This window comes from Stenella coeruleoalba, assembly GCF_951394435.1.
Source record: "Stenella coeruleoalba genome assembly, chromosome: 3".
NCBI lineage: Eukaryota > Metazoa > Chordata > Mammalia > Artiodactyla > Delphinidae > Stenella > Stenella coeruleoalba.
In genome coordinates, this window is record NC_137148.1 from 154,925,515 (window position 1) to 155,462,761 (window position 537,247).

The window sequence follows — 537,247 nt, forward strand, 5'->3', positions numbered from 1 at the left end:
TGCTGGGTCATATGGTAATTCTATTTTTAGTTTTTTAAGGAACCTCCATACTGTTCTCCACAGTGGCTGTATCAATTTACATTCCTACCAACAGTGCAAGAGGGTGCTGGGTGGTTTTCTATTCCTCTTTTAGCCTTGTTGGTTAGGTGACAATGTGTCAGTGTTGCAAAGGGGAAAGGTGCTCCCAGATGTGTGCACTGGGCGTGATGAACTCCACAGAGAATTATCATCCCCAGGAAACCCAATTCAAGCAAATGTGCTTGACTGACCTCACCAAGGTCTCAGTTATGAAGACCTCTCAGTTCTCAAATGGAAGGAGGAAGGAATTAACATTTATATGCCAAGCACATTACATGTGATATCTCATCCAGTGCTCACAAAGAATACCTTTATTATTCACAGTTTTCTGAGGCTCATAAAGGTAATAGCTTCATGCAGCTCACACAAAGCTGAATTTGAATCCTGGTCCGCTAATGTCCAAGCTCACGCTCTGCTCATCTCCTGTGACTCGGTATTCAACTTTAGCTCAAAGTTTGTGAAATGTGGCTGGATAGTGAAAGTGTGGGAATCTTGGCTTGGCCAGGTCACAAGTGTCAATTTTTTGAGCCATAAGGCAATGAAGTGCCAAGAACAAATCTGTCCTCAGTAAACCACACCGTGTATTTCTAACACCAGTCTCAGAGATCTGTGCCAGATCCAAGGTGGTTTGTGTGACTTCACTGATTTTGTGTGAATGGCCACTCCCACTCACTTGAAGCAGGGTAGAATGGGTGAGAATGTAATGGCTAATGGGTAGTCAATCAGGGTTCTAAATGACAAATGACAACCTCTCTGGGCTTCAGTGCCTCATCTATAAAATGAGAAAGTTAGACCTAGATGGACTAAGGTCCCTTCTTTTAGAAAACTGGGGTAGATAATTTTTTTAAATTGAGATATAATTCCCGTATCATACAATTTGCCCGTTTAAAGTATATGATTCACTGGTTTTAGTGTATTCACCGAGTTGTGCAGCCATCACCACAGTCAATTTTAGGACATTTTCATCACTGCACCCTTTAGCTATCACCTCTGACCCTCTCATCCTCCCTAGACCTACGTAACCACTAATCTCCCCTTTGTCTCTATAGATGTCCCTGTACTGGACATTTCACAGAAATGGAATCATATAGTATGTGGCCTCTTGTGTCTGACTCCTTTTGCTTAAGATGTTTTCAAGGTTTGTCCATGTTGTAGCATGTGTCAGTGCTCCATTACTACATAACATTCCATTGTATGGGTATACTATATTTTATCCATTTATCAGTTGATGGACTGGGTTGTTTCCACCTTTTGGAAACTGTGAACATTCATGTACTGCTGTGAACATTCATGTACAAGTTTTCATGTGGGCATATGTGGTTTTTTTAAATTAATTAATTAATTTTGGTGGGCAGCATTGGGTCTTCTAAAAAAAGTCCCTGTCTTTTTTTATAAATAAAGTTTTATCAAAAACTCCACACCCATTTGTTTACATACTGCCCATGGCTGCTTTCATACTGTAACAGCAGAGTTGAATAGTTGCAACAGAGATTGTGTAGCCCACAGAGCCTAGAATATTGACTATCTGGTCCTTAACAGAAAACGTTTGCTGACTCATCTAAATCAAATGGACTCTGACACCCAAGTTCTCCCTATCAAGCCCCAAACACTCTCAACCCAGTTTCCTCCCCAGTCTGCTCCACTCCAGCTTGTCTGCCCTCCTCTCTGTCCCTCTTGAAGAAAGAGAAAAATAGATTCCTCCTTCCATGTGTAGAAAAGGAAGGCCCAGATGAAACCGAGTATGGTCAGGTTTCTGTTCGTCCTCAGCAGTAGTGGGGGCACAGGACTAGGAAGGGGACCACCAGCTGCTCCCTGAATCCCACCTCTCTCCACCCCCAGCTAAAGACTGACTGAGGGAGAGGGAAGCCTGGTCCCTGGTTTGCTCTGTGGTCTGGGAGAAGTCCCTGCCTCTCCAAGCCTCATCATTCCCCTCCTGTTACCAGAGGAGAGGGAATAGACAGATCCCAAAGATGATTCCAGTTCTCACATTCTAGGACTAGGACCATGACCTCCATGCCCCTCTCCAAAGGCAAAGCAAGAAACCAGCTCTTAACAGAGCACGGTAATAAAAAGTTCATAAGCCATAGCTGGCCACAATCAATCCTGGTAATTCCTCACGTCTCCAGAGGGTAGGCATACACTCAAAACAGAGGAGATGAGAGCCTGGTCAGACAGGGCTGGACCAGCCCACTTGACAGACCCCAGGCCCAGGGGGTACAGCAGAGCTTGGGCAGTGGCAATGTCACCTGCTTTCTCCATCCTATCACAGCCCATGGAATCAACAACTATGGGATAGGTTCAGTGTCTGGAGGCAGCGGCCCTTCTGCAGTAACTCCCAGATCTCCACCTACATCTGGGACCCAGGTCTCCCCACAGTTCCAGCCACACCCACAGTGGCCAACGTTTATCCAGCACTTACTTTCTATGCATTTGATCCTCTCCACAACCTGATGAGGTGGGGATGCTTATCATCAACTCCAACTCCTCCTGGGTGTCTTTTCTCAGCTAGCCTGTCTGACCTGCCCCTCTACCTGTGTTTTCAATTCAGTGAATGATTCCAGCAATTGGTGTGTTCATTTTCTATTGTTGTTGTAATATATGGCCACTTAGTGCCTTAAAACAATATCCTTTTATTCTCTCCCAGGTTTGCAGGTTAGAAGTCCAGGATGGCATGGCTGGGTTCCTTGATCAGTGCTTACAAAGGTAAAAGTCAAAGTTTCCAACTGCTGTGATCTCATCTGGCACTTGGGATCCTCTTCCAAGCTCATTCCTGCTGTTGGCCTGTTTCTGTTCCTTGTGGTTGTAGGATTGGGATCCTAGCTTCCTATTGGCCAGGGATCCTTCTCAGCTTCTTACAGCTGCTCTTTGGTCCTTGTAGATGGCCTCCTCCATCTTCAGGTGCTAGGTTCAAATCTGATTCCCCTTCAGCGAACAGCAGAGGAAGCTCCTCAGGCATACTGTCCATTCCCCTGTTTTCCCACAGTTGCCTGAATGATCTTCCAAAATCATAAAACTAACCAGGTGAACCTGAACTTAAACTCCTGCTCCCCAGTAGCCTCAAGATCTAAAGAAAACTCTGTGAAGTTCATTCATTCAGATGTTTTCTGAGCACTGACTCCCTGCCAGGTACCAGTTCCACAGACAGTCTCTGCCCTCCTGGAGCTTTCTGTGTTGTGAGATGGAGGGACCCCAACAATGAACATGGCTGCGGTAAGTGCTGAGAGTGGCCGTTCTATTGGGCCCTGCCACCAGGCTGTCTTCAGCCCTGCCCTCCCCCTTCTTCACCTCCAGGCTTTACCAGCACCCCCTCCCCCCAGCCATTCCACAAATCTCAGTAGGAAGCAGCTTTTTCCCAGATCTCTTCCTAGGTTCCAGTTCTTAGAGTTCCTGATGCTTCCCAGTCATGGAACACAGCAGTAGAGTTCATTTGGAACCCCTGGGGAGGCAAGGACTTTCTCTAGCTCCCTCTGATGCCTGGCACGGTGTTTGACACATACTAGATGCTCAGTACATTTTTTGGAATGAATGGAGAGTCCGATAGGCAATGGTGGAGACACAAACCTCCTCAGCATCTTCTCTACTCCTGACGGTCTGCGAACTCCACAGAAAATGCTGGCAGCAAAAACTCCAGCCGCTCAGAGTTCTAGCCCATGGGTGCCTATGCTGGCATCCTCTGCCCTGGCCTTAGCTGTAAATTGCAGCTGGAGCCCCAGGATGTTGCTGCTTGGGGATCAGCTATTTCAGGACCAGAGCTCACTCCATGGCACGAAGTCTGGCAGGCATGCCAGTGTCAAGTCCAAGGAGAGCAAGGGAGAAGGATGAGATTTTCTGGGCACAAGAACAGAAAATGTGCCCATCAAGCACTATGCTCAAGAATCCCGTTAAGCAGTGGGAGGCAGCTGGCACTGTGGAGACAGGGCAGATTTTGCATGCACCCAGAAACACACACACACACACACACACTCACATCAACACATCACCAACTTCTACCAAAACAGCAAAGAAAACAGGAGAGTCTCCAACAGAGGAGAGATTTCCCTGATTTTTGAGAGCATGCAAAGCCAATGGAAGAGGGTAGCAGATGAAGCGGGTTGGCAGAGCTGCAGCCCAGGAGAGGCTTCGGGGGTGGCGGGGGCACTGCAGAGGGAACTTGCCTTGCATGGCACCCACAGGCCCCGGGACTGTGTGAGTGGGAGTCAGAACTGAAACAGTGGCAGCACCGGCCCGCACCACCTCCTCCTCTCTCCAGGCAGCCCCAGACAAAAAACCCATCTGGGAAAAGCACGGGCTTTCAGTAGGTGTTGGTGGCCCAAAGTAGAGTCTGCCTCAGGCTGCGATTGGGGATCCAGGGCTGACAACGGACTCAGTGGCCACCCTCCCCCTCTCCCCACCACCAACTGGAGCCACAGTCCATGGCCCACAGCAGCTGCCTCAGCACAAAGTGCCCAACCATAACACAAAGTGTCTCGTGGAACTGTCTCAGCTTCCCATCTGTTAAATGTCTGGATTAGGTGGTCGCTAGGGTCCCTTGGACTTCTAAAAATATCATCCTCCCCACTAGTTTTATCCCTGCCAGAAATCAAATCCACATGCCACTGGCCGCCCCAGGTCACTGGCTGGGAAAGTGGGAAGGAGGGAGAGTCAATGCTGATGCCCTACATTAACCCTAACCCTAACCCTCCTAAGGGCCAGCATTCCCAGTGTCAAATTGTGTCCCCCAAAGCCATCTGTTCAAGTGCTAATCCTTGGTACCTGTGCACATGACCTTATTTGGAAATAGGGTTTTGTAGATGTAATCAAGTAAAGATGAGCTCATTAGGGTGGACCCTAATACAATATGACTGGTGTCCTTATAAGAAGAGGGAAAAATGCCATGTGACAATGGAGGCAGAGATTAGAGAGATGTGTCTACAAGCCAAGGAACACCAGGGATAGCAGTGACACCAGAAGCTAAGAGAAAGGTACAGAACAGATTCTCCCCTAGAACCTGCAGAGAAAGCACAGCCCTGCGGATACTTTGATTTTGGACTTCTAGCCTCTAGAATTATGAGACAATAAGTTTGTATTGTTTTAAGCCAAGCCAGCCCTAGGAAACTAACACACCGAGCCAGTCCCCAGGATATGCTTATTGAACAAATGAATACCTCTCCTCCCCACCCCAATCTATCATCATGAGGGAACAGAAAAGGAAGCAGACCCACCCCTCAGATTGGAAGGGTTCAGGGCAAGAGCATAGATGGAGTCCTGTTCCCTCCTCCTCTATTTCCACCTATCCGTCCCACCCTGTTCTGTATAGTGAGGGACCCACACTCTGTCCACGAATTCCCCCCCACACACACCTTGGCCTCCCTTCAGGGACAGCTTTCTCTCTGAATAGCAGATCGAAGGAGAGGTCTGGGCAGGCAGTAGTAATGGACTCAGGGCTGACTGGGCAGGGAATTCCTGGACCTGGAGGATTGGGGGTGGGGAGACACACCCCCTTGATCTTACAAATGCCTCACCCCAGCCCACTAAAGCTCAGGCCCAGAAGTGAACAGCCACACATCCAGCATGCACCTAACAGCAGCAGGGAGCCCTTTCCTGGCAGCATCTCACTCAATCCTCATTCTGTTTTAAAGGCGAAAAAGCTGAAGCACAGTAAAGTTGAAGAATCTGTCCAGGGCTAAAAAGCTGATAAACTATATATCTGGGATCAAATCCTGATCTGTTTGACTCCCAGACACTTCCTTTCTCCATATAACATGCTTTTCCCTAGACCTGGTTTAATTGGTAAACTGCCAAAACCTTATAAAATAGTTTAAAAACAAACAATTTTTTAAAAAAACAAGCCATCAAAGTAACTTAGTACTAGAGAAAGAATAGAGAGGCTGGAAATAGACCCAAACACATATTAGAATCTAGTATATCACAAAAGCTTTTTAAATAAATGGATGGAAAGGGAAAGAATTCAATAAATGGCATCAGGACAATGGCAAGCCATCTGGAAGAAAGCAAAGCTGGAGCCCTGCCTTGTCGCTCACACTCGCCAGTAAAACTGATGATCAAAATTTTTCATATAAACAATAAAACCACAAAAGCACTAGAAATTTTTCCTTAAAATACAAAAAGCTTTTCCAAAGCACTAAGAGACAACTCTATAGAAAAACTGGACAAGAACAGAACAGAAAGTTCACAGAAAAAGAAACATAAATGACCTATAAAAATATGAAATGTCAGCACCCTTCTGAACTAAAGAAATGTAAATGAAAACAGACACAACAACCTCCTCCCCCTGAAAAAAGATTGCTAAAACCCAGTCTTTGAAAGCGATGGAGAGACACTGTTAGAACAAGTGTAAACTGCCCCTCTTTAGAGGACAATTGGACCATACTGCATCCATCAAAACATAAATGTTAGGGATTTATCCCCGGAGAGACTCACAAAAGTACCAAAGATAGTGCACAAGATTCACTGCAAACTTGCTCAAAATAGCAAAAACACTAAAACTAAAGTCCTTCAGTAGGGGCTGGTTAAATACATTATAGAAATCCATACAACATGATATGACAACACATTAAAAGAATAAGATCTATCTATCTATCTATGGTGAATAAGATTTATCTCTATCTATGGTGAAATCTATCTAGATTTATCTCTATCTATCTCTATCTATGGTGATTTATCTCTATCTATAGAAATCCATACAACATGATATGACAACACATTAAAAGAATAAGATTTATCTATGGTGAAGTAGAAAAATTTCCCAGCTATATTGGTAAGTGGAAACAAGTTGCCAGAACAATATGTTATTTAATGTACATAAACAAACAAATATATATGTATATATTTGCATATATACATGAAAACTTAATAGTGAATATCTCTGGAGAGCTTAAATCAGGGAAGAGGTGTTAGGGAGGAAAGACATTTAACTTTTGCTTTATACTCTTGTGTACTATCTGAAAATGTTTTTAACATAAATATTATCACCTTTAAAATAATAATTTTAAATTCCAAAGCCAAAATCCTGACGCTATAGAAACCCAACTTTCTGAAGAGCCAAGCTGACTTTTCTAAGCTCTCAGCTTTGCACAGTAAGGTTTCTCCCAAGCAGTTGTGTTTGAGGAAGCTTCCATCCTCTGGAATCCCACTTGATGATCCCTCTCTCCTTAGCCTCTGTTTTGAAATCTCAGGCTTCACTTTTGGGGAGATACCAACTGCCGCTAAGGCAACTGAACTTCTATTTGAACTTCAGCTCCTAGAGTAAGCATCTAGCTTGATAAATAAAAAGTCAATTAAAAACTCATCCTTAATTTAAAAATGGGCAAGTAAACATTTCTCCTAAGGTATGCAAACAGCCATTAAGCACATGAAAAGTTGCTCAGCATCATTAGCCATCAGGCAAATGCAAATCAAAACCACAGTGAGATATTACTTCACACCCACTAGGATAACTATAATGAAAAAGTCAGATAACAGCCAGTATTGATGAGAATGAGGAGAAATTGGAACACTTGTACGCTGCTGGTACGAATGTGAAATGGTGCAGCCATTTTGGAAAACAGCCTGGCAGTTCCCCCAAAAGCTTAAGAGTTACCACGGACCCAGCAATTCTATTCTAGGTACATACCCAGAGACGAATCAAAAACATATGCCCATATACCCTGAGAAAACCATAATTCAAAAAGAGTCATGTACCACAATGTTCATTGCAGCACTATTTACAATAGCCAGGACATGGAAGCAACCTAAGTGTCCATCGACAGATGAATGGATAAAGAAGATGTGGCACATATATACAATAGAATATTACTCAGCCATAAAAAGAAACGAAATTGAGTTATTGGTAGTGAGGTGGATGGACCTAGAGACTGTCATAGGAGTGAAGTAAGTAAGAAAGAGAAAAACAAATACCGTATGCTAACACATATATATGGAATCTAAAAAAAAAAAAAAGGTTCTGAGGAACCTAGGGGCAGGACACGAATAAAGACACAGACGGAGAATGGACTTGAGGACATAGGGAGGGGAAGAGTAAGCTGGGATGAAGTGAGAGAGTGGCATGGACATACATACACTACCAAATGTAAAATAAATAGCTAGTGGGAAGCAGCCGCATAACACAGGGAGATCAGCTTGGTGCTTTGTGACCACCTAGAGGGGTGGGATAGGGAGGGTGGGAGGGAGCCGCAAGAGGGAAGGGATATGGGGATATATGTATACGTATAGCTGATTCACTTTGTGATGCAGCAGAAACTATAACACACAATTGTAAAGCACTTATACTCCAATAAAGATGTTAAAAAAAAAACAAAACATATGCCCTGAGGGCTTCCCTGGTGGCGCAGTGGTTGAGAGTCTGCCTGCCGATGCAGGGGACACGGGTTCGTGCCCCGGTCCGGGAAGATCCCACATGCCGCGGAGCGGCTGGGCCCATGAGCCATGGCCGTTGAGCCTGCGCGTCCGGAGCTTGTGCTCCGCAACGGGAGCTTGTACTCCGCAACAGTGCGAGGCACACATACCTCAAAAAAACCCCCCAAAACAAACAAAAAACAAAAAACAAACATATGCCCTGGGACTTCCCTGGTGGCACAGTGGTTAAGAATCTGCCTGCCAATGCATGGGACATGGGTTTGACCCCTGGTCTGGGAAGATCCTACATGCCGTGGAGCAACTAAGCCCGTGCACCACAACTGCTGAGCCTGTGCCCTAGAGCCTGCGAGCCACAACTACATTTAAGCCCATGCGCCTAAAGCCCGTGCTCCGCAACAAGGGAAGCCACCGCAATGAGAAGCCTGCGCGCCGCAATGAAGAGCAGCCCCCGCTCGCCGCAATTAGAGAAAGCCCACACGCAGCAGCAAAGACCCAACGCAGCCAAAAATAAATAAATAAATAAATAAATAAAAAGTTATTTATAAAAAAAAAAAGACAGCGGGCTAGATTTGGTGCATGGGCTGTATGTAGCTCACTGTAGTTCCTTGTTTGGATGGTGGTGGCGGTGCAGTTCCTTGTTTGGATGGTGGCAGCGGCTTCCCCTATCCTCACCTCCTTTTTATCATCAATACCATTATTTGGAACCCAGTTATGGAAGGTTTTAGACACCTAAATAATTTGCTGACAACACAGAGCCATTAAAATATTTTTAAAAAATAGAAATATGATTGTTTTCAGTTTTAAAAAATTTTGAATAAGTAATATATTCACATGGTTCAAAATTATACCGAAAAGTTATACAGTGAGAAGTGTCCCTCCCACCCCTATTTCAGTTACCAATTTTACTAACCGGAAGCAACCAATGAGACCCATTTCCTACTTCGCCTTCTATAGATAGACCATATCTTGTCTATATACAAATGCTTTTCCCATTTTTATAGAAAAAGTAGCATGCTATGCGTAATATTCTGCACCTTGCTTTTTTCAATAGGAGAGTGTTCCTATTAAATGTTTGGTGTTTCTATTAAGATAGCATTAACAAATTATTTTATCACTGTTTACGAGAGGTTTGACATCTTCCTAATGTTGAATCTTCCTATTTGCTCAGATCTTTTATGTGCTCAATATTTCAAATTTTCTTCATCTTTATCTTGATAAGTATATTCCTAGGTGTTTTAGGTCCTTCTTTTATATCTTCTGATTGTCATTGGCATATACAAAAGCCACCGTACTGACTTCTTTTATACTTTAGAATAGTGTTTTGGGCTTTGGGTTTTCCATGTTTATAATCATATTATTTGCAAATGATGATGGTTTTATCTACTCTTTTCCTGTTTTTATACCTCTAGTTTCTTTCTCTTGTCCAATTGCATTGGTTGTACCTCCAGAAAAGGTTAAATAATGATGGAAGAAGACAACTTTGTGTTGTTTCTTACTTTAATGAAAGTGCTTCTGGAAGATGATGTTTGGGTTGTTTTTATAAATGTTTACCTTATTCTATTTTATCAAGAATGTTTACTAAAAATATGTGGTGGGTTTTATCAATTGCCCTGTTAATATATATTGATAAGACTTTTCCCCTCATTTTCTCTATTAATATGGTGCTTTATATTAGCAGAGTTCCTAATATTAAACCATCCTTGTCTTTTTGGAATAAGCCTTCCTTGTTGATTTAAAATTATTATTAATGTGCTGTTAGATTGTGTTTGCTTACACTTACTAGCATTCGTCCATCACTACCCATAACTGAACTCAGACTGGTTCTCTTGTATTGGTTGTGTCAAGCCTGATGCCTGAGATGGACAAGTGGAGGGAGATGTGGAAGACGTTGTGGGACCTGTGTGTCTGGAGCTCATGGGAAAGGGCCGGACAGAGAGATAGATTTGTGAGTCATTGCATATAGGCGGTATTTTGTGTCAAGAGACTGGATGAGATCACCCAGGAACTGAGTAGATAGAGATGAAGAGAGGAGGAGGGCTGAGACTTGGGGTGCTTCAACATTTTGAGATTCAGCCTCTGACAGGGAACCAGCAAAAGAAGTGGAAAATTATTTGGCAATAAAGAGAAATGAGGTACTGATACACACTATAATATGGATGAACATTGAAAAGATTATGCTAAGTGAAAGAGGCCAGACACAAAAAGCCACATTTTATATGATTCCATTTATATAAAATGTCCAGGCAAATCTATAGAGACAAAAGCAGGTTAGTGGTTGTGGGAGCTGGAGGGAGGGTTGGGATAGGAATGGTCAGGTTAGGAGTTTCTTTTTACATGATGAAAGTGTTCCAAACTGAGATTATGGTGACCAACTCTGTGAATATGCTAAAACCATTGAATTGTACACTGTAAGTGGGTAGGTTTTATGATATGCCAGTTATAGCTCAACAGAAAATATGGGGGAGAAAAAGAAACTGAGAAGTGTCTAGAATGTAGAAGGAAAATCTGGTGACTGGCATGAGGAAGCTGATCCCACCATGGGTCAGGGCTCAAAGCATCACCAGTGGGAGGCTAGTTCTCACCTTTTTGGCAAAATGCAGGAACATTAATTGGGGACAAGAGTACTTGTTGGCAACATGTTCAATTCCAGGACATTGTTCTTTATTGCTGGAAGTAGTTCTGACCTAACAGCCAAAGAGAGGGTCAATTTTAGAAGAAACACTTCTCCAGGAGGAAAAGATTTACTGGCAGGATGTGACAAGGGAAAATATGTGGGCCCTGGGCTAGAGACTAGACTAGCCTAACATAAGCCGGTGACCAGAACGACCTTGACTGGTGAGAGAGCATGAATGGAGTTGGTTCTGGAAAAGCAGAGCCGTTAGGACTGGGCCAGATGGGTAGGGGTGTCCCTGGGAGGAGGCACCGCTGAAATAGGGAGACATCAGGATTAAGATGTCAGATGTCAAAATTGATGAGATTTGAGAATTGATGGAACTCGAGGGAGAAGCTGGCCCAAGCCTCACTAGGCCAGTCTGACGTATTTGTTGAGCCCTTGTGTGTGCAAAGGGCTACTGGGGCTGGGCCTGTAACAGGTCCTCACCTGGAGGGACCAGAGCTGTGCGCATGCCCAGATCACCTCTCGGGCGTGCCGGAAGTGCTGCTGTCAGGCCCGCGGAGGGGCAGAGCTGTGAGCCAAAGGGCACTGCTGGCCGTGCGGGGGTGTCATCTTGGAGGAGACAGAATTTGGTGAGGAAGACGGGAGGCTATTCCAGGCAGAAGGAGGTTTGTGCTGCCAAAGTGATTCAGAAGTCACCAATATGGGGCTCCCGCCAGTGGAGGTAGAGATTGCTGAGGATGCTGGGAGAAGGTGACTGGTGCAGGCGTCACCTGGACGAGGTACTGAGTGAGGTGAGGGGGACTCGGTGGACAGGTGTTGCAGCTGGAGATGTGAAGACTGGAAACTGGAATGAGACTGGAGGACTGGAAACGAGTGAATGAGTGACCAGCTCTATGGTTGGCGCTGGGTTTTCACCCTCTTTACACCCACTTGAGTGCTGACCCGACTTTCAAATGAAGAAAAATGAGGCTCATAAAGGGGAAGTGACTTGTTCTAAACCCCAGAATTGGGACACAGGGGAGCTGGGATTTGAGCTGGCCTTTTGATTCCAAAGCCAAATCTGGAGCTCCTGTATTGGAGTCTAGGGGGCAGGTGAATGGTCTAGAATAGAGCTGGGCAAACTTTCCCTGTACAGGATCAGATAGTAAATATTTCCTGCTATGTGGGCCAAGAGGCAAAATTTAGAGGGTATTAGGAGATAAGTAAAAATATAAGAAGAGATGAAACATATTTCCATACATCTTTATTGACAGAATTTAAAACATTACTTATGGACACTAACTTTTGGGTTTCATAGAATTTGTGTCATGAAATACTATTCTTTTGATTTTTTTTCAATCATTAAAAATATTAAAAAATCACTCTTGGGAATTCCCTGGTGGTCCAGTGGTTAGGAGTCCGAGCTCCCACTGCAGGGGACTAAGATTCCTCACGACTCGTGGTGTGGTGCCCCCCACCCCCACAAAAAAGTCACTCTTTGTTGAGGAGTCATACAAAATCAGACAGTAGGCCAGCCGAATCTGGGCTGTGGGCCATGGTTTGCCAACCCCTGGTCTAGATCTGTGCTGCCCAGTATAGTGACCATTGGCTCCATGTGGCTACTGAACACTCGAAAGGTATGTAGTCTGGATTGAGATGCACTGCAAGTGTAAAATACACAGTGGATTTAAGGCAATCTAAAAAAACCAGCAAAATATCTCAATAATTTTTAATGTTGATTACATGTTGAAATTATAATATTTTGGATAGATTGGTCTAAATTAAATATTATTAAAATTAATTTCACCTGTTTCTTTTTACCATTTTACTAATTGTCTAATAGTCTTTTAATGTGGCTATTAGAAAATGTTAAATTATCCATGTGTTTGCATTTGTGGCTTGCATGTATTTCTGTTGTACAGTGCTGCTCAAGAAGTGAGACTGGGGACATGGGGTGAGATGGCCCCTCCACTTGTGTTGAGGGAGGTGAGAGGAAGTGCAGCCTGGCATTCAGGAGTGGAGTGTGGGGCCATGTTGGGGACATTGGATTTCATTAAGAAGAGGTGGAAGGGCAGGGTGAGGTGGATATGCAGACCAAGGAGGCTTCTGCAGGACTAGGTTGGAGGTGGTGAGGGGGCTTCAGGGAATAGTGGGGTTGAGCTGTTTGGGGGGCAGCTGTGAGAAGCTGGGGGGCAAGGCAGCTGGCAAGAAGCAAGAGGTTCCTGAGCAGTCAGCCAGGTGAGTGTGGGATGAGGACCCTGCCCTGAGGAGCTTCCAACTCTCAAACCCCCTGGATCAGGAGACAGTATGAACTTATCTTCCATTCTGAGCCTACTTGGTGAAGTGGTTTGGCTAGTTCACTGGCAGAATGTGGAGATAGAATGATAAGATGCAGCATTCACCCCCAAAATCCTTGCTTTTCACAGCTGGAGAGGGCTCGTGGCTAGAGATCATTCCTCTCTCCTCAGCTATGTGGGCCCCCTCTGCCCAGCATTGGGAGTCCTTTCTACTCTGGCCTTGTGCTGGGAACAAACGTGACTGTCAGAACCTTGGCTCCTTGCACTTGGTGTTCATGCCCAGGAGCTGGCTTTGCCTTGCCCTCTGGAAGGAGAAAGGGGTGGGAGGTGCTAAGGAGATGGTACCTGCCTGTGGATTCCTGTTTCTTGGCTCGTAGGAGAAAGGCGGAGTTTCTGTGTTCATATCTGTCATCTCTCATACTCAGCACTTGAGGTGGCAGGATGAAACCCTCAGCATGCCTGTTGTCTCTTGTTTCCCAAGTGCCCGGGGCTTGAGGGAGCGCTAGAGGTGCTGAGAGGACACGCACATGGAGGCCTGGCTTCTAGGCCTGGTGCCACTGGACATGTTACTCCTTGCTATAGACTGAATGTTTGTGCTCCCCCTGCAAATTCATATGTTGAAATCCTACCCCCGCCACAAGGTGATGGTATTAAGAGGTGGGGCCTTTGGGAGGTGATTAGGTCATGAGGGTAGAACCCTCTTGAATAGGATTAGTGCCCTCATAAAAGAGGCCCCACAGAGCTGCCTTACCCCTTTTGTCAGGTGAGAAGAAGTAAGAGGGAGAAGACAGCCATCTGTGAACCAGGAAGTGGGTTTTGCCAGACACCCAGTCTGCTGATGCCTTCATCTCGTACTTCCTAGTCTCCAGAGCCATGAGAAATAAATTTCTGTTATTTATAAGCCATGTAGTCTATAGTAATTTGTTATAGCAGCTCGAACAGACTAAGGCACTCTCCCTTCTCTGACCTTTGGTTTTCTTTCCTGGTAATGAGGGGTTTGGACTTCATCTTTGAAATGGATCACCTCTTGATCCTTTTCTAGCCATTAGGGACTAAAGTACTAGAAGAAATGGACAAAATAAACTGCGCTGCTAGAGATAGGCATAGGCAGGAAGCGAAGAGTCCGTCACCTGTGGGGGGATGGTTTTCTACTTGAGAGAGGCAGACAGTGCTTCCCTCTGCCTTCCTTGTCAGGCCTGGCATTCGAGGCCTTCCACCTGGTGGTTCTGGTCCAACTTTCCAGCCTTACTGCCCATCCTGCCCCTATGCATGGAGTCAGGGTTGTAACCACACATGTTCCTTAATGTCTCTCATCACCCCCTCCTTTCATGGACCACTGCCATTGCAGTACTCACGGACTTCCTGTTTCCTGTGGATGAATGGAACCCTTTGTCGTGGCATGTAAAGCCTCTGCCCAGCGACACAATCTCAGCTCCTCTCTGTCATGTGGGGCTACTTGCAGTTCTCCAAACAGTCTGTGCTTTCTCAAGAGCTGAGCCTTTGCTCAGTCGGTCTCCTCTGCCCGTACCCACTTCTCCCCCATCCCTGCCTGGAGAACCCCCATTCAGGCTTCAGGGCACAGCCCAAGCGTCTGCTCCTGTGGGAAGCCTTGTCCTTCCTGCCCACTTCCCTAGCTTACTTAGTGTCTCTCCCATGTGTCCCTGTCCTCCTGTACTTCCCTGATACAGCATTCATCTCACCACGTGGAAAAGTAGACTCCACTCCAGGGGCAGGGGCAGGGGCAGGGGTGGCCTCTGATAGTGGTGGCACTTGGTGATGGTCCCTGAAAGGCAGGTTGACTAAAGGAAAGCTATCCTCTAGAGTCTCCCTTCGCTGTCATTAACATAGAGTTGTTGAAGCCTATTGTGAAAACTAGGCACCCAGTCTGTCCTTGCCTTCCCTGTGCAAGCAGCTCAGCTCGCTTCTCAGAGTCCATGGCAGTAAGGCAAGGCCACTAGAGTTCCAGCCAATGGAAAGTGAGTGAGAGTGACATGTGCCACTTCCAGGCCTGGGCCATCAAGACTCACACCAGCTCCACCCTGTATGTTTCCTTCTGCCAGCTGTGTGCGATGACAAGGCCCGAGGGGCTGGTGGAGCCATGGGAGGGGCCTGGGTCCCTAAACGACCCCATGGAGGAGAGCCGCTTCTCTAGCCTGAACACCACCCAGGACTGTTATCTGTAAGAAACAATCTTCCGTGGCTTTTAGATATATTTGGTACACAGTGTAGCCTTCCCTGACTGATATTCCTGTAGTGCAAACCTGAGTGCAGGTGACAGTAATAAAGGCACGTTCAGGCCTAGGTGATGGATTGGATAGGGGAGGAGTGAGGAGAGGGGTGTTAAGGCTGACCCAGTCATGTTCCTGGCCTGCACATGTAGGGTGGTAGAGGCATTCTCTGTGGCCAAGAGCACCGGCAGAGGGTCTGGGCTCAGGGGAATGTAATGTGTTCTCTTTTAGACATGCTGAGATTGAGGTGCCTTGGGGACAGTTCAGGAGAGATGTTGAGGAATAGTGACTCGTGTGGGTTTAGAGTTCAAAAAACAGGTCTGTCCTGAGGGTCATGTTGATGGCAGGCAAAGCCCGAGCTGTTAGTAAATGAGTGAATATATGAATTGTCATGTAATCAGAAACTGAGGCTCAAAGGGAGAGTCTCCCAGGCCCACCCTGACTTAGTGGCAGTGATAAACCACACACACAGCCCCTCCAGGGCTGTTCTGATGAGCAGGCTGCTGCCTTTCAGCAGGGAGATGGGCATTTCCTGGTTTCATAGGCTCGTCCCCGACCTGGTCAGCAGCAGTGCATCCTGAATCTGTCCCTATCCCAATGCCCCGTGCCCAGCATGCTGTATAAAAGTGAGAATCCAGCCCCAGGGACCTGGGAATCCAAAGTTTTAAAAACTACGCAGGAGATTGTGATATGAAGCCAGGCTGGGCCCCTCTGTATGCCATGTCCACTGAATGCAGCCCTGCAAGCTCCGAGGAGACTGGGAGGTTTAGGTCTGTATGTGAACCACATATTCCAATAAGGTCTGATTCCAGAAGGGTGTCCTAGGCAATTCTGATTGGCCTTTGCTGGGCAGAGGCTGCCTCTGAGACTCAAACTAGGCATGGGTGGCTGTCGCAAGAATGTGACCTTAGCGGGTGTGGGCAGGGCGTTGGCTAGTAGAGCTTCTCCAGATCTTCCACTTCTGTTTTGAGGATTTGATTTGAGACGCGATGGGGAGCTCATCAGCTGAAGGAGTCATCCCTGAGATCTTCTATTGTTACTGTTGTTAGCAGTCCTAGCAGCTGGCATTTATATCTACTACCCGCCTGGTGCTGTGCTAAACTCTTGGCAGACAGTCTGTGAGCCCTGCAGGAGTGCTGAGAGGCAGGTGTTGTCATCCCTGTTTTCAAGAGGAAGAAGCTGAGTTTCATGGAGGCCTAGTTAGGGACTGGCATCCCTAATGCTTTCAGTTGATGATGATGAGTTTAGAGGGCCCAGGAACAAGACATTAGGACCTTGTGAGGGCTGGAGTGAGCTGGACAACACCTGCTCCACCTGCTGGGGGGCAGTGTGACTCAGCTCCCGCTGAGTGTGGACACGTGGGACTGTGGCCCAGTGTGACTTTATCTAAAAAATTTCCAAAGGTACCTGGAAATGTAATGTTTTGTAGAAATATACTTTGTAAATGTTGGCAAATAATTTTTTACGATGTTCAAATCACTGTATAGGCAAGCAAGCACATCTGAAAGTCAGATTCAGCCCACTAGGAACCAGTTTGTCACCTTAGTTAAGAGATCTTTTATTCAGTCTGCAGGTATTGGAGTGCCCACTGGAGGTGTCAGGGCAAAGGAGACAGACCTGGTGCAGGATCTCATTGAGCTCTTGGTCAGTGTCAATATTGTGTGATCTGTGCTCTGAGAGGGGCCCTTCCTTGGGGCCTGACAGAACACTTTCTGGAGGAAGCTGAAGTCTGATGGATGTTGGATTAGTCAGCTAGGGCTGCCATAACAAAGCACTACCAGCTGGGGGGCATAACACAATAAAAATTTATTGTTTCTGTTTACTTGATAACAGGGGCAAGGATAAAAATTGTGAGACAGTAAGTGAATAAATAAACTCAGCAGTACTTGTTTTTTTTTTTAGAACTTACATTTGGTCATACCCAAAAAATTGCAGTATAAGAATTTGAGGTTATATATCAAACCCAGGTAACAGGAAATTGTACTAGCAAGACACCTAAATAAATGTCTGACAAAGCAGAAAAAAAGAAAAGAAATTTATTATTTTACAGTTCTGGAGGCTAGAAGACCAAAATCAAGGTGTTGGCAGAGCCACACTCCCTCTGAAGGCTGTAGGGGGGAATCTGCTCCATGCCTCTCTCCTAGCTTCTGGTGTTGCTGGTAATCCTTGGTATTCCTTTGTGCTATGGACTGAATGTTTGTGTCCCTCCAAATTCATATATGTTGAAACCCTAATCCGCAGTGTGATTGTAGTTGGAAGTGGGGCCTTTGGGAGGCAGTTAGGTTTAGATGAGGTCATGATGAGGTTTAGATGAGGTCATCATTTAGATGAGGCAGTTAGGTTTAGATGAATGGGGCCCTCATGATGTAATTAGTGCCCTTTTAGGAAGAGACATGAGAGAGCTTGCTTCTCTCTCTGCCCTCTGCCATGTGAAGATACTATAAGAAGATAGCCATCTGCAAACTAGGCAGCAGGTCCTCATCAGACATCTTGATCTTGGACTTCCCAGCCTCTAGAACTGTGAGAAATAAGTTTGTTTTTTAAGGCACCCAGATCATAGTATTTTGTTATAGCAGCCTGAACTGACCAAGGCACTTGGTTTGTAGACTTGTCACTCCAGTCTCTGCCTCTGTTGTCACATGGTGTTTTCCTTGTGTCTTTGTGTCTTCTCTTTTTATAAGGCACCAGTCATATTGGATTAAGGGCCCACCTACTTCAGTCTGATCTCATCTTAACATCTGCAAAGATCCTTGTCCCAAATACGGTCACATGCACGGGTACCACGGGTTGGGAATTGAACAGATCTTTTAGGGGATACAATTCAACCCAAAACAGATAAGTAGAGTAGGCAGGTAAGATTTGGGGAAGAATATTCCAGGTAGAGGGAACAGCAGGTAGAAAGACAGAAGAGTGCAGGTGAGTTCCAGCAAATAAATCAGCACAGCTAGAATGGAGAGCTGGGCCTGAGATGTGACTGGGGTGGCTCGAGCCATGTGGAACGGTCAGGCTTGGCTAGGCTCCAATTAGAGATAAACCCCCAAATCTCAGTGGCTTGACCCAGTACAGGTTCATTTCTTGCTCACATCAAGTCTGATGTGGGCTGAACAGCTCTTCTTTATAATGTAGCTCTGACATGCAGAACACATGGTCTCCAGGGGAAGAGAGGTCTGGGGGAAGCGCCCAGTCTCAACCGCTCAGGCCTGGAAGTGACTCTTCCACTCAAGATGAAGAGAGGTTGGAGGGAGGGGGGCATGGATTTCTGTGAGCCCCATCTGTCCCTCTCACCTGTATTCAGGGTTAAGACTTCATCCTCAGAGTATTGGGAAGCCAGCCACGGTTTTCATGCAGAGTGTGACAAGGTCCAACTTGTGTTTTAGAAAGTTACCTCTAGCTGGAGCCCGTGGAGCTGTGGTGTGGGAAGTGGCCCCCTATGGGAGTCAGCCACAACAATCACAACATATTTGCAGTTAACTCCTGCAATTTCCACCTTGCAGGCTCAGCCAAAATAAGAAAAAAAAGAAAAAGAAAAATTTATGTAATTTAAAAAACTTTCAAAATGCATTTTGTGTCTATCCTCTGTATTCTAGATTGGTGATTGTACACATTCTTACACATATATTGCCTGACAGTCTGAATTCCCAAAGCCATGGGACTTTACTTTGAGGGCCTCTTAAGGGACTTCGGCGGGTAACTGGGCTCCTTGCTGATTTGAGAACCTCATTGTCATAGAAGATGCTCTCAACTCATGTCTGCAACTAGGACCAAATAGCAAGATTCCCTTGTGTCAAAGGGAATTACTGCTGCTTCCAAACAGCATGGTGCCCTGCCTCTGTCAGAAGCACCCTTGCATGCAGTATAAAAGCATTCTGTGCTAAGACTGACCCCTATTTGTCTGCAGTTCTTTACAGTTTATAAAGTATGTTCTAGGCCAGTGCTTTATTTGAGGTTCAAAGTCATTTAATCTCATATGAGATCTAATTTAGACCACGCAACTCAGAAGCTCAGAGTCCCCTTGTTCTAGTCAGGAGTAGTCAGGAGCCCTGGAGACAATGTAGAATTGGAAGTGCTGGCTTTGTGGCCACGATTTCAGCTGTGTGATTTCAGTGTTTTTGTGTATAAACTATGGATAACTGCATAGGAAGGTATTTTGAAGCTCCAAGAAAGCAATGTTGGTGAAAGTATTTTGCAAACTGTTAAGCACCATCCAAATGTTGTTATCCTCAGACTTGACATGTCATTGAAAGCATTTCCCAAATTGTGCTAAAGGAATCCATGTGGACAAGAGCAGGAGATTAAGTGAATGTATGCCCTCATTAGTTATGTCCTGTGGCTACACTTGACCTTGATTGCCTGAATTTTCTTCATGGCTTGGGCAGCTGTGCCCATCATTGCCTGTGACCAAAACCCTGGTCCTTATTTCTGTGGGTGGGCAAGGGCTGGGGTGGAGGTGGGGTGGTGAGTTTGTTAGGGACTTCCCTGCAAGCCTCACCACCAGATTTCAGTGACATGACCAAGGTTTTATGGAGATACGTGAATTCCAGTTTATGGAATCTAACCTGAAAGTGAAATGGTCAGGTGAGCCTTGGGATGAACCAGAGGCATTTGCTCATCTTGGGGTGGGTGCTCAGCTCTAGGGGGTTGATACCTTGGGGAAAATGCAGTGTTGTGTGCCTAAATCTTCAGATTTTTTAAAAATTATTTTTTCAAAATGTGAAATTGTGACATTTCACATTCTCATGGCAACTCCACTGGCTGGCTGACTTAGGGAGTGAGCCTTGGGCTGGGGCTCTGGGCTTGTTTTCTCATTTATAAATTAATTATGGTACCACCTTCCATAGGATTGTTAGGAGACCAGATGAGAAAATAGAATGCCCAGCCTATCACACCGGGCCTGGCAGCAGGATTCCAGTGGGAGACGTCAGCTACTTGTGTTCTGCTGTTGTTTGGTAATCCCCAGGCTTCAGAGGTTTTAATCCTGGTTCATTTGGGGCTTGTCACCCATATGATCAAAAGGAATCGTGGGATTACGCAGGCCTTTCAAGCTTGGTGGTCAAGTAGATAAATATTAAGGGGTTTTGTATATTAGAAAAAGAGAACTATTCTTCCCTTTCCCCAAAACTTCATGATTTCAAGGAAGTGGTACATTTCTCTTAAAAATAGATTTTAGCAAAAATAAATGAAAGAGTTTAAGTAATCAAAAGTAAAAATTTGATGTCAGTCGTCAACGTGGTGCCAGGCGACCTAAGATTGGGGAACACCGTGGTCCCACCGTTTCTCCCGCCACATCCCGGCGGAGCACCATTGGCAACAGTCACTCGATGAACTCCGCCCCCTCCTCGCTTCTCACCTCCGGGGGAGGCGGCAGAAGTGGCGGGAGCGCGTGGCTTTGACGGCACCAAGGTCAAGGGGGAGGGCGGGATCCGTCCCAATTTCTCCGAACCAAGCTGAGGGCCTTGGCGGGCACTGCGCGCCCAATCTCGGAAGGCCAGGCTCTGCACTTCCAGTTGGGGCGACTTCGGTTTCCGAGGCTTCCTTGAGTCCAGTTTCCTCTTTTGGGAAACGGAGTGGCCAAGGCTGCCAATGCTGGATTAGGTCGCACCGGGACGAAGGACTACGGCCTCAGAGGGCGAACGGTCAGTAATAAGCCTCTCCGCCCCTGGGCTCGGGCCGCCGGCCGCTCGGGACAGGGTCATCGGACCACCGGACCCGGCAACCCTCTGCAAGGCCCCGGCTCGCGCGAATTCTAAGATGAGGACAAAGCCCGCCTGGATTTACCGTGAGCGCGCCGCCGCGGCCAATGGGGAGGCGGCGCGGGGTTGAGTGACTGGCTGGCGAAGCCAATGAGCATGTGGTTTGTTGCGAGGTGGCCTCGGCTCCGGCATTATAAAGAGCGCCACGAGTCGGCATTGTCAGGCGGCAGCACCGCGCGGGCCTGGTAGAGCTTCTGTGTTGGTGGCTTTCGTGCAGCGGCGGCAGCGGTAGCGGCAGCGCAGGCCGAGGGAGGAGGGCGCGAGGTCGCGGCGGCTCCGTCGGTAGACGGGGGAGAGGCCCGGCGGCGCAAGCGTGAGCGCGGCCGAGCCCGCGGTGCCTTCCCGGCGGGTGGGGACGAGCGGGCCCCGCGGCGTCATCGGCGGCGAGGTGAGCGTCCGGGCCCGCGGGTGGCGGGCGGGAACCCGGGCGGGAGCGGCGCCGGCCTGATGCGTCGTGGCTGCTCGTTGCAGGAGCCGCGCGCCACGGCCTAGCATGTCGGAAGCGGGTGAGGAGCAGCCCATGGAGACGACGGGCGCCACCGAGAACGGACACGAGGCCGCCCCCGAAGGCGAGTCGCCGGCCGGGACTGGTGCTGGCACCGGGGTCGCGGCTGGCGCCGGAGGCGGGAGCGTGGCGCCCCAGGCCGGCAACCAGAACGGCGCCGAGGGTGACCAGATAAACGCCAGCAAGAACGAGGAGGACGCGGGGTAGGTGCGGCCGCGGGCCGACGGGGGGCGCCGCCTTTGTTCCGGGGCCGCCTTTTGTTGGCGCCACGCGGCGGGGGGAGGGGCGGGCGGCCGGGGCCTGCTCGCGGCCCGCAGAGCAGCAGCCCCGCGCCGCCGGCTTTCCGTGCGCGCCGGAGTTTGCAGGAGTTTGTTGGGTCGACTTTGGCGCCGCCCCGGGACCGCTGGCTGGCGCCCGGAAGCGGAGTGTGCTCGGACCCGGGGCCCGGCGGGTCGCGGACTGCCTGAGCTGCGTGGGCGGAGTTGGCGCGCGCCAGGGCCTTCCTCCTCCGCCTCTTTTCCAGGGCGGAGTCACGGCCTGAACTCCGACTCGGCCCCGGAAGCCTTGAGTTCCTTGAGAGCGAGTGCTCGGAGGTGGCAGGGACCGTAGCGTTTTGATACACGGTTGTTAGACAAATTAGTTTCCTTACAGTTGTGAGTGCCCAGGGCCTAGCTCTCCGGCTAGGTTGTGCTTCCTTTTCCCCCACCTCCTTGGGGGTACGGATCACCTGAGGCTTTGTTAGGGTCAAGATTGGGTTTGGAAGGGAAGCGGAGATTTGTTAACATTTTCCAGAGGTAGAACCCTGTGGGCCCTAAGGGTAAACCTTTGTTCCGAATGGTGGCTTTATTTACAATCTTTTCAATGAAAGTTTTGCTAGGGCCAGTCCTTCCGAAATGAGTTTTCTAAGGCTTGTTTCCCTGTTCTCACCCCACCATTTCAGAAAAATGTTCGTTGGTGGCCTGAGCTGGGATACCAGCAAAAAGGACCTAAAGGATTATTTTACCAAATTTGGAGAGGTCGTTGACTGTACAATAAAAATGGATCCCAACACTGGCCGATCAAGAGGGTTTGGGTTTATCCTCTTCAAAGATGCAGCCAGCGTGGAGAAGGTAAGCTGGGTACTTTATAATCAGAAGTCTGTGTATTTTATGAGGATACTATTCTTAGACCATGATTGGCTTATGTGTTTTGCACATGGTTGGGTGCTTTGGGAAAAGCAGAGAGGTTGGGAACTCCTGCTCTCCTTTTTGAATGGATTAAAAGTAGAGATTAAATGGAGGAGTGAGTGGGCAGGAGTGGTCCAGGAAGATTATGGTTGACCGTTTATTGTCTTGTGCCTATTCTGGACCCTGCTGAAGCAGACATTTCATTGAGAGGACTAGAAGAGAGTCCAGGGTTGCTAGGAGATAAACATTATTTTACTCATTTTGTAGAAAACAAACCTAAGGCTCAGAAGGTTAAGTAGAAGAGATCACATAGCTAGTAAGGGGTGGAGTGTGAGGATTCCAGCCCTCACAGCCTAGCTCTAGCCTGTGCTTTTAATTACTGCTTTACTTCCGGAGGAGATAGGCCTTAAATTGGGGCTGCCTGGGCAGGAAGAGGGGTGCACGGCATGGGCAAAGACTGGTGGGGGGGGGGTTGCGGATAGATTTATAGGTGTTTAGGTAAACCAAGTGAAGTTTGGAGATAGGGTTGGGAAGTCAGATTGGGGGTAGAGTTTGAAGGAGGTGAAGCACATTTTGTGTGCCTGTGTTGGGAGTCTTGTGGTTCAAAGAGAAGGTTCTTGTTCAGGGTCATGCTGCTGAGTTAGAACCCAGCTCCCTTCTGTTGGAACAGGTTCTAGACCAGAAGGAGCACAGGCTGGATGGCCGTGTCATTGACCCCAAAAAAGCCATGGCCATGAAGAAAGACCCAGTAAAGAAAATTTTTGTGGGGGGTCTGAATCCTGAAGCCACTGAGGAGAAGATCAGGGAGTACTTCGGCGAGTTTGGGGAGGTGAGTGTGTGGCCCCCGGAGTGGTCTGCCAGCTGCACCGAGGTTGCCTTCTTCTTGGTCCTTGGCACCTTGGCTGGCTGGAGCTCTTTTTCACTCTGGTGTTCGTGGACGTTTTCTCCTGTGAGTTCCTTATAGGCTCTGCGGTAGGGTCCTGAGCTTTGCTTACGTTTGCAGATTGAAGCCATTGAGCTTCCAATGGATCCAAAGTCGAACAAAAGACGAGGCTTTGTTTTCATCACCTTTAAAGAAGAAGAACCTGTGAAGAAAGTTCTGGAGAAAAAGTTCCACACCATCAGTGGAAGTAAGGTAAGGTGTCCCCAGCTGTGTGTGCTTGGCATTCTGCTGGAGAGCTGGCCTTTGCAGGCATGGATTAGGCATTGGGTTACCTCCAAGAGTTCTCCAGGGTATACGTTACTGTTTTCTGCACTGTTTGCTGTCCTCATAGGGGAGGGGCAGGTTGTCCTGTCTTTCACGGAGCTCCTAGGCTGGTAGGACAGGATATGAGGGAGGCAGGAGAATACTGGAGGACGGGAGCCTTATATGGGATAGAGTGTGTGCTGAGTAACCGCTTCAGATCCTGACTTAAAGGTAGAGGTCATGGTGTTTGGGATGTAGAGTGCAAAGTGTGTAAGTCCTACAGTTAAGGTCTCAGAAGATTCTAAAATTGCCATTTACTGTTTTTTCTGTGGAGAAGTCTTACCTGCTTTGGACGTTGTTGTAGAGCTTTTATCTTTACCTCCTGCCACAACCAAATCTGTTTTATCTCCATCCCCTTTGGTTACTGGTTAAATTAAGCCCCACCCCAAAGATCCTTTCCAGAGAGCTCCCAGGGTCCTGGCCACCTTAAATCTAGAGTCAGTTTTGACTTCAAATAAGTGAGAGTCCTGTTCAGTGAGGGGCAACTCTTCCCTCTGAACTCTGGACAGGAGAGAGGGTAGGTAGTTCATGCTCCCTGTGTTCTCCAGTGGCCGAGGCAGTTGGGAGTTGAGGGTGTGGCCCACTGGCAAGGTGTGGCAGGCTCTGCCTGAGCAGGAGTGGCAGCCAGATAAGGTGGGACACATAGGGTGGGGCTCCTGGAAGCCTCAATCCTGGCTGGGAATTTTTGGAAAGATTGGATTTGGGATTGGGCCCCTAAATTTTATGTAAAATGAGATGGGATCATAGGGGCTGTTGGGTGAGACCTCATCCATTAATGGTTACCCCAGTGGACAGTGACATGGAAAGAGATCTTTATCTCTGTGCCATGATGTGAAATGGGCATGAAGAGCCTATTAGGGCACCATTAGTCAAACTGCTAGTGGTTGATCTTGAAATAAGTGTTATTTAGCAGGTTGTATTCAGTATTTTTAACTTAGTAGCATAGAAAACATGAGATCGCATCACTTGATAATTTGCTGATTTTTTGAGTATGCTTGTATGGGGACATCTTGCGTAAAATGGTTTTTTTTTTTTTTTTTTTTTTTTTGCGGTACGCGGGCCTCTCACTGTTGTGGCCTCTCCCGTTGCGGAGCACAGGCTCTGGACGCGCAGGCTCAGTGGCCATGGCTCATGGTCCCAGCCGCTCCACAGCATGTGGGATCTTCCCGGGCCGGGGCACGAACCCGTGTCCCCTGCATCGGCAGGCGGACTCTCAACCACTGCGCCACCAGGGAAGCCCCCTAAAATGTTTTTTTAATTGGTCTTAATGGAGAGGGTTATGTGTCAGTGGACTTTCTTTTAAAAATATACTTAAAGCAGGAGCACTTGAAGGTCCATGACCCTCATGAGAGTTTTGAGCAAAAAGGAAATTGACTCTCTGGGCCCTAAGAAGACACAGATATCTGGCCCATCCCAACAGCCCACCAGTGGTTGGAGGAGAAAGGGGGAGCAGTATGGCCTTAGGGAAGGCTGCCTTGAGCTTCAGTGGCTTTCTTTATAAGATGGAGGTCAGGTTTGCCACCTCAATAGTGTATTTGAGTGGAATGCTTTTATTTCTTCTGGGGGGGAGAAAAGAACCTTTTTTCTCTAAGATCCCTTACCTGGGAAGCCTTCTCTGACTCCCTTGCCCAAGGTGGCACCAGATTGACACCTGGTGTGGTGTCTTGCTACACTGGACTGGCATTGGTCCAGCTGTCCTTCTCCCACTTGTTAGAGCACCCAAGGGTGACCATCAGTGGACCTATCCCATTGGGTGTATCCCATTGTTTCAAGCACTCTGGGGAAAGGCTTGAGCCAAAAAGCCCATTGTGTGAGTTTTTCGGTTTGTCTAGATTTTAGTTGTGATTCTGAGCTAGTCCAAATGTGGTTTCCCACCCCAGCATGTGTTCTTGAGCAGATAGAGAAGATCTGCCTCCTGAACGTTTGTCAGCGAAGGCCTTCGTGCACACTTCCTGCCCAGGGCTTGTCCCACTGGCATGACCCACTGTTCTCTTGGCTTTCAGTGTGAAATCAAGGTGGCTCAGCCCAAAGAGGTTTATCAACAGCAGCAGTATGGCTCTGGGGGCCGTGGGAATCGCAACCGAGGGAACCGAGGCAGCGGTGGTGGCGGCGGAAGTGGAGGAGGTGAGTGGAACCCAGATGAAGATGAGTCCTGTTTCCCTGCCTGCATGGAGCTTCTGTGCCTGTTTTGGGGGCTCTCTTGGCCTCTGGTGCTTGGTGCAGCAGGGTGGGCAGAATCAGGAATGGTTTTCCTGGGTTGAGGCTATGCTGCTGCTGCTGCTGCTTGGAGTAGAAGAGCCCATTTTTCTCATGTGGTCTGGGGCCCCAGGGCAGAGGGGGCATCTGCATCAAGACGGGGTGTGCTTGGCTCTGTGGCTGTCCTGAGTCTTGGTACACCCATGGGTGGGTGGGCTGAAGGGTAGGGCAAGGCTGTGCCAGGCGCTTAACCTCCTTCCGTCCCAGGCCCCTCTGACTCCAAAGCCTGAACTCCATCCTTTTTAAGGCCAAGCTGCCAGGGAGGGTGGGGGTGAGCAGAGGGTGATTTGAATGAGAGTGAGCTGCCTCGGTTGCCCCAGTGAAGTTAGTTTTCCATCCTGGCCTGGCCTTCTTACCCCCAGCTTGGGTCTCAGGTACAGGGCTGGGCCCAGGGCCCTCCCTCTACACCAGGACAGCAGCCCCTTGGCTTTTCTGAGTTGCCATAGTAACCTCGCCACCCAAAGGGCAGGATTTCCTCCATCCTAGCTCCTGCGTGTGCTAAATGGTCCATGGGCCCCTGTGCCCTGCTCCCCCCCACAGGTCAGAGTCAGAGTTGGAATCAGGGCTACGGCAGCTACTGGAACCAGGGCTACGGCTACCAGCAGGGCTACGGGCCCGGCTATGGCGGCTACGACTACTCGCCTTATGGTTATTACGGCTACGGCCCCGGCTACGACTACAGTAAGTAGGAGAGAGGGAGGCCCCCATCCACTCACCCACCCTGGGAGGCAGGACAGACAGTGCAGGGGCCACTGGCAGCAGGGGCTTTGGAGTCGGACAGGCTGGGCTTTGTGGCCTGGCTTGCTCACTGGAGCTACCCGATTTTGAGCTTTTGGGGCTCAGGAAGGTGGGGAAGATGTCCTATCAGAGTTGTTGGCTCTGGTGAGGATGCATATCAAGCGCCTGGCACAGGAGTAAATGCTCAGTAAGTTGTAGCTGCTCTCATTGTTGTTCTTGTCCCTAGGTCAGGGTAGTACAAATTACGGGAAGAGCCAGCGACGCGGTGGCCATCAGAATAACTACAAGCCATACTGAGGCTTTGGCAGGAGTGTCCGACTGACCGCACACGCTTTGTTTGGATATCGAGTGAACACAATTATGTACCAAATTTAACTTGGCAAACTTTCTATGGGCTGTCCCATGTGCGTCTTATTTAAAATTTCCCCCCTGGAAATCACTCTCCTGTTTAATATATCCAGAGCTCTAGTTGTTTTAGGCAGCGTGTGGTGTCTCGAGGCCAGAGCGGCATTATGGGCTCATTTTTATTACCCAGTTACCCGGAGCCAGATTGGAGGGTCTGCTTCCTGCGGCCGCTCTGCAGCCTGGACCTGTGGACCCTGGTTGTAAAGAGTAAATTGTATCTTAGGAAAACAGTGTCACCTTTTTTCACCTTTAATTTTATATTATTTGTGTCATACATTTCCTATAATGGAAGTGTTAATTTTACTGTACTTTTTGGTACCTTTCGGGAATCTAATGTATTGTAAGGTATTTTACACGTGTCCTGATTTTGCCACGACCTGGATATTGAAGCTATCCAAGCTTTTGAAATAAAAATTTAAAAACCCCCAAGCCTGGGTGAGTGTGGGATATACTGTGAAGGGGGGGGGGGACACAGGTGCTCCAGAGCTCCAGTATCCTCCAAGACCACCTAACCTGCATCCTGTCAGGCATAAGCACACACTCTCCACATCTTTGGTTAGTTTCCTTTAATGACTTGGCCCTGCCTAGGACTTGTGCCCCTTTAAAGAAAGTGGAGTGGCTCAGATATTTGGGGCAGCTGTTCAGGGGGGTGAAAACAGTACAGTGAGGGTTACCACCCTCAGTGGGGACACTGCCCCAGTGTCCCCAGGGCAGTTCGAGTCTGGAGCACCTTGGAACACCTGTCTTGACTTGCCATTGGAAATGGGATTCTCTCTCCCAGCAAAGACAGTGTGAACCTAAAGATAAGAGCAGACACACAAAGGGCCAGCTGGATCTGGGCAAGATGGTGCCCCTCCTGGTTGTAACGGCCCCCTGTGGCAGGGCCTATCTGTTGGCCTGATTGGAGCACCCCAAGTCTAGTGGCTGAGGCCTAAGATAGCTAGTTGTAAGACACAGCACTTGGCTGGGGGCTGCAGGTGGATAAAGCCTGCCAGAAGCTCTCCCGTAGAGGAACCCGCTGGAGAAGGGAGGAAATAGCTATATTCTTTGCTCAGCCATCAAATGCAAACTTAAGTACTTTGGAGATTTTTCAGAGATGGGGGATGGGGAGAGCCCAAGGCAGCCAGAGCCTCCCAGTATTAAAACTAACCTGTGGGAAGGGGACATCACTTGGAACAAGAATGTTGAAGGAGCTACTAAATAGGTGGTAAGGAACCCAGTTCTGGTTCTCTAGGAACAAGAAGTAAGGCCACTTACCTAGAGGACACCCCTCAGCAGAGCTGCCTCAGGGCTGGAGCCTCAGAGTCTCACAACTTCTCACTTTCTCTTCCATGTCTGAAAAAGATGGTCAACCTTTCTCCTCTGCTAAAGACTTCTGCCTTCAGTGTCCAGGCTTCTTGGATGGCAGTGTGGAGACTGGGCCCACTGGCCTGTCCAAGCCCATGTCCCACCCTTTACCCATGTGTACAGGCCACCACAGGGTCAGCAACAATTTCCCAAGAGGACAAAACCAGCCCTCAGATTTTCTGAGGCTTCCAGGCTCAACTGAAGTCCCTTCTATACAGTAACTCCAAGCCAATTCTGTGCCCAGTCAGCTTTTCCTCCGCAGGCTTCCCGAAAATACATTCCCTTCCCCCAGCAGGTTCCGTACCACCTCCAGTTGTGTCTAGTAGGGACTGACCTCAGCTCTAGAGACCTTGTGACCACAGTGAAATAGCCTGGGGGTGGGGTGGGGGTGGTTGTAGCTGGGCTGCTCTGATCTCTATCAGGAAGATAGCATTTTGCCTATTTTGGGGTCCCCCACTGAGCTCTGTACATGCAATATCGCCTCAGTGCATCGATGTGTCCAATTTGGTAATTATAGATTTCCTTGTAAGTGGATTTAGAGGAGAGTTTGACTTTCCTAAATGATAAGGAATGTGCAGAGGGATTTCATTTTGTGTTGAATCAGTCCAGGGTGCAAATCTCATTTCAGCCACTTAGCAGCTGAAGAAAGCAAAGCTACTGCCACCTACATCTCAGGGAGGCTTTAAGGACACAATGGAACCTCCCACTAGTTCCGATAGTTGGGCTTAAAAGCCCAGCCCTGCTTCCCTTGTCCTGCATGCCACACTGGTGCCTGCCCAGGCAGGATGGGTGGTGGCTCATTTTCCATCTACCCAGGGCTCAGATTTTGGGGGACACAGGCAGGAATAGGGGAGGCCTTCACTTCAGCTCCCTACTCCCTGCACTGTTCAGAGGACACCTGGCTCAGCTGTTGCACCCCTGTCCCTGGGCATGCTGGGAGGTCCTAGCTCCAGGCTGGGTTGTAGAGACACAGTTATCAGCTGCCCCTTGGGTCTCCAGGCTCACCTGTCAGGATGGCATCCAGCTTTGCTACCACGTGTCGTGCGTTGTCCAAGCTGAAACACATCGGGGGCTTGAACTTCAGGACATTCCTTCCGGGGCCGTCGGTGCTCAACAAAATGTAGTTTTCTTTCAGCCTGCAAGGATAGGACACAGCAGGGCCTGCTGCCCACCAGCCAAGGACACTTCACATGGGCCTTTCAGACCTTCCTCAGCCTGGCTTTGGCCTCGTGGGCGCGACTCCAGCCACACTGCCCTCAGAACCTTCCATAGGCCAGTTCCCACCAGGATACAGCACTGGCCACTCCCTGCCAAACTCCTGCCCAACTTTATGGCCCAGCATCAGAGGCCCCTGTCTGGGGTGCCCTACATCTGGCCCTGAGCCTGCTGCCTGCACCCCCCCCCCCACCCCCAAGCAGGGGTCTTGCTTCATCCCTCCCTGGAGCCCCAGTTGAAGCCGAGATTGGCCACGGGGCTACAATGTGGACAGCAAGAGTCCTTGCATTTTTCATTTTAACATGGTTTATGTGACATTGTATGGTTTACTTTTTACATGGAAAGTGTCCAGCATTCACAAAGAGAGTAGTACAGTGAACCCATGGAGCCCTCACCTAGCTTCTAACTTCCCTGCCAACCCTTTCTCTACTCTGCCCCCAGGTTATGTTGTAACCCCAGACAGGACTATCCAGTTTTAATTTCCAGTTCTTTTTGGGAGTTATTTAACATCATCATTGGTATCTAATAATTGTTTTTAATATTCCACATTTACACTTTTAACCTAGGAAGGTATTTTGGCCTCTGAGAGAAGGGGTCTGATGTGACTGTATTTACACTCTCTCTGACCCCCCACTCTCATTCTTTTTTATTTATTCCTTTTATGTAAGTCTTGTCAGGAGCAGGGTGTCCTCAGCCTGCCTCTGGCTCCTTTCTCGCATCCCAGTCTTCCTGGCACTGACAGCATCTGTGCTAGAAAGATCAGGTTCTGGACTTTAAATCCAGCTCTGCCTTTAGCAGGGTGACTGCCACTGAAACACCGTTCCACCTGGTTCCTGTTTCTTCACTGAACTGGAGAAACCACAGGGGTGGTTGTAAGGTGGAGGAGGTCAGGCTTGGCTGAGGATCTGACTTTCTCCTTCCCACAGACCATCCTGAATTTCTGAGTCTTGAGGCTCCCTGGGGGAAAGGGTGGGTAAGCTGGTGGATGTGCCCAACCAGCACAGAGAAGGCAGGGGCTGGGCAGCCACGCAGGAGGGGTCAGCTTCAAAAAACGTGTGGGGAGAACGATTTTTACATCAATACTGTTTACGTGAATTCGAAACAGAATGACACACATTTCACAACTTGAATAAGGACACGCATCAAACACTAGATGGGTTTTCCAAGGTGGGGGAAGGAGGTAGGAGTGAGGAATGGAAATAAAAAGGAAGTAACGAAACAAGAAGGGAAAGGGTCCTGCGGCTTGGGTCCTGCCTGGGGTTCAAGTGAAAGAACATGGGAACCAGAACTGGGAGCGAGGGCTCCTGAGTCCTGAGATGCTGAGTCATCCAGACACTCCCCATCCAGACAAGGAACAGGAGTCCTATTTGAAAACCCTCTAGGAATGGAGAGTCTGGTTCTGCCACAGCCTCAGGTATGGCTCTGGAGAAGCTGCTTCCCTCGGGCAGCCTGGGGCTATGAAATGCAGCGTTGGGGCTGCCTGGGTCTGAGAGCTTCTGCAGCTTTGGCATTTCTGGCCTAAGTGTCTGCTCAGGCTGGGAACGGACCGCACCCATCTGAAGCCTTTGCTGCCAGGCACTGGGTACAGAGCTGATGGGGCCGCTTTCTCTGTCCGCAGAGCCCAAAGGGGTGCACAGATTGGCAGCCCTCTAACCCAGAGGCTAAAAGCCACCTCCTTCAGTCAACCCTGTGTGGGCCCAGCGTGCCTGGGAGAGGCAAGAGGGGAGCTCTTTCCCAGTCAGGGCCGTAGAAACAAGTTGTTTCAAGAAAAAATACCTGGACACCACATAGTCAGCCTCTTCGGTTGCTGGCATCCTTGTGGCCTCATCTTTGATCAGATCCACACCAATGAAGAGCCCAACGCCCCTGGAGCAGAAGGTGACATCTCAGGAGGCCAGGCCTGAGGGACCATGGTCCTTGCTCTCACCCTCTGCCTGGGCCTCAGCCAAGCCCCTGTCAGAAAGCCCACCAGGGCTTGCACCTCTGCCTCCTGGGGAGGCTGAGAGCTGTAGGAACCCTTGGAGGGTGCTAAAACAGTTCCAGGAAGTAACTGTGATGGTGAGGGGCCCTCAATGTGGCTAGAGGAAAGTTTGATCCTGGCTTCACCCCCCTCCTCCCTCCAGAGGTGCCATCTTGGGCAGTAGCACCTGTAGGTGCTTCAGTTCCTCTGCAGAGTGGAGATAAAAGTTCCCACCATCCCAGGTGGTGATGAAGTGAATGAAGGAACCACACCAGGCCCCTGGGAGGTGGTGACTGCTACCCTGAGCCTCACCTGATGTCCCCAAGGATGGGATGTTTGGCTTTCTGCTGTCCAAGGAGCTCCATCAGGAGGCTGCCCACAGAGGCAGCATGAGCCTGCAGCTGCTCCTTTTCCAAGACATCCAGGACGGCCAGCCCAACAGCGCAGGACACTGGGCTGCCCCCAAACTGAGCCAGGCGACAAAGAGCATGTCAGATGCTCAGCAGAGTGGGCCATGCCTCAGGGACTGTGAAGAGCAGCAGAACTGCCACACACAGTGCAAAGGCAGTGATGAGCACAGGCCTGAACCCCTCAGGGCTCAGCATGCTGGGCAGTAAATGGGGTTCTTCTGAGTCCCCCATGGGTTGTCCCATCTTTCCAGGTGCTAATGTGACTGTAATCCAGGCCAAGTAATAGGATCCCCAAGAACATGCAAAAATCAGAGGAGAGGATGTACTAGGCATTCCCACACAGCTGTTTTTTGTCAAAAGGCTCAGGGCCCCATCTCATGGACTGGACCCAGACCCACTGCATTGCACTGCCCATCACCTCTTTCAAGGAGGGTCAAGAGCAGCATGCCAGAGCCACACCCAGGAAAAGTCACTCTGTGGTTCCAGCTCACAGCTCTGCTGGCTGAGCCCAAGGCAGATTTTAGGGCGCAGACCACAAGCTGCCTGTGAGCCAAATGCGGCCTGAGGATTCATTGTGTTTGGCTTGTGTAGCATAATTAAAAGTTTTGAATTAGGTGCTAATGTCTTAAGAAGAGACTTAACACAAAAATATGTTTGACTTAAAACAAACCTAGCCTATCTGGCTACCTTGGCACTACCTGTCCCCTTCAGGCACCCTGAGTGCTTTGACTCACTTCCTCCACCTGGCCCTGCAGGTGTCTGAGGACCTGCATTGCAGAAAGTCAGAAGGAAGGGGTCTCCTGCAGACCATCTTTTTTTTTTTTTAAACTATATCTTAAAAAAACCACAAAACTTTATTGAGGTATAGTTTACATACAATAAACTGCATATATTTAAAATGTATGTAGTTCAGTGTGACTTGACAAATGTATCTACCTGTGGAACCTCCACTACCATGAAAATACAAAACATTTCCAGCATTCCCCAAAGTTCCTTGTGCTCCCATCCACTACTGGCCCAGGCAACCACTGACTCTGTCACTATAGTTTTGCCTTTTCTGGAATGTCATGTGAATGGAATCACAAAATATGTAACCTTTTGTGCCTGGCTTCTGCTCAACATGTTTTTAAAATTCATCTATAATGTTGTTTGTATTGGTCGTTTGTTCATTTTATGGCTGCATAGTATTCCATTATATGGACACACTACAATTTGTTTATCCAAATTCCTGTTGATAGACCTTGGGGCTTGTTTTGATTTGGGGCTATTTACGAATAAAACTGTTATAAACATTTATAACAAGTCTTTTTGTTAACATACGTTCTCATTTCTCTTGGGTAAATACCTAGGAGTGGAACTGCTGGACGGCTTGATAAATATATATTTAACTATATAAAAAAGTGAAACTGTTTTCCAAAGTCGTACCATATTACATTCCCACCATTAGTCTATGAAATCCCAGTAGCTCCACATCCTCAAAAACATTTGGAATTGTTGCATTTTTTTTTTTTTTTTGTGGTATGTGGGCCTCTCACTGTTGTGGCCTCTCCCGTTGCGGAGCACAGGCTCAGCGGCCATGGCTCACGGGCCCAGCTGCTCTGCGGCATGTGGAATCTTCCCGGACCGGGGCACGAACCCGTGTCCCCTGCATCGGCAGGCGGACTCTCGACTACTGCGCCACCAGGGAAGCCCTGTTGCAGTTTTTAATTGCAGCCATTCTAATGGGTATGCAGTGGTATCCTGTAGACCATCTTGAAAATTTGCTTGCAGAACCTCGTACTTGTGATCATAAAAAGCTTCCTAGGTGATTTGCTGTGAGGCAGCTTTCTGATATGTCCAAAGCAAATTATGTGTGGGATGGACACAGGGGATGGATTGAGGCTATTTATTGCATATTATTATCAACTGTGAACTCGTTAAGAGGTCGTGTGTTCTACCCATAGCATCTTTGGTTTAGAATTGTGGCCTGGCCAAGATGCTGAACTAGCATAATAGATAACATAGTTATCTGTTCTGAACTAGTTCAGAAAAGGCAATATACAAACAACAACAAAAAGCATCAACAACAAACCATGAGGAGGGAAAATGATTTCCAATGTTGCCGCATTATATTATTTAAAAATGTCTAGTTCTCAACAGAAAATTATGAATCATGAAAAGAAAGAAGAAAGCATGGCCCATATATGGGGTGGTGGTGGTGGGGGGTGTGGATACAATCAACAGAAACTGTTATGGAGGAAGCCCAGATGATGGCCTTATTAGACAAAGACTTTTTCTTTTTTTTTAGACAAAGACTTTAAATCAGATATTATAAATATGCTTAAACACTAAAGGAAACCATATCTAAAGAATTAAAAGCTAAGCATGAAAATGGCGTCTTGCCAAATTTGGAAGATCAATAAAGAAATAGAAATTATAAAAAAGAACTAAATAGAAAGTCTGGAGTTGAAAAGCACTGTAGCTGAAATGAAAAATTAAGAGGCTCAACAGCAGATTTAATCAGGCAGATGAAAGAATCAGCAAACTTGAAGATACGTTGATTGAGACACTCCAGTCTGAAAATCGGAAAGAAAAAAGAATAAAAAAAATGAACAGAGCCTCAGAGACCTGTGGGACACAAGCATACCAACATATGCAAATAAGAATTCCAGAAGGAGAGGAAGGGGCAGAAAGAATATCTGAAGAAACAATGGTCAAAAACTTACTAAATTTGACTAAAAAAACACCCCAACAACAATCTAAACATCCAAGGAGCTCAATGAACTCCAAGTAGAATAAACAAGTTTCATACCTAGACAAAACATAGCCAAGGTACTAAAAGACAAGAACAAGAGGGTGGGTAAATGGGTGAAGGTCGTCAAAGGTAAAAAAATTCCAGTTGTAAATAAGTCACAGGGATGTAAGGTACAGCATGGTGACTATAGTTAATAATACTGGGGACTTCCCTGGTGGTCCAATAGTTAAACTCTGTGCTTCCACTGCAGGGGGCTTGAGTTTGATCCCTGGTCGGGGAACTAAGATCCCATGTGCTGCACAGCGCTGCCAGAACAAACAAGCAATACTGTATTGTATATTTGAAAGTTATTAAGAGAGTAGACCTTAAAAGTTCTCATCACAAGAAAAAAAACTGTAACTTTATGGTGATGGATGTCAAGTAAACTTATTGTGGTTATCATTTTGCAATACATACAAATATTGACTCATTATATTGTACACCTGCAACTAATATGATGTTGTCTGTCAATTATAACTCAAAAAAAAAAAAAGGACAAAGAGAATATTGAAATTAGTAAGAGAGAAGCAACTCATCATGTACAAGAGATTCTCAACAAGATTAATAGCTGATTCCTCATCAGAAACCCTAAAGGCCAGAAGGCAGTGGGATGACCTATTCAAAGTGATGAAAGAAAAATACTGTCAGTCCATAATTCTCTATAAAGTAAAAGTATCCTTCAAAGATAAAGGAGACAGGAATTCCCTGGTGGTCCAGTGGTTAGGATTCTGTGCCAAGGGCCCGGGTTCAATCCCTAGTTGGGGAACTAAAATCCAACATCCCACAAGATGCATGGTGCAGAATAAAAAAGAAAGGAAAGAAAAGAAAGAAAGAAAGAAAGAAGGAGAAAGAAAGAAAAGAAAAAGAGGAGAAACTAAGGTAGTTCTAGATAATGAAAAAACTGAAAAAATTTGTCAGCAGCAGATCTACTTTACATGAAATACTAACAGTATTTCTTCAGGCTGAAATGAAACGACATCAGACGTAAATCAAATCCACATGAAGAAATAAAGAGCACTGGTAAAGACACAAGTAGGTTGAAAGCAAGAGAGTGAAGGTATGCCATGCAAACAGTAACCAAGAGAGCTGGTGTGGCTGTAGTAATATCAGACATAAAAGACTTGCAAGATTAAAATTGCTATTAGCAACACAGGAAAACATAATGATAAAAGAGTCAATCTATCAAAATGATATAACCACTACAAATACATATGTACTTAACAACAGAGCCCCCAAATAAGTAAAGCAAAAAATTAACTGAAAGGAGAACTACAGAATTCAATAAGAACAGTTGGAGAGTTCAGTCTCTCATTTTCAATAATAAACAACTAGGCCAACCAGGAAGTAGAAGGCTTGAGCAACACTATAAACCAACTAGATCTAATAGCTATATACAGAACACTCCACTTCAAAAACGCAGTATAAATACTCTTCTCAAGTGCACATGGAACATTCTACAGGATAGACTATATATCAATATACTGGCTATAAAACAAGTGTTAATATATTTTAAAAGTCTGAAATCATAGAAAGTATCTTTCTCACCACAGTGGAACGAAGCTAGAAATAAATAACAGAACACTGAAAAACTAAAAAAATGTGAAAATTAAATAACATGCTTAAACAAACAATGGGTCAAAGAAGTCACAGGGAGATTAAAAAATATTTAGAGATAAATGAAAAAGAAAGCACAACATACCTAAACTCATGGGATGTGGTAAAAGTAATGCTTACAGAAAACTTCATGTCTGTAAATACTTCTGTTAAAAAAAAATCTCAAATGAATATTTCCACCTTAAGAAAGTATAAAAAAGAAGAGCAAACTAAATCTAAAGCAAAAATAAAGGAAATCATAAAGACTACAGTGGAAATAAATAGAAATATAGAAAAACAATAGAAAAAAATCAACAAAACTAAAAGTTGATTGTCTGAGAAAATCAACAAAATTGACAAACGTTAGCCAGACTGACCAAGATAAAAAGAAGAGTCAAATTACTAAGATCAGGAATGAAAAAGGACATATCACTGCCAATCTTATACAAGTAAAAAGAAGTATAAGGGAATAACGTGAACAACTGTCTGTCAACAAGCTAGATAACTTAGATGAAATGAACAAATTCCTAGAAAGATAAAAAATACTGACACTGATTCGAGAAGAAATAGAAAATCTGAATAGACCTGTGGCAAGTAAAAAGAATGAACTAATAATAAAAAAAATCCTCACAAAGCAAAGCCTAGAACCAGATGGCTTCACTGGTGAATTCTACCAAAATGTTGAAAGAATTATTACCAATCTTTCAGAAAGTCTTCCAGAAAATAGAAGAGGCATGAACACTTCCTGGATCATTTTTTTTTGCAGTACGCGGGCCTCTCACTATTGTGGCCTCTCCCGTTGCAGAGCACAGGCTCTGGACATGCAGGCCCAGCGGCCATGGCTCACGGGCCTAGCCGCTCCACGGCATGTGGGATCTTCCCGGACCGGGGCACGAACCTGTGTCCCCTGCATCGGCAGGCAGACTCTCAACCACTGCGCCACTAGGGAAGCCCCTGGATCATTCTTTGAGGCCAGTATTACCCTGATACTAAAACCAGACAACGATATCCCAAGAAAACTATAGATCAATATCTCTTAAGAACATAGATGTAAAAATCCTCAAAAATTAAAATAGCAAACTTAATCTAGCAACATATAAAAAGGATTATACACCATGATCACATGGGATTTATCTCAGCAATGTAAAGTTGGTTTGACATGTGAAAATCAAATAATGTAATAAACCATATTAATAGGATTAAGGACAAAAAAAATCACATGATCCTTACAATAAACGAAGAAAAAGCATTTGATAAAACCCAACAGCCTTCATTATAAAAGCTCTCAAAAATTAGGAAAAAAGGGGAACTTCTTCAACCTGATAAAAGGCTTCTATGAAAAACTCACAGCTGATATTATACTTAACAGTGAAAGACTGAATGTTTTCCCCTAAGATTAGGAAGAAGACAAGATGTCTACTCTTGCCATTTGTAGTCAATATTGTACTGGAGGTTCTAGGGCAGTTAGGCAAGAAAAAGAAATAAAAGGCATTCAGAATGGAAAGGAACAAGAAAACCATTTCTATTCACAGATGACATAATTTGGTACACAGAAAATTCTACAGAATCTATAAAAAACTATTAGAGCTAATAAATGCATTCAGTAAGGCTGCATGATACAAGATCAATATCCAAAAATCAACTGTATTTCTATACACCAGCAATGAAGAATCTTAAAGTGAAATGAAAAAAACGATTCAATTTATAAAAGCATGAAAAAGAATACAATACTTAGGAGTAAATTTAACAAAAGTAGTTCAAGACTTTTACAGGGACTTCCCTGGAGGTCCAGTGGTTAAGACTCTGCGCTTCCACTGCAGAGGGTGTGGGTTCAATCCCTGATCAGGGAACTAAGATCCCGCATGTGGTGTGGCCAAAAAAAAAAGAAAAAGAAAAAGACTTTTACAATGAAAATTATGAACATGATTGAAAAACAAAGACCTCCATAAATGGACAGATATCTCATGTTTATGGATTAGAAGACTTAGTACTGTTAAGATGGCAATACTCTCCAAATTGATCTACAGATTCAATGCAATCTCTTATCAGACTCCAAGCTGCTTTTTTGGTAGAAATTGACAAGCTGATTATGAAAATTCATATTGAAATGCAAGGGACTCAGAATAGCCACAACAATCTTCAAAAAGAAGAACAAAGACTGGGGGATTAACAGTTCCTGATTTCAAAACATACTACAAAGTATAGTAGTCTAGACTGTGTGCAACTGGCAGGAGGATAGATTTTTGATCAGTGGGACAGAACTGGAAGTTTACAAATAAACCATTAAATCCATACATTTGGGACTTCTCTGGTGGTCCAGTGGTTAAAGGATCCAATGCACCTTCCAATGCAGGGGACGCAGGTTCAATCCCTGATTGGGGAACTGGAACTAAGATCTCACATGCCATGGGGCAACTAAGCCCACGTGCTAGATCTAGAAAATGCGCACCACAACTACTGAGGCTGTGTGCTGCAACGAAAGATCCTGCATGCCACAACAAAGATCCCGTGTGCTGCAACTAAGACCCAATGCAGCCAAAAAAAAAAAAAAAAAAAATCATGCATTTATGGTTGATTGATTTTTTTTTAATTCATTTACTTAATTTTTGGCTGCATTGGGTCTTCGCTGCTGCACACGGATTTTCTCTAGTTGCTGAGAGCGGGGTCTACTCTTTGTTGCGGTGCGCGGGCTTCAGTAGTTGTGGCACACGGGCTTCAGTAGTTGTGGCTCGTGGACTCTAGAGTGCAGACTCAGTAGTTGTGGCGCATGGGCTTAGTTGCTCTGTGGCATGTGGGATCTTCCTGGACCAGGGCTTGAACCCATGTCCCCTGCATTGGCAGGCGGATTCTTAACCACTGCACCACCAGGGAAGCCCTGGTTGATTGATTCTTGACAAGGGTGCCAAGACGATTCAATGGGATAAGATATAATAAAGAACAGTCTTTTCAGCAAAAGGTGTTGGGACAACTGGATATCTATATGCAAAGTTAAGTAACCCCACCTCATACCATATTTAAAAACTAGCTCAAAATGGATCCAATACCTAAATATAACAATAAAAACTATAAAATTCTAGGAAGAAAACAGAGGTGTAAATCTTTCTGACCGTTGATTAGGCAATGGTTTGTTAGCTATGACTCCAAAGTACAAGCAACCAAAGAAAAAATAAACTGGACTTCATCAAAATTAAAAACTTCTGTGCTTCAAAGGATACTACCGAAAAAGTGAAAAGACACCTCAAATAATGGGAGAAAATACTTACAAATTATGTATTTGGTAAGAATCTAGTATTTAGGATACATAAAGAACGCTTACAGGGCTTCCCTGGTGGCGCAGTGGTTGAGAGTCCGCCTGCCGATGCAGAGGACGCGGGTTCGTGCCCCGGTCTGGGAAGATCCTACATGCCGCGGAGCGGCTGGGCCCGTGAGCCATGGCCGCTGGACCTGCGCCTCCGGAGCCTGTGCTCTGCAACGGGAGAGGCCACGGCAGTGGGAGGCCCGCGTACCGCAAAAAAAAAAAAAAAAAAAAAAAAAAAGAATGCTTACAACGCAGCAAAAACAGACAGGTAACCCAATTAAAAAATTTGCAAAGGATATATTCTTTGGAATATATATGGCACATATAATGGGATATATATATATATATACACACATACATATGTGTGTGTATGTGTATATATACCTCAGCACCTCTAGCTATGTGTATATATACCTCAGCACCTCTAGCTATCAGGCAAATGCAAATCATAATGAGATATCACTTCACACTCACTAGGATGGCTATAATAAAAGAGAGAAAATAAACGCTGGAGAGGATATGGAGAAATTGGAACCCTCATACGTTGCATGTAAAGTGGTATAGCTGCTTGGAAAAACTTTGTCATTCCTCAAAAAGTTAAACTTAAGAGTTGCCATATGACCCAGCAATTCCACTCATAGGTAAGGTATACGCTCAAAAGAACTGAAAACACATTCCATACAAAAACATCTACACTGAATGGTCAACTGCAGCATTATTCATAATAACCAAGGAGGGGAAACAACCAAACATCAACTGAAGAATGGATAAATGAAACACGGTATACTCATACAATGGAACATTAATCATTCATAAAAAGGAATGAAAGACTGATTCATGCTATAACATGGATGAACCTTGAAAACATTATGCTACGTGATAGAAGCCAGACACAAAAGGTCACATATTGTGTGACTGCATTTATGTGAAATGTCAAGAACAGGCAAATCCATGGAGACAGAAAGAAGGTTAGTGATTGCCAGTACTTGCAGAGAAAAGGCAATGGGGAGTGATTGCTAATGGGTATGGAGTTGCTTTTTGGGGTGATGAAAATGTACAACAATGAAAATTAAGACAGTAATAATGGCTGAACAACTTGGTGAGTATACTATAAAAGACTGAATTGTACTTGAATTAAAAACCATTGAATTTGTATTTGAAAGAGTAAATTTTATAATACGTGAATTATATCTCAACTAAAAAAGAATCAGTGATTTCAGCGTTTTCAACAGCAACACTGCATGCAAGGTGACAATGGAATACACTTTTTAAAAAAAATGAATCCATCAGCACTGACTTTATTTATTTAGGCCTGCTGCATGGCATGCAGAATCTTAGTTCCCTGACCAGGGATTGAACCTGTGCCCCCTGCAGTGGAAGCGTGGAGTCTTAACCACTGGACAGCCAGGGAAGTCCCTGGAATATACTTTTACAGTAACTAGGACCTAGATTCTATTTTTAGCTAAAATAGTTAAATATGAGGGCCTGACACAAATACCCTTAGGCACAGAAGACCTCAGAAGGTTTGCAACATAAAGGCTTCCAGTGAAAGGAATTTGGGATGAAATACTTGTAATACAGATACTTAAATAAAATAGGAAGGATTAAAAGACACAGAAAAGTATGGTAAGCTGAAATTATAAATTAAGATGCTAGCAACAGGCCTAAATACATCAATAGTTACGTTAAATTGAAAGTCATTACTTTGAAGTCAAATATTAACAGATTTGGTCAAAAACCCAAATTCTAGATATATGCTGGTTAAAAGAAATACACCTAAAGCATGAGCACACAAGGTTGAAAATAGAAGGGTGGAAAATAATACATTGGGTAATTGATAGTCAAAAGAAAGCTGACTTAGCTTTATAATATCAGATAAAATAAACTTTAAGACCAAAAACCTTATTAGGAATGGAAACTATTACTCCATATAATAAAAGACTCAATTCTTGAGAAACTGCACAGCCACATGCAAAAGAATGAAACTGGACCACTATTTTACACCATACACAAAAAATTAACTCAAAATGGACTGAAGACTTGAATGTAAGACATGAAATCATAAAACTCCTAAAGAAAACATAGGCGGTAAGCTCCTTGACATTGGTCTTGGCAATGATTTTTTGGATTTGACACTGAAAGCAAAGGTAACAAAAGCAAAAATAAACAAGTGGGACTACATAAAACTAAAAAGCTTTGCACAGCAAATCATCAACAAAATGAAAAGGCAATCAACTGACTGGGAGAAAATATTTGCAAATCATGTATCTGATAAGGAGCTAATATCCAAAATATATAAAGAATTCATGTAACTCAGTAGCAAAAAACAAAGCAATACAATTAAAAATTGGGTAGAGGGGCTTCCCTGGTGGCGCAGTGGTTAAGAATCTGCCTGCCAATGCAGGGGACACGGGTTCAAGCCCTGGTCCAGGAAAATCCCACATGCCACGGAGCAACTAAGCCCGTGCGCCACAACTACTGAGCCTGTGCTCTAGAGCTCACAAGCCACAAGTACTGAACCCACGTGCCACAGCTACTGAAGCCCCACTCGCCGCAACTAGAGAAAGCCGGCACACAGCAACGAAGACCCAACACAGCCAAAAATAAATAAATTAAATAAATAAAATTTTAAAAATTGGGTAGAAATCTGAATAGACATTTTTCCAAAGACGACATACAGATGGCTAACAGGTATACGAAAAGGTGCTCAACACCACTAATCGTCAGGGCAATGCAAATCAAAACCACAATGAGATGTCACCTCACACCTGTTAGAATGGCTATTATCAAAAAGACCAGAAATAACAAGTGCTGGCAAGGTTGTGGAGAAAAAGGAATCCTTGTGCATTGTTGGTGGGAATGTACATTGGTGCAGCCACTATGGAAAACAGTGTGGAAGTTACTCAGAAAACTAAAAATAGAACTACCATGTGATCCAGCAATTCCACTTTGGATATTTATCTGAAGGAACTGAAAATACTATCTTAAAGAGCTATCTGCACCCCTACAGTCATGGCAGAATTATTTACAATAGCCAAGATATGTGTCTGTTGATTGATGAATGGAATGTATATATATAAAATTCAGCCCTAAAAAAGAAGGAAATCTTGCCATTTGCAACAAGATGCTTTCATAACTTGAGGGCATTATGCTAAGTGAAATAAATCTGACAGAGAAGACAAATACCATATGATTCCACTTATATGTGGAATCTAAGAAAACCAAAAACCAAACACCCCAAAAACCCTGAACTTTTAGATACAGAGAACAGATTGGTGATTGCCAGAGGTGGGGGTGGGCAAAATGGGTGAAGGGGGTCAAAAGGTACAAACTTTCAGGTATAAAATAATTAAGTCCCAGGGACGCATAGTGACTGTAGTTAATAATACTGTATTGTATGCTTGAAACCTGCTAACAGATCTTAAAAGTTCTCATCATCATAAGAAAAAAAAAATTGTAACCATGTATGGTGATGGATGTTAACTAGAATTATCGTGGTGATCACCATATATATATATATACACATACACACATATATACACACACACACATATATACATACACACACACACAAGTACTGAATCATTACGTTGTACACCTGAAATCAATATAATGTTATATGTCAATTATACCTCAATCAAGAAACAGATTCAATTCCCAATGAACATACAGAAAAAAAAACCATATATACTGGGAATTCCCTGGCAGTCCAGTGGTTAGGACTCCATGCTTTCATTGCCGAGGGCACAGATTCAATCCCTGGTCGGGGAACTAAGATCCTGTAAGCCAAGCAGCGTGGCCAAAAAAACTCAAAAGTATATATATATACTACTTAATATTATTAAGTAGTATATATATTACTTAACAGCCTCACAATATATGAAGCAAAAATTAACAGTATTACAAGAAAAAAATTGATCATTTTTCATCATAGTGTGAGATTTAAACACACAGTTCTTAATTATTAATAGGTTAAGTAGGAAAAAAATAAATCCAGTAAGAATACAGAAGATTCAAACAACACAATTAACAAGTGTGACCTAAGAGACATTCAGGGAGTCTGGCAAACAACATTTAGAGAACCCACGGACATGTAGAACAAGGACATGTAGAACATGTAGGACATGTAGGACATGTAGAACAATCACGTACCAGGTCACCTCAACACATTTTACAGAATAAGTATCAAAAGAATAAGTGGCAGTAAGTCAGAAGTTAACAAAAAGATTTGAAAAAACTAGAATTGAATGATAATGCAGTGGTTCTCAAACTTTCGGTCTTAGAATTCCCTTACACTCTCAAAAACTTGTGAGGAAGCCAACGAGCTTTTGTTTATATGGGTTATATCTATTTATATTTACTGTAATATTTACGATAAAACAACTATATTTACAAAAAAATTAGTGAGTAGTAGTGGCCTTGTTTGTACAGAAGCCACCATGGTGCTTCCTGGCCCTGGAGCCTTCACTCACCGTGTTGAAGTACTCGACGCCGGTGGCTTCAAATGCCCTTGCCACAGCATGTGTTGTGGCCACACAGGCTACAGGGTGGCCATTGCCAATAGACTTGCCCATGGTGACAATGTCGGGGACAAAGTCTTCCCCCTGCAGCTGGAAGGCCCAGAAGTGCTTGCCTACTCGGCCAAAGCCCACTTGAATCTCGTCTGCAACAAAGACCCCTCCGGCCCTGCGGATGTGCCTGTGGCAGAGGACACACGGCTGATGGGGGACTGTGGTGAGAGGGAGGAGACCAGGAGCTGGGTCTTGGGACTCTGAATCCTGGCTTTGCCAACAGTAAGGTGGGGACCTTATGCAGATAGCTGGCCTTCTTGGAGCCACTATTTCTTCAGGGGCTTTGTCTGACAATTCTGGCAGGAATTGCCAGGCTGAGGTTGGAATTTGGAACAAAGGCTGGCAAACCCCACCCTGGGGCAGCCTCTCCCACCTACTCACCCTGCCACTTCTGGGAAGTAGCCAGCAGGAGGAATGATCTGCCCTCCCACACTGGGCAGAGACTCAGCAAAGAACGCTGCAATCTGTGGAGGAGAAGTGAATGGCACTGCGGAGGGGCTGAGCTGCAAGCTGAGCGCGTCCGCTGATGCTGGCTCAGTGCTGGCTCCAAACATGATGAGTTACTGTCCGCACTGTGCCCCCACTTTGGGCTCCACATCACACCTGAGGGTCTGTGACATAGCTTTTTCAGGCCTTGAACCAATTCTTACCACCTGGATGCCTTCAGACCCCCTGTACTTAGCATGCTCCAGATGAAATCCAGACTTCTCCCCCATAAGCCTGTTCCTTCCCTTCTCCCATATGGTGAGTCCCATCCCTCCCAACTAGGACAGAAATCTGGCCCCATCCTTGATCCAGCCTCCTTCTTCATCTATCAGTCAGCACAGCCTCTGACTCTATCCCTGTAACATTGTCGCACCCACTCCTTCCCCTCCCCGCTGGATACTCCTGCCTCCTGGCAGACGTGCCAGTTTCTGCCTTGGCCTCCTGCCTTCTAACTGGACACATCTTCCAATCCATCCTCCACTGGCCACCAGGGTGATGCCTCAATGTAGACACTGAGCTCATCACTGTCCTGTTTAAAACCCTTCACTGACCCTTTTGCTTATAGCAATGACTTCCAAACTGTGTTCTGCCTTGGAGCTGCTTCAGAGGCTACTGCTGGGATGAAGGAAGGACTGACGGGGTGGGAAACTGGTCACCCACCCATGCTGCCACCACAGGAATCTCTTTTTTGGTTTTATATAAGTAGGTGCAGAGCATCGGAAATGCATGGGCCAGGCTTCCTGGATCTGGCTCTGCCAACCTTTCTGGCCTGTCTTTGCTATATATCCTGTGTTCAGCTGTCACTCCTTCAGCAAAGCCTTCTAGAGAGCCCTAATACCAATCACCAGCTCCCTCCCCTCTACTGCTGCCGTGGCTGCTGCTCTTCCAGGGTATGACATATCTCTCCTGTCTCTGCGCCACAATCCATCTCTACTACGCTGCCCTGGGTGGGTCTCCCCATTGCTCACTCGGGCCAACAGGGCCTCCTCATGTCACCTGCCCTCAGACTGGCCGCATTCAACTGCATCCCCTGGTCCTATTACCTTCTCTCTTAAAACTCTATTAAACTCTATAAAGGTCTCCCATGGCCTCTAGCCCCTCAGCTAAAGGGGCACTTGCAGTCCACGGGCCTATGGTCCTGCCTGCTTCTCTAGGTTCATCTCCTGCCGGCTCAGCCTGGCCCCATACTCACATGGTTCCTGCACAGGCCGCCGCTCTGTTGAGGATGCCTTTCCTTGTCTACCCCGACCCCGCCTTGAATGGCTAACTCCTACTCACCTTGTATTACTAAAATCAGGCAGCACCCCCTCCACGGACCCACCATCACACACACCCCAGCCCAGCTTGGGCCCCTGAAGTCCAGTAACGCCCAGGACATATCTCTACCTAAACTCTCTGCTGAGCACTTAATCCCTCTACTAGACTCCCAAAGGGCAGGCCCTGGTTCCAATTTCTCTCAGGGTTCCCAAGATCCAGTCCAGGGCTGGCAACATTTGCTGTTTGCTGGACCAGACCTGCGTGGATGTGGTTACCTTCCTGCCCTTCTCCTGTGCGCTGCTGACCACACGTTTCACCTCGCTGGCATAGGCCACAGCTGGATTGGGGTGGTCCTCCCGGTAGGGGCCCCGGTAGGTGTCTGGGAGAGGTGCCTGTGGGGAGTGACAGCACCATGTCATCCAGGCTGAGGCGCAAGCACCGGCCTGTTGCCCACTTGAGCAGTGCATACCACGTGGACCCACTCCTTCTGGCCATCCAGGTCCCGGAACTTGTAGGGGCTGATGTCGATCAGGGAGCTCAGGTGACCATGATAAGCACTGGGAAGGAGAAGGGAGAGTGGGCTCAGACCCAGGTGGCATGTACTCCCTGGCCTGGCCCTGACAACTGTCTATTCACCTCAGGAAACACTCAGGGAAGACCAACCTTTCAGACACAGCCTGAGTCCTAGGGCCAGGAACGAGCACAGGCCTTGGAGTCAGCAAGCCTTCCTCCAAGGCCACTTACTAGCTATGTAACGGTGGCTAATCGTTAAAATCTTTGGGCTCAGTTCCCTCCTCTGTAAAGTTGGGGGTGGTGGTGTTTCTCCTTCATGGTTGTAATGAACCTTAAATGTGATAATGCTCTAACCCTGGGCCTGGGTCTTGTGCACAGCAGATACTCAGTACAATGGGAGCTACTGTTGGAACATTTTTTAATTTTATTTTTTTTATCTTTTGGCCGTGCCACACGGCATGTGGGATCTTAGTTCCCCGACCAGGGATCAAACCCGCGCCCCCTGCATTGGCAGTGCAGAGTCCTAACCACTGGCCCACCAGGGAAGTCCCTACAACAGTTTTAATACCTAATATGTGGGACCAACTCTCACCACCTTATAAAGCATTCTCTGCTCCCCAGAAGCTGCCACCACAGAAGAGACACCCGGGGGAAAGAGCCGCCTGGTGTGTGTGTGTGGGGTGCCTCTGTGGCCAGGTCCGCATGATCCTCTCCAGGCCCAGGCCCCTCATCTTTCCTGCCCAAGGCACCCAAAATCAGAGCCTCACTGATCCCCAATAAGCAGCAGGCCCATGCTTCTGGAAATGGCACTTACTGATCTAATACCACCACGTCCCAGTGTCCTGTGTATTGGCGCGCCAGCCTCAGGGCCAGGTCGTTGGCTTCTGACCTATGACAGAAAAAGTGGATACTGCTTGGACAGCTATCCAAGGGCTTTCCCTCCAGGATAACTGCTTTCTACAGAGAAACCTGGAGGGAAGGAAGAGCCCTTCCAGCAGCAAGAAGATTCTTAGGACACCATTCATTAGTCATTCACTTATTCATTCAGTAAACATTTATCAAATGCCTTCAATGTGCTAGGAGCTGGGGGCGAAAATAGTAAGTAAAACAGGCAGGCTCTGGCCCTCCTGGAACTTACATTCTACTATGCGTCACGAAAGCCAAAAAACAAAGACAGAATGATCATTTGGTAAGTGCTACAATGGACACAGGGTACCGAGAGAATCAGGTGGGGCCCTACCTTAGATAAGGGGTGTTATGGGATGAATCGTGTCTCCCCAAATTCATGTGTTGAAACCCTAACTCCCAGTATCTCAGAATGTGATTGTATTTAGAGACAGGGCCTTTAAAGAGGTGATTAAGTTAAAATGAGGCCATCTGGGTGGCCTTAATCCAATACAACTGGTCTCTTTGTAAGAAGATATTTGGACACACAGAGAGACACCCGGGGGTGTGCATGCTCCGAAGAAAGGCCATGTGAAGACAGTGAGAAGGTGGCCACCTGCAACCAAGGAGAGAGGACTCAACGAAACCAAATCTGCCAGCAACTTGATCTTGGATTCTGACTTCCAGAACTGTGGGACAATAAATTTCTGTTTAAGCCACCATGTCTACGGTATTTTGTTACGGCAGCCAGAACAGACGAAGGCCACACCTGTAGAGTCCTGAGGGTGAAGTTTCTAGGCAGAGTGAGCAGCACACACAAAGACCTTGTGAAGGAAAATTGCTCAGGGAACCACAAGAAGACAAGGGAGGCCAGGGGCAGCATGAGAGAGGAAGTGGGGAGATAGGCAGGGCTGCAGAAGGAGCCTGGATTTTCTTCTCAGTGCCATGTGAAGCTCCTGAAAAGTTTTAATCAGAGAAGGGACATGATTCAGCTCCCATATGAGGAGGAAGCCTCTCTGTGTATATAATGGAGTAGAAGGGAATTAAAGTGCAAGTGAGGAGACCTAGGAGGACACGAATGTGAGAGCAGGTGGTGACCACGCAGACAGAGAGAGGTGAATGGAGTTAGGAGACAACCTGGAGACAGACAAGGCAAGCCTGATGCAGGACTGGGAGGAGGGTGCGTTTCTACCTTGAGCAGAGGCGCAGACGGTGCTGCCATTTGCCAGGACAGATAGGGTGAGGGAGGGCCGGTCTTCTTGGGAAAGTCTGGGGTAGGTGCCTGAGAATGTCAGGGAGAGCCAGTGCCATGGTCCCACACCAGGTGTTAGCGAAGACAACTCTTTCTTTTCTTTTTTTTAAAAATAAATTTATTTATTTATTTTTAGCTGCATTGGGTCTTCGTTGCTGCGCACGGGCTTTCTCTAGTTGCAGCAAGCGGGGTCTACTCTGTTGTGGTGCATGGGCTTCTCATTGCGGTGGCTTCTCTTGTTGTGGAGCATGGGCTCTAGGCATGCGGGCTTCAGTAGTTGCAGCATGCGGGCTCAGTATTTGTGGCTCGTGGGCTCTAGAGCACAGGCTCAGTAGTTGTGGCTCATGGGCTTAGTTGCTCTGCGGCATGTGGGATCTTCCCAGACCAGGGATAGAAGCCGTGTCCCCTGCACTGGCAGGCGGATTCTTAACCACTGCGCCACCAAGGAAACCTGATGATCAACCCCTGATGTCTTCTGGACAGGTGATGTTAGACCTGTTCCAAAGTCAAGTGGGCAGTTAGAACCTTGAGGCTGGAACACATGGGAAACATCTGGGTTTAAGATACAAATTTGGGGGACTTCCCTGGTGGTCCAGTGGTTAAGACTCCACACTCCCAATGCAGGGGGCCCGGGTTCGATCTCTGGTCAAGGAACTAGATCTCACATGTCGCAACTAAAGATCCTGCACACCGCAATGAAGATCCCGCGTGCTGCAACGAATTCCTGGCACAGCCAAATAAATAAATAAATTTTAAAAAGATACAAAGTTGGGAGTCACCAGCATGTGGATGATATGTAATACATGGGAATGGATGAGGTAAGGAAGGCAGAGGGCTCAGAGAGGACCAGCCCTGAGGAATAGAGTAGGAAGAATTGGCATAGGAGACAGGGGGAGTGGCCAGAAGCTGGCAGAAAACAAGAAGCGTGAAATGTTCTGGAAGCAAGACCAGAGAGAGTGGTAACTGTCAATATTACTGAGAAACAGGAAGACAAGGGCAGCAAAGAGACCAGGTCCCCCCACTGTTTCTATGCCTCATAATTCTCTGTACTTTTCTCTCCCAGGCACACTGGGCTGGTTCTGTGTACACGCCATCATCTGCCATTTCTGCCTCCACTGCTACTCCCAGTGTAGCATAACCTATCACCGGTCACTAAACTGGTGCCTAATGGTGTCCATTCTTGCTTTCCTCCAGTCCTGATGACATCACTTACCTGATTAAAACCCTCTGATGGCTTCCCAATGCTCTTGGGATACACAGATTCCTCACTTGACCAATAAAGCCCTGGGTGATGGGCCCTGTCTCCCTCCCCAGTGTCCCCAGGCTCCCACCCTCTGCCCTCCCTCACTGGCTGCCTTTTAGCTCAAGTGCACTGGGGTGCAAATATTCTTCCTGCCATAGGACCTCTGTACAGGCTGTTCCATGTGGTGACCTTGACAAGAACACTTCCAATGGAGCGGGCAGCACCCTACCTTCCTCCTCATCTAGCTATCCCCTAGTCAGCTCTTAGCCTAACATCACTTCTTCAGGGACGCCTTCCCCGACCCTCTCAGAGCAGGCCAGGTCACCCCACTGCTTCTATGCCTCATTATTCTCTGTAGTTTTCCTCCAGACAATGATTCCTCTTTGTAATTTTGTATTTCTTTGAAGCATCTTTGATGTTTCTGTTCCTTACAGAGCAGGGATTTTGGCTGTAGCTCCCAGCACTGTGCCTGTGTATGCATAAAGCAGAAATAAAGGAACATATTACCTTGGTAAGCCCCAACAATGATCTTAGAAGAGAGGTAATGGCACTCCTTACAAAGAGAACAGGAAAGTGGATCTGACAGAGAAGCAGTGGGGCCTGCAGCTAGGAAGCGTGGGTGCCTGGCCCACTGAGGGCTGCCTCTCCCCACACTCCGTCGGCTACACAATGCTATGCCCATGTGAGCAAATCTCTCCATTGTTGTCTCATCCTTTTGCTGGGGGCTGGCCACAGTGCACTTACCCAGAATTCAGGAAATAAAATACACAGAGCTTCTCCGGTAGGGTCTCGGACAGCCTCTGTGCGTAATCCACGATGTTGTCGTGCAGGTACCGGCTGTTGGTGTTGAGCACCTGGTTCTGTTCATGTGCTGCTTGGACCACGAGAGGGTGGCAGTGCCCAACTGCAAGAGGGCCACCTCCATCACACAGCCGGCCCCACTCAGCCAATCCCTCCGGGCCTCTCCCAGCCCCAATCTGTGAACCCAACTAAAGGAGATGCAGTTATAGAGGCAGAGGTACAGAGGAAAGACGGGAGTCTAAAGACAGAGGGGGTGAGACAGAGGTGCCAGTCTGGAAAGGGAGACCTAGAAAGGAGTCCCTGAGATTCTGGCAGAAGGCAAAGTTCTCTGGCAGAAACCTGATCTCGAAAACCTATGCTCTTTTTTTTTTTTTTTAACATCTTTATTGGGTATAATTGCTTTACAATGGTGTGTTAGTTTCTGCTTTATAACAAAGTGAATCAGTTATACATATACTTATAAAAACCTATACTCTTTAGGAAGCTTCTTGAGGCCTTCTGCTCAACAAAGACAGGGGTGTGGGATATGGGGGATGGACAAGGGGTAGGGGTGTCGTCAGTGGCTTGACTTCACCAGGCAGGGGGGCTGGAAGTAATGATGGCCAATGGCCAAGGATTATGATAAGAGAATGAAGATGATTGGGTGCTCACCAAGTGCCAGGCACACTCAAAGCAAGTTACATGAATTAACCCACTTAATTCCCCAAAACATCTGGAGGTGCATACCAAGTATTATCATGTTCATTTTGCAGATGAGCAAACTGAGGCACAGAGACTTAAACTTGCCACAAAGATAGCAAGTGGAGGACAGGGATATGAACCCAGGCAGTCTGGAACTCCCTTTCCTTCCACCAGCTCTGGTGGCCTCAACTGGATAACTAAATTCCTACTTCAGTTTCCTTATCCAGGACCTGAGATGATCACATGGGCTGAAGCCTTGCCATGACTGCCAGGGCTCGGCCAGGGTCCTGTTGGGTTGCTGGCCATGGCTGGGCCGACTGCTGTTCTCTGAGCTCACTATCAGTCCCAAGTGGAAGTGGACCCTTAGATTTAGGTCTCTGACTCCTGCTGATTTAGCAGAGCTACTGCTTGGAAACTTCTACAGCTACCCCAGAAAGACCGGGTCTCCTCTGCACATGGATGCTGGCTAAGCAGAACCTGAGTTCTCTGTACCTCTCTGAACCTCAGGTTCACCCTTGGACCAGGTGCACAGTGTTGGCATGCTTTCCTGCCCCATCTTGAGGTACGATACTGACCGTGAGCCACATTGTTGATGCAATCGATGTATTCCGCCCCCTGTTCATCATACATGTATTGCCCTTGGCCCCGGACAATCTTAATAGGATCCTCAGGAAAAAAGAGTCTGCAGGAATTGCTGTGGGGACAGACAGCGAATGGACAGCCATGTCTGAAGACCGGAAGGGAGAAATCCACCCATCACAGGCCTCCCCCTACCCTTTCCCAGTTTCTGGAAAGGACAAAAACTTGAAGGGCAAGTTGTTGCGTCCCTGCCTCCACTCCCTCCCCCACTCCACAGGTGGCTGGAAAGGAGAAAAGGATGGGGTAAGAAGTTGCTAAAACAAACTGTTTCTTGGGCTTCCCTGGTGGCGCAGTGGTTGAGAGTCCGCCTGCCGATGCAGGGGACACGGGTTCGTGCCCCGGTCCGGGAAGACCCCACATGCCGCGGAGCAGCTAGGCCCGTGAGCCATGGCCGCTCAGCCTGCGCGTCCGGAGCCTGTGCTCCGCAACGGGAGAGGCCCGCGTACCGCAAAAAACAAAAACAAATTGTTTCTTAAGTTATTTTAAGGCTATGTGGCTTCATTCATTCCCACATGTGCCCATTGAGTCGCTCGGGTCCCGGGAAAGGTGGCTGCTCCAGACCCACACGGGCTCCCTAAGGCAGTGTCTCTTTGCTGGGATGAGTGAAGAGGGCACCACCATTTGGTGGCTGGCTCTCGGCCCTAAACAAGTCCTTGCCCTCCAAGCCTGCTGCCCTGGTGGGGGCCAGCCCCAAGCTCTAGCCCAAGGCTGCCTCATGCCCCAGGTCCCACCGACAGCCCCTCAGACACAGGTCAAGGGTAGACTTTCTCTAAGGCTGCCTGTGAGCCGACACCCCACCCCACCCTTCGTCTGGACTTTCAGCCCCTTCCTGGGTCACTCTCGAGCCGGGCCCAGGTCCGGAGGGCGGGCCACCACTGGGCGAGGTCCTCCCAGGAGCCCGGCTGCGGGGGTGGATAAGACGCTGCGGGGGAGGCGCGGGATAAGACAGCCGAGACAGGCTGCGCGCGGCGGGGTCTCAGGGGCCAGAGGCGCCGGAACAGGGATAGGTCGTGCGAGGCCGCGGGGGCTGGGGCCTGTAGGCTCGCGCCGGACGTGCGTGCCTTGTGCGCGGCCCCCCCCACCGCGTCGCCATCTCGGTACCTGAGTAGCCGCCTTCTCAGGGCCAGAGTCGCGGCCTTCCCGCGCGGATCAGTGGCCATGGCGCCCGCCAGCACTCGCTCTGAGACACTGCGCGGAGGTCGGGGGTGGGGGTGGGGTGGTCCCGGCTCCGCCCAAGCCCCGCCCAAGCCCCGCCCATGGCAGACCGCGACTCGGAGCTACCGTTTGCCCCGCGGCCCCGCCCCCAGGTGGGCCGTTTCGAGTTTGTTCCTTAATTAAGTTGGCTAAAGAGTCTGACGGGCTCCCCACCTCTGCGAAGTTCCTTAGACAACGCCGCGCGGGAGCCGGGTTTGTGCTCGCCTCGCCTAGTGCTGCCCCGGCCCTGGGAACGCACCACAGTCCTCGCCCTCCCGGCCGCTGCTGTTTCCCTCCCCGGGAAGTGACCCCGCCGCTGCTTCAGCACTCGAGGGGGGGTCTCTGAGCCTCGGCAGGGGCCTCGAGCTCAGTCCCTAAGTCGCCTTCCCCGTGCATAAAATGGGATGAGCCGTAAGCGTTCAGTGGGAACGTGTGACAGGCACCCAGCCTGGTGCACAGCTGGGGCCTCAAGCAGGCGAAGCCCAGGGGCAGGATCTTGGACTTCCCAGCCCCGTGAAGGAGCAGCAGGAAGGGCAGAAGGAGGGCACAAGGCCACTGCTGGAGCTGACTGAGGAGGTCCTGGCGTGACCTCCAGGACTTCTGCTGGAATCCAGGCAGGGTGAACACAAGCTATAGCAACACTAAGAGAATCTTACAGTGTTTAGGTGGGAGGAGAGTTAGGAGGCTTCCTGAGCCTTATACATGGCCAGGAAACGGAGGCTCAGAAAGGGAAAGGGCTTGTTCTTAGACACACAGCAAGTGTGCAGCAGAGGCTGGACTCTTAATTCCAGGGAGTGAGAGGAAAATGCTCCTAAGGGAATGGGAACCCGGGATAGCAGAGAGATATCCCCTCCTGGGACTTTCTGCCTCGGTGAACCCTAGAGCAAGGGTGTAAGACTGCAGCCTGAGCTGGGTGGCCTGGGCAGGCTGGGGAAAGGGAGGCTCCTGTTGTCGCTCCTGTCACTTCTTCATGAGTCTCAGCCCTCTGCTTCACCCCCTCATTGCTGATTTCTTCATCTTTTCCCCCATACAACTGTAAAATGGTTAAGGAATTTTTTTTTTTTTGGTTGTGCTGCGAAGCTTTTGGGATCTTAGTTCCCCAACCAGGGATCGAACCTGGGCCCTGGCAATGAAAGCACTGAGTCCTAACCACTGGATTGCCAGGGAATTCCTGCTTAAGGCATTTATTAAAGAACATTTGGAGTTTCTTTATTGTGGTAACATATATATATATTATATATATATATATATATAAAAAACATAAAATTTACCATTTTAACATTTTTAAGTGTACAAGTTCAGTGGCATTAAGTACACTCACGTGCACCCATCACCACCATCCATCTCCAGAACTTTTTCTTTATTGCACACTGAATGAAGTTTCTTTCTTTTAATTGTAAAGCTGAATTGAACCTTGATTCATGAAAAAAATTCCTCCCAAATTAACCAAGAGAGGTTGCTTGTGGCCTGCACATTTTTTCTGAGGGTCAAGCCCCGCTCCCTGCATGTGAAATGTGAGTGGGAGGTCACTAGTTTTCTCAGTGGATCTGCTCCTCCTCTTTGGTAGGGAGACCAATAGGTGTCTGTACATCCTGCAGTTCCAGCTTTTAATGTAATGTGCATGCTTTTGTGTGTGTGTGTGTCTGTGTGTGTGTGTGTGTGTGTGTGTAAGAGGGAGTCTGAGAGCTCTCTGTGGGGCCCATCTTTGGCCCTGTCTTGAGCCCAAACACAAGCCTGTCTTGTGGCACAGGCAGCTCAGAAAAGTCAGGTTGGCTCAAGAACTTTTCCTGCTTTAGGGTAGAGGGTAAGAAGGCCACAGTCAGGCCCAGCTCATATCTCACCCACTCCCGGGATGTCCAGAGTCAGGAGATTGGAGGTCAGACCAGGCTGGGCCATTTACTGGGCCAAGAGTATCTACAATAGGGGCAGGACAACACCAGGAAGCTTCCCCTTCTTCCTGCTCAGAGAAGCCCAGTCTTTCTTTCCTCTGGCTCTGTGCTAAGCACTCCTCTGTCCATTATCTCATGCCCGACCTTTGAGGTACCATCGGAGGCCAAGAGGGCAGGGGAAGAGAGGAAGTGGCTGAGTCAAGATTTGAAGCCAGGGCACGTCGTTTCTCAATGCAGGCAGCATTGGCATTCTCAGTGAGATGGTTCATCATTGGGCAGGACCGTCCCATGCATTTAAGATGTTTGATGTCCCTGGCCCTACTCACTAATGCCAGGAGTGTCCCCCAATCATTGTGGCAATCAAAAGCATTCCATGAATTTCTAGTAGCATCCTAGGGATTGGGAGAAAGGAGACCTGCGTAAGCTCACTCCTCTCTGGCCTCAGCTTCATCTGCAAAAGGGGAACAGTCATCCTTGTGATTAGTTTAGATGCCATGGCACACAGTGGGGCTCCATAAATGTGCTTTCTTTGCTTTTGAAAGGGGTAGTTTGAGGCATAGCTGCCCTTCTTGGCAGGGGGACGTGAGGCCCTCAGTCCTTAAGGCTCAGCTGTGAGGCAGGGTGCTCCCCTGTGTCTCAGCTGGGACCTTAGCAAGTCACTCTTCTATAGTCTCTTGCCCCCACCCCAAGCTCTTGGAGGACTCTGCAGACTAAATTTTGAAGTTTGCAGACCTGAGAATACACAGCATGAGGCCACAAGGGGGCAGCAATGGGCCATGAATGGCCCTGTCCTGCCCAAAGGAGCAGGAAAGGGACCCCCCTTGGGTATCTGGGGAAGGGGGAACACGTGGCTTCTACCCTCATGAGGTTGTGCTCGCCAGTCACCCAGCATCATGGTGCTACCCACAGACTCCATGCTTTGCCAAGCAATTTGGGAAAGATAAATTGGAGGACATCCAAGAGCCTAGGTTCTGTCACAAGCCTGCTACCATGCATCCTTGAACAGGGGACTAACCCCTTGGAGCCTCACTTTCCCCATATGTAAGATGGAAATAGTGACACCAACCACATAGGCCCTTTACAGGGATGGTGAGGGGATCCAGTGAGTTACCTGGGTGGAGGAAGGAGCAAATTACAAATTGCACAGTGCAGTAGATTTGTGCGGTGATGCTGGAGCTCCAAAGGACACCTGGATGTCCACTGGTCTCCATCAGTCATCACAGCCCCTCTGTGTTTCTGTTCCTTTTCATACTACTGACTTCTCTGGTGACCCACGTGACTGGCTGAGCAGCATGGCCTGCCATTTATTGCCAGCAACTGAGGGAAACAGAGGTGGAGACTTGACCTATTCTTTCTCCTTAGCCAGTGTGTGGCTGGGCCTGTTTTGTTAGTGAGGAGGCCACGTAGCAGTGTCTGGGGGGACTACCCATACTGTGGCCTCCTTAGGCCTCAGTTCTTGGAGGGAGAAGGCTGAGACACCATCACTGCAGGCCCCTTCTTGTCTACACCCCTGTGGCCCTTGCTTGGGCTTGGGGTCAGGAGGAGAGAGGGAACTTACAACCATGGTTGTTTCCGAGTGCTTGACCTGTCCTAGGTTCTTCGTGTATTCTCACTAAACCACAGTCAGCATGGTAAGCACTGCTGTCCCATTGTACAGATGACGTGGCAGGTTGAATTTTCTAAGATGGCTGTCCATCTCCTATTCCATTTTCTCCTTAAAATATGATGTCGAAAATTTTCCCTTAAATTAGGGTGAACCTCTGATTCTGGCAGGAAGTAACACCATATGACTTCTGAGGCTTGGCTGTAAAAGGTGACACAGCTTCCACCTGGTCCACCTGTGACATTCACCCTGTGAATCCACTAGCTTCCTTCTGAGGAAGCCCAGACCACACAGAGAGGTGTTCTGGCCATCTGAGGTCCCAGAGGACAGACAACATCAACTGCCAGGTGTGGGAAAGCTTGAGTGACAACCGCCCAACTGAGCCCATTACCCCCAGAACTGTAAGAGAGAAACAGAAAGGATCATTGTTTTGTTTGCTTGGCCATGCCACGTGACTTACGGGATCTTAATTCCCTGACCAGGGATTGAACCTGGGCCCCTGCAGTGAAAGTGCCGAGTCCTAATGACTGGACTGCCAGGGAATTCCCAAGGATCACTGTTTTTTTGTTTGTTTGTCTTTTTAAATTTTTTAATTTATTTTTTTATACAGCAGGTTCTTATTAGTTATCCATTTTATACATATTAGGGTATACATGTCAATCCCAATCTCCCAATTCATCCTCCCCCGACTTTCCCCCCTTGGCGTCCATACGTTTGTTCTCTACAGCTGTGTCTCTATTTCTGCCCTGCAAACTGGTTCATCTGTACCATTTTTCTAGGTTCCAAGGATCATTGTTTTAAGGCAACAAATTTTAGGGTGATTTGTTATGCAGCAGTCATGGGTCATGAGTTCAGAGGAAACACAGGGGCTCACTGACATGGGTGACTGCACAGAAGGCTCAGCTGGTATGTAGCAGGGCTAGGCCTTGAGTCTGTGTCTTCCTAACTCTAAACCCCATCTTTGCTGTGAGCCTGAACTACTTCCTCTGGTTTCTGGGGTGGCTCTGGCCCAAGGAGAGTTCCCTTATCCCTCCCCACCCAGCAAAAGCCAGGCTGAAACCTCACCTAGGTATGGTGCTAGGGGCAGTCTGCAAGGACAGGCATACCCAAGACACACATTTGTTGTTTATTTCACGCAACAATTTCCATCTACACAGAGGGGGTAGGCAAGTGGTTGGGCTGGAGCTGGTGGCCGGGAACCCTTGTCAGAGGTGGGGAAGCCTCTTCTCAGAGCATCACTGGCTCAGGGCATAGGTGCCCTACTTAGGCAGGCCTGGAAGCAGCCCCGAGGCTCTCTTCATTTGCATAGCTCACTCGGAGGACTCATTTTTGGCAGGCTGACCAGAGTTCCCCTGGGTGGAAGCCTTGGGGTCGGTGAGACGCCAACTCTGAGCTTGGGGTCCATCAACTCAGGCTGGCAAAGTCCCATCAGGTCCCTGCTGTGGGTGGTGGAGAGACAAGAACAACAGACATTCCAGCCTGGGACCTCCACATTTCGGGATCATAGGGCTCCCTGCTGCTGGGTCCATGTGGTAGTTATCACAGTGCTTGGCCTCCACTCCCGGCCAGAGGACACTTGTTCTCACGGAAGGCAGGCTGGTTCCTGAGGCCTACGGAACTTGGCGGGGGCTCAACCCCTTAGGGTGCTTCCCACAGCTCCCCGTGTCCAGCTACAAGTGGTGGGTGGGAGTCCTGTCAGCTGGCTGTGGCTGAGTGCAGAGGCCAGAGAGGCCAGGAGCAGCTGCATTTGCCATTCATGCCCTGAGCCTTTTTGGATGGTGTGGATCCTGGGCTCCAGAGCTTCAGAGGGCAGGCTCTTGCAGGGCAGCGGGACAGCCAGAGTCTCTGCTAATCAGGTGACTGAAGGCCCAACCTGACATCTTTGCAGCCTCTCCTGAGCCAGGCACTTTCACCTTCATCTCCTTCCCGGGAAAGCCAAGTCCTGAGGGTGCCCCTCAAGTACACATTGCCCCCAATGGGCCTGTCCACTTTCCTGGCAGCTTCATGTGCTGATCATTCTGGGACTGGGCTGGGCACACTCTCAAATGTCAAAAGGCCACAGGTATGGTGGTGCATCCCGTGAAAAAAGATCAATATATTACTGTTTTGTTTTTACAAAAATTAAAAATGTCCACACGGATCTGTACAGGTTGTGAGATGCGTGCTTGGGGTCACTGGAAAAGGAGGGAAAGACTGAAGGTGAGGAGGGGACCGGGAAGCCCCAGAGGCCCTGCCCCTGGTCTGCACGCCCCCAATCCTCTCACCCCAATCTCCTGGATTCCACCCCCTCTCAGGGGGGCGGTATGGACAAAGTCCCAGGGGGTGCTGATGGCTTTGCACTGGCCGGGCCAGGCGTTGAGTGAGCCCTTTATGACCAAGAGGGTGGTCTGTGCACAACCACCTAGGATCACAGCCCTGGGCCTTGGGCCACGCGATGGGAGAGTCAAATCTAGGGTCATCTAGGGGAGACCTGGCTGTTCAGTCACTGTGTGGGGAGCAGCAGGCACCCAGCCCTGAGGCCCCCTGGGCCCCCCACTCCTCCCAGCCTGCCCTGGAGACTCTTCCCTGCAAAGTACCTTATGCCAGCAGCCAGGCACGGGCAGCCCATCAGGGCCCTGGAAAGGAAGAAGGTTTCAATGACAAGGATGGGGGGGCTGGTCAGGGCCCTACACACTCCTGCCCCAGGTGTAGGGAGCTGCCACCTCAGGCCACCGGACCCCACTGAGGCAGGGCCCGAATGCCTGCCCTGTCCACCTGGGTAGTCAGGTCATGGGACATGGCAGCCCCTCTCTGTGCTTATTCCAAGTGTGCCCCCATGGGCTTTGCTGGGACATATGTGCTGTAGGCAGAACCAGGACACCATGGAGTACAGGGCATCATGCCAGACATCCACAGGCCAGGAGTAGGGCCTGGCCCTGGTCCTTGCGAGGGGCTGCATGGCTTTCTGTCTGGCAGCTGTGACAGTGGCTCTAACAGCTCACACCGGGGGCCTGAGAGCTCTCAGTCATGTGTCCAAGAGTATTTGAAGGACAGTTTAGGAAATGGGATTCCCTTTTGGCCTGTCCTGGTGCCTGTGTCTGGATCTGAGTGGCAGACAGAGGAGGTTGAGGTCAGGGTGGACACTGGGCCAGGGTGGGGAGGTGTGTGTGTGGGGTTGGGGTGGGGATCGTCTGGAGGCACCAGACACAAGCAGGGGGGCGGGTTTCTTCAGGTGGTCCAGAGGTGGGGAGATGGAGACGGACAAAGGCTGACCCGTCAGTCAGCCTAGCGTCCCTGGTGGACGCTGTAGTGGACCACACTTCACTCCGTTCCAAAGCACACAGGCAGACCTCAGGCACGTGGGAGCACAACCCCGGCACTGCCATGCATCCACCAGGGGCAGAGGCTGGGACTCAAAGGGAAGTGGGGAGGAGGGGGAAGAATGGAAAGGCAGGCAGAAAGGAGGAAGGCAGGGCAGAGCAGCGGGCACAGGCAGCTCAGAATGCCCAGCACAGCATGGCACACAGCACACAGCAGGCCAGGCCGCGTACCGCAGGGCAGGGTCTGCTGCCCCTCTCCAGGCCCCTGGAGCCTGGCGCCCCTCGCCTGCCTCCGCATTTAAGATTCTCCTGTTTCAAAGACAAAGGCTTAATGACTTGGAGGGAAGTCTTGGCCCAGGGCCCGAGGCTGCGGGGCTGGGCCACCCTGTTCCCCTGCTGTCGCTGGCCCTTTCAGCGACATGGAGCTTTCAGGAGCGATTGCCTCCTCAAAGCCATCTGGAGCTAGGGATTAGCACCTCCATTGCATGGATGAGGAGATTGAGGAACAGAGGGCCAAATGACCCACTAGAGGTCAGAGGACTGGGCTTCGGGGGTCCCTGCTCCTGACCCCCCTTTGGAAGGGGTACACCACATGGCTCCGTGTCCCTGGCGGGGAAGGCCAGATGTGAGTATCTGGTGAGTTTTAGTATGAGAACTCAGCTGTTTTGTTTTTCCTGTCTTTTCTGAGCTCCACTGGAAGAGTTTGACAAGTAAACCCTCCCTGCCTTCTAGAAAAAGAGAACCAAACTTTGGTTATTTCAGGTACTGAGTCTGGTGGGCCATGAGAGGCTGTTGTAAAGAAGCAGGAGAGGAGAAAGGCTGTGAAGTTCCCTTCACAGATGGGGCTTTGGGGAATGTGGAGGGGATGCAGGGGATGAGTGTGGGGCTACCCAGACCAGCAAAAGCCTCCTCTGGGACGGGAGAAACTCCCAGAGAGGTGAGGGTGGTCCCATCCCCCTTTAGGTCCAAGGAAGCTCTGTCCCTGACCAGGCCTCCCTCTCTATAGACAGGGTGGGTCCTCAGCCTTGCCCATGGAGGGGTCAGGACCAGAGCAAGAGGAGCCACCATGACAGCAGAGACAGCAGGGGTGGCCCTGCAGTGTGGGCCCCCCAGGGTGGGACCCATGGGGCCCCTGGGACTTGCAGCTGAGTTCTGAGTACAGGGAAGACATGGCCCCACCCTGGCAGGAGTTGGCAAAGACCTGGGTTGGGGCTCCCACGTCTCGCCAACACGTACCACTGGACATGGCTGGTCCAGGCCTGGGGGTCCCGGCTCGCCCTTCTGGCCTTTCATTCCTTTCCGACCGGGGACACCGCGCTCCCCCTGTGCAAGAAGGGAGATGGGGTGTGGCGGTGGCTGCCAGGCCCAGGGCACCCCCAATGCCCTTCAGAGAGATGGGCCTGGGGCCGGCAGCCACCCCTGCCCTGCTGCCCGCATCCCAGCCTTTTGGCCCTACCTCCTCCCGCCCACCTCGCCTTCTCTCTGCTTGCTTCCTGTCTCCCACCTCCTTTCTTTTCTGCCTGCTCTCTCCTTCTCTTCACTTGCGTCCCTCCTTCTTTCCTCCTGCCCTCACCTTCTCTCCAGCTGCCCCTCACTTTCTCTCCACCTCCCTCACCTTCTCTCCACGCTCGCTCCGGTCGCCTTTCTCTCCTCGAGGTCCAGGGAAACCCTGACAAAAGGATTAAAGGTTAAACCTGATGATGAAATTTGAGGTCTGTTCTGCTTATCTGTTCATCTCTGCTCCTCTCCGATCCACCTTTGCCCCTTCCCTCCACGCATATTCGTGGTACAAGCTGGACCAGCCCCAGCTCCTAGGTGACACAGATGCTGGGTACCAGGATGACTTAGAGAAAACATGCATTCAGGACACCAGCACTGCTTCCTCCAAAGTAGAACACTGTTGTTGTTTCTGGATGGAAGCCCTCAGGCAGAACCGCTAGCAAGGGGCTTTCTCTTATGTCAAGTCAGATGCAGCATGCATTGGCCCAGGCTTGGCTGGGGACAGAGACACAGGAAACCCATGTAAGTTTTTATCACCATCTTCAGCAGACCAAGTAATGGTGCCCTCTGTTCTCTACCTTTGGCTCAAACTCATATGCCCACCCACCCATCCATCCATTTGTCCATCTGTTCATCTACCCAACCAACATTTCTAAGCATCAACTAGGAACTGGGCTTTGGGCTGAATGCTGAGGGCAGAAAATCAGATTTGATATGTTCCCTCTTATATTTGTTACATTGTTTTTAGAAATATGATACATTGATATCCTCAAAATCTTGCTGGCTAGGGAGAGGCTGCCTCTCCCAGGGGTAGTCAACTCTTACATATAGCAAAGGGCTAGGCTGGGAGCATGCCTTTCAGATGCAAACCAACCAATCCCCCAACTACCCACTCTATCTAACTCACACACCAAGTCAATATTTCCCCTGGCCCAAATCATGCCAGGACCAGGTAGCAGGCAACAAGAGACTATATAGCCCAAAGCCTGCCAGGATTATTTAAACTAGCTAGTCCTAAACTGTTTACTCTGCTCTGCCTTGCTTTTCCCATAGAAACACCAATAAAAGCCCTGGCCTAGGCTTTTTCCTCACTCCTTACTGCCTGCCAACGAAAACTGCTGCGTCTCCATGTGGCCCCATGTGGGACATGCCATTTCCCTGGGAAATGTAAGCTATAAGTTCTTCTGTCAAAGGCATTAGGCCACTCTGTGTCATCACTAAGTCATCCCCATAAATTAAAACCCTGCAGGTACAAAGGTACACAGTCTAACATGGCAGGCAGTGGGGTGCAGAAGATGATGATCAATGGTCAGTGACAGAGGTCTGAACCAGATACCATGGGGTCCCAGGGAGAGGAGCTCTTCTGTCCAGGTGTGAGGTCAGGTAAGGCTTCCGAGCAGGCTCCCCATTTCAGCAGGGCCTGGTGGAGTGGGTGCCAGGAGTTTGCCAGGTAGAGCAGGTAGGTGTGGCTTTAAGATGCCACTCTGAGCTCCAGGCCTCCCAGAGAGCAGCTGTGGCCACGGAGTCCCTTTTGCTCCACCCCCACTACCTCCCTGGGTCCACAGCCTGAGCTGGATTCATCAGTGTCTTCTCCTGACCCTCCTCATCGATGTAACGTGGCCCTCCCAGTCAGAAAGTCAGTCTAGAGTTCTTCCTCTTCCTTGTCTGCAGGTGCTTTCCATGGTGACATTTTCTCCTTAAAGTCTAGGGTGGACGCCAGAGCCCTTGCAGCCCTGCCTGCATCTGGTCACCATTTCCCTTGCAATAGCTACCTGATTTTCCTGGGAACCACCCTCCCTTCTCACAATTCACCAACTCCACCACCAGCTCCAGGATGGAGCATGTGAGCAGGCTGGCCAGTCAGGGCACTGCATTCTTATGGCAAGTGACATTTCAGCATTAACCTAGCTGGGGCCAAGGAGAGTTGATAAGACTTTTTCTCAAAGAGTAGAGAGTGAGGCAAATGCCTTTCTCCAGGATTTGGACCGAGGGGGATGCAGGTCTGGAGCTCTTGGCTCCATCTCATCACCATGTGGAAACTGGAATGATGACTACACAGAGGAAGCAGAGACAAGAGAGAATGAGAGGTTGGGTCATGTTGACACACTTGAGCCCTGGATCTATGTGTCATACATCTGGATTTTTCAGGTATGAGTCAGTTTAAACCAGTTTAAATTGTGCTTTCTGTCTCTTGATCCAATCAACACTGGGTTAATACTTCTCCTTCTCTCCTTCCCACAGTACTGCACTAGCTGAAGCCTCGTCATCTTTCACCAGGATATTGCAACAGGCTCCTCACTGCTATTCCCACCTCCCTACTCCAATGGATCATCCATCCATTCTCTATCCTCCATCCATCCTCCACCATCCTCCATCCATCATCTATTCACTTACTATTCATACATCCATGATCCATGATCCATCATTCATTTACATCCATCATTTATTTATATCCATCACTCATTTACCCACCATCCACCCATCCTTCATCCACCCATCCATCCATCCATCCATCAACAAAGCACCTACTCTGGGCTGTGTGTTGGACTTAGCAATGGGGACGTGGGCAGAACGAGTCAGTTGTAGTCCCAGCCATGGGGAAGGGGAATACATCCAAGCTAACCAGATCAAGTTACTGTATGGGCAGCATGAGGGCAAAACTTACACATGGGAGGGACCCAGTCACAGTGAACGGTGAAATACTTACATCTAGTCCTGGCTCCCCGGGTCGGCCCTGAGAATAGACAAAGAGGAGATGTGAGAGGGCTGAGAAGGAGGTGCTGGGAACACAGCTGCTGGAAGTTCAGCCCTGTGAATTGTCCACAGAACCTGAATTCTGGCCCCAGGGACCAGTGAAGTGCAGGGGTTGAGCCCCCAGGACTGAGTGACACGATAGTTGGGGGGCATTAAAGGAAGGACGTTACCTTCTCTCCTTTGGTTCCTGGCAGCCCAATAAGGCCTGGTGGGCCAGCTGGCCCCTGGGTGGAAAAGGAATGGGTCAAGAGGCATGACAGTTATAGAAATTAGCACCTCTAAGGACAAACAAGGCTCATGACACTCACAGGCAGGCCACTGGATCCTCTCTCACCCGACATGCCCTTCTCTCCCTTTGCTCCGTCCAAGCCCTGGAAGCAAAGGGGAGACACCAGTTAAGGGGGCCAGACAGATGGCAGGACAGGAAAGCTTGGGGCCTGTGCGGGAACCGAGGTGTACAGGGCAGAGGGACAGACTCCAAGCTCTGACAGGCCTGGCCCTGGCTCCCTTCTTGGGCAAATAATCAGAATGTGGGTGTGCACATTTTACCTTTTCTCACATGTGGACTTTTTCAGTAATCATGGAAGGTGGTTATGGTCACACCCATTTCACAGATGAGGAAACAGAGGGACAGAGAGGGGCAGGGACAGGCCCAGTTGTACAGCCAGGGAGTGGCAGGGCTGAGTGGCAACTGCATTTCTGAGTCCCATTCTTGGACCCCATCCCTGACAGCAGCTGCTTCTTCTAAACATGATCTGGGGAGGCCTCGGGACAAAACAGAACCAGAAGCAGCACATCTGGTATGGCCACATGCCCGGCCCTGCTCAGCTCTGGGATTCCATGATTCTGAGGTCCCATTCAGCATCTGAGCTTGGGAAGCAGAGATGTGCTCTCCCCCAGGGTAAACTAGGGAGATGCAGGGAGGCCAGCTGGCCTCTCTGGGACAGGGCACATGGTCAGGCCACACTCACGGCTTTAATTTAAGAGCAGAGGACATGACTTTATGTAATATACACCAAACCCAAGACCTCATATCCAGGTGTGGGCAGTTGAAAGACAGATGTGCACTAGGGGAGGGGGCAAGGAATGGAGAGGCCAAGTGTTGGGTGGGGGGCATCAGCGGGATTATTCTATAGGGGATTGCGAATGGCCAGGCCCTGGGAAGATGCAGGGCTGGTCCAGGGCCGAGCATGGGGCCCTCGCTTTGCCTACTAGCAAGACGTTTTGGAACTGTCCAGGCTGTGAGCCAGCAGCAAGTGGGAGGGGCTCCTACCCATGCTTTAGGACTCACCTTGGGACCCTGGATTCCCTGAAGGCCCTGGAGAAGGAGGGGAAAGCAGGTCAGAAAGGCCATCAGGATGGGTCCAGACCTCCAGGTCAGGCCCTGTTGCAGTGGCCACATAGGCTTGCAGGCCACTCACTGGCCCCTGTGGCCCTGACCTCTGTGGCCTCCCAAGCCCAGACTTGGGCTCTGCCCTCCTTATCTGATGTGCCCCCCCGCTCTGGGGTATCCTCTCTTCCCCTGGGCCTGAGCCCACCACCCTCTTCGTATCCCAGCTGCTTCAAGCCAAACATTCTTACCATGGGGCCTGGGGGACCAGGGGGGCCTGGGGGCCCTGGTTCCACTATGATCTGGGCCTAGGAAGGGTCAGAGGTGGATTAGTCACCCATCGCCCCGTCATCCCTCACTCACCCACACTTGAGTTCATCGGACATTGGAGGAGCACTGCCTGGGTATGGGCGCCGAGCTCCCTGCTGCCCCCAGGAGGGCTCTGCCTGGTGGGAGGCCCAGTGCTGGCCTTTGGGTTCAAAGACAGGCCTCAGGCTCCCCCTCCCCCTCCCTCACTGCCCTGGGCTTGGTCAGGCCAGGTGGTCCTTGTGTCCCAAGGCTCAGGGCCCCAGCCAGCCCACAGCAGAGATCATCAGCAGCCCCCTTACCAGGCTCTCCTGTAGGTTGTCAGATGCCGGATCTCCCTTCTCCCCCTTGGGGCCGTCGGCACCCTGCAGGATAGGATGGCCTTGAGCCTTTTCTGTCCATCACCAAAATCACCATCCATGGGGCTCAGCACCTCCCCTTCCTTCCCCCATAAGGCTTCTGGGCAGCAGCAATAAGTTGGCCATTGCAGCTTAAAATAGTTTTCCTTAAATCAGTGGGTTTGTTTCCTGTGGGGCGGGGGCAGCCAGGGGCTCTGGAAGTAAAGACCTGGAGTTCAAATCCTGGCACCAGCTCTCTAGCTGAGTAAGCCTCATGGATGGACAATGGGTATGTAGTGGTGGCAGCTCTTCGCACCTAGCCACGCATGACAAGAGCAGTGCTAAAAATGATGGTGACAGAAGGTATTTATCACATGTTAGCCAATCATTCTCAGCCCTGTCCATGTGTTCCCTTGTAGGAGTGGGAGATTATCACCCCCATTTTAATTAAATTAAATTAATTAATTTTTAACATCTTTATTGGAGTATAATTGCTTTACAATGGTGTGTTAGTTTCTGCTTTATAACAAAATGAGTCGGCTATACACATACATACATCCCCATATCTCCTCCCTCTTGTGTCTCCCTCCCACCCTCCCTATCCCACCCCTCTAGGTGGTCACAAAGCACGGAGCTGATCTCCCTGTGCTATGTGGCTGCTTCCCACTAGCTATCGATTTTCCATTTGGTAGTGTATATATGTCCATGCCACTCTCTTACTTCGTCCCAGCTTACCCTTCCCCTCCCCATGTCCTCAAGTCCATTCTCTACGTCTGCGTCTTTATTTCTGTCCTGCCCCTAGGTTCTTCATAACCATTTTTTTTTTTTAGATTCCATATATATGTGTTAGTATATGGTATTTGTTTTTCTCTTTCTGACTTACTTCACTCTGTATGACAGACTCTAGGTCCATCTACCTCACTACAAATTACTCAATTTCGTTTCTTTTTATTCACCCCCATTTTAGAGCTGAGGAAACTGAGGCCCAGGGAGGTTAGGTCACTTGCACAGGGTTCCAGAGTCAGTAAGAGATGGAGCAGAATGCAAACATGGGCTGTCAGAGCTCCCAGTCTAACCACCGGACACTAGGCGAGGCCTCCTTATTTCACCTTAAGGAGGCCTTGGGAGGTAAGTGGTAGGTCCTTCTACAGAGGAGGAAGTGGGGGCTCAGAGTTAGGACAGCCCAGAGCTTCCCTTCAAAGGCTCGGTGGGCCAGGGCTGGGCTGAGACTAGGACCGTAGGGCCCCAGCCCCTGGCAGCCACCGTGGGGGACACGCATTCACCTTGGGACCCCTGCGTGGGGCAAGTAGGGTGAGGCCCACCCAGCCACATACCGGGAGGCCTGACAGGCCCATCTCTCCTGCTTCCCCTTTGGGTCCTATCGGCCCGGCTTCTCCTGGGTCTCCTTTCTGTCCTTTGGGACCCTGAAAACCACAGAACAAGGTACAGTAGGCACTTTCCCTCCCCCCAATGCTGGCAGGTCCCCAGAGCTTAGTCCAGGCCAAGCCAGACCCCCACCTCCTCCTTGTGGGTCCTCCCCTCCAGACCAGGTGATGAATGAGCAGAGGGGCCTGGTCGGAGACAGAGAAGGGGCAGCCCCTAGCGTGCCTCACTGCAAGCAGGGGTGCAGGGTGGGGCAGGGCGTGGAGGGGGTAGAGCAAGTGGGACTGGGACTGGGCAGCTACCAAGGGGCGCATATGGGGTTTGGGGCCAACCTTGTGCTCATATCTCAGGAGCCAATGGTGGGAGCCCCACATACAACCAACCATCCCTCAGTCACCCTTCCAGCCACCGTATTCCCTCATTCAACCAATTTTGTAACGTCCACTGTGTGCCACACATGAGGGACCCAGTGCTAAAGCACACCCATGAATGTTAAGTGGTTCTCATGGACACTGTCGAGTCTATGTAGGATCACACACACACATGTACACTTGGAACAATATCAATAACGACAGTGATACTTTTAGCTAACATTTGAAGACTCTTTGCTATTACATGCGGGCACTGCTCTCAGGTGTGTTCCATACACAGTTATTTAACCCTCATGGCAGCCCTGTTATACCATCTTCACCTGTGGGTGAGGAACTAAGGCTGCCAGAAAGTGAGTAGCTTGCCTGAGGTCTACGGGCAGAACCAGGATTTGCACACAGGCTCCAGAGCCCACTCTGTTCTGTTGCCTCTCTCCAACTCTGCGCACACGCACACGCGCGCGCACACACACACACACACACACACACACACACACACACAGTCCGACGCCAAGCACCGGCATCACCAAGGAAATAAAAGGCCCAGAGACCTTCTCTCCGTCGATTCCTGGAGCACCAGGCAATCCGAGTTCGCCCTGGAAGGGAATAGACAGCAAGGGGGGTTATGGTGTCCCACAGCCCCTGGCAGGAATTTGTGGCCAGGCTGCTTCCCCTGACCAGCACACCAGCCCTGGGTTGGGTCCCTGCAGTTGGAGCTTCAAGAAGATGCTCACTGGGTGTCCAGCACAGTGCCAGGCACCAACCACCCTCTCCTCCATTTCCTCAGCCCCTATGGGCAGGTGCAGCCCGTGGCTATAGTAGGTTGGTAGGTTACAGATTTGGAAGCTGAGGCTCCAGGCCACACAGCCCAGGGATGATGGCAGAGACCAGACCCTGCCTGATTTCAAAGTCTTGGGCTCCTTCTCCTGAGCCAAGTGGGCAGGTGTAAAGGATGCACGCAGGCCATAGGAATGCCTATGGAATCTACAGGACTTTGTGACGTCATGAGGGGCCGTTTATGGATTACACGTGTGAATGATCCCAGGGAGAACCCAGGGGCAAGAAGAAGGCACCCAGCTTGGTTAGGAAGGAGCAGGGCCACTTTCTCTGAGCCCCAGAAGCCAGGCCAGGGTGCTGGGAGAGAAGAAGAGGCAGAGGGGAGAGGGGAGGTGGGCCCTGGAGACAGGGGCCTGGGGGGACCACAGAGCTACATCTGCACTGACCTTGGCTCCAGGGATCCCTGGTGGCCCGGGGGGCCCCTGTGGCCCAGGAGGACCCTGTGTGTGAAAGTCAAGGGGTCAGTATTCAGGTGGGGCCTCCCCATCACTCCCCACCCACCCCTACATCTGGAGGCAGCAGTGACCCTTACAGCCCCCTTCCCACCTAGTCAGGTCAGGCCTTGTGTCTTGGGGGAGGCCAGGCAGACCGCACCAGGTATCGGGTAAGACGTCACAGTGTCTAATTGCCACGAAGGGCCCAGAACCCCTCTGCCCTCAGTATAGGTTTTGTCACAACACACTCCTGCTCAAGATCCTGCGATGGCTCCCCCATTGCCTCTAGAAACAAGTGTAAAACCCTTGCTGGCATTCAAGGCCAGCCAAAGATCACATTCCCACCAGTGGCCTAGCACCGTGCTCTCTGCCTCTCCTGTGAACTCTGGTGCTGTCTGCTGGTCCTGGGCATCCCTCGGTTTCACTGGGAGGAGATGGTGTCTTCACTCCCAAATTCCTGTCCCCACCCAGGTCTCCCACAGGCCCGCCGCCCACCATTACCCACCATACTCATGCCCCTTCACAAAGGCTGCAGCTGCCCAGCCCCCAGCCCAGCAAGTTCCAGGTCTCTTCCCTCCACCTCCTCTCACTAACCTGCCCCCACTTTTTAACAACTGAGGTATAGTTAATGTACAATATTATATAAGTTACAGGTGTACAAAATAGTGATTCAAATTTTTAAAGGTTATACTCTAGTTATAGTTATTATAATATTGGTTATGTTCCCTGTGTTGTACAATATATCCTTGTAGCTTATTTTAAACATAATAGTTTGTACTTCTTAATCCCTTACCCCTATATTACCCCTCCCCACTTCCTTCTCCCCACTGGTAACCACTAGTTTGTTCTCTATATGTATGAGTCTTATTTTTTGCTATATTCACTAGTTTGTTGTATTTTTTAGATTCCACATATAAGTGATATCATATAGTATTTGTCTTTCTCTGTCCGACTTATTTCACTTAGCATAATACCCTCCAAGTCCATCCATGTTGTTGCAAATGGCAAAATTTCATTTTTTTAAAATATCTGAGTAGAATTCCATTGTATGTGTGTGTATATATATACACACACATCTTCTTTATCCATTCATCCGTTGATGAACACTTCCAATATCTTGCAACCTGTGCCTTCTTGTTGGCTCCTCCATTGAGATGCCCCTGGTCTTGCAACCTTCCTCCATTCCACCCACCCTTCTCCAGGTTCAGGCCCAGCACATGCCTCCCTGGTGGCCTCCCTGCCTCTAGCTAACCCCACCTTTCATACCATTCCCTTCACCCATCTGTGTCTGCCCACTGCCCATTGAATCCAGTCATTGTCCCCGGCTGGCATCCAAAATCCACTTCCCGCCTCTCTGAGCTCATAGGGCTTCTCCATGCGGCTCATGCACATGCATGCCCTTGGGCCACGTCACACCACACCACGCCATGCAGGCCTGGGGTGGGCACATTACCATCAGCTTGTGCTTCCCTGAGGCCTGTAGGAGATAACTGAAATTGAAGCTCAGGTGGGATTAGGTGCTGACACCCAGTCTTGTCTCTGAGGACCACCTTTCCCCACCCTAGCTCCCCTCCCTGGTACCTGTGAGCAGCTGGCACCCAACCCCTCACTCTACCAGTGATGGGTCCCAAGTTTGCCCAGCACTGGGGCAGGGCTCAGAGGCCATACATCTCCTGAGCCTCCCAGTACAGGCCTTGCCACACTCTTCTCCCCCAGAGGTCATTAGAAGACCCAGCCCCCTCCAGCCTGTGTTCCCTAGGAAGGCCCCGGGGAGGCCCTGCCTCCTGCTTCTGAAGGGTGAGCTTCCCTTTTTGTCTTGGCCTCTGAGGAGCTCAGGGCCACATGGGCCCCATTTACAGTAGCTCTCTCAGCATCGTGTGGGTCTCCACACAGCGTTGACTTCCATATCAGGCACCTGGTGAATGTGGAGCCTTTTGTTAAGCTGCCACTGGTCCCTTGTGTAAAGAGGTGCAGGACTTATACACAAAGTAAATGAATATTCCCTCAGAAAACAAACAGCAAGGGTGTATCAGGGTCTACCAGGAACACTACCATAAGGGCATCCAAGATCCTGCCATCGTAGTCAATTACCACCGTGTCTCCTTGCTCACCCTTGAGGCCTGGGGCACCCTGAGGCAGAAAGAAGAGGAAGAATTTCAGGGAAAAGCATGGTAGTCATTTCTGTCTTACCCAGAGAACCTAGTAACCAGGGCTGCACACAGGCCAGTGAGCTGTGGGTCAGCTCTCAGCTGTACCCTGGGTGGCCCCAGCATGGTGTCTTCTTGCATTCTCTCAGGCACTGGCACCCTGACTGAGCAATCCAGGGGCCAGGCAGGGGGTGACACAAGGGAAGGGGGATGCCTGGGGCCAACTGAGGAACACACCTCCGCCTAGCCTGGGGGTGGCTGTGATTTGCCTTCACGTGGGAACTGAAGCCCACTGAGATCCATCCCTGCGTTCTTGAGAGAAAATGGAGAGTCTAATTTTGATGTGAAGTGCTTCAGATTTTTAAATGTTGGCAAACAAACAAAAACACCCAAACCCTCCAAAACACTGCGCGGGCCAATTAAAGACATGCCGGCTGGATGCTGCCCTTGTACCTCAGTTTCTTAACCTCAGGTGGAGACTGCACACACCAGGCACTGACACTCCCATTCGCTCCTGGTTCTGAGCACACCCCCCCCACATGTCCACATGTATGTGTTGCACATGCATGTGTTCATACAGGCACGCATCCTCACAGGCATGTGCACTGCTGCTGGAACCTCACCTTTCATCTGAACCTCACCTCCCCACTGGACTCTTCTCTGCTAGGAGAGCAGCGGGGTCTGTGAGCACTTTGGTCAGGCCTGAGGCCATCTGCGCAGGATGGAGAGACCCAGGCCAGGGCATCATTTGCCAGCTGCCTCCACGGTCATGGCCTTCACGGAACTGTAAGGTGTACACTGAATTCCCACACTCAATGCTTAATCCAATTCCCTGGCCACCTGCACGACCAGGCTGTGGGCTTAGACTTGTGTTTTGGAGGAGGAAGCCTGCCTCTGGGAGCATAATGGGGATGTGATTGCCCAAAATCACAGGGCCAATAACAGGGGCTGGGATGTAGTTCTAAAAGTGTGTTGATAGGGGCTCATCACAAAAGATCTGGAACCAGCTGCGGTGGCTGTGCTCCAGAGACAGGGGTGAACGGTGATGTGGGGCTGGGGGAAAGGCAAGGCCCCACAGGGGGAGGGTAATGCCATATGTCGCAAATCGAGGTCTATGTTTGAATACGCCAAGAAAAGAGTCTGGGAGGGCAGACACTTTCCTGGGGAGGAGGAGAAGAGGGGAGAGGACGGGACTCTTATTTTCACATCCATAGTTGAACATTTTACCAAAAGCATGTATTATGAGACTAAAAGCAAAAAAAAAAAAAAAAAAAAATCACTAATGAATTATTATTATTAAAAAAAGACTCCCAGTTCCTGCCAGCTCTTCTGGGGTCTCTGGGGGACAGGGGGCTTCAGAAGGAATCAGGCCCCTGGATCCCACTGGTGTGGCTGGGGGAAGACGGCTTACCCGCGGCCCTGTGGCTCCATCGGCGCCTGGCTGGCCGGGCTCCCCCTGTGGAGACACATGGTTGCAGCCAGGTGTGCAGGGCTGAAGCCAAAAGTTCCCCTGCCCACTCTAGTCCCCTCTTCCCCAAAGGACACAGGGCCGAGTGGACATGACTGGCATCCCAGGAATGGGGCTCCCTGAGGGAGGGCCTGTGAGACCTTCCTCTGACCCCTCGTTGTGTAGAGATGGGCCACTGAGGCCCAGAAGCCCAAGGCTACACAGTGGAGGCCTCATCACTCACCCAGACCCACTGCCACCCGCCCCCAGGTGGGCTTCTGATTGCCAATCAAACAAGACCCCTGGGCCTGGGACCTCCTGGACTCCCAACTTAAAAGGGCAAATTGGAGGTGAAACCCATCTCCCCCGTGATGGGCCTTTGGGAACCAGAGCAGTGGACTGTGATGTCACCTTGGGCCCCAGGGCTCTGTCCACGCCATTCTCTCCCTGAGGCCCCGCACTCCCTGGCTTGCCCTGCAACAGAGGCGTGTGCTGTGAGAGAGCGCTGGGGGCAGGCTGGGGGCTGCCTGGGTCTGTGGGCTTCCAGAGTAATTCCTGAGAACGTGCCTGAGCCCAGCCGTGGGTTGGGGGGCATAGGCTCAGTGCAGCCCAGAGGACTCAGGACCAAGGCCCCTTCTGGTTTGGTCTTGGCGTATGGTTGGAGCAGCTCAGGGGCTCAGCCAGTTTGGAGGCAGGCTGGCCAGGATTTGGTGGTTGTCTTAAGGGGTTGGGGAAGCAAGGAAGATACCCAGTTCCTGCCTTGGGGACTGGGTAGAGTGGGGCCACCTAAGATGGGAACCAGAAGACTTGAGGGTGTGAGGGGAGGCAAATGGCTTGGGTGACTTGCCAGGCCCGTTGGTGAGTGGGACCCTGGCCTTACTGCTTGCCTCCCTCTGGCCTGTCCTGGTCATCAACCCATGTGCCATGATGTGAAAGGGCAGCGTAGGGCTTCACCAGGCAGGTGGGAACTGGGGAGGTGGGAGGCAGGGGGACCACTGAGGGAGGGACATGTACCTACCTTGGGCCCTGAGGGTCCTGGGAGCCCTGGCTGGCCTGGTGTCCCATCATCCCCCTGAGGAGAGAACAGTGGAGGCTGCAGCCCTCAACCTGCACACACTGGCTGGGTCCTCTGGCAGTCAGTTGGCCATCCCCCCTCTGTACTCCCCAGCACACCAGTCCACTCCTGGCAGCAGCACTGGTCATACTGGGTTGGGGCAGCACCCCTCTCCCCTCTTCGTAACTCTAGGGCAGGAGTGGGGTCAGATCCACCTCTGTTCCCTGTCCCCACTAGCCCAGAGCACACTTTAGCAGGTGTGTGCAGAAGGAATGGATGGGTGGGTGAAGGAGAGGGAATTCATTCCCTCCATCAGCAAACATCTCTGAGCACCCTCTGCAAGCCAGGCAGATGGGGTCCCTGCTCAATGAGTCAGAGGAGACTGAGGGCAAGGAAATATCCAGATAAATTCATAGCCCCATGCCGGGAAGTAGACAAGAGAATATAAGAGAATGGTGGGATAGAGAGGGACTCAGGGAGAGCATGTGTTTCAGTAGGTGGCTGCGGACGGTCCCCCGGAGGAGGGGGCAGCTTTGCTGAGCCCAGTAGGAGGAAGAGGAGGAGGAGGCCCAGCCATGGGAAGCAATGGGGGAAGATTAATCTGGGTCAGTGGTTCCCAAACTTGAGCACATGTCAGCACCACTCAGGGGGCTGCCTGAACAGAGCACGCCCACCCCCAGTGTCTCTGACTCGGGGCCTCCGGGATGGGCCCCGAACACACATGTCTAATGAGCCCCCAGTGACGCTGGTACTGCTGATCCAGGGATCACTTTTCGAGAACCAATTTGACATGGGAACAAATCTGATATGTTTGAGTAATTGTATGTGTTTGATGTATTTCTCTAAGAGTGAGTGAATGAGTGAATGAATGAATGAATGAGATCCTGGCTTCAGAGACAGAGGTCAGAGCCGCCACCCACAGTCAGGACTTAGGTTGGGTTCCGCCGTGCCCAGCCCCTGCCCTTCTCTCCAGCCACTTCCCACATCCCTGCCAAGAAGGCCATCCACAGCCACCCCCACCTTCTTTCCAGGAACACTGGGCTCACCCTGCAGGGGAGACAGTGGGGATGCAAGAGATATCAGAGCCACCTGGACACCAGATGCCTGCTCCTCTGGTAGAAGTGGCCCTGATGACCCCCATCCAGCGCAGCCCAGAGACCCCCGAGCCCCTCAGAGAGATGCATGTGGGTGCTGGGGCTGACGGTCTTGGACTCCACTCCGACCCTGATCTGGTCCCTCCCAAGCTGAGTGACCCTGGGCAAGTCACTGCTCCTGTAAGAGGGGCCCTGACTCCCCCAGCCTCAGAGGGTGGTTGTGAGATTAGAGGGAATGCATTGAAGGCCCTTGACTCCCAGCAGGCACTCACTAAAGGGGGCTCCTCTCCCACCTTTCCCTCCTGCTCAGTCCAGGGGCTCTGGCTCCTTCAGGGAGGACCATAGCCTGCCTTCCCACCCTGGCAGGTGCTGCTCAAGGAGGGAAGAAAAGAGAGCTGACAAGCTAATGGATTTTATTATTCGATCCTCACAACTTGCTGTGAAGGAAAGGCAGGAAAAGTTTATCACGACCCCATTTGACAGATGAGTAAACTGAGGCACAGAGAGATGAGGTCATTTGCCTAAGGTTACAGAACTTGGTCTTCTAACCCTGCCACTTTGGCTTCAGTGGGGGTGGGGGAGGGGAAGGTGGTGGGGTGTGGGAGCCCCCCACCCCAGGCCTGAGACAGAAGTGAGAGGAGCTTACCTTGGGCCCTGGGGGTCCACTCGGGCCCTGGAATGAGAGAAGAAGGGGTGTTAAACGTGATCCCAGACAGGGCTCCCGGGCTGTCTTCCTTAGCATCCTTGTTTTATAAAGGGTGACACCAAGTCCCAGAGGGCAGGCAGAGCTGTCTCTGGAACCCGGCTGTGCCACCCATTCGTATCTTGGACAGAAATCTGCTTTAGATCTCAAGCAGTGACAAGTGGACTGCAGGCTCCCTCCCAGGGGTCTGGGTCTGTGAGAATTCTGCTGGGGCTGGAGTCCTGGCCCATCTGCTCCCCACAGGTGGTGGGGGGGCAAGAGTGCAGGTGTGCACACACATACAGCCGCACACCCAACCCCAATGTGGGTGTGTGTGGGAGAGGGGCTTCTGGGCCTGGAACCACGGTCCTGCCAGCCCGGACCTCTGAAATGCCCTGGATACTGACCGTCTCGCCATCTTGTCCAGCTTCTCCTTTGGCACCCTGAGGAGGCATAAGAGGAGAGCAATGAGGGGAGGCAGGGGCTCACAGTTGACTGAGCCCCCATCTCCCGCCAGACCCTGGGCTGGGGCTGCAAGTACATTTTGTCCTCACCAAACTTCTGAAAAGTGGGCATCACTGTCCCCACCCCACAGACAAGAAAGTTGAGACTCAGGGAATTATATGCCCAACATGATAAGGAATTGGTGAGACAATTGAGTAGCTTCCCTGACAGGGGACCCTGGTGGCAGTTTGGTGGGAAAGTACAGGTTGGAGCCCCTGGGTGAAGGAAAGAGGCAGTACAATGAGATTTGGCCTCCGGTATTGGGGTTAGGACTATGGGAGGACAACTGAGGCTTAATTAGTAGGAGAAAGAGAGAGAGAGGTAAAGAAAAAGCAGAGAGATAAAAAGAAAGAGAGAGAGACTGAGAGGGAGAGAGAGAGAGAGGGAGAAGAGGTTGGTAGAGATCTGCAGAGACAGCAGCCTCATAGGGGTCTCCGGGTGTAGATTGGGACTGAGACTATAACCAAGGTTAGGGTTAGGGTCTATGAATCTATGTGGGGTTAGAGTGTGGGGATAAGAGCTGGGTCAGAGTCTGTAGGGGTGAGAGTTAGGGTCTGGATAACAATCTGAATTGGGGGTGTGGATCTGGATTTGGGAGTGAGTTTGGGGTCAAGGTCTAAATTGGGGTTAAGGACCTGGTTAGTGTCAGATTTAAGGTGTGACTGGAGTAAGAGTCTGGGTGGGTGTTTGGGATAGGGCTAGGGTTGGCATTGATTCTAGGATCAGGGTTTGGAGTTTTGGTAAGTACAGAACCACGTCCTGGGTGGTCCAGCTCCGTGCTCTCTCTTACCACTGGGCCTGGTGCTCCCCTGGGGCCATCTTTCCCAGTGTCGCCAGGAGGGCCCCGGGCCCCAGGGGGTCCTGGGGGCCCTGGAGGCCCAGCAGCTCCATCTTGCCCTTGATCTCCCTGAAAGAGATGGGGCCCAGCATGACTCTGAGGCTGAGGGGAAGGGGTTCTGGCCTCAGAGAGAGGCCTCCTCAGATGGGCGGCCAGATGCCTTCACCTTCCCAGCCCTTGGCAGGCTCAGAGGAAAGGGGTTTGTTATTGGGCCTCTTGCCACTTCTTGGTGGCCACACAAAGGGACAGGTCCCTATACCTCTGCATAAGAGGCCAAGAAGATCTTGTACACTCCACGGCATGCTCCATGTCTCCAGCTCTCAGTGCCTGAAGCCCAGCTACGGTGTTTAGGTGAGAGATGAGACACACTAGGTGTGGGACAAAGCACAAGTGCCCAACCAGCGCCCTTCCTTCTGGAATGGGGACTGTAAGCCTCCTGAAAGACCTTCCTGGTCGGTCAGCTCCTGCTTTATTAAGTGATAGAGGCACACCCTTGGGCATTTGTCCCAGATAAACAGAAACATGTTCACACAAAAGCCCATACATGAATGTTCACAGCAGCTTTATTCATAATAGCTCCAAACAGGAAACAATCCAAATGTCCTTCAATGGTGAATGATTAAACAACTGGGGTACATCCATGTCATGGAATACTGCTCAGCAGTAAATAGAAAGGAACAAAGTACTGACACATGTAGCAACTTGGATGCATCTCAAAAGATTTATGCTGAGTGAAAAAAGCCAATCTCAGAAGTTGGCTACTAGATGACTGCATCTACATGAGATTCTTGGAATGCAAATTTATAGAGATGGAGCACAGATCAGTGGTTGCCAGGGGTTAGGCATGGGGGCAGGGAGGGAGGTAACTACAGCTATAAAAAGATAGCAGGAGGGATCTTTGGGTGGTGGTTGCACAAATCTCAAGGGTGATAAAATTGCATGGAAATAAGTAGATGCACAAATAAGTAAAATGGGTGAAAATGGAATAAGGTTGGCAGATTATATCAGTGTCAATTTCCTGGTTGTGAGGTTGTACTACAGCAATGCAAGATGTCACCATTGGGGGAAACTGGATGATGGGTACACGGGGTATTATTTATTACAACTGCCTGTGAATTCTTAATTATCTCAAAAAAAAAAAAAAAAAAAAAGAGCGACAAAGGACCACACCATCTCTCTCATGCAGCACCAAATCCCTCACTCTTGGCAGTGTTAGTAATGGGTCAGACCTCAGGCAGCCAGAGCCCTCACCTTGTGGCCCCACCTGCAAGGAGGAGAGGAGGAGAGACCACAGTGCCCCCAGCACTTCCTGCTGCCTCAGTGGTGCCCGCCCAGCACTGGCTCAGGACACAGTAATGTGGCACATCTGGCTCAATGCCAGCAGTTCCTAACCTTCCTGTCACCAAGAAAGGAAGAAGCCTTTTGTGGATTGGGCCCCTGCTGTGTGCCCAAGCTCTGAGGAGTGAGGCCTACCTGGAGGTTATCTCACCTAACCCTGTGACCACCTGGCCAGGGCACTGCTATTGTCCCATTTTACAGATGGAGTAGCCAGTGGTCAGAGAATGTAATCATTTACCCAAGGTTACAGAGCTAGGAAAGGCACTGTCTCCTCTGACCACTGAGGCAAGAGTCTCTTTTAGACAGTATTTTTCATCTGTGACCCCACGATATGAGAGAACTTGGTTCTCTAGACCACTGCACTTAAGACATAGCTCACTTGTTTTCCTAATTAAAAAATTAACTGAAGCTCGCAATGTCCACCATGCAGATCTTCTGATCAGTCTGACTCAGCCAGGGTCCTGACCAAGAAGATAGAATTCCAGCCAAAAGACAACTGAGTTTGGTAAGGTCACCCAACCAGAGTGGCAATAGTCGTGGGTCATTTCTGTCTCATTTTACACTGTGTTAGGAATCAGCTGAAGATACTCCGCCCACTGCTGCTCCTTTAATAGCTCAAGGGCTCAGGGTGGGAACCACTGGCCTGGAAGCTCCTTACCAAGGCAGAAAATGGGTGTAGATACTTGAGCAGGTTCTAGAAGAGGTTTAGGGTCTTCTCCTGAGTTACTTGGAATGAGGCTGGTCAGCCTCCTCCTCCTCCTCCTCCCACCAGGATCGGATGGCTGAGGTCTCCCCCGGGAACGTGGGGTGAGTCGAGGGGAATGTACACACCAGCAGCCCAGACTCCGCCAGTCTACCTTGAGGATTCGGCGATTGTACACGTGATGGTCTCTACTTATAAATCCTGGACTGAGCCTCGGGAAAACCATCTAGTTGGCAAAGAGGTGTGTGATGAGAAAGGCAGGAGGGTGATTTAGAAACGACCAGGCTATTTCTGGAGGCAAAGCCACTTAACCCCACCTGGAGAGAGGAAGCCTGGTCATTGGAAGTGGTGGAACACATTCTCCAAACATGGGTGCTATCCTTGCTCCCATCCCACGGGCTCCTCTTCAATGGGACCTTGCACTCCCCCAAGAGCTGGAGTCCATTTCTCCACCCTCTTGACTTGGGCGGGCCCTGTGACTGCTGTGACCAATAGAATGCAGTGGATGTGCTACTGTTTCTGTTCTGGAGGTAGCTCTTAACTGGTCTCGTGCCGCTTAGAATGCTGCTCTTGGGAAGCCCCTTTAGAAATGCCCCCACCAGCCTGGGGAAAGCCTGAGGTGCACAGAGATCCACGAGTGGGCATCCCCAGCTACGCTCCCCACGAAATTGCCAAGACCTGCTTTGTGGGGCCCAACCAGCAGAGGTCTCCACTCTGCTTCAGCCTCCGTTGAGGAGAACCCTGGTTCGGAACAAGGCACTTCTGGGTGCCTGGACTCAGGGGGCATGAAGGGCTAGAAGTGGGCTGGACAGAGACTCTGATCTACTGTTCCCACTTGGGGTGCCAGGTGCCCACTTTCCTGATTGCCATGAATCTTCACCTCAGTGGCTTGGGGTCAAGGATGTCGTCCCCATTCACAGTTGGAGAAACTGAGTCTCAGAGGGGAAGGTGACTCACTCCAGGTCACTCAGCTGGTAAGTGGCAGAGCTGAACTCTGGGCTCAGGGCTGCTGGCTACATCCACAGTCTTCCCTCTTCCTGGGTGCCAGCTGCCCTCAGGAAGATCAGTCTCCAGTCTGGGCCCAGTGCCAGCCCCACTGTCTGCCCATCTATGGTGATAAGGGTGACTGGATGTCTGCCAGAGAGTCCCTGTCTGTGCAGGGGACGGCAGCCTCGGCCAAATCAAGGTGCTTGGGGCTTCCACCCAGCGGATGTTGAAGTGAAAACAGGCAGCGAGATAGACCACGGGTGGGGAGGGGCTGCTTGCTCACTTTTTTCTGTGATAAGCATAGGGATCCAGAAGAATCGCTAGGTATACCTTATTATGATATGAAACAAACCATGTGGGATCAGGGGAGGGTCTTGCTCAGTTCTTACCCGGGGGCCAAAGTCTCCTGGTGCACCCTAGGAACAAAAAACAGGGTGATACATCACCACTACTTTTATTACTACTTCACACGTGTGGAGCATTTGCTCTGTGCTCAGTGCTTCATATACACAGTCTCACTTCATTCTAAGAAAAAAAACATAAAGGTTCTATGTCATCTCCATTTCCAATGAGGAAACTGAGGCACAGAGAGGCTAAGTAACTTCCTCAAGGTCACACAGCTAGTAGATCCAGGGCTTGGAGCCAGGTGGTCTGTTATCTATTGGCAGCCCCCAGACACAGCAGAGTGGAACCCCCGAACCTGGGAATAATGAGGGATGATAACTGATTTACTGTTTTAAGCCACCAAGTTTTGGGGCAGTATGCTATGTAGCAGTAGATGCCAAGACTTCAATTTCTCTCTGTTTTCAAAGCCTCTACCTTAATCATTTCTATGACTCGGTGGCATCAGCCAGAATCGGCAAGAAGGCAATCACTGTACCTGCCAACTGCACGAGTGTCTCATCATCTACAAAGAACATTCAGACGGTTACCTCACACAGTCTTCCCCATGAGAGGTTGGTTTTAATTTACAGATGGAGAAACTGAGGCCCAGAGAGCTGGGTAACTTGCCAAAGGCCACACAGTTGGTGGTGGAGCTGTAATGCAAACCTGAGGCTCTGAACACCAGATCCTGTGCCTTGCTCAGCCCTGAGGGTGGACCGGAACCCTGGCTGCCCTGACCTATGCGGGCCACATAGCAGTGGCGCAGCCCAGCCCAGCCCTGCCCTGCCCTGCCTTAGAAATGCCCTGTCGGTTCTACCACACCCAGGTCTGTTATGGCCTCTCCCTCCCCTGACTCCACTGTGGGACACACAGGTCTCCCCTCTCTCCTGCTCCCCTCCAAGTCACTTGGAGTTCCCAGCCCTCCAGGAGTCTGACTGTGACATTTAGTGCCAAATGTCAGGGAAGACCTTCTCACAAAGGGCTGCAAAGGGTTAGCTCTCTGCCATTTGTTTTCCTGGGGGGGTGTCCTCCCCACAAAGAATGCCATCAACAGTCAGTGTTCAATTCCACAGGCTCTTCTGGCACCTTCCCCTTTTCAGGATTGATTATTTTGGAAACTCATCATTCTGGGTAGACTGTGCTTTGAGTTTTGTTACACTCTGGTGCCAGGAGAACTCGGATTCAACCCTCCAGGTACTTTAAATTGTCAAATGTAAGCCTTGTAACCACTTTAGGAGGTAGGAACCACTAGCCCCACCTCACAGATGAGGAAAGTAAGGCTCCAGGAGGGGATGTAACTTGCCCAAGGTCACACTCTGGAGCTGGGGTTTGAAGGCAGATTTCTGGCCTCCTTTATCAGCCTACTGCATCTGGACAGCTTCCAGCATCACTTACCTTTTCTCCTTTGGGGCCTGGAAGTCCCTGGAGAAGGAAGATAGAGAAAGAACAGGAGTGAGTGAAGAGCACTAGGCTAGCCCCCTTCTATCTTCCCTGAGGCTTTGAGGGCAGAAGGGCCTGTGAGGCTGAGCAGAGCTGTGGGCAGCTGAGTGAAAAAACATACACGCCTATCAGCCTTTATGAGGGCTGCCTGTGCTGGCCCCAAGGAAGCTCTGAACCTCAGTGCTCACCACAAGGAGGACAGGAGACTGGGGTGGTCACTGGCATCCTCTCTGGACAGGGGCACATGTGCTAGTCATTTCCCCCAGAGAACAGAGCCCTCCCTGCTCAGCACCCATTGTGCCCAGGTACCAGTGAGGAGGTCACTGTCTTCACAGTCTGGGGGTGTGTGGATGTGGAGGTGGCTCCCTGCAGGCCATGATGGCTGCCATCACTCTCTGGCTGCAGGGAAATGTGTCTCTTTCAGTCTTGCCAAGTTACCAGGACTTCTAGGGAAGCTGGTCAGGCCACACACAAGGCACCAACTGTGGAGCTCAGAGACCCTGGGGTGGGGGCCAGGCTGCAGTGGGCCAGCTTGGGGTTCACACTCTTGGTCAGGGACCTCGATCACTGGCCTTCTTCCCAAAACATCCATGTTCCCTTCAGGTAGTGATGGATTCGCTCATTCACTCATCCATCTAGGTAGTGGGTTCTTTCTTCCCCTTTAATAATGCACTCATCATCAGTCAGCTCTTCAATCATTTGTTAATTCACTCACTTGTCTGCTCAACCATCATGCATTTATCCATCCACTAACTCATCTACTCTTCCATGCATCCAACTGTGTGTACAATTCATTACCTCATTTGACTCTTCTTCCATCCACCCATCCATTCATCCATCCATCTGTCCATCTGTTCATCAATCTATTCATCCATCTGTCCTTCCTTCCTTCCATCCATATCCAATTATTCATTTTATTATGCTGTCTCTGTGTGCATCTTATTCATTCTGCTAAAGATGCCAGTGGACCATATGCTTCTGGTCCAGGTGTTGAGAACTCTTCAGCCTGATGTCCACCATCTAAGTCTTCAGACTGTATGAGGGGATGCTTTGTGCCTGGGGTCTGCTGGGAGGGCCTTCTGTGTTTTGAGGGCTGACTGGGCACCAGGGACAGTGCTGTTCACAGTTCTTTGCATCCCCAGCATCCCTGTGGGGAGAATTAATATGCCTGTTTGACAAACAGAAGCCTCAGGCTGGGGAGGTGAAGAGGCCTCCTCAAGGTTGCACAGTCAGCAGGTGGTGGAGCTGGATTTAAACTCAAGTCTGATGGTCAAGTAGCTTCTCTCCATGCTAAACCAGGTTCTTAGTGGCCCTTCTCTCTGGCATCCATGGTAACTCCCAACCCCAGGGGCAGCCCCATCCCAGGACCACCTACAACTGCCCTGTTATCACTTACGGGCTTGCCATCCAGACCCAGTGGTCCCTGGAAAACGAGAAAGAGAGAGAGAGAGAGAGAGAGTGAGAGAGAGAGTGAGAGAGCACAGAGGTTACACACAGGAAAGGCATTTCTTCTGTGTTTTACGACCCAGAGGCACAATTGAGTGACAAGAGACCAAAGCCTGCCCCGAGCCCATGGTCTTGGGTACATTTCACGTGGACTCAGGGTGGGGGCATCTCTGTGCTGTTTGTTGCCCAGAATCCCCTCCTCTGATAACAGAGCCCGTTTCTTCTCCAAAGCCACCCCCATCCACCCCATAGGGTTTGGACATGTGACCATATTCCCTCGGCCAGGGTGAGTAGTTCAGGTATGAGTGTCATGCCTGGGACTTTGAATGGTGGAGCTTTAGAAGAAAAAGGATTCTTTTCTCCTGATGGGGCTAATCCTGGAGCTCCTGGGGGCACCACATGGCTTGAGAAAGAGCCAACAGAGAGGAAGGCAGAGCTGAGAGACAGAGAGAAAGGCACGCAAAGGGCCTGAAGCTGAAACTACCTCTGCATACTTCTTTCTGTTTGTCAGCGAATACATTTCTTTCCTTAAGCCAGTTTGAATTGAGTTTCTGTCACTTGTAACTTGTTAGGGACTGAATGTGTCCCCCCCAAATTCATATGTTGAAACCTAACCCCCAATGGGATAGTATGTGGAGGTGGGGCTTTTGGGAAGTGATTAGGTCATGAAGGTGGAGCCTTCATGAATGAGATTAGTGCCCTTATAAAAAGGACCCCAGAGAGCTCTCTAGCCCTCTCTCCCCACCATGTGAGAACACAGTGAGAAGTTGAAAGTCTGCAACCCAGAAGAGGGCCCTCACCAGAACCCGACTGTGCTGGCACTCTGATCTCAGACTTCCCAGCATCCAGAACTGAAGAGATAGATTTCTGTGGTTTATAAGCCATGCAGTCTATGGTACTTTCTTAGAGTAGCCTGAACTAAGACATAACAAGAAGAGTCTTGAAAGCTCTTTCAGCTCCCTGCACTGCTGTGGTCTTTGAAGGCAAAAGTCAAATAATACAAGGGTGGGTCTAGAGAGCTGGGGCCTCTCAGTGGTCTGGGAGTTTTGTGGTATCTTCAGACGGCTGGTGACCACTGCCCAAAAGCTCCCACTGTCCACCCACCTGACAAAGCCTCACTGGATTCTTCTATACCCTTGTGGAGGTGTAGAGGAATCCAATGGGGGCGCCATGGACTGGGTCCACCTGCCTGCTGGTTCCAGTGGTAAACAGCCAGTTTCCCTGGCTGGGTCTCCAGACTGCCCTGGCCGACAGCCATCTGCAGATTCCCCAGATGCTGTGAGAGCGACAGCTCCTTGGTGCCCTCACTCAAGGGCCTCACTCCAGGCAGGAAACCAGGGCAATTCTGAAAATTGGTCTCCTAAGTGCTTCTGGCCATTCCCTTCACATTTAGTTGAGGGTCTGGATGTCAGGGTGATGGCCTGGGGGCAGCTGGGGTCCCAGGAGAGGGGGAGTGGGGCCATTCCAAGGTCTTGGGGGCCCAGGCTCTGGGGGCTCCTGGTCAGGTGCAGTTTCGGTCCCCGCCATCTGCAGCTCATCAGAAGCTGTCCTAGCTGGCCTGTCTCCTTGGGCCAGCTCCTGGCTGTCCTGACCTGGATCCATATGAAAAGCCTTTTCCCTTTAGCAGTCCTCTAAAAGTAGGTCCTGCCCCTCATCTACCCCTCCATGCTCAGGCCCTGCTAGGCCTCCTCAGGGCCATGTCCCTCTGGGCATCTCTATGGGGGACCCCTCACCCTAGCCCTCTCAGCTGCCATAACACAGAGGGCCCAGTCCCATCCTGGGTCTCTTCTGGGGGCTATTGGTGGCCTCCACACTCTGCCTGAATCACAACAGAAGCCCTGTGTAAGGAAGGTGTTATCATACCCATCTTACAGAGGAGGAAACTGAGGCCCAGTGAGGGGAAGGCCTTGTCCCAGGCCATGCAGCCAGAAGAAGTGGGGGCTGGAGCCGACATGGCAGGCACTTCAGTTCTGTGTCCACACTACACTCAAGCCACGGCAGTGGTCTTGCCTGGCCTCTGGCCACTCTCCCCTCTTGTCTGCCCTTGCATGCTTCTGTTCAAACCTTCCCTGCTCTGTCCCATTGCCCACTGGATCTCGCCTGTCCACGGGCCCCCAGTCACCTTGTCCAGTGTGGTTGCCACTGCAGACTCTGTGCCCAGGCCCTGCATGTGTCTGTCCATCCTGCTGACCTGAGCCCAAACACAGTGCAAACTTTGCCCCTCTCTATTCTGCATGGATTAAAAAAAGCCATAATGCAGATGGAAATTAAAAAGAGACTAAGATGCAGTTTAGAACTAAGTAAAGCTCCTTCCTTTTCAAGAAGTAACAAGTGTTGGTGAGGATGTGGAGAAAAAGGAAGCCCTGTGTGCTACTGGTGGGAATGTAAATTGTGCAGCCACTATGGAAAACAGTATGGAGGTTCCTCAAATAATAAAGCCACCTTATGATCTAGCAATTCCACTTCAGGGTATTTATTCAAAGAAAATGAAAACAGTAATTTGAAAAGATATCTGTACCCCCACTGTAGCATTATTTACAATAGCCAAGACATAGAAACAACCTAAGTGTCCATCGATGGATGAATGGATAAAGAAGATGTGGTACACACACACACACACACACTGGAATACTATTCAGCCATAAAAAAGAATGAAATCTTGCCTTTTGCAACAACATGGATGGAACTTGAGGTGCATTATGCTAAGTAAAAATGTCAGGCAGAGAAAGACAAATACCACATGATCTCACTTATATGTGGAATCTAAAACAAAACAACAGCAAAAAAACCCACGCTCCTAGATACAGAGAACAGATTAGAGGTTGCCAGAAGGAAGGGGGCATGGGTGTGGGTGTGGGTGTGGGTGAAATGGATGAAGGGGTCAAAAGGTACAACATTCTAGTTACAAGAGTTCTAGGGATGTAATGTACAGCAATGAGGACTCTAGTTTACACTACTGTATTGTATACTTGAAAGTTGCTAAGAGAGTAGATCTTAAAAGTCCTCATCACAAGAAACTAAACAAAACAAACAAAAAAGGAGACTAAGGTGCAGCTTAGAACTAAATAAAGCTCTTTTCTTCATATGTCAGGAGGGAGAACACAGCAGGCCTCACTGCTAAGTCACCAGCAGCAGCTGCGACATGAGCAGGCCTTGGAACTGGACAGCGTGATGAGTCCAAGGTGTCCCTGATAAAGGCCAGAGCAGGATTTGCTTTGGACTTGGCTCTGCATCCCTCACAGGGTTTGCCCTTGCCACAGCCCTGGGAGACAGGTGCCATGCCCCCTCCTGCAGATGAAGAAGCTGAGTCAGTGGGATTGTCCAAGGGCTTGAAATAGGTTCCACTCTCTATGGAGTGCTCCCTCTTCTGCAGCACAGGGTAGTGGGGGTGACAGATGGCTGTCCAGGGAACCTAGGAAGAAGGTTCATAGGCTTTGCCTTCTTTCCAGGATTCCTGGTACATCTGTCTCCCTCACTGAGCAGACCCTTCCTGGGCAAGGGCTCCCTGGACCCTCTTTCACTTTGACCCTCTGCCAGGGCCAGTTCCAGCTGATGTGAAGCATGCAGCGCCATGGTGCCCTGCTTTTCTAGAAGTGTCCACTGCAGAAGGGAGCCTGGGGATGTTGCCTTGGCTTTGACTCCAGAGGGGAAAAAATCAGTGCCACCAGCTGTCTCTGAGAGCGTTAGACCTCAGCTGCCCCTTCCTGAGAGTGAATCCTGCCTTCCAGGCAGGATGCTCCCCTCTGCCAACTCCAAGACTGTCCTCGATGGCACATTGATGGTGCAGCCTTGGTCCCCTACTTTCTCGTTTGTGAGAAGCCCTGTAAGTGGCAGAAAACCAAGTTTCCCACCCAGGGCCCTGCCTGTATTTGGGATCACAGAGCCCTTGCTCCAGGTCTTGGAGTTTTAAAAACATGAATCAAATCTGTAGTTTCTGAATAATGGCAAGAAGGGGCATTAAGAGCAGCAATCTTGGAAACGCCCATCGCAGGGCTGAAGGAAAGTCACCTCGAATTCCCTGGGAACCCAAGATTGGAGCTGTATGTGGCTAGATATGATGCCAAGAAGATTCCCTTGGCAAACACAGAATGCCCACGTGCAAATGTTTAGAGACCAGAGGGTGCTGGCCCAGCCTTGTGGGTGGAGCTGACCCACAGCCATGGCCTTAGTCTGAGGAGGTGGCTCTGGGCTCACCTCTGGTGACACCTAGGCAAGAAGGCTGTGCCCAGGCCCTTGAATTCTCTCTCTGGGGAAACAGCTGACCCTTGGAGAGGCTGACAGGTGACCAGTGGTGACTGGGAGTCACTGAAGAGGGGACTCACAGAAGGGTTGGGTGGAGGGGGAAACAACCTGGCTTTGGAGTCAGATGGACCTGCCTAGCTCTGGGGCATGATTCTGACCCCTCTTATCCTGGGGGAGGTTGGGCCCTGGGCTGTGAACCTTAGAGGACGGGCCCTGCCTCTACATACTGCCTTTCCCAAACAGGTGTCCAAGGAACAGTGTCTTGCAGGGTGTAACAGGCTTGCCTGGGGAAGGGAATACTATGGTCAAATAAGGGGTTACACCCTATGAAATAGGTTTCTTTCCTGCAAGATTTGCCTGAGCCATCATCCTGCTTGTGGGTCTCCCGGAGGGCAATGTTCCCAGCCTCACTGGACTCTCTCATCTCAGGGCCTGGCTGAGTCTTAGCAAAGCAACTCTGATGGCAGGCTGTGTGGACCATCTATGAACCAGGTGTTTCCATGTGTTGGAGGGAGGCCCAAGCCTGGCTCTGGGTGCTCTCAGAGGAGGGAAGGGTCAGGGGCTGGTCAGATGGGAGCCAAGGACAAACATGGGGTGGGTACAGTAGTCAGGCTGGACCAAGGCAGGGCAAGGTCTAGGCTGAGTGCCCCAGCAGCTGACAAGCTGGTTCTGGGAAGCCAGGCCATCTGGACGAGCAGAGCCCCAGATTGGGTGGAGGTATGGCCTTGGTGGCATGGGGTCTTATTCCATCAAGGCAGCCCTCCCCTTCCTCGACCATCAGCCGCTCCAGCTGCTCCTCCCCCTGGGTCGCCTACCAGAGGAGCGGAAGGAACGACACTGGGCAGCCCATGGAGTGAGGGCAGGGCTTGGGCCTTCCCTGGGTTCAGATCCCCTCTCTGAGCCTCAGCTTCCACAGAATGGGTGATCCTGAGAGTCAGATGCCACAGCACTATGCCTGGAGGTGCTCGGTTCCTGCCGGCTGCCTCCCCTGCCTGATCAAAGCTGTGGAATTCACCAGAGGTTTTCATCCCCTTCTGCCCTCCACAGAGCCCCACAGCTGTTTACAAGCCTGGGTTCTGCTTTAAATCACTCCTCCCTGGTGCAGATCAGCTGAGCTCCAGGATGCTTTCGGATGTGTGGAAGCAAACAAAACCCTGTGGTGCGCTGAATCGCATGCCAGGAGGACAGAGCCCCCGTGCTGGCCCATGCCCCTTGCCTCGCTCAGGGACCCGAGCAGCCCAGAGCCTCGGTTTCCTCAGCCATAAAATGGAGGTCTTATCCTTCTCTCAAATGACAAGTTCAACATGGGTCCCAGGTTAGTCTCCTTTGTCTCCTCTTTCAGACCAACCCAAGTCATGAGACCCTACAGGGAAGTGGACACAGAGGTAGAGTCTGCACTGGCTCTCGGGTGGGCAGTGCTGGGGAGGGACCTTTGTGTGGCCTTCCTAGTGGCTGGCAATGGGACGCCAGGCTGTGCCACTGCTGTCATCTCTTACCTTCATGGGTTTGCTCCCTCCCTCCGTCACCCTATTGGTTATTTCCTAAGCAGGGTTCCATGGAGCCATCTTATGAGAAATATTAACTATGGCAAAAGAGGGGAGGTTTCTTGGGGAAGTAAGTATGGGCCATGGAGTATGCCGACTCCATCACTGGAGCTTCTCAATGTTCATCAGGGAACAAAGCCTCGGAGGAACCCTGAGGCAATGAAGTTGTGTCAACCATTTCCTCTGCACAGGGCTGGCTGGTTCTGTTCCTCCCTGTCAGCTATGGCTCAGCCCTCCCAATTGGCAAGAGTATCTGTTGAACTGAAGTAAATCAGTACACTGGTTCTGTTTAGACGGAGACAGGAGTAAATGCTCAGACTGGCCGGAGCTGGGTGACTATCTTGTTTTCTGTTTGTAATTAATGCTGACAGCTCCCCTTGGGGAATGGAGCCCTCCAATGCACCAGAACAGGGCCCCTGGATGAGGGGGCTTACCAGGATTATCGGTCCAGGGCCCAGTAATTATGGCCCAGATGTTGACAATTCATCAAATTACAAGGCTGTTGGGGCCTGGGGTCCCAGCCTGGGACGTGCACATTCCTGTGCAAAGGCTGTCTCATTAGGGCTGTCCAGTGGGCAAGGGGGTGGGTGGGAAGCCCCCTTGGGCAGGTCAGCACCATGCGGTTCTGATTTCTCAGGCCAGGCTGTTTGCACACACATGGGCCACAGCAAGACTGTCCGGGCTTAGCAATTTCCCAGACTTGGATTCCACCGTAGGGTAAGGGAAGAAAGGACCCCCAATTTTTACGCCCAGCCTGGCTGCAGCTCGTGCCTTGGTGGTGGCACAGGGTTCCTCCTGGGGATCCCCTTCCTGGGAGCTGGGGCCCTCTGTAGAGTGGGCTCTGCAGTCACCTACTGCATCTAACTCATAGCAAGCTGTGAGGGCTTTAGCTTGGTGGGGACCTAGGAGCCTGCTGAGGTCAGAGCCCTGCCCTTCACTTGCTCCTTGGCCTGCCCACGCTGCCCCCTTCCACTCCTCGTCTGTACAGGAGAGGGCAGGGCTGGCCTGGAGCCAGGTTTGGTTTGGTCCATGCACTTAAAAAAAAAAAAAGCAAAACTAACCGAATTAGTTGCAACATTTAAAAATTGTGACATTTCACATAAACATCTGGAGTATGGACTTTCCTTGAAAAGTTGAAGATCTTGCACCCTGGGTCCACGTGCTTGGCAATACCTGCTGGGTCAAGTGTTCCTTTAGCTGGGCACTGCCCCAGGGCTACAGGCTCCACCCCACCCTAGTGCCTCACACCTGGCCAGCTATCCTGCTGAGGTGACCTGCCAGCTCTGTAGGGGCATCTGGGTTTGTAACCCTTGGCCTAGAAAATCTCTAGGTCCCTTTAGGTCTATGATTCTGTGAGGCCAGAAAGCCAGTTGGCTTCTATTTTGCAGAGAGGGCATGCTCAGTGAATATCTTGCATATGCACTGGAAGCAATTACACGTATGTCCGTTATACATCGTGGCTAGAAGAGATGGTGCTATGCCTTTGAATTGATCCCAAACTACCTGCTTAAATTACATTTGCCTGTTACATGATTACCCTGTTAGGTATCATGAAAAATTGTTCCAGGGTGGGGTGAAGGGTAGTGATGGACCTGACTCCCATTGGGTGTGGGAGGATGGAAGCTGGATCAGTGAATGGAGCTTGCCTGCTGAGAGCTGCCTCTAGCCTGGTATCTCCAGCTCAGGCACATGGGGCTGGTCTGATGGAAGGCAATGGAAATAGCAGACAGGCTGAGGCACCCATTTTGGTGGCAGCCTCTGCTAGGGTGAAGATCTAGCAGGATGGATCAGAAGGGTGACGGTCCCATTGTGGCTGGAACTACATGATGGAGGCAGTCTAAAGGGGAGTGGCCTGCCTAGGACAGCCCAGCTCAGGCGGTGGGACTGAGACACAGCATTACCAAGACACCAGGGGACAGAGTGACTGAGAGAACTCATAACAGACACAGAGGCGACAGCGGGTGCTCTGCAGGGACCCCTGATGCCCCAGGCCACACTCCTGATCTGCCCTTTTGCCCTGAGCCTTAGTCTGTGGGTCCACTCGCCTGCTTCCTCCCATCCTCACTCATGTTTGAATTTCCAGCCTCTCTGAAACCCTGGGCTTTGGGGTAGGCCCTGTTTGGTTTCCATGGATGACACAATTGTCACCCACTGTTCATGGATTGGTTGGAATCCTTAAGAATCCAAAGATTTTGTATAAAACTTGTATTTCTAGCTTCTCTCTTTTTTTTAAAAATAAACTTATGTCTTCCTTCCTCCCTCCCTCCTTCCCTCCCTCCCTCCCTCCCTTCCTCCTTCCTTCCTTCCTTCCAGGCTGCGTTGGGTCTTTGTTGCAGTGAGCAGGCTTCTCATTGCAGTGGCTCCTCTCGTGGAGCACGGGCTCTAGGTGCACGGGTTTCAGTAGTTGTGGCACGTGGGCTCAGTAGTTGTGGCTCGCGGGCTCTAGAGCACAGGCTCAGTAGTTGTGCACATGGGCTTAGTTGCTCCGTGGCATGTGGGATCTTCCCAGACCAGGGATAGAACCTGTGTCCCCTGCCTTGGCAGGCGGATTCTTAACCACTGCACCACCAGGGAAGTCCCTCCAGCTTCTCTTGATATGTTAGGAGATGTGGTAATGATCGACCTGCTTGGGCTGAGCTGCAGCACCCCCTTTAGATGGGGCATGTATCCCCCCAGTTCATCCCAAGCCCAACTTTTCCTTACACTCTCCTGCACCCAGCCAGTTTCCCCTATTTCTTCACCTGGCTGGCCCCTGCAATGTATCAATGAGCTTGTGAGCCTGCAATTCTAGCTCTGAACCATCTCTCCAAACCACGTCCACATCCAGTCCCCCACTCACCCCTGCCTAGGACTTGGCCTCTCTTCTGGACCAGTCTCCACCAGCCTCCCTGCCTCCTATCCCCACATGCCCATCCTTCCTACACAGTGAAGGAGCGGGGGTCATTCTGATTGTTTTGTTTTTACCCGGCAGACCTTGGAGTGAACTGCTTAACTTCCCTGGAGCCTGTTTCCTCCTCTGGAGAGTGGGTGTGGTGTGGATGGAATGGTTTCCTATAGATGACAGTGCCCAGCCTGGAGCTTGGCACACAAACGGGTTGAATGAGTGTGACTGTAATGTGCTGGGCCAGTTTTGGAGTAAGAATCCAGGAAAAGGGGTGGAACTAAAAGACATACACATTTGCCTTCTCATCTGGATGTCACTGACCCTGAGCACAGCCCTGTTAGGCAGGTGCCATTATTACCTCCATTCCACAGATGAAGAAACTGAAGCTTGGGGAGGCCAGGCATGGCCATCTTGGCCTGGGCATAAGCCTAAATCTCCTGCCTAAACCCCGCACGCTTCCCACCTCACCATCCCTCTCTGGCTTCATCTAATGAGCACCTAATACAGCCTCACCCCCACCCTCAGGGCAGAGCCGCAGTGCCCCTTGGCCTGACATTCAAGGACCCCTCCTCTGCCTCCATGGTCCTCCTTCCAGACTCACGTGTTACCTCTGAGAAGTCTTCCTCAACTCCCCCTCATCCCACATAGTTCCTCCGTTACTGACCCTCTACTCTGTCTTCCCAATGCCTCCCCTCCCCACTGTGACTGTCCCCGAGGCTCCAGTGCCCACTAGAGGCCTGGCTCTGAGGGATGTCTGTGAATCTTTGAAGTACCCCCTTCCCCGGCTGGGCTCGTGCCACCCTGTCCCACTGAGTTTGGGTCTAAGTAGCCCAAAAGGGAGGACCCATTAGTGGAAGAACCCGCTCTTGTACGGAAGATGACCCACTGGGGCCAACCTCTCCCTAGATGTCCCTCCTGAAAGATGGGTATGCAGCCCTGGCTTGTATACCTCCAATGACGGGGAACTCACTGCTTCCTGGGCAGCCTGATAGGTTTGCAAAGTTTTTGTTTAAGCCTGGACCTTCCCAGGTTGGATGCTACTGCAAGTTCCCTCCACCCTGTGGTCCCTTAGGGAGGCAACCACTTGCTCAATGAAGCTGGGTACTCCATGGCTGCTGGCCCCTGACCCCACTCTCCTGTTCCCTCCCAGCCAGGCCTGTCTTGGGTGTACCCTCTCTCTGGACATTCCCCCAAAGCTCCCATTTGTCAGCCCCTACTTGGCCTTCCGACCTCGGCTCACACCTCCCTTCCTGGGAGTCGGTACCCCGACTCCCACCAGGCCAGGCTCAGGTCAAATACACTCACAGCAACCTGTTGTTCCTTCCTGGCCCTGAATTTTTTTTTTTTTTTTTTTTGGCTGTACGCGGGCCTCTCACTGTTGTGGCCTCTCCCGTTCCGGACCACAGGCTCCGGACGCGCAGTCTCAGCGGCCATGGCTCACGGGCCCAGCCGCTCCGCGGCATGTGGGATCTTCCCAGACCGGGGCACGAACCCGTGTCCCCTGCATCAGCAGGCGGACTCCCAACCACTGCACCACCAGGGAAGCCCTGGCCCTGAATTTTGATTCTCTCTCCCACTCAATCACAGCCTCCACGGGGGGAGGGACTCCAGATGTATTTCTCACTAATTGTATCCCAAATGCCAAACAAAGTGCCTCATACATAGTGAGAACACAGTAAATATTTGTTGAGTGAACCAGCTGTCAAGGGAACTCTTCTATGAATGAATGTCCAGTTTCCTACTGATGCCTGTGCCTGGCCTGGGAGCACCAGAGGGCACTCTTGACCTGTTGACGGCTGTCATAGGCACCCGCTGACTCCTGCCCTCTGGGCCACATCCTGGGAGCTGGGCACTGGGGACACTCAAGGGCTCCCCCTGCTGGGGTCAGTGATCATCACGGTGGCAAGAACTGTCACTGAACCCAGCCTGTATGTCCAGTGTTAGGGCTCTCATGGAGTCAATTACCTGGCTCCCCCAATGGCTGAAGAGGGGTTAGGGACATGCCTGAGATCACATGGTCTGCGGAGCCCCACAGCCCACTCTTTCTTCACTGCATGGGCAGGACAGGGGGCCAATCCCTGATTTCAGGAGGAGCTGGGTGGACCAGCTTCATACCCCAAATAACTGCTTTCTCTCAAATCTATTTACTTGGAAGACCTGAGTTTGTCCCAGTGGCTTAGTGCAGGTCTGTGAACATGTTCTTCCTGTGGGGGGGGGGTGAGGGTGCTTTGCTGCCTGGGGGAAGTGGGAAGAGGGGCCAGCAAAGATGTTGTCACAGTCACACCTGCAAAGGGCAGGACCAACTTCTGCTGGCCCTTCATGGCCTGTCCCTGCTGATAGCAATCCCAGAGCTGGATGTGGGAAGATGGCACCTCCCTCGGAGCTTTGTATCTGGGGCTGGGGGCTCCCGGGCCACTGCCAGGATGATGCAAAAGGCTGCCGAGGGTAAGCAGGGCATCTGGGAACCGGGGGCAGGAGCAGCAGCTCAGCCCTCTGGTTCTTTGGTTGCCCCACATGTGACACTTGAGGGACATGGGATAAAGCATGGGCCCAAGGCAAGGAGCCTGGGTGAAGGAGCACCTGTCCTGGGCTTTCGAGGGACCCTGGGGAGGAGGGAGGAAAGGTCAGCACGGTGGCCTTTCCCTGGGGCCCGGCTGTGGCTCCCCAAGGTTCCAATCTGGGGGCCATTAGTGGGGCTTGGAAAATCTGCTTTCATCCCTTCCCTGCTCCACCCAGAATCTGGGGAGATGGGGAGAAGCACTGCAAGGCTCAGATGAAAATGAGATGTAGGATGTTGAAATCTAAAAACAGATGAATTTGGGATATTACAGATGAATCATTTAACTAATTATATTATTACAATCAAAGCTGTTTTTGAACTATGAGAGTGCAAAACAGCATATGAATGTGTGGTGCCCTGTGGTCCTTTTTTGTTCACTTGATTAACTCCAAACAGTCTGAGTTATTCATTGCAAAACTGGTCCCAGGCAGAGGCCCTGTCTCATATCCCACATTTCTGCTCAGAGCTTATGCTGTCCCCCAGGGCCTAGGCTGTCGATGCCCCCATGACTGATTCTGGAGACGACGTGCAGCTCTGCCTGGCCCCCGCCCCGCCCCAGATAGGTGGTGCTTGGGGAACTGGGTGCTGCCAAGCATGAGGAGTTCTGGCTCTGGTCCCTCACCTGTCAGAGCCAGCCTGCAACTCCCGCCAGCCCTCATTTCTCCAGTCTGCCCCTTTTACTCCATCCTTACTGGGACATTCTTATTTCAGTGCCTGATATTATTGTAGCTGCCTTCTACCTGGACCCCCTTCCTCCAGTCTCTGCCCTGTAGCCAGGGAGGCCTTTCCAATATACACTTCTGCCCACACCCCTCTGGGTGGGTGGGGGCCCCTCACTCAACATCATCTTCCCGCCTTTCCCTGCCCTCCCTCAGAGTCACTGTCCACTGGCACATGGGACCACATCTCACCCCCTGCCGTTTACATTGTGCCTGTGCTGGTGCTGCATGGAACGCCTCCTTACCTTGTCTTCGTGCCAAACTCCTACTCATCCCTCAAGACATGCCCCAACTGTCCCTCTTCTATGAAGCCTCCCCTTGTCCCAGGCAGAGTTAGCTTCTCCTTCCTCTGTGGGGTCCGAGGCCCTGTCTGGATGCATTACAGGCTTACCCACTGTGCCATAAATGTCTCTGTGTGGGAAGGTCTAGGGAGTCTTCAGGGGGAAGCCAGGCCCCATGTGCTTGTCACTGTGAGATCTGGAAAAGTGGCATGGCCACTCTAAGCTTCAGTTTTTCAGTCCACAAAATGGGCACAAATCATCATGTCCAGGGATATGATGTACTTTGAAACTGTGAAAAGCTGCACAGATCCAATCCCTAATGTTTTCATCCAGGCCAAGCTTCACACTGCAAATGTGGACAGAAGGGCTAAGTGACTGCCTACCAGCAGGGGTGGAAAGGGACTTGATCATGGCTGTGGTCTCTTTGCTTCACTCAGCTGCTCCTGGCCAGGGAAACGGAATTGGACATTTCACCACGAGGGGGACGCTAATTTCTAATAATCGCTATGATACAGACACATGGATGAGGAATAGGAAAGAAGGTGGAATGAAGAAATTTTCTTCTTCATCTAAGTTAGAACTGGTTTTCTGTTTTTGTTTGTTTGTTTGATTTTTTAATGGAAAGCAGGAAAGGGTCTTAACAATTTGATAATGGGGGTGGAATGGGGAGAGAGCTCCAGGGCCAGATAAAAATAGGGATGAGGAAGAGAAACAGAAAATTCACCCCAAATAATCTGTTTCGCTGGGTGGTGAGAGGAGAAAGACCCTTCTGCCAATGCACAGACAGTCTGAGCCCTGGTCTGCTGCCACAACCTGCTTACTGATAGGGTGGCTGGTGTGATGGAGAGTCTTCAGGCTGCGTGCTAATCTGGGCTTTGCCATGAAGGTGGGCCTTGTCTCTTGGCCAAGTCCTATCAATGTCTGAGCCTAGCTTCCTCCTCTGTCCAGCAGGGCCGAGACCATCAATCTCCCAGGGTGGGAATGCGGGCAATCATGCCCCCAGCAAGCACTTGGTCTGTGCACTTGTTCCCAGGCCCGTTGGAAAGGCTTCTGGGGGATGAGAGTGGACAGTCCTTTTTTCTAGCTCCCTTGGGAGGAGAGAGACTCCCCACCCTTGTCAAGGCAGCTGTCTCTGTGGACAGGTAGTTTCTGTAAACACAGAGCCAAGTTTCCTTGGCCTCCTGCCTGGGTCAGCCTCTCACCGTGGCCTATAAGATTCTATCCCACAGAGCCTTGGAGACCTCTCTGACTTCCCCTTCTACCATTTCCTGGCACTCGCTCGCTCACTCGAGCCACATTGGCCTCGCACGTACCCTGGACACACGATGCTTGTTCCTACCTCATGACCTGTGCACTTGCTTCTTCCTCTGCCAGAAGCATTTCTCAAGCCCCCTCAAAGATTGCTACATCTTTTCATCATTTAAGTCTCACCTCAAATGTCATCTTCCCCAAGAGACTTCTGATTATTTAATCCAAATTATACCCACCCATCCACCCAGTCAGCCCTCTCATCACGTCCCCTGCTTCATTCTCTAGCACATTTTACTGCTTGAAGCTATCTTGTTGGCTTATTACTTGTTTGTTTCTCTCTTCCTCACTACAGGGAGGGGCCTTGTCACTCCTGTTTGGTGCTAGTCCAAAGACCCAGAAAAGCACCTGGCACAGAGACAATGACCGATAGTGTTTCTGAAGTGGGCATGCTCCCCCATTCCAGGGCCTCTGTACCACTGGCCCTCACTGGGTTTCATCATTTCTATGTACCTCACAACCTAATACTCTCCTCATACATTCAAATACACAAACCTTAAGCCCTGGAAGATTTACCAAATACACATTTTTCAAAAATGTTTGAATTGTATTCTGAAGGTGTAAAACAAATGCGAAAGTCACTAAAGCTCAATGCTGAGTCAAAAAAGTCCAAATACCAAAAAAGAGGAAATGTGAGGATTTCGATGTTGTAAATAGGAGATGATGAGACTTTTCTGTGCCAAAGTCAAGATGTAGGCAATACTGAGCCTTGCGTGACAGACAGGTCTTTTCATCCTAGACAGAAGCCACATTTTGGAGTGCAAAAAAAGAGTTTGTGAGAAGAAACCTCTAGGAAGGTCACAGTGACCCCAAGTTGTCCCTCCCTCTCTATCCCATGGTAAATTGGCTGTTGGTCCCCCTCCCCCATAGCTCCCCAAAGGCTGCAACTGGGTCTGATTCTTTTTGTGCTACCCTAGTACACAATACACCTTCTGTATTTGTTGAACAGAGCCAAGCCTGCTATTTATGAGATGGCAAAATCACTTTATCAACATAAATGCTGATTACTACCCCCTAATGTAAGAATGCTGGGCCCAGGGCTCCTCTGCAGGTCCCACCTTGGACTGACAATGTTCTGAGTTCAAAATTCTCCCGTGTGTGTCTGATTGCATGATATCTGCTGTCCCTGGATCAATTGGAATCTGAAAGCTCTCAAATGCTGGTGATCTCTTTAAATTCTATACCTGCAATTCCAAGTTCTACCACCAGATGGCAGTTAGAATTACACAATATTTATCAACACTAGTTTAATCTCTGAGACTGTGCTTCTAACGAAAATACACCCTAAATTAAAACAAGATACATACGTATATCCATAAATTTTTAACTTATGTTGTCATAGATTTAAAAGTATAACACCCATGATTGGCCAGGGCTTGGGGCAACATGCAGCATTCATGTGCTGTTGGTGTGAATGTAAATTAGCACAGCTTCTGGGGGGGCAATTTGGCAGTACACATCAAAAGCCTTAAACATGTGCAAACCCTTTGGGCCAGCAATTCAACTTCTAGACATTTATTCAAAGGAGATAATCATTTGGCTTCCCTGGTGACGCAGTGGTTGAGAGTCCGCCTGCCGATGCAGGGGACACGGGTTCGTGCCCCGGTCTGGGAAGACTCCACATGCCGCGGAGCGGCTGGGCCCGTGAGCCGTGGCTGCTGAGCCTGTGCGTCCGGAGCCTGTGCTCCACAACGGGAGAGGCCACAACAGTGAGAGGCCCGTGTACCACAAAAAAAACACCAAAAAACAAAAGAAACAAACAAAGGAGATAATCATGGAAATAAGCCTAGATTAATTCCCATGACGTTGACTACAAGGGTGAAAGATGGTCAATATAAATAATATAACTTGGAGACTGGTTAAATCAATTATATATGTGATAAAATGCTATGCAGCAGGCTTCCCTGGTGGTGCAGTGGTTAAGAGTCCACCTGCCAATGCAGGGGACACGGGTTCATGCCCCGGTCCGGGAAGATCCCACATGCCGCGGAGCGGCTGGGCCAGTGAGCCACGTCCACTGAGCCTGTGCATCTGGAACCTGTGCTCCGCAACGGGAGAGGCCACAACAGTGAGAGGCCCACATACTGCCAAAAAAAAAAAATGCTATGCAGCTATTACTTTCTATAAGAATTCTTAATGATGTGGAAAAATCTCATGCTATGTTAAGTGGAAAAAAATAGGCCACAAAAACGTATGTCCACTGTAATCCCATTTTTAGAATAATAACTATAAAAACAAATTTGTACACAAAAAGTATGGGAAGAACAAATGCCAAAATATTGAGGGGACTTATCTGTGGGTGGTAGGATTATGGATGATTGCTTTTTCTTTTTTTGTGCTTTTCTCTATTTTGGGAAGGTTTTATAAAAAACATGCTTCTTTTGTCATCAGCAGAGAGCTATTCATGAACCCTTGGCAGCAGAAAAGGACAGGCTGGCCTCTGTACAGGGAGGCTGTGGACAAGGTGACTGAGGCCCTTTTCAGTCCACAGCCTGCCCCACAGACATGCTTAGCTCCTATGGCCCTGTCCCCCTACAGCCCCTATCGGGTCCATATATGGACCTGGTTTCAGCTGGTCTCCTTACGGGGTGAGGGGCCACACTGGATTAATCCAGAATATGAGGCCGGCACAGTCTCTACCACAAGCATCCTGCTTGACTCTTTTCTTGCTCTTACTTCCCTTTAGGAAGTGACATGTTTTTAGCACAAAGGAAAAACATAACAGAAAACTGCCTGAAGCTGGTCTTGAAGTTTAGTTCAAGAAAAAGAAAGGAGCCTCAAAAACTTTTTCTAAAACTGACTGTTCAAAGCCATTTTCTTTTCCAAATGCTGCCAATGTGTGTTGGTGGATCAGAATGATTTCCTAAGCCTGTCTTTCCTTCCCTCGAGGTTTTGTGGGGTGAGGAAAGATAGAGGTATTATCAAGGGGCTGCCACCTGCCATGCTGCACTTGGGCTCTGCGTGTGTTCCCCCCTTTAAGTCTCCAACTCTGTAGGTGTGATCTCCCCAGGTTCTAAGAGGCCAAGTACCCAAGACCGCACAGCTGAGCCAGGATGGGACTGGGGTCAGACAGACTCAAAGTCCGTGAATACTCAGTACACGAGGTGCCTCTCAGGTGGCCAGGCCCCTTGTGCTGCAGGGGTTGCCCTAACCCTGGGATAAGCGCATGGACCCGTCTGTCAGCAGAGCTTGGGCTGGGAGCCAGGCCCTCTACAGGCTGAGAGAGCTGAATTTCAGCTTAAAACACATGGGTGCCCTGAGCCTACAGAATTCCCTCCCAACCTCTGCCTGCCCACATGGGCTTGCTTCCCTCCTTTGGGGAAAGCCAGGCAGAGTGTCACTTCCACCCTGTATCCCTCCACCGAAGGGACAGCCTGTGCGGCCTGATGGAACAAGGGTGCTTGGAGGCACACAGCTGGGTGAGTCGGCTGGCTCCTGGCACTGGAGGCACAAACACCTTGAACTCAGCAGCAGGCAAGGCCAGCCCAGTCAGGGAAGATGCCCAGATCTGTGTGGAAGTGGAGTTGCATGCAAACTGGGGTGGGCGACCTCAGGAAAAGGGGCAACCCAGCCCTGGGGTAATTGTGGGTATGATACCAGCTTCTCCTCACCCCTCACCGGGCCCAGTCTTCTCAGGGCTGCCAAGTGATGAGAAGCTTAAGGGGCCAAGGGCGTGGGCTGCCAGTGCTGTCTGCAAACGGGCAGTGGGGAAGGCTTGCTGGGCCCTAACCTGCTCCCTTCCCAGAAAGCTCCCAACTTCATACCAGGTGGACACACTGCATGCACATCCCTCCCTTGGCCTCCCCACCCCAAATTCACAGAGCCCTGTCTCTGACCCAGGCTCAGTGCCAAAAACCTCATACACTAAACACCAGGCTTAATTCCCTGACAGCCCTGTAATGGTCTTAGTCACCTGACCACCATTTGCTGTGACCTCACTTTACCTAAATCCCAGCTCTCTTCTTCACATGGAAGGAAACAGATTTTCGGGCTGCTGAGGGTCTTGCCGCCAGCTTCACAGCTTGTGAGGGGATTCAATTCCCAGCTGCCTAACTCTGAAGGAGGACTCCTACTCATCACCCACAGAGCCTGCTGGCCACCCCCCAGCCTGCTCCGTCCTGGGAGGAAGGGCAGGGATGGTGGCAGAGGGGAAGAAGCTCTGTGGGAGGTAGACTGGACCCCTGGCAGCTGGTCTGGAGTCCCCTGACCTTTGCCCAAGGAAAATGATTCCCACAATCAGCCAGCAGCCTCTCCGATGCTCACAGCCTGGGTCATGTGTGCTCAGAGGAGACAACAATGCACAAGAGGGAAGAAATCCACTCACCCACCCACTCCCCTTTGGACACGGGCACCTACAATCAAGAGTAACCCTGGAGTATAAAAGGTAACTAGGTAATCCCAGGAGTGGTTCTGTCAGGAAGTTTCCAATGCTCCTGAGCTAGTGAAGCGAGCAGGCCCAGGACACGAGGCTGAAATGTTCCAGCAAAAGCCTGTGGTTCCCCAAGACTCTAGCTGCCATGTCTAGGAGTTTGGGCCAATCAGGAAAGGCTGCTGGGAGGTGGCGGTGCTCTGATCCCCTGTGTGCTCCTGTGGGGTGAAGGTGGATCATGGCCGGCTTCGCATTTCGTTCTTACCCCACACAGAGCAGGATGTTTCTGGTCTGAGGGGCTGGGCTGCTTGCTGCTGGGGGAGCTGCCCTGGCTGCCTGGGTGGGTGGAGCACAGACCACTCGAGACATGAGGTAAATGCCCCCCAAAGTTTCCACCAAGAATTGTAGGCTGGGTTTGTGACCCATTTTGTGTAGCCATCACCTCCTCAGTCTTAATTAATCCCAACTCCAGTGCTGTTAGGGAGGCCTTGCATGACCCCATTTCACAGAACAGGAAACTAAAGCACAGAGAACGCCAGAGCCTTCCCCAAGGTCACCCAGCTAGGAGGCAGCAGGGTTGGAATCCATGCCCAGGTCTCCCTGATGCTCAGGGCTGGACGGCCCTCCACAGCCTTCTGGGAAGGTGGCTCCTGCAAGACTGGGGACACCCACCCCCTGACCCCGCCCTCCACTGCCAGCCAATCCTGACTCTGGACAGAGCTGGTCACTAGAGCGTCCTCTGAATCCATCAACATTTCCCTCCCTGAATCCTCCTGGCCTGTGGCACAGAACAAATCTCCCAACAGGATGGTCCTGCCATGCTCTCCTTCACCAGGCTTACCCTCTGCTCTTTCTTTATCAGGATTTCTGCATGCTGCTATCATGGGCCTTAATCTCCGTGCAGGACTGGACAGTGGCACAGCCATATTTCACCTTGCTTCTGACGTGGTGCTCACTCAGCCCAGGCTGGGAAATCCATTCCAAGTATAAGCTAACTTTTAGGTTTAATTGTAAAAGATCTGAGAAGTAACGACACCAAAAAGGCCAAACTGGAACTAACCAGTCTCTCGTTCTCGAGTGGTGACAGGACATGGTGGGCTGGGACAGGGAGTCTTCTGTCCACTGGAAAGAGTCTGGCAGCCACGCCCACAGGAGGGCACTCACTCCACAGCCAAGGGCTGGACCCTGGGCTCAGGGCTGACACACTGGCCAGGAAGAGCAGTGTTGGGTGGACTCAGCACGCCAATGAGACTCTTTCTTGGAGGCTATTTGATTTGTCTGCAAGGCAGCTAGAGCTGCAGACAGTTCCCTCCAGGCCAGGGCCCTGCAGATCTGCACATCCTGCATCTTCACAGAGCTAACGCTACTCCCTCCACAGAGAGACCACAGCCACTGAGGAGCAGAGGAGGAGGAGGAGAGGAGTGCAGACAGGTAAATAAAGGCACAGAGGAAGAATACTGGCTTGAGAGTAAAGGGCAAAGAGAGCAAAAAAATATATGGCAAATTACCGGGTAGCCATCTCGTCCTGATTGCCCCTGTGGTAATTAATACGTCATTAATAATTAGACTTTCGGCAGAAAACCATATGGCAACACTTAGAACTCAGTCAGGGCCCCAGATCCCCCCAGTATCTGCAGGGTTTGCAGCAGAGGCTGCTGGCTAGTAACTGACTCCTTCAAGCGGGGGGATGCAAGGCTCCAGTGGGTTTGGGGGATGGCGCACCCATTCCTCACCTCATAGGGCCAGGCTGGAGGGGCCCCCAGGGCACATACCACATGTGTCCTCCCCACGTCAGCCAAGGCACATGGCAAGGACCTTGTGGGATTGTGGGCTTCTGGAGGGTGGCATCACAGTTACCATGGAAAATGCTCCTTAAATGGGGCCTGATCTGGGGCCTAGTGAGCAGGATATGGGTTTCCCGTCTGTTGCCACTGGGATGGGGTGACCTGAGGAAGACAGCCTTGGAAACCAGAGATATGGGGGCACGTTTACTGCTACTGGATGCTTCTCTGACCCCATGTGCTCGGAGCAGTGGCTGTCCCGCCAGTGTCCCATACATTGGCATCCATCTCAGGTTGCAGCTTGAGAATTCTGCATTTGTTTAATCCACTTAGTCGTTTAAAAGCCAAGTTTAAAGAAAAAAAACACAAAAAACCAAATTTTCTCCATAGCCCTCTGCATTACACACTTTGGCAAGTTCACGCAGGCTAGCCTCCATGTGACAGTCAGGAAGGACTCAACTGTGAAAAACTGCTCGTAGCCCATAAATCTAGACATTCTCACTTTCTGGCTCAATGTGGTGCTGCTACATGCATCAAGAGGTCCAGATTCTGAAGGGTGCTGATCGGGAAATGAATCATGGTAAGTGGAAGTAAAACGAAGCTGCTCATCTGAAAGGAATTCCTTTAGAAAGTTAATTTTGGCTCAAGAGGACTGTCAATGCCCTTTTTGAATTCATTCATCTGGATTTATCAGGCTCTTTAAAACTGCCAAGATGAATCAAAGGCAGACTTGTCACGTGTCTTGGAGAAGGAATGGGATTTCCGGGGCTGCTGTGGATTGGGCACCAATCACACGCTTCTCAAACTCAGCACCCTCACTGGCCAGCTGTTCTCTCAAGGTCTCTGTTGCCCAACCCAGAGAGTCAAATATTTTGGCAAAGAAGGAAAACGGACCCCAGGATCTAGTGGTCAGGCGCAACATATTCCTGGCATAACTGCCTGACTCCAGAGCTCTTTCTGCCAAAGCATGTGAGACGAAAATGTTTACACAGATCAACTGCTGCTGAACATTTAGGAAATATGGGCATGGTGCTTGCATTGCTGTGCATCAAGCTGAGCCAGAGATTTGGTGAGGAGCAGCCAGGCTCATGTCAGCTCTCTTGCAGGGAAAACAGTCACAGGATGCTTCACTGGGCAAGTCAAGCCCATGGAATCCTGTGCTTGCATTCATCTACAAATCACAAAAAAATATGGCCCTGTCTGGGACTGAATTTAACTTTAAGGACAGACCACTCTAATCAAATATTATTTTCATGAAAGTGCTACACAGAGAGAAAACAAAATGTCTTATCTTTCAGGAGCAGAGAGCATAATCCAGGACACTTACGGGAGGACCTGCAAAACACAAGCAGAGAAGCCACAGTCAGCATCAAAGGGAGAGAGGGTCCCCTCGCCCAGGCCGGCCACTCTCTCACACAGCTCCTGGCCACCCCTCCTAGCAAGGCTTTGATGCTGTCATTGGCCCCAAAGCCAAGTGGCAGGGCAGAGGGAGTGCCTCTGTCCTTGGAGTGGCTGGGTGGGCGTGTGCCTGGTAACGACAATCCAGCAAGTTTTGGTTCCTGCATGCATTACATGAGGCTGCTGCTGCTTCTTGCTTGGGGCCCATCCGTGATGGGTTTTGGCAGGCAGTGTAGGAATCAGACCTGTTCCTGCTTGAAGAACAAATTTTGGAACTCACTAGGGGTTGGTTCATTTCCGTGGAAAGGGAGAGACTTGAGAAAGAAAACATTCTGGGCGGAGGTGAGAATACTCCTAGGTGCACTGGATGTGTGAGTGTGTGGCTGAAGCTGACATGTAGGGGGGTCGGGGGCCCATAGCCCAGCTCCAGGGTTAGCGGTGCCGAGCCTGGCTGCGCATGGGGGATTTGAAGGGGGCGAGTCTGGAAGCACAGGTGGCTGCTGCAGGGAAGGCTGGTGCAGCAAGCTGAGACTTGCCCCATGGAGAACACTCAGGTGTTCCTCACCTTACAGTGTGCAAACCATATTGCACATCTATGACAGCATTTGACCTTCTCAACAATCTTTGAGGTATGATGAACATACCCATGTGACAGATGACCACACAGAGGCTCAGAGAGAAAGAAATGACTGGTCGAAGGCAACATAGTTGGTTAGGGGTGGAATTTATCCCTGAAGGAAATCTCCTGACTCTCAAATCCTACACATTTTCCACTAAAGCCATGTTGCTGCCAAACAAGTGACTCCTCTGCTCTCTCCTGGCAGGCCCCAGACCTCAGTCTGGAGAGTGAGGCCGGCACAGGGAGGCGGCCCTCGGCAGTCAGCCAGCCCACACATATTTACGGATCGCCACTGGGTGCAGGTTAATGGGACCAATGGTGAAAGGCAAGATCTCTGACTCACAGAATTTTCCTTGGATGGATCAATACTTAAGAAAACAACGACACAAGGAGGAAGCACAGGAAGCTCCCAGCACGTAATGAGGGGCCAGAGCCAGACTGGGCCGACTCAGGTCGGGAGGCTAGGCTGAGTTCAGAGGGTGAGGAATAGTTATCGGGGAGAGGAACAGGGAGGGAAGCGCGTGGCTAGGAGGGAAAAGCTCTGAACACACCAAGGTCACTGGGCATCTAGGGTCCAGGCGAAACTGAGCGGGCTGCAGCAGAGGAGAGCCTGGGGAGAAGGCAAGCCAGCCAGACCACAGCATCTCGTTTCCACGTCACTGTCCAGCGGAGCATGATTTGAAGGACAGTGGCGGCCACTGAAGAGTTTTGCACAGAGGACTGATTTGAGGGAGTGTGAGTGGGCATGAGGATGGGTTGCAGTTGTCCCCCTGTAGGTGACAATGGCCTGGACTTGGGGGCTGGCAGTGGAGAAGAAGAGAAGTGAGTCAGATGGTACTTATCAGTGAGGACAGACAGGACTTACTTGCTCGTGGATTTAATGGTGGAGGATGAGTGGAGAGGTGCATCGGGCATAGAGGAAGGAGAGAGATGAGATAATGATTTTTCGCTTGAGAAACTAATGCATGATGGTGCTAATGCCTGAGAACGTAACGTGGCGGGGGAGTGGGCTGTGTGTTCCCTAAGCCTAGACTAGGGGCCGGGCAGGTTGTTGGCCACGTGGACATCCGTACAGCTGGCATCTCTCTTTCAGCCTTCTCTCTGTTTTACAAAAAAGATAAAAGCCACCAGATGGACTTGCCATTGCCTTTCTGATGCCACACGCCCACACCTGCCTGTACCTGCACCTGTGCCTGGCCTCTGCTCCGTGCCCCTCAGGTTAACTCTGATAGAAGAAATGTTCACATATTGAGGTATGGGGAAGTCATTCTGGCTTATACATGAGTTAACTTGGATTTTCTGCTAACTAAAACATCCTGTTTGTGGCCTATCAAACATACACTGTACACCTGCTTTAATTATTAAAGAAAAGGGCACATTGACCAGAAGTAAAGAATGTCCATGTTAAAAATAAAGATTAAATGCCTCCCTTCCTGGGACACCAATGCTGGTACTCCTTTCATGATAAGATTCCCTTCCCAGGTGCCAAAGCCATACTGACTCACTGTGTACTTGCTGATCTGTTGTTTTGAAACCTTGAAGGAATGTATCCCTGACTTGTTTGTGGTTCTTTGTTCTGACAAGACATAAAACTGTGCTGAAAACCATGCTTCTCTAGAGCAGTTTCTCAGTTATCTGTGAGGCTGGCTTCTGGGCTATATTCCTCAGTTTGGCTCAAGTAAAACTCTTTTCTATGCCTTTTATAGATTGTTTATTGATTATTTTCATTGACAACTCAGAGGAGATGACCCGCCTCCTCCTTTTGGGACCCTGCCGCCCCCAAGCTCCCCTGGTCAAGCCTGCCCTTCAAGCATATCCTTTCCCACAGCTCTGAACATGAGAAACCATCCTTTGTTCCACACCCTCCTCTGTTCCGGCCCCAGCTCCTCTCTCCCTCACAGCTGCGCTGCTGGAAGGAGGGGGTCTCCTCTCACTCACCTTCCACTCACCTCATGACCCTACGGTTTGGATTCCATTCCTATCCTTCTACCAAAATGGCACTCACCATGTCTCCAACGACCTCCTCCAATCAATAAGCCTGACAGGATTTCTTCTCCTCCTTGGACTCATCTTCTCCCTCCTTCTAGAAGTGCTCTCCTCCTTTGGCTTCCAAGATGACAGACACGTCCTCCCACCTCCCTGGCTATTCAGCTGACTCAGTCTCCTCTCCCAGCCTCACATGCCAAGGTTCCTCAGGAGCAAGTCTAAGCTTTCTTCTTTTCAGTTCCCTGCTCGTCAGTCTCCTCTCTCCATCTTTCCTAAGGAGCTCTTCCTTGCTCATCAGTCTCCTCTCTCCATCTTTCCCAAGGAGCTCTTCCATGCTCATCAGTCTCCTCTCTCCATCTTTCCCAAGGAGCTCTTTCATGCTCGTCAGTCTCTTCTATCCATCTTTCCCAAGGAGCTCTTCCTTGCTCATGGCTACAATAGGTGGAAGTGTCCCAAATGTAGATCTCCAGTCCTGACCATGCCTTGAGGCCCAGGCTCCCTTTTGGAGCTGCCTGCTTGATTTCCCCTTGAATAATCCCATGATTCCTCAAACAGGGATGCACAGTCACACTCACAATCTTCTGCCCACAAATGTGCTCCTCTCCAGCTCCTGGTCTCTGTGGATGGCATCCCCTCCTGCCCAGCTGGTGAATGGGAAAATGAGGAGTCCTTCTCGACATGCTCTATTGGCACATCCACTGTTTGTTGCTCTGAAGCCCATCCCCTTGGGTCTCTCCCCAATACCACAACCTCATCCATGTTACCAGCATCTCCTGACTTGCAATAGCTTCTTCACTCATCACCCTCTTCACTTGTCCCACAGACATTCACTGAGTGCCTACTGTTCTAAATGCTGTTCTGGGGAAAGTGGGATACAGCAGTGAACGTGACAAACATCCCTGTCCTAAGCATCCCTGTCCTCTTCTAGCGAGAGGACAGCTGAGATACAATAAACATAATAAACAGTACATCACCTGGAAGGCGATAGTGTCATGGAAAGAGACAGGCAGCAGAGCAGGGTAAGGGGCACTATTAGTGCTGGGAGGCAGATTGGGGGGGCCTTGTAGGTGGTTTGTAGGACTTTATCTTCTTTCTGAGATGGGAGCCCTTGCAGGGTTTTGAGCAGAGATAATATGACCTGGTTTATGTTTTAAAAGGGTCATACCATGTGGGGCAGCTATTGCAGTGATGTAGGGGAGAGGTGATGGTGGCTTGCAGCCAGTGGAAGCGGTGTAGGGGGTGGAAGTGGCTGAATTCTGGATTGATTCTGCAGGTAGAGCCAAGAGGATTTCTCTAGGCTGTGGAGTCGAAGAGACATGAGTCAAGGAAGATTTTGGCTTGAGTGACTGAAAGGATGCTGTTGCCATCAACAGAGGTGGGGAGACTGTAGGTTGGCAGGTTTGGCTGGAAGCATCAGGAGCTCAGCTGTGCACCCCTGGCCCTCGGGGGCACTCCAACAGTTACAAGGGGGTGCAAAAGAGAAGGAAGTCCTGGAAGCTGAGTGGAGGGAGTGCATCAAGGGGGATGGCAAAATCCCCATGCTGATCAGTGCTGACAGTCATGTGAGGTGAGGACTGAGACCTGATGGCTGGGCCTAGCAATGCAGAGGCCACAGACAGGAAGGGTGACAGGAGTGGACATCTGATGGGAAGGGGAGGGGAGGAATGTGGACAGTGAGAGCTTTCTAGGAGTTCTGCTGCAAAGGGGAGCAAAGATGGAGTAGTTGCTTTGGTGGCGTGGAGTCCAGAGAAGGGATTTCTTCAGGATGAGAGGCACAGCAGCATGTTTGCACAATCAGCTGGAAGGGGAAGACTCGATATGTTGGAGAAAGGGGGATTCCTGGAGTGATGCCCCTGAGGAGGCAAGAAGGACTGGCCCTGGCATAAGAGGTGGCACTGGCTGTGCTCAGGAGCCTAGATAGTCCATCTGTGGCAATAAGCAGGGAGGCAGTGCATGCAGGTGTGTGGCTGTGCAGGTGGGGTTTGTGGAAGTTTTCTTCCAACTGCTCCAACTGTGCCAGTGAAGTAGGAACTGAGGCCGTCAATCACGAGTGAGGTGTGAGAGGCCAAGGGTATGAGGGGCTTCTATGCGGATATCAAGATCTCTAGGAGTTCACCCAGAAGTGGTGTTGGAGAGAGGACTGGAGACCCAGGAGCTGAAACCCACTAGCAGTGAAAGGGATGTACCTGGGATCAGAGATGGCTTCCAATATGCTGGCCCAATGCTCTCCAGTCTCCATTCGGAGGCTAGATGCAAATCTGATCATGGCACTCCCGTCCCGCCACTCCTCACTTTCCCATTGTTCTTAGGACAGAGGCTCAAATCCAAAGCCCCATCTATGCTGTGATCTGCCCTTGCCCCTATGCCTGAGCCCCTCGAACTGCTGGGATGAGAGCTGTTATTAATAGAGGGTGGTGGGCAGGCCGGTGGTTATCAGGACAAAGTCAAGCTGGATTCATACCTCCTCATGAACCACGATAAATTCCAAGAGGATCAAAGATTTACATGCCTCAAAAAAATCATAAAAATCCTAGAGGAAAATTTCCTTTCTAACCATGGAGAGGGGCAAACTTTCCCAAGTACAGTTCATAATCTAGAAGCTATGACATAAAGTCTGATCCAACCATACAAAAACAAAAATGTCTGGAAGGCAGAAAGCACTGTCGACAAAGTCAAAAGCCAGAGTGGAAACATATTTCTGACTCATGTCACAAAGGCTAGATACCTTGATATAAAAGTGCTCCTACAAATCAACTCTAAAAACATCAACAATCAAATAGAAAAATGGTCAAAAGATATGAATAGAGAGTACACATAAAATACAGCCCTTTAGGTTGCAAAACAAAAGGAAATCTTCACAATAAAAGAAATGAAAATTAAAACTATAATCATATCAGATTAGAAAGAGTGAAAAAAATCTGATGACATATCAAGGGAAATGAGGACAGTCACCTCACACATTGGTTGAAAGGATAAATTGGTACATTCTCTACAGAGAGTAATTTGGCAATACTAATTAATATTAAAAATTTTTGTGCCAATTGCTACAATGATCCTCCTAGAAACGTATTCCATAGATATATTAACAAATATATAAGACGACAGGTGTATAAGAATACTCATTGTAGAACTAATTGAGATGATAAAGACATTAGAAACAGTACAAGTGGAATTGCTTAAAAGAAGGGATGGGGTTTCCCTGGTGGCGCAGTGGTTGGGAGTCCGCCTGCCGATGCAGGGGACACGGGTTCGTGCCCTGGTCCGGGAAGATCCCACATGCTGCGGAGCGCCTGGGCCCGTGAGCCATGGCCGCTGAGCCTGCGCGTCCGGAGCCTGTGCTCCGCAACGGGAGAGGCCACAACAGTTAGAGGCCCGCGTACCGGGGTGGGGGGCGGAAGAAAAAAAGAAGGGATGGGAGGCTTATCTAAATGGGATACTATGCAGCTGTGAAAAAGATTAAAGTAGTTCTGTATTTCTGATACGGAATAATCTCCCAGGCATATTGTTACATTTTTAAAAAGGCATGTCTTTTAACTGGCAGCCATTTGTGCTAAAAAAATCGGTAGACTTTTGTTTGTATAAACATGGAACATCTCTGGGTGTGGAGAGAAGAATGTGGTTATCAAGTTACTTCCGAGTAGGGGAACGGGATGGTGGGAGGACAGCAGTGGCAGGGGAGACTGACTTTTCACCATGGACTCTTGATGCCATTGGATACACGTGTATAGCTACCAAGTCAGACAAGGCAATAAACTTTAACTTGAAAACAGCTGGAGTAAGCGCTGTGTTTCTGTCTGGTCCTTCAGCTTTTGCTGCCTTTCCTCACACTCACTTCCAAGCTCTCTCCAAGAAAGCTCAGACTGCGATTATCATTCTGAGGACCTGGGGTCCTGAGAGTGGAGTCCGGGGCCTGGTGTGAGGTGCAGCTCAGGAGATGAAGGAGGAGCTGCAAAGAGTAACCATCACTCACTTAGGGCTCATCACGCACTGGGAATTCCACCATCAGCTTTCATTTAACCCCTGCTGCAACCTCACCAGCACATTTTACAGATGAGGAAACTGAGGCTCAGAAAGGTTACCACGCCCAGGGTCACGTCCTGCTGAACCCAGGCATGACCCAGGCAGTTTGACTTCAAGCCTAACAAAGTGCAAACTATTTTGGCAGAAAGAGCTCTGACATTCACCGAGTGTCCCCTGAGGTCTCCGGGAGGGTGCGTGGCATGTCTCAGGTCACCTAGCTAGTGGGGAGCAGTTCAGGATGGAAGCAGCGCTGTGGGACCCCAAACCTTCCACCTTCCACTTCCCCAGAGGGGTGTTCAGAGTGGGAATGGCAGCATTCCAGAGACTGATCCCATCACTGGTGGGACAGGACACATCTAGCCCATCTAAGAGATTCTAAAACACACCAAGCCACCACCTCTCTTGAGCCCTGCTGGCACCATATCACCAGTCACCATCACTTGGCATTGGCACCATCCTTACAGCCTCCTTCTTCTTGGTACCTCAACCCCACCAACCAGAGGGGCCTTTTAAAGATGCCCACCCCTTCCCAGGGCTTCCCATTTAAGTGGAATAACATCCAGACTCTCAGGAGGCACAGCGCTCCCATGTGGCCCTGCTCCTTGCTCCATCAGCCTCGGCTAAGCACTGGGTCCCTCTTGTCTCTCTCAGTTCCCCAAGGGGCCAGCCCTCTTCTGCCCCAGGACATTCACACCCCCCCCCTTTGTGACTGCCCTCATGACCCTGAAACTGAAGACATCTCCTCACCCTTCTCACGCACTTGTTTCCATCACAGCTGGCTGCTATTTCCTTCCAAGCACATATCAGTCTTTACTCCTGAAATCCACTTATTTGTGTTTTGTTTATTTTCTGTCAGCCCCACCAGTATGGCAGTTCCCTGAGAGCTGGGGCCCTTTGTGCCTGGCTTCCCGCTGCTTCCCCGAGGCCTAGAACAGGGCCAGGCAGGCACAAGCACTTCGTAAATTCGTGCTGAATGGACGAGAGGGGAGAAGGGAAGGAGTGCTGAGCCCTTGGTTTCTGGGAAATCGGTTCCATGACTCCCCAGGATACCCAAATCCAAGGATGCTCAAATCCCTTGTATAAAATGGTTATATTTGCATATAACCTATACTATCCCCTGTATATTTTAAATCATTTCTAGATTACTTATAATACCTCACACAATGTAAGTACTATGTAAATAGTTGCTGGTGCACAGCAAATTCAAGTTTTGCTTTTTGGAACCTTCTGGAAATTAAAACAAAATTCTTATACGTGGTTATTTGAATCCACGGATGTGGGACCTGCAAGTACAGAGGGCCGACTGTACAGGGTTTGTGCTGTGGCTGCCGGAAGCCTCCGGATATGGACTCGCTGGCCAGCCAAGAGTGACACATGGGACGGAGGGCTTGGCTCAGGTTGTCCAGGGGTTCCCTGCTTAGAAAGTAAGGCTGGCTTCAGGGCCTCCAGGAGGCCATGTGGTGGTCTGGCCACGGCCCGCCCCATTCTGCACACAGCTTTCAAGCATGTGTTCCAGGCACTGGCTGGATCTGCTGCCTTTGCTGTCAGGAATGTGGGAGCAATTAAATAAGAGCCAGATGACTTGGAAGATAAATAAAATGGGTCTGAGGGAGTAGGGGGTTCAATGATTCTGGATCCTCTTTAACTGAACTGATGTGGCCCGACAAGGATAGCGTTTCCCAAACTGGGAGCCAATCCTCTCACACCTCAAGGTTCGGAGGGTGCATGAGCTGCTAGTTGACAGGTAAGCAGAAGTGGGTGGAGGGTCTGGGGCCTACAATGCCTCCCTAGAGCTCTTAGTTCTTCTGGGGATGATCTTTTCCTGAGTGTTTCCCAAAGCCTATATTCCTGGAAGAGCAAACTGGGAAGAATTCCCACAGCCTGGCTAGTTTGCAGCCTGCACTCTTGGAGTTGGGGGCTGGCCTTAGTGCCTGAGGCTGCTGGGGTCATTGTCCCTGCTCACAGCCCACACCTGCCCCTCTTGGGCTCTGCCTGGACTGCTGACTCCACTGTGCCTGCTCCCTGATCTGCCCAACAGGCCCTGGCTCAGATCTAGCCCTCTGCCTCTTCCCACTCAGCCAGCTTGGGTTACAGGGTCCTGGCTCTTGACCCTTGGAAACCCACTCACCCATGAGGAAATGACCTTCAGCCATGCTTCTCTGGGGTTTCCCCAGTGGAGCAGAGTAGGCCAAGGTTTTTCAACTGAGTTTGCAGGTAGATGAAATAAGGCTTAGAGGTTAGCAAATCCAGAGCCAATACTGAGTCAGCGAGCCAGACACTTAGGTCAGGCCTCAGGCCCTGGATTTAATCAGGCCGATACTGCCAGGGAGTGTTGAGGCCTTAGAACCTGGCTCTCCAGCTGATGAGCTCTAGACCTTGAGCAAGTGCCTGTTCTCTCTGATGCAAAGTCTGCTTCTGGGAAACGTGGGGAGTAACAATCTCTGCCTCTCTGGACTGCTATGAAGATTGAGTAAGATATTGTGTATACATAAAGTGCCTGGGACAACAGTGGCACATAGGAGGCACCAAAACCCAATGCTGGCTGCAATCACAGTATAGCATTCTTTCTCTTTCTCTGTTTCTAACGCACACACGCATTCTGTGCAGACACACACACACACATGCAGAAAGAAGAGAAACACAGATGGTGGCTTTCCATTGTTTGGCTTCATGTTGCCGAACAAACCCTGACTACACAACAGGTTTGAAGAGTCTCCTTTTGAAACGGCACCTCAGATGGGCCTCCAGCATTTTGGCTGTGATGACTCTCAGGTACAAGGCTGTATCCCTGGAATTCCGGGTCAAGTTGGCCAGCCTTGGCATGGAGGTTTGCTCTGGCAATCACCCTACTCAGACACTGCAGGGTAGACAGTGGTGCTGATTAGAAGCCTAAGTGAAAAGTAAACTCATTGGATTAAAAAAACCCCCAAAAAACTAGTTCTATTGAGATGTAATTCACATACCATGAAATTCACTCTTTTAAAAGTATAAACTTCAATGATTTTTGGTATATTCACAGAATTGTGCAACCATCACCATTATGTAATTTTGTTTATCCTTCATTTTTGAAAGAGAGTTTTACTGGACATAAGATTCTAGGTTCTTTTAGTCCTTTGCATAGGTCAGGTCATCCCACTGCCTTCTGGCCTCCATTATTTCTGGTGGGAAGTCAGCTGTTAATCTTATTGGGGTTCCCTTGTATGGATGAGTGATTTCTCTCTTGCTGCTTTCAAGATTTCCTCTTTGTCTTTGACTTTCAGCATTTTACTGTAATGTGTCTGGGTCTGTATCTCTGCATTTATCTTACTTATAGATCATTGAGCTTCTTGGATATGTGGATTAATGTTTTCAGCAAATTTGGAAAGCTTTCATCCATTATTTCTTCAAAACTTTTTAACGCTCCCTTCTCTTTTCCTGTCCTTCTAGCACCCCCACTGTACATATGTTAGTGTGCTTGAAGGTGTCCTACATTTCTCTGAGGCTTGGTTTATTTTTCTTCATTCCATTTTTTCTGTGTTCTTTATATTGCATACTCTCTATCCATCTATCTTCAAGTTCATTGCTGGTTCAAGTCTACTGCTGAAACTCTCTAAGGAATTTTTATTTTGGTAAAGTCCAATTTATTTTTTTGTCACTGTGATTTAGGTGTCACATCTGAAAAACCATTGCTTAACCCAAGGTCATGAAGAGGTGATGTTTTCTTATAAGGACTTACAATTTTACCTCTTACATTTAGGTCTATGATACATTTTGAGCTATTTTTTGTGTATCGTAGGAGGAAGGAGTCCAACTTCATTCTTTTGCATTTAGTAGTCCTACCGCTGTTGAATTGTCTTGGCATTCTTGTAAAAGAAATTTGATGGTAAAAGTAAGAATTTATTTCTGGAATCTCAATTCTGTTCTGTTGATCTATTTTTCTATCTTTATTCCAGTACCATACTATCTTGATTACTGAAGCTTTGTATAAGTTTTAAAATTGGGAAGCATGAGGCCTTTCCCTTTGTTCTACTCTTTCAAGGTGTTTAGACTATTCTGGATTCTTTGCATTTCCATATAAATTTGAGAACCAATTTGCAATTTCTAAAAAAAAAAATCCAAGTGGGATTTTAATACAGATCGCATTGAAACTATAAATTAATTTGTGGAATATTGCCATATTAACATTTTATTGTCTTCCAATCCATGAATATGGATGTCTTACCATTCATTTAGGTCTTCTTTAATTTCTTTCAACAATATTTTATAGTTTTCACTATACAAGTCTTACACTTATTTTGTTAAATTTATCCCTAAATATTTTATTATTTTCCAAGCTTTTATAAGTGAAACTGCTTTCTTAATTTCATTAAAAATTCTTCATTGCTAGTGTATAGAAATATGATTGATTTTTATATATTGCTCTTGTATCATGCAATCTTGCTAAACATCTTCATGAGCTCCAATAAATTTTTTGTGGATTCTTTGTGTAAGTAAATAAATAAATAGCATAATCCAAAAGACATTCAACATCATTAATTATTAGGGAAATGCAAATCAAAACCACAATGAGATACCACCTCACATCTATCAGAATGGCTACTATTTAAAAACAGAAAAAAAAAGACAAGTGTTAGTAAGGAAGTAAAGAAATTGGAAACTTTGTGCACTGTTTGTGGGTTTACTTCTGGGCTCTTGATACTGTTCCATTTGTCTATGTGTCTGTTTATTACTATAGCCTTATAGTACAGCTAGAAATTAGGAAGTATGATGCCTTCTGCTTTGTTCTTCTTTCTCAGGATTGCTTTGGCTATTTGGGGTTTTAAAAATCCATTTACATTTAATGTAAATGTAGGATTTATGTGTGCCAATTTGGAATTTAATTTCTATATGTCTTATACCTTTTTTATTCCTCTATTACTCCATTACTCCTTCTTTTTTTGTTAACTAGATCTTTTCTAGTGTAACATTTAAAAACTTTTTTATTGGAGTATAGTTGATTTACAGTGTTCTGTTAGTTTTAGGTGTAGAGCAAAGTGAATCTGTTATACAAATACATATATCCACTCTTTTTTAGATTGTTTTCCCATATAGGCCATTACAGGGTATTGAGTAGAATTCCCTGTGCTATACAGTAGGTACTTATTAGTTACCTATTTTATGTATAGTAGTGAGTATATGTCAATCCCAATCTTCCAATTTATCCCTCCCCCTGTAGTGTACCATTTTAATTCTTTATTTCTCTTATATTTTTTGGAGTTATTTTCTCAGTCGTTGCCCAGGGGTTTATAATTAGCATCTTAATTTAAAATAACCTGGTTTGGATTAATAGCAATTTACTTTCAGTTGTATACAAATACTTTGTTCCAATATAGCTCTGTTGTTATCTCTTCTTAGTACTATCATTGTCATAAATTACTGTTTTATACATTATAAGCCCATCAACACAGTTTTATCAAAATTGCTCTATGCAATTGACTTTTAACTCAGAAGAGAGAAAAGAGTTACAAATAAATACATATTTTGGCCCTGAACCAAGATGGCGGAGTAGAACGATGCGCTCTCACTCTCTCTTGCGAGAACACCAGAATCACAATGAGCTGCTGGAAAATCATTGACAGGAAGACAATGGAACTCACCAAAAAAGATACACCACATCCAAAGACAAAGGAAAAGCCACAACGAGATGGTAGGAGGGGCGCAATCACAGTAAAATCAAATCCCATAACTGCTGGGTGGGTGACTCACAGACTGGAGAACACTTATACCACAGAAGTCCACCCACTGGAGTGAAGGTTCTGAGCCCCACGTCAGGCTTCCGAACCTGGGGGTCCGGCAATGGGAGGAGAAATTCCTAGAGAATCAGACTTTGAAGGCTAGTGGGATTTGATTGCAGGACTTCGACAGGACTGGGGGAAACAGAGCCTCCACTCTTGGAGGGCACACACAAAGTAGTGTGTGCATCGGGACCCAGGGGAAGGAGCAGTGACCCAATAGGAGACTGAACCAGACGCAGCTGCTATTGTTGGAGGGTCTCCTGCAGAGGTGGGGGGTGGCTGTGGCTCACCGTGAGGACAAGGACACTGGCAGCAGAGGTTCTGGGAAGTGCTCTTTGGTGTGAGCCCTCCCAGAGTCCTCCATTAGACCCACCAAAGAGCCCAGGTAGACTCCAGTGTTGGGTTACCTCAGGCCAAACAACCAACAGGGAGGGAACCCAGCCCCACCCATCAGCAGTCAAGCGGATTAAAGTTTTACTGAGCTCTGTCCACCAGAGCAACAGACAGCTCTACCCACCACCAGTCCCTCCCATCAGGAAACTTGCACAAGCCTCTTAGATAGCTTCATCCACCAGAGGGCAGACAGCAGATGCAAGAACTACAATCCTGCAGCCTGTGGAACAAAAACCACATTCACAGAAAGATAGACAAGATGAAAGGCAGAGGGCTATGCACCAGATGAAGGAACAAGAAAAAACCCCAGAAAAAAAGATAAATGAAGTGAAGATAGGGAACCTTCCAGAAAAAGAATTCAGAATAATGATAGTGAAGATAATCTAGGAGCTCAGAAAAAGAATGGAGGCAAAGATCGAAAAGATGCAAGAAATGTTTAAAAAAGACCTAGAAGAATTAAAGAACAAACAAACAGCGATGAACAATACAATAACTGAAATGAAAACTACACTAGAAGGAACCAATAGCAGAATAACTGAGGCAGAAGAACGGGTAAGTGACCTGGAAGACAGAATGGTGGAATTCACTGCTGTGGAACAGAATAAAGAAAAAAGAATGAAAAGAAATGAAGACAGCCTAAGAGACCTCTGGGACAACATTAAACACAACAACATTCACATTATAGGGGTCCCAGAAGGAGAAGAGAGAGAGAAAGGACCAGAGAAAATATTTGAAGAGATTATAGTCAAAAACATCCCTAACATGGGAAAGGAAATAGCCACCCAAGTCCAGGAAGTGCAGAGAGTCCCATACAGGATAAACCCAAGGAGAAGCACGCTGAGACACATAGTAATCAAATTGGCAAAAATTAAAGACAAAGAAAAATTATTGAAAGCAGCAAGGGAAAAATGACAAATAACATATAAGGAAACTCCCATAAGGTTAAGAGGTGATTTCTCAGCAGAAACTCTACAAACCAGAAGGGAGTGGCATGATATACTTAAAGTGATGAAAGGGAAGAACCTACAACCAAGATTAAACTACCCAGCAAGGATCTCATTCAGATTCGATGGAGAAATCAAAAGCTTTACAGACAAGCAAAAGCTAAGAGAATTCAGCACCACTAAACCAGCTCTACAACAAATGCTAAAGGAACTTCTCTAGGTGGGAAACACAAGAGAAGAAAAGGACCTACAAAAAAGCCCCCAAAACAATTAAGAAAATGGTCATAGGAACATACATATCGATAATTACCTTAAATGTGAATGGATTAAATGCTCCAACCAAAAGACACAGGCTCGCTGAATGGATACAAAAACAAGACCCATATATATGCTGTCTACAAGAGACCCACTTCAGACCTAGGGACACACACAGGCTGAAAGTGAGGGGATGGAAAAAGATATTCCATGCAAATGGAAATTAAAAGAAAGCTGGAGTAGCAATACTCATATCTGATAAAATAGACTTTAAAATAAAGAATGTTACAAGAGACAAGGAGGGACACTCCATAATGATCAAGGGATCAATCCAAGAAGAAGATAAAACAATTATAAATATATATGCACCCAACATAGGAGCACCTAAATACATAAGGCAACTGCTAACAGCTATAAAAGAGGAAATCAACAGTAACACAATAATAGTGGGGGACTTTAACACCTCATTTACACCAATGGACAGATCATCCAGAATGAAAATAAATAAGGAAACAGAAGCTTTAAATGACACAAAAGACCAGAAAGATTTAATTGATATTTATAGGACATTCCATCCAAAAACAGCAGATTACACTTTCTTCTCAAGTGCGCATGGAACACTCTCCAGGATAGATGACATCTTGGGTCACAGATCAAGCCTCAGTAAAATTTTTTTTTTTCCTGTACATGGGCCTCTCACTGTTGTGGCCTCTCCCATTGCGGAGCACAGGCTCCGGACGCTCAGGCTCAGCCGCCATGGCTCATGGGCCCAGCCGCTCCGCAGCATGTGGGATCTTCCTGGACTGGGTCGTGAACCCATGTCCCCTGCATCAGCAGATGGACTCTCAACCACTGTGCCACCGGAGAAGCCCAAGCCTCAGTAAATTTAAGAAAATTGAAATCATATCAAACATCTTATCTGACCACAACGCTATGAGATTAGAAATGAATTACAGGGAAAAAACGTAAAAAACACAAACACATGGAGGCTAAACAATACATTACTGAATAACCAAGAGATCACTGAAGAAATCAAAGAGGAAATCAAAAAATACCTAGAGACAAATAACAATGAAAACACGATGATCCAAAACCTATGGGATGCAGCGAAAACAGCTCGAAGAGGGAAGTTTATAGTTATACAAGCCTACCTCTAGAAACAAGAAAAATCTCAAATAAACAATCTAACCTTACACCTAAAGGAACTAGAGAAAGAAGAACAAACAAAACCCAAAGTTAGCAGAAGGAAAGAAATCATAAAGATCAGAGCAGCAATAAATGAAATAGAAACAAAGAAAACAGCAAAGATCAATAAAACTAAAAGCTGGTTTTTGGTTTTTTGGTCCAGAGCACAGGCTCCGGACGTACAGGCTCAGCGGCCATGGCTCACAGGCCCAGCCGCTTCGCGGCATGTGGGATCTTCCCGGACCGGGGCACGAACCCGTGTCCCCTGCATCGGCAGGCAGACTCTCAACCACTGCGCCACCAGGGAAGCCATAAAAGCTGGTTCTTTGAGAAGACAAACAAAATTGATAAACCATTAGACAGACTCATCAAGAAAAAGAGGGAACGGACTCAAATCAATAAACTTAGAAATGAAAAAGGAGAAGTAACAACTGACACTGCAGAAATACAAAGCATCCTAAGAGACTACTACAAGCAACTCTATGCCAATAAAATGGACAACCTGGAAGAAATGGACAAATTCTTAGAAAGGTATAACCTTGCAAGACTGAACCAGGAAGGAATAGAAAATATGAACAAACCAATCACAAGTAATGAAATTGAAACTGTGATTAAAAATCTTCCAACAAACAGAAGTCCAGGACCAGATGGCCTCACAGGTGAATTCTATCAAACATTTAGAGAAGAGCCAACACCCATCCTTCTCAAACTCTTCCAAAAAACTGCGGAGGAAGGAACACTCCGAAACTCTTTCTATGAGGCCACCATCACCCTGAGACCAAAACCAGACAAAGATACTGTAAAAAAAGAAAATTACAGACCAATATTACTGAGGAATATAGATGAAAAAATCGTCAACAAAATACTAGCAAACAGAATCCAACAACACATTAAAAGGATCATACACCATGATCAAGTGGGATTTATCCCAGGGATGCAAGGATTCTTCAATATACGCAAATCAATCAATGCGATACACCATATTAACAAACTGAAGAAGAAAAACCATATGATCATCTCAATAGATGCAGAAAAAGCTTTTGACAAAATTCAACACCCATTTATGATAAAAACTCTCCAGAAAGTGGGCATAGAACCTACCTCAACATAATAAAGGCCATACACGAACAAACCCACAGCAAACAACATTCTCAATGGTGAAAAACTGAAAGCATTTTCTCTAAGATCAGGAATAAGACAAGGATGTCCCCTCTCACCACTATTATTCAACATAGATTTGGAAGTCCTAGTCATGGCAATCAGAGAAGAAAAAGAAATAAAAGGAATACAAATTGGAAAAGAAGAAGTAAAACTGTCACTGTTTGCAGATGACATGATACTATACATAGAGAAGCCTAAAGATGCCACCAGAAAACTACTAGAGCTAATCAATGAATTTGGTAAAGTAACAGGATACAAAATTAATGCACAGAAATCTCTTGTCCTTCCTATACACTAACAACGAAAGATCAGAAAGAGAAATTAAGGAAACACTCCCATTTACCATTGCAACAAAAAGCATAAAATGCCTAGGAATAAACCTACCTAGGGAGACAAAAGACCTGTATGCAGAAAAGTATAAGACATTGATGAAAGAAATTAAAGATGATACCAACAGATGGAGAGATATACCATGTTCTTGGATTGGAAGAATCAATATTGTGAAAATGACTATACTACCCAAAGCAATCTACAGATTCAATGCAATCCCTATCAAATTACCAATGGCATTTTTTACAGAACTAGAACAAAAAATCTTAAAATTTGTATGGAAACACAAAAGACCCCGAATAGCCAAAGCAGTCTTGAGGAAGAAAAAGAGAGCTGGAGGAATCAGCCTCCCTGACTTCAGACTATACTACAAAGCTACAGTAATCCAGACAATATGGTACTGGCACAAAAACAGAAACATAGATCAATGCAACAAGATTGAAAGCCCAGAGATAAACCCATGCACCTATGGTCAACTAATCTATGACAAAGAAGGCAAGGATATACAATGGAGAAAAGACAGTCTCTTCAATAAGTGGTACTGGGAAAACTGGACAGCTACATGTAAAAGAATGAAATTAGAACACTCCCTAACACCATACACAAAAATAAACTCAAAATGGATTAGAGACCTAAATGTAAGACTGGACACTATAAAACGCTTAGAGGAAAACATAGGAAGAACACTCTTTCACATAAATCACAGCAAGATCCTTTTTGATCCACCTCCTAGAGTAATGGAAATAAAAACAAAAATAAACAAATGGGGCCTAATGAACTTCAAAGCTTTTGCACAGCAAAGGAAACCATAAACAAGACGAAAAGACAACCCTCAGATCGGGAGAAAATATTTGCAAATGAATCAAGAGACAAAGGATTAATCTCCAAAATATATAAACAGTTCATGCAGCTCAATATTAAAGAAACAAACAACCCAATCCAAAAATGGGCAGAAGACGTAGTCATTTCTCCAAAGAAGACACACATAGGGCCAAGAAGCATATGAAAAGCTGCTCAACATCACTAATTATTAGAGAAATGCAAATCAAAACTACAATGAGGTATCACCTCACACCAGTTATAATGGGCATCATCAGAAAGTCTACAAACAGCAAATGCTGGAGAGGGTTTGGAGAAAAGGGAATCCTCTTGCACTGTTGGTGGGAATGTAAATTGATACAGCCATTATGGAGAACAGTACGGAGGTTCCTTAAAAAACTAAAAAGAGAATTACCATATGATCCAGCAATCCCACTACTGGGCATATACCCAGAGAAAACCATAATTCAAAAAGACACATGCACCCCAATGTTCATTGCAGCACTATTTACAATAGCCAGGTCATGGAAGCAACCTAAATGTCCATCGACAGATGAATGGATAAAGAAGATGTGGTACATATATACAATAGAATATTAGCCATAAAAAGGAATGAAATTGGGTCATTTGTTGAGACGTGGATGTATCTAGAGATTGTCATATAGAGTGAAGTAAGTCAGAAAGAGAAAAACAAATATCGTATATTAACGAATATGTGTGGAACCTAGAAAAATGGTACAGATGAACCAGTTTGCAGGGCAGAAATTGAGACACAGATCTGTCTCAGAGAACAAACGTATGGACACCAATGGGGGGAAGCGGCGGGGGGTTGGGGATGCTGATGTGATGAATTGGGTGATTGGCATTGACATGTATACCCTGATGTGTATAAAATTGATGACTAATAAGAACCTGCTGTGTAAAAAAATTAATAAAATAAAATTAAATATATATATTTTGGGACTTCCCTGGTCGCCCAGTGGTTAAGAGTCTGTGCTTCCCCTGCAGGGGGTGTGTGTTCAATCCCTGGTTGGGGAACTAAGCAAGGGTGCAGCCAGAAATTAAAAAAAATAAAGACATTTATACTGTCTTTCATATTTACCTGTGTAGTTACCTCACTGAAGCTCTTTATTTCTGTGTGTGGATTTAAATTACTGTCTAGTGTCCTTTAATTTCATACTGAAGGAGTCCCTTCAGTATTTCTTGTAGAGCAGGATGCTAGTGATGAATTCTCTTCATTTTTGTTTACTTGGGCATGTCTTAATTTCTTCTTCACTTTTCAAGTATAGTTCTTCTGGCTATAGATGTCTTTTTTGACAGTTTTTCTTTTTTTCATCACTTTGAATATGTCATACTAACTGCCTTTTGGCTTTCATGGTTTTTGATGAGAAATCAGCTATTAATCTTATTGAGGATCCTTTTTCTGTGATGAGTCATTGTTCTTTCGCTGCTTTTAAGATTCTTTCTTCTGTGCGTGTTGAGAAGTGGGAGGATCCAGCTCTCGGCCATGGAAGTTGCCAAGGTCAGTGGTGAAGTGGCCACCATGGTGTTTTTTAAAAAAAAGATTCTTTCTTCATTTTTTTCCTTTTGGTAATGTGGCTATGATGTACTTAGATTTGGATCTCTTTGAGTTTATTCTACTTGGAGTTTGTTGAGCTTCTTAGATGTGCAGATTAATGTTTTCTTCATATTTGGGAAGATTTTGGCCATTAATTCTTCATATATTCCTTCTGCCTCTTTCTCTTATCCCCTACTGAGGCCCCCATTATATAAATGTTGGCACACTTGATAGTGTCCCACAGATCTCTGTGATTCTGTTCATTTTTCTTCATTCTTTTTTTCTTTCTCTTCCTTAGACAGGATCATCTCAATTGACCTGTCTTCAAGTTTGCTGATTCTTTCTTCTGCCAGCCCAAATCTGTTGAGCCCCTTTAGTGAATTTTTCATTTCAGTTATTGTACTTTACAGCTCCAGAATTTCTATTTGGTTTCTTTAAAAAATACTTTCTATCTTTTTATTGATAATCTCCATTTGGTGGCACATAATTCTTATGGTTTCCTTTAATTCTTTAGACATGGTTTCCTTTAGTTCTTTGAACATATGTATAATAGCCAATATAAAATCTTTGTCTAGTAAGTTCATCTGGGCTTCCTCACTGACAGTTTTTACTGACTGCTTTTTTTCCTCTTTTTTTTTTTCATTGCCATATTTTCTTGTATCTTTGTGTGTCTTTGTTAAAAATTGGGCATCAAATAATCTAATATGGCTACTCTGGAAACTAGATATCCCTCTTCCTTTCCAGGGTTTGTTGTTGTTGTTGTTTGTTCAGGGGCTTTTTTGAGCTAATTCTCTGAAATGTGTACTCTTTATCATGTGCAGCTACTGAATTCTCTGCTTGCTTTGCTTAATTGTCAGCTTAAGACAGAGGTTTTCTTTAATGCCTTGATCTGGTAAGTCTCCCATTCTGTTCTGAGGGGCTCTTTGTGTGTGTTGAGCATAACTTCAACACTCTATCAGGTTACAACTCTGCTTTTGCCTTTACTTCTTGCTTGAGTGGAGACTCAAGGTCAGCCAGAGGTGAGAGACTGGGGATTTTTAGGTCTTTCCCTGCATGGGCATGTGTCTTCTAGATCCCCAGGTATATGGGAGCATTTCAAAGCCCCTTTGGACAGCTCATCCCCTAGATTTTCATTTAAGTTTTTGTGTCAGCTTCTTGTTTTCTCCAACTTGTATTGCCACCTCAGGCAGCTGCAAAGTTAAACAACTGCTGCTGAGTGTATTTGGCAAGCACTCTGGGGATAGGGCTTTTCCCAGTAAGTGAGCTCTGCATCAGGTCAAAAAAGATGAGTTTTGTGTATGGGCTTTTCCAGGGAGCTAACAGACAGTGACAAGTTTCAGAGAATGAGCATTTGGGGAGCTTCAAAGTTGTTCTGCCACCTCCAACGGCTGCTAGTTTTCACAGGTACTGTGATTGTGAGGCTGTGATGGTTTTTAAGGCTACCATGGGGCTGGGGAGATGGGCAAATTAAAATGCTACAAACCTCACTGTTCTCAGCAAGTTTCAGACCTTTTTCTTAAGTTAACATTTCTTAGGTTGTTACCAGATGCTAATTTCCAGGATTCTGAAAAGGTCAATTTTTCCTAGTGTTCTTGCTGCTTTTATGGAGGAGCAGATTTTCAGAAGTCCTATCTCTACCATCCCAGTAGTGATTCTTCCACTGTATTTTTAGAAAGGGTTTCTTGGGGCCAGGGTGGATAAAAAACCCTGACACTAAAACTGCTGACCTAAGGCTGGCGGCTGCAGAGATTTGGTGAGCACCTCCTTTTGTCTCTGTAGCTTTAGCACAAGCATCAGCCAAGCAGGATTTGATTGTTTTCATCCTTGTCTCTTCCTGCTTCCTAAAAAGTCCCTCTTTCTCTCTCCCTCCTCCCTTCCCTCCCTCTTTCCCGTCAACAAGCATTTGTTGACCATATCTTTAGTGCCTGCGGGTCAAGCTCCTTCTCTGAGGAGCCTGTGCTTTGGTGGAGAAGGACATGTTTGCAGAGCAGACCACCAGCACTGCAGGGAGTGCTGCGACTGAGGGAGGGATCTAGGGGGCTGGGGGAGCCAGGGTAGAGTGATGGATGCTCTTGGGGAAAGGGAAGTCTGGAAGGAGAAAAAATACTGTCTAAGTTCCCTAGAAAGGGAATACCAAGGGTAGTGCTCGGTTTCCCCAGCTGAGAAATAGGCCAGTGGGGAGATGAAAAATCCACTCCACTACAATAGAGACACAAAAACACTGTAGGACCTGTGAGCCATATTCCAGACAAAGGCTCCCACTGGGAGCTGGAGAGAACCCATCCCCACAGGCGGGCAGGGTCGGCTCTGTCTGCAGGTCTGCAGCAGCAGCAAGAAGCCATCTCAGCCAGATATTGTCCCACCAGGCAAAAAAGAGCCTTTCTCCCTGGGGCGAAAAAAAGCCTGGTTTGTACAAGGAAAGGGCCCAAAGCCAAGAGGTGCATGTGTGTGAAACTATCTAGAAATAAACACAAGGCCCAGCCAAAGCTAATCAGAGAGGGACATCTGCTCTGTGCTACTCACACCATTCTGTGACAGGCAGAGAATCAGGACATCGCGTGGGAAAGGGCAGTGAAGGGGAGGAGATGCTGCCCATCCCTTGCCCAGCAGCTGACCTTAGATGAGACACTTCTCCCCTTGGAGCCTCAGTTTCCTTATCTGCAAAATGGGGATAATAACATATTTTTATCTTTTGCAGAGCTCTGTGAGGATCACGTGAGATGAAGGACTTGAAAGGACCCAGGGCAGTGTCAGGGGCCCAGTAAGTCCTTGTCTTTCTTTGACTTTTAGATCAGTTGTAAATTGGAATCATAATTCTAATGGGTTTTTGAGTAAGTTGAGTAATATTATACTTTGTCCTAAAAAAAGTCACTATGTATTCCTCATCTTCTTCCAAAAAGGACTTCAGGAGCTTACAATAAAAGGCAATAAAACCTTTTACGAGGGCAGAAATAAGAACTGAGTGATGAAGTGTGTATTTGGCTGATGGTGCAGGTAGGTGATTACACACAAAATCCATTGCAATCAAACACAAAACAGTCCTCAGCTTCTGGAAGTCAAAGCAAACAGAGTGCCAGGAAAGGTGTTTCCTTCCAGTGAACTCTGGGGAGTTTATCTGGAGGGCTTCTATGTAGGGACCTAGATAGCACAAGCACGCAGCAAAACGAGAGGACAAGAGGCCCATGCCCAGTTTCAGGAAGAAGAGTCTGAGGTTCAGAGAGAACCTGCCCCCTTTCTCCCAGGCTCAATCTGCCTTTACCACCATGCTCTCTTTATGAATTTGCTTAGGGGCTGAGCACATGTGTATTCTTTCATTCATTCACTGTTCTGTGCATTTCCATTCCCTGGAGCCTCCTCTGCACCGGGCTCTTGGCTGGGTTGGTGATAGCCCCAGCCAGAGGGATTAGATATAAGCCTTTCTGGAGGAGATGCTTGAGCTAGACTGAAAGGACAAAGAATAGTGAATTTGGGGTAAGAGTCCAGGTAGAGGAGGAGACATTCTGGGAGTGGGGAGGACATAAGAGTACAGGTTCAGAGTGGGAGGGCCCCAGACATCCACAATGAGGCTGGAGGTAGGGGACATGGGAGGAACAGTGGTGAGAACTGCAGGAGGCTGTGCTGATGAGGACAGTGCTGTGACATACTGAGGAGGAGGCTGATGGGGATTTGGTGGGGGAGTGGGGAGGGAGGGATTAAGGATGATGCCCTGGTGTCTGCATAGGGAAGCAGGCGGCTGGAGGCCCCCTCCCTGCAATGGGGAACTAGAAGAGAGCAGCTGGGGGAAGTGCTGGGTTCACTGGGGCCAGGTCCAACCTCTGGGTCCAGAGGAGATGACTGGCTGGAGGCAGGAAGTGGGGGCGTCATCAGCATTATGGGGGCGCCGGAGCCACAGGGGTGGGAGAGAGAGAAGAGGGCCAAGGGCAGATCCATTTAAGAGGCAAGTGGGCCCCATAGGAAAGGCATACGAGAAGGGGTCAGAGATGTGGGAGGAAACGCAGGCAAGAGTCAGAGGGGGACCCAGGGGAATGGCCAATGTGAGGCCCAGGAAGAGAGACAGCAACGCATCTGTGTCTGCTGGTACGGCGATCAGGTGGTCAGTGGTAACTTTGGTCAAAAGGATGTGAGTGGCGTGACAGTGAGAAGAGACTGGAGGGGCTGGGAGGAGTGGAAGGCAAGGCAGAGGAGATGGGAGTGGGGTAGGGGTGTGTAGCCTCTGAGGGAAGCTTCACTGTGAGTTGGGGGAAGGGCACACGCAGAGAGAGTGCATTTTGGGTGAAATGAAGGTGGCAGGAGGGAGGCTGGCGGTGAGTACAGGTGAGTCTGCAGGTTGCATGGAAGGTATGGAAAGGATCTTCTCCTGGTGCCTCTGCCAAGGGAAGGACAGGCCATGTCAGGGGAGGGATGGGGACACACAGGAGAACCATCTTGTGTTGAGGGACCCACAGTAGCGAGTCCCGCAAAGACAAGAGGCCGTTTCAGAGTGGGAGACCAGGGATTAAAGTTTCTGAGGCTGATAATGAGATTTGGGAGATGGCCAAGGGCATAGAGGGGACTGTCACTGGAATTGTAACACTGGAATGGTGTCTAGAAGCCAAGAAAGGCAGCACTGGGCACTGCAGCTCTGGGGACAGTGGCTGGAATTGGAGGGGACACAAAGACCTGGCCCAGGACCAAAGGTCCTGAGTTATGGGGTGGTGCAAGGATTGGCACCTCCAGCCAGGTCCCAGGTCAAGGGCAGACTTCCAGGCCTGGGTTTAGTAATTAAGAAAACCTGGGACTCACCGGGATCACCTCTTCTTCCAGGCTTGCCACGCCGTCCAGGGGGGCCTAGACAGGAAAACAAGGACGGACTCATTAAGAAGGGAACCCAGTGAGCTTGGGCACAGCCTGCCTGCTGCCAGCACCACCGCATCACCACCCCCCAACCCACACCCATAACAGCAGCCTGGGGGCAGCCAGCTCACCACCTTGCTGGCTGGGGGAGGGGAGAGGAGTGGGGATAAAGCGCCATCTCCTGCGCCTCCCTCCCCCCTGCTCCTCTGGATCCTCCCCTGTTGGCTGCGTTCTCAACCCTCACTCATTCATTTAGTTATTCAATTAACTGTTCATTATTTCATTCCCAAGTCATTTCCCATTCAAAAAGGTTTACTACCTAGAAACTCTTGAGGCAGAAGAGTTTTGCCACTGAGAAACTTCACACTTTCAAGAAAAATAAGGCTGAGGGTGGGAGTTAACTTACAAAAGCCCGGACAAATGCTTTTTAATATTCACTAAAATAAAACAACAGAGACAACGCACCACATAAAGACACTATCATGGCATCTCAAATGTTTAAACTCGGTGGTAACAGGCTCTATCCTATCCATCTACTTCCTTTTGCTCACTAGACTTTTTGGCACCTCTCTCCCCTCCCCCACAGCTCCAGGGAGCCGCTTATAAATTTCTTGTGATTTATTGCACATAATGTACACTCCAATGCACATTCTTTTCCGTATCCAGTCTTATCCATACATTTTTGCACTTTCTGAATCTGATGCAGATCATCCTGCCTCTGCCTTCTGCCCCTCGGCCCATGTCAGCCCCCGAGACCTGAGTGACTGCGATGCTGAAGAGGAAGAGGGCTCTGGGTCATGGAACCCAGAACCTGGCGGCAGCAGGGCCCAGAGCACAGCTCACCTGGCCTGGGAGTGGAGGGCTGAGGCCTCAGCCAGCGCGCCCTCATCCCGGCGCCGCTCCTGGAGCCCTGCTGCAAACCTCCCTGACGCTCCCTTGCCTTCCCCTCTCTGCCTCCGTTTTCACTCCCTGTTAGTCTAACTACCCCTGATTCTTCCTCCTGTTTTCCTTCTCTGTGCAGAAGTTTTAAAGCTTGATGTAGTCCAATTTGTCTATTTTTGCTTTTGTTACCTTTTTGACCTTTGAGTTAATTTTAACCTTTTAACCTTTTGAGCTAATTTTTGTATATGGTATAAGGTAAGGGCCCAACTTCATTCTTTTGCATGTGGGTATCCAGTTTTCTCAACAGCATTTGTTGAAGAGACTATCTTTTCCCCATTGTGTAGCCTTGGCGCCTTTGTCTAAAATCATTTGACCATATAAGTGATGTACCCCTGAATTCTGGGAGTAGAAATTCATGCCAGTTACATAGCCCTTGACTTTTCCCGAGACCAGACAGAGACCTTGAGTTTTATGCTGGAATGGCTCAGGGCTGTGTTGATTAGCGAGGCTGAGATTCTGGCACCCCCATAACAAACAATAGCTCCTCACACCAGTGTAACAGCTTATGAAGAGCCTCCAGGTCAGTGATCTCAGCCAAGGCCTGCAACACCTGCAGTGCATGGACAACTGCTTTCAACACCTCCATGTGGGTGTCTCACCAACATCTCAGACCCCTCACGGCTAAACATGCATCCTGCTCTCCTCCCGGCTCCTTCACGGGGCTGACAGCGCCTGGAAACCTCGTGAGGCTGGCCGGTGTTTGGCCCGTTCTATCCAGGCACATCTGTTTTCAGGGTGAGTGAGGGTGTGGGAAGAGGAACCCCAATGGCACACCCAGCATCATGCTCCTTTGGTTGTAGGAGAGAAGAGGCCCAGCTTTCACTCACAAGGTCCAGCAAACTGGTCCCTGGATTCTGTGCTCTCACCAGGCTATAAAAGGCCTGTGCTTGGCTCAGCAAGGTCGCTCACTCGCCCTGGGCCTCAGGCTGACGTATGGGGCGTGGCAGGAAAGGGGCCCAAGAGTGGGAGAGTAAAGCCAGGCTCTTCCTGGACATGAAAGCTAAAGCAGCGCCATGGTTTTCTAACGGTCATTACTGGGTACGACTGTAAAATTCTCCATCTGGGAAACTCAAGCCAGATGAAGACATTTACTGCCGCTGAGGTGGCTGAACTAATGGATTTTTCGGGGTGGGTCTCCTGGGTGGCATGGTTAGGCAGAAGGCCCAATGAGGAAGATGTTAGCAAGTGGGCAGCTGCCCAGGCAGGGTGGGGTGCCCTGCCTCCCAGGGCCTTTGGGGGAAGCTCCCAGCAGGCCTGGACTGGGTGGGGGTCCTGGGGGCTGCTGAGTGCACAGGGCCTGTGGGGCTGTAGCCCTGGCAGGCTGGACAGGGCTCCCAACTGAAAGGGCTTAAGTAAAGGAGACTGAGGCTTGTGAACTCTCTGCAGGCCAATTCAAACCAGATCCTGGAGGCCTCTGTGTGAACAGCTCACAAACTGACAACTGGTCAACCCACTCTTCTAAGGTTCATACTCATTCAACTGTCTCCAAGATAATTCTATTGAGAGGCAACATGTCCAAACCCAAGATCATCTCCCAATTCTCCGTGTGCTCCCAACAGCGTTCTCTTCTCTCCTAGGTGTAGGTATGATCAGTACCCACAGAGCCAAGCCAGAAACCACCTGGGAGCTGTCCGAGGCATCCTCTTGCCCCACACTTAACTGAGACCCCTTCCTCCTTGGTGTCAGGCAAAGGCTGCCCCCACACTTAGCCTCTTCCACCCACCCTTCCTGCTGTGACTTGTTTGTCCTCCTCCTAACAGAAGGTAGTCCACTGCAGTGTGCAGTCCGCATCTTGTGCAGCCTAAGGTCCCTCTTTACCATTTCTTGGCAATCTCTTTAAAAGACTGTCAAATCTAACAAGATCCATGGCTTAGAAGAGATGCAAGACTATCTTATTTGATGGGCAAAGCTGTTGAGATGAAAGATACTTTCTCTCCTTTCTCCCTACGGCAGGTGATGGAGGTGGTGAGGCCTGCCAGCCTTGATCAAATAGAGTCCCTGGGAGCGGGGAATGCCAGAGCTGAGTCCCATGCTGACCACTAGGCTCCCTGTCTGCTGCTTTTGCAAACAGAGAGGCCTTGCACACACAAGGCCTGGATTGTGGAACCTGTAGTGGGGAAGGCAGGAAGGACGGCCTTTCATGAGTTTCTAGATTGTCAGGTGCTGAGGGCCGGCCATGGGCAGCAGCCCTGGTTCAGCATCTACTAGGTGCCAGGCCAGCTACTCATCCAGCAAATAGGAACTTGGAACCCTTTGTGCTCCAGATCTCCTGTGGCTCATCCAAGGAGCTCATCTATTCCCTACTCAGCCCTCTGAAGAAGATGCTGGTATGCCCTGTATAGAGGGGAACTCTGAGGCTTAAGTGAGGTGAAAAGATTTGCCTAAGGCCACACAGCTGGCGCCTTGCGGAGCCCTTCATCATCAGTCTGTGATTCTTAAGGTGCAAGGGCAGCTGTGCCAGATATGTCGAACCCCCAGGCAGGCAGCCTTGACAATGGAAGGGGTGGCCACCCTGGGGCAAGCAGCAGGGCAGATGGGTTGTGGCCCTCTGGCATCTGGGCCAGGCCTGCAGCAGATTGATCTGGGCTCCCAGGGATAGCCTGGCCAGCTGGCTGCAGCTCAGATGTTCTCCGAACAAGCAAAACCAGGCTCCTGGCCTAGCAGTTTGCCTCAGAGCTTTCCACTTCTTGGTTTTCTTCTGTTCCTTCCTTTCTACAGTGGCAGAATGTTTCCCACTTCTGGCACAGACTCAGACACTCAGGCTGCTCTGGAAGGCACCTGGGAGTCTGTCTTGATCGACCTGCTGATGTATAGATGGAGAAACTCAGGTCTTGCCCAAGGATGCTGCTGGAAAAACCGTCCCGGCTGGAGAGTCTCCAGGTGATGAAGACCAGCTCAGGCTGTTCTCACCTCTGTGTGACCCACACGGCTCTGGGTCAGGGGCTGGCAGCCATGGGGACGCTGGTGTTTCACAGTGGGTGCTGCCATGGTGGCACCTGCAAAGTTTCCTTCCAGAGGCTTTGAGCAACAGATACCAACAGGTGATGCTGGTGCAGAAGGGGAAAAGACATGACTGAAAGGAAGCTGTTTAACCTGGAGCAAGTTACTCAACCTCTCTGAGCTTTGGGTTCCCAATCCGTGAGGATAAAATTTTAGGGGTGATGGCAACTATACCTGCCTTGCAGAACTGTTAAACAGATGAGCTGGCAGCAGACACACCAGCTTGGGGGCACAAAAGAGGGGCCTATTTGGGACCCCAAGAAATAAGTGGCTGCAGGGGCCTCTGGGCCATTAGAATCTGGGGACTTGATGTACATTGGTTATGTGCTTCCCAAGGTGGGTGAAGCCTGAGACAGGGCAGCTATATTTCAGTATAGCTCAAGTATGGTATAGAGGGCAGGGTTTGAGTCCAGAGGCTGGCGAAGCCCTCATTACACCCTGACCTTGAGCCCACAGGGGCAGGGACAGTCTGGAGCTTTTCCAGGTCCCTAATCACAGTCTGTCTGTGGACCTAGGGATCAGGATGCCCGGGCTGAGTGGTCTGGGAATGAGATTCCTCAAAGAAATCCTGAGGTTTCAGGCATCGCATGGGCTGGTGAGGGCTCCAGCTCGCTGCTAAATTACCCTTGTGACAACCATCTGCACATTAAGTAACTCCAGGGAGGATGATGCTTTTCTCAAGCACTGTTCGAGGCCAGACAAACTGGAACCATTTCTAACTGATAAAAATCTCATCTCTGGTTGGGCTGGAGCCCTCATGTCACTGACCAACTCCAAAGGGGGCCTGAACGCCAACAGGCTCCAGGGAGGCCTGAGCAGTGAGGACCTGGTTCTCGCAGTGGTGGTCTCCCTCAATCCTTCCCGGCACCTCCCTCCCCTGATGATACCTCCTTCAGCAACGCTTGCTTTATTGCTGTCCTCTCACAACCCTGGGGCCAACCGGGGGACAGCCTGCCCAGGCCCCTCCCTCTCCCTCTTCCCCTGGCTCCAACAGTCACTCAGCAACCCACCCCCTCCCCGCCCATACCCCAGCCCCTGCTCCTCCCTCCTGCCAGCCCCTAAGGGCAGGAGCTTTTGTGCAATTTATCTAATTGAATCTATACTCAGTTCTGAAAAATGCTTTAAACCCTCTCCACACTTTTTTCTCTAAAGATTGGGGAAACTGAGGCTCAGAGAAGTCAAGAAAGGCTTTTTTATAACTTTTAAAACTTTTTTATCCTTTTGAGCAAAGAACTATTCCAGGTGCCTCTTACAGTCTTCCAGGGAATTGAAAATTTTTCCATTAAGAGAATTTTTTTGTTTTGGCTGCATTGGGTCTTCGTTGCTGTGCGTGGGCTTTTCTCTAGTTGCGGCGAGCAGGGGCTACTCTTCGTTGCGGTTCGTGGGCTTCTCATTGCGGTGGCTTCTCTTGTTGCGGAGCACGGGTTCTAGGCATGCAGGCTTCAGTAGTTGTGGCTCGCGGGCTTAGTTGCTCCGCAGCATGTGGGATCTTCCTGGACCAGGGATCGAACCTGTGTCCCCTGAATTGGCAGGCGGATTCTCAACCACTGCACCACCAGGGAAGTCCAAGAGAATTTTGTAAAGACCAAAATGAATGGAAATCCGAAGGTGCAACGTCTGGTGAATACGTCAATGAATCAGAACTTCCCAGCCAAGCTGTAACAGTTTTTGCCTGGTCATCAAAGAAACATGCAGTCTTACCTAGAGGGGTGGGATAGGGAGGGTGGGAGGGAGATGTAAGAGGAAGGAGATATGGGGATATATGTATATGTATAGCTGATTCACTTTGTTATAAAGCAGAAACTATGTATAGCTGATTCACTTTGTTACAAAGCAGAAACTAACACACCACTGTAAAGCAATTGTACTCCAATAAAGATGCTAAAAAAAAAAAAGAAACATGCGGTCTTGCATTATCCCGATGGGAGATTATGCGTTTCCTTATTGACACTTTTCATCGAGTGTTGCTTTCAGTTGGTCTAGTTGGGAGCAGTACCTGTTGGAATTAATCGTTTGGAAGGAGCTCATAATAGAGGACTCCCTTCCAATCCCACCATATACACAACACCACCTTCTTTGGATGAAGACCTTTATTTGGTGTGGTTGTTGGTGGTTCATTTCACTTGCTCCACAATCTCTTCCGTTCCACATTATTGTACAGTATCCACTTTTCATTGCCCGTCACAATTTGTTATAAAAATGGAATGTTTTCATTACGTTTAAGTAGAGAATCGCATGTGGAAATACACTCAAGAAGGTTTTTTTTCCGCTTAACTTACGTGGAACCCAAACATCAAAGTGATTGACACAACCAAGCTGGTGCAAATGATTTTCAGCACTTGATTTGGTTATTTTGAGTATGTTGGCTCTCTCCCATGTGGTGTAACGTTGATTGTTCTCAATTAATGTCTCAATTTGATCGCTATCAACTTCAACTTCAACTGGTCTACCTGACCGTGGAGCATCGTCCAGCGAGAAATCTCCATGAAACTTTGCAAACCAGTTTTGACACGTTCCATCAGTCACAGCACCTTCTCAATACACCGCACAAATCTCTTTTTTTTGCATTCCAGTTGCATTTTTACGCTTCTTGAAATAATAAAGCATAATATGCTGAAAATGTTGCTTTTTTTCTTCCATCTTCAATATTAAAATGGCTACACAAAAATTCACCAATTTTGATAAGTTTTTAAAAAAATGCACCGATATGACAGCTGTCACAATACAATCTAACAAAATTGTTTTGAATGAAGTTAAAGACAACTAAGCGCTACTGGCTAGAGCCATCTTACGGAAAAAACAGAGCGAAATTTTGGCCAACCCAAATATTTTATTTTTTTAAGCTTAAAAGCCCTTCATGTGAGCTTTGATTTCCATGAGAATTTCTCATAACCTACATGTTAAAAGTCCAGTCAGAAGGTCCTAGAAAAGAGCAAGTGAGGCCTTCAGAGCATGGCCAGCACGCTGGTGGACATGGACTTAGGAAGTGACCCTCAGGGAAAAGCTGGCCACTCAGCTTATCCCACCCATTCTAAGGCAACTTGACCCTAAGGGCGCTGGACCCAGGCCTCCCACTCCTGCGAACAGGAGAACAGAGCTCTGCTGAGGGAAGGGCATGCCAGCCCCCAGAAGGGCCTAGGGTACTTTCACTTCCACATCCAGGAAATAAGGGAAGCAAGTGGGCACTAGTGTGACCAACTATCCCAGTGTGCTCAGGACTGAGGGGTTTCCTGGGCCTTTTGGTGCTAAAACTGGGACAGTCCCAGGCAAGCCAGATGGTTGGTCACTTCAGTGGGCAGCCTGTGAGCAAGGAGGCTCTCCACACTGCCCCATCTCCCACTGCTCCCCCTCACTCCCCACCTACACCCCCTGCCACACAGCCTTCTTTCTGCTTCTCAAGCCAGCCAGGCTGGTCCTAACTCAGGGCCTTTGCACCAGCTGTTCCCTCTGTCCTGGGGCTCTCCTCGCATGGCTGGGGCTATTCTGCATGGTGGACTCTTTGTTGAGCTTCCTGGACACCTTCACTGATCACCCTCTCTGGCATGTTTTCTTGTTTTATTTTCTTCCAGTCACTTATCTCTAGCAAAATTACCTGGTTTATTTATTTTATTTGCTCTTTAGTGTTTATGGTTTCTCTCTCCTCACTAGGATGTCAGCTCCCTGAGGACAGGGCTCCTGTGTGCTGGTTCATAGCTATCGCCTGATAGGCAATAGTGACACATGGGTTGGTGCTAAACAAATGGTCAGAGCATGAATGAACTCTGTTCTGGTGGTAGGAGGGCACCAAGGTGTCACTGATGAGGTACCTGCTGCCATCACCTGCTGGCACCTCACATAATTCTTGCAGCAGACCCATGAGGCAGGGACACCAGCGTCCCTGTTACAGAGTGGGAGAGGGGCTGCCCAAGGTCAAGTGGCCCCGCAGCTCGGGCTCCTCTGCTGCCCGCTGACAGGACTTTAAGTTCTGAGGAAGCTGCTCCAGCTTCACTGACCACACACCCCAGAGCAGCCAAGAGGCTGAGTGGAAAAGTTCTGCAGAGGCCCCTGCTGGGCTGCTCCCGGCATCCTGGCCCGTGAGGCCTCACACAGTTCCCTGCACTATTGACTCACACTCCCAAGGGGCCCAAGTGAGTCACCATTTGTTTTTCTTGACCTCCAGGGCCAGGGCAAGGACCACGGCTCCCACTGGAGAGTGTCAGCAGTCAAGAGCTGGGTCTGAATTCCCTGGCCCTTGTCCACTGAAGACAGGCTGCTAGGGGGCGACTCTGCCGTCTTCCTGCTCCTCCTTCCCTAGTAAAGCAGTGGCTTCCTGTCCTTCAGCCACTGGCCCCTTATGGGGGCCTGGGGGTCCCATGGCCCTCCCCGCACACTCAAACGCTGGGGTGTGGGCAGGCCCATGTGCTTCAACATCTGCAGTTCTTTATCCTGGCCCTGGAAGGGTCGGCACACTGTGTCCAGCAGTGTTATGAGCAGCATAATTTTTTTAAACAGCTTTACTGGGATATAATTCACATACCATATGAACCACCCAATAGTTTTTGGTATATTACATTATATTTTAAAAAATGTTAATATTTTTTAAAAATTGTGATAAAATATACATAAAACTTAGCATCTTAACCATTTTGAAGAGTACAGCTCAGAGGACTTCCCTGGTGGTACAGCGATTAAGAATATGCCTGCCAACGCAGGGACACAGTTTCAATCCCTGGTATGGGAAGATCCCACTTGCTGTGGAACAACTAAGCCCGTGCACCACAGCTACTGAGCCTGTGTGCCACAACTACTGAAGCCCACGCGCCTAGAGCCCGTGCTCTGCAACAAGAGAAGCCACCACAATGAGAAGCCCTCGTACCGCAACGAAGAGTAGCCCCCGCTCGCTACAACTAGAGAAAGGCTGCACACAACAACGAAGACCCTATGGAGCCAAAAAAAAAAAAAAAAAAAAAAAAAGCACAATTCAGTGGTATTAAGTACTTTCACACTGTTGTACAACCATCCCTATCATCCCTACCTCCATAGCTCTTTTCATCTTGTAAAACTGAAACTCCATACCCATGAAACAATAATCCTCTATTCCCCCTCCCCCAGTCCCTGGAAACCACCAGTCTCCTTTCTGTCTCTATGAATCTGCCTACACTAGGTACCTCATATGAGTGGAATCATATAGTATTTGACCTTTTGTGTCTGGTTTATTTCACTTAGAATAACGTCTTCAAGTTTCATCCATGTTGCAGCTTGGTTATAGACTGAATATTTGTGTCCTCCCAGAATTCATATATCAAAATCCTAACTCCCAATGTGGCAATGGTATTAGGAGATGGGGCCTTCGGAAGGTGACTGGGTCATGAGGGTGGAGCCATCATGAATGGGATTAGTACCCTTATAAAAGAGACCCTAGGGAGTTTCCTCATACCTTCTGCCATGTGAAGATACAAGAAGATGGCCATCTATGAACAGAAGTGGGCTCTCACCAGATACCACATTTGTCAGTGCCTTGATCTTGGACTTCCCAGTTTCCAGCACTGTGAGAAATAAATATTTGCTGTTTAAGGCACTCAGTCCATGGTATTTTTGTCATAGCAGCCTGAACGGACTAAAGCAAGCATGGAGCAGGACTTCATTCCTTTTTATGGCTGAATATTCTTCCACTGTTCACCATTTTGTTTATCCATTCATTTGGTGATGGACACTTGGGCTGTTTCCACCTACCCTGATGCTTCAGTGAACACTGATGTACAAGTATCTCTTTGAGTCCCTCCTTGCAATTCTTTTGGGTATATATCTAAGAGTACAATTGCTGGGTCACATGGTAACTCTGTTTAGCTGGGCAGCATTTTTCATTTCTAGCAGAAAAAAGGCTTGTCCTGTGCTTGGTGTTCCTGTTCATTCCTGGTCCCCTTGGGAGAAGATAGCCCTCCTCTCCCTCTCTGTCTTTCTGGGATCATAGGCCACGCCCTACCAGGCTGTCTTCCTGAGCAGCTGTGGAAGGGTATAAAACTCAAAAGACTGATTTCATCCCCTGTACCTTTGTAAACAAGACAGACAGGGTCCCTACCATCACAAAGCCTGTTTTCTAAAGAAGAAGGATTGTGTTTGTGTCTTAGAAATTCTGCTTTCACTAGTATGGCCTGGAGCAAGCCAATTCCTGCCTCAGGGTGTCTGTCTCCTCACCTTTGGACTGGAGATAGTGACCCCAGGTCCTAAGGTCCTTTGAGATAACACATGACATTTAACCTCTCAGACCCTCAGTTTCCTAGGCCCCAAATGGGGATTTGAATACCCAATCCTCAGTCTGTCACTCAGGTAGTCATTCCCGAAACATCCACTGGAGGCCCTGCAGGCACTGGGAATCCCGTGATGGACCCGGCATGGGTCCTGTCTCTGGGTTCTGTGGTCCAGAGATACCGGCCCACTGAGGCGCTAACCATGACACAGTGTGACAGGGTGGGGACTGGCTATGTCGCCAGTGGGACCACCCCATGACACGCTGTCCCTGCAAGCTCAGGTGTGCTCATGCCCTCATTGTGCCACTCTCCATCTGTAAGGACCTTCTCTGTGCCTGGAAACCAACCTCTCCAGGACCTGCTCGACTGTCCCGTCCTCCCCACAGCTGTCTGGAGTCGAAGGAGGCTGGACAGGTCTGCTCCCTGGCTGGCTGGAGGACGTTGGGGTGGAGGATGTTGGGGGTGGAGGATGTTGGACTTATGTGGCACTACCTGAGAGGGAGGCACTGGTGGGCAGGGGCCTGTGGGCTGGGGCAGCTGAAAGTGGGGTGTGGGCAGGCCAGCTGTGCACAGCCATCAAGATTCCTAGGCTCACCTGGTCCCCAGGGCCCCTGGCTGTGGGGACATTGGGGACTCCCTGGGACCATCTCCCATCTATTCAGATGCCACAGTCTGGCCAGAGAGGCCTGGTGTCCTCAGACACAAGTGGCCCCTTCCTTTCCCTCCCGAGGTTCTGTGCTGCTCTGGCTGGGGCTGGCCTTATCTGGAGGGTGGCCCCTGGGTAGGGCATGCAGGAGCCCTGCCTGGGAAGCTGGAAGTCCCCTGCTGAGAGTGGCAGCTCCCATACACAGGCCCCAGCTCCTGCCTACAGCTCCAGGTCAGACTTCTGCCGTGGGGAGACGTCACCACCACTTTGGCTGTTCCCAGAGCTCTGGAGCAGGGTATTGGAATGCCGTGGGAAGCAAGGAAGGTGCTCCTGCTTGTGGACCTGCAACATGCCAGGCATTGTGCTCAGGGCTGTACAGGTGTTCACTCTTCTGTTCTGCTCAGCACCCCTGCCAGGGAGGTGGCATCTACCCTACCCTACAAATGGAGTACAAGAGAAGGGACTTGTCCCAAGTCATACACCTGGTGTGTGGCAGAGCTGGGATTCAAACCCTGCTGTGTCCAATTCCAAAGCACTTGCCTTTTTTCTTTCTTTCTTCCTTTCTTTTTTTTTTTTAAGGAAAAGAACTAGGGACTGCCTGGGGCTTCTCCCCTCTATCCAGATGCCATCATCTGGCTAGAGACGCAGACACAAGCAGCTCCTTTCCCATCCTAGGTCTGGTACTGCTCTGTGGGTGCAGGAGGGCCGGGTCACCCTACAAAGTGCTCAGGGGTTCTCGGTTCCACCCTTAGTTTCAAATTCAGTGGCGCTGGAGTGATCGAGAATTTGCATTTTTAGTAAGTTCCCAGGGGATGTTGTTGCTGCTGGTCCAGGAAACACACTCAAAACCCAACTGTTTTCTTTCTCTCTCTCTTTAAATATTTTCTTTCTTACGAAAGACTTCAAGCCTTGTACTTTCCACATTACCTTCTGTGTGCTCAGGGGATGGGGGGTTGGAGCCAAGCTGTGAGTTTACAAAACCCAAGGAACACCAGTTCTGGGTTCATAAACCACCAGCAATGATTTCCACTACAACCACCACCGCCACTACTACTAGGACTACTGCAGTGCACACTCACTTAGAATTTACTGTGTACCAGGTGGTGTTCTGAGCTCTGTCATGTCAATCCTCCTGTAATTTTCACAGCCACCCTTCATCTCATTCTATTGAGGAGAAAACTGGACCCAGAGGGGGCAAGTCACTGGCTTGGGGTCACACAGTATCAGTGGCAAGGTCAGGACTTGACCAGGTGGTCTGGTGCCAGAGATCATACTCTGAGCCACAGACTCTTCTGCCTCAGGATTAGATGAGGTGGGACAGAAGCTCCTCACCACTCCTAGTAGAAACTGGCTGAATGGCCTAAACCGAAGTCCTTATCCCCTGCCCCACCAATTCTCCATCTGAATTCCCAGTCTCTGTGAACAGCAACACCATCCACCCAGTAATCCCCAGGAATGTGGGTGGATCCATCCCATTCACACCTCCTGAGCACCCCCTCCAAATACAAAAGACGACAAGCCTACTGGCTGACCATGTCTTGGCCCTGTCCTGGCATTTTACGTGGATTACCGTGCACCACACAACAACTCCATTCGGTGGGTGCTATTATGCCCATTTTACAGTAGCAAGAGGTTAAGGAACACGCCCCAAATGACAGAGTCAGAAGAGAAAGAACCAGAGTCTGCCCCTCTCTATCCGCACCAGGTCTGGTACCAGCATATCTCCCTGGGTCAACGGTCACGGCCTCCTCTGTGGCTCCCTTGTTTGATTTCATTCTCTGCCCCACAGTCAGTGCAGTCCTTCTAAACCACAAATCTGATCATGCCACTTCCTTTAAAGCCTTTCACAGGCTTTCCACTGACCTTGGGCCACAGTCTGAGCTCTTTGGCCAAGGCCCTTCCAGGTTGAGCCAGACTTCCCTCTTTGGCCTGCTCTGCCCATCCCCTACTTGTCCTCCATACATCACTCCTGGCCCGGAACACACCACAGCCCCATGTGTTGCTCATGTCTCCAATGTCATTTCTCCCATTACTTGCCAGAATAACTCCTACTCATCCTTCAAGACCCAACTAAGACATGGACCCTCCCCTGGGAAGCCTTCCTGGCTGCCCACCCTTGGGCCAGGGGTATTTACTTGCTTCAGCACTTAGTGCACTGGGATGGAGCTGTCTGCCCAGCTCTCTCTCTCTCTCTGCTAGATTGTGAGCCCCACAAAGTGGAGACCATATTCAATTTGCCTTGGTGCTCCTGGCCCTGGCTCAGGCCAAACCCAGTTAAACTGGACTAAGGTGGATGGTCACCAGCGGCAATGCGAAGAGGCTCTGGACTCTAGGGTGTCCATCAGCAGCTTGTCTCCGGGTCTGATCTTTGCTGGGCATTGGGAAAGGGAAAGATGTGATCTTGTCTTCTTTATTATTTAGCACATGTGCCTCACCCTCTCTGCCCACTGGGGTAGGAAAACACCCATTGATGAACCAAGGGCAAGCTGCCACAGTCTTTCTAGCTGGGGCTGTTGGAAACCACTTGGGGCAGATTTAGCCCTAGTAAACTGCTCTTAACCACTCTCTGAGGAGATCCATGGGCCCCCAGATAATTAGCCGCATGTGTGTGGGAGACAGGTCTATTTTTTCCCAAGGATTTATGAGAAGGGGGAGTATTCTCATTGACCTCCATTTCAGGAAAGGCCTCTTTCTGGAACTCTTGCCGAGTATTCCATCAACAGTACAGCACATATGCTTGCAGTAAGCCTGCTTGACATCATCATACCCAGCATATGTTTCTTGTCTTATACGCATTTTAGCACTTGCTTTGGGGACTGTATGTATTTCTGAGGGTCCCTAAACACAGCTCCGAATGAAGCACTTATAATTCATCCTTCATGAATGTCACCACTGCTCTTTCTAAACATATTTGGAAGTGGATTCAAAGTTTATTTAGAGAAAAAAAATTTTTTTAGTAGACAGAGAGTGTTTGTGAATTCTTCTCCAGACCCCCTCCCCCTAGGGACCTTGGGAACAGCTCCTTCAGCTCACAGACACTGACATCCTCAGAGGAGACCGTGAACGTGTGAACATGGGCCGTCTGTCCGCCCAGGCATTTCTCCAGTTCCTCCTCGGTTTATTCACCTGTTATGCTGTTTCTCCCTCCAACCAATTTCTTTCTTTCCTTCTACTCATGTGCTCATCCATATATCCCGCTGTAGAAAAACTACTCACTACATAGTTCTGAGTGAATGAAAGACTTTATTCACCCAGACAATCAAATATTCACCTAAATATTTGTTCATCTATTCACCCATCTGTTAAGTTATCCATCTCTGTTTCAGTCATCCTTTTGATCACCCATCCTTCCATCCATCCATCCAACCATCTATCTGTCTATCTGTCCATCCAACATTAACCCACTCTGTGCCAGGCACTGGGGATACTCAAATAAATACATCTGGTTCTTGTTCTTGCGCAGCTCACGAGGAGCTGGGGGATGATATGCAAACAGCCAATTACAGCCCAGCATGGGAAATGATCTTAGAGAGATGTGTAGGAGCTGTGGGCGTCTGGGGAAGGAGCATGGATGCCTGGAAGCAGGGCTGGTACAGAAGCAGAGATAAAGCCATCCACAAATGGAAAACCTGCCCACCCTGCCTATAGCCCAGAACTAATGAGGTGGCAGCTTGGGGTGAGTGGAGTCAATAGCCCCTCTAAGGCTTGAAATTCCACCTCTGCCTTGCAGATATTTTCTGTCAGAAACAGACTTCTTGATGGGGCCCACTCAGATTTATCACTCTCTAGTGATCTTTCATCCCCATTCTGCAAAGGACAACCAGGGACTCAGGAGAGGGGACAGGCAGAGAAGAAGCAGCAGAACCTCCATATCAGAGTCTGAGGACTGGCGGACAATCCCTGTAGGCTGCTGCAGCTGTTGGCCATTGGGGAGCCCTCAGGACAGCACCAGCCACTGGCCTACCTGCTCCCACTTTGAAAGCTTCCATGGTGCTTGGGACCTGGGCCTGATCATTTGGGATCAGGGCTCTCCCTGTACACCATGTGTCCCAGAGTTAAACAGTAACCCCTGGCAGGTAAGTTGTGATCCCTCTCTGGGAAGCAGAGAGCTCAAAGGACCCCTCAAACCCTGATATTTTAGCACCTCCCTTCTCCTGTTCCCATGCCAAGGGCTGAGAACAAGGACCTTGCTTACAGAGCAGGGACCATGCCTATCAAACTCTAGGCTCTGGCCAGGCCTTAGGCTCTGGAACATGCAGAGAGTGGCCATGGTTCAACAACCATCATGGGAGCTGGACTGACCGACACTGCCTCACCTGGGTGACGATGGCAGGGCCCTCCACAGGGTAGGGCAGTCCCTCTGCCCTCTCTGGCTGAGGGTTCCCCCTTCATCACAGGTTCATCTTCCATGCCTCCCTCTTCCACACACACCCATTCAATTATAAGTCCTGCCCATGGTCTCTGTAATCCCTGTCAAATGGGCCCTCTCAGCCTCACTGCCTTCAACCATCTGCAGCAGCCTCCTCATACAGCCTCCCTTCCTCCAGGCTGGCTTCCCCATCTGACCTCTTCCCTGGTCCCCTCATCCAAGGCACCTTTCTAAATCTGGGCATGCCACTCTTCCCTAAGAGAACAAAATCAAAGCCCAGGGCAACTTCCTTAGCACAGAAGCAGGATGGTAAAAAGAAATCTGGGTTCAAATTTTGCTCTCTCACATACTATCCAGTGAGCTTGGGTAACTCTGGGCCTCAGTTTCCCCATCTGTAAAATGGACATATTGATACCTTTCTCACAAAGCAGTTTTTGTTAGAATTATGGCTGTAATATAAAGTAAAGCTTTTTCCCAAAACAATGCCTCAGAAAGGAAGGAGTCATTTTATATTCAAGTCTTTACAGAAGTCTTTCATTTTATATGGTGTGTGTTCAATAATTTATTTAAAAAAATAACAACAAAGTACCATTTGGTTAAAACACACAACCTAAACCAATCCTAATCAACATTAGTTCTAGATGTTTATAGAGGTAACCCAAGGGATCTATTTAAAAAAAAAAAAAAGAATCCAGGTATTTAAGGATGGGAGATGGAATGTATACATTTATCTCGACTACTTCCAGAAACCTGAGCTCCAAGGGCAAACAGGTCAGGAGAGGAAATACTAGCAACAATATTTAGGAACCTGGGAAGTAGACAAATGAGGGATTACTGCCTGTGCAGAAATGGGACAGCCAATATATATATTTTTTAAACATCTTTATTGGAGTATAATTGCTTTACATTGTTGTGTTAGTTTCTGCTGTATAACAAAGTGATTCAGCTATATGTATGCATATATCCTCATATCCCCTCCCTCTTGCGTCTCCCTCCCACCCCTCTAGGTGGTCATAAAGCACCGAGCTGATCTCCCTGTGCTATGTGGCTGCTTCCCACCAGCTATCTATTTTACATTTGGTAGTGTATATATGTCAATGCCACTCTCTCACTTCATCAGCCAATATTTTAAGCCAGGACTGGGGACACCTCAAGAGCAACCCAACCTACAACACAGAACAAACACCCAAAGCCCAGGAACTGGCAGCACCAGGTATCTGATGAGCTGGAATCTAGACCAGAGGTCTCAAGCCATGGCCCATGGGCCAAATTTTGCCCACCCTCCATTTTTGTAAATAAAACTTTATTAGGACACAGCCATATTCATTTGTTTATGAACCGTCTATGACTGCTTTTATGCTACAAAGGCAGAGTTGAGTAGTTGCGATGGAGATGGTATTGGCAACTAAAGAGCCCATGTGTTCTGGAGCCCGCGCGCCACAACTAGAGAGAAGCCCGCGTGCCTCAACGAGAGATCCTGTATGCCGCAACTAAGACCAGATGCAGCCAAACATAAATAAATAAATATTACAAACCCCATGATAGCAAAGATTAAAATTCCACTGGAAAGAGTTGTGAGAGAAAGGTTGGGGGAAGTCTCCAAGAAAGGAGAACAAGACAAATAGATGCAGATGACTGGAAAGAAGAGATAAGAAAATCAGTCCAGGAAATCATGATTAGACAAGGGACTGTCCCCCCTCTCCTTGCCCCTCAATAAAAAACAAGCAAACAAAACAAAATCAAAAACACCCACCCAACCAACCAACCAACCAAACAAAAAAACTTCAGAAAAAGGGAACAAAGAAATTTGCAGGAGAAATTGTTAAAAAAAAAATTCAAGAAATTTGGTTTTCTGAGAGTCCAGCTCAGTGAAAGAAAATAGACCTTGGTAAGGCACTTCAAGTTGAAATTTCAGAACTCTGGGGTTAAACAGATGATTCCAAAAACATCCAGAGAGAAAATGGCAGGTTTCACACAAAGGACTGAGAAAAAAGGAAGGCTTTGGACTTCTAATAGATAATGCCGAAAATTGAAATATCAAGAAGTTGCAGGATATTCATGTTATTTAGAGGAAAGTGATAATTACCAACAGATCCCCTCTATTTGTCAGGTGCTATGCCAGGAACTGGGGATAAAGTGGGAGTAAGATAGCATAGCCTCCACCATCATTACAGACTAGTGGGGGAGACAGGCACTGGTCCAATAATGTACCAAATTACAGACTGGTAAGTGCTATGAAGGAAAAGTATGGGGACCTCTTACAGTATATGATAGGTGAACACAACTGACCTGGAGGGTCTGGGCTTCCTTGAGAAACCTATGCTTAAGATGAGGTCAGAGAGATGCCCGGAGCTAACTGGGCAGAGAGGAAGGGCATTGCAGGCAGGAGGAACAGCAGGTACAAAGGTTTTACAGTGAGAGGAAGTAGCAGGGCTTCAACTTTGCACCCCCATCGGAATCACCTGAAATGATCTTGTAACAGATGGCTGGGTCTCACCCCCAGAGTCTCTGATTTAGTAAGTTTGGGAATTTGAAATTCCAAAAATTCCCAGATGATGTTGATGCTGTTAATCCAAAACCACAGTTTGAGAAGCACTGACCTAAATGTCTGCAGAGCCTAATCGTAAGGAATTTGTATTTTATCCTTCAGGCTAGCGGTTCTCAAACGGGAGAATCGTCTGGGCACTGGTTGAGCTTACAAATTTCCAGGTGCCCCCCCTCCCCCTTAGGCTGGGCAGGGCCTGACAATGGGTATTGACTTGGATGCCCATGGTCCCAAAGGCCACTTGAGGGCTGGGGGGCGGTGGGACGGGCAGGCACCTCTTGCAGCAAAGCAGTGAGGAGAGGATGGGGCCTCACTAACCCCAGCAAAGGGACTCAGGTGTAAAGGGCAGGATGGTTTCTCGAGACAGACAGGGCAGGCCTGAATATATAGCTTGAGGACAACAAAAGCCGAAGAGTATGTAGGAACCCAGCCAGCCCGGAGGCTCTGGCCTTGGGGGTCCCAGATCAGATTTCAGTCTCCCCAGCCAAAAAGCACTGTTAGCTTTTTTGTCAGTCACAAAGCCCTCCTCTAGGTGGCCAATTTCAGGTTTCAAGTGTCAGCTGGATTTCTGCTCCTGGTCCCCTCAAACCCTCCTGAAAGTTCACTGCCAAATTGATTTCCAGATTTTGTGAAACAAATTTATTCCCAGGTGAAAACTACTCTATCTGATTTCTTCTGTGGATGACTCAGCCAAGATAGAAATCTGCTGTGTCTGACTTCAGAATCCACCAGAGTCAGCTTCCATTTCTAAGACAACTGGACGAAGCCTCAATTCCAACTGTATCTTATCAGATGGAGTGGGCCAGCCTTGGCCTCTCCAAGACCCAGGCCCCAGGATCCTCCTGCCAGCAAGGAGGGAGTCAACTGCAGACCCTGCAAAGCACTCAAGCCTCCCCAACTTCCCACTGGGAGAGGCCTGCTATTTCTTGGCCAGAATAAGAGCCAACAAAGGTCCAAAAGGGCCCCACACCCATGAGGCCTTTATTGACCCTGAGTCATGCCTGCCCCTTGGACCCTCCCTGGGCAGTCTCAGTCCACCCACATTTGGACACAGGATGAGGCTCCAATGAAAGGCTGCCCACATAGCTGCCCATGCGACATGGTGCCATCAGGAGAAAGTTCCAGTAATTGGGGGCCTGTGCAATTCCTCCTGGCTGGCTGGTCCCAGGAGGGCATGTGTTTGATGGGAGATGTGGTTCCTGAAGGCATCTCAGGGACTCTGGGACCCACATACTGCTGTCCTCCCTCTGCAGGGCCTGTGAGAGAAGGGCCTAGGGACTCCTGCCATTTTCAAAGGCCCGCCCCCACTTTATGAAGCACCGACCTCCCTCCACCCCCAACATAGTGTACTTCTGTGAGTTTTGAACTCCTTCTGTTTCTTCAATCCTCAGAGCAACCCTGTGCAGCATTACTCATGCCTTCTATGCCACTTAGCGTAGGTCCTTCTCCTGCTCAAGTGCTCCAAGTCTTCCTCTGCACCCAGGTCAAGACCCGTCACCTTGCCCTGGCCTAACCACACTGTTGAATCTGTCCCATGGTTACATCTTTGACCTCATTTCAAATCCCCCCAGTAAACCACACAGGGCTCCTTCCTGCTAGAATGTAAGCTCCTCAACAGGCCAGATCTTGTCTATCTTATTTCCTAGTGCTTGGCATAGAGTAGAGCTCAGAAATATTTGTTGTGCAAATGAAATGAGAAAACGAAGGCCCACAGAGAAGTGACTTGCCCCACATCACAAGCTGACAGAGGCCTGTCAGGCCTGGGCATTGGCCCGGTACTGGCTTGGCCAGCTTGGGGTGGCTCTGTGTGGCCAAGAACTCTGATGAGTGTTTCCTGGTCAGAAGAACCTTGTGGAAGGCAGAAATGCTGCTTCTGGGCTTATCTTGCAGAGACAGTGGTTGCAGAGCCTGCAAACCAGGTAGCAGAGTGCAGTGGTCATGCGCAGAGACTCTGAAGCCAGACAGACCTGGGCTGACCCCTAGCTCTGCCACTCCCTGGCCGAGTGACCCTGGGAAGGTCACCTAATCTCCCTGAGGCTCAGTTTCCCAGTCTGTAAACCTGGGATCACACGGCATCTACCTTCTCGACTTGTGAGGCTTATGTTAGACTTGGAGTATCAAGCACTGAGTACAGTCCTGGCCCTTAATAACACTGCAGTGAAAGTGAAAAAGCTGCTCTGCCTGCCAGGGGCTGAGACATGGAGCTCACAATCTAGGCCACGTGCCGCCAGGGCTCTGTAAGTGGTCTACAGAGAATCAGCAGCCCCCAGAGCAGGCAATGGTGGCACATTGGGAAGGGTCCTTAGGGGAGGGCTCCAAGGACAGAGACAGCCACCAGCAGGAGGGTGGGGCAGGCACAAATGCCACAGGCACAGGAGTGTGGACACATACACTTGGTTTCTCAGTTTCGGGCACAGCTGGGACATCCGCATGGTTTTTCATCTTTTAATCCCATCTGTTATCGGCTGCTGGGAAATAGCCAAGCCCAGTCTCCAAGCTGGCAGAACTTTCCTCTGAATTCCACAAAGAGAACAAAGAGTTCTGAAAGATGACACAGCTGTCCAGACTGGCAGGGGCAGGGCCAGGCTGGAGGAAGGCACATGAAAGCCAAGCAAACTCACTTGGCCAGGAGGATGGGCACAACTGCCAGGAGGCTGACCAGCTGGCCTGCCAGGGACAACCCTGGGCTCTGGGACTTCAGGAGTCTGAGAGGTGTCTTCTCTTTGAGGAATACCTTTTGTGTTTGGGAACTCAGGAGGCACCTGGTGGTGTGAAGGTCCTGGTCCAAGACCACCCCAGAATGCAAGGGGGGTGGCTTGGCTAGGTCCCCTCTGGGTGACCTCCCAGACACCAAAGCTACCCCCTTTCCCAGAGCTTGGAGTAGTCAATGGTCATTGGTGGCTGCTCTAAACCTTCTGATCACCTCCTCACATTTGGATGCTTTCCCACAGCATAAACCCAACTTTCCAACACTGGTTACAAACTTCCCTCCTTTCTTGGGGTTAGGGGTAGGTGAGATTTACATTCCACGGCTCAGACCCATCTGACTCAGAGCTGAGTTAGGTGAGGGCAGAAGCGGGGCTCAGGGCTTCCGATCTGCAGGTGGAGGTAGTGTGATTCTAAGCCAGCAGCCTTGAGGAAGCTTCCTGATCTGGTGCGAGTGCTCCTGGCAGGCTGGTTCAGAGGTGTGGTGCAGGAACCCATTCCCAGAAGCTCCTCCTCCTAGGGCTTCGTATCCCTTAATAAATCTTTTTCCTTTCTTCTTAAATTAGCTAGAGTGGATTCATGTCTGCAACCATGAATTCTAACAAACTCTTCCGACGACTCCCTGTCAGAGTTTCAAGCTCTCCTGCCTACATGCATAAGCAGGTTACAGAGATAGACTCATTTAGCAAAAATCACAAGGCTGCCATTTTGGTCTATATTTGATTTTTTGACAGAGATGTGCTTCAAAGTAGGCTTTCTTTACTAGGAGAAAAGAGAGTGCAAGCTGCAGAGTAAATGGTGACTGACAGTCAATTTCAGGGCCAGAGAGACAATAAGGAGTGGTGGGGACTGTGGCACACTGGAGATGGTATACTCTAAGGGGGCAACTAATACGCAGTCACAACAGACTGTTTCCAGATCCTTCCATTTTCTAAGAGAAGGAGGAAATCAGAATTTTTATGTAAGATGTCCCATATCTTTAATTATTTTGCAAACAGAAGGAAGGTCAAAACCAAAAAAACCCCAGAAGCAACACATTTAAATCTGGGTTTGGCCTGTGGTTGCCCCTTTGTGACTATAGGATCAAGTTCCAGCCTTTTATTATGGCATTTAAAGTTCTTTACATAAATCCAGCCTCATTTCCTCCCACCCGTTCCCTTCCTCCCCTCCCCCACCTCTGCATGCACAGACCCCTTACCCTGTGCCCCATCCTTTCCTTATTCCCCTGCCTGGCAAAACATCTACGCATCCTCTAAGATTATCCGAGTAATCAATCCTTTGTAAAATGCACCCCCATCTCTTGAATCCCAGATATCCAGTCTTGGGGCTCCCACAGTCCCCTATATGTCCTTTCATCCTGATGCTTCTCATCCTGTGAGAATCACCAGGGCCTCTGTGTCCCCAGCCCAGTGCCAGGAGCGTGTCCACCTTTAGAGAAAGCCCAGGTGGTGGGCTGGCCCTCTGAGGAGGTGGGCTGCTCCCCACGTCTCAGAGCATGCCCATCCTAGTGGAATGGGGTGTGTGGGGTTCAGTTTAGAGAACCCAGCATGGGGAAGGCAGACCTGCCCTTCTTCCTGCCTCAATGACATGGGGATCCCCACACCTGGGTGGGGACCTTGAGGGTAGCCACAGGGCAGCTGGCCTCACTGTCTGATGAGTGAGCCCCTGGCCAGCCCTCCTTCCAGAGCTTGGAAAAATCTGCGCACCTTCAAGGAGAGCGTTTCCCTTTCTCCTCTGGGGAGAAGCTGGGCCAGCACATGGCCTTGTCCCTGTCCTCCACCGCCTGCCCTCAAGCTGCAGCCTCAGCAGCCATGTCCCTTCTCTGCCTCCCTCTCTAACTGCAGATTCGCTCTCCTCCTGTTCTGCTGAGTGGGCTGGTGATGCATTTCAGTTCACCCAGCTCTAACCAGGCTCACCTCATATTCATTAAGCTCCGACTCTGTGCTTGGCAGAGTGCTGGGTGTGCTCATATCTCAGGGAAGCCTCACAATGACGCCTGACGTTGGTTTCATGCCTGTTTTACAGACATGAAACCCAGGCTCAGAGCGGTGAAGTGACCTACCCAAGGAGTGCACCTGACCATGGCCCTGATGCCCATTCTGCCCTCTTTCCAAAAGAAATGATTCCCAGCTGTGGGGCAGGAAGGGAGCCACCAGGAGGACTGGCCCACCTCTCCGTGTCTCCTGCTCCCGCACTGAATGGAAACGAGCTCATGGGAACATGTCCAGGTCAGCATTTCATGGGGTGTGGCTCCATGATTGCCACCTGCACATGTGAGAGCCTACAGCTGGGGAGCACTACCTACGTAGCATCCCCAGAGTGCTTTTCCTAAGTTGAGCTTTCTCTTGAACGTGGGAAATCTGAAGGGAGGGACGCTACCCTAGAAAAGCACTACTGGCCCTTGACCTTAACTTTCCTCTGCATTCAGACAACAATGAACCTCACAGATGACAGGAACCAGGAGTCTAGGGTAGTGCCAGTATTTTCAAATGTTGTTTCCTCGAACTCTTAGAAGGTGCGGATATTATTACTAATTTTACAGATAAGGCGATAGAGCCCAAAGAGGAGGCCTTCCTGAGGCCTTACACATGCCGTAAGAGATGGCGATGGGACTCCCAACCCGGGCAGTGGACCTCCAAGCCCATGCCTTCCCCACAGATCCCCAGATCCCCGGACCTGGATCAGCCTGGGCACAGTCCCAATTTTCTTCAAGGCAAGAATTGCTCCCTCAGTAGATGGAGTGGCACCCCCTAAGGCAAGGGGGCTTGGCTGGTGGGAAGGCCCTATGCCAGACCCAGAGCTGGTCATGGCTAAGGACAGATGGAACAAGATGGGAAGGTGAGGCTTCCGATTCCTGAGGGCCAGCCACTGTGCACCAACAAAGAGGGGCTTTCAGAAGCAAAAAGTTTTCTAATTAAATGAAAGGTGGGATTTCACAGGAATGTCACATTTTGAACCTTCTACTCACTCAGACCTTTGAATAAAAATTATGTGCTCATAATTATTTTGGAGTAGATAACATAATTTCCAAATCAAAACTGTGCTTTTTGACTTAAAGTGATAGAAGAACTTTCTGTTACCTCTTGGTGACTAGGAATCTTGTGGGGGCATAACGAAATTTTCATCCAGTGCCAGAGGGAGAACGTGCCCCTTGAGCAGGTGTAAGGACCAAGGAAGACAAAAATTAAGGCGGAAAAAAAAAAAAATGGCAGCAGATGCTGAGATCACATGAATGAACTGGATATACTTGGGCACACACTGGTTATTCCCTCCTGAACCTCTGAGCCAGGGCAAGTGGTCTGGTCTACATTTAATATATGGAGGTCCTCATGCTAGAATTTGCCAATGCTTCCAGACATATATGAGATGGCAGCTTCAGTATATCTCTAGAGAAGAGAAGAGAGTTCAAAAGGAGTTTCTGCCCAGCTGTTGTCAGTACAGACTGACAAATCAGGGGGGAGGGTGTGCAAGAAGCCTGGAGGAATCAGAATTACCATTTGGACACTGATAATTTGCAAAGTTATTGCAAAATGCTAGTTTGCTCATATTATGTGAGCTATAATTAATCTACCATGTCTTTGTAAAGAATTCCAAATGATCCAGAGTGTGCAACTAACTCTCACCTATCATCAGCTTTTTAGGTGGCCATGTCTGGTGTCTGGTTCTGAGCTTTGTGTTGCCCTATACGAGCTGGTACGCTAATCAGGAAAAAAGCCCTCTGTGACATGAGCAGGATATGCTGAGAGGGGCACAGAGTTTTGGTGCTCTGGGGAGGGGAAGGTGAAGTCGGGACTTGGTACAGGCTGTGTCTTAGTCTGTTTGAGCTGTTATAACAAAGATACCATAGACTAGGTGGCTCCTAAACAACAGAAATTTATTTCTCATGGTCTGCAGGCTGGGAAGTCCAAGGCCACGAGCCAGCAGACTGAGTATTGGTGACAGCCTGTTTCCTGGTTCATAGACAGCCATCTTCTGCTATGTCTTCACATGGCAGAGAGAAAGGGTGAGGGAGCTCTCTGGGGTCTCTTACAAGGGCACTAATCCCAGTTTTGAGGGCTCCACCCTCACCACCTAATTGCCTCCCAAAGGCCCCATGTTCTAATACCATTACATTGGGGGTTAGGATTTCAACATATGAATTTTGAGGTGACATAATACCTTCAGCCTATAGCAGGCTAGCACACACACTAGGTGTTAAGTAACATCTAAAAGAATCCAGCTGTTCCTAAAAAAGTTAAACATAGAGTTACCGTAAAACCCAGCAATTTCAATCCTAGGCATATAGCCCAAACAATTGAAAACTAGCATTCAAACAACTGCTTCTACATGAATGTTCATAGCAGTATTATTCACAATAGCCAAAAGGTGGAAACAACCCAAATGTCCATCAATGGATGAATGGATAAAGTGTGGCATATCCATACAATGGGATATTCGGCTATAGGAATGAAGTACTGATACACAGTACAACGTGGATGAACCTTGAAGAGAGCTTGCTAAAATAAAGCCAGACACAAAAGGTTACATATTGTATGATTTCACTTACATGAAAAGCCCAGAATAGGCAAATCTAGAGACAGAAAGTAGATTAGTGGTTTCCAGGGAGTAGGGATGGGGGGGTAGGGAGTGACTGTTAACAGGTATGGGGTTCCCTTCTGGAGTGCTGAAAATGTTTTTGTACTAGATAGGAGTGATGGTTACACAACACTGAATTGTTGTGTAAATCCCACTGAATTGCTCACTTAAACTGGCTAATTCTGTGTTATGTGAATTTCACCTCCATAATTAAAAAGAGAGAATCCAGCCAATAGTTCATCTTGCTTCTGGCAGTGCAGCCTCTGTTTCATCTCTGGCCTAATGATGCTTTTAAAAATAAACAAAAATTAAACTGGGAGAGGGGAACTGGCTAGGATAAGAGTGTAGAAGGAAGAAAAGAGCAAAGCCAAAACAAGTGCAGCTTCGGTGCAGCTGGTTTTCCAATCCCTCTGTTTTCCTGAGGGATGGTTTTCACTTGTAAAGAATAAAAATACTTCTCTGGAAAGCCAACGGCTCAGAGCAGCAGATACAGGAATCACGCAGATCTCTCCCCTCTGTCGCTGCCCACAGTGGAACTCGATTTTCCAGCGGGGGGAGGCCCAGAGGACATCAGGAAATCAGCAGCCTGCAGGATGCAGCCTCTGGGGGCTGCGCTTCTCAGAGGGGTCTGAGTGTGGAGACATGGGTGTGTGGCGAGAAGGGCTCCTCGGCTGCCTGTCTCGCTGCCAGCTCGCAGGAGGTATGCTTCGTACATAACGGGTTTCTACCACTTTTTCGCACTGGAGGCAGGCTCTGATGGCAAAGTCCAGACATCATCTCTCCCCAGCTTTAAGATTAGTTCCATAAAATGGAGTGAATTCAAACACATGAGACCCTTCCACAAGCTGGGCTGGCTGCCAGGCTCTCCAGAGCTCCAGAGTGGGAGGTGCATCCTTCCAGATCCACGAGCCCCTGCTCTGGGGTATGTGGGTTCTGCAGGGTGGGGGTGGCACTGCGGGGTAGGGAGCACTGAGGGGGCTGAGGGCACTGCAGGGTTGCAGAGTTGCACTGCGGTGTGGGGGGCATTATGGGGTGGGGGGCAATGCAGGGGCTCTCCGTGGCACCTGAGGATTGGAGGTGTCTTCCCTGCCCCAGAGACTGAGGCTGCTTCCCCGACTCTCTTCCTCTGGGCACAAAAGCATCATTCACTGTCGACCATTAGTTTTCGGTGATGAAAAGAGGTTCACGGGGTCATGGAGGAGTCAAAATAATAATAATGAGAATTAGGGTACCTGATATTTTTTAAGCAGTTACCATGCATGCGGTGGGCACCGTGCTAAGTGCTTTGTGTGGATCGTTGCATGCAGGCTTCCAGAGAACTCCATGAAGTAGGAACCATTATCCCCCTGTTATCATTGAGGAAATTGAGGATTGGGGAGGTTGAGTGAGGTACTCGGGGTCCTGTATCTTGGGCTCAAACTCCTGAGGTGTGCGGCCCAGGTGTGTGTCTGGCTGATTCCAGGTGGAGGGGAGGGGGAGGGGGTGGGGTTCCACCCAGGCAGTCTCTCTCCAGGGGCCTTGCTCTTAACTACGACTTTCTACACCCAGAACCTTCGGTGCTCCCAAAGCTTCTTTGCACACCACCCTGGAGGAAGCCAGACAGTGCAGAGAGCATAGGCGAGAAAGCCATACAGACCTGCCCTAGGGGGACAGTGACACCTCAGCTGGTCACTCTGAGCCGAACTTCTATGACACTGGGAGGTGCAGGGAGATAAGAAAGGCTAATCAAGCATCCAGATGTACCCCAGGCACAGACACGTGTCCCCCCCTCTTCAGCCTGTGCAACTAACACCAAGGGAAGGCTTCCCCAAACAGTGTGGTGCAGTGGTTTAGATCCAAAGGCAGCAAGTCAGGCAAAACGAGCCATGGCTGAAATCCTCTTGGGAAAGCCTAAAGAAGATGTCCTGCTTGAAGCAGCATCCAACCCCTTAAGGAGAGAGACCAGCAGGCTTTTCTTCCCTGAGCTGGTTGCTCCTGGGTGTGCACTGACACCAGATGAAACAGTCGCTTCTTTCTGGTGGAAATCATGTATTTAAACCCTAAATAATCCCTTGGGACCATACAGAACAAACCCAACCACCCCTCACAAAGGCTCCAAATTGACAGGCAAAGCCACAACCCTAGTTCTGCATCTCTGTGAGATGTGTGTTCCTCAACCCTCTGCCATCCTGGAAGCCTTCTTCTAGCCCTGTCCCATCTAATAGCATCCTTCCCTCTACACTGTGGTTCCCAGAATTGAGTCCTCAGGGCAAGCTTCAGAGGGGAGCAGGATAATCTCCCTTGTTGAAGATATTATGCTCCTGTTATTACAGCCTCAGATCCTGCCCTAACATGCAGGCAGTCAAAGCCAAGATGAGATTCTCACCCAGCCTTTATGCTGCTCCTCTCCGGGTCTCAGCTCATCCATATGTAAAGTGCGCACAGGTCTGCCCTGTTTCTGTCCAGTTGATCTGGTATGGGGGTATGAGTGGGAAGGTGCAGGCTGTAGGAGTGAGCCCCTCGGCATCCCTGGCTGTGCAGTGGAGATGCATTCTCACTAACTTATAGCCAACTAGACATGGTTGGGAGGGTAGACAAGAGATATATGACTTAAAATACCAAAGATTCACTAATGTGCTAGAGTAAACATGAGCTGGGGCCGTGAGTCTGCCTGCTCCTTAGTGGGCCTCGATTTCCACAGACCTGGTGTGGTATGAGAGCCTCCAGCTGGGCTCCTGAGTTTGGTGGCTAAGGACTTTCTAGTACTCAAGGGCTCCTGAATGCAAGCTCAGGCTGTTTTTTATTTTTTCCCCCCAGCACTGGAGCGAACACTTGGCTCTGTGGAGTTTCAGAGAGATGGTGCATTCTGGCATCTTATGGGTACCCTGAGGGATTTTCGGGAGAATTTGGACCATGCAAGATTTTTGCCTTATGTAATTACTTTAGAACAAAAATCCCACCTAAAATGTGACTTTGTAACAATGACTTATTTTGTATCTGCCCCCTGGCAAGGCAGGGGTCTGGGTATTTTGGTTACTCATATCTCTAGGGCACAGTTTAGTCACTGGGATGTCTCAGGAGAAGGGCTGGCTGGCTGGCTGCATGGATGCGTGATGAATGGATGGGTGGGGGATGATGGAATTGGAGCTTGAGGCAAGGATGGGTCTGGCTGAGAATGAGGACACCTCTCTGACCAGCATCACCAAAAATGCACCCACATAAGAATAACAGACAGATTTCCGAAAGGCGTGTGTCAGAACAGCTTTACTCGTGTCTCCAGAGCGGAAGTCATACAAAAGGTAATGAAAGCTGGTCGTCTGGGCAGTTAACTTTCACTCCTGCTTTTGCCTCGGAGGCAGGAAGAGCCCCACTCAATACATGCACTACAGCAACAAGCCGGCTTTTGGCTGCAGTCGGGGTTGCTCCTCCTCTGCTTTCCCATCCTCTAGGTCAGGGCCTCTCAAACCCATCTGCGGATCTTGTTAAAATACAGGGTCTGGGGCAGAGGTCTGAGGCAAGGCCCCAATTTTCCCAAGAGGAGCTGACGCATGGCTAAGGGCACAGGGGGACTATCTACCAAGATTCCAGGAGTGGCAAACAGTACGGTGCAACTGTGAGTCTCACCCAGGTGAATTGAGAGTCTAGTCTCCGAGATAGAGGTGGACATGCCCAGCTTTTCCTAAAAGATGCTCCCACCTTCCATCTAAAAATTCACACCATCATTGTTCTTTTTTTGAAAAAGGACCGTGAGATAAAGCACCCATAGTTGATGTGTACTGGTCAGGGGAGCCGGGATGAAAGTCTGGATTCAAGTCAGACTAGACGTCTCGCCAACCATGCCCACTAGCTCTACTCTTCCATTCTGATGACAAGGAGGCTAAGTCCCTTGTGCTGAGACACTTGGGCTGACCTCCCCCAGGCCACGCAGATGGTGAGCAGGGCCTGGCCCCATCTCCCTACTCCCTGTCCCCTGCTCTCTCTGCTGGTCTTTACAGAGAGAATGGAAACCTTGACCGGGGAACAGAAGACAGTTCCTGCTTCTCACTGAAAACAGCCCTTACCCACCCTGAGCCGAGACCCCCTGGCAGGCCCTGCAGTTGCCCAAGGACCACTGGCCCCTCTCCCAGACTCCAGCCCGAATGGCGCTGCAGAGCATTTATAAGCCTCTGCCCCACTGTGCCACAGAGCCCACATTTTGTTTTCAAAACCTACACGTAAACATAGACAGCTGACAAAGACAGGGAGGCAAATGTTTTTCCATGTAAGGCTGTGCTTTGGGCTTTGCTCCAGGTTCTGGGCGGGGGAGGCTGGGGGAGACCATGAGTGTGGACGCTGGGCCCCATGTGTGGCCTGCCTGTGTGACCACAGGCTGGTCCCTCTCCATCTGAGCCTGAGTGATCTGGGCCTCTGTTATCCCCTGACCCCACTGGCCACCACTTGCCTCCCCTCTCCCTCACCTCCAGCACATTATTCTCTGTGCTGTTCCTCTAATACAAGGGACCCTCTCCTACCTCAGGACTTTGCACTTGCTGTTCCTGCTGCCTGAAACACTCTTCCTCCAGATGGCCACCTGGTGAATTCTGTCACTTCCTTCACTTCTTTTCTCAAATGTCACCTTCTCGTTGAAAACTGTCACGTCCTCCCCCGCAGCCCCCCGCCCCAGCACTCCGGGCTGTCTTCACTTTATTTATTTATTTATTTATTATAATGCACTAACCTTCCAGCATATTGAAACCTTCTTTACTGCCTATCTTCCCCAACCAGAATACAGCAGGGATTGCTGTCTGTTTTGTTACTATCTCTCCAGGGCCCAGACCTGTGCTGAGCACACAGTAGGCACCCAATCAGTATTTGTTGACAATACCTGCCTGTGATGCCCACATGGTCACCTCTGGGAGTTGACGTTTGTGAACCAGATATAAGAGCCAGAAGGTGTGAGCATGTAAGGTGCCCCGCACGACACGGTGTTGTGTCAAGTATGTCCAGCACTAGTGAGTAGCTGATCTGGCACAGAAAAGGTCTGGGGAGGGGGTGGTAGTTCCCACGTTAAAAACGTTCAATGTGCAGTCTCATTGCGTGTGCCTGCACTTGGTGGAGTGAAGCTGCCAAGCCCAGCAGGTAGCCCCGGACGCTCCAACCAGTGGGACATGGGAAATGCAGCATCACTCAACCTGGAGCAACGAGCTGTGCTTCTGCCTAGGGCACCCGCAGACATGGAGGGGGCCCTTGCACCCCTGCTTGGGCTGCCCCTGCCTGGCTGGATGGACCTGGTCAGGCATGACCAGGAACAGAGCAGAGACCCGCAGCATCCTGGGAGGCCACCTGCACACCAGTGGGGGCCAGGATGGTGAGACCAGGGGAAACAGGCTCAGGGGGGTAAATACAGGAGAGGTGGTATGGCCCAAGGAGAAGGATGCTTGCTGCTAGAGATTCCACAAAGTGGAATTTCTAGAGGCTGTAACCTGGCCAGAGGGTACTCCTCATACCAGGCCTGCCACAGAGCTCCAGGTGAGAGACACTGTTCTCAGTGCAAATGTCCCTTTGTCTCAGGTCATGGGGGAACCAGAGTGATGCCCAGCAGCCCTCATCAGAAGCAGCTCAGCAAAGGAGTCAGAGAACTTCCACTCTGACAGTCCCCTGCCAATCAAAGAGCTCAGCTGATGGAGTCAGGAGGACAGAGGTGCATACCCATCACTGCCCATGTCCAGTTGTGTGACCTTGGACAGGCCCTTCACCTCCCAGTGCTGTACTCTCTTCGTCTGCAAAGCAGGACCTAGTATGAGAGGCTGATGTGAGTAGTAACAAGAAAACCCCCACATAGAACCAGCACAAGATGAGGATGGAGCAAGCTCTTGGGAACATTTATTTATTTAAAAAAAAGAAGATGGCTGTGATATGCCTATAATTCTCAACCGTTTCTTTTTGCAAGTCCCCCTTTCTATTTATACGTACGCTTATTAAATAAGAAATCAGGCTTTATTAATATATAATATGTAGACCGCCAATAGTACCTGTAGGAGGAAATGATTAAAACACAGGGGAAGGGCTTCCCTGGTGGCGCAGTGGTTGAGAGTCTGCCTGCTGATGCAGGGGACACGGGTTCGTGCCCCGGTCCAGGAGGATCCCACCTGCTGCGGAGCGGCTGGGCCCGTGAGCCATGGCTGCTGAGCCTGCGCGTCCAGAGCCTGTGCTCCGCAACGGGAGAGGCCACAGCAGTGAGAGGCCCGCGTACTGCAAAAAACAAAAACAAAAACAAAAAACACAGGAAATAATAGAGACAGATTTCCAGAATTAAACAAGATGAACGCTCTCAGATTGCAAAGGCCCACAGAACACCAAATAGAGTTAAGAAAGAACTCATACCTCAACATGTTATAGTGAAACTGAAGACTATCAGAGACAGAGAGAGGCCTAAAAGTCTCCACAGAGAGCAGAGCATGTGATAAAGGGACAAAACACCACCAGATGGACACCACGCTTTCCAACAGCAGCATTGCCTGCAAGATGATAAGGGAGCAATGGTTTTGGGAATCAGTGTGAGTATTGAAGCACTAAGTACTGAACTTTGAACCTTGAATTTTACATCCAGTCAAACTGGCATCCAAATGTGAGGAGATGACCAGGACATTCTCAAACACGTAAGGCCCTAGATGGTGTGCCACACAAAGACCCATGTGGGAAACCATCCTGGAGGAAGATCTCAGACAAGAGAATAGACAAACCCAAGAGATGCCCCAAGAGTCGTGATCAAGGGGTGGTCAGATTCCCAAGAAAAGACTGTTGGCCGGCCACCCCTCCCCCACCCCACCACCTAATTAGCTAAGACCAAGAAAGAAAATAGAGGAAGCATGTCCATAATAACATGATGGAAACTGGGTGGAGGGGACATCAGGGACGTGAGGGCACAGTACAGTTCTTGTCTTGACAGAGGCACATATGGATTACAGTTTTATTTACAAAAAGGAAGGATTAACAAAGGAGCATAGAAAAAGAAGAGACAAGCTGAAACCATAAACTTCTCAGTAAAAAAGGCAGACAGTTGATTGGCTAAAACACAAAATCCAGCTAAGGCTTTTTACAAGACAGACGACTAAGCCATAAATCAAAGTAATGAAGAGGAGAAGGGGATATGGATGGGGTAGATTTGAAATTCAGTGGAGCTGGATGTGGGTCCATGGGAGTTCATTATGCTATTGCTGTCTATTTTGCAAATGTTTGAATTCTTCCATTACAAAATGCTTTTTTTTTTTTGAAGCACGTTTTTGACCAAGATTTCTCTCTTCTCCAAAAGTTCAAGACAGCTGTAAATTGCTTATTTTTGCACTGTGCCATCACTTGAGCTTTCAGAAATGGTTAAATAGAAATGAGCTCAGGGCTTCCCTGGTGGTGCAGTGGTTAAGAATCCACCTGCCCTGGTCCGGGGACATGGGTTCCAGCCCTGGTCCGGGAAGATCCCATATGCCGCAGAGCAACTAAGCCCTTGCACCACAGCTACTGAGGTTGTGCTCTAGAGCCTGTGAGCCACAACTACTGAGCTCACGTGCCACAACTACTGAAGCTCGCGTGCCTGGAGCCCGTGCTCCACAACAAAGAGAAGCCACCACAATGAGAAGACTGCGCACTGCAATGAAGAGTAGCTCCCGCTCGCCACAACTAGAGAAAACACGTGCGCAGCAACGAAGACCCAACGCAGTCAAAAATAAAACAAATAAAACAAACAAACAAAAAGAAATGAGCTTAGAAGAACTGGTTTTATTGAGTAATGATATAGTATACCCATTGCCTTTGGAAAAGCCCCCAATTTCTATTTAGAAAGATCATTGTAAATTGTCAGGGATGTTTTATGTGTTTAAGTTGTGTGTATAAATTGATCTTTTAAAATTAAACACAGATATATACATACATTTAAATACCATACATTTATGCATATTTCTATGTGTGTACCCTCATGCACTCCCCAAAATCTGAATCTTGAGGCTATCAACAAGAATGCTAATAATGGTTGCCTCTAGATGGTAAAATCACACAAGCGTCCTTTTTATTATTCTCCTTCCCCCTGAAAGGATCATGTGTCCCAAGCCGTGTTTATGTACTAACAGTTAACTTATTTTCCCATCATTATTAATCAGAGTTATTTGCAGCTGCCAGTCAGAGCCTCTGATGGCTGCAGATAGGCAGACTCCCACATCGCTGAGAGAACTCTGGCTAAAAGCCAAGAAACCTAGTGTTGGGTTGGCCTGAGAGTCTGATTCCATGCAAGGCATGATTTTCATCAGTTTTTTTTTTTTTTTTTGCGGTACACGGGCTTCTCACTGCCGTGGCCTCTCCCGTTGCGGAGCACAGGCTCCGGACTCGCAGGTTCAGCGGCCATGGCTCACAGGCCCAGCTGCTCCGCGGCATGTGGGATCTTCCTGGACTGGGGCATGAACCCGTGTCCCCTGCATCAGCGGTGGACTCTCAACCACTGCGCCACCAGGGAAGCCCATCAGTTTTTGAAATAGCAAAAATCATCGGTGGATCCCAATTATGACCTCTGGGGACCTGAGAAGGGGATCTGGTTCACGTCTCCTCTTGTTCCTCACTTACTGTCCACTGAGGGCACTCTGGAGGAGCACTGCCCCAGAGAACTTTCTGTGATGATGGACATGTTTGCCAAGCTGTACCATGTGGAAGCTGAAAGCCACATGTTGGCTATTGAGCGCTTGAAACGTGACCAGCTCAGCTGGAGAGCTGAATTTTTAATTTCATTGAACTTTAAATTTAAGTAGCCATGGATGACACTTGAAAACATTATGCTAAGTGAAGGAAGCCAGGCATAAAAGGCCACACACTGTATGATTCCATCTATATGAAATGTCCAGAAGAGGACTCTGGATTTACAAAGACAAAAAGTAGATTAGTGGTTGCTGGGAGTCGGGAGAAGGGGGGGTTGGAAGTGACTGCAAGGGTTTCTTTTTGTGGTGATGGAAATGTTCAGGAATCAGATAGTGGAGATGGTTGCACACTGTGAATACGCTAAAAACCACTCAGTTGTATACCTTAAAAAGGTGAATTTTATGTTGTGTGAATTACATCTCAATTTTAAAAATATGAAAAAAAATCAATAGTCACATGGGCTAGTAGCTACCGTATTGAATAGCACAGTTCTAGAAGCTGTTAAAAGAGGGGTCCAAGCCTTTGATCATCCTCTCCTGCCTCAAATTCATGCCTCCTAGCCCTAGTGGGGCCATTGGGGGGGTCTTCCCTGCCCTCCATGGGCTCCCCACTGCCTCTGTTCCCCTCACACCCCCTTGCTTCCACTCTAGCTCCAGTTGCATCTGAGCCCTGATCATGCCCCTGGGCTCCTCACCTGCTGCCCTTGGCTTGGAAAGGCTCCTCCCACCAGTTCTGCCTCACCTTCAAGTCTACTGCAAAGACATCTGCTCCTGCCGTACTTGGTACAGACAACCTCAGCTACCATCACCTGCCACGCTCTTCTCATTATTTTGCTCAAAACACCCCCTCCCAGTGCTATTTTCCCCTTTGTGCTTACTGAGGAGACTGAAGCCAGGAAGTCACCCTAAACTGGCCCTGGCTAGGTCAAGGCCCTCTCTGACTCCCTCAACCCATGCCCCCTCCTCACTGGAGCCCTGGTCACATTGCTTCCTGATCCGGATCCTCCACTGGTCAGGAGGGGCCTGCTGGGTGTGTGGCCTCAGCGCTCCTCACAGCCTGGGACAGAAGGGCATCGGCTCAGATTTGCTGTCGGACAATGGACAGCAGTGATGACATTGTCAAGGCTGGTTAACAGTACACAAGGCGCCTTCGCGTCCATTCATTACTTGGCTTCTGGGCTGAGCTCTCTGCCCTGGGAGGGGAGGGCTCTCCTTCCAGGACCAGCCCTCATGGATGCTTGATGGCTCCTGCATTCCTAAGCTTAATTTGGGGAAGGGCTTCCTAGAGGTCCCAGGTCCTGCTTGCCACATGCTCCAAATCCAGCATTTCCTATCTCAGACCCCTAGGCGTGCACTGCACAGGGCTCAGTGGGGGGACCATGGGGCCGCTGACTATTGGCAGGAGGGAGGCCCAACTCCACGTTGCAGCTCTCCTCACTGCAGAGGGTCAGCCCCCCTGTCGGCACCAGCAGGACAGGCTGACTCCCAAATCCACCTGAATCCAAGCGGGAGTGGGGGTGAGTGCGTGCAAAAAGGTGCTTCACTAAACACACAGAAGGCGGCATTGTTTCCCTGCGTCTCGTCAGGCAAAGTCTGGAAGGGATTCTTGGTAGGAGCTCTGATGAGGGCTTACCAAATTCTCAGCACAGCAAGGATCCGGGTGATTGATGTGGAGAAAAACATTTTCAACAGCCCCCTCATCTGGTTTGTATTAAGAGGTTTCCATGCCTGGGTTTTTTTTTTCCCAAGGTAAAAACCCATGATGAGTTGGGAGCAGAGAAAGAGCAAAGGAGACAGGCAGCTGGGTGGTGGTGGGGGGGCGGGGGGAGCTGCGGGGAGCCAGACTGAAAGATGTGACTGAGGTGGAGGGAAGCCCCTCACTCTTCAGGGCTAGTGGGAAACAGAGGTCCAGCGGGCGGGTAACCAGTGATGATGGAGACCCTGGGACTGGCTTCCTTTCTCACATTATTAAGGTCCCAATGGAATTGGCAGCAAAAAAAGTGGTCCCTAGCAGCGCTTACCCCATGGCAGTGCCACCCCCGCTCCTCACCCCACAACTGGCCTGCCATTTCCTCTCCCTTTCCTACCTTATCTTTCTCCCCAGCACCATGGGCATCAGATGTAACTAGAGATTGTTTTTTGATTTCTGTCTCCCTGCTGTAGCAGGCAAGCCCCACAGGGATGCGGGATCCTTGACTGCATGAATGAATGAATGACCAAGTCCTACTGTTGCCTTTCAGCCCCCACCTGGGCACCAGGGTCCTCCTCCTTGGGTGGGGTGTCTCATTAGTGCGTGCGGCTTGAAGGAGGCAGCCCCCTGCAGTGGCCCTGATGGGGGTGAGCCTCCAGCTTCCTCCTGGGTTTTTCTCCCTCTTAGGGCTGGAGACAGTGGGTAAAGTTGGGAAAAGCCCCCACAACCCAGTGAAGCCAGGGCACGCCCACACAGGGACCCGGCTCTAATGGTGTCTCTCGGCCTTCTAGGTCCTCAGGCTCTCTGACTTTCCTCTCCAGGTACCCTAGGATCAGGTTACTAAGCAGAGTTGGCTGAACCCCCAGAGACTAGGTCTGGGACCCACTATTCCCCTGCCTAGAATGACCTTGAGAACTTTCCCACTTAGCTAGCCTCAGGGCAGAGTGCTTACGTCACCTCCTCCAGGAAGCCTTCCTGGTCCTGCCCCTCTGTTCCTCCTTGTTCCTGGAACCACCTTGCTCTGAAGCATGGCCTATTTCTTCATCACAGTCCTTGGTGCTTGGATATCATTGGCTCACCCAGTGACAGCTCCCTGGGATCCCAGAACCCATCACAGCATCTGGCACATAGCAAGTGCTCACAGAAGGTCTGCTGGGCTGATGCATGAAAAAGGAGAGTGGCCAGCACAGTGCTCCAGTACCTGGCATGGGGTCAGGGCAGAGCATGGGGCAGAAAACATGACTGGATGAACAGAGGGAGAACTGGGTGGGCTTCCGGCCACCACTCCCTCCCCTGGCCTGTTAGGCCTGTGCATGGCCTGCCCTCTCTGCCTCCCTGGCCTTGACTGAGGATGGCTTACTTCTTGTCCAAGGGCACCTGCTCACAGCTCAGGTCTTTCCCTCCAGTGCTCAAGTGGCTCTCCCTGACCATGGGCTCAGCTGAGTCCAACCCCCATTTTTAAAAATACTGAGTGGCACAGCAACTGCTTGCATGATCACACTGCAGGGCCCTGTCCAGATAGGGACAAAGCCAGCTGTGGCCGTCTCCAGGGGTGCCAAGAGGACCAAAGCTGCTTCGAAGCTCCATGACCTGTCCAGACAGTTTGGTGCAGGAGTGACCTCTGGCCACACAGAGCCTCGGTAACCAGCTGCCTGCACAGCGTGGGACCGTTCAGTGATAAACCAAGAGAGAGACACACAGTCAGCTGCAAAGGTGGGGCAAGGAGGATTCTGACTCTAGGTAAAGAAGGAAGGGAGGAGAAACAAAGCATGATAAGGACTGAGGAAGGACAGCTCTCAGCTCTGGTGCCAGCAGTTAACCAGCAGTTTGAGGTGAAGAGGGAAGAACTACATTTTCTGCCATCACAGAAGCGAGCCTTCAAGTGAGCAATAGCGTGTGTGCACAGCGTGAGTGGTCTGAGAGCAAGCACCGCCTGAACATCCACTTTGTGCTAGCCCCTGTGGGATGCTGGGGACACATCTCAGTGGGCCTCTGCCCAGGGAACTTAGCTCAGTGGAAAAACACCCCAGATGGTACAAGTGGTGCCCAGAATGATGTGCATGGGGCTGTCAGGGTGGGTAACCTGGGGCCTGACCTGGTCTTGGGGGTCAGGAAGACCCTGTAGGGTTTGGATAAGGTGAGGGTATTCTGGGTGAGGGATACAGGTGGGGGCATGAAGCAGGAGAGGGTATGGTCTGAGGGTGGATCTGAGAGAAAGTGGTATGTCCACAGTGTAGGGGAGGCATGAGGCTGGCAGCACAGTCAGGAGCCCAGTCTGGGATCACAATGGGGACCGTGGATTTCATCTCACTGGGGTAAATGCTGATTTCATGATGCTCGGCCTGTGGGCTGCATTTTGTGTCTTAGGCTGTTAGGGACGAAATTGTGTCCCCTCCCATCCCCCCAATTCATATGTTGAAGCCCTACCCCAGTGGGCCTTCAGGGAGGTACTTAAGGTTAAAGGAGGTCATAAGGGTGGGGCCCTAATCCATAGAATTGGTGTCCATATAAAAAGAGACAGAGATACCAGAGATATCTCTCTCTTTCTCTCTCTCCATTACGTGAGGACCCAGCAAGAAGGTGGCCGTCTACAAGTCAGGAAGAGAGCTCTCACCAGGACCCGACTCTGATGACACCTTGGTCTTGGATTTCCAGCCTTTAGAACGTGAGAAAATAAATTTCTGTGTTAAAGCCCTCAGTGTGTGGTATTTTGGGATGGCAGCCAGAGAAGACTGATAACGCAGGCCCCAAGTTAGATACTTTCACCCATGCTTTTCTTCTCACTTTCCAGGCAGCCCATTGTCTTCACTGTCCTTGCTCTGAGCAAGGAAGCCAACAGACTTTGAGGGGTCAACAACTTGATCAAGTTTGCAGAGCTGGTTGTAAAAACACAGTTTTTGTGTTTTTAAAACACAAAAGGTGTAAAAACACCTTTGTGCTTTGGGTCTTTTCTCTCTTAAATGGAGAGAGACAATGGCTACCTTTAAAATTAGCAAGATGGAAATGCTATTAAACAAATTTCACAAATAAAAATAGACATCAGCTAATGATGAGAGAAGTTCTGCTAAAGAGAGTGAAGATGAAGGGGGAGGGGATGAGACAAAACCTCAATGGTCTCAAGTATTTAGAATGATTACTCTTAAAATGTGTAAAAAGAGCAATAATTCAGTATAAAGAAGGGTTTTAATTAGAGGTAAAATATGGAAGTGCAGTTCTTTCAAACTTCTGTCTCTTTCCAATACAACATGAAGACAAACCTCTTCACTTTCTCCTCCAGAAAGGAAGGCAGCTAAGAGATAAGGGGCATGGAGTTTCTTGTGGCCCAATAGACAATTTATGCTAAAATCTTTTAAAGACATGTTATATATTTGATATTGTCTTTTTGAGGGTAGCCACAGGCTGCCCATCAGGTATCAGGATAAGACAAACACACTCACTAGGCCAGCCTGCTGAGGAAGGTCTCTATCCCAAACATTCCAGCATGTCTGCTTGTCCATTGTCCACACACTGAATATTTTGAGAAGAAAATAAACAAAGATGTTTCTCATTAAAAAAAAAAAAGAGCTGGCAAGGCCCTCTCATATACAACTGGAAGGAGGAACGCAGGACAACCTCTTTGGAAAGTAATTTGGCAATATGTTTCAAAATCTAAAATGCATGTACTCTTTGATCCAGCAATTCCACTTTTAGGAATGCCTCCTCAGATATGCTTCCACATGTGCACCAAAGTATCATGTATGAGGGGATTCACAGCAGCATCACGTTTAATAGGAAAAGACTGGAAACAAGCCATATGCCCAATAGCAGAAGAATGGTGAAGTAAATTATGCCATACTCATACAATGAAACTCTATGCAGCCTCTAAAAAGAATGAAGCAAATGAAGCCAAAAAAGTACTAAAAGGAGCCATAAATTTCTTTTATAATCTCTGATTTGAGGAGACCCTTCTATATATGACACATACTTCAGAAGCCATTTAATAGAAGGCTGATAAATGTGACTTACATTAAAAAATTTTTTGCATGCGGGACTTCCTTGGTGGCGCAGTGGTTAAGAATCCGCCTGCCAATGCAGGAGACACGGGTTCGAGCCCTGTTCCGGGAAGATCCCACATGCTGTGGAGCAACTAAGCCCGTGCGCCACAACTACTGAAGCCTGTGCGCCTAGAGCCCGTGCTCCGCAACAAGAGAAGCCACTGCAATGAGAAGCCCACGCACCACAACGAAGAGTAGACCCCGCTCGCTGCTACTAGAGAAAGCCCATGTGCAGCAACAAAGACCCAAAGTAGCTAAAAATAAATTAAAAAAATTTTTTTTTGCATGACCCAAAAGAAAAATAAAAGAAAAACCAAAAGCAGTCAAAGAAATAGTATAAAACTGTGAAAAAATATTTCCAACTCATATGACAATTTCCTTAAAGCAAATCAATAAGAAAAAGAACAACCCAACAGAAGAATGGACCCAGGATAGGATCAGGCCATTCGCTGAGAAGAAAATAGAACTTTCTCTGAAATATACGAAAAAAATGCTCAACCTTAGTCAAAGAGAATTGCAAATTAAAACTCTTCTGGGATATTGTTTCTCATCTCTTAGAATGACGTACAGTGGAATAGTACCATGCTGCTTGGGCAGGTCCTAGAGGAGCATTGAGAAATGAGGGGGGTGGGTGTGGAAGGGGATCAGCACGCTCTCCACAAACCCTTTAACCCAGCAATCCCACTTTTAGGAATTCATTGCTCAAATGTAGTCACCAGCATGCAAACCATTGAATGCAGGCATTCAAAAGAATGAGGCATTCAAAAGAATGAGGAAGCTCCGCCTGAGAGACAAAAACATCTCAGGTATTCTATTAAGTAGAAACAAGGGAAAAAACAGTGTGTGTTTTGTTATTACCACTGAGTTAAAAAAGAGCTGGAAAAGACTGTATTTATACATGTGTTTGTTTGCATGGGCCAAAAACACCCTTCAAAGGATGCAGGAGAAATGACTAGGGAGGGGTTGCTACAGGACAGAGGTGCAAGGACTTTCCTCCCTGAATACCTTTTTATACCGTTGGAATCTTGAATTATAATATCTTGCCTACTCAAATTACTAGAGTAAAATCAAAAGAATGAGGCAATGTATAGGTAGGTGATTTATATGTTCTGATATGGGATGATTTCCAACTTATCTTGAAGTACGAACAGCAAGGTGCCCAAACATGCTACTACATGGATAAACTTTGAAAACATGCTGGGTGAAAGAAGCAGGCACAAAACCCCACATATTGCGTGATCCCGTTTATATGAAGTGTCCAGAACAAGCAAACCTATAGAGACAGAAAGTGGATTAGTGGTTCCCTAAAGCTGGGGGTGGGTAATGATTACTAATGGGTCCAGGCCTTCTTTTGGGGATGATAAAATGTTCTAAAATTGATTGTGGTGATGGTTGCACAATTCTGTGAATAGCCTAAAAAACCACCACTTGTGCACTTTAAATGAGTGAATTGTATGGTATATTGTATGGTATGTGAATTATGTCTTAATAAAGCCATTATTAAAAAAAAAGGGGGGGCTTCCCTTGTGGTGCAGTGGTTGAGAGTCCACCTGCCGATGCAGGGGACACGGGTTCATGCCCCGGTCTGGGAAGATCCCACATGCCGTGGAGCGGCTGGGCCCGTGAGCCATGGCTGCTGAGCCTGCGTGTCCAGAGCCTGTGCTCTGCAACGGGAGAGGCCACAACAGTGAGAGGCCCGCGTACCGCAAAAAAAAAAAAAAAAAAAAAAGGCTAGGTGCAGAACAGTGTATAAAGCACACAGCTTGTCTAAAAGAGGGGAATTTGTTTGTGTAGTTTGGTTTGGCCACAGGAAATATATAGGTAGGTGATCCCATAGCAGAGAAGGAGAAGGCGGTCATTTTCCACAGGCTATGAGAGCCCACTGAGCCCAGAGATTGGCTGCAGTGATGGGAGCCGCAGAGGGAAAGTGTGCCCGTTTAAGATTCAAAATGACGATGACCTTTTCCAGCAGGGTTAAAAAACGGGGCTGTGCTTGCTGTTCCAGGCATGGCACAGTGTGTAGTCTACAGCTGCAGGCCTTCCCCCGGGCCCCTACAATAAGAGTGATAAGGACGGGGTACAGACAACGGAAGCTCAAGGAGGTTAGATGACTTGCCCAAGTCACACCAAAAAATCAGCACTGACCCAGCACGCGACACAAGTCTATAGACTCAGAGCCCAAGCGTCCATGCCACTGAAGCCGCCCTCCAGTTTGCAGACATTAACAGGGTGCAGAGGAGCAATTCAACAACAGGTGTGCGCCCCGCTGCTTCAGGAGCAGGCCCTGACATGGAGGGCACCAGAAAGAGGACCGGGCTACCTGCCTCCCAACAGAGCGTGCCTGAGTCACTGTCCCCGCTGTCCTCCTCTTCCTCCCTCCCCACCTTCACCTTCATCTCCCCTTCTCTCCACCTCCTGCTACACAAGCAGCAGCAGCAGCTAGCACTCCTCAGCATGCACTACATGCCTGACACTCGGTACCCACTGCCTTGCTCACCTCCAAGCCTTCATGACAGTCCTTGGGAACATCTCACACAGAGCCCAACATTTGCAGTCAAGGCCTCCACTTCAAGGTATTCGGGAGAAGCTGTGTGAGTCAGGACTTCTGGGAGAGTGGCAAGGAAGTCAGTGATCTCAGGCAGGGAGTACCTTCATGGCTGTCTAGGTCAGCCTCCCACCAAGCAGGAAGTGTGTCCATCCATCTACCCAACACTTATTTATTATGTATCATATTGTTAAGCAGCAGACTTTGTGCCAGAGATACAGCTCAGAATTGGCCCCACTCATAAGGCCAGTTTAATGGGGTCCAATTCAGCATCCTTTCTATAATGGGTATTCAGCCTAGTTTTGCTTACTTCTCAGCTGGGGGAACTCATCACCTGGTAAGGAATCACATTCCATCTAATGGAACATTTGGACTATTCACCCCCTTCATCTACTAGTTGAGGAAACTGAGGCCTAGGAAGAGGACTGGCATGGCTGAGCTCATACCGCATTCCAGTGCAGAGCTGGACACTTGACTCAAGGCTGCTTCCTCCAGCTTAAAGCTCCCCGTGTGTTGCCCGCAGGGACTGTTTGAGATACTAAAGAAGTTTACATTGCTGAATCAAACTTCTATTTAGCATTTCACACAGCGCACTGATGGCTGACTGTTTTAAGTCCAAAGTCAGACAAAAGCAATTTCTCTTTTTGTTAAAAAAAAAAAAATTTTTTTTAAAGATTGTTTCTTTTCATCTTATGGAGAAGGAACCATAATGGACCAGGAGCTCATCTCCTTCACTTTGTGATCCTGGTCTCCAGCACCGGGCCTGGCCCGTGGACTTGCTACAGAGCAGGAGAAAGAGTTTGGGCTTCCAGCCTCAGGTTCTGGTCCTGGCTAAGGCCCCAGCCATCTGTCCACCTAGCCTCTATTTCCAAACCAGGAAACTTGTGCTCAATTCTCCAACTAATCTGAGATACTGTGTATCTAAAAAACAATCTAGCATTGAACCTGACACTAGTAAATGCTCTATAAAACAGAGGTTGGGTTTTTTTTTTTTAATGCTCTAAATCAAATTATTGTCTAAATGAAGGTAAAGATTTAATTCCCTTTACAGGGTGCTGCCCATTCCCTTCTGCTCTTCCTAAGTGCATTAAGCTCGAGTTCCCTCCCTGGTGACCCTGGGCTGCCCAGCAGGAAGTGACTCTGAGGCCTGCCTGCCTAGAAATCTGCTCTCTGAAGTCCCGGGTGATGTGTCCCCTCAGATGTGACCTTTCCTTCTCACAGGCTTCCTTGTCTGGCCCGGCCTGGCTCTTGGGAGAATGCCTTTTCTGTGCTTTTACAAAAGACTGACCACTTCTGAGCTTGGAGTGGGGAGAAGCAGGCCTGTGCCCCCAGAAGCTGATCAGTGTGGCTGCAGGACTGGGGTTGTAGCCTCGTCACTGACAGCATTTACAATGAAATGAGGGTAGGCAGGGTCAGGCCAGGGAGAGATGGGGGTCTTGCTGGGAACAACACACATTGAGGAATTGTGCCCATCTGAGGTTTTAACTGTCTGCTGGGGAAACTCTTTAGTGAGTTCTTTAAAGGAAAACATATTTTGGAATTTTCTCTGAATGATAGCACAAGGGCAGGCAGTCTTCAGAGGCCAGCCTTGACTCCAGGCTAGAGTTATGCTAATGATGAATATTCCCCTCAATTTCAAAATGTTAGCCCCAAAAGTAAAAGAAATTGCCCACCAGCTGAAATTCTTAGTTTCTATTTTGCTAAATGTCATGTCAAACTTAAAATATGTGAATGTGTGTGTATGTTGAAGCATGACACACCCATGTCAAATTTAGTATATGTGTAAAAACCCACACACATATAAAATATCTACATATATGATATATATATATATATATATATATATATTTTTTTTTTTTTTTTTTTTTTTTTTTGCGGTACACGGGCCTCTCACTGTTGTGGCCTCTCCCGTTGCGGAGCACAGGCTCCGGACGCGCAGGCTCAGCGGCCATGGTTCACGGGCCCAGCTGCTCTGCGGCATGTGGGATCTTCCCGGACCAGGGCACGAACCCGTGTCCCCTGCATCGGCAGGCGGACTCTCAACCTCTGCGCCACCAGGGAAGCCCTATGATATATTATTAAAATGTCTGTTTCTTTATGGAAGTTAAAGTGAAAAAAATATTTTAAATAAAGGGAGAAAATGATTTATGATTCCATTATCTTTACATGACTATGGTTAAAATTCAGTGTGTTTTGTCCCATCTATCTAATAAAGACTTCCCATTTGGTCTGGAAGAGTGAAGGGTGATCTATAGGGAGAGACAGCACAGAGGGTGCAGCTGTGTGCAGGGTGGAAAAGCGTGGGTTTTCTAGGAGGTTGGACCTGGCTTTGATGCCAGCACTGCACTAATTATTAGTGTGACCTTGGGTAAGTCATTTAACCTCTGTAAGCCTCAGTTTCCACCAATGACCCAGCTGATTTCTGGGGAGAAGATGGAGCAGGGCTGGAATGCTTCCCAGAAATGAACCTTTTTCCTCAAGGGGTGGAGGGAGGAGAGAGCAGAGGGGCTGGATGGAGGAAGAGGGGAGCTGTGGAGAGGGGTCTCAGGGAGCAAGGGTGGGGTTAAGGGTGAAGTTATGGAAGCAGAAAAGCTTTTCCTGAGGCTGGGGCCTCATGTGAGACATGCAGCCATGCCCTCAAAGTCACAGGGCTATGGTGACAGCTCCAATTTCACAGTTCTCTTTCATGGTCCCCATAAACTGCCCAAATGTCCTGGGATGCCAGCCCTCTGACATGTAAACCATGTCTCCCAGAGAGCCCATCCTGCCCAGAAATGGCCTCAAATTCTTTGTTAGACCAAGGGTAGGTTTTTCTGCTTAGGAAAAGTAGTCACTGTGAAGGTGGAACAAGAATAGGAACTGCTAAATTATTTTCAAGGAAATGTACGTTTCTTTATCAGATTACAAAACCTTTCCCCAGTGGGAACAGGTCAATTTAAAGTGGCTGCAGTTATGAAGGGATGACGCACACACCCAGGTTCTCCCGCCTTTGTAAACCATGCAACTCCTGGGGAGCCTGGCTGGGCCTCATGTGAGAGGGCTGGGGTCCCGCACGGGAGCTGAGCCTCTGCTCAGGCAGAGGCCACACACTGCCAGGCAAAGAGCATGAGAACAGGCAGCCTGCAACATCTGAATCCCTCACACAGTCTGCTAGCTGTGTGACTCCAGGCAAGCACCTCTCTGAGCTTCAGTTTTCCCACCCTAAAAATAGGCATAATGATAATATGTACCTAGACGGGCTATAGAAAGGATCAAATGAGAAACATATTAGAAACTGGCACACAATGCCTGGTCCATGGAAGTGTTCAGGAAGTGGTGTCCTTGTCATACTCAGGGCAGGTGTTTCCATTGACTGCTTCTGTTTCTGCAGTGAAATCCTTTGGGAACCAGTAACCTCAAAGAGCTACAGATGTTCTAGGCCCCTGAGCTGGAAATTGGCCACCAGAGCAATGATCTGTGGTCTTTACTAGGTCAACAGGCTAGTCAAGGACAATGGAAGGAGTTTTTGACACTCAGCTTCAGAGTCAGTAAACTGGACTGGACTGAACTTCTCCAGGACAAAATTTGTTCCCATTTTGCCATATCCAACCAAGCAAAGGCTGCCAGGAGCTGCTGTGAGAGTCTCTTTCTGGGTATTTAATCATTCTTGTGCCACCTGCACCATCTTTCTAATCTTATTTTTTTCTTTAAACTAGGTTTTCTTACTTAAGTAAATATGTTTGGAAATGAAATTCTATCTCTACCACAAAAGGAAAACCAGTCTTCCATGCCATAAAATGGTTACTGTTAAAAAAAAAATACAATGAAAACTACACAGTACAACAAAGTTCTAGCCAAAACCCTTGCCTGAAAGTGCTTATCCTAAAGTCTTTTCTCTTTGCAAAAAGGGAGATTAACAAGTATTAAAGGGATGTTAAAGATATAGTAGGACCAAACTGAGATGATCTCTTAGGCCAACTGGAAGGATTGAAAGAGATTTGAAGAAGGGCTTTCTGATATGGAGTCAATGTCTTTCATACTGAATTAATGCTCTTGTGTCCTTGCTCAGAGAAGCTGCCCTGAAACTGTCCTGGTGTAAATGTGGACACACACGGCCTGAGGGATGTATAAACAAATGCTCTTGGATTCTCATTCATCCTACATCTCCTCGCCACTCCTCCACCGTCTCCATCTCCCTCTTATTAGGTTCTTCTCCTCACCTCTACCCCTCAGCCCAAAACTTGGTCCCTCATCCTTGCCTCCCTCACACACCTGCCTGCAGAACACATTTCCTCCTGCAGTCTCCACTGGAACCTCAGCACTGAGCATTCCTGTTTCTCCTACGTCTCCACCCTGCCCCTCTCTCCATTCCTGGGGTCACCTACTCTGTGCTGGATCCTTGTCCTCTTCAGGTACCACAGTCACCCCAAAGACAGATGCTTTCACATATGTGTGTTCACACCTGTGCATGAGCTCTTACTGTTCCCTTCTACAGATGAGAAAAGTGAGGTCCAGTGAGACTAGCTGACTGGTGTGGGTCCCGCAGTTGGTTGGCAGCCAGGTGGTGCCACATCCTGACTCCCGTCCTCCCTCTGGGGTCTTCCCACCATGTCACTCTGGACCTCTCTCTGCAAACCACAAGCTGAAATAACACAGGGAGCCACAGGCATTGTGTAGAAAATACTGAGTGGGCGATAAAAGGGTTTTGATATTTACACAAAGGTTTCCCTCTTCCTCCCAGAGGATATGAGGCCATTATTACTGGCATTGAGGAAGCTTCCTAGGTCCAGCTTCTTCTGGTTGACACACTGTAGGTTTGCAGGGACATGCAGTGGGAAGCATGCTTGGGTGCCCCTTCTGCAACTGACAGCCAGCTGGCTCAGGACAAGCCTTCAGAGCCAATCCTCCTGTCCCTGACTGGGGTCAGTAGGTGGAGACACCTGTCCCATTTCTACCCAGAGCCCGAGGGAATGGAGGCAACCTGAGTTTGGAGCCAGATGGATAAGGGCTTGAATCTCAGCTTCACTGTTGACACAGGGCCAAGAAGAGAAAGATAGGAAGCCTCTATGATGGAGTCCCAGCCTGGAGGTAAGCCCGAGGGGGGAGGGTGTGTCCTACCAAACCCTGTGCCCACAGAATCCAGGCTAAGCCACGGCTAACCTCACATTGGGGGTGTCTGGTCTGCCCAGCAGCCATTCTCTCTTCTTTCACCTTTAGCATCTCAATTTTCCTTGGAGAAATCCCTACTCTCATCCCTCCCTACTCTCAGTTCAATGGATTTGGTACGTCTTGACCCCCCACATACACCCTGGCTTCTGGCATGTAACTTTGGCCTGGCCTATCAGCACACTCTTATTTTTCTGGCCACAGTGATTGGGTCAGAGATGGACATGCCACCAAGGAGACTCAGTCACGGGACTTCTGCTGGAACTGTTAGGAAAGAGAGGTTCTCTTTGGTTGAGCTACAAGAAAGGAGTGAGCTTTGAGGGCCCCACTTTGTGAAGGTAAAGGCAGCATGGAGCAAAGCAGACCCAAGCACTGGGGACAGGGGGTTCTAATGCCACCAGGGGAGCACCCAGACCCGTCCTACTGAAGTCAAATCAATGATCCACCTTTTTCTTCTCTGTTGGCTTAAACCAGTTTGAGTTGGATTTCTTTGACAGACAACAAAACATATCCTAATAGGTATAAGTGGAGTTTTGGCGGGGACCCACATGGCACAACTATCTCACATTAATCATCAGTCCATTACCTACAGTTACAGTTTATCAAGGTTTTAGTAAATTTTAATTCTGTCTTCTGCTATGGCTACTATCGTTGTCTTGTCATATGCAAATGTGATCACTGGATACATTTTACGTCTCCAAGTTGTTAAAAACCATGAACAGGGTAGGCCTAAGTATGAACCTATAGTCCAAAAGAAGAAAATTACCTCCTGGCTGACAGTGGCCCACTCATTCATTCATTCACTGTTTATTGAGTCCTCCTATGGGCCAGTCATGCTGCGATTAGACTGCTGTGACTATTAACCATCTAGTTACACTCCCAGCTTGACTGTAGTCCAAATGACTCCTCAGACAAAAAGACTGGGCATTTTGTCAACCCATCTGAAGTACAAATGCGGTGAGATTAAACACTCCCTTGACCCGCGGTCATGCAGAAGACCAGCTTGGTGAATGGTTTGTACCTGGTGGGCCATGATGCTCACTGTCAGCTGGTCACAGGGCTCACGGACCCTTTGCTTCCTCATCTGCTTGAGACAGCAGCTCCAGGTCCCTGTCTGTCTCAGCCACCTGGAGTTTCTAGAAACCATCCTTCTGAAAATGGGACAGTTCTGACGTTATACCCCATCCTCTATTCATCCTTAAAGACAAGGCCATATTTCTACGATCACACTAGCAAGTTCTTCCTGTGCTCCAGGCACAATTCACCTGGATCTAGAGACTCAAATTCATGCAATGGGATCCATCAAATGCTTTTGCACCTGCCTTGTGACAGAGCCTCTCACAACCGTTCCTGCACGACCCCCTCACTGCTCTCCATCAGATGCTCTCTACCTGGAGCAGAAACAGTAACACAGGACCCGAGCCATCGTCTCTTCTCACTGCTGCCTGTTAATTCCGTGTCTTCGCTCCCTGGCCACATGTCTGGCTCTCTTTTCTTCTCCTTGTGCCAAACAGACTTCTAAAAGCCGAGTGTGCTCTTCTGCACATTTTTGCCATCACTGGGACTGTTCTTTTCTGGGCCACTTCCCTGGCCCTGCTTCTGTTCCTCTTGTCTACACACACACCCTTGCTAAGTCTGAGAAGTGAGTTCTGCACAACCCCCACCCTTGGGAGACGCTCTTCTTTTTCCTTCAAACATCTTGACATCTGCTTTCCCAATTTCCAGGATATAAACCTTTCGGTTTGTGGGATGGCAGCTCCAGGTCCCCAGGATGGTGCACTAAGAGTGGAGGGGGCCCACGAGGGGGCCCCGCTGTGTGGAGAGGTCACAGCCTTGCCCCTGAAATGCAGGGGCTCCTTCACCCAGTAGGGCTGAGGGTGATGCTGGTTCCTCACAGGCTATGTCTCTTTGATCCTGCCCCTCCCATCTCCAACGCTGAGAGACTGGATTATGGTTCTAGAAGTGGGGAGGAGGCCCTTGGAAATCACCTGGTCCAGTAGTTGCACCTTAATTAGCAGAGTCACCTGGAGGGCTTTTCCTGTCTCTATCCCAGAGACTGAGCCATGGGGTTTGGGGTGGGTCTCAGGCACCTGGATCTATAAAAAGCACCCCCAGCTGCTATGATTCTGCTGATGAGCGTCATTGGGAGCCCCCTCACCTGCGGGGTGGTAGGCACCTGGCGCAGGGAACCAACCACTAGAGTTCCAGGGTAAGCTCCCAGAGCCTGCCCAGGACCCAGGCTCCCATGAGTCCAGCCTAGTATTCCCATTACCTTGTGCTGACTGCAGGCTTGGGAACCGGGGCTGGGGGCTGCTTACTTCCACAACCCTCATAAATACAGCCTGGGCTTATTAAGCAACAGGCACCATACAGTCAGGCCAATAAACATATGTACAAACAGATAAATCAATGAGGCAATAAACAGAAAGGGCCACAACGATCTTTTTACAATTCCTCTTTGGGGGTGGGCTTTGCAATGTTACTTTGTTGTTGTTGCTTTAATAAGCAAAATTGTTTTCTTGGGACTCCATCCAAGAACATTAGCTAAATAACTGTGATCCAGCCCCAGCTGCTCACAGGAAACCCTGTTCAGGCAGAGTGTGGGAGAGGGAGGCTGGGCTTTGATGTGCAGTGTGGGGGCGTCCTGGGGGCACCAAGGCCTTTGTGAGAGGCTCAGGCTCCACCGTCTCTGGCTTAGCTTCCCAGTGGCCTCCTTCTTCCCCTCACATGGGTTGGATCTGACTAGGTGCCTCCCCCTTCACCCAAACCCTCCTGTGTCCTCTTGATGCCTGAGGACCATGTACAAGCCTCTTGGCAGGTATTAAGGTCTGGCCTGCGCCTGCCTAACTGCTTCCCAGACTGTACCGCATGGTCCGAGTTCGGCACACTGATCACTCAGCATCCACTGGGGTGTTCGGTGCCCTTTTTCCTCCTCCACGGCTACAGACCCATGTGTTTCCTGTTCTCCTCCTGGACAGCCAGGCCCCTCATTCTCCAAGCCCATCTCTCATGTCATCATCCTCCCACCCTGCCTGGTGATGGTTTCCCTGCCACAATGGGAGCTCATTGAGGGCGGAGCCTGGGTCCTCTCAGGCTGAGTCAAGGACCGAGGCAGGAAGGGTAGTGGTCAAGGCGGCAAGGGCTTCGGAGACAGACACACTGGGTTTAAACCCTGCTCACACTCTCACCAGCTGGGTCACTCTTTAAAGCCTGCAAGATGATCCGCGCTGTGACAGGCATCATCTGGCACCATGTTTCCTCCACACCTGGTCCCTCCTTCCATCAGAGCAGGTATCCCATCTGCTCAAGACCCATCTTTCTGACCATCTTCCCTGTGAGTCCCCACAACAAGGCTGGGTCCAATTCATCTCTTCCCTCCCAGCTGGCCCCAGTGGGCCACTCAGGAGCTCTGCTGGCTGCAGGGGCTACTCTCAGCCCAGCCCAGCTGCCTGGACAGGAGGTGAGTCCGTGCCTGTGCCCAGAGCTCCCTCTGCATCTCATGATGGGCATCGCCTCCTCTGTCCTCTAAGGCACTAGTCACTTTTACTCTGAGCCCCTGCTCATCAGCCCCACCCAGCTTCTGTACCTCTGCTGCCCCTCCTCATCTCCTGAGCTGGCCCCCATTTGGTCCCATCTTCTGTCACATACACTTCCATCCACAGCCTCCTCTGTACCCGTACCCTACCTGATTCCTCCAGCCATTGTCCACCCTGCCCCCGGGAGAGTGCTTTCAGAGCACCCCTCCTCAAAAACCCATCACCACGACTAGAACAAGTCCCGACATCTCTCTATCTGACCCCCAACCACTTCAGCTTCACCTAGAACTGAACAGTGCCCTGCCCCCGACCCATGGTGCAGCCACTCTGAGCTACTCCCGCCTTCCTGGAAGCACTTCCCTCCTCCTTGTCCGTCCCCATGCTTGTCAACATCCTATCTGTTGTTTAGGCCCAGAGCAGATGTCATAAAGACTTTTCTGGCTCTCTCCTTCACCCAGGGAGCAGGTCTTGCCCTCCTCTGTGGCCCAGGAGACCCATTTTGCGTCAATACTTGGCGTACCAGGCTTCCTGTCCATACAGCTGGGCCATGCTTTCTGCACCACAAGGCGTCTCATCCAGGTCCGGAATGGGGTGGGCACTTTGCGAGTGTTTGTTGAAACTGAATTTTACACGGTGTGCGTTTAAGACCCTTCTCTGAATGGGTCTTGGTCTGACTATTAAGCAGGCCATTTGCTATCAGACAAAATTCAGTTTGTGGTCAGGTCAAATTTTTTCCTATGGCCAAATCGTTATGCAAGGGTACCGCTGGAATATAAATCAACACTATCTTGATCTGCTTGGAAACAACCAATGGCATTGGCTCCAAGTTGTTTGATGATGTCCAGATGTGGGCTGCTGAAATGCATTTTCTGTAACTGAGCTGACAGGAGCTCCAAGTCTGACAGGGGTGCTTGGCCTTGAGCAGGTCACCCCTCTGTGTGCCCCTGTTTCTCCTCTGTAGCAGGGAGGGAGCACAGCAGGCTTATCGGCAAGTTCACAGAAAACATGAAACAACCTCCATTTTCCTGAAACAATCTACACTTTGAAATCAAGTATTCTGTACATTCACATGGAGCTCCGAGCCCACTGCAGACTGGGTGTGCTCCTTCGTGGGCTTCAGCAACTGGTGTCACCACCATGTTGAACGGAGGGGACCCAGAGGTGGATATTAGATCCTGCTATATAATACAAGCCAGGAGCCCCCAGATGTTAGGGAGGCTGGGGGGCCAAATCTGAGGCCAAGCAGGCCGCAGAGGACTCGTCCTCTTCTGGTTCAGAACAAATGCAGGCTGCCATCCCACAACCATGTCTTTTCCTTTTTTCCCACTATCCAAATGCACCCTCCTCCTACTTTGGGAGACTCCTTGCTCCCAAATTCAGAAACCATACTGGGGCACCAGCAGGTAGATGCACACCTGCGTGTTAGTACAGGCTTACCAGGGGTACACCCACAACTCTCAGGGAGAGTGGAGATGGATGAAACCAAGGAGCTCCAAGTCCTGAGGAGTTCAGGGCCAGGCCAGGTGGCAGGCTGTGCATGCAGGAGAACCACTCTAAGGGAAATGCCACAACGTGCTAAGGAAATTCATGGGGTCAGCGGGCTTCATTTTTGCACAGAGGGGCTCAAGGAAGGCCTTGGCAAGAAGGCAGTATTGGAGCAGGGCCTTGAGGGTGAGAAGGTCTTAGATTTGCTGAGAGGACAGGCAAGGAACAGCCGTGGGGACAGTATGAGACAAGGTGTGGAAGCAGGTAGGCCTGGATCAACTCGTTTTTGTCTAAAACTTGCGGTGTGAGAAAGGTGGATTGGGAAATCAAATCTGCCTGGCCAGGACAGCAGGCTAAGGAGGGGGAACCTCACGGGCTGAGCAGAGAGGATCTAGTGTTTTGTGCTGGGAGCACCAGGGCCGAGCTGGGCCGTCAGAAGCCATACTCCTCTAAAGTAGCTCAACCAGCAAGCATCGCAGAGGTGAAGTTCCTCCAGAGAGACCTGGTGCATTTGGCATCACTCCAAGCCAAGTATGGCTGTTTATTTGGACACCAGGTGCTTTTTTTTTTTGCGGTACGCGGGCCTCTCACTGTTGTGGCCTCTCCTGTTGCGGAGCACAGGCTCTGGACGCGCAGGCTCAGCGGCCATGGCTCATGGGCCCAGCCGCTCCGTGGCATGTGGGATCTTCCTGGACTGGGACACGAACCCGTGTCCCCTGCATCGGCAGGCGGACTCTCAACCACTGCGCCACCAGGGAAGCCCGACACCAGGTACTTTTTATTGCTCCTGGGCTATAAGGTCATGAACATGCTTTTCCCCTGACGTGGCCTTGCCTGCTAACAGATTCCCGCTGGCAGACACATGCACACCTGGCACACAGGGGCTGCCCCTCACTGCAGCAAACCCTGACCGGTACAACCTGAGAGATAGAGTGGTAACACAGATGGGCTGGTGTGGGGAGAAGAAAGAGAAATGAAGAACTGCTCACATGTTATGACCCTTCAAGGTTTACCCTTTTGAGACATGGGCCCCCAATTTACAGAGTGAAGTGGATATGGAAAGCCAGCCATTGAAACCTTTTACAACATATATAGCATGAAAATGAACCAGCAGCCCAGGAAAAGCACAGCTAGTCCCAGCACTGAGACCAGAACCCAATTGATGCCAAGTGTCCCCACAGTAGGATCCTACATCAACGTCCCTGTGATGAACACAACATCTCTTGGGCGCAGCCCTCACCAGCCAGGCGGTGCTAAGCTAAAGGAATCATGAAGGGCACATGGGAACATCTGCTAAAAAGACACCCGCCCCCCGCCCCTGCAGGAGTGTGTGGAGCCAGGCTATAGACCTTGAGCATGATTTTTTTCTCCTTATGTTTAAAGTGTCAAAGGAAATGCTCTGTGCAGACTTGATGAGGAGTCAGAACCTGAAACTCACATCCAAGTGTCTGTACTTCCTTATCCTAAGTGGTTCAAGCAGCATCACCAGGAAGCAGCCCCCAAACCAAGACAGGTGCCGGCATCTCCTGCTCATAGGCTGAGAGGGGCAAAATGACGTGCCCAACCAAGTTTACATAACTGGTCCATTTACTCTAAGACCTTTACATTAAGGGATGCTGAGCAGGGAGGACAGCTGAAAGAGGGACAAGCTGTGGGCCTTGTTTTTCTAACTGCAGGTGATGGGTGAGATGGGTCTCCAGGGATTCAGCTCCAGCTCCAAGTCCCTGATGCCCCTTGGCTGAGCTAGGTGACGTCAGGCTGGCCAGGGTGACACTGGGAGGCCAGGACCCGAGCAGCCCAAGCCTCCTTCTGAGGTACCCTGGCTTCCTGGGCTGACTGACCCCACCACCCACCTTGCCCTGACTCACAGCTCTCCCACCCACCTGCCTCTCAACGGAGAGCCCCGATTCCGTGGTCCCTTTTGGGCGGTCTGTCTCCTACCAAGGTGGAAACGTCTTCCCCTCCTTGGATCTCTGAGCCCCCAGCTGAGCCTCTACTGTCCTCTCCACACAAAGCCAGACCCCACTCCACCCCACTCCACCAGGGGGTTCCATTAAGTCCAACTGTGAACCTGAGGCTGAAAATGTTTCTAAGTGTTAATTTTATAGCTATTACCAACCTGAGTTAACTTCTTCTGATTTAGCTTAAACTCTGGAACTACAGTTCTGAAGATCTAATAAGTTAGTTAAGAAGGATTTTAGGGAAAAAAGAAAACTGACTAACTTTAAACTAGGAAGTCCAGTAAAAAAATTTTAGATTAGAGGTTGCACAATGATAGCCCACAGACATATTTTGTATGGTCTGCAGAGAGTTTTAAAAACATGTGAATTAATTGCTCAGAGTTAAAAGACAATTTTGCATACAGCTCAGGATTTCTGGTTCCTCTTTAAGAAATAAGTTGGGCAGCAGAGGCTAAACCTCTGAGGATGGGGACTGACTCAGGAGGGTGAAGGTGGGTGCTGAGAGGTGGGGCAGCCCCACCAGGCTCGGGAAGCACTGAGGGAGAGTGTTGCTCATGAGAGAAGTGGCACTGAACATTCCAAGTTCCCAGCACAGACCTGGCTTGGCTGTGAGCCTTGGTGTAATTTACAGACTGGGCAGGAGAGCCATTTCCTCCAGTTTTCTGTTTCTAATTAAAGCTTTTAGGCAAAGGGCTTAGTTGCTGATTTTGGTGCCAGAGTTAGCCCTGGCCTTATTAAATAGAAATATACAGCCAAGAGGAAATGAAGGAGGAAGGACAAATGATGCCAAAGGGGAAAAAATGGGACTAAGAAACCAGAGCAGCATCTATAGGAATAAAATATAAGGGGGTGCGTTTGGGGGGGGTGCTGGTGGAAAGAATGGGATGGGAAGCAGGAGCTACAATGACTGCAAGGGGCAAGGAGTATCACAGCTTCAGATTTCTTAGAACTGAAAAGTACTGTAGCAGCAAGAAATCAACCTCCTTGGAAAGAAACAAAGGCTTAAAAGATCCCCAAAACTTCTGACCCAGTTTGAGCACCAGGGCTACCGCTCACCAGCTGGCTTTGTACTCTCAGGGCCCAGGTGGGTTGGGCACCTCTCTTAGTCTTGATCTTCTCAGCTATCAAATGAGCACAGCAACAACTAGACAGGGGTTGCTATGGGGATGAGATGAATGCATGATGTGAAAGCCCACCATCACCTGAGCGGTGGGATTCGGGTCACTTCTCAGGGGCGGGACCCTCGCTCTGCACCTGGGTGTGGCAGAACTGAGTCTGCTGTTCCCATCACAGCTGCCTCCAGCTGGAGGGAGCCCTCCAGGCACCAAGCTCCACAGTTTGGTCATATGAGATCAATCTGCACAAAACCCATTTGAAGGCACAATCCCACAAATACTTCTCGCCTGTTCTGTTGGGGCCCCCTCCCATGGGAGGGTGAGTACCAAAGTCACCACCTGGGGTAAAAGCGGAGCAGTCGGAGGTACCTTTAAACACAGCTGAGCAGGATGCTCAGCGGGGGAGAGGTGTGGCCAGCTCAGGGGCTCATCTGTTGCTTAGGCAGGAGCAAATCTCCTTCTCACCCTCACTCACTCTATGGACTTCAGGGAGCACTCTGGGGGCAGGAGGGCGCGTGGAACACCAGCGCTAAATAACGTCTGTCTTGATTTTCTGTTGGTCGCACACGGACGAGTTCACTTAGGCTGGCTTCGCACATATGAGTCCTCCATATGCTAGGAGGTCTTCAAATAACTTGTTCACTTGTTTTATAATCAGGTGGACTCTGGAGGGTATAATTCTCAGCACACACTGGCTTCTAGTGGAACTGAAATATCTGATCTAAAAATATTCTGCTGAAGTGGATAACAGAGTAGTAGGATTGTTACGAGGAGGTGGCAAGGGTCTGGTCACCTGATCCCCTGAACCAGACCTCTGCTCCGCACACCCCTCTGCTCCTGCAGTGTCCTTCCAGTCACCTCTCTCCACTTGACACACTCCTACTTGCCCTTCCAGGCCCACTTTCACTATCATCCCCTCTTCCTTGATACCTCATCGTCCCCACAGGCTTTCCCACACCCCTACACCAGAGCACCTATGGAGTTATCCTGTGGACAGAAGTTCACAGCGTGTCTCCCACTCCTCTGTAAGGTTTTTGAGCACAGTCAGGAACCATACTGCCTGGGTTTGCATCCCAGCTCTGCCCCTTGTGACCTCTCTGTGCTTCAGTTTCCTCATCTGGAAGGTGAGGCTGGGAGCAGCACCTCCTCGCAGGGCTGGATGAGCGAATGTACTAAAGGTGTTGACAGCATCCAGCTTTAGCAAGCAGTGAAAACCTGTTAGCTAAACCCACAGTGGGTACCACCTCCTACCCCTAGGATGGCTAGAATCAAGAAGTCAGATTAATAACAAGCGTTGGTGGTTTGGGGAGAAATGGGCAATGTCATACCCTGCTGGTGGGAATGCACGTTACACGTCCCACTTGCCTTCCTCTATCTGCTCTTTTCCATAGCACACGCCATCTTCTAAAATACTATTCGATGTACTCGTTCTAGTTCTTATTTATTGTCTGTCTCCTGCTAAATGGGAGCTCCACCGGGTCACAGTAAATCCTCTCAGATCCAAGTGGTAAAAACAGTGCCAAAGAGAGGGTTAGAGCTGGAGGTAATTAATGCCAGTCCGAGAGGGAAAAGGCAGCTGTGGAGTTGGGAGAAGTCCCCGTGTGACGATGAGAGTCAGGAAATCTGTCAGGCTTGGGAGCGGGGCTGGGAGACAGCCTGAAGGATGTGTAGGGACAGGCTGCCCTCCCCAGTCCCCACACCACACTCCCTTCACTGCCAGCCCCCAAAGGCCGGGAGAACAGAGACGGTGAGACCAAGGACCGGAGGTGAGGGGACCCTGCCTCAGCTGCGTTTGCCCAATAGAGCTGGATGCACGAGGACTCCATGCAGAGGCCTGAAGCCCTTGTCTTATTCCGAGTCCCAGAAGCTCTAAGCAGAGACGCTGTGTTCGATTGCTGCAGATTCATCTGGAGACAAGTCAGACTTTATGTGAGGCTATTTAGAGACTTAAGTTATCCCACTTTGGGGGCATGTTTATGCATTTCATTGCAGAAATGTTAGCGTGTCTGATTACGGGTGTTGCCTCGTATACGTCCAACCTTACCTTTCATTATAGAACAGTTTTGAATTCTGACACGTCAGGTCCCAACGGGTGAGATAACAGACTGTGAACGCCTACTAGGGAAGGTTTGATTAAATTACTGTACATCTGTCTGGAAGTCAAAAACAAAACACAGAAAGATCTCTAAGACATGGAGGCAAGTTAAAAAAAATAATTCAACCATGCAACAAAAATTTGCGAAGTGCCTAATGAGTTAGGCACTTTTCTAGGCACTGCTATTAGAAAAGTGAAAAAATGTAAAAATACTAAATAAAACTCTCTACATGCACTGTGCACACATGTGTATATAAATGTATAGAAAAAGGCCTGCATGCACCCACACGAATCTGGTAATAGTGGGACCTGAGGGGACAGAGATCACACAGGGATGAAGGTGGATTTTGACATTTTATTTGCTACACTTTGGTATTGTGTGTATATATAAATAAAATCTATTTGTATATATGTCTATATATTGTACATTATTTGGTATTGTATATATTTGATATATATATTAAAGTGCTACAGACCGAATTTGTGTCCCTCCCAGATTTCTATGCTGAACCTAACCCTAGTGTGATGGTATGTGGTCTTTGGGAAGTGCTTAAGTCATTAGTGTGGAGCCCTCAGGAACAGGATTAGTGTCCTTATAAGAGACCCCAGAGAGCTCCCTCACCCCTTCTGCCTGCCCTTCTCGCTGTGACGGTCATCTATGCACCAGGAAGCAGGTCTTTGCCAGACACCAAATCTGCTGGCTCCTTGATCTTGGACTTCCAGTCTCTAGAACTGTGAGAAATAAATGTCTGTTGTTCACAAGCCACCCAGTCTATAGTATTCTTTACAGCAGCTCAAACAGACTAAGACAATAAGCAAGAGATCATGTATTACTCCTGTAATTAGCAGAGAAAAAAACTAGTACTATAAAAACAAAAGTAAAACAAGGGGAAAAGAAACCATGCATTGAGTCCAACCTACTTGTTTTACAAATGGAGAAGCTGAAGCTCAGGGAGGCCCCATGGGCTCAGGTCCAAATTAGAACCCAGATCCATAGAGTCCCCAGGGTTAGCTCCTGAACCCATGCTGCCCGCAACACAATCCTCCAAATAATACAAAGGATGTAAATGTGCTTTGTGAACTGGGATGAGCTCTGCGAGCGTGCCACCTTTTGAGGGGATAGAAAATTCTTTTTTTTTTTTTTTTTCCAAAGTCCTTTTTACCACCAAGGAACCACTCTATTTGTTATCTGTAGTAGCCACAGGAAAGAGGCTTTGAGAGCAGGGGAAGGTCTATAGGTCAAAGGCTGCCCAGAGTCGGAGCAAGATAAATTCTATAACTGGATGGTGGGACCATGACCCTGAGTCATAGGTGACCTTGGGGAGGGAGCCCAGCGTGCGCTAGTGTTGCTGTGTAAAAATTAACATTCTTGGATTTCCAGCGCATACACTATTTTTTGCGGGTTTCTTTTTCTCTGTTTGCTTTTGCATTTCTCTCCTATTTTCTTTCTTTTTCTGAAAGGGGAAAATATGTTGCCACCCATCACACCTAATTTTAAGCTCTAAGCTTTGACTTTGCAATTGCAGTTGATTTCATTCATTATTCATTATTTTTAATGTAATGTATTAAGTTTTTACATCGAAACATTTTTTTCCAACATTCTGAAAACCAGAAGGGGTGAATGAAAGGCAACATTTGAGCTGGGCCCCAAAGGAATGGCTGGCGGAGGAGGCCAGCCCTGGTGGAGAGGACAGCCTGGACAGCATGGAGGTCCAGGTCTGTGCCAAGTTTGGGGACCAGCCCCGGTGGGAGGGAGGACATAGGACGCAGAGGTGTGGACTCTACCTGTCCCTGAACGACTTTCACATGGACGTTAACATAAGTGCTAGAGACAGGGGAGACCCTCCTAAGGGCAGTGGATGTGGAGACTGAGATGAGGGAGAGGATGGGACGGCCATCAGGGGAGAGGCAAGGCAGAGACTGCATCCTGGGGTTTGGCTAGGCCCACTGCAATCTGTGACCAATGCTGTGAAATAGGGCAATTTCACGTTAAAGTCCTGATTTCCCGCTTGAAAAATCAGAAGCTCTGGCCTTCCTGGGCCTGCCAGTCGGTGTGGCCACATTCCCTGAAGTGGACCCAGGCTCTGACTCCTTCTGGTCCCTCACTCACCAGCAACACCCATCTGAGCTGGTGATGTCTGCCTTTAAGAAATAGTTAGGAAGTGGCTTTTATAGGCTCCTTTCAACTCCAGAGGGAAGACAGTACGGTCGGCAGCCAGCTCTTGCCAGGACTTAGGGAGGTACGGAGGCTGCATGAGGTGGGTGCTGCCAGCTCACCTCATCCCCACCTCTACTGGGTAGGCAGGGAGGGCACACAGCAGGCTCCCCTGGCTACCCCCAGACAGACATGGTGAAAGCCCTGTTACCGGGGGATTAGCACCAAAAGGGGCATGTGAGGGGGTGGCTGGGTTAATAATTACCTGGAAAGTTCCTTATACTGCCCAGAAAGTGCAGTGGCCATGGATAATACATCTCTCCAGCACTAACCAAACGAAGGGTGCCCTGGCCCGGGTTTCTTTGATCAAATTGGCACATTCTCTCCTATGGAGAAACCAGGGACTTCCCGGGAGCAGCACAGTCTTGACCCTGACTCTCCACATGACATGGTCTGACCAACACAGAGATGCCTATTTTGGGGCTTCACACTACACTGGAGTCTTTCTGGAGGAGAATGTGGTTCTGGCGCAGTCCCTGTGGGGCTGGTGTTTCTAAACTAAGAGGCTGAAGCCCAGAGAGATTGGGTTGTCTTCCCAAAGTCACACAGCTGGCAGGGACAGAGCCACGGCATCAGCTGTTTGGGGCCAGAGAGCACCTCGGCTCTTGATCAGAGGCACCTACATTGCCTGGAGGGAAAGTCAGGTTATTAGGGTGGGAAGGAAAAGCTCAGGAAAAAAAAAAAAAAGGTCAACTTCCACGTTTTTTGTTTGTTTCCAAATTGGTTCTTTTGGGAATCCAATGCAGGCCTATGAGTTTATGTCATAAGTGGAATGAGGGTAAAGTTGGGAACCCATCTACTCCATCTTCCTCGTGTGATAGGGACTAACAGGGGCACGGGGTGGGGGAGGATGTGACCCTGAGGAGGTGGAGGCCTCAGGGGGGGAATGGATGCTCCCCTGGTGGCCACAGTCAAGGAGCCTGTGGAGCCCCAGCCGAGCTCAAAAAGTCAGGGTGAGGGGCTTTGCCAGTGTGCCCTGGGCTTTACTGTGTCTCATGGAAACTATCTCCACCCAAGGTATCAGTATGTTCTTAAGCCACAGGGGTGTGGAATGGAAACCAGAGTCCAGACCCAAGGACTCAGGTGGTACTGCAGATGGAGAAGCCCAGCCTGGCTTCTACCACTGGGACCACACTCCTCCCACCCACCTCCTCCTAAGAGCCCCTCCACACCCCTGCACCCCCTCCCCCCCACTCCCCGGCTCCCGGGGGCCGGGGAAGTTGTAAAGCTGAATGTCAGTTGTGATTTAGGGCAGCCTTACTTCTCCGCTGGCTGGGAAGTAAGTGGATCCAGCTGGCAACCAGGGCCTGCCAGGGGGAGTGGGGAGGGAAGCGGGAGACGAGGAGATGGAGGTGCACCTGAGTGCAGACCTGGGAAGTGATGAGACCAGGCGGCTGGCCTCAGCCTCTGGCCTGGCTCCTAAAAAACTGGCAGGAGCAGGGAAGGTCTCTGTGATCAGGACTGTTGGCCTCCAGTACAGGGTTCTCAGACTCAAGATGCGTCAGCAGGATCACCTGGCAGACTTGTTCACACACACAATGCTGCCCCCTCAACCTGACCCCCCACCTCCTAGCTAGGTGTGGATGGAGCCTGATAATTTCCAATTCTAATTTTTGGAACCTTCCCACCCCAGGTGATGCTGCTGCTGCCACTGGTCTGGGGACCACACTTTGAGAACCACTGCTCTAGGCCTAATGCTCCGCTCAGGCTGGAACCAGCTCGTCCCACAGGGACTGGTTGTACCTCACCCCTATCCCACCTGATCAGAATTTTCCAACCAAGAGCCCAGCCCTAACCCCACCTGTGTCTGTGTCAGGGAACCCAGGACAAAGTCACTCAGAGGGCTTGAGCCTGGCTTGTTCCCCAGTTTCAGCTGTTCCCTTGCCCTGTCTCTGCAGGCCCAGGACTCTGCATGGGCTGGTGGCAACCTTGTCCTCCAGGGACTCTGTCAGCCCTAGAAGACTGTCCTGTTCTTTCTTGGTAGGTGGGCTGGGGATTTCAGAAGTCCCTGCTCAGCTGTGACCTTGGGCCCCAGGACTTTCTGTGGAAACCTGGGCCCCCAGCCCGGAGGCAGGTGAGGGTGGAGGGGGCACATGAACCCACCCCTGACTTCTCGAGGAAGGATCCTGTAGTATCTTCCACACTCCCCGGTTGCTCTTCTGGGTTAGAGCAGAGGTGAGTTTGGACCACTTTCAGGCTGAGGTATGCTGTACGTGTGACTTGGGGGCAACCCTAAAGCTGTTGGCATATTGCAGCCATGAATAAAAGGCCTTGACGAAACAATGTAACTGCTATTTTAGCGTTTTAAAATATAATATGAATACTGATAGTTTAAAATAAAGGAAGTGGGGGAAGCAAAAGTAGAGAAAGAAATGCCAATTTCAGTCCAAAGCTTTATTTGCTAAGTTTTCTTAGGATGAATTTTACCAGGTTATAAATTCTTGTAAGTAGAATCTATAATGGAAATACTGAGAGACTTTTGCCTGAAGTGGCATTATTGGATGCTGCTGTGATGCTACTGTAATGTAATAAATTATTAAATTGTTGCAAAGTGCTGTTTTTTGGCCTTAAATTTTTTTTTTTTAGATGTCGGGGGTAGGAGTTTATTAATTAATTAACTTATTTTTGCTGTGTTGGGTCTCGGTTTCTATGCGAGGGCTTTCTCTAGTTGTGGCAAGCGGGGGCCGCTTTTCATCGCGGCGCGCGGGCCTCTCACTATCGCGGCCTCTCTTGTTGCAGAGTACAGGCTCCAGACACGCAGGCTCAGTAGTTGTTTGCCTTAAATTTTTATTTCGTACGTCTTGAAAACTATAGTATTAAAGATCTTGAGATTGTGCAAATGCTGGAAATGCTTGGCATGAGGTCATCTGTTGTTATTTTTACAAAATTGTAATATAACTATGCAAGCGTGTTTATTAAAAGGACACAAACTAAAAAAAAAAAAAAAAAAAAAAAAGAGGCCTTGAGGGTAGGAGGCATCAGGACCAACCTCATTTCGCTATCGATGCTCCACCCATCAGCCATGTGATCTTGTACAACTTAATTTCTTTGTACTTCAGTTTTCTCATCTTACAATGGAGATCATTACAGGACCTACCTGATAGGGCTCCCTGAGGTTAAATGAGGTGAGTGGTCACTGTGGCATTACTCACAATAGCCAAGAAGTAGAAATAACCCAACTGTCTCTCAACTGATGAATGGATAGTGGTCTGTCCATCCAGCAGAATATTGTTCAGCCATAAAAAGGAATGAGGTGCTGATACAGGCTACACCATGGATGAACCTCCAAAATGTTATGCTAAGTGAAAGAAGACGGACACAAATGGTCATGTATTATATGGATCCATTTATATTAAATGTCCAGAATAGGACAGAGACAGAGACAGAGGCAGAGGCAGATCAGTGGCTCCCAGGGGCTGGGGGGAGGGGGTGATGGGAAGTGAGAGCTGGATCTCCCTTTAGGGAGATGAAAAGTTCTGGAACTACATAGGGTGATGACTGTACAACTCTGTGAATGTCCTAAATGCCACTCAATTATACACTTTAAGATGTCACTGAGGAAGATCTCACCTCTCTGCAGATGCTCCTTATTTCTAAAAGGGAGTGATTTGTAAAGTGAGGCTGACCGGTGAGAAGACCCAGAGGCAGCGTCGGGGGGTGGGTTTAGAAATAACAGTTGTTTTTAGCGATGAGAGGGGTGTCAACCTGGACACATCAAACACACTGAGCTCGTGACTGCAAACCTACTGCATTAACCAACTCAGGTAGCTTCAAATCCAGCCCCCTCACCGCCTCCACCTGGACTGGCTGTTTTCTCATAAAACAGTTTTCACGAGGTGTTGGCTCCTCTGTCTTGACGTGAGACGAAGCCTCAGGAAATCCCGGAGATGTTCGTCTGGGTCGTAAACAAGGCCATAGCTTTTCAAAGACCGATTTCTCCTCCCTTGCTCCCCTGAGCCCTCGGTCGTATGGAGACCACATGGACGGCTCTGGACCCCAGACCAAGGGCCACAGAAACAACCCCTCATCCAGACACCCTGCAGGGTCCGTCGCGCCGACTCCACAACTTCCCTCGAGGCCAGGGTTTGCAGAGGGGGAACCAAGGCTCTGGGGGAGTGCCAGCCAGCTGGTGGGAGGCAGAGCCATGTGTAGATTTCAGAGCTGGAAGCTTCCGGGGGCTGTGGCCACCAAGACACAGAGTAGGCGCCCATGGTGGGGAGTGTGGCCGGGCCACCTTGTGCCCATGTGAAAGTGGCCCAGACCCATGCACCACTGTGGGAATGTCCTAGCACAGTCTGGGGCTTGGAGTCCCCAAGGATGGAATTCTCTGTGCCTTGTCCCACAGCAGCAGAAAACTCCTAACAGAAAACCTGGTAAAATCTGTTAGGAGGAAGAGACTGGCTACAGAGACTTGTGTCCTGAGGTGTGTCCAACCTTCCCCGCCAGCCCCAACTGAAGCCACGCTGACTGAGGTGTCCACCCCATCCCCTGCCAGGGGTTCCAGCCCAAGAGCCTGAGCAGGTTCTGACAGGGGTGGGACCTCTGGGACAGTCTGCGGGTGGCTGGACTTGTGCCCACAGCCTGGCAACAACTGGCTGAGGTGGGGGGTTGTCCCTCGAGACCTTCACAGAAGCAGCTCCTGTTTCACCCACAGCCTTATGGAGTGTGGGTCTCACTCTCCCGGGGGTCGCCCTACCCAGGAATTGAGCCACAGCCTCTCCTGCTCCTGCAGCCCCGTTTTCCAGAGTCTTCTCCTGTTCAGGCAAGGGTGGGAGGTGGTAGGGGACCCCATTGCACTGCTGATGCTTCCCTCCCCTGGGGCATGGGCACCCCAGATCTTGGTGACCTGTGGGGGCAGGAAGTTCAGGGAGGGAAGCAGACCCCCACTTTATCAAACATCATCCCTCCACCCATGCCCACACATCTTCGTGTCAATAGGCTGGAAGCAAATGTCCAAAAATGGAAATATTTGTACTATTTCTCCCTCAGTTACTCCTTCCAGGAGTGTGAGCCTAATCTGCCCCAGACTCCTGGGGCTCCAGGAGCCTTGCCTGCCTCCGCCCTGAGGGTGGTCCCAGAGCCTGGATGGCCACACTCTTCCTGCCCTTCTGAGAGCAGTGTGGGCCCACCCACAGGGTTCCTAATGGGAAGTTACTCTTGGGCTCTTCCTCTGAAGCTTTCCACAGATGGGCCATTTGCTATTTGTGGACTCTACCCAAAGAATCTGCTGCAACTTCTTGGTTCACACCTGTGTTCGCAGAGTAAACTAATTTAGGAAACAGTAAACCCAATGTGGCCACTCCCCAGAATCTGGGGCCAGGCTCACCACACCCCCTTCAAAGGTATGGATGACAAAACCAGGAAGGTGGGGTCAGAGTGTCTGCATTGGTTGCCAGGATTTTTAAGAGACATACTCAATCCATTTCAGCCTGGATTGCATATAATATCTTACCAATTTTCCCTACATTCATAATAAACCTGACATTTCTTGGGAAATGAAACTCGGTGTGCCCTGACCACCTAGTATCAAAGCAAGGTACGCAGAAGTTACAAGTTCGTAGCTACGTTAATGGCACCTGGAAAAATGAAAGCTCTTGTGGCTGGCTACATAATACTGCATTTGTATCTAAGGCAATATATTATTCCAGGAAATTTTAGGAATAAGACCCACCCACAATCCCACCAACCTGGCATAAATATTTCCATTTTTGGATATCTGTTTCCAGCCTGTTGACATGAAGACCTGTGGGCATGGGCGGAGGGATGATGTTTGATAAAGCAGGGGTCTGCTTCCCGCCCTGATATTCCTGCCCCTACAGGTCACTGAGGCTTGGGGCTCCCGTGCCACAGGGGAAGGAAGCATCAGCGGCACAGAGGGGTCCCCCCTACCTCTCATTCCTGTGCCATCAGAAGACTCTGGGAGGAAACCTTGGGCTCCGGGAGCAGCAGGGACTGTGGCTCACTTCCTGGGTAGGGAGAGCCCAGGAGACAGTGAGACCAACACTCCATATGGCTGTGAGTGAGATGGCCTTGTTCTTGTTTTTTTTTTTTTTTTTTTTTTTTTAATTTCTACTTCTGTATGCACTAGAGTGTGCTCACCACCAAAAATTTATTTTTAATTTTTTTTGAGACAGCCTTCTTTTGCTATAACATTTAATGGCTCCATACTCCACCCTGTAATTTACTTGGCCATTCCCCCTCACCAGACATTTAAGTGGCTTCCATTATTATATTATCAAAATGGGTGCAGTAAATGTCCACATGTGACCTTGGTTTTGCCCTTAGACTTCAGCTCTGGTGCCCATCCCTGCTCAGGGCCTCCTGCTGTCGAGGTCTCCGCATCATCCTGATTCCTTCACTTACTGTGGAGGCTTTCCCTCTCCCCCTCTGGCGCTGACATTACCCTAGTCCCTCTTTTCTCTTTCATTTTATCCAGCTTGGTGTTGACAGTCATAACCACCCTGTCCAAGAACCTCCAATGGCTCCCCACAGACAGCCGCCTGCACAAAAGCCACACTCCTTGGTCTGGCGATCAAGCCCCCAACTCCCTGGGCCCAGACTCCCCAGCTCTCATCTCCTTCCACATACCCTTCAAATTTCAAGCTCTGGTCAAACCAAACCACTCACATCTCCATAGACACTGTGCTCATCCAAGCCTCCATGCATTTGCACACACAGATTCCTCTACCTCAAATACCCCCAACAAAACCCGCCCACCCACCTTCCTACTTCTCTCCTCAAATCTCAGCTCCAGCGTCAGCCCTGCTCTGCCTCGTGTCCACGACCTCCCTGGGTGGGATCAGGAATCGTCTGCAGTGTCTCGGTGCCCTATGCACACAGTCCTTTCATGCAGCTCCTCATAGGGACTGTATTTTGGGGTTTACTCATCAGCCTACCCTCCTGGACCAAGAACTCCCAGAAGCCCATCCCTGTTCTTTTATCCTCAACACAAATACAAAGATCAGGCCAAATATCACACTCAGTAAACACATGGTGAATGACTGAATGGAGGAGTGAGTCTGAGTTCCCCCCACTATGTGGGACCGTCCCATCTCCGTGGCATTCCAGCCGAGTGTCCCGCCCCTCTCTCTCCCTGCTTTCACACCCAGGGAAGGAAGCAGGTCTGTGGAGGCCATCAGAAGCCTTGAAGAAACAGAAAAATAGAAAACAATGGGATGTAAGCAATCTGCCTTTGAGGCCTTCTCCCAGGATTTCAGAACTAGAACAGCATTGACAAAAATTGCCATGATTAAGAACAGAAAACATTAAATGGAAGCAGAATAACGCAGCAAGCCTCCCTGTGGCCTCGCCTCACCCACACCTTTATTCTGCGCACTCCCACCAAACCCACTCTGTGTGGTACAACACTTCTGTGAGGCTGCTTGTGAGGATTACAGCTGGATATTCAGTTCCCTGTCTTGGAGTGTCACATGTTCCCTGGCTTGAAACATACCTTACAGACAATTATTCAGAGATTCCTAAAATGTGAGCCTCCTGCCAACAAGTAGGTCCAATTAAAATGCAAGAAGTGTTTTTAGTGCTGTTCTGATAATCCCATGAGAGGTTCAGTTCTCCACCCCACATAAGAATTTAGAGGCTGGGGTGGCAATGGGACGTATCGCTTTTAATCCTATGTTTTCCCTTTTCTTGAAAGGTGAAGAAAGGCAAGATGTGCCCTGTTGGAAGCAGGTGTCCCCTGGAGCCTTCAGGGGAACAGCTCAGGATACATGACCTACACTTACGGAACATAAACACACACACTGGCAGTAAGTAAGGACTTTCCGAGTCCTCAGAAGATCCCAGGGGACTGTGGCCACTGACAGCTGCAAGAGGAGGGAGGCTCTGGGATTTAGCATCAACAGAGTCTGGAGACGGTTTCTGCCTTCTTGCTTGCCTTTCCCACCCTCTGTGGTTGACTCTTTCTGGGTCCTTCTCAGACACTGAGGTAGCTACTGAGATGGACCCTCTGACTTAGCCAGTGACCAGCACCCAGTGGTGTCTCTGCCTCCAGCATGGGCCAGCCGTCCATCCCCATCACTGGCATCTGATCTTGTCACTCCCTTGCACTGAAATCTGCACTGGCTCCCTACTGCCTGAGCTGTATGTACTTCCTTTGAAGCACAAAGGCTACCAGATGGTTTAAGGGAAGCCCTGAGTAATCACCCAGAAAGGGTGTTTACTTCAAGACTTCTCAGGACCTTTAGTATGCTAACATTCCTTGCAACTCTCCAAGGTGGAGATTTGGGGGCAGGGGGAGTTGTATGTGAGATTTCCCAAACTTGTGTGACAGTGGAACTCTGTCCCAGCAGCATACCATGAGTCAGGTGTTCCAGAGACACTGATTTGGGAATCACTAACTAAAGGCTAAAATTCACATTCTTTACCAAGGCAATTGAAGCCTGCATAACCTGGCCTCACCTTATTTTCCCCACAGTCCCACTGCCTCAGTACCTGCTTTATGGTTCTGCTGCCTGGAAGCTCCACTAGGCTCCCTCCCTCCTCCCTCCTACCCCTCCTCCCAACATAGCTCCCTGGGCACCTCCTCCAGGAAGCCCTTTCCCACTCCCCTTCTGCACCAGGATTTTGCTGCACTCTCTCCAGTGTGACAGTTACACTGAGTTAGACCTTGCTGCGACATTTGCTTTTAGGCACGTCGACTCTTTGGTTTGCATTTAAAGAGCAAGCTGTATGAAAACTTTAGCCCTCACTCAGGTGGTCAGAGGTTCACATGGGCTCCCAGGAGCTGATGCCCACTGTGGGGACTGCAGATTCTCATCCCTCCCCACGGAGGAGACCTGCTGGCAGGGCTTAAATTACTTGTCTCTATTTTTTGCTATTCCATCTGGACTTTTTTTTGGCCTAGTTATATCTAAGTTTGCATAAGTGTGAATATAACAATATTCTGGGGTGTGGGGAGTGGGCAAAATGGGTAAAAGGGCTCAAAAGGTACAAACTTCTAGTTATAAGATAAATAAATCCTAGGGATGTAACGTACATGTAATATGCATGGTGACTATAGTTAACAATACTGTATTGGATATTTGAAAGTTGCTAACAGAATAGATCTTAAAAGTCCTCATCAATACACAAAAAAAATTTTTTTGCAACTATGTGTGGTGATGAATATTAACTAAACTTATTGTAGTAATCATTTCACAATATATAACATATCAAATCATTATGCTGTACATCTAAAACTAATACAATGTTATATGTCATTTACATCTCAATTAGAAAATTCATTAAGAAAACTAAATAAAATATAGTAAAATAAAAGAGCTGACCAAGTGAAAAAGCAAACAAACAAAAACCATATTCCTTCCTGTGTGGAAGTGCCTTTCCCCTCTTATCTGAGGGGTCCTCCCAAGGTGTCTTATTCATCATTTAGGGGCAGGTGAGTAACATGGAGCTGCCACAACATGTGGCTTCCCCGTGAGGCCATGGGGAGCCCAAGGTGGGTGTGAATAAATAAAGGCTGACCACACCCTCAAGGATGGGAACAGGCACACACAGGTAGCGTGGGAAGGGACAGCCACATTTGGCCCTCCTGACGCTTTCTGAAGCAGAGCTGGCAGCCTGGGCCAGGACACTGGTAAGCTCTCTATCGGGGTTAATCGCAAAGACTCCCAGACTTTGTTCAAGGGACCCCAAGCCCTTGTTCTATGACTAGGGTGACTGTATTGTTTATCATCCAAACCAAGATATTTTAAGAGAGAAAGAGGCTGATTAATAATTATTTGGGGGACTTCCCTGGCGGCGCAGTGGTTAAGAATCTGCCTGCCAATGCAGGGGATATGGGTTCGAGCCCTGGTCTGGGAAGACCCCACGTGCCGCGGAGCAACTAGGCCCATGCACCACAACTACTGAGCCTGCGCTCTAGAGCCCGCGAGCCACAACTACTGAGGCTGCGTGCCATAACTATTGAAGCCCGTGCGCCTAGAGCCCATGCTCCGCAACAAGAGAAGCCACCGCAATGAGAAGCCCGTGCACCACAACAAAGAGTAGCCCCCACTCGCCACAACTAGAGAAAGCCCGCACACAGCAACGAAGATCCAACGCAGCCAAAAATTAAAAAATTAAAAAAAAATAATTATTTGGGAAGAATAGGCATACATTGGGACTGTCCCAATATAGTGGGACACATGGTCATTTTAGCTATGACCAGCTTGAGGAGGGTGGCGAGGAGCAGTGAGGCACCTGCTCTGCAGCAGGCCACCTGTTTGTGCTCTCCAGGCATAGTGCAGCATCCCCCTGCCACAAATGTGTCCTTCCTAGGCACAAAGGTATAGCCATGTCAGGGAAGAGATGACAGCATCCATTCTAACCAACTCCCCTCCCAAGGGTCTTCCAGCCCAGACCCCACTCTGCCCCCCACCCCAAAGTGCACAAAGCCCCACAAAGGGCTTTGTGGGGCAGAGACAGCTCAACAGAGGGCCCTGTAAGGACTCCCAATGCTATGTGCACCCCAGGCTACCCGTGGGCCATGTCACTGTGGCTGCTGTCCTACACTCAGTAAGCCTCTTAAAACCTGTTTGTTCCGACAAGAGTGCCAAGACAGTTGAATGGGGAAAAATCTTTTTTTCAAAAAATGAGTCTGGGACAACCAGACATCCAAGTGCAAAAGAGACACCCATCTCACACCATAGGCAAAAGAGTAACTCAAAATGGATCAAAGACCTAAATATAAGAGCTAAAACTATAAAAATCTTATTAGAAAACATAGGTGTAACTTTTTGTGACCTTGGATTAGGCAATGTCTCTTAGGTACGACCCTAAAGCATAAGAAACCAAAAAAAAAAAAAAAAAAGGATAAATTGGATTTCATCAAAACTGAAGAAAACTTTTGTGCCTTAAGATACCATCAAGAGAGTGAAAAGGCAACCCACCAACTTATATCCAGAATATATAAAGAACTCTTACAACTCAATAAATACAAATAGCTTACAACACAAATAGCTCAATTAAAAAATGGGCAAAGGACTTGAATAGTCATTTCTCAAAGAAGATAAACAAATGGCTGATAAGGACAATACAAGATGTTCAGCATCATCAGCCATCAGGGAAATGAAAATCAAAGGACACAATGAAGTACCACTTCAAAACTACTAGGATGGCTAGAATCAAAGAGACAGATAACAAACGTTGGCAAGATGTGGAGAAATTGGAGCCCTCAGATACTGCTTGTGGGAATGTAAAATGGTGCAGCAGCTTCTCAGAACAGTCTGGCAGTTCCTCAAATGGTTAAACATAGACTGCTACATGATCCAGCAATTCCACTCCTAGGTATTTACCCAAGAGAAATGAAACATATGTCCACACAAAAACTTGTATACAAAAAGCAACATTGCTCATATTAGCCAAAAAGTAGGAATAACCCAAGTGTCCATCAACTGATGAATGGATAAATAAAAGGTGGTCTATCCATGCAATGGAGTATTATTTGGAAATAAAAAGGAATGAAGTACTGATACATGCTACAACTTGGATGAACCTTGAAAACACACTAAGTGAAAGAAGCCAGTCACAAAGACTACAAATTATATGATTCCATTCACATGAAAGTCTAGAGCAGGGAGATCTATAGAGATCAGTGGTTGCCTAGGGCTAAGGGGTTTCTGGGAAAATGGGTGTGGGCTCTCTTTTCAGATTGACGAGCTGTTCTAAAATTTATTGTGGTGATGGATGCACAACTCTGTGAATAGCCTAAAAACAACTGAAGTGTACACTTTCAATGGGTGAATTGTATAGTAAGTAAATTAAATCTCTATAAGGCTGTCACACAACAAAACCTGTCTGAAAGGCTGGGCCAGCATGGAGGTGGCATCATGCTCTGCCCCTCAGGAGTCTCAACGCACATTCATCTCCTATCTTTCCAACAACACACCTATTGCATTTCCCTCCTTCTTCTAAAACATTAAAGAAACTGTATCTATGGGACACATCTTACAACAAACAAACAAACCCCAAACAGGATTGCTCATGGGCACAGGCCACCAATGACTGTCAAACCTGAGCAATTTTTAACACAGGCAGAAGCACAAAGGAACGGAAACTACAAGTTCTCTGCCTTCTACTGTGCTACATGAGTGTAGGGTGACGAAGCATGGGTTAGACAGCATAGTTGATGCTTGTATAGTCAACAGCAGTCCCAGCTGGTCTTCCCGAAATAAGTAGGGAGAAGCCAAATCATCCCACTCAGGACTTCAGTCCCTGATCCTGGTGCATTTAACAAGCAGATCACCTGCCTCTCCAACTGATAACAACTATCAATCAAGACTCTCTTCCTTCTCTTCAACCACTGTCCCAGGGTGCTGAGGAGTAGGGAGGACCCACCGCCCTGCCCACCATGGTCGGTGAGGAAGGAGGGACAGGAGATAACCCCTTTGTTCCAAGGCAGCAGGCGCATGGTGTGGCCACAGATCACTTACACTTGGAGTGAAAGACCTTGGAGGGTAGGAGCGGGGGCTCCAGGGGAGGAACAGAGAGGGGACAGGACCTGCCTAAAGGACAAGGATATCCCCAGGGCTGGGACAGGCAGGGAGGTGGCTCAAGGTTCTGACACCCGCAGAGCCCATGACCATTACCTGCTCATGTCCATCTGACCTGCAAGGCTTGGAGATTCCTGGGGTCAGGCCCTGTGCAGGGTTCACCCCATGCCCTGTGCTTAGCCCAGGGCTGGCACAGAATGGGCTCCTGGCACATGCTGCTGAGTCAATTACTCATAGCAAATCTGCACTCTGCTGCATGTTGCTCCCCCTGGGAAGGCCAAGGCAGGCCTCTACCCACCCTCTCCCAGCTCACTTCCCAAAGATCTCCAGCTAATAAAACTGTATTTACAGGACTGGTTATTATTATGCTCCAAGAAATTAATTCATTTCCAAAGCCTTGGTGTTCTGTCCTAAATGTGGTGTCCCGGTTGTTCAAAGGACCATGTGGCCTGAAGTTTCACATTTTTGGAAAACAGGAACTGAGCCTGAACTAGCAATTCTCACTCACAGGTCAGCTCTTGCTTCCTGTGCCCATCTTGACAAGGAGAGGGGAGTGTAGGCAGCCTTACCCTCTCTCAGGCTACAACCTGGAGAGATGAAGTGACTCCCTGAATCACAAGCTGCCCAGCAGCAGGGCTGGAATTTCAAGCCCCTGGCTGTCAGGCAAGGGCTGAGGGAGTCAGCAGGGCTGAAGCCCGCTAGGCTGTGCTGGGCTCTCAGCTCCACCCACCCAGGCTGTGGTGCCCCCATGAGGCTCTCTCCCCACAGGCACTCTGAGCTCCGACCCAGCGTGGTTTGGCATGCACTTCAAAGGAGCAGGACAGCTGAGCATCTGGGGCTTCCCTGGGGTCCACTGAGCGAATGCCAAAGATGCAGGCTGTGGGGCCACCTGTCGCACGGGTGGAGGCTTTCTGGGACCAGCCCATCCTGCCCAGCGGCAGCTGTGCCCATAGGCTCCATGAAGGAGTGAGCTTCTGCAGCACATGGCCAGGCTGGCAGGACCATCGAGGGGCCCAGGACCGAGTTCAAGACCCAGTCTGGAAATTCACAGAACATGACTCTGGGCAGGTCAATGACTATCTCTGAACCTCAGTTTCCATGTGAAGATGGAGGCAGAAACCAGAGGGATTTCATTACAAGCCAAGGAATGTCAAGGATTGCTAGTAACTACTAGAAGCTAGGAAGAGGCCAAGAAGGATTCTTCCCAGGAGCCTTCGGAGATAGCATGGCCCTGCCGATAGCTTGATTTCAGACTTCCAATCTCAAGAACAGAGAAAACACTTTTTTTTTTTTGTTTTAAGCCACTAAGTTTGTGGTACTTTGTTGTGGAAGTCCTGAGAAACTAATACCTACAGCAACAAGACTTTGCAGATGCAATTAAATTAAATATCTTGACATGGGGATTATATGCTGGATTACCCAGGTGGACCCAATGTAATCACAAGGGTCCTTATGAGAGGGAAGCAGGAGGTCAGAGAGGAGAATGAGATGTGAGGACAGAACAGAGACTGGAGTGATGCAGCCACAGGCCAAGGAATGCAGGCAGCTTCTAGAATGATTTCTCCTCTAGAGCCTCCAGACCAGCCCTGCCGACACCTTGATTTTAACCTCTCAAGACCTATTTTGGACCTCTGACCCTCTAGAACTGTAAGAGAATAAATTTGTGTTGTTTTAAGCCACCAAGTTTATGGCAATTTATTTCAGCAGCCCCAGGAAACAAACATAATTAAATTAAGTCACTTGACAGTGCTGGTGTACACTGGAGGCAACCAACTCCACCCCGATGGGTCTATACCAGGCTAGGTTGCTTCAACTCCTGGGGTGGTTTGTTAAGAAGTGCAGACTCCTAGATTGTATTATAAAGCTACAGTCATCAAAACAGCATGGTACTGGCATAAAAACAGACACATAGACCAACGGAACAGAATAAAGAGCCCAGAAATAAACCAACTCACTTATGGTTAATTAATCATGACAAAAGAGGCAAGAATATACAATCTTCAATATGTGGTGCTGGGTAAACTGGACAGCTATATGTAAAAGAGTGAAGTTAGAACATTTTCTCATAATGTATACAAAAATAAACTCAAAATGGATTAAAGACATAAATGTAAGAATAGAAACTATAAAACTCCTAGAAGAGAACATAGGCAGAACATTCTGTGACATAAACTGCAGCAATATTTTTTTTGGATCTGTCTCCAAAGGCAAAGGAAACAAAACCAAAATAAACAAATGGGATCTAATTAAACTTACAAGCTTTTGCAAGGCAAAGGAAACCATCGACCAAGTGAAAAGACAACCTGCTGAATGGGAGAAAATATTTGCAGATGATATGACCAATTAAGGGGTTAATATCCAAAATATATAAATAGCTCATACAACTCAATATAAAAAAACTGATTAAATAATGGGTAGAAGACCTGAAAAAACATTTTTCCAAAGAAGACATACAGATGGCCAACAGGTACCTGAAAAGATGCTCAACATTGTTAATCATCAAAGAAATGCAAATAAAAACCACAATGAGATATCACCTCACACCTGTTGGAATGGCTATCATCCAAAAGACTGCAAATAATAAATGCTGGAGAGGATGTAGAGAACAGGGAACCCTTGTGAACTGTTGGTGGGAATGTAAATTGGCACAGCCACTGTGGAAAAGTGTGGAGGTTCCTTAAAAACTAAAAATAGAACTACTGTATGATCCAGCAATTCCACTTCTGGGTATACATCAGAAAAAAATAAAAACACTAACTAATTCAAAAAGATACATGCACCCCAATGTTCACAGCAGCATTATTTACAATAGTCAAGATATGGAAGCGACGTAAGTATCCAACAGATGAATGGATAAAGAAGATGTGGTATATGAAATACTACTCAGCTATAAAAAAGAATGAAATTTTGCCATCTGCTATTTGCAACAACATGGATGAACCTGCTATTTATTATGCTAGTGAAATAAGTCAGACAGAGAAAGACAAATACTGTATGTTATCACTTATACGTAGAATCTAAAAAATAAAACAACTAGTGAATATAACAAAAAAGAAATGGATTCACAGATATAGAAAGCAAACTAGTGGTTACCAGTAGGGAGAGGGAAGGGGGGGGCAAGATAGGGGTGAATGATAAAAGGTACAAAATACATAAGCTACAGCACAGGGAATACAGCCAATATTTTATAACAGCTATAAATGGAGTGTAATCTTTAAAAATTGTTAATCACTATGTGTACACCTGAAATTTATATAATATTGTAAATCAACTATATCTCAATTAAAAAAAGAGAAAAAGACAAGGAAGAAGAACTACAATCCTGCAGCCTGTGGAACAAAAACCACATTTTGTTCCACATTTTTTGTGGAACAAAACCACATTTTGTTCCACATTTTTTGTGGAACAAAAACCACATTTACAGAATGTGGAACAAAAACCACATTTACAGAAAGACAGACAAGATGAAAAGGCAGAGAGTTATGCACCAGATGAAAGAACAAGATAAAACCCCAGAAAAACAACTAAATGAAGTGGAGATAGGCAACCTTCCAGAAGATGGATTCAGAATAATGATAGTGAAGATGATCCAGGACCTCGTAAAAAGAATGGAGGCAAAGATTGAGAAGATGCAAGAAATGTTTAACAAAGACTTAGGAGAATTAAAGAACAAACAAACAGAGATGAACAATACAATAACTGAAATGAAAAATACAGTAGAAGGAATCAATAGCAGAATCACTGAGGCAGAAGAACGGATAAGTGACCTGGAAGACAGAATGGTGGAATTCACTGCTGCAGAACAGAATAAAGAAAAAAGAATGAAAAGAAATGAAGATAGCCTAAGAGACCTCTGGGACAACATTAAATGCAACAACATTCACATTATAGGGGTCCCAGAAGGAGAAGAGAGAGAGAAAGGACCAGAGAAAATATTTGGAGAGATTATGAGATTATAGTCGAAAACATCCCTAACATGGGAAAGGAAATAGCCACCCAAGTCCAGGAAGCGTAGAGAGTCCCATACAGGATAAACCCAAGGAGAAACACACTGAGACACACAGTAATCAAATTGGCAAAAATTAAAGACAAAGAAAAATTATTGAAGGCGGCAAGGGAAAAATGACAAATAACATACAAGGGAACTCCCATAAGGTTAACAGGCGATTTTTGAGCAGAAACTCTACAACCCAGAAGGGAGTGGCATGACATATTTAAAGTGCTGAAAGGGAAGAAACTACAACCAAGATTACTCTACCTGGGAAGGATCTTATTCAGATTCGATGGAGAAATCAAAAGCTTTACAGACAAGCAAAAGCTAAGAAAATTCAGCACCACCAAACCAGCTCTACAACAAATGCTAAAGGAACTTCTCTAGGTGGGAAACACAAGAGAAGAAAAGGACCTACAAAGACAAACTCAAAACAATTAAGGAAATGGTCATAGGAACATACATATTGATAATTACCTTAAATGTGAATGAATTAAAGGCTCCAACCAAAAGACACAGGCTTGCTGAATGGATACAAAAACAAGACCCATATATATGCTGTCTACAAGAGACCCACTTCAGACCTAGGGACACATACAGACTGAAAGTGAGGGGATGGAAAAAGGTATTCCATGAAAATGGAAATCAAAAGAAAGCTGGAGTAGCAATACTTGTATCAGATAAAATAGACTTTAAAATGAAGAATGTTACAAGAGACAAGAAAGGACACTACATAATGATCAAAGGATCAATCCAAGAAGAAGATATAACAGTTATATGCATATATGCACCCAACATAGGAGCACCTCAATACATAAGGCAACTGCTAACAGCTACAAAAGAGGAAATTGACAGTAGCAGAATAACAGTGGGGAACTTTAACACCTCACTTGCACCAATGGACAGATCATCCAAACAGAAAATTAATAAGGAAACACAAGCTTAAATGACACAGTAGACTAGATAGATTTAATTGATATTTATAGGACATTCCATCCTAAAACAGCAGATTACACTTCCTTCTCAAGTGCACAGGGAACATTCTCCAGGAAAGATCACATCTTGGGTCACAAATCAAGCCTCAGTAAATATGAGAAAATTGAAATAATATCAAGCATCTTTTCTGACCATAATGCTATTAGATTAGAAATGAATTACAGGGAAAAAACGTAAAAAACACAAACACATGGAGGGTAAACAATACGTTACTAAATAGCCCAGAGACCACAGAAGAAATCAAAGAGGAAACCAAAAAATACCTAGAGACAAATGGCAATGAAAACACGACGATCCAAAACCTATGGGATGCAGCAAAAGCAGTTCTAAGAGGGAAGTTTATAGCAATACAATCCTACCTCAAGAAACAACAATATCTCAAATAAACCACCTAAATTTACACCTAAAAGAGCTAGAGAAAGAAGAACAAATAGTAGAAGGAAAGAAATCATAAAGATCAGAGCAGAAATAAATGAAATATAAACAAAGAAAACAATATCAAAGATCAATAAAACTAAAAGCTGGTTCTTTGAGAAGATAAACAAAATTGATAAACCATTAGCCAGACTCATCAAGAAATAGAGGGAGAGGATTCAAATCAATAAAATTAGAAATGAAAAAGGAGAAGTTACAACAGAACCACAGAAAAACAAAGCATCCTAAGAGACTACTACGAGCATATGCCAATAAAATGGACAACCTAGAAGAAATGGACAAATTCTTAGAAAGGTACAACCTTCCAAGACTGAACCAGGAAGAAATAGAAAATATGAACAAACCAATCACAAGTAATGAAATTGAAACTGTGATTAAAAATCTTCCAACAAACATATGTATAAGTGATTCACTTTGTTATAAAGCAGAAATTAGCACACCATTGTAAAGCAATTATACCCCAATAAAGATGTTTAAAAAAAAATCTTCCAACAAATAAAAGTCCAGGACCAGATGGGTTCACAGGTGAATCCTATCAAACATTTAGAGAAGAGCTAACATCCATCCTGTTCCAAACTGTTCCAAAAAATTGTAGAGGAGGGAACACTCCCAAACTCATTCTATGAGGCCACCATCACCCTGATACCAAAACCAGACAAAGATACTACAAAAAAAGAAAGTTACAGACAAATATCACTGATGAATATAGATGCAAAAATCGTCAACAAAATACTAGCAAACAGAATCCAACAGCACATTAAAAGGATCATACACCATAATCAGGTGGGATTTATCCCAAGGATGCAAGGATTCTTCACTACACACAAATCAATCAATGTGATAAACCATATTAACAAATTGAAGAAGAAAAACCACATGATCGTCTCAATCGATGCAGAAAAAGCTTTTGACAAAATTCAACACCCATTTATGATAAAAACTCTCCAGAAAGTGGGCATAGAGGGAACCTACCTCAACATAATAAAGGCCATATATGACAAACCCACAGCAAACATCATTCTCAATGGTGAAAAACTGAACGCATTTCCTCTAAGATCAGAAACAAGACAAGGATGTGCACTCTCACCACTATTATACAACATAGTTTTGGAAGTCCTAGCCACAGCAATCAGAGAAGAAAAAGAAATAAAAGGAATCCAAATTAGAAAAGAAGAAGAAAAACTGCCACTGTTTGCAGATGACATGATACTACACATAGAGAATCCTAAAGATGCCACCAGAAAACTAGTAGAGCTAATCAATGAATTTGGTAAAGTTGCAGGATACAAAATTAATGCACAGAAATCTCTTGCATTCCTATACATTCATGATGAAAAATCTGAAAGAGAAATTAAGGAAACACTCCCATTTACCCTTGCAACAAAAACCATAAAATGCCTAGGGATAAACCTACCTAGGGAAACAAAAGACCTGTATGCAGAAAAGTATAAGACATTGATGAAAGAAATTAAAGATGATACCAACAGATGGAGAGATATACCATGTTCTTGGATTGGAAGAATCAATATTGTGAAAATGACTATACTACCCAAAGCAACCTACAGATTCAATGCAATCCCTATCAAATTACCAATGGCATTGTTTTACAGAACTAGAACAAAAAAATCTTGAAATTTGTTTGGAGACACAAAAGACCTTGAATAGCCAAAGCAGTCTTGAGGGAAAAAAACGGAGCTAGAGGAATCAGACTCCCTGACTTCAGGCTATACTACAAAGCTACAGTAATCAAGATAGTATGATACTTGCACAAAACCAGAAATATAGATCATTGGAATGGGATATAAAGTCCAGAGATAAACCCACACACCTATGGTCAACTAATCTATGACAAAGGAGGCAAGGATATACAATGGAGAAAAGACAGTCTCTTCAGTAAGTGGTGCTGGGAAAACTGGACAGCTACATATAAAAGAATGAAATTAGAACACTCCCTAACACCATACACAAAAATAAACTCAAAATGGATTAGAGACCTAAATGTAAGACCAGACACTATAAAACTCTTAGAGGAAAACATAGGAAGAACACTCTTTGACATAAATCTCAGCAAGATCTTTTTAGATCCACCTCCTAGAGAAATGGAAATAAAAACAAAAATGAACAAATGGGACCTAATGAAACTTAAAAGTTTTTGCAAAGCAAAGGAAACTACAAACAATACGAAAAGACAACTCTCAGAATGGGAGAAGATATTTGAAAACAAATCAACGGACAGAGGTTTAATCTCCAAAATATACAAACAGCTCATGCAGCTCAATATTAAAAAAACAAACAACCCAATCCAAAAATGGGCAGAAGACCTAAATAGACATTTCTCCAAAGAAGACATACAGATGGCCAAGAAGCACATGAAAAGCTGTTCAACATCACTAATAATTAGAGAAATGCAAATCAAAACTACAATGAGGTATCACCTCACACCAGTTAGAATGGGCATCATCAGAAAATCTAGAAACAATAAATGCTGGAGACGGTGTGGAGAAAAGGGAACCCTCTTGCACTGTTGGTGGGAATGTAAATTGATGCAGCCACTATGGAGAACAGTATGGAGGTTCCTTAAAAAACTAAAAAGAGAATTACCATATGACCCTGCAATCCCACTACTGGACACGTACCCAGAGAAAACCATAATTCAAAAAGACACATGCACCCCAATGTTCATTGCAATACTATTTACAATAGCCAGGTCATGGAAGCAACCTAAATGCCCATTGACAGATGAATGGATAAAGAAGATGTGGTACATATATACAATGGAATATCACTCAGCCATAGAAAGGAACGATATTGGGTCATTTGTAGAGACGTGGATGGATCTAGAGACTGTCATACAGAGTGAAGTAAGTCAGAAAGAGAAAAACAAATATCGTATATTAACGCATATATGTGGAACCTAGAAAAATGGTACAAATGAACCGGTTTGCAGGGCAGAAATGGAGACAGAGATTCAGAGAACAAACGTATGGACACCAAGGGGGGAAAGTGGCGGGGGAAGGTGGTGTGATGAAGTGGGAGATTGGGATTGACATATATACACTTATATGTATAAAATGGATAAATAAATAAATAAATGAAAAAGAAAAAAAGAAATGCAGACTCCTGATCCCCACCCCAGTCGACTGGAGGACAATCTTCTGGAATGGTGTCCAGAAACCTGTGTTTTACCAGCTCCTGGTGACTCTGATGTTCACATAGGTGTGGGCACCCTGGTCTGGAGACCACAACACCCCATGGAGGCAGAGGGGACCCACTGACCCTCATTGCTCTGGCCGCTGGGAGCTTGGGAAAAAGTTTTAGGCTCAAGTGCTAAAGCTTTCCCTAGACTAAAATGTGAATATTTTTACTTCTCCCTGTTTTCATTTTAATTGAATAAACATTCTGCATTTGGCCTTGGGGATAAACAAAGAGTCTGGTGAAGGAGGAACATATCCCTCAAGGGCAGCAGTGGCATGGTGGCAACCAGGCCTGTGGGGCCTCAGGAAGGAGGAATCAGCCTTGCCAGGGTGGACAGGGAGGACTTCATGGGGGGAGAGACCCTTGGTGAGGGGATCTGGAAGGAGGAGAAGTCAAGGGGGAGGGTGTTCCAGGAGAGGGGAAATTGTGAACTAAGCTACTGAGATGTGAACCAGCATAGGCCAAGTGGGGAAACAGTCAGAAATAGGACTGGCCAGGTTGGGCAGCTTGTGGAGGCGCTGTGGACTGTGCAAAGAGCTCAGACTTTGTCTTAGGGCCTTACTGAAGGGGTCCTGAAGGACTGAGATTGGGCAGGGGTGTAAGGAGCTAAGGTTGCAATGGATCAGATTTATGTTTCAGGAGAAAGAAACATTCTCAGGCACTGTGCAGGGGGTTCTCACATGACAATCCAATATCTGAGGCTTCACGGAGAGAAACGAAAGTATCACAACACAGAAAGAGTGAGAACTATGCCGATCCTTTATAACCCAGCCCCTGTCAGGCGCACCTGCCTGGTAGCACGAGCGCCTCGGCCCACTCATCCTGTCCCTGTCTTTGTTAGGCTGTGTCTGCATGACACCTGTTTGTTGTAAATGCACCTGCTGTTTGAAGTAGTTATTTGTGACTATAAATAATACGATGCAAATCCACTGCAAGAGGAATTGCAAACCTTGTCAAAAGATGCAGACTTTGTGAAGAGGAGAGGGATTTATCTTCCTTGAGTATTTACAAGAGCTATTTAGTAAGAGATGCTGTAAAGCAACAGAAATTGAAATTAGTAAAGGCAAATATTTCATAGAAAAATCATACAATGTTTAAGAAGAAAAGAGAAGTACTATTTGTTTATCATTTACTATGTACTGATTTCTAATAAATAAAATCTCATTTATTTCTGTATTTTAGTTATCACCACCTCATTTTATAGAAGAGACTTGGAGAAATCCAGGCTATTATGCTAATAAATGTTGGACCTGAGATAAGAATCAAAAAAAAAAAAAAAAGATGCAGACTTTCATGAAGTGATGAGAGTGATGTTGGAGGACTGCTGGGATTATATGTCCGCAGATGGGGCTGGCTCTGGCCAAGTCAGCCCGGTAATGACTGAAGCAGAGAAACAAGCCAAGGATAAGGACAAGATGGCCGCTTCAAAAGAGGGGGATTTGGGTAAAAAGAAGATCAAGAAAGACTTATGGGAAAACTGATTATGGCAGCCCTTGAAGACTGGTGCACGAATGATTCTCTTTATTAACATGCTGTGACATTCAAATGTGAAAAAAACTTACGGTGCTTTCACATAACTTTACTGGTAAAATCCAACCAAAAAAGAAAAAGAAAAATTCCTTTTTTATTAAAAAATTCTCCCAGAGTTGAAATTATAGCTTCAACATAGTTAAATATGAGATAATATTTTTTAAATGAGTTTATTTTTGGTTTCTGTTTTCAAGATTTAGTTCCAATGAAACCTTTTTTTCACTCTACTATGGAAATTAAAAGGCCTTTTTCTGGGCCACAGTATCTTTACATAATAGCACCTCCTGAGCGTGCCTTTTTCTGCAGATCTGTCTCTCTTTAGACCATGCTCTCTGAGCAGGTAGTAACATTTCATCTTTATTCCTGGGCCCCAGGCAGCCTGGCACTCCTGCAGGGTCTGTTAAGCAGATGAATGAAAAAGAAATGGAGAAACAACTGCATTTTTGTGTCACTCTCTCTGGGATGTTTGCTCAGTCATGATCTAAAGAAGTGGGCTTGGACGGTTCCCACGGGGTGGCATGGGGGCTCCGGGGCTTGTGGACTTAATTAAGCACTGTTGCTGTGTTGAGAGAGAGAACTTGAGGAGGGAGGGAGGCCTTTGCGCAAGTGAGTGGTACACACAGGCAAGGGCAGGCAGAAGGGGCCTGTTCCCCTGTCGTGCATGTGGATGCCGGCATCCAAATAGGTCCTAACAAATTGCTTCTCATGAGGAAAATCATGAAAGGAAAATGACCACAGGGAGTGTGGTCAGCTTCCCTAGTGGCTGGCTGAGGAGCTGTGGCTGTGAGTGGTCAGCACAGAGGAGAGAGGCTGGGAGTCAAAGGAAGCACCAGGACCCCGGGAGAGAGAAGGAGGAAAAGACAGAGATGGAGAATCCTAAAGATGCTAATTAGACACTGGATCCAGCCATGCCTGAAGCTAGACCAGCCTGGGCCTTTAAGTTCCATGAGCCAGCACCTTCTCTATTCTGTTGAAGCCAGCCTCTCTCACTTGTAATTGAACTGTCTCTTTTATCTGATCTCTGTGAACATGGGAGGGAGAAGCTGACAGCAGGCTGAACACAGTGGCCTGGAGGACAAGACCCCATACCTTGCCTTGGAGAAGGCCCAGGAGGCTCATGGAAAGTGCTCAAAACATGGGCTGTTTTCCTGGGGGGTTTTTTTGTTTTTTTTCTTTGCGGTTCGCGGGCCTCTCACTGTTGTGGCCTCTCCCGTTGCGGAGCACAGGCTCCGGACGCGCAGGCTCAGCGGCCATGGCTCACAGGCCCAGCCGCTCCGCGGCATGTGGGATCTTCCCGGACCGGGGCACGAACCCGTGTCCCCTGCATTGGCAGGCGGACTCTCAACCACTGCGCCACCAGGGAAGCCCTGTTTTCCTAGTTTTAAAACAACAAATGCAAACAAAAACCAGAGACGGTTTTTAAAACCAGAGCATCAAAAGGAGGCGGACGTGAAGGGCGGCTATATAAACATACTTATCTAAAAAATGATAGTAAAACATCTAGAGCCATGAGATTTCAGAGTTGGTCTCCAAGGGAAAACTTACTGGCATGATTTTTATCAAAATTATACTAAGACACATTGTTCTCATCTCCTCCTGGTCAGCTGTCTCAGGATCCACCCCATGTCCATTCCTGGGGTTCCGGGGACACAGGTTCTTAACACTGTGCAGTGCACAGGTGGAGTTAATAAATATTCATTTGTTAAATGAAACAGTATGAAGAGTCAGAGCCCAGCTGGAAGGCCTCTATCTTTTTTAAAATTTAATTTTAAATTTACATGGAGTAAAATTCATTCTTTTGGCGTACAGTTCTCTTGACTAATGAATAGTCATGTGACCACAATGACAATCAAAGGCACAGAATAGTTCCATCATCCCCCAAATCTTCTTATCCTACCCTACCTCTCACCCTTAATCCCTGGCAATCACCGATGTGTTCTCTGTCCCTATAGTTTTTTAAAAACTGTGGTAAAATATTCATAACACAAAATTTACCATTTTAAATGTTTTTAAGTGTATAATTCAACAGCATTAAGTATATCCACAATGCTGTGTAACCATCACTACAGTCCAGAACTTTTTCATCATCCCAAACAGAAATTCTGTCCCCATTGAACAATAACTCTTCATCCCAGCCCCACTCCAGCCCCTGGTACTCACCCTTCCACTGTCTGTCTCTATGAATTTGACTCCTCTAGGGACCTCATATAAGCAGAATCATACAGTATTTGTCTTTTCGTGTCTGGCTTGTTACATATAATGTCCTCAAGGTTCATCCATGTTGTGGCATGTGTCAGAATTTCCTTCCTTTTAAAGGCTGAATAATATTCTATTGTAAGTATAGACCACATTTTGTTAATCAATTCATCTATTGGTGGACATCTGGATTGTTTCCACCCTTTCAATATTATGAATCATGCTGCTATAAACATGGGTGTACAAGCATCTGTTTGAGTCCTTGCTTTCGATTACTGTCCCTACCCTTTTGCCTTTTATAGGACGTCACATATATGGAAGCATGCAGGACGCAGTCTGATTTTTTTTAAATTATTTTATTTTTTTATTTTATTTTGTATTTTTTTAACATCTTTATTGGAGTGTAATTGCTTTACAATGGTGTGTTAGTTTCTGCTTTATAACAAAGTGAATCAGTTATACATATACATATGTTCCCATATCTCTTCCCTCTTGCATCTCCCTCCCTCCCACCCTCCCTATCCCCCCCATCTAGGTGGTCACAAAGCACCGAGCTGATCTCCCTGTGCTATGCGGCTGCTTCCCACTAGCTATCTATTTTATGTTTAGTAGTGTATATATGTCCATGCCACTCTCTCACTCTGTCCCAGCTTACCCTTCCCCCTCCCAGTATCCTCAAGTCCATTCTCTAGTAGGTCTGCATCTTTATTCCCGTATGATTTGTTTTTGAGTACAGCTTCTTTATCTTAGCATAGTGTATTTGAGATTCACCCATATTGTTGCATGTAACAATAGTTTGTTCCTTTTTTATTGCTGGATGAGATTCCACTGTACGGATATACCACAGTTTGTTTTTCCATTTTTCATTTGAAGGGCAATTGGATCATTTCTAATTTTTGGTGATTATGAATAACTCTGCTACAAATGTTTGCATACAGGTTTTTGTGTAAACATAAGCTTTCATTCTTCTTGCATAAATACTTAAGTGTGGGATTGTGGAGTCATATGAGAAGTGGATGTTTATCTTTGTAAGACACTGGTTTCCAAAACTGTTTTCCAAAGTAGCTGTACCATTTTGCATCCCCCACTGGCAGTTCTAGGTGCTCCACATCCTCGCCAACACTTGGTATTGTCAGTCACCTCTGCCTTTTTTAAACCCATAAAGTATCTGTTAATTGCCAGATCTAAGTACTAGTAGTAAGAAGTAAGTGAATGAATGAAAACTGCAACTTACTGAGATATTCTATAAGTCAGACACACATCAAACTATTACTGTGTGCCAGACATGGTCCTCCAAGTTTAAGTATTATCTCACTTAATCCTGATGTTACCCCCAATTTACTGAAGAGGAGACTTAGACCCAGAGAGGAGAAATAACCTGCTCGAGGTCCCTTGGCTAGGAATGCTGAGCCACACTTGAATCCAGGCTCCAACCCACCATGTCATGTACCTGCCTCACATATAGATGGGTGCTAAAAAATGCAACTTCTCCCTCCTCCCCTTGGAGAGTTTAAATGCATTGTCCCTATTGTTGCAACACCCCCTTGAGAGAAGGATTATTCCTCCCATTTTATAGGTGATGTTCACTTGCCAGTGAGAGGCACAGGCCTTGGAGCCTGGGTCACCTGCCTCCCAAGGCCCAGTGCCTTTCCATGGCATGCTATGCTCACAGCGTGCAAACCACTGCTTTCAGACACAAGGCCTGAGCATCAGGTCTGCCCACCAGAAGCAAAGGCCGAGACAGTGAAGCCTTAGAGCCCCAAGTGGTCCCTGTGATTTGTGGCCGGTATGCCTCTCAAATGTACAGTCATTGTTTGAAGACGCTTCCTTGCACCAACTTTGCCCAACATCTGCAACACTTCCCAAGAAAATGTGAGCCCAAGGGAAAGAAAAGAACAAACACTTCTGTGAAAAAATGCACAGATCTGAAGGCTCCTTCTAGCCTTTTGAAGCAACCCAGAAAGTGACAGATGTGGGTGGCTGCCACTGAGGCCTTGAAACCACAGTCTCATCCTACTTCTCACAATGAAAGTCTCAACGAACAAGAGATTTTTCTAAAGGCAAGTTTAAAGGTCTTTTCTTGCCTTTGGTGGGATTCCTGGAGACAGAAAGGCAAAGAAGACAGAGGCTCAGATTGGGGTGTCGTGAGCCCTGTGTCCCATGGCCCTCCACTCACCCTGCCTCTATTCACGTGGCAAGCAGTCAGAACCGGAAGCTATGGCAGTCATTCACTGAGAGCCTACTGTGTGCCAGGCAGGGTCTGCCTCCAATTCTGGGGTTTTCTTCCAGATGCCCCTGGGGATACCGTGCCCATCAGAAGGAGTGTACTGCTGGGTGTTGGCACCCTAGTAATGCGCTAGGTCATAATGATCATCATTCATTCATTCACTTACTTCATTTAACAATGAAGGGTCATGGTCCAGTAAGGGACATGGAGGTGAGTGCAGTGCAGGCAGGGAGTAGAGGCGGGCACCAGGTTTGTGGTAGCACCAGGAGTGAGGAATCAGCTTTTCGGGACATTGCACACTTCATGGAAGAAGAGACTCTTGAGCTGTGTCTGTGAGAAGGAGGAGTTTGCCAGGAGGAAAAGGGCATCCCAGGTAGAGAGAACAACATATACAAAGGCACTGAGGTATGGAACAGCAAGAAATGTGTGGGGAAATACAGGTCATTACTTACGGTGGGAGTATGGGATAAGGAAGGGGGCAAGAGGTGAGCCCAGACCAGCCCCTCCATTGGCTCCTGTGACCCCTGATCCCTATGGCACACAGTAGGCACTTAGTAAATTTATGCTACAAGGGGCACAAAGACCATTGAGAACAAGGCCCCTTGCTTCCTCCATCCCCCAGAACAGATGTTCACATGTTGTTGAGGGTGGGGAGGCTCTCGGGGTTCACATGCAGACCTGGGCCCACACCCTCTGCATTCCCCTGGGGGCACCAGCTGTAACTCTCTCTCTCCTCCCTCTACTACTCAGGAAAACATACAAGGTCACGGTGGGTGTGAGAATGAGGTCACTATGCTGCTAACTTTGACTTTGCTTTAATTTAGAAAAGAAAAAGGAAATCATTCACAAACCTTGGTCCTTTCGCTATATTGATGCCACATTACCAACAGTGCCCCACTCCAGGTGCCTCTGTCTCGGTGGTCCCTCCCTGAGCTCGACACTCTGAGCATCCCTTACAGCCTGTCTTTACCTCCCTCACAGGCACCACAGGCCACAAGCACTGGCCACAAGCAGCCCTAGGGCCAGAAGCAGAGTGTCCGGTTCTGTGTTTGCTCTGGGAAATCATGATGGATGAATCATGGCCATCCTCCGAGGCCACCTGCACCCTGATGTTTCTGCTGCTTGGTTTTGTGAGTCAATAAATCCCCCCTTTTACTCAAGCTAGTTTAAGTTGTTACATGTTCCAACTTAATACTTAATACTTCTGATTAATACAGCTCTGTTCTTATTTAGATTACTCTCTAAACACACTGTGATTCAACTTTTGTATTTTCTTTCTGACCCAACAGTTATGTAAGAGAGTGTTTTAAAATCTTCAGATGGCAAAGTTTGTATATGTTTAAACTCTTGTTTTTATATGTTTAAACACTTGTGTTATTCTTATCACAATGAATAACATTGTGATAAGAATAGAAATAGATTAGTCCTTTCCCCTGCGTTATTAAAAAAAAAAGTATCACAAACCACAGTCCAACATGCTACCACACCTAATGCTGAAACACTGAAAGCACCCCCATTAAAGTCAGGAACCAGATGAGGATGTACCACCACCACTTTTTTTTTTCGTTACGCAGGCCTCTCACTGTTGTAGCCTCTCCCGTTGTGGAGCACAGGCTCTGGACGCGCAGGCTCAGCGGCCATGGCTCACGGGCCTAGCCGCTCCGCAGCATGTGGGATCTTCGCGGACCGGGGCACGAACCCGTGTCCCCTGCATCAGCAGGCGGACTCTCAACCACTGCGCCACCAGGGAAGCCCCACCACCACTTTTATTGAACAGTTTTCTGGAAGGCCACAAGAAAGGAAGGAATGCTAATGCTGAAGTGGAGCATGAAAAATATAATTATTTATACACAGTATGATTTGATACCTCAGATGCATGAGAACAAATGAAAAACCACTAGAAATAATGAGAGAATATACTGAAATGGGTAGATGTACGTTTAATATATAAAAATGAATGGCAGAGAAAGACAAATATCATATCACTTATATGTGGAATCTAAAAAGAAAAGATACAAATGAACTTATCTACAAAACAGAAATAGACTTACAGACGTAGAAAACAAGCTTATGGTTACCAAAGGGGAAGGCGGGGGTAGGGATAAATTAGGAGGTTGAGATTAACATATACACACAACTGTCTATAAAATAGATAACCAACGAGAACCTACTGTATAGCACAGAGAACTATACTCAATATCTTGTTATAACCTATATGGGAAAAGAATCTGAAAAAGAATATATCTATAAAGCTGAATCACTGTGCTGTACACCAGAAACTAACATGGCATTGTAAATCAACTATACTTCCATAAAAATAAATAAAATAAAATATATTGAAAACAATGAATGGCATTCCCATATACAAATCATAACCAGTTAGAAGGCATAATGGAAAAGTGTTCCATTTATAATAGATACAAGAAAAGGATAAAACACTGAAGAATAAACTCAACAAGAAATCAAAGGATCTATAGGAAGAAAACCTAAAATAACTCTACTGAGGGATACTGAGAATGCAAGCATGCTGGAAAGTATCCTAGTTCTTGGAGAGCTAAACAGATATTCAACATTGAAAAGATGCTTATGCTCCTTAAATTAATCTATAAAACTGATGAGATACCTGCAACCATATCTACACTTATTTTGGAACTTAAAATAATATTAGGGTTCACCTGGAGAAAATACATAAAATAGCTTTGATAATTCTGAAAAAGAAGAGTAATGAGTGAAGAGTAACCCAACGAGAAATTTAAAGCATGTTATAAATCTATAATAGTTAAAAGTTTGGCAGAAAGATGGAATACTCCTCCCGCTAAGGACAGCTGGAAACCCTGGGTGCATATATGTGTGTGTGTGTGTGTGTGTGTGTGTGTGTGTGTGTGTATATATATATATATATATATATATATATATATATATATATATATATATAATTTTATTGCACTTTGCTTTATTGCGCTTCACAGATATTGTTTTTTACAAGTTGAAGGTTTGTGACAACCCTGTGTTGAGCAAGTCTATTGACACCATTTGCTCACTTCATGTCTCTGTGTCACATTTTGCTAATTCTCACAATACTTCAAACTTTTTCATTATTATTATATTTGTTGTGGTGATCTGTGATTGGTGCTCTTTGATGTTATTATTGCAAAAAAATTACAACTCACTGAAGGCTCAGATGATGTCATATTTTAGAAATAAAGTATTTTATTTTTTAATTAAGTACATACATTGTGGGGTTTTTGTCTATAATGCTATTGCACACTTAATAGACTATGGTATAGTGTAAACATAACTTTCATATGTTATGAAAGTTACATATGAAAAAAGTTCATGTGACTTGCTTTATTGCAATATTCAGTTTATTGCATTGGTCTGGAAGTGAACCCACACTACCTCTGAGGTCTGCCTGTACACATGAGGAAGACTCTGGAAGATGGAGAGAAGAAGCAGGATAGCTAGGGACCTTGGGGCCTGAGAAATGACAGACAGGTGAGCCCACCTGTGTGTGTGTTTTTTCTTTTACTTTCTTTTGTTTTAGTTTCATACATCCTAAACTGGGTGCCAGGGTGCTGGAGAAACTCAGAAACCCCAATGGATACAAACAAAAATGTCCTCAAGAAAAACCTGCCAGAAAAAGGAAGTAGAACAACTACTCTACACCAGGCATATAGCACAGAACAAACTGAGGCCCCACTCCTACCTGCCTCTGCAAAGGCAGAGTGGGGAGCAGACATCCCCCTTTGTCAGATCCCCACTAGGGTGGTATCAGAGGAGGCTGAGTGGGGAGCTGGGACCTTCATCCTCCTGCCATGTGATAATGAGGCCAGACCCCAAGGGGTCAGTAGAAGCCACATGGGGAGCAGTAAAGAGGCACTCCGGCCCCTCCCAGCCAGGGTGGTATAGAGGAGGCTGAGTGGGAAGCCAGAACTCTCACCCCCTCCCAGGGGTAACTCAGAGCCCCTCCCCACCTTGGGTGTCATGGAGGCTCAGTAGAAAATGTGGACTTCCACTCCCACCTGGAAGTAACAAGGTGGTACCCACTGCCCTCTACCTGACAGCATGGGATGTGAGGAGGCCAGCTAAAACACAAGATTTAAATAAGATCCCAAGTCTCATAACGTAATATCCAAAATGTCCAGGATCCAACTGACAATCACTCATCATATCAAGAACCAGGAAAATCTCAACTTGCGTGAGAAAAGGCAATCAACAAATGTGAACACTGGTATGATAGGGATGTTAGAATTATCTGACAAAGATTTTTAAACAGACACTGTAAAAATGCTTTGATGAGCAATTATGAACACACTTGAAACAAATGAAAAAATAGGAATTCTCAGCACGGAAACAGAAGATATAGAAGAACCAAATGGAAAGTTCACAACTGAGAAATACAGTAAAGGAAATAAATAACTAAGTGGATGGGTTCAACAGGAGAATGGAAAGAAAAGAGGCAAGAATCAGTAACTTGAAGGGAGAACCAAGAGAAACTACTCAGTCTAAATAACAGAGAGAAAAGAGACCAGAAAAGAAAAATAACTAGAGCTTCAGGGACCTGTGGGACGGTAACAAAAGATCTAACATTTATGTCATCAGAGTCCCAGAAGGAGAGGAGAAATAGCATGAGGCTGAAAAAATATTCAAAGAAATAATGGCTGAAAAATTTCCAAATGTGGCAAAAGACCAAAACGTACCCATTTAACATGTTGGGTAAATCTCAAACAGGATAAATCCAAAGAAACTCACACCAAGAAATGTCATAGTCGAACTGTTGAAAACTAAAAACAAAAATCTTGAAAGCTGCCAACGAGGAGTGACACCTCACTTACAGGAGAAAAATAATTCAAATGACAGCAGATTGCTCAGCAGAAACCATGGAGGCCAGAAGGAAGTGGCACACATTTTTTCAAGTGTTGAAAGAAAACCCAGAATTCTATACCCAGTGAAATTATCCTTTAGGAATGAAGGGGAAACCAAGATATTTTCAGCTGAAGGAAAATTAAGAGGATTCATTGCTGACAGACTGACCCTGAAAGAATGCCTAAAGCAAGTTCTCTAAATGGAAAGGAAATGATGAAAGAAGGAATCTTGGAACATGAGGGAGGAAGAAAACACTGTCATCAAAAGTCTGGGTAAATACAAGAGGTCTTCCTTCTATTGGGTTTTCTAAATTGTGTTTCAGGATCGAAGGAAAAACTATAGCATCATTTGATGTTCTCAATGCATGTAGAGGAAATAGTTAATACACTTGTATTATAAATGGAGAAGGGTAAGGAATATAAAAGGAGGTAAGATTTACACACTTCACTCACACTGGTACAGTTGCTCTGGAAAATATTTTGGCAGTTTCTTAAAAAAAAAAAAACAATCAAATTGAGAGTCAGATAAACCCATACATCCATGGCCTATTAATTCTTCACAAGGGGTCACGGGGAAAGAATAGACTCTTCAACAAATACTGTGGGAGAACTGGATATCCACATGCAAAAGAATGAAACTGGACCCCTACTCACAATGTATACAGAAATTAACTCAAAACAGATCCATGGCCTAAATATAAGAGCTAAGACTATAAAACTCTTAGAAGAAAACATAGGAATAAACCTTCATGATACTGGATTTGGCAGTGTACTCTTAGATCTGACACCAAAAGCACAAACAACAAAAGAATAAATGGATAAATTGGACTTCATCAAAATTAAAAACGTTTGTGCATTAAAAAACATTATCAAGAAAGTAAAATGACAATCTACAGAATAGGAGAAAATATTTTCAAATCATATATCTGACAAGGGTCTAGTGTCTAGACTACATATCCAATATAAAAAGAACTCCTGCAACTCAACAAGAAAATGACAAACAACCCAATACTAAATGAGAAAAGGACTTGAGTAGACATTTCTTGAAACAAGATATACGACGGCCAACAAGCACATGAAAAGACACTCAACATCATTAGTCATGAGGGACATGCAAATCAAAATCACAATGAGATACCACTTCCTGACCACTAAGATGACTATAATAATAAACCAGAAAATAACAAGTGTTGACAAGGATATAGACAAATTGGAACCTTTATACACTTGGTGGGAATGCAAAATGGTTTAGTCACTGTGGAAAACAGTTTGCAGGTTTCTCAAAAACCTAAACATAGAATTACCATGTGACCCAGCAATTTTACTCCTAAATGTGTACCTAAAAAGAATTGAAAATAGGTACTCAACCTAATACCTATATATGCATATACATAGCAGTACAAATAGCCAAAAGGTGGAAAAAACCCAAATGTCCATCAGTGGATGAATGGATAAACAAACTGTGGTATATACATACAATGGAATATTATTCAATCATAAAAAAGAATGAAGTATTGATACATGCTACAATGTGGATGAACCTCAAAAAAATTATGGTAAGTGAAAGAAGCCAGACACAAAAGGTTACAGATTGTATGGGTCTATTTACATGAAATATACAAAATAAGTAACTCCATAGAAAATGGGCTAGACTGATGGTTGCCAGGAGCTGAGAGTAGGGGGGAGTGGGGGAGTGCTGCTTTCTGGGTATGGGGTTTCTTTCTGGGGTGATGAAAATGTCCTGATATTGGATAAGGTGGTGGATGTACAACATTTTGAGTATATTAAATGCTACTAAATTGTGTATTTAAAAATGGTTAGTTTTATGTTAATGCAAATTTCACTTTAATAATAAAAAAATGTTCAATCTCACATATAATAAAGTTATTAAAATCCAATGAAAATACTATTTTTGCCTATAACATTGGTAGAAAATTTAAAATTTAATAACACCCTGTGCTTATGAAGATATGTGGAAGCAGGAACTTGCACATAATGTTGTTTTAGGGTAATTTGGCAATAGCTATCAAAAATGTAAAGTGATGTATTCCCTTTGACCTGGCAAGTCCACTGGTAGAATTTTTCCTTATAAAAACATTAATAAATGAACACAAATTATAACATTGTTTATAGAGGCAAAAATGGAAACAACTTAACAATACATGATTTAGGGATTGGCTAGATGTTATAGTACATTCATTCAATGGAATACAATATAGCCACCAAAAGGAGAAAGCTCTGTATGTGACAACTGGATCTCTAAGACATATTATTCTGTGAAAATAATAAGGTATAAATGGTGTGATCTCATTTGTGTAAATGTGTTTAAATGTAGCTAGACATTTGTTTCCTGGAAGAATATACAATAATCTGTTACCTGTGGTTACTTTTGGGAAAAAGCACTAGAGATAGAAGAAGGGAGAAGAAATCTGTATTTCATTTTATATTTTTCTGTACTGCTTTCTTTTTACCATTACATACAAATAAATCTATACTTTTCTAATTCTCAGAGTCAAGAACAAAATAATTTCTAATGTTCACTCCATACAATAATGATTTTAGGATTCTGCATATGTTTATTTTCCATGCCCCTTCCTTAATTTCTCAGTCTTTATTAATTTAATATGTATTACAGAAACCATATTATTATTATACAGTTCTTATTTATTTATTTTTAATAGACTTTATTTTTAGAGCGACTTTAAGTTCACAGCCACCCTGAGCAGAAGGCTGAGTACAGAGATTTTCTATATACACTCTGCACCCCCTCACGCACAGCCATCTTCATCATCAACATCCCCCAGCAGAGTGGGACATTTATTACAATGATGAGCCTACATTGACACACCATAATCACCCAGTCCATCATTAACTTTAGGGTTCACTCTTGGTGTTTTACATTCTATGGGTCTGGACAAATGTATAATGACATGCACCTATCATTGTCTTATCACACAGAGTATTTTCACTGTCTTAAAAATCCTCTGTTCTGCCAATTCATCCCTCCCCCCCCATACCCCCTGGTGTTGTAGTTCTTTTTTGATTTTTAGTAAAGTATAATATACATAAAAGTGTACATATCACAAGTAGTATTATACAGCTTTTAGCATTCTACTCTTCTTTTGAAAAACTGTTTTGGGATTTTGTATTCAGTTTTGTGATTATAATTTTAAATTATTTTCAATGTCTCATATAGCTTTTAATTTACTTGACTTTAAATCAATCAGACAGCTTTTCCTGTCCAGATCCTGATTTTGATCCCTTTCTTCTTTCATTGGCATGTATGCTGGTGTAGCTTTCTTAGAAATAATAATATAGTACCTGAGACATTGCATATCTGGAAATGTTCCTTTTCAGTCTTCACCCTATATATGGAATTCTTGAGTGTAAACTTTTCTACTCAAATTCTGTGGCCACAGTCCCACTGTCTTCTGATCCTTAGAACTGTGGAGAGGTTTGAGGCAATTCTGCTTTTTGACACTTTTCAGATATTGGTCATGTGATACTTTCTATGGTAGCTTTTTCTTCCTCCTTTGAATGTGTGTGTGTGTATATAACCATTTTAATTAAAATACTTTGCCACATGAAACCTACATGAAGTTTTTCAATTTACCTTGAATTCAGTGAGTCCTTTGACACACAGAATCAGAACTTTAAGTACAGAAAACTTCTTATTTATTCAATTATTGCTTATGTTCCTACTGCTCATGGTTCTTTCCCATTTATTCATCATCAAACAATGTCAGAGGCTCTACTTAAGTGTCAGGCACTGAGAAAGCAGGAGTAAGTCAGACAGACATAGTCTCTGACCTCACTGGGCTTTACTTTGGTGGGAAAGGCAGATATGTGATCAAATAATTATAACAGAGTGATGTCAGGACAGGAGGGAAGTCCCAGAGGTGATGGATCACAGGCAGGGGGTTTCTCTCAGCCTGGGGTAAGGGAGAAGGTCTCATGAGCCTACCTGGGGATGGAGAAGGTGTTCATGTGTAGAGACAACCCTCCTGTGCCAGGCCAGCATCAGGCGACTTTGGTTACTCCCACAGCAAAGCAATGCTATTAAGTGAGCATCTACCATGTGATTTATCTACTAGAGTGTGAGCTCTCTGAGGGCAGGAACTGTACTCTGCATCATCGCCACCCAATGCATCGCCAGCACGGGCCTGGGAGAGTGCTCACACTCTGGCATTAACTACTAACTATTCTTTAAAAAAAAAAAAGAACTAAACAATTTCCCTCCCCACTTCCTGCTTCCTCGAACGGCAGGTAAATGTCTTTATGTGGAAACGGGGAATCAGGAAAGCAGAACTCCGTGCTTGGAGTCTACTTCTCAGAGACCCCAACACAGCTAAGACAGCCACGATCCACAACCCATGACCCTGCCTGAAGACAAAGAAAGATCACTGAACCCACCCAGGTTGTGTGGTATGTGAGGGGAGGGCCAGGCTTCTGGAATCTAAAATTCAGCTGTTGCTGATCTGCTTTCTCTGCTCCCAAGAAAAGGTGAGGGCTGGTTGTTGAAGAATCTCCCCAGTTTCTCTACTCTCCCGCAACAAACAGAGCTACTTGGATTCAGCCTCTGACCCTCTCAGGAAGGAGTTAAAATCCAGTCAGTGATGCTGACATCTGCTTGGTACAGTTACACACTCTTTTCTCTGACTGGGGTGCTCATTTAGTTGGTTACGTGGTACGTGGTGATGACCCTGCCTTGCAGGGTGAGTGACATGGTTTGTGCCAGCAGTGGAAGGGCTGCAGACCCTGAGTCCACCGTGCTGAGCTAGCTCGGGGTTCCAAACGAGTCGCATGTCTAAAAGCAACCACGTGTCCCCACACGCTCAGGGCTCAGGCTGCAGGCTTTGTCAGCCTCTTTCCCCCAGGGCGAACCCGTCCTGGAGCACCACCTGCCTCCTTCTTCCACAGTGCACCTGCTCTGTTTAGATCTCACCTCCACAAACATCTAAGCTGAACTCTCCATTGCCAGGAGGATGCACAGACATTCCTTACAGACACACTGCAAACGGATGCACTGCTTGCATAAGATATGTTTACTGCTGCTGGGAGGGTCTTGGGGATGAAAACTCGAGGATAGTTCTGTTCCAGACTCCGCTCTGTCTCCACAAAGAGTGAGGGTTCCTTGAGGGCAGTCAGTGAGGTGGCCAGTCAGCAGATGCTGTGATGCCACATCTGTGCGAGAACTCCTGTGGGACAATTCGACTGTGAGCTCCTGGAGATCAGGGCCTCAAGAGGGGGCCCTGCCGCTGCAAGAGAGGAGGGTGCTGGGTGGGGCCAGAGTGAACTTCCCGGAGAGGGAGATGTCACAGCCGACAGGTGGGTGGAGAGGGGGCAAGTAATCAGGGCACACCAGGGTCCCTCAGCGGTGGACTGGAGACAGAGGTTCAGAGGCAATTTGCCAGGTCATGAAATTCTCAATTCTAGGATGTGGGGCAAGAAGACAGAACCACACCTCCGTGATGGACAGCTCTTCTGGACACACACACACACACACACACACACACACACGTGCACAAGACATGCATGCACACAAACACACAAACACAGTCATACACATGCACCTGTACACCATAAGAGAATGCAGACAGACATATATACACATGCACACAACACACTCAAAGACACATGCACAGAACACACTCAAAGACACTCGCACAAACACATGCACATCTAACTTTGGGGGCTTGATCCTATTGACTGTTGCCTTCAGATTAATGCTGGGAAACTCTGCCTCCTTGCTGTGTGTACCTTTTAGTTACTGTCAATATTTTTACAGGTAAAGAATCTGACCTCTTTCCAATAGCAGACCTGTGCTTCCAATCACTGCCCAAGAAGGGAAATCAGGCATGCAACATTCTGGATTCTCCATCTGGGAGAAAACCACAGCACTGCCCCCTCATTCCATCCCACATTCCCCCAGTGAGATATCATTATACAGCAGAAAACCATGGGGTCTGTATCAGAGGGAAATCCAACCCTTGATGATAAAGGGACATTTGAAAGAATGCCCAGGGACACCAGCATCTGATTAGACAGTTTTTATAGGTAGTTATGCCCCTGCCCCTTTGCTGCCCCTCTTCATCCAGGCCAAGGAGACTGGATTCATTAGCAGAACAGATGTGGCCTGTCTCTACGATGAGGATAAAGATCACAAACTACCTGCAGAAACAAGGACATTCTGAACCTGGGCTGCAGCAACAACATCTGACTTGGGCCCAAAGAAAATTGCATTTTTCCCTTCAAGTTCAATTAACAAACATTTATTCAGGGCCTGTTATTTATTCAGCTTCATGTTTCAGTCCTGGGCTTCTCTGTCAAGGCTGCTTCCTAATCCTAGAAATCAGCCCTGAGGAAGCCCTTAGGCTGCCAGCAGGTAGGACTGCAGGAAGTCAGTCCTGTGTGGAGGACCCAGTGTCTGGAGGGCCTGGCACCCATGTGCTCACTGGGTTAAAATCTTACCTCTACCATTTAGTAATCTGTGTGACCTCGGATGTTACTTAACCTCTCTGTGTCTTGATTTCATAATCTGTACACTGTGAACAATGATAGCACCTACCTCAGGGTTGTGACGATTGAATGAGATAGAACACATAAAGTACAAGACTTTTATGCCCTCAGTAAGGGTTCGCTATTATTATTACTAACATCTAGATAATTATTATCAAGTTAGCTCAGCTCGCTTGTCTGAGCTCCAGGCCTCAGCTTTCTTTCCCTGTTATACTTAGACTTAAACTTCCTCCATGGACTGGAGCCCTTACCTAAATTTCTGCGCTCCTGGTCAGACTCTGACCCTGTTGCCCCCTTTAATGAGAAACTGGAATCAGCCACTGTGCCCATCTCAGCCATGCACCTCAGCCTTGGCTGCATGCCTGACTCCAGCTTGAGTGCTGCTTGTCCCTGGCTGCCTGGTCCGGCCTGCTGCCCTAGACAGAGCCTCCTACCTCAACCCTCACTTAAACCCACTGCAGCTTGGGTACCAGTCAGCTGCCCCACAATGACCCAATCTAATGCTGAGTCTAACCTCATGTCCCACCCAAGCCCTTTGGAGGTAGCAGGATGGAGATGAAAAAAATCAGAAAGAGAATCTGAAAATAAGCCTCAGGCACATTTATCAGTCTTTGCTTGTCTGGGCCTGGAGGAAGCCAAGCCCTAAATCCTTGGTTGGAGATAGTAAACCACATGGCTTCAGTTTTAGCAGGACTGCAGAGACCTAGGTATTATGCAAAGACTAGATCATGAAATTGCAGATTTAAACCCTCCCTTCTTCTCTCTAGGATGTAAGCCCAGGAGAACAAGGACCCTGCCTGCCTTATTCACTACTTAGTGCTCAGAATGATGTCTGACCTGTAGTAGATGCTCAAGAAAATGGAAAATGACAGAAAAGAATACAGTTGCCCTTATACTGCCTGCTCTTTGCCCCCTTCTATCCAGCCCTCGGCATTAGTTTTTAAGGTGAGTGTCAATGCCCACTGTGTCCAACTTGGCCATGGCCATACCATGGGTCACTGCCCCAGGACAAGGGGAGACCAGCAAAGCTGAATGAGGCAAGCTTCCAATCCTTCAATGCCAGGGCATTGAAGGTATTTTGATACAGCGTCATTGATACTGACACTAAATAGGTACTGAAAATCTGTTCTGTGCCAGGCACGGTGCTAGGAACCATTAACCTGAATTACCTCCTTTAATCTGTACAACCCTAAGAGGGAGGTAGGTATTATTATTACTAACATGCCATTTTGTAGATTAAGAAGAAAAGCACCAGGAGACAAGCAACAGCCCAAGCATAGGGCTGTAAGTGGCAGAGCTGGACTTGAACCCAGGCAGCGGGATCCAGACTGGGCACCATCTCTGATGCTCTGCTGCCTCCCCCAGTGCACCGGCCCAATCCCCAGGGTTGGAGGGTCTCAGCCTTTTCTCCCTGCCTTGCTTTCAGTCTCAGGGAAGGGCTCAACAAAGAGACCTGTTGTCAGTGAGGCTGAGTGTATACTCCAGTCCATCTGGTAGTCCTGCTACCAGAGGGAAATCATGTCACGTTCCTCAGTTTCCTTCTCGGTGAAACAGGGATAATAAAGAACTTCTGTGCAGTTGTGGTGCAGATTAAACAAGCAGCACAGGGCCTCGTACAAAATAGGTCCTAATTCCTTCTTCCCTGTTGTGAGATGCTACTTCCCTTTTGGCTACAGCACAAGGGGAATGTGGACTTTGGGCCTCAAAAGGGCAAAGAATGTCCCAAACAACGGGAAACACTGGGCTCTTTGGGGGTCATCGTGCCCCCCGGGGGGAGGGCTGAACTCAGAGGGGCCTTAGTTGTTTTCATTTTATTTGTAGGACATGAAACAGAATTCCATTCTCAAGGAAAACCTCCATGGAAGCAGAAATAAAAACAGAACACCCCTCCCCCAAAGGGGGGGTCACAGAAACCCAACCCCAGGGAGCCACAGAATCCCAACCCAGGAGAGGATAACTGTGTTGTTTACTGGGAAACTTAAAACACTATCTGCTCCTTTGTTATCATTTTCTCTTAATAAATAGTTTAGGCTGGGAAAAAGGTCCCGCAAGTGTTAAAAATTTCCACAGTGTTAACGGAAACCGTTTTCGAAGTAATTATCAATAACCACAGTCACGATCTTACAGATACAGCTTGACTAATGAATACATTCCATAAGGAAAATGTTTTTCTGTAGAAGAACAAACATGTTAGAGAGTCAGCTGAACAGACACCGGACTCTCCTGGAAGGGCCTGGATTTCCAAGCCTTTACCAGCTGTGTGGTCTTGCTTAGGACACTCAGGCTCTCTGAGCTTTGTTTTCCTCCTCTGTAAAATGGAGACAGTTATATCTGCTCTGGGAGCTGAAATGTGATGATGGGTTAAAGCCTCAGCACAAGGTGACCCTCCTCTGGCGTCACACACTTTTGCAGAGGCTCCACCAGCTGCCCTTTGTTAGCAGGTTGCGAGACTCACTGCATTAGCAGGACAGACTGGGGGCAAGTCTGAGGCCAAGTGCTGTGGGGAGACAGCACACAAATGGGGCAGGGGCTGCCAGGGGCTTGTCCTGCACTGACAGTTCCTTGTGATAACCATGGGCTCATCTCTTCCCTCCAGGTCTCAGTGTCTCCTCTACAATGACGACCTGGGCTTGATCTCAGGGCCCTCCATGCTCCCCAGTCCTAAGGCTGTATAAAAAGCTAGCAAATCCCATGCCCATGTCTCCATCACGATTTAGAAGCACACAGCATTTAAATAACATGTGAGGCCCTTATGCTCCAAGAGGGGACAGCCCCCAGCTCTGTGAAGGACTATGCTGTCTGAAGGGAGTTGCTGAACACTTACTAGGCCCCTTCCAGGTACAAAGGTGGAATCCTGACACTTCCCAGCTGCATTTGCTCCAAAGCCATATCAACTTTTGCTGAAAACAAGACAAAAAACCAGGCTTGAGAGGAACAGAATTCCCAAGCAACTAGAAGCAAAAACCAAGTGGGAGAAGACATTCAGCTCTGGGAACTGAGGGACAGAAGTGCCAGCAGGCAGTGGCCACGTGGATGACTCAGAAGCAGGCTATGCCGAGTGTGGCCCACTTGGGAGATGCACCAAGTCACAGCTCCTGGGAAGTGGTTGAGCAGGGCCTGTTAACCTCCCAACCCCTGCCAACTTGTCCCTGACAAGCTTGTCCATCCTATCATCACCCCAGTGGTAACCAAGGATACTGGGAACACGGACATTCTGCATTTCTGTGTTGTGCTTGCCACTTGTCCTTCAGCACTTACCTGAATATGTCATCATGACATGAAATAGCACTTGTGGCATTTATAATTAAATGGTGATTATATATAAAAATGCAACCACAAACACACTTGCAAAGCCCTAGCACGGTGGTCCTGTAGGGACATTTACCATCCTTCTTGTACCAGAAGGGGACTGAGGCAGCGAAGGCTGCCACAGGGCAGGCACCTGGCATTGTGTCTCACAATCGTGCTCATCGTTAAGGTCAGGATGTTCATTCCCTCCAAGCAGAGATGTCCGTGGACTGCAGAGACAGAGGTGTGGGGAGGCGTGTAGCTGGGGCTCCCACCCTCCTGATCTAGCAGATAATCCAGGAGCGCTGAGGACCAAGATGTGGGAAAAGCCCATTTTACATGAGGAAACTGAGGCTTGGCAGAGTTAAGTGACTTCCTTAACGTCACACAATTAAATATCAGAACCCACAGCCTTCTCCTGTTTAGAACGGTGATGACATCGTAGTTGGAAGAATTTCCTGCTTACTCCCTGGCCCGAGGTGGTGGTATGGAACTAAATCATGCAGCCTCACTAGCAGGCAAACAAATGTTCACTCTAGCATCATGCATTCATTCACTCACTCACAGTGACTTCCTCTGTGTTAGGTGCCAAACAATCCTCTCCATGACAAAGGCTATGAAACTGCCTGTTAAAGCAGCTTCACTGCACTGGGCATGAAATGTCGGGTGAATCTAAAATCTGGCCCGCTTGCCCAGGGTCCTAGGGCGAGCGCTCCTTCCACTGGACCCAGACAGAATAGCGAGGCTTCAGGGAAAACCCTTTGATCCAGGTCCAAGTCATGTCCTCTGCCTTGTTGCTGCCCTAGAAGAGGCAGTAAAATGTACACATCAATTGGAGAGAGAACATTTAATGTTCTTCTCTGGAGGCAGTGCTAGGGCCAGGACAAGACATCCCAACAGCTCTCGGAACTGAACTATCTTGGCGGTTGTAGTCACTTGGTGTTCCACAGGTTAGGACTATGGGTCCTCCACTTTTCTTCCTTAAAATAACAATTCCTCAGTTAAACCTGAATGGTCACAGTTATGGCTCCGGTTCTGATACTGCCAGCTAGGCCACCCTGGCAGGTTATGTAGCCTCTGAGTTTCAGACACAGCATCCATAAAATGCTGATTATAATCTCTTCCCCCGCCCACGCTCCCAGACCATCTTGAGGATTCAATGAGATCACGGGTGTAGAAATGGTGTACAGTGCAGCTTCAGCAAATGAAGCTAAGGTACCCCTCTCATTCCAGGAAACCAAAGAGAAGTCCTTGCCCTCACCTCCTTCTCACGATGTAGTATCAGGGCAGCAAGAAGCAGAACTGGAATCCAGCTGGGAAGATTTGAGTCTATCTTCACTTACTACTTATTGGCCTTAGGGCCCCTTCTTCTTTCTGACCCTCAATTTCCTCCTTTGTAGAGATTCTAATGAATTCCTGGCAGGACCACTTAGAAAACCAGAAGAGAAAAATGTGAAGCTATCTGTAAAGTTTAAAGCACTGTGCAAAGGGGTACTGTTTCCCAGTCTCACTGCTTGCCTCAGTTTCCTCTCTGCAAAATGGGGATATTCATGTTGACACCTCAAGGCTGTTTTGAGATGGGTGAAAATTAAATGAGATGACAGCTGTGGAAACAGCTAGCACATGTCTGGCATGCAGTGGGTGCTCAATTAATGTAGAGTTTGGGTCTGTAGGCAGCCTGGGAGGAGCAGAGATGAAATACGCTGAATTATGGGGTGGAGGTGGGGTCCATCTGCAATTTTAAAGAACACAGGAGCCTACCATCAGTGCCTGCCTCCAATTACCAGTTTGTCTTCCAGTCTCAGCTTTTATTAGGAAAGATGCTTTGATATCGGCCAGTTGGGAAAGCATGACAGATTTGTGTCCTGAAAGCACAGTGGCACACTGGCCACAGGTGACAGAGGGCAAGAAGCCAGCCCCTCACGTACTTCCCGCTCCCCTGAATACACCCCCAGAGAGGCCCCACAGCTCAGGGGCAGGAACTCCCTCCTCTGTTCTCTCCAGAGCATGGGGTTGCAACCAGGGGGTCTCCCATTACTGGCTCTTTCCTCAATGCCACTGTAGAACTCATGGTTTAGCATGGTCAGGAATGGCAGCAGAAGCTTTAGGAATCCGTTGTTTTAAAATAAATAGTGGTCATTATAAACAATGATCTATAAGACTATTATCCTTCCTTTGGAAAATAGAAAGGAGGAAAATCCACTTTCAAGTCCATCGACCCAGCAGAACTCTTGGTGCTTTCCTTTCTAGTCTGTGACCTCATGCACGTGAACTCCCAGAGTTTTCATTGGAGCTTGCGCCTTTCTATGGCCTGTGTTCTCTACTTCATCATCTGGTGACTCACATTTTCCCACATTGCGTCCTCATCTTCATAAATACCATTTCTAATGGAATACTAATTTCACGAGGAATGCCTGGGGCCACGGTGTTCTCATGTGCCTACCCCATGAACACCCTGAGTGCTGAACACAGGCCCTGCTTGCATCTGCTATCACACTCAGTGCTGAAATCAGGGCGTAGATCTTGGTCTTGCTTGGACACATCCCTTAGGGACTGTCAAAAGTTGTCGAAGCCACATACTACCCCCTGCAGCATGTGACCCTGCCAGCTTCCCTACTGGGCAGGATCTAGAGCTGCGATTTAGAAATGGACTGTCAGACAAGCCACTGACTGGGAGAAAATATTTTCAAGACACATCGGATAGAGCACTGTTACCTGAAATATACAAAGACCTCTTAAAACTCAACAGTAAGAAAACAAACAATCCAATTTAAAGATGGGCTAATGACCTTAATAGATACTTTGAGGAAGACACACAAATGGCAAATAAGCACATGAAAAGATGCTCCACATCATACGTCAGCAGGGAAATGCAAATTAAAACGACGAGATACCACCGCACACCTATTAGAATGGCTGAAATACAGATCACTGACAACACCAAATGCTGGTGAGGATGTGGAGCAACAGGAACTCTCATTCACTGCTGGTGGGAATACAAAATGGTACAGCCACTCTGGAAGACCGTTTGGCAGTTTCTTAGAGAAAAGTATGCTTACATACTTTTACCATACAATCCAGTAATCATGCTCCTTGGTATTTACACAAACGGGTTGTTACATTCACACAAAAACCTGTACACAGATCTTTATAGTGGCTTTATTCATAATCGCCAAAACCCGGAAGCAGCCAAGATGTCCTTCAGTTGGTGGCTACATAAATAAACAGTATTATATCCAGACAATGGAGTATCATTCAGTGCTCAAAAGAAATGAGCTATCAAATCGTGAAAAGACACGGAGGAAACAAATGAATATCACTAAGTGAAAGAAACCAATATGAAAAGGCTATGACATTCCGAAAAAGGAAAAACTATGGAGATGGTAAAAAGATCAGTGCTTGCCAGGGGCCTGGTGGGGATGGAGGGATGAATAGGCATAACACGGATTATCTTTATAACGCAGTGAAGCTACTCTGTATGATACTATCATGGTGGATACATGTCATACATACATTTGTCCAAACTCATAGAATGTACAATATCAAGAGTGACCCCTAAGGTAAATTATAAACTCTGGGTGATAACTATGTGTCAATATATGTCATCCATTATAACAAATGCACCACTCTGGTGGGGGATGTTGATAATGGAGGAGGCTGTTCCTGTGTTGGGGTGGAGGGTCTATGGGAAATCTCTGTACCTTCCACTCAATTTTGTTATGAAACTGCTCTAAAATAACAAAATCTATTAAAAAACAGAACAACAGGTCAAGGAGGATTCATTTTCCTTCCTGGTCATAAACTGATTTGGTGGTGCCCGCAGTGGTCATGGGGGTTTCCCACAGTAAAAGCCATCTCTGGGGTGGACAGCTGAGAGAGGTACCACAGCTACCAGCCAGCCCAATGCCTTAGGGCTAGAGGCCCCTGGACAAGCTCTGCTTCCATCCACAGCTCTGCAGCCAAGCCCTCTGGTGTCCACATGAGCTGTCTCACCCCAGTGCCAGGTCACTTCCGCATGGGGTGGGAAGTGAACCACAACCCTGAGATGCTCAGAGGGAGGCCACCAACCTGTGCCAGCTGGTGATGACTGGGCTCCCATGTCACAGAGGGGCAGCACCAAGAACCCTGACTCCATCGCCTACCTCCCAGCTCTGTGACATCGGTCAGGAGACCCATTCCTCTGGTCTCCTGTCCTACATTGGAATCAGGGAGGAAATTTTGCTCATCCCCAAATATGGGGACCTGCACTAACATCCTCTGATGATGGATGGGTTCATCTTTGATGCCTCTGCAGGAGTTGGTGATGGATGGGCCAAAGTGATCCCAATATGACCCCCGTGAGGGAAGGCAGGCCAGACTCCACAGACAACACTGTGCTCACATTTACAGTCACCCTTGCTCTGTGCTGGGAGCTGAACATCCCAAAGCTCCACTGTACAGCAGCCACACAGGTGAGTTTGTCCAAGATCTTCCTGCAGCCTTCTCATGCTCTGTTTCCTCTGGAGTTTGCCCTGGAACTGGGACCAAAGACAGGAGGTGGTACCCCCCAGAGTGGAACTGAGTTCCACTGTGCCAGGTGGATGAGGTATCATCTGGCAGAGGGACCAGCATGGAGGGAGGTTCCCACCTGCATTTTCACTAAATCATTTGCATCCTCCAGCTGCCCCATGGAGTCACACCATTGAGCCCATTTTTAAGGTAAAGAGACTAAAGGCTGGGGTAGTTTACTGATTTGCATCATGTCAGACAACTGATTAATAAGAGAACTGAACTCAGACATTGTGAGTCCAATCCAGGGCCCTTTCCTCTTGATTCCAGCACGGGAGAGAGGGAGGCACTGCCCCTGTCAGAACCAGCCATCAGGGCATCCAAGGCTGAAGGCCCTGCAGCATCAGGGCCCAGGAGGAATGACATTGGTGAGGAGGGGAAGGGTCACTGCAAACCTTTTGGGAAGGCACAACAAGCTCCTCAAATGAGCAAGGCTGACCTAGCAAAGTGACTGAGCTTTCCACTGCTGGCTCCTTGAGGCATTGCTGGGGGTGGGGGAGGCCTCTGGCTTCCAAGCCAACTTCTGTCCTGGCAAGAAGGTGCCCGGGCAGCTGCCAAGGCTGGCCACCTCTGCCAGAAGCTGAGGGAAACCGGGCCAGCTCTTTTGCTTTTTAAATTGAAGGGAAAAGAATGTTAAGGAGCCATCCTCAACCAAAAAACATTCAAGATCGTTTTCTTGTTAAAAACCTCAACCATCCGGACACTGTGGGGCCAGGACAAGATAAGTCTCACAAGCCTGCAGGTTTCTCATTATTTTTCCAAAACATAAAGCAATTCAACCTAATTACATGGAGTCATAATGTAAAAGCTGAACACAATCTTCAGTAGTTTCTGGACAGAAACCGTGAAACTGGAGGGACAAGAGGCTTCGGGTTTACATGCTGAGGCCTCAGCACATTGGCCCTGGAAGCCTGGCTGGGTGCACACAAGCCAAGCTCAGCGTGGGGTCTGTACCCTCCAGGGAACCGGGGCAGCCTCGGGGGCCCCTGCCTCATTCTGTTCCTCAGAACTCCTTGTGAAGTGGACTGAATGAATGTTCCGGACACACTACCCAGCCTGGCCTGGGCTCTGTACCCAGGAGCCGCTGTAGGGCGCTACAGCCTGGCCTACTGGATGGCTTCTCAAGGCTGGCAGCCCGGGCCTTTTCAGCCCTTGAACCAGGACAGCAGCCATTTCTCCTGACCTCCTTACATCAGCACCAAGATGGTGAGTTAGGGCTGGGCTGGGGACAGGATGTGTCCTGCTCCTCCAGGACACTGTCACTCTCGGTGCCCAAGGCAATTTACTTCAGCGCCTCATTTTGTTCCTGAACTAGGGCCAGCATCCGGATTTTAACCTCTCAGCTGCCAAGATGCGGGCTGTGGAAGCAGAGGCCATGAGCCCATCGGCTCCAGGCCTCAGGTGCTCCGGTGAGGGTGAGGGGCTGCTGATGCGCCTACATCGCTGCCCAGCCAACTCCTTTCCCACACCCAGGGGCCCCGAGGGCCAGCATATACATGCAGCAGACCCGTGGTGAGCTTCCTGAGACCCTGCCGCACCCCAGTCCCACACAGGCCTGCATCCTTCTCACTGGTATTCATCAGAGGTGCTTGCTCCCTGGCCCTGGTGCTGGAGTGAGAGGGGCAGGCAAATATGTAGGAACGTTGGCCTGTACTGGACACCTGGCGATTTCAGTGGCTGTAACACTCACCCAGCCTTGGGAGGTGGGTGTCATCCCCATTCTACAGATGGTGGGGTGGAGGTCTGAGTCCCCCAGGAGGTACAGTGATGCGTCCCAGAAAACAAAGGGCAGCCGGGGGGACCAGGCCTGCCTGCCTCAAGCCCATACTCCTGCTACCACACCACAGCTCCCCCCTTCAACACCCCAAGAGTACAGTGCCTTTCCTCTCCTTTCCTCTGCTCTCTTGATCTGAGCTTCATGTTAGTCCAGGCCCAGGGGGCATCCATGCTGGCGGTGACCCAGAGTTCCTATCTAAGCCCACATCTTCTTGGTGAGGCCATATGGTCTCTTGCCTGGACACTGCAAAGACCCCCAGCTGTCTCCCCCAGCCTGTTTCCAAACCGATGACAGAGGGACCTTCTGAGCTTGTGGCCCTGACCGTGTCCCTCCCTCCCTACTCTAACCTCCAGGGCTCCTACTGGGTGCTGTCTGAGTGTCTCAGCCTCCCATGAGAGACTCTCATGGGGCGGGGTAGTTCTACTTCTTTCTTCTGGCCTGTGGCCTGGCTGTAAGCCCACCACCCTCTTTTCCCCTCCAAGGTACAGCTAGAGCTCAGGTTCAGTCTGTCCCCACTGACTGAGCCCTTCCCTCCCCTGGTGTTGCCCTTCCACACCCCTTGTCCAGGTGGGCTCTGGAGTCAGCTTATACCTTGTGCCCTCTCGTAGGTGTTGTTCAGTCAGGGAGGTCAGCCAGAGGTCAGGTCTCCCCGCAGAAAGGTCAGATCTCCACCCAGAAAGACATGTGTGCAATGGTTTGCCACCATGCTGAATTTTAAGAGCATTAAACACTTATGGGTGGAACTGTCACTTTGAGTCCTTAAGCCTGATCTTAGGGTGCTTAATCCAGAATGTACTGCATTATCTCGACTGTACATTCATTTCCTATCTCCTGAGAGCTGGTGTCTTAATTCTCCTCCTGCTGGGAATAAGTGATCACACCCCATGAGGAATTTCTTCTATGCAAGCAATTTACAAAGACACACAGGTGACCTCACCAGGGTCCCAAGTTCCGGGGCCTCCGCCCACTGGAATTCTGCTACTTGTGGCCAAGAATTCCAGAAGTGGGTTCTGATTTCCCAAGTATGTGAATGGCACTGGTTGTTCGCTGGAAAGGACAAAATGGGTCCTGGGAATACAAGGGAAAGAAGACTAGTTCTGTTTTCTTAAAAGATGAACTTGGGAGTTCCCTGGTGGTCCAGTGGTTAGGACTCCACGCTTCCAATGTCGGGCTTGGGTTCAATCCCTGATCCAGGAACTTAGATCCCACAAGCCACGTGGTACAGTCAAAAAAAAAAAAAAAAAAAAGTGAACTTTATCTATTCCTGGGGGCTGTCAACCCCCTGGCTTGTCCACCTGTGGGAAAGGTCCACGTGTGTGCACATATTATAAACACACATGCATGTGAGTGTGCAGGGAATACTGGGGCTCATTCCTGACCTCCAGGCAGGATATTGAGAAAGGAAACTAACAGAATTGCATGGTTCCTTTAAATGGCAACTTGAGAACTAGCATATTCTGATGAAATGAGAACAAGATCATCTGTTTGGCTGAATCAACACAACTTATGTTCCATGAGTGTCTGCTCTGCACCAGGCCCCAAGATCCAGGTTGTGGTTCATGCACACGTGAGCCTTGGGGCTGCCAGGTCTGGTGGGCGCAGAAGTGAGTGAGCATGTCCCTACCTGGAGAGTCAGGCAGCAACAACTCTGCTGTGATGCCCTGGGTGCATCACTGCAGACATGGACACGAACAGTGTGCTGCAGGAGCACAGACCAGGGGGCGTCAGAGAAGGTGGTGGTGGGGACGGGCCTGGAAGGATGAGCAGAGCTCTCCGGGCAGAGGAGGGAGGCAGGAGTCCCAGGCAGCAGGAGCAGCACCAGCAAAGACACAGAAGGTGAACGGTCAGTTTATAGAATGACAAGTAGTGATCCAAGGATGCTGAACAACAGTGGTGGAATTGCGAGAAGACCAGTGGACTGTAACTGCTGGGGAGCTGCACTTGGGCCTGCAAAGCTCAGGAACCACCCTTCTGTTATATACATGTGGTCTCCTGGTTGGAAGTATTTTGGAAAGCTTGCTCTGGGGGTAGAAATCTATTCATGCAGAGAAAGTTCTGGAATACAGCTGCCATGATGAAGTTCTGAAAGACACTATGGTTGGCTGAATAGTGGCCCCCAGAGATATCTATGTCCTAATCCCCAGAACCTGTGAATGCTACCTAATATGGAAAAGGAACTTTGCAGATATGATTATGCTAAGGATGTTAAAATGGGGAGATTATCCTCGATTATCCCAGTGGGCCCTAAATGCCATCACAAGTGTCCTTATAAGAGGGGGGCAAAGAGAGATTAGACACGGAAGAGGAGAAGGCGATGTGACCACAGAGTAGAGACTGAAGTAATGCAGCCACAAGCCAGGGAATGCTGGTGGCTACCAGAACCTAGGAGAGACAAGGAACAGATTCTCCCCTTCAGAAGGACCAGCCCTTCTGACCCTTGACTTTAGCCTCGTAAGACTCATTTTGGACTTCTGGCCTCCAGAACTTTAAGAGAATAAATGTATGTTGTTTAAAGCCACCAAGTTTGTGATAATTTATTATAGCAGCCATGGGAAACTAATACTTGAATTGCTACAAGTTGCCAGCCATGAAAACATCTCACTTCGAGAAGGATTATATAGAAGTTGTCTGTGGTAACTTCAGCTAAGAAAAACATGGGATTGCGAGAAAAATCTTTTTTTTTTTTTTTTTTGCAGTACGCGGGCCCCTCACTGTTGTGGCCTCTCCCGTTGCGGAGCACAGGCTCCGGACGCGCAGGCTCAGCGGCCATGGCTCACAGGTCTAGCCGTTCCGCAGCATGTGGGATCCTCCCCGACCAGGGCACGAACCCGTGTCCCCTGCATCGGCAGGCAGACCCTCAACCACTGCGCCACCAGGGAAACCCGAGAAAAATCTTTTACCTAAACTTTCTATAGGTAGAGAATAGAAATCAATCAGAAATCCATGAAAAATGAGAAGTAATTTACAAATTCTGATTAGAAACATAAGTTAAAAGTCCTGCCGAAAAAGAAAGGGGTTTTTACGATGTGCTTTTAAGGTCTTGAATAAAGAACTGGCATTTCCTTGAGTGTTTGAGGACTTTGGCTGCCACTAATCACTGTTGAGACTTTCAAAGCAACTTCTAGAACACCTTCCTTTTATTTTGAAGGCTTTAGAACAAAGTCTTGACACTTATTCATGTAGACAGGATCTAACTAAGAAAACAGAAACCACTACAAGTATTTACAACAGAGGGAATACAATGCAGTGAGCTAGTTACACAGGTGTTGGAGAAGTTGAGAAGCCAAAGAGATGACATTTAAAATAACCCAAAGTTTAGCAACAGCAGGAAGCTACTAGCACCCCTAGGTGAAAGTGACAAACGAGAGGGAGGGCTGTGTTACCGGAGCCCAGGGACTGAGGTCACCGACAAAAGCTAGACCTGCGTCAGGCAGTGTAGCCCATGTCAGGGAGGGAGGCGGAGAAATACCCTGGTTTCTCTCTTCTCCCCACCCTCTAATCTTCCTCCTGCGCTCTCATTGGCCAAACCCAGCAGGAAGTCAGGAGAACCCAGAGCCAGGGGAACACAATCTGTGGGGCTAGGTCGTCCTGTGATCAGATCAGAGAAAGAACAGGCTAATTGTAAACAGGCACACTCATTTACTCACACTCTCAAATATCCAGAGCTGGGTCTATGGATTTGTACCCAGTGATATCGGTGTCACCCTCCCACTAAAGAGATTCATGCCAGGAAGGAGGGACAGAATGCTGGGCAGAAGTGGAAGGAAGACTGCAGGCAAGTCCCGTGGGCGGGGGGCAGCAAGGGCCCCCACCCCACTGGCACAACCGAGGCCTGAGCAACTCTCTTGGCTGTGTGCTCCTGGCTTCTCTCTGGCTCTGCCAACTCTGTCCTAGGCACAGACTCCCATTTCCGCTATTCTGCCACTCTGTTTAGGGCCCTTACCCTCCTCGCACTAGTTGCTAGTGCCCCCCAGTGCTCCCCTCACCCACCAGCCAACTCAAATCTTAAGGACCATCACCCTCCAACCCCCACGGGGGCCCTGAACTGCTGAGACCATCAAAACTCAAGCTTACTGGTTTTCTTACTGGGAGGTTTTTGCCCTCCCGACACTAAAAACGTGGTGTCTTTTCCAATTCTGCTTCTCCAACTTTCCAAAAACAACTGGCTGTATAACAATTCAATTCAATTCAGTTCAATTCAGACACTAACGACAGGAGTTAGCACACAGACCCCACAGGTTTAAAGGCTCAGTTCCACAAGACTGCGCCCACTTCCGACACCAGTCACGAGTATTGGACCATCTATACTTCCAACCGACTGGCTATAAACTGGGGGTCCCCATAACCCACCCCCAAGGTTCGATGATTTGCTAGAATGGCTCACAGAACTTAGGAAGCCACTTTATTTATGTTCACTGGTTTACTGTAAAGGGTACAGATGAACAGCTGGATGAAGAGGCTGTACATAGGGCGAGGTCTGGAAGGGTCCTGAGTGCAGGAGCTTCTGTCCCACGGAGTTGGGGTGCACCACCCTCCTGGCACATGGATATGTTCACCAACCCAGAGGCTCTCTGAACCTGGAACCTCATGGTTTAGGGTTTAGGAGGTTTCATTACAGAGGCAGGATTGATCAAGTCATGGGCCAGAATTGATTGCACTCAACTTCCGGCCCCTCTCCCTTCCCCAGAGGTGAAGGAAGGGGTAAGCTGAAAGTTCCAATCCTGTAATCCTGGCTTGGTCTTTCTAGCAACCAGCCTCCATCCCAAAGCTACGGAGGGGCCTCCCAGCTACCAGTCATCTCATTAGCGTACAAAAGACTCTTACCACTCTGGATATTCCAAGAGTTTTAGGAGCTGTGTACCAGGAACCAGGGACAAAGACCAAATATTTATTTTTTATATACCATACTCTCCCTCTTTTAACCCTTTGTTATGGGCTGTACTATGTTGCCCAAAATTCATATAGTGAAGTCCCCATCCCCTAGTACTTCAGAATTTGACTGTATTTGGAGATAGGACTGGTCAAGAGATAATCAATTAAAATGAAGTTATTAAGGTGTTCCCGCATCCAATGACTTCTGTCCTCACAAGAAGTGGAGACCAGGACACAGACAAACACAGAGGGAACACCATGTGCTATCATAGGGAGAAGGTGGCCATCTGCAGGCAAAGAGAGAGGTCTCAGAAGAAACCGAACCTGCTGACACCTTGATCTTGGATGCCCAGTCTCTAGAACTGTGAGGAAATAAATTTATGTTAAGCCACCCAGTCTGTGGTACTTTGTAATGGCAGCCCGAGTATATAAATACACCCTCCCAACACCCCCAGGAGGCAGGTAATATTACTACCTCTGCTTTACAGATGGGGAAATCAAGGTTTACAGAGGCTAAGTAGTGTGCCCAAGGCCAAGCACTCATGCCCAAGGCTATGCTGTAGGAAAGCAGTGGGGCATGACCTTGCCCACTCTGCAGCTTTGCCAGCATCTCCTCATCACACTCTCAGTGGCCCCAAGTGGCCCCTCTCTAGGCAGATGCTGTGGCCACATGTGGTCCCACCAGCACAGCACCCCACAGCACAGTGGAGTCAGGAGAAATGCCTATATCTCGACTTGGATGTCGGGTTCAGCCACGTGGTGGCTGTGTGACTGGCGGTAATTGAACTTCGCTCCTCATCTGTAAAATGGTGAGGCTGGGTGAGGGCAGCAGAGGCTGCTGAGCCCAGAGACCAGCCTGGGCTGAGCCTCAGCCCAGAGTAAGTGTCCATTCTGGGGGCAACGCCCTGGGACCCCAGCCTGGTGACCTCACCTTGTCCCTCATGTGGGCAGTTCTGGGCAAGGGACTCTGGTGATGGCGCTGTTGAAGAGGAGAACTGTGCTCCTGGAGAGGCCAGGCACCTCACCCACACGTCCATTTCACAGCCCAGGAAAGCTGAGGCCTAGGCTGATGGCGGGGAGAGGATATAATCTTCTCAGGACCACAGAGTTGGAACTTAATAGAGGTGGGATCAAACCCAGTCTGATTTCAAATCTTCTGGCCCTTCCTGAAAGGCAACTATTCCCTTCTGAACTGCAGAAAGCTCTGCCTGGCCTGTCACGTCTGTCCCCGTGCCCACAGTGTGGCTCATACAGGGCACCCCACACTGACCCTGCAGCCGGCTCCATGGACCCCAAGTTTCCCAGGAGCTCCGGCCGTTGAGGGAGGGGGTAGGCACAGATCCAGAGCAGCTCGCTGGACTCTGAACGGCACCGGATACAGGCACTGCTTGCCCAGCAGGGTAAGCGATAATCTTTTCGTCTATTCCTGGCTCCTGGAGATTTGCCTCTCTCTGGGGAAATTATTCTGGGGTCACAGAGAAATTTCTTTGACAGCTAATAAACTTTCTGTTTCTGGAACCAGATCCCGCAGCCCTCGACCCCTGGGGGAGGTGTGTATTGTATTTTTTCTCCTCCCTTTTAATCACCAGATGAAGTGGAAAGGGGTAAGGGCGAAAGCTTGGAGCTGAATTACCTCCTCAGCCAAAGTTCACTCTGAATTCGTAATTTGCATACATGGAGCCCAGGGACCAGGCTGTCTCCACTAGGGCCTGCAGTGACCTTCAGCTCTCTGTGAGGTGGTTCAGGAGTTCAAAGTTCAAACCTCAACTCAGCAAAGCTGAGCCTGGTGCCGAGTCCTGAGCTGGGCACACAGAAAGGCAGTTGAGGCCCCTGAATTCAGACCACAGGCTTATGGTGGCTGATACGTGGGATTCCAGTCCCGGCTCTGCCTTGTGACCTGGGGGTGGGAATTTCAGCTCTCTAAGACTCAGTTTCCTCATCTCTAAGATTGGACAATAATAGGACCCATCTCCCAGGCCCTGGCGCTCCAGAATTTCTCATTAGGAAAAGCATAAGGGAGGGAGGTGATCTGGTTTCACAGTGGTGAGGTGAGAGCTGCTTTTGAGGTATCAGCTGCAAAGGAGGGCACTGTTTTTCCTTAGATGGTATGTTTGGGGGTGGCCCTGGAGAAGGCTCCCGTTAGCCCCCCGCAACTTCCCGGCCCTGCTGCAGAGGAATGAACCACATCTTGTATAAGAATTGCCTAGCACAATGCTTGCCACCTAGTTAGCACGGAATATACTGACTGCCATTCTTTTATTGTTGTTTTTGTTGATAACAGGATATGACACTTGCCCCGGATGAGTTCACAGAACAGCAGGAGAGGCAGCTATACTACTGGCCATTATAACAGCATCACAGTGTGCCAGGCATTATGGGAAGGCAGAGAGAGCCTGTTTTATTCTTCCTGGGCATCCAGGGTAGACTTCACAGAGCCCTTGACATTTTTTTAACATATTTATTGGAGTATAATTACTTTACATTGTTGTGTTAGTTTCTGCTGTATAACAAAGTGAATCAGCTATACGTATGCATATATCCCCATATCCCTTCCTTTTTGCGTCTCCCTCCCACCCTCCCTATCCCACCCCTCTAGGTGGTTACAAAGCACCAAGCTGATCTCCCTGTGCTATGATGATGCTTCCCACTAGCTCTCCGTTTTACATTTGGTAGTGTATATATGTCCATGACACTCTCGCACTTCGTCCCAGCTTACCCTCTCCCCCAACCCCGTGTCCTCAAGTCCATTCCCTACATCTGCATCTTTATTCCTGTCCTGCCCCTAGGTTCTTCAGAACCTTTTTTTTTTTTTTTTTAGATTCCATATATATATGTTAGAATAAGGTATATGTTTTTCTCTTTCTGACTTACTTCACTCTGTGTGACAGGCACCAGGTCCATCCACCTCACTACAAATAACTCAATTTCGTTTCTTTTTATGGCTGACTAATATTCCATTGTATATATATGCCACATCTTCTTTATCCATTCATCTGTCGATGGACACTTATGTTGCTTGCATGTCCTGGCTATTGTAAATAGTGCTGCAGTGAACATTGTGGTACATTACTCTTTGAATTATGGTTTTCTTAGGGTATATGTCCAGTAGTGTGATTGGTGGGTCAGATGGTAGTTCTATTTTTAGTTTTTTAAGGAACCTCCATACTGTTCTCCATAGTGGCTGTATCAATTTACATTCCCACCAACAGTGCAAGAGGGTTCCCTTCTCTGCACACCCTCTCCAGCATTTACTGTTTGTAGATTTTTGGATGATGGCCATTCTGACTGGTGTGAGGTGATACCTCATTGTAGCTTTGATTTGCATTTCTCTAATGATTAGTGACATTGAGCATCAATTCACGTGTTTGTTGGAAATTTGTATATCTTCTTTGGAGAAATGTCTATTTAGGTCTTCTGCCCATTTTTAGATTGGGTTGTTTGTTTTTTTGAACTGCATGAGCTGCTTGTATATTTTGGTGATTAATCCTTTGTCAGTTACTTCGTTTGCAAATATTTTCTCCCATTCTGAGGGTTGTCTTTTCATCTTGTTTATGGTTTCCTTTGCTATGCAAAAGCTTTTAAGTTTCATTAGGTCCCATTTGTTTATTTTTGTTTTTATTTCCATTTCTCTAGGAGGTGGGCCAAAAAGGATCTTGCTGTGATTTATGTCATAGAGTGTTCTGCCTATGTTTTCCTCGAAGAGTTTTATAGTGTCTGGCCTTACATTTAGGTATCTAATCCATTTTGAGTTTATTTTTCTGTATGGTATTAGGGAGTGTTCTAATTTCATTCTTTTACATGTAGCTGTCCAGTTTTCCCAGCACCACTTATTGAAGAGGCTGTCCTTTCTCCATTGTATATTCTTGCCTCCTTTATCAAAGATAAGGTGACCATATGGGCGTGGGTTTATCTCTGGGCTTTCTATCCTGTTCCATTGATCTATATTTCTGTTTTTGTGCCAGTACCATACTATCTTGATTACTGTTGCTTTGTAGTATAGCCTGCAGCCAGGGAGCCTGATTCCTCCAGCTGTTTTTCTTTCTCAAGATTGCTTTGGCTAATAAAAAGAAACGAAATTGAGTTATTTGTAGTGAGGTGGATGGACCTAGAGTCTGTCATACAGAGTGAAGTAAGTCAGAAAGAGAAAAAAAAAAGCCATATGCTAACACAGATATATGGAATCTAAGGAAAAAAAAAGGTCATGAAGAACCTAGAGGCAAGACGGGAATAAAGACACAGACCTACGAGAGAATGGACTTGAGGATATGGGGAGAGGGAAGGGTAAGCTGGGATGAAGTGAGAGAGTGGCATGGACATATATACACTACCAAACGTAAAACAGATAGCTAGTGGGAAGCAGCTGCATAGCACAGGGAGATCAGCTCTGTGCTTTGTGACCACCTAGAGGGGTGGGATAGGGAGGGTGGGAGGGAGGGAGATGCAAGAGGGAACAGATATGGGAACATATGTATATGTATAACTGATTCACTTTCTTATACAACAGAAATGAACACACCATTGTAAAGCAATTATACTCCAATAAAGATGTTAAAAAAAAAAAAGATTGCTTTGGCTATTCAGGGTCTTTTGTGTTTCCATACAAAATTGGGAAATTTTTTGTTCTAGTTCTGTGAAAAATGCCATTGGTAGTTTGATAGCAATTGCACTGAATCTGTAGATTGCTTTGGATAGTAGAGTCATTTTCACAATGTTGATTCTTCCAATCCAAGAACATGGTATATCTCTCCATCTGTTCGTATCATCTTTAATTTTTTTCATCAGTGTCTTATAGTTTTCTGCATACAGGTCTTTTGTTTCCTTAGGTAGGTTTATTCCTAGGTATTTTATTCTTTTTGTTGCAATGGTAAATAGGAGTGTTTCCTTAATTTCTCTTTCAGATCTTTCATCGTTAGTGTATACGAATGCAAGAGATTTCTGTGCATTAATTTTGTATCCTGCAACTTTACCAAATTCATTGATTAGCTCTAGTAGTTTTCTGGTAGCATCTTTAGGACTCTCTACATATAGTATCATATCATCTGCAAACAGTGACAGTTTTACTTCTTCTTTTCCAATTTGGATTCCTTTTATTTCTTTTTCATCTCTGATTGCTGTGGCTAAAACTTCCAAAACTATTTGAATAATAGTGGTGAGAGTGGGCAACCTTGTCTTCTTCCTGATCTTAGTGGAAATGGTTTCACCATTGAGAACGATGTTGGCTGTGCATTTGTCATATATGGCCTTTATTATGTTGAGATAAGTCCCTCTGTGCCTACTTTCTGGAGAGTTTTTATCATAAAATGGTGTTGAATTGTGTCAAAAGCTTTTTCTGCATCTATTGAGATTATCATATGTTTTTTATCCTTCAATTTGTTAACATGGTGTATCACATCGATTGATTTGCATATATTGAAGAATCCTTGCATTCCTGGGATAAGCCCCACTTGATCATGGTGTATGATCCTTTTAATGTGCTGCTGGATTCTGTTTGCTAGTATTTTGCTGAGGTTTTTGCATCTATGTTCATCAGTGATATTGGCCTGTAGTTTTCATTTTTTGTAACATCTTTGTCTGGTTTTGGTATCAGGGTGATGGTGACCTCGTAGAATGAGTTTGGGAGTGTTCCTCCCTCTGCTATATTTTGGAAGAGTTTGAGAAGGATGGGTGTTAGCTCTTCTCTAAATGTTTGATAGAATTTGCCTGTGAAACCGTCTGATCCTGGGCTTTCGTTTATTGGAAGATTTTTAATCACAGTTCCAATTTCAGTACTTGTGATTGGTCTGTTCATAATTTCTATTTCTTCCTGGTTCAGTCTCGGAAGTTGTGCTTTTTTAAGTATTTGTCCATTTCTTCGTGGTTGTCCATTTTATTGGCATAGAGTTGCTTGTAGTAATCTCTCATGATCCTTTGTATTTCTGCAGTATCAGTTGTTACTTCTCCTTTTTCATTTCTAATTCTGTTGATTTGAGTCTTCTCCCTTTTTTCCTTATGAGTCTGGCTAATGGTTTATCAATTTTGTTTATCTCCTCAGAGAACCAGCTTTTACTTTTATTGATGTTTGCTATCGTTTCCTTCATTTCTTTTTCATTTATTTCTGATCTGATCTTTATGATTTCTTTCCTTCTGCTAACTTTGGGGTTTTTTTGTTCTTTCTCTACTTGCTTTAGGTGTAAGGTTAGGTTGTTTGAGATTTTTCTTGTTTCTTGAGGTAGGATTTTATTGCTATGAACTTCCTTCTTAGAACTGCTTTTGCTAGAGCCGGTGACATTTTAACTGAGCCTCAAAGAATGCACCTAGGCTCAGGGCAGGGCCGGGTGTTCAGATAGGGGTTGGCGTGAGTGAGGAACGTACAGCAAAGAAGCCACCTGAGGCAGCCAATGGCCCTGAATGCCATCCTAGGAGGGGATTCTGAGTCCCAAACTCAGATACCTGGTGTTTAGCTGTGTTGACAGTGTGGAGAGACAGAGATGGAGACAGGGAGACAGGTTAGGAGTCTGCCAGTGACATCTAGGGCCCAGGTTGAGGCAGGGAAGGAGGCTGAGAGGACAGAGGGCCTGGCGGATCAGTGTGGCTGCAAGGGCAGGAAGAGCAGGGGAAGAGGGGCAGACTGGGTGGTGACTCTGTGTTTCAGAGAGAGAATGCACACAATACCATCTCTGCTGAAAACCACCTGGAAACGCCGTGTTTGCTTTTCCCAAAATGTACCATAATCAAGGATTCACCAGGGATGCCTCAGAACAAAGGCACCAGAATGGTGGACAAGCTGCTGCTTTTCTTATGGTGTCATTGTATGGCTCTGGTGACATAGCTAAGCCGTCCTTACTGAGCAAAGAGGGTGGGAACCTAGAGATGAGCCCTGCTCATCCGAGTACCTGTATAGGGCACAGAACTAATAGCTAACATTGACCAGGTACTTACCTGTGTAGAAACTGTGCCAAACTCCTGGTGGGCTCAACTCATTTAATGCTTGAGAAGTAATACCCCCATTTTGCAAAGGAAGAGGCTGAGGGTCAGAAAGCATACACCCGCCAGTCAAAGTTGCACAGTGGAAGGTGGTAGAACCAGGGTCGGTCTGGCCTGCGCAGTTGACAAAGCACTCTCAGAGCCTCATCTTCTGGAGACTCCTTCTTTCCCAGCTGTCTCCCTCCTGAGGATCACCATGCTCTCAACTGTCAGAAAGGGTACTTGAACCTGGGACGTCTGTCTCCAGGTACAATGTTTCTTAAGACAGTACAATGGCCTCCACCTCAGTGGACAACAGTCTTGCTCTTTCATCTCATTGCTGGTGGGTGGTGGGCTGGTGGTGATGCCTGATCATAATCCCTTCTGGCTTTTTATGCTCTACCTTGGATGAGACAGGTCTAGGCAGAGGGGACAGGTGAGGAAGCGAGCACAATTACCAGAAGCGGGAGGGCACCAGCAGCTGGCCCATGTCTATGGCATCCTGGATCTAGCATGAGCCTCACCCTCGAGAGTTCCTAGTGGAGGAGTGAATGTGTGGTGGGGTGGGAGTGGGGGCAGTCCCTGGTGGGGGAATCCAGCCTCTGAACCTATAGCCCTGCTGCTGCTCTGAGTTCCGAGGAACCAGGCCCTGAGGATACCACTGTTCCATCTGGGTCCCCCTAGCTGAGGCCCTGTGCTCTCCATCCCTCACCTTCCCCCTCTGGGGCCAGCCTCAGTATCATTTCCATCACTCAAGATGCAGAAGTCAAGAAGCTGACCTAGACCTGGGGGCACTGGGAGACTGGACTTAGGGGGAGGGAGGATGGAGGGTAGGCCTCAGCTGAGTTCCTGGGCTGCTCATGCCTGGGGGGCCTAGTCTACATGCCCACTATGGGCTTAGTGGTCCCTGATGGCCATAGTGAATAAACCTGAAGTTGACCCAAGGCTGCTGGTCAGGCTTCAAAAAATCTCAGCCAGTATGTCATAATCCCAGAGCCGAAAACAAGCAGAGGCAAGACCCCTCTGTGGCACCTGCCTCCACTCTGAGACTCTGCTCTGGTTCACACCAAGGGATTAAGTTCAAAGAATGAAAACAGTACCTAGAGAAATTAACATGCCAGGGCACTTAGTAAAACAGTCCAACTTTAAAAAATAAAACCATCTCTGGCCTCCTCCTTAAGTTACTGCTGTAAGATTTAAAAGATACTTGAGTTTCATGGGTAGGAATACACAAGTGCCAAACACCTGGAGGAACTAAAAGGTACAAGCTATCATTCTTGTTTATTTAATTTATTGTCTGAAAATATTTAGGCAAGAAAAGTATGCATAAATGAGCTTTCCAGTATGGTCTGGGATCCCGGCAAAATAAACTGTTTTACCTATAGTTACTCAGTTCATCATATGTGTCTGATGTGTATTTATGTATACATGCACTGTGTAGACCACAGAGTAGGCAACATACAGCTAATATGCTGGTTCCTTACCCACAAGTATCTTTAAATTCCTTCTGTATTTGTATTTGTAAATATGTTATGTAAACCAGATGGATTTATAGAACTGGAATCTGGTTTTATTTTTTAACAACATGTACTATAAAATGCTTTGGGAAAATGATCTGTACATTTGAAAGGGAAAAAAAAAGATATCTTGGTCTACTTCTGAAATGGCAAGAGAATCAAGAACACACATAGGAAATGCTGGCATTGGAAGCATCTGCTCAGAATTGACTCTTGGGTCCAAATAAACTGCCTAGAGCAGCGGTTCTCAAACTTGGCCTCACAATATGATCACTTGGGGAGATTTTAAAAGTTCTGGCGGTCACCCTTTGCCAATTACACCAAAAGCTCTGGGTAAGACCCAGGCACCTGCAGTTTGTCAAACTCCCCAGGGGTTTCCAGTGTGTGTACCAGAGTCTGTGAACTTGCCTTGGAGGGTGGTTCTTGCCAAGGTGCACACTGCACTCACCTGGGAGCTTTAAACCTTTCCACGTCCAGGTTGTGCCCACGATCAATTACACCAGGACCAGCCAGCAGATCTTAGAGTTTCCCAGGTGACTCAAATGGAAGCCAGGGCTGGAAACCACTTCCCTCAGAGGATTTGGGGACAGTCCTAAGGGATGTGACAGCTGAGCCCAACTTACTTAATGGAACTTGAGATGGGCCAGGGGCTTCAGTACCGTCATCTTAGTCCGGATGCAAGTCTTGCTTTCAGGTCACCTCCATCTCTCTCTTTTATTAATTGTGTGACCTGGAGCCAGTTCAAGAAGTGCTCTGTGGCTCCTGTCCCCCTGACTCCTGGCCTCGTCAGACACATCTCTCCTCTCCAACCATCCACAGCCTCAGCTTGAGTGCAAGTCCTTGATTTCTCCCTCTTGCCTCTGCCTTGCCCCCCTCCCTCTCTCTCCCAGTTAACCCCCACCCTGCAGCTGGAGCAGTCTCTTTAAATGCAAACCTCATCCCATCTCTCCTCTGTTCACATCCTCCAGCAGACGTGGAGACCCTGGAACCCTTGTAGGCTGCTGGTGGGAATGTGAAATGGTGCAGCCACTGCAGAAGTCAGTGTGGCAACAATTCCTAGGATCTCCCTGGAGAAATGAAAATAGACATCCACACAAAGACCTGGATGCAAAGGCTCACAGTGCCCCAAACTGGAAGCAATCCAAATGTCCATCAGCTGGCCAATGGATAAACTGTGGTATATCCAATCAATGGAATACTAATACATGCAACAACATGGATGAATCTCAGAAACATGATGCCATGGGAAAGAAGCCAGACACAAAACACATGTAGTGTATGATTTCATTTGTATGAAATTTCTAGAAAAGACAGATCTACAGAGACAGGAAGCAGATCAGTGGGTGCCTGGGGTTGGGGATAGGATTGGGGATTGGCTGGAAATGGGAACAAGGGAAATTTCTGGACTGATGGAAAGGTTTTAAAACCGTATCATGGTGGTGGTTGCACAACTATATAAATTTACTAAAAATCATGGACCTGTACATTTAGAATGGGTGAATTTCATGGTGTATAAATGATACTTCAAATTAGACTGTTTAAAAAAACTTCTGGTGGCTTACACAGGATAGTGAAGGAGCTCCTTGCCATGCTCTTTGCATGCAGAGCCCTCCACCATACATTCATCTACCTTTCCAGGACAACTCCCCAGATGCCCAGGTCTCACGGAACGCTCACCTTTCCCCAATCACAGACATGGCACCTGTGTCTGGAATTCCTCATTTCCACAGCCAGCTTCTCACCCTGGCAAACTCCTCACCCTTCAGGACTCAGAGCAGATTAACACTCATCTGAGAAGTCCACACCACCCCTACCTATTAACAAAATATTATTTGCTTACACATCAGTCTCTCCCATTATAGCAGTGCTTTTAAAACTTAGGCTAATGGGTTGTGAAATCAACTTCATGTGGTACAACCAGCATTTTTTTAAAAAAATGAAACAGAATAGAAAATAGAATGCACTGTGTGTAGTAAACACACTGTCCTATTAAACTATTGTTTCACCTTTTCTGTATGGGTATTCGTATATGTACTAAGTTGCTTTTTCCATACTCTGAAAAACACTTAATTAGACAGGGAGTTCCTTGAGGGCAGGGGTTGTGTGTGTTTCTCTGTATTCCTGTGGTCAGCACAGGGCTTGGAACTCAGAAGTCACCTAAGTTTGCTCAATGAAAGAGTGGTTTGATGTGAATGTAAAACTTCCCCCCAAAACTCGATTATACATCCACTTGTATCTTATATTTTTTCCACTCCCACAACCCGTACATAGTTTTAAAAAAGTTGTGTGCTGGCTCACAGTCCACGTTCTCCTACAGTTAGACTGGCAGCAAACCCCAGCAAGAAGTTCAAATAATTGCTGTAAGTCTGAGTTATAAACCTGACTATAATTGTCAAGTACATTTTTGACAGGTAAGATACACAACATAAAAATAAAAATGTAATAGCAATAATTCAAATCCAAAGCTCCAGACAACACTTGCTACATAATTTGCAGAGTCTGGTGCAGAATGAAAATTTGGGTCCCCTTGTTCTAAAACTATTAAGAATTTAATGACAGCAGAGCATTAAACCAAAGGGAGGCCCTCTAAGTGCAGGGCCACAGGGTCTCACCCATGAAGACTGGCCCTGAACCCAGATCACAAAGACCTAGATCTGGGGTAAGGGGGCGTTTAAAAGTGCTTCCTCCTGGGCTTAATTGGGGGGGGACACAGAAGATCGCATTTAACTCCTGATGTTTAGAGAAACTGGGGTTCAAAAATGCTTTTGAAACAAGCCAAAAAGTAGCCCAGGAACCTCTAACTGAGGACACAGGGCTGGCAGATTCAGCATTCAGCTTTACCACAAACTCTGCTTCCTTGTCTTCAGGGTTTTTTTTTTTTAATATTTATTTATTTATTTAATTTGCACCGGGTCTTAGTTGCAGCACATGGGCTCCTTAGTTGTGGCATGCAAACTCTTAGTTGTGGCATGCATGTGGGATCTAGTTCCCTGACCAGGGATCGAACCTGGGCCCCCTGCATTGGGAGAGCAGAGTCTTAACCACTGTGCCACCAGGGAAGTCCCTGTCTTCAGGTTTAACACTCGGTACCGTTCGCCCAGATTGCAGGAGCCAACCCACCCCAACGTGTGGCAATGATGAAGGAAACTCATCGAATGTCTGACAGGGGCCCCAAATCACCCGTATCAGAAGGATTTGGGCTTCACAGAAGAAACCGTACTTGGTAGCCTGAGCATGACTGGGCAGAGGGACCATCAATAAGCCCATGCTTCAGTTTCTCTGCTCCAAATCCCCATCTGTTTGGCCAGGGCTTTGACTGTCAACCTGAGCCCCCACTGGCCTGGCCTTCTGGGACATCCAACTGATGCCAAGTCCTGCAGCCTCATCCCTTCACCCAGCTTGGCCCTTGCTTTCTCCTCTCCTCCTTGGCCAAAATCTTCAAAATTATGGGAAAAGAGTCTGAACTTGGTCTGTCTTTGTCTTATGAGAGCCCAGGGTGGGAGCTGCGTGTGGTCAAGAAAGAGGAAGAAGCTTATCTCAAGAGCAAAAGTACTATGTACTGGTAATTCCACAAAGAAAATTGCCTTCGACTTGTATGTACAAACAGGTAGGCAAATTTAGACGGGAACATTTTTTAAAGATCACCCTCCCCTCCACACAACTCAAAATGTCATCACATTTAAATTATTTGGAGCTTCATTTGAGATACTTTCTACCCCTAAGCATGTCAAAAGCAATTTCCCAGAGTGAAGCCTTCATGAATCCAGAATTAACAGGACTGTATGTCTCCCTCACTGAGCGCTGGGGTCAGGGTCCACAGCTGGGGGAGCAATAGCTCGCTTCTTCCTGACTCAGGGAACCACAGGGCATCTACGGAATCTTACAGATCCTCTGGTCCTGTAGTGATTAAACCTTGTTTAAAGCAGCAGAAGCCACTCTTTAAATAGAAGGCATCTTGCAGAGGCCCAGTCTATGAAAGAATCAGAGTGGAACAACTCTGGCTATTGCTTGGCACAAGGAACCTAGGCCTGACTTCCTGCATCCCTTTCGCCACCCTCCCTGTCCCCTCTCACCCCCAGAACTCGACAGAGCCCAGTTTGAGAACCCCTGGTCTTTTCTGCTCCCCCAGCCCCATTCCTATTTTACAAGCAAAGGAGACCTCCCACCGTCTCACCAAATCTTCCCTTGTCTCCAGGGCAGTGATGTTTCCATCACCCCAGGCTGCTTCTCTGTTTCCTTTTAGTTGCCGGGAATTTCTGGGCCTTGAAAGATTCGAAGCAGCTTGTGCATTTGTGTGGTCCCAGAGGAGTCTCATCTGAGCCACTGCATTCACTCAGGCCTGTGTGGAAGCTCGTCCGCATGTCCACACCCTAACCCACCTACGGCATTTCCCTGAAACCCATTAGAGGCACAGAAGTTGTACCCATGTGAAAACACTTACCATGTGCCATTTTGGTTTGAGGCAGCAAACAAACCCCACATTTAAAGGGAGCTGAAATTTGAGAGGCTTGAGCATGCTACCAAACCAGGGCTGAACCCCCTGCTTTGGAAGGTGTTTCAACACCAGACACACAGGAGCCAATGCCCTGTGGCCACTTGCCTTCTCTTCGTTCAGATTCTGGCCAGAGTTTTAAAAATTTAAATATGAAAAAAAAATTTTTTTTGAATGTACAGTTCCATGAGTTTTAAGACATGCATAGATTCTTATAATTGCCACCACTAACAGGATAAAGGACAATCCTCCCCGTCAAAACCCCAAAATTCCCTCATGTGATCCCTTTGCAGTCAGACCATCCCTTGCGCCTAACGCCCGGTGACAACTGATCTGTTCCCTATCACTACAGTTTTGCCTTTTCCAGAATGTGACATATTAATAAATGAAATCATACAGTACGTAACCTTTTGAAACTGGTTTCCTTCACTTAGTATGTAGCATATTTAAGATTCATCCAAGTTATTGTATGCATTAATAGCTTGCTCCTTTTTCATTGCTGAGTAATATCCCATTATATGGACGTACAACAGTTTGTTTGTTTTTTAATCCATTCACCCATTGAGGGACATCTGGGTTTCTTCCAGTTTTTGGTGATTATAAGTAACGTTATTATGCATATTCACGTACAAGGTTTTTGTGTGAGCGTACATTTTCATTTCTTTGAGATACATGTCCAGGAGTAGGATCACTAAGTCATTTGCCAAGAATATGTTTACCTTCCTAAGAAACTGCCAAACTGCTGCCAGAATGGCTCAACCATTTTGCATTCTGACCAGCAAACCAGATGCTCCACATCCTCATCCACGTGGCATATTGGTATTTTCCTAGCTACTCTAATAGGTGTATAGTGGTATCTAATGTGTTTTTTTTTTTTTTTTTTTTTTTTGCGGTACGCGGGCCTCTCACTGTTGTGGCCTCTCCGGCTGCGGAGCACAGGCTCCGGACGCGCAGGCTCAGCAGCCATGGCTCATGGGCCCAGCCGCTCCGCGGCATGTGGGATCTTCCCAGACCGGGGAACGAACCCATGTCCCTTGCATCGGCAGGCAGACTCTCAACCACTGCGCCACCAGGGAAGCCCTCTAATGTGGTTTTAATTTGCATTTTCCTAATGACTTATGATGTTAAGCATCTTTTCATGCGTTTATCTGTCTTTCGTATAACTTCTTTGATGAAGTGACTTTTGCCTATTTATTTGTTTATTGGCCGCAAGGTATGGCTTTTGGGATTTTAGTTCCCCGACCAGGGATCGAACCCAGGCCCTCGACAGTGAGAGCGCAGAGTCCTAATCACTGGACCGCCACGGAATTCCTGCCTTTTGCCTATTTTTAACTGGGCTCTTCGTTCTCTTATTGTTGAATTCTGAAAGTTCTTTGTATAGCCTGGATACAAGTCCTTTGTTCGGTATGTGATTTGCAGGTATTTTCTCCCAGTGTGCAGGCCATCTTCTCATTCTATTTAGGAAGTCCCTTGCAGAACAGAAGTTTTACATTTTGGCTTATGTCCAACTTATCAGTTTTTTTAAAATGGATCGTGCTTTTGTTTGTCACCTCTAAGAGCTCGTTGCCTAATCCAAGATCATGAAGATTTTCTCCTATGGTTTCTTCTAAGAGTTTTAAAGTTTTATGCTTTGCATTTATACCCCTATTTTTTTTTTTAAACCCCACATTTGTTTATTTATTTTTGGCTGTGTTGGGTCTTCGTTTCTGTGCGAGGGCTTTCTCTAGTTGTGGCAAGCGGGGGCCATTCTTCATCGCGGTGCGCGGGCCTCTCACTATCGCGGCCTCTCTTGTTGCGGAGCACAGGCTCCAGACGCGCAGGCTCAGTAGTTGTGGCTCACGGGCCTAGTTGCTCTGCGGCATGTGGGATCCTCCCAGCCCAGGGCTCGAACCCGTGTCCCCTGCATTAGCAGGCAGATTCTCAACCACTGCGCCACCAGGGAAGCCCCCTCTGATCTATTTTGATTTAATATTTGGATATGGTCTGAGGTTTAGGATGAGGTACACATTTTTTTGCTTATGGATGTCCAACTGTTCCAGCACCATTGTTGAAACCACTATCCTTTCTTCAATGAATTACCTTTGTTCTTTTGTCAAAAATTAGTTGACTCTATTTGCCTGGGTCTATCTCTGGGCTCTCTATGCTGTTCCACTGACCAATGTGACTATCCTTTTGCCAATATTACCTAGTCTTGATTAGTTTCCTCCAACTTTGTTCTTCTTTTTCAAAATTATTTTCACTATTCTAGTTCCTTTGCCTTTCCATATAAATTTTAGAATAAACTTCTTGATATCTATAAAGAATCCTGCTTAGATTTTGATTGGGGTTACATTATATCTATAGATCAATCTGGGGAGAATTGACATCTTAACTATATTGAATCTTCCAGTTCATGAATCGGGTGCGTCTCCCCATTTATTTAGTCTTTCCTTGACTTATTTAATCAACTTTTATAGTTCTCAGCACACATTTTGTTATATTTATGCCTAAATATTGCATTTAGGAGGGAGTACTGTAAATGAGGCTGCTTGTTAAGTTTCAGTTTCCAATTGTTTGTTGTTGGTTTGTTTTTTTAAATGTTGACCTTATATCCCATAAGACAGCTCATTTATTAGTTCCAAGAGCTTTTTTCTTTTTTTCTGATAGTTCGTTTGGATTTTCTATGTAGGCAATCATGTCATCTATGAGTATGAATAGTTTTATTTCTTCCTTTCCAACTTGAATGCCTTTAATTTCTCTTTCTTACTTTATTGCACTTGCTAGGACTTTCAGTACAATATTGAATAGGGATGCTCTCTCTGATTATTGGAGAAAGCATTCAACCTTTCACCATGAGGTATGGTGTTAGCTGCAGATTTTGGTAGATGCTCTTTATCAGTCATTCTAACCCCTGACCCGTAACCCTGGAGACCACTGATCCATCATCACAGTCTTGCCTTTTCCAGAATGTCATGCAAATGGAATAATACCTTTTTTGAGATTTATCTCTTGTTTCAGGTTAAAGGCATTCCTTTCTGTTTCTGAGAGTACCTTTCTACTTCCCTTCTAGTTTGCTAAGAGTTTTTATTGTGAATGAATGTTGAATTTTATTAAATGCTGTTTCTGCATCTATTGATATAATCGTGTGCTTTTTCTTATTTAGTTGTTAATGTACTGGATTTCACTGATTGATTTTAGCACATTGAATCAGTCTTACCTGGCCAGAAAGTTTTAAGCATGACATGTATTACTTTCTACCATGTAATAAAGTTGTTTAAATGTGTGCTAGCTCCCCATGAGGGTATAAGGCTTCATTTTAATCAATCAACTCAGGTGTTCTGAATGCCCACTAAGTTTCAGGTAACTCTCAAGGTAAGCTCAGATACATCGTCTTATTTAATTGTCACAGCAGCAGTAGGAAGTAGATATCATTATCCTCATTTTACTGTCAAGAAAACCGGAGGCTGGAGAAATTAAGAGACTTATATTACTGCCACCTAGGTCTCCTAACTCCACATCCAGTATTCCTCCTGCTGTAGTAGCAGCCACTAATTTATTTTTTAACCCACATCAAGTTCAGCATGGTGATGGCACACAGCAAAAGGCCAGTAAACACTGAATCAGTCAACCAAATGATCATGCCTCCTTGCATGTGCACGAACTGTAAAAAGCCCCTCTTGCCAGGTTTCAGTGTAGCATGGGCTTTCTTATACCTTATCCAGGAAACATACTACTAAAACTAACTTCCAACGACCTAGCCCCAGGACCTTTAGCAAATTTTTACCTATTGGATCTCAATGAAAAGAGCAACTCCACTTAGAGGCTGCATCTCTTATCTCTACTCTTTGACTCATAGGTGATACTGAGGAAGGAGGATATAAAGCTAGAGATGACTGGGTGAGCTGCAGGGTGAACAGACCCAGCAGACACAAAACTCCTGAGTCCAGACAGTGGTGAGTCCTGGAGGTGCTGTGGATCCTTAAGGACAAATCGTTACAAACTAGCCACATTTTGGTTCTCAACAGTGAGGTGAATGTCATGGGCATAGTGTAAGCAGAATGTCCTCTATTTATCACATCTGGACTGATGATGAAAGTCTCTCATAATATCCTTGTATACTAGATACATTGGTGCCTCCTGAAAAGGCTGCCAACCATGTTCAGAGACATCTACCCATGTCTCCTTCCCACCTCCTTCACTAGCTGAACTCAATTTGGTCAGGGAGGACATGGAGATGCCTCAATTTCATGAAAGGTAGGTCTCCACCCTGGGTCCCAGGCCTGTATGGCTCTTGCTCTGAACTTGGAGGCACTAGCGCTAGCCAAGCATGGCTGCTTCTCAAAGACAAACCACAAGTAACACTTTGTCTCTTAATCCTCACATGATGTAGGTACTGTGCTATCCCCATGCTACAGATGGGGAATTGAGCAGGAAGAAGTTAAATAATTTGCCTAACATCTAGTAAACTGTAGTAAATTGTAACGTCTAGTAAACGTCTAGTAAAATATTTGCCTCTCATGTCAAAAATAAGAGACATGGAAAGAAAAATGTATTAATTACACAGATTCAAAGTAGAAATTTCAGGAGAGAACAGAGGAAAAGAACTATGAAAGAAATTGAGTCTTAAGCTCAAAAGGTCTCACTGAGTAACAGGTAAAATGAATAAGAAGAGACCTACTTTGATATTTTCAGAAATGTATTGACATTTTCTTTCTTTCTTTTTTTTTTTTTTTTGCGGTACACGGGGCTCTCACTGTTGTGGCCTCTCCCGTTGCGGAGCACAGGCTCCGGACGCGCAGGCTCAGCGGCCATGGCTCACGGGCCCAGCCGCTCCGCGGCATGCGGGATCTTCCCGGACCAGGGCACGAACCCATGTCCCCTGCATCGGCAGGCGGACTCTCAACCACTGCGCCACCAGGGAAGCCCGACATTTTCTTTATATATGAACATAATATATTTTTTATAGGTGTTCATATATTAAGTCACAATATAGTTCCAATATCAGAAAGGATATAGGCTGACCATTAGGTTATACAACTAGAAGTAAATAGTAAAGGTTTAAAGGTAAAAATAGTTTAGAATTAAAAAAACAATCCTGTTAAAAATGCTTAGATCCAAAAGAAAATAAAAGCTTCAACTGCACAGAAATAAAACACATATATTTTTGGAAAGCCTATTTAAGAATAAATAGAGTAAAAGCACTATACTTAACAGCAAAGGTTAGTGGTATGGGAGACAGGAAAATGTTGTAGGAGAATACTACATACAACTCAAAAAACATTAAAAAAATTTTTTTATTGAAGTATAGTTGAATTATAATGTAGTGTTAATTATTGCTGTACAGCAAAGTGACTCAGTTATAGATATATAGATTTGTTTTCATATTCTTTTCTATTATGGTTTATCATAGGATATTGAATATAGTTCCCTGTGCTATACAGTAGGGTTTTGTTGTTTATCCATCCGATATATAATAGTTTGCATATGCTAACCCCAAACTCCCAATCCAACCCTCTCCCACCCCCTCCCCCTTGGCAACCACCAGTCTATTCTCTATGTCCCTGATGCTGTTTGTTTCATAGATAGGTTCATTTGTGTCATATTTTAGATTCCACATATAAGTGATATCACATGATATTTGTCTTTCTCTTTCAGACTTACTTTACTTAGTATAATAATCTCTAGTTGCATCCATGTTGCTGCAAATGGCATTATTTCGTTCTTTTTTTATGGCTGAGTACTATTCTGTTGTATATATGTACCACATCTTCTTCATCCGTTCATCTGTCGACGGGCATTTAGGTTGTTTCCATGTCTTGGCTATTGTGAATAGTGCTGCTATGAACATAGGGGTGCATGTATCTTTTTGAATTATAGTTTTGTCTGGATATATGCCCAGGAATGGGATTGCTGCCTCATATGGTAATTCTACTTCTAGTTTTCTGAGAATCCTCCATACTGTTTTCCACAGTGGCTGCACCGACCTGCATTCCTGCCGACATTCCCTTTTCTCCACACCCTCTCCAGCCTTTAAAAAACCTTTTTGAAAAGAAAAATAAGTATTACCAAAATTGACTAGCCTGGGGTTCGACTGAGGTTTTAAGCACGTTGCTTGAGCCATTTAAGGAACAATTTTTAATTACTCTAACCTTTTTCACATCTTAAGAAATATGGGAAGCTTCCTAGTTCTATTTACTAAGCTACTGTCATCCTTCATACTTTGGGTAAATATTGATCAAGTGTCTACCATGTGAAAGACACATGGCCAGGCACTGAGTTTTTAGTGGTGAACTAAATACAGACATGACACCTACCATCATGGTACCAAAAGTCCATGGGGGAAACAGGAATAAACCAAAAATCGTATCAATAATTAGCTATATCACCTCACCCCTCCCCAAGACCCCAGCACAGTCAGCTGGGCTCCTCATCAATAATTAGTTACAATAGAGGTCACTGCTATAAAGAAACTTCAAAGAACTATGAAAGAGAATAACCAGAGAAAACCTAACTACTATATGTAGGTTGGTGATTTAGGTAAGAGATGAGTCACACTTAACTGTGTGATGTGGAACAAGAGGAGATATAGAAGGTAGTGGGAAGAGCATGTGCAAAGGTCCTGGGGAAGTAAAGAGCTTGATGGGTCTGAGGAGACCTCAAATTGAAACAGGAGGGAGGAGGCAGGGCACAACCTTTAAAAGAGTGATAGAGCCATTGTGGATACAACAAAAACTGGTTAAAGCCGATTACGCCCAAGATGGTGGAAGATTTGACTTCCAGTAGACTTTGAGCCTCATTATATGCTCATTTAAATACATTAGCAAGCTAAATGACACACTCACAGGCACCATGACAGTTCTGAGGCTAACCATAAAAGGCCAAAAAGTGAGTGGTGGCCCAAATCCTGGAAATCCTTGCCCCTTCTCCAAAAGAGTTGGAATAATCCTCTCACTTATTAGCCTATGAGCCCCTAAAAACTAACCACCTCATATTTCAGGGCAGCTCTTGCCTTTTGAGACAGACAGCATTCTGTCTATGGAGCTTGTGAACTGGATATATACATGCAAAAAATGAAGCTGGGGTTTCCCTGGTGGCGCAGTGGTTGGGAGTCCGCCTGCCGACGCAGGGGACGCGGGTTCGTGCTCCGGTCCGGGAAGATCCCACATGCCACGGAGCGGCTGGGCCCGTAAGGCATAGCCGCTGAGCCTGCGCGTCTGGATGACTGTGCTCTGCAACTGAAGAGGCCACAACAGTGAAAGGCCCACATACCGCAAAAAAAAAAAAAAAAAAAAATGAAGCTGGACACTTACCTCACACCATACACAAAAATTAACTCAAAATGGATCAAAGATCTAAATTTAAGAGCAAAATTTAGCTATGTTTTCTTAGCAGAAAATATAGGGGAAATTTTTTATGACCTTGGATTTGGCAATGGTTTCTTTTTTTCTTTTCTTTTTTTTTTAAGGAATGTGCAGTGTTTATTGTAAGGCACCAGACAAGGAGGGCAGGGTAGCTAATGCTCAAAAAACTCAAACTCTCTGATCATTTTCAGTGAACAGTTTTAATAGGCAAAATTTGGGAGGAGGTCTGCAGGGTGTGTGACCTTCCTCTGATTGGTTGGTGGGGAGATAACAGGAATCTCAATCATCAGCCTTGTGGTTCCAAACAGCCTGGGGTCCAAGTGCTTGTGCTCAGCCTGAAGTTACCATCCCCCACCTGAGTGGGGGTCTTAGTTTCTGTAGAAGAACTCAGAGGTTTGTATCAGATTGTTATGTATATCCCTTGAGGAGGAACCAGGCCCCTGCTCATCACTGAACTATTGTTTCTTGACTGCCTTTCCGTTGTTTCTGTATTCCCTCACTCCTCTAATTAGTAACTGTTTGAATCTGGCAATGGTTTCTTAAATATGACATGAAAAGAATAAGCAACCAAAGAAAAAATAAATTGGGCTTCATCAAAATTAAAAATTTTTGTGCATGAAAGGATACTGTCAAGAGAGTGAAAAACACAACCCACAGAACGAGAGAAAATATGTGTAAATCATATGTCTTATAAGAATGTAGTATTCAGAATGTATAAAAAACTTTTACAACTCAACAACAAAAAGAAAAATAACCCAATTAAAAGATGGGCAAAGAATCTGATTAGCCATTTCTCCAAAGAAGATATACAAATGGTCAACAAACACATGAAAAGATGCTCAACATTATTAGTCATCAGCAAAATGCAAATCCAAACAATGAGATATTGCTTCATAACCACTAGAGTGGCCATGATTTAAAAAAAAAGAAAATAATAAGTGTTGGAAAGGATGTAGAGTCAACTGGAACACTCATACACCGGTGGTAGGAATGTAAAATGATTCCACTGCTTTGTAAAAATAGTTAGGCATTTCCTCAATAAGCTAAATATAATATTACCATATGACTCAGCAACTCCATTCCTCCATTGAAAACAGGTCCATTGTTTGAAAACAGATACTCAAGCAAATACTTGTACACAAATGTTCATAGCAGCTTTATCACATGAACGGATAAACAAAATGTGACATATTCATACAATGGAATATTATTCAGCCATAAAAGAATGAAGTACAGATATATGTTATGACATGGATGAACCTTGCAAACATTATGCTAAGTAAAATAAGCCAGCCACGAAAAGGCCATGTACTGTATGATTCCATTTATATGAACTATCCAGAGTGGGCCAGATCCATAGGGAGAGAGAGCAGATGAGTGGTTACAGAGGTTGGAGGTAGGGGAGATGGGAAGTGACTGCTTCGTAGGCATGGGATCTCCATTCGGGGTATTTAAAAAGTTCTGAAACTGGATAATGGTGATGGTTGCAAATACTGTGAAAATACTTAATGCCACTGAATCATACACTTTAAAACAGTTAAAATGGTAGTTTTATGTGTATTTTACCTCAGTAATAATATTTTAAAAATCTAATTACTCAACTTACACTTTCATTGATTATAAAATTTAACAAACAGACATTTTAGGTTAAAAAAAATCACTGTGACTGTTATGAGGACAATGGGTGGAGCAGAAGCCAAAGTGGAGGCGGGGAGCCCAGGGAAGTGCATCGGAGAAAGAGACAACAGATAGCGTGGTGAAATGCGGGAGATCTGATGATTCTGGATTCCTGGCAAGATAACTTGGGGAAGGAGGAGGATGTTTAGAGACATCAGGTCATGAAATCAGTTCTGATACCCAAACTTTATAGCTATATGGACCAGTGTCACTTACCAGTGGCACCTAATGTCCTAAATAAAACATCAGAAATCCAATTTAAACATGCACTAAAAGAATAATACATGGTGTCTAAGTAGTATTCATTCTAGCATTGTAAGGGATGGTGCAATATTATAAAAGGTGTTAATATTATAACTCATAACATTAATAGTCAAAATCATTCACTTAAAAATCCTTTCTTTTCTTGCTTATCTGAACTACTTTACTCTAATGATATGCTATACTAAATTATTTTATATACTTGAGTTTCAGAAATTTCTATTGTTTCATTGATTTGTTTGTTCCTATACTGATTACATACTGTTTTCATTTTCATTACTATACCTTTATAATATATTTTAATAACTGATAACCTAAGTCCCTCCTTTTGAAGCCTTTTGCCTTTTAAAATTTTCTTGGTTGTTCTTAAAATGTTTATTCTCCTAGATAAAATTTAGACTCATTTTGTCAAATTCCCAAAATATCTCATTAAGATTGATAGAAATTAAACAAAATGTACAAATTAATTTGAAAAGAGTTGACATCTAAAGTAACCAGGCAGTGATCTTTATGACATTACCATTTTGAATTCCTCACTACCTATTTGGAGAGGAAAAGATTATAATCCACATTTACCATCTGGCTAGATGAAGTATAGAGAGTTTAAAGATTTAGGTGTAGAAAATTGAACCTTAGAAGTACGTAGAAGAAAATATTTGTGATGTTGGGAGGCAAAAGACCTTTCCAGGACATGACAATAAACATAGGTGTCATGAAGGACAAGATTTAGAATTAAAAAACAAACAAAAAACCCAAACCAGAATAAATAAAATTGGAAGGTGGCTAAAAAATTGAAAAATATTTTGCAATATAGGAAAGAGTTGAAATATCCAATGGAAAATTTAAGAAAGTAACAATAAACAATTCACAAAGGAAGAAGTACAACTGTCCAATAAGCATACGAAAAAGTCCTTTACCTCTTTAATTACATGAGTTACAAGTCAAACAAGACAGTTTTTTAATTAAAAATTTCCCAATATGTATCTTTGTTAACATTGTTACAAATACCCAGTGCAGAAGACACAAGTCAGGGGTGTTCTTACATACAGGTGTCTTAAAGATTTAGTTATAAACATGGTCATATTATACAATTTAAGATAGCAGAAAACTGAAAATAATCTACATTTCCAAAAATGGGGAACTGTGTGAAAACAATATTTAATGTCCTAAAAAGATGTTCACATAGCATAAAACTGTTATGTGAAAAATATTTCTAGCCAATTAAAAAAAAGGAAATAAAAAGAAAAGAAAGAATGAAAGGCAAAGAAATTATATATACGTTTGTTTAAAACTTCAGATGGGATACAGACCATAATATTACCAGTGTTTATGGTTCACTGAGGGCAAAATTATAGCTGATTTTAGTTTTCTTTTGGCTTCTCTAATTTTAAACATGCATTACTTTTTCCAATAAGAATAAAACAAATTTTTTTCCATGGACCATTTCACCTTTTAAAAATTCAGAAAGATCATGTTACTCACTGTTATCATAGGTATTGCAAAATTTTCAAACATTGCTTATGGCATTACAAATTGGTATAAAACTTCTGAACATCAATTTTGCAATATTAAAGGCTATAAAACTTCATTTCCTTTGAACTTGTGAATCTACCCCAAAGAAATAATTCAAAATACTGAAAAGGTTATGCACATGAAAATTAAAATGTTCACTGCAATGCTATTTGTAAGTGTGAAAAATTAGAAGCCAACCATAGTATCTCATAATAGGAGAGTCGTAAGATAAAAGATGATACATCTACAGAAAAACTGGCTAGAAATTTTTGGAAAAGGCTTTGGAACCCATTGAGAGAAAACTGAGATAAAAGTCTGTTTATAAACTATAAGTAAAATTATGAGAATAATTATGCTTATGATTAAAAATACTAGAAGTAGGGACTTCCCTGGTAGTCCAGTGGTTAAGACTCCACGTTTCCCATTTGCAGCAACATGTATGGACCTAGAGATTATCCTACCAAGTGAAATAAGTCAGAAAGAGAAGGACAAATATCATATGATATCACTTAAATGTGGAATCTAAAAAAAGATACAAATGAACTTATTTACAAAAGAGAAATAGACTCACAGACATAGAAAACAAATTTATGGTTACCAAAGGGCAAAGGGGGGAAGGGATAAATTAGGACTTTGAGATTAACAGGTACACACTACCATATATAAAATATTCAAGAAGGACCTACTGTATAGCACAGAGAACCATATTCAATATCTTGTAATAAGCTATAATGGAAAAGAATCTGAAAAAGAATATATATATATATATATAAATATATATATATAAAACTGAATCACTTTGCTGTATACCTGAAACTAACACAACATTGTAAGTCAACTATACTTCAATTAAAAAAAAAAAAGAAATGCAAAAAGACCCCGTGCTTCCAATGCAGGGGGCATGAGTTCAATCCCTGGCCAGGGAACTAAGATCCCACATGCCGCAGTGTGGCATAAATAAGCAAACAAACAAACAAACATTAAAAAAATACTAGAAGGAAATGTAAAAATTGATGAGAGCTGTTACAATGTAGAATTATACATGATTTTCTTTTCTGTTTTCCAAATGTAGTTGTATTACTTTTATTCTTTTAAAAAATTGTATATGGAAGAGAAGAAGAAGAAGAGGTAAGTTAGGTGGCTAGACAGAGAATGTGATGTAGGCAGGAGAATGTGAAGGGTCTGAAGTGAGGCAGGGAGGATGCTGATTGGCCTAGTGGGGACCCTTGGAATGTGGGGTTAAAGGGACTGACACAGTCCCTTTCTAGCTGGGGCAATGAGCCGATGGTGACACCTTAAACCTCAAATGAGGACACAGTTTGCATGCCATGTCAGTAAGAACCTATATGAGGAAATGTCAGGCTCTCAAGAGGCTGATCCTGCCTCCCCTGCATCCAGCACTGTTTTCCCACATGTCTGCCATTGGGAGATGGTCATGGGAAGAGGAGGACCCGAGCCAGCCTGAATGCTGTGATTCCTTGATAGCAACCAACTGTTACCTTCTGGCCAAGGCTCAGATATGAGGTTTCTGGCTCAGAATCACTATAGACCCAGCAGTGATGACTATGTCTTTCAAGCTTAGTGAATAAAGCTGTTTTATACACTTGGATGCAAAAATCACTTTTTTCCCCTTTGAAATGAAAGCATTAAAAATAATGCTCATTAAAGTCAACTCAGACAGGATAATTACAGGCACAACTGTCCCAGCCTAAATACAGCTTTCAAACTGGAAAGATGCTGTACCTCCCCCACTCCACCCCATCTCTTTACTTACTACTTTTCCTAATTAGAGAAGTGGCCTGAGAGACAGGGAAGGTTTTGTTGTCTGGTCTTAATAAGAAGATTTATACATAAGGCATCCTCTTCCACAACTCCTGAGATAAAAGCATTGGCACATGATCACATCCAGTGCTGTTAAGCAAGTGATGTGAACTGAGCTTCATTGTTTGTGTCCAAATGATCCGTTCACTAGAGTCAGTCTAGTAGTCATCAATCAACATGTATGGGTACCTACTGTATGTCTGGCACTGTCCAGGCACTGAGATGGTAGCAAAAATGATCTAGGTTTGACTTCTACCAACAGTGTCTACCACACCTTAGCAAATATCAAGACAGCTGAATCTAGGTTATGCCTCATCACCATAAGATCCACTTACCATGAAAGGGCAGCCTCCCAAAGCAAGTCCCAGAGAATGAGCAAGGCTGATCTGGATATGGTAATTGCATACCCTCATGACCCTACAGTTAAATAAGACACAATACCAGATCCTGAGCCCCTCCTGCACCTGCAACCCCCCACACACCAAGGTGGGTCACAAACGGGCTCAGATACAGGGACATCTGGTGGTATGTGGGAAGTGTCATTTTCATATACCAATTATGGCTCCAATTGCTAGTTGCCCCCAATGCTCATTTTAGAAGGGCATAAACCCTACATTTCCCAGTTTCCCTTGCAGTTAGGAGTGGCCATGTGACTAGTTTATGGCCAATGGCACATGAGTAGAAGTGATGTGAGCAGCTTCCTGGGCGTGATCTTAAAGAGAAGGTGTGTGAACCCTGCCTTCTCTTTCTTACTTCCTGCAGGCTGAGGGATCAGGCAATGGTGAGCACTGCAGCAGCCTTCTGGGACCATGGGATGACACTACGTGTTGAGAATAGTAGAGCCAGAACACTGGGAACCTCTGTGTCCAATACCTCGGAGCAACTATACCAGTGCTTGTACAGTTACACTAGTGGAAAACACATTTCTATCTGCTTAACTATAGTATTTAGGAGTCTATGTTATAGTAGCCTGATCTGTATCTTAACACACCAAGGGTGGCTTAAATTAACAGATACATTATTAATAATAGCCACCATTTGTTGTATATAAGCCATGTGCCATGCAATGTGCTAGGTGCTCTCAATATTCATGATCTCATTTGATCCCTCACAACAACCCTGTTAGGTAGTTATCATCAGTCCTATTTTATAGATCAGGAAACTGAGGCCCAAGGAGGTAGACAACATTGCAATGAACTGGTGACAGAGCCAGGGCTTGAACTCAAGTCTTTGAACTTTCGATTTCAGGCTCCTCCCATTACCCTGTGCTGGGTACTGGCTCTAAGTTAGGTACTTTTTCTCTCTACCAGATTATTTTTAAGGATATACTACTTCTGAAGTCAAACTTTCTGAGCACAAATAACATAAGGAATTATAGATCTTTTATTAAAACTAAATCCTGTCAACACTAACATTTCAACTTTTATTACATTGACTTTGTTTTCAAAGCAAGGTTTTCTATTAAGAAGAAGAAAAAAAGGAAACATTAAATCTATTGAACAACTATTTATGTTTTAAGAATTGGTATTTTCAAGATACAATCTCCCAAAGGAGAAACATCAGTTCACTTAATTCCCAATTTTCTTGTTAAATCAGTATGATTGTTATCTATTTTCCTTCACTATCTGAGTTCTCTAGAAATCCCAAGAGAATCAGAAACAATGAAAGAATTCAGTAATATGGTGACACAGAAAGTTAATATAAAATAAATAGATTTCCTATATTAAAATGATAACCAAGTTATAAGATATAATGAAAGAAAAGATCTTAATTCTATTCTATCCTATTCTAAAATACAAGATACGTAGAAATAGATTTAATAGGAAATTTACAATATGTACATGAAAAATCTTAAATCTTTTAAGAGATGCAAAAGAAAACTTGAACCACTACAGGAGCACACCACATTCTTGGACAGAAAAACTCAACATCATAAAGACGTCAGTTCTTCCTGTGTTGATCTGTAAATTTAACACAATTCACACACACACAAGAATACCAGCAGAATGTTTCTTTGAACTAGGTAAACTTATTCTAAAGTTCCTATGGAAAGCTAATCATGCAAGACTGACCAGGACAAACTTTAAAAGAAGAGGAGGGCTTCCCTGGTGGCGCAGTGGTTGAGAATCTGTCTGCCAACGCAGGGGACATGGGTTCGAGACCTGGTCTGGGAAGATCCCACATGCCGCGGAGCAGCTAGGTCCGTGAGCCGCAACTACTGAGCCTGCATGTCTGGAGCCTGTGCTCCGCAACAAGAGAGGCCGCAATAGTGAGAGGCCCGTGCACCGCGATGAAGAGTGCCGCAACTAGAGAAAGCCCTTGCACAGAAACGAAGACCCAACACAGCCAAAAATAAATAAATAAATTAATTAATTATAAAAAAAAAGAAGAGTAATAAGGCAGGATTAGCCCCACCATATATTAAAATGTATAATAAAGTCTTGATAATTAAGTGTGGCATTGACACACGAATAGAAAGATCAATAGAATATAATAAAAAGTCCAAAAAATAGAATTGATAAAATGGACTACGATAGTTCCTCCCTTATAATGGGGGATACATTTCAAGGCCCACGGTGGATGCCTGAAACCTAGGATGATACCAAACCATATATCCATATTTTTTTCCTATACATACATACATGATAAAGTTTAATTTATGAATTAGGCATAATAAGAAATTAACAATAACTCATAATAAAATAGAACAATTACATACAATTACTGTAATGAAAGTTATGTGAACTCTTTCTCTCTCAAAATATCTTAATGTACAAATTTAATGCCTTTTCCATCTTAAACTAAGCATTTATCATACACTGTGGCCATAACTTTTGCAGTTTGAGGTGCAACAGCAAAACTAGCACAATTTCCTTTTCTTTCTTCACAATTTCACAGATAGAAGATTCGTTCTTACTGTAGATCTCAGCAACCTCAGCATACAAGCATACAATTTTTTGCTTTCCTTATTAAGTTGAGAACTTTTCACATTTTCACTTAAAGGAAGTACTTTATGGTTATTCTTTGGTGTATCTAAATTATCAGCACCACTACTCTTGCACTTTGTGGCCATTATTAAGTAAAATAAGGGTTACTTAAACACAAGCACTGTGATACTGAGATCTGATCTGATAAGTGGCTACTGAGTGACTAATGGGCAGGATACGCTGGACAGAGGGATGATTCATGTCCTCAGCGGGATGAAGCGGGACAGTGTAAGATTTCATCACGCTATTCACAGTGGCACACAACGAAAACTTATGAATTGTTTATTTCTGGAATTTTCCATTTAATATTTTTGAACTGCAGTTGTCCTCAGGTAACTGAAACCATGTAAAGAAAACCTGGGGATAAAGGAGGACAACTGTATATAAAAATAAGAATGTCACTGTATATAAAAATAAGAATGCCTGCAGACCAAAACACTACCATAAGCAAAATCAAAAGACCAATGACACACAGGGAAGAAATATATTCAACTCATTTAACAAAGAGCTTATTTCCCTCATCCATAAAGAGCTCCTACAAATTGTTAGAAAAAAGCCCAATAACCTAATAGAAACAAAAGCTACAATGACACAATTTACAAAAAGGAAATGATACCCAACCTCTCTCATAAGAGTGCTAGAAATTAAAACTTCTCTGAGATACCATTTTTTCACCCATGAGAATGGCCCAGAACCACAGCACACTGATAACACACTGAAGCGAGGGTAAAACCAGGCAGGAGTGTAAAATTATGCAACATTAATAATAGGCAATTTGTTAACATCCAGCAAAATTAGCAATGTGTGTGTCCTTGACCCATGATTTCCACTAGAATTGGTCAGATGGATGTATTATCTGTATGGGAAATGATGGATACATGAATTTATTCCATGGTATTTTTTTGCAAAGGCAGGAAAGTAGACACACCTAAATGTCTATGAGCAGGAGACTGGCTAAAGAAACTAGGGCACATTCATGCAAAGGAATACCATACAGCTAGAAAAATGAATGAGGAAACTCTTTATATACTAATAGGGAAATATCTCCAATATGTATTCTTAAGTGAAGGAAACAGGTCTGCATGTGCTACGTGTTCACATGTTGTACAAAAGTGGGAAAAAGAGATACACAAATATATGCTTTTATATGTATGAAATACCTTTGGAGGGATATAAAATAAAGCACCAGTGTTCTGTGGGGAAGATAACCGCACATCTGGGCAACACTATACACAGTACACCCTACATACCTCAGCATTTTTTGACCATGTGAGTGGATTACCTACTAAATTTTTTCAGCCATTAAAAAACAAACATGTTTTAGTACTTTTCTTCTTATCTCACTGAACCACTCACTTTCTGGGTACTTCCTATGTACCTGATGCTGTTATAAATGCTGTGGGGAGACTGTAATGTGGATTTGGAATTTTGCTCAATTGTAGCTATTAATTGCAATATTCATCCTTAAGCACCCAAGCTCCAGCTGGACATGAAATATGCCCCTTAATTAAAAACTTTCAACTTTGATAGAATCCCAGAGCACAGAGCTAGTAGGATTCTTTTTTCTTAGTATTATTTATTTATTTATTTATTTATTTATTTATTTATTTATCCTTGGCTGCATTGGGTCTTCGTTGCTGTGCAGGGGCTTTCTCTAGTTGTGGCGAGCCGGGGCTACTCTTCGTTGTAGTGCGAGGGCTTCTCATTGCGGTGGCTTCTCTTGTTGTGCAGCATGGGCTCTAGGCATGCGGGCTTCAGTAGTTGTGGCACACAGGCTCAGTAGTTGTGGCTCGCGGGCTCTAGAGCGCAGGCTCAGTAGTTGAGGCGTATGGGATTTGTTGCTCTGCGGCATGAGGGATCTTCCCGGACTAGGGCTTGAACCCATGTTCCCTGCATTGGCAGGCAGATTCTTAACCACTATGCCACCAGGGAAGCCCTGAGCTAGTAGGATTCTTAAGACTGGTCTACAGTATACTTATTAGGGGTCAGTTCATTTGTTCAATCGACTAATTTGCCATGATGAAGACAAAAGCAAGGATGGATTTTATTCCCATTTCACAGATAATGAAACTGAGACACAGTGAAGGGAAATGATTTGCCCACAGCCACCTACTTTTCCTCTAGTAGTGACAGAGTAGGAATTTAAACCGAGGGAGTCTGTTTTGCTTGCTTCTCACCATGATTCCATACTGACTCTCCAAGCCCCCTCTATGTCATGCCTGGGCTGAACTAGAGATATTAAAATAAAAGAAAAAAATCATCCCCAATATTTCAGGAGCTTCCATTTAGGAACAGGGGTATAGGTATTATTTGTGGCCAGGTAACTATAGAATAAAGCCATTTCACAGAGTTCAAATATCACACTCTCAGAATAAAGAGATATTTATCTTTGTCTTTGCAAGCCTTCTTTCTCTCTGCACAAAATGAAACACAGTAATTATTACATTCAAACTCAACATTTGGGTAGTTAAGTAACAGCCCTGAAAAGTGATCACAGATGAAGCTGAAAGGACTTTTTTTTTTAACACGCAGCCCTGCCTCCCCGCTTCTCCCCCCACCTCCATCCCACCTCAAATACTGGGTTAACAAACCCAGGCAATGTTTGAGAATTACTGACATGAAATACAAAAGCTCATAATAGTACTTCATTCAAACCAGTTTCTAAATTTAAAAGCCTATAAAAAGCAGCTCAGGGCTTCCCTGGTGGCACAGTGGTTGAGAATCTGCCTGCCAATGCAGGAGACACAGGTTCGAGCCCTGGTCTGGGAAGATCCCACATGCCGCGGAGCAACTAGGCCCGTGAGCCATAACTACTGAGTCTGCGCGTCTGGAGCTTGTGCTCTGCAACAAGAGAGGCCACGACAGTGAGAGGCCCGCGCACCGCAATGAAGAGTGGCCCTCGCTCGCTGCAACTAGAGAAAGCCCTCGCACAGAAATGAAGACCCAACACAGCGAAAAATAAATAAATAAATAAATAAATAAGCTTTCATTAAAAAAAAAAAAAAAGCAGCTCAAATCAAAAAGTGAACAAATGGCCACTTTATGGTTCTCTAATGTACTAAATGCACTAATAACCTAGCCCATAGGCCTGCATGCTGTCCGCCGAAAAACATGTGTCCAAGAGCAGGATCCCCACACCCCCAAGCAATGACAAGTGGGCAGGGGTACTCAGCTGGGTATAGCCAGGAAGTAGAAGAAGGCTGAAATCTTTGGGCAAGACATTTCATGTCTGTGGGCCTCAGTTTCCTCCTCTGTGAAATGGAGATAATAATACCCTTTTTACAGAATGGTGAGGCTCAGATGAGCAAACTTGTTAAGGATTAAGGAGCTGGCTCCCAGCAGGGGCTCAGCAACAGGAATTCCCTTTCTTCTTCCCAACTCATGTGATAACTATAGACAACACATCCTCCCTCCTATGAAGGCAGGAATCACTCCAGCCTCTGCCTCTGTCATTACAGGGCATTCTCCCTGTGCCTGTCTTCACATCATTGTCTCTCTTCTTAGAAGGACATCAGTCATAGTGGACTAAGGGTCCACCCTACTCCAATATGACCTCATCTTAACTAATTACATTGGCAATGAACCTATTTCTAAATAAGGTCACATTCTGAAGTAGTGAGGGTTAGGACTTCAAGAAATCTTTTGGGGGAACACAATTCAGCACTGAGCAATCCTTTACTGAGTCCACCAATGTAAGGGTGACAAAGAAGACCAAGGGCTTGCCCTAGACCTTTTCTGCTCAGGGTCTCTTTAGGGAAAAGAGAGTCTGGCACAGAGTGATGGTGAGAGGGGCCAGGCAATGGTCACCGTGTGTGAGGATCAGCCCCAGCTTTGGCAGATACAATAGGTTGTGAATCTCAGGGCCACCATGCGCACCTTGTGTGACCAGGGTAAGTCATTCCCCGAAGTGAGCCGCAGTTCCTCCTATGTGAAAAGAATAATAACACTTCACCATCTGGATAAACACTAGCACATATGCATGCCCAGAGCATGGAGACCATTTTTTCTCAAATCACAAAAGCACAGAACCTTAGAGCCATTAATCCTATCTTGGTGAAAAGCACCATGATCTACCCCAGTTGACCAAATGGGAGACTAAGGGGTCATCCTAGATTCCCTTCTGCTCCAGTCTTCATACCCAAGCACAACGTCATCCCTCTCCTTACTACCTCTTTAAGGTCCTTCCTCTGTGACATTCCAGCCAGAGACTCTAGCATCTTTCTCTGGGAAAGCTGTAGCATCTTCTACCCATGCCCCACATGGTGTCAGATTGGAGGAGCCATGGGAAACACAGACCCCAACACATCACTCCCTTGTCTGAAACTTGCCTCGGTTCAGCACACCCATCAGGAGAAAGTCCAAACTCCATTTAAAGCCGTTCCAATCATTATTGGTATAATTTGACTAAATAATTCTCATGTATATTTAGAAGAATAAACAGACAAGAACTGGCTAAGGCATTTTTGAAAAAGAAATATAACAAGAAAGTACCCTGAGTTGTTAAGGAATATTACATACCACATGAATTAAAACAAATTGGAACTGGTACAGATTTTGGAAAAAAGATGCTTATGTACCAAATAATTTCTTGTACAATTCAAGAGAAAAATAGATTGCTAAGCAAATGGTTTTGGGATAACTAGTTATTGGGAAGATCCTCAAGTCAGATATTCTCCCCACACTGTGTACCATAATAAATTACAGATTAAAAAAATAGTTAAGTATAAAAATAAATGAAGACTTCCATATCTCCCATAAGCTTTTATAATTCTATAGCAAACATGTATTCCTTTTGTAATAAGGGGAAAGAAGCAATAAAGGTGGAAAAATACATGAAACAGTGTATAAACTTGAAGGAAAGAGGTAAGCATTTAACTGATATCAGGTGGGACTCTAAGCATAAAAGCAATGAAACAGTCAACAAATTTGATTACTTTATAATTTTCTACTTTTATACATCAAACCTCCCCATAAAATTGAAAGTCAAATGCCAAGTGAGAAAAACATTTGCAACAAACATAACATAACAAAGGATTGTTGTCCTTAACATATTAAAAATATCTTGCAAATCAGTAGGAAGAAAACACTAAAACTGGACTTCTCACCCCAAAGACAATTCAAAATAGAACTACAACTATGCAATAAACATATGACTGATAATAATTTAAAAAAACATTAACCACGAGGTACCCTGTTTTGAATTTGTTTGGTAACATAATAATAACATTAGTTATTATTAATAGTAATGAAAAATGTTGATCAGGGTGCAGGGATGCAGGTCCTTCCAAGCACAGCTGGTTCTGAAAAAGGCACTGGGTACTATGTGTGGGGGGCTTAGACACATCCACCACCTCTGACTGTCTCATTTCACTCCTAGAAGTCTGGCCTAAAGAACTGATTAGAGGGCTTCCCTGGTGGCGCAGTGGTTGGGAGTCCGCCTGCCGATGCAGGGGACATGGGTTCGTGCCCCAGTCCAGGAAGATCCCACATGCTGCGGAGCGGCTGGGCCCATGAGCCATGGCCGCTGAGCCTGCGCGTCCAGAGCCTGTGCTCCACAACAGGAGAGGCCACAACACTGAGAGGCCCGCGTACCGCAAAAAAAAAAAAAGAACTGATTAGAAATAAAAGACAAAGGCAAGGATGAATTCTTTATAAGTGCAAAAATTTGAAGGCAAGCTTAATGCCCACAAGTATAGAAACTTCTACATCATGTCATGCCCCCATCAAAAAGGCTTTCCTAAAGGACCAAAAGAAATGCTAAAAAAAATTGTGTTTGGTAATCCTATTGTTGAAGTCAGTGTGACACGATATTCTGAGACTGTTGTATGTGTATGTACTGCATGTGTACTTGCATGTGTATCATAGGATAATCAAGTGAATTTGGCGTGTGTTGTTGAGAGGCAGGATTTTCAGCATAAGAAAAAGATCACATTAATAAACAAACAAAACCAAAATAAATGAAAAAACAAACATGTAGATACAGAGAACATAGTAGTGGTTACCACAGGGGAAGGTTAAGTGGGAGGTCAAAATGGGTAAAGAGATGAATTGTACGGTGACACGGTGACTAAATTGTTGGTGGTGAGCACACTGTAGTGTATACCGAAGTAGAAATATTATGCACACGTAAAACTTATATAATGTTATAAATCAATGTTAACCTCAATAAAAAATAAATTTAAATAAATACAAACCTGTAGCCTTGAATTTAAATTGGAATTAGCAGCATGTGTTCAGGATACATTTTATCTTAGAAACAGAGAGACATTTTCTAGTTCTGTCTGCTGTCAAGGCCTAAAAAGAAACGACTAACCAACAGGTACCCGCAATGCCCAGATTATGGTCTCTATATATTTCCTAATTAAAGGAATATATAAGATGAGTCTGGACATAGTCATAGTAAGAGCAAAGAACTGTCAGAAACTACAAGGGTCATATCAAAAGGACTCATGACTCAACTTGAAGAGGTTCCCACTGACTAAATATGGGCCCCTTCAAGCATCAATAAAAATAACTGCAATGGATTAAAATACACCAAATATGTTTGAATGCATGTGGTCATAATGGTACTGAAAATAAAATCCAGTGGTCACCTTTGGAGGATGATAAGGAACCAAGTCACTATTTTGAAAACCGGTAAATAATTGGAAAAGAAAATCCTGCTGTTCTTAAGTGAACTCTACCACAGAGTAATCGAACAGTGTCTTCATATAAGTATTGTGGATAATAAACAAAGAAGAATAGCAGAACTAGAATATCACCATTTTACAAATCCCTAATAAAATAATGGATCTGGGCAATAATCATCAATGGCTGTTCACATCATAAAAGAAACACATTCACTCTGTGCTTCCTGGTGGGAGCACACACCACCACTTAGGAAGTATTCTTACCCCAAACCAAACCCGAGCCCTATCAAGCCTCTAGCTCTACCCGTTAATTTACAGGAAATACAGAGGCAAAAGAACATATTAAATGACACAGCAGGAATGCAATCATCAAAATCCAGACTGTGGGAAACTCTGCAGGACAAATGACCAGTTTCTTCAATAAATAAATTGCAAGGAATAAATGAATGACGAGACACATCCTATAGACTAAAAGAGACTTGGACTCATCAACCAATTACAATAGATGAATCTTATTTGGATCCTGATTCAGACTGTTAAAAAATTATGAAATAATTGTGGAAACTTGAACACCAACTGGATATTTAATTGGTATTAAGCATTTTTTAACCTTTAAATTTTTTAGGTGTAATGAATAGTATTTTGGTTATGTGTCTTAAAAATGCCTTTGAATTTTAAATATTTATACCAAGATTCTCCAAAAATGATGTGATGTCTGCAATTTGCTTCCAAATACTCCAAGTGGTTCATAGGTCTAGATGAAACAAGACTGGTTGTGATTTGATAATTGCCAAAACCAACTGATTGGTACCTGTGGGTTCATACTATTCTCTCTACATCTGTAAAATGATTGAAATTTTCTAAAATAAAAGATTTAGGAAACATTTAAATGAGATTTTTCTCAAAACAATGTAATGACATGGAGAAATGCTCATGATATGGCAATGATGGAAAAAGCTACAAAACTAATACAGAGTATTATCACACATAAAGAATTCGGAGGCAAAAAGAAAAAAATTCAACATAATGTTAATAACAAGTGTTCTCTCTTTATAGTGGTGTAATGGGTGGTTTTTACTGCCTTCTTTATATTTTCAGTTTTCTGCAGTTAGTAGGCCTTACTTTATAATTACAGAAATATATTTTTAAAAGCATTTAACTTGGAATTTATCTGGGAAAGCCAAGTTATTATGTTCATAGGGTGTTTATTTCTGCTTTGGCCTAATCATTTCCAACAGCCACTGGAACTGCCATGAACCCAGAGACTTTCCCTGTACAGAGAGAGAATCCCCAGGCTTAATAAAATAAACATTGTACAGTAGCCCTAATACAGAAGCACCTTTCTCAGGCCGAGAAGGCTTTATAGAGCCCATAATTTTTTACCTCAAGGGAAAAAGCAGAAAAAAATCCTCTGTAAAGATGAGCACAGCAGTGCCCCTCCCTGTAGGGGAGAGCTGGCCCTCGCCTAGGGCCCAACAGCAGTCTGCAGCCCACAGGGACAGAGCAGTACCAGGCAGTAGGCTCATGACCATTAGCCATGATGGGCATGGGGTCTATGCCAACACACAAAAAACCTGTAAGGAAAGTTCTGTCAAGTGAAAAAACCAATCCCAATAACCTGCTAATTCCAACTAGGAGACCTAATTTGGGCTGTCAGAAGAGGCTCTGTGAGAGGGTGACACAGTAAAGGATGTTCATTGTGTGTGGCAAATCTCCCCACTTCAAGATTCAAAGTGTTGAGAAAGTCTAGTTTCCAAAATGCTCCATCATCTAGTCTAACAAATATCTACCCCCTACCGAGTTGCCTTGTGTTCCAGTGGAAATGGACATACCCATAAAACCCATTTTCTTTCTTTTTCTTGCCTTATACCTGCTCCCATGGGAAAAACAAATGTATATATTTTTTGTCCTTCACATTTTAAAAAAGGTCTTATCAACTTTACCAACCATATGTTTTTAGGACATATAGGGGAAAAAAACCTAAGTCCCAGACCTTGCTGATATGTTTGCAGTCCACTGGGGGAGGAAAGACGGATACCCAAGATCTCCTGGGCCCCCTCCCCCTATTTTGTGATATTTGAGTTTTGGGGGCCTGTGAGTGGGGCATCTCATTTCATACCAGCACTTTTTTTTTTTTTAACTTAAGGAAATAAACAGGAGAAATTCCCATGGGAAAGTCTGGATGGTGGCACCACCTTTAAGAGAGCCCTTCTCTAACGAAGGCTGGGGAGCAGAAACAAGCCACTTTGCGGTTTTGGCAGCAGGGCCAGGTGCCTTCTGTGTGATTGGGCAGAGATGGGAACTAGCTGCAGCCCAGGAACTGAATTCCTGGTGCTGCCTTTCCCCTAGGGAGCAGGTCATTTTCCCTGACAATACAGCCAAAAGGACACTCCAGAGAGCTGCAGCATGTGTTTCCAGGCTGGTCACTGTTGAGAATTGGGCAAGCCATCTCCTGGTCACCTCTCCTGACTGTAATGGCTTTACACCACAAGGGGCAGCAGTGGCAAAGCTGGCCCACCTCCCAGTGCAGAGAAGAGGGTCTGGGTGGAGGGGGCCAAGGGACCTGCCACTCCCCTGTACCTCCTGCTTTCCCCAACCGGGCTTGAGCAGGTGCTGGGCCTGGATAACCACAAGGTGATTCTGCCCAGGCAAGGGCTACTCGGTGGCAAGGTGAATGAATATTGCTCTCTGGAAACACAGAAGCAATTTTGAGTAGCTTGGACACTGTGGGAATGTTTTCAGATATTTTAAAGAATTTCTCTACTTTGGAGAGATCGGGGTAGCCAACTGGCAACAGTTTATACAGAGGTGCCCCATCCATAAGTTCCTTCAAGCTCTGTGACCTTGGGCAATTTGCCTCACCTCTCTGGGCCTCGGTTTCCTCTTCTGTAACTCGAGGAAGACAACAGTATTTTCCTCATAGGGAGTTTGTGAGAGGAAGAAATGAGGGAATGAGTATGAAGCAGTCTCGGCAACCATACCATGTGATCTCAATAAGTACTAGGGACAACTGTTGTACTTTTTTCCTATTCGATATAACAGGAGTGCAACACACAGAGAAAACATTAGAAAACACATACAGAGAATTCTACACCAGTTCAACACAGGACTTCAGGTAAAACGTCAGGGGGAGACATGGACAAGCTGTATTTGAAAAAGCTGCTCCAAAAGTTTCTGCCCAAGCAATCACAGTCCTGCAAATTTGGTTTTGAATCGCTCAGCACTGCATTCTTGGCCCCTAGCATAGCTCCTGGCAAATAGTAGGAGCTTATTCAACATTTTGGAAGAAATTATGATAAAAGCAGCCATATATTCAACACTTGCTCTGTGCCATGCATGGTAAACATTTCCACATAATTTAACTCTTGTTTTATTACTACCATTTCACAGATGGCATTGTCTCTCCAGGAGGTTAAGTCAGAGGTTTTTTCCCCAGCAATCAGGCCCAATTCCCAACACAGCTTTTAAACAAAAGCAGCTGAGCCATTTACCCGGGTCAGTAATGAAAATTCAACATTCTTCTGTCATTGATATAACTTACAGGGAGTTTTTCATATTGATTCCTTTTATCTTTGCATTTGAGGCTAAGATAAACCTGTATGCATTTAACTTATTTCAGTCATTTAAAGAAATAAAGAACAAAAGAGAAGAATCTGTATTAAATCAGGTAAAATAAGAGGAAACATTTTTAACAAAATATTATGTTAAGAGCTTCAGGTTTCTATTAATCAGCCCCATCGAGCTCTGAAATCCCTAAATTACTATTGTTGGGCTATTCAATATTCCCTATCCATAACAGCTGATGAAAATACAAAACCAGGCCAAACACAAAGTTGGAAATATTTTTAACTTAATTTTGACTGCATTACTGGAAGAACAAAAACACAAAAAAATCGAAACCTTCCAGGATTTAACAAATTTAACTACAAATTACACATCAGATCCTTTCAACAATTAAATGCTTGTATAAAAAGAATGGTTCCCAAATCAAATTTCCCAGATTTTTCATTAACAAATGTCCCCATGGACCCCTCTTCAGAACTAGAGCCAAAATGGAAATTGGTATGAAAATTAGTGAACATTTATGAACAGCAGACAACTGCAGAAAAAGGAGAGAAAAAGGAAGGAGCATTTAATATTTATTTGGAATAATTAGCAAAGCAGAACCAGCTGAAGGCTGGTAAGGTGTACCTTGCCTAAATGCTGGGGAGGATGAAATGTTCAAAGGGCCTAGTAAGTGGATGGTTAGGTGCAATTTCACGCCTCACTGCACAGCTAAATAAAGGGAAATATTTTTTTAAGTGTAATTGAACTTTAGCGGCCTTAATGGGCTGTTTTGCTTTGGGATTCCAGTGATTTTGAGAGCTGCACACCTTTTAGCCACGACAAGGGTTTTTTACAGCAGGCTAGGTAATATGTGAGTGAAAGACAGATTTCTTTATGTACCAACAAAGAATAACAAACATTCTGAATTTTAAGTGTTTTCAAAAAATCTGCTTTTCATTAAATGCGTGGAGATGAGTTTATTTTCTCAGAGAGCCCAAGATGTCCGTGGATTTGGCTTTCTTTTCTTGAGCTGTTGCTGGAGGCTGAGTAAAACTGTGTTTGGAAAAAGGCAGCAGAAACAAGAAGGGAAAAAAGTCAGGAAAAGAGGGAGGAGAATAACGCTAATAAACACACACTGCGAGCTTGCTGCTGCATGCAGTTCTGAGTGCTTTGCAAACATTCCCTGAGAGGGGGCCCTCTGAGCTCGGCATTGTTAGTTTCTCTGTTTTACAGATGAGGAAACAGGTAAGAGAAGGTAATGAACTTCCATAAGGCTCCACGGCTAAGAGGGGAGCGGTGAGCGCCTGAGAGCACTTGCCCAGGGATGCTTCCCAAATGTGCACAGCCACCCCCAGCCCTTTCTGTCGTGTAAACACAGAGGGTCTGGATCAGAACAGACATTTCGTTTATAAACAAGGAAGAGCTCAAACATCTGGTCCTTCCCTTGCAGCCTTGGACACTGTGCAGGTACGGGCCCTTTGGCCTGCCTGGGCCATGTGGCGTAAATACCAGGAGGCCTCCCATCTTTGGGAAACCAGCCTGGTTAGGGAGAGGCCAGGGAGAGAAGCATGTCTCTAGTTTCATGGGGTTTCCAATGACTGGCGTGGGCAAGGGTGCAGGCTGAGGGGCTGAAATTGATGCCCCAGTCTGTGGGCATCACTTAGCAAATCATGCTCAAGTATTCCCCTGCCTTCTATTTTGGTAACATACACATAACATAAAATTGACCATCTTAACCATTTTAAGTGCACAGCTCAGTGGCATTAGGTACACTTACGCTGTTTTGCAACCATCACCACCATCTATCTCCAGAACTTTTTCATCATCCCAAAGTGAAACTCCTTACCCATTAAGCAATAACTCCCCTTTGCCCCTCCCCCAGCCACTGGAAACCACCATTCTACTTTCTGTCTCTATGAATTTGACAACTCCAAGTACCTCATATAAGTGGATCATATGATATTAGTCTTTTTATGTCTGGCTTATTTCACTTAACATACTGTCCTGAAGGTTCATCTGTGTTGTAGCATGTGTCAGAATTTCCTTCTTTTTAAGGCTGAATAATATTCCACTGTATGTACAGACCATATTTTGTTTATCCACTTATCCGCTGATGGACACTTGGGTTGCTTCCACGATGATGTACCCCTTTTAGAAACAGTATGTATCTTCTCCTCAATGTAACATGTGATTATAGCACATCACTATAAGGCACTGTCCCTCCTGGGTTACATGTGAAAGGCTTTGGCTGTCACTCAGCCTTAACTGTGAAAATGCAGGAGTGCCAGCTGTGCTGCTAGAGCTTCCCACTTATTAAAGAACATGGAAAGTGTGATTTTTAAGGGACATCTCCTATATTTTTAAACTCATACTGTAAATGCTTTAAAAACAACGTGTCCTGTAGATCCCCCATGTGACCAAGGCTTTATAGCAACTCCGTGCAGCAAGTATTGTAGACAAGGAAGCATAGCTCAGAGAGGTTAAGAGAGTTGACCAAGGTCACACAGCAGCACCTGTACTTGAAGAGAAGTCTTCAGCTCTAAGCTCAATCTCCTTCCAAAACACCATGTGTTGCATTTTCCCTGTGAAAATGATTCATAAATGACAACATGGGCCACATATGTAATGCATTATTGTTAACATGAGTGAAAAAGTGACTTTGAATAGAGCCCTAAAAGTTAATTAGATTTGGAAAGCATATCCAAAGCCCAGATAACAGGTCTTATGGAGTGCTCCTGACCTCCCGGTGGCAAAAGAAAACATGACTTCCTTACAATAGCCAGGACATGGAAGCAACCTAAATGTCCATCAACAGCAGAATGGATAAAGAAGATGTGGTACATATATACAATGGAATATTACTCAGCCATAAAAAGAACAAAATAATGCCATTTGCAGCAACATGGATGGACATAGAGATTGTCATACTGAGTGAAATAAGTCAGACACAGAAAGACAAATATCATATGATATCGCTTATATGTGGAATCTAAAAAAAAGGGTACCAATGAACTTATTTACAAAACAGAAGTAGAGTCACAGATGGAGAAAACAAACTTATGGTTACCAGGGGCTAAGGAAGGGGGGGAGGGATAAATTGGGAGATTGGGACTGACATATACACACTACTATATATAAAATAGATAACTAACAAGAACCTACTGTATAGCACAGGGAACTCTACTCAATACTCTGTAATGGTCTGTATGGAAAAGAATCTAAAAAAAGTGGATATACGTATATGTATAACTGATTCACTTTGCTGTACATCTGAAACTAACACAACATTGTAAATCAACTATACCCCAATAAAAACTAAAAAAAAAAGAAAACATCACTTCTACCTTCACGAACTCACACAATGTGTACCTGGAACCCCTCGGGAGATAAGCATTGCCTTCTGTTAATCAGGACCCTGACAGGTGGTGAGCTTCTGAGGAGGCTGGGCTTCAGAGATCCTGCTGAGATCTCTGAGACTTACAAGATTCAGGTCCTGGGAACACCAGGCTCTCGTTAACCCTTGGGGCCCAAGGGCCAGAAATTCTCTAGCTTGACCCCACTTCCTAAAACCCCAGATGATAGGGCTCCTCTCATGCAAGAAGGGGTTAAACAATGCATCTGTTTTCTCTCTCAGAAGGTCAAGAACCCAGACATGGGTTTAAAAGCATTCTTCACACAGCCGCAGATAACCCCCCTGACACCGGGCTCCCAGCAGGCCTGCTGTGCAGCATGGCTGAGCCTGGCTCACAGGGACAGCTCCCACATGGTCCACCCTGGGGCAGGAGAAGAGGCCTGGTCTGGCCTGGGTGTGCTTTCTGGACCCTACAGCATATTCTAGCAGGTTCTGAGTCCCTTAACGCTGGGAACACAGCAATGAACAGAACTGCAGGGAGACCTGCCCTCGTGGAGTCCACATTCTAGCAGGAAATGGGGGGAGGAGGGCAATGTGATAACACCAAATACATATCTAGTAAGTACTATGAGGGATTTGGAGTGCTGAAGGTAGGGAGATTTGTGTATTAAATATATTTTTTAAACCACTTTTTTGAGATATAAATGACATACAAAAAGCTGTGCATATTTAACATATAAGCTTGATTTTGGAGGTAAGTATACGTATATGAAACCATCACCACAATGTATGCCATAAACAGATGTATCACTTCCAAAAGTCTCCTCTTGCTCTCTTTACTAATTATTATTATTATTATTTGTGTGTGTGTGTGATAAGAACAGTAAACATAAGATCTACACTCTTAGCACAATTAATGTATACCACACAGTATTGTAAGCACTGGCACTGTGCTTACTATGGTGCTTACATGTGGCGTGGTAGATCTCCAGAACTTATCTTTCTTTTTAAAATTTACTTATTTATTTATTTTATTTATTTTTGGCTGCGTTGGGTCTTCGTTGCTGCACACAGGCTTTCTCTAGTTGCGCTGAGCGGGGGCTACTCTTCGTTGCGGTGTGCGGGCCTCTCATTGTGGTGGCTTCTCGTTGCAGAGCACAGGCTCTAGGCATGAAAGCTTCAGTAGTTGTGGTGCATGGGTTCAGTAGTTGTGGCTCATGGGCTCTAGAGCACAGGCTCAGCAGTTGTGGTGCATGGGCTTAGCTGCTCTGCGGCATGTGGGATCTTCCTGGACCAGGGCTCAAACCCGTGTCCCCTACATTGGCAGGCAGATTTTTAGCCACTGTGCCACCAGGGAAGCCAGAACTTACTTATCTTGCATAACTGTAACTCTGCACCCTTTGGCCATCACCTCCCCATTTCCCCCTCCCTCTAGCCCCTGACAGCCACCATGCCACTCTCTGCTTCGACAAGTTTGACTATTTAAAATTACTAATATAAATGGGATCATGTAGGATTTGTCCCTTTGTGTGATACTAAATATTAACCAGTGACTAACATGGGGACCATGGTGACCTTGGAAACAGTCCAGCTTCCTGATCAACTCCAGACCTTCATGTGCAGTGCATACATCAGAAAACAAGACACCAGAAAACCTAGGAGAAAGTCTCTTACACGTCCATACCAACCCACTCCTCAGGCCTCCCTGCTGCTCCATTGTGGATCCCATCTCAGTGAAGGATAACACTCATATGTCTTCCAAGCAATGAACCTCAGAGGCACTTGAACTCGACATGTGAAGTCACCACTGTCATCAACCATCCCCAGGGTCTGCCTGGCCACCCTTCTAAACTCCTCTCCATCTCTTCCCTTGCTTTGCCTGTTTCCACATCATTAAAACAGAACATGAACAGGACTCGTGGGCTGCTATGAGGACCAGATGAGCAGACACACCTCCGTGCTGGCTGTTAGAGGGAGGAGAAGCAGCTGTTGCCACTGTCCTTGCCGTTGGAGTAGCTTGTTTTTTAAAACTGAGTTTTGTCTTTTCTTTTTCTATAGCTGCCACAAAAGAAAGAGCTGACCTTTCTTCGTGTGATCACTCTGAGGGTCCCAGTGCTTCCAAACACAGATGCAGAAAACTGAGACTGGCCTGGGTACCCCCGGCTTTGTGCTTTCCAGGGGCTGGAGTGCAAGTGACAAGGCCACATCCTTGTCCCCAGCCCAGGTGTCAGGGTCCCCTGCTTCTGGGTCTCGCCAGTCCATGGGCCAAAGAGTTTGCTGTTTCCTGTGTCCTTGTAGCTGGGGGTGGTGACCCTGCACCTGCTGCCCCTTGGCCACACTGGAAAACGTCAGAGCCACCATCATAGTCCATTTGGAACTGAGAGTGTGTCTGTATGGGATCCATAATATTTCCTGCTACCCAAGAGGGGCTGTCAGAGCAACTCTAACCTTGCCAGCCCAGGCCAGGTAGCGTGCAGCCTTGTCTGAAGGTTAGCTGATGACACAGCAGGCCGAGTGGGGCAGCAGAACAGGTGTGGGAATCAGGAGAAGGCAGTGTGTGTCCCTTTTCTAGCTGCACAATAGTGGGGCAAGCTAGAGCCTCAGATTTCCCAGCTATAAAATGGGGATAACAGTCCCTCCTCCATCAGGGGCTTATTCTGAAGAATAAATTTAAAAACACATGCAATATATATATATATATAAAACTGAAAATGCCGTGGGAATAATACTACTGTCATTATTATAAGATTAAGTTGAAGAAGCGCATAATAAGGTGAGTTGAGACGTGGACTAAATTAATCCTGATTTAGAGGCTGAGTTGGAGTCCTTTAGTTGAGTTTCAGTTACCTCACTTTCACAGGGAACTCACTGTTCCCTTCCTGAACTGACATCTTTAGAGTCACAAACAGGAGTTTCTGCTGCCCGGACCAAGGGGGTCTTTGGGAAAGAGAGAGGTCTGGGAACGCTGACCTCTTACAGAAACGCCGGGGGCTTACAGGTCCCTGCTCCTGAAAGGAGACCCTTCCACCCCTGTCAGCCAGCAACCTTGAAGTGACAAACATTCCCTGATGTCTGCTCTGGGCCGGCTCTGAGCTGGAGGCTGGGGGCCCAGCAATGGCCCCGCCTTGTTCCCTGTCTTAGGAAGTGTATTCTTTAGACCTACAAAGACGCAAGTTCCATACAGTGTGACACGTGCCATGGACATCAGCTGCTATTTGCGCTGTCTTGTTTGTGGGGTGGGACGTCAGGGAAAACTTAAGCAAGCACTTGGAGGAGGTGTAGAAATTCCTAGGGTGCACCCCGCTGCAGACCCCCCTCACGATTCCTGCCAGAGCCACATGCTTCTTCTCGTATTACTGATTTAATATTTCTCTTTAAACTGATTCAGGTTTTCTTCACTAAAAGCTACTTTAAAAGTAAATGTTATATACTACAGTAAATAGAAAACCAGTTCCATTTGCCAAAAATAGAAAGAAACCCTAAAAATAAATACAAGGAAAGGAAGTTATTAAATTATAACCAGACACTGCAGCTTGCTGGAGTCTCAGAGTCAGCGAGAGTTAGACAGGTGTTAAGGACACACCAGCACAAACATGAGACTTTCTCCTCGACATCCTCCAGAAAGAACTAGAGCAGGGCAACATTCTCCAAAGTGAGATGATGTTATCTAATGCCCCAGGTGTGCATCCCACAACATCCTCTCCTGAGAGTGCGCACCCCTTACTTTGGGAGTAGTTGCTGAGCTGGAAAAGGTGGGGGACTGCTGGAGCAGCTGTGTGTTTGGGGAAGAAATGGACAGAACTCAGAGGGTGAGGGGAAACTGGTGCAGATGACCGTGAGCGCAAGGATACCAAGGACAAGTGTAACTCACCTTTACTGATGGCTTCCTGGGGGTCAGGCACTGCCCTCAGGGCTTGAGAGTATCATTTCACTTTAATCCTTTCCGGGCCTCGGCCTCAACGGGGAGAGACAAGGCGGTAGAGGAATAGGGGAATAGTACTATCTGACTGTGAGAGACCTTGTAGTTCTTGGTCTTGAGCTTCCAAGATCGTTTCCAACACTGCCACCCCCTCTCCGTGAAAGCCTCCAAAACTGTGCCTGCACTTCATTCACCCCATGCATCACACACCCCACCCAAGTTGCCCCCCATGAGTTGGGCAACTGGGGTGGCCAGCAGTGCCAGGTGAGGGGGAGATGCTGACTGCGGGGCTGGGCGCGGAGCTGAGCGCTCACCAGCACCAACGTTCACCCTCCCTCAGATCTCAAGGTGCCTCTGCAGACAGACCTGTCCGGACCTGTCCCACCCTGTCCCATCGGCCAGGGAGGCAGCTCAGAGGGAAGGGCCGTGCAGGGGTCATGGAGCCTATGGCACCCCTCCAAGGTGTGCTTGGGGACAGGACCTGAGGTTTAATTTATAAATTCCCAACTTAAAAAACATTTTTATTGTGGTAAAATATACAGAACATAAATTTTACCATTCTAATCACTTTTAAGTGCACAGTTTGGTGATATTAAGTATATTTACATTGTTGTGCAACCATCAACATCATTCAGAATTTTTCGTCTTGTAAAACAAACTCTGTCCCCATTAAACAATAACTCTCATTCCTCCCTCCGCCCCCGCCCCTGGCAACCTCCATTCTACTTTTTGTCTCTATGAATTTGACTACTCCAGGTACCTCGTATAAATGCAGTCATACAATGTTTGTCCTTTTGTGACTGGCTTATTTTACTTAGTGTAACATCTTCAAGGTTCACCCATGTTGTGGCACATGCTGAAATTTCCTTCCTTTTTAAGGCTGAATAATATTCCATTGTATGGATAGACCACCTTTTACTTACCCATTCATCCCTCAATGGACCCTTGGGCTGTTTCCACCATTTGGCTGTTGTGAATAATGCCGTTATGAACAATGGGTGTACTTGAGTACACCCATTGCTCGAGTCCCTGCTTTCAAGTCCTTTGAGTATATGCCCAGAAGTGGATAAATTCTCAGCTTAAACATGATCAGAAAGGCCCTCATTATCTCTAGACACTGCCCAGAAGTTGGCTCCCTCCGTTCCTTTCCTGTCCATCCCTCCCTGGTCCCAGCTTAGTCTTCCTGGGCAGTATTCACATCCTTCCTCTGAAATCTTGTTTTATAAGCCCCACCATATTCTACACATTCAACACATTCTCTACACACATGCTGAAGACTAAAAGCCAAATTCTGAAGGTGCACCAGTTCCAGGAATAGGAGATGGTCCTCCTGCGTTAGCAGGACCCTGGAGAAAGGCCCCACCCACGCACCCCTGGGGGAGCCAAGTGCAAGGCAGGTAGCCAGGACCGACGATTGTGTCTGCCAGCATCTCTGATACTCTGATAGACCTGGAGAGTCCTGTCATCTGCTGCCCTCTTCAGAGAGCCCCTGCTTGTCGACAGAGCAGTCAAGCTGCCCATCTCCTGGCCACATTGGTGGAAACTGGTGATAAGCATGCTGGGTCATGGGAGGAGAGGGCACGTTCTTTCCTGAGAGTCCTAGGATGGATAGGACCTTCTAGTCCTAGAAGCAGGGATGGGCCACAAGCATCTCATCCTGCCAGCTCACTGTGCAGAGGCCCAAAGTGGGCTTTCATCACACTAACATGGTTTTATTTTCGTTTTATTAGGCATCTCCTCTCACTAGCCTTTCTTATAGGAATCACAATGTGGGCCATTCATTTAAAAATATTCCCCCCTCCCCAGTTTGTCTAACAGGGCAAGTGGTCACTCCAGGCAGCTGAATCACTTTAAAATTTACCCTTCACTTCATCCCCTCCACTTCCAGAGACTGGAGGTTCAACGTGCGGACATCTGCCTGACAAACACATAGCTGCTGTCAGGCCACACTCATAAATTAACAGAAAGTCCTGGTTGATCAACCTCTGGCTCAGCCCTTCCTCAGGCCCCTCCTCAGGACTATAGCTTGCTCTGAGCTGACAGCCCAGGCTTTGTGCCCTCCTTCTCTGGGTCAGCTGCTACGGAGCTCTTGGCTCCCAGCTGGCCTCACTCTTCTCTGCCCCTGAATCCTTCTTTAGCCAGGAGCCAGTGTCCACGGGCCAGCTGAGAGGGCTTGGGCTCCTGTGATTATGGGTCCCTGCAAACCCAGCCCACCAATTAGTACTGTCTTCCTCGCTCTAGAGCCTGCCTAGAAGAATCTTCCAAAACCAAAGAGCTGGGCAGCACCCCCAGGCCATGAAGGCTCCACCTTCTCACCCAAACCCAGAATCCAGAATCCATGGCAAGCCCGAGTGCGGAGCAGCAGGAGATGCCGGGAGGAAGATGGGGAAGGTCTATGTTCACTAATAGACCAGAGGGTGGAAAAGAACATGAAAAAGCAAGACAGGAAAGGGGATGGACACCGTAATGTGGATCAAAGATGAGGCCTGGCTCATGCTACAGAACCACCCCACTCAGCAGGAAATTGAGAAATGTCCCCAGTGTTCCTGGGCACCTGCTCCCTGGAATCATCCAGATTCTCACAGAACTCTCACTGAAAGTAGTTCTTCCCTCAGAACACTGGACCTAGACACCCCCTGTCCCAAGGCCCTGCCTGGGACCTCAGAGAGCAGCTGCCCAATCCAAAACCCTGCTAGGAGAAGCTGGTCTGGGGTCTGCAGTGGATGCCTGGGAAGCCTCAGGAACCCCTCCTCATACCCCCAAAGCCTGTGCTCCTGTCCATTTCCGGCTGCCGCACGCTGCAGCCATCCCCGCGTCTTCCTTCCACATCTACATACTGTGAAGACCTAACCCGACCAACTGAGCAGGCTCTGCACACTACCAGCTTCATGCATGCATGAGGTGATTCTGAAAAACCATCTGCGCTAGCAACCAGCACATCAGGATCATCTGTGGGCCACAAAAAATACTCAGTTCTTTATGTGTCAGTCAGGTCCCTGGCAGGAAACAGAGCACTCTTCAGGGGTAGTTGGAGGAGACTTTAATAAAAAAACTTACAAAGCTGTGGGCAAGTGATGGGGCAGTTCCCAGGGGCTGTAGTTACCTATATCTCCCTGTCTTTTATGTTTTTTACATTTTATGACACTTTGACATCTGATGCTTTGCTGGCCAGGGAGAGACTACCCCTCTCAGGGTTTGCTAATTCCCAGAGATAGCAAACAACTTGCCTTCAAGCATAATTTTCATATGCAAACCAACCAATCCAAAGCCCATATCCCCTACCACCTCTTTTTTTTTAAATTTTATTTTATTATTTTTTTATACAGCAGGTTCTTACTAGTTATCCATTTTACACATACTAGTGTATATATGTCAATCCCAATCTCCCAATTCATCCCACCACCACCACCACCACCACCACCACCACCACCACCACCACCCACTTTCACCCCTTGGTGTCCATACGTTTGTTCTCTACATCTGTGTCTCTATTTCTGCCTTGCAAACCGGTTCATCTGTACCATTTTTCTAGATTCCACATATATGTGTTTTCCTCTTTCTGACTTACTTCACTCTGTATGACAGACTCTAGGTCCATCCATGTCTCTACAAATGACCCAATTTCGTTCCTTTTTACGGCTGAGTAATATTCCATTGTATATATTTACCACATCTTTATCCATTCATCTGTCGTTGGACATTTAGGTTGCTTCTATGTCCTGGCTATTGCAAATAGTGCTGCAGTGAACTTTGGGGTACATGTATCATTTTGAATTATGGTTTTCTCAGGGTATATGCCCAGTAGTGGGATTGCTGGGTCATTTGGTAGTTCTTTTTTTAGTTTTCTAAGGAACCTCCATACTGTTCTCCATAGTGGCTGTATCAATTTACATTCCCACCAACAGTGCAAGAGGGTTCCCTTCTCTGCACACCCTCTCCAGCATTTATCGTTTGTAGATTTTTTGATGATGGCCATTCTGACCTGTGTGAGGTGATACCTCATTGTGGTTTTGGTTTGCATTTCTCTAATGGTTAGTGATGTTGAGCATCCTTTCGTGTGTTTGTTGGCAATCTGTATATCTTCTTTGGAGAAATGTCTATTTAGGTCTTCTGCGCATTTTTGGATTGGGTTGCTTGTTTTTTTGATATTGATATGCTTGAGCTGCTTGTATATTTTGGAGATTAATGCTTTGTCCATAGATTCGTGTGCAAATATTTTCTCCCATTCTGAGGGTTGTCTTTTGGTCTTGTTTATGGTTTCCTTTACTGTGGAAAAGCTTTTAAGTTCCATTAGGTCCCACTTGTTTATTTTTGTTTTTATTTCCATTTCTCTAGGAAGTGGGTCAAAAAGGATCTTGCTGTGATTTATGTCATAGAGTGTTCTGCCTATGTTTTCTTATAAGAGTTTTATGGTGTCTGGACTTACATTTAGGTCTTTAATTCATTTTGAGTTTATTTTTGTGTATGCTGTTAGGGAGTGTTCTAATTTCATTCTTTTACATGTAGTTGTCCAGTTTTCCCAGCACCACTTATTGAAGAGGCTGTCTTTTCTCCATTGTATATTCTTGCCTCCTTTGTCAAATATACAGTGACCATCTGTGCGTGGGTTTATCTCTGTGCTTTCTATCCTGTTCCATTGATCTATATTTCTGTTTTTGTGCCAGTACAATACTGCCTTGATTACTGTAGCTTTGTAGTATAGTCTGAAGTCAGGGAGGCTGATTCCTCCAGCTCCATTTTTTTCCCTCAAGTCTGCTTTGGCTATTCGGGGTCTTTTGTGTCTCCATACAAATTTTAAGATTTTTTGTTCTAGTTCTGTAAAAAAAGCCATTGGTAATTTGATAGGGATTGCATCGAATCTGTAGATTGCTTTGGGTAGTATAGTCATTTTCACAATATTGATTCTTCCAATCCAAGAACATGGTATATCTCTCCATCTGTTGGTATCATCTTTAATTTCTTTCATCAGTGTCTTATAGTTTTCTGCATACAGGTCTTTTGTCTCCCTAGGTAGGTTTATTCCTAGGCATTTTATGCTTTTTGTTGCAATGGTAAATGGGAGTGTTTCCTTAATTTCTCTTTCTGATCTTTCGTTGTTAGTGTATAGGAACCCAAGAGATTTCTGTGCATTAATTTTGTATCCTGCAACTTTACCAAATTCATTGATTAGCTCTAGTAGTTTTCTGATGGCATCTTTAGGATTCTCTATGTATAGTATCATGTCATCTGCAAACAGTGACAGCTTTACTTCTTCTTTTCTAATTTGGATTCCTTTTATTTCTTTTTCTTCTCTGATTGCCATAGCTAGGACTTCCAAAATTATGTTGAATAGAAGTGGCAAGAGTGGACATCCTTGTCTTGTTCCTGATCTTAGAGGAAATGCTTTCAGTTTTTCACCATTGAGAATGACGTTTGCTGTGGGTTTGTTGTATATGGCCTTCATTGTGTTGAGGTAGGTTTCCTCTGTGCCCACTTTCTGGAGAGTTTTTATCATAAATGGGTGTGCAATTTTGTCAAAAGCTTTTTCTGGATCGATTGAGACGATCATATGGTTTTTATTCTTCAGTTTGTTAGAATGGCATATCACATTGATTGATTTGCATATATTGAAGAATCCTTGGATCCCTTGAATAAATCCCACTTGTTCATGGTGTATGATCCTTTTAATGTGTTGTTGGATTCTGTTTGCTAGTATTGAGGGTTTTTGCATCTATATTCATGAGTGATATTGCTCTGTAATTTTCTTTTTTGTAGTATCTTTGTCTGTTTTGGGTATTAGGGTGATGGTGGCTTCATAGAATGAGTTTGAGAGTGTTCCTTCCTCTGCAATTTTTTGGAAGAGTTTGAGAAGGCTGGGTGTTAGCTCTTCTCTAAATGTTTGATAGAATTCACCTGTGAACCCATCTGGTCCTGGACTTTTGTTTGTTGAAAGATTTTTAATCACAGTTTCAATTTCCTTAGTTGTGATTGGTCTGTTCATATTTTCCATTTCTTCCTGGTTCAGTGTTGGAAGGTTATACCTTTCTAAGAATTGGTCCACTTCTACCCGGTTGTCCATTTTATTGGCATAGAGTTGCTTGTAGTAGTCTCTTAGGATGCTTTGTATTTCTGTGGTGTCTGTTGTAACTTCTCCTTTTTCATTTCTAATTTTTTTGATTTGAGTCCTCTCCCTCTATTTCTTGATGAGTCTGGCTAACGGTTTATCAATTTTGTTTATCTTCTCAAAGAACAAGCTTTTAGTTTTATTAATCTTTGATATTGTTTTCTTTGTTTATATTTCATTTATTTGTGCTCTGACATTTATGATTTCTTTCCTTCTACTAAATTTAGGTTTTGTTTTTTCTTCTTTCTTTAGTTCCTTTAGGTGAAAGGTTAGATTGTTTATTTGAGACGTTTGTTGTTTCTTAAGGTAGGATTGTATTGCTATAAACTTCCCTCTTAGAACTGCTTTTGCTGCATCCCATAGGTTTTGGATTGTCGTGTTTTCATTGCCATTTGTCTCTAGGTATTTTTTGGTTTCCTCTTTGATTTCTTCAGTGATCTCTTGGCTATTTAATAATGTATTATTAACCCTCCATGTGTTTGTGTGTTTTTTTTGTTTTTTTCCTTGTAATTGATTTCTAATCTCATAGCGTTTTGGTCAGAAAAGATGCTTGATATGATTTTAATTTTCTTAAATTTACCGAGGCTTGATTTGTGACCCAGGATGTGATCTATCCTGGAGAATGTTCTGTGCGCACTTGAGAAGAAAGTGTAATCTGCTGTTTTTGGATGGAATGTCCTATAAATATCAATTAAATCTATCTGGTCTATTGTGTCATTTAAGCTTGTGTTTCCTTATTAATTTTCTGTTTGGATGATCTGTCCATTGGTGTAAGTGAGGTGTTAAAGTCCCCCACTATTATTCTGCTACTGTCGATTTCCTCTTTTATAGCTGTTAGCAGTTGCCTTATGTATTGAGGTGCTCCTATGTTGGGTGCATATATTTTTATAATTGTTTTCTCTTCTTCTTGAATTGATCCCTTTATCACGTAGTGACCTTCCTTGTCTCTTGTAACATTCTTTATTTTAAAATCTATTTTATCTGATATGAGTATTGCTACTCCAGCTTTCTCTTGATTTCCATTTGCATGGAATATCTTTTTCCATCCCCTCACTTTCAGTCTGTATGTGAACCTAGGTCTGAAGTGGGTCTCTTGTAGACAGCATATATATGGGTCTTGTTTTTGTATTCAGCGAGCCTGCATCTTTTGGTTGGAGCATGTAATCCATCCACGGCTAAGGTAATTATCGATAAGTATGTTCCTATGACCATTTTCTTAATTGTTTGGGGTTTGATTTTGTAGGTCCTTTTCTTCTCTTGTGTTTCCCACTTAGAGAAGTTCCTTTAGCATTTGTTGTAGAGCTTGTTTGGTGGTGCTGAGTTCTCTTAACTTTTGCTTGTCTGTAAAGCTTTTGATTTCTCTGTCGAATCTGAATGAGATCCTTACTGGGTAGAAGAATCTTGGTTGTAGGTTCTTCCCTTTCATTACTTTAAATATATAGTGCTACTGCCTTCTGGCTCGTAGAGTTTCTGCTGAGAATTCAGCTGTTAACCTTATGGGAGTTCCCTTGTATGTTATTTGTCATTTTTCCCTTGTTGCTTTTAATAAGTTTTCTTTGTCTTTGATTTTTGTCAATTTGATTACTATGTGTCTTGGCATGTTTCCCTTGGGTTTATCCTGCCTGGGACTCTCTGTGTTTCCTGGACTTGGGTGGCTATTTCCTTTCCCAAGTTAGGGAAGTTTTTGACTATAATCTCTTCAAATATTTTCTTGGGTCCTTTCTCTCTTTCTTCTCCTTCTGCCATCCCTATAATGAGAATGTTGGTGCATTTAATGTTGTCCCAGAGGTCTCTTAGCCTGTCATCCTTTCTTTTCATTCTTTTTTCTTTATTCTGTTTCATGGCAGTGAATTCCATCATTCTGTCTTCCAGGTCACTTATCCATTCTTCTGCCTCACTGATTCTGCTATTGATTTCTTCTAGTGTATTTTTCATTTCAGTTATTGTATTGTTTATCTCTGTTTCTTCTTTAATTCTTCTAGGTGTTTATTCTTTAATCTTCTAGGGCTTTGTTAAACATTTCTTGCATCTTCTCAATCTTTGCCTCCATTCTTTTCCCGAGGTCCTGGATCATCTTCACTATCATTATTCTGAATTCTTTTTCTGGAAGGTTGCCTCTCTCCACTTCATTTAATTGTTTTTCTGGGGTTTTATATTGTTTGTTCATCTGGTACATAGTCCTCTGCCTTTTCGTTTTGTCTATCTTTCTCTGAATGTAGTTTTTGTTCCACAGGCTGCAGGATTGTAGTTCTTCTTGCTTCTGTTGTCTGCCCTCTGGTGGATAAGGCTATCTAAGAGGCTTGTACAAGCTTCCTGATGGGAGGGACTGGTGGTGGGCTGAGCTTACCACCTATTTTATAGACTCACACACCAAGCCAATATTCCCCCTGCCAGGTACCCCAGGGCCAGGTACCAGAAATCTAGGAACATCCCTTTAGTCTAGTGCCTGCTGAAATTATTCAAACCAGGCAACCTTAAATTTACTTGGCTTGCCTACCCTGCCTCACCACTTCCTTCCCACGATAACCACAGTACAGGCTCTGGTCATGTATCCCCTGGCTCCTTCTGCCTCCTGACCAACCCTGGTGCTTCTCTGTGTGGCCCTCCATGGCGAGTGGTGCCCCCTCCTCTTGTGAACTGTGAGTATTAAACTTTTCTTTCAAGTCAGCTGTCTCTGTGTCTGTCATTTTACCATCCCTAATTAGAATAAAATCCTGGGTACATTTTAAAACAACCCCAAAGACTAAAAAGTCTGGGAGAGGGAGCAGCTATCTGAACCAGAAGAGGAAGCCATGTGGAGATGTTGTGTGATTGAAACTCAAGGGACATTCCTGTGCTTGAGGGACACACTGGTCCACAGTGACCCTTGGAAGGCCAACTGAGACCCAACTGGAAGCCACAGGCCACACTGGTCAGCCACCTGGGGCCGAGAGCATGGTGGACAATGGTGTGGGAATGGCTGAAGAAGCAAATGACAGATGCCTGGCAATGCTGGGAACTACTCAAAGAAGTCTGATTCAATAGTTCTTGGGTGGGGCCTGGGAATTTTCCCTAAATTCTTCACATATATTTCTGATACACAGCCAGATATGGCATTACATTACAAAATGTAAGGTATTGTCAATATTAATAATATTAACAACAGCAGCAGCAGTAATAGCTACCATTCACAGAGCAGGTGCTTGTAATGCATAACTCCTATTCTCCACAACAACACTTAAAAGTAAGTATTATTATTGTCATCTTATATAGATGGAAAAAACTAGGTTCAGGGTGGTTAAGTAACTCACCCAAGGGCACATAGCTTGTCAGTGGGAGAGCTGGGATTTTGAGTCTGACCCTAAAGCTGGTACTGTTTCTTCTGGTTTTTTCTGACATTCACCTCTGAACAGTCAAGGCCACAGATGATTAACAATACCCCTGCACCTCCCAAAACCTCACTACGTGGCCATCTCATGACTCTTACCCTGTTATTCAGCATCCCTTATGGGCTTTTGTTTTATAATTGTTTAAAAAAATATGTGCCTTGAGAGCTTTGAAAGAAAGATGCTGAACAACCACACAAGGTTATTCATTTTGCATTTAAACAACTTTACTTCCCTTAATAAGATCTAACCATTTTCATTTCACTAGAACTTAAAGAAATGATGTTCAGCTTTGATGTGTAGGTGCTGCCCCCATCTCACCCCAGCCAAAGGAAAGTGGACCTCAGCAAAAGGACTGGGGTCAGTTCCAGTCAAGAACATGGACTTGTTCTGACAAATTCTTCAGAACAAGAGTTCTTAACCTTGGCTTCAGCCAATCCTCAAACCCTGAAATTACATGTGAGACTTTATATGAATGGGCACTTCTGTCTAAGTCCTTAGCTTTCATCAGATTTTCAAAGGAGCCCCCTCAAAAGTCACAATTTTGTTTCAATTTCTTTCCTAATTAACCTTAAGAGTTACCCTTCTGAGTTCCCTTTTTCTTGTTTTCAACGAAACTATGACCTGCTCCAAAAGCAGGCAGTAAGTGAAATTTAGTTCACAAAAATTTTATGGTAATATTACAGTAGGCTACATAAAAAATAAATTTCAAATGGTTCCATTCCTTTATCTTATTCATAACTAAATGACTATTTTCTTGGATTTCATGTCTGAGGTTTTTATTGAAAATATTTTTTTTCTTAAAGATTCAATATCTTCTCTTCCCCTATGAGAAGTAAAAAAATATTCATATTGAAATAGATCAGTGGAACTTGCCATATTTCTTTCTTAACCTTTCTAAATGTAGAGGAATGTGGCATAGAAAGGATTTATATCATGGACACTTTTTTTTTACTAAAAAAATATTCATCAATTCACTCAGTACATTTTTATTAAGTCCTGATTTAGGTACAGGGGGTTCCACTGGGAACAAAAGAAAGTCAACTGCTCTCAAGAAACTCACATTCCAGTGGGGAACATAGACCATAAACTAGATAGATAGATAGATAGATAGATAGATAGATAGATAGATAGATAGATAGACAGATAGATGAAGAGCACTGTATTGGTATCCTGTGGCTGCTGTAATGGATACCTACAAACTTGATGGCTAAAATAACAGAAATTTATTGTTTCACAGTTCTGGAGGCCAGAAGTCTGAAATCAAGGTGTCGGCAGGGCCACACTCCCTCTGAAAGACCTAGAGGAGGATTCTTCCTTGCCTCTCTCCTAGCTTCTGGTAACTGCCAGCAATCCTTGGTATTCCTTGGCTTGTAAAAGCATCACTTCAATCTCTGCCTCAATTGTCACATGGTGTTTTCCCCATGTGTTTGTGTGCTTAAACTTCCCTCCTTTTGTATGGACACCAGTCATTAGGTTAGGGCCCATCCTAATCCAGTATGATCTCATAACTTGCTTACATCCACAAAGATCTTATTTCCAAATAAGGACAAATTCTCAGCTAGGACATCAACATATCTTTTGGGGGACACAATTTAACCCACAACAAGTGTCATGAAAAAAATTAAGTGACTGGGAGACAGAAAGTGATGGGGCTGGCATGTTGGGGGAGGTCTCTTGAAGGCGGTGCCATTGGAGCAGAGACTTAAATGAAGTGAAGGAATGAGCCATGAAGACATCTGGGACCCTAAGGCAGAGGCACCCAATTAATCTGCATTCCTGACTCTCAGAAATTATGAGATAATAAATGTTTGTGGTTTAAGCCATTAAGTTTTGTGGTAATTTGTTTGCAGCAACAGATAACTAATATGGTCACCCCGCAGCGGCCTTGCCTGTTGTATCAGTTTTCTATTGCTGAAAGCAAATTACCACACACCTGACAACTTAAAACTCAACTCATAGTTTCTGCAGGTCAGAAATCTGGACCCTCTGTTCAGGGTCTGTGAGCTCTGGGAGGGTTGATAGGGCTATGTTCCTTTTTGGAGCTCAGGGCCCCCTTTCAAGTTCATGAAAGAAATGTTGCTGTTGGCAGAATTCAGTTACTTGCAGTTGTAGGACTGAGGCCCTCATTTCTCATTTGCTTTTGGCCAGGGTCCACTTTTAGCTGCTAGAGGCCACTCACACTCCCTGGCCACATGGTCCCCTCCAAAGGCCTCTCATGCTTCAAATCCTCTGACTTCTGTCTCTGACTTCTAGATCCAGATTGAAGGGGTCTGTGTGATTAGGTCAGACCCACCCAGATGATCTCCCTTTTGATTAATTCAAACTCAACTGATTAGTAACCTTAATCACATCTGCAATAGCCCTTTGCCATCTTAATGTGGCATAATCCCAGAAGTAATATCCCATCATATTCACAGGTTCTGCCCACACTCAAGGGAAAAGAATATAGAGCTGTACACCAGGGGCAGGAATCTTGGGGCTATCTTAGGATCCTGCCTGCCACACTCATCTTCCACTCAATGCTGTAACTACCAGTGAATTGCATGAGTGCTCTGTATGTGCCTGGTATGCACCTGTCAACAACATGAGCAGAGCTGCTTGAGTACCTGCCTCTTTGCCACGGACCTAACAAGAATAAAGGCAGAGGGGCAGAGCCCATGTGCTTGTGCCAGCCACCATTCTAGGGACTTCATATGTACAACTTCATCTAATCTTCCTTTCAGTGCAGGCATTATTAATTTCTCTGTTAAACTGATTAGGAAACTGGAGTTAGAATGACTTAAATTATTTCTCTAAGCTCCTAAATACCAAGGTAGGGCCACGATTTGAACCCAAGGTGTCAAAAAATCAGGAATCCAGTTCTAGCTTTATTACTTTCTATCTGTGTCACCCAACTCCTCTGAGTCTCAGTTTGCCCATCCATATACTGGAGTTAACAGAATATCTGTGCCTCCTTCCTATCAGGACTAGCCTCTAAACAATAAGGGCTGAACTGCATCTTCTAAACAGCAAAGGCCATAAAAGGCTAAGAGACTGTGGCTGTTGACATTACTTTTAAGCACTTTTACTTCCATTTTCTGGAAGAAATTGTTTTCTAGGCAACCCAAAGGTTCAGAAAACAGCCAAACCATTAAGTCATCTTGATTACAAAGCTCTGAGCAGGAGAAACAGAGACTGGGGTTTGGGGGAAGTCATCAGTTCTTCGGCAAAGGCAGAGTGGCTGGGCAGGCTCAAAGCAGACACAAGTGAGCAGAATCTTCCAGTGTTACCAGTACTCATGCAGGGCACTGAATCACCCATGTACCCAGCAATCCATCTTGCCTGCAAACAAGTGGTTTGTTTAAATGAAAAGCAGATAGTATAAGCAGAGCTGTCTCCAAAGGAGTGTCTCTTATGCTCCTCATTAGGCGCCACTAGGTCTTTTAGACAATCTGGCCCCAAAGGGAGGGGTGGTTAATCACTGTGCATGTTGCCTAATTGGCAAGCAAAGACCTTGAAGGACACATGTGAAGGCTCCTTTAAGAAATGAAAAACAGCTTGAACCCTCTTCAAGTGAAAACATGTATGTTTACAACTGTCAACATATCCCCCCTCCTTCCCTCTCTTCCCAAGAGAACATAAAATACAGTGGAGAAAAATGTTCTGAAGTACAGCAGACAAGTAATTTGTTTTACACAGTAGGACGTTTTGGATGTTGATTCTAATGGGTGAAGCTTGCCACTCTGATGCAGTCCTGTGAGATAGGAATGATCATCCCCATTTCACAGGTGAGGAAACTGAGGCCCAGAGAGAACTAAACATGAGAAGGTAGGTGCCAATTACCAGAGGAGCAACGTCTCAGGGCCCTCATTTTGGCTGTTTTAAATTAATATTTGGGAAAGATACCCAAGGCCAGTTTTTTTATCTTTGAAGCTAGATATACTTGGGTTGAAAGAGAAGTAGCTACAAAAGATGATGTGGCCCTTTGAAGGTATCAGTGTCTTCCATTTGTCCCCTTGATTTGGAGAAGACATTGTCCAAAGGCCTCCCCCAGAGAACAAGAGCAAAAGAGATCCCAGAGTCCTGAAATGCAAGCTGGCACAGAGACTCTGCCAGAATTTCTGGACTTGGGCACCATTCTGGGCATCAAAATGCCACTGGTGTTCCAGGAGGGACCACTCTTCAAAACACTGGGTTTCCTTGTAACCCTGGTTTTCCCGGGCCATGGTAGGGCCAGGTCACCAGCCTCAGTGGCCCGTGATCTTCATCAGGATAACAATGATCACCCCAATAAGTATGATGGTGATGACACTGTTGATGACAACAGTCAGCCTTCACTGAACACTTTAAAAGCACTGTCAGGTCCTTTATGTGCATTATTTAATATGAAGGAGGTATTCTTATCATCTCTATTTTATAGCTGAAGAAATGGATGTTCATAGAGGTAAAGCCACCTGCCCAAGGTCACACAGGTATTGGGGATGGGTGCCAGGACCTGAACACAAGTTGTTTTACCCGAACCCCCCGCTCTTAAAGACACACATGCACATCTCGAGCTTCTGGCTCCCCTTCCTTCTTGGCTCTCCTACAGGCAGCCTCACTTGTCCTGCCACTGGGGACACCAGTTTGCCCCATGGCCACCTCCCCCGACACACACAGGTGTTTTCAACTCTTTATTACACTCCAGAAAGAATTCTGGCTCCTTCAGGCCAGAGGATGTGGAACTAGTTCTCAGGAAGTGTCCGGAGGGAGTCAATATCATTTGGGAAAATTAGAGAAATCTGTATTTGGACTGAAATTATATGATATTCAGGATTCATATTAATCTTAGGTGTGATAATGGTATTGTGGTTATGAGGGGAAAAAATCCTAATCCTTGAGAAACGCACTATGAAGTACTTGCAAGTGAAATATAAGGTGTCTGGGATTTGCTTAAAATACTCCAGAAAAAAAAAGGTAGGAGGAGATAGATGAAACCAGATCAAATTGTGATAAGTGTTGAAGCTGGGGGGATGGGCTGATGGGGGGATTGTAGGATTATTCTCCAAACCAAAATTAAACTATACCTCCCTCAGACGGGGCAAGTTCCAGAACTAATTCTGCCATCCTGGGTCCACTGGCCGCCCCAGACCCCTCACTGCTGTTTCCCCAGGAGGCTGAGGGAGTGCTCACCCAGCTGGACCCTGGCCCATACCCCAGTTCCCAGAGCTCCTGAAATGGATGCACTCCACCCCCATCCTAAAAGCCTTGCCATACCACTGCAACCCATTTAAAAGCACCAGGCCTGTGAGCACTCTTCTAAAAATGACCACATAGGTATTTTCAGTCTCCTGCTTTGAATGATATGTCTTTGCGTTGCAATGCAATCAGCAGCAGGGTCCCAGTTATTCTGCATTTGACAGTCCAAATGCAAAAGGAAACTTCACAGTGGAAATTCCCACAGTAAGTCAAAGTTTCTATTTATCACAGATAATATCTTGGTTTCTAGTCAACAAAGATGTGAATGTGTGACTCCATCTTTGTATAAGATGTCAGGGATATTCATAAACATTCTTAATATCAAAAACGAATGTGGGGCTTCCCTGGTGGCACAGTGGTTGAGAGTCCGCCTGCCGATGCAGGGGATGCGGGTTCGTGCCCTGGTCTGGGAGGATCCCACATGCCGTGGAGCGGCTGGGCCTGTGAGCCATGGCCGCTGAGCCTGCGCGTCCGGAGCTTGTGCTCCGCAACCGGAGAGGCCACAACAGTGAGAGGCCCGCGTACAGAAAAAAAAAAACAAAAAAAAAACGAATGTGACCATATACAAAAATTAACTCAATATGGATCAAAGACCTAAACTTAAGAGCTAAAATTATAAAACTCTTAGAAGAAAACAGGTGAAATTCTTCATGGCATTGGGTTTGGCGATGATTTCTTGGATATGACACCAGAAGCATAGGCAACAAAGGACAAAATAAACCAGATTTCATCAAAATGAGAAACTTTTTTGTGCATCAAAGGACACAATCAATAGAGTGAAAAGACAACCTTCAAACTATGAAAAAATATTTGCAAATAATATATTTAATAAATGATTAATATCCAGGATGTATAAAGAACTCCTACAACTCAACAACAACAAGAAACACAATTAAAAATGCACAAGACTTGAATAGACATTTCTCCCAAGAAGACATACAAGTGCTCTGTAAGCACATGAAAAGATGCTCAATATCATTAACCATTAGTGAAATGCAAATCAAAACCACAATGAGATACCATGTCACATGTGTTAGTATGTCTGTGATTAAGAAAAAAAAGGAAAATAACAAGTATTGGTGAGGATATGGGGAAATCGGAACTCTCGTGCATTACTGGTAGGAATGTAAAAGGTAATGCAGCCACTGTGGAAAATAGTTTGGCAGTTCCACAAAAAGTTAAATGTAGAATTACCATATGACCCAGAAATTCCACTCTTAGGTATATACCCAAAAGAAACGAAAACAGGGACTCAAAACAGATGCATTTACACCAATGTTCATAGCAGCATTATTCACAATAGCCAAAAGGTGGAAACAATCTAAGTGTTCATCAACAGATGAATGGACAAACAAAATATTGTTTATACATATTGTTTTAGTCCATTCAGGATGCTATATCAAAATTGCTTAGTTCATTCTGAGTGGCTTCTAATTAGCAGAAATTTACTGCTCACAGTTCTAGATCAAGGTGCCTGCATGGTCAGGTTCTGGTGAGAGCCCTTCTTTGTGTTGCAGACTGCTGACTTCTTATATCCTCACATGGTGGAAGGGGCAAGAGAGAGCTCTCTCAAACCTCCTTTATGAGGGCACTAATCCCATTCATTAGGGCTCTGCCCTCATGACCTAATCACGTCCCAAAGACTGCACCTCGTAATACTATCACTTTGGGGATTAGGATTTCAACATATGAATTTTGGGAGGACACAACATTCAATTTATAGTACATAGGATGGGATATTATTCAGCCATAAAAAGGAATGAAATTCTGATACATCTACAATACGGATGAACCTTGAAGACATTATGCTAATGTGCTTACAAAATAAGCCAGACACAAAAGAACAAATATGGTATGATTCCACTTATATGAAGTATCTAGAGTTGTCAAATTCATAGAAACAGAAAGGAGAATGGTGGTTGTCAGGGCCTGGAAGAGAATGAGGAAGCTATTATTTAGTGGGTTCAGAGTTTCAGTTGGGGAAGATGAAAAAGTTCTAGACATGGGTAGTGGTGACAGCTGCACAATGTAAATGTACTTAATGCCACCAAACTGTACACTTAATAATGGTTAAAAAGGTAAATTTTATGTTACATATATTCTACCACCATTAAAAAAAGCAAACAGGGCCAATAAACAGGTCACTGATAACCATTTTGGTACAATGGTAAGGCTTGTAAATTATCAATTTTGAGCTCTTGAGACACTTAGAGTTAAGCATTTGCATGTAATTTATCGTAATTCGCCTTCAAAATGTATTATTAGGGAGACAATTTTATAGGAATTTATTAGAGAAGGCACCAGATGCCCCATGGAACAGAAATTATTTTTAAAAAAAGACTCTCCAAAGGGTGAGACCTTGGTACTGGAAAGCATCCCCAGTGAGATGCTATCGAAATTCAGCCCCAAGGAACAAGGGGCTGCACAGGAATAAACTACCTCAAGACACAGAACTTGTAGAAACTCTCTGTTCATATGTCCCCATCTCCTGGCTTTCCAGCACCTTGACTGACTGCAACTTAGAAGTGGGAAGACACATGTGAAAAAATAAGAAGTATGAGGTCTGGTTTTCAAAAATTATTTAGTTTTTCATATTTTAAAATATTTACATGTTTGCAAAGTCAAATATAAAAACCACAAGGCATATTCAGAAAAGTTTAGCTTTTATCCCTATGCATACAGATCCCTCCCTTGCTTGTTTTGTTTTGTTTTCCTCTGATTTTGTTTTGGTTTGGGTCTCTCCTTCCAATATTAGGTTCAGTTTGATTTGTTTGTGGGTTCCAATTCTAACTTGACCATCGTTACCCCACAAAGTGGTAAGCAGCACTGAGCAACAAGGCTTGCCTTTAAAAGGAAACTTTTATACTGTAGTTAGTACGTGCACAAAAGGAAAGGAGTACAGACTCAGCAATGCCCACTTGCTTCCCTGTATTACAGAACACATTGTACTGGGCACCAACTCTGTGCTAGGCAAGAGATTTTCAAAGGGAGTTTGTTTTCATTCTTTTTGTTTGAGGGATAATTCTAATGACAAATATATTAAAATGAAACAAAACAAAAACACCAAACAAAAGGAAGAGCACTTTATCAAAAGAACTAGGACAGGGTCTCACACAAGGCCAGCTCCGGGGTCTCCTCTGTGAAGTCCTTCCTGACTTGGGCAGAGCTTCTTGTCCCCCATCCCATGGATCTTGTGCAGGAGACTACTACTAACAACCATGTGACATTATGGCTGCTTATATTTCTAGCTCCCCGAAGTCTAAGCATCATGGGGCCAGAAACGATGCTTTCTTTCTTTTCAGTGGATAATAGAATGTATTTGTAAAGAGTTCAGCACAAAGGGGGTGCCCTTAAGATGTCAGACTCTGGCCCCATGGATCAAAGTGAGCACAGTGAGCATCCAATAAACGTGGGTGAATAAATAAAATGGATGAAGAAGACCTTGGCAGGTGATACGGAATTACAATATGGCTCTGGCAATCCGACCTTCAAAAAATTTTCTTAATTTAGGAATTTTATTCCTAAAATTCCAACAATATGATATTGGTCAATTTATGCATTTACCTTCTCACCCCATTCCAATAATATGAATTGGTATAGTTTTATTTGTAAAGAAATATCAGGACCAGTAAGCTAAGAGAATATATAAAAATTGATATTAAAAAGGAAATCTGCCAGCAACCTGAGCTAGTCAATAGAACTTCAACCCCCAAGTGTTTATTGCATTGGGCAGTGGTGATGATGGTTGTGATGTGATGGTGGTGGGGGAGGAACTTCGCATAAAAAAAGAATCCCAACAGCAAGAAATATAAATTGTATATTCCTAAACCTTTGAAAGATGGTAAAAACTTCTGCCCTCATGCTGCCTTAGGTAGCTAAAACTGTTTGAAATGACCTGATCACTTTATGTACACCTAAAGAACAACAGTTAGTTAACAGTTAGCTATATTGCATAGGTGCAGTATAAACGTAAATCTAGGTCAAATTTGACTATTAAAAACTTCAACCACATAATTTCAAAGCCACTCTTGATGTAAATAATCTTGAACATTCTGAAGATCTGGGAATGTTCAACAAGATTCAGAAAGCTGCAAAGTTATACTCAGGTGACATATACAGGTTGCCAAGACCCCTCACCCAGAAGAGCAGAAGGGTCAGGGTTTCAGATGCGTCCCTTGGTTGGTAACACAAACAAGATCCAGCACAGAAAATACCTGAGGGTGAACCATAATGAGAAGTCCAAGAAGTCCACCGTGCAATTGCCAAGATTTGAAAGCAAAATTCTGACAAACATGATCATTAGTAGGGGAAGGTAGAATGAATGGTTAAGAGGCTAAGCAGCAGAAGGAAACTTGGGGGCTAAAAAAAAAGAGGAATAATTGGCAAATTCAAAGAGGCTATTTTCAGGGAGAGACAGATGGTTGTGTTAAAGAGGAGATAACTCCACGTCACAGGGATGAAGCCCACAGAAAGAAAGGATGAAAGGAAACAAGAAGCTAGACAGCCAAGGGAAAGCCAAGGTGCTACAAACACATCAATGCAAAGAGGTCTTTGTGTGGAAAAGAACCAAGGTGAATAGGACCAGTTGTACACCAAGGTACACTTGAGAATGTAAAGAAGATGCACAGAAATCTACCTTGCCTTGGACTTTAAGAAGGGTGCCATCAGGACAGTGTTTCACACCCTGAGCAGAGAACTGTGGCATCAGAGGGGATGTGGTAAAATAAAAAATCCCATTTCTGGACCTCCTGGCTCTAATCTCTACTATCAGCCACATCTGTTGTACAGAATTTAAATTAGATGCTGCACACCAGATGTTTCAATTTGAATCCAATTTACACCTGTGAGCCTGGGGCTTACAAATTCTACAACTGACCCACACATAATGTGTCGCTCCCCCCAGTGCCTCTGCAGGCGCAGGTGACCCTGCAGGTGATGCTCTTGGAATCCAGATGCTCCAGGGCAGGGCCGTGTCTGATTCCCAATTTATACGCCATCTACAGTGCAAAGTAGGGCTTGTCCATTCAATCAGTCTCTGAAGGTAGCCATGATGCCTGGCTTAGTCTTGTTTTCTGGAAGCATTTAGAGGAACTTGGGGTGCAGTGTGTATCTTCTCCAGGGTAGCCAGGCAGTCATGGGCCCTGGAAGGGTCCCAATGTGATGCTTGCACTGGGAATGACTCCGGAATCTTGGCACTCGACTGCCTGGGAGTCTCACATCCCTCCTGGGGGGACTGGTAGGACTGATAAATGACGGCAAAGGAAGGGAAGCTTCAATTCAGCTAGTCAGCATTTCCTCTAGCTCTTTCATGGTAACTACATACCCCAATTCCAACCAAACTTGGAACTGAGCACCAAGACCCACTGAAAACCCTGCCTCACTGGGCCAGGAACATGTGAGCCACATTTAAAATCACCTCTGCTCTAGGTCATACATTGTTTTTCTAATTGAGATAAAGTTGACATATAACATTGTCTAAGTTTAAGGAGTACAATGTGTTGATCTGATACATTTATAGATCAATATGATTACCACCATAGTGATAGCTAACACTCCACCATGTCACATAATTGTCATTTCTTTTTTTGTGGTGAGAACATTTAAGATCTAGTCTCTTAGAAACTTTAAAGTTTATAATTCAGTACTGTTGTCTAAAATCACTATGCTATGCATAGATCTCCAGGACTTGTTTATTTACTAGTTCCCAGTTTGTAATCTTACACAACATCTCCCCAATTCCCTCACCCCCAGCCCCTTGTAACCACCATTGTACTCCCCATTTTTATGGGTTCAAATTTTTCAGATTCCACGTACAAATGATCTCACACAGTATTTGTCTCTTCTCTATCTAACTTATCTCATGTAGCATAATGCCCTCATGGTGCATCCAATGTTGTCAAACATGGCAGGATTTCCTTCTTTCTAATGGCTCAGTAATATTCCATTGTATATTGGGTCATACTCTATGAGAGATAATTTAATGTTCCTCCCCCATCAGCTCTGTGCAGAAGGGCTCATTGTGGGTAAGGGTTAAGAACAGACACTCCTTGCTGTGAAACCCTGGGTAGATTATAGAACCTCCCTGAAATTGTAAAATAAGGACATTAAAGCATTACTTCATTGGGCTCTTGTGAGAACTACATGAAATAATGCAGGGTGCCTTGTGCACACTGAATACTGTGTCAGCAACTGTTCTCACTCTCCATCAAGAGAGGACAAACACGAGAATAAGCTGTCATCTGGCAGGGCTTGGGGGATCTACTTCACTCAGCCTCTCAATTTATATGAAATCAGAATTGGATTAAGGGAGGATGGCTCTGCCCTGAGAAAAGTCTGCCATGGATTTGCCAGGGAAGAGCCCACTTGTTAGTCACCTTCGCAACATGGAAACACTGCATTCCTATTCCTGGAACTGATGCGCCTTCAGAATTTGGCTTTTAGTCTTCAGCACGTGTGTATAGAATGTATTGAATGTGTAGAATGTGGTGGGGCTTATAAAACAAAATCTCAGAGGAAGGATGTGAATACTGCCCAGGAAGACTAGGCTAGGACCAGGGAGAGATGGACAGGAAAGGAACGGAGGGAGCCAACTTCTAGGCAGTGTCTAGAGATAATGAGGGCCTTTCTGATCATGTTTAAGCTGAGAATTTATCCACTTCTGGGCATATACTCAAAGGACTTGAAAGCAGGGACTCAAACATATGTTTGTACACCCATTGTTCATAACGGCATTATTCACAACAGCCAAAAGATGGAAACAACCCAAGCGTCCATTGAAGGATGAATGGGTAAGTAAAAGGTGGTCTATCCATGCAATGGAATATTATTCAGCTGTAAAAAAGGAAGGAAATTCTGACCCATGCCACTGCATGGACGAAACCTTAAAAACATTATGCTAAGCCAAATAAGCCAGTCACAAAAAAAGATAAATATTGTACGACTCCAATATCTAGAATAGGCAAATTCATAGAGACAGAAAGTAGAATAGAAGTTACCAGGAGCTGGGGCAAGGGGAAAATGGAGTTATTGTTTAACAGGGACAGAGTCTCAGTTGGGGAAGATGAAAAAGTTATGGAGATGGACAGTGATGAGGACTGTGCCAAATTGCGAATGTAATTAATGCCACAGAACTACACTTAAAAATGGTTAGAATGGTAAATTTTATCTTATGTATATTTTACCACAATAAAAAAATGTATACCAAAAACTCACAGAATTGTGGACAGTAAAACTTATGCAATAGTAATTAGAAAATTTAATTATTGTTTACTTAGAATGACATTAACAAAAACATGACAAGTTGAGAGACTGGTGAAGAAAGTGAAAAGCTTTATATTTAGCTATTTATAATAACACCTTTCTCCTGATTTAGAATAAGGGTCTATATCTTTATTTTGTACTGGGCCTCATAAATGAGTAGCTGACCTTGCTGAAAAGTTAGAATTTTCAGGCCACATGGAATTTTTACTGTAATTGCATTAAATTCCACTTTTATTCTAAGATCAATAATAAACATTAGAGTTTTGAGAGAAAAAAATTCACAGAATTGAACAACGAAAAGGGTGAATTTTACTGTATGTAAATTATACCTCAATGTGCTTGACTTTTATAAAAAAAAATCACCACTTTCAATCCTTTTTGGACAAGTTAATAATTTATAATAATTTGTTCCTTCCCTCTCCTTCATCACCCCGCTGAGCTTTAAACAGAAACAGGGAGATAAAGAAAGAGACAGAGAGAGGGAGGGAGAGATTTCTAAAAGACAAAGTGACGTTTCCCAGAACTCAGGGACCTATCCCTCATCCTCATGGCCCCCTTCTCCCTTCTTCGCCAGCCTCTCCCAATCACACAGTTCAAGCCGGTCCAGGCCCCAGGAGGAAGACTTTCCTCCTCCTCGTCTCAATTACAAACTGCCTGAGAAGGACGGCCCCACCTGCATGAGCTCCCAACCAGGGACAATCAGCTTTGGCCTGTGGCAGGGTCACCCAGCAGACATGGCTTCCCATGGACGAGGGGGATTTGTGCACCAGGCAGCCACCCGCTGCCTACAGACAAAGGCTAAACCCTCACAACCACATTCAAGGATCTGCAAGATCTGGCCCTAACACTTCTGTCTAAACCAAAGATGGAAACTGAAATGTAGGCAGGTAGCATCAGTGGGCCGGGAGCAAGACCACAAAGGGTGGGAGTGACTGGGGCAAAGTGGGGAGTCCAAAAGGCATTCTGATTAAAAACAAATATTTTGATTATTCGTCCATGAAAAGGAATTTAAGTGCTGACACATGCTACAACATGATGAACCTTGACAACATTATACAAAGTGAAAGAAGCCAGACACAAAAGGCCACGGACTGTATGATTCTGCTTACACGGAGCAGGTTAATTTATACCCAGAATAGGCAAATTTATAGAGAAAAAAGCAGGGGCTTGGAGGAGAAGGAAATGTGGAACAACTGCTTAATGGGTACAGGGTTTCCTTTTGGGGTGAAGAAAATGTACTATGACTAAACAGAGGTGACATTTGCACAATGTTGTAAGTACACTTAATGCCACTGAATCATATACTTTAAAATGGTCAATTTTATATGTATTTTACCACAGTATAAAAAAATAATTTTGTGACACTGTGCAAGCCAAAAAGGGCCACGCTTGGCTGCCCGTTTTTCCCCTATTTCCACTCACTGGCGGCCAGGTCGTTGCACACATGCTCCATCCCAGACACACAGCTCAGTCCCTGCTCCCGACAGGCAGAGCTTAAAGGCCTCCCCACCTCAGCAAACGCGTGCCTCGACTATGTCTTCCTGCCTTCTCCCCACCGGACAAGGTCTTTTATTCCAGCTCAAGACCCCCATCCCAGTCCCTGGCCAGTGTCAGCCACCCCTCCCCCTCAGAGGCCCCAACTCACTACAGGGGATCCTGAGGGGTCTTTGGCTTGGGGGTCAAGAGCACGGCCCCAAGAGCCTGGCTATGTGCAACAGAACACCAGCTCCAACATTTACTATCTTTTGACCTTGGTGAAGTTACTGAACTTCTCTGTGCCTCAGTTTCCTCATCTGTAAAATGGTGATAATAGTAATGCTTATCTCACAGGGTTACCGTAAGGATAGATGACTTAATTCATGTAAAGTGTTTAGAATAGTGCCTGGCATTTAGTAAGCACCACATGTTATCTATCCTATAAACTGTTAACTGGTGCTATATGTGTAGGTCTCCCACCCTTAAAATATAAATTTCTGTGGGCAGGGATTCTGATTTGGGATCCCCATTTTCCCGCATTTCACAGGGATAGGCACTGAATGAATGAATGCTCTGCTCCTCACTGGGAGGGAAAGGAGATGATCTCCAGGGGCCCTTAGCTCAATGTTCTGTGGATCTTGGAGCCCAAGAGATTTAGAAATACCTTCCACACCAGAAACCCTCCCTTATCAATCTATAGATGCAGACCAAATGGAACCACTCCTCCCAGCTCCACAAGCAGGGGGTTTACCAGGTCTCCAGCTTTTCTTTGAGAAGAACACACACTTTGTAGTAAATTCGGGGCTATTCCAATATTGCAAACTCAGTTCTTACCAAAGGAGCCATGGGCAAGCAGGAATTCCTGCCCCACGGGAGGGCTCTGTCCACAGGGTCACCCAGCCTCTCGCATGGCCAGCAGCACTGCCCCTCTTGGGCACAACCTTCACGTCAGTATTAAAGTGACTCTGCGGGAGTAGCTTCTAGAGACCTTGGGCCCCACAGCCCTGCCAACCCCTCTGGCAGTCCCCACATTTCAAGGGTTCCAGAGAGGCAGGTTCAAGGAAAGAACTTTTTCCCTGTTGGCCCATCTGGACCTGGGTGGGCCAGAGGTGACCAGCGGATCTGACATCTGGAGCCACAGGGGCTTCAGGCAAAGGATCTCTGGTCCTCCCAAAGCACAGCTGCCAACCCCAGGGAGCCATCTTCCCTGGGCTGGTGGGCTGAGCACCACCAGCATTTGGCAGGGTCTTCTTCAGGAGGAACCAAACCCTACCAGTTAAGGCCAAAGCCTGCAATCATGCCAAGCCACAAGTCACTGCCAATCTAAAACCCATTTCTTTCACAAATCCCAGAACAGACTTTTTTCAGGTATAAGTTGCCAATGTGAACATAATTGCCACTACTTAAAAAAGTACAACTTAAGCCCCCCCTTTCCTGTGGGTGGAAACAGGAGGGTTTGTTTTGGCAGTCTGGTCTGTTTCAATCCAACTATTAGAGAAACCACAGCGAGGCAGGGGTGAAAGGTATATAGGAGTGGGGATTAGGTCTGGTTTTGTAATACCCCAACGGGTCTCAACTATATCAAGAGGGGACTGTGAAGATCTTAAATCATTCTTCAGCTAAAATTAGCTTTCATTTGCGCACAAGGGCACATTCGGTTTTGATTCAGTAGACATTTATGAAGGGTTGACCAAGCCAGACATCATTGAGCCCTTCATACGAGAGGTGAGGGAACAGGCAGGGGGGTGGCTCAACAAAGCAGGTCACATGCCATGAAAGTGATGGGTTGGGAGGGTAGTTGGCATTATGGACTGAATTGTGTTTCCTCAGAATTCATATCTTGAAGCCCTAGTCCCCAGTGTGACTGTATTTGGAAATGGGACCTTTAAGGAGGTAGATGAGGTTAAATGAGGTCATAAGGTTGGGGCCCTGATCCAATAGAACTGGTGTCCTTATAAGAAGAGGAGGAGATGCCAGAGGACACTCTCTCTCTCTCTCTCTCTCTCTCTCTCTCTCTCTGGTGTGCACAGAGGAAAGGTCATGTGAGGACACAGCAAGAAGGTGAAGAAGGTGGTTGTCTACAACAAAAGGAGAGGGCTCTCACCAGACACCAAACCTGCTGGCACCTTGATCTTGGACTTCCAGTCTCCAGAGCTTTGAAAAAATACATTTCAGTTGTTTAAACACCCAGCCTGTGGTGTTCTGTTATGGCAGCCCCAGCAGATTAATTCAGTGGGTTACCACTCCAAAGGGGGCAAGCAGTCAGACTTCGGTGGCCACGCTAAGGCCACCTCTGCCTCAAAGGCACTGGGCAAGGGACACAGGCATCAAACACAGTGACCTGCTTCCCACTGGCACTCCAAATAAGAGAGCTCTGCTCCCTGGTACATTCCTAACACCTCCCAATAGTCCCACTTTCCACCTTATCCACCAATATTCAGTATCCTGTTAGCCACTGTGGTTCCTATCTAATCCCTGCCCCCACCATCAGGATGGATTCACAAGGATAACAATGAAGAAAGAATTTTTTTTCCTATCACCTGCATACACAGGTCCCAGTAAATCTAGAAACACATGTGGGTGGCATCAGAAGGCAGATGGCGATACTGAGCCTTTGACATCAATAATGGTGTGCCCATCGTCAAGGCTGGTCCTTGAAAAACTGGGGTCACCAGAGACTCTCCCAGGGTCCTGGCCTGCCCTCCTCCTGGCCTGCCCTCCTCCTGACCCTGCCAATTTGATCTGAGATTTTCCCAGGACTCAGCACATGGGCAGTGATCAGCCATCAACCTCTCCCTAGGCATGAGGCTGTGTACCTTGTACCACAGGCTCTCTGGGCCCATCCATCAACAGCAGGGACCCCACTGTTGCTAAGATGTCAAAGGTACACCCTGGTACAAGCTGGGATAGGACCACCAAGTAATTCAGAGAAGTTGGATTTTGGATTAAGTGGGCTAAATACTCTACTCATGGGGAGAACCAAAAATGGCCTGAATCAAGAGTGAAGAGAATGGTCTGATACAACCACAGACTTGGAGGGCCAGTCATGAACCTCAGAGGGGGAAGAAGCCTGAGGCATTACTGACTTGAATGACTGAATGAGTGAATAAAATGTTTTAACTGAGCAACATAAATCCTCTGGAAGGATGCTAGATGCCACTCTGAGATGGGGAAGAGACGGAGAGGTTGACAATGAGTGGGATATAGGGTACTGCTGCCCAGAGGTATGGCTGGGAAGGAATTCGCAACCATCAGATTATGGGAGAGCCTGGAACCACGAGGGTGGATGAAGTTGGCCAAGTAGAGTGGGAAGGGAAGGGGAAGGAAGGGAGAGAGGGCACACAGACCAAGACGGCAGCAAGTTGCAATAAGAAAGTAGTGGGTCTGAGCTAGAGATGCCCAGAGGATAAGTTCAGTATAAGATTGGTAAAAGTCCCCAGAATGTGACAGCTGGCGGGGCAGGGGTGGTGGTTCCAATGGTCACTTCTGTGTCCAATGTAGTCCCTACAGCAATAATACTTTTAAAAAGTAGTAATGATAATGGTTAACATTTGTGAGTGTTTTATATATGTTCTAAGCACTTTTCCCATATTTAATCTTTTAGTCCTCATAACAACTCTGGGGCACAGATATTATTACTCTTCCTATTTTACATACGAGGAAACTGAGACACAGAGAGGTTAAGTAACTTTGCTAAAGGTCACACAGTAAGTATATGGTGAGTGGTGAAGGGATATGAACCAGGCAGTTTAGCTTCAAAGCCCATGTTCTTAAGTACTTCATTTCATGTCTTTGCTCAGAGGGAGTGGTCAATAACTGTGACTCAGATGATGGGACAGGGCAGGAGTGAGAACTCAGAACGAGCTTGTCAAGGGTATCTCAGGTCTTCCATCTATAATATGGGGATGAAAATACCTACCCTTTTCACCTGCTGTGAACAGAATGTATGTTAGTCCACTCAACTCTTCTGGGAGAATGTCTTAGAATACCGAAGGTCTAGTTCTTACTCTTAAGCAGGGTGAAGCCCCAGGACAACACTCTACCCTTGGTCCACAATGAAGGTAAGCAGAGAATCCCAGTTCAGAACAATCTGGGCACTGCTGCCCAGAAGAGAGGGGAGCAATGGGAGGAATGCCTTTCTGTTCTACGGGAAGTTACGTTCACTTACTCATGGCTTGGGCATGAAGCTTCAGAAGTTGTAGCCAGATCAATATACATAAATATTTCAGATTACTTCTTCTCTTTAGATATTTTAAGAACACAAGGGAAGGAAATGTAAATGTAAAATGTTTATAAACTTTAACTTAATTTACTTATAACTTGCCTCTTTCCATAAAAGAGATACAGAGGTAGATAAGCTATACATACATACAAACCAGAAATCATGACTTTGAGAAAGAAGAGGAAGCCAGTCCTAATGAAACAGGAGGGAAGGGGGCAGAGCACAATCTTTAAAAGAATGACATAGCCCAAGGACATGACATAAACCAATTAGAACCAAATAGGTCCAAGACAGCAAACGGACTAGTTGACTTCCACTAGACCTTAAGCCTCAGGATATGCTCATTGTAACACATCAGCAAGCTAAATGACACACCCCCAGGTACCATGACAGTTCCAAGGCCAACCATAAAGGTCAAAAAGTAGGTGGTGGCCCAATTTCTGAAAATCCCCACCCCTTTCCCAAAATAGTTGGAATATCCCTCCCACTCATTAGCCTATGAAATTACCCACCCCTATAAAAACTGACAATCCCATACCCTGGTGCTGCTCTTGCCTTCTGAGATGGCCCACACTCCATCTGTGGAGTGTGTTTCTCTCTAAATAAATCTACTTCTTACCTATCACTTTGTCTCTCACTGAATTTTTTCTGCGATGAGACATTAAGAACCTGAACTTCATTAAGTCCTGAGACCAGGTGTGTGATGTCAATTAAAAGACCATGGGTTCAAGTCCCAATCTGGATTTTGGACCAATTCAAGTCCCAGTGCGTGGGTTCAAGTCCCAATCTGAGTTGCACGGTTTCAGAATCTCAGAGACAGAGTTTTGGGTGAAGTAGGAAAGGATAGCTTTATTACTTTGCCAGGCAAAGGCGGACACAGTGAAACCAAGTGGGGCCCCATGAGGCTCTCTGGCACGGAGGCCTCTTTTTTTGTCCCCCATTTTCTTATAGGCAAGACTCCAGCCTCTATGACCTTCCCTGGTTCCAAAGAGCAGATTTGAATGGTTGTTAATCAAGGGAGGAGCAGCCAAGAAACAACCTGAGGCAAGATTACAGGGACCAGAGAAGCTCATCAAGATGAGGAGACCCAACTGAGACCCTGCACACACCCTAATCTTGTCAGCAACTCCACCCTTGGAAAGCATTGTTATAAAACTCCTTATCAAATCTTCCTGGGTTGTGGACACATAGTTTTTTGAGGCAGGAGCCTGCTGTGTCCCCCTTTGCCTGGCAAAGTAATAAAACTATCCTTTTCTACTTCACCCAAAACTCTGTCTCTCAGTTTCAGCACTACTGTACAGAGAAGCTGAGCTTTTGGCATCAAGACTATGAGGAATTAACAGAAGTTGCAGGGGAGAATGTAGCTTCTATACATGAAAAATATAATGGCTGAAATAAAAAACTCAATAGATATGTTAAACAGCAGATTAGATAAAGCTGAATAGAGAATTAATAAAATGGACTATATACACAAATATATCACCAAGAATGTAATTGCATAAGACAGGGTATGAGTACAAATGTGCAATTAAGAGATATGGAGAACAGAATGAATCCTCAAAAGAAAGAATAGAAAAAATGGAGGAGAGGAAATATTTTTAAAAGATAATGTCTATGAATTTCCTAGGGTCAACAGGAAAAAAAATTAATCCACAACTCTAGGATGCAAAACATATTTCAAGTAAGATAAATAAAAAGAAATCCACACCTAAGTAAATCGAAACCACATAACACCAAAGGCAAAGAGAAGATTTCAAAAGTATCCACTTAAAAAGGCAGTTCACCTTTAAAGGAATGACAGTAGATTTTTCAACACAAACATTGGAAGCCAGCCATATCTTCAAAGTGTTAAAAAAAAAGACAAAAAAAACTGATGGTCTAAAATTGTGTGTTCAGTAAAAATATCAAGCCATACACTTAGTTTGTGCATCTTACTACTTACTAAGTTTACTTCAATTAAGAAAAATGAGAAGAATAGCAGTAGAGTGTGTATATTATAGACTGGTAGGAAACAAATGAAAAAAGAGAATATAAACAACAAAATAAATAATTAAACAAAAGGTGCAAAACAGAAAAGTCTAGAAAAGGGAGACAATTAGAAATCTTTTAAAGAGATAAAAGAAATAAGTCCAAATATCTCAGTAATTAGTACATATATAAGTAGAACCAAATTCATTAGTTAAAAGAAACAGATGAAAAAAAAAAAGAAACAGATGGACAATTGGATCATTAAAAAATCCAACTGTGTTCTTTTTATAGAAGACATGCCTAAAGCATAAGGACATGGAAATATTAAAAGCAAAAAACTGGGAAGAGATATACTTGACAAATACTAAAAAAAAACAATAACAACAAAACACACTATGAAACAAATATCAACACTCTCAGAAAGATAAGAAAAATGTATCCACGAAACAGGGACAAGATGCTATTTTAAAAATTAGAGAATAAAGAGAGCTCTTTTTATGGAAATGGGAAAAAAGAGTAACTTTACAGTGGGTAAACCAGACACATTACCTCAACCAGGTGATCAAGATTAACAACCAGAAGTAATGTCAATAGCATGTACCCTTGATATAATGTGATGAGAATGGTACTTTACCTTGGTGGTCTCCCTTCCAAAAATCCACAACCCAAGTCCAGTCACTAGAAAAACATCAAATGAATCCAAGTTGAGGGACATTCTATAAAATACATGACCATTACTCCTCAAAACTTTCAAAGTCATCAAAAATGAGGAAAGTCTAAGAAGCTGTCACAGGCAAGAGGAGCCTAAGGTGACATGACAGCTAAATGTAATATGGTATCCTGCATGGGATCCTGGAACAGAAAAAGGACATTACGTAAAAACCAAGTAAATCTGAATAAAGTTTAGAATTTAATTAATAATAATGTATCAATATTGGTTCACTAAATGAACAACTGTACCATCCTAAAGTAAGACATTAAAATAGGGGAAACTAGGTGTGGGGTACATGTGAACTCTCTACACTATCTTTGCAATTCTTCTGTAAACTAAAATCTATTCTAAAATTAAAGTGTTTATTACAAAAAGAGCTTTTTGAAATTCAAAGAACAATAGCAGAATCAAAAACTCATTAAAAGTGTTGAAAAATAGAGTTAAGATAACATCTTAGGAAATAGAGCAAAAATAAAAAGCTACTGAAAGTAAAATAGTAAAGATAAGCAACTTAGAAGGCAGTCCAACATCCAAATGATAAGAGTTTCAAGAAGAAAAAAACAGAGAAAAAAGGACAAGAGGAAGTCATCCTCTAAAATGAAATGAAATGAAATGAAATAAAATAAAATAAAATAAAATAAAATTTCCCAGAACTGAAGAATACAAATTTCCAATCCACTGAGTACTCAGCATAATAGGTCCTTTTAGAACACTGGGGACAGAGAGAAGACCACAAAAGTTTAAACTTCTCAACAACACTGAAAGCAAGAAGATACGGAGTGATTCATTCAAAAAGTGGTGGGGGTGGGGGTGGGATGAATTGGGAGATTGGGATTGACATATATACACTAATATGTATAAAATGGATAACTAATAAGAACCTGCTGTATAAAAAAATAAAATTCTAAAATTAAAAAAAATAATAAAATAAAATAAATAAGCAAAAAAACAAACAAAAAACCCCCAAATGCTGAAGGCATATGCTTTCTAATCTAGAATTCTAGACCCAGCCAAATTACCCATGAAATGTCAAAGTAAAATAATGATCTTTTCAGACATAAGAGATGTCAAAATGTTTTACTTTTTTTAAAAAAATGAAGGTTATTCTCCACCGAAATGAGAGGGTAAACTAAGAAAGATACAGGCATGAGATCCAGAAAATAGGAAATGTAATACAGGAAAAAAAATAAGGAACTCTCCAAAATAAAGACAAAACACTCTGGGATAATGACAGTTACCAAATATAAAGGGCAACCAGTCCAGATTGGAACAGAGTTAATGGCCAGGTGAATGAGATGTATCCATCATTATGCTTCTCACCACTGTACTGCTATTTAACCTGATGAAGCTCCTGGAGGATATGTTCCACAAAAGCAATGAAATAAATGAAGAAAGAGAAAGACACGAGACCCAAAGAATAAGACAAAAAGGGAATGCCATTGGATAACAATGTGGGAAGAATTAGCAACAGATACACACACAGACAAATGAACGAAATACAAATCCCAAGCAAATATTAATTTCAAGCAAAACAAAAAGAAACCAGGACACATTCTGAACTATAAATAATACTGGCACAGACTTAATAACACTAAATATTGATTTAAGTGAAAATTACATAAAAGCACATAGAAAGATGCTCAATATCGTTAGTCATTAGGGAAAATCACAATGGGATATCACTACACTACTGTTAGAATGGCTAAAATGTGAAAGGCTGACCATACCAAGTGTTGGTGAGGATGTGGAGGAATGGAACTTTCATACACTGCTGGTGGAAATGTATGATTACATTTACATAAAAATCTCATAAATTCATTCTAATTTAGAGTAAAAGAAAGCCAAACAGTGGTTGCTTGGGGCTAGAGGGAAGATGGGGAGCTGGAGGGAGGAAGGATTATAAAGGGGCAGGAAGAAACTTTTGGGGTGATGGATATGTTCATTTTCTTTACTGTGGAGATGGTTTCACAGTGTTCACGTATATATGTCAAAACTTATTCAAATGTACACTTTAAATATGTTTTCTTTATTGTACATCAATTTACATTCCAATGAGGCTGTTTAAAAACATGAAATTGGGCCTCTACCCTATAACATACACCAAAATCAATTCCAGGTGGATTAAGAATTTAAATGAGAAATAAAAATATTGAAAAGTTTAGAAGGAACTATGAAACATTATCTTTCTAAACTTGGGATAAGTAGTTATTTCTTAAACAAGAAACAAAAAGTACTCACCCTAAAAACAAAAAAGAAAGAAACGACTGATAAGTGAAATTACATTGAAATCAAGAACATCTGACAAAACAGGTGTCAAAAGCACCATAAAGGGCTTCCCTGGTGGTGCAGTGGTTGAGTCTGCCTGCCGATGCAGGGGACGTGGGTTCGTGCCCCGGTCCGGGAAGATCCCACATGCTGCGGAGTGGCTGGGCCCGTGAGCCATGGCCGCTGAGCCTGTGCATCCGGAGACTGTGCTCCGTAACGGGAGAGGCCACAACAGTGAGAGGCCCGCGTACCACAAAAAAAAAAAAAAAAAAAAAAAGAGCACCATAAAGAAATTTTTTTAAAAGCCCACAAACTAAGAAATAATATTTTCAATATTATTATACAAGGAGTGTTGAACTCCTTGACTAAGGATTAGTATTCAGAATACATAAAGAACACTTACAAGTCAATAAGGATTCCACTTCTAGGAAGACATGCTTCTTCCTAGACATGCTTCTAGGAGTGGACATGCTTTTTACTATTTCTTCCACTAAGAACACTGAAAAGCCCTGGGCATTATATATAAAACAATTCTATAGAGAACATACGAAGCCTCTTACAGTGGAGAGAAGAAGGAAGACTAGCAAGGTACCTCGGGACCCAAGGAACAACATAGTGGTGAGTTCCTGGGTTTTCTTTTTGCCTCACAGATCCCAGACTTGGAGCTGGAGAAGCCAGCAACCTAGAAACACCAAGGGGCACAGGCCAAAAGAGCCTCCAGCAGAAGCCTACTCTCTGTAGCCAAAGGACCAGGAAAGGGGCAGCCTGGCATGACAGAGGACTTTCAGACAACCCCTCTCTACTCCAACCAAACACTACAGGAAAAACAGTGACTCTACTCTCACCATTGCCCTCGAGGGCTGAGTGGGGAGCCTAGATTCCACCCTCACAAGGCCATGTATAAGGAGGCACCAACACCCCTGCTGGGGTGGTAGCAGAGAAGGCCAAGTAGGGAGCCAGGACATTCACCCAAGCCGACCAGTAATGAGCCCCCACCTGGGGTACTGCTGGAGTCCACACTGGGTACCGGAACTCCCACTGAGCTCAGCAGTCACATGGAGCCCCCGCCTCGGGTGTCAAGAGAGGCAGAGGAGGGAGGGCCTGACTTCCACCTCCACTCCCCTTCCCCTACCGGGGCAGTATGAGAAAGTGAGCTAAAACAGAAGTGTAAAGGAATCAAGAATTTAAAAACAAACAATCTGATGGGAAAATGGGCAAAATACATGAATAGAAAAGAGAAAAATAGTACTACCTCATTAGGCTGTTTTTATGATTAAACAATGTGTGTGCTTAAAATAGTTTCTCACACAATGAAAGCTGTAAACTAGAGGTGGTATTGTTGTTATTACTATTGCTGTTTCACAGGAAATGGCACACATAGCTTGAAAAACATGAAAAGATGCTCAACATGATTAGTAATCAGAAAAATGCTAATTAAAACCATCATGAGACAATAATTCGCACACTTTGCATACATTAGGTGACTAAAAATTAAGAGTCTACAGGAACACTTGCTCATTGCTAGTAGAGGATCAGTGACCACATCCACTTTGGAAAACAATCTGGAATTATCTTGAAAAGTTGAACATTCCCATAGTTGATGATCCAGCAACACCACTTCTACATAAACTCTAAAATTCTCACACACGTGCCAACAGATGTTCAGGAATGTTCCCAGCAACACTGTCCACAGTAACAAAAGACTGGAAAAACCCAACTGTCCATCAACATGCAAATATAATGGTAGTATATACACACGATGGAACAACAGCCAGCACCAATGACAAGTGAATTACAGCTACATGCAACAACACAGGGAGCCTTACAAACATAATGTTAAATCACAGAAGAGCACATTCAGAAACAGGAAGACCATAACCACTCAAACTAGAAAGAAGCAGTGTTCTATTTTTTTAAAAAGGAGGGAGAGATTAATTCATACAATGTCAATGTTATGAAAGATATAGAAAGTCTGTGGAAATGTTCCTGTTTAAACAATGCTAAGGATACACAGCTATTGTACATCTAGCACTGGAGGGAAAACATGTTATAAAGTGCATTATTAGGTCAATTTACTGAAGTTAAAAAACTGATGTGTTTAAGTAATAGAATACTCCTATTGTTAGAAAATACATATTGAAGTATTTAGGGGTGACATAATGTGACAGCCTCAAATGGCTCCCCAGAAAAACTCTGTGTGTGTGTGTGTGTGTGTGTGTGTGTGTGTGTGTGTGTGTGTGTGTGTGTGTGTGTGTGTGTGTGTGTGTGTGTGTGTGTGTAGGGAGGGGGGAGAAGCAGGGGAGAAGCAGGGAGAGAGAGAACAAGATCAAATGATAGGAGCTACTATAGAGGACTTCCGGGAAGATGGCGGAAGAGTAAGACGCGGAGATCACCTTCCTCCCCACAGATACACCAGAAATACATCTACGCGTGGAACAACTCCTACGGAGCACCTACTGAACGCTGGCAGAAGACCTCAGACCTCCCAAAAGGCAAGGAACCCCCCACGTACCTGGTTAGGGCAAAAGAAAAAACTAAACAGAGACAAAAGGATAGGGACGGGTCCTGCACCAGCGGGAGAGAGCTGTGAAGGAGGAAAAGTGTCCACACCCTAGGAGCCCCTTCGCGGGCGGAGACTTCGGGTGGCGGAGTGGGGGAGCTTGGGAGCCACGGAGGAGAGCACAGCAACAGGGGTGCGGAGGGCAAAGCGGACAGATTCCAGCGCAGAGGATCGGGCCGACCGGAACTCGCCAGCCGAGAGGCTTGTCTGCTCGCCCGCCGGGGCGGGCGGGACTGGGAGCTGAGGCTCCGGCTTTTGTCGGAGCGCCGGGAGAGGACTGGGGTTGGCGGCGTGAACACAGCCTGCAGGGCGTTAGTGCACCGCGAGAGAGTCCGGGGAAAAGTCTGGACCTGCCGAAGAGGCAAGAGACTTTTACGTCCCTCTTTGTTTCCTGGTGCACGAGGAGAGGGGATTAAGAACGCTGCTTGAGAGAGCTCCAGGGACGGGCGCTAGCCGCGGCTAGAAGTGCGGAGCCCAGAGACAGACATGAGACGCTAGGGCCGCTGCTGCCGCCACCAGGAGGCCTGTGTGCGAACACAGGTCACTAGCCACACGCCCTTCCGGGGAGCCTGTGCAGCCCGCCACTGCCGGGGTCCCGGGATCCAGGGACAACTCCCCCGGGAGAACGCACGGCGCGCCTCAGGCTGCAACGTCACGCCGGCCTCTGCCGCCGCAGGCCCGCCCCACACTCCGTGACCCTCCCTACCCCGCGGCCTGAGTGAGCCAGAGCCTCCGAATCAGCGGCTCCTTTAACCCCGTCCTGTCTGAGCAAAGAACAGACGCCCTCCGGCGACCTACACGCACAGGCGGGGCCAAATCCAAAGCTGAGCCCCTGGGAACTGTGAGAACAAAGAAGAGAAAGGGAAATCTCTCCCAGCAGCCTCAGGAGCAGCGGATTAAAGCTCCACAATCAACTTGATATACCCTGCATCTGTGGAATACCTGAATAGACAACGAATCATCCCAAATTAAGAAGCCCTGTGGATGAAAGGCTCTTGGGGCTGCAGCCAGGAGTCAGTGCTGTGCCTCTGAGGTGGGAGAACCAACTTCAGGACACTGGTCCACAAGAGGCCTCCCAGCTGCACATAATATCAAACAGCAAAAATCTCCGAGAGATCTCCATCTCAACGCCAGCACCCAGCTTCACTCAACGACCAGCAAGCCACCGGGCTGGACATCCTATGCCAAACAACTAGCAAGACAGGAACACAACCCCACCCATTAGCAGAGAGGCTGCCCAAAATCATAATAAGTCTACAGACACCCCAAAACACATCACCAGACGTGGACCTGCCCACCAGAAAGACAAGATCCAGCCTCATCCACCAGAACACAGGCCCTAGTCCCCTCCACCAGGAAGCCTACACAACCCACTGAACCAACCTTAGCCACTGGGGACAGACACAAAAAACAACAGGAACTACGAACCTTCAGCCTGCAAAAAAGGAGACCCCAAACACAGTAAGATAAGCAAAATGAAAAGACAGAAAAACACACCGCAGATGAAGGAGCAAGATAAAAACCCACCAGACCTAACAAATGAAGAGGAAATAGGCAGTCTACCTGAAAAAGAATTCAGAATAATGATACTAAGGTTGATCCGAAATCTTGGAGATAGAATGGACAATAGAATGGACAAAATGCAAGAATCAGTTAACAAGGACCTAGAAGAACTAAAGATGAAACAAGCAATTATGAACAACACAATAAATGAAATTAAAAGTACTCTAGATGGGATCAATAGCAGAATAACTGAGGCAGAAGAACGGATAAGTGACCTGGAAGATAAAATAGTGGAAATAACCAATGCAGAGCAGAATAAAGAAAAAAGAATGAAAAGAACTGAGGACAGTCTCAGAGACCTCTGGGACAACATTAAACGCACCAACATTCGAATTATAGGGATTCCAGAAGAAGAAGAGAAAAAGAAAGGGACTGAGAAAATATTTGAAGAGATTATAGTTGAAAACTTCCCTAATATGGGAAAGGAAATAGTTAATCAAGTCCAGGAAGCACAGAGAGTCCCATACAGGATAAATCCAAGGAGAAATACGCCAAGACACATATTAATCAAACTGTCAAAAATTAAATACAAAGAAAACATATTAAAAGCAGCAAGGGAAAAACAACAAATAACACATAAGGGAATCCCCATAAGGTTAACAGCTGATCTCTCAGCAGAAACCCTACAAGCCAGAAGGATGTGGCAGGACATACTGAAAGTGATGAAGGAGAAAAACCTGCAGCCAAGACTACTCTACCCAGCAAGGATCTCATTCAGATTTGATGGAGAAATTAAAACCTTTACAGACAAGCAAAAGCTGAGAGAGTTCAGCACCACCAAACCAGCTTTACAACAAATGCTAAAGGATCTTCTCTAGGCAAGAAACACAAGAGAAGGAAAAGACCTATAATAACGAACCCAAAACAATTTAGAAAATGGGAATAGGAACATACATATCGATAATTACCTTAAATGTAAATGGACTAAATGCTCCCACCAAAAGACACAGATTAGCTGAATGGATACAAAAACAAGACCCTTATATATGCTGTCTACAAGAGACCCACTTCAGACTCAGAGACACATACAGACTGAAAGTAAGGGGATGGAAAAAGATATTCCATGCAAATGGAAACCAAAAGAAAGCTGGAGTAGCAATTCTCATATCAGACAAAATAGACTTTAAAATAAGGACTATTAAAAGAGACAAAGAAGGACACTACATAATGATCAAGGGATCGATCCAAGAAGAAGATATAACAATTGTAAATATTTATGCACCCAACATAGGAGCACCTCAATACATAAGGCAAATACTAACAGCCATAAAAGGGGAAATTGACAGTAACACATTCATAGTAGGGGACTTAAACACCCCACTTTCACCCATGGACAGATCATCCAAAATGAAAATAAATAAGGAAACACAAGCTTTAAATGATACATTAAACAAGATGGACTTAATTGATATTTATAGGACACTCCATCCAAAAACAACAGAATACACATTTTTCTCAAGTGCTCATGGAACATTCTCCAGGATAGATCATATCTTAGGTCACAAAACAAGCCTTGGTAAATTTAAGAAAATTGAAATTGTATCAAGTATCTTTTCTGACCACAACGCCATGAGACTCGATATCAATTACAGGAAAAGATCTGTAAAAAATACAAACACATGGAGGCTAAACAATACACTACTTAATAATGAAGTGATCACTGAAGAAATCAAAGAGGAAATCAAAAAATACCTAGAAACAAATGACAATGGTGACACAACGACCCAAAACCTGTGGGATGCAGCAAAAGCAGTTCTAAGGGGGAAGTTTATAGCAATACAAGCCCACCTTAAGAAGCAGGAAACATGTCGAATAAACAACCTTACCTTGCACCTCAAGCAATTAGAGAAAGAAGAACAAAAAAACCCCAAAGTTAGCAGGAGGAAAGAAATCATAAAAATCAGATCAGAAATAAATGAAAAAGAAATGAAGGAAACGATAGCAAAGATCAATAAAACTAAAAGCTGGTTCTTTGAAAGGATAAACAAAATTGATAAACCATTAGCTAGACTCATCAATAAAAAAAGGGAGAAGACTCAAATCAATAGAATTAGAAATGAAAAAGGAGAAGTAACAACTGACACTGCAGAAATACAAAAGATCATGAGAGATTACTACAAGGAACTCTATGCCAATAAAATGGACAATCTGGAAGAAATGGACAAATTCTTAGAAAGGCACAACCTGCCAAGACTGAATCAGGAAGAAATAGAAAATATGAACAGACCAATCACAAGCACTGAAATTGAAACTGTGATTAAAAATCTTCCAACAAGCAAAAGCCGAGGACCAGATGGCTTCACAGGCGAATTCTATCAAACATTTAGAGAAGAGCTATCACCTATCCTTCTCAGACTCTTCCAAAATATAGCAGAGGGAGGAACACTCCCCAACTCATTCTACGAGGCCACCATCACCCTGATACCAAAACCAGACAAGGATGTCACAAAGAAAGAAAACTACAGGCCAATATCACTGATGAACATAGATGCAAAGATCCTCAACAAAATACTAGCAAACAGAATCCAACAGCACATTAAACGGATCATACACCATGATCAAGTGGGGTTTATTCCAGGAATGCAAGGATTCTTCAATATACGCAAATCAATCAACGTGATACACCATATTAACAAATTGAAGGAGAAAAACCATATGATCATCTCAATAGATGCAGAGAAAGCTTTTGACAAAATTCAACACCCATTTATGATAAAAACCCTGCAGAAAGTAGGCATAGAGGGAACTTTCCTCAACATAATAAAGGCCATATATGACAAGCCCACAGCAAACATCATCCTCAATGGTGAAAAACTGAAAGCATTTCCACTAAGATCAGGAACAAGACAAGGTTGCCCACTCTCACCACTCTTATTCAACATAGTTTTGGAAGTTTTAGCCACAGCAATCAGAGAAGAAAAGGAAATAAAAGGAATCCAAATCGGAGAAGAAGAAGTAAAGCTGTCACTGTTTGCAGATGACATGATCCTATACATAGAGAACCCTAAAGATGCTACCAGAAAACTACTAGAGCTAATCAATGAATTTGGTAAAGTGGCAGGATACAAAATTAATGCACAGAAATCTCTGGCATTCCTATATACTAATGATGAAGAATCTGAAAGTGAAATCAAGAAAACACTCCCATTTACTATTGCAACAAAAAGAATAAAATACCTAGGAATAAACCTACCTAAGGAGACAAAAGACCTGTATGCAGAAAATTATAAGACACTGATGAAAGAAATTAAAGATGATACAAATAGATGGAGAGATATACCATGTTCTTGGATTGGAAGAATCAACATTGTGAAAATGACTCTACTACCCAAAGCAATCTACAGATTCAATGCAATCCCTATGAAACTACCACTGGCATTTTTCACAGAACTAGAACAAAAAATTTCACAATTTGTATGGGAACACAAAAGACCCCGAATAGCCAAAGCAATCTTGAGAACGAAAAATGGAGCTGGAGGAATCAGGCTTCCTGACTTCAGACTATACTACAAAGCTACAGTAATCAAGACAGTATGGTACTGGCACAAAAACAGAAATATAGATCAATGGAACAGGATAGAAAGCCCAGAGATAAACCCACGCACATATGGTCACCTTATCTTTGACAAAGGAGGCAGAAATGTACAGTGGAGAAAGGACAGCCTATTCAATAAGTGGTGCTGGGAAAACTGGACAGCTACATGTAAAAGTATGAGATTAGATCACTCCCTAACACCATACACAAAAATAAGCTCAAAATGGATTAAAGACCTAAATGTAAGGCCAGAAACTATCAAACTCTTAGAGGAAAACATAGGCAGAACACTCTATGACATAAATCACAGCAAGGTCCTTTTTGACCCACCTCCTAGAGAAATGGAAATAAAAACAAAAATAAACAAATGGGACCTAATGAAACTTAAAAGCTTTTGCACAACAAAGGAAACCATAAAGAAGAGAAAAAGACAACCCTCAGAATGGGAGAAAATATTTGCAAATGAAGCAACTGACAAAGGATTAATCTCCAAAATTTACAAGCAGCTCATGCAGCTTAATAACAAAAAAACAAACAACCCAATCCAAAAATGGGCAGAAGACCTAAATAGACATTTCTCCAAAGAAGATATACAGAGTGCCAACAAACACATGAAAGAATGCTCAACATCACTAATCATTAGAGAAATGCAAATCAAAACGACAATGAGATATCATCTCACACCAGTCAGAATGGCCATCATCAAAAAATCTAGAAACAACAAATGCTGGAGAGGGTGTGGAGAAAAGGGAACCCTCTTACACTGTTGGTGGGAATGTAAATTGATACAGCCACTGTGGAGAACAGTATGGAGGTTCCTTAAAAAGCTACAAATAGAACTACCATATGACCCAGCAATCCCACTACTGGGCATATACCCTGAGAAAACCATAATTCAAAAAGAGTCATGTACCAAAATGTTCATTGCAGCTCTATTTACAATAGCCCAGAGATGGAAACAACCTAAGTGTCCATCATCGGATGAATGGATAAAGAAGATGTGGCACATATATACAATGGAATATTACTCAGCCATAAAAAGAGATGAAATTGAGCTATTTGTAATGAGGTGGATAGACCTAGAGTCTGTCATACAGAGTGAAGTAAGTCAGAAAGAGAGAGACAAATACCGTATGCTAACACATATATATGGAATTTAAGAAAAAAAAAATGTCATGAAAAACCTAGGGGTGAAACAGGAATAAAGACACAGACTTACTAGAGAATGGACTTGAGGCTATGGGGAGGGGGAAGGGTAAACGGTGACAAAGCGATAAAGAGGCATGGACATATATACACTACTAAACGTAAGGTAGATAGCTAGTGGGAAGCAGCCGCATAGCACAGGGAGATCAGCTCGGTGCTTTGTGACCGCCTGGAGGGGTGGGATAGGGAGGGTGGGAGGGAGGGAGACGCAAGCGGGAAGAGATATGGGAACATATGTGTATATATAACTGATTCATTTTGTTGTGAAGCTGAAACTAACATACCATTGTAAAGCAATTATACTCCAATAAAGATGTTTAAAAAAAAAAGATCAAATGATAAAGAAAACAGGGTAAAATGATAACAATAGGTGAATCAGGGTAGAGGCTAATGGGTGTTCTTTGCACTCTCTTTTCTTTCTCAGATTTTCTGTAAGTTTGAAATTATTTCCAAAATAAACAGTTCAGAAGAAGAGGCGAAAGGGCAATGTTAAAATTCAGGATAACAATGACCTGAGGTGGGCCGGGCAGAGGAATGGGCTCAGTTAGGAGGGATGGATGCAGGCTTCCATTTGTGCTCTGAATCTTTATTTGGTAAACAGGTCCTCAGGAGTTCATTATATTATTATACTTTATAACTCAGGCATTGTCATTTGTATGTGATCAAGCATTACAGTTGAAAAGATAAAAAAGAAAAACATCTCACCTCAGGATAGACATTTCAGGCTGATACTGACCGGAGTACTGAATATATACTTGATACCTAGAATCTTTTCATTGTAAGGATAAAATGCTTTATATTTTTGTTTTGCATATTCTACAACTTCCTATCTTATTCCCCCTTTCAGATATTTTTATGTTGGGGCAGGAGGAGTAAAAGTGTAAGAGAAACTGGGAAGTGGGACAGACAGGTCAGTTTACTGCCCTTAAGTTTTAAAATGATAATTTTTAAAAATATACCTTCCTTTGGTGAAAGGGCCAACTGTTGGGTCTGGGACACAGTGGGCAGTGGTGTAGGTCAAGAGGGCTGGCCTGGATGCTAATATACTGTCCACCATGGGGGCAGGCCCCCGGAGCAGCAGAAACACAGGAGCTGGGGATGACGGGGATGGCAGTAGGTGGGGTCCATGCAGGGAGAAGGGTTGCCTCCCAGATGGAGAGCAAAGTACAGGGTTAGGGGAACTGGGCACAGGCAATAGGCTGGAATCTCAGTGGGTGGTGGTGACAGCTGCTGTTGGAGAAGTGGACAGGGGGTGGGTGTGGGGAAAGGAGGAGGTACAGTCCCAGTCCTGGAGGTATTGGAGCAAAGATCAGAAACTCAAATGTCTCATGGGGCCAGGCCAGTCCCCTGTTGAGTGAAGCAAATGCATCCGAGGAGTGGGGGGGAGAAGCTCCTTGTCTTTATTACATATGTGCCTCCACATGCACTGAGTTGGCTTTAGGATCTGTAGCCAACAAAGGGGACTCTGCTCCAGCCACCTGTGGCCAAGCAGGAATGACCTGGAGTTGACAGATTTTTCTGATTTTTGGAATCAGAATAGCCAGAGTTGTTCTGATTTTTCAAGAGAAACTGGAAATCTGAATTTTACATGAGATCTATGGATTTATAAGTGTTGGCTCAAAGCTTTTTAAAAGAAGAGGCAGGCCTGATAAATATGTGATGGCCACCATTTAGTGCCTCCTTACTAAGTTTATTCATTTTCTGGGACTGTCATAATGAAGTACCACTGACTGGGTGGCTTAAACAACAGAAATGTCTTCTCTCAGAGTCCTGGAGGCTGGAAGTCCAAGATCACGGTGTTAGCAGGGGTGGTTTCTTCTGACTGCTGTGAGGTGAATCTGTCTTGGGCTTCCCGCCCAGCTTCCGGTGGTTTGCTGCAGTCTTTGGTGCTTTTCTTGGTTTGTAGATGTGTCACCCTGATCTCTGCCTTCATCTTCACATGGTGTTCTCCCTGTGTGTGTGTGTCTCTGTGTCCAAATTTCCCCCCCTTTTTAAGGATGTAGGCAAATTGGATTAGGGCCCACCCTAATGACCTCATCTTGATCATCTGCAAAGACCCTATTTTTAAATAAAGTTCCATTCATGGGTCTGGGGATTAAGATTTCAACATCTTTTGGGAGGACACAGTTCAACCCATAACACTAGAGGAAATCAGCAGATGATCAAAGCAGTAACTGAGGCCCAGGAGGGTCATGGTAGGACCAGAGGGTGGTTCAGAGTGGGGCCTGGACTCAGGGATGGAGTGTCCAATCATTGGAATGAGATACACAGAAGGACCTGTGCTAGACTGAGTCTGTCCACAAGGGCTTGGACACCTCCTGAGGCAGCAGCCCCACAGACAGAAGCGTATAAGAGGCCAGGAAGCCTGGCAGATTGTGACCCTATGCTAAGTCTCAAAGATTCTGAGGAGCCACAGGAAAGCCAAAGGTAATCCAAAGGCCCCTCAAATCCATGCCTCCAGGGCCTCTGGACCCTGAATGAGGCTTCTGATGGGACATACCCACCCAGCACTGCACCCAGAGCCTGCGAAGCACATGTGTGGCCAGATCTGCTGAAGGATTTGAGAAGTTGGATGGAACAAGTAAATAAACAAAGAAAGATAAAAAAAGAAAAAAACAGCAAAGGCCTGTTTCTTGACCAGGACTGAATTTCCCTGTCACTCCCCAGGGCTGAAGCCTGTCCTTGCAGTCAGGGCTCAGCCTGGGGGTGCTTCCAGTCCTTGGTGAGGGTGGTTCCCAGCCTGCCCAAATGACTGACAGTTCTTTGAGGCCACAGGTTCCTGAGTGCCCCACACCACTGCGGCCTGCACACATGAGCAGCAGCTGGTGCCTGTACTTGATCAGGAAAACCAAGGGACCCCAGGGCACATCCTCCAAACAGACTTTGGAGCCACAGAAGCCATGGAAATATTCATCCCCATCCATCCAGGGAATATCGGCCCAGCCAATCATGTGTGACCATAAATGCCTAGGACAGAGGGGGAAATGGAGGCTCAATGGGAGGTTGGAAGGAGGGTCTGACTCAGGCAGGAGACCTGGTGTGGGGCTCCAGTTGTTCCTGAAGACATTAACACAATTACTTATGGAATACAGCAAGTACTTCATATTGCTGTTTCCAATTCTTATTAATGATGACAAGACTTTACTTAATTTCCAAGATTTTATATTTGCACCCCTTCTCTTACAACAAAAACCTTGGTTCCCCAAGACATTAATATAATTACTTAAGGTTAATATATATATGTTAGCTTCACAAAACAATATATATTTTTTTTTTTTTTTTTTTGCGGTACACGGGTATCTCACTGTTGTGGCCTCTCCTGTTGCGGAGCACAGGCTCCGGACGCGCAGGCTCAGCGGCCATGGCTCACGGGCCTAGCCGCTCCGCGGCATGTGGGATCTTCCCAGACCGGGACACGAACCCGTGTCCCCTGCATCGGCAGGCGGACTCTCAACCACTGCACCACCAGGGAAGCCCAAAACAATACTATTTTTATTACCAACAGCAAGACTATGGAATGCGATTCAGGTTTGGTGTGTGTGTGGTTCCGTCTCTGTCCCACTTGGAATGCACAAATTACTGTTTCGAAGTCACGTGAAACAATTCTCTGTGAGGTTATGCCATCAATTTTGCATACAGGATCATTTGTCTCAGTTTGTTTTCGATGTTAAGAGATGGCTTTCACTCTTTTTTGGTTTCATTTTGGTTTTTAGTTATGTAAAATGTTTACATGGTTCCAAAGCCAACTTATGAAACAAGGCACATTGCTTGGTTTGTAAACCTGTCATTTGTTCTTCTGTTGTTTCTATTTCAAAATATAAGCAAATATATATATATATATATATATATATATATACACACACACACACACACACATACACACCTATATACCTATAGGTGTATATATATGTATATGTATATGTGTGTGTGTGTATTCCTATTTCCCTCCCTTTTGCTTATATAAAAGGCAGCATACTATATAAACGGTTCTGTACCTGATCTTTTCCTGGTCAGTTAGCAATATATCCTGACAGTAACTTCACGTTGATACAGATCCTCCTCATTCCCTCTCACAGCTCCACACTACACCACTGTGCAAATGTGCCATACTTTGTCCAGTCAGTTTCCTTTGGATGAAGTCTTGGGAGATTCTCCATCTTTGGCTTTGCAAATAGTGCTGCAAATTATAGCCTTGTGCATATGTAACTTCATTCTTTTGAAAAGACTCCATTTTGAATCCTCATTCTCTCATCAATGAACCCTTTGGATAGTCACTTAATATTCCAAACCTCAGGCTCCTCATCTGTAAAATGGGGATAATAGTAGTAACTATCTCACAGTTCAAAATGAATTAACATGATTTAAAATACCCAGCACAGGGTCTGGCACATAGTGAACAGTCAATAAATGTTTGCTATTGTTGTTCCATCTTATTAAAAAATAAATTTATTTATTTTATTTATTTATTTTTGGCTGTGTTGGGTCTCCATTGCTGCATGTGGGCTTTCTCTAGTTGTGGCGAGCGGGGGCTACTCTTCGTTGCAGTGCACGGGCTTCTCATTGCAGTGGCTTCTCTTGTTGTGGAGCACGGGCTCTAAGGGCGCGGCTTCAGTAGTTGTGGCATGCCGTGGGCTCAGTAGTTGTGGCACGCGGGCTCAGTAGTTGTGGCACACGGGCTTAGTTGCTCTGCGGCATGTAGGATCTTCCCGGACCAAGGCTCGAACCCGTGTCCCCTGCATTGGCAGGCGGATTCTTAACCACAGAACCACCAGGGAAATGCCTCCATTTTGTTTTAATTATTCATAGCCTAGGACTTTAAAAGTTCACTGTCTGGGGCTTCCCTGGTGGCGCAGGGGTTGAGAGTCTGCCTGCCGATGCAGGGGACACGGGTTCGTGCCCCGGTCTGAGAAGATCCCACATGCCGCGGAGCGGCTAGGCCCGTGGGCCATGGCCGCTGAGCCTGCGCGTCCAAAGCCTGTGCTCCACAATGGGAGAGGCCACAACAGTGAGAGGCCCGTGTAATGCAAAACAAACAAACAACAAACAAACAAACAAAAAAGTTCACTGTCTAGAAGGAGAGAGAGAGATGTAAATTTTTAGTTACCTAATGGGGTGTTGAGTGCTACCAGAGGTATAAGAAAAAGTCCTGTTGGAGCACAGTGGAGAGGCTCAACAACTATGCCTAGGGATCAGAAAGGCTGTCCATGACAGTTGATTTGTCCATTCCACCAACCCCTTTCCAATGAGGGTCAGCCCTGGAGCTCACCAGGGACTATTAGAAAAGAGGCTCTCTCATTTTCCACCAGAATGTAAATCTCATTGAATATAATCCTGGAACTGCCAAGGGCCAACACACGGCAAGGGAGAATGTGAAGAAATCAGAGCTAAGAGGTGGAGAAGGACAGATTCTCAACATTGTCTCTTGGACACTGGGTATTTCAGTTAGGTGGGCTGAAAGAAAGCCCTTTTCTGACTAAGCCAGTTTGAATTGGGTTCTCATCTACATTAAGAATGCCAGATAGACAGAGGAGGCTTGATGCCTGAGGCTTAGTTACTAGGGGGATAAGGAAAGGAAAGACCTTCTGGCAGAGAGAAAATCATGTGGTAAAGTCCTGTGGAAATGTAGCAGTCAGCCTCTTCTGTAGCTTTAACTAAAGCAAGACCTGTGGGCTGATGCCCATCATCTGAACAAACCCAACTTCTCAGCTGGAAGGCTAAGCTCCAGATCCTGAGGAAGGGCAGGGAATTCTCATCTGTCAGCCAGGTGATGTCAGAATCAGATAAGAGCATGCAAATGAGTTGTTGGTGGTGCTGGAGCCTCCCCAGATGCAGATTGGGGACATTGTCCATGCCCATCATAGTCTGCAAGATGTTCTCACAGGCATTCTCTCCACTGCCAAGTGTAGCCTTAACCAGCATCTGCATTTTACCCAGGGGCCTCCACTTCCCTCCATGGTCCTGCCTGTTACATTGTGGCTTTGGTTTCTGAAGCCTCCTATGCTCTAGAAGTCCGTCTTCTCATGTTCCCATGTTTTTGCTTGATGCCACTTTTCCATACTGAATCAGCTAATGAAGCTTCACAGGGTGCCTTTACTGAAACACACCATATAACAGCTTGTGCTGAGCAGGGCAATAGGGCCAGGCTGTGCACCTCTGGCTTGGAGCTGGGGGCATGGGGTGGTGAGACTGAGAGACTGGAATTTGCTACTTAGAGGCTTTTTTAATAAAACTTTTTATTTTGAAATAATTACAGATTCATAAGAAGTTACAGATAGTACAGAGAAGTCTGTAGTGCTCTTCACCCAGTTTCCCCCACAGTTACTTCATACTTAATTATAGTGCAATATCAAAACCAAGAAGTTGACATTGATGCACTGTGTGTGTACACTTCTATGTCATTTTATCACAGATGTAGATTAGTATTATCATCACCGCAATCAAAATACAGAAATGTTCCGTCATTATAAAGATCTTCCTTACATTACCCCTTTACAATAGTAAATGTAGATTTGTCTATTTCTCCTTTTCAGCTTTTTTAGTTTTTGCTTCACATATTTTTTAGCTCTAGCCTTTGGAGAATACATTCAGGATTTTTATCTTTTGTTGGTGGATAAACCCTTTTATCATTATATAATGTCTCTCTCTGTCCCTGATAATTTTCTTTGCAACTTTATCTAATATTAATATAGTTAGTGCTTTTATTTATTTATTTGGCTGCACTGGGTCTTAGTTGCGGCAAGCGGGATCTTTAGTCGTGGCATGCGGAATCTTTAGTTGCGGCATGCAAATTCTTAGTTGTGGCATGTGGGATCTAGTTCCCTGACAAGGGATGGAACCTGGGCTCCCTGCATTGGGAATGCAGAGTCTTAGCCACAGGGTAGTCCCTAGTGCTCTCTTTTGATCAATGTTTACATGATTCATCTTTCTCCATCCTTTTGCTTTCAATCTAACTACACTCATATATTTTAAGTGAGTTTTTGTAGGCAGCTTATAGTTGTGGCTTTTTGTTTGTTTGTTTTGATGTGGACCATTTTTAAAGTCTTTTTTGGTTTTTTGGCTGCAAGGCATGTGGGATCTTAGCTCCCCAACCAGGGATCAAACCCGCACCCCCTGCATTGGATGGCAAAGTCTTAACCCCTGGACTGCCAGGGAAGTCCTCGCAGCTCATAGTTGGATCATAGTTTTTCTTTAATCCACTCTGACAATCTCTGTCTTTTAGTTGGTGTATTTAGACCATTTACATTTAATGTAATTACTTATGTTAGGGCTTAAGTGTGTACTTTTAATTTTAATTCCGTTTGTCCTATTTTTTATTTCTCTGTTTTACTTTTACTGCCTTCCTGTGGGTTATTTGAACATCTTTTTGGAATTGCATTTTGATGTATCTCTAGTGTTTTGAGTATATCACTCTGTATAGCTTTTTAAGTGGTTGTTCTAGGTATTACATCATACATACATAATTTATCACAGTTTACTGATGTTGTCATTTTACCAGTTTGATGACATATAGAAACCTTACCTCCTGCTAAGTCCCTTTACCCTCCTCCACTTATAATTGTCTTAACTATTTCCTCTACATACATTTAAAACCACATCAGACAGTGTTATATTTTTCCTATAGCTTTTTTTTTTTTTTTTGCGGTACGTGGGCCTCTCACTGTTGGGGCCTCTCCCGTTGTGGAGCACAGGCTCCGGACGCGCAGGCTCAGCGGCCATGGCTCACAGGCCTAGCCGCTCCGCGGCATGTGGGATCTTCCCAGACCAGGGCACAAACCCGTGTCCCCTGCATCAGCAGCAGACTCCCAACCACTGCGCCACCAGGGAAGCCCAGACAGTGTTATATTTTTGCTTCAACTGTCACACTTAGAAAATTCAAGAGGAGAAGAAAAATGTTTTTACTCATTCTGTTGGTCTTCTTTCCTGATGTTCCAAGATTCTTTCCTTTAATATTTTTTTTCTCTAAGAGAATTTCCTTTAGCTATACTTTTAGGGTAGGTCTGCTGGCAACAAATTCTCCTAGTTTTCATTTCATCTGAGAACATCTTGATTTCCCCTTCATTTCTGATGAATATTTTTAGTATAGGATTCTGGGTTAATAGTTCTTTTATTTCAGCACTTGAAAATGATTATGCCACTTCCTTCTGGCCTCCACGGTTTTTTTTTTTTTTTTTTTTTTTTTGTGGTACGCGGGCCTCTCACTGTTGTGACCTCTCCTGTTGTGGAGCACAGGCTCCGGACGCGCAGGCTCAGCGGCCATAGCTCACGGGCCCAGCCGCTCCGCGGCATGTGGGATCTTCCTGGACAGGGGCACAAACCCATGTCCCCTGCCTCGGCAGGCGGACTCTCAACCACTGCGCCACCAGGGAAGCCCACCTCCACGGTTTTTGATGAGAAATATACAGTCATTCAAATTGTATTCTTCCTTTAGGTACGCTGTTGCTTCTCCCTGCTTGCTTTCAAGATTGTTTCTTTGTCATGAGATTTCAGAAATTTGACTTGTGTCTTGGTGTAGATTTCTATGGGTTTATCCTGTTTGGGATTTGCTTACTTTCTTGAAACTGTATGTTTATGTCTTTTGCCAAATTTGGAAAGTTTTCAGCCATTATTTCTTTGAGTACTTTTCAACTTGCCCTCTTTCTCCTCTCCTTCTAGGACTCCAAAAACATGAATGTTAGATCTTTTGTGGTAATCTCACAGGTTCCCTAAGGCTCTGTTCATTTTTGTTTGTTTTGTTTTTCTATATTTCCTCTGATGTTTAGATTGCGTAATTTCTATTATTCTATCTTTCTGTTCACTGACTCTTTCTTCTGTTATCCCCATCCTGCTGTTGATACCATCTACTAAGTTTTTAATTTTGGTTTCTGTATTCTTCAGTTCTAAAATCTCCATTTTGTTTTTCTTTATCTCTTCTATTTCTTTGTTGAGACTGTATTTTTTTTCATTTGTCTCATGCATGTTCATAATTGCTCACTGAAGCATTCTTATGATGGCTGCTTTAATAGTCATTGGAGATAATTCTAACATCTCTGCCATCTTGGTGCTGGTGAGCATTGATTGTCTTTTTCTATTCAGATTATAATTTTCCTGGTTCTTGTTATGATGAGTGGTTACCAATTGAAACCCATACATTTTGAGTATTATATCATGAGATTCGAGATATTTAAATCTTCTGTTTTAGCTGGCTCCCCTTACAGCACTCTGGCAGGAGAAGAGATACCTTTTCATTACTGCCAGGTAGGAGTAGACTCCAGGTTCCCCACTTGGCCTCTGTTGACACCCAAAGTGGGGAGGGTCTCCTTGGTACTTCTGGGTAGGAGTGGGCGTTCCATCTTCCCATTCAGCCTCTACTGATCCCATCCTGGCTGGGTGGGGCTTCTCCTCAGGCAGCCTCTACTGACACTATTTGGCTGGAATTGAGCAGTTATTATCTAAACTTTTCTCTCTTGCAAGGCTTCCCCTTTCCTGTTCCTCTGGCTAGAGGGAGTAGGCTTTTATTGGGAGCTCACCAATGTCATTTCTTGGATCCTGAGGTCCCTTCTCTCCACCATAACTGTCTTCTTATGTTGGTTTCATATATAATATCCATGGCTTTTGGTTGTTCTTAGCAGGAGGAATAGGAAAAAAGTATTTCTCCTTCATCTTTCCACAAGTGAAAGTTACTTGGATCATTTTAAAGTATGTTTCATAGAAACAGTCTCACAGGCATAGAGAACAGATTTGTGGTTGCCAAGGGGAGGGGGGAGGGATGGACTGGGAGTTTGGGACTGGCAGATGCAAACTATTATATACAGAATGGATAAAGGACAAGGTCCTACTGTATAGCACAGGGAACTATATTCAATATCCTATAATAAACTATAATGAAAAATGAATATATATATTCAACTGAATCACTTTGCTTGCATCAGGGACTAACACAACATTGTAAATCAACTATACTTCAATAAAAAATAAATTTAAAACATAAATAATGTTTCAAATGCCAAAGTGGAGCAAAAGTAAAACAGTCACCGTGCCTGAGGCAAACACTTTAACACCTTTGATGGCACTGAAGGTGGTGGTGAAAGGTCATGGGTGTGGGGCTGGAATGACCAGAAAGAACACTAATTTGACCTTGGGCAAACTGCTTTGGCTGTCAGAGGCTCAGTTTTCCTTCTGGAATATAAAAACCAAACTATTTATTATGTAGGGGTGTCATGAGGAGAAAGTGAGATAAACTATGTCAAGTACATGGCATTGAGAACATATGTCATAAATAACTTCTTTACTTTTCTCTATCAGTTCCAACATTACATCCTAATATTTCCTAAACAAATCCTGAGGTGTAGCTCAAATTGTTCATAATCTTGCTGCAGCTGGGACTCAGTTTCCCCATCTTTAAAAGGAAAGGATTGGTCTAGATCACTGCTACTCAATGGATGGGCTGCAGCAGTCCCTGGGAGCTTGTTAGTAATGCAGAATCCCAGGCACCACACCCAGCCTACTGAACCAGAACCTGCATTTTAAGAAGCCCCCAGCTTAGTCTGGCATAGGGAAGTTTGAGAAGTGGTGCTCTGGGTGACCTTTAAGGCCACTATCAGCTCTGACCTTACCTATCTTGGGCTTTCCCACCTCTGGACCACTGAGCTATTTTAAGCAATAATATTTACTGTGTGATTCTATTTTGTGGGGAAAGACTATCTATATATCTAGATAAAGATGTGCATGTACCATGTATAGGATATCCAGTCTGAGAAAGAGAATATTATTTATGGACTTTTCTTAACTTTTCTTAGTATTTCCTGGGTGTCCTGGGTGTGAATGGTGAATTAACATGTCTCCTATCCCTTGGGGGAGAGACCTATGCACAGAGAGTGGCAGGGGAAAGGTTTCAATAGAAAGGCCCATGGGACATGCCACTATGTGCCAGGGACTCAGCAGCCCTTCCCAGGCTCTAAAATGAACTGTGGGGGTGGGGAGGGCAATCCCTCACACTGTATCTTGGCTCAGAGAGGATGAAGAGCCTTGTGGCTGGAGAGGAGCAGAGGGGCTGCTCTCAGCTCTGCTGCAGCTGCAAACCCCCAAGGAGATGCCTCCCCCTCCCCTTCACCCAGATCCAGCAGGCTGTGGGGCTTCTGTTGGGACAGCTGAGAACTCACTGAGTACCAGTGCCCAGATTGATGAGACTAACATTGACCTGTGCCTGCTCTGTTCTTGTTGCAATTACATGAATCTTTTCATCCACTCCTCCCACCTTGATGCATGTTTCCAGAGTCATACAGCCAGTAGGAGGCAGATCTGAGTTAGTACTTGGAGCTCAGCACTCACTGCCCTGCACCACATCCAGTGCAAAGGGGATGGAGAAATAGTAGACTGTGTGTTCCAGGAGCTCAAGCTGGAGAGGAGGGGCACACCCAAGAGGGAGAGATGGAAAGAAAGAAGAAAGATGCCACTGAGTAGTAAACTCCCTCATTTCAGAGGGCGAGATGGGCATCAGGTGAACCCTGGAGGATGGCAGCACATGACAGGACCCAGGGGAGAGTGATAATAGTGGTGGTGACAATAACAATAGGAACATGTGTTGGTTTACTCTGACGCCAGGCACTGCACTAAACACTGTACCGTATTAACTCACTTAAACCTCTCTACAACCTACGAGGTGTGTACCCTCAGGAACCCAATTTACCAATAAAGAAACTGAAGCACAGAGCTTAAGAAACTTGACCAAGACCACACAGCTGGAAAGTGATAGAGCCAGGATTCCAACCCAAACAGCCTCCCCCAGCCTCTACCTGGCTTAAAACAACACAAACTAATTATCCTAAGAGTTCTGTAGGTCCTAAGTCCAGTATGATCTCATCAGACTAAAATCAAGGTGTCAGCAGGCTATGTTCCTTTCTGGAGGCTCTAGGGGAGAATCTCCTTCCTGCTCATTCAGGTTGTTGGCAGAATTCAGTTCCTGCGGTTGTAGGACTGAGGTCCCTATTTCTTTCTGGCTGTGAAATAAGGGTGGATACCAGCTTCTAGAGGCTGCTGCATTCCTTGGCTCATGGTCTCCTTCCTCCATCTTCAAAGTCAGCACTGGCAGGTGGAGTCCTTCTCACAGTGTATGTCTCTGACTTACCTTTTTCAATTGTCTTCCACTTTTTTGCAAAAATTATTCTTGTAAATTGCAATAACATATATATATAACATGAAATTTACCATTTTAACCATTTTTAAGTGTACAGTTCAGCAGCATTCACATTGGTGTGAAACCATCACCACTATCCATCTCCAGAATTCTTTTCATCTTGCAAAACTGAAATTCTATACTCAAACCATAATTCCCTATTTTCTCCTCTCCCAGTTCCTGGCAACTAGCATTCTACTTTCTCTTTCAATGAATTTGACTACTCTAGAAACCTCATATAAAAGGAATCATAAAGTATTTGTCCTTCTGTGACCGGCTTATTTCACTTAACATAGTGTCCTCAAGGTTCATCATATTGTAGCTTGTGTCAGAATTTCTTTTCTTTTTAAGGCTGAATAATATTCCATTGTATACCATGTTTTGTTTATCCACTCATCCACCCATGGACACTTGGGTTGCTTCCAACTTTAGGCTATTGTGAAAAATGCTGCTACGAACACGAGTGTACAAATATCTCTTCACATCCCTGCTTTTAATCCCGTGGGGTATGTGGAACTGCCACAAGTGGAATTGCTGGATCATATGGTAATCGTGTTTTTGATTTTTTGAAGAACCTCCATACTGTTTTCCAGAGCAGCTGCACCATTTTACATTCTGAATGCAAACCTCTTAATCTACAGCCTATGTCCTTAATTCTATGCTGTCTGAGGAAGGGTGCTCTGGGTACAAGGACCCAGGGATAAAGATGCAGAGGCAGGGTGAGCAGATGTGTTTGGAGGGCAGGGAGGAGCCCATCCTGGCTGGCATGGAGGCCCCAGAAGTGTGTCAGGCTGAGACATTTAGACTTGATGCTGAAGAAACAGGGAGCCACTGAAGGTTCTGTGAAAAAGAAGGCACTGTGAAGACAGGGTTTCATTGGGAAGATTGTTCACATGGCTTAGATTGAGGGGGTGAATGCTGGTATGAAACAAACCCTGTAGCCTATGGTTCTCTTTGAGGAGCCCAGAGATTCCTTTTTTATACATTCATTAGTTCATCCAACAATCCATTGATCCCAAATCCATCACCACACTCAGTGCCACATCCTGGGGCCACAAAGGCTGAGGCCACAGACATGAATTGACCTGGGACTCACAGCCCAGTGGGGAGGCTGACACAGCAGCCTACTACCCCCAGCAAAATACAAAGGGGACACTTTGGGAATTCAGGGATGTGAGCCAACACAGAAAATTCACATTTGTCACTGACATGTATGGGAGGAAAAACACATTACAGAGACTGGTCACATTTTCGCAGCCTCAGAACCCCAGTTCCTCATAGGGTACAGGCTACTCTCACGCACAAATGCATAACACTGGCTATAAATTCAGTTACAGGACAACTACATGTAAAACAATGAAATTAGAACACTCCCTAACACCATACACAAAAATAAACCCAAAGTGGATTAAAGACCTAAATGTAAGGTGAGACACCTCACCTTACACCTCTTAGAGGAAAACACAGGCAGAACACTCTATGACATAAATCACAGCAAGATCCTTTTTGACCCACCTCCTAGAGAAATGGAAATAAAAACAAAAATAAACAAATGAGACCTAATGACACTTAAAAGCTTTTGCACAGAAAAGGAAACCATAAACAAAATGAAAAGACAACCCTCAGAATGGGAGAAAATATTTGTGAATGAAGTAACTGACAAAGGATTAATCTCCAAAATATACAAACAGCTCATGCAGCTCAATATCAAAAAAAAAAACAACAACCCAATCAAAAATGTGTGGAAGATCTAAATAGACATTTCTCCAGAGAAGACATACAGATGACCAAAAAGCATGTGAAACGATGTTCAACATCTCCAATTATTAGAGAAATGCAAATCAAAACTACAATGACATATCACCTCACACCAGTCAGAATGGACATCATCAAAAAATCTATAAACAATAAATGCTGGAGAGGGTGTGGGGAAAAGGGAACCCTCCTACACTGTTGATGGGAATGTCAACTGGTACAGCCACTATGAAGAACGGTATGGAGGTTCCTTGAAAAACTAAAAATAGAACTACCATATGATCCAGCTATCCCACTCCTGGGCATATATCCAGAGAAAACCATAATTCAAAAAGATACATGCACCTCAATGTTCATTGCAGCACTATTTACAATAGCAAAGACATGGAAACAACCTAAGTGTCCATCGACAGATGAATGGATAAAGATGATGTGGTACATATATACAATGGACTATTACTCAGTCATAAAAAAGAATGAAATAATGCCATTTGCCACACATGGATGGACCTAGAGATTGTCATACTGAGTGAAGTAAGTCAGACAGTGTAAGACAAATATCATATGATATCGCTTATATGTGTAATCTAAAAAAAATGATACAAATGAACTTCTTTACAAAACAGAAACAGACTCACAAACTTAGTAAACAAACGTGGCTACCAAAGGGGAAAGGTGGGGGAGAGGGATAAATTAGGAGGTTGGGATAAACATATACACACTACTATATATAAAATAGATAACTAATAAGGACCTACTATATAGCACAGGGAACTCTGCTCAATATTCTGTAATAATCTTAATCTGAAAAGAATTTGATAAAGAATAAATATGTATATGTATAACTGAATCACTTTGCTGTACATGTGATATTAATACAACATTGTAAATCAACTGTAGTCCAATATAAAATAAAAAATTTTTAAATAAAACATAAGATATGTTAATAAATTTAATTTTTTTCTTATTAAGAAAACCTCAATGAGGTATCACCTCACACCTGACAGAATGGCTATCATCAAAAAGAACACAAATAACAAATGTTTGCAAGGATGTGGAGAAAAGGGAACTCTCGAGCACTGTGTGAATGTAAATTGGTGTTGCCAATGCAGAAATAGTGTGGAGGCTTCTCAGAAAACTAAAAATAGAACTACCATATGATCCAGCAATTCCACTACTGTGTATATATCTGAAAAAAATGAAAAGACTAATTGGAGAAGATAATGCACCCCAGTGTTCATAGCAGCATTATTTACATTGCCAAGATATGGAAGCAACCTAAGTGTCCATCAACAGATAAATGGATAAAAAACAGGTGGTGTAGATATACACAATGGAATACTACTCAGCCATAAAAAATGAAATTTTGCCATTTGCAACAACATGGATGGAACTTGAGGGCATTATGCTAAGTTAAAAAGTCAGTCAGTGAAAGAACCATACTGTATTATGTCACACACATGTGGAATCTTTTTGAAAAGCCAAAAGTATACAAATAGAGAATAGAATAGTGGTTCTCAGGAGGTGGGGGATTTGCGGAGATGTTGGTCAAGAGGTACAACCTTCCAGTTATAAAATGAATACGTTTTGAGAATCTAAGAGAGCGTGGTGACAATAGTTAACAATTCTCTATTATATCCTTGAAAGTTGCCAAGAGAGTAATTCTTAAAGGTTCTACCACAAAAAAAAAAAAGGTAATTTTTGAGGTGATGTTAACTAATCTTACTGTGGTAATTATTTTGGAATATATAAATATATCAGATCATTACATGGTATACCTTAAATGTATACAATGTTACACGTCAATTATATCTCAATGGAACTGGAAAAATACTATAAAATAAAATGTACAATATGTAGAAATGAAGGAACCATATAAAAATTGAGTACATACTGTTTATTCATAATTCAAGAAAGTGCAAAATAATCTTTCTTTGTTTTGTATATAATTGTGAAGACCTTAATCTCCCTGAGCCTCAGTTTTCTTATTTCTGAATGTAATGTAGGATACTAAACAGAACTTCACATGTTTGTCTGGAGGAATAAAAAAAAAGTGTGCAAAAAACAAACAAACAAACAAATTCAGTTACAGCTCAGTATTTTCAGAGCGTGGCTTAATAATTAGAGTCAAAGCTGAGTAAAGGGACCAATTCCTGTTTGTGTTTCCTGCTGAGGTTCTCATTTTTAGAGCTATTTCCCCCCAGAGTCCAATGAAAATAAAGTCATTCTCTTTGAAGCAAAACTTTTCCATGCAGAAGAAAGTTGCTGCCTGTTCTAATGGACACCCAAGAGTCATGTGCTGCACAAGTTTCTTGGAGCAGCTGAGCTGCAGATGTGGAGGAGGGCTGGTCAGGCTTAGCTCCCAGCCAGCCCTCCTGGGCATGTCTGCTACGGGGGACTTTTCTCAGGAAGCCACATTGCTCTTGGCCTCTTCTGCTCCTCTACGTGCCCCGCAGCAGCCCCAGCCTCCAGCCTCCAGGCCCACACAGGCTCCTTCTGCAGTTTGCTCACCTGGGTGGGGATGGGACCACGCCCGGGTGAGTATCTGCTGTGACCCTGCTAGGCAGGGCCGGCCCAGGAGCAGCACTGGTCCAGAATCGGTGCACTGCCTTCCAGGGGATGGGGGCCCTAAGCAGCCAGAGTGGCGGGCAGTGGTGAGGAAAGCCATGCCAGGTCCACAAATCATCCACAGCCCTTGAATGCCTAGAATCCATTCTCCTCCTGTCCAGTCTCCTCAACCTCTGACCTTTGCAGATTCTGAGGAGCTCAGCATGCCACCCCCTTCATGGAGGAAACAGAAGCCCCAGGGGCAACTTTCTCAGCCTCCCAACCCCCACCTGTCCTTCCTCGTGGCCTTGCTGCCCACCTCCTTCTACCTCTTCAGGGCGCTCGACACTGTACTTGCTTCAGCCCTCTGGTCTCCCCTGCTCTCCTGGCTGCTCCACTGTCGCCCACACTAATATTCCTTCCCTCCTGAGACCCTCCCAGCACCCCGTGCCCCCTCCCAGGTGCTGCCCACTCAGTCTCACCTCTTCCTCTCTTCTACACCTCCACCCATTCCTCAACCCACTGCCCCCAAATAACACCCACCAAGTTCTAAAATGACCTCCTTGTTGCCGAACCCAGTGGACATATTTTGGTGCTTGGTGTCGCCTGACCCTGGTGACCTGCTCACCTGGCTCCTCCAACCTACTTACAGACCTGGCTTTCCTCCCCACCCTGCTTCTGTCTGCTACCTCTGCAGCCCTCTCTTCCCATGCCTTTCACTTAAATGGGGTTTCCCTTCATTTTGGTGGGTTCCTCAGGCTGGCTGACAAGCGCTCTCCTCTTCTCTCTCTGTAGAGTCCTCTTCAGAGATCTCACCTCCTCCCTGATTTTTTACTGTCAATCCTGAGTCTCAGAAACAGATCGTGGGCGCCCCCACCATGATGTTCTACCTGGTCAATCCTCTCTTCCACCCAACCTGTTCCTCCTTCCTGCTCCTCACGGCTACCCAGACCAGCAACCAAAGGGCCCTCCCACGCCCGCCCCTCCCTCCCTCCCCTTTCACAGCTAATGAAGCCCAAGCCCCAAGCAATTCTACTCCTAAACACCAGAAGAAGAATCAGCTACCACCTACTCCTCTTGCCCCAGACTCCTGAGCAGCCTCCCAGCTCACCCACCAGCTGCTGCCCGAGATCTGGCCCCTCAAATCCGTCCTCACCCAACTAGAATACCAAAGTGCTCAATGCATCCCCAGCTGAAAACTCCCCATGGGTCTCCCTGGCTTTTAGGATAAGTTCAAACCCCCGACTGTGGTATAAGGACTAAATGATCTAAATGCCGATTAACTCTCTTTCCAGTCTCATTCCTTTCAAGCATCACTGCCCTGCCTGCCTTCCTACCCCCACCTCCCCCAACTCCCATATGTACAAACTCCACTTTCTAACCATTTTGACTGAGCTCTTATATTCTTGAATGCTCCAGGTTAGAGAAGACTTTTGTGGTTCCCTTTCCCAATTCCTACTTACCCTTCTTAACTTAGGTGTCACTTCCCTTCAAAAATGCCCTGAGCCTCAGGCCTGGATTGAGAGTCTGTTAAGTCAAACACCCAACCTATCAACAAGGTCCCTTTCTCTCTCTCTATCTCCCAGCGGCTCAGGCTCTCAGTGACAGCAGCCCCTTCTTTTGAACAGCATGTTACAGTCTACAGATCTTTTTTAGCTCCTTTATCATCTGCACCTGTCCACATCAACCCTTATTTTGCAGATGAGGTAATGGCAAGTTCAGGGGCAGAATGTGTTGGAACAAAGTCCAGGTCTTGGGCTGGGGTAGACTGTGAGGCCAGGCAGTGGCTACTGCAAACACTTCTCTAGTGAGGGGCACAGACCCAAAGGCCTCTTGGGGCCAGGCATGCAGTGTGGTCCAGGTACAAGACAACAGGCAGTGGCCAGGGCTGTGGTGAACTAGAGGTCAATGCTCTGCACAGGGCTACACAGCTCTGGCCGGCACTGCCATGTAGCAAACTGGGCCCTGGTGTTGTCTGGTCTTCCAGTTTTTCCAAGAGAGTCAGGAATCAGAATTTTAAAATAAAGTTTCCTGACTTTTAACACATTATACTGGTTGGATCTATCCTCTATTGAAGTATGTTTACCACTATATCCAAGAACCTAGAACAGGAGCTAGCATCCATGTTGTTGCAGGCCCACAACAAATATAATCTAGATGGATGGATGGATAAGTGGACAGATGGATGGATGAGTTAACAGATGAATGGATAGATGAGTGAATGGGTGGATGGATAGATAGATGGATGGATGGATGGATGGATGGATGGATGGATGGATGGATGGATGGGTAGATGGATAAATACATGGATTCATGGATGGTTTCATGGTTGGATGGATAGGTAGTCAGAAGGGAGGGAGAGAGGGAAAGGGAGAGAATGAATGTGTGACCAATAAGACTGGATAGTCCCCGACTTTGCTACCAGAGCAGAGAGCTCAGTGAGGTAGCTGGTCATTGGTTCCACAATTGCAGTGCAAATAGATATATCAGTTATTCAAAGGCCTCTTCCAAACTCCCCCAACACCTCCCTATGAGCAGGTACTCATGTGACTCTTATATACTCTCCCTCATCACTTGAGTTGATAAGAGATACACTAAGGCCAAGGGACAAAATCTGGGTCATTTTGGACCAGGGCTTGAGGTTCTGTTGATGCATTTGGGAAGAAGGCATCTTTGCCACATCTCTAAGCGTGACAAAGTGCCATGAACAGTTTGTCTCCATGATTAATGAGAGAGAACAGACAGGATGGGAACATGTGGATTTGGGAGTAAGGGGAACCAGCACTCAAAGCTCAGCTCAGCCACACACTAGCTATGTGACCTTGAGCAAGTCCCTAATCCTCTCTGGGCTTCAGTGTTTTCATCTTCAAAATGGGATGATAACATCTACTTCATACCATGTTTGTGAGGATTAAATGAGATGACACTATGTGCATGGCCCTGCACAGAGCCTGGTTTATAGAAGACAATCAATAAATGTTACTTCCATTTTATCTATACAAGAGTCCAAGTGGTATTATGAATGAAGACTTTATAGTAATAAAATTTTAATATTAAAATTACTCCCCATAACTGTTCAAGATGAAAACTTAAGAATGAGGAGGCTCAAATGTCCATCAATTGATGACTGCATATACAAAATGTGGTATACACATACAATGGAATATTATTCAGTCATAAAAAGGAATGAAGTACTGATTCATTCTCAAACATGGCTGAACCTTGGAAACACTGTGCTAAGTGAAAGAAGCCAGACACAAAAGGCCATTTATATGAAATACAGAGACTAGGCAAATTCATAGAGACAGAAAGTAGATTAGAGGTTATACCAGGGGCTGGGGTGGGGAGAAATGGAGAGTTATTGCTAAATGGTTACAAAGATTCTATCTGGGGTGCTGAGAAAGTTTTGGGAATAGAGAATGGTGATGGTTGCACACCATTGTAAATATAATTAATGCTGCTGAAATGTAGACTTAAAAATGGTTAAAATGAAAAATGTATTTTACTACAGTAAAAGAATTTTTTTAAAAAAAGAATAGGAAGTCTTGGCAAAGTAACAATTCTCCTAGTTTGCTTTAAAAAAAGGAAAGAGCTGGGCTTCCCTGGTGGCGCAGTGGTTGAGAGTCCGCCTGCCGATACAGGGGACACGGGTTCGTGCCCCGGTCCGGGAAGATCCCACATGCCGCAGAGTGGCTGGGCCCGTGAGCCATGGCCGCTGAGCCTGCGCGTCCGGAGCCTGTACTCCACAACAGGAGAGGCCACAACAGTGAGAGGCCCGCGTACAGGAAAAATAAATAAATAAAAATAAAAAACTAAAGAGCTACATGACTTTGTGTTGTATAAACATTAAAAACTCTCAGAGTTAACTAGATGAAGGTGTCTTTTGCCCTTTGAGACCTAAAATGTGTTTTCAGTTTAAGAAATGAAATTTGGAAACATGACCTGGATGTTTTCTTTCTGTAATTTGGGGTCAGGAGAGTGGAGAAAGAGAAAAACTAACCAGGCAAGTTACTGCCTTTGGAAGATAATCAAACATGGAATAGGTTTTTTTCCCTGTCTCAAATTAAGATGTATATATCTAGCCCACATGAATTCCTGTCAGAACATATTTTAACAGGGACAACAGTTTGGTCTCAGTAGTCTACCCTGGGACTGGGAGAGGCCTCACCACCTTCCCCAGGTGTCTGGGAGATGGTTTGAAGGCTGCACAAACCATAACCTAAGTCATCCAGCAAGGAACACTGGGGCACTCTTAGCCATCTTTAGCCCATGAGCTGTATCCAGGAGTACTTTGAGAAAGAATGTACCCAAGGGGAGGTGATGACCTAATAATATTTGAGGACAAGGGGGTAGTATTGGAAGGCAGGATGGGGTCTCTGATGACATAGCCAACACCACAAGGCATAACCCAGGCAGGCACCAAGCACCCAGACGTGGGCACTGTCCCAGGACCAGAGTCAGCTTACAGGGACTGCTGATTACTTCTGCCAAATGGCATCCTTACTCTTGTCTTGCAGTCTCCACAACCCCCTACCCCGGCCTGAGAATAAGAAGGTCCATCTTGAACCCTTGGACACTAGTACATTTCACAGTACAATTCTGGCACAGTTTTAGTAATGAGCCGTGAACCCCTGCCCTATATTATACATCTCTAGCAAAGCCTCCTATCTAGGTCTAGACATGAATTTGAAAAAACTGCATGATGTGGATTCTCAGCAATCCACGTGACCCAGAGTTGAAGATGCGTCACTGGAACTGGCCCAGGAAGAGCAGCTCCAAAGCTCTGTTCCTGTTTAACCACAGATGGAAATTCTCATCTTCTGTGTCCATGGAAGCACTAGGGTGGGTGCTTTTATATCATTTTCTTTCTTTTACCGCCTTGCTTTATCAGTGCAGGTAATTATTTCCACTACCGAACCAACAGCACGTGTGAAATACGAAACAGCATACCCAGAAAAAACTAAATGAGACCTTGAATGATGAACAATGGGAAGGAAACTTTTCTCAATGGGGTGAACACACGTTCCAGATTCTGTTGCTGCTGAGACTGAGCCACAACACGACACTGCGCTGTTACTGAGAATGACACAAGTTCCGGTACATGGGCTGTGAACACAGCTTTCACTCACTGTGTTATCGATTTCCTGAGAAACTCTCCTGCCCTCCTGTCTATAACCGTTTATTTGCATGACCTCTGACCTCAAAAATGCAAATACCCATGGAAGTGAGCATCAATATGGAAACCAATTGTGTGTCATATGGCTGGGATCTCTGGGGAACAACTGCTTTCAGTAGTGCAGTATATCAGTCAGGACTTTTATCTTTAAAGGTCAGAAGAGGGTCAAATTAATTTTAAAAACAAAGAATGCATTGCCTCTCTTAACTGAAAAATCCACAAAGGTTCAGGTCCGGCTGGATTCAGGTGTTCCTCAGGACTCTCCTTCCCCACCTCTCAGCTCTAGTTTCTCTGTGTTGGCTTTATTTATGGCAGGGATGTGTGGATGCTATCCATACTGTGGCCCCCAGTGGCTCCAGGCCCACATTCCATCACCTGTGCAACCCCAGTGGAAAAAGACCCTCTCTATGCCAAAGTTTGCAGGAAAAGTCTGAAATCTGCCACTTCTGGGGACGACTGGGTCATGTGCTAATTACTAGATGGTGGGGTCAGCCTACCCCAAGCCATAGCCTGGGACTAGAAAAGGGGGTTTGCCCAAGGAGAACCAGGGTGCTCTCACCAAAAGAAGCAGGGACAGATGCAATGTTGCCCAGCACAGGCAAACATCCTCATGATGCTTGGCCTTGACCTGACCAGCTCCTGGACCTTACCAGCCTTCTCCTCCCCATAAGATGGGGCCACCTGACCACACCTGCTGACCCTTCTGCAGACCTGCCCAGCTTCTAGACCATCTTAGCCTAGGGCAGGCAGCCATGGGCTGGCTCTGGTCCTGCTGTCTATGCTGAGGCTTCCTCCACACCATGAAATAGGGTTCTCTTTTCTCATAGAGTTCCCTGTCTAGAGTCCTACAAGCTGCGTGGCTCAACAACTAACTGACCAATTCATTCATTTATTCACTCATGCATTCATTTAGCTGCTGTTTATGAGTCCAGCACTCTGCTAGGCATCATCTTCATATACGCTGCCCATTCAAGCTGTGTAACTGTAAGGTAAATGTTCTCCACATTGTAAAGATGAAGAAAGTAAGGCAACAAGTGGTTAAGTAACTTGACTAAGCTCACAGGGCAAGGAAAGACAGGCTACAACAGTGGTGCAAACCCTAGGACCCTCAAGCTTTGCCTAATAAAACTGGTGCAAAATGGGAAAAGATAGTGTGTCCAAGGCTCACAGGAAAAGCTTCATCAACATAGAAAAATAAAGATCAGGTTAAATGTGTCTGTGAGCATGGCACAGTCTAGGGGCAGAAGCACTCGAGAAAAGTCCAAAGCATTTTACCATACCAGCTGCCTTAAGGACGTAGATGTCTTAGGTCCTGCCCTCAAAGACCTCACAATTCATGTGGGGCAAAAATCCAAACATCCACATAAAAAGCTGAACATGGTAACTGCCTGAGGTAATAAATAAACATTGCATAGGCAGGCTGGACAAAGGTGAGTGTCTGAGGGGTTCTGGGAAGAAGAAAGCACAACGGGCTGGTATTATCAGACATGGCTGGCTGGAGGAGGTGAGCTTGGGAGAACCTAGAGAGAGGCTGGAGGGCAGATTCAGGGCTGGGGTATGAGAAGGAAAGGTACCCAGGTGGGTGTGGGCATTGGAGTCAGCATCTATGGGTTTTGCCTTCCCAGTGTCCCTCCCATTCTTTTACTAGCATCCCAAGTTCCTCTGGGGAGCCACCCCTTTGCCATGCTCAGCCCACGTGAGTGTGGATGGGGTTGATCCTATCCCCTGACTAGAGGGTAGGCATATGACCCAGACCTGACCAAGCAAAGCTCCACATTTTCTCAGCTACAGTGACAGGTTTGGGGAACACACGGCTGTGCCTAGACCAGTAGAAGTCCTTTGCAGGATCGGGGCAGTACAGCTGACATGATGTGCACCTGGACCTGGCAGGGGCTGTAACCACCCTCACAGAAGAGGCCACCTGAGAATGAAGCCAACAAAGGAACACAGAGCCGAGAGACAGGCAAACCCACCAGGAGGATGTCGACTGCTCCTGAAACCAGAATTTCCCAGAGCCCAAAAAAGTTCCTTTGATGCTTAAGCCAGTTTGAGCTATGCTCCCATCAATTGCAATAAAAGGAGTCCTGATGCAAGTGTGGAGCTTTGGGGGGCAGTGAGAGGCCAGCTGGTGAGTCTGCAATGGGGTGCTTCCATTGCTGAGTTTGGGGGCCAGTGATACAGGGGGGTCAGGCTGACCACAAAGGGCTTGAACCCCAAAATGTGGGTTCAGACTCAGAGCTGCTGTCCGGTGCTCCCGCAGCCATGTGCCTCTGCTGCCCAGATGCCCAAGGATAAACGGCTGCTGTGAGGGTTAAAGAAAGATTCAGTCCTGCAGCTCCTTGGACTCCTGTTTATTATATTAAACAACGTGTAAAACTGCTCCTATTCTCACTCATCCTCAAATTGCTGTCATTAAGAAAGTTGGCCTTGTTTGTCCCAGTTCCCCAGGACGCAGAGACTGCCCGGGCCACTTAGGACCAGGCAGGGAGGGTCAAAGCCAAATCAGAAAAGGTGTGGGTGCTGGTCACCAGAGGTGCAGCCAGAGGGGTGTGGACAGCAGGGTCGAGGGGGTGGGGTGGGGAGAACAATGATGGGGGCGAGATGAGCAACAGTGGCCAGGAGGATGCCCCGGCGCTGGTCTGAGCCGAGTGTCGCTCACCCTGAGACCTGTCCTTCTGCACCAATCCCTCCCAGCCTCCTGACTCCCCATACGAGGAGCAGCCGTGGTGCTCTCCACGTGCCCATCTGTCTGTCCTGAGATAAGCGGCCGACCCCTCCTCTCCTGTTCCTGGGTGTCTGCCAGCTCCAACAGGCCCCCAGGGCACACCTCCACCTTCTACAAGAACAGCTCCTACTCGCTTCTGTTTCCAGGAGGTGCTGGCCCCGATGGTTAGTATGTCACAAGCTTGAACTGGGCACGTCACTGGGTACAAACTGTCCTCATTCTTTGGTGACCGACTGGGCTGAGATGGGGGGGTGGGGATACCCGGTCTCTGAAGAGCTGAGACAACTGTGTGTCCTCAGTAGGCTGCAACCTGCTCTGGGGCAGCCTCCGAGATCTCCCCTGGGGCCGGCTGCCTGCAGGTTGCAAGCTGCCCCTCAGAGCCCCTGCTCGGCCCCCTGAGCAGCCTGGACACTGAGGCCTCAAGAGGGCCCCTGCCGTACCTCTCTGCTGCAAGCCTGGGACAGCTGAAGGAGGCTCGGCCCCAGCCAAAGGCAGCCTCTCACTCCTCAGATAAACAGTCTGAGATGGCAAGCGCCGAAATGAAACGTTTGCAGGATTTCTTGGACATTAAATAGTTCCCCACATTCTCTCTCTCTCCCCCTCTCTCTCTCTCTCTCTCTCTCTCTCACACACACACACACACACAGATGATTTAAGTGTAAATAAATCAGAAACACCTGGACACTTTTCTTAAAATACAAGTGAATTTTTAATTCAGGAGGAAAAGCCTACACAACACATTTGGAGTCTCGGCAAACAAAACAGCTTTCAGCTAAGACATCTGGCCATCTCAGAGTGCAATGCCTGATCTGTCCAGCATCCTTATCCAGCTCCCATTTACCCAGAGCTTTAATTCCCGCCTCTGGGCCTTCTTCTATCTCCTGTTCTACCCCTCAGCTTGCCTGACACTTAGAAACCTTTGTCTCTTACTCGTGGTAAGTCCTGACTTAAATATTGGCCCTTTTAGAAATTCTTCCTCAACTAAGCCACACTCATGATTATTCATTCACCCTCCTCACCAATTTAATGCGCTCCCCCGTGGAGGGTATCTGTTGATTCTGACTATTAAGTCTCTGCTCTCCCACTTTCTGGTAACAATAGCCTCATTTTTCTCCCTTCCCTAACCTATCCCAGTTCATGGATTGGGTGGGACTGACCCAACCCTCCACTAGCTACAAGGATGGGCACGAATCTCTGGCCTGGTCTTCACCTCCTGGCCACAGTGACTGGTTCCAAGATGAGCAAGCTACTTGCGTTAGTTAAATGAGAGTCAATCCCATGGAAAAGACGTACTCTAGGTCCACTGGGACGTCTGAGCCTGGAGTTGTTGGCAGCTGTTTTGCCAACACTTAGAAAAGGTGTAGTAGTTTTATCTATGGCCACGTAACAACATGACCCAAAACCTAGTATCCTAAAACAGCCATTTATTATTTCTCATAATTCTCTGGATTAATTGGGCTGAGCTGAGCAGTTTTGTTACCACGGTGATGGCTGAGGTCACTCATGTGGCTGCATTTAGTTGAGAGCTTGTCTGAGATGACTAGAATGTCTATGATGGCTTCATCCTCAAGGTCTCTCTTCATGTGGCCTTTCATCCTTCAATAGTCTAGACTTGAGCTTCTTCACAGCTGGGTGGCTGGGTTCCAAGAAGACCAGCCCCAGTGTGCAAGCAGCTTATCAAGCCTCTACTTGCATCACACCTGCTAATGTCCAATTGGCCAAAGCAAACTGCACATCCAAGCTCAGACGCAGTGTTGGAAGGGGCTACACACAGCGAGAATATTAGGGAGCTTGGTCCACTGGGGGCCACCCAGTGGACCAAGTAACAAACACACAGGTGTAGGGGAAAGGTTTTTTATGTCACCACTGTAGTCCTGGGACCCACGTATGCCTGAAGTCAGATATCTACCCCTGGTCTCTTCAGTTATACAAACCCCAACATACAAAAAAAATTTTTTTGTTTAGCCAAGTCATTCTGAGTCAGGTTTCTGTCACCGACAAACACTGTAATCAATGCCGCCTCTGTGCCAAGCCCAGGGTGGACACTGGGGACACAGACTGAAATCGGATGCAGCTGACTTAGCTAGGTGGGGGTGTCCCCAGTTGTCTGTCTCCCCAACAAAAACCACAAATTCCCAAGGGACGGGGCCAGCTCTCAGGCCTGATTTATAACTCATGCCTAGCACAGTGCTGGGTACTTAAGGAATGGTCAGTGAAAGTGTGTTGATGAACTGTCATCATACTATACACTTTCAAGTGCTGCTGGACAAGTATCCTCAAGTCTCATGTGGCCAGGGAGTAACTCTCAAAATGAACCAGGTATGGGCTTCCCTGGTGGCGCAGTGGTTGAGAGTCCGCCTGCCGATGCAGGGGACACGGGTTCGTGCCCCGGTCCGGGAAGATCCCACATGCCGCGGAGCGGCTAGGCCCGTGAGCCATGGCCGCTGAGCCTGCACGTCCGGAGCCTGTGCTCCACAATGGGAGAGGCCACAGCAGTGAGAGGGCTGCGTATCGCAAAAAAAAAAAAAAAAAAAAAGAACCAGGTATCATTCACGTTTAAGACTGAGGGAGGTTCCAGTCCTGGTCCCCCGGGGCTTTCCAAAGCAGCCCAAGACTAGCAAAATCTTTTCCTTGACAGTTTATCTGCCGTCCTTGCACTGAGAGGCAGCCTCTCTTGTCTTATAGAATAGTGAGAGTAAAGCACAAAAAAGAGGGAACACTGAACTTGAAACCTACAGGTGCATGATGGTTTTAAACAGGTCCACAAATTCTTTGATACTCCTCTTTCAAAAGGCAGATCTGACTTCTGCCTACTTCTCTTGAATAGGGGTTGTCCTTAGTGACTTACCTCTAATGAAGAGAATGTGGCTGAAGTGATTTTGCATGACTTCCCAGACCAGTGAGAAAAAGCCACTCAGCCTCTCCTGGCTCTCTCTTGGGACATTCACCCTTAGAACCCAGTGACCACGTTGTGACGAAGCCAAGTAGCCACTTGGAAGTCCAGGAGCAGATGTCCTGGCCAAGCTCCAGCTGAGGTCCCAGACAACACCCAGTACCCCTGACAGACATGGAGTGAGCCTTCAGACAATCCCAGCCTCCCAGCCAGCAATGAGTGGAGCAGAGACCAGCTGTCCTCGCTGAGCCCTACCAAAATTGCAGATTCATGAGCAAAATAGACATTTTAAGCTATAAGGTTTTGAGGTAGTTTATTAAAAAGCCACAGATAGATAACTGGAACAAGACGGAAGAGACTTTAGAGATAATATAGTTCAACTTGCCCATCTGACAGGTGGGGAAAAAGTCCAGAAGATGGAAGTGACCCTGAGTCAGATGTGGGGCCAGATCTCTGGATATCAAGTAGAGTGCTCTTTGCACCATCTGCCTGGGGCTGACCAAGTGCTCATTTCGACTCCCTTCTCCCTGACCTCTCTGTGAAGATGAAGGCCTGCCACTAAGGATGGAGGGATGGAAAGATAAAAAGACACTGGGTTCCGGAAACATCCCTGAGCAGCTGCACCAGCCCTGGACTGCCTACCTCCGGAATTATCATGCAAGGAAAATAAATCCTCATGCATTGAAGTGAGGGTTTCTGTTATCTGCAGCCAAATGCATGCCTAACTGATAACACTGGCTTTCTAACTGCCCTGGATTCAAAGTTCCTACTGTGTTGTTTCGAACTTATTTTGCTACTGTTGCCAAAAACCCTGTAATTGAGCTGTAACTCCAGGGGCCAAGTTGAGAAAGCTCCCTACTGCCCCACTTGCTGCCAGAATTGCTCATCTATTCACAGCAAGATGGCCCTCGCTCACCCTCAGCCTTCTAAGCTGACCCAGGCCTGCGCTGGCATCCTGCACACTCCCTTTGGCCAGTGAAGGATAAAAGAAAGGTGCCTGGTGTTTCTCTCAGCCCTGCAGTCACTAAGCTACAACACCAGACTGACCATGGGCTGCCAAAGCCCTCAGAGATGTGGCTAGACAGATTACACAGCCCCAACTAACAACCAGAATGGGGAGACCCCCAACAAAAGAGTGTGGCCACACCCCACACACAGGTGACCATGCATGCAGGCTGGCTGCTGACACGATGGGTAGGCTCACTCAGAGACCCCCATTGCGGGTCCTGCTCCAGTCAAGGCCTGAGGTCACCCCATGCAGAAACAAAAAGCTGAGGGCTCCAACCTGGGCCTTTACAGCAGGCACATTTTTGGCTGAATCTGTTTACCTGGCCGTGATTCAGTATTATCCCTTTAAAAATAATCAGTCATTAAGAGGAACTTCCAATGCCCCTGGGAGACGGCTCACTTTGTGGCTGCCTTAATCTAAAAAACATCAGAATGGAAAGGGCCCTTTTAAGGAGCAGCCTTGCAGAGATGGAGCAGCAGGAGCATCCCTCCACCTAGTGCCACACGCATTCAGCTAAAAGGGACTCCAAGGTGCCCTGAGAGGAAAGCTCTGGAAACACAAACTCAAGCTGATCTCAGATAAGTCTAAGCTCCCCGAGTTGCAGCTTACATAGGTGTCTGCACCTGTCACTTAACTTGAGTTATATCATGACCCCATACGAGTGGGCTGGCTATTACTGTCCCCTTTTACAGATGGGGAAACTGAGTCTCAAGGTGTTGCAGGGGCTTGCCAAGGCCACGTGCAAGTGAGTAGGTGTTATGGACTGAATGTTTGGGTCTTCCCCAAATTCATACGTTGAAGCCCTAACCCTCAATGTGATGGTATATGGAGGTGGAGCCTCTGGAGGTGATTAGGTTTAGATGAGGTCAAAGGGTGGGGCCCTCATGATGGGATTAGTGTCCTTATAATAATCAGAGACTGAACTCACTCTCTCTCTACCATGTGAGGACATAGCAAGGCAGCTGTCTGCAAGCCAGGATGAGGGTATTCACCAAAACCGGACCATACTGGTACTCTGAGACTTTCAGACTCCAGAACTGTGAGAAATAGATTTCTGTTTTGTAAGGCACCCAGTCTATGGTACTTTGTCATTGCAGCCTGAGCAGACCAAGACAGTGAGGTACCCAGCTAGAAGCCCCTCTGGCGCTCTCTCACTTAACCCCTGTATCACTGGAGCAAATCACTTACCCCCTCTGAGACTAACTTTCCCTGTCTGTAAAATGGGGAAATGCTCATCCTACAGGGAGTTGTAAGGATAAATGAGATTGTGACTACCATGGTGACTGGAGAACTAAGAGGCTCAGAGCTCATATAAATGAAACATTTTTTTGTTGTGGTATTAAAACATATGTAACGTAAAACTTACAATTTTAAGTGTACAGTTCAGTGGCACTACATACATTCACACTGTTGTGCAACCATCACCACCATCCATCTCCAGAACACTTTCATCACCCCAAACTGAAATTCTATATCCATTAAACAAGTTCCCATTTTCCCCTCCCCACAACACCTGGCACCCACCATTCTACTTTCTGCCTCTTATAAGTTTGCTTACAGTGGGGACCTCATATAGGTGGAATCATAGTATTTGTCCTGTTGTAGCTGGCTTATTTCGTTAGTGTAAGGCCCTCCAGGTTCATCCATGCTGCAACACATGTCAGAATTTCTTTCCTTTTTAATATTGAATAGTATCCATCACATGTAAATACTGTATTTTGTTTATCTGTTCATCTGTATTACAAATTATCATTCTCATTCTTGAAGAGGAACTGAGGTGAGGAGCTCCCCCTTCCCCCTCACAAACTAGTCCCAGACAGCTTGTTCTTGTCTTCTGAGTGTGGCTTCAGGCCACCATTCCCACAGAAACACACATAGACAAGCAGGTGTACCACCTACCTGTAGTGGAGGGTCAGTTGTGTTTTTTGTTCTAACTTCCAGTTTGTCAGGGACCAATACTTTTGTGAAATACAATAAAATTATGTAGAAAATAAAAACTTAAAAACCAAAGCCATAAAAGTATTGGCCATTTTTTTTTTAATTTTTAGATTCGACAGACATAAAACTACTGGTTAAAAGGCTAGAAAAGTTTCAAAACATTCTCAGTTTCTATCTAAATCTTGTTATGGATCTGTAACAAACATTTCAAGGGCCTGGCACCCATCTGCAAACCACATTTTGAGCAGCACTGCCTGGAGCACTCATTAATAGCAAAAATGAAAACATCTAAATGACCATCAATAATGTAGTTGTTAAATACACTTTGGCATCTCCATATTATGGTTTAGCAATAAAATATAATGAAGCATATGAGTCAGCATTTCCACTCCTAAGTACATAAGCAAGAGAAATGAAAACATATGTTCCCACAAAAACTTGTACACAAATGTTCATAGCAGCTTTATTCACAATAGCCAAACAGTGGAAATCCAAATGTCCATCAATGGATGAATGGATAAACAAAATGCGGTATATCCATACAATGGAATATTACTCAGCCATAAAATGAATAAAGTACTGACACATGCCACTGGATGAACGTGGAAAACATTATGCTAAGAGAAAGAAGCCAGACATAAAAGCCCATATATTTATGATTCCATTTATATGAAATGCCCAGAATAGGCAAATAGAGAGAGATAAAAAGTAGATGACTGGTTGCCAGGGGCTGGGAGTGATAGAGGGATTGGAACATAATGGCTAAGGGGTACAGGGTTTCTGAGTGGAGTGATGCTCTAAAAATGATTCTAAAAATGATTGTGGTGATGTCTGCACAATTCTGTGCATATACTCAAAATCATTGAATTGTACACTTTAAATATATGAATCATATGGTATATAAATTATATCTTAATAAAGTTGTTATTAAAAATGAAGCAGAGTCTGAATTTAAAACATACAGCAGGTAGGACGTGCTCTCACTCCCTCATGCGAGAGCACCGGAATCAAAACTAACTGCTGAACAATCATTGACAGGAAGACACTGGAACTCACCAAAAAAGATACCCTACATCCAAAGACAAATGAGAAGCCACAATGAGATGGCAGGAGGGACGCAATAATAATGAAATCAAATCCCATAACTGCTGGGTGGGTGACTCACAAACTAGAGAACACTTATACCACAGAAGTCCACCCACTGGAGTGAAGGTTCTGAGCCCCATGTCAGGTTTCCCAACCTGGAGGTCCGGCAACAGGAGGAGGAATTCCTAGAGAATCAGACTTGAAGGCTAGTAGGATTTGATTTCAGGACTTCGACGGGACTGGGGGAAACAGAGACTTCACTCTTGGAGGGCACACACAAAGTAGTGTGTGCATCAGGACCCAGGGGAAGAAGCAGTGACCCCATAGGAGACTGAACCAGACCTACCTGCTAGTGTTGGAGGGTCTCCTGCAGAGGCGGGGGGTGGCTGTGTCTCACCGTGAGGACAAGGACACTGGCAGCATAGGTTCTGGGAAATGCTCCTTGGTGTGAGCCCTCCCAGAGTCTGCCATTAGACCCACCAAAGAGCCCAGGTAGGCTCCAGTGTTGGGTTGCCTCAGGCCAAACAACCAACAGGGAGGGAACCCAGCCCCACCCATCAGCAGTCAAGCGGATTAAAGTTTTTCTGAGCTCTGTCCACCAGAGCAACAGACAGCTCTACCCACCACCAGTCCCTCCCATCAAGAAACTTGCACGAAGCCTCTTAGATAGCCTCATCCACCAGAGGGCAGACAGCAGAAGCAAGAAGAACTACAATCCTGCAGCCGGTGGAACAAAAACCACATTCACAGAAAGATAGACAAGATGAAAAGGCAGAGGGCTATGTACCAGATGAAGGAACAAGATAAAACCCCAGAAAAACAACTAAATGAAGTGGAGATAGGCAACCTTCCAGAAAAAGAATTCAGAATAATGATGGCGAAGATGATCCAGGATCTCGGAAAAAGAATGGAGGCAAAGATCGAGAAGACACAAGAAATGTCTAACAAAGACCTAGAAGAATTAAAGAACAAACAAACAGCGATGAACAATACAATAACTGAAATGAAAACTACACTAGAAGGAGCCAATAGCAGAATAACTGAGGCAGAAGAACGGGTAAGTGACCTGGAAGACAGAATGGTGGAATTCACTGCTGTGGAACAGAATAAAGAAAAAAGAATGAAAAGAAATGAAGACAGCCTAAGAGACCTCTGGGACAACATTACATGCAACAACATTCGCATTATAGGGGTCCCAGAAGGAGAAGAGAGAGAGAAAGGACCCAAGAAAATATTTGAAGAGATTATAGTCGAAAACTTCCCTAACATGGGAAAGGAAATAGCCACCGAAGTCCAGGGAGGGCAGAGAGTCCCATACAGGATAAACCCAAGGAGAAACACACTGAGACACACAGTAATCAAATTGGCAAAATTTAAAGACAAAAAAAATTATTGAAAGAAGCAAGGGAAACACGTCAAATAACATAAAAGGGAACTCCCATAAGGTTAACAGCTGACTTCTCAGCAGAAATTCTACAAGCCAGAAGGGAGTGGCATGATATACTTAAAGTGCTGAAAGGGAAGAACCTACAACCAAGATGACTCTATCCGGCAAGGATCTCATTCAAATTCGACAGAGAAATCAAAAGCTTTCCAGACAAGCAAAAGCTAAGAGAATTCAGCACCACCAAACCAACTCTACAACAAATGCTAAAGGAACTTCTCTAAGTAGGAAACACAAGAGAAGAAAAGGACCTACAAAAACAAACCCAAAACAATTAAGAAAATGGTCATAGGAACACACATATCGATAATTACCTTAAACGTGAAGGGATTAAATGCTCCAACCAAAAGACACAGGCTCACTGAATGGATACAAAACCAAGACCCATATGTGTGCTGCCTACAAGAGACCCACTTCATTGTAGTTTTGATTTGCATTTCTCTAATGATTAGTGATGTTAGCATTCTTTCATGTGTTTGTTGGCAGTCCGTATATCTTCTTTAGAGAAATGTCTATTTAGGTCTTCTGCCCATTTTTGGATTGGGTTGTTTGTTTTTTTGTTATTAAGCTGCATGAGCTGCTTATAAATTTTGGAGATCAATCCTTTGTCAGTTGCTTCATTTGCAAATATCTTCTCCCATTCTGAGGTTTGTCTTTTGGTCTTGTTTATGGTTTCCTTTGCTGTGCAAAAGCTTTGAAGTTTCATTAGGTCCCATTTGTTTATTTTTGTTTTTATTTCCATTTCTCTAGGAGGTGGGTCAAAAAGGATCTTGCTGTGATTTATGTCATACAGTGTTCTGCCTATGTTTTCCTCTAAGAGTTTGATAGTTTCTGACCTTACATTTAGGTCTTTAATCCATTTTGAGCTTATTTTTGTGTATGCTGTTAGGGAGTGATCTAATTTCATACTTTTACATGTACCTGTCCAGTTTTCCCAGCACCACTTATTGAAGAGGCTGTCCTTTCTCCACTGTACATTCCTGCCTCCTTTATCAAAGATAAGGTGACCATATGTGTGTGGGTTTATCTCTGGGCTTTCTATCCTGTTCCATTGATCTATCTTTCTGTTTTTGTGCCAGTACCATACTGTCTTGATTACTGTAGCTTTGTAGTATAGTCTGAAGTCAGGGAGCCTGATTCCTCCAGCTGCGTTTTTCGTTCTCAAGATTGCTTTGGCTGTTCGGGGAGAGACCCATTTCAGACCTAGGGACACATACAGACTGAAAGTGAGGGGATGGAAAAAGATATTCCATGCAAATGGAAATCAAAAGAAAGCTGGAGTAGCAATACTCATATCCGATAAAATAGACTTTAAAATAAAGAATATTACAAGAGACCAGGAAGGACACTACATAATGATCATAGGATCAATGCAAGAAGAAGATATAACAATTATAACTATATATGCACCGAACATAGGAGCACCTCAATACATAAGGTAACTGCTAACAGCTAAAAAAGAGGAAATCGACACTAACACAATAATAGTGGGGGATTTTAGAACCTCACTTACACTAATGGACAGATCATCCAGACAGAAAATGAAATAGGAAACACAAGCTTTAAATGACACAATAGACCAGGTAGATTTAATTGATATTTATAGGACATTCTATCCAAAAACAGCAGATTACACTTTCTTCTCAAGTGCGCATGGAACATTCTCCAAGATAGATCACATCATGGGTCACAAATCCAACCTCAGTAAATTAAGAAAACTGAAATCATACCAAGCATACCAAGCATACCATAACACTATGAGATTAGAAATCAATTACAGGGAAAAAAACGTAAAAAACACAAACACGTGAAGGCTAAACAATACATTATTAAATAGCCAAGAGAGCACTGAAGAAATCAAAGAGGAAACCAAAAAATACCTAGAGACAAATGGCAATGAAAACACAACAATCCAAAACCTATGGGATGCAGCAAAAGCAGTTCTAAGAGGGAAGTTTATAGCAATACAATCCTACCTTAAGAAACAACAAACATCTCAAATAAACAATCTAACCTTATACCTAAAGGAACTGGAGAGAGAAGAACAAACAAAACCCAAAGTTAGTAGAAGGAAAGAAATCATAAATGTCAGAGCAGAAATAAATGAAATAGAAACAAAGAAAACAATAGCAAAGATCAGTAAAACTTAAAGCTGGTTCTTTGAGAAGATAAACAAAATTGATAAACCATTAGCCAGACTCATCAAGAAGAAGAGGGAGAGGACTCAAATCAATAAAATTAGAAAGGAAAAAAGTTACAACAGACACCGCAGAAATAGAAAGCATCTTAAGAGACTATTACAAGCAACTGTATGCCAATAAAATGGACAGCCTGGAAGAAATGGACAAATTCTTAGAAAGGTATAACCTTCCAACACTGAAGCAGGAAGAAATAGAAAATATGAACAGGCCAATCACAAGTAATGAAATTGAAACTGTGATTAAAAATCTTCCAACAAACAAAAGTCCAGGACCAGATGGTTTCACGGGTGAATTCTATCAAACATTTAGAGAAGAGCTAACACTCATCCTTCTCAAAATCTTCCAAAAAACTGCAGAGGAAGGAACACACCCAAACTCATTCTATGAGGCCACCATCACCCTGATACGAAGGCCAGACAAAGATACTACACAAACAGAAAATTACAGAGCAATATCACTCATGAATATAGATGCAAAAATCCTCAACAAAATACTAGCAAACAGAATCCAACAACACATTAAAAAGATCATAATCAACTGGGATAATCAACTGGGATTTCAACCATTCAACCATGAAATGGATTTCAACCATTTCAACCATAATCAACTGGGATTTTTCCAAGGGATGCAAGGAATCTTAACTATACACAAATCAATCAATGTGATACACCATATTAACAAACTGAAAAAAAAAACCATATGATCATCTCAATAGATACAGAAAAAGCTTTTGACAAAATTCAACACCCACTTATGATAAAAACTCTGCAGAAAGTGGGCATAGAGGGAACCTACCTCAACATAATAAAGGCCATATATGACAAACCCACAGCAAACATCATTCTCAATGGTGAAAAACTGAACGCATTTCCTCTAAGATCAGAAACAAGACAAGGATGTGCACTCTCACCACTATTTTTCAACATAGTTTTGGAAGTCCTAGCCACGGCAATCAGAGAAGAAAAAGAAATAAAAGGAATCCAAATTGGAAAAGAAGTAAAACTGACACTGTTTGCAGATGACATGATACTATACATAGAGAATCCTAAAGATGCCACCAGAAAACTACTAGAGCTAATCAATTAATTTGGTAAAGTTGCAGGATACAAAATTAATGCACAGAAATCTCTTGCATTCCTATACACTAATGATGAAAAATCTGAAAGAGAAATTAAGGAAACACTCCTATTTACCCCTGCAACAAAAAGAATAAAATGCCTAGGAATAAACCTACCTAGGGAGACAAAAGACCTGTATGCAGAAAACTATAAGACACTGATGAAAGAAATTAAAGATGATACCAACAGATGGAGAGATATACCATGTTCTTGGATTGGAAGAATCAATATTGTGAAAAAGACTATACTACCCAAAGACATCTACAGATTCGATGTAATCCCTATCAAATTATCAATGGCAGTTTTTACAGAACTAGAACAAAAAATCTTAAAATTTGTATGGAGACACAAAAGACCCCAAATAGCCAAATCAGTCTTCAGGGAAAAAAACGGAGCTGGAGGAATCAGACTCCCTGACTTCACACTATACTACAAAGCTACAGTAATCCAGACAATATGGTACCAGCACAAAAACAGAAATATAGATCAATGGAACAGGATAGAAAGTCCAGAGATAAACCCACACGCCTATGGTCAACTAATCTATGACAAAGGAGGCAAGGATATACAATGGAGAAAAGACAGTCTCTTCAATAAGTGGTGCTGGGAAAATTGGACAGCTAGATGTAAAAGAATGAAATTAGAACACTACCTAACACCATACACAAAAATAAACTCAAAATGGATTAGAGACCTAAATGTCAGACTGGACACTATAAAACTCTTGAAGGAAAACATAGGAAGAACATTCTTTGACATAAATCACAGCAAGATCGTTTTTGATCCACCTCCTAGAGTAATGGAAATAAAAACAAAAATAAAGAAATGGGACCTAATGAAACTTAAAAGCTCTTGCAAAGCAAAGGAAACTACAAACAAGATGAAAACACAACCCTCAGAATGGGAGAAAATATTTGCAAATGAATCAATGGACAAAGGATTAATCCCCAAAATATATAAACAGCTCATGCAGCCCAATATTAAAAAAAACAAACAACCCAATCCAAAAATAGGCAGAAGACCTAAATAGACATTTATCCAAAGAAGACATACAGATGGCCAAGGAGCACATGAAAAGCTGCTCAACATCACTAGTTATTAGAGAAATGTAAATCAAAACTATAATGAGGTATCACCTCACACCAGTTAGAATGGGCATCATCAGAAAATCTACAAACAACAAATGCTGGAGGGGGTGTGGAGAAAAGGGAACACTCTTCCACTGCTGGTGGGAATGTAAATTGATACAGCCACTATGGAGAACAGTATGGAGGTTCCTTAAAAAACTACAAATAGAACTACCATATGACCCCGCAATCCCACTACTGGGCATATACCCTGAGAAAACCATAATTCAAAAAGAGTCATGTACCAAAATGTTCATTGCAGCTCTATTTACAATAGCCCAGAGATGGAAACAACCAAAGTGTCCATCATCGGTGAATGGATAAAGAAGATGTGGCATATATATACAATGGAATATTACTCAGCCATAAAAACAAACGAAACTGAGCTATTTGCAATGAGGTGGATAGACTTAGAGTCTGTCATACAGAGTGAAGTAAGTCAGAAAGAGAAAGACAAATACCGTATGCTAACACATATATATGGAATTTAAGAAAAAAATGTTATGAAGAACCTAGGGGTAAGACAGGAATAAAGACACAGACCTACTAGAGAATGGACTTGAGGATATGGGGAGGGGGAAGGGTAAGCTGTGACAAAGTGAGAGAGAGGCATGGACATATATACACTACCAAACGTAAGGTAGATAGCTAGTGGGAAGCAGCCGCATAGCACAGGGAGATCAGCTCGGTGCTTTGTGACCACCTGGAGGGGTGGGATAGGGAGGGTGGGAGGGAGGAGACACAAGAGGGAAGAGATATGGGAACATATGTATATGTATAACTGATTCACTTTGTTATAAAGCAGAAACTAACACACCATTGTAAAGCAATTATACCCCAATAAAGATGTTAAAAAAAAAAAAGAAGACATACAGATGGCCAAGAAGTACATGAAAAGCTGCTCAACTTCACTAATTCTTAGAGAAATGCAAATCAAAACTACAATGAGGTATCACCTCACACCAGTTAGAATGGGCATCATCAGAAAATCTACAAACAACAAATGCTGGAGAGGGTGTGGAGAAAAGGGAACCCTCATGCAATGTTGGTGTGAATGTAAATTGATATAGCCACTATGGAGAACAGTATGGAGTTCCTTAAAAACTAAAAGGAGAATTATCATATGACCCAGCAATCCCACTACTGGGCATATACCCAGAGAAAACCATAATTCGAAAAGACACATGTAGGGGCTTCTTTGGTGGCACAGTGGGTAAGAATCCGCCTGCCAGTGCAGGAGACACGGGTTCAAGCCCTGGTCTTGGAAGATCCCACATGCCACGGAGCAACTAAGGCTGTGCGCCACAACTACTGAGCCTGCACTCTAGAGCCCGCGAGCCACAACTACTGAAACCCACATGCCTAGAGCCCGTGCTCCGCAACAAGAGAAGCCACTGCAATGGGAAGTCCATGCACCACAACAAAGAGTAGCTCCCACTCGCCGCAACTAGAGAAAGCCCGTGAGCAGCAACGAAGACCCAATGCAGCCAAAAATAAATAAATAAAAATTAAAAAAAAAGACATGTGCACCCCAATGTTCATTGCAGCAGTATTTACAATAGCCAGGACATGGAAGCAACCTAAATGCCCATCAATAGACGAATGTATAAAGAAGATGTGGTACATATATACAATGCAATATTACTCAGCCATAAAAAAGAACAAAATTGGGTTATTTGTAGAAACGTGGATGGATCTAGAGACTGTCATACAGAGTGAAGTAAGTCAGAAAGAGAGAAACAAATATCGTATATTAACGCATGTATGTGGAACCTAGAAAAATGGTATAGATGAACCGGTTTGCAGGGCAGAAATTGAGACACAGATGTAGAGAACAAATGTATGGACACCAAGGGGGGGAAAGTGGGGGTGGGGTGGGGTGGTGGGATGAATTGGGAGATTGGGATTGACATATATACACTAATGTATAAAATGGATAAGTAATAAGAACCTGCTGTATAAAAAAATAAATTAAATAAACTTCAAAAAAAATGAAGCAGAGTCCTATAGCTATTAAAACAATTTAATTGTTCAAAACCTAAAGAAAATCCTAGGTCTGGATGTTTTCACTAGTGATTTCTTCCAAACATTTAAGAGAGAAGCAACACTAAATCTTACACTAATTCTTCTAGGTAACAGAAACCAGGGTAACATTTTCTAATTCATTTTACAAGACCAGTATAACCTTAATAACCAAAACCTGACAACAGAAGAAAGCAAAATTACAGACCATCTCTCTATGAAGACAGATACAAAATCCCTAAGCTAAATGTTGAATCCAGCAACATATTAAAAAATAGAGCCCCTCCAAGTGGGGTTTATTCTGGGGTAGTTAACATGTTAAAATCAATCATCATAATTCAGTATTTTGAGATAAAAAAGGGAGAAATATCATATGATCATCTCCTAAATGTACAAACATCACTTGACAAGTCTTAACACCCAATCATAACTTTTCTTAAAAAAAAACCTCTCAGCAAACTAAGAAGAGAACTTATTTAATTTGATTGATATCTACAAAAACCTAAAGCAATGGTCATACTTAATGTTTCTTCTGACTTCACTTATGAAACCAGGATGCCTGCAATAGAATTGGTAATAATTCTCTTCAGCACACTGAAGGTCCTAGCCAAAGCAATGAGTAAAGTAAAAGAAATAAAAGGAATAAGAATAGGAAACAAAATTCTACTTATAGATGACATGATAGAAAATACACGAAAAATCTAAAAGACTATTAAACTATTAGAATTAAAAAGTGAAGTAGTGGGACTTCCCTGGTGGTCCAGTCGGTAAGACTCCGAGTTCCCAATGCAGGAGGCCCAGGTTTGATCCCTTGTCAGGGAACTAGATCGTACATGCATGCTGCAACTAGGAAGCCCACATACTGCAACTAAACATGCCACAACGAAGATCCCACGTGCTGCAACTAAGACCTGGTGCAGCCAAAATAAATAAATAAATAAACAAACAAATAAATATTTTAAAAAAGTGAAGCGGCAAAAACACTGAAAACAAGGGGAACATGAAAAATCATCTGCAACCAACAGAAAGCAAATTTTTAAAATATTATCATTTAAAATAGCATCCAAAAAAACATTAAATTCCTAGGAATAAATGTAACATGTACAAGACCTCTACGCTCAAAACTATAAAATACTGTCAAATAAAATTACCCCAATAGAGCGATACAACATGTTCGTAAATTGAAGGCCTTGGTATTGTCAAGATGTCATTTCTTCCTAAATTATTATCAATATTCAATGAATCTCATTCAAAGTCTCAGCAGGGTTGGGGTTTGTTGTTGTTGTTTTGTTGTTGCTGTTGTTGTTATTTTAATAGAAATTTGCAAACAGGTTGTAAAAGTTGTATGAAAATGCAAAGGCCCAAGAATAGCAAAGGCAATTCTGCACAAAACACCACCTGATATCAACACTGAAGCTTTGGTAATTAAAATAATGTGGTAATCACACATGGATAGACAAATAGGATAATGGAGCAGAAAAGGCAGTCCAGACACAGACATGCACAGCCACCAGGATGGCTAAAACAAAACAGACAGAAAATGCCAAGTGTTGGTGAGGACATGGAGCACCTGGAATTCTGGAATTCTCATACTCACTTGGTGGAACTATCACCTTCTTTGGAAAATGACGTGGTACTAGTTACCAAAATTTAACATCTGTATATCTTATGCCCAGCGATGCCACTGTAAAGTATAAACACAACAGAAATGCATACATATGTTCCCCAAAACACATACACGATTGCTCACAACAGCACTGCCCATAATAGCCCCAAACTGGAAACAACCCAAATGCCCAACAATAATAAAATGAATAAATAAACGAACAATCCATCACTACATGCAGCAACAGATAAATCCCATAACGCTCAACTAAAGACACAAAAGAATCTACAGTGTGTGATTCCATCCAGATAAAGTTCAAAAACAGGCAAAGCAAGTCTATTATGTGAGAAACAGGGACAGTGGTTACCCTCAGGTAGCTGGGGGTCTCTAGAGGGCAGTTCATGTGCTGTTTCTAGACCTGGACACAGGTGTGTTTTGGTTGTGGAAATTCATCAAGCTCTAAACTTAGGATATGTGCTCATGCCTGTAGTAAGTTCTATTTTGACAAAAAGTTAAAACAAATAATGAGGCAGACATCAGAGGCACATATATGTTGATGTTATAGTGACAAAAGCTCTTAATGGTTGCAGGGACACAATATTAAATGTGAACAGATTCACTGCCTTTCTAGCACCTCCTGCAGAAGCCCCTGCACTTGCCCACTTGTGACCATGGCTTCAGATGGGCTGACCAGGAGAACGGACAGAAAGGACAGGAGCAGAAGGAGCAGGACACATACTGAGAGACTTTTATGCTGGAAAGAGTGAAAATGACTGGTGTGGAGGGAAATGTGGAAAAAGTCCAGAAAGGCAGGGGAGCAAAAAAAGACCAGAGCTCAGGGGATAGAGGGGGAAGAGAGGAAGGAGTGGGCTGGGAGCCACAGCAACCACCTTGAGTCACATCCTGGTGTTTATTTGAAGATAAGAATGGTCCACGGGCCCCTGGAGCCCATTCAGGTTGGACTGACAGGGAACAGTACCCTCATATTGTGAAGTTAAAAAGAACTACAGGAGGAGGAGTCAAGATGGTGGTGTGGCAAGATGCAGAGATAGCGTCTCCCCACAACTAGGGCGCCTGCTGGCCACTGGTGGGGGACTCTGACACCCAAGGAGACGGGAGGAACCCCAGAGTGAACCAGTAGGACGTAGGGGGAATGAGGGGGGAGGAGAAGTGAAGGCCAGACAAGATCGGAGCCCCTGAGGCCAGGGAGATCAGGAGAGGCATGTGGGAGGGACTCTCCAGGAAGAGTGGGGAGAGGAACAGAGGGTGACTGCCTGGCCCACTTGGGCCAGGGAGCCTGCTGAACTCCCAAGTCACTTTCCCTCCCTCCAAAGCCCCATCCAGGCTCCATGGGTCCTGGGGGCATAGGAGGGAGGCCAGGGAGATCAGGAGAGGCAAGTGGGAGGGGCCTTCCCAGACCCCAGACCAGAGGAGCAAGAGAGGAGAGGAGGGCAGTTTGCCCCACCCACTCGAGCCCAAGAAGCCTTCTGGGCTCCCAGGTGAGGTTCCCTGCCCTCTGAGACCAGGGTGGGGGGCATGCCTGGGCCCCTTCTTTTCCTTGAGCCTAAGCCCCACCCCTCACAGACCCCAGGGCCTTTTCTAGCCCTGTGGGTCCTGAGCACTGGCCCCACCCACTGCCCAAACCTCACCCTTGTTTAGGCCCTGTTCTCCACAGCCAAGGCCTCCCCCTCCCCCCTTTTTTTTTCTTTTCCCTCCTCCTCTTTTTTACTGTTGTGGTACTGATGTACCTTCTGGTTGTTGATTCATCTATAGTTTTACTTTCACATTCTTTCTAACATATCTGTTAGTTTCCTAGTCTAATTTTATTTTTTACTTTGTTATTGTTCTCTCTCTTTTTTTTTTTTTTGCCACCCCACATGGGAGCTCCGAGTCTGAACCACTGGACTAACAGAGAACCTCAGACCCCAGGGAATATTCATCAGAGTGAGGTTTCACAGAGTTCCTCATCTCAGCACCAAGACCCAGCTCTACCCAATAGCCTACAAACTCCAGTGTTGGAAGCCTCAGGCCAAACAACCAGTAAAACAGGAACACAATCCCACTCATTAAAAAAAAAATGAGATGGCAAAAAAATATGTCACAGATGAAGGAGCAAGGTAAAAACCTACAAGACCAAATAAACGAAGAGGAAAGAGGCAATCTACCTGAAAAAGAATTCAGAGTAATGATAGTAAAGATGATCCAGAATCTCGGAAATAGAATGGAAGCACGGGTTGAGAATATACAAGAAATGTTTAACAAAGATCTAGAAGAACTAAAGAAAAAACAAACAGAGATGAACAACACAATAACTGAAATGAAAAAGACACTAGAAGGAATCAGTAACAGAATAACGGAGGCAGAAGAATGAATAAGTGAGCTGGAAGACAAAATGGTGGAAATAACTGCTGAGGAGCAGAATAAAGAAAAAAGAATGAAAAGAATTGAAGACAATCTCAGAGACCTCTGGGACAACACTAAACACACCAACATTCGAATTATAGGGGTCCCAGAAGAAGAAGAGAAAAAGAAAGGGTCGGAGAAAATATCTTAAGAGATTATAGTAGAAAACTTCCCTAACATGGGAAAGGAAATAGTCACCCAAATCCAGGAAGCACAGAGAGTCCGATAAAGGATAAACCCTAGAAAAACACAACAAGACACATATTAATCAAACTAACAAAAATTAAATTCAAAGAAAAAATATTAAAAGCAGCAAGGGAAAAACAAAAAATAACATACAAAGGAATCCCCATAAGGTTCTCAGCTGATTTTTCAGTGGAAACTCTGTAGGCCAGAAGGGAGTGTCAGGATATGTGATGGATAAGTGTCAGGATAAGTGATGAAAGAGAAAAACCTATAACCAACATTACTCTACCCAGCAAGGATCTCATTCACGTTCAATGGAGAAGTCAAAAGCTTTTCAAACAAAAGCTAAGAGAATTCAGCAACACCAAACCACCTTTACAACAAATGCTAAAGAAACTTCTCTAAGCGGGAGACACAAGACAAGAAAAAGACCCACAAAAGCAAACCCAAAACAATTAAGAAAGTGGTAATAGGAACATACATATCGGTAATAACCTTGAATGTAAATGGATTAAATGCCCCAACCAAAAGACACAGACTGGCTGAAAGGATACAAAAACAAGACCCATATATATGCTGTCTACAAGAGACCCACTGCAGACCTAGGGACACCTACAGACTGAAAGTGAAGGGATGGAAAAAGATATTCCGTGCAAATGGAAATCAAAAGACAGCTGGAGTAGCAATATTCATATCAGATAAAATAGACTTTAAAAGAAAGAATGTTACAAGAGACACGGAAGGACACTACATAATGATCAAAGGATCAATCCAAGAAGAAGATAATGGACAACCACGAAGAAATGGACAAATTCTGGAAAGGTACGGTTTTCCAAAACTGAACTGGAAGAATTAGAAAATATAAACAGACCTATCACAAGTAATGAAATTGAAACCTTAATTAAAAATCTTCCAACAAACAAAAGTCCAGGACCAGAAGGCTTCACAGGCAAATTCTATCAAACATTTAGAGAAGAGCTAACACTGATCCTTCTCAAACTCCTCCAAAAAATTGCAGAGGGAGAAACACTCCCAAATTCATGCTAAAAGGCCACCATCACCCTGATACCAAAACCAGAAAAAAATATCACAAAAAAGAAAATTATAGATCAATATCACTGATGAACATAGATGCAAAAATCCTGAACAAAATGCTAGTAAATAGAATCCAACAGCATATTAAAAAAATCATACACCATGATCAAGTGGGCTTTATCCAAGGGATGCAAGGATTCTTCAATATACGCAAATCAATCAATGTGATAACACCATATTAACAAATTGAAGAAGAAAAATTATATGATCATCTCAATAGATGCAGAAAAAGCTTTCGACAAAATTCAACACCCATTATGATAAAAACTCTGCAGAAAGTGGGCATACAGAGAACCTACCTCAACATAGTAAAGGGCATATATGACAAACCCACAGCAAACATCATTCTCAATGGTGAAAAACTGAAAGCATTTCCTCTAAGATCAGGAAAAAGAAAAGGTTGCCCACTCTCACTGCTATTATTCAACACAGTTTTGGAAGTTTTAGCCACAGCAATCAGAGAAGAAAAAGAAATAAAAGGAATCCAAATCAGAAAAGAAGAAGTAAAACTGTCACTGTTTGCAGATGACATGATACTATACATAGAGAATCCTAAAGATGCCACCAGAAAACTACTAGAGCTAATCAATGAATTTGGTAAGGTTGCAGGATACAAAATTAATGCACAGAAATCTCTGGCATTCCTATACACCAACAATGAAAATCAGAAAGAGAAATGAAAGAAAACTCCCATTTACCGTTGCAACAAAAAGAATAAAATGCCTAGGAATAAACCTGCCTGAGGCAAAAGACTTGTACTCAGAAAACTATAAAGCACGGATGAAAGAAATCAAAGATGACATAACAGATGGAGAAATATACCATGTTCTTGGATTGGAAGAATCAACACTGTGAAAAAGACTCTACTAGCCAAAGCAATTTACAGATTCAATGCAATCCCTATCAAACTACCAATGGCATTCTTCACAGAATTAGAACAAAAAACTTACAATTCGTATGGAAACACAAAAGACCCCAAAGAGCCAAAGCAATCTTGAGAAAGAAAAACGGAGTTGGAGGAATCATGCTCCCAGACTTCAAATTATACCACAAAGCTACAGTAATCAAGATGGTATGGTACTGGCACAAAAACAGAAATATAGATCAATGGTACAAGATAGAATGCCCAGAGATAAACCCACACACATATGGTCACCTAATTTATGACAAAGGAGGCAAGAATATACAATGGAGAAAAGACAATCTCTTCAATAAGTGGTTCTGGGAAAACTGGACAGCTACATGTAAAATAATGAAATTAGAACACTACCTAACACCATACACAAAAATAAACTCCTAATGGATTAAAGACTTAAAGGTAAGACCAGACACTATAAAACTTTTAGAGGAAATATAGGAAAAACACTCTTTGACATAAATCACAGCAAGATCTTTTTTGACCCACCTCCTAGAGTAACAGAAATAAAACCAAAAATAAACAAAAGGGACTTAATTAAGCTTAAAAGCTTTTGCACAGCAAAAGAAACCATAAACAAGACAAAAAGACCTCCCTCAGAATGGGAGAAAATATTTGCAAATGAAACAACAGACAAAGGATTAATCTCTAAAATATACAAACAGCTCATGGAGCTCAATTTAAAAAAAACAAACAATCCAGTTAAAAAATGGTTGGAAGACCTAAATAGACATTTCACCAAGGAGGACATACAGATGGCCAAGAGGCACATGAAAAGATGCTCAGCATCACTAATAATTAGAGAAATGCAAATCAAAACTACAATGAGGTATCACCTCACGCCGGTCAGAATGGCCATTATCAAAAAAGCTAGAAACAATAAATGCTGGAAAGAGTGTGGTAAAAAGGGAACCCTCCTACACTGTTGTTGGGAATGTAAATTGCTACAACCACTATGGAGAACAGTATGGAGGTTCCTTAAAAAAGTAAAAATAGAACTACCATATGACCCAGCAATCCCACTATTGGGCATATACCCTGAGAAAACCATAATTCAAAGAGACATGCACCACAATGTTCATTGCAGCACTATTTACAATAGCCAGGACATGGAACCAACCTAAATGTCCATCGACAGATGAATGGATAAAGATGTGGCACATATATACAATGGAATATTACTCAGCCATAAAAAGAAATGAAATTGAGTTATTTGTACTGAGGTGGGTGGACCCAGAGTCTGTCATACAGAGTGAAGTAAGTCAGAAGAGAAAAACAAATACCATATGCTAATGCATATATATGGAATCTGAAAAAAAAAAAGGTATGGATCAACCTATTGTAGGGCAGGAATAAAGAGGTGGACATAGAGAATGGACTTGATGACATGGGGTGGGAGGGCGAAGCTGGGGTGAAGTGAGAGTAGCATCAACATATATACACTACCGAATGTAAAATAGTTGGCTGGTGGGAAGCAGCAGCATAGCACAGGGAGATCGGCTCGGTGCTTTGTGATGACCCAGAGGGGTGGGACAGGGAGGATGGGAGGGAGGCTCAAGAGGGAGGGGATATGGGGACATGTGTATGCATATGGCTGATTCAGTTTGTTGTGCAACAGACACTAACACGGTATTGTGAAGCAATTATACTCCAATAAAGATGTATTAAAAACAGAACAAAAGAAAACAAAAAACTACAGAATACCTCACATTATTTTATTTCTATAAGTATTTAAATGTATGTACTTGTTGAAGCACAGAAAAAGGTCTGCAGAATGCAAACTAAACTGGTCAAATAATTACATCTAGGGCTCGGGATTGGATAGGGTAGTGAGGTGGGGGGTACAAGAGAGACTTTTTTTTGAGGAGTGGGATGGTAGGATAATTTTAAGAAGCATAGTTTGCTTGTATAATAATAATTTTTTAAAAATAAAAGAAGGACTGCCTGCTAAGAAGCCTGGAAGGGGGGCCCTGTGGGAAGGTGGGGACCTTCAGAAAGAAGAAAGTGGTGTGTTCTAGGTAGGAAACGAGCTTTTCTCAATAATCCTAAGAGAGGCCCTAGAGACCAACTGAGTCGGCCCTCAGAGGATTCTGGCTAGAGGATCTGGAACCTTCCCACAGCCAGCCCTGGGGGCTCAGAGTCCCTGCCCCCATGGGGGCAGGACAGGTACACCGGGGTTCACGCATTGCTCCCCCACTTCTCCCCACTCCCTCACCCACCCCAATCTAACCTGCATTCCCTACCCTCTCCTGCCTGAGTTCTTCACCCTCCCCGCCCCGTGCCCCAACCCCTTCCTCCTCTTTTCTACACCCACTTCCAGCAGTGAAGGGCCAGTGTCCAGGGTAACAGAAATCGATGCTCACAGACCCTCCACAACCCAGCCCCTGACGGAGCTCCTGGATCCCGAGGAGGAGGGGCAAGAGGAAAGGGAGCACCCTCAGGGAGCAAACAGGCATGGGGCAGCCTGAGGCACTGCCCTGACCTCCTAGAAATTAAGCCCAAGTCCTGCCTTGACGGGGGGGGGGGGGGGGGGGGGGGGGGGGCGGGGGTATCACTCCTGGGCAGCTGCTCCTGGCCTTCCTCAGAGGCAGCGCCCTGTCCTCTCAGAGCTCCCCTCCCCACCACACACACAGAAAGCGCTAAGACCACTCCCCCTCCCTGCAGGGTACTGTGAGGCCCACAGTCACAGCTAATAAATATGCTGCTCCTGGGCACAGCTGACCCTTCAGCAAGTACTTGGGCCAACACGGTCTGCCTCTATCCCCACCTGTGTGACAGTCAGTGCCAAGGATGGGGGTGACACCCAGGGGTAAAGTCACTGTCCAGTCCTTCTGTGGGTGGCACAGCCCATTCTCTGCTCTGCCTCCAGGTCACCTACTGCCGCCACCCATCCAGGGGCACATATAGTCTCATCTCTGCATTTTACTTTTTTTCTTTTAATTTATTTATTTTTGGCTGCGCTGGGACTTCATTGCTGCGTGCAGGCCCCCTCCAGTTGCAGTGAGTGGGGGCCACTCCTCACCACGGTGCAAGGTGGCAGTGGTGGTGGCGGTGGCAGTCCCCACCCCACCCCCACAGCATGGGCTACAGGTGCACGGGCCTCAGCAGTTGCAGTACGCGGGCCCAGCAGCTGTGGCTTATGGGCTCCAGAGCGCAGGCTCAGTAGCCCTGATGCGGGGGCCAAGCCTCCACAGCTCGCGGGATCCTCCCCTACCAGGGCACGAACCTGCATCCCCCTGCACAGGCTGGCGGACTCCCAACCACTGCGCCACCAGGGAAGCCCCACTGGACCCATTGTGACATCAATTTGGGTCAAAACTCCATTTTCCCCTGACTCCATGAGCTCACATTCTGAGCACAGTCATACTTAGCATCCCCAGGGATTAGGGTTAGCACAGAGCCAATGTCCAATAATACTCTAAATGGCTGCCCTTTCCCCACTGCACAGCTACTCTTGTAGATGTTTGCATGTTCTCTTGGGAATCATCTCTGCATTTTAAAAGTACATTCTTCACAATGCACCATGAAGGCGTGTGCGCTTCTAATGGGGGAGCTGGCCCATCCTCCACACCATCCTTTGCTTTCTGGACTTTTCCTTAGACCCCCCCTTCCCCTCGGAGCCTTAGCCTCCGGTGCTTTGAATTTCTTCCTGTGCTAGCTTGTGAGTGGGCCACACAGGCTACTTCTAAGGAAATGACCAGACAACAGGCCACCTCAAGCCTAACAGTGTCATGAAAATCATGACCTCGTAGGGAAGGCAGCTTAGCCGCATTCATCCTATTTCTAAAGCCAGGACTAAACAAAAATGTAAAATAACATTGGATCAGGGCAGAAGAAGTCTTTGGTGGATCAGGAAGGAAACCCCAGGGCCACCCAAGAGAAAAGGGCTTTACCATGCTGCCTGCTGACAATCTACAAGGCAGCAGAGGGAATCCCAAGTTCAAGGGCTCCCAGAGGAGCCAGGAGTTGCTCTTTCTCCATCTTTGAGCAGAAGGTTCGCTGGGGGATCCTGGCACTAAAGGAACCAAGAGACTAAGCAGAAATGACATTCTTTTCTGCAGAGGAGGCAACAAAAGGAAAGGGCTGGGCTTGCTTACTAAGTACCCTCTCCCCACCCCCATAATAATGATCTGTGTCTGACTCTCACCTCCTGAGGACCACAGACCACTTTCCTTAGGGATAAATGAACAGACATTACGAGATACCTAGGGTGTGCCAAGCACTTCCACATACACTTGTCTCAGAATATCCTCAAAACAAACCCCCGAGGTACATAATGTTTTCCCATTTTACACACAAGGAGATGGAGAGTTTAAAGAATCAGGTCACTTGCCCAAGCTCACAGAGCCGGTGGGCGGCCACAGTTGGCATTCACTGCCAAGTCCACCTGTATTAAACCCAGACTCCCCTCCCCTACACTGTGCAGCATCCTGGCACCTGTGGGGGAGGTGCTCTTCCCTCTCAGCCCTGCCCTGGAAGCCACAGGCAGAGGAATGGGCACAGGGGTCAGACCTGCCCAGTAGGGCTCTCTCTCCTGAGACCCTGAACCTCAGGCAGACTGACACGCCAAAAAACAGTTGGTGCAGACACATCCAAGCGAGCTCTAGCTCCCCGGGGGACTGCCCCTCCGTTCCTGCTGCCTAGATTCCCGGAACTGCCCCGCATCCTGTCCTTTCCCAGCCTCCTTCCTCAGCATGCATTTCGTTTCTGTGAACTCCCTATTCATCTCCTTTGCCCATTCTTCCACTAAAATATTTGACTTTTCCTTATTCTTTTGCAAAAGCACTTTATATCTCATGAATATTAACCATGTGCTTGTTATATACGCTAAGTTTTCAGTTTGCCATTTATCTTTAAACTTTAAGGTGGAATTTTCTTTCTAGACAGAAAGTTTAAGGTTTTAAGCTTAAATCATTTAAGAAAACATTTATTCTATAGAAGAGTTTTTCAACATTGGCACCACTGACAGTTGGGTGGGATAATTCTTTATGTTGGGGGCTCTCCAGTACATTGTAGAATGTTTAGCAGCATCCCTGGCCTCTACCCACTAGATGCCAGTAGCACCCCACCCCTCAAGTTGAGACAAATCAAAAATGTCTCCAAACATTGCCCAAGTCCCCACAAAGCAAAATCATCCCTGGTTGAGAACTGCTGCTTTATGGTTTCTGACTTCAGTACCGAGCTTATAAAGTCTATTTCTACCTATAATTTTAAAAAGTGACCTGTTGTATTTTTGTCTTGCCTTCCATGGTTTTATTTTTCACATTTAAATCTTCAATCCATGTGGAATATACTTTGGCATAAGAAGAGAGCTAAGAAACAAAATATTATGACTGCATTGAACTTACCCCTGGGAAGAGGCGGTCCCACCATGTGAGTAGCTCTTGATATGCGAGACATTTAATAATCCCAATGTACAAAGTTACACGACACCTCACGGAGTGAAGAGTTGCACCTGTCATCCAACGGCTGGCATAGAGTTGGCCAAGATGGGATCTTCCCACAGCTTCAGGGAGTCGCTACTGGGTCTAAACCAGATGTGCTCAATAAATTTTGGGTGAGTGGGAATGTGCTTGCTAGTTGCTATTTTACACTTTGCATAATCAACAACACCTTCTGAAACCAACAACACACCACTCTATCCTGGAGCCATCTGGAAAATTCTCAGTGATCTTCTGTTTTAGTAGAAAAAACAACAGAGTGAAAGGCTAACTTTGTATTTCATTGCCCTTGGTTTGAACTTTTGTGTACTTTCTAATAAATTTTTTTAATATTATCATTTTTAAAAATTCCATTAGATTTCTACAGAATTTAATGAATTTAATGAATATAGTGGGCTCCCTCTAGTGGTCACAAGAAAATCTCCAATTCCCAAAGGTCAATGCATAACCTCTTGTAAGAGTCTGTAATTTACATTCAGACTTCAATGCAAATTTTTGTGAACGTCCCCTTGCCAAAAAGTTACATTAAGATTGGGAAAAAAGTTTATATATCAGTGCTAATAACTTCCTAATATGCAAATAGACATATGATAGCTAGAAAACACAAAAACTTATCTGAAAGCAACTAATTTTGTTCTTCATGGTTTTTTTCCTTACAGTTCACTGAGAATGGCATGTGTATAAGTGGTTTAACTTGTGTATCTAAGCATGTTAATGTCTTCTTAATAAATATTCTGTATTTAAACAAACAAACAAAATTAACAAAACGTCTTGAGCGCCCTCAAGACGTTTATTTACAGGACACAGTACATTTTACAATTAATTGGTTCAGAGTGGCTAGATGATGCCTTAAGAGAAGACTTCTAATTATTTTCTTCCATTCATCAGTGGGTCTACAAATTGGTTCATAAGGCCACTGTCCAAAACTATGCTTATCATCTTCCCTTCTAAATCCCTCTTTGGGGATTTCCTGTTTCTGTTCAGGATATCACCTTCCCACGGGCTTCCAGCTTTGGGCACCTCTGTCCCCTCCCGTGCCCATCCATCCTGTTTGTGAGTTTTGTCTACCACATGGCCCAGTGCCTCTCACAGCTGTTCCCTGCCATCAATTCTCATGGCCCTCATTCAAGTTCTCATGACCTCTCCTCCAGGGCAGTCATTCAGCAAATATTTACCACCCCTTCTCCACATGCCCAGCACTGTTCTAGGTTCAGGGGACGCATCGGGGAACAAGACAAGATTGTCCGCATCCAGAGCACCCTCTCAGTGGGCTTCTCTGCTGAAGCAAACTTGTGATCCAGTCCATCCTCCATGCTGTTTCTAGAGTCCTCCTCTTAAAGCTGAACTCTACTAACATACCTTTCAACTGTGTCCCATGGAATGAAGCTCACATCCCTCCATAATCAAGACCCACCCTCACCTCTCATTAACACCTTCCAACCTAACAGAGCTCCCTGACGCTCCCAGAGCTCCCCTCTGCCTCTGCTCAGTATGCCAGGTCTTGTGGAATGTGTCCCCCATCCCAGCTGGCTAAGATGTCAACCAGTCTTCAAAACCCTGCCCAACTGTCATCTTCCCCCACCCAGGCCTCCTTGATCTGAGGTGATCTCTCCCTCCTTTCAATTTCTGTGGGACATTTTTCTTAGGATTCTTCCCATTCTCAATATATTATGGTTCCTGTATGTGTGCCATCATCCTCTAACAACTGGGTCCGCAATTCCTCTAACAATCTTAGGCAATATCACCCACAGGACAAGCACAAAATAGGGTAGAGAGAGATGAATGTATGAACGAATGAATGAATTCTCCAGAGAATTCTGGCAAAAAAAAAAAAAAAAATCAGACACACAAATTATCTTCTTCAACTTTGTACAGTCTGACATAATGGGATAAACTACCATTAAACTACTTAGTTTTACCATGAACGCAAGTCAACTAGGATTTAACACATTAAAAAAAGTATCATTTTAAAAAATTCTACAAATAAGAAATAACTCAAAGTAGGATAACCATTTTTTGCTTCAATGTAGTAAGAAAGCACCCCCCCCACCCCCTCCCCGCTGCCTTAAGCAAATTCCTAAACCTACAAATACAGTAAACAGGCTGAATAGAGTAACTGACCATTTCTGTTCCACTCTGCAACATATGCCATAAACTGTCAATGAAATGTATCAGGTTCTGTATCATTTCTGCATTGTACTTCATGTCCTCCTAAGCAGAGTTTCACTCCTCTGCTCAAACTCCCAAACATTTTCACAGAGCAGCGAATTTCTAACTCTGATAAATCTGTTTATTAATTTCTGGAAAGTCACCCTACACTGCAAGCACAGTCCCTATCATTTGGAAACCACACGCCATGTCTCTGGGATATTATGCAAGAACACAAAAAGGCACAAAAAGGAAACGAAAAGTATTACTGTTTTTCTGAAAAGTTCCTAATACTCTCCAGGGCAGGTTGAGCCCAGTTAGAAACCAGTGCAAACTGTGCAAAGGGGCAGAGCCCCAGGTTTTGCATGATGAGGCCTTCCGGATGCCGTTAGTGGCTGACAAGAGTTCACAGGCCACACGTTTTCTTTTCCTTTCCAGTTCCCTCACTTCTGGGCTCTGTCACCAGCATTTTCTCACCCACATCCCAGAAGAACGTGCCAAGGAAGTCTGTCAGGCCTTTGTTCCTTCCCTCCAGGATATTCCCAGCCAACCGTCAACTCTGAATCGCCTCGTCCCTACCTCTCTGGCAGCCCTGGCAACAATCAGGAAGGTAAGAGGCTGCACACAGTGAGTCTGGACTGGCCTGGGGGCAAGGGATCTCGGTTCCTAGTAACCACTAACTCACTTTCAGGAAGCAGTGCCAGGCCCTGCTACAAACTCTCTACAAGCACATTCAATCCTCGCACGATTCTATGAGGTAGGTAGTATTAGAAACCCCACTTCACAGATGAAAAACTGAGGCACCGGGAGGATAAGTTCGAGGTCATGGAGTTGGTAAGGGACAAAGAATTTGTTTTTTAATTTATTTTTGGCTGCATTGGGTTTTCATTGCTGCATGTGGGCTTTCTCTAGTTGCAGCGAGCGGGGGCTACTCTTCGTTACGGTGTGCGGGCTTCTCATTGCCGTGGCTTCTCTTGTTGCGGAGCATGGGCTCTAGGCACACAGGCTTGAGTAGCTGTGGCACACAGGCTCAGTAGTTGTGGCGCATGGGCTTAGTTGCTCCGCGGCATGTGGGATCTTCCCAGGCCAGGGATCGAACCTGTGTCCCCTGTATTGGCAAGCGGATTCCCAACCACTGCGCCACCAAGGAAGTCTGGGGCAAAGAATTTGAATCAGGCAGTCTGGGTCCAAAATTCAAGTGCTTAATCACTGAGCTGCACTGTCTGTTGGACCAGCTCAACAGAGGGAAGAGACTTATGTGCTTGAAGTGGAGGCAAGCCTTTGGTCAAACTCAGGGTCTGTCCATAGTCCCCACTTAGGACCACCTGGACATGTCTAGCCAGCTGCCCCCAGAGCTGGACTGAAGTGGTCATCTATTATTTATGTCTGCCCAGCTGCATCCCTTTTCTCTTTTTCTGGGAATAGCACCCTACTTTTTCTTGAGGTAACCACCCTTCCCCACTCTCAGCCTACATGATTCTGGTAGTGTCAACCCTCCCCCACAATGGCCTCCCCCCAGGTCCAAGACCAGTCACATGACCCAGACCTGGCCAATCAATGTGTCCCATCCTCCAGGAACAGCAATTAGTACAAGGAGAGGCATCTGCCCCAAGCCAGGCCAATCAGGGTCAATGCTGGGACTTCTTTCTTTAATCACAGTAAAATACAGACAAAATTTAAATATCATTTTAACCATTTAAAAGTGCACAATTTCACGGCATTTAGTACCTTCACAATGTTGTATAACTATTGCCACTATCCATTTTCCAGAACTTTTCCATCTTTCCAAACAGAAACTCTGTACCCAGCAACAATAACTCTCTGTATTAGTCTGCTTAGCCTGCCAAAACTAAGTACCATAGTTTGGGTGGCTTAAACAACAGAAATCTATTTTCTCACAATTCTGGAGGTTATAAGTCAGAGATCAAGGTGTCAGCAGGGTTGGTTTCTTCTGAGGCCTCTCTCCCTGGCTTCATGTCATCTTCCCTCTGTGTGTGTCTGTGTCTTAATCTCTTCTTATAAGGACACCAGTCATAGTGGATGAGGGCCCACCCTAATGGCCTCACTTTACCTTATTTACCTCTTTAAAGACCCTGTCTCAAATACAGTCACATTCTGAGGTACTAGGTGGGGGTTAAGACTTCCACATCTGAATTTGGAAGGGGATACAATTCAGCCCATAACACTCCCTATTCCCCAATGCTGACACCTTTGAGAAAGGGGAGTGCTCTATCTGCTGGGGTTGCTGAGAAGGTCTGATATAATGCTGGGACTGTTGGTGGCCACTTTCCCACCCCAAGGAGACAGTGTCTGAAAATGACTCAGGGAAGAGCTGAGAGGCAGAGAGAGACCCCTGGGCCCAGACATACCTGAAACTGGCTGCACCTCTGACCTCTCTATTCCAGTTGTGTAAGCTAATAAGTTTCTTTTTCGTTTGTTTATTTTATTAATGTAATTAAAAGAGTTAGTTAAGGTAAGGAGCTTTTACACCAGAATGGCCCATATCTCCAGGATGTGCAGGATGTGCCCACTCGGTGGCTGTTTAAGCATCAGAGTCAAATGCAAACCTCTCAGGCTCCAGGGTGCTGGCCCCGACCCATCCCTTGGGATGCTCAAATGTTCACAGCACAATGGGGACTGGGTCGTGCCAGAGTCTCCCACAGAGCAGACTTCGGGGCCACCCCCTGCAACATTCCAGAATTGCTGCTCTGGTGGTGGCGCCCCAAACAGACTGAGGGCTCCTATCCTTTCAGCCCAGTGACCCAAAGCCCTGCAGCAGTGCCTGGCTCATGACGGGCTTCAGTACAGAACATGAGGAAGGCAGGGAACCGGGCAAGACAACAGTCCTCCTTCCCTCCAACAGTTCCCTGAAGGACAGTCTGTAAGAACACAGGATGGGAAACAATTCAAACGTCCTTGGGGTGTGGACTGGCCAGGTACCTCACAGGACAGCCCAACAGGATTTTGTCTTTTAACCCAAAACAAGGTAACACCTGCTCTCTGATACATGGAATGATTCAGACCATCTCAGAGGGAAACTGCAAACCGAGAAAGCAACACCGGGACAACAACATATACCATTTGTGTAAAACCAGGAGGGGAGCTGGACTGATACACTGAAATGTATCTAAATGACCTCAAAAACCTCAAAAAACTGTCCTACACCATAACCACCAGCCACACGTGGCAATTTAAATTAAGATTAAACAAAAATTTTTTTTATTGAAGTATAGTTGATTTACTATGTTGTGCCAATCTCTGCTGTAGAGCAAAGTGACACAGTTATACACATGCATACACTCATTTTTATATTCTTTTCCATTATGGTTTATCACAGGATATTGAATATAGTTCCCCGTGCTACACATTAGGACCTTGCCGCTTATCCATTCTAAATTAAACAAAAATTTTAAATTCAGTTTGTCAGTTGCACTAGCCATGTTTCAGGGGCTTGGTAGCCCCACATGGCTAGTAGTGGCTGCTCGATTAGCAGAGAGATAGAATATTTCCATCATCACAGAAAGTTCTATTGGAAAGGGCTGCTCAGAAGGACATCAGCAAATGGGTAAAGGGCCCCTGGAAAGAGGAGCAGGAGAACCGGGGGAGAGGAGGGGAGGGGAATTAGTTTTCACATGTAATCTTTTGTAGTACTTGAATCTTTCATCACATATTATTTCCTATTCAAAAATAAACATTTTAAAACTTTAAACACATTTTAAAACAATAAGTACATAAGTAACATAAGAAAAGAAGACGTTGGAATCCCCAGGTACATGGGTAAGCCACATGAATCTACAGCCCTGAGTTCTCCGCTGAAGGAAGAGAAGTCTCTTTTGAGGCAGGTGTATGAGGAAGAGCCGCATGAGGGGGCTCCCAGGTGGCAGCCCCACACACCTGATTCAGACCTGGTGGTGTAGGAAGTTCCTATGTCCCCCACATTTTGATTATCTCAGCAACCTTATAATTAGGGTGATTAACGGTCCCATTTATTTTAGTTTCCTAAGGCTGCCACAACAAATGACCACAAACTAGGTGACTTAACATGACAGAAACCTATTGTCTCACAATTCTGGAGGCCAGAAGTCCAAAACCAAGGTGTTGGCAGGGCTGGTTCCTTCTGAAAGCTCTTAAGGAGAATCCCTTCCACGCCCCTGTCCAGCTTCTGTGGCTGCCGGCAATCCCGGGTGTTCTTAGGTTTGTAGATGCATCACTCTGGCCTCTGCCTCCGTCTTCCCATGGCCTTCTCCTCTGGGTGTTTCTGTGTCTCAAATCTCTTACCTCTTGACTCTTATAAGGACACTCATCATTGGATTTAGGGCCTACCCTAAACCCTGGATGATCTCATCTCAATATCCTTAAATTAATTATGTCTGCAAAGACCCTATTTCCACATAAGGCCACATTTACAAATACCAGGGGTTAGGACTGGGACATATCTTTTGGGGGGGGGGGACACAATTCAACTCACTATACCGTTTTATAGACAAGAAGTTCAAGGTTCAAGGGCCTCTCACTTGCCTGAGGTCACAGGGCTAGTTCAGAGCACAGCTCTGCCAGTCCTCCCACCACTGACTCCAGCAAGAGAAGAATCTTGACCTTCCAGCCCGAAGCCTGCCCCTCCCTTCAGCCTCAGAGCTCCCCGAGCACCCACTTCACAATGGGTAACACACACAGAAGAGCCGCCCCCTTCTCTGGCCTCGCTTATCTGTCTTGCTGCATCCTAGGATCTGACAAAAGATTACACTGTCCTCTGGGCCGTGGGAAGGAACTGGGCTAGGGGGATCTGCGGGTATCTTAGATGAGATGGGGTATCTCAAATGAGGGTGGTCTGCATGTCCAGACTCCAAAAGTCTGCAGGGCAGATCAGAGCCAGGGAGAAAGGGAATGAGGTAAGGCTTCTGGTATTGGAGAAAAAGCCCTCTGTGCTTTTTATGGCAGAGGAGAATGTGCCAGCCTATGGGGTTTTGCACTGATAAAGGGCTCTAGTCTAAAGTGCTCAAGTGAGTTCTCCAGCTCAAGGTGACAGGAGAGAAAGAGCAGATGTGGACATGGGTGTGCACTGGGGCCTGGCAGAGGCTGTGATGCTACACCCCCTGGGCCACGCTGACCATACCTGCCAGGACAGCCTGATCACAGCCACAAGCCCCTCGGACAATGACAGCACAGCACTGACTGCTGGGCACCCCCAGAGTCTCAGTGGAACTGAGGATTCTGACCAGGCTTTTGGCCTCCATGGTCATCCCAGAGGCCTTCTTGACACCTCTCCTGGTGAGTCAAGAGACCTCGAGGGAAGACAAACACAAGACTATCTCCAGATCCTGGGCTTTGTATTTCCTCCATGACATCAAAAAGCCTACAGAGCCCACTCCAGTATTGGTATCATTTATTAACACAAACAGTAAGTGGCTGACCAAGATCTGGACCTGGTCTGGATTTATTCAGGAGCTCCATGTCCCCTCACTGCCACCTCCTCCCTCTCCATCATCTGTATTGGTGGTTTTCAAACTTTCAGTCAGCAACCCATAGCAGGGAACCCGTTTCACACTGCCATTTACAAATATAAATGGCTGACACAAATACTTCACTCCAGTATTTTTTATTCCAGTCTCTGCTAGTTCAAAATTTCAGAATGCTGGCTGCAACCCACATAACTGATTTCATGTCTCATAAATGTGTTGTGACTCCCAGGTTTGTTTGTTTGTTTGGCCGCGCCGCTTGGCTTGTGGGATCTTAGTTCCCCAACCAGGGATTGAACCCGGGGCTTTGGCAGTGAGAGTGTACAGTCCTAACCACTGGACTGCCAGGGAATTCCCAGTGACTCCCAGTTTAAAAAACCCTCATCTAGGGCTTCCCTGGTGGCACAGTGGTTGAGAGTCCGCCTGCCAATGCAGGGGACATGGGTTCGTGCCCCGGTCCGGGAAGATCCCACGTGCTGCAGAGCGGCTGGGCCCGTGAGCCATGGCCGCTGAGCCTGCGCATCCGGAGCCTGTGCTCCGCAACGGGAGAGGCCCGCATACCGCAAAAAAAAAAAAAAAAAAAAAAAAACGCTCATCTACATAACTCACATGAATTTACAACCATTCAATACTCAGAAAGAAAGAGCAGGGGAGGAGCAAGAAGAATTGTTTTACACATTTTGCAGATCAGCCAAAAATTCATTGGTGGAACTGATTTTTTTCCCCCCACTGAATTGCAATTTCTGACTTCCTGATCTGCTCATGACATCATTACTTATCATGTCCTTTTCCCTCCTATTAAAACTTCAGAGTTCCTATGAAAGGCTAGCTCAAGCTCGACTGTAAAATCCTCTTCCACTGGGCCCCCAGAGACTGAATTTTCACACCATGGGTCCATCTTTGCACAAATCTCAGGGCATCTCCCAATCTGGAGATGTTAATCATCAATAAGCTTGGTTTCTGGACCAGGTGAAGTGGTTTCGGAAATGCCAGACAACTTGGCTAATGGAAGGCATGACAGCAAGGAACAGGGCCCCTGGGTTCAGCTCCCATGTTCTCTCACCTTGTCCGGCATGGTGGGTCATCTGGGAATTGTTACAATTTTCCACTCATTCACTGATATTACATACTGTTCTATGAGAGGATAATTCTAACCCTGAAAACACTGGGGCTGAGACTATACCCCTAAATTCTCAGTCATAATACATGCAAAGCTCCAATGAGGACAACTGGAAGATCGATATGAATCAGGATTTGAGCCACATGGATTAGGAACCAACAAATCCTCAATTCTAGTCACAGCCGTCCTGGTCTACACCATCAAAACCCAAGACACATGATTATTTGAACAAATCAGACCACGTTTCCTGCTCCTTTCCTCTACCTCCACCAAAGAAATGAAAACCAAGAAAAACTATATTTGCCAGATTATTCCTCTACCCACCACCCCTCATGTTCGAAACAGAGCTAGGGTCACAATGTTAACACTGTTCGGATGGCTCATGTCTGTTTCTCCATCTTTAAAAGGGGATGGCTGCTACTTTCCTAGCATCTAAGCCTTTTTTGTAAGTCATCTTGAAGAGTTTCTTAGCTCCTCCACCAATACCACCATCCCCATCAAACCAAGTCAGTTAATTTTGCCAGAATCTTTAATGACACACCTACCAGGGAAGATGATGTAGGAAGAAAGGCCCCAGGACAGTCCACAAGGTACCACAGACAGCCTGAAACCCACGGTGATTCTCTTGACCATGGCCTTGGCAGTTTCGGGTAGACAGGAGAGAGAAGACCAGGCCTATGGAAGTCAGGCGCCAGCAACAATCGAACATCCACTTACCTGGGGGACAGACACAGTCCGTCGGTGCTTCTCGAACTGTCCGGAGCTTGACTGGTCCCTCCATCTTCTGAACCAGGAAGAAAAGGGGGGAAAAAATAAGGATGAGTTTTGGAGCGGAGAGGGGTAGAAGCGGAAAAACAGCAAAAACCAACATATATGAAAGATCTACAGTGGTGGTGTTGGTGCTTTCAAGAACAGTTTTTAAAAGGTCATTAAATTCTACAGGCAGTTTTAGAATGGGAGGAGAAACAGAAATAAACATTAAGCAATTACTTGGGAGTCCCTGAATAGAAGATGACAGGTTTCTGCTTTGTTAACAACATTTTCAAATACAAATCCAGGAATGACAAAGGGACCCGGTAGTCCCTGGTGTGAAGATAGGAGGGCAGAGCAGAGGGAGGCCAGGTAGGGCCAATCAAAACTCGCTCTTGAACATCTTTCCCTGCTCCGGAGACCACCCCTATCCAACCCCAGGGAGCCCAAGAGGCCCCTTGGCTACAGCCCCTCCAAGCCCACTGGCTTCAGACCCAATGGCCCAGGGCTAATCCACCCTGATGACATTTTCCTTTCTTCTTACCAGTGGGGATCCTAGGCCTAGAAAATTTAGTTCAGTACAATTTAACAAGAATCTCTACACATGCCCAGCCCTGTGCTAGATTTGGGTGAAGGGAAAAGAACTACCACAAAAATGTAGTCAAAAGTCACAGCTCTGCTATTATGACAACTCACAGTACAGCCCTGGCATAATCATCACCTTATGTGACACTTGGGTAACTTCTGAGGCCTGAATTATTGTCCCTGCCTCACAGACAGGGGATACAAACTTGGAAAAAATAAGAAATTAATCCCCAATCCCAAATCTAGGTTTAGGGGAGTGAAGCAATTGGCCCATAATCCCCAAACTAGCCAAGACTTGAGTCCTGACAAGAATATACAAAGTATTAACCTTTCTCTAGGAAAAAACAAAACAAAAACAAAAACAAAAAAATCTTCCTAAAAGCAAAACAAAGCAAATCTCAAATGTGTTAACTTGAGTTAAAAATGCATACTACCGGGGCTTCCCTGGTGGCGCGGTGGTTGGGAGTCCGCCTGCCAATGCAGGGGACACGGGTTCGTGCCCCGGTCCGGGAGGATCCCACATGCCGCGGAGCGGCTGGGCCCGTGAGCCATGGCCGCTGGGCCTGCGCGTCCGGAGCCTGTGCTCCACGGCGGGAGAGGCCACGGCAGTGAGAGGCCCACGTACCACAAAAAAAAAAAAAAAAAAAAAATGCATACTACCACTAAAAGGGTTACTTAAGGTTCAAACCTAAAAATGTAATTTTTCTCAATAAAAAACATAGTAAAAATGCAAATACAAATACCTGGAAAATAGCACAGCAAACAAACAAAAATGTAATTTTTAAATCACTGTTTTAGAGGAGGTGAGAAGGCACTCCCAGTCTTGAGCCCTTGATCACCAAGCCTGGAATTTTCACATAAGGGGCTGAACAGGGAATTCCCTGAAGATCCAGTGGTTATAACGGACTCCACGCCGAGGGCCTGGGTTCAATCGCTGGGCAGGGAACTAGGATCCCAGAAGCCGTGCGGCACGACCATGAATGAATGAATGAATAAATAAATAAATAAGAAAATAAATAAATAAATAAGAATGGGCTGAACAGCCCAGGACCAGGAGCCTGAAATAAAAAATGTAACCAGGGGAGGCTCTGGCCCCTGCAAAGTACTTCCAAGTTCCACCTCCACTCCAATCTGCCAGCCTTGCCCTCACTTTCCAGATGGGCCACAGAGGCTGATACTGACAAGAGATAGAGTTAAGGCCAAGGTTTTAGAGAACTGGAAGATGTATGATTTTGAACACTGTGGTGGAGGTGTTTGTGAAAGCAGTACCACAACAGAACTTTTCTATCCTCCCCACACCTCTTAAACCACCCCCCAAGGCCTCGGCTTGTCCCAGAAATCAGAACCTGGCTAGGCCTCTTGGCCCTGGGCTCTCAGCTCCTGTCCAGACCCACACCTGCCACTCACTCCTGCTTAAGCCTGGGGCACTCTTCCCTAGAACTGCCCACCGGGCCCAGAGCCACCCTGCAAGCAGTCCGGGCCGGCCCTGAGCCTCCAGAGGTTCCCGCCTCCGCCCCCGCAGCTGCCACAGGCTCCTACCAGGTGGGTGAGACCACAGCAGCAGCAGATACCACCTCCACCCCCACCCGACCCCAGGCCATGTGCACTGGAGTCTCGAGCATCCCAGCCATGCCCATCCTCACTGTACTGGAACGCTGCAGTAGGTGCCCGCGATGCAGGTGTGAGCAGGACCTCAGAACTCACTTTTCCCCCATTATACTTGCAGGTACTATTACAGAGTTCAAAATTCACTTGGAAAAAGAATCCAGCCTTCTAGTTTAAGCCAGTCAATTTGTATGAGAAGCTCTCAGCTGTTTTTATCATTTCTAGAAAGACTAGAAGCTACGCTAATTTCCTTTTTTAAAAAAAATGACAAAAGCATTTAATGCTAAAAAACAATTCGCTTTCAACAAGTGCTATCACATCTGGGCAGCTCCCCTAAGGGGAAGGGGGCTTTATCAAATACTGATAGGAAACACAATTACTTTTAAGCTACTCTTATCTTCAAACAAAAACTAAACAGAAAACTATTCAAGAAAGGAAAAAACGTATTGTTAATGCTAGTAGATGGGATCATAAATAACTGATTGAGTTTTTGTTTCGTTATTTATTCTAACTCCTTTTATGCATTTGTTTTTCTGGATTAGATAGTGAATCTGCAAAGTTTTATCTTAGTCCTCTATCCTCCCCCCCACCCCCCCAACCCCCACCCCCAACTCTGGAGTTGAAACATCCCTACTAGGAACACAAAGTGAAATGTCTGTATTAGAAACCCAGTCCCGCGAACTTTATTTCCATGCCTTTTTTTTTTTTTTAATTCTAAGAAAACATTCTTTTGTGTCCTGGTTTGTAAAAATGATTCAAAAGTCTCAACTTTTTACATTCAATTATCTGGCAGCACCCCTAGCATCTGCAAACAATATGGTCCTGGTTTTACATATGCAAACAAGTCCTGACTCCAAAAGTAAATAAAGAATGAGTTTCTGAGAAATGACCGGAGACTTTGGGAGTGTTCCCTCCAGAAGTACTGAGAAGGAGAACTTGGAGTTGGGGGGGCAAGAGCTGAGAGAAAACTAATCAGAGAAAATCATGGTTTCCAAAAAAGCATTACATGGTCAGATGATAAATTTATCAATGATCTGTTGAAGCATTAGTCTCAAACTCTTCACCAGATATTTGATCACATCCCTGAACAGCTGTATTTTGATGAAATATAGATTAATATACAAAAAAGGATGTAATGTTTTATTTCTGCAAAATGCTACAGATAAAGCCACAAAGACATTCCTATCCTTTGACAGAAAATTCCTACTCTAGGGAGTATATCCCAAGGAAATAAATCATCAGGAGCAAAAAATTGATATTCATGAAGTTGTGCCACAAAACAGTGGGAGTACTTTAGTGAAGGATGGTGAATCCCGTTCATGAAACTGTCACATCTTCACCAAAAATCATTATGAAGACTATGTAGCAACAAGGAAAAATGTTTATGATACAATAAATAATGTTTACATATGTGTAAAAATGCAGGTGTGGGATGGCAGCAACTACCAAAACATCAACCCACTTGGGTGTAGGGATTACAGTGATTTACTTCTTTAAAGTTCTTTCTGTGTTGTAATATCATCTCAGCGGAAAAAAAAAAAAATCCTGGGGAGGAGAAAAGCCAAAATGAAGCCCTAAAATCTCCCTGCCTAGGGCAATTTTTGAATGACAGACAGATGATTCTGTCTCCTCAGGAAGCTGTAACTAACTCCAGGATCAACCCTGAAAATACACACAGGCACCACAAACACCAGAGGAAGACTTTCGGAGGATCAATCCTGCCCTGCTACAGTCACATCCTCTCTGCCTTCTTTCCATCCCCTGTAGGGAAGGGCCCATGTGTACATTCTTATGGCCACCAGCAACTCAAGACGGCAGCATTTCCTGGCCTCTTTAATATTCTTTTTTCATATCCCACCATGGTGATGATGAGGATAGCAAATATAAAGTATTATTATCATCAAGTTTATTGATTACTTACTATGTGCCAGGCACTGTACCAACAACTGTTATCTTATTGAGTCCTCCCAAGAACCCCCATGAGGCTAGGACTATTTTTTTTTATACTCATTTACAGATGAGAAAATTGAGACTCAGGGCAATGTAAGTGTCAGGACTGGACTTGAATCCTGGTATCAACTAACTTCAACCACAAAGTAAGAGAACCTCTGCTTACCAGCAATTTTAATGTCTAATAAATTAAAGAGTTGCTACAAAAAAAATCCAGGCCATACGAAACTATAGGGACTGAAATTAGGTCAGTGGTTGCCAAAGGTTGAGGGAGTAGGAGGAATGAAACACAAGGAGACTCATGAGGAGCTGTGAGGTGATGGAACTGTTCTGCATGGTACTGGGGTGATGGATATACTCCAAGCATTTGTCAAAAACTATTGGACCATACATCATAAAGAGGAAACTTTAATGGATACAAATTTTAAAAAATAACCAGGATGCTGGAAAATCCCAGGGTGGAATGCAGGCTGAAACAAATTAATATAACTATATTAAGATTATGTGACATAACCTCACTGAAGGTAGTGGGGAAAAACATGTAACTGACCTAAGTCACTTTGCAAAATACTGTTTCAACTGAGAACTGTAAGGCTGAAGACCAAAGGAACTGTCCATAAATGCTATACTCTGATAGGTACAGTTGTTTCACACAGGGGTACAGGGTAGCAATTTTGAAATTACTATACATATATATTGGGGTTGAACAAGTGAGTAAATAAACTATGGGTAATGAGAGCCTGGTTTCTCACTGTCCAAGAAAGAAGTTATAAATAAGCAAAGGGGGAAGCTGGATTAGTCAGAGACATTACTATGAGGTCATGTTTATGTTATGCACACAGACAGATGCATACAGAAATAATTACAGTTATGTGAATATAGAGTGAATAATAACCCAAGCTGCCTGCAGAGAAGACCTACAGCCAATGACACCCTAGTAGCAGCAAGCACATTCAGCACCTAGATCTTGGTTTCTAAATACCATTCTCCAATAAAAAGAACCATGACTCCTTGGAGAAATGACTGATTCTAGAGTCAGGGCAGGAAAAATACAAGATAAGCCTAGAGTATCTTGCAGTGCCAGAAAATAAGGAAGTGCTTTAAAAAAGGGGGGCGGTACATCAAAGAAACAAAACCAAAGCAAAAGAATTCAGAATGGCAAAAGCTGGAGCAACTTAAGCAACAAAATAAATGATGTAGTATTGAATTATTATCCAAAGAATAAATTAAATATCCATGAGTCCATACTGATATAAATGATTAGATAAATAAATACATACATACATAAATAAATAGGGAAAAGAGACAAATCTTCCTTACAGAAGAATTCCAAGTAATTTATGTAGATACTTCCCTCTCCAGGAGGTGGAGCTAAATTCCCCTCTCCTTGAGTATGGCCTGGACTTACTTAGTGACCTACTTCCAAAATGTAGAGTAGGGAAAGGAAAACAGTAACTTTATAATGGAGAAATCTAGCAGATACCACTTTAATCAAGTGATCAAGGTTAATGTCACCAGTGATAGGTCATGTTGACATCATAGACCACTGACATGATGTCATGATAGTGTCAATCCACCTGAGTGGTATTCTTCCCAAACACTAGTAACCCAGTCTAATCATGAGAAACATCAGACTAGCCCAAATTCAGCAACATTCTACACAATACCTGACCAATATGTCTTAAAATTGTCAGTCATAAAACACAAGGAAAGACTAAGGAGGAGATATGACCAGTAAATACAATGTGGTCTCCTGGGTGGGATCCTGGAATAGGAAAAGGACATTAGAAGAAAAACTGGTGAGAAGATCTAAATAAAGTCTGTAGTTCACGTTAAAAAATGGATAGCAGAATTACAAAGTCATTTACCACTGATTAAGATATAACTTGTTATTTTATATAACAGATTATTCTTTTTTAAAAAGTTAAGGTCAAACTCACATAGCATAAAATTAACCATTTTAAAGTGAACAATTCAGTGGCCTTTAGGGGATTCATAATGTTGGGCAACCACCCCTTTCATGTAGTTCCCTCTATCTAGTTCCAACACATTACCATTACTCCAAAAGGAAATCCTGTACCCATCAAGCAATAGCTTCCCTTTCCTCCCTCCTCCTAGCCACCAATCTGCTTTCTGTCTCTATGGATTAACCTATTTTGGATATTTCATATAAAGAGAATCACACAGTATGTGACCTTTTGTGTCTGGTTTCTTTCACTTAGCAAAATGTTTTTGAGATTCATTCACTTTGAATCATGTGTCAGTATTTCATTCTTTTTTACGGCTTAATAGTACTACATTGTATGTACATACCACAATTTGTTTATCCATATATTCCTTGATGAACATGTGGGCTGTTTCCACCTTCTGGCTATTGTGAATAGTGCTGCTATGAACATAAGTGGACGTGCATGCATTGTTTTAATACCTGTTTTCAATTCTTTTGGGTATATACCTAGGAGTGGAATTGTTGAGTCATATGATAATTCCATATTTAACATTTTGAAGACCCACCAAAATTTTCCACAGGGGCTGAACCATTTGACATCCCCACCAGCAGTGTATGAGGGTTCCAATTTCTCTCCATCCTCACCAACAGATCCTAATGGATGTGAAGCTGTATCTCATTATGGGTTTGACTTGCATTTCCCTAATGACTAATGATGCTGAGCACCTTTTCATGTACTTGTTGACCATCTGTATATCTTGTTTGAAGAAATGTCTGTTCAAGCCCCTTGTCTATTTTTAAATTGGGTTGTTTGCCTATTTAAATTGGGTTGTTTGTCTATTTGTCTATTTGTTCATGAGCTCTTTTTTTGATGAGTTCTTTACATATTTGGATACTAAATCCTCATCAGATATATGATTTGCAAATATTTTCTCATATAATAGATCCATTCTTGATCAGAATTCTAACCACCTCCAACTGAGACACAATATGAGAGTGTGAAAATCGTCTTGAAAACTGGAGGTGACGGGAGTGGTCCATGGCTTCATGCTCGTCTTCACATTAGTCATTTTTTTTTCACATTAACCTTTATTGAAATCTTGCTAGATGAATAGTGGGTTATTATTACTCATGAATTTGACCTAGTTCTTTTTAGTTAATAGTAATTATATTCATTTTCCATTGTTGCATAACAGATTTCCACCAACTCAGCAGTTTAAAATAACACAAATTTACTATCTTATGGTATTTGTGATCGGAAGTCTAGACACAGATGAACTTGGTTCTCTGCTCAGGCTCTCATGAGGCTAAAGTCAATGTGTCATCTGCGGGTTTCTAGAGCTCTGGGTCCTCTTTCAAACCCATGTGGTTCCTGTGGTCTGAGGCCCCCATTCTCTTTCTAACTGCTGGCTAGAGGTCATTCACAGTTCCTTGCCATGTGGTCCCCTCCACACACCCTCTCATGCTTCAAGGAAGGGTCCAGTCTTTTTAAGGACTCACCTAATTAAGTCAGGCCCACCAAGGATAAGCTTTTTAACATAACTCAATCATAGGTTGAGTAACTCAATCATATCATCATAATCACAAGTTCTGCCTACACTCATGAGGAGGGAGTTATACAAAGTGTGTACAGCAAGGGGTGGTAATCTTGGGAGCGATCTTAGAATTCCACCTGCCAGAGTATTGTATCACAGTTAATTTTTTACTTTTGACAAATGTACTATGGTTATGTACATATGTACATAATATGTTTCTATACAACTAAAATTATTCGAAAAAATTTAAAAGGCTACATCATGGATTTCAACTTTCAGGCAAGACGGAGTAGCAACGACTAGATTTACATAGGTACATAGGTACAATATGTTTCTATAAATCTAAAATTATTACCCTAAATTTAAAAGGTCACATTATGGTTTTCTACTTCCAGGCAAGAGGGAGTAGTAATGACTAGATTTACTCTCCTGCCCAAAACAATATCAAAAACCGAAACAAAACTAGAAATCCCACAAATAAGATATATGAAGCAATGGTTTTGAAGATATAGGGATCAAGCAAGGAAAGAGATTGATCCTCAGAGACACAGAAAACGATTACTCTGGCTTCCTGCCTGGGGGGAGTTTCCAGGATGTGGCACAGGGAGAGGAAATACAGGTGGAACCTGGCAACTGTGAGTGCAGGGATGCCAAGGTAGTTAGAGTTTGCAGAGCAGAGGACCTGGTAGGTGAGAGCTGCACACAGAGAACCATGGAGACCTTTAAGGGTCCTCACGGGGTATTCCACAGAGGGTTGATCAGCACGTGTGTGAAGAAACAACCTGAAGCCAGGGAAAGGATTAGAGGGAACAGTGCCCAGCTCTCACACAGGGCTGGGAAGAGCATCTGTTCAGACACTGAGCAGGGTACCAAGAAGGGTCCTGCCTCAGTGGTAGGGAATAATCAACCCTATGCTAAATATAGCTCTGATTCCAGCTAATGGATCTTAAAAACAAGATCCAAAAGGATCAAACTATTACAAGTAACATCTATGACATAACAAAGCTCATGAATATTGATAGAAATATAAAAATATCCAGCACCCAAAGAGGTAAAATTCATAAATGTCTGGCATATAATCAGAAATTACCAGCAGGAAAATAGACCCCATAATGAGCAGAAAAATCAATTAATTGAAAATGACCCACAACTGCCACAGGTGTTAGAATTAGCACACAAGGACCTTAAAACAAGAAATATAACTGCATAGTGTATGTTCAAAAGGTTAAGTAGAGAGAGCAAAGATATTAAATGACCTGAACTGAAATTCTAGAGATGAAAGCTATCATGTCTGAGATGGAAAATAGGGTAGAAAGGATTAATGGAAGATTAAACATTGCAGAGGAAAAGATTAGTAAACAGCAACAGAAACTATCCAAAATGAACACAGAGGGAAATTATTATTTTAAAAAGAAAGCATGTCAGTGAACTTTGGGATTCAAGTGGCCTAATACGTGTGTAATTGCAGTCCCAAGGAAGAGGAGAAAAAGAGCAGAACAGAAAAAAATATTTGAAGAAGAAATGGCCAAGAAGTTTTTCAAATTTTGATGAAAACTATAAACTCACAGATTAAAGACTCTTAATGAAACTTAAGCAAAATAAACACGAAGAAAACTACACCAAGTCATATCATAATTGAATTGCTTAAAACCAGGGATAAAGAGAAAATCTTAAAAGCGGCCAAAGAAAAAAGACATTATATGAACAAATGAAACTCGCATATACTGCTGATGGGAATGTAAAATGATACAATGTTTTTGAACAATGGTTTGGCAGTTTCTTAAAAAGTTAATCACGATCCCGCGTGCCGCGGAGCGGCTGGGCCTGTGAGCTGTGGCCGCTGGGCCTGCACGTCTGGAGGCTGTGCTCCGCAGCGGGAGAGGGCACAACGGTGAGAGGCCCATGTAACGCAAAAAAAAAAAAAAAAAAAAAGTTAATCACACATCTATCAGATGGTCAACCATTCCATTCCAAAGTATTATACCCAAGAGAAATGAAAGTATATTCCATACAAAGACTTGTACATGAATGTTCATGGATGTTTATTTGTAACAGCCTCAAACTAGAAATAACCCAAATATCCATTAACAGGTGAATGGATAAACAAATTGTGGTATAGCCATATAATAATACTCGGTACTGAAAAAGAATGAACTAACAATGTATGCAAAAGAATCAAAGAAACTCTCAGTAATTATACTGAGTGAAGGAAACCAGGCTCCCCTCCCCCAACAAAAAATACATACTGTGTGATTCCATTCCTACAAAAATCTTAAAAAAAGGAAAGCTAATTAATTGTGTAGAAATCAGCAATACTTGCATGGCAGGTGGGAAAGAATGGAAGGGAGAGAATTCAAGGGGGAAAGAGGAAAGTTTTGAGGGTCATGGACATGTTCATCTGTGGGGATTTCACAGGTGTACACTTATGTCAAAATGTAGCAAATTACACATTTCAAATATGTGGAGTTCAGTGCACTTCACGTATAACCTAACAAAAGCCAAAGGACAAGGGCACCCAGGTCCTGGCTCCCACAGGCTTGGCCGGCTGGTGGGGCAGGCATCCTGGGCTTGGGAAGCATCAGTTCACCACCCTGAGCCTCAGCTTCCACCTCGGTGTCAGGTAAACGTCACAGCAGAGCCAGCTGAAGACAACCAGTGAGAACAGCTAGCCCAAACCAGGCATCTGGCAGGAGCTCAGAAACTTTTCTCTTAGGAATGTGGGTTTAATCAGTGACTCCCATTGGCATGCTGAGTGACTCTCTTCTAAACCACATCGGCAAACATTTCCTTAAAGGTCCCTGTTCAGTCCCAAAATACAGAAGTGTGTTTTGAAAGGTTTGGTCTGCAAACAAAATGCAAGTCTTCAGTAATCGTTAATTCATGTTCCCATTCATTATTTTTCAAGGACGCACACGTGACTTCCCATCAGAACCCGCTTTCTAAGGTTCATCACACTGGCCTGACAGAAAGAAATCCCATCAACAGCCATGGGAGGGGAATGAACAGTTTCCATCATGGCTTCTTTTTTTTTTAGCCATACAGAGTGGCTTGTGGGATCTTAGTTCCCCAACCAGGGATTGAACCCGAGCCCTCAGCAGTGAGAGTGTAGAGTCCTAACCACTGGACTGCCAGGGAATTCCCTCCATCGTGGCTTCCGACATGTTGAGGAGAGCCCTCAGGCTGCTCCCATGTGTGGCCTCCAAGCCTCCTCCATGCCACAGCCCAGCTGCCATGTCAGGCCTGCTTGAATCCCCACACTGGGCTCCAACTGTTCCTGCTGGCCCCTGCCCTCTTCATCCTGCCCACAGTGAACGTCTGGAGTTTCCCTGATGTGTCAAGTCTGATTAGATGGTGGTATGGGCTGAATCGTGTCCCCCACCAAAATTCATGTGTTGTAGTCCTAACCCCTGATCCTTCAGAATGTGGCTGTATTTGGGATAGGGTTTTTAAAGAGGTAATTAAGTTAAAGTGAGGTCATTAGAGTGGGCCCTAATCCAATATGACTGGTGTCCTATTAAAAAGAGGAGATTCAGACGCATATACACACAGAAGGAAGACCATGTGAGGACACCAGGAGAAGATGGCCATCTGCAAGCCGAGGAGAGAGGCCTCAGGAGGAACCAACCTGCTGACACCTAGATTTTGGACTTCTAGCCTTTAGAATTACGAGAAAAGAAACATCTGTTGTTTAAGCCACCCTGACTGTGGTACTTTGTTAGGGCAGCACCAGCACACTGACACAGATGGGGTCCCTCAGACACCCCGACCCCAACCCCATGCCTCCTTCAGATTCCCCACCATCCCCAAGTGAACTGAAGTGAGAGAAGGCTGAATGGACCTGGGGCCTTGATGCCAGGCAGACTGAGAAGTTTTCACCTTACCGGCCCACAGGTGATGAGAGGCACTGAGGGTTGATGGGGTGAGGAGAGGGACACAGCGCTGAGAATATTTAGGAAGATGAGTGAGAAGAATGCGCAGTGGCCAGACCTGCCTATGGCATGGACTCAGAGAGGCAGCGCTAACTGAACAAAAGCCCAGGAAGAGATCATCAGCAGAACCAGGACCGGCTGGGCTGAGTTATACTATGGTACTTCTTCCAGCTCAACTCATTCAAGGCCACGCCTAAGGTGTGAGCTTCATCATGGGAGCCGGAAGGAGGAGGAACTGTCCCCAGGAAGGACCTGGCACTGATGTTAGCAGTCCTGACAGCCCCGAAGCTAGGATTAGCCAAGCGGGGAGTGGTTAAGGAGAGAACTCCTGGCCCCTCACTGTCCGGGGCAGTCCTGGGAAGGGGCCTTACTCCATCCTCACAGAAAAGCAGTGAAGCAGACACCATCACCCTTTTTCCAGAGGAGGAAGTTGAGGCTTGGAAAGCCAACTGATTTGTCCCAGGACACAGTGGCCAGTTTAGAGGCAGCTCCAGGCTCAAACCCAGGTCTCCCAGATCTGGAGCAACAGCATGAGCTGTGCCAGGCCCAGTCAGGGGGTCTTCAAGGTGGGACAACTTCTGTGGGGAGGCAAGAGGTCAGGCTGGTCTCACCCTTCCTGCTTCCTTCCCAGCTCCTGTGTGCACATAAGTGTGCATATGTGCATGCACACACCCATACACACCCCCACACATGCACACACTTATATTCATATACATACTTAGACACATATGTGCACTCACATACAGGCAGCATGCTCACATGTGTGCACACTTGCTCTCACACGCATACACACCCACACGCATGCACACTCTTGCGCTCTCCCAGCCCTCGCAATGGCTCACCCTCACACACACATACTCTAATCTCATTGCCATGTGAACTTGTCCTTCGTTTGTCTGAACCACAAGATGGATCTGAAAACAAGATGCTGTAGATGATAACAGCCCATATATCACACAAAAAGGCACAGTTAAATAAATGGACAGACCCTGGTTTTTGTGTGATGATCCTCCTTGGAGGCCCACGTTAAGTAGATTTTATTTAAATTGTCTTCTGAAAACACCAGAATTCTTTCTAACTACTTTATGATTTGTTTCACAACATAAAGTTGGAAGCAAATTCTGTTTTAAAAGTTCATATTACCCATTGGAAGGCACTTTCCCCACCCAAGGTTTTGTGGCTACACCAGAAAAATAAAGGTTTTCTCATTTACCAATATGAACAGAAGCAGATGTGTGTGAGGCCTCCAATTCATTAGTTTAATCATGAGCATTTGGGAGTATTTGTGCTATATTGCATAACCACAAAAACAGACTAACATTAATTAAAGCAAATTTATTGGCTGTTTGAAAAATCCATATAATAATTTTCATGAATAATTAGATTTTTATTTTGGTCAAAACTGAAATTTTTTATTTAAGTGGAAAATCTCATTCTGCTCAAATGAGAGACTGAAAAAACATGGCTATGAAGCTAATGCAGTCTTTGTCTTTCTTCAACAACCAAGCCACATTTCTCTATCATTGACTCAGAGACTGGACATGTGTTAATACCTTTTTCGCTTCTGTATGGCCTTAACAGGATGGCAGAACCCCAGTGGTAAAAAGATCTTAAGATCATCCTTGTAACCACAGGACTTCCTATCCAATTAGCAAACAGAGACATTCCTTCTGGATTCAGTCTAAGAAGAATTCCAACAAGAAGAACGATTTTCAGGATGTGTACGATGCACTGAGCTCTTCGGACATATCAACTTGTTTAATCCCCACAGAAACTTTATAAGGCAAGTACTATAATCCCCATTTAACAGATGAGCAAACTGAGGTTTGGAAAAACAGCAATTTACCTGAAGCTACACAGCTGAGAAATGACAGAGCTGGGATGTGAACCCAGTTCTGCTTAAAGCTAAAGTCTTCCCCACCACCCTCCACATTGGACACCTGTGGAGGATGTCCACACTGGCAGAAAAAGCTGCCACTGCTCCAAGCTCAAGTATTGTTTCCATGGGGGGCTGCTGTGAGGCTGCAGAAAGGGCTCAAAGCTAGGAGTCAGGTCACCCAGGCTCAGGCGCACGCTGCCACCTGGGGCTGGTCACTGTCACTTCTGGGAGGGTGAAGCCTATCTCTCAGGGGTTGGGATGGGGCTGTTAAGAAACACCACAAGGAAGAATACGTGACCCTTCTGTCCAGGGCGGGCACTTGGGAGGCCCTCAACTGTTTCCCCTGTAGTCTCCAGGAGTACAGTGACATGGCTTTCTTTAAAACTATATCTGCAGGGAATTCCCTGGTGGTCCAGTGGTTAGGACTCCGCACTTTCACTGCCAAGCACCCGGATTCAATTCCTGGTTGGGGAATTAAGATCCCACATGCCATGCAGTGCAAAAAATAATAATAATACATAAAATAAAATCTGGTAGGGGAGACATAATATATTTTTTTAAAAAACTGTATCTGCAAACTTATTTTTTCTTCCAGTGGTTGGTGCTTAGTACTGAAATATGTTTCCAGACATGATGAAGGGATGTTTTCTAAGTGTCTGTGTCAACAATTAAAGATTAATCCTGATCCTACACATGGAGAAAATCGATTGGGGAGGAGCTGGAGGTCGTGTGTGGCCTACAGAGAAGTTTACCGAACAGAGTTACATTTGCTCACAGAATTAGAAGTCGCAGCACAGACCAAGTGCAGTGCCCGGTACTGCAAAACACTACTCAAGGAGGGTTCTGCACCAAACCAACAAATGAGCCTAATTCTGAGATGAAATCTTCAGAGTTCTTCCAAATCTTACTTTAAGACTTCTTTATCATTTGCTTTTGCTTTTGCTTTCAAAAACAGCAACAGACCCAACTGAAATGAAAGTTCAACCAAAAGACAGATTGAATCCACTTTTCCCATCATAAAACTTGAAGCATGATTTCACAGTGGTGCAACAGTTTTGGAATTCCACAGGAGGATGAACATGTATGTCATGGACAAACTTGGATGGTCCAAAATCAAGACAAAAAACAAAGCCCTAAAAATGATCCTCTTTAGGCAGGTACTCTACATCATAAAAAATAACAGAAGTAAGAAACTTTCCCCATAAAACCATCAGCTGTCTGTGCCAACGAAGATGTGGAGAGGCCTAGATGCCGTGTTGACAGAGGGATGCAGATTCCACTGATGGAACCCTATGTGGTCATGAAACATGACCATAAAGACTGCAGCACCTGGAAAAATGTGTTTGATAAAAGGTTGGAATATACAGAAGCAAGGTGTAAATGGTGTGTGCACTTAGGTACACATAAATCTGTCCATCCATATAAGAATTGGAAGGGATCGTGCAAAATGTTAAATGTCCTTGTTTTAGAGTGATGGGATTATCAATAACATTAATCATGTTAAATCGACATACATCTTGGTTATTTCAAGTTTAAAAAGGGAGGAAGGGGAAGGGTTGCCAAGCAGGTGTGCTATTTCCCAACATTGGGTCTAACATCCTAAAGGAGGTGGCCACAGTCCAGGAGTGGGAGCTGGGGAGCTGCTGAGCAAAGAGAAAAGGGTTTGAAAGAACTCTGTCTCCCACCAACACCTAACAATGCCTAGTGGGGGGCAGGGGTCCGAATAATTAAGGCAAAAGGGGGAAATGTGTAGAAATCTGTGGTGAAGGAGAGGTCTCCCTGAAGGTGTAGGATTACACCAAAGGCCTTTGGGACCCTGACACTGAAGAACAGCAGGATCTAGTGCTCAGAGCTCACCCTGGGCTGTACAAGCTACTCTGTCCAGCCCTCCCTTCTCTTCCTGAATCACCCTGGCCCCTCCCCACAGGCTGAGCAGTGCTCTCAGCCCTGCCTCATGCATAGAGAACTGAGGCTCTGGACCAGCCTGGGCCACACAGCCAACAGGTGGTGGCTGCTACAGACTGAATCATTGAGCCCCCCACCCCCCTGTAATGGGATTAGGTGATGGGGGCTTTCACAGGTGATTAGGACATGAGAGTAGAGCCCTCATAAATGGGATTAGTGTTCTTATAAAAGAGACCCCAGAGAGTTCCCTCAACCCTTCTGTCTGCCATGAGAGGATACAGGGAGAAGACCGCCTATGAACCAGGAAGCGGGTCTACACCAGACACCAAATCTGCTGGTGCCTTGATCTTGGACTTCCTAGCCTCCACAACTGTGAGAAATAAATATCTGTTGTTTAAGCCACCCAGTCTGTGGTATTTTGTAACAGCAGCTTGAACAGACTAAAGATAGTGGCCTTCTGATTCCTTGTCCAGAGCGCTTCCTCTTCAAACACAGGTCCCTCAAGGCCACCCTGACACACAGCACCAGGCAAAGCTGGGCAACCTCCTGGCCTCACTGCTCCAGGTCACTGGGACTCAGGGCACCCCAACAGATTCCTCAACCAGTCCGGAGAGGAGCCTCCTTTTGCATGAGTACACTCCTATGGGGAGAACACTCCCTGGGAAGCAGATGAAAATGGGCTGAAGGGGGACTTCCCTGGCAGTCCAGTGGTTAAGACTTCGCCTTCCAATGCAGGGGGTATGGGTTCTATCCCTGGTGGGGGAGCTAAGATACTATATGCCCCACAGCCAAAAAACCAAAACATAAAGTAGAAGCAATATTGTAACAAATTCAATAAAGACTTAAAAAAAAAAAGAAAAGAAAGTGGGCCGAGGAAGGTGGGCCCCAGGAGCAGGCGGCCCTGACTGCCCTCGGGTGGACATGAAACTCATATAAAGGGTGGAGAGAGCACACCTGTCCTTATCACTCCTCCTTCCAAGGCCTCCTGCTGACCTGAGGGAGCTCAGGCCTGGCCTGTGTGCCTGGAACAGGTCATGGCCTCCCTCTTAGTGACATTTCTCCCTTGTAAAACAAGGACAATAACCTCTGTCTTCCACGATTCATGATGCTGTTGTGGGAAAGTTTTAAGATTTTAAGTTATCCTATAACTTGTTAAGCTCACATTTTGTGAGCACATTATATTCAGAGAGAAATACAGATTTTGATCCTACAGATAAACCCAAATTTATCAATATACATAAACACCTGCAGAACAAACACCTACCAACCTACTGCCTAGCCCATTAGATCAGAAATCCTTTAGCTGGATTTCAAGCCATTGAGGAAGAATTTCTCCAGAATGTGGCTCCAGTTTATTGCCCAAGCCTCTCTCTTGTTATTCCTTGGATGGTCATCTACTTGGTTTTACCAGCCCCCTGTCTTCTTTCCCTTCTAATAACAACACTCCAAATTGTCCTTTGGGGACCATCCTCCACTCCTGGTCCTTTCAGCTCCAGTGGGGTACACACAGATGTGCACAGGTGCACAGAACCTCCCCCCACCACAGAGATCAGAGATGCTGCCTGGCTCATCTCAGTGACTGGTGCAGGTAATCCATATTGACCACTGGAGTGAATCAGTGGGACTATTGGGAAAGAGAAACTCTAATGCTGAGGACATGGACCTGGAGCTGCTGACAGTTGCCCTGTCACTTCATGGGAAAGAGTGAGGGCATCCTTGACAAATATGGAGCCAACACAAAGAAACACAAAATCAAGGCACCTCTAGCTGTGCCTGAGCAGACATTTCCCTGGACATTTCGGTTAAATTCCCTTTTTAATTAAGCCAGTCTGAGCTGGGGTCCTGTCACATTGCTATTTGAAAGTATAAGGATCCAAAGGCAACTAGAAAGGTGGAATCTAATGAGATGATGCTCAATGAAGGTAAAAGAGACACCCTGCTCTGGGGACCATGATTCTTCCATGATCTCTGGAAGGGGATTTGGAGGCCACAGTGAGATATGGCTGTTGAAAAAGCCAAGGGGGCCTATGGCTGGGATTGGGGTGAGGAGGGGGAGCAGAGCTGCCTAGGCACACCTGATGGGTATAGGGCACCACACATGTTTTCAGGTATACTGATCTCCTTGGTCCTCAGAGTGGCTGGGCCAGTTCCCTCCAGCCCGAGCAGCCTCTTCCACTTACTGCAGGGTGATGTGCAGGTGTCGTTTTTTGTGTATGCCACGATGTGGAAAGAGTTGGAAAGCAGGACCCTAAGTGCCATCGCCAATAAGGAGGCCACTCCAGTCAGTCACTTTGGGATCAGAACAGCATGCACTTAAGGGTTAAAGACCACAAACTACAAAGCATGGGACTGAGCCAGAGAGAACCCCAAATGCATCAACCTTGCCTTTGACTACTATGGCTAGATGCAGGGCTGGAGAGCAGGACCCTGAGGGAAACAGAAATTTTGCAGCTGGAGAGTGTTCCCAAAGTGTGGAGCAGCGAAGGGGGTATGGTCATGAAAACTGTGGCAGGACAATGGATGACTTCCCCCTCCCTCCACCCCCGCCCTGTCCTCCTCTAGGGTAACATTCTAGGGCACCCATTTGACACTGTTAGTTGCTCCCCAATAGCCATTCCTAGGCTCACAAAGCTACAATTTTGTTCCACTGACAACATGCCCAGACTCAGAGGATTCACCAAGCTTGGCCAAAGCCTCCTGTGGCAACCCCAACACTCTTGACAGGATGATGGTGATCACTGGCCCTGGTTCTGGCTGGTGGCTATAAGGAAAGTTCCCTAACTCAAATAAAAAAGAAAGCCTCTCAAGAAGATAGCTTTTTCCTGCCCTCTTCCCTTCTACCTTGGCTATTCTTGTGTGAAGACATGTGCTTGGAGCTGCAGCAGCCATCTTGTGACCATGAGGAAAGACCAAGAGAATGGCAGCACTGTGTCTGTGTCGAGGCATCAGGAGGACCTAGATCCGTGCGCGGCACTGCTTCGGCCAGCCTGAGCCCCAGAGTCAGCTCCCCTTGCTTGCCCAGCGCCCCAAGGCCACTCCCAGGGCTCACGATACACCAGAAATACATCTACACGTGGAACAACTCCTACAGAACACCTACTGAACGCTGGCAGAAGACCTCAGACCTCCCAAAAGGCAAGAAACTCCTCACGTACCTGGGTAGGGCAAAAGAAAAAAGAATAAACAGAGACAAAAGAATAGGGACTGGACCTGCACAAGCGGGAGGGAGCTGTGAAGGAGGAAAAGTTTCCACACACTAGGAAGCCCCTTCGCGGGCGGAGACTGCGGGTGGCGGAGGGGGAAAGCTTCGGAGCCGCGGAGGAGGGCACAGCAACACGGATGCGGAGAGCAAAGCGGAGAGATTCCCGCACAGAGGATCGGTGCCGACCGGCACTCACCAGCCCGAGAGGCTTGTCTGCTCACCCGCCGGGGCGGGCGGGGCTGGGAGCTGAGGCTCTGGCTTCGGTCGGAGCGCAGGGAGAGGACTGGGGTTGGAGGCGTGAACACAGCCTGCAGGGGGTTAGTGCACCACGGGAAAAGTCTGGACCTGCCGAAGAGGCAAGAGACTTTTTCTTCCCTCTATGTTTCCTGGTGCGTGAGGAGAGGCGATTAAGAGCGCTGCTTAAAAGAGCTCCAGAGACGGGCCCGAGCCGCGGCTAAAAGCGCGGACCCCAGAGACGGGCATGAGACGCTAAGGCTGCTGCTGCCACCACCAAGAAGCCCGTGTGCGAGCACAGGTCACTATCCACACCTCCCTTCCGGGGAGCCTGTGCAGCCCGCCACTGCCAGGGTCCCGGGATCCAGGGACAACTTCCCCGGGAGAACGCACGGCGCGCCTCAGGCTGGTGCAACGTCCCGGCGGCCTCTGCTGCAACAAGCTCGCCCCGCATCCGCACCCCTCCCTCCCCCCGCTCTGAGTGAGCCAGAGCCCCCGAAGCAGCTGCTCCTTTAACCCTGTCCTGTCTGAGTGAAGAACAGACGCCCTCCTGCGACCTACACGCAGAGGCGGGGCCAAATCCAAAGCTGAGCCCCTGGGAGCTGTGAGAAAAAAGAAGAGAAAGGGAAATCTCTCCCAGCAGCCTCAAAAGCAGCGGATTAAAGCTCCACAATCAACTTGATGTACTCTGCATCTGTGGAATACATGCATAGCCAACGAATCATCCCAAATTGAGGAGGTGGCCTTTGAGAGCAAAATTTATTATTTTTTCCCCTTTTCCTCTTTTTGTGAGTGTGTATGTGTATGCTTCTATGCGAGATTTTCTCTGTATACATTTGCTTTCACCATTTGTACTAGGGTTCTATCCGTCCGTTTTTTGTGTGTGTGTGTGTGTTTTTACTTAAAAATTTTTTTTTCTTAATAATTATTTTTTATTTTAGTAACTTTATTTTATCTTATTTTGTTTTATTTTCTTTCTTTCTTTCTTTCTCTCTTTCTTTCTTTCTTTCTCTCCCTTTTATTCTGAGCCGTGTGGATGAAAGGCTCTTGGTGCTGCAGCCAGCAGTCAGTGCTGTGCCTCTGAGGTGGGAGAGCCAACTTCAGGACACTGGTCCACAAGAGACCTCCCAGCTCTACATACTATCAAATGGAGAAAATCTCCCAGAGATCTCCATCTCAACACCAGCACCCAGATTCACTCAATGACCAGCAAGCTACAGTGCTGGACACTCTATGCCAAACAACTAGAAAGACAGGAACACAACCCACCCATTAGCAGAGAGGCTGCCTAAAATCATAATAAGTCCACAGACACCCCAAAACACACCACCAGACGTGGACCTGCCCACCAGAAAGACAAGATCCAGCCTCATCCACCTGAACACAGGCACTAGTCCCCTCCACCAGGAAGCCTACACAACCCACTGAACCAAATTTAGCCACTGGGGACAGACACCAAAAACAACGGGAACTACGAACCTGCAGCCTGCAAAAAGGAGACCCCAAACACAGTAAGATAAGCAAAATGAGAAGACAGAAAAACAAACAGCAGATGAAGGAGCAAGATAAAAAACCACCAGACCTATCAAATGAAGAGGAAATAGGCAGTCTACCTGAAAAAGAATTCAGAATAATGATAGTAAAGATGATCCAAAATCTTGGAAATAGAATAGACAAAATGCAAGAAACATTTAACAAGGACCTAGAAGAACTAAAGATGAAACAAGCAACAATGAACACAATAAATGAAATTAAAAATACTCTAGATGGGATCAATAGCAGAATAACTGAGGCAGAAGAACGGATAAGTGACCTGGGGGATAAAATAGTGGAAATAACTACTGCAGGGCAGAATAAAGAAAAAAGAATGAAAAGAACTGAGGACAGTCTCAGAGACCTCTGGGACAACATTAAACGCACCAACATTCGAATTATAGGGGTTCCAGAAAAAGAAGAGAAAAAGAAAGGGACTGAGAAAATATTTGAAGAGATTATAGTTGAAAACTTCCCTAATATGGGAAAGGAAATACTTAATCAAGTCCAGGAAGCACAGAGAGTCCCATACAGGATAAATCCAAGGAGAAACATGCCAAGACACATATTAATCAAACTGTCAAAAATTAAATACAAAGAAAACATATTAAAAGCAGCAAGGGAAAAACAACAAATAACACACAAGGGAATCCCCATAAGGTTAACAGCTGATCTTTCAGCAGAAACTCTGCAAGCCAGAAGGGACTGGCAGGACATATTTAAAGTGATGAAGGAGAAAAACCTACAACCAAGATTACTCTACCCAGCAAGGATCTCATTCAGATTTGATAGAGAAATTAAAACCTTTACAGACAAGCAAAAGCTGAAAGAGTTCAGCACCACCAAACCACCTTTACAACAAATGCTAAAGGATATTCTCTAGGCAAGAAACACAAGGGAAGGAAAAGACCTATAATAACAAACCCAAAACAATTAAGAAAATGGGAATAGGAACATACATATCGATAATTACCTTAAAGGTAAATGGATTAAATGCTCCCACCAAAAGACACAGACTGGCTGAATGGATACAAAAACAAGACCCATATATATGCTGTCTACAAGAGACCCACTTCAGACTCAGAGACACATACAGACTGAAAGTGAGGGGATGGAAAAAGATATTCCATGCAAATGGAAACCAAAAGAAAGCTGCAGTAGCAATTCTCATATCAGACAAAATAGACTTTAAAATAATGACTATTCAAAGAGACAAAGAAGGACACTACATAATGATCAAGGGATCGATCCAAAAAGAAGATATAACAATTGTAAATATGCACCCAACATAGGAGCACCTCAATACATAAGGCAAATACTAACAGCCATAAAAGGGGAAATCGACAGTAACACATTCATAGTAGGGGACTTTAAGACCCCACTTTCACCAATGGACAGATCATCCAAAATGAAAATAAATAAGGAAACACAAGCTTTAAATGATACATTAAACAAGATGGACTTACTTGATATTTATAGGACATTCCATCCCAAAACAACAGAATACACATTTTTCTCAAGTGCTCATGGAACATTCTCCAGGATAGATCATATCTTGGGACACAAATCAAGCCTTGGTAAATTTAACAAAATTGAAATTGTATCAAGTATCTTTTCCGACCACAACGCTATGAGACTAGATATCAATTACAGGCAAAGATCTGTAAAAAATACAAACACATGAAGGCTAAACAATACACTACTTAATAACGAAGTGATCACTGAAGAAATCAAAGAGGAAATTAAAAAATACCTAGAAACAAATGACAATGGAGACACAACGACTCAAAACCTATGGGATGCAGCAAAAGCAGTTCTAAGAGGGAAGTTTATAGTAATACAATCCTACCTTAAGAAACAGGAAACATCTCAAATAAACAACCTAACCTTGCACCTAAAGCAATTAGAGAAAGAAGAACAAAAAAAACCCCAAAGTTAGCCGAAGGAAAGAAATCATAAAAATCAGATCAGAAATAAATGAAAAAGAAATGAAGGAAACGATAGCAAAGATCAATAAAACTAAAAGCTGGTTCTTTGAGAAGATAAACAAAATTGATAAACCATTAGCCAGACTCATCAAGAAAAAAAGAGAGAAGACTCAAATCAATAGAACTAGAATGAAAAAGGAGAAGTAACAACTGACACTGCAGAAATACAAAAGATCATGAGAGAATACTACAAGCAACTCTATGCCAATAAAATGGACAAACTGGAAGAAATGGACAAATTCTTGGAAACGCACAACGTGCCAAGACTGAATCAGGAAGAAATAGAAAATATGAACAAACCAATCACAAGCAAGGAAATTGAAACTGTGATTAAAAATCTTCCAAACAAACAAAACCCCAGGATCAGTTGGCTTCACAGGTGAATTCTATGAAACATTTAGAGAAGAGCTAACACCTATCCTTCTCAAACTCTTCCAAAATATAGCAGAGGGAGGAACACTCCCAAATTCATTCTACGAGGCCACCATGACCCTGATACCAAAACCAGACAAGGATGTCACAAAGAAAGAAAACTACAGGCCAATATCACTGATGAACATAGATGCAAAAATACTAGCAGACAGAATCCAACAGCACATTTAAAGGATCATACACCATGATCAAGTGGGGTTTATTCCAGGAATGCAAAGATTCTTCAATATATGCAAATCAGTGTGATACACCATATTAACAAATTGAAGGAGAAAAACCATATGATCATCTCAATAGATGCAGAGAAAGCTTTTGACAAAATTCAACACCCATTTATGATAAAGACCCTGCAGAAAGTAGGCATAGAGGGAACTTTCCTCAACATAATAAAGGCCATATATGACAAGCCCACAGCCAACATCATCCTCAATGGTGAAAAACTGAAAGCATTTCCTCTAAGATCAGGAACAAGACAAGGTTGCCCACTCTCACCACTCTTATTCAACATAGTTTTGGAAGTTTTAGCCACAGCAATCAGAGAAGAAAAGGAATAAAAGGAATCCAAATTGGAAAAGAAGAAGTAAAACTGTCACTGCTTGCAGATGAAATGATACTATACAAAGAGAATGCTAAAGATGCTACCAGACAACTAGTAGAGCTAATCAATGAATCTGGTAAAGTAGCAGGATACAAAATTAATGCACAGAAATCTCTGGCATTCCTACATACTAATGACGAAAAATATGAAAGTGAAATCAAGAAAACACTCCCATTTACCACTGCAACAAAAAGAATAAAACATCTAGGAATAAACCTACCTAAGGAGACAAAAGACCTGTAGGCAGAAAATTATAAGACACTGATGAAAGAAATCAAAGATGATACAAATAGATGGAGAGATATACCATGTTCTTGGATTGGAAGAATCAACATTGTGAAAATGACTCTACTACCCAAAGCAATCTACAGATTCAATGCAATCCCTATCAAACTACCACTGGCATTTTTCACAGAACTAGAACAAAAAATTTCACAATTTGTATGGAAACACAAAAGACCCCGAATAGCCAAAGCAATCTTGAGAACGAAAAACGCAGCTGGAGGAATCAGGATCCCTGACTTCAGACTATACTACAAAGCTACAGTAATCAAGACAGTATGGTACTGGCACAAAAACAGAAAGATAGATCAATGGAACAGGATAGAAAGCCTAGAGATAAACCCACGCACATATGGTCACCTTATCTTTGATAAAGGAGGCAGGAATGTACAGTGGAGAAAGGACAGCCTCTTCAATAAGTGGTGCTGGGAAAACTGGACAGGTACATGTAAAAGTATGAAATTAGATCATTCCCTAACAGCATACACAAAAATAAGCTCAAAATGGATTAAAGACCTAAATGTAAGGCCAGAAACTATCAAACTCTTAGAGGAAAACATAGGCAGAACACTCTATGACATAAATCACAGCAAGATCCTTTCTGACCCACCTCCTAGAGAAATGGAAATAAAAACAAAAATAAACAAATGGGACCTAAAGAAACTTCAAAGATTTTGCACAGCAAAGGAAACCATAAACAAGACCAAAAGACAACCCTCAGAATGGGAGAAAATATTTGCAAATGAAGCAACTGACAAAGGATTAATTTCCAAAATTTACAAGCAGCTCATGCAGCTCAATAACAAAAAAAAAACAAACCAATCCAAAAATGGGCAGAAAATCTAAATAGACATTTCTCCAAAGAAGATATACAGACTGCCAACAAACACATGAAAGAATGCTAACATCATTAATCATTAGAGAAATGCAAATCAAAACTACAATGAGATATTATCTCACACCAGTCAAAATGGCCATCATCAAAAAATCTAGAAACAATAAATGCTGGAGAGTATGTGGAGAAAAGGGAACACTCTTGCATTGCTGGTGGGAATGTGAATTGGTACAGCCACTATGGAGAACAGTATGGAGTTTCCTTAAAAAACTACAAATAGAACTACCATATGACCCAGCAATCCCACTACTGGGCATATACCCTGAGAAAACCATAATTCAAAAAGAGTCATGTACCAAAATGTTCATTGCAGCTCTGTTTACAATAGCCCGGAGATGGAAACAACCTAAGTGCCCATCATCGGATGAATGGATAAAGAAGATGTGGCACATATATACAATGGAATATTACTCAGCCATAAAAAGAAACAAAATTGAGCTATTTGTAATGAGGTGGACAGACCTAGAGTCTGTCATACAGAGCGAAATAAGTCAGAAAGAGAAAGACAAATACCGTATGCTAACAGATATATATGGCATTTAAGAAAAAAAAATATCATGAAGAACCTAGGGGTAAGACAGTAATAAAGACACAGACGTACTAGAGAACGGACTTGAGGATATGGGGAGGGGGAAGGGTGAGCTGTGACAAAGCAAGAGAGAGGCATGGACATATATACACTACCAAACGTAAGGTAGATAGCTAGTGGGAAGCAGCCACATAGCACAGGGAGATCAGCTCGGTGCTTTGTGACCCTCTGGAGGGGTGGGATAGGGAGGGTGGGAGGGAGGGAGACGCAAGAGGGAAGAGATATGGGAACATATGTATATGTATAACTGATTCACTTTGTTATAAAGCAGAAACTAACACACCATTGTAAAGCAATTATACCCCAATAAAGATGTTAAAAAATAAAATAAAATAAAACAAATGTCATGATGCTCTCAAACAAAGGCATAACTTGATATATGAGAAATAAAATGCACAATCCAAGGGCAAAAAAAAAACAAAAGACACAGACCTACTAGAGAATGGACTTGAGGATATGGGGAGCGGGAAGGGTAAGCTGTGACAAAGTGAGAGAGAGGCATGGACATATATACATTACCAAATGTAAAATAGATAGCTAGTGGGAAGCAGCCACATGGCACAGGGAGATCAGCTCGGTGCTTCGTGACCACCTGGATGGGTGGGATAGGGAGGGTGGGAGGGAGGGAGACGCAAGAGGGAGGAGATGGGAACATATGTATATGTATAACTGATTCACTTTGTTATAAAGCAGAAACTAACACACCATTGTAAAGCAATTATACTCCAATAAAGATGTAAAAAAAAAAAAAAGAAAGTAAATGTAAAGTTGTGAGAGAAAATAAAAATAAAGTGACAGGGAAAACAAAACAAAAAAAAAGAGAATGGCAGAGAATGACCTGGCACCCAGTCATGGCCAAGTCATTGAACTAACCCAGGACCTGCAGGCTGACTTCCAGGATTCTCAGGTTATGCAAGATAATTCAATGACTGTACTGTTTAAGGAATCACACTTGGGGATTTTGGTACTCACCATCAAAAGACTTACTGACCAACACTTTCCTCTACATTATCTTATTTGCTCATCAGTACACAGGTAGTTGTGACCATCGTATTAGGGAAGAGGAAGTTGGAGCTCAGGAAGTTGAAGAGGTTAGATGCCAGGACTAGTAAATAGTGGGACTGAAACCCCATTTATCATCTACCCGTCTCTGCCTGCTGGTCTAAATTCATTCAGCTTTCAGATCCTCGAACTTCAGGAGCACTGCTGCAAATCTTCAAAGCTAATGTGTAAAAGTCCAATTCAACAATTCCAAAATATATCTGTGAAAGGAATGCCCCAACAGTCGGCTCATTCTAAACATGCTGCTATTATTATAAAGCTCTCCTAAACTTCTGCAAAAAAAACAAGGAAAAAAAAAAGAGTGGAGAAATAAAGTGAGCATGCCAGGAAGTAACTGTAAACTTTTTTGGTTTGGGAGCCAGGAAATGTCAAGGAAACAAATGTAGCTATGATTTATACTCCATCTCCAGTTGTGCTATGGGACTCAAAAATTGCCATTTTTATTAAAGCATACACCTTAGAGCAGTCCTGATAAGTGACAAGCTGCCACAGAGGCCAAAAAAAGCTACATTTGATTCCTGATTTGGGTTTTATGGTAACTTAGTCAATATATATAGTTGATGGTAGGGAAGGAAAGGGCTTGAATTTTACCCTGAGTCTCTGGGCTTTTCTTGTTTTCAAACTGATTGGTCTGGAGAATGGAAGACCAACAGCCAACAATAAATCCATTGTAAGCTGAAAATAGTTTCCTCTGAATACAACTAAATATTTCTTTAATCCTTGCATTAAAGTTTTTACTGTGGTATAGCAGCTATTTTATTTACTCTAAAATTTAAGCTTTTGTAGTACTGTAACTATAGGTATAACTAATGGGGGGGTTGATTACCGAGGCAAGCTCTTTAAAGCACTTTAAAAGCATAATAATCATATGCTTGTTTTGCATTTATATTTTTGGGTCATACTGAAGATACTATTGTTAATGACTCTTGCTCAAAAATCTTGCTTTTATTTTCTGAAAACCATTTCTTTATTTTGTACCATGGGAAGGGTCTTTAATAATCATGAGTTATCATGAATATTCCTTTTTTGTAGCTTCTATATCTACATTATCAGGCACATCAGCCAGTCCCAAAGAAGTTATTTCACAGTTCTGTTCCCAAGGGAACAAAGACAGTGGGTCCAATATTAACAGTGGCTTCTGTTGGCTTATTTTTTATTTTTTTCTGACATTAAAGTTGTGTATGGTTGGCAAGGATTTCTATTCTCTGAAAACAAGCTTGTTGGTAAAAGGACAAGCTGCAGGCATCCTCACATACACAGCTACTTCAGCACAGGCTGAAAGGATGCTTCACTGCGAACAAATTAGAACTGAAAAACATGTTCAAGTACAAAGGTTCTTTCTTTAAGAGATTTTCAGTTCATTATTTATTTGTCCTTCATATCAAATAGTTTTTCTAAATTATCTTCACATCTATTTAAACCCAATTACCAACTCCCACTATGCACCTCCCATGAGTCCCCTCATCTCAGCCAGGGACTCTCAGGGTCACTGGCCAGGCCATGTACATTTCCCATCCAGTGACATTTGTGAGAAGAATGGCTAGGAGCAGGAACAGACTGGTGCCCTGGGAAAGAGATGCCTTTTCACAGGGACACTGAAACAGTCAGAAGCTGAACCCCAACTGCATTCATAGTGTGGCATCTCAGATGCTCCAAGTAGAGACTCCTCAACACCAAACTTGGTTAGCTAGTAGCACAAGCATTAGGATGTGTCCTCTGCTAATGATGTAGCCTGCAGAATGGTATAGCAAATTTCAAGTGGCAATCCCAGGATTTAAAATTTTCCCTTCCCCTTACTAATGAAGAGGAAAGAAGTGGGGGAGGTGGCGTGGGGGGGGTGGTATGGAGAGAGAGAGAGAGAGAAACAGAGAGGGAGAGAGAGGGGGAATACTCTGCCCAATAACTCCTTGGAAGCAGGATGAAGCCTCCTATGATCTGTATAGTTCAGGACTCGAATCTCAGCAGTGGCTGCTTTCCCAGCACTCTCCTCCCTATTAGAATGGACACAATTTGCAAGTTTCTTCTAAAAGGTTTTACTGGGATTTCTGATTTACTCAATCAAAGCTTGCAGTTTATTTTTTATTAAGTAAAAGGGCCCCCCCATTCGAAAGAACAGCCACAGTTATAGCACTAACAGGTAGAAATTTTACTGGCCCTCCATAAATCAATTCAATACCCTTGTCTCTAAGGATTTGCCAAAAGGTAATGGGCTGCAATTATGAAACCATCACCAGGAGTTGCCAGCAGAGATTTCTAAAGCCTGCAGGCACTTTCAAGAGGAACATAGGAAATCATTTCATGAAGCAGCAATTTTGCCCAAAACCAAGTTAGAAGAGATGTAACACTGGCTTAAATTAAAGTGACTAAGAAATAGGTATGGTGAACACAGAGGCATGGTACAGTTTTCTCCCATTCACCTTAAAGAATCCAAATTAACTAAAAAATGGATACACAGCTACATTAATAAAGATCACAGCTGGGCACAGTTCAGGGGAAATGGTAGTAACAGCCCTGCCCATCTTCTCCTCTACCTTGAAACACTGTGGTGCTATTCATACTACAGTTGAGGATGCCCTTTTGGGGAATATGCTTGTGATCTTGGGGTAGCTGCCTTTCCTAGGAAGAAGAGGATGGCTCAGGCAAGGGAGGCCAGCACAAGCAGGGGCGCTCTGGCCAGTCTACCACCACTGTTCTATGGGGAGGTGCCCTGCTGGAGGTTTTGATCAGCATGATGGGTGAGAGATTTGAAGTCTCACATGTGGCTCCTGCTTTGAAGACACATAGCAGCAACCTTAACAGAAGTGTCAGAGAGTCTCATATGATGCTTCCAGCAAGGAAACTCAGCATCTGCTGTGTCCACAATGCCCAGGTGGCATCGCCTAGGTGGCGTCGACCGAATCCAGAATCTGTACTTTTTGGCCCGGACTGTTTTTTATTCCCCTAACCCTGCCAAGCTGATGTTGGCACCCCCTCAGGTCTGGGTTGCCCTGGGTGAGCGCTGAGCCCAAGCAGCCCCAGGCACAGCACAGCATCTCCAAGATGGAGCTGTTCTGAAACACTTTCCTGAGGGGCCGGAGGGTGGACAGCGCAGGCTGGATTAACCATGCCTCTCCAAGGGCCCCGGCCAGGGTCTGACTGAGGTTTCCTGCCACCAGGAAACCTCCGGTCTGCTGGGAGCCCCACACCTCTGCAGGTATATCAGCGTTGGGAACAGTAGCTGCTACCAGTGACAGAAGTCACCACACACTTCCCGCAAAAGCTTCTTCATTATCCTGGCACACGTAGGAAGGCAGGCGCTTAACGCAGGCGGGAAGCCACCGGTCCGAGCGCAAACACCCGTGGAGACCCGCCCCCAGATCTGTTATTTCAAAGTTCTCAGTCTTTCCTCTTCCTCCCCCTGCTCGTCCCCGAAACAGCACTTCTAGGTTGTTTTTCACGCAGGCCGACCCTGAGGCTGGAGCGGGAACAGCAGGACCCCTCGGCCGCCAGCACCCCAGCCTCCCTCAGCACCCCACCCCACCCCCGGCCCCGCGCAGGCTGCTCGGACGGACTCCGGCGCTCACGGCTGGCGAGCGACCTTTCGTCACCGCAACGGCTCCCGGCGCACGGACACTCCCAGCCCTGCGCTCGGCGACTTACCTCGCGCAGCAGGCGCTCCAGTTGCGGCTCGGCCCAGGCGACCAGGGTGTCCGGCGACCCCGCGCGCCACAGCAGCTCCCGCTCTTCCTCGAGCGCCGCCACCCGGCCCTGCAGCGCGGCCGCCTGGACGCCCAGCAGCAGGCAGGCGGCCGCCGAGCCGGCGGAAAGCAGCAGGCACAGCGCGCTCACCGCCCAGGCCCCGGCTGCCGTCGCGGGACGCCCCGCGCCGCCGCCGCCGCCGCCGCCGCCCGTCCGGCAGCCCTTACGCGCGTCGCCGCCGGCGCCCTGGCCTGGACTCATGGTGTGCTCGTCGCGGGTGGACTCTCAGAGGGGACGGTGCACAGAGCCGGGGTCGCTGGCTGAGCGTGCTGGAGCGTGCTGGAGAGCCCGAGGCACGAGGTCGGCCCGGCGCGGGGCTTGGCCTCCAGGCAGCAGCGGACCGCGGCGCACGCCCCCTTCCCTGCAGCCAGCTCCTCCACAGCGGCCACTTTGGGCAGTTTCCTCTATGCAAATAGACCCTGCCAGAAAAGGAGCCGGGACCCACCCAGGGGAGGAGCGGCCAGGCCTGCCCCGCGCGGCGAGGGGGCGGGGGCGGGGGCGGAAACGGAGCTGGCTAGCCCCACAGCGCGTACCTGGCTGACCCCGCGCGCAGCACGCACCTCCGCCCTCACCTGGACGCCAGGCTGCACCCTGGACGCCGGGCTGCACCCACTCCCGCGCATGCACCTCTGCGACTCCTCAGCCCGAGTTCCAGCTGCGATCCCAAGAGGTCTGTGGTGCACCCAGAGACTCAGAGCGCCTTCTGCAGCCTACCCCTGGCTGCGGCATCATTCATTTGTTGGGAAAATTCCCCTCGACTTGTAAATTAACCTGACACTTTGAAGTGTCAGAAGTTTTGAAGTACGAAACTTCAAACCCTGTGGAAAACTTAGTGAATCCTTTCTAGATGGTGCCCTAGCGCCGCTTGGTGGTGGAAAGCGACCTCTTGTGCATTCATACGCAGTCAGGGTCGGGATTGAGCCTAGTAGAAGGATGCCTCTTAGAATATTTAATACTCTCACCATTTATTATGTGCCAGACAGGCGGTGCTGGAAACAAATTGTAAGACCTTGTTCCTGACCTAGAGAATTCTTTCATTTGAGAAAATTTAGGCTTTAACAAATGCAAAAGATAGGGAAAAAGAACTCCAACTTTTGATGAGCTGATGGCTTAATTCTGTACTGGAAACACAACTTGGCCAAAAATAATCATCTAGTATGCACCACATTTAACCTATACTGCGATTCTGATGCAAATGTACACCACAGGGTTAAAGTAGGAAAGCCTGAATGAGAATCAAATGGCCGGAACAGTCTTTTTCAAGAAAGGGGGGCAAGGCTGGAAGTCAAGCACATTCTCTGCTGGCTCAGATTCCTACCAGGCATATTGTATCCTAAAATGGGTCCCACATAACTCTCCCACTAACTCCAGTAATAATCAAATAAAAACAACAGACTTGCTTGGACCTTTGTAATTTGGGCAAATCCACAGCCGGTTTTGAAAAAAAGACCTGTTATATCTTCCCACCCTCTGGGTATCTTTGGATTTATTAGCGTCTTTGGACAGCTCTTAACACTGTTGAGGACTTTCAGCTGACATATTCCTCCTTAATCCCTTAATTTGGAGGGGAAAATTACCTCCAAGATTGGAATAAAACAAGTGGTTGGCATCTCACCTCTGCAACTTTGTAGCTGTGACCTTAGGTAACTTGGGGTCACAGTTAAGTGGTTATACAGAGATAGGTCTTGCTAAGATCTAGCATATGCCCAATAAGTAGTTTGAAAAGTACTTGCTCAGCAAACTGGATTGTCTTCTTTGAAAAGAGGCCAACACCATATTACAAGTTGGCACATCATTCTTGCTACAAACACATAGGCAAATTGCCCATCACCTGCATGTATTGTTCACCATATTCCAGAAGCTTCTGTGTATTAAACAAGCCAAGCTCATTGGTCTCTTTGGCCTTTGCCCTTGCCTACAGCCTCACTATCTGGAATATCCTGCTCTCAGATCTTTGAGCAAGCTCCTCCTTCAGGTCAAGGTCCCAGGTCCTCAAACCTCACTATCTCCAAAAGACCTGTCCAATCTAAGGAGGCTTCACTCGCAGTCCTCAGAAGGATTACTCAGGAAGATAATTTATCACTGTTTGAAGTTACCTTTTTATTAACAAGACAAAGTTACCCATTTGTCTTGTTCGCCCCTGTTTTCTCAAAGAGCGGTACAGGATCTGGCAAATATTTGTCAAGTGAATTAAGGAAAGGCGAAAATATGTTTACTGCCTACAGCTTAATTTAAAAGACAAGGCAGAAAATACTCTATTTTGTAAGTTGAGGTCCTGGAAGGAACAGATGGCATCCTCAGACTGAAGACAATCTGACTGTAGAGACTGTCTACATGGTGGGGCAGATTAAGGGAAGCCAACAGGGGATGTTGAAGAAGCACTCTGGAGTATAAACAGTGGGAGGCCATTACCATCTCTAGCTACAGGGGGGAGAAGGAGGAACTGTGTGGGAACCCTGTGAATGCTCGGAGCTAGACAAAGGTCAGCTCAACAGGAGCTGTGGCCTTTGGTGAAGGGATACCACTTCTGCAAAACCATGGCTTGGAAGGTAAGGAGCTGGGGGATAATCTCTCTCTCCTCTTAACTCTCTGATCTGCTGGTCCTCCCAGTGACCAAACCTACAGGGCAAGGGAGCCCAGATGATGCAATGCAAAGAGGTCAGCCTCCTAAGGGCAGAGAGCTGAGTCAGAGTCGTGGAGAGCAGATCTGGGGGGTGGGCAGGAATCCACTGCATTCCCTAACATGCATATAGATTACCAAGGTCAATCTAGCTACTGCTGCCTCTGAAATGGCTAACCTGTCAGCGATAGGCACTAGTCCTCAGGCTACTTGGTGGCAAATCAACTACTTTGGACTCTCTTCATCCCAGAAGGGCCAGCAATTTGTCCCTCACAGGGGTGGATAGCTATACTAGGTATGGGCTTGTCTTCCCTGTTTGCAGAGCCTCAGCCAGCACCACTATCCATACAGATTCCCCATTCCACAGGTATGGAGTCCTATATAACAGAGCATCTGACCAGGGAACCCACTTTACAGCAGAGTAAGAGGGGGAGTGAGCCCATGACCATGGAATCCACTGGTTGTATTACATCCTGCACCAGCCAGAAGCAGCCAGCCTCACAGAACACTGGAACTGCCTTTTGAAGGCACAGGTGAAGCACCAACTCAGAGTATTCAGAAACAATATGCTAAAAGACTGCAGTGCCATCTTTCAGGATGTGGAATACACATTAAGAGGGACCTCGGGCTTCCCTGGTGGTGCAGTGGTTGAGAGTCCGCCTGCCGATGCAGGAGACACGGGTTCGTGCCCCGTTCCGGGAAGATCCCACATGCTGCGGAGCAGCTGGGCCTGTGAGCCATGGCCGCTGAGCCTGCGCGTCCGGAGCCTGTGCTCCACAACGGAAGAAGCCGCGACGGCGAGAGGCCCACGTACTGCAAAAAAATAAAAAATAATAAAATTCAAAGCTCATGATAAAAAAAAGCAGCACTGTTTTTTTTTAAGTTAAAAAAAACCTTTTCATTTATATTTGTAATGGGAAACATTTTAAGTCACTGGGAGGAGGGGGTGCATGGGAACTCCTCCAAATCTACAATTAATCTTTAATCTCATTACATGTAACTGCTGTTGATAGTATCTAAAGAACTAGACCTATGAGGTGTCTGCTCCTTTGGGATATTTAGGATGGTTTCAAGTCTTTACAATTAAATCTATGCTAAAGTCTTTTAATTATATATAACTTCTCCCCAGAATTGCAACATTTAAAAACAAACTAAAACCAGGAAAGGAGTGAATGTAAGAAAATACATCTGAATAGTTGACCATTCTTGATTGGTTAAAAAAAGAAAAATTCTTTGAAAATTCTATTCCCCCTTCCAGTTTCAGTGAAATGTAGCAATAAAAACTGCTATGATAGGGAATCAAAAGTAGAATTCTTGGACTTCCCTGGTGGCGCAGTGGTTGAGAGTCCGCCTGCCGATGCAGGGGACACGGGTTCGTGCCCCGGTCCGGGAAGATCCCACATGCCGCGAAGCGGCTAGGCCCGTGAGCCATAGCTGCTGAGCCTGCGCGTCCGGAGCCTGTAAAAAAGTAGAATTCTTGATAGTTTTGTAATTCCTGGTGCCCTAAAGAGGAACAACCAACATTACTGGGAGAATTTAAAAAAAATATGAAGTCACCTGGGTTAAAGCATTTATAGAAAGTAAAGTAACTGCTATTTACTAGGGGTTAACGCATTTATAGAAAACAAAGTACATAATTGCTATTGACTAGTGGGACTACTAAAAGCCAGGTAATCTGCTAGATTAAAAAATTTTTAAAAAAATTTTGGCTGTGTTGGGTCTTTGTTGCTGCCAGCGGGCTTTCTCTAGTTGTGGTGCGCAGGCTTCTCACTGTTGTGGCTTCTCTTGTTGCAGAGCACGGGCTCTAGGTGCATGGACTTCAGTAGTTGCAGTGTGTGGGCTCAGTAGTTGTGGCGCACGGGCTTAGTTGCTCCGCGGCATGTGGGATTTTCCCGGACCAGGGATTGAACCTGTGTCCCCTGCATTGGCTATTGGATAACAGATATTATCCCTAAGTAATTCCAAGTAAGGAAGTGTAGTTACTTTAAAGTAACTTACTCCTCCAAACACAGAGAAGACCTGGGACTAAAGTTGAAACCATGCTGGTAAGAAGTCTGAGCTCTTTTAATTCATTGAACTGCTATCCCAAAGAATTAACAGACAGGTAAGAAATGAACAAAAAGGGTCGGGATGCTTATTTATATTTCAATTTCAATCTACAGGCTTGACTAGATCCAAATTCAATTTTTTTGTTTTAAAGGCAGTGATACCCCACAGGTGCTGTGTATTTCCTACTGCATCACCTCAGACGCATATCAACACATCCATCTGGTTGCCAACCTGAGATTCAGCCTGATCCCTTCATTATAAAGTTCTCCATCAGTTTTCCCCTCATGGTTTTAGCATCCACTGATGATTGGTGCCCAAATATATTATTTCATAAAGAGTAGCAACACAGTGTATTTCTAACATCCCTTCTGTATTTATCAGAAGGAATACTATTAAAAAACTTCATTAACTATCAGTTTACAGGATAAGTGGGGACTAGAGGAAAGGACACCACTCCAATGAAATATTGAGTATGGGAAATTCTCTCAAGACAAATGACCAAGTTTCAATTAGCAAAGAAATAAAAAGGGGAGAAAAAAAGGCACAGTGATTAAGAGATCTGAGACAAATTAGCTATGTGTGGACCCTGACTCGGTACTGATTCAAACTAACTTAAAATAACTCTTTAGACAATCATGAAACTTTATAGACTCTACCAGATAAGGAATTATTTTGTTAGGTGTGATACTGGCACTAAAAACTCACGTTAAAAGATATACAGTACAGAAATATGGATGAAATGGTATCTGACATTTGTACTTAAATGCAACAGGAAAATAAGTTGGGGAACTGATGAAACAAAATTTGCAAAATGTTTTTAATTTTTTAAGCTGGGCTATATATAGAGGTTCATTATTCAACTTCTGCATTTTATTTTTAATAATCACTAACATAAAACTGGCCGCAAAGGCTGGACTGGCCAAGGAGTTATAAAGCCAACCTGACTTAAAACTTTACCTTCCCTCTATAAAAATATGGAAAAAATAAAACCAATTAACCAACTAAACTTTAGATTAAGGATTTAGCTGGATATAGCAACTTCTCAAAAATCGTGATCAAATGATCAACTTTTAAGAATTAAAATTATTTCTACCTATTTATTTGCAAACGTGCAACCTACTAAGCCAACAATTACTGATGTTATTAATACTGTTATTGACTCATGAATTCTTCTGTTCTATTTGAAAAGGTCGCCTTTTTTTGTTGTTGGCTGCTTGGCATGTGGGATCTTAGTTCCCTAACCAGGGATTGAACCAGTGCCCCCTGCAGTGGAAGCAGAGTCCTAACCACTGGACCACCAGGGAATTCCCTGAAAATGCAGTTTGTTAAACAAAGTACTAGATGTTCAAATTTACAAAATTTCTAAAACTTATTTATTTTTGGCTGTGTTGGGTCTTCACTGCTGCGTGCAGGCTTTCTCTAGTTGCGGTGAGTGGGGACTACTCTTCGTTGTGGTGTGCAGGCTTCTCATTGCGGTGGTTTCTCTTATGGAGCATGGGCTCTAGGCACGCGGTCTTCAGTACTTGCAGCACATGGGCATGCCATCTTCAGTACTTGCAGCACATGGGCATGCCATCTTCAGTACTTGCAGCACATGGGCTCAGTAGTTGTGGCTCTTGGGCTCTAGAGCTCAGGCTCAGCAGTTGTGGCACACCAACTTATTTGCTTCACGCCATGTGGGATCTTCCTGGACCGGGGCTCGAACCCGCATCATCTGCATTAGCAGGTGGATTCTTAACCACTGCACCACCCTGGAAGTCCCTGGATGTTTAAATTTAAAATACCTTACTTGCACCAAATTTTGTGGGAATCAGAAATTTCAAACTGGAAATGAGTTAAAAAGCCAGGCCACGCTGACAAAGTGTTTCTTCATTCCAGGATGTCAAGATAAGTTTAAATACAGGTTATCTGCCTATCTACTTAAAACAGAGTATATTTTCAAATTATCATACCATTTTAACCATTTTGATGGTTGAAGCTATGTATCAGCTACTAAAGAAAAACGTGAGAAAAACTGAATCCAAGTAATTAAACTATTAGCCATTACATTCATTTCATCCCATTTCACAGAACCATGAACAAGAATCAAACAAGTTTTTAACTCAGTAAGTTGTATTATCACAAGAATGCACAATGCTAGAATCTAGGATACCTGAGTTTAAGTCACAATTCAGCCACAATTATTAGGAGTCGTGGCTGAGTCACTTCTAATTTCTCTAGCATCTAGCCCTTCAAGATTATTCAGAGGAATAGTTTTCAGTTGTACAAACTACAAAACTTCACTGGGTATTTTTCTACTGTCAACTGGATAAGTCAATTTTATTCGTCTACTCCAAAAATTTTGATGAATGCATGGATGAGAACACCTGAGCTATAAGCAGTAGCAGAAAACACTGGAAATAACCTATTTAGCTGCACTTTTAAAACTAGGTTTGACGTCAGTGGAATTTCTAGAAATAGTAATCTATGAGACATCAAATCATGAGGGAAAATACCCAGTTACAAACGATCCATATTTATACACCAGCCATTCTAAACGTTTCCTGTTAGTGCTGAAGCTCCCAACACTGTCAAATAAAAACCTGGCGCTTTCAGAAATTGAGTTCAGAAGCACAAGGAAAAAGGCAATTAAGAGTAGGAACCTGAGAGTTCACAGAAGATGGGAAGGAAGGTTAGCAGTAGACACTCATATGATACCAGAGATACCATCCTCACCACTAAACTTTTCTTCTATCCTACCTAATTCACTGAAGTTTCACTTTAATTCCTAAACTTCCATGAATTAGGCCTAGGAACTAGCAAATACCCTTAGTGAAGAATGTAAATACTTTTCAGCAGGGAAAGGGGTTAGCAATCATTAACTTCTTAGTAAGAAATAGTGTGGATATTTTTCTTTCCTCCTATATCCTGAGATCAGCTACTCCAAAGGAATGAGTTTCTGATGGGGGAGAAAGTAAACATTAATTTGGGAACTTGGAGCACTTGTAGGGAAAGGTCAGGAGGCTTAGGTAGTAGAGTGGCACCAGCAGTATGGAAATGGAGAGGAAAATAAAGGATGGCTGACTTCTTAATCTCTGTAACGACATTGCTGTGTTAAGGAAAAACCTTTTCTTTACACCAAATGCTCCTTTAAAAAAACCTTATAACATATAACATAGTTATATAACATATAACATATGTAGACTGTAGTTATATAACATATGTAGGCTGCATCAGAGCCCTAAGCATAATTTATGCAGTGATTCTACGGCAAAATTTCAGCTTTCTTAAATTCCTAGTCAACTTCAGGAACATAGCTTTACTATATGTGCAGATGCTACCAGCAGATCATGTAGAGAAACCCACCTTGGTATCACTATTTGTCATACCAAAAAATTACATGCATTTTATGTTCAGAATACAGATAAAACTCAAATCTTTGGTAATGCACTTCAGAAATGGGAATACTTTTAACAAAAAACCTTTATCTGGATAATCAATCATGAATTCTACAACAAAAAACATTTTTACCTGGCAGACTGATCGATAGTTTTTGTTTTTTTTTTACTAAATTAATATTTACCATGTAGTTTTTAATGTGAAAACAGGTAAACAGAAAAAAATACCTACAAACAAAAAGTTCATTATGTTAACCAATCAGGGTCTGGAAATTTCTGCAGTTTTCTTCCCAAGTGTTCTCCAATCAAATCTTTTTTTTTTTCCCCAGTAAAGAGTAACCTAAATACAAATTGTTTAATAATAACCTTAAAGTCTCATAGGCTGAGGTTTAAGTATTTATACTTCATATGGTAAGGAAACAGATATTGGACAATTTCTAGACTCCTGAAGATTTGGCATTAAAAACAAAAACTTCAGTCATCAGAATTCCTATTTCTACATTTGTGACTAACTACATAAATAGCCATTGGAAAACAGGACTTTCCAAGCTAACTTTCCAGTTAGACTTTAATCTTAAACAAAGTGTGTATGTGGTTTTATTAACCTATTACGATGCACAAGTTGGATGTCTTTCCATGAATGCTACTTACCACCACTGACATCACCCAATGAAAAAGAACACAATACTTACAATTTAATGAAATTCCAACAGCAAACAGTTCCTATGGGTTTTGGTTTCTAATACCTGCCTACCTAGAGTTAATAATACTTATTACCTGTTCAACAATTACAGAAAAAACTTTTAAAGCTAAGAAAAGTTTGAGGTAAATAAAGAATATTCTTTTAAGAATGAAGTAGCCAAGATTTCCTTTTACTCAAAAAAAACAAAAAACAAAACACAAAAATCACTTCCAAGAGTCAACCTCCATGTACAAAAAAAGCAAGATCAATCACATTTATCGCTGGACACAAAAGATATTCCAAAGGTCTTTAAAAATGGTAATTAATCTCAAAAAAGGAAAATTAATTTTAGCTTTTATATTTCATTCATTATCAAGACCATATTTGCTTAACAAGATAATTATGCTATTGATACAAAACATACAGCATTTACACTTAACTGTACAAAATAATTTAAGGTTTACAAAAATATTAGAATGTTTAGACTTGACTGACACAGTCTTAAATAATCTCTTCTAGAGAAGTATAGTAAGACCACTGATTTCCATTTCATTTCTTTTTTAATAAGTCAAAGAAAGGATGCTGCAATGCTTCATCCAAGGTAATTCTTTTCACTGGATCATATTCTAACATTCTTCGAATCAGGTCAAACAGTTTCTCATGTTCCTCATCATGACAAAGCATAAATTCCTGAGGGGAAAAATGACTTTGTTTAAGAAAGACATTAAAAAATAGTTAAAACAGTTTCTTTTTTGTTTTTTGTTGTTTTACCTTTAATGGTTTGCAGCGTCTCCTAACATATCTACCAGCAGAACTATGTTCCTCCCAATCTAGCTGATTATGATGAAAATACTTGTGTTTCCTATAGGAAAGAGACGTCTGGATTAAAAAAAAACAAACCCCCCAAAATCCCACATGCTTGCCCTGCCCCCACCAGGGGATTGGGGGAAAAGATGGAACCACAGACATCTCTTTCTATATATATAAACATACAATTTCTAAAAATCTCAGCAATAATTATATCGGCTACCTTATATGATATTTTTCCTAATCTTGTACCCTCTGAAGTTTTAGTATCCCACGTAAGTTGTTCCCAAATACCATAAGTGAAACAATGCCAGCTTCAAAAACAGAGGTTCCTAGATCCATTCCTGTAAATTCTGATTTCACTAGATCTGGTATGGGGCTGGAAATCTTTAACAATTCCCTGGATGACTTCTGTGGTGAAGCTATGTTTTGAAACCACTTATAGTATTCTTGTCCAAAGACATACATGTGGTTTGCAACAGTCTGGAATTCAAACTTAGATATGACTCCAAAATCAAGCTCTTTTTACTACTCTATGTATTATTTTTAAATCAACGTAGGAAAACACTTATGCAAAGGTTACCTTGAGTATAAAAACACCACTTTATTTACTGGATCACAAAGTAAATATTGCATTACTTTTCAAAAACGACTTCATGAAAAAAAATTCAAAATCTACAGTCTTTGGAATAAGCAATAACAACAAAGATGGGTTTTCTATAGTTTGAATATAGGCCACTGCATGTACCCAATATAGGGCTTTAATCTTAAAAAGCATACCGTGTTTTCTGAATCATGCGTGTTGGTATGGGTCCTAACATACGTTCCATCATTGCCAGGTGCTCTTTACTATCATGAGTCTAAAAAAATAGGAAAAAGAAACTTAGCACTTTCCATTTCCCTACATGCACATAAAAGGAAAACACAAGAAGATAGTGTTTCCGGGACTTCCCTGGTAGTCCAGTGGTAAAGAATCCACTTTCCAACTAAGCCTGCCCACCACAACGAGAGAGCCCGCGAGCCGCAACTACAGAGCTCACACACTCTGGAACCTGCACACCACAACTGGAGAGAGAAAATCCGCGCACCGCAACGAGAGAGAAGCCCACATGCTGGAATGAAGACCCAATGCAACCGAAAAAAGTAAATAAATAAATGTTAAGAAAAAAAAGAAAATAGTGTTTCCATAAAAGGACTAGATTAGACAGCTATACAATTTATATTACACTCTACTTCAAAGATGGAAAAAAACTGAATGAGCTATACTGATTGTCCGATTTCTGAAATGGATTGGTAAGGTCTGTATAGCTGATTGAGGAACAACTTTTTAAGTATATTTTACTGAAGTACAGTTGATTAACAATGTTGGAATAATTTGTTTAATGTAAAACAGAACAGATTTTCCTTATTTGTATTACTTGCACTGTTTAACTGAGGGATGACTGGGGAAGATTACCAAAAACCTGGCTACTCATTTTATCGGTTGCTTAACTAACCTCCATTACCCAATGGATAGAAACTTCGTAACACTAATCCTAGACAATAAAAACACAGTCCCAATAATTCTTACAACAACCTTGAGCTAGGAATGTGGGAACATAACTTTCAAAGAGGTTAAGATACTAGCTCAAGCTCACATAGCTCATCAATGAGGAAACCTGAGCTGTGAACCCAAATCAAAACTCATATTCTTAAATTACACAGTAACAGAGCTTTGGCTAAAGTAGAATAAATTGTTAAACTAAATGGTACACTCCTAAGCAGAGGCTGGCAAACTTCTTATGTAAAGGACCAGATAGTAAATATTTTAGGCTTGGATGGTCACAAATGGTCTCTACCACATATTCTTTTTCGTTTTTTAAAGCAGGCATCAGACAGGATATAGTTTGCCAATCCTTGTTCTGAAGAGCAGAGTCTATGTGCAATGCTTTTTAAATCCATTAGCTACTGTGCCTAGCACACTGCTTTCAAAATGTTCTTAATTCGTGACAGGAATAAATAATACAAGCTCCATTATCTTCAAAAAGTTCCTTAGTTGAAGACTATTTTGGAGGGTAGAATTAAAATATAAACCACATCTCAAACCAAAGTTAATAATCGACGCTTAAGATCTCAGAATGATTTACAATCATAAAACCATCTGAAGGATTTTATATGTGTCAGAATGAAGAAAGCATGCACTGTGCTCAACTTTTTCCTTGACCCTATAGCTTACTACCACAAAACCAGACACCACCCCCTAGAAATGATCGACAGCTATGTTCTAGATATCAAACTTGTCTACAATCTCAGAGTACTTTTAACAGATCTTTACAGAGTAGACAGAAGTTTGGTGAGGTGCCCCACAGCAGTGAACACATATATTCTGCAACAGCCACCTAAGTGACTTATAATTCATCACAGCTTCCTCCCTCCTCATCCTGCATTGCCATAACCTCAAATCAACCTTGATAGTATTAGCCAGGAACTCCCTATCCACCCTCACCCCATCTAACAACACACCTTGATCAAATCACAACCCTCTTAAAGTTCTTCAATGGTTACACCACTTGAAGCTTTCAAGACTTCTAGTTTTCTGACATAAGCAAAATTATGAGGAAAAAAAGTAGAGACCTAAATAACATTTTCTCCTTTTTGTTCTGCCAAGTAAGCCAATAACTATTACCATTTCACAGAAAGAACATTTTAATACCAAAAAACCAGGAGAGATAATTTCTAAATGAAAGCCAGAATGGCAACCCTACAAAATCATTTTCATTTTAGACCAACCAGTCTACATTTGGAAACCACTGACTCCTAGGATAAAACAAATACCTTTCTATGGCAAACAAGTCCACTATGAACCAGTACTTGCCTACTGACACCATTTTCCTATTTATCCAAGACACTCTTGACAGCACTATTCATCCTTCCTCAACTAGAGTAGCTTCCTTTATGCCTGTTGCATTTATGAATACCATTTCTTCCTGATATGGCCATCACACACTCTAGTTTTCTGACAAACTCTTACTCTTCCTTATAGCATGGATTAAACTCCCTACTCCTCAGTGATGCCTTCTCTAAGGAAACTTAACCGTTCACCTTTTCTGGGTTCCCTTCTACATGGTTCCATTATAGCGATATAAGTATCACATTGTACTGTACGTTTTCCCATGTCTATCCTGTGTATGACTTCCTTGAGGACAGAGATGCTGTCTTTTAATTTTTATACACATAGTGCTTAGAAATGTGCCTAGGGTGTCATAGATGCTTAATACAACTTACTGTTTCTGAATTCTTTTAATAAAAGTGCAACATAACCAGAGCCGAATTAAAACTGACCATAGTAACACTAATGTAAATTTATGAAGGAGCACCACAATAAAACAGATCATATGAAGTCAATATGAACCATGTGTTTAAAAGCTCCACATGCAGAATGAATTATGACCATTCACTGGGAGTATTTCATTCAACTATGGTTTTAGAGAAGGATGACTATTTTGCACATGTAAGTTTTAATCTTAAGAATAATGACACTATGGCAACTTTCCAATATGGAAACCAAAACTTTAACATGCCTTTAACATTAAAGCTCATAATGAATCAGTAAATAACATTTACTAAATACATACCTGAAAGACTGTGAAACCAAGGTAATATTCAATAAGAATGCAACCTATGCTCCAAACATCACAAGGCTGAGACCAACCTAAAGCTTTTTAAAAACAAAACCAAACATTGTATTATGCAACAATTTTTAATTGCCAATACACAATATCTTTTCCTATGTGGGTGCTCTCTTTATATAGCCTATTTAGGAGAATATGATAGTAAATTCAGGGTTTACATTTTTAGTTTTATATCAAACATTATTCACTATGCTTTCAGTCCTCCATATCCTTGTATCAAATTACAGTATTTTAACCTGGGGGAGGAAGCATTTTACGTAAAATAAGAAGGATTAGCATATATTCCATAGTCTCTGAATTGCTTGTGCAATGAGGAGCACTGTTATACCCAGTTAACGGTTGTTCTATGAAATTTTACATTTTATTAGTGCAAACATAGATCAATAATTATCCTCAGAATGTAATTACTACCCCCTCATCAATTACCATTAGCTTGATATCTGAGTTTATTTCTTCCATTAAAAGAAATAGTAGTGTCACATAAATTATGTAAGAATTATAATGGATATTATAAGCAGTGTCACCCATAAGCAGAATTATATAGCTATTTAAAGTTCACATAGAGAGGTATCTATATATGTACTTTCAGGTTGTCTATATATGATCATATATACTTTCTCCTTCAGAATTCTCAAGAGTAACATTATTCAGAAAAGAAAAAAACACCTAGCCTTAAGTCTATATCTAATTAGAAAGGAAAAGAGTAAACCATAAAACCATGTTTTAACCTTTTAAAGATTAAGTTTTTAATAAAACAATAATGTACAAATAAATCCTACTTTAAAAGACATTTCAATTACTTTCAGTAACATTACTGAATTTAAAGACAAAGGAAGAAACAATATATTCAAGGAACTTGACTATGATTTAGCCATTTTTGTTAACCCTCATGGTACTTATCACTTGAACAAAAGGATAATGGAGCATGGTTTCTACTTACAGTAACACATACAAAATCTGCAAATGACAGAGCCTGGATCTAAGATGAAAGTTTTCTTTTCCAGCCACTCCTGTCTCCCAGTCCAGCTTTCTCCCAAGTGACTGTAAATTACCTCATTCTCTTATGCGTCAGCTCTCATACTCTTTGGAATTTCACATCATTCACTTTTACCAACTTCTGTTTACTACCAACACCCAAGACATGAGACCAACTGCCCTCCTCAATGGTAGCAACTGACAACGTCTTCCTCTTCAACCTAATTCTGCCTTAATCCTCAGGAGTAACACTGCACAAACACACAAAGAACCCTTCTAATCTTCCCATCTGTTCATTTCTTTTCCTAAAGACCAATAACCCCAATTTCAGATTTATATCAACTATCCCCAGCCTGGCCACGCATGGGACTGTATTATTACTAAGAATCACTGTATCTTACGCAATCTAGGAGGAGGCCATTAACTAACTGTAAGATACACCACTGTTTTACAAACCAATAACAAAGAAAAAATGCCAATTGTTTTATGTTCCCTCACATGTTAAAATGTAGAGAAAAATCTTCTTCTTAAAATTGATAAAACACAGCAAGTTATCTCTTTTTAAGTTCTGAAAATACATCTCTGTCCACAATCTCTTCCCACACTCTTTTCTTTTACCTTCATTGCAGCCTTCAGTCCTCAACCATGAATACACTTTCTAAACTACTGCAACACAGCAGCTTCTTTCAGACCATACTAAGCAGAAATCCTAGTAACATCAATCTCAAAGATGAGCTCCAAACCTGTGCTATCCTATTTGGTAGCCACTAGCCACATGTGGCTATTTAAATCTAAAATTTAAATTAATTTAAAATTCAGTTCCTCAGTCACACTGGCTATACTGAAAGTACACAGTAGTCTACGTGTGGCTACGAATTGCTACCATGTTAGGTAGTGCAGATATAGAACATTTCTATCATCATGGAAAGTTCTATTAGCCAGCACTACATAATATTCTTAATTTCCTGTCCCTTTTACTAATTCTCTACTCTAGGTAAACATCATTAGTTTGCTTTCACATTCATATTCTGAACTACCAAGTCCTCTTAGACAAAAGGTAAAAAGTGGAAAAGACTGATTCCACAAAGATGTTTTACTATCCAACCTCGGTTGAAACTTACTTTTGGTGAAGTAATATGTTTATACCATTTAACTATCTCCCAATATCACCTGATCTGAATTTTTCCCACTGTCTCCAAGCCCCCAAAGCCATTTCTGACTTCCTTGCTCTATCAACATGACTTGGTCTCGAACTTTTAAATTTTGAGGCATAAGACGCACTCTCCCTCATTGAGTTCCCTTTTATTAATATTTAAAAACCCTGCACCTTAACTAATTTTCCTTTCTATGCTTTCTCATGTCAAAGATGATCAAAGAAGCTCTCCTCTTAGACTAGTCCCTCTTTCTTCTCCTCTTAACCTCCATCCACCCTACATCTAGACGTCTGCCAACCCAATCTTTAGCATTTTCACCAGCACCATGATTTGTGATGAGATGAAAAGAGGTGCCCACATTGCTTCAAAATCATACTGCTGTCATGTACTTAGCCAATACAGCTTGTTCTCTTATGATCTTGTAAGACTGACTTGTTCAAAAATAACCACAACCTGGAATATCTTTACAGATGATATCACATTTTTCCCACTCAGGAAAAATATTTATAGCAATGTCCAGACAGCTTTTATGAAAACAGAAAACATTTTCTGTACACTGCTAAGAAAATTACAGCTATCCCCCAACTACCTGCCCCCCAATAAAAGCTGTAGAGAAAAAAAATCTCTTTTTCAATTAAAATATCAGGAAGTCTGGTATCTACTAACCCAAAATGACCTCTGGAGCTCTGTAATGCCGTGTAGATACCAAAGTACTATGATGTTCATCATCGTATGTTGCACTTCCTAAGTCAACAACTTTGATATCTGTGTTTTTCAGTGTGCGTTCATCACGTTTCTAGAGATACAGTTAAGTAAACACAAAGATCAATAAAGATATGAAATATTTTATAGCACTATCCAAAAGGCTTGCACATGAATTATCTTTTTGATTTTCAAAATAACCCCATGAGAAAGGCAAAGGATTACCCTTTTTGGGTTAAACATCAGGATATAATAAGCCTCAAAGGTAAAATTCCTCATCCAAGGATCACCAAGCTAAATTAATTTTAAAGACAACTACCAAAATTAAAACAAGTGTAACTTACCATTTTTGAATTATACTTGACTACATAGTCAGACTTCACAAATAAAATATTTTCAGGCTTCAGATCCGTATGGGTTAATTTATTATGATGCAAAACTACAAAAGAACAAAAAGACATTATTAGTTTCACTTACAAATTTAATCTGTACCGGAAGACAGGAGAATTAGTAGTAGAGGTAGGGATCAAAAGTGGTTTCATCTTTACTTGCAATGTGCATTTTTAGTGACAATGTTTTGATATGTTGCTTGTACAATAAAACCTTTAATTTACTGGTATTTAAAAATTTAACAAGTATACTTACAATTTATTGACTGACAGATCTGATATGCCATTTGCCTGATATGGTCAATTTGAAATGGCAGAAAGCTGTTTTCTTTAATGAAATCATAGGTACTAAGTCCCAGGAGTTCAAACACAATACAAACATGACCATGATGATCAAACCATTCTAGCATCTGGACACATCGGCTAAAACAGATCAGAATAAAAATAATTCAGTTCACAGAATTCTGATTATTTCATGTAACATAATGGATCACAGTTCCAAGTTTATTACTTACAAGACACTATTGGGATCAGTACTATTTAAATGTTCTAATACTTGGATTTCTGAACGAGCTGCTTCACGATATCGTCCCACATTTTTTATGATTTTCACCGCTACATGCATGCCACCCCTTAAAAACAAAATGAAAATGGTAAATGTACAGAAGGGCACTGAAGACATGTATCCTCTAAAGCAGCTATCCCCAACCTTTTTGGCACCAGGGACTGGTTTCATGGAAGACAATTTTTCCATGGTGGGGGGAGGGTGTGATGGTTCAGGTGGTAATGCAAGCTATGGGGAGCAGCAGATGAAATTTCACTTGCTCGCCCACTGCTCACCTCCTGCTGTGAGGCCCAGTTCCTACCAGTCCACAGCCCAGGGGTTGGGGACCCCTGCTCTAAAGCATAATCTTATTAAGTACCAATCATTCTATGCTATTTTCCTAAAATCATCTTTCAGGGTATATTATAGCAGATCTATAAACATTTTTTCGAAACATTTTGACAAAATATACATTATACGGAGTGATGATTTCTCTTAATACTTATCAACGTTAATGTTTGTTTCCAAAAGTTTAAATTTACCTAGATTTTATAAGTAGTTTTTTTTAAAAAAAAGGATAAAAATATAAACCTTGAATAGAACATACTACTGCTGAAAGCATTCACTCATTCACCAGGCTAGCGACTGTGCCAGATGTTGCATTGGAATCAGTGTTAAAAAGGGCTTGTCCCATGTACCTCACAGTCTAATGGAAAAGACAGACACTTGAACAACTTATCATAAGGTTAGAAGTGCCTGGTATAAGGAGTAGAGAGAAGAAAGAGCCTAACCATCAGGGTTAGGGGAGCTTAGACTTCTTCAGAGAAGAAAGACAACTATCAGTTTGTTAGATAATTCCGGCAAAGGAGACACCAATAAGTCATGAAGCCAAAAAAATGTTTAGTGCATTCACGGATGCGAATAGGTATAAATAGCAACAATGTAGGGCAGCGTGTTTTAGACCGGGACATCTGTAATACTTCCTAAAAAGTACAGAGGGAATTCCCTGGTGGTCCAGTGGTTAAGACATGAGCTTTCACTGCCGTAGGCCCAGGCTCAATCCCTGGTCGGGGAGCTGAGATCCCGCAAGCCACGTGGTGCGGCCAAAAAAAAAAGCCATAAATGATTTTGAGGAAAGGGATTTCCAAATCTTCAGCTTCCTTCTGTCCTCTTTTCTAAACCTGATTTTCTTGAATACAAGCCAGCAGTCAACCCTGCATTTTTCACTATGGCCTTCCCACATTACAAAAGAGAACCCCATGCACACGAAATTAATATGGTAAGGTTTGTGCCCTAGGCTGTTTATAAAAAAAAAAAAATCTTTGAGGCAAACAAATTTTTCTAGTGGTTGGATAGCAAACCTATTCCAAACTCATTTCTTTTGACAAGGCCCCAATGAAGTTGTGGGCTGATATATAATCATCAAAATAAATTTTTAATGATTTATCTCCCTATGATGTATAGCATATATCTCAAGACTTACAAGAATTACTATAAAACTGCTGTGACAAAACTTCTTCTAGTCTCATCTATTTAATCATATGGCCAAGTTTTCTAACTGCTAATAAGCTATAAAAATGAACAGTGCTAATAGCTATAAAAATGAAAAATGGATAATGGTGTTAGCTAATGCTACTATAGTAATCATATTGCAGTATATAAATGTTTCAAACCAACGTTATACACCTTAAACTTACAAGCTTTCATATTACTTGTCAATTAAAAAAATGAAAAATGGAAACTTAATGCTAAAACAGTAAGATTTATCTATGGACACATGAACTCATTTTTTAAAGGCCCCAACCATCTCAATAAAAGATATATTTTCAAACTGTATGTTTTAGGTCTAATAAGTATCAAAATTTGTAACAGATTTGTACTTGGTCAATTGAATACTATTCATTGGAATATCTCAAATACTCAAGTCTTAGAACCTCAAGAAATTTTTAAAAGACCTTAATGGGACAACTAGTGAAATGTGAATCAGGTCTGTAGATGAGCTGGCAAAACTTGAAAATACATATAACATGTAAATATAGAGAATGATTAAATACTGTAAAATGTTAACATTTGTGGAATCTGGGTGAAGAATATATGGGAATTCTTAGCAACTTTCCTAAGTCAAAGTATTTCAAAATATCTTAAAATTTTACTTTATGTTCACATTTTTGTCATAGAGAGGAAAGGGTGATAATAAAAGACATTTAGGATAATATTCTCTATGAAAAATGAAGTAAAAGTAAGTTCAAGGATACAGCATTTCTAAGTATTCAAGAAAAGTTTGTTCGTGGATGACAGGAGGTATCAAGCTGTTGTATTTAGATTCCTCCAAACATTTAAAAAGAGAGATATGATTTTTTTAAAAAAATCAGCATTTACAATAAGCTGGAAATTACATCCTCAACTATTTTATGAAGAAAAGTTTAGATGTCAATTTAGAAATGTGCAGTTTCCACTAAACTGTTTTAAGACATTCACTTACATAAAAACTTGCAACCACAGAATAGAGATCCTAGAGGAAAACATTTCCTTTGGAAATAAAAGTTTCTGAACCAAGAAGATTAGACATGCTAACTTATTGTCTCTGCAATTCAAAAGTAGGGTAAAGCACTCTAAATCTCTTATAGAAAGCTAAGGACCTAAGTTCTAGGAAACTCTTCACTTGAACATTCACATTAATTTCAATGAACTCCATCTGATAAAAATTCTTAGCATTCTTGATCAAAATCCATACTTACGGTAAATAAATCATACACAGTTCAAGAACTTTTGAATACTTATACCTCCCAGGAAAACACATAGTTACCACTTAAATTCCAGTTCATTTAAATTATGGATCCTTCTCCACCAAAAATATCAGAATGTTCAAAAAAGAAAAACAACAAACTTACATGCCATGATCAATACACTCTACAACTTTGCCAAAGGCCCCTTCTCCCAAAGTGTCCACGATTTCATCTAAAGTGAGGGGGGAGAAAGAAGTGTAAGTACCTGCGTACAAATTATCAGTTATTCAAATAATGAATGCTTAAGTGTGGAATATTTTCAAATGATCTCTATTAAAGCATAATTAAGGTTCCAGCAGTCAAATTATTTTATTTTCAGCTGCTACAAAAATAATTTAGATAGAGCTATCATTCTTGCTCTAATCTCAAATTCCACTGATTATTTTGGAACTTTAGAGTAGAAATATTTAAACTCTATAGAAAAGAAGAAATACAAAAGAACAACAAACAAACCCACGAAAAACAAAACAAAAAAGCAATGAAGAGTTCTTTAGCCCCCCGCTGACAAACTATTCTTAAAAAGATTATTCTGTCTGAAAAGTTTAAAAAGTGTTGAAAAATATTCTATACATCTTGCTCTTAGAACGTCTCCACTTTGACAGATCAGGTGACCCTCCTCATCATCCTCTATACTCCTGGATCTTTTCCTTCGGTGGCTCTTCTGGAACGGCAAGTGGGCAGCACCAAGATCATCCAGCCAATCAATATATCAGAGTGAATTCAGGGCAGAATACGCAATTCATTCAGCGGGGAGATATTCAGGCATTCAGATAAGCACCAGGCCACGAACAGTTGGCAGGAGCAATTTCAAATTCAGTCCCCAGAAATTCACAAGGCACAGTTTATGTTACAGAAGAAAAACATGGCAAGGAACAGATTTTCAGATAAGATACTTAAAGTGGCAATAGAAAAAAACAACACAATTGTCTCTTTAAAATACTGACTTAATTGAAGTCTGAAATTTAAAGAATGCAATGTCATGATCTATTAATCTCTTGTTATAAAATAGCCTATGCTGTGAGTTGAGATGTCTAGTTTGTCAGGAAAATGTTTTAAAATGTCAAGATTAGTTCAAATTGATATTTAGCAATATTTTTAAACATAATTAAAATAAAAGGGGAAAATAAAGGCTAATGTCAATGTTCGATCTAATCAATGATAGTTCTACTGAAGAAAACTTGGGGAGGAAAATAATAATTCATAGTTTACTGCAAACAAGTGAAGATTCATGAGTGTAAAAAAAAAAGGGCAGGCTTTCTGGACAATAATTTCCCCTTCAGCACCCACTTTCAGAACTCCAATGGAACTAATTGGAGCCTGTGCTATACACAGGGTAAGTATCCGCCAGTGCAACTTTCTACATTTGTCTCCAAGTACTGGGAAAGGGGTTTCTTTTAAAGTAAAAAACGTTTAAAATGAAAGAAAAGATGGGTGCTTCATCTTTTCGTATGATTATGTTATAAAAGATAAAAATATTTTTAACATTAAAATCAAGAAACTCTTGATCTGGTCTGCAGAAAATGAGTAAATGTGGGCAAATGAGGGCTAACTAATAAATACAGATTAGTTGTAAGAATTTGGAAGTTTCCTTTAAGGATTCAAGTAATATAAACACAATTATATTCATATAGTATTATAAACTTTTTCAAATTTATTGGCTCAGTAAGAGCTTTTACACACAAATAAGTATCCACCCAAAATAAAAACAAAATCAGTCATACCGAACGTGACTGATTACTTGAACAGTGTCTATTACGCTTCCTTTTAGGACTGCTTCTCCTGCTTCGGACTGAAGATTTCCTGCAGTGGATTCGATAACTGCTTTCAACGTCTCTGTGATAATGTCTAGGAACATATCTTTCGCAGTAGTCATTTCTGTATTCATCAATGTATCTCCGGTCCCGATAATCTCTCTCATTCAAGGACCCTGCTTCTAAATAATGACTGCAAACACATTAAAGGATTTAAAATTACTCTCTTCATTCTAGAATAACGTGGTTAAAATAAAACATTCTCTCAAGAATTCCTGGTTTAAAACAGCTAACTCAATAAAAGAAAAAAATACAAATTGATGAATTAGAATTTATATTTAACTCACAAAACTTAAGAAGTAATTTTACTTTAACCAACAAGTAAAGGGGAACATATCTCTATTAATATATACTGCTATGAAGGAACAAAGCTTGGGTCAAATCATTCAACATATTCAGTGTTTACTTGATTAAGTGTCCCTTTACCTTCTGGGGAAAGTTAAGACCAAAAATTCACAAAACTGCTCTTCTGAAATTCATCAATCTTGTGTTATATGCATCTGTAACTAAGCTCTCTTCCTTTTTTCAGAGCCACACACAATATGAGGCAGGCAAAACAGGATTCCTTTCCTTCTTAATGTAAGTTAGGTATCTCTGGCACACAGAGTTCTTTCATGAAAGGTGTATTAGAGCTAAAGGAATCTTAAATATATTTCAGGCCTCTCATTTTACAGATGACTAAACTGAGATCCCTAGAAGGAAAATGATTTGCCATGGTTGTAGAGCACATTCTAAATCCTATTGTATGTGCCAGTATTATTATACACACCACCTATTCCATCTCCTCTCCTCTATTTCGAGCTTCCTGTATCTCTCTGAGAAATAGACAACACAGCTTTTGAAGGCTGCTTCATGTGCCAAAAATATCTAAAATATATCCCCCTCAAATGAGAAAAGGTTCTTGTAATTGCTTGCTTAGGATTTCCCAACCCCCTACTTCCCTTTGCATTTTGAATTTGTCACTCCTGCTTGTGAAATAAACAAGAATTCAGGAAAAACAGCATCATCTGGTGCCATAGTGCTTAACTTCTGAATCTACAGATCCCTTTGAAAATCTCATTGAGAGATATGGACCCTCTCCCCTAAGAAACGCACAAATGCATAAACAAAACTTGGCAAGGAATTTCAGAGGTCATGGACCTCAGGAAGTCAATGGATTCCAGTTAAGCAGCCTTGATCTGATGGAAAGAAAAAGATTCAATTGGCCCAGTTTCCCATCCCCCTCTCTACCTGGGATGAGTGTCCTTTTCAACAGAGTGTGAAGCTTCTAGAGATCCCTCAGTGCACATGGAGCACTGAGGGAGAGAGGGGACACCTGCCCAGTCAGACACACCAGCTAAAATAATCCTGACAAGCAATGGAGTGACAGATGTTAACCAGACTGCCCTCACTAACCTCTTTCTTTTTCCCAGAATATGTTGTCATTTGTTTTCTCAGGAGGCTGGTTTACACAGAAATAAAGGAGAAGCATCTCTAAAACTGCTACTCAACAGGGCTGGCATCAAATCCAGGCTGGGGAGATGCAGAAACCCCCTTTCCCCAGTGTCAGCCTTAAGTTCTAGCCATTGGAGAAACAACTCAGGATATTAGGGTCTAAATCTGGGTCTAAGTCAGGGATCTGATCAGTTGCTTGGAACCGTTAAGGGAGAGATCTACAATACGTCAAACTAGAAATTACCATACTCTAAAGGGCATCTGTTTAATTCTGTAAGGCATCCTTCCCATAAAAGTCTAAAATTTATCGGAAAACTCTAACACAATAATCCTTAGCTGGACTAGTGCATGAAATTAGAGCTGCTGATAATCCATAAATAATCTAAAGAATAACAAACATAGAGTGAAGTAATACCATGAGGATAAACTAAAAAGATGAGGACCTCTTCAACCTACAACAACCAAGGCTTAGAGATTATATAAACAAAGTCTACAGAATTATAAAGGCTATATGGACACAGTGAACAGGATGAACAGACTGATTTAATTTCTAAAAATATTCACTGAATGTCCAGTGAATATTTCACTGTAGTTCTTCAAAACAGCCAAGACTAATGAGGCTATGGGCATTTGTTTTTATTTCCACACAGGTCCTGTGGAAGGTAAAAAATATATATGAGGCAAAATCCCTGCCAACAAATAACTGTTCAGTTTGAGATTACTCATACAAGAATAAAACAAAACTCAACAATGCAGGAAATGTTGAAAGCCTGGATATGAGTGCTTAGGAGAAAAAACTCAAAATGCTTAAAATGGTCAGGGAAGATTTCATGAAAAAGAAGGGAACAGTTGCATCTTAAAGGGAAATCAGGATTTGGGCAAAGTGGGAAGTAGAAGAAATGCCAGGAAAGAAAAATGGCATATTACCATCTTACATTTATAGAGTACTTTTAGCCAGAATGGCTTAGAGATGAGTTTGTCTACATGTTACTTAGGAAATAGTAAGTAGACAATTTCAGCAAGAGCAATTTTCACATAGGGGAACATAGGCAAATAAATAAGCTGGGAACAGATCATCCAAAATCTTGTATGCCGGGCTAAAGGGCTTAAAACAGTGTTTCTCAAAGGGTGGTCTGTTTATTAACAATATCGAAATATTGAATTTTTAAAAATGAAGATCCCTGGACCCCAGGTCAGACTCACTGAATAATCTGGTAATATGCATTTTAAACATACCTCCAAAGTGATTCTATTCACACTAAAGTTTGAGAATCACTGGTTTAAGGCTTGATACTCTATGTTACAACAAGACATTTAAGGATATAAAATGTGTTCACAGTGTTCACAGCCACATCAGTCTTCCTGTGTAGAATTGATTAAGCCTGTAGGAAGGGAGAAATTCACAGGCTACTTACAAATCATAAAGAAAAGACACTCTGAAATATATATGAAAAAAGGTAAGATAATTGATAACCAATAAAAGCGCTGATAAATCATAAGAAAAATACACTTTAATAGAAAAAATAGGCTAAGAATACAAAAATAATGTTCACAATCAAATATACTTCAATTAAAAAAATGTTCAAGTGTTCAATAAGCACATGACAGAGGACAAATTCAGCAGAAATTTAAAAATTCAAATAAAACAAAACACTATTCTTGGCATTTCAAAATAGGCAAGACTGGTGACAGCATGTCGTAGGAGTGTAACTTGGTACAAACTTTCTAGAAAAATATGTGAATATGTAGCAAGAGCCTTATAAGAGTTCACACCCTTTAACTTGAAACTGTCCCTTCTTAGAACCTATTTTCAGGAAATATTCAGAGGCAAAGATTTGTATACAAAAATATTTTTCAGAAGAATAAGAAATAACTTTACATCCAAATGGGGGACTAGCATCCTACCAAGCGTACCTTCTTTATACGCTTCTGTATTTTTCATTTTTTTCCAATAATTTTACAAAAAACACTCTTGTAAAGTTTTGAATCTTGAAAAAGATTATTAGATTACTCCAGATTAGAGAGCAATTACCACCAGACATCTCTGGTGCCAATATCAAAGAAGAAACTATTGGCCTAGTGGTTATTGCACTGACTCAGTAACATCTTTATGTGGTTAATTATGAATATGAATTCATCATTCATATCATTCATCATTCATATCACTTCCTTTCTACACATACAATGCATAATAAATCCATGAATGGTTAGTACTATATGTTAAGCCTTACAGAGTATTTTGTATTTATCTTAATATAGGGTACAGATATTCTTGTATAATACATTAATTAGCTCAGGTCATTGAAATCCTGGCATAGATTCTCCCTCTTCCCTCCATATGATAGTGTGTGAAGAATGATTAGTCTGCACTGATTACCAACAAGCTCACTGTTCTACAGAACAAGTCTGTTTTGGCATGGAGAAGGTAAAAAATTACATATTGTTTTTTAAAGTAACCCCAGTTGGCTAATTTAGAAAGCAATCTGGCAAACAGTCCCAGTGGAACATCTGCACAAAACAAGGAGAAAACACAGAACCAACAAAAACAAATGAGAGAGGGAAATTAATGGAGGACAGAATGAAAGAAACTCTATTCACCTAGGCTTTGTTTAATCATTTAGGAACTTGAAAAATTCCTTCAATTCTATATAAATGTATTACCTCCAAATTTTACACTGGTAAGAATACAATAGAACAGGACACATGCCATTGGAAATTTTTATTGAGGCCCTTCTTACAACAGCCAAGCTTCTAAAAATCCCAAACATATCTACTGGCCTTATCTACAAATATAACCTGTAGAATACAGTATAAGCAACTAATCCCCAACACACTTTAACATTCTCACACACCACATGCTATTTTTCTCATCTGGATGAACTCTTCCCCACCCTTCATTATCTCTCATTTGTGGAACCCTAAATAAGTGCCCCAATGTACAGCTCTCCCTACTACATACAAGTTAAAGGCACTCACTGGTCCTTTAATCACTTACTTAACTTTTGTGTGTCTCATTTCCCCCAACTATATTACTGGCAGCTGGGACTCAATCAACTGTCTCCTACAGCTCCGAAATGGACACAGATATGTGAGGATAGGAACTCTGTTCTATTCACAGCAGTGTCTAGCATATAATAGGCACTCAGTAAATATTTTCTGAATGAGTATTTGTTGACTGATTTATAAAACAATCTGACAGATGAAAGCTATATAAGCTAATGACAAGTCATTAAAACTATTAGTGTTAAAATGGTACTAGTTCAAGCGTAATTTACCAATCAGATTCTTTAAGCTGGTGATGTGGTTTACAATGTCTGTTCTCTTGTGTACTACTGTGGGATCTCCTCTTCCGTTTGTGACTTCCACTGTAGCTTTCATGTCCCCAGCTTTCTCTGCTATCCCAGTCAGGGCAGTGAGTTCTTTTGGAATGCCTCATCTGTTAATGGAAATGAAAAGTGAGTTGTGGAATTTACAGATGGTTATATTTAGTAAATAAAATATTTCACATTAATATTAAATAGAAAAACCCCAGCACATAGGGTTGTACAGGTTCTAAAATCTTCGTAGGTAATGGTTCCCAGGGCATGGAGGCACTATCCCACTGGTATGTCAGATGATTCTAAGTGGTATACACACCTAGTACTAAATGATAACACTGTGAGACCTTAATACATTTTCTTTCAATTCTTCTGGATAAATTCTCAGCTTGGTGCATATCTTCAACTAACACTTGCTAACTGCCATTTTAAAAAAAGAGTCAGGATTCAGGCTTAGAGCCTTCAGTAGACAACAATATCTAGCTAGAAATTAATAACTTTTTTGGTTTTATTTTTATCATTACCTTCTTTCTATGGTAAATTATTACTAATCTCTTAAGTTATTGATATAATCAAATTATTAAGTTATTGATGTTAACTTTAAATGTGAACTAATTTAAAACAAATATCACAAGTGTCATGCAGCTTTGTCGAAATACTGTGATACAAATAACTGAAGTCAGAGAAACACTTAGGGATACTGAATATAGGAGATGACTGTTTATTTTCAGATCATCCTGCAGCCATTCTTAAAATTAAACATATTTGTTGTAGATCTGGGGTGACTAAAGAAATGAACCTATAAGGATGAATATGGTCACACTGAAATCAGATAATTGTTACAATTCCCTGACTCCATCTACATCCTCACAGGTTCCATTCAGGATCAGGATCTGTGTTCTAACAATGTCATCCCTATCTGCCTCTTCCCATCTTAATTCTTTCACAAAGCAGTTAAGTTTTTAACAGTGATGTCCAAACTGTTGAAGAGGGTGAGGTTCACAACTCAGCAAGGAGCTGAAAACAGGTAAAATGGAGCAAAACCAACTTAGTTAACCCCCTTCAGTTAGCCCAAATGACTCAATAACAAGCAAACAAATTCAAGTAAAAAATTTAAAAGACTTCAAATGAATTAAAAGACTTTAAAATGAGGCATCTCCTGGGAGGTATTCCCTAAGAAAATGTAGGTATCATGCCATCAGAGCCCGAAGCCACCAAATATTCAGATCTTTTAACTCACTTCTCTTGTTGATTCTTAGGTCCAACAAAAATCCTAAAACTCTACTCAGGGCTCTCACTGGAAATTGACAAGTGAGCATTCTGATTTACATAGTCATTTGAATATGGGAAACTGAAATAAATGACATTACAAATTAACCTGAGCCAAAAGACCATCAGAAAAGCCATCAAAAAAAAAATTATATTTCTAGTGGAATTCTTCTGACCCTTCAATTACCCAAATTGTATTTTAACCACACAGGAACTCTTTAAAATTGTTTAGTTAAGCATTCTTAAATCAGCAAGCAAAATTACAACATCTGATGACTGAGGTTTATTACTATGACTATTATGCAGTTTTTGCAAAACATGTGTGTCTGCTTCAGTTCTGTTTTTTTCCTTCTACTGTCAGTAGGCCATAACTAGCTCACCAAGGCAGAATTCTTAAATAACCACAGTTATCAATATGCAAATATTAAAATAAGCATCTTGGGAGAGCCAAAGGTTTTTATTTCTCTAGCCAAGTTCATTACTTTAAATTTAATTCAGCTGTTAGGAAGCCATTCCCGCCCCGCCCCCCCGCCGCCACTACTGTTCAGAAATATTTTCTCAGGAGGCCAAGAGAAGAATCCCAGATCCAGGTTACACAGATTAGGTTCCTTCGCATACAAAAAAAAGAAAAACTATCTAGAATTATCACACTATTTTTACTTAACAAAGAATCCTACATGTTAGAATCATCGGACATCCTTCAATAAAAACATCAGATACAATAAACATCGAATGTTTATATCCATCTTAGGAACCTGATTTACTGCCCTTTAACACCCTGTATTACCCGACAATTTTACGTTATCTATATTAAAATATCTACATAGGTTAAAGTTATGATTAGATGGCTCCAAGAGTACTGTATGTAATGGATAACAAGAAGCCTGTGGGTGTATGTATGGAGCACAATCATACAAAGATAGCTATAAAATAAGACCAGGTGGCTGACGTGGTCAGTTTGGAGCGCTGTTTCCTAAGAATAGTATAAGCATTTCACGGTTACTTAAGTAATCAAGGACAGTGTGATGCAGAAGTATCAGAAATGCAGATCTGATGCAACAATACTATGCTCCACTTTAGGAAAAAAACAGTTCGCACAAAGGATGAGCCTCTCCGTATTTACCTCTCACAAGCACGAGCTAAATTCCACCACCTGGACTCGCAAACTAGCAGTTCCTCGGACGCCCAGTCCCCACCCCCCGCCTCTCCGCCAGGGCACCTGGTCAGGGCCTTTGGCGCACTCAGAGGCATAAGTCTGACCTCGGAAAATCCCAGAATGCTACAAACGGCCGAGGCCAGGGACCCAGAATAAGGCTTGATCTAGGACAACACTTGCCCCAGGAGGCTCTCGCAGGGTCTCACCCTGATCGGCGGGACGAGTCACGGGCCTAAGGAGCCGTGATGTGAGTGACCTGGCCTCTCTGAGAAGAGTCAGCAGCAGAGCCGAGGCCTTTCCGCCCTAGGATTTTAAATCTACCATGACACCTGGGCAACTTTAGGTTTCAAATGCCACGAGCAGAGCTGTGCCCCGAAGAAACCCCCGTTGCCGAGGCCCCGAATCCCGTCCTTTTTCCGACACGTGGCTTCGAGACCTAAAAGACTGGGAAACCGCCCAGCCCAGAACACCCTATCCGAAACCTTACCTCCGCAAAAGTAAAAGGCCCTTTGGCCAGTAATTGTCACCAAACCGCCGTCTTCTCTCCCACTCGCTGCGACAAACATCCTACAAAATGGCGGCAACACCCTCTCCCTACACCCCCACCGTCAGCCTCTAGCGCCATTTATAAAGGACGAACGCGCCTGCGTAAAAGAGCTCACGCGCTCCCGCCTCTCCCCTAAGGGGCGGAGCCCTGTGTGACGTCAGGGACGGGCCCCGCCCTCCACCACGCGGTTGCGCGGGCGGAGCAGTCCACGCTCCGAGACGTGTGGTGGCTGAGGCAACTCCCTAGATTGTTTTCGTTGTGGGAGAACCTGGGTGAAGCCGGGAGGAAACGCCCTAAGCCTGTGGCACGTGTCTGCTGCTACTCGAGGAGTTATTCTGAGTGCAGCACCTCTCAGCAGAGGCAACCGTGGCTCCGTTTCCTGCTCTCCCGCCCCAGTGGGCCGCACCACGGCTGAACTGCAGGCGGAGCCACCGCGCAATAGACAAGCCGCAAACCGGCCCAGGCTGGTGCTGGGGTTAGCTCAGTGAACGCGATTGTGTAGTCCAGCCCGCTTGGAACGTCCTGTCTAAAAATGGATTCCGATAAATAGGATGTCTTAGGAAACAAGCTCAGAAGTGCTTATCTTTTTAAGGCCTGTGTTCCTAATAAAAAACAACAAAAAAGTAAGTTTCAGTTGAGACTACTTACAAAATTTTTCCTGTTGTGGTCCCTGCCTCCTGGGCAGATTCGGTAGCTGGAAGTTTCCCTAACAAACTTTTCCCCATTATTTATTCCTGTGAGTCAGTTTTATTTAACCAAGGCAGAGTAATGTCTGAGAGCTAGTGAGCCCCGTTAAGGGGCTTGCTTACCTCAGATAAGGTATTTCGCAGTTATAAGGATCCCCAGACAGTTTCCCGTTGTGAGCGTGTAGAGTGAGAAGAGAGAAAAAGGCCAAAATCTGAGCCCTGGGGAGCACTTAAGGGACAGAGGAAAAGAGTCTGAGAAGGAATGATCAGAAGGAGAGGAGAACCAAGAGTGCGGTGTCAGAGTAAGCGAGAGAAGGGCTTAAATGAGGGAAAGGCTGACAGTGACAAATGCTGGGAAAGAGTCAGGTAGGGTTGGTCCTGAAAAGTGTCAAGGGGATTTTGTGTTCTGACAAACATTCGATGGATAAAAGAGAAAGTCAGAAATCAAATTTGGGAGGGCATGGTTGGACTGTTGCGGGCATAAATCCAATAGCATGTGGGTTTGTACCTTGTACCTTGTTAGGTGAAAGGAGGGCACTGTCATTTCATGACCTAATACTGTAGAAAACTTGTGCCACCTACTCTGGATAAATTGAATTGTTATGGAGATTGTACCCCATGTTAAGAAGTGAAGTGAAGTTGAAAAGATAATTGGAAAATTGGAAGTGAAAATTCTTTATGCTGTAGAATGAAACAGACGTTATTCTTCTCACCTGGAATAGCCACCATTTATGCATCTACAATTTTAAATCTTACCCATCCTTTGAGGTCTGTCTCTAAGATGCTATCTCTGACTACATCAGTTCCCACCCATCTCCCTGCTGTTGACTACTCTGGTTAGAGATGAGGTCCTTAATCAGTTGGCCAAGGCACACTGCTGTGCCTGGAACCACCAAAATATGATGACCAATTTTGCCCATAGTGTGAAATGTATTGGTTCTACAATTGATTACGCCTACTATTTCAGGGACATCTATCAGTTGGAATGTTTAGCTGAGTAGACTGGGCCATCTTGCGAGGTAAAGTGGGACTCAGCTTGAAGCATATAGAGGCATAAATTAAGCTGGCAGCAAAGAAAATTTCCCCTTTTTTGCTGGCACATGAAAGATCTTTGTCTTTTGAGGCTAGAAGAGAATGTGGTCAGGACAGTGCACAGTTTTGTTCAAACAGCAATATAAACTTAAAAGACAGCCAAGTGGAAAGGCCCCCTACAGAGGGATTTATAGATATCACAAAACAATGTTACCCAGTAGTGCAGTCTGCTTTGTAGTTGCTGCTATCTTATTTTAGTGTCATTTTGAATATTTAAGTTTGTCTGCCACTTAAATATTAAGGTCTAATATTTGAAAGTGTGTCATGATCAGGAGGAGGTCGACATGTATGGTGCTCCTATTTACTCTCTGTGGCTTATGAGCTTTGACTGGAGACAAGGACCTGATTTATATTATCTTTGGTATCTCAGTGGCTACAACCCAGGACATATTTGTAGGTTGTTTATGGAAGCTGCTGTTTTGCTCAGTTGGGTTAAGTTGGACTAAATCAAAGGTTGAAATTTACTGCCAGAATCCCTGGGCCAGTTGGCTTAATAATCTTACCTGACACCTTAACCCTTTCTAATAAGTCAGTTACCTGGAAAATGAACACCTTGTGTCGGAGGACTTAATAAAAAGTCTGTCTAAATTTCTCAGAATCCACTATTAACACCAGAAAAACTGTCTAATCTGGTAGCTTCATCTCAACACAGAACAAGTATGTTGCAACAAAAAGAATAAAATATCTAGGAATAAACCTACCTAAGGAGACAAAAGACCTGTATGCAGAAAATTATAAGACACTGATGAAAGAAATTAAAGATGATACAAATAGATGGAGAGATATACCATGTTCTTGGATTGGAAGAATGAACATTGTGAAAATGACTCTACTACCCAAAGCAATCTACAGATTCAATGCAATCCCTATCAAACTACCACTGGCATTCTTCACAGAACTAGAATTAAAAATTTCACAGTTTGTATGGGAACACAAAAGACCCCGAATAGCCAAAGCAATCTTGAGAACGAAAAACGCAGCTGGAGGAATCAGGATCCCTGACTTCAGACTATACTACAAAGCTACAGTAATCAAGACAATATGGTACTGGCACAAAAACAGAAAGATAGATCAATGGAACAGGATAGAAAGCCTAGAGATAAACCCATGCACATATGGTCACCTTATCTTTGATAAAGGAGGCAGGAATGTACAGTGGAGAAAGGACAGCCTCTTCAATAAGTGGTGCTGGGAAAACTGGACAGGTACATGTAAAAGTATGAGATTAGATCACTCCCAAACACCATACACAAAAATAAGCTCAAAATGGATTAAAAACCTAAATGTAAGGCCAGAAACTATCAAACTCTTAGAGGAAGACTTAGGCAGAACACTCTATGACATAAATCACAGCAAGATCCTCTTTGACCCACCTCCTACAGAAATGGAAATAAAAACAAAAATAAACGAATGGGACCTAATGAAACTTCAAAGCTTTTGCACAGCAAAGGAAACCATAAACAAGACCAAAAGACAACCCTCAGAATGGGAGAAAATATTTGCAAATGAAGCAACTGACAAAGGATTAATTTCCAAAATTTACAAGCAGCTCATGCAGCTCAATAACAAAAAAACAAACAACCCAAGCCAAAAATGGGCAGAAGACCTAAACAGACATTTCTCCAAAGAAGATATACAGGCTGCCAACAAACACATGAAAGAATGCTCAACATCATTAATCATTAGAGAAATGCAAATCAAAACTACAATGAGATATCATCTCACACCAGTCAGAATGGCCATCATCAAAAAATCTAGAAACAATAAATGCTGCAGAGGGTATGGAGAAAAGGGAACACTCTTCCCCTGCTGGTGGGAATGTGAATTGGTTCAGCCACTATGGAGAACAGTATGGAGTTTCCTTAAAAAACTACAAATAGAACTACCATATGACCCAGCAATCCCACTACTGGGCATATACCCTTAGAAAACCAAAATTCGAAAAGAGTCATGTACCAAAATATTCATTGCAGCTCTATTTACAATAGCCCGGAGATGGAAACAACCTAAGTGTCCATCATCGGATGAATGGATAAAGAAGATGTGGCACATATATACAATGGAATATTACTCAGCCATAAAAAGAAACGAAATTGAGCTATTTGTAATGAGGTGGATAGACCTAGAGTCTGTCCTACAGAGTGAAGTAAGTCAGAAAGAGAAAGACAAATACCGTATGCTAACACATATATATGGAATTTAAGAAAAAAATATGTCATGAAGAACCTAGGAGTAAGACAGGAATAAAGACACAGACCTACTGGAGAACGGACTTGGATATGGGGAGGGGGAAGGGTGACCTGTGACAGGGCGAGAGAGAGGCATGGACATATATACGCTAACAAACGTAAAGTAGATAGCTAATGGGAAGCAGCCGCATGGCACAGGGAGATCAGGCTCGGTGGTTTGTGACCGCCTGGAGGGGTGGGATAGGGAGGGTGGGAGGGAGGGAGACGCAAGAGGGAAGAATTATGGGAACATATGTATATGTATAACTGATTCACTTTGTTATAAAGCAGAAACTAACACACCATTGTAAAGCAATTATACCCCAATAAAGATGTTTAAAAAAAAAGAATAAAATTACAAACAGTGACATTAGCAACCATTCTAGAAGAAGCACACAGCCTCTGTAGAAATACAAGTAAATTCGCTCTTTTTCCTTAAAGGAGCATTCAGTGCATTTTGTTCATTTTTACAGTAATGAAAGAGAGTGCCCTTCAGTCAATTTTCAGGACCTGGTACAAATTATTATATTTTCTCCCTTTAAATGTCAAGGTCAAAAAGTGGAGGGCTCCCCCGCCACCCAGAGCCAAGCGCCTGGGCCAAGAGTGGGAGCTGAAGGATCCCCTGTGCTCAGAATACAGGGGCGCCCCGCGAGGCCCCGGGTCCGCGCCTGGCGCGGGTCCCCGGCCTGGCGCGCGCAGGACCTCGTGCCCAGAGGTTCCGACGCCCCATGAACCGTCCCACACCCCGATGCCAACGGTCGCCTCAGCGCCGTAAGCTTCGCGTCTACAGACTTCGGGGCCGCCCAGAAGCCAAAGCCCGTCGAAGGTCCGACCCCACTAACCCGCGAGCATGGGCAGCTACCTGAGCATGTACCTGGGCACGGCCAAGGCCACGCAGCCAGCCCACGCCCGGAAGCGCCGGTCCCCATGGTTCCCATGGACCGGGCCCGCCCGCGGCACCTGCCTCCCGATGGGCCGGGAAGGGTGCCAAATCCTGTGCTACCGCCGCCGCCGCCAGGATCGCGGGCTCTGGTTCCGCAGCAGGCGGCCGCTCCACGCCGCCCTGCGCAGCTGGAAGTACTACCCGGTCCGCGGGTCCTCGGCGCCCCAGGGCTGGAGGCGCCTTCCCAGCGGGCCGCCCCTCCGCACCTCCTCGGGGCTGGGGTTTTCCGGCCATGGCAATGGTTTCACGATGAGGTCCCAGTGGAACGCCCGCCTCTCCTGCCACACGCAGAGCCTGGTGGACATCCGTACCGCCCCCGTTGAAAGCTTAAGCAGCTTGTCCACGTGTCCGCCCAGCCAGGAGTCCCCGGACCCCTGTGCCAAGGAGACCGCGCTGAGGGCCCTCAGCCGATGCGAGGAAGGACAAAGGCGGCTCGACGGGGCCTCTCAGGTCTGAGAGCCCCGAGCCCAGGCTGTCGGCCTTCCGGCCCGTGATGACGAATGGAGTGGTTCCTGTCTTTGTGCCCAGGCCGGGGCCTCTGAGAAGAAGCATCTGCTCCGGGTGCAAGCGCCTCCGAGAACAGGACACTGAGCCCCGGCCTGACCAACAGCCCTGCCTGAGCCTTCCCTGTCTGCCGCCCACCCTGCTGTGAGGCCCCCCCGCAACCCGCCCAGGGCACAGTCACAGAGCCTCGCTGGAGAGATGGGGGCGGATCAGCACTCCCAGGCCTGGGCCTCCTGCAGCCTGACGTCCCCCTTGAGTCCTGAGAGCCAAGGCCACCACCTCCTGACACTTAAACCCACATTTCTTTTACCCAGCTGACCCCTGCCCTACCCCTGCCTGAGTCACTGGCACGGACCACCAGGCCAGCTCCCTCCACTCCAGCCAGGAGCTGCCAAGCCCCAGAACCACCTCTCCTACCTGCAGAGCCCGCCCCGAGGAAGCACCGCTGACGTCCAGGCCTGCACTCCCTCCTGCCCACCCACCCTTGCTGCCTTTGCCCCTGAGAAGACCCTTCTCGGAGGACCCTTCTCAGGAAGGTGTGCTTCTCCCCTATTGCCCACTTCATACGGTTTAAAGATTGTTCTTATTTTAAATAATACTAAAATAGCTTCATTATCCTAAGGGGAAAAAAAAAAAGTTTCTCAGAATACTACTTCCATCCAAATCACTGTTCAAGAATACACGTTTTTTAATACTTAAAAAAAAAAAGAACAAGTATGTCTAAGAAAACCTTAAGTTAAACCATATATAAAGAAAATCTTAGCTTTGAAGAGCAACCAGAGGAATATTCTTATCATATATTCTAGCACAGATATTCTACAAGTTTAACTTCAGACATAGGAAACAGTCATCTCTGAAAGCAGAGTTCCAGAGTAAAAGTCTAAATTGTTGTGTAAATTACGTTTAACAAAAGATTGTCAGTTATATGGAGAAACCTTTACAAAGGTATAAACCTTTATGGGTTTATAACTTCTAAGTTGCTATTACTGATAATTACCAATCTGTATTTAATTAGATTTTTTGTGTGTTTTTAGCTATCAATTAAATACTCATTATGTGCTCACTACTTTGTATACATGATCTCATTTAATAATCTAAACAACTCTGTAAAGTGATCATTGGTTACTTGCTTGCAGTCAAGTTATCAAGTACCAGAACCAAGATTCAATCTCAGGACTTACTTGCTCCAAAGCTCTTGTGTTTAACCCATTCTACTGGCTGCTTCAACTCGTACAGCAGTACAAAGCAACTTACTTTACTTAGTCATTAGGGAAACCAGGCTGAGTTCATCTTTCAGCAAGATCAAAGGAGTTTGTCTTAAAAAAAGCACTTTTCGGGACTTCCCTGGTGGCGCAGTGGTTGAGAGTCCGCCTGCCGATGCAGGGGACACGGGTTCGTGCCCCGGTCCGGGAAGATACCACATGCCGCGGAGAGGCTGTGCCCGTGAGCCATGGCCGCTGAGCCTGTGCGTCCGGAGCCTGTGCTCTGTAGCGGGAGAGGCCACAACAGTGGGAGGCCTACATACCGCAAAAAAAAAAAAAAAAAAAAAAGCACTTTTCAAGGTGATATATCATCAAGGGCTCCTCATGATGAAACAATGACTCAGTTTATCTCCAGCACATCAAGGTCATCAAAGGTCCCAGGGTGCCTTATTCACTGTTCAACAGCAAGTCACAAAGGGTCTCCCATGCATCCCATGCTGCCTAAGATGGATAACATCCCAAGTTTCTCCAATATTTCCTGAGACTGGTTGTGAGGAGATTCACACAGCACACCATGTAGCAGGATCCAATCATCAAACAGTGCCAGAAACATTCCCTGATACACAGTGCACTTTGCAGTATATCAAAGGTGGGGAGTGGAGGGGTGCCAGGAGTGATTTAATTCAGAGGTTCTGTTGGGAATAGGATAAGCTGATCTTTCCAATCTCCCTGTCAATTTTCACTACCTCTAATGAAAGGGCTTTGGAACTAGGTTAATAAATGAGTTTCTCAACACCTGCTACCAATAGTCTCAACTATCAACCATCCAGTGAAACCACTGAAGGGAAAATATATTTGCCTAAGTAAATACCTAAGTTCTAAATTTCCTATGAATATTGTAGAATCCTACATAAGCATATGAAAATATGTAATATATATTTGTCTCCAAATCTTCTGGGGTTACCTTTTATTTTAATGTATAAATATCAAGTTCCTAATTCATGTAATTGTAGGAAGTACAGTATCCTTCAGACTATTCTGATGACTTCTATAGAGGTATTAACTTCTGTGGTGGCTTCCTGTCACCTCTCACTCTAAATTCCCATTCCTGGCTCTATCCCTCAGTTCCCTTATACCATCTCATCTGCAGTTGCTGTCCTTACTTCATAACATTTTGTACCAAGTATTGACACAGATTTCTTCTCCTTGATTCTCCAAAGACTATGTAGCTTTTATGAGGAATAGGCTTAAAATTTTGAGAATACCAGAGGGTGGGTACAGCACAGAAACAAAAAGAACTTAAATTTTGTATCAGAATTCACAATTCTAAAGGTCCCAATCATTTATCACAGATAATTTCTTACCGGCTTTCATCTCCTTAGGACTCAACTAGGGGAATGGATATAAGTAAAATGGATATATACTACACTACACATTAGTTAAAAGCAATGAACAATTTTGCTAAATTTACATATAGCAATATAAATAGACCTAAAAACTTAATTCTGAATGAAGAAGAAAATGAGATTTATAAAACAATATCATTTAGGCAGATATTTAAAAACTGCAACTGCACCACATGTTTTCGAGGATACGTATACACTTAAATAAAGGTTTGAGAGTAGATTGGAAGGACAATATATTAAATACACTAGATATGTGCTTCTCAGAGTTCTGAACTTTAGCATAGGAGACCATTTAGGCAATGCACTCAGTTTACTTTGTAGCTTTGTTGCCCTGGGTCTAATTTTCAACAGTCTCCCCTGTGGCTACAGGAGACAACTGACTCAATAGTGAGCCTTAAGTTGACAGATGGCTGACCTGATCTTCTCAGTTTCCTTTTTCAGAGCTTTTAAAACAACTGACCAAAGGCAAACAACTCAATAACTCTTACAACTGCAATTGTCCCCATACTATTCAAGTACCTCCAGCTATTGCATAAGCCAATGTTTCACCTCCATCTGAACCTCATCCCAGTTCACCACCAGTGAGAGTTTTTTCCTGGACCCAAAGGGCTATGTTCTTTATTCTGTTTCACCACCTTCTCTCTCTTAGAAGCAATGATAAGGGACATCCTTGCTTTATTCCTGTTTGTAAAGGGAATGCTTCCAAAGTTTTAGTTAGGTTTCATGTTTTAACTTTTCTTCTCAATGTATTGTGGAAATAGGTCCATACAAATAAATACTTATATATAACCAATCCTCATTATTGGAGGATTCAGCTACTCATTAAAATGTATTTGTAACCCCCCAAATCAATACTCATAGTGCCTTCATGCTCATTCATGGGCATGAGCAGAGGAGCAAAAAATTTCTCAACGTGTACACTCCCAGCTGAAGTCAAGCAAGGCAATGCTCTGCCTTCTTTTCCAGTTCTCATATTGTAAAGAAGTGGCTTTTTCACAGTCTATTTAATAGTACATTTTTGTGCTTTTTCTTGGTGACTTCACTGTTTAAAATGGCCCCTAAGTGTAGTGCTGAAGTGCTATGTAGTGTTTCTAAAAGCAAGAAAGTTATCATGCACCTTATGGAGAAAAAATGAATGTTAGACAAGCTTCATTCAGACATGAGTAATAGTGCTTTTGGTCATGAGGTGAATGTTAATGAATCAACAAGGTATATTAGATAAGGTTTTTTTAAACAGAAAACCACATTTCAAAAATTATGGGCTGATTGGCTGATGAAAGTATTGTGAACCAGAGGCTCACAGAAACCCAACCTTATTTCTCCTAGGAGTGATGAGTAACTATTCACCAATTCAGTGTTTTCAGCAACTTTATAAAACCTAATTCCTGCAAGTAATGAGAATCAACTACATATATTAAAATAAAAGAAACATTGCATGGGACATACTTCTACTACAAAATTATTTATTATTTATCTGAAACAAACTCTACATATCTAAATTACATCTCTTTAATTATGTTTCCCGGATGATTTGGATCTCAACAGTTCCTTGTTTTGTAGATACAAATACATTTATTGCAGTTATAATCTGTGTTCCATTTAAATTGTTACATAACATTTCATTTTTTTTAATATTTTTTTAATGTGGACCATTTTTAAAGTCTTTATTGAATTTGTTACAATACTGTTTCTGTTTTTGGTTTTATTGGCTGCAAGGCATGTGGGATCATAGCTTCCCGACCAAGAATTGAACCTGCACCCCCTGAATTGCAAGGGGAAGTCTTAACCACTGGACTGCCAGGGAAGTCCCTAATTTCATTCTTTTGTCCACTAATATTCTTTAGTGAAAAAAGACTCTCATAATCAGCATTATGACCCACTATGCTGAACATGTGTTGGCATAAAATCGATAACTGAGAATTGACCTTCCAATTTGATTTGTTGAAGCGCATAATACCATCTTTCCATTCTTCAGTATTACTTAGCATCTCTTAATCAAACTCTAGGTAAAAAAAATCAAGTTCTTCAAGTAATAAAATCCATTTCAAAAGATAGTCATGGCAAGTTTCATAAAAATTATCTACATCAAATGAGAAATTCTTTTTCATTTTTATCAGGTCCCTTTTAAAAAGTGTCTTGACACTTAACACCCTAACACCATACACAAAAATAAGCTCAAAATGGATTAAAGGGCTTCCCTGGTGGTACAGTGGTTGAGAGTCTACCTGCCGATGCAGGGGACACGACTTCGTGCCCGGGTCTGGGAAGATCCCACATGTCGCGGAGCGGCTGGGCCCGTGAACCATGACTGCTGAGCCTGCGCATCCTGCGCGTCCGGAGCCTGTGCTCCGCAACAGAAGAGGCCACAACAGTGAGAGGCCCGTGTACCGCAAAAAAAAAAAAAAAAAAAAAAAAAAAAAAGGATTAAAGATCTAAAAGTAAGGCCAGAAACTATCAAACTCTTAGAGGAAAACATAGGCAGAACACTGTATGACATAAATCACAGCAAGATCCTTTTTGACCCACCTCCTACAGAAATGGAAATAAAAATAAACAAATGGGACCTAATGAAACTTCAAAGCTTTTGCACAGCAAAGGAAACCATAAACAAGACCAAAAGACAACCCTCAGAATGGGAGAAAATATTTGCAAATGAAGCAACTGACAAAGGATTAATTTCCAAAATTTACAAGCAGCTCATGCAGCTCAATAACAAAAAAACAAACAACACAATCCAAAAATGGGCAGAAGATCTAAACAGACATTTCTCCAAAGAAGATATACAGGCTGCCAACAAACACATGAAAGAATGCTCAACATCATTAATCATTAGAGAAATGTAAATCAAAACTACAATGAGATATCATCTCACACTGGTCAGAATGGCCATCATCAAAAAATCTAGAAACAATAAATGCTGCAGAGGGTGTGGAGAAAAGGGAACACTTGCACTGCTGGTGGGAATGTAAATTGATACAGCCACTATGGAAAACAGTATGGAGGTTCCTTAAAAAACTACAAATAGAACTACCATATGACCCAGCAATCCCACTACTGGGCATATACCCTTAGAAAACCATAATTCAAAAAGAGTCATGTACCAAAATGTTCATTGCAGCTCTATTTAAAATAGCCAGGAGATGGAAGCAACCTAAGTGTCCATCATCGGATGAATGGATAAAGAAGATGTGGCACATATATACAATGGAATATTACTCAGCCATAAAAAGAAACGAAATTGAGTTATTTGTAGTGAGGTGGATGGACCTAGAGTCTGTCATACAGAGTGAAGTAAGTAAGAAAGAGAAAAACAAATACCGTATGCTAACACATATATATGGAATCTAAGGGAAAAAAAAAAAGGTCATGAAGAACCTAGGGGTAAGACGGGGAAAACAGACACAGACCTACTAGAGAATGGACTTGAGGATATGGGGAGGGGGAAGGGTAAGCTGTGACAAAGTGAGAGAGTGGCATGGACATATATACACTACCAAATGTAAAATAGGTAGCTAGTGGGAAGCAGCCACAAAGCACAGGGAGATCAGCTCGGTGCTTTGTGACCACCTAGAGGGGTGGGATAGGGAGGGTGGGTTAGGGAGGGTGGGAGCGAGGGAGACGCAAGAGGGAAGAGATATGGGAACATATGTATATGTATAACTGATTCACTTTGTTATAAAGCAGAAACTAACACACCATTGTAAAGCAATTATACTCCAATAAAGATGTTAAAAATTAAATAAATAATTTTTTTTTAAAGGGATAAACTTTTCATCAATTCTTAACACATTCGACAAATTTCTTTATATAGTAAGAGTACTTCAGTGACAGTGTTTACTCTTCAATTTGCATAATCCTATTGATAAACAGATGTTAAAAATTATAAACAAGAAATAAATAAGCTTCACTCACTGGATTGTTGAAAAAGTCAACAAACATTTTGAGACTTTTTCTTCAGAATTAAATAATGATTTCTGTGCTTCAAATAAACTGAGGATTCTCCCAACTGCATTTGTTAAAGAAAGCCAATGGGTTTTTCAATTCAAGAGAATGAATAATACTGAATGTCATCAAAGTCACAAAATCTTTTAATCACTCAGTTCAAATAGAGTAAATGTTGACTTAAGAGAAGGATTTAATGACAGTTGCTTTAATGTCAATAGAAAGACATAGATGCTGTTTGAGCAGCATTATGCAGAATATGGGCAAGACAACCAGCACATTCCAGAGAATTGTTTATGCTGCTTCACCTCTGAATAAATATTGCTTGCATCTTTATGTAAAAACCCACTAAAATTTGGATTTGTATTATCTCCACCAGAAGTTTTTTTTATTAACTCCTAACCCAATAAGATAATCTCTGCAAAAATTTGCTCTTGTTTCTGAAGTCTCACCTAGAGTGGATCACACTCAGCCTTATAAGCAACTTTTTTCATGAGAAAAAAACTGGTCATCTGAAAATGTGCTTGCAATTTTAAAATTAGAAAATTCTCTGAAAGCAGTATTTTTTAAACATCTTTATTGGAGTATAATTGCTTTACAATGGTGTGTTAGTTTCTGCTGTATAACAAAGTGAATCAGCTATACATATACATATATCCCCATATCCCCTCCCTCTTGTATCTCCCTCCCACCCTCCCTATCCCACCCCTCTAGGTGGTCACAAAGCACCGAGCTGTTCTCCCTGTGCTATGCGGCTGCTTCCCACTAGCTATCTATTTTACATCTGGTAATGTATTATGTCCATGCAACTCTCTCACTTCGTCCCATGAAAGCAGTATTTTTAAACAGTTCATTTGAGCTGAAAATCTGATGTTGATATACAGTGTGGAAAGCCACCAATTACAATTTTTTCTGTGATTATTTTATCTTCATCTGAATTTCTCTTAATCAGAAAGTGTGTTATTTTATCATTTTCTTTGATATCAGTTGAGGAAATCATAAATGTCTTACACTTAGTGCTTAGAATATGCTGGTTTATATGTGACTTTCCACCATTTTTTATACTAAATGAAAAATTGCATACAGCACTAAGAGCTTCAAAGGAATTTTTCCTTGTTTAATAAATTTCAATTGTTCAGAAAATTCATCATATAATTTATACTTGTATTTTGACATTTTGGAGTTCAAATATATATGAATAAAAAACAGATAATAGCAATCACCACAAAAATTGGAAAGACTGAATATGATTATCTCAAAACTGCATTAGTGCATCTGTCACTCACAGTCTGAACTAATAACCAATTGTAAACTGGAGTTGAACCAGAAAAGAGTTGTGAACTAACAACAAATTGAACTTGAAATTTGATGCAAAAAAAGTGAACTTCTGGTTTGCTTGCAAGGGAGAGCTGTACTTGTGAGGGATATCATCCCCAAATAAAGCCAGAGCTGATCTTTTATAAGGTTTTGGGAATCTGGCATTTAGGCATTGGTGGATTTCAGAAGCAGAGGTATTTAGGAATTGATGGACTTTCAGCTATGCTAGTGTGGCTACTGGAGTGAAGCTGCAATAGTTTTCTTGTAATTGTCTGGCTTTGCTGTTAGGGTAATTCTGGCCTCCTAGAATGAGCCAGGAAGCATTCCTTCCTACTCTATTTCATGCAAGAGTTTGTGAAGTATCAAACTATACCAGTGGAGTCATCTGGGCCTTGGCTTTTATGAAAAGATTTTTTTTTTTTTTTTTTTTTTTTTTTTTTTTTTTAGCGGTACGCGGGCCTCTCACTGTTGTGGCCTCTCCCGTTGCGGAGCACAGCCTCCGGGCGCGCAGGCCCAGTGGCCATGGCTCACGGACCTAGCCGCTCTGCGGCATGTGGGATCTTCCCGGACCGGGGCACGAACCCGTGTTCCCTGCATCGACAGGCAGACTCTCAACCACTGCACCACCAGGGAAGCCCTATGAAAAGATTTTTAATTATTAATTCCATTTCCTTACTTGTTATAGGTCTATTTTGATTATCTAGTTCTTCCTGAGTCAGTTTTCAAAATTTGTGTTTTTCTAGCAAGTTTCCCATATCATAGAAGTTGTTTAATTTGTTGGCATACAATTGTTCACTATATTTCCTTATAATTCTTTTAGTTTTTCTAGGGCTAATGGTGATGTCCCTGTTTCATTAATGATTTTGGTGATCCCCCCTTCTCTCTGTTGGTTAAAGGTTTTTCAATTCTGTTGCTCTTTTTAGAGAACCAACTTTCATTTTATTTTCTCTATTGTTTTTCAATTTTCCATTTCATTGATTCACACTCTAGTCTATGATGTCCTATTTTCTACTTGACTTGGGTTTAGTTTTTTCTTCTTTATCTAGATTTTTAAGATAAAAGCTTAGATTATTGATTTGAGATCTTTCTTCTTTGCTACTATATGTGTTTGTAGCTATAAATTTCCCTCTAAGCACTGCTGCATCCCATAAATTTTGATATATTGTGATTTCATTTTATTCAGTTCTAAACACTTTCTACTTATGATTTCTTCTTTGATTCATGGATTATCTAGAAATGTATTTTTAATTTGCAAATGTTTATGGATTTTCTAAATTTTCTTTTATTGTTGATTTCTAACTTATTTCCCTTAGAGTCAGAGAATATGCTTTGCATTATTTCAGTCCTTTTAAATTTATTGAGTTTTATGGCCTAGCATAAATAAGACATATGATTACTTACATAATAGATAGATTATGGTCTATCATAGATAATGTTTTGTATGTACTTGAAGAAAATGTATATTCTGTAGTTGGGTAGAATTTTCTATAAATACCAATTAAGTCAAGTAGATTGACAGTGTTCTTCAACTCTTCTGTATCTTTGCTGATTCTATACCTAATTGTTTTACCAGTTATTGAGAGTGGAATGTTGAAGTCTTCCTTCAACTCATTCAGTTTTTGTTTCATATATTTTAGGGTTCTGTCGTTAGATGTATTCTGTTTATAATTGTTTTATCTTGTTAATGAATTATCCCTTTTAAAAAAAGGGATAAAATGTTCCTCTTTTTCTGTAGTAAACTTTTTCCCCTTAATGTCTATTTTCTCTGTTAGTAGCATAGCCATTATAGCTCTCTTTCAGTTACTGTTTATACTGTATATCTTTTTTCTATCCTTTTAATTTCAACTGTTTGAATCTTTGAATTTAGTGTGTCTCTTATCTACAACATACTTAGATTCTGTTTTATTTTGAAACCCAGTCTGACAATCTCTGCCTTTTTATTGGAGTGTTTATTAATCCATTTACATTTTGATATGGTTGGATTTACATCTGCCATTTTGCTATTTGTTTTATGTTTTGTTTTTATTGGAGTACAGTTGCTTCACAATGTTGTGTTAGTTTCTGCTGTAAAGCAAAGTGAATCAGCTATACGTATACATATATCCCCTCCTTATTGGATTTCCTTCCCATTTAGGTCACCACAGAGCATTAAGTAGAGTTCCCTGTGCTATACAGTAGGTTCTCATTAGTTATCTATTTTATACATGGTAGTGTACATATGTCATTCCCACTCTCCCAATTCATCCCACCCCTCCTTTTCCCCCTTGGTGTCCATACAATTTTTCTCTAGGTCTGTGTCTCTATTTCTGTTTTGCAAATAGGTTCATCTGTATCACGTTTCTAGATTCCACATATACATGTTAATATATGACATTTGTTTTTCTTTTTCTGACTTACTTCACTCTGTATGACAGTCTCTAGGTCCATCCATGTCTCTGCAAATGGCACAATTTCGTTCCTTCTTATGGCTGAGTAATATTCCATTGTATATATGTACCACATCTTTATCCATTCCTCTGTTGATGGACATTTAGGTTGCTTCCATGTCTTGGCTATTGTAAATAGTGATGCAGCGAACATTGGGGTGTATGCATCTTTTGGAATTGTGGTTTTCTCTGGGTATATGCCCAGGATTGGTATTGCTGGGTCATATGGTAGCTCTGTTTTCAGTTTTTAAAGGAACTTCCATACTGTTCTCCATAGTGGCTGTATCAATTTACATTCCCACCAACAGTGTAAGAGGGTTCCCTTTTCTCCACCCCCTCTCCAGCATTTATCCTTTGCAGATTTTTTGATGATGGCCATTCTGACCAGTGTGAGGTGATACCTAATTGTAGTTTTGATTTGCATTTCTCTAATAATTAGTGATGTTGAATCTCTTTTCATGTGCCTCTTGGCCATCTGTATGTCTTTGGAGAAATGTCTATTTAGGTTTTCTGCCCATTTTTTGATTGGGTTGTTTGTTTTTTTGATATTGAGCTGCCTGAGCTCCTTGTATGTTTTGGAGATTAATCCCTTGTCATTTTCTTCGTTTGCAAATATTTTCTACCATTCTGTGGGTTGTCTTTTCATCTTATTTATGGTTTCCTTTGCTGTGCAAAAAGTTTTAAGTTTAATTAGGTATCATTTGTTTATTTTTGTTTTTCTTTTCATTATTCTAGGTGATGGGTCAAAAAAGATCTTGCTGAGATTTATGGCAAAGAGTGTTCTGCCTCTGTTTTCCTTTAAGAGTTTTATAGTCTCCAGCCTTACATTTAGGTCCTTACTCCATTTTGAGTTTATTTTTGTGTATGGTATTAGAGAGTGTTCTAATTTCATTCTTTTACATGTAGCTGTTTAGTTTTCTCAGCACCACTTATTGAAGAGACTGTCTTTTTTCCATTGTATATTCTTGCCTCCTTTGTCATAGATTAGGTGATGGTAGGTGCGTGGGTTTATCTTGGGGATTTCTATTCTGTTCAATTGATCTATATTTCTGTTTTTGTGCCAGTGCCATACTGTCTTGATTACTATAGCTTTGTAGTATAGTCTGAAGTCAGGGAGCCTTATTCTCCAGCTCCGTTTTTTTCCCTCAAGATTGCTTTATCTATTCGAGGTCTTTTATGTTTCCATACAAATTTAAAATTTTTTGTTCTAGTTCTGTGAAAAATGCCATTGGTAATTTGATAGGTATTACATTGAATTTGTAGATTGCTTTGGGTAGTATAGTCATTTTGACAATATTGGTTCTTCCAATCCAAGAACACAGTACGTCTAGCCATCTGTTGGTGAGGTCTTCAGTTTTTTTCATCAGTGCCATATAGTTTTCTGAGTACAGGTCTTTTGCCTCCCTAGGTAAGTTTGTTCCTAGGTATTTTATTCTTTTTGTTGCAATGGTGAATGGGATTGTTTCCTTAATTTCTCTTTCTGATCTTTCATTGTTAGTGTATAGGAATGCAAGAGATTTCTGTGCATTAATTGTGTATCCTGAAACTTTCCCAAAATCATTGATTAGCTCTAGTAGTTTTCTGCTGCCTTCTTTAGGATATTCTATGTATAGTATCATGTCATCTGAAAACATTGACAGTTTTACTTCTTCCTTTCCAATTTGTATTCCTTTCATTTCTTTTCCTTCTCTGATTGCCGTAGCTAGGACTTCCAAAACTATGTTGAATAATAGTGGTGAGAGTGGACATCCTTGTCTTGTTCCTGATATTAGAGCAAATGCTTTCAGTTTTTCACCATTGAGAATGATGTTTGCTGTGGGTTTCTCATATATGGGCTTTACTATGTTGAGGTAGGTTCCCTCTATGTTCACTTTCTGGAGAGTTTTTATCATAAATGGGTGTTGAATTTTGTCAAAAGCTTTTTCTGCATCCATTGAGATGATCATATAGTTTTTACCCTTCAGTTTGTTAGTATGGTGTATCACGTTGGTTGATTTGCATATATTGAAGATTCCTTGCATCCTTGGGATAAATCCACTTGATCATGGTGTATAGTCATTTTAATGTGTTGTTGGATTCTGTTTGCTAGTATTTTGTTGAGGATTTTTGTGCCTATGTTCATCAGTGATATTGGTCTGTAATTTTCTTTTTTTGTGATATCTTTGTCTGGTTTTGGTATCAGGGTGATGGTGGCCTTGTAGAATGAGCTTGGGAGTGTTCCTCCCTCTGAAATTTTTTGGAAGATTCTGAAAAGGAAGGGTGTTAGTTCTTCTCAAAATGTTTGATAGAATTCACCTGTGAAGCCATCTGGTCCTGGACTTTTGTTTGTTGGAAGATTTTTAATCGCAGTTTCAATTTCATTACGTGTGATTGGTCTGTTCACATTTTCTGTTTTTCCCTGATTCAGTCTGGGAAGGTTGTACCTTACTAAGGATTTGTTCATTTCCTCCAGGTTGTCCATTTTATTGGTGTATAGTTGCTTGCAGTAGTCTCTTATGATCCTTTGTATTTCTGTGGTGTCAGTTGTAACTTCTCCTTTTTCATCTCTCATTTTATTGAATTGGGTCCTCTCCCTTCTTTTCTTGATGAGTCCAGATAAAGTTTCATCAATTTTGTTTATCTTCTCAAAGAACCAGCTTTTAGTTTCATTGATCTTTGCTATTGTTTTCTTTGTTTCTATTTCATTTATTTCTGCTCTGATTTTTATGATTTCTTTCCTTCTACTAGATTAGGGTTTTGTTTGTTCTTCTTTCTCTAGTTGCTTTAGGTGTAAGGTTAGGTTGTTTATTTGAGAACTTTCTTGTTTCTTGAGGTAGGATTGTATTGCTCTAAACTTCTCTCTTAGAACTGCTTTTGCTGTATCCTGTAGGTTTTGGGTTGTTGTGTTTTCATTGTCATTTGTTTCTAGATATTTTTTGATTTCCTCTTGATTTCTTCAGTGATCTCTTGGTTATACAGTAGCATATTGTTTAGCCTCCATGTGTTTGTGTTTTTTACAGTATTTTTTTCCTGTAATTGATTTATAATCTCATAGCATGTGGTCAGAAAAGATGCTTCATACTATTTCAGTTTCCTTAAATTTCCTGAGGCTTGATGTGTGACTCAAGATGTGATCTATCCTGGAGAATGTTCTGTCTGCACTTGAGAAGAAAGTGTATTCTGCTACTTTGGAATGGAATGTCCTAGAAATATTAAGTCTATCTGGAATAATGTGTCATTTACAGCTTGTGTTTCCTTATTAATTTTCTGTCTGGATGATCTGTCCTTTGGTGTAAGTGCAGTATTAAATTCCCCCACTATTTTTGTGTTTTTGTTGATTTCCCCTTTTATGGCTGTTAGCATTTGCCTTATGTACTGAGGTACTCCTATGCTGGGTGCATAAATATTTACAATTGTTATAACTTCTTCTTGGATTGATCCCTTGATCATTATGTAGTGTCTTTCTTTGTCTTTTTTTAACAGTCTTTATTTTAAAGTCTATTTTGTCTGATATGAGTATTGCTACTCCAGTTTTCTTTTGATTTCTGTTTGCATGGAATATCATTTTCCACCCTCTCATTTTCAGTCTGTATGTGTCCCTAGGTCTGAAGTGGGTTTCTTGCAGACAGCATATATATGGGTCTTGATTTTCTATCCATTCAGCCAGTCTGTATCTTTTGGATGGAGCATTTAATCCATTTACATTTAGGGTAATTATAGATATGTATGTTCCTATTACAATTTTCTTAATTGTTTTGGGTTTGTTTTTGTAAGTCTTTTTCTTCTCTTGTGTTTCCTGCCTAGTGAAGTTCCTTTAGCATTTGTTGTAAAGCTGGTTTGGTAGTGCTGAATTCTTTTAGCGTTTGCTTGTCTGTAAAACATTTGATTTCTCTGTCAGATCTGAATGAGATCTTTGCCAAGTAGAGTCCTTGCCAGGTAGAGTAATCTTGGTTGTAGGTTTTTGTCCTTTCATCACTTTAAATCTATCCTGCCACTCCCTCTGGCCTGCAGAGTTTTGCTGAAAAATTCCCTTGCATGTTATTTGTTGCTTTTCCCTTGCTGCTTTTAATAATTTTTCTTTGAATTTAACTTTTGTTAGTTTGAGTAATATGTGTCTTTGCATGTTTCTCCTTGGGTTTATCCTGTATGGGACTCTCTGTGCTTCCTGGACTTTTGTGGTTATTTCCTTTCCCATGTTAGGAAAGTTTTTGACTATAAGGGAAGTTTTTGACTATAATCTCTTCAAATATTTTCTCAGACCCTTTCTTTTTCTCTTCTTCTTCTGGGATCCCTATAATTCGAATGTTGGTGCATTTAATGTTGTCCCAGAGGTCTCTGATACTTTCCTCATTTCTTTTCATTCTTTTTTCTTTATTCTGCTCCTTGGCAGTTATTTCCACCATTCTACCTTCCAGCTCACTTATCCATTCTTCTGCCTCCGTTATTCTGCTATTGATTCCTTCTAGTGTATTTTTCATTTCAGTTATTGTGTTGTTCATCACCGTTTGTCTGTTCTTTAGTTCTCCTACATCCTTGTTAAACATTTCTTGTATTTTCTTGAGCCATGCCTCCATTCTATTTCCGAGATCTTGGATCATCTTTACTATCATTATTCTGAATTCCTTTCCAGGTAGATTGCCTATTTCCTCATCATTTATTTGGTCTTGTACATTTTTACCTTGCTCCTTCATCTGTAACATATTTCTCTGTTGTCTCATTTTTGTTGATGGGTGGCGCTATGTTCCTGTCTTGCTGGTTGTTTGGCCAGACGTATCCAGCACTGGAGTTTTCAGGCAGTTGGGTGGATCCAGGTCTTGTTGCTGAGATGAGGACCTCCAGGAGAGCTCACACTGAATAATATTCCCTGGGACCTGAAGTTCTCTGGTAGTCCAGTGGCTCGGATTTGGTGCTCCCATGACAGGGGCTTAGGCCCCACCCCTAGCCTGGAAACCAAGACCCTGCAAACCATGCGGCATGGCAAAAAACAAAAAGAAAAACAAAAACCAAACGCCCCTCCAAAATAAAACACTGATAAACAAAGCCTAAGGCAAATAGTAAAAGCAAAACTGAGCAAACAAAAACAAAAACATAGAAACACACATAAAAGAAAAGAAAAGAGAACAAACAGGCAAATAAAACCCAAGACAAATAATAAAAAGAAATCCAAGCAAACAAAAAACAAACCAACAAGCAAGCAAGCAAACAAACCCAAGGAAGAAAAAACAAGAAGACATCCAAACAAACAAGAAAGCCCCAAAACCAAAACAGATAATAAAAATAAAACTAAACTAAACAGAAAACAAAAAATAAAAAAACAAACTAAAAGAAAAGCTAAGTGAACAAAAGACAAACACACAAAAACGACAAAAACAAAAACTAAAAAAGAAGATAAACACAAAACCAACCAAAATAAAAAACAAAATGAAACAAAACAAAAATGTCAAAAGAACCAACAACAATAACAACAAAAAAGACAACAAATGAAGAGCAGAACAATTACAAAGAATAAAAAATAAAATAAAATTAGAAAATAAAAAATATATAAAAAAATAAAATGAAATAGAACAGAAAAAAGAATACAAAAATTAAAAAATTAGAAATAAATATATTTTAAAAATAAAAGTAAAAAATAAAATTAAAAGATAAAAAAATTTAAAAAGTAAAAATTTCCCTGGTGCCTCTGCTATTATTGTCCTTGCCCCCACAGAGAGCTACAGTCAACCCCTGACTCCCCAGTAGGCCCTCCAAGAGCTCTAGGTAGGTCTCTGGACCTGCTTTGTCGGCCCCACCTCTGCGTGTGTTCCTTTCACCAGCTTCTGCTCCTGAATCTGGCCTGGAGCATGTGTGCTGGCGTAAGCCAGCTGGGGCGCAGGCTTCCATGGGCATGGCCACAGGGGACGGCACAGCCCACTGGGACCTGCATGGCCAAAGGAGGCTTTGGAGGGGGACGGTGCTCAGCCCACTGGGGCCTGCATGGCCAAAGGAGGCTTTGTCAGGGGCAGCACGCAGGCCACCAGGACCTGTGCTGCCTGGAGGAGGCTTTGACTGGGGTGGGGTGGGGGTGTTCCTGGTATTTGTTTTGTATATATCTCAGATCTTTTTTTGTGCCTCTGTCCTCTTTTACTTTCTTCTTTTGTGTTAAACAGATATTTTCAAGCAAGGAATAAAACATGCATTTTAACTTAAAAAAACAATTTCAGATTAATATTAACTTAATTCCAATATTACACAGAAACTGTTCAAATATGTTTCTCTTCCTACCCCCTCCTTGGTGCTATTGTCATGTAAAGTATATTTTTAACATTATGAGCCCAACAATAAGTTTTATAATTGTTTCAGTATACGTGCTGCTGAAGTGAGCACTATAATTATTGTTTTATGCAATTGTTTTTAAAATTATTTGAGGAGAAAAGGGTATGCATCATATCAATAGAATAAAGGACAAAAACCACTTAATCATTTCAGTAGACACAGGCATTTGACAAAATTCAATGTGATAAAAGCACTCAAGAAACTATGAATACGGCTTCCATTGTGGTGGTGGTTAAAAATCTGCCTGCCAACGCAGGAGACATGGGTTCCAGCCCTGGTCCGGGAAGATCCCACATGCTGTGGAGCAACTAAGCCCATGCACCATAACTATTGAGCCTGCACTCTAGAGCCCGTGAGCCACAACTACTGAAGCTCATGTGCCTGGAGCCCATGCTCCACAACAAGAGAAGCCACCACAATGAGAAGCCTGCACACCACAACGAAGAGTAGCCCCCACTCACCGCAACTAGAGAAAGCCCGCGAACAGCAATGAAGACCAAATGCAGCCATAAATAAATAAATAAACAGAAAGAAACTATGAATACAGGGAAGCATCCTCAGTCTGATAAAGAGCAGCTATGAAAATTCATGGTTAACACGATACTGAATGGTAAATGACTGGATGATTTCTACCTAATGTCAGGAACAAGACAAGGATGTCTGTGCACATCATTTTCCTTCAACATTTTACTGAATGTTCTAGTCAGGGCAATTTAGACAGGGAAAAGATATAAAAGGCATCTGTATTGAATAAGAAGAAGTAAAACTATATCCATTCACAGATGACATGAAATTATGTATAGAAAATCTCAAGGAATCCAATAAAGCATTATTAAACTAATAAATGAGTCCAGCAAGGTCATAGGATACAAGATCAATAAAAATCAATTGTATTTCTATGCACTTTAAATGAATAATCTAACAATGAAAATAAGAAAATTCAATTTATAACAGTGAAAGGAATAAAATTCTTAGGTGCTAATTTCACATAAACAGTGGAAGACTTGTATACTGAAAATAACAAAACATCATTGAAAGAAATTAGAGGGTCTAAATAAATGGAAAAATATCCCATGTTCATCAGAAGATGAAGAGTATTGTTAAGATGACAGTACTCCCCAAATTAATCTAATGATGCAATGGAATCCGTATCAAAACCCCAGCTGGCTTCTTTGTAGAAACTAACCAGCTGATCCTATAATTCACATAGAATTGCAAGGGACCTTGAATAGCCAAAACGAGCCTGAAAAATAAGTTGGAGGATCCATATTTCTCCATTTAAAAACTTACTACAAAGCAATGGTAACGAAGATGGGGGAAGGGTAAAGGCATACAGGTAGATATCTAAAACAGTAGAATAGAACTGAGCATTCAGAAACTCATAGGTCCATACTCAACTAATTTTTGACAAGGACATCAAGGCCATTCAATAGAGAAAGAGTAATTTTTTCAATACGTGATGTTGGAACAACTAGATTACCACATGTAAAAGAATAAAATTGGACCTTTACCTCATAACTTACACAAAAATTAACACAAAATGTATCAAAGACCTAAATGCTAAGAGCTAAATCTATAACACTCTTAAAAGAAAACATGGGGGTATATCTTCAGGATTTCAGATTTGGCAATACATTCTTAGACATGACATCAAAAGAATAAGCAGTAAAAGAAAATAAATTGGGCTTCATCGAAACTAAAAGCATTTGTGCTTCAAAGAACACTATCAAGAAAGTGAAAAGGCAATCTCAGAATGGAAGAAAATATTGGTAGATCATATATCTGATAAGAGGATTGTATATAGAATATGTAAATAACTCTTACAACTCAATAATAAAAAGACAAATAACCCATTTAAAAAATGCGTAAAGGATCTGAATAGACATGTTTTCCAAGGAAGATATACAAATGACTGATAAGCACATCAAAAGATACTCCACATACTTTCAAGATTCTCTCTTTGTCTTTTGGCAGTCTGATTGTGATGTGTCAAAGTGTTGTAACATTGATTATATCCTATTTGAATTTCATTGACTTCTTGGGTGTGTAGATTAATGTTTTTCATCAGATTGTGAAATTCCAACCATTATTTCTTCAAATATTTTTTCTGCCCTTTTTTCTCTTGCTTCTCCTCTGTGACTCTCATTACATATTGGTTGATATGCTGAATGGTATCCTACAAGTCTCTGAGACTCCATTCATTTTTTTTTCATTCCTTAACTTTCTCTTCTTTAGACTGAATAATCTACATTGATCTACACCACATTCAGCTGATCCTTTCTTCTGCAGCCTCAATTGTGCTGTTGAGCCCCTCTAGTAAAATTTTCATTCAGTTATTTTACTTCTGAACTCCAGAATTTCTATTTGGTTGTATGTGTGTGTGTGAATTTTTGTCAAGCTTTCATTTAACTCTTTAAATATGGTTTCACTTAGTTCTTTAAACATATTTCTAATAGCTATTTGATGTCTCTATGAATTGCACCCAATATCTGGGCTTCCTTAGGGACAGTTTCTATTGACTGCCTTTTTATCTTGGGTATAGCCACACTTTCCAGTTTATTTGCGTGTCTTATTTTTGTTGTTGTTGAAAACTGGACATTTTAGATAATATATTGTTCTGATACCACCTCCTGGGGTTGTTGTCATTTCTGGCTTCCTAGGGATTACCCTAGGTCAGTGTAGCTTAGTAGTCAGTCAGATTGCTGCTGAAACCGCACTCCTTCTTGAATGTGACTCGAACTCAGCCAAAACTCAGATTGGGACTTGAACCCATGATCCCTGACTTAGGAGAGGACTCAAACCCATTGTCTTTTAATTGAAACTGCTCACCTGGTGTCAGGACTTACTGAAGCTCAGGTTCTTTTTTCTCAATGCAGAAAGAATTCAGTGTGAGGCAAAGTGGTAGGCAAAGAGTGAGCTTATTAGCATAGGATGCTTGTGAGAGATACAAATGGGCAGGCAAGGGAGCACAGCAGCCCCAAGAACAAAGCAGGCTATGTTTTTATAATCAAAGAAAAAGTGGGGAGGGAAGAAGACCACCTTCTTCCTCATTTTTTGGTAGACATCAAGGCTTACATCATTAGTTCCTCCTTTGGTCCTATATGGTCTAAATGGGACTGTCATGGCACTATTTAAACATAGGTATATTAGCAGAGGGGTGGTAACATATACTAAAATATGGTACTTCATATCAGGTTTCAGTATAATGTCCCCTTTCACCTAGTTTTTTTCCCCTTTCACCTATATTCCTGCCTTGGCCACATGCAGAAATGCTACTCTTCAAGGACCATTAACCCCCTGAATTCATGTAACAAGATTCAGAACCCATATCTATTGTCTTGCATTTTAACAATCAGGACTTGTGGCTTGAGTGTGCCTGGTGCTTGAATGTGCCTGGTCTTCCTTCAAGTAGTGTAGATTGTTGCTAGGTTACTGGATTCTTTTCTTGCATGGTCATTAGCTTACAACAGTCTTGGAAACTCCCTTAAAATCCTCTCTCTGTCTTCAATCCTCCAGTGGGATACTCAAATTAACCATTTAATTATCCTACTCTATCACTTTGAGTTGGTTAGGCTTCCATTCAGTGCAAAGGTGATCTATGTATGGGTTAGGGAATGCATTCAAAATTCAGGGAGTTAACAAGTCTGCCTGGGCTTTCACTTCTTGCTTGCACAGGGTCTAAATGTCAGTCAGATATGAACAGTAGACTGGAGTCCTCTCTGGTGTTTCCTGTGTGTGAATCTAGCCCTACCCATGTGTACAGCATTCCAAATCAGCAGGAAAAAGAGTTTTCATATCCTTATTTGAACTGTCTTATTCCCTTCATTTTAAACTTTTGGCTGGTCTCTTGCTTGCCCCAATTGTTATTACAGCCTTAGGCAGCTTCCGTGTTGGCCTTTGACTGTTTGCTACCAAGCACTATTGTTTTTAACAGAGCTGTGGACATGGGGCTTTTCCTTGGAACTCCAAATCATATCAATCCCTTCTGGCACCAGCAAGGCATAATACCATGTTGCTGAGTCGGGAAAGTGAGGATGGAACAAGTTCCAAGTTAAAATGTCACAGACCCTATTGTTCTTAGGGAGGCTCAGTAGTTTTTCTTGAATAAATGTTTCTCAACTTGTCGTGTACCTTTAGTTAATTTCCAGAGTTCTGAAATGGTTGTTTCTAGTAATTCATCAGTTTTTTAGTTGCTTCTTTTGGAGAAAGGATTTGTCAAGGTCTTCTATCTGCTCTTCTGGAAACTCTTCATGAGTATAACTAAAATTTTTCTAATATTTACGTTTAAAACATAAAAAGAACAGTAAAATTAATATTAATTTTTAAAATTTAATCCAATATATCAAATTATCATTTAAACATGTAACTTGTATAGTTTTTCCAGCTTTATTGAGATATAGTTGACATATAACATCATGTAAGTTTAAGTTGTACAATGTGATGATTGCTACAAGTATATATTGTGAAATGATTGCCACAATAAGGTTAATTAACACATTCATCACCTCATATAGTTACCATTATTTTTTGTACAGTGAGAACATCTAAGATCTCTCTTAGCAACTTTCAGGTATACAATATGGTATTGTTAACTACAGTCACCATGCTGTACATTAGGTCCATAGAGCTTATGTACCTTATAACTAGAAGCCTGTACCCTTTGACCAACATCTTCCCATTTCCCCTACTTCCCAGCCCCTGGCAACCACCAACCTACCATTTTTTTTTCTGTGAATTTGGCTTTTTTACAGTCCATATAAGTGAGATCATATAGTGTTTGTCTTTCTCTGTCTGACTTATTTTACTTAGTTAATGCCCTCAAGATTCATCCATGTTGCAAATGGCAGGATTTTCTCCTTTATTACAGCTGAATAATGTTCCACTGTACATATATCAAATTTTCCTTATTCATTTAAATTTTGAAGGACACTTAGGTTGTTTCTATGTCTTGGCTATTTTGAATAATGCTGCAATGAACATGGAGGTGCAGATATCTCTTTGAGACAGTGAATTCATTTTCTCCAGATATATACACAGAAGTTGGATTGCTGGATTATATGGTAATTCTGTTTTTAATTTTTTGAGGAACATCCATAGTGTTTTCCATAGTGGCTGCACCAACTTACATTCCCACCAACAGGGCACAAGGATTCCCTTTTCTCTACATCCTTGCCAACACTTATCTCTCTCGCTCTCTCTCTTTTTGATAACAACCATTCTAACAAGTGTAAGGTGATATCTCATTGTAGTTTTGATTCGCACTTCCATGATTAGTGACGTTGAGTACCTTTTCACGTACCTGTTGACCATGTATATCTTCTTTGGAAAAAAAAAAGTCTATTCAGGCCCTTTTCCAATTTTTAAGGTGGATTATTTGTTTTTGTTTTTTTGCTATTGCATTGTATGAGTTCTTATGCATTTTGGACATTAACCCCTCATCAGATATATGGCTTCAAACATTTTCTACCATTCAGGAGGTTGCCTTTTTATTTTGTTAATTTTTGTGTGTCTGGTGCAGAAGCTTTTTAGCTTGATATAGTCTTATTGGTTTATTTTTGCTTCTGTTGCTTGGTACTTTGGTGTCAAATCCAAAAACTCATTGCCAAGCCATGTCAGGAAGATTTTTCCTATAATTTCGTCTAGAAGTCCTATGATTTCAGATCTTAAACTGAAGTCTTTAATCCATTCTGTGTTAACTTTTGTGTAAGAGGGGGGTTAGATTTTATTCTTTTGCATGTGAATATCCAGTTTTCACAACACCATTTATTGACGAGACTATCCTTTCCCCATGAATGTTCTTGGCTCTCTTGTCAAATATTAGTTGATCATATACATGTGGGGTTATTTCTGGGCTCTTGATTCTGTTCCCATGAGTCTCTGTGTCCGTTTTTATGCCAGTACCATACTGTCGTAATTACTGTAGCTTTATTAGTATAGTTTGAAATCAGGAAGTGTGATGTCTCCAGCTTTGTTCTTCTTTCTCAGGATTGCTTTCGCTATTTGGGGTCTTTTGTGGTTCCTTATGAATTTTAGGATTGTTTTTATCTATTTCTGTGGAAAATATTATTGAAATTTTGATAGAAATTGCATCAAATCTATATGGCTTTAGGTAGTATGGACATTTTAACAATATTAATTCTTCTGATCCATAAACATGGGATATTCTTACATTTTTTTGTGTTCTCTTCAATTTCTTTCATCAGTGTCTTATAGTTTTCAGTGTAGAGATCTTTTACCTCCTTGGTTAAATTTATTTCTAAGTATTTTACTTATTTATTTATTTATTTTGGCTGTGCCTCGTGGCTTGTGGGATCTTAGCCCCCCAACCAGGGATTGAACTTGCACCCTCAGCAGTGAAAGCACAGAGTCCTAACCACTGGACCACCAGGGAATTCCCAATATTTTATTGTTTTTGATGCTATTGTAAATGGGAGTGTTTTCTTTGATTATTTTTAGCTAGTTTATTGCTAGTGTATAGAAATGCAACTGATTTTTGTATGTTGACTTGGTTATATAAATATTATTAATAAAGTACATTACATTTTTTAAAATACTGTCTTTGCAATCTGATATATATTTTACACTTACAGCTCATCTTAATTTGGATTAGTCACAATTTAAGTGTCTAATAGCCATATTGGCTAGTGACTACTATACTGAGCATGCAGCTCTAACATTTGTTAGAGTAGAGAAAAGCAATTGATTTTTAATATCAATCTTATGTCTGGTCACTTTGTTAAACTCTCTTGTTATGTCTAATTTTCTGTCTTTGGATTCTTTTAGATTTTCTATACATAAAATCATATCATCTGCAAATAATAATGGACTTGTTTCAGCTGTTCCAACCGTTACACCACTTATTTTTCTTCTGTTACTGTGATGTCTAAGACAGTTATAAATAGAAGCAGTAAGAGTAGGCAACACTGTTCTGTCTGATTTTACAAGAAATATTTCTAACATTTTGCCATTAAGATAGATATCTATAACAGGTTTTTGGTAGCAACTTTTCACTAGATTAAGGTGGTTGCCTTCTATTTCTAATTTGCTTAATTTACATACACACACATTCTTGGTAGGCATTTACTTTGCTCTTTATGCTTCTTTTGACATGGTCATATGCTTTTTATAGTAATATAAAAATTATATTTAGGGCTTCCCTGGTGGCGCAGTGGTTGAGAGTCCACCTGCCGATGCAGGGGACACGGGTTCGTGCCCTGGTCCAGGAAGATCCCACATGCCGCAGAGCGGCTAGGCCCATAAGCCATGGCCGCTGAGCCAGCATGTCCGGAGCCTGTGCTCCGCAACGAGAGAGGCCACGACAGTGAGAGGCCCACATAACGCAAAAAAAAAAAAAAAAAAAAAAAAAATTATATTTAGATATTCTCTAACTTAAGCTACCTTTGCATTTCTGATAAAACTTTCATATCTATACATTTTGGTCATTGTTGTTGTTTGCAAACTTTTTTTAAAAAGGATTTTTGTATCTGTGTCCATGAAATAAATTGGGTCTCTCTCTACTCTCCTTTAATTCATTATCCACACAGAAGTTCTAGTAATCTTTGAAAAATATTAAACTGATTATTTTACTCTATATAAGGCTATCAATAATTTTAAATTTTAATTAAAAACAAATCCAAATTCATTACTATGACCTATAAGGCTTTAAAAAATCTGGCTGCATCATATGCTATTCTCCATTGCCTTAAACTTTTTTCAATACTACTCAATATTTTTCTGGAGATCCTAGCACATCAAAGCAAGAAAAAGCAATAAGTGAATTTCAAAGGAAGAAACAAACTATCATAATTGTGGATGTTAGTGTATATATGTAGAAAATGCAATATAACCTATAAATTATGAACAAGTCTGATGGATGTAAAATCATGTAAAAAAAATCAAATGTTTCTATATGCAATTAACAAATTGTTGGAAAGTTAAATTTAAAGGATGCCATTTTCATTAACATAAAAAATCAGGTAGCTGAGGGACTTCCCTGGTGGTCCAGTGGGTAAGACCCCATGCTCCCAATGCAGGGGGCCCGGGTTTGATCCCTGGTTGGGGAACTAGATCCCACATGCCCGCCGCAACTGAGTCCACATGTTGCAACTACGAGTCGCATGCTGCTGCAACTAAGACCCAGCGCAGCCTAAATAAATAAAATAAGTAAATATTTTTTAAAAATCAGGTAGCTGAGAGTAAACTTAACACAATATGTATAAAACCTCTATGGCAAAAATGATAAAAACTTTACTAAGATACATTTTGAAAAACTACGTGCCGCAACTACGACCCAGCGCAGCCTAAATAAATAAAATAAGTAAATATTTTTTAAAAATCAGGTAGCTGAGAGTAAACTTAACACAATATGTATAAAACCTCTATGGCAAAAATGATAAAAACTTTACTAAGATACATTTTGAAAAACCTAAATAAAGATATACCAAATTCACTGGGTGAAGGACTCAATATTTTTTTAAAAACTGCCAGTTCTTTACAAATTGACCCATTAGGTTCAAAGCAGTCACAAGCAAAATCAGAATGAGACTTTTTGTGTACACTGACAAGCTGATTCTAAAAGATATATGAAACTACAAAGGGCCAAAATAGCCAAGTGACTTGAAGAAGAATAAGGTAGGGGACATGTTCTAATATTATAGTAAGTCTATAGTCATTAACACAGTATGATATTGGCACGAAGGTAAGTAAACCAATGGAACAGAATAGAGAGCCCAGAAACAGAAATCTATACGTTGGGTTCCCCAGGAAACAGACCCTGAGACTCTGAGATTTGTGGCAAGAAGTTTATTAAGGAATGTTTTGGGGCATAACATCTCTAAAAATGTAAGAGAAGCAGGGTTGGGTGGAGGTGATCTTCAGCTGATCCTCTTAGGAAATCTAGTTCTGAAGTCACCTTTCACAGTTGTCCCAGTTGAGTCCAGATATATATGTTCACACATTGACTAGCCATTAGAAGTAGGCTGACACCAGGGAAAGCATGTAAATTCAGATAAGAAGCTTCTTTTGGCTGAGGGCATTTTCTGGAGAGTGAATGAGTTATAAGCCAGCAAAGCCCAGACTTTCTGGCAGCTGGAGGAACGAGCGCCTTGGTCCTGAAGTGGGATCTGGGTAGCACTCTATCCTCTTCTACTACTCAGATCGACCTCCTTCATATAAATCCACTCCATCCAGAACAACTCTTCCAGGATTCTGGTTGTTCTCTTCTCCTGAAAAATAGAGGTAGGCTAGTGGGATGAAGTATATATAGCACCTTCCACTACAGCTGGTTCCCAGGTCACAGCTGGTACCCATGTTCTCCTTCTTCCACAACTGGCTGAAGTGTTTCAGTGCAGCTGAGTTTTATGACTCATGTTCACATTGTTCACATACCAGGTAGGAAAACAGAGATTTCACAAAGGGGAAAAGAAAGATTCTCTTCATCTTTGGCTAGCTCCTTTACTGGTCTTGGTGACTCACCTGGTGAAGTAAGTCAGACCCTCAACCCTGTGTGGTCTGAGCCCCTAGTCACTGTGTCCTTCTCAGGTCATTGCTGCTATACTTGTCCATTTACTGTCAAGACTGGAAAATAGAGTCCCAGGAGCACCAAGTGGATCATCTCAGTATCTAACATGTTATTCCTGTCTCCATCGTGTAACAGCAATCCTGCCTCCTCCTAATGGTCGGGGTCAGTATTCTGACTCACTTCTTTCCCTCTTGGCACAAGCAGCACAAAGGGAATGGGCAGCAGTTGTAGCTTAAAGTTTTATGGGACTCTTTCTGTGTCCATGTGGAAGCACTCTCCCTCTGAGAATGAAGACCTCTGGAACAACGGAGCATAGAGTTGTGGGGAAATAGAGCACAAATTCCCCTCATAACATATTTTTCCCCACCACAGGTACCTCTAATACCAATAGGTCAGCCAGCTTGTATAGCCCAAATGGCAGGGCTGTGTACACCAAAGCCTAGACCTACTACATAGCCATTTCCTGCTCTGAGCTCCATTTCTGAATAACTTCTTCTATGGCAGTGCTGTCACTGGAGGATATTCACCACTGAGCTTCTTGGTGATGCTGGTGACCCTCTCAATAGCACTTTCCTTATCACTTTGGTAAATGCAGCATCCTCCAGGCCCTCCTACAACACGTAGTCAGCTGATGAGTTTTCTGGTCTTATAGAATATGTCCCCTCTAGCATGCCCACTTCTGGGTCTTTTGATTCCTTCCTCTACCATTTTCCACAGCATTTCCAGCATTTGTACTTTACATAGTGTGAATGGCATTTTTTCTAAGCTTCTAAGAGCAATTCTAGAAGCATACTAGCTTTGTCTCTCAGGGTCCTTGCCAGGATATTAAAATCCTGTGTCACAGGTGAGTGCTCCCATATTTATAAACTCTCCCTCCTCCAAGCTTCTGTTTCACCCACCCACTCACGCTGGCCTCTTTATCTAGTACCTTGAGGATCCAGGTCCATATATACTCTTTCAGCTCTTGCCAGTATCTGTTGGCAAGGTCCTGGAGGTTCTTTTTCCCACAGTCCCTTTCTTCACTTAACAGGCCTAGGACTTCCCTGGCCAGGTTAGTTGTTGGTCACCTGAGGGGAGGTGTGGGAGGGCCCTGAGTAAGGCGCATGCTGACTTGTGAAGCAGAAGTCTCAGTATCTTCAAGCATGGGGGGCAGCACTGGCCTTTTACAGGGAAGAGTAGGCTACTTCTGCATACCCAGAAGGCTCAGAGCATTCTAAGAATTCAAGATACTTGAGTGCATCAACTCAGATAGCCTTATTCCAAGTGTCAGGTCCTAACCCTTCCCACATAGGGTCCTGACCCTGGCATAGAAGACTTACTGGGGTTGAGAAGTCAACCTTTGAATTTCTACTACTCTTATAATTAAGTCCTGTGAATGTTGGCTAAGCACTCTTTCTGGACTTAGTGATTGCTTATGTATTTGCCTTATGAGTTTTCTTTACCCTGGGTATGGGCAAACTATGGCCAGGGAGGCCAAATCCAGCCTGTTTTTTGTAAATAAAGTATTATTGGAACAGTGCCATGCTTGTTCACTTACATATTTTCTATAGTGGCTTTTGCACTATAACTACAGAGTTGAAAAGCTGTGACAGGCTGAATGATCCACAAAGACGAAAATAGTTACTATCTAGCCCTATACTGAAAAAGTTTGTCAACCTTGCTTATACATTTCTTTTTTTTTTCTTCTCAGATCTTACATTTGCTTTTATACTTATTTCGTTGATTCTGTGATACATTTTTTTTCCAATTTGGGAATATGATTTTTTAAAAACATAGCAATAATCCCTGTAAAGAAATAATTATACATTGGTCAGATTATTTCCTTGGGATAACTTCCTGGAAGTGGAATTCCAGTAGAAGTGTGTACACATTTTTAAGACTTTCTGATACAAATTCCAAAAACTTTATATCACAAGATGATATTTTTTAATGTTTTCCAATTCAATAGGCAAAAAATATACCTCACTTCTAAATGAACATATCTGTTACAAGTTAAAAACCCCAAATATTTCAAAAACCTTGCTTATACTTTTCAATATGTTCTTTTCTGTGCATGCATTATATCTCAAAATTTAAAAAGAAAAAAAACTTTTCCGTTATCTACATAATCTGAGAATGTACATATTACATTCAATTATTATGCTTTCATGTTAATAATTCTTTGTTGGTATAAAAGAATTATTGCTGCAGGCTAATTCATCAGTCCAAGGAGCACCACAAGATAGCTGTCTGAGGGTCATCAAAAGTGATCTGAAAAGTTCTTTTCTGTATCTGAGACATGACCTTGGGAATAAGGCAACACTGGGGAGAGTTACCAGAGGTGACTTGTTCAAGGGAAAGGTGATATGTGTTTACCATTCGGGGGCATAATACCTTTTTAACAGTTACCATGGGAGTGTAGGCATGTAAAAGAGCAGATGGGTCACTGGAGATCTTTACCTAGACATGAGAAGATTGAATAGGTTTGTGCATGCACATATTCACTAACACACAATTCTGGTTATGTGTCTAATACAGGGGTGGATTCTTTGGGGAATGATAAAGAGGTGGTAGCTACAGCCCCCTCCTCCGTGTGTGTGTGTGTGTGTGTGTGTGTGTGTGTGTGTTTAATGAAGGGGGAGTGATATGTCATGGTAATGCATGAAGATATTTTGCAAGGGTGATGGGAAAACTGGCCTTTTTTTGCATCCTTTTTGCTGTGGTAGATCTATATTCTTTTTTTCTCCCTACTCCTCTTCCCCCTTCCCTGCTTTGTTAAAAGTATTGCCTTTTTAAGCAGCTGAGAAGGAGGGTGGGGGTAGTGTCATATTTTGAGCTGAATCACAGGGAACTCAGGCTCTTAGGCACATATGGAAGGGGTGGCATTCTGAGAGATTTAGGGATAGGATATTTCAGAGGGAGAGTTAAGAAATTCAGTGAATGGAAGCTCCTGAGAAAAGTTTTTGAGCTGGCTGGTGACAACTTTAGGTCTTCTTGGTCTCAATCAGGTTGAAGCTACCTTTTTGAGCCAACAGCCCACTTTTCCTTATTTTTGTTCTCTTTCTTATAGGGTAGAGAGTATTTTGTGGAGAAAAATAGATGATAGAACTGGAAAATATAACCGCTAGAGTGAGGTGTAGGCTTCCCAACTAGAATATTAGGAGCCATATCTGCATCTAGCGAAGGGATGGGCCCCATTCTTGGTTAACATCCTTAATATGAAGTTGCATTATGTCACTTTCATATTATTTTTCTTAAATAAGAAATGTGGCTGCTTTTGGCCAAGAATTCTGTTAATGCTGATTGTTTTGTTCATGTCTTCATGTGCCACGTAGGTTGGGACTAGATGTCTTCAGTGACCATATTTTTCCATAACTTCTGTTTTCTTAAGCCAATCCCAAGCTGGGGAAAGTTTACCAGAGAGACTTTTCAGAAAAATTAAATCAACATAAGCATAATGATTTTTTTAATTAAAGATACATGTTCTCATTTTATTCCAATGTAAAATGAATCTAGGAATAGTAATATTATATTAATTTTCAGGAGCTATAGTGGAATGTTCTGATGGTAGGGGTTCATTTTCCCTTTTAACTGATATTCGTTTTTTAAATTATTGAGGTATAATTGACATATAACATTATATTAGTTTCAGGTGCACAATGTAATGATTTGATGTTTGTATATATTGCAAAATGATCACAAGAAGTCTAGTTAACATCCATCACCATATGTTGTTACACATTTGTGTTTGTGTCATAAAACTTTTAAGATCTATTTTCTTAGCAACTTTTAAATATGCAATACAGTATTATTAACTATAGTCACCATGCCGTATGTTACATCTCCATGACCTATCTATTTTATAATTGGAAGTTTGTACCTTTTGACTCCTTCACCTATTTTGGCCTTCCCCCCACACTGTGTTTCCCCCTCCCCACCTCTCACTCCACCTTCACCTCTGGTAACCTCTAATCTGTTCTCTGTATCGATGAACTGTTTTTTTAAAAAAAAAAAACATTCTACATGTGAGATCATATAGTACGTGTCTTTCTCCCATAAAAATAGCTTACTGATACAGGGAATGCTAATTGTCCCTAAATCTACTCTTTCCTACTTCCTCAGTAATAGTTCTCCTCCCCAATATTTAGCAGCTGATAGTCAGACTAAAGACTCTATTTTGCCAACTCTGTTGCAGATTGGTAAGGCCTTGTAAACAAATTTCAGGCAATGATAAGTAAGTAGAAATGTTCCTAAATGTTGAAGGTATACATTTCTATTCTCCTTCCTCCTCCTGCTGGCTGTGATGCAGATGTCATCACATCCGCTAGAGCAGGAATCCACAAAGTATGACCTGCGGGCTGGCTGGCTGTTCTAGAAACAAGGTTTTATTGGAAATCAGCCTTGCTTATTTATTTACATATTGTGTATAGCTGCTTTTGCATTACAAAGATGGAGTGATAAGTTATGACAGAGACCATATGGCCAGCAAAGCCTAAAACATTGAATATCTGGCTATTTAAGCAAAGTTTACTGACTCCTGGGCTAGAGCATGAATTGCCTTCTTGGACCACAAAGACACTGAGAAAACAATACGTTACAACTTAATGTTCTTTTATCTGGGGATTTCTTTTAATATTTAATGTTATCTATGTAGCTATTTTTAACTGATAGCTTGATGAAGGGATCATATCACTAATTATAGTTTATAATATTTTCTGTGCATCTTAGCCATGAACGTTTTATTAATATTTGATTGAACTTTTAATTGGGTTTATTATTAAAGCTAATTTAAAAGTAAATTTGGTATTAAGACCTGGAAAGTATATACATTCCAAAGTTCCATCTGGGTGATGGTTGGAGGCACAGGCATGGACAGGGTCAGTGGATGGACAATGGAGGGACATGGGCAGGGGTGAGGATGGAGTCCTGGGGGGCAGCAGAGTTTATGGGGTGGGTGTAAGAGACAGTGAAGGAGACTAAGAAAAAGAGGCCAGAGATTCAGGAAGAGAACCTGGGGTGAGCAGATCTCAGGCACCATATAAGGGGAGAGAATTGAGTTGTGTCAAGAATTGTGTTAAAAGCTGAAGAAAGGACACATTGGATAAAGAATGAGGAAAAAATGAATTAACAAGTTAGGAAGTCTTTAATTTTCAAGGGAATGCAAATTAAAACCATAATAAGGTATGATATCACAGCCCCTAGGATGGCTAAAATCAAAAAGTTAGAGAATAACAAGTCTAGTGAGACATGTAGGAACTGGAACCCTTGGCCACTGCTGAGGGAATTAAAATGGTACAGTCTGATAGTGTCTAAATGTTAAATATGGAGTTACCATATGACCATATGACCTAGTAATTCTACTTCTAGGTATATATCCACGAGAAATGAACACATGTTCACACAAGAACCTGTTCATGAATGTTCTCACCAGTGTTATTCATAATACCCAGAAGGTGGAAATAATCCAGACGTCCATAAACTAATGAATGATGAACAAAATGTGGCATATCCATACAATGGAATATTATCTGGCAATAAAAAGCATTGAACTACTGATACACGCTGCGACATGGGTGAACCTTGAAAACATTATGCTAAAGAAAGTAGCCAGTCACAAAAGGCCATATATTATAAGATTCCATTCATATGAAAGAAAATAGAGTGACAAGAAGTAATTAATGATTGCTCAGGGCTGGTAAGGGGTGGTGGGAAGATGTGGGGTGATAGCTAAAGGGTATGGGGTTTCTTTTTGAGGTGATGAAAATGCTCTAAAATTAAGTGGTGATGATTGCACATATCTGTGAATATGCTAAAAATGACTGAATTGTGAGCTTTAAGTTGGTGAATTGTATGGTATGTGAACTATATCTCAATAAATCTGCTTTAAAAATTAGGATGTCACCAATAGCTTTTGAGGAAGCATTTTAAATAGAGTATAAATTGGTGAGGATAGAAGACTGTGGCATGTGAATGGGAGGTGTGGAGCCATGTAGGGGAAGCAGTTTTGAGAGAAGGTTATTTTAGGTTTGGGACAGTGTGAAGTCGCTTGGAGAGCAGCAGGAAAATCCTGTAAGTGTAGAGGAAGAGTAGTGACCAAGGGAGAGAAGTGATGATTGATGGGCCAAAGGAAGTTCTTAGGAGATATAGAGATGGCAAGGTGAACTTTCTGAAACCTGTTTTTTTCCAAAATGTGAGAGAAAAATCCTGGGAGCTCATTGAAAAGAGGAACGGCATCAGATTTATTTTTGTAATCTCAGTATCTAGTTAACTTAATGGTAAAGGCACATTTATTCATTCTCTAAACATTTAACAAGGGCATACTCTGTGCCAGGTACAGAGCTCATGGCTGGGGATCCAGCAGGGAGGCCTAACAGACAAATCTCTCATAGAAGTCACATTCAAGTTTGTGGGGTAAAACAGTGCATGGGTTGTGGAGGAGACAGTGTTCACTGAATATTCATGTGCTCCTCTCTTTTTCCCAGCATTCCTTGCAGTGAGGTTGGAACCATGTGACTAAATCTGGCCAATGGACTGTGGGCATGCATCGCTTTCTGGTTTAGGCTGTATAGAGCCAGTGTGCAACCTCCATATCTCCTCCTCTGCTATGGTTACATTGGAAACCACATGCTCATGAAATAATACTTATCCATATTAACTGCAATATGCTCTCATATCTCCTATTTGTTTTGATTCGCCTTCTCTCCATTTCTCTTTCTGTCTCCTGCCATCTCTTCTTCCATCCCCCTGTCTCGATTTTTCTTTCAAGGGCTGGTTCCAACAGCTTAAACTGATTTCATGAGTGATTATTAGGCTCTTTGAAAAAAGTGTTGTAGATCAGCATTTTCAACATTTAATCTGTACATGAATCATAAGGGATCTTGTTAATGCAGATTCTGATTCAGTAGGTCTGAGTTAGGGCCTGAGAGTTTCTAAAAGGCTCCCAGGTGATGATGGTGCTTGTTCAAGGACCACACTTTATTTATTTTATTTATTTATCTTTTTTTTTGTGGTATGCAGGCCCCTCACCGCCGTGGCCTCCCCCACCGCAGAGCACAGGCTCCAGACACGCAGGCCCAGCGGCCATGGCCCACGGGCCCAGCCGCTCCGCAGCATGTGGGATCCTCCCAGACCGGGGCACGAACCCGCATCCCCTGCATCGACAGGTGGACTCCCAACCACTGCACCACCAGGGAAGCCCAAGGACCACACTTTAAATAGCAAGGTTCTAGAGGGTATTCCTGAACTCTGGTAATGAAATTTCTAACAAAAATTTATTTCTCTGGAATAATGCACACATGCACATGCAACAGATTTGTATGTATGCATACAAATGTATGCATATGTATGTATATGTGTCCTCACAGTTGCTTGACAATATATCTCCTCCCAGGCACCCTCAATGATACCTTTCTTCTTAAAGACAGGATATGTTCAAACTTTTGTTTATTAACTGGTGTTTTAGTAGTGTGCCATTTCATTATATCTGTTGAGTGGGTGAACACACACAGTCATTCTTGAGAACAGTTATGAATGTCTGTGTGTGGAGGAGAGATGCTAGGGGGTTAGGATATCAAAACCCTATGAGAGATGAAGCAAGCTTCTTGTGCCTGGCGGAATTCCCACTCCCTTGCTTGGCTTCTTCCAATCTCTGTTACTCATGAGAGCTCTTTTAGGGACATCAGAACATGTAATTCCTGCTGTCTGTAAATGTCTCCTTTGGTTTTCATCTCCTAAATGAAGTTCATCTTCTTTGTGTCTGTTGACATGTGCCATAAGTCTCATCACCTTCCAGTCTCTTAAATCCTCTGCCCTTATTTGCAGGACCCTACACTTATGTATGTATTATTATCGTTGGCACGGTTGTTTTCATGACAATACATCAACATGTTTGCTAACAGTGATGAATCTTGGGGAACAACTGATACAAAAACATGAGATTTACACAGAGAAGAATTAGCTGAAAGTACATAAATCATCAACATTAATACTATTAAAGTAAGAGCTGACTGTAAGGGCCTCTGTACTGCCATAGCAGCATTTAGTGTTTTGATGGTAACCTTTACATAGACACTAATTTTATGTCATTATAGGAGTAATGTTTATGAGAAAAACAAAACAATCTTTCTTCAAATATGCACCATTAAGAAATACAATAAATCCTTGAACATCCTCTAATTTAGAGTCAAAAATGCCTTACATTTCCAATCTACTCTTTTTCTTTTCTTTTTTAAAAATTTAATTGAAAAAACTGAAGTATAGTTGCTTTATAATGTTGTGTTAGTTTCTGGTGTACAGCAAAGTGATTCAGTTATATATGTGTGTGTGTGTGTGTGTGTGTGTGTGTGTATATATATATATTCTTTTCCATTATGGTTTATTACAAGATATTGAATATAGTTCCCTGTGCAATACAGTAGGACCTTGTTGTTTACCTATTTTATGTACAGTAGTTTGTATCTGCTAAACCCAGACTCCTAATTTATCCCCCACCTCCCCTTTCCCCTTTGGTAACCACAAGTTTGCTTTCTATGTCTGTGATTCTGTTTCTGTTTTGTAAATAAGTTCATTTTGTATCATATTTTGGATTCCACATATAAGTGATATCATATGATATTTGTCTTTCTCTGTCTGACTTACTTCACTTAGTATGATAATCTCTAGGTCCGTCCATGTTGTTGCAAATGGCAATATTTCATTCTTTTTAATGGCTGAGTAATAGTCCACATTATATATATATATATATATATATATATACATATATATATGTATATATATACCACATCTTCTTTATCCATTCATCTGTTGGTGGACATTTAGGTTGCTTCTGTGTCTTGGCTATTGTAAATAGTGCTGCTATGAACATTGGGGTGCATGTATCTTTTTGAATTACAGTTTTCTCCAGATATTTGCCCAGGAGTGGGATTGCTGGATCATATGGTAACTCTATTTTTAGTTTTTAAAGGAACATCCATACTGTTTTCCATAGTGGCTGCACCAATTTACATTCCCACCAACAGTGTAGGAGGGTTCCCTTTCTCTACACCTTCTCTAGTATTTATTTGTTTATTTAAAGAATTAATTATTTTTTAAATTTTATTTTATTGTTTTATTTATTTACTTTTTGGCTGTGTTGGTTCTTTGTTGCTGCATGCGGGCTTTCTCTAGGTGTGGCGAGTGGGGGCTACTCTTTGTTTTGGTGCACAGGCTTCTCATTGCAGTGGCCTCTCTTGTTGCAGAGCATGGGTTCTAGGTGTGCGGGATTCAGTAGTTGTGGCACATGGGCTCAGTAGTTGTGGCTCGCAGGCTCTAGAGCGCAGGCTCAGTACTTATGGCACGTGGGCTTAGTTGCTCCGTGGCATGTGGGATCTTCCCAGACCAGGACTTGAACCTGTGTCCCCTGCATTGGCAGGCAGATTCTTAACCACTGCACCACCAGGGAAGTCCTCTCCAGTATTTATTATTTGTAGATTTTTTAATAATGGCCATTCTGACTGATGTGAGGTTATACCTCACTGAAGTTTTGATTTGCATTTCTCTAATAATTAGCAACATTGAGCATCTTTTTGTGTGCCTGTTGACCATCTGGATGTCTTCTTTGGAGAAATGTCTATTTAGGTCTATTTAGGCCCATTTTTTGATTGGGTTATTTGGTTTTTTGTTATTGAGTTGTATGAGCTGTTTGTATATTTTGAAAATTAAGCCCTTGTTGGTCACATCATTGGCAAATATTTTCTCCCAGTCCATAGGTTGTATTTTTGTTTTGTTTATGGTTTCCTTTGCTGTGCAAAAGCTTTTAAGTTTGATCAGGTCCCATTTGTTTATTTTTGCTTTTATTTCTATTGTCTTGGGAGACTGATCTAAGAAAACATTGCTATGATTTATGTCAGAGAATGTTTTGCCTATGTTGCCTTCTATATTTTTCTGTTTTTCCTAATCTCTTATGTGTCTGCTGGCAAAAATGTGAGGAGAACAGCACATGAGCATTTTACATGGACCCTTGGTTCTGAGCAAAGTTGGCTTCCCCATGCACTAATCTCTGTGCTTTAGCCCACAGAGACCAGCATTAGGCATGGCTTTGAATTCTGATAATGACATATTTCAGCTGATTTGTCAACCAGAACTGTTTGTCAGTGGCCAGCCTCTTTAAGTGGCATAAGGAATCCAGTAAAACAGAACCTTAAATCAGAATTCTAATGATTCATAAAACATAAAACAAACCTTAAATCTAAAGGGTACTTGAGTACCATCTTTTGGCCATGAGGCCACATACTACAAACTAAGGCAAAAACTGAAAACCTGGAGCGGCCTGATGTATGAGAATAGGAAAGTTGTCCACAGCCCCAAATAAATGGCAGACCACACAATTCTGCCTCCAGAATGGTTAATAATGGTGTGTGGAGGCTCATCTCCAAAGATGGCCTTCCAATGAGGCATGGCTCCCCTGACAGACTTTCTGGCAGGTGGGTGTGCCAACAGATGGGTGTTCAGACACAGAGGTGTTCAGATGTTACTGGCAAACTTGGATCTACACGCCCTACATGTAGCAAAGCCAATCTACTGACATTGGTTGTAGTGAAGGAAAGTAAAGTGCTTATTGCAAGGCACCAAGCAAAGACAACAGACAGTTCTTGCTCAAAAGACCAGAACTCCCTAATGGCATACAGGGAAGTATTTTTAAAGGCAGCACTAGGGGTGTGGGTTTCAGGGTGTATGATCAGCTCATGGACACTCTTCTGACTGGTTGGTGGTGAGGTAACAGGGTGAAGTTTCAAGAATCTGAATCATCAACTTCTGGTCCCAATGAGTTCAGAGTCTATGTACTTGTGGTCAGCAGTTTCCATCTGGTGGGAATCTGGTTTCTGTAAAAACAACTTAGGAATGTGCATCAGACATTATTATCTATGTCCTTCAGAGAGAAATGGAAGGTCTGGTGATTCTGCTATATGGCTGATCTATTGTTTAAATTTTTACCAGTTTCCCTGCCTGACAGCTATTCTTTGTTTCTACATGTTCACATTTTCCTAATCATTAACTCTTGAGCCAGCTTTTGAGACTCAGGGGAGCCTGAAGCAAAGCCTTTTACTTAAGAGAGAGGGAGCACAGGGTGGTAGGCTTGTATACCTGAGAGGGTCCCAAAGAGTCCTGCTTGGTATAACAGACAGACAGATGTTCAGACTGATTTCAACAGATTGACAGATGTTTTGACAGACAAGTGTTTGGACACATGGACATTCAGACACACGATTATCAGACACATGGACAGGGGTTCAGACAGACGTTTGAACAGACTGACATTCAGAAAAATGAACAGATGTTCAGACAGATGGTTGGTTGGACAGATGTTCAGACAGAGAGCCATTTTTGCAGATAAGCATGCAGACAGATGGATGTTTGCACAGACAGACTGATGTTCGGACAGTGGGTGTTCAGACAGATGGACATAAGAAAGATAGACATTCCAACAGATGGACATTGGAACAGATTGATACACATTCAGACAGATGGGCATTCTGACAGATGGGTGTTCTGACACACAGATATTCTGAGATGGACTTTCTGAAAAATGGATATTCTGATAGATTCACATTTAGACAGATTAATATTCAGAAAGACATTCTTACAGATGGACATTCAAACACATGGACAGACATTCTGACAGAGAAACTTTCTGGCAGACAGACTTTCTGACAGATGGGCATGTGGACAGATGGGTGTTCAGACAGACCAGTGTTCAGATGGATGGATGTCCCCACTAACTCACAGTTAGGCAGATGAACAGATATTCACAGAGAGGGAAGTTCAGACAAACAATTCTTCTGACAGACATTTCAGCAGACAGGTGTGCTGACAGATGTTTGGTGGCAACCCTGGATGAAGTGAGTCTATTCGTGCCATTTTTTCCAATACCATTTGCTCACTCAATGTCTCTGTATCACATTTTGGTAATTCTTGCAATATTTCAAACTTTTTCATTATCATTTAATTTGTTATGGTGATCTGTGATCAGTGATCTTTGATATTACTATTGTAATTGTTTTGGGGTGCCAAGAATGGCACCCGTACAAGATGGTGAACTTAATTAATAAATGTGTGTGTTCTGACTGCTTCACTGACAGGCTGCTCCCCCATCTCTTTCCCTCTCCTTGGGCCTTTCTCTACCTTAAGACACAACAATATTTAAATTAGGTCAATCTAGAGACCTACAATGACCTCTAAATATTCAAGTGAAAGGAAGAATCACATGTGTCTCACTTTAAATCAAAAGCTAGAAATGATTAAACTTAGGGAGGAAGGCGTATCAAAAGCCCAGATAGGCCAAAATCTAGGCCTCTTATGCCAAACAATTAGCCAAGTAGTGAATGCAAAGGAAAAGTTCTTGAAGGAAAGTAAAAATGCTACTCCTTTGAACACATGAATGATAAGAAAGTGAAACAACCTTATTGCTGATATGAAAAAAGTGTTAGTGGTCTGGATAGAAGATCAAACCAGCCACAACATTGCCTTAAGCCAAAGCCTAGTCCAGAGCAAGGTCCTAACTCTCTTCAATTCTATGAGGGCTTTGAGTAGTGAGGAAGCTACAGAAGAAAAGTTTGAAGTTAGCAGAGGTTGGTTCATGAGTTTAAGGAAAGAAGCTGTCTCTACAACATCAAAGTACAGGGGCTGATGTAGAAGATACAGCAAGTAATCTAGGACATCCAGCTAAGATAATTAATGAAGGTGGCTATATCAAACAACAGATTTTTAATATAGCCTCATATTGGAAGACGATGTCATCTAGGACTTTCATAGCTAGAAAGGAGAAGTCAATGCCTGGCTTTAAATCTTCAAAGGACAGGCTGACTCTCTTGTTAGTATTTAATGCAGCTGGTGATTTGAAGTTGAAGCCAGTGCTCATTTACCATTCTGAAAATCCTAGGGACCTTAGGAATTATGCTAAATCTACTCTGCTTGTGTTCTATAAATGAAACAACAAAGCCTGGATGACAGCGCATCTGTTTTCAAAATGGTTTACTGAATATTCTAAGCCCACTGTTTAGATCTTCCACTCAGAAAAAAAGATTCCTTTCAAAATATTACTGCTCACTGGCAATGCACCTGATTATCCAAGAGCTCTGATGGAGATGTACAACAAGATTAATGTTTTCATGCCTGCATCCGTTCTGGGTCAAAGAGTAATTTTGACTTTCAAGTCTTCTTATTTAAGAAATACATTTTGGAAATTCCCTGGTGGTCAGTGGTTAGGACTCCATGCTCTCATTGCCAAGGGTCTGGGTTCAGTCCCTTGTTGGGGAACTAAAATCCCACAAGACACGCAATGCAGCAAAAAAAAAAAAAAAAAAAGGAAAGAAAGAAACACATTTTGTAAGGCTATAGATGCCATCGGTAGTGATTCCTCCGATGGATCTTGGCAAAGTAAATTTAAGAACATTCGTGATTCATGGGAAGAGGTCAAAATATAAACATTAACAGGAATTTGGAAGAAGCTGATTCTAACCCTCGTGGACGACTTTTTGAGAGGTTCAAGACTTCAGTGGAAGAAGTAACTGCAGATGTGGTGGAAATAGCAAGAAAACAAGCACTAGAAGTGGAGCCTGAAGATGTGATTGAATCGCTGCAATCTCATGATAAAACTTTAATGGAGGAGTTGTTTCATATGGGTGAGCAAGAAAAGTGGTTTCTTGAGATAGAATCTACTCGTAGTAAAGATGCTATGAAGATTGTTGAAATGAAAACAAAGGATTAAGAATATTTCATAAACTTAGTTGATAAAGCAGTGGCAGGGTTTAGAGGATTGACTACAATTTTGAAAGAAGTTCTACTCTTGGTAAAATGCTACCAAAGAGCATCGTATGTTACAGAGAAATTGTTCATGAAAGGAAGTCAATCGATGCCACAAACTTCATTGTTGTCTTATTTTAAGAAATTGCCACAGCCACCCCAGTCACCTTCAGCAACCACCATGCTGATCAGTCAGCAGCCATCAACAGTGAGGCAAGACCCTCCACCAGCACAAAGATTACAACTAACTTGCTGAAGGCGCAGATGATGGTTAGCAATTTTTAGCAAGAAACTACATTTAAATTAAGGTATATACATTATTTTTTAGACATAATTCTATTACACATTTAATATACTACAGTACAATGTGAATGTAATTTTATATGCACAGGAAAACCAAAAACTTCATGTGACTCTCCTGCGTTGTCTGCTTTATTGTGGTGGCCTGGAACTGAACCTACAATGTCTCCACAGTATGCTTGTATTCAGACACAAAGACCTACGTTGAGGCATATGAATGTTCCAAAGGGTGGACAGACATACTAACAGATGGCTGTTCTGACACATGGATGATCAGACAGAAGGACAAACCTCAGATGACTGGATGTTTGGACAGATGGACAGAAGATGTTCTGCCAGATAGATGTTCTGCCAGAAAGGCAAAATTACAACTATTTACAGAGAATCTATTGATGAGAATTACCTAAAGACTAGCCAAAAAGATACTCCATAACAAAATACATAAAGAAGGAACCACAATGAGATGGGCAGGAGGGGTGGAGACAAGGTATGGTCAAGATCCACAACCAACAAACTGGAAGATAATCATAATTGCAGAGGGTCTCTCAAAGGAGTGAGGGGTCCAAGCCCCACATTAGGCTCTTTAGCCTAGGGGTCCTACACCAGGATGATGAGCCCCAGAATGCCTAACATGGAAGGCCAGTGGGGCTTGTGTAAGGGAGAGTTGGAGGGCTGTAGGAAACAGAGACTCTGTTCTTATACAGCGCATGAAAAATCTCACATGATTCAAGACCCAGAGTGGGGGCAGTAATTTGAAAGGAGATTGTGTTAAATCCACTTGTTGATCTTTGAGAGCCTCCTGGAGAGGCAAGAGGCAACTGGGACTCCCTCGGGGGACACAGACACAGGTGAGAGCCATTTATGGAAGCTCGTTCTACCATGAGGACACTGGTGCAGGCAAGCCCCATTTGGAGTCCTCCCTCAGGCCTATTAGTGCTGGGAGCTTACCTGTCCACCAACTGGTTGGCACCAGTCCCAGGACTCCCCAGGCTCAGAATTCAGCCATGAGGGACACAGCCCTGCTCACCAGTGGGCCAGCACCAGTCCTGGGCCTTGTCCCCCAAGGCTCACAGCCAGCTGCTGGGACCCAGCCCCATTCACCAGTGGGTCACCACAGCTCCAGGTCCCCCAGGCCATGCAGCCAGCCACACTGAACTGATGCCACCCATCAGCAAGCCAGCAGCCTCCACACAAAGCAGGGCCTAATAGCCAAGTAAGCCCAGGGGCTAGCCCTGCCTACCAGCATGCCCACAGTAGTCAGCCCCATTACAATAGAAGGGCCCACGCAGCCCACATAGGGGGCACCCCTAGAGCATATAGCTCTGATGTCCAGAAGGAAGGGTGCTGCTGGACCCCATAGGACGTCTCCTACATAAGGTCACTTCTTCAAGATTGGGAAACATAACTGAACTGCCTAATACACAGAAATAAACACAGAGAATTAGGCAAAATGAGGAGATAGAGAAATGTGTTGTAAACAAAGGAACAAGACTAAACTCCAGAAGAAGAACTAAGTGAGGTGGAGATAAGCCGTCTACCCAATAAAGAGTTCAAGGAAATAATCATAAAGATGCTTAATGAACTTAGGAGAAGAATGGTGAAAATTCTCACACAGTGAGAATTTAACAAAGAGTTAGAAAATATAAAGAAGAACTAAATGGAGCTGAATAATACAATAATCAATAAAAAAAATACGCTAGAAGGAAGCAACAATAGATTAGATGATACAGAAGAATGGAGCAGTGAACTGGAAGTCAGAATAGTGGAAATCAACCAAGCTGAACAGAAAAAAAGAATTAAAAAAAATGAGGATAGTTTAAGAGACCTCTGAAACAGTGTCACATGTACTAACATTCACATGATAGGGGTCTTAGAAGGAGAAGAGAGAGAGAAAGGGACTGATAACATATTTGAAGACAAAATAGCTGAAAACTTCCCTAACCTTGGAAAGACAACAGACATCCAGGTCCAGGAAGCACAGAGTTGCAAACAAGATGAACCCAAAGAGAGCCACACCAAGATACACTGTAATTAACATGGCAAAAATTAAAGATGAAGAGAGAATCAAGAAAATCAACTAGTTATCTACAAGGGAACTCCTGTAAGACCACAAGCTGACTTTTCAGCAGAAACTTTGCAGGGCAGAAAGGAGTGGCATGATATATTTAAGGTGATGAAAGGAAAAAACCTGTAACCAAGAATACTCTATTTGGCAAGGCTATCATTTAGATTTGAAGGAAAGATAAAGCATATTACAGATAAGTAAAAGCTAAAAGAATTCAGCACCACTAAACTGATTGATAAGAATTGTTAAAGGGATTTCTCTAAGTGGAAAAGTAAAGACCACAACTAGAAATATTAAAATTATAAAAGGAAAAACCTCATTGGTAAAGGCAATATACAGTAAAGGTGTAGATCAACTACTTATAAAGCTAGTAGAAAGGTTAAAAGACAAAAGTAGTAAAATCATCTATACCCATAATAAGTAGTTAAGGGATACACAAAACAAAATGATGTAAAATATGATGTAGAAAACAGTACATATGGATGAGGGGAGTAAAAATTCAGCATTGTTAAGTGTGTTCGAATTTAAGAGATTTTAAGCTTAAAATAATCATATATATACATATATATATATATGTATATATATATATAGGTTGCTACATATAAACCTCATGGTAACCACAAACCAAGAATCTATAATAGATACACACACACAAAAGAGAAAGGAATCCAAACATAACACCAAAGATAGTCATCAAATCACAAGGGAAATGAGGAAAAGAAGAAATAAATGAAAAAGAACTACAAAACAACCCCCAAACAATTAAAATGGCATTAAGTATATACCTATCAATAACTACTTTAAATGTAAATGAACTTTTTGCTCCAATCAAAAGACATAGAGCAGCTTGAATGGATAAAAAACAAGACCCATAAATATGCTTCCTACAAGACATTGACTTCAGATCTAAAGTCACACATAGACTAAAAGTGGGAGGATGGAAAAGAGTATTCCTTGCAAATGGAAATGAAAAGAAAGCTGTTTTAGCAATATTTATATAATAAAAATAGAGTTTAGAACAAAGACTGTAATCAGAGACAAAGAAATTATAAAGATCAGAGCAGAAATAAATGAAACAGAGACTAAAAAACCAGAACAAAACAAAACAAAAGATCAATGAAATGAGAGCTGGTTCTTCAAAAAGATACGCAAAATTGATAAACCTTTAGCCAGACTCATCAAGAAAAAAAGAGAGAGGACTCAAATTAATAAAATCAGAAATAGAAAAGAAGTTAAAACTGAAACCACAGAAATATGAAGGATCATAATTAACTGCTATGAAAAACTATATGCCAATAAAACGGAAAACCTAGAAGAAATGGACAAATTACCAAAATGTACAATCTGAAACAGAAAGAAATAGAAAATGTGAACAGACAAATTACCAGTAATGAAATTGAATAAAGAAAAAATTTAAAAACTCCCAACAGGGACTTCCCCGGTGGTGCAGTGGTTAAGAATCCACCTGCCATTGCAGGGGACACAGATTTGAGCCCTGGTCCGGGAAGATCCCACATGCCGCAGGGCAACTAAACCCGTGTTCCACAACTACTGAGCCTATGCTCTAGAGCCCGGGAACCACAACTACTGAGCCCACGTACCACAACTACTGAAGCCCATGTGCCTAGAGCCCATGCTCTGCAACAAGAGAAGCCACTGCAATGAGAAGCCCATGCACTGCAATGAAGAGTAGCTCCTGCTCATCACAACTAGAGAAAGCCCGCATGAACCAACGAAGACCCAACACACCAAAAATAAATAAATAATTTTATTAAAAAAAAAAAAAACCATTGTAAAGCAATTATACCCCAATAAAGATGTTAAGAAAAAACAAAAAACAAAAAAACCCAAAAAACTCCCAACAAACAAAATTCTAGGACTGGACGGCTTCACAGGTGAATTCTATGAAATATTTAGAGAAGAGTTAACACCAATCCTCTCAAACTATTCCAAAAAACTGCAGAGAAAGGAATTCTTCCAAACCTGTTCTATGAGACCAGCATCACCCTGATACCAAAACAAAAAAAGGTATCACACACAAAAAAGAAAATTAGAGGCCAGTATCACTGATAAACATAGATGCAAAAATACTCAAAAAATATTAGCAAACTGAATCCAACAATACATCAGATGGATTATACGCCATAATCAAGTGGGATTTATCCCAGGGATACAAGGATTTTTCAACATCCACAAATCAATGTGATGTACCACATTAACAAACTGAAGAATAAAGAACTCATGATCATCTCAATAGATGCAGGTATAGCTTTTGACAAAATTCAAAATCTGTATATTATAAAAATTCCCCTCAAAGTGGGTATAGAGGGAACATAATTCAACATAATAAAGGCCATACTTAAAAATTATGTATTATATAACATAATACTCAATGGTGAAAAACTGGAAGCATTTCCTCTAAGGTCAGGAACAAGACAAGGATGTCCACTCACACCACCTTTATTCAACATAGTTTTGGAAGTCCTAGCCACAGCAATCAGAGAAGAAAAAGAAATAAAAGGAATACAAAAGGGAAAGGAAGAAGTAAAACTGTCACTGTTTGCAGATGACATGATACTAAACATAGAAAATCCTAAAGAAGGCAGCAGAAAACTACTAGAGCTTATCAATGAATTCGGTAAAGTTGTAGGATACAAAATTAACATACAGAAATCTCTTGCATTCTTATCCACTAACAATGAAAGATCAGAAAGAGAAATTAAAGAAACAATCCTATTTACCATTGCATCAAAAAGAATAAAATACCTAGGAATAAACCTACCTCAGGAAGCAAAATACCTGCACTCAGAAAACTATAAGATGAAAGGAATCAGAGATGACACAAACAGATGGAGAGATATATCATGTTTTTGGATTGCAAGAATCAACATTGTGAAAATGACTATACTACCCAACGCAATCTACAGATTCAATGCGATACCTATCAAATTATTAACAGCATTTTTTACAGAATTAGAACAAAAAATTTTACAATTTTTAATACAAACACAAAAGACCCTGAATAGCCAAAGCAATCTTGAGAAAGAAAAACGGAGCTGGAGGAATCAGACTCCCTGACTTCAGACTATACTACAAAGCTACAGTAATCAAGACAATATGGTACCAGCACAAAAACAGAAATATAGATCAATGGAACAGGATAGAAAGTCCAGAGATAAACCCACACGCCTATGGTCAACTAATCTATGACAAAGGAGGCAAGGATATACAATGGAGAAAAGACTGCCTCTTCAATAAGTGGTGCTGGGAAAACTGGACAGCTACATGTAAAAGAATGGAATTAGAACATTTTCTCACACCATACACAAAAATAAACTCAAAATGGATTAGAGACCTAAATGTAAGGCTATAAAACTCTTAGAGGAAAACATAGGCAGAACACTCTCTGACGTAAATTGCAGCAATATCTTTCTTGATCCACCTCCTAGAGTAGTGAAAATAAAAACAAAAATAAACAAATGGGACCTAATGAAACTTAAAAGCTTTAGCACAGCAAAGGAAGCCATAAACAAAATGAAAAGATAACCCACAGAATGGGAGAAAATATTTGCTAATGAAGTGACTGACAAGGGATTAATCTCCAAAATATACAAACAGCTCATGCAGGTCTACGTCAAGAAAACAAACAACCCAATCAAAAAATGGGCAGGGGCTTCCCTGGTGGCGCAGTGGTTGAGAGTCCACCTGCTGATGCAGGGGACACGGGTTCGTGCCCCGGTCCGGGAAGATCCCACATGCCGTGGAGCAGCTGAGCCTGTGAGCCATGGCCGCTGAGCCTGCGCATCCAGAGCCTGTGCTCCGCAACAGGAGAGGCCACAACAGTGAGAGGCCCGTGTACCGCAAAAAAAAAAAAAAAAAAAAAAAAAAAGTGCAGAAGATGTAAATAGACATTTCTCCAAAGAAGACATACAGATGGCCAAAAACCACATGAAAAGATGTTCAACATCACTAATTATAAGAGAAATGCAAGTCAAAACTACAATGAGGAACTAATGAGAACCTGCAGTAAAGCACAGGGAACTCTACACTTCTACTGTGTACAGTAAAACTAACACAACATTGTAAAACAACTATACTCCAATAAAAAAAAAAAAGCTACAATGAGGTGTCATCTCACACCAGTCAGAATGGCCATCAAAAAATCTACAAACAACAAATGCTGGAGAGGGTGTGGAGAAAAGGGAACCCTCCTACACTGTTGGTGGGAATGTAAAGTGGTACAACCATTATGGAGAGCAGTATGGAGGTGACTTAAAAAACTAAATATAGAACTACCATATGATCCAGCAATCCCACCCCTGGGTATACATCTGGAGAAAACCATAATTTGAAATGTTACATGCACCCCAATATTCATTGTAGCACTATTTACAATAGCCAGAACATGGAAGCAATCTAAATGTCCATTGACAGAGGAGTGCATAAGAAGATAGAGTATACATATACAATGGAATATTACTCAGCCATAAAAAAGAATGAAATAATGTCTTTTGCAGCAACATGGATGGACTTAGAGATTGTCATACTGAGTGAAGTAAGTCAGAGAGAGAAAGACAAATATCATATGGTAGTGCTTATATGTTGAATCTAAAAAATGGTACAAAGGAACTTATTTACAAAACAGAAATAGAGTCACAGATGTAGAAAACAAACTTATGGTTACCAGGGGGCAATGGGGGAGGGGACAAATTGGGAAATTGGGATTGACATATACATACTACTATATATAAAATAGATAACTAATAAGGACCTACTATATAGCACAGAGAACTCTACTCAGTACTCTGTTATGACCTATATGGGAAAAAAATCTAAAAAAGAGCAGATATATGTATAACTGATTCACTTTGCTGTACAGCAGAAACTAACACATTTTACATCAACTATACTCCAATAAAAATTTTAAAAACAAACAAATTAACAAAAAAAAAGTTTCTTGTTGGAGAACATTCCAAGGACAGGTGATATTATATGCATAGGTCCTGAAGTGGTATGAAGATGATCTGTTCAATGTATAGAAAGAAACCTAGAGGCAAAGGGCAATGAGGATTTAAAAAATATTATAGTTATGTCTTATTTTTTCCCTGAATTCTGTTAAAAAATGGACAAATAAATTCTTTCCCCAAGTTCAATGGTTGTTTTGGGGGTTCACCATATATAAAGGTTCATGATGACAACCTTCTTCCTCTGAGCTATTATACATGAATTTTTAAAAAATAATTAAAATTGACAGCATTTGTCTCAGTTCAAAAGTAAAATACTTCAGTTCCAACAATAACAAGAATAAATTAATCAATAGAAGCATATCCAGAGAAGACACTGATGACCAAATTAGACAAGAGCCTTATACATCAGTTATAAATATACTATTTCCTTTGTACAGGATAGAGGAAATTATGAGCGTAGGTCAGCTGCTCCTGAGACACATCCTAAAATCTAGGGCATCTTGACTCCCCTGACTGGTTTCTGGGGGAATGTGGGGTAAGAGGTGCCCTTGACTTCTGGGTCATCATGCCAACAGGGCATCATGGTATTCCACTGAGGCTCCTGGAGACTTCCATGCCCTCAAACAGTGTGAAGTTGTTGCTAGCATCCTGTGGCAGATGGGGAACAGGGAGAGGGGGAATGAGGGTTAGGGTCATTCCATCCCAGGAAGCTCCCTGCCCATAGATGAAAACCCCAGTGGCAGCCCCCAGAGCCCTTGGTGAGCCTGGGTCTGCTTCTTCTGTCTGCTCTCTGGAGGAGAGCCACTGAAGGTCTTGGCATCCTTGGGGGATCTGGAGCTCTTGGGCATCTACCTCAGGGCACAATGGCTCCCTTCAGCACCAAGAGTTAGTCCCATGGGGAAGGGCCACTGAGCCCAGGTTGGAGTGCTACAACCACATCTTGGTATGCCAGTGACTACACTTTCCTAAGTGGCCTATCAACGTGTCCTTGGCACACACCCAAGGGACCTGGCAGAGCCCCACCAATCACCTGGGATTTCCCAAACAAGCCCAAAGATCTCGACCTCCTCGAAGGATTTTTCACCTTCAGGATTAGTGAATGGAACCCTATAGTTGGCCACACATTCAAGTGAAGTTCTCACAAAGCTCATAATCTCCCCTGGAAAGCAATATTGGACAAGTGATGCAATTCTCATATATTTTTTGCCTTATATGCTTTATTGTTAGAAAAGTGAAAATAAAGTGACATGTTTGTGTGTGTGCATGTGTGTGTGTGTGTGTGTGTGAATGACAGTAAAAGTTAAGAGGAAGACTTGTGAAAGTGGGATCGACACAGAGGAGAAGTGTTTTCTTTTTGACAAATACCTCCTAGGACATGTGCAGAAAGCAATGAAAGAGACACAGAGATAATAACATGTTATTATGTTATGTTATGATGGTCAAAGAAACTGTGAAGGAAGAAGCACCTGCTGCAACTTTGCCAAGAGGGACAGGAGGCCCAGTAATGCTCAATCAAAGGATGATGATGCCTGTAAAAATTAATAAACAGGGGAATTCCCTAATGGTCCAGTGGTAAAGAAATTGCCTTGCAATGCAGGGGACGCGGGTTTGATCCCTGGTTGAGGAACTGGGACCCAGACGCTGCGTGGCAACTAAGCCCGCATGCCACAACTTCTGAGCTCATGCACCTCAACAAGAGCCAGCGTGCCGCAAACTACGGAGACCACATTCCCTGGAGCCCATGCACAACTAGATAGAGAAAACCCGCACACCACAACTAGAGAGAAACCCGCGCACCACAACGAAGAGCCCGCACACTGCAACGAAAGATCCCACGTGCCCCAAGCAAAGATTCCACATGCCGCAACTAAGACCCGACATAGCCAAAAAAAAAATAAATCTTAAAAAAAATTAATAAACAGAAACCTCAACTAAAATAGAGCCAGGAGGCCAGAAGGGGGAGCTCTCACACTCTACAACCATAGTGGAACCCCAAAGGAAGACTTCCTCCTCTTGTCTAGCAAGAGCTCAGCCAACGAACGATTGTCACAATTCAGTCAATAAGAAGTCACTATACTCTTAATTCTCAATTCCTCCAAGGAACTCTTTGTTTACTAAAACCCTCCCAACTTCCTTTTCCCCTCTCTCCTTATGTGAAAGACTTGCATGTGGCTTGCCATGGTTGCAGACGCCAAATTGCAGTTCTTTGATGATCATGAGTAAACCCATTTTTGCTGGAGAAATAACTTGCAGTCTATTTAAGGTCAATATTTTTGGCCCCCACAGGGACCCAGAGAAGACCCCCAACAACTGGAAGGTGGGCAAGCAAACAAGTGTGATACCAACCCTAACCTCATTGATGCTTGCTGGGACTCTGGGGTTTGAGGGTAAGTCTTTCTCCTGGATCTGAGCTTCTGCCCTCTTTGCTTTGAGGATCTCCAGGTTTTATTCAGGATCTATATTAAGGCTTTGTCCTTTCTGATTAAAGCCTTGTTTATTTGGCACATTGACCCGGCTCTTGAAATCAGGCTGCTCCAACTGGAATGCCCTTGCCTTCAGCCTGATTCCCATTGGAACAGGGGCTCTTCTGTTGGATCTATGCTGTTAAGCATTCGGCCTGAGTCTTTCAGAACTAGGCCGTGCCCTTGGAACTGGCTGGTGTTAGGCCTGCAGGCTGTTTTAGCTGTTAGGGTTTTTTGTAATTTATCCTTCTATTCTAGAGAAAGACCTCTGGGAAATAGGATCCCAGTTATCTAAACATTTTGAAGGAGCATTTCCCCCCCATCCCTCAACCACAGGGACCCTGGCTGATTTTATGTTTAAAATCTGTGGTCCTTCCTCATGTGCATTTCTACGTGGACCTGAGGCAGGAGATAGATGAGCCCCAGGCCAGACATTTACAACTAGCCTCCTGTACATATTTCTTGAGGCAGGGTATAGATGGGCTCCAGATTAGACATTTACAGCCAGCCTCCTGTTTATACTTCAAGATAGAAATAACAACAGGAATAGGCTAAGCACTGCCTGGGCAAAAGATCAAGAGGTCACATATTTCTCATCCTTGGGATCAGGGAGATCTTGACCGCACATGCGCAGATAGGATCCTTGGGGGTCAAAAAGGGAGGGGACACCAGACTATACTAAGTTTTACTAACATCCCAAAGGTCCTTGTGCTAAAATCCATCTTGGCTAAAGTATGCGTGTGCACATAGGGGCGGGCCCTGAGTCAAAGGACAAAGCAGGATGACTGGCCAGAGAAAAACAAAGACCTGGAAGACTGCCCCCTTAAAAATGATTTAAACTTCCCAGAGGCGTGACTTTTCTCTGAAATCAACCTTGCCTCTGTCGGCATGTACTCTGCTTTTCTAATATACGCCTACTTTCCTCTCTACCTTCTGTCTCCTTGTCAAAATTTTTTTCAAGGCAGACAAGAAATGGGGCTCAGAATTTATCCACTGGCCCTCATGGTCTAGTGGTTAAGATTTGGCACTCTCACCGCCGCAATCAGGGTTCAATCATGGTCTTGCTTCCAGCTGCTACTCACTGCACTCTGAAATTAGACTAACCTAACCAAAGGCAGTTACGGGAAACCTTTGAAATCCCCAAACTTACCTTTCTTAAAACCCAATTGGACAACCTTACCTATAAAACTTCTAAAACTGAACAAAACACTTATTTTTATTGGTATTTTGAGGTTTCCAAATGTTATCAGGAGCCTAAAATTGCCTCTCTGCAAAATAAGATTTTAAGATTAATTGAGGCAAACAAATGATTTAAGAAGGATAAAATAGCTTCTGAAGCCTCACATTCTTCTTCTGCAGCCTCTTTGTCTCAGGCTCTGCCTTTAGCACCATCTTGTTCCCTTCCTCTGGGACCCTGTGCTCAGGCCCTGCCTTCAGGGCCATCTTTTTCCTTCCCCTTTATACTGCCTATTCCTCCTCTGTACCCTCAGTTCCTCCACACTAATTCTCTCGCTGAACTTCCCTTTTCCCCTGAAAATCTCCTCACCCCATTTTCCTCTGAATCTATCAGAACCTGTCCCTTTAGAATTTAGCTTTCTGAGGATCCAGAGGTTAAACCCTTAATTTTAAATATTCCTTGGGCTAAAACTGAACTGTGATCCATAGTTAAAGAGTTTCCCAAAGTAACCAAAGATCCTCACAGATTTGCTGAGGAATTTAATATAACAATCTTACTAATCTTGTTCTCTGACTTACATCAGCTAGGTCATATGCTTGTTGGTGAAGGCCACGCCCAGCACTGGATGAAAATTGCTGACTGGGAAAGTCCTGAAAGGTCTCTAGAATTACAACAAGGAAAGCAACCTGCTAACTTATATGGTCAGGCCAAGGCAATTGCTAGGTGACTTCATCGGGCAATTTCTAGGGCTTTTCCAAAGCCTACTGATTGGAATAAAATTCAGGCTTACACACAAAAAGCTGATGAATCTGTTCATAGCTATTACAATCAACTTCAGATTATTTTAAAGAAAATTCTGGTCTTCCTTCAGATGTTGATCCCACCCAGGTAGATTTAACTCTATTTATTAATGGTCTGAACCAGGGTCTTTCCTTTCTAGTAAAAAAGAACAGGATGGAATGGGAAATGATGTCCACTCCAGATTTAGTTAATCTTACAAACCAGCTCTCTCACACTCTAGATGAGTCACCTAAAAGGAAAACTGCCAAAATTCTTAATCTTAAACTTCAGCAAATAAAGTTCCCTAAATGAAACAAAAACCTCCTAGTTTCTGCTATTAGAGCAAAGAGCCAGGGCATTGGAAAAGAGATTGTTACAGATTCAAGCCCTTCAGTCACCATCAGCCCTCTAACCAGGCTTTCCAACTTCCTCCCAATTCCCAGTAGTGGGGCTCCAAGGAACTACAGGGGCTCTTCCCAATTCTCCCTCTTAATCAGCTTGGAGAAACATTCCTTCAGATTTGGGATGGATCTCTTCTCATCCTAATTCACACTGCAGCCACACTCTTGGTGCTCAACCCCACTACTGTAAAGCAGCCCCTGCCTCGGAGTACTAATACAGTTCCAATAGTGGGGATCTCTAATGAACCTCAAGAGGTTCCTGCCTGTGAACTGATTCCCTTTTGTTTAGGCCCTTTGAGAAACACATACTCTTTTCTCCTTAGTTCCTCTGCCGCTATCCATTTATATTAGGCTGAGACTTCTTACAGAAGCATCATGCTAAAATTTCTTTCCCCTGAAAGGGGAAAATAATTTTGGAATTAGACAGTAGTTATCAAAGCAGCCAACCAGATGAATTAAATGACTTTGACATCTTTTATCAGCTCTGTCTCTGAGCTGATTCTGGAAACACTGATCATTTGTCCCTATTGAATCAACAACCACCCCCCTTATAGGCAAAATCTCCAACTGATATTGGCAAAATTCACAGTGCATCAATTCAAATAGATCCCTCAAAACCTCTCCCAGAATTAATCAATATCCTATAAGTAAAGAAGCCTTTAATGGCATAAAGCCCATAATAGGACATTACAAGTCTCAAAGACTCATTATTTCTTGTAATAGTACCTGCAATACCCTTATTTTACTAATGAAGAAACCCAAGGGCTGAGGGTGGAGCTTTGTTCAGGACCTCAGAGCAATAAACAACATTGTCATCCCTCCACACCCTGTTGTTCCTAATCCTCATACTTTACTAACATCCATTCCCACTGGATGTAAATTTTTTACTGTAATTTGATTTATGCAGTACATTCTTTAATATTCCAGTTGATGAAGATGGACTATTGTCTATCGTTTTTGCCTTCACTTGGAAGAAAAACAATTCACCGCGACAGTAATGCCTCAGGGTTTTACTGAGTTCTTATTTTTCAAAAATTCTCAAGGCTGATCTGGATAATGTAAAGTTCCCAGAAGTTCTATTTTGTTGCAACATGTGGACAATTTGCTTCTTTGCTCTCCTCAGACCTCTTCACAGGAAGACAGCACCCACTTCCTAAAGCTTTTAGCCTTAAAGGGACACAAGGTTGCCAAGGAAAAATTGCCATTTGCCCAAACCCAGGTTTGATATTTGATATTTAGGGCATCTGATATCAGAACAAGAGCTATACCTAGTTCCAGATAGGCTTCATGGTGTCCTGAGTTTCCCCAAACCCCAATCTAAGCATTGACTGCAAGGTTTTCTCAGGCTAGTCAGTTATTGCTGAAAGTGTATTCCAAATTTCTCTATTTTTTTAATTTAATTTAATTTATTTATTTTATACAGCAGGCTCTTATTAGTCAAATTTCTCTCTTATAGCCAAACCTCTGTATGTTTTACTCAACAACAACTCTGACCCAGTTTTATGGGAAGAGCCAAACAGCATAAACTTTCAGGCCTTAAATGAGAGCTCGATAAACCCACCTGCCCTTGGGAATCTCAGTTATCAGATCCTCTTTTTCTTTTTTGTATATGAAAAGGAAGGGAATGCCCTTGGGATACTCACCCCAAAACACAGGGACTACCATTGACCCATAGGGTATTACAGCCAGCAGGTGGACCCTGTGGCACACCTTAGAGCCATTAGAGCCACTGTCCTTTTGGTTGAGGCCACCAAGAAAATCATTGTGGGATTCCCTTTAATCATCCTTGTACCTCATGCAGGAGAAGCCCTCCTGAATTCTCATCACACTCAACATTTCTCAGTTAGCCACCTCACCTCCTATGAAGTCCTTTTGTTAACTGCTCCTCATATAACTCTTTTATGTTGTAATAACCTTATCACTACTACTCTTTTCCCCTCCATCATCACCAATGAAGTCCCTCACAACTGCTTAACGCTGAAGGATCTCCTCTTTCTCTTTTTTTAGAAATTTATTTTATTTATTTATTTTTGGCTGCATTGGGTCTTCGTTGTTGTGAAAGGACTTTCTCTAGTTGCGGTGAGCGGGGGCTACTCTTTGATGCGGTGCACGGGCTTATCATTGTGGTGGCTTCTCTTGTAAAGCATGGGCTCTAGGAGCGCGGGCTTCAGTAGTTGTGGCACATGGGCTCAGTAGTTGTGGCTCACTGGCTCTAAAGCACAGGCTCAGTAGTTGTGGCACACAGGCTTAGCTGCTCTGTGGCATGTGGGATCTTCCTGGACCAGGGCTTGAACCCGTGTTGCCTGCATTGGCAGGCGGACTCAACCACTGCACCACCAGGGAAGCCCTGAAGAACCTCCTCTTGACTCCACTTGATGATTTGCAGGAAATTCCTTTGGGTAACAGTGGTTTCTCATGGTTCACTGATGGTTCTTATTTAAAAGGTGACAGTGGCAAATATCGTGCTGGGTATTCTACTGCAACTTCCTTTGAGATTGTTGAGGCATCTTTACTTATGGGTAATTCAGCCTAATAGGCTTACACAGGCTTGAGCTCTTACACAGGCCTGTACTTTGGCCAAGGGAAAAACTGCCAATACTTATACTGATAGTAGATATGCTTTTGGTGTAGCTCATGCTTTTGGAATGTTGTAGAAGCAACATGGTTTCTTTACTTCCAGCTGAAATAAAATTTAAAATGGCCCCTATGTTTAGGTGTTATTGGATGCAACACTTTTACCTGCCACTTTAGCCATTAAGATTTCAGGACATTCTAAACTTGACTCTCTAGAAGCTAAGGGAAATTTATCTTACTGACATTTCCACAAGGAATGCTGCTATTAAAGGGACCAAAACCAGCCAAACCTCTGTCATGGTCCAAAGGGACATTTCCCCAAATGATAACTGAGGAAAACTGGACCAGAGAATTTCAACAATTGGCCTCAGAAAAGGAAAAACAAGATTGGAAATTCAATAATTTTTTTGATAACAAGAGAATGCTCTGGTTTGGACCAATAACAACCCAGTCTTACTGAAGACTCTAAAATTCCCACCCTGGCTGGACCTGCACATCATCTGGTGACCTGAAAGTAAAGATTTCCCAGAATTGAAGCAGATGATGTCTGAGTTCTACTTCTCTATTTGGGGGACTTGCATGTGACTTGCCATGGTTGCAGACCCTGAATTGTAATTCTCTGCTGAATAAACCTATTTTTTCTGGAGAAATATCTGGCAGTCTATTTGTTTTCAGTCAACACAATTTGGTGACATCTAGTACAACCACTTTTGCACAACCCTCACCACTATGTAGCCCCAGAACATTTTCATCATCCCCCAAAGAAAACCCTGTACCAATTACGCAGTCACTCCCCATTCATCTGTTCCCCAGCACTGGAAACCACTAATCTACTGTCTCTTGGATTTGCCTATTCTGGATATTTCACATAAATGGAATCATACGTGGTCTTTGTGTCTGGCTTCCTTCACTTAGCATAATGTTTACAAGATTCATCCATGTTGTGGCATGTATCAGCATTTTATTCCTTTTTCTTGCTGAATATTTCATTGTATGGATATACTATATTTTGTTTATCCATTCATTGAGTGATGGATACTTGGGTTATTTCCATCTTTTGGCTATTGTGAATAGTGCTTCTATGAACAGTTGTGAACAGGTTTTTGTGTGAACAAATGTTTTCAATTCTCTTGGGTATATACCTAGGAGTTGAATTTCTTGGTTTATGGTAATTCTGTATTTAACACCACCAAACTGTTTCCCACAGCAGCTGCACCATTTAACATTCCCACCATTAATGCCAAAGGGTTCAATTTCTCCACATCCTTACCAACATTTGTTATTTAAAAAAATAGCCTCCTAATGGGTGTGATATGATATCTCGTTGTGGTTTTGACTTGCATTTCTTGCATTATGACTAATGATGACAGACACCTTTTCATTTGGTTATTAGCTATTTGTATATCTTCCTTAGGAAAATGTCTATTCAATTACTTTGCCCCTTTCTAATTGGATTGTGTTTTTTACTTGGATTATGAGTTAAAAAATATTTCAGACATGAGGCTTTTAGAAAATATTTGCAAATATCTTTTTCCATTCTGTGAGTTGTCTTTTAATTCTCTTGATAGTGTCTTTTGATACACAAAAATTTTAATTTTGATGATGTTCAATTTATTGAATTTTTGTTTGCTTGTGTTTTGTGTCATATCTATGAAAATGTTGCCTTATTCAACGTCATGCAGAGTTTCACCTATGTTTCCTCTAAGAATTTTATAGTTTTTAAAATAGTTTTAGCACTTACATTTAGGTTTTGATTCATTTGGAGTTAATTTTTGTATGTGTTGTGAGGTATGGGTCAGATTCATTCTTTTGCATGTGGATATCCAGTAGTCTCAGCACAAGTCATTGAAGAGACTATATTTTCCCCCATTGAATGGTCTTTTTAGTCTTGTCAAAAATCAATTGACCATAGATATGTAGGCTCTCAATTTGATGCCACTGAGCTATATGTTTTTCTATATGCCAACACATAACAAATACAATACATAACAAAAACAATACATTGTTTTGATTACTGTAGCTTTGTAGTAAGTTTTGAATCTGGGAAGCATTCTTCTTCCAAAAGTGTTCCTCTTCTAAATTATTTCCACTATGTGGGACCCCTTGCAATTGCATATGAATTTTAGGATCTGCTTTTCCACTTCTGCAAAAACGCTATTGGAATTTTGATAGTGATTTGCATTGAATTTGTAAATCATTTTGGTAGTATTTTAACTATACTATGTTTTCCAATCCATGGATATCAAATATATTTCCATTTATTTAGGTCTAGGTCTAGATCTTCTTTAATATATTTCAACAGTGTTTTGTAGTTTTCAGCGTGCAAGTCTTGGACCCACTTGGTTAAATTTCTCCTTAAGTATGTTATCATTTTTGATGCTATTATACATGAAATTGCTTTAATTTCCTTTTAAATTTTCTATTACTAGCATATAGAAATAAAACTGATTTTTACATGCTGATCTTATATCCTGAAACACTGCTAAACTCATTTATGAGTTCTAATTGAATTTTGGTAGTTGTTCAGCTTTTCTATATATAAAGTCATGTCATTTGCAAATTGAGAAAATTCTTCCTTTCTAATTGGGATGCCTTTTATTTCTTTTCCTTGCCTAACTGCTCTGACTACAACTTCCAGTACAGTGTTGAATAGAAGTGGCAAAATCAGGCACCCTTGTCTTGCTCCTAATCTTAGGGGGAAAGCTGTCAGTGTTTCACTATTCAATATGACGTTAGCTGTGGATTTTTCATTACTGTACTTTATCATGTTAAGGAAATTCCCTTCTATTCCTGGCTTGTTCAGTAATTTTACATGATTGGATTTTGCATTTTGTGAAATGCTTTTACTGCATCAAGATGGTTTGTGTGTGTGTGTGTGTGTGTGTGTGTGTGTGTTTTGCCCTCATTCTACTAATGCAATGTATTATATTGATTGCTTTTCTTATGCTGTACACATCTTCAATTTCTGGGATAAATCCCACATGTTCATGGTGCTTTATCCCGCTAGATTTAGTTAACTTGGCTAGGAGTTAGGCAACCATAGGTGCCAGAGACTTCAAATTCCTCTAGTATCCTTGTTTTTGTCTCCACTATTGACAAAACACTAAACACTCCCTAAACACTCCTCCTCAAGGAGAGTCTGTATCTCTCTTTCTGCTGTAATCCAGTGTTGTTGGTGTGTTGGCAAGCTGTGGGGGTGGGGGTGGGAGTAGGGGTGGGGGAGGAGGATTCTATAATCTTCCAATTAAATCTCAGTCTTAGTAGGCCTATGTCTAGAGCAAATGTTTATCGGGTGGTATAGCTTTTTCCCAAGCTCCTTGCCCTATATTCCCTCCTCTAGTTGCAGCATTCCCAATCTTTTTCCTTGAATCCCCCCCCCCAACCCCATCTCTTTGACTGTTTTCTCCTCCTTAGTGAGACACGAAGGTTAGAGGGGGCTAAAGTGGGAGGAATGTCCTTACCTCAGCTAGGACAAGACTCTGAGAAACTCTTTTCCCCAGGAGAGTAGGCATTTTTGGTGGAGAAGACTCTGAGTGTATTTCACAATGGTTACCCTTCCTCCACTAGACCCCTGAGGGAATATTTCTCAGGTCACCACCACGCAAATCCAACTGGGTTTCTGGATCTAATGACAATGGAAATGCGGGGGACTCTTAAGACTGTGGCCCCCCAGGAGTTTCTCACTCTCAAGACAGTCCACACAACCTTCAGCAATTTATCAAAATGAGCATTTAAATATTTCTACCAGTTTATGGCTCCAGTAATTTCTGTTCCAGGTGAGCGGATCTCAGCTATATCTTTCTGGATATGCCTGTCTCTCCAGATTTCAGTGTTGCAATTTGCCCACCAACCTCAGTTCTCAGGAAGATAAAAGAAAAGTCACTGATTTTCAGCCTGCTCCAATTTTTCTTGTTGTAAGGATACAAGCTATCACTTGCAAGCTGTTTACATGTCATAGCTGAAACAGGAAGTCCAAACAAGTTTTTGAATGCTAGAAAGTTGAAGATTATGAAATGCAAACAAAATCACAAAAATTCTTTAACTGCTCAAATGTTTAAATGCTGAAGTAATGCAACAGTTTCACAATAAGTACTCCAGTGTCAACAGAAAGAATATCACGGGTTGTCTATGCAGAATTATACAGAAATGCAGAATATGGGCAAGATAGCCAACACCCTGCATAGAATCCATTACACTTTGATTCAACTTTGAATAAATTGTTTGCACTTTTGCACATCCACCATAATTTGCATTTGTATTATCTCTATGAAAAGCAGTACACTTATTAATTCAATAAGTGAGCAGCAGCCTTCTAAGCAAGTCTTTTTCACGAGAAGAACATACAAGCAAAGGGAATTTTTTTTTTAGTATTGTGATTACTTGCATCTTGGGCTGTTGTAAAAAGACAAGGCATTTTAGATCTTTAATAATCTCTGTAATAGTAAATAGAACTATTACATTTTTTATTATTGCAGCATTTTATCCTGGCACTTAAAATTTGTTTGCAATTTTAGAATCAGAAAATACTCCTGGTATGTTTGATCAGTCATTTGTGCTGAAAAGATTGATAATGATGATACACAATGTGGACAGTCATTAGAACTTCTGCTGTGATTATTTTCATCCGAATTTGTTTTAATTAGAAAATGTATTTTATCTGTTTATAGCTAAGATAATCATATATCTCTTAGGTTTAGCTGTTAATAGATACTGGTTTATAAATGACTTTCTATCACTTTTTTATATTGAATGAACAGTTTCATGCTGTGGAAAAGGTTTCAAAAGGATTTTTTTCCTCATTTAATAGATAACCAATGTTCTAAAAATTAATCATGAATTTACATTTGCATTTGGGATTCAAATACTAGATGATAGCAAACACCACAGGAATTGAAAATATTGAATTTGATAGTCTCATGGCATCATTATTATGTTTGTCACTTACGAGGCTAAAGTTATAACAGTAAATTGGGGTTGAACTGTAGAAGTTGTTACAAACTAACAATAAATTGAACTTTGATATGTGATGCGGAAAAGGTGAACTTCATGTATGGCTGCAAGTGAGAGCTGTATTTGCAAGGAAGAACCTCCCCAAAGAAAGCCACAGCTGATCTCATACAAGGTTTTGGGAAGCTTGGTTCAAGGATTGGTGGATTTTCAGAAGCAGGAGTGTTTATTGGATTGACAGACTTTCAATTATGTTAGTGTGATCACTGAAATAAGGCAGTTGTTGACTGGCATACTTTCAGAAGTATGGTCACTGGAGTGAGGTATCTGCTGACTTGTCTACAGGCATGGGATCGTAACAAATTGGCTTTCAGAAGCTGAAGTCTCTTTAACTTGCTAACTGTCAGAAGCATGGCCACTGTTGATTTTCAGAGCATGTGTACTGATCCAAAGTAATCTCTAATTAATGGTGATTACTTGCTTACAACTTGAGACTTTGACAAAAAGAAATCTTTTCCTTTCTTTAATATGGAAAAGACGACTTTCAATTCTCATTTACCTTCTCCTACCCCCACTCGGCCCCCCAACTTTGGTCTTTCCTCAGCCAAAAATATGAGAGAGACTATAAGGGACTGTTTCAGTCTTTGTGGAGATATAATTTTCAGCTAGCATTGCCACCTAAGTAATTTAAGTGCCAATTATTGAAGCAGAAAAATAGCTTCAACTGCTCGATTTTCATTATTGGGTAAAAGCACAACTGATTACAATAAGGGTGACCTGACAAAATCAATACAGGATGCAGTTCAAAATCATTCAATACGAGACATATCCAGTATACAGAGGATACCTGGCAACCCTACCTTCGAGTCAGCTTAGCCTTCTCATTCACCAACCTCATCTGTTTGCTTGTGAACACCATGTCTTATTTCTAATACATTATCTTGTCTCCTGTTCTCCATATATGCTGTCCCTGCTTGAGTTTGGACTCTCATTCACCTATCACTTGAATTACCATAGCCCAGATTTCTAGGCATCAGTCTATACAGCTTTAATATATACTAAATACACCCTCTACACATCGTTGCCAGAACAATGTTCCTTGCTTAACATTTTTAACTGACTCCATCAATTTCAGGATAAAATCCAAACTTTTCAAGGCAAATAGGCCCTTTGTTATCTGGCCTCTGCCTTCTACTCAGACTTTAACACCTGCCATTCTCCTGCTCATTAGTTTTATACTTGAGTTTCCATAAAGGTGTCATGGTATTACTCACCTCTGCCTCTCCTATTTGGAATGCTTATCTCATCCTCTGGAGAGTTCTTATTATTCTTTCAAAACCTGGCTCAGGCATCATTGCCCCTGGAAAGCTTTCTCTGATGTCACAGGTTTCCTTGGTTACATTCAATCTCTCCTTCATCATGTCTAAATCTCTACAACATTCTTGCACTGCAACATATTGTCACAACCTATCTATTTGCCTGTTAAAACAACCACACTTACATACAGTGACATAATAATTTGCTTTACTCATCTGATTGTCTCTTAACTCCATCCCTTTTCCTCCATTCATGGTTTCCTGAAGGCCTGTGACTTTTTTCTTAAAATTCCCAGTGTGCAGTATAGTACTTGCCCCAAAGCTGGGACTCAAACAACCAACCAACCAAACTACTGAGTTGTTTATAAATTACTCCTTTTGTTTTCTTAAAACTGTTGGACACTACAGAACACCAAGTAGGAAAAACATACGCTTTATTTCATGAAGTGACTGATGTACCTTTCAATATTTTGGCACATATGCTAGATTCATTAAACTACTTTTGACAGCCCCTTCTGTTGTGAATTTAGAATATATGTTATTAAATATATATGTATAATATATATTAAATATACATTTAATAGCCTTAAACTTGAAAATCACTTATTTTTCCATTTAATATACTTAAGATGACAGCTCACAGTATATAGCATGTATAATTTCATAATAAATGACTTCAGAGCAAAAAAAATAATTCTGAGAACAGAATTAAAAATTGGGTAGAAAATTTTCAATTCACAGCAATTACTAGAAGAACAAAGGAAGAGAACACTTTTATTTCTATTTTTAAATGAAATCCATGCACAAAGTTTGCCATCAAGTCAGAAAAAGGACAAACCCCAGAAAGTGAGAGGTAGTTTACATTCATTTTAATCTTTTATTTGGTCCTTTTCTCTAAAAATGTATAATTTCTTTGACCACATCTTTTATATACTATTACAATGTCAGTTATTTTTTAAAAAGTATTAAGTTTACAGTTTAACAGGAAATCCAGTGCACACTTCCCTTCATCACCCAGATGTTTATAACAATTACATATGATATGCAGCATATGATGCTGTAGAGAAAACAATTATTTTACAAATGCCCAAAGTCAATGTCTCCAGTCAGGAATTCTTCATTTTAGGTTATTATAAAGTGTCTGATAGGACTGAACAATTTCCACTTTCCTCATTATCTATTACATAGGTTTACCCTTGGAATTTATTATTTGATGACTAAACCATAGAATAGCTTTTCATATCCATTACATTTATTACATCACTTTCATGTATTCTGATGAGCTTTGGTTTCAGAATTTCACACATGCAAACCTACTTTCTAGGGGTTCTCTTCAATATGAATTTTATAATGATTAGTAAGGGATGACCTGTGATTGAAAAGTTTCCCACATGTATTACATTCATAGGGTTTCTCTCCAGTATGAATTCTCTGATGGGCAATACGTGATGAGCTCTGTCTAAAAGTTTTCCCACACGTATTACATTTGAAGGGTTTCTCTCCTGTATGAATCCTTCGATGTTGAATAAGAGCTGAACTTTGGCCAAAAGATATCCCACATTCTTCACATCGATATGGTTTCTCTCCTGTGTGAATTCTCTGATGATTACTAAGGGACGAGTTACACCTGAAAGTTTTCCCACACTCATTACATTTATAGGGTCTTTCTCCAGTATGCATTCTCTGATGTTGAATGAGAGCTGAACTTTGTCTGAAGGCTTTCCCACACACTTTACATTTACATGGTTTCTCTCCAGTATGAATTCTTTCATGAATGATAAGTGTTGAGTGGGAACTTAAGGCTTTACCACATTCATTACAATTATAAAACTTCTCACCAGTATGAATTATTCGGTGTCTGTTAAGTCGTGAAATAGAAGTGAAACCTTTTCCACATTCATTACATCTATAAGGCTTTTCTCCAGTGTGAATTCTTTCATGTTGAATAAGAGATGCACTCTGACTGAAGGCTCTCCCACATTCACTACATTTAAAAGGTTTCTCTCCTGTGTGAATTCTCTGATGATAACGAAGGGATGAACTAGACTTAAAGGTATTGCCACATTCATTACATAAATAGGACTTCTTTCTGGAATTCATTCTCTGACATCCAGGAAGGGATGTGTTGCAACTAGATGCCTTCCTACCTGGATTATATTTATAGGGGTTTTCTCCAGCATGGATTTTTTGATGTATAAAAAGGCCTGACCTTCTGCTGAAGGATTTACCACATTCCTTACATCTATAGGATTTCTCCACAGTGTGTGTTCTTAGGTGTTTATAAAGGGATGTACTGAGAGTGAAAGCTTTCCCACATTCTTTACATATATAGGGTTTCTCTCCAGTATGAGTTATTTGATGTTGAATAAGAGCTGAACTTTGGCTAAAGGCTTTCGAACAGTCTTTACATTTAAATAATTTCTCTCCACTATGGTTTTTCTCATGTTTACGAAGGGATGAAGTATTAATGAAGGTTTTCTCACACATACTACATTTATAACGTTTCCCGGCTGTGTTGATTTTTTGTTGATTAAGTAAATTGGAATTCTGTTTGAAGCTGTTTCCTTGTATTTCACATTTTGGTGGGGTTTTTTCTCTGGGAACCATCTGTTGCCTAACAAGGACTGACTTTAGGCTGAAGTTTTGGCCAAATTCAGTATTTTTATGTTTTCTTTCTACAGTGAAGATTTTTTTGTGAGTGACTGAAACTATCTGAACACTTTGGTTTTTCTTCTGCTTTTTCTCTAATCTGTCTTCATATTTGCAAGGTTTTTCTGATTTGAAGTCCCAGGGTCCATTCCTTTTGGATCTTTTCATTATCATCTCCTGAAATGAAGAACCTTGTGTTTGAGTTGACTTCGTGGTTTTATAACTGTTCTTCCTTCCTGGAAGGGACAGAAAAAACTGGAGATGTTTCATGTGATACAGCATTTGGTTACTGAGACTAAATGTATAGACTGAATATTGATGGTATTTAAATAAGGTCTTGGGGGACGAGGGAAAGATGGCAGAAGACTAAGACGCGGAGATAACCTTCCTCCCCACAGATACACCAGAAATACATCTACACGTGGAGCAACTCCTACAGAACACCTACTGAATGCTGGCAGAAGACCTCAGACCTCCCAAAAGGCAAGAAACTCCCCCACGTACCTGGGTAGGGCAAAAGAAAAAAAGAAAAAACAGAGACAAAAGAATAGGAATGGGACCTGCACCAGTGGGAGGGAGCTGTGAAGGAGGAAAGGTTTCCACACACTAGGAAGCCCCTTCACGGCTGGAGACTGCGGGTGGCGGAGGGGGGGAGCTTCGGCGCCACAGAGAAGAGCGCAGCAACAGGGGTGAGGAGGGCAAAGCAGGGATATTCCCGCACAGAGGACTCACCAGCCCAAGAGACTTGTCTGCTCACCCGCCGGGGCGGGGCTGTGAGCTGAGGCTCGGGCCTTGGGTGGATCGCAGGGAGAGGACTGGGGTTGGCAGAGTGAACACAGCCTGCAGGGGTTAGTGCACCACAGCTACCCAGGAGAGAGTCTGGGAAAAGGTCTGGAGCTACAGAAGAAACAAGAGACTTTTTCTTCCCTCTTCGTTTCCTGGTGCACGAAGAGAGGGGATTAAGAGCGCTGCTTAAAGGAGCTCCAGAGACGGGCGTGAGCCGCGGCTAAAAGCGCAGACCCCAGAGATGGGCAGGAGACGCTAAGGCTGCTGCTGCTGCCACCAAGAAGCCTGTGGGCAAGCACAGGTCACTATCCACACCTCCCTTCTGGGGAGCCTGTGCAGCCCGCCACTGCAAGTTTCCCGGGATCCAGGGACAACTTCCCCGGGAGAACGCACGGCGGGCCTCAGGCTGGTGCAACGTCACGCCAACCTCTGCCGCCGGAGGCTCACCCCGCACTCCGCGCCCCTCGCTCCCCCTGGCCTGAGTGAGCCAGAGCCCCCGAATCAACGGCTCCTTTAACCCTGTCCTGTCTGAGCGAAAAACAGATGCCCTCTGGCGACCTACACACAGAGGTGGGGCCAAATCCAAAGCTGAGCCCCTGGGAGCTGTGAGAAAAAAGAAGAGAAAGGGAAATCTCTCCCAGCAGCCTCAGAAGCAGCAGATTACAGCTCCACAATCAACTTGATGCCCCCTGCATCTGTGGAATACATGAATAGACAGCAAATCATCCCAAATGGAGGAGGTGGACTTTGAGAGCAAGATTTATGATTTTTCCCCCTTTCCTCTTTTTGTGAGTATGTACGTGTTTGCTTCTGTGTGGGATTTTGACTGTATACCTCTACTTCTACCATTTGTCCCAGCTTTCTATCCGTCTGTTTTTTTCTTTTTTTTTTAATAATTATTTTTTATTTGAATAACTTTTATTTTACTTTATCTTCTTTCTTTCCTTCCTGCCCTCCTTCAGACAACAAAACATCCCAAATTGAGGAGGTGGACTTTGAGAGCAAGATTTATGATTTTTTCCCCTCTTCCTCTTTTTGTGAGTGTGTATGTGTATGCTTCTGTATGAGATTTTGTCTGTATAGCTTTGCTTCCACCATTTGTCCTAAAGTTCTATCCGTCCGTATTTTTTGTTTTTAAAATTTTTTTTCTTAATAATTATTTTTTTAATTAAATAACTTTATTATATTTTACTTCATTTTACTTTACCTTCTTTCTTTCTTTTTCCTTTCTTCCCTCATTCCTTCCTTCCTTCCTCCCTCCCTTTCCTTCTTTCCTTTTCTTCTTCCTTCCTTCCTTCCTTTCTTTCTTGCTTGCTTTCTTCCTACTTCTACTAATTCTTTCTACTTTTCCTCCCTTTTATTCTGAGCCTTGTGGATGAAAGGCTCCTGGTGCTGCATCCAGGAGTCAGTGCTGTGCCTCTGAGGTGGGAGAGCCAACTTCAGGAAACTGGTCTACAAGAGACTTCCCAGCTCCACATAATATCAAATAGAGAAAATCTCCCAGAGACCTCCATCTCAATGCCAGCACCCAGATTCACTCAACGACCAGCAAGCTACAGTGCTGGACAACCTATGCCAAACAACTAGCAAAACAGGAACACAACCCCACCCATTAGCAGAGAGACTGCCTAAAATCATAATAGGTCCACAGACACCCCAAAACACACTACCAGATGTGGACCTGCCCACTAGAAACACAAGATCCAGCCTCATCCACCAGAACACAGGCACTAGTCCCCTCCACCAGGAAGCCTACACAACCCACTGAACCAACTTTAGCCACTGGGGACAGACACCAAAAACAATGGGAACTACGAACCTGCAGCCTGCAAAAAGGAGACCCCAAACACAGTAAGATAAGCAAAATGAGAAGACAGAAAAACAAACAGCAGATGAAGAAGCAAGATAAAAACCCACCAACCTAACAAATGAAGAGGAACTAGACAGTCTACCTGAAAAAGAATTCAGAATAATCATAGTAAAGATGATCCAAAATCTTGGAAATAGAATAGACAAAACGCAAGAAACATTTAACAAAGACCTAGAAGAACTAAAAATGAAAGAAACAACAATGAACAACACAGTAAATGAAATTAAAAATACTCTAGATGGGATCAATAGCAGAATAACTGAGGCAGAAGAACGGATAAGTGACCTGGAAGATAAAATAGTGGAAATAACTACTACAGAGCAGAATAAAGAAAAAAGAATGAAAAGAACTGAGGACAGTCTCAGAGACCTCTGGGACAACATTAAACACACCAACATTAGAATTATAGGGGTTCCAGAAGAAGAAGAGAAAAAGAAAGGGACTGAGAAAATATTTGAAGAGATTATAGTTGAAAACTTCCCTAATATGGGAAAGGAAATAGTTAATCAAGTCCAGGAAACACACAGAGTTCCATACAGGATAAATGCAAGGAGAAATACGCCAAGACACATATTAATCAAACTGTCAAAAATTAAATACAAAGAAAGCATATTAAAATAAGCAAGGGAAAAACAACAAATAACACGCAAGGGAATCCCCATAAGGTTAACAGCTGATCTTTCAGCAGAAACTCTGCAAGCCAGAAGGGACTGGCAGGACACATTTAAAGTGATGAAGGAGAAAAACCCGCAACCAAGATTACTCTACCCAACAAGGATCTCATTCACATTTGATGGAGAAATTAAAACCTTAAAAAAAAAATTAAAACCTTAAAACCTTTACAGACAAGCTGGGAGAGTTCAGCACCACCAAACCAGCTTTACAACAAATGCTAAAGGAGCTTCTCTAGGCAAGAAACACAAGAGAAGGAAAAGACCTACAATAACAAACCCAAAACAATTTAGAAAATGGGAATAGGAACATACATATCGATAATTACCTTAAATGTAAATGGACTAAATGCTCCCACCAAAAGACACAGATTGGCTAAATGGATACAAAAACAAGACCCATATATATGCTGTCTACAAGAGACCCACTTCAGACCTAGAGACAAATACAGACTGAAAGTAAGGGGATGGAAAAAGATATTCCATGCAAATGGAAACCAAAAGAAAGCTGGAGTAGAAATTCTCATATCAGACAAAATAGACTTTAAAATAAAGACTATTAGAAGAGACAAAGAAGGACACTACATACTGATCAAAGGATTGATCCAAGAAGAAGATATAACAATTGTAAATATCTATGCACCCAACATAGGAGCACCTCAATACATAAGGCAAATACTAACAGCCATAAAAGGGGAAATTGACAGTAACACATTCATAGTAGGGGACTTTAACACCTTACTTTCACCAATGGACAGATCATCCAAAATGAAAATAAATAAGGAAACACAAGCTTTAAATGATACATTAAACAAGATGGACTTACTTGGTATTTATAGGACATTCCATCCAAAAACAAAAGAAAACACATTTTTCTCAAGTGCTCATGGAACATTCTCCAGGATAGATCATATCTTGGGTCACAAATCAAGCCTTGGTAAATTTAAGAAAATTGAAACTGTATCAAGTATCTTTTCCGACCACAACGCTATGAGACTAGATATCAATTACAGGAAAAGATCTGTAAAAAAAACAAACACACGGAGGCTAAACAATACACTACTTAATAACAAAGTGATCACTGAAGAAATCAAAGAGGAAATAAAAAAATACCTAGAAACAAATGACCATGGAGACACAACGACCCAAAACCTATGGGATGGAGCAAAAGCAGTTCTAAGAGGGAAGTTTATAGCAATACAATCCTACCTTAAGAAACAGGAAACATGTCGAATAAACAACCTTACCTTGCACCTCAAGCAATTAGAGAAAGAAGAACAAAAACACCCCAAAGTTAGCAGAAGGAAAGAAATCATAAAAATCAGATCAGAAATAAATGAAAAAGAAATGAAGGAAACGATAGCAAAGATCAATAAAACTAAAAGCTGGTTCTTTGAGAAGATAAACAAAATTGATAAACCATTAGCCAGACTCATCAAGAAAAAAAGGGAGAAGACTCAAATCAATAGAATTAGAAATGAAAAAGGAGAACAACTGACACTGCAGAAATACAAAAGATCATGAGAGATTACTACAAGCAACTATATGCCAATAAAATGGACAAACTGGAAGAAATGGACGACTTCTTAGAAATGCAAAACCTGCCAAGACTGAATCAGGAAAAAATAGAAAATATGAACAGACCAATCACAAGCACTGAAATTGAAACTGTGATTAAAAATCTTCCAACAAACAAAACCCCAGGACCAGATGGCTTCACAGGCGAATTCTATCAAACATTTAGAGAAGAGCTAATACCTATCCTTCTCAAACTCTTCCAAAATATAGCAGAGGGAGGAACACTCCCAAATTCATTCTACGAGGCCACCATCACGTTGATACCAAAACCAGACAAGGATGTCACAAAGAAAGAAAAGTACAGGCCAATATCACTGATGAACATAGATACAAAAATCCTCAACAAAATACTAGCAAACAGAATCCAACAGCACATTAAAAGGATCATACACCATGATCAAGTGGGGTTTATTCCAGGAATGCAAGGATTCTTCAATACACACAAATCAATCAATGTGATAAACCATATTAACAAATTGAAGGAGAAAAACCATATAATCAGCTCAATAGATGCAGAGAAAGCTTTTGACAAAATTCAACAAACATTTATGATAAAAACCCTGCAGAAACTAGGCATAGAGGGAACTTTCCTCAACACAATAAAGGCCATATATGACAAACCCACAGCCAACATCGTCCTCAATGGTGAAAAACTGAAAGCATTTCCACTAAGAATAGGAACAAGACTAGGTTGCCCACTCTCACCACTCTTATTCAACATAGTTTTGGAAGTTTTAGCCACAGCAATCAGAGAAGAAAAGGAAATAAAAGGAATCCAAATCGGAAAGAGGAAGTAAAGCTGTCACTGTTTGCAGATGAAATGATACTATACATAGAGAATCCTAAAGATGTTACCAGAAAACTACTAGAGCTAATCAATGAATTTGGTAAGTTGCAGGATACAAAATTAATGCACAGAAATCTCTGGCATTCCTATATACTAATGATGAAAAATATGAAAGTGAAATCAAGAAAATACTCCCATTTACCACTGCAACAAAAAGAATAAAATATCTAGGAATAAACCTACCTAAGGAGACAAAAGACCTGTATGCAGAAAAATTATAAGACACTGGAGAAAGAAATTAAAGATGACATAAATAGATGGAGAGATATACCATGTTCTTGGATTGGAAGAATCAACATTGTGAAAATGACTCTACTACCCAAAGTAATCTACAGATTCAATGCAATCCCTATCAAATTACCACTGGCATTCTTCACAGAACTAGAACTAAAAATTTCACAGTTTGTATGGAAACACAAAAGACCCCGAATAGCCAAAGCAATCTTGAGAATGAAAAACGCAGCTGGAGGAATCAGGCTCCCTGACTTCAGACTATACTACAAAGCTACAGTAATCAAGACAATATGGTACTGGCACAAAAACAGAAAGACAGATCAATGGAACAGGATAGAAAGCCCAGAGATAAACCCACGCACATATGGTCACCTTATCTTTGATAAAGGAGGCAGGAATGTACAGTGGAGAAAGGACAGCCTCTTCAATAAGTGGTGCTGGGAAAACTGGACAGGTACATGTAAAAGTATGAGATTAGATCACTCCCTAACACCATACACAAAAATAAGCTCAAAATGGATTAAAGACCTAAATGTAAGGCCAGAAACTATCAAACTCTTAGAGGAAAACATAGGCAGAACACTCTATGACATAAATCACAGCAAGATCCTTTCTGACCCACCTCCTAGAGAAATGGAAATAAAAACAAAAATAAAGAAATGGGACCTAATGAAACTTCAAAGCTTTTGCACAGCAAAGGAAACCATAAACAAGACCAAAAGACAACCCTCAGAATGGGAGGAAATATTTGCAAATGAAGCAACTGACAAAGGATTAATTTCCAAAATTTACAAGCAGCTCATGCAGCTCAATAACAAGAAAACAAACAACCCGATCCAAAAATGGGCAGAAAACCTAAATAGACATTTCTCCAAAGAAGATATACAGACTGCCAACAAACACATGAAAGAATGCTCAACATCATTAATCATTAGAGAAATGCAAATCAAAACTACAATGAGATATCATCTCACACCAGTCAGAATGGCCATCATCAAAAAATCTAGAAACAATAAATGCTGCAGAGGGAGAAAAGGGAACACTCTTGCACTGCTGGTGGGAATGTGCATTGGTTCAGCCACTATGGAGAACAGTATGGAGGTTCCTTAAAAAACTACCAATAGAACTACCATATGACCCAGCAATCCCACTACTGGGCATATACCCTGAGAAAACCATAATTCAAAAAGAGTCATGTACCAAAATGTTCATTGAAGTTCTATTTACAATAGCCCAGAGATGGAAACAACCTAAGTGTCCATCATCGGATGAATGGATAAAGAAGATGTGGCACATATATACAATGGAATATTACTCAGCCATAAAAAGAAACAAAATTGAGCTATTTGTAATGAGGTGGATAGACCTAGATTCTGTCATACACAGTGAAGTAAGTCAGAAAGAGAAAGACAAATACCGTATGCTAACACATATATATGGCATTTAAGAAAAAAAAATGTCATGAAGAACCTAGGGGTAAGATAGGAATAAAGACACAGACCTACTAGAGAATGGACTTGAGGATATGGGGAGAGGGAAGGGTAAGCTGTGACAAAGCGCGAGAGAGGCATGGACATATATACACTACCAAACGTACGGTAGGTAGCTACTGGGAAGCAGCCCACATAGCACAGGGAGATCAGCTTGGTCCTTTGTGACTGCCTGGAGGGGTGGGATAGGGAGGGTGGGAGGGAGGGAAACACAAGAGGGAAGAGATATGGGAACATATGTATATGTATAACTGATTCACTCTGTTATAAAGCAGAAACTAACACACCATTGTAAAGCAATTATACCCCAATAAAGATATTAAAAATAAAAATAAATAAATAAATAAATAAGGTCTTGGTATATGGCCAAAAATAGTAAGAAGAAAAATTCAGGAGATTTAAGTGGTACAGAGAAACAATCAACAGGAGTTGAGAAGAACAGAGTGAAGAAAAGATTAAACAAAACCATTTAAAGAGGGTGAGTGTAAGAGTGATCAGAAGAATTGGCTAATGGAAAATGGAGAAGAGGGATTCAAAGGGGATCCATGAATTGGAAAAGGCAGCCTGGGATCAGAGTCCAAAGCCCATGATAGAATCCTAAATTTTCTTCATGACATTTTTCTTCTTTCTGTAATCATTCCTAATCTGGAAAGTCTTCATCCCTTTTCCCTCATGCCAAATTCCTTTGTATCCTTCAGATTCAGTTCAAAAGTTAACTGAGTCCTTTCTTGACTGTGAGTTTCCAGAGTGCATTTCTCTTATTACAGGCACTCACCAGTGTAAAAAGATATATATATATATATATATTCTATATATGTAATTATATTTATCTATATCTAAATATTTTTCACCTTCCTTTTCTACTCTAATGTTCTCTGCAAGCAGATTAGCATGCCCTATTAACCTACAGATCCTCCTAATGGCATCTGAATTATACACAAAATGTTTGTTTTGTTAACCTTCCTTAATAACCTACATATACCTAATTTGAACAATGTCAAATAATCTCTTATTTTTATATTAATTTCATACACACACACACACACACACACACACACACACACACACACACACACACATAGGATTCAAGCACTTGTATGAGAAGTTGCCTTCCAGGACAGTACATTATACAAGCAATGGAAGGGTTTCAGAGCCAGTTCAAACAGGAAGTAATTACTGAATTAATCTACAGAGGTGCCAACAGGTAGGCATGAAGCCAAAAGTTGCAAGATAAGAAAGCAGCCTTGCTCATGCATCAAGCAGGAGATGCTATGCAAGTGGCATAGAAAAGAGTCAAAGATCAATAAGACAGGAATAAACATAAAAAGGTAAAAAGGGCTAACATGATAAGGTGGTAAAAAACAGAATTAAATTCAATAAATTTTAAAATGGGGTAAGGACACAATTCATTGAATATTAAATTCTGTCAGGGAATAGGTACACATATAGTTTGGCATTTTCTCCTGGGCTAGAGTAACCATTTAAAGGGCTCCTTTGCAACTCACTGTATTTTGAGATTCCTATCTGACATTCACTATCTCACCTGTATACAGATTCTCTCTGCTTGGTGAACATAATATATTCTGCTTTTCTCTTTTCTTCTACAAGTGTTAACTTCTCAGTTTCCTTCATGGGTAACTTTTTCTATTTCCACTTTAAAAATTGCTTTCCCTAAGGTTTGGGGTTTTTTTCCCCCACTCTACACACCCTCTTTTTTTTTTTTTTTTTTGCGGTACGTGGGCCTCTCACTGTTGTGGCCTCTCCCATTGCGGAGCACAGGCTCCGGACGCGCAGGCTCAGCGGCCATGGCTCACGGGCCCAGCCGCCCCGCGGCATGTGGGATCTTCCTGGACCGGGGCACGAACCCGTGTCCCCTGCATCGGCAGGCAGACTCTCAACCACTGCGCCACCAGGGAAGCCCGACCCTCTCTAATTTTATATGCACCCATCTTTACTATTTTTTTTTAAGGCACTGATATTTGCCAAACAGAGCAAGTGAGAATAAGACTCATTTTAAAATACATATATAGATAAGTATCAATAAATCACTCATTAAATTAGGAACCACATCTTCTGGAAGAGCCCATAATGTGCATTCGTGTAATAGCTCTTCTTCACTTAGCCAATCACAAAACCTATCTGCTCTCTAATCTTTACTATTTGTTGTAACAGAAAGAGGAGTTTTTTATTTTCTGTTCAACACCTTTCAATTTCCTTGTCCATCTAAGTCTTGCTTAAGTGATCCAAATTTCAATAACATTATTTGGGCAGAAGTGTGGGAGGCAGTGGCAAAAATGGAGTACTTTCCCTGTGAACATCAGTCACTGGTTCTAGGTTACTACATGAGCTGGGAAGAAGATAGCAAGATTCCGAAATTTTGGATTGTAGTTTATAAGGCAAAGTTAGAGACCCTGCCTTAGGTCTGTATGTAAAGACTGCAGTCTTACAACCAACAACTTTACTAGAGCCCTGAGCACTGGGCTCGGGTACCTAAATGGTACTCTGTTTCTCATGCTTTACTGTTCCACCGTAGTCTCCTAACTAGTCTCCCCACCTCATATCTTGCTGTCAATTCAGTCTCCACACTGTAGCCACAGTAATCTTTCTAAAATCCACATCTTACCATGTTGCAAACTTCTGTAAGATCCTCCAACTTATCTTCAATGATTTGTATATAAGTAAGGTCCTGAGTACTTAACATGGTCAACAAGGTGTTTCATGATCTGACCTTCATTCACCTCGGTACTCATCTCCCTACCCTGGTTTCTTGCCAGGTATGCTGAACTGCATGCAGTTTCTGGAGCACTACATGTTTTTATCTTATTTCGTTATCTTTGCATATGCTGGAGACATCCTTTCCATTCACAAATATTTATTAACTGCCTACTATGGACCAGGTAATGTTCTAGGGAATGCAGAGAATGTGATAAGACAGAGTTCCGGTCTTTGAGGAGCTTATATCTTGGTTTTGTGTATGTGTATTGTGTGTGTGTGTGTGTATGTGTGTGTGTATGAGGGAGGGATGGACTGACAATAAGTAAACAAACAACCATATGGATGTGTGAAGCAAGAGCTTCCTGGGCAAAGAAAACAGCAAACACAAAAGTGTGGTGACTTCTGAGGAACAGCAAAGAGGCTGTGTGGCTAGAGTGCAGCAAGCAAAAGAGAAAATAGTAAATAACATTGGAGGAATAGGTAGAGGCAAGTCATATAAGGCCTCACAGGTCATGTAAGGACTCTGGAATTTTATTCTAAGTATCATGGGGAGTCACAAGGCAATTACATGCTCACTCAAGTTGGCTACTGTGTAGAGAACAGACTGTTGGGGCACAAGTGGAAGCAGGGAAGATTAGGAGGCTCCTGTAGTTAAGTAGGTGAGAAATGGGTTAGAGATATATGGTGACTGCATCCTTATCACATACTAACAGAACTGAAATTGCTGGAGGACTCTATGTGGGGTGCTGAGAGGGAATAAAAGAGTTAGGGATCACTCCTAGGTTTCCAGCCTGAAAATGATGAATGCTGGCACAAGCTACTGAGAAGAAGACTAGGAAAAGGGCAAGTCTCAGGGGTTATTCTGTTTCAGATATGTTCATTATGGCTGAAATGCCTTAAGAGACACTGAAGAAGATACTGAAACATTTTTTATGTATTATTTTGGAGATATTTTTAGATTATTTTGGAAAAGGTTAAAGCTACATTCAGGTGTTTAGGAGTCATCAGTAGGTAAGTTTTATTTAAAGCTGAAGAACTGGGCTTCCCTGGTGGTGCAGTGGTTAAGAATCCGCCTGTCAATGCAGGGGACATGGGTTTGAGTCCTGGTCCAGGAAGATCAACTTAGTTGCTCTAAGGAGCAACTAAGCCCGTGTGCCACAACTACTGAGCCTGCGCTCTGGAGCCTGTGATCCACAACTGCTGAGCCTGCGCACCTGGAGCCCGTGCTCCGCAACAAGGGAAGCCACCACAATGAGAAGCCTGCGCACCGCAACAAAGAACCCCCACTTGCCGCAACTAGAGAAAGCCCGCGCGCAGCAACAAAGACCCAACGCAGCCAAAAAAAAAAAACAAAAAAAAAACTTAAGAACTGAAAAAGTCACTTAGGCACTGTAATACTAGAGGGCAAGAAAAGGAAGAAAAGCAGAAGAGTATGGTGGTTCAGAAGCCAAAGGAAGAAAGTACTCCAGTGAGCAGGCAATGATCAACTTTGTTAAACAATTTAAGAATTAAAAACTTAACCCTGATTGTGCCAAGATGGAGACTGTCTGGGATTTAATAACTGCTTTTCATGGAACAGTAAGGAAGAAAGCCCCACTGGAGTGCACAGAAGAAACAATGGGAGGTGAGAACATGGAGACATCAAGTATAGAAATGCTTTTGAAAAGTTCTGTTTAAAGGAGAATAGAGAAACAGGACATGGGGAGTGTTCATTTTTTTAATGGAAGTAATTATAGCTACAAGGGTCCATACCAATACTGTGAAACTCACCTCAACTCTACTTCAAGTGCCAATGCCTTAGTCCAGAATGGGACTAATAACTTAAAACAGTCATGTTTCCCAATGAAGGGGACATGAGTCCTGGATTATGGACATCCTAACTGTTCTTTATGGTCTGCTTAAAGTTTTCTGTAGGTCTAAGATATGTCTCCTGAAGTGCAGTTCAACTTTTGCTCTCTCCCAGAATCAAGCCTGGGCCTGAGCTAACTCATGAACAAGGTTATGACTTAGGTCAGAAGTTTAGAGACCAGGTGATCTTGCCAATGACCACCACCCTGACTAGTTCCTGTCATTAGGTCTAGATTCTCCTCCCTTGGTGCTTATGAAACTCTGTGAGTCTCTCTTCAACCTTCTCTCCCTAGATGATTTCATCCACTCCCACACCTCCTATCTGAATGACTATCCTGACCCTCAAAACACTTTACAGAGGTATTTCCAGCTGCCTGCTAGACTCTTCATTTGAGTATTTTTCTTCAAATTCAGCTTGTCCAAAGCCGAATCCAGTGCGTTCCTTTCAAACTCTTTTTTGTGTTTCCGAGTTATGAATTATATCATAACTTCTTCAGCTCCTTTGCCATGAATTCTCAGTTTCATCTCAGAATCTTCTCTCCCCTGCATTCCAAGTCTAGTCAGTCATCAAATTCCCTTGAATCTCTTCACTAAGATGTCTCTAACAACCATCATTAATACATCCAAGTTCAGGATCTCCTTACTCAATAGTGACTATTGCTATTGACCTTCAATTTGATCCTTTGACCCGTTTCTCACCTTTCTAGCATTACTTCCCACTGAATTTAACCTTCTTACTGTATAGAACTCCTCTTATTATTTCAAAAAGCATTGACTGCTCCTTATTTAATTCATTCATCAAATACTTAAAAAGCACCTACAATATGTCAGCCTCTATCCTAGGCATGTGATCCACAAAACATTCCAGATCTGGTAATGAAAAGAAACAGTTAACTTCTTTAAGGAGCTCGCAGTTTGGCATAAGAGACAAAAAAGGAGAAGTGTGATAATTTATACAACAAAAACACAAGACAGAAATGGATGAAAATGTGAGCTTACAACAACATCCAAACTACCCTCAGATAGTAGCAAGTGCAAGCTGGGAAGCCGTACAAGTGTGGCCAGAATTTGGGGGAAGGAATGTCTAAAATGGGATTTTAAAGGATTAGCTATAGATTAGATGGAGGGATAGTGTGAGGGCTAAAGGCAGCATCAAAATCTTTGAACCCAAGCCAACTTTCCAGACCTATATCCTTCCCACCTTATCCTACAGGTGGTCAGATTCAAAATTATTCCTATAAAAATGTCACATGCATTTGCAGTCTCCTAAGGTTTTCTAGAGTCAGAGAATTGAGGGAGCTATATGCTGAGAATTACACACAACACCACCATGGGGGCAGAACTACACATCTGTAAATGTATTCCAGAATGCCTGTGTTGGTGAAAAAGAGAAATGCTGTTTTAGAAATTCTGTTGTTGGTAATTCTGATTTTTAAAGCTTTTTATTATGGAAAATGTTCAGCATGTACAAAAGTAGAATGAATTGTACAATGAATTGCCAAGCCAGCATCAACAATCACTAATGCTGTTTCATCTATTACCTTATTATGGGTTGAACTGCATCACCCAAAAAAGATATGTTGAAGTCCTAATTTCCAACTACTTAGAATATGACCTTATTTGGTAATAGTAACTTTGCAGATTCAATCAAGTTGAGATGAGGTGATTAAGGTAGGTCCTAATATGACTGGTGTCTTTATAAAAGGGAAATTTGGACACAGGCAAGCACAGAAAGACCATGTCAAGATACCCCAGGGGAACACCAAGTGACAAGAGAAGCAGAGACTGGAGTGATGCAGCTGCAAGCCAAGGAACAAGGACCACTGGCCACATCCAGAAGGTAGGGAGAGGCAAGGAAGGATTCTACCTGGAGTTTCAGAGGGAGCATGGTCCCGCAAAACTGTGAGACAATAAATTTCTGTTGTTTAAAGCCACACAGTTTGTGGCACTTTGTTGGAGCAAGCTGAGAAAATTAATACAACTCCCTTACGTCTCTTTCATTAGCATATGCTAAAGTACGCTAATTCCATATTATATCATTTCATCAGTAATATTTCAGAACACATTTCTCAAAGATAAGAACCCTATTTGTAAACATAACCACATATTTTTATTATACCCACCAAAATCAACATTATTTTTGAAGTTATTTTTGCCTTACAGGTACTAATTACATGTTCTTCACCCAATTCCAATGTGGTGGGGGGGGGCGGTTTCCACATCAATAATAAGCAATTCTTGGATACCAACTGGGTGTCCTACAATTCAGCTCAACTCTGACATTATCTACCTGGAGATAGCATCATATCCCACAGGTTAAGGGTTCAGTCCTACAAGACTGCCCCCTGCCCCCCTCAGACACCAGTCACAAGCCCAGGTTATCATCTGTACTTCTGACCAACTGGCTATAAATCAGAGGTTCCCACGACCCCCTTCTTAGGTTTGGTTAATTTGCTACAGTGGCTCATGGAACTCAGAGAAACATTTTGCTTACTAGATCACCAGTTAATTATAAGAGGATATAACTTGGGAACAGCCAGATGGAAGAGATGCACAGGGCAATGTATGGGGAAAGGGCATGGAATTTCTAAGCCCTCTCTAAGTACACCACTCTCCCCAGATCTCCACATATTCACCAACCCAGAAGCTTTCTGAATCTGTCCTTTTGGGTTTTTATGGAGGCTTCATTATACAGGCATGATTGATTAAATCATTGGCCACTGGCAACTAATTCAACCTCCAGTCCCCCTCCCCTCCCTGGAGGTCAAGGGGCGGTACTAAGTTTCAACCCTCTAATCACATGATTGGTCCTGGCAACCAGGCCCCATCCTAAGGTAGGGTCCAAAAGAAACCTCATTAACATAACAAAGACACCTTTGTGGCTCTCATCACCTAGGAATTCCCAGGGTTTTAGGAGCTCTGTACCAAATATATATTTCTTATTATAAATTATAATATTTATATAAATCACTAAGGATCTTTATTCAAGCTGCTGTGATTTAAAAGCATTTGAGATAATTTTTCTCTATGTGACTAAGCCAGCAACCTGAAACAAAATTAGGGTCATTTGTTTCATTTTGCTTTCAATATTTATGGAACACTTTTTCATTTTTGTTTAATCTTGTTTTATAATTTATAAAACATTTTTATGGTTCCAAAGTCAACATTATAAAAACAATGTACCTTAAAAAATTCTGCATTCTATCCTTGTTCTCTCAATCCTTTTTCTTTTTCTTCCTTCACCTTATAGGTAACCATTTTTATAGATCTGCTTTTATCCTTTTTTTTTTTTTTGGCTTCTCTATTTTTTTTTAATATAAGCAAATATACACTTTTTATTTTTTGGTATTTCCTCCTTTCTTTGATAAAAGTCCTACTCTCACTGTTCTGTTCTGCACTTTCCCCTACTTAGTAATATTATCACCCCACAGTGGAATTTACAGAGTTCTTCCTCATTCCTTTTTACAGTGAGAATTCCACTGTGAGAATGTCCCTCAGCTTATTCAACCAGATTCCTTTGATGGACAGTTGGATTAACTCTAACTGTAATACACCAGGACATCATATGGGTACACAATAAAGGTACAGCTTTAAACCAATATCCATATTGCTAATTAGAAGTCATAGCATTTATAAAATTCTAGCCCAAACTGGACCCACTGGGCTAACATTATCCAAAGCCACATACAACCAAAATCACCTCTTCTGCCAGCCAAGAAGAGAGCCAGCTGAAGGCTGTAGAACTACTCCTTAGAATGAAGACGCTCTTTATGTACTGACATGGAAAGAGTTTCAATATATATCAAGTGAAAGGGGCAGAATAATGTGTGCTGTATAATATAATTTGAGTGGACAGAGGAAAAAAAAGAAATATTTGTTTATATTTGCATAGGAGAGCTCTCCAGCTACTGCCTCCTTGTCACATCTTACTTTGTCGTATCCCACACGTATTCATGTCCTCCTGCTCACTCACCTCTCATGGGCTCCATTCTGGCTTCTGTCCTTACCACTACTCTAAGGCAACCATGACCTTCATGTGACAAAGGCAAGATGCTCTCTTCAGTCCCCACCTAACTTACCTCTCAGCAGCATCTGATAGTGACCCCTCATTTTCCTTCAGATGCTCACTACCTAAGCTACAGTGACCCTGAACTTGCCTCCAAATTCTTCTCATGTTCCACCACCTTCAATCTCCTTTGCGGCTTTTCAATCTTCTTTGTGCGCTCATTTTCCTCTACCTGATCTTTAATCCTTGGAGTTCCATAGGGTTGAGTCCTAGGCCCCTGATTCTTTTCACTCTGTACCCTTTCCACAGGCCAGCTTCATCTATAAACATACTCTAGGCAAGACTTCTCTCACTCTCCATACCTAATTATACAACACCCTGCTCAAAACAGCAACTTACATGTTTCAAAGACAGCTCAACTGAATTTATGATTATTTCCTCCCCCAACCTGTATAACCTTTTTGTCTCTGTAATTGGCACCAGTTCTGAATCGAAACTTTAAAAGGCATCCTTCACACCTCTCCCTCCGCTAATCAATTACCAAGACTTGTTTGTTCTGCCATCTAAATATGTCTCAAGTTCATCTACTTTTACCTACCTCTACTGATACCATCCTTTATGAGACTTGACTTCAATGACACCAGACTCCTGAGTTTCCTTCTACAGTACACCTTACCTTGTCTTCCCTACGGGTTCATTTCTCTCTGCCTAGCCACGAAATGCCAGAGTTCCTCAAGACTGAGTCCTAGGCTCTTTCTTGCTCTTGCTGTACTCTGAATCCACTCCACAGGCTAACTCAAACTCAACCACTGTTTCAATTATCTTTAGTGACAGGGTCTCCCAAATTTACATTTAATGCCCAGGGTATATTATAAGGGGTGGAACTCCAAATCAAACAGGCTATTTGACGTCTCCACTTGAATAACTGGGTCAACCAAAGACAACTTAATTTAATTCATCCAAAACCATATTTATACCATCCCCCAAATCTGATCTCCTAGCACCACTATCTCAGTGAATGATATCACTGTCCATCCCAGAACAAGCCACAAACCAAGCACGCATCCTTGACAACTCCATCTCCTCTATCTTCCATATCTAAACCATCTCCAAGTCCTGTTGCTTTTATCTGCCAAATATCTCTGCAACTGGTTCCCTTTTTTCTGTCTCCATCACGACTACCTAACCAAGTCATTCGTACATTCACTAACTGGAAGCTGACTCTGACCAGGCACTATTTTAGGTACTGGGGACATGGGAACAAATGAAACAGACAACCCAGCATGAGGGAATTTACAATCCAGAGAAGAGCTGATAATAAATATGTACTATTTTGCAGTAATAAGTACTCTGAGAGAAAATGAAGCATGGTGAGGGGATAAAGAATGTGGAGGACAAAGGACCTGTGTCCTGTGGAGGACAAAGGACAAAGGATGAGCTGTGTCTAACTGACAAAGTGCCATCTGAGCAGAAACCTGTATAGTGTGAGGAAGTGAGTCAAGTGGGCTCCAGGCCGTCAGGAAGAAGAATGGTCCAGAAGAGGAAAAAGCAAGTGCAGAGGCCCTGAGGTGGGAGCCTGCTTGGCCTTCCTGATGAACTACAAGGAGGCCAGGGTGATTAGCGTTCTCCTATGAAGGGCAGAGAGGAAGGAGGTGAAGGCGAAGAGGTAGCTGGGGCCAGACCACAAAGGCCTCTGAGGGCCACGCTGGGGGCTTTGGATTGTGTTCTATGTGATAGAAGCCACTAGAGGTTTTGAGCATGGGAGTGAGATGACCTGATCTATCTTTTAAATAGACCATTCTGGCAATTACAAGGACAGTAGATGTTGGTGGCAGGAGAGGAGCGCAGGGGATGAGAACAAGACTAAATCAAACATAGTAAACAGGGCTACAGAGCATTTGGGCTCAACTTTCACCTTGTAAGAAATTCACTCTTTAAAATTACTGCATGTTATTTCATTAGGCTGCCGCTATAACCCCTATAGCACCTTTCTGCAAATTAGAAAAAGACCCCTACTCTCTGTGCAGATGCAGCCCCAGCAAATCTCGGTGAGTGGAAGGCAGCCCACAAGCAACCCCTCAGCTGACCACCCTTCCAGGTTCAGTCTGCCCTGAATTCTTGTATAAATATAACAAAGAAAGAGAAAAAGACAAAGAAAGAAAAACACCTTTACATTGGAGGTAACTGTTAACCTAGATCATCCCTGGATTTTTAAATTTTTGAATAAAAGAATATTTTCATGTTAGGTGTAAACCAAACTCATGAGACGTTCAAGTTGACTTAATCACATTATTCTTATTTTATATATATATATATTTTATATACATAATATGCCAGAATAGTGATTAGACTTTGGACTCATTTCTTAAGTAAGAGACTCAGATGAGACTGAGGGAAGTGACTGTTCAAAGGGTCGGTTTTTGGTTCTGGTCTAGAGTTAATGATCAAGGTGCTTCCAAGAACATCCAGGTCCTTCACCTGAGCTCACAGGGAAGTGAGCTCCCCTTGGAAGGGAAACTGTTCCGAGGGCACTTTAGTCCAGGTAGATGGGAGATTCGCCAGGGGTGCAGGAGAGACACAACCACAGGCCAGCACTCCCAGGACGCTCCATCTGACTGTCACCTTTGACCAAAGAGAGGAGGTTCATCCCATCAAGAGAAACGCACACACTGGTTGGCTCTGATGTCCTTACTTCCTCCAGATACCCACTCAGAGTTTTCCTTCAGGGACAGCTTCCCAAACCTGAGAAGGACTTGACGTCACCACTAGGTGCCTTCAGGGTCTCTCTGGACAGCTTTCGACTCCAGTCATACTTCCTATTCAGTTTAATCCAACTAACACTTCACTCAGGAAGGGGGATTCCTCATGGATCAGAGGCTCCCAAGGCTCTGATTGAAATGGAAAATGGAAGGGGAACAATTCTTCCTTTGATCTTCCACGCCATACTCAGTCCACACCTGACGCCCCTCCTAAACTCTCTACTGGTTCCCTGCTGCCTGTGTTCTCTGTTTACTTTGTGGTGGTCTCTAGCAATTCCCACAAAATCAGAATATTTCTCCCAAGGGACAGTTAAAAGATATAAGGAGAGATAAGTGTGGTTCCCACCTCAAAAGATCTCACCTTATACAGGGAAGAATGAGCTCTACTAAAGGTGTGGGCGCTTTAGGGATCGAGACAGCCTGTCCCACAGCCCTTCTGCTGGGCCCCCATTGTGTGGGGGCATCACTGACTCGTCTGGACCCAACAGCAACCTCAGACAAGTCCTACAACGTCAATGCCAGGTGGCTCCACATTGGTTGCAGGCTGATCCTTGCAGAATATAAACCTGGGCCCGTGGCCAGGGTACTTCAACTCCTCAGAGGCTGTGCCTGGCTCTCAGGTCCCGGCCCCCTCTCCCCGCTCCCGTCTCTACAACCCGGCTTCCTTTGTCTGGACTCTCAGACATGCTCTTCCTGTGCCTGAACGCTTTTCACAACGTGGGATCTGGCCCTTCCTCGGGAAGCCTTGCCCACAGCACCCCTCCTGTTCCACGTTCTCACAGCACCTGCGGCTCTTCCCCCGAGGTCCTCACCAGTCTGTCATTCCACAGTCCTGTGTGCGCTTAGCCTCCCCCTCCACTGAGCTCCGCCAGGGCAGGACCTGCATCCTTCTGTCCAAGGTTGCACTGCTGTTTATCACGGGACAGGAAAGCAGTGGGCGAGGGTTAGAACCTGGCTCCCCCAGAGCCTTGGCCTCCCCAATTCAACAGCTCTCAGTCCTCAACTTCCATGACAGCCGAATCTGCCAGTTTTCTCCTCTGGTGACTTCTTCTCAGGCTCAGCCACAGATTCTTCCTTCTTAACCCACCTCATAAACACTGAGGTTTCCTGGGACTCTGTCCTCTCCTCCGTTCCCTCATCTTCTCAGCTCAAGGCTTCAAATGCCACCTTTGCACTGATGGCTCCCTGACCTCCCTGTTGAGTTCCAACCCTGTATACCTTCTACAGCTGTCCACTGGTGACCTCTACCCATATTTCACTAACATTTCAAATGAAATCCATCCCACACCGAACCTGTCCTATACCCTTAATGAAGGGACCTCTCCTCTTTCCTGAACTCACTGCACATGCCTTCCTCCAGGTAACGTCTTGC

The 537,247-nt window shown here is 44.4% G+C and overlaps 4 protein-coding genes across 8 annotated transcripts; 1 reads left to right on the plus strand and 3 right to left on the minus strand.

Moving 5' to 3' along the window:
* The first annotated feature begins 21,348 nt into the window (after nt 1–21,348).
* On the plus strand, nt 21,349–28,062 carry HNRNPAB (heterogeneous nuclear ribonucleoprotein A/B). Of its 3 annotated transcripts, none has more exons than XM_079917462.1 (8): nt 21,349–21,532; nt 21,776–22,012; nt 22,750–22,918; nt 23,646–23,804; nt 23,979–24,110; nt 26,225–26,345; nt 27,018–27,158; nt 27,442–28,062. In XM_079917462.1, exons 2-8 carry the CDS (start codon nt 21,798–21,800, stop codon nt 27,510–27,512), a joined length of 1,008 nt encoding a protein of 335 aa, XP_079773588.1. In that variant the 5' UTR covers nt 21,349–21,532; nt 21,776–21,797; the 3' UTR covers nt 27,513–28,062. The 3 variants fall into 3 exon arrangements, with proteins under 3 accessions (XP_079773588.1, XP_079773587.1, XP_079773589.1); XM_079917461.1 differs by having other exon boundaries at nt 21,351–21,692; nt 27,442–28,061; XM_079917463.1 differs by lacking the exon at nt 27,018–27,158 and having other exon boundaries at nt 21,355–21,692; nt 27,442–28,058.
* A 167-nt stretch (nt 28,063–28,229) lies between these two features.
* Nucleotides 28,230–53,954, minus strand: PHYKPL (5-phosphohydroxy-L-lysine phospho-lyase). The gene is made up of 13 exons (XM_079917460.1): nt 53,646–53,954; nt 52,481–52,599; nt 51,168–51,327; nt 47,858–47,932; nt 47,000–47,087; nt 46,806–46,922; nt 45,169–45,251; nt 44,689–44,914; nt 32,455–32,609; nt 31,959–32,048; nt 29,973–30,103; nt 28,878–28,955; nt 28,230–28,417 (listed from the first exon to the last, which is right to left on the minus strand). Exons 1-12 carry the CDS (start codon nt 53,702–53,704, stop codon nt 28,906–28,908), a joined length of 1,353 nt encoding a protein of 450 aa, XP_079773586.1. The 5' UTR covers nt 53,705–53,954; the 3' UTR covers nt 28,230–28,417; nt 28,878–28,905.
* Nucleotides 53,955–58,308: 4,354 nt separating this feature from the next.
* COL23A1 (collagen type XXIII alpha 1 chain) lies at nt 58,309–419,029 on the minus strand (the record flags this gene model as incomplete). Its single annotated transcript, XM_079917474.1, has 27 exons — nt 58,309–59,404; nt 59,807–59,845; nt 61,766–61,852; nt 62,145–62,198; nt 64,737–64,763; nt 64,954–65,007; nt 65,092–65,154; nt 66,075–66,101; nt 66,365–66,421; nt 66,722–66,784; nt 68,092–68,181; nt 69,060–69,104; nt 69,732–69,785; nt 71,832–71,909; nt 73,338–73,382; nt 74,392–74,445; nt 76,168–76,194; nt 76,611–76,646; nt 77,498–77,614; nt 80,963–80,989; nt 82,353–82,379; nt 83,794–83,820; nt 103,259–103,285; nt 104,859–104,866; nt 128,735–128,779; nt 388,907–388,973; nt 418,730–419,029. The coding sequence occupies 27 exons, from the start codon at nt 419,027–419,029 to the stop codon at nt 59,402–59,404; spliced, it is 1,548 nt and encodes a 515-aa protein (XP_079773600.1). The 3' UTR covers nt 58,309–59,401.
* A 7,149-nt stretch (nt 419,030–426,178) lies between these two features.
* Nucleotides 426,179–448,189, minus strand: CLK4 (CDC like kinase 4). Of its 3 annotated transcripts, none has more exons than XM_079918148.1 (13): nt 445,105–445,241; nt 444,271–444,337; nt 440,306–440,528; nt 439,155–439,245; nt 438,690–438,756; nt 435,770–435,886; nt 435,511–435,677; nt 435,210–435,304; nt 434,830–434,959; nt 431,978–432,060; nt 429,144–429,223; nt 428,328–428,418; nt 426,179–428,246 (listed from the first exon to the last, which is right to left on the minus strand). In XM_079918148.1, the coding sequence occupies exons 1-13, from the start codon at nt 445,205–445,207 to the stop codon at nt 428,106–428,108; spliced, it is 1,455 nt and encodes a 484-aa protein (XP_079774274.1). In that variant the 5' UTR covers nt 445,208–445,241; the 3' UTR covers nt 426,179–428,105. The 3 variants fall into 3 exon arrangements, with proteins under 3 accessions (XP_079774274.1, XP_079774273.1, XP_079774272.1); XM_079918146.1 differs by lacking the exon at nt 444,271–444,337 and adding an exon at nt 448,059–448,189 and having other exon boundaries at nt 426,188–428,246; nt 445,105–445,265; XM_079918147.1 differs by lacking the exons at nt 439,155–439,245; nt 444,271–444,337; nt 445,105–445,241 and having other exon boundaries at nt 440,306–440,353.
* Nucleotides 448,190–537,247: the final 89,058 nt, after the last annotated feature.

Bases quoted from the DNA above. Each gene is read 5' to 3' on its own strand.
- HNRNPAB (XM_079917462.1), top strand. From the start codon at position 21,798: ATGTCGGAAGCGGGTGAGGAGCAGCCCATGGAGACGACGGGCGCCACC. The intron at 22,013-22,749 runs GTAGGTGCGGCC...CCACCATTTCAG, and splicing joins AAGAACGAGGAGGACGCGGG to AAAAATGTTCGTTGGTGGCC. The intron at 27,159-27,441 runs GTAAGTAGGAGA...TCTTGTCCCTAG, and splicing joins CGGCCCCGGCTACGACTACA to GTCAGGGTAGTACAAATTAC.
- PHYKPL (XM_079917460.1), bottom strand. From the start codon at position 53,704: ATGGCCACTGATCCGCGCGGGAAGGCCGCGACTCTGGCCCTGAGAAGG. The intron at 44,915-45,168 runs GTGAGTAGGTGG...CCTCTGCCACAG, and splicing joins TACTTCCCAGAAGTGGCAGG to GCACATCCGCAGGGCCGGAG. The intron at 30,104-31,958 runs GTATTTTTTCTT...CTATCCTTGCAG, and splicing joins GCTGACTATGTGGTGTCCAG to GCTGAAAGAAAACTACATTT.
- CLK4 (XM_079918148.1), bottom strand. From the start codon at position 445,207: ATGAAAGCTACAGTGGAAGTCACAAACGGAAGAGGAGATCCCACAGTA. The intron at 440,529-444,270 runs ATATGTAATTTT...ATGTGTTTGCAG, and splicing joins TGGGGTTACTTTAAAAAACA to TCATTATTTAGAAGCAGGGT. The intron at 432,061-434,829 runs GTTAGTAGATAC...GTTTTTAAAAAG, and splicing joins AGCTCCAGAGGTCATTTTGG to CTTTAGGTTGGTCTCAGCCT.